Here is a 576,716-nt window from a genome sequence, read left to right as displayed (position 1 = left end):
AATAAATAACCTAACTCTACACCTAAAGCAACTAGAAAAGGAAGAAATGAAGAACCCCAGAGTTAGTAGAAGGAAAGAAATCTTAAAAATTAGAGCAGAAATAAATGCAAAAGAAACAAAAGAGACCATAGCAAAAATCAACAAAACCAAAAGCTGGTTCTTTGAAAGGGTAAATAAAATTGACAAACCATTAGCCAGACTCATCAAGAAACAAAGGGAGAAAAATCAAATCAATAAAATTAGAAATGAAAATGGAGAGATCACAACAGAAAATACAGAAATATAAAGGATCATAAGAGACTACTATCAGCAATTATATGCCAATAAAATGGACAACGTGGAAGAAATGGACAAATTCTTAGAAAAGTACAACTTTCCAAAACTGGACCAGGAAGAAATAGAAAATCTTAACAGACCCATCACAAGCATGGAAATTGAACCTGTAATCAAAAATCTTCCAGCAAACAAAAGCCCAGGTCCAGAAGTCTTCACAGCTGAATTCAACCAAAAATTTAGAGAAGAGCTAACATCTATCCTGCTCAAACTCTTCCAGAAAATTGCAGAGGAAGGTAAACTTCCAAACGCATTCTATGAGGCCACCATCACCCTAATACCAAACCCTGACAAAGATCCCACAAAAAAAGAAAACTACAGGCCAATATCACTGATGAACATAGATGCAAAAATCCTTAACAAAATTCTAGCAATCAGAATCCAACAACACATTAAAAAGATCATACACCATGACCAAGTGGGCTTTATCCCAGGGATGCAAGGATTCTTCAATACCGCAAATCAATCAACGTAATACACCACATTAACAAATTGAAAAATAAAAACTATATGATTATCTCAATAGATGCAGAGGAAGCCTTTGACAAAATTCAACACCCATTTATGGTAAAAAGTCTCCAGAAAGCAGGAATAGAAGGAACATACCTCAACATAATAAAAGCTATATATGACAAACCCACAGCAAACATTATCCTCAATGGTGAAAAATTGAAAGCATTTGCTCTAAAGTCAGGAACAAGACAAGGGTGCCCACTTTCACCATTACTATTCAACATAGTTTTGGAAGTTTTGGCCACAGCAATCAGAGCAGAAAAAGAAATAAAAGGAATCCAAATTGGAAAGAAGAAGTAAAACTCTCACTATTTGCAGATGACATGATCCTCTACATAGAAAACCCTAAAGACTCCACCAGAAAATTACTAGAACTAATCAATGACTATAGTAAAGTTGCAGGATATAAAATCAACACAAAGAAATCCCTTGCATTCCTATATACTAATAATGAGAAAACAGAAATAGAAATTAAGGAAACAATTCCATTCACCATTGCAACAGAAAGAATAAAATACTTAGGAATATATCTACCTAAAGAAACTAAAGACCTATATATAGAAAACTATAAAACACTGGTGAAAGAAATCAAAGAGGACACTAATAGATGGAGAAATATACCATGTTCATGGATTGGAAGAATCAATATAGTGAAAATGAGTATACTACCCAAAGCAATTTATAGATTCAACGCAATCCCTATCAAGCTACCAACGGTATTCTTCACAGAGCTAGAACAAATAATTTCACAATTTGTATGGAAATACAAAAAACCTCGAATAGCCAAAGTGATCCTGAGAAAGAAGAATGGAACCGGAGGAATCATCCTACCTGACTTCAGGCTCTACTACAAAGCCACAGTTATCAAGACAGTATGGTACTGGCACAAAGACAGAAATATAGATCAATGGAACAAAATAGAAAGCCCAGAGATAAATCCACACACATATGGACACCTTATCTTTGACAAAGGAGGCAAGAATATACAATGGAGAAAAGACAATCTCTTTAACAAGTGGTGCTGGGAAATCTGGTCAACCACTTGTAAAAAAATGAAACTAGAACACTTTCTAACACCATACACAAAAATAAACTCAAAATGGATTAAAGGTCTAAACGTAAGACCAGAAACTATAAAACTCCTAGAGGAGAACATAGGCAAAACACTCTCCGACATACATCACAGCAGGATCCTCTATGACCTACCTCCCAGAATATTGGAAATAAAAGCAAAAATAAACAAATGGGACCTAATTAACCTTCAAAGCTTCTGTACATCAAAGGAAACTATTAGCAAGGTGAAAAGACAGCCTTCAGAATGGGAGAAAATAATAGCAAATGAAGCAACTGACAAACAACTAATCTCAAAAATATACAAGCAACTCCTACAGCTCAACTCCAGAAAAATAAATGACCCAATCAAAAAATGGGCCAAAGAACTAAATAGACATTTCTCCAAAGAAGACATACAGATGGCTAACAAACACATGAAAAGATGCTCATCACTCATTATCAGAGAAATGCAAATCAAAACCACAATGAGGTACCATTTCACACCAGTCAGAATGGCTGTGATCCAAAAGTCTACAAATAATAAATGCTGGAGAGGGTGTGGAGAAAAGGGAACCCTCTTACACTGCTGGTCGGAATGCAAACTAGTACAGCCACTATGGAGAACAGTGTGGAGATTCCTTAAAAACCTGGAAATAGAACTGCCTTATGATCCAGCAATCCCACTGCTGGGCATACACACTGAGGAAACCAGAAGGGAAAGAGACACGTGTACCCCAATGTTCATCACAGCACTGTTTATAATAGCCAGGACATGGAAGCAACCTAGATGTCCATCAGCAGATGAATGGATAAGAAAGCCGTGGTACATATACACAATGGAGTATTACTCAACCATTAAAAAGAATACATTTGAATCAGTTCTAATGAGGTGGATGAAACTGGAGCCTATTATACAGAGTGAAGTAAGCCAGAAGGAAAAACACCAATACAGTATACTAATGCATATATATGGAATTTAGAAAGATGGTAACAATAACCCTGTGAACGAGACAGCAAAAGAGACACTGATGTATAGAACAGTCTTATGGACTCTGTGGGAGAGGGAGAGGGTGGGAAGATTTGGGAGAATGGCATTGAAACTTGTAAAATATCATGTATGAAACGAGATGCCAGTCCAGGTTCGATGCACAATACTGGATGCTTGGGGCTAGTGCACTGGGACGACCCAGAGGGATGGTATGGGGAAGGAGGAGGGAGGAGGGTTCAGGATGTGGAACATATGTATACCTGTGGTGGATTCATTTTGATATTTGGCAAAACTAATACAATTATATAAAGTTTAAAAATTAAATAAAATTTTAAAAAAATATAAAAAAATAAAACATTTATTTAAAAAATACTACATTATTTGGCTTCCTTTACCCTCTCCTTTTTTCTCTCTTTTATCAGACAGAAATAAATACATACGTACAGACATATGCATGTGCACATACTCCTTTTGTTGACTAGTTTCCCAATTTCAATCCCTGAAACACCATAGAAAATTACAAATATTATGAAAATGTCAAACTATCTGTTTACATTGTTTAGCCAAAATGCACAAGACTTTCTGAGTCCATTCTTTACATATTTCAAGTAGCTCCTTTGGTGTAATGTAGCACTTTAGAAGTTTTCATGATGATATCTCAGAGAATAATTTATATATTCAACTTGTGGGCAAATAATGTATGATTTTTTTAAGTCATGGTAGTTTACAAGAAGTTGTTAAACTAAGTATACTGCTAAATGCTAATTTGATATCGTGCCATAACTTAACTCTTTGATAGAGTGAATTACTTAGAATCTTGATGTATTAGTATGATATTTAAATAGAATTTTAAGAAACAAAATAGAAAATTTTATATTAAATATATTTAAAAATATGAAGTATAAAGTCTGCCTTGTTTTTAGTGGGTATTTTAAGGTACTGCAGACTGAGAACCTTTGCTTATTAGAAAGTGTCACAACTTAATACTGAAAGAGTCACTACTGCCGTTAAAATGTAAAATTTGACTTTAGTGGATTGGCCTATCCTGTAAAAATGGCATTGACCACTTTCCTAACTCTGGCAGCCAGATTTCTAATTAATGCTAATTGTGTTGGTACTTTTGGGGAGATTTGACAAAGTTCACTAGGGGTAGAAAACAGAGCACTGACTCATTTCCCTTTGGCTCCTAAACAGTCTCAAAATGGTAATAACCATCATTCCCTACTTCCCTGGCTGAAATCTTATTTTTTGACCTTGAAAAATAAAAAGACTGTATCTCCATTTAGTAATTCCCATTCAGCTGTCTTAGTGACTTGTTTTATGCTAAATTCAAGCATGCTAAAGATCTTTTCACACAGAACTAACCTGGAAAAAATGTGGCTGCAGTTATATATGACTATTTTTTAAATTGAGAATCAGATGCTTACTCTTCAATTAGTTTACATTATGCAACAGAAATGGAATTCCAATATATTCTAGATGAATTGTATTGAATCATGTTGTTTTAGGTAAAAAAAAAAAAAAGTCCTTTCATTCCTTTTTATGTGAAAGTAGCATACCAAATACTGAGTATTTGTACTTTGTATCATATAAGGGCAATATTTACTCTCCAATTTCTATAAAGTGAATCTTCATGGAGGAGTGGGGATTACAATTATTTACTCTTCAGTTTTTTAATGGCATCATCATTCAGTTTATAACAATGAAGTCAAGAATTTTACAAAAACTTTTGCTTCACCAAATACATGCAATAGTGGTAGATTTAAGTAACCACAGCTACAACTTTAGAGAATGTGACCTTTGTCCTGAATTCTATTGACAAGTTCCACACAGAGGAACTCGGGTCTTCATTACTGGTAACTGAAGCCTTTTCTTTAAAATAAATGGTTTGGTATCTATCACTTCTGATATCTATCCAAAATAATAGATATTTGGAAAACACAAAATTGTGACAGAAATCTTGAAATATATTAATTTATTGAAATACTCCTTCTGATCAAATCTCAACGAATCTCTTCACTGCATTAAGTTCTGTACTTTCATCCATTTTCATCAGCTTTACTGCATCTGAATGGTACTCAGTTCTAATACTGATCCCCAGCTGCTTCTGCAGATAAGAAAGTTTTGTGTTTTTTTTTTTTTTTTTTAACAATTGCCATATTTTTACTGATTTTCTTCTATGGGATTTCTTTGGCAGAGAGGGATCTAGCAAGAATACGACTAGATTTTTTAAAAAACTCTCAAAACACATTTTATATCAGTCTCAAATCAAAGCCTATTTTTGAAAAGCATGGCAAAACTAATTGAATATGGAGCAGCCAAGAAATATGGTCAAAGGTCTATGTCTCCATTGAACAATGATTCAATCTGTCTAACACATAAAGCAATAGGAAATTCTAGGCTGGGGACATTCCTAATCTGTGAATGGGGTTTGAAACAACACAAGTAAGAAATGACTCAAACAACAAAACAATGGCATTTTCCAAAATTCTTCACATTTTATAGGTCAGTTATACTATCTTTTAAATCATGTCTTGCAGGTTCTATCACTCATTCCCCCTGTTCTATTAAATGTTCATCAAATTTTGTCTGAATTGAGAAAGACTAAATTTTGATGGAAATTAAAGCCATTTATTTCCTCTACTGCCGCTGTATGTATCAAATTTTCAGACACACACACACACACACACACACTGACTTTTTTTTTAAATTTCTTCTTTATTTCTCATGTGTTCCCCATCCTGAACCCTCCTCCCTCCTCCCTCCCCATACCATCCCTCTGGGTCGTCCCAGTGCACCAGCCCCAAGCATCCAGCATCGTGCATTGAACCTGGACTGGCATCTCGTTTCATACATGACATTTCACATGTTTCAATGCCATTCTCCCAAATCTTCCCACCCTCTCCCTCTCCCACAGAGTCCATAAGCCTGTTCTATACATCAGTGTCTCTTTTGCTATCTCGTGTACAGGGTTATCGTTACCATCTTTCTAAATTCCATATATATGCGTTAGTATACTGTATTGGTGTTTTTCCTTCTGGCTTACTTCACTCTGTATAATAGGCTCCAGTTTCATCCACACACTGACTTTTGACCCGTATCTTAACCCTTTGATGACTATTCAAGATTACTTACAGTACTTGCTTTCTAACTCAAAATATTTTTTTTTTCTTTTTTAGTATTTAAAGGCTGAGTTCAACTTAATAAATTTTGGTGTGATTTGTAACATACTAAAAGATCTTTCACTGCCAGTCTATCCTGCTTCTCCTACTCCTGCTGCCACCATTTACTTTTTCAAATACCTTTCCACAACAGTTAGTACCAACAATTAGTATTCAATTTACATAAGTATAGTTACTAACTTAAGTTGGCTCATCACCTCTAGATGATCTTTACTAAGATAACAGACTTTATTAGGAATGGAGCAACAGAAGTTAAGAAACTGACTGAAAGGTAAGTTTTGATGGGGAAGAGAAAGATGAAAAATTATCAGATATGAGGCTTTATTGGGGTAATATAATGAGATATGATTGTGGAAACCATACAGAATGAGTTGTGACAATGAAGCCTTTAAGCATTCCAAAGTCACATCAAGATTTCATTGTAAGACAGCTTTTATAGAGAAAATATTTGTTAGCAAAGTGCTCAGATCTTGAAAGTACTAGGCAGTGTGAAACAAAATGAAGAAAATACCGTCTTTCTCTGTCTCTCTGTGTGTGTGTATGTATGTATATCAGTCAGTCAGTTCAGTCACTCAGTCGTGTCCGACTCTTTGCGACCCCATGAATGGCTGCACACCAGGCCTCCCTGTCCATCACCAACTCCCAGAGTTCACTCAAACTCACATCCATCAAGTCGGGGATGCCATCCAGCCATCTCATTCTCTGTCGTCCCCTTCTGCACCTGCCCCCAATCCCTCCCAGCATCAGAGTCTTTTCTAGATACATATGTATTTCTCTTGACTATAGTGACACTTTATGTCTATTACTTCTGATTCTTTTGTACTAGCCTGTGAGTTAGGCATAGGTCTAATTGCATCTTCTTTGTTTTCTTGCTATTTTAAAAATGTGGCAAGCAGAGCACAAGAGAGCCTTTCCGAAGTCACGCAGCTAGCTAATGGTAGAGCCAGTACTAAGCCAAAATTCTGAGCACACCTATTTTCAAATTGTGCTCCAAGGTATCCTAGTGTTTCTGGGAAATTTTAGAGGTTGTTGCAAGAGGACAGGAACAAGAGACAGTGAGTGGGTCTGAATAGTTCTTACTTTATCTCTTTGTATATTGAGAGGTCACTTTTTCTAGTTTGTTTTAACTCAGATCTCTTCTTCCTTTTCTCTGATGCCTTTTGTTTCATCCTCTTCCCAATTTAAACTCAACTTGGCCTTCATTGTCCAGAAAAGTAAGACCACAGTTAAAATGTAAAAAAAAAAAAAAGTTATTGAACTTCTAAAGTCCCAGGTCCTAGTATAAACCTTGTATTTGGGAGAAAAAAAAAAAGTACTTAGCTAGAAATTTCCCCTGACACAAGAGGAGGAAAAAAGAACTCACTGGGCTGCAGAAGAGTCAATAAGAATTTGGAGAGAATATAAAGTTGAAAATAACATGGGAACCCTATTTAAAATCTGTGGAAGTAAGGAACCCTTTGGGTTTGGATTTCCCTAAAAGAAAATATCTAGACCTTTCTCTAGTGAAACATAGAAGCTCACATAAAGCTTAGGCAAAAGTATTCCTTTGAAGACATCATGTTATAAGAATTAACAGTTCAGTTCAGTTCAGTTCAGTCACTCATTTGTGTCCGATTCTTTGTGACCCCATGAATCACAGCACGCCAGGCCTCCCTATCCATCACCAACTCCCGGAGCCTACACAAAACCATGTCCATCGAGTCAGTGATGCCATCCAGCCATCTCATCCTCTGTCACCCCCTTCTCCTCCTGTCCCCAATCCCTCCCAGGATCAGGGTTTTTCCAATGAGTTAACACTTCGCATGAGGTGGACAAAGTATTGGAGTTTCAGTTTCAGCATCAGTCCTTCCAATGAACACTCAGGACTGAGCTCCTTTAGGATGGGCTAGCTGGACCTCTTTGCAGTCCAAGGGACTCTCAAGAGTCTTCTCCAACACCACAGTTCAAAAGCATCAATTCTTCAGCACTCAGCCTTCTTCACAGTCCAACTCTCACATCCATACATGACCACTGGAAAAACCATAGCCTTGACTAGACAGACGTTTGTTGGCAAAGTAATGTCTCTGCTTTTGAATATGCTATCTAGGTTGGTCATAACTTTCCTTCCAAGGACTAAGCATCTTTTAATTTCATGGCTGCAGTCACGATCTGCAATGATTTTGGAGCCCCCCAAAAATAAAGTCTAACACTGTTTCCACTGTTTCCCCATATATTTCTCATGAAGTGATGGGACCGGATGTCATGATCTTCGTTTTCTGAATGTTGAGCTTTAAGCCAACATTTTCAGTCTCCTCTTTCATTTTCATCAAGAGTCTCTTTAGTTCCTCTTAACATTCTGCCATAAGGGTAGTGTCATCTACATATCTGAGGTTATTGATATTTCTCACGGCAAACTTGACTCCAGCTTGTGCTTCATCCAGCCCAGTGTGTCTCATTATGTACTCTGCATATAAGTTAAATAAGCAGGGTGACAATATACAGCCTTGCTGTACTCCTTTTCCTATTTGGAACCAGTCTGCTGTTCCATGTCCAGTTCTGACTGTTGCTTCTTGACCTGCATATAAGTTTCTCAAGAGGCAGGTCAGGTGGTCTGGTATTCCCAGACCTTTTTCTTCAAGAAAATTCTCTTGAAGAATATTCCACAGTTTATTGTGATCCACACAGTCAAAGGCTTTGGCATAGTCAATAAAGCAGAAATAGATGTTTTTCTGAAATGCTCTTGCTTTTTTGATGATCCAACGGATGTTGGAAATTTTATATCTGGTTCCTCTGCCTTTTCTAAAACATGCTTAAACATCTGGAAGTTCACAGTTCACATATTGCTGAGCCTGGCTTGGAGAATTTTGAGCATTACTTTACTAGCGTGTGAGATAAATGCAATTGTGCAGTAGTTCTTTGGCATTGCCTTTCTTTGGGATTGGAATGAAAACTGACCTTTTCCAGTCCTGTGGCCACTGCTGAGTTTTCCAGATTTGCTGACATATTGAGTGCAGCACCTTCACAGCATCATCTTTCAGGATTTGAAATAGCTCAACAGGAATCCTATCACCTCCACTAGCTTTGTTCATAGTGATACTTTCTAAAGCCCACTTGACTTCACATTCCAGGATATCTGGCTCTAGGCGAGTGATCACACCATCGTGATTATCTGGGTCATGAAGATCTTTCTTGTACAGTTCTTCTGTGTATTCTTGCCACCTCTTCTTAATATCTTCTCATTCTGTTAGGTCCATACCATTTCTGTCCTTTATCGAGCCAATCTTTGCATGAAATGTTCCCTTGGTATTTCTAACTTTCTTGAAGAGACCTCTAGTCTTTCCCATTCTGTTATTTTCCTGTATTTCTTTGCATTGATCGCTGAGGAGACTTTCTTATCTCTCCTTGCTATTCTTTGGAACTCTGCATTCAGATGCTTATATCTTTCCTTTTCTCCTTGCTTTTTGCTTCTCTTTTTTTCACAGCTATTTGTAAGGCCTCCTCAGACAGCCATTTTGCTTTTTTTGCATTTCTTTTCCATGGATATGGTCTTGATCCCTGTCTCCTATACAATGTCATGAACTTCAGTCCATATTTCATCAGGCACTCTGTCTATGAGTTATAGTCTCTTAAATCTATTTCTCACTTCCACTGTATAGTCATAAGGGATTTGATTTACGTCATACCTGAATGGTCTAGAGGTTTTCCCTACTTTCTTCAATTTATGTATGAATTTGGTAATAAGGAGTTCATGATCTGAGCCACAGTCAGCTCAGGTCTTGTTTTTGCTGACTGTATAGAGCTTCTCCATCTTTGGCTGCAAAGAATATAATCAATCTGATTTTGGTGTTGACCATCTGGTGATGTCCATGTGTAGAGTCTTCTCTTGTATTTTTGGAAGAGGGTGTTCACTATGACCAGTGCGTTCTCTTGGCAAAACTCTATTAGTCTTTGCCCTGCTTCATTCCATATTCCAAGGCCAAATTTGCATGTTATTCCATGTGTTTTTTGACTTCCTACATTTGAATTCCAGTCCCCTATAATGAAAAGGACACATTTTTGGGGGGTGTTAGTTCTGAAAGAGATTTCAGGTCTTCATAGAACCGTTCATCTTCAGCTTCTTCAGTGTTACTGATTGGGGCACAGGCTTGGATCACCGTGGTATTGAATGGTTTGCCTTCTCTCGTTTTGTGATTGCATCCAAGTACTGCATTTCAGACTCTTTGTTTACCATGATGGCTACTCCATTTCTTCTAAGGGATTCTTGCCCGCAGTAGTAGGTATAATGGTCACCTGGGTTGAATTCACCCATTCAAGTCCATTTTAGTTCATTTATTCCTAGAAAGTCGAAGTTCGCTCTTGCCATCTACTGTTTGACCACTTCTAATTTGCCTTGATTCATGGACCTAAGTGAAAGAGAAGAGTGAAAAAGTTGTCTCAAAGCTCAACATTCAGAAAACAAAGATTATGGCATCTGGTCCCATCACTTCGTGGGAAATAGATGGGAAAACAGTGGAAACAATGTCAGACTTTATTTTGGGGGGCTCCAATATCACTGTACATGGTGATTGCAGCCATGAAATTAAAAGACACTCCTTGGAAGAAAAGTAATGACCAGCCTAGATAGCATATTGAAAATCAGAGACATTACTTTGCCAACAAAGGTTCGTCTAGTCAAGGCTATGGTTTTTCCTGTGGTCACGTATGGATGCGAGAGTTGGACTGTGAAGAAAGCTGAGTGCCGAAGAATTGATGCTTTTGAACTGTGGTGTTGGAGAAGACTCTTGAGAGTCCCTTGGACTGCAAGGAGATCCAACCAGTCCATTCTAAAGGAGATTAGCCCTGGGTGTTCTTTGGAAGGAATGATGCTGAAGCTGAAACTCCAGTATTTTGGCCACCTCATGGTTGGATCTCCTTGCAGTCCAAGGGACTCTCAAGAGTCTTCTCCAACACCACAGTTCAAAAGCATCAATTCTTCCGTGCTCAGCCTTCTTCACAGTCCAACTCTCACATCCATACATGACCACAGGAAAAACCATAGCCTTGACTAGACGAACCTTTGTTGGCAAAGCAATGTCTCTGCTTTTAATATGCTATCTAGATTGGTCATAACTTTCCTTCCAAGGAGTAAGCGTCTTAATTTCATGGCTGCAGTCACCATCTGCAGTGATTTTGGAGCCCAAAAAAGAAAGTCTGACACTGTCTCCACTGTTTCCCCATCTATTTCCCATGAAGTGAAGGGACCGGATGCCATGATCTTTGTTTTCTGAATGTTGAGCTTTAAGCCAACATTTTCACTCTCCACTTTCACTTTCATCAAGAGGCTTTTGAGTTCCTCTTCACTTTCTGCCATAAGGGTGGTGTTATCTGCATATCTGAGGTTATTGATATTTCTCCCGGCAATCTTGATTCCAGCTTGTGTTTCTTCCAGTCCAGCGTTTCTCATGATGTACTCTGCATAGAAGTTAAATAAGCAGGGTGACAATATACAGCTTGACGTACTCCTTTTCCTATTTGGAACCAGTCTGTTGTTCCATGTCCAGTTCTAACTGTTGCTTCCTGACCTGCATACAGATTTCTCAAGAGGGAGGTCAGGTGGTCTGGTATTCCCATCTCTTTCAGAATTTTCCACAGTTTATTGTGATCCACACAGTCAACGGCTTTGGCATAGTCAATAAAGCAGAAAGAGATGTTTTTCTGGGACTCTCTTGCTTTTTCCGTGAGCCAGCGGATGTTGGCAATTTGATCTCTGGTTCCTCTGCCTTTTCTAAAACCAGCTTGAACATCCTAAATTTATGGTACTGTAAAGTTTAAACATGGTGTTAATATATCAGCTTTCCACATAAAAGTTTATTTTTGACAGAGATTAACATCAAGGAAAAAAAAGAATAAACAACAACAAAAAAGGATTGAATTTGAACGAGATCAGTAGTCTGCCTTCTAAGTGAGAAAATGCACACATCAGCTCCTAATAGTACACTTATATTTTCCTATGCATTACAAGGATGGTAGTGGGTTATTTTGCTCTTAGGATGGAAAGATTTAATGTTAAAATGAAGTTGGCCTTAAAAGTAACCTAGAGTTAAAAGTTTCTGTAACATTAGTGCTGGATGTATTAAGGACAATCAACTCTAGTTTACTGATAAGAAAACTGAGATCAAGATCAGGAATATTCCTTGGCCTCCTTAACCCTGTGCTCTGAGTTTATAGCTATTGATAATGAAGGACTTTAGTTGAATTATAGAAATGTCTGGCCTGGATTATATTCATTTTTTTAAAGAAAGGTAAGAATAATATCCCCCCAAATTAACATTGCTTTAGAATATTATGAGAAGTGGATAATGAATATAAACTCTTTTGAAAACCGTTAATCATTATACAAATGTGAAGGATCTCTATTAATACCTTAAGTAAAGTTGGAGAAGACTCTTGAGTGTCCGTTGGACTGCAAGGAGATCCAACCAGTCCATCCTGAATGAAATGAGTCTGGGTATTCATTGGAAGGACTGATGTTGAAACTGAAATTCCAATACTTTGGCCACCTGATGCGAAGAGCTGACTCACTTGAAAATACCCTGATGCTGGGAAAGATTGAAGGCAGGAAGAGAAGGGGACAACAGAGGATAAGATGGTTGGATGGCATCACTGGCTCAATGGACGTGAGTTTGGGTAAAACTGGGAGTTGGTGATGGACAGGGAGGCCTGGCATGCTGCATGGGATTGCAAAGAGTCAGACACAACTGAGTGACTGAACTGAACTTAACTGAAAGTTGTATGACAGTGAACCACAGTGCCTAGTTTAGAATCTCTCAGATGGAGGAAATAATCTTTTTGTCTGAGTTAATGGTGCAAGATGAAAGTAAAATTATTCTTTTAACACCTGAGGAGGAGCTATTTTAAACACTGCAGCATGACTTTGACTACCCTCTTCATTAGTTTAGCTTGTGTGAAATCCACAAACATTATTAGTGGTCATAAAATTATCAAACCCACCTCAGAACTGACTACAGAATTGGCCTCTATGACCATCAGTCCAACAGTCTGCTTCATATTGACCACAGCAATAGTAATTTTAAAATTATATCTAAGTTTGTCAGCTTTTAATTTCAAATGACACTTTGATTCTCATTTTACTGCACAGAACTGAAAGGAGAGCTTGACAAGATTTTATTACCCACCTTTGTAACCTTGAAGATGTCAATCAAATCTTTCATAATTCATCTTTGACACCAATATTCCTGTGCTCTACAATAATAATATATTCCATAGAATCAAAGAAAAAGTTAGTGAAGGCAACTGGTTTGGATATTTGTTTATTTTAATTTGCTTTTGTTTTGTTTTCCAAATAATCACTTTTAGTATAATGAATTTTGTTATATCTGTGAGTAAACACACAAAAAACAAATGAAAGAACACACCTAAATAAAGCCTTTCTAACAAATTGATTTTTTCCAGACTGTGTCCAGATGTTACTGCTATGCATTTATTTCACAAGAACAGCTTGCTAAGAATCCTATTGGCCCTGGCCCTGGCACTGCCAAATGTGGTCATAATCCACAGTTGCAGGTATGAGAAGAGGTCCTAAGAACACCCATCACGTCTTGATTTTGATGACTTTGCAACTTTATGGTAATGCAAATTGTGCAACTTCAGGATTTGCTTGATCTGCACCTTTTCCCCCTTTAGGGTCTTTGTCTATCATACTGTAAAATATCTTTGTATCCTGCACCTTACATTACCTGTTTTTGGACCTATCTTGAGACCTGCTGAAAGCCTAACTTTTTTTGAGATATTGGTTTACCCTGTAGTGTATCCTGGATAAAACTTAGAGCAATATTTCATATGGTAGCTTTCCTTGACATTAAAGAGGGAAAATACAGTTTGTCCAGGAATCTGCTGCTTCACTAATTTTGAATTCAGGAGAAATGTTTATTTTCATTATGCCATATTGATTCCATCAGCAACTCATTTCAATTTCAAGCATCTCACTCTGATATTTATTTACCTTTAGACTGTAAAAACAAACTTGAAAAACAAAAATATAATACTAATCTTTTCTTTCTGAGATATCCTTGGATTCAGAGATTGCTATACACATCATATCAAGAGTTCATTATGTCATTTGACAAATATTTTCCCTGCTTCTCTCTCCTTATCAGTGTCATCTAGAGATCCAAACTCCCCAAGAGTTCTTGAAGAATGAAATTTTTAAGTTACCATTCAAATTTCTCTTGAAATATTATGAGCTCACTGCTAATGAATAACCATTTTGTCTTCTTTGTATTATGTTCACTCAAAGATCTCAATCTTTCCCTGAATGAGTCTCACTGTGAAATTGATCTGAATGAGCCTTGGTTTGCAACTGAATATGGGTTACAATTGCCTTTGTTGAATCCATTCAAAAAGTTAGGTATTATATCCTAACTCAGGCCTCATAATGCATAGGACATAGAAGACTCTTGAGAGTCTCTTGGACTGCAAGGAGATCCAACCAGTCAAACCTAAAAGAAATCAGTCCTGAATATTCATTGGAAGGACTAATACTGAAGCTGCATTATAGACCTTGATGCTGGTAAGGATTGAAGGCAGCAGGAGAAGGGAACAACAGAGGATGAGATGGTTGGATGGCATCATTGACTCTATGGACATGAGTTTGAGCAAGCTCTGGGAGTTGGTGATGGACAGGGAAGGAAGCCTGTCCATGTGTGCTGCAATCCATGGGGTCACAAAGAGTCAGACACGACTGAGCTACTGAACTTAACTGTTTAGTAATTTTAATTTCAAGTTTGATTTAATAACAAATTGGAGCCATATTCTCTCCTGGCAGATTCAATTACATATGCACTGTACTTAGTCGCTTAGTTGTGTTGGACTTGTGACCCCATGGACTGTAGCCTGCCAGGCTCCCCCATCAATGAAGGGATTCTCCAGGCAAGAATACTTTAGTGGGTTGCCTTGACCTCCTCCAGGGGATCTTCCCAACCTAGGGATTGAACCCAGGTCTCCCGCATTGTAAGCGGATTCTTTATCATCTGAGCCACCAGGGAAACCCAAGAATACTGGAGTAGGTAGCCTTTCACTTCTCCAGAAAATATCCTGACCCAGGAATTGAACCAGGGTCTCCTGTATCGCATACAGATTCTTTACCAGCTGAGCTACCACGGAAGCCCCAATTACATATAACTAATTCTGATTCAGTTTACTTCTTGGTCAACAGATCAAACAAAGGCAAACTCAGGTTAAATTCACCAAATTCTATAAAAATTATCAAATCTGATTTACTGTTGGGAATATTTTAAATACGGACCCTTTATTGAAGGCTCATATATGATCTCCACTTTTTCGGATTTATCAGCTCACTTCAATTATATTTTCAGACTAAATCACTCCTTGAATTATCACAGAATTAAAAACAAATTGATAAACATAGAGGAAAAAGTCTCACAAGAAGTTACAGAACTAGATTTTGAAGCATTAAACTAGTTGAATCTACATGATTCTACCATTATTTCCAAGAAAAAATATATTGTAGAAATGATTTTGTAGTCAACATGTTCTATCTGATATTACTATGAGTTTAATCAGTATGTGAAAATAATTGAGATTGTAAATTCTGTCTTTGCTGCCATGCAAATTTTCAATGACCCAATTGAAAATCATATTTTAAAAATCTTATTTTTTAAAATTTAAGAATGTCAAGCAGTATGCAAATTCAGTAACAGACTCTTTAGAAGTTTCATGGGGAAATATGGCATATATTATTTTTAAAAGAGTTGTATTTTATTGTAAATGTTGGTTCTTTGTACAAAGCCTAACATATGTTGCCAAAATGTGTTATATCCCTAGGTAACTCAAGTAAAATCTGTCAAATTTTAAGAGAATCTTGACTATTTTACTTCAAATTTTAAAATCTGATTCTGAACTTAGGGTATTATTTTATGCACTTTTATATAACCCTAGATATTTTCCATAGGGCATTTTGTATCTTAAATGTAGAACATTGAATCTTATTTGAATTGTGTTTTATTTTGCTTATTATACATTCATAACTTTTTAAATTGAAACATATTAAATATATAACTGTGAATTTATGGTATACAATATGATTTGATACCTTTTATATTGTAATACTATTGCCATTGTAGTGATATTTAGAACCTTTATCACTTTAGGATGTTGTTTTTGTTTAGTCTCTAAATTGTGTCCAACTCTGTGACCCCATGGACTGCAGCATGCCAAGCTCCTCTGTCCCTAGGATTTCCCAGGGAAGAATATACTGGATTGGGATGTCATTTCCTTATCCAGGGGATCTTCCTGATCCAGGAATTGAACCTGTGTCTCCTCTCCTGCATTGCAGGTGGATTCTTTACCAGAGACACTAGGGAAGGGTCTATCACATCAAGTACTTATCATTTATTTTTTGTGGTTGTCATATTTAAGAGCTCATTTCTGCAATTTTGATGACTATAATACAATCCTACTAATATTCACTATTTTCTACATTAGATCCCTAGAAATTATTTACTACTCATTGTAAATTTGTGGACTTTCCAAGTGGTTCAGTGGTAGAGAATCCACCTGCCAATTTGATCCCTTGAATCAGGGAGATCCCTTGGAGTGGTAAATGGCAACCCAGTCCAGCATTCTTGCCTGCAAAATTCCATGGACAGAGGAGCCTGGTGAGCCACAGATCATCAGATTGAAGAGTCAGCCATGGCTAAGTGACTGAGAAAGCAGGTAAATTTGTACCCTTAAACAACATGTCTTCTATTCCCCCATCCTCCAGTCTCTCGTAACCACCATTTTGCACTGCCTTTTTGAATTTGACTTTTTACATTTCATATGTGAATGATATCATACAATATTTATCTTTCTCTCTCTGACTTATCTCACTTAGCATATATCCTCAAGGTCTATTCATGTTGTTGCAAATGGCATGATTTCTTAATTTTATGTGGTTGAATAATATTCCATTCCACATCTTCTATATCCATTCACTTGTTGATGGGCACTTAGGTTGTTTTCGTATCTTGCTTATTGTGAATCATATTTCAATAAACATGAGGATGAAGACATCTCTTTGATATTCTGCTTTTCATTCCATTTGGGTATATACATAGAAGTAGAATTGCTGCAATATATGGTAGTTCTATTTCAATTTTTAAAAGATACTCCATACTGTTCTCCATAACAGCTGCACCAGTTTACATTCCCACAAACATTGTACAGGGTTCCCTATTCTTCATATTCTTGACAATACTTGTTATCTCCTGCCTTGATAATTTGTTGTTGTTGTCCAATCCATAAGTCATGTTCAACTCTTTGTGACCCCTTGGACTGCAGCATGCCAGGATCCTCTGTCCTCCACTGTCTCCCAGAGTTTGCTCAGATTCATGTCCATTAAGTTGGTAATGCTATCTAATCATTTCATCTTCTGCTGTCCCCTTCTCCTTTGCCTTCAGTCTTTCCCAGCATCAAGGTCTTTTCCAATGAGTCAGCTCTTCACATCAAGTAGCCAAAGTAGAGCTTCAGTTTCAGCATCAGTATTTTCAAAGAATATTCAGGGTTGATTTCCTTTAGGATTTACTGGTTTGATTTCTTTGCTACACAAAGGACTCTCAAGAATCTTCTCCAGCACCACAGTTTGAAAGCATACATTCTTCGGTGCTCAGCCTTCTTTATGGTCCAGTTCTCACATCCATACATGACTGGCTGTTTAAAAAAAAAACATAGCTTTGATTACACAGACCTTTGCCTGCAAAGGGATACCTCTGCTTTTTCACAGACTGTCAAGGTTTATCATAGCTTTTCTCCCAAGGAGCAAGGTCTTTCAATTTTATGGAAGCAGTCATCATCTGCAGTGACTTTGGAGCTCAAGAAAATAAAGTCTGTTACTGTTTCCAATTTTTCCCCAACCATATGCTATGAAGTGATGAGACTAGATACCATGATCTTAGTTTTTTGAATGTTGAGTTTTAAGCCAGCTGTTTTACTCTAATCTTTCACCATCAAGAGGCTCTTTGGTTCCTCTTTGCTTTCTGCCATTAGGGTGGTATCATCTGCATACATGAGGTTGTTGATATTTCCTGGCAATCTTGATTCCAGCTTGTGAGTAATCCAACTCAGCATTTCACATGATGTACTTTCCATATGGGGCTTCCCTAGTAGTTTAGGTCGTAAAGAATCTGCCTGCAATGGAGGAGAAGCCGGTTTGATTCCTGGATTGGGAAGTTCCCCTGGAGAAGGGAGAGGCTACCCACTTCAGTATTATTGGACTTCCTTGGTGGCTCAGACAGTAAAGAATCCACCTGCAATGCAGGAGAACTGAGCTTTATCCCTTTGTTGGGGAGATCCCATGGAGATGTTAGCATGGCAACCCACTCCAATATTTTTGCCTAGAGAATCCCCATGGACAGAGGATCCTGACTGGCTACAGTCCATGGGGTCGCAGAGTTGGACATGACTGAGTGACTAAACACAGAACAGTACTCTCCAATAAGTTAAATAGGCAGGGTGAAAATATACAGCCTTGATGTACTGCTTTCCCAATTTGGAACCAGTCCATCGTTCCATGTTTGGTTCTGTTGCTTCTTGACCTGCATACAAGTTCCTCAGAAGGCAGGTAATATGGTCTGGGATTCCCATCTCTTAAAGAATTTTGCAGTCTGTTGTGATCCATACAGTCAAAGGTTTTAGTGTAGTCAGTGAAGCATAAGTAGATATTTTCCAGGAATTTTCTTGCTTTTTCTATAACCCAATGGATGTTGGCAATTTGATCACTGGTTCCTTTTCCTTTTCTAAATCCCACTTGAACATCTGGAAGTTCTCAACTCACATGCTGTTGAAGCCAAGCTTGAAGGATTTTAAGAATTAACTTGCTAGCATGTGAAATGAGTGCAATTGTACAGTAGTTTGAACATTTTTTGGCATTGGCTTACTTTGGCACTGGAATGAAAACAGACATTTTCCAGTCCTGTAGCTACTGATGTGGTTTCCAAATTTGCTAGCATATTGAGTGCAGCCCTTTCACAGTATCATCTTTTAGGATGTATAATAGCTCAGCTGAAATACCATCACCTCCACTAACTTCATTCCTAGTAATGTTTCCTAAGGCGCATTTGACTTCACACTCCAGTATATCTGGCTCTAGGTGAGTGATAACATCATCATAGTTATCCAGGCCATTAAGACATTTTTTGTATAGTACTTCTATGTGTTCTTGCCACCTCTTCTTAATATCTTCTGCTTCTGTTAGGTTCTTACCATTTCGTCCTTTATTGTGCCCATCTTTATATGAAATGTCCACTTGGTATTTGCAATTTTCTTGAAGAGATCTCTAGTCTTTTCCATTCTATTGTTTTCCTCCAGTTCTTTGCATTGTTCATTTAAAATGGCTTTCTTATCCCTCCTTGCTATTCTCTGGAACTCTACATTCTGTTTGGTACATCTTTCCCTTTCTCCTTTGCTTTTCCCTTCTCTTCTTTTATCAGATATTTGTAAAGCTTCCTCAGGCAATACTTTGCCTTGTTGCATTTATTTTTCTTTGGGCTAGTTTTGGTCATTGCCTCCTGTATAATGTTTCGAACCTTCATCAATAGTTTTTCAGGCACTCTGCCTATCAGTTCTAATCCCTTTAATTTATTTTTCACTTCCACAGTATAATTTTAAAAGATTGCATTCCAATTCCCTATGATGAAAGGGCATCTTTTTTTGGTGTTATTTCTAGAAGGTCACGTAGTTCTTCATAGAACCATTCAACTTCAACTTCTTCAGCGTTAGAGGTTGGTGAATAGTCTTGGATTATTGCGATGTTGAATGGTTTACTTTGAAAACGAACCAAGATCTTTCTGTCAATTTTGAGTTTGCATGCAAGTACTGCATTTCAATCTCTTTTGTTGACTATGAGGGATACTCCATTCCTTCTAAGAGATTCTTGCCCATAGTAGTAGATATTATGGTCATCTGAATTAAATTAAATTAAATTCCCATCCATTTTAGTTTGATTCCTAAAATGTCAATGTTCACTCCTGCCATCTCCTATTTGACCACATCCAATTTACCTTGATTCATGGACCTAACATTCCAGGTTCCTATGAAATGTTGTTCTTTACAGCATCAGACATTACTTTTGCCACCATTCCATTCACGACTGGGCATTGTTCCTCTTTGGTTCAGCCTCTTCATTCTTTCTCTAGCTATTTCTCCACTCTTCCCCAGTAGCATATTGGATATGTACTAACCTGGGGTGCTCATCTTCCAGTTTCATATATGTTTTCCTTTGCATACTTTTCATGGAGTTCTCAAGGCAATAATACTAAGGGGTTTGCCATTCCCTTCTGTAGTGTGTCACATTATATTAGAATCAGCTAGGGCTCATGCGTACTCAGTCACATCCAACTCTTGGTGACTCAATGGACTTAGCCCTCTAGGCTTCTCTGTCCATGGAATTTTTCAGGCAAGAATACTGGAGTGAGTTGCCATTTCCTCCTACAGGGAATCTTTCCAAACCCGTGATTCAACCTGCATCTCCTGCATTGACGGGTGGTTTCTTTACCTCTGTGCCACCTGGGAAACCCAAATGTATATTAACACATATAAGTGGAATCTAGAAATATATTACTGATGATCCTACTTGTAGGACAGCAAAGGAGACATGGAAATTTTGGACATGGTGGGGAAAACAGAGGCTGGGATGATACAAGAGAATAGCATTGAAACATATACATTCCCATATGTAAAACAGATAGCCAATGAGGTTTGATGTATGACACAGAGAACCCAAAGCCAGTGCTCTGTGAAAACCTAGAAGGGTAAGATGGGGAGAGAGTTTGGGGGAGGTTCAAGAGGGAGAGAACATATGTATACCCAATGCTAATTCATGCTGATGTATGGCAAAAATCAACACAATACTGTAAAGTAATTATCCTGTAATTAAAAAATAAAATATAAAAATATACTCATAAATTAATATTTTAGTACCTACATCTTGTTAACCAAAATGTGGAAATGTTCATCAAAGACTGATCCCTTGATACTATGTAAATCCATACATTTTCTAGAGAAAAACTGTAGGGAATAAGATAATCACCATTATTCTTTATGGCCTCTAAAGAAAAACTAACAAAAGTGAGTGATGAAGGATTTATGTGTGTGACACAATAGTAGACTACATATTTTGCAACACATCTACTTTTATGAAATAACCAAAAATGCTGGATAAAGAAATATTTTTAGACAGTTAAATGTATTGTGCAAATGTCACGAAAGTAAAGGCCATGATTAGAGGGTAAAACTACTGAGAAAATGTGAATAACCAAAGCTATATTGAAGCCAAGAACTGATCTTGTGTTATCTGTCAACTTCCAGTTTCATGGGTCAGAAGCAGAGGTGAAGAGACAGAGCTTAGGAACCAAACAAGGTAGGAAGTTGAATTGAGGTCCTCATATAAAGAAGGTATATCTTAAGAGCCACATTCTCAGTTTGATTATACAAGAAAAAACATTTACAGTCTTTTGGACTCTGTGGGAGAGGGAGAAGGTGGGATGATTTGGGAGAATGGCATTGAAACATGCATAATATCATATATGAAATGAGTCGCCAGTCCAGGTTCGATGCACGATACTAGATGCTTGGGGCTGGTGCACTGGGATGACCCAGAGGGATGGTATGGGGAGGGAGGAGGGAGGAGGGTTCAGGATGGGGAACACGTGTATACCTGTGGTGGATTCATGTTGATATATGGCAAAAACCAATACAATATTGTAAAGTTAAAAAAATTTTTTTAAAAAGAAAAATAAAAAACAACATTTCTCATTGAAAGAAGCAGTTTAAACACCTGATTGCATTGAACTTGGCTTTTGAGGAAGGAAAAAAAAAAACATTTTCCAAATATTCTCAAACACAAGATAGCCCTCATGTGAATTTAAGGTTTGAAAAAGACTGTATGATCTCCAAAATAAAAGATGAGAAGCAAAAGTGATATCATAAATGAAGGACTAGGAAGCTCCAGGATCTTGTTCTTCCACCAAGCTGGATAAAATAATCTTATAGAAACTCTGATAAGCAGTAAGCAGTCAAAGAAACAACAACCAAGAAAACACCAATTAAGAAAAATCCATATATATGCGTTAGTATACTGTATTGGTGTTAACTAATACAATATTGTAAAGTTTAAAAATAAAATAAAATTAAAAAAAGAAAAAAAAAAAAAAAAGAAAAATCCACATAAAAGATGGCAGGAAATTTCGTGGCATTTTTACTCATCCATGTCCCACACTTCCCCTAGCATGGTGAAGTCTCATTCAGGTGGAGACAACAACTCACTTCCCAATTTATTGCCTTAAACAGAAGGGAGTAAAACAGAACTTATTTTCAGGGAGACATCATCCCTGAAGAGGTACAGGTGATGTCAAAAGCTCAACTTCTCTGTACACTGGTGCCAAATCAAATATTGGAGACAGAGTTTTGGGTGAAATAGAAAAAGATATCCCATTGATGAGGAAATAGGACTTGGCCCCAAGGCTGCTCTTGATGGTTTGACTTTTTCTGGCCTCACATGTCCTTTCTTCCCTAATTAACAACTACTTGAGTCTACACATTGGAATTCAGATGGTCATGGGGACTGAATGAAGGCTGTTTCCTATAATAAAAAACTGGTGTACACAGGAGTCCCACAGGGCCCTTCATGGTATCACAGGCATCAGTTTCAACAGGTAAAGGCTCTAAAACAACTGTCTTAAATATGGCCAACAAGGTGAAGAAAAATACAAATAATGAAAGGAAATCAGAAAAATGATATATGAATAAAATTAAAATATTAAAAACATATAAAATTATAAAAAGTAACTGAACAGAAATTATAGAACTAAAAAATAACATAATTGAATTGAAAAATTCAATAGAGAAGATCAACAGCAGACTCAAACAGCCAGAATAGAGACTCAGCACACTTGAAGTTAGGTCATTTGAAATTATTGAGTCCAAGAAACCAAAAGAAAAAAGAATGAAGAAAAGTGAGCAGATTTTAAGGAATTTACAGAACACCATCAAGTAGACCAATATACACATCATGGAAGTCACAGAAAAAGAGAGAGAAAGGAGCATTATTGAAAAAATAATGACTGAAAATGTCCTAAAATTCATTTTTTTTTAAATTTTGAAAATATAAATAAATAAGTTCAGCAAACTCCAAATAGGAAAACCCAGAGATCCATGCTGAGACACATAATAATAAATCTGCTGAATATTGATTTTTAAAAATCTTCAACTGGGACTTCTCTGGTGACTCAGTGGCTAAGACTTTGTGCTTCCAAAGCAGGGGCACAAGTTTCATCCCTAGTCAGGGAACTAAGATCCTGCATGCCATGTCTAAATAAATGAATAAATATCCAGGAAACAAAATTTTGCAGCATATTGAAAAAAGTGTATGCCATAAATGATGTGTTTTATTTTTGGAATACAAGGGTAACACAATATATAAACATCAAACAGCATCATATACCATGTTAACAGAATTTAACTCAGCCGGTAACAGAATTTGCTCAGATGGTAAAGAGTCTGTCTGCAATGTGAGAGACCCGGGTTCAATCCCTGGGTCTGGAAGATCCCTTGGAGAAGGAAATGGCAACCCACTCCAGTATTCTTGCCTGGAAAAGCCCATGGACAGAGGAGCCTGGCAGGCTACAGTCCATGGGGTTGCAAAGAGTCAGACATGTCTGAGTGACTTCATTTTACTAACAGAATTTAGGGGAAAAAAAATCCACAGGATCTTATCAACTGATGCAGAAAAGGCATTTGACAATTTCAATACCATTTCATGATGAAAGATTCATCACATTAGTAATGAAATAAATTATTGAATATGCTAAAAGCTGTATATGAAAAATCCATAGCTAAGATCAAATTTAGTGGTGAAAATTTGAAATGTTTTTCCCTAAAATCAGGAACAAGAAAAGGATGCCCAATTCTGGCACGTTCATTCAACATAGAACCGGGAGTTGTAGCCAGAGCAGAAAGGTGAGAAAAGGAAGTAAAATGCTTCCAAGTTGGATAGAAAGAAGTGAAATGATCTTTTCACAGATGAAATAATTTTATATGTTAAAATTCCTAAAAGATGCCGCAAAACATCTATTAGAACTAAAAAAAAAAAAAAAAAAAAACTCAGCACTCTCCAAGACCTAAGATAAATACACACACAAAAAAATCAGTTTCATTTCTATAAACTAACAATGAAAATCTGAAAAAGAATTTAAGAAATCAATTTCATTTGCAATAGTAACAAATAGTAAAATACTTAGGAATAAACTTAAGAAGGTGAAAGACACGAATATTGAAAACTAAAATCAGTTCTGAAAGAAATTAAATAAGACATAAACAATTGGTAATATATCTCTGTTTATGGATTGTAAGATGATATTTTTAAGAATGGTAATTTTTCCCAAACCAGTTGACATATTCAATGTGATTGCCATCAAAGTTCAAATGAATTATTTTTTTCAAAAATAGACAAATTTATATGGAGTCTCAAAGGACCTTGTGTAACCAAAAGTATCTAGAAAAAAAAAACTAGAGCTGCAAGACTCACACTCCCTGATTTTAAAAGCAAAGCCATGGTAAATAAAAAAGTATATATATATATATATATATATATATATATATATATATATATACATATATATATATATACATACACACATATATATATATATAGTGTTGTTGACATGCAGACAAATATATAGAGAGAGGAAAATGGAAAAGAATAGATTTCCCAGAAATAAACACATACACTGCCAAGTGATATTCAACATGGGTGCCAAGACAATCCTATAAAAGAAAGGAGAGATGTCCATGTGCAAAAAAAATGAATGTGAGCATTTTACCTTACACCACATATAAAAAGTAGTGCAAAGTAGAAAGAAGATCTAAATAAAAGTACTAAAAGCACACAACTTATAGGAAAATGTAGGGGAAAATCTTCATGGTATTGAATTTGACTATGACAACAAATCCAACTGAATTGCAAAATTCAGACTTAAATTGAAGAAAGTAGGGAAAGCCACTAGACCATTCAGTTCAGTTCAGTTCAGTTCAGTTGCTCAGTCATGTCCGACTCTTTGAGACCCCATGAAATGCAGCACGCCAGGCCTCCCTGTCTATCGCCAACTCTCACATTCACTCAGACTCATGTCCATCAAGTCGGTGATGCCATCCAGCCATCTCATCCTCTGTCGTCCCCTTCTCCTCCTGCCCCCAATCCCTCCCAGCACCAGAGTCTTTTCCAATGAGTCAATTCTATGCATGAGGTGGCCAAAGTACTGGAGTTTCAGCTTTAGCATCATTTCTTCCAAAGAACACCTAGGACTGATCTCCTTCAGAATGGATTGGTTGGATCTCCTTGCAGTCCAAGGGACTCTCAAGAGTCTTATCCAACACCACAGTTCAAAACCATCAATTCTTCAGCGCTCAGCCTTCCTCACAGTCCGACTCTCACATCCATACATGACCACTGGAAAAACCATAGCCTTGACTAGACGAACCTTTTTTTGGCAAAGTAATGTCTCTGCTTTTGAATATGCAATCTAGGTTGATCATAACTTTCCTTCCAAGGAGTATGTGTCTTTTAATTTCATGGCTGCAGTCACCATCTGCAGTGATTTTAGAGCCCCAAAAAAGAAAGTCTGACACTGATTCCGCTCTTTCCCCATCTATTTCCCATGAAGTGATGGGATCAGATGCCATGATCTTCATTTTCTGAATGTTGAGCTTTAAGCCAACTTTTTCACTCTCCACTTTCACTTTCTTTCTTTTTTTTTTTTTTTTGTTTTATTTATTTTTTTTTTTCTGGTTGAAATCCTACTGATACTTTATTATTTTTTTTTTATTCTTCCAATTTTATTTTATTTTTAAACTTTACATAATTGTATTAGTTTTACCAAATATCAAAATGAATCCGCCACAGGTATACATGTGTTCCCCATCCCGAACCCTCCTCCCTCCTCCCTCCCCATACCATCCCTCTGGGTCGTCCCAGTGCACCAGCCCCAAGCATCCAGCATCATGCATCGAACCTGGACTGGCAACTCGTTTCCTACATGATATTCTACATGTTTCATTGCCATTCTCCCACATCTTCCCACCCTCTCCCTCTCCCACAGAGTCCATAAGACCGTTCTATACATCAGTGTCTCTTTTGCTGTCTCGTACACCGGGTTATTGTTACCATCTTTCTAAATTCCATATATATGTGTTAGTATACTGTATTTATGTTTTTCCTTCTGGCTTACTTCACTCTGTATAATAGGCTCCAGTTTCATCCACCTCATTAGAACTGATTCAAATGTATTCTTTTTAATGGCTGAGTAATACTCCATTGTGTATATGTACCACAGCTTTCTTTATCCATTCATCTGCTGATGGACATCTAGGTTGCTTCCACGTCTTGGCTATTATAAACAGTGCTGCGATGAACATTGGGGTATACGTGTCTCTTTCCCTTCTGGTTTCCTCAGTGTGTATGCCCAGCAGTGGGGTTGCTGGATCATAAGGCAGTTCTATTTCCAGTTTTTTAAGGAATCTCCACACTGTTCTCCATAGTGGCTGTACTAGTTTGCATTCCCACCAACAGTGTAAGAGGGTTCCCTTTTCTCCACACCCTCTCCAGCATTTATTATTTGTAGACTTTTGGGTCGCAGCCATTCTGACTGGTGTGAAATGGTACCTCATAGTGGTTTTGATTTGCATTTCTCTGATAATGAGTGATGTTGAGCATCTTTTCATGTGTTTGTTAGCCATCTGTATGTCTTCTTTGGAGAAATGTCTATTTAGTTCTTTGGCCCATTTTTTGATTGGGTCGTTTATTTTTCTGGAGTTGAGCTGTAGGAGTTGCTTGTATATTTTTGAGATTAGTTGTTTGTCAGTTGCTTCATTTGCTATTATTTTCTCCCATTCTGAAGGCTGTCTTTTCACCTTGCTAATAGTTTCCTTTGATGTGCAGAAGCTTTTAAGGTTAATTAGGTCCCATTTGTTTATTTTTGCTTTTATTTCCAATATTCTGGGAGGTGAGTCATAGAGGATCCTGCTGTGATGTATGTCAGAGAGTGTTTTGCCTATGTTCTCCTCTAGGAGTTTTTATAGTTTCTGGTCTTACGTTTAGATCTTTAATCCATTTTGAGTTTATCTTTGTGTATGGTGTTAGAAAGTGGTCCAGTTTCATTCTTTTACAAGTGGTTGACCAGATTTCCCAGCACCACTTGTTAAAGAGATTGTCTTTAATCCATTGTATATTCTTGCCTCCTTTGTCGAAGATAAGGTGTCCATATGTGCGTGGATTTATCTCTGGGCTTTCTATTTTATTCCATTGATCAATATTTCTGTCTTTGTGCCAGTACCATACTGTCTTGATAACTGTGGCTTTGTAGTAGAGCCTGAAGTCAGGTAAGTTGATTCCTCCAGTTCCATTCTTCTTTCTCAAGATCGCTTTGGCTATTCGAGGTTTTTTGTATTTCCATACAAATTGTGAAATTATTTGTTCTAGCTCTGTGAAGAATACCGTTGGTAGCTTGATAGGGATTGCGTTGAATCTATAAATTGCTTTGGGTAGTATACTCATTTTCACTATATTGATTCTTCCAATCCATGAACATGGTATATTTCTCCATCTATTAGTGTCCTCTTTGATTTCTTTCACCAGTGTTTTATAGTTTTCTATATATAGGTCTTTAGTTTCTTTAGGTAGATATATTCCTAAGTATTTTATTCTTTCCGTTGCAATGGTGAATGGAATAGTTTCCTTAATTTCTCTTTCTGTTTTCTCATTATTAGTGTATAGGAATGCAAGGGATTTCTGTGTGTTGATTTTATATCCTGCAACTTTACTGTAGTCATTGATTATTTCTAGTAATTTTCTGGTGGACTCTTTAGGGTTTTCTATGTAGAGGATCATGTCATCTGCAAATAGTGAGAGTTTTACTTCTTCTTTTCCAATTTGGATTCCTTTTATTTCTTTTTCTGCTCTGATTGCTGTGGCCAAAACTTCCAAAACTATGTTGAATAGTAATGGTGAAAGTGGGCACCCTTGTCTTGTTCCTGACTTTAGAGGAAATGCTTTCAATTTTTCACCATTGAGGATAATGTTTGCAGTGGGTTTGTCATATATAGCTTTTATTATGTTGAGGTATGTTCCTTCTATTCCTGCTTTCTGGAGAGTTTTTATCATAAATGGATGTTGAATTTTGTCAAAGGCTTTCTCTGCATCTATTGAGATAATCATATGGTTTTTATTTTTCAATTTGTTAATGTGGTGTATTACATTGATTGATTTGCGGATATTGAAGAATCCTTGCATCCCTGGGATAAAGCCCACTTGATCATGGTGTATGATCTTTTTAATGTGTTGTTGGATTCTGATTGCTAGAATTTTGTTAAGGATTTTTGCATCTATGTTCATCAGTGATATTGGCCTGTAGTTTTCTTTTTTTGTGGGATCTTTGTCAGGTTTTGGTATTAGGGTGATGGTGGCCTCATAGAATGAGTTTGGAAGTTTACCTTCCTCTGCAATTTTCTGGAAGAGTTTGAGCAGGATAGGTGTTAGCTCTTCTCTAAATTTTTGGTAGAATTCAGCTGTGAAGCCGTCTGGACCGGGGCTTTTGTTTGCTGGAAGATTTTTGATTACAGTTTCAATTTCCATGCTTGTGATGGGTCTGTTAAGATTTTCTATTTCTTCCTGGTCCAGTTTTGGAAAGTTGTACTTTTCTAAGAATTTGTCCATTTCTTCCACGTTGTCCATTTTATTGGCATATAATTGTTGATAGTAGTCTCTTATGATCCTTTGTATTTCTGTGTTGTCTGTTGTGATCTCTCCATTTTCGTTTCTAATTTTGTTGATTTGATTTTTCTCCCTTTGTTTCTTGATGAGTCTGGCTAATGGTTTGTCAATTTTATTTATCCTTTCAAAGAACCAGCTTTTGGTTTTGTTGATTTTTGCTATGGTCTCTTTTGTTTCTTTTGCATTTATTTCTGCTCTAATTTTTAAGATTTCTTTCCTTCTACTAACCCTGGGGTTCTTCATTTCTTCCTTTTCTAGTTGCTTTAGGTGTAGAGTTAGGTATTTATTTGACTTTTTTCTTGTTTCTTGAGGTGTGCCTGTATTGCTATGAACTTTCCCCTTAGGACTGCTTTTACTGTGTCCCACAGGTTTTGGGTTGTTGTGTTTTCATTTTCATTCGTTTCTATGCAAATTTTGATTTCTTTTTTGATTTCTTCTGTGATTTGTTGGTTATTCAGCAGCGTGTTGTTCAGCCTCCATATGTTGGAATTTTTAATAGTTTTTCTCCTGTAATTGAGATCTAATCTTACTGCATTGTGGTCAGAAAAAATGCTTGGAATGATTTCTATTTTTTTGAATTTACCAAGGCTAGCTTTATGGCCCAGGATGTGATCTATCCTGGAGAAGGTTCCATGTGTGCTTGAGAAAAAGGTGAAATTCATTGTTTTGGGATGAAATGACCTATAGATATCAATTAGGTCTAACTGGTCTATTGTATCATTTAAAGTTTGTGTTTCCTTGTTAATTTTCTGTTTAGTTGATCTATCCATAGGTGTAAGTGGGGTATTAAAGTCTCCCACTATTATTGTGTTATTGTTAATTTCTCCTTTCATACTTGTTAGTATTTGTCTTATGTACTGTGGTGCTCCCGTGTTGGGTGCATATATGTTTATAATTGTTATATCTTCTTCTTGGATTGATCCTTTGATCATTATGTAGTGACCTTCTTTGTCTCTTTTCACCGCCTTTGTTTTAAAGTCTATTTTATCTGATATGAGTATTGCTACTCCTGCTTTCTTTTGGTCCCTATTTGCATGGAAAATCTTTTTCCAGCCCTTCACTTTCAGTCTGTATGTGTCCCCTGTTTTGAGGTGGGTCTCTTGTAGACAACATATGTAGGGGTCTTGTTTTTGTATCCATTCAGCCAGTCTTTGTCTTTTGGTTGGGGCATTCAACCCATTTACATTTAAGGTAATTACTGATAAGTATGTTCCCGTTGCCATTTACTTTATTGTTTTGGGTTTGAGTGTATACACCGTTTTTGTGTTTCCTGTCTAGAGAATATCCTTTAGTATTTGTTGGAGAGCTGGTTTGGTGGTGCAGAATTCTCTCAGCTTTTGCTTGTCTGAAAAGCTTTTGATTTCTCCTTCATACTTGAATGAGATCCTTGCTGGGTACAATAATCTGGGCTGTAGGTTATTTTCTTTCATCATTTTAAGTATGTCTTGCCATTCCCTCCTGGCTTGAAGAGTTTCTATTGAAAGATCAGCTGTTATCCTTATGGGAATTCCCTTGTGTGTTATTTGTTGTTTTTCCCTTGCTGCTTTTCATATTTGTTCTTTGTGTTTGATCTTTGTTAATTTGATTAATATGTGTCTTGGGGTGTTTCTCCTTGGGTTTATCCTGTTTGGTACTCTCTGGGTTTCTTGGACTTGGGTGATTATTTCCTTCCCCATTTTAGGGAAGTTTTCCACTATTATCCCCTCAAGTATTTTCTCATGGTCTTTCTTTTTGTCTTCTTCTTCTGGAACCCCTATGATTCGAATGTTGTAGCGTTTAATATTGTCCTGGAGGTCTCTGAGATTGTCCTCATTTCTTTTAATTCGTTTTTCTTTTATCCTCTCTGATTCATTTATTTCTACCATTCTATCTTCTAATTCACTAATCCTGTCTTCTGCCTCTGTTATTCTACTGTTTGTTGCCTCCAGAGTGTTTTTAATTTCACTTATTGCATTATTCATTATATATTGACTCTTTTTTATTTCTTCTAGGTCCTTGTTAAACCTTTCTTGCATCTTCTCAATCCTTGTCTCCAGGCTATTTATCTGTGATTCCATTTTAGTTTCAAGATTTTGGATCAATTTCACTATCATTATTCGGAATTCTTTATCAGGTAGATTCCCTATCTCTTCCTCTTTTGTTTGGTTTGGTGGGCATTTATCCTGTTCCTTTATCTGCTGAGTATTCCTCTGTCTCTTCATCTTGTTTAAATTGCTGAGTTTGGGGTGTCCTTTCTGTATTCTGGCAGTTTGTGGAGTTCTCTTTATTATGGCGTTTCCTCACTGTGTGTGGGTTTGTACAGGTGGCTTGTCAAGGTTTCCTGGTTAGGGAAGCTTGTGTCGGTGTTCTGGTGGGTGGAGCTGTATTTCTTCTCTCTGGAGTGCAATGAAATGTCCAGTAATGAGTTATGAGATGTCTATAGTTTTGGGGTGACTTTGGGCAGCCTGTATCTTGAAGCTCAGGACTGTATTCCTTTGTTGCTGGAGAATTTGCTTGGTATGTCTTGCCCTGGAACTTATTGGCCCTTGTGTGGTGCTTGGTTTCAGTGTCGGTATGGAGGCATTTGATGAGCTCCTGTCAATGAATGTTCCTTGGAGTCAGGAGTTCCCTGGAGTCAGGGTTTGGACTTAAGTCTCCTGCTTCCGATTATCGGTCTTATTTTTACAGTAGTTTCAAAACTTCTCCTTCTATACAGCACCATCGATAAAACATCTACATTAAAGATGATAAGTTTCTCTACAGTGAGGGTCACTCAGAGAGGTTCACAGGGTTACATGGAGAAGAGAAGAGGGAGGAGGGAGTTAGAGGTGACCCAAATGAGATGAGGTGAATCAATAGTGGAGAGAGTGGGCTAGCCAGTAGTCACTTCCTTATGTGCACTCCACAACTGGACCACTCAGAGATGTTCACGGGGTTATACAGAGAAGAGAAGAAGGAGGAAGGTAACAGAGGTGGCCAGAAGGATAAAAGGGGGAATGAAAAGGAGGGAGACAGATCCAGCCAGTAATCAGTTCCCTAAGTGTTCTCTACCATCTGGAACACACAGAAATTCACAGAGTTGGGTAGAGTAGAGAGGGGTTAGGGAGGAGACACAGGCGACCTGGTGGAGAAAAAGGAGGGTCCAAAGGGAGAGAGAGCAGTCAAGCCAGTAATCTCACTCCCTAGTGAAAAATGGGTCCTGAAGATTGGGTCCTTAAAGGTACAAAATTGGTAACAAATACATAAAAGCAAAAATTAAAAATCTAGAGTAGAGTTTGGAATTTCAAAAATACGATGTTAAGGAAAAGAAGAAGGAAAAGAAAGAGAGAAAGAATGAACAAACAAAAACAAACAAGGTCGCGAAAATTATAAAGAAAGTACAGGTACAAAATTGATAACTAATACCCGAGAGCGAAAATTAAAAATCTAGAGTAGAGTTTGGAATTTCAAAAATACGATGTTAAAGAAAAGAAGAAGGAAAAGAAAGAGAGAAAGAATGAACAAACAAAAACAAACAAGGTCGCGAAAATTATAAAGAAAGTACAGGTACAAAATTGATAACTAATACCCGAGAGCGAAAATTAAAAATCTAGAGTAGAGTTTGGAATTTCAAAAATACGATGTTAAAGAAAAGAAGAAGGAAAAGAAAGAGAGAAAGAACGAACAAACAAAAACAAACAAGGTCGCGAAAATTATAAAGAAAGTACAGGTACAAAATTGATAACTAATACCAGAGAGCGAAAATTAAAAATCTAGAGTAGAGTTTGGAATTTCAAAAATACGATGTTAAAGAAAAGAAGAAGGAAAAGAAAGAGAAAAAAAATGAACAAACAAAAACAAACAAGGTCGCGAAAATTATAAAGAAAGTACAGGTACAAAATTGATAACTAATACCAGAAAGCAAAAATTAAAAATCTAGAGTAGAGTTTGGAATTTCAAAAATACAATGTTAAAAAAAAAAAAAGAAGAAGAAAAATAAAGAGAGAAAACAAACAAACAAATACGAACAATGTCACAAAAATTATAAAGAAAATACAGGTACAAAATTGATATCAAATACCAAAAAACATAAATTGAAAATCTAGAGTAAAGTTTGGAATTTCAGATATACAATGTTATATAAAAGAAGAAGAGAAAGAAACAGAGAACAAGAAGAAAAAAAAATCACAGAAATTATATAAAAAAAAAACTATAGGTACAAAATTGATAACATATACCAAAAAGCGAAAATTAAAAATCTAGAGTAGAGTTTGGAATTTCAAAAATACAATGTTAAAGAAAAGAAGAAAAAAACAAAAACCAACAACAACAAAAAAAAACAACAAGGTCAAAAAATTATAAAATATATATATATGAAGTTTGCTGAAGAAGAAAAAAATAGGGTCTTTTTTTTTTTTTTTTTGCAAAGTAATAGGTTATAAAAGTGAAAATTAAAGGAACAATAGAGGAATTAAAAAATTTTTTTTTTTTAATTAAAAAAAAAAAAAAGAAAGAATGATCGTAAAAATAATAAAAATATATCTAGGACTTTTTTGTTTCTTTTTTTGTGGGTGTTGTGGGTTCAGTTCATTTTTGGCTAGTTCCTTGGTCAGATTTATATTTCTCAAGATCTATAGGCCCCTTCCTATGTAGTCCGTAGTAACCACAGGGTTTTGATCTATTGCCTGTAGCTTCCAAGGCGTTTCCCTCTGTTATATCTTCTTCTGTTTGCTAGTCTCTTCAGTATCTGGTTTCCGCCCTGACTCAAAGGGCACGGTGGAGGACACTTTTTTTTTTTTTTTTTTTTTTAGGCTTACTTGTTCAGTCGCGCTGTGGGGAGGGAGGGAGGGAGGGTGCAAACAAGTAACACTGGCGTGGGCTCGCAGTGCCTCAGCCACCCTGGGTCTGCCCCCGCTCACGGCGCGTGTAGCCTCCCTGTCCACACTGCTCGGACTCTAGGTTGTTCCGCCGGGAACAATCCGAGGCTGGCCCTGGGCTGCATGCACCTCCCAGGTCCAAGCCGCTCAGGTTCAGGCACTCGGGTAGTCCTCAGAGGCGCAGACTCAGTTGGGCCTGCGTTTTGTACTCTTCCCAGGTCCGAGCACCAATTTGCTCTTCCCAGGCGAGTGCCAATGCTGCGACTTATCGCCTCCCCGCCACTCGGTTATCTGGATGTAAAACCGGCGCACCTTCTCAGGCAGATGTTGACCGTCCAGACCCCCAAGAAGTTTTAGTTAGCAAAGAAGCCTGCTTACAATTTTATAGATAATGTCTTTCTGGGGCTGCGATTGCCCCCTTCCGGCTCTGGCTGCCTGTCACCGGAGGGGGAAGATCTGCAGCCGGCTATCTCTGTTCAGTCCTTTGTTCCGTGCGCGGGCCTGGCGGTCTTAGGTTAGGGCTGGCTTTTCGCGTGGTAGGTATCCCACAGTCTGGTTTGCTAGCCCAAATTATTTCGCTCAGATAGCGCTCAGGGTATTCAGGCCAGATTCTTACTCTCAGCGATGCAGCCCACGCCGCGCCTCCCTGCCCAGCCCCGATTCGCTAATGGCGGATGCAGGCGTCTGCGCTGCTTCTCTGCTGGGGGAGTTACCGTAGGGCTCGCAATCTGCGAGTTTTAAATTGTTTATTTATTTTTTCTCCATGTTGCCCTCTGTGCTTCCAAAGCTCAGCACAGATTCGGCAGTGAGAAGGTTTCCTGATGTTTGGAAACTTCTCTCTTTTTAAGATTCCCTTCCCGGGATGGAACTCCGTCCCTCCCTCTTTTGTCTCTTTTTTTTTTGTTTTTAATATTTTTTCCTACCTCCTTTCGAAGAGTTGGGTTGCTTTTCTGGGTGCCTGATGTCCTCTGCCAGCATTCAGAAGTTGTTTTGTGGAACTTACTTGACGTTTAAATGCTCTTTTGATGAATTTGTGGGGGAGAAAGTGTTCTCCCCGTCCTACTCCTCCGCCCTCTTGGCTCCTCCTCCCACTTTCACTTTCTTCAAGAGGCTTTTTAGTTCCTCTTCACTTTCTGCCATAAGGGTGGTGTCATCTACATATCTGAGGTTATTGATATTTTTTCCGGCAATCTTGATTCCAGCTTGTGTTTCTTCCAGTCCAGCATTTCTCATGATGTACTCTGCATATAAGTTAAATAAACAGGGTGACAATATACAGCCTTGACGTACTCCTTTTCCTATTTGGAACCAGTCTGTTGTTCCATGTCCAGTTCTAACTGTTGCTTCCTGACCTGCATATAGGTTTCTCAAGAGGCAGGTCAGGTGGTCCAGTATTCCCATCTCTTTCAGAATTTTCCACAGTTTATTGTGATCCACACAGTCAAAGGCTTTGGCATAGTCAATAAAGCAGAAATAGATGTTTTTTCTGGAACTATCTTGCTTTTTCCATGATCCAGCAGATGTTAGCAATTTGATCTCTGATTCCTCTGCCTTTTCTAAAACCAGCTTGAACATCAGGAAGTTCACGGTTCATGTATTGCTGTAGCCTGGCTTGAAGAATTTTGAGCATTACTTTACTAGCATGTGAGATGAGTGCAATTGTGCGGTAGTTTTAGCATTCTTTGTGATTGTCTTTCTTTGGGATTGGAATGAAAACTGACCTTTTCCAGTCCTGTGGTCACTGCTGTGTTCTCCAAATTTGCTGGCATATTGAGTGCAGCACCTTCACAGCATCATCTTTCAGGATTTGAAATAGGTCAACTGGAATGCCATCACCTCCACTAGCTTTGTTTGTAGTGATGCTTTCTAAGGCCCACTTGACTTCACATTCCAGGATGTCTGGCTCTAGGTCAGTGATCACACCATCGTGATTATCTGGGTCATGAAGATCTTTTTTTTCTACAGTTCTTCTGTGTATTCTTACCACCTCTTAAGATATTCTGCTTCTTTTAGGTCCATACCATTTCTGTCCTTTATCAAGCCCATCTTTGCATGAAATGTCCCCTTGGTATCTCTAATTTTCTTGAAGAGATCTCTAGTCTTTCCCATTCTGTTGTTTTCCTCTATTTCTTTGCAGTGATCGCTGATTTCACTGATTGTGATTACATTAATCTATTTCTTCGCTTTGATCTGTATTGGTAGTGCCTCCCCAAACTTAACATGAATAATCAACATATTCTATAATGGAAAGCATTTTAACTCTCATGTCAAAATGTCTCACAAATAACATTTCAACAAACATAAGTTCATGGCAGTGGGGGGCTTTCCTGATGGCTCAGGTGGTAAAGAATCTGTCTGTAATGAAGGAGACCGTGGTTCAATTCCTGGCTCAGGAATATCCACTGGAGAAGTGATAGGCTACCCACTCCAGTATTCTTAGGCTTCCCTTGTTTCTTAGCTGGTAAAGAATCTTTCCGCAATGCAGGAGACCTGGGTTTTATCCCTGGGTTGGGAACCCTTGAAGAAGGGAAAGGACACCCACTCCATCTTCTAGCCTAGAGGATCCCATGGACTGTATAATCATGGGATCACAAAGAGTTGGAAACAACTGAATGACTTTCACTTAAGTTCATAATAAAAATGTAAATAAAAATGAAGCAAACTAAAAAAACCCACATAAGTAAATACAACATCCTATGTAAGAATTAGCAGAAAAATATTACATTGAGACCACCAAAGATTGTAAACTGGAGTCACTAACTAGAAGATACTGCAACTATCTAAAATGGACATATGGTACATATAAAGATATAGTTTAAACAAAAATGGATAAGAAAAAATAGATATGATGCTGTCAGTAGGCTTAAGAAATCTATATAAATACCAGAGAAAATGTATTTCAGTGTAAAAAGATAAGAGGGACACTTTCATAATGACTACAGAGTCAATCCAACATGAAGTTTGACAATCAGAAATAAGTAGTCATCTCCTAACAAAGCCTCATAATAAATGTAGAAAATTCTGACAGAACTGAAGGAATAAATAGCCAAAAACACAACTATGATTGGGGAATTTAACCTCTATCTTTCTCTACTGTTTTTTTCTGTTCCCTGTCAATACTTTATAGAAAAATCAGACAAAAAGTGAAGATATAAAGCACCTAAATAGCACTATTCACCAGCTTGACCTATATAGTATTTAAAGATCACTACTTTTACTTTTTACAATACATTTTGTTTTCAAGAGAACACATCACTTTCCTAAGGTAGACAATGTGAAGCTAGAAAAAAAAATCTCAACTAATTTTAAAAAGTTAAAATCATACAAAATATGTTCTCTGATCACAATGGAATTAAATTAAAAAGACTGTCTTTTCATTTTGTTTATGATTCTTTACCATACATAAGCTGTTAATTTTAAGTCTCATTTGCTTGTTTTTCTTTTATTTTCATTACTCTAAGAAGTGGATCAAAAAAATATTTCTATACATCTGTGTCTCTTTTGCTGTCTCACATACAGGGTTATCATTACCATCTTTCTAAATTCCATATATATGCGTTAGTATACTGTATTGGTGTTTTTCTTTCTGCCTTACTTCACTCTGTATAATAGGCTCCAGTTTCATCCACCTCATTAGAACTGATTCAAATGTGGTCTTTTAAATGGCTGAGTAATACTCCATTGTGTATATGTACCACAGCTTTCTTATCCATTCATCTGCTGATGGACATCTAGGTTGTTTCCATGTCCTGGCTATTATCAACAGTGCTGCGATGAACATTGGGGTACATGTGTCTCTTTCAACTCTGGTTTCCTCAGCGTGTATGCCCAGCAGTGTGATTGCTGGGTCGTATGGAAGTTCTATTTCCAGTTTTTTTTTTAAGGAATCTCCACACTGTTATTCTGTGGGAGGGGAGAGGGGATGATTTAGGAGAATGGCATTAAAACATGTATAATATCACATAAGAAACAAATTGCCAGTCCAGGTTCGATGCAGGATTCAGGAAGCTTGGGGCTGGTGCACTGGGATGACCCAGAGGGATGGTATGGGGAGGGAGGTGGGAGGCGGGGTTCAGGATTGGGAACACGTGTACACCCGTGGTGGATTCATGTTGATGTATGGCAAAGCCAATAGAATATTGTAAAGTAATTAGCCTCTAATTAAAATAATAAATTTAAATTAAAAAAAATCTTCCAGTGATTTATGTCAGAAAATGTTATGCCTATCTTTTCCTCTAAGAGTTTTAGAGTATGTAGCTTTACATTTAGATCTTTAATCAAATTTAAGTTTATTTTTGTGTATGCCATTAGGGAGTGTTTTAATTTCATTTTTTACATGTAGCTGTCCAGTTCTTCCAGAATGACCTGTTGAAGAGACTGTCTTTTCTACATTGTATATCCTTGTTTCCTTTGTCATAGTTTAGCTGACCATAGGTGTTTGGATTTACCTTTGGACTTTCTAATTTGTTGCATTCATCTATATTTTTGTTTTTGTGTCAGTACCATACTGTTTTGATTACTGTAGCTTTGTAGTATAGTCTGAAGTCAGGGACCTTGATTCTCTCAGTCAAAAAATGAGTGGAAGGTCTAAATAGACTTTGCTTCAAAGAAGATATACAGATGGCCAAAAAGCACATGAGAAGATACTCAGCATTACCATAAGGGAAATGCAAATAAAAACTACAATGGGGTATCACCTCACACTTATCAGAACAGCCACCATCAAAAAATCTATAAACAGTAAATGCTGGAGAGGGTGTAGAGAAAAGAGAACCTTCCTGCTCTGTTGATGGAAATGTAAATTGATACAGCCACTGTGTAGAACAATGTAGAGGTTCCTTAAAAAATTAAAAATAGAGCTTTCATATGATCCTACAATCACTCTCCTGGGTTTATATTAAGAGCAACCCATAATTTGAAAAGATATACACAATTTAATGTTCATTACAACACTACTAACAATAGCAAGGACAAGGAAACAACCTAAATGTTCATCAACAGCCAATGGATAAAGATGTAGTACATACATGCATACATTCAATAGAATATCAATGAGTCACAAAAAAGAATGAAATAATGTCTCTACAGCAACATGGATGGACCTAGAAATCGTCATATGATTGAAATAAGTCAGAGAAAGACAAATATAATATGATATTGCTTATTTATGAAATCTTAAAAAAACAAAAGGATAGAAATAAACTTATTTACAAAACAAAAATAGAGTCACAGATGTAGAAAACAAACTTATGGTCACTAGGGGAGGAATGGGGAGCTAAACTGGGAGGTTAGAACTGACTCATACACATTACTATATATAAAATAGCTAACTGATAGGTACCTACTGTATAGCACAGGGAAATCTACTCAATACTTATTAATGACTTATGTGGGGAAAAAATAACTTAAAAAGAATGGATATATATATATATATTTGTTTCTGTTTGCTGTACACTGGAAACTAATACAATTTTGTAAATCAACTATACTCAAATAAAAATTTTCAAAAACTCAATAAAAATAAAACATTTATGGAAAAACAGCAAATTCTGAACTCCTTGGGTTAGAGAAGAAATTACAAGTGAAATCAGAAATGTTTCAAACTTGAAAATAATGAAATTAATACATGTCAAAATTTATTGCTTGTAGATAAAGCAATGTTTAGGGGAAATTTCATGGCTTTAAAAGCTTAAATACATAAAGAAAATATGATATAAAGAAATGATATAACATCCTACATTACAAAGGCAGAAAAACTAAATTCAAAATAAGAAAAATCAAGGAAGTATGGAGATATGGGTAGAAATCAATTATGTAACAACCAAATAGACTATGATTACTCTAAATGACTGATGAAATTTAAAAACCCTTAGCTAGACCTGGATAAGGAAATGGCAACCCACTACAGCATTCTTGCCTGGGAAATCCCATGAATGGAGGAGCCTGGTGGGCTACAGTCCATGGGGTCGCAAAGAGTCATACAAGACTGAGTGACTATTGCTTAGCTAGACTAATAAGTAATAAGGAAAGAGAGTACACATCCTCATTAATTAGGATGAAATAGGGCTTATCATTGCAGATTCTACATCCATTAAATGAAAAAAAAAAGACTTTATGCTAACAAATTAGACATTCAGATGAAATGGATGCATTGTCTTGAAAAACAATGAAGTGACACAAGATAAAATTTAAATTCTTAATGGTCTAGTATATCTAGTAAAAGATTGAATTTGTTATCAAAAACCTCTTCACAAAGTGACTTCCAAGACCACATAGCAAACATTTAAGAACAGATGGTACCAATTTTCCACAAATCTCTTCAAAAAAGTATAGGAGATGAACACACTCCAGAATATTTTATTTTATCTTATAACCTTATTTTATTTTATCCTGAAGAAGTTGTTACAGTAAAAGGAAATTATAGATCAATGCCTCTCGTGAACATAGATGCAAATCACTTACTAATTAACATATTGAATCTAACAATATTTTTAAAAGATAATATAGTTTAACTAAAGGCTTCCAGGTGGTTCAGTGGTAAAGAATCCATCTGCCAGTGCAGGAGAGGGTTCAATGCCTGGATCGGAGAGATCCTCTGGAGAAGGAAATGGCAACCGACTCCAGCATTCTTGCCTGGAGAATCCCATGGACAGAGGAGCCTGGCAGTCTTCAGTCCATAGGGTCCCAAAGAGTCAGACACAGCTGAGTGACTTAGCACGCACACAGGCATGGCATGACTAAATAGATTTAACCCAGAAATGTAAGATTAGTTCAATATTTCAAGTATAGGATAAGACACAGTTCTAATTTCTGGAGTTGAAAGATAAGCTAGATCTAAAATAGAAGACAAAAATGTACAAGTTTGTAGATAATATATCTTAAGTCACTTGAATTGTTCATCAAGATGGTAAGAATATATATTATTTTTAAAATTTGTTTAAAAAGAGACTTATTTATACTAAACTAAAAGAATAGAGCTAGACATTTATAAAACAAATTACAAGAAATTTTATTTGTGCATGTGCATGTTTACTCAGTTGTGTCTGGTTCTTTGTGACCAGAATGTAGCCCACCAGTCTCCTATGTCCATGGGATTTCCAGGCAAGAATACTGGGGTGGGATACCATTTCCTTCTCCAGGGTACCTTCCTGACCCAAGGATTGAACTTGCATTTCCTGTTTCTCCTGAATTGGCAGGCAGACTCTTTATCACTGAGCCACCTGGGAAGCTACAAGAAATTTCATCAAATGGGAAATAAATACTTTTGAAAATGAACATCCAAAAACTATGAATTTGATTATATATTATAATTCAATTCTTATAAGCTTATGTCTCAAAAAACTCAAAGAATTTGTCTTATAAAGAACATATTCTCCAATGAAAACACAGGAAGTCAATAATGCAATATTCAAAGATGACATGATTATGTATGCATATAGGCCAGTGCAGTTGATATATTAATTATTATTATTTATTTAAAATAGAGCATATTTGTGGCATATAGGGTCAATATACTAATGCTTATTTTATTTCTTTAGACCAGCGACTGTTGGAACATTTTATAGTTGTCACATTCAGTAACAACAAAAATACATAGACATTTAGGGGGAAAATGCAATAAAAGTAAAACATTTTTTAAGAAAGTATTACTTTTAAAAGATCTAAAATAAATGTACAGATATACTCTATTTGTTAATAAGATAATAGAAGATCTGTTCTACCTAAATTGATCTGTAGATTTAACTACAATAAAATCCCAAGGGTACAGTTGTGCAATTGACAAAAGGATTCTAATGTATAGGGAAGTTGTTTTAGTTGCTAAGACGTGTTCAACACTTTTGTGACCCCATGGAATATAGCCCACCAGTTTTCTTTGTTCATGGGTTTTCTAGGCAAGAATACTGGAGCAGATTGCCATTTCCTTCTCCAGGGAATCTTCCTAATCCAGGGATCAAATCCACAGCCCCTGCTGTGTCTCCTATATTGCAGGTGGATTCTTAACTGCTGAGCTACCAAAGAAGTGTTTATGCTGTAGACCAAAAATGACAAAAGTTTTATAAAGAAAATATATTTGGTAAAGCTCTTGTCCTACTGATAATTCAAACTTACTATAAAACCAAAGTATTAAGGTGAAGTGGTATTGGGGAAATAAATAAGATAATGCAAACCTATCTCTGTTAGACTCTGTGATAAAAATTCTTGAAACTTTCCAAAAAAATGTTCAGTCCATAATCACAATTCCAGTAAAAAAATCACCACTGCAGGCCATTTTGATATCTTATTGTATGGCATGGGCATATAACAGTCTTTTCTAATCAACTGGAAATTAAATATTCCAGTAACTGAAACTCTAGGATCTTTGTGTTGTCTATATGACCTAAAAATCCATGACATATTTGTTTCTTACTCAAAGACTTAAGAAAAATAAAAGAATGACCTTGGTAATGCTGAGATTTACTACACTGGCAACTTCCTCTGAAACAAATCATTTTTTTTTTCTTTTCCATTATAATTTATTACAAGATGCTCAATATGGTTGCCTGTGCTATACAGTAAATCTATGTTTATGTTTTTCATATATGATAGCTTATGTCCATTAATCACATATTCCCAGTTTGGCCCTCTCCCTCATTTCCCCTTTGGTAACCATAAGTTTGTTTTCTATATCTGTGAATCTGTTTCTGTTTTGTAAATAAATTAATTTGTCCTTTTTTTAGATTCCACATATAAATGGTATCATGCAATATTTGGGTTTCTCTGTCTGACTTAGTATGGTAATCTCAAGATCCAGCCATGTTGCTGCAAATGGCATTATTTCATTATTTTTCATGGCTAAGTAATATTCCATTATATATAAAGAATCTGCCTGTCATGCAGGAGACTTAAGAGATCCAGATCAGATCCCAAGGACAGAGGAGCCTGGCAGAGTATGGTCCACAGTGTTGCAAAGAGTCAGACATGACTGAAGTGACTGAGCTTGAGCTTATATATATGTATGTATATATGTGTGACTGAGCTTGAGCTTATATATATGTATGTATATATGTGTATATATATGTATATACACATACATACATAACATCTTTTATATCCATTCATCTGTTGATGGGCACTGAGTTTGAATCCATATCTTGGCTATTTTAAATAATGCTATTGCTTTTATCTTTTCCAGATATATGCTCAGGAATGGGATTGCTGAATCATATGATAACTCTATTTTTAGATTTTTCAGAAACCTTCATATATTTTTCCATAGTGGCTGTATCAATTTACATTCCCACCAACAGTATAGGCTAGAGTAGGAAATAGCAACCTGCTCTAGTATTCTTGCTTTGAAAATTCCATGGACAGAGGAGCCTGGCAGGCTACAGTCCATGGGGTTTGGAAGAGTTGGACATGACTAAGCACACACAAACACACAGCAATATAGGAGGGTTCCCATTTCTTCACAACATCTCCAGCATGTATTATTTACAGATTTTGACGATGGCCATTCTGGCCTGCATGAGGTGATAACTTGTTGCTGTTTTGACTTGCCTTTCTCTAGTACTGTTGAGCATTATTTCATGTGCCAGTTGGCCATCAGTATGTCTTCTTTGGATAAATGTCTATTTAGGTCTTCTGCCCATTTTTCTCTTTGTTCAGATTTTTGTTGTTGTTGAGTTGTACGAGCTATGTGTATATTTTGGAAATTAAGCCTTTGTTGTTTTCCTCATTTGCAAATATTTTCTCCTCTTCAATTGTCAATGGAACAGAATAGAGAGCTCAGAAATAAACTTGTACATCTATGGTAAATTACTCTGACAAAAAGATCAATAATGTACAATGGAGAAAAGACAGTCTCTTCAACAAGTGGCGTTAGGAATGTTGGACAGCTACGTGTAAATTAAAAAAGTTAGAGCACTTTTTCACACCATACACAAAAATAAACTCAACATGGCTTAGAGACTTAAAAGAAGACATGACACCACAAAAATTCTAGAAGAGAACATAGGCAAAATGTTCTCTGACTTACATTGTACCAATATTTTCTTAGGTGTGTCTCCCAAGACAATAGAAATAAAAGCAAAAATAAAATAATGGAGCCTAATCAAATTTATAATCCTTTGCAGAGCAAAGAAAACCATAAATAAAATGAACATATAATGAATGAATCTTACTTTTTAATGAAAAGTTAAAAACGCTGTGAAAGTGTTGCACTCAATATGCCAGCAAATTTGGAAAACTCAGCAGTGGTCACAGGACTGGAAAAGGTCCATTTTCATTCCAATCCCAAAGAAAGGCAATGCCAAAGAATGCTGAAACTACCGCACAATTGCACTCATCTCACATGCTAGTAAAGTAATGCTCAAAAATCTCCGAGCAAGGCTCCAGCAAAACATGAACCGTGAACTTCTAGATGTTCAAGTTGATTTTAGAAAAGGCAGAGGAACCAGAGATCAAATTGCTAACATCCGCTGGATCATGGTAAAAGCAAGAGAGTTCCAGAAAAACATCTATTTCTGCTTTATTAACTACGACAAAGCCTTTGACTGTGTGGATAACAATAAACTTTGGAAAATTCGGAAAGAGATGGGAATACAAGACCACCTGACCTGCCTCTTGAGAAATTTGTATGCAGGCCAGGAAACAACAGTTAGAACTGGACATGGACCAACAGAATGGTTCCAAATAGGAAAACGCGTAGGTCAAGCCTCTATATTGTCACCCTGCTTATTTAACTTATATGCAGAGTACATCATGAGAAATGCTGGCCTGGAAGAAACACAAGCTGGAATCAAGATTGCCGGGAAAAATCTCATTAACCTCAGATATGCAGATAACACCACCCTTATGGCAGAAAGTGAAGAGAAACTAAAAAGCCTCTTGATGAAGGTGAAAGAGGAGAGTGAAAAAGTTGGCTTAAAGCTCAACATTCAGAAAACGAAGATCATGGCATCTGGTCCCATCACTTCATGGGAAATAGATGGGGAAACAGTGGAAACAGTGTCAGACTTTATTTTTCTGGGCTCCAAAATCACTGCAGATGGTGACTGCAGGCATGAAATTAAAAGACGCTTACTCCTTGGAAGGAAAGTTATGACCAACCTAGACAGCATATTGAAAAGCAGAGACATTACTTTGCCAACAAAGGTCCGTCTAGTCAAGGATATGGTTTTTTCAGTGGTCATGTATGGATGTGAGAGTTGGACTATGAAGAAAGCTGAGAGCCAAAGAATTGATGGTTTTGAACTGTGGTGTTGGAAAAGACTCTTGAGAGTCCCTTGCACTGCAAGGAGATCCAACAAGTACATTCTGATGGAGATCAGCCCTGGGATTTCTTTGGAAGGAATGATGCTAAAGCTGAAACTCCAGTACTTTGGCCACCTCATGTGAAGAGTTGACTCATTGGAAAAGACTCTGATGCTGGGAGGGATTGGGGGCAGGAGGAGAAGGGGACGACAGAGGATGAGATGGCCGGATGGCATCACTGACTCGATGGACGTGAGTCTGAGTGAACTCCGGGAGTTGGTGATGGACAGGGAGGCCTGGTGTGCTGCGATTTATGGGGTCACAAAGAGTCGGACACGACTGAGCGACTGAACTGAACTGATCTGGACTTTTTAACGAGCAGATCTTGAATGGGAAACAGCCATGTGAGTTCACCACGCTGCTGGATTATATTATGTTTTTGATTCATTCAGCTCCTAGGCTTTTATTTGAGTTTGGCAGTAAGTGGGACCTATTACCCCTTTGTGATTTTCCTGTAGCGATTACCTGTACTTCAGGAACATGAATAAGACTCACATCTCTTTCCACAGAGGTCACCAAAAAATGATCTTAATAGTGAAAAAATTTTACTTGTATCACAACTATGTCTCAAAGTGGTTTCAAGCTTAAAAATCTCAAGAGCTCTTCAGAGCCTACTGAAGTTTGCATCTATAAAATTAGTTAGAAATGCCTTTGGAAATAAAATCTATTAAGTTTTCAAGGAACTGTGAGAATAATTTTATGTGAATAGAATGTTTTAAAATAACTATGCATGCCAACATAATGGAGCATATCATCTAGAAGTCATGCGTGGTATATCGTGACAAGGACAACAGAATTGAATTTCTGCATACCAAACTTTACAGTCACTACATAAAAATCATTACTTTTGTTTAAAAAATGCTTTGGGCAAAAGCTCTAATGTTTCAAATGATCCTGCAAATCTCATTTCTATATACTTTTTAAGTTGTTTAGTTCTGAGTCATCAGTCTAAAAGTGTGTTTAAACACTGCAGGTAACCATTTCCCATGGAACAAATAGGAAGGAAATTGGGTTATGGTGAGGGCACCCAGCAGGATTCTTCTACTGTCAACTCAGTGTCAATGTAAACTGATTTCTTTAAGAAAGACACTCAGGGAAAAGAGAACAGCTTGCAGAGAACATGTTCTGCATGCAGGAAGGAGAAAAGAGATAGGATACAGGATACCTGGTGATAATTATGAAGAAGGATTTTTAAAACTACAGAGAAACAATATAGCTACAACAAAACAATATTGTATCAGGTTAAAGCTGTACAACTAGATTTCCATGCAGCAGCACAAAACAGATAATACATGAGTAATCTGCCCTATTCTCTTTCTTTTATGCAAAATAATTGCTAGCTCATAAATTCCTAATGGTTTCTTTATCATGGTTCATGTTACACAAATTGTTATTTGCTAAGTGCAAAGTTTGAGCTAAATAATAATAACAAAATAGTAAATTGTATAACAACTGCAGAGAAATATATGCACTAAGAAAAATCTTATAGCAAAAAAATTCTGAGCATATAGCTTGAAGAAGCATAAAGAACTCAGGAAATTGAGATATATTTGTGCTTACAAACTTCATTAGCTGCATGCTTGTTAAGCAAAGCAGTATACAGAAGGGAGCATGATTGCAAAGGGTAAAATCTTCCAGCTCAACCTTGAACATCAAAAGGCAGCTATTTCAGTGCATGAAAGCTATGCATTCTTCCACTTTGTGAAGAATACACTGTGGAATAATATAATCATAGTACAAGTGGGATGAGAATTTTTAAAATTAGGCATTTTATTTTGAGATAATTTTAAGTTCATGTAAGTGTGTGTCCATGCCACTGGGTCTTTTTTTGACCCCATGGACTGTAGCCCACCAAGCTCTTCTGTTTGTGGGATTTTCCAGGCAAGAATACTGGAGTGGGTTGCCATTCATGTGCAGTTGTAAGAAATAGCACAGAGATCCATCCCAATACTCTTTCCCCGAGTTTCCACAATGTTAACACTTGCAAAGCACTGTTCAACAGAAAAATCAGGATACTGATTTTCTTTATTTTTTAAATTTATTTTTAATTTAAGATAATTCTTTACAATATTGTTGGCTTCTGCCATACAACAACATGAATCAGCCATAAGTATACATATGTCCACTCTGTCTTAAATCTCCCTCCCACCACCCATTCCCATCCCACCCCTCTAGACTGTCAAAGAGCACACGTTTGAACTCCTTGTGTTATACAGCAACTTCCTGCTTTTTTCAGTCTCTAAGTCATATCTGACTCTTTGCCACCACACAGACTAAAACACACCAGGCTTCTCTGTCCTTCACCATCTCCCGGAGATTGCTCAAACTCACGTCCATTGAGTTAGTGATGCCATCCAACCAGCTTTCCACTAGCTATCCATTAATATTTTACATATGGTAATATATATGTTTCAGTGCTATTCTCTTAATCCATCCCACCCTCTCTTCCCCGGTTGTGTCCACAAGTCTGCTTTCTATATCTATGTCTCTATTGCTGCTCTGCAAATAGGTTCATCAGTATCATTTTTCTAGATTTCATATATGCACATTAATATACAATATTTTTTCTCTTTCTGAATTATTTAACTCTGTATAACAGGCTCTAGCTTCATCCATCTCACTACAACTGACTCAAATTCACTTCTTATGATTGAGTAATATTCCATTATATTACTGCGATTCATTGTATTATATTATTATATATTATATTGTATATAATAATAATTATTATTATATTATTTTATATTCATTATATTATATTACTGTGGTTCCATTATATTACTGTGGTTCATGGGGTCACAAAGAGATGGCCACGACTGAGGGACTGAACTGAACTCAATAGGATCATACACATCAATACTTACCTTAAATGTAAATGGATTAAATGCACCAAGCAAGAGACATAGACTGGCTGGATAGATACAAAAACAAGACCCATATGTGTGTTGTCTACAAGAGACCCACCTCAGACCTAAGGACACTTACAAATTGAAAGTATGAGGATGGGAAAAGGTATTTCATGCAAATGGAAATCATAAGAAAGCTGGAGTAGCAATACTCATGTCAGAAAAAAATAGACATTAATACAAAGACACTTATAAGAGACAAAGAAGGACACTACATAATGAACAAGGATTCAATAAAAAAATGGCAATCATAAATATATACACACCCCACATAGGAACACCTCAATACATAAGACAAATACTAACAAACATCAGGGGAGAAATTGATAGTAACACAGTTATTGGTGGGGCACCTAATATCTCACTTTTATCATGGACAAATCATCCTGACAGAAAATCCATAAGAAAACACTGGCTTTAAATGACATCCCAAATCAGCAGACTGTACATTCTTCTCAAGTGCACATGGAACATTTTTCAGGACTGACCACATGCTGGGCCACAAGTTAAGTCTTGGAAAATTTAAGAAGATGAAAATCATATCAAACATCTTCCCTGATCACAACACTATGATATTAGAAATTCACTACCAAAAAAAAAAAAAAAACTCTCAGAAACACAAATACATGGCAACTAAACCATATGCTACTAAACAACACTGAATCACTGAAGAAATCAAAGAAGAAACAAAAAATGCCTGGAGACAAATAAAAACTATAGTATAGTGGTCCAAAATGTATGAGATGCTGCAAAAGCAGTTCTAAGAGGGAAGTTTATAGTAGTAAAATCTTACCTCAAGAAACAAGAAAAATCTCAAACAACATAACTTTACATGTAAAACAACTAGAACCTAAAGCCTAAATTTAGTAGAAGGAAGAAAATCATAAAAATCAGAGAAAAAAATAAATGAAATACAGACAAAGAAAACAATCACAAAGATCAATGACTGAAATCTGGTTCCTTGAAAGGATAAACAAAATTCACAGCCTTCAGTCAGAATGAACATCAAGAAAAAAAAAAAAAGGAGAGAACTCAAATTGGTAAAATTATAAATCAGTTTCAAGTTAAAATTTTGTATAAGGTGTTAAATTTATATAGAGGTGCCTTTTATTTTGTTTTGTTTTTTCTTTGGATCTTTACTCTTGGTAGTGTGTGTGTGTGTGTGTGTGCGCACGCGTGCACATGCATGCATGCAAGGACATTAGTGTGTGCATGTTTTCTATTTATTTGCTTTTTAGTTGCCTTTTTTTTTTTCCTATATATGTTCCATTGTTCTGACACCAGTAGTTCAAAATGATCTCCTTTGTCCATTGAATTGCTTTTGTACCTTTCTCAAATATCAGTTTGGAAAATTTAGATGGATTTTACATTTCTGGGTATAGTACTAGATATGGAAAATTTAGTAGAGAGATCTACAATAGATTAGAGTTGGCAAAATAATGTGCCAGTTTAAATACACATCAATGGAAACTATGCTGTCTGAAGAAGAGAGAAAAATGAACAGCACCTTAGTGAAATGTGGAAAATCTTTAAGTGAACAAAAATATATACAGGGAATACAAAGGAGAGAAGAGATATAAAGAATCAGAATGTATATTTGAAAGAATAATGACTTAAAACTTCTCACATTTAATGAAAAACATGAATCTAATGCATACAAGAAACCCAACAAAGTTCAAGTAAGGTAAACACAAGATCCATAGCTATATACAAAAAGTAAAATATTGAAAGGCAATGAAAGTAGAAATTCTTGAAAGCAGTAAGAGAAAAATAACTCATCAAACACATGGGAACTCTAATCAAATTTATAGTTGACTTATTATCAGAAATGATACAGTACAGAATGAAGTGGAATGACATATTCAAAGTGGCAAGGAAAAAAAATTTGTCAAGTAAGAATCTTATATCCACCAAAACTATTTTTCAAATATAAAAGTGAAATAAAGATATTTCCAGAAAAACAAAAACTGGAAACATGTTGCAAGCAGATCCACATTACAAGAAAAACTTCTTTTAGTTGTTCAGGCTGAATCAAATCACCTCAGAATATATTTCAAGTCCATATGAAAAAATAAAGATTACTGATACATGTATCCATGTAGGTAATAATAAAAGACAGCATAATTGCATATTTTCACCTTTTTTCTCACTGATTTTAAAATATTTCAGAAAACATTCTTTGTATGTAACATTCTGTGTGTATCTGTGTGTATAATTGTATTGTCAAGATTATAACACATATAAATGTAATGTATATAACATTTGAATATAATGTATTTGTATATACATTGTATATACAATATAATGTATATACAATATAATGTATATAACAAATGAATATAACAGCACAAAAAGATGGGCTGGAAACAAAGCTGTGCTGCAGTAATATGTGACCAGATAATAAATCAAATCAATAGGAAAAAATAAAGAGAAATGGTAAATGAGAAGAGTAAAATAGAAATATCTACAAATATGAACTTGTCTTCCTTTCTCCTCTAAGGTTATTTAAAAGACAAAATTTTATAAAGTAATTATTATAAAAACATTGTTGGGCTCATGAAATATGTTGACATAGTATATATTACAAAAATAGTATATAACTAAAGTTGGAGAGGAAATAGAGTGACTAAGAGTAAAGATTTATACCTCATTGTAATGTTAGTACAAATTGTAAATATGATTTGATAAGTTAAGATGTATATTGTAAATACTAGAGCAACCACTGAAAAATAAATCCACCAACTATAGTTTAAAAATAATTAAACAAAGTATCACAACAGAATCCATTCACTTATTGCAAAATAAAGCTGTAAATGAGGAAAAGATGGAAAAAAATTAGACATATAGTAGAGAAAAAAATTGTCAGATATTTATTCAACTATATCAATAATATTCAATGTACATATTTTAAACAATTCAATAAAATGCAGAGATATGATTGGATTAAAATATAAGATTCAACTATATATTGGTAATAGAGATGCACTTTAACTTAAAAGATACAGATAGATCAAAAGTAGAAGGAAGAAAAAAATACTCATGCAACAACAACCATAATAAAACTGGAGTGTATATATTGATATAAAATGAAATAGTCTATAAGATAAAATTTTTGCTGGTGATAAAAAATAATATTTTATAATATTTTATTGATAACAGCATCAATATACCAGGAAAGTATAACAATTATAATTATGCATGTGACTAATCCTCAAAATACATAAAATGATAAGTAACAAAGTTGAAAGGAAGGATAAACAATCCAATAATAATAATTTTAGGTGTCAATAACTCACTTAAGTAATGGATAGAAGACCTAGGCAGAAGATCAGCAAAGGGAAATAAAACATTAATCACAACATAAACCAACTATATTAGTAAATCTAGCACCTAGTGGCTCAATCAGTAAAGAGTCCACCTGCAATACAGGGGACCCTGGTTTGATCCCTAGGTTGGGAAGATCCCCTGGAGAAGGAAGTGGCAAGCCACTCCAGTATTCTTGCCTGGGAAATCCTATGAACAGAGGAGCGTGGTGGGCTACAGTCCATAGAGTCACAAGAGTCCAACATGACTGAGCAATTAAACCTACTTCATATCAGATCAGATCAGTTGCTCAGTCGTGTCCGACTCTGTGCGACCCCATGAATCGCAGCACGCCAGGACTCCCTGTCCATCACTAACTCCCAGAGTTCACTCAGACTCACGTCCATCGAGTCAGTGATGCCATCCGGCCATCTCATCCTCTGTCGTCCCCTTCTCCTCCTGCCCCCAATCCCTCCCAGCATCAGAGGCTTTTCCAATGAGTCAACTCTTTGCCTGAGGTGGCCAAAGTACTGGAGTTTCAGCTTTAGCATCATTCCTTCCAAAGAAATCCCAGGGCTGATCTCCTTCAAAATGGACTGGTTGGATCTCTTTGCAGTCCAAGGGACTCTCAAGAGTCTTCTCCAACACCACAGTTCAAAAGCATCAATTCTTCAGTGCTCAGCTTTCTTCATAGTCCAACTCTCACATCCATACATGACCACAGGAAAAACCGTAGCCTTGAATAGACCGACGTTTGTCGGCCAAGTAATGTCTCTGCTTTTGAATATGCTATCTAGGTTGGACATAACTTCTCTTCCAAGGAGTAAGCGCCTTTTAATTTCATGGCTGCAGTCACCATCTGCAGTGATTTTGGAGCCCCAAAAAAGAAAGTCTGACTGTTTCCACTGTTTCCCCATCTATTTCCCATGAAGTGATGGGACCGGATGTCATGATCTTTGTTTTCTGAATGTTGAGCTTTAAGCCAACTTTTTCACTCTCCACTTTCACTTTCTTCAAGAGGCTTTTGAGTTCCTCTTCACTTTCTGCCATAAGGGTGGTGTCATCTGCATATCTGAGGTTATTGATATTTCTCCTGGCAATCTTGATTCCAGCTTGTGTTTCTTCCAGTCCAGCGTTTCTCATGATGTACTCTGCATAGAAGTAAAATAAGCAGGGTGACATTATACAGCCCTGACGTACTCCTTTTCCTATTTGGAACCAGTCTGTTGTTCCATGTCCAATTCTAACTGTTGCTTCCTGACATGTATACAGATTTCTCAAGAAGCAGATCAGCTGGTCTGGTATTCCCATCTCTTTCAGAATTTTCCACAGTTTATTGTGATCCACATGGTCAAAGGCTTTGGCATAGTCAATAAACAGAAAGAGATGTTTTTCTGGAACTCTCTTGCTTTTACCATGATCCAGCAGATGTTGGCGATTTGATCTCTGGTTCCTCTACCTTTTCTAAAACCAGCTTGAACATCAGGAAGTTCACGGTTCACGTATTGCTGAAGCCTGGCTTGGAGAATTTTGAATAGATATGTTCATTTGTCTCATAATTTTGTATTTTAGATTCCATGTATTAGTGATATATAATATTTTTGACTCTTTCTTTCTGACTTACTGCATTTAATATAATAATCTCTAAGTCCATCCATGTTGCTGTAAATGGCTGGATGGTATTCCATTGTATATATGTACCACATCTTCATATCTACTCACCTGTCAATGGATATTTAGGTTGTTTCCATATCTTGGCTATTGTAAGTAGTGCTGCTATGAACATAGAGGTGCATGTATCTTTTTGAATTATATTTTTTGTCAAAATGTATGCCCAGGAGTCATATCATTGTATCATACTGTAACTCTAGTTTTTTTGAGGAAACTTCATACTCTTTTCTGCAGTGACTGCACCAATTTACATTCTCACCAATAGTGTAGAAAGATTCCTTTTTCTCCATATCCTCTCCAGCATTTGTTATTTGTAGACTTTTTAATCATGTCTATTCTGACCATTGTGAGGTGGTACCTGACTATAGTTTTGACCTACATTTCTCTATTAGTGATGTTGAACATCTTTTCATGTGCTTATTGACCACCTACATGTCTCCTTTGGAGAAATGCTTATTTAGGTTTTCTACCAATTTTCTTATTGGGTTGTTGGTCTTTTTTTGTTTATTGAATTGTATGAGCTGTTTGTACATTTTGTGAATTAAGCCCTTATTTGATTTGTTACTGTATTGCTTAAAATATTTGCATTCATATTCTGGAGACAGATTTTCTATAGTCTCTTTTTCCTCAGATTTTGGGCTCCAAAACATACTGCCCCATAAATGAAATGAGAAGTATTCTGTTTCTTTTTCTTTGAAAAAGTTTATGAAAGATTTCTATAACTTTTTTGACTAAAATGTATGAAAAACCTCACCGTTTAAGTCATATGAGCCTGGTGCGTTTTTGTTTGTTGACTTTACTTTTTGGTTTGTTGGAAGGAAAGCATCTTATTAGCAGTTGATTCATTTAATAGATGCAGAAGTACTCTGGTTTCTATTTTTAATAGTTTAGTAAAATTTTTGAAGGATGATAATCATGTCATTTAATTTGTCAAAATGGTCGATATAATTTTTCACAATATTATTTTATCCTTTTCATATTTGTACAATCTACAGCAATGTGCCTTTTTTTCATTTATCAAATAAGTGATTTTTGTTTCCTCTATTCATTTCTTGACTTATCTTTCTAGAGTCCCATCAATTTTATAAATGATATAAGACAATTTTTGCTTTACTCATGCTATATGAGAAAAAAATAACAAATCTTATGGACTCTGTGGGAGAGGGAGAGGGTGGGAAGATTTGGGAGAATGGCATTGAAACATGTAAAATATCATGTATGAAACAAGTTGCCAGTACAGGTTCGATGCATGATACTGGATGCCTGGGGCTAGTGCACTGGGACGACCCAGAGGGATGGTATGGGGAGGGAGGAGGGAGGAGGGTTCAGGATGGGGAACGCATGTATACCTGTGGCAGATTCATTTTGATATTTGGCAAAACTAATACAATTATGTAAAGTTTAAAAATAAAATAAAATTTAAAAAAATAACAAACATTGTATAATAAATGTTTTTCTCTCCCTCATGTATTTGTGGTTTGGCTCTATTTCAGTCTTTAGGCCAGCTCAGCTTAGTCTAGTCTGCAAGTACGAACTGCTTTTGCTCCATGTTTCTCCTCACTTTTCTTAAACTAACACACACTCCGGACGTATAATACTTGTGTCTGAATACAAAAGTGCAAGTGGAACATTGCTATTCTTTAAGACTTAGAACAGACACAATGTTGTTTCTACCCACATTCTTAATAATGTATATATGAGAAAGTAATAAGACCAAACACATTTTTGTGGGGGGGGGGAACTAATTCTTGCTCACAGAGAAGGCACTGTAAAATCACAAAGCAGTAGATATGAATACATAATTCTGTTATGTGATAGAGAGGAACTGGCCAAAGCAATGTAATTTATCACATTATTCTTATCAAAGAATTGAAATTTAGCCTTGTTTATTCTGTTGAACATTTATATTTTGTTTGATGGATTTGCACTTTTATCTCTATTAATGCCTTCCTCTTAGATCATGGCATCTGGTCCCATCAGTTCATGGGAAATAGATGGGGAAACAGTGGAAACAGTGTCAGACTTTCTTTTTTGGGGCTCCAAAATCACTGCAGATGGTGATTTCGGCCATGAAATTAAAAGATGCTTACTCCTTGGAAGGAAAGTTATGACCAACCTAGATAACATATTAAAAAGCAGAGATATTACTTTGCCAACAAATGTCTGTCTAGTCAAGGCTATGGTTTTTCCAGTGGTCATGTATGGTTGTGAGAGTTGGACTGTGAAGAAAGCTGAGCACTGAAGAATTGATGCTTCTGAACTGTGGTGTTGGAGGAGATTCTTGGGAGTCCCTTGGACTGCAAGGAGATCCAACAAGTCCATTCTAAAGGAGATAAGCCCTGGGTGTTCATTCAAAGGAATGATGATGAAGCTGAAACTTCAATACGTTGGCCACCTCATGTGAAGAATTGACTCATTGGAAAAGACCCTGATGCTGGGAGGGATTGGGGGCAGGAAGAGAAGGGGATGACAGAGGATGAGATAGCTGGATGACATGACCGAATCAATGGACATGAGTTTGAGTGGACTCCGGGTGTTGGTGATGGACAGGAAGGCATGGCGTGCTGCAATTCATGGGGTCTCAAAGAGTTGGACACGACTGAGTGACTGAACTGAACTGAACTGAATGTCTTCCTTTTACTTTTTTATAGAATTGATTTACTATTTTTCTAGATTCCATGGTGTAGATTAGATTATTCAATTTTCGGGCTTCTATATGTACATTGGGCTTCCCTGGTGGCTCAGATGATAAAGAATCTGCCTGTAATGCAGACCTGGCTTCAATCCCTTGGTCAGAAAGATCCCCTGAAGAAGGAAACCCACTCTAGCATTCTTGCCTAGGAAATCCCATGAACAGAGGAGTCTGGTGGGCTATAGTCCATGGGGTTGCAAAGAGTCAGACAGGACTGGGCAATTTTCACTTTCATATATACATTAATGTGAATATATGCACATGAAAGAACATAAATTTCCCTCAAAATGATTGTTTGCCTGTATTCCATAGCTTCTGATTTATTGTATCATTATTATTACTCAGTTCAAAATAGTTTCTTATTTCTCTTGAAGTTCTTAATTGGCCTTTAATTGTTTGATCATTTGAGGTGAGTATACAGGTCAGTTTCCTAGCATTCTATGATTTCTAATTATGCTTTTCATTATCAATGTCCAGCCTAATGTTATTGGGTCAGAGAATACTTCTGAGTAATATTAACTACAAGATGTACTTTAAGATCTAATATGTAATCATTTTTTTTAATGTTGCATTTGGACTTGAAAATATGTGTATTATGAATTTGTTAGGTCATATGTTCTGTATATTTCTTTATTCTAAGTTTGTTATTGTACTACTTATTTTTCAACCATAGTGTTTTATTGTTTGCTAGCTTTGTAAGCTACTGAGATAGATGCATTAAATACCCAAGTATCATTGTGAATTTGTCTATTTTTCCTTTTGTAACTATAATTTATATCTTTGTTTACCTATTTTGAGCTGCTATTACATGAAATAAGCTTTATAATTAAACATTTTTCTTTTGAACTAATAATTTAATGACTATAAAATGTCAGTCAGTATCTCTAGCAACGCTTCTCCTAAATACATATTATATTATACTGAATGAGCATTCTTCTTTTATTAATATCCTTTCCACTACACTATTTTTTACATCTCTGAATTCTTCTTTTAAAGATATGTATCTTTTAGGCAGCATAGTTTTTTAAAAATTTCTTTTTTTTCAATTATTTTTAACTTGATAATTTTAGATTTTACTTAGTTTATTTATATTTAATGAAAGTGCTAATATATTTGGATATCTGTTATCATACTGCTTATTTTCTATTCATATTTGCTATGACTTACTTTTTCTTGCCTTTTTTTCTGACTTCTTAAAGTTTTATATTATTCCTTCTATTAACTTTATATCTATTTATTCAGTTAGTATTATTTTAGTGGTTATCTTAGAGATTACAACATGTATTTATTAGAGTCTAATACAAATTATTATTTTGCTATTTTTCTAATAATGTTAGAACTTTAGAGCACTTTTTCTTTTTTACCACATTCCTGTTTTTTGTATTTTTTCCATAGATTTTAATTACATTTAACAGCTTTCAATATAATGCACATAACATATAATTCACAAATTTAAAGTATACAGGACAAGATGGCAGTGGAATAGAGGGACATGGAGTACATCTCTCTCCCTGGATGCATCAGGAATATATCTACAAATACAGAAGTTCCCATAGAACACCAGCTAAGTACTGGCAGGAGTCCTTGACCACTAGAAAGAAATATATAGATCCACACACAACTTTGTAGGATGTGGGAGGAAGGGAGAAGGATGAAGAAAGGAAGCAGAACTGGAGCTGCATCCTGGGGTAGGGGAGATGAAGCAGGGGAGATTTCACATCTGGGGCAATTTGTTGGGACAGAAGGGAAGCATTTGATGCTGTCAGAGGAGGATGAAGCAGCTGATCTGTGACAGTCTAAATGGAGTGTGAGCCACACGGACAAACTGTGCCATGGCCCTATTTACTCTGAACAGGGACACAAGTCCACCAGAATGCTTGGTGGCTGGGAGCTGGAGCATGAGGATTGGAGAGCAATTCTGGGCAAGGATTGCTGGTAATTGTGGAGAGACAACCTGAGAGGATGGGAGGGAGGAAATCCTTGGTGGAAAATGTCTTTGGAGGAAAGCCAGGTGGCCATGGAGGCAGGGCACTACCTGAGTCATGTGCAGAGAGTGGAGCCATTACTGTAGACTCTCTCACCCCACATGCTGGTGCCAGCAGCTGAGCAATAAAGACCAAAGCAAGGATTGCCCTTTGAGTGACTACTGCATTGAGCAATAGAGAAGGGCCAGCCAGGGAGGCTCTTTAAGCACCAGCTGCCAGACGCTAGAAAAAATTCCAAAGAGAGCCATATCTACTGCACTTGTGGCTGCCGGCTTCCCTGCACACCTGGAACCACCAGGGTCCCTGTGATCTAAGCAGCTGCACCACCTCCATGCCTAGTCCTCACTGGGACAGACCCAAGTCCTCCAAGGCAGCTTCAGGAACAAACTCCCATGGATGACCCACATGCATAAGTGTGGATAAAACCACAATTGAGTTCCAGGGGTGGAGTGATTAAGGAAGTGGATATAAAACCTTTCCACAATCTGTACAAGTTGCATATAAATCTACACGATCCACTAGACAGACACTGTGTCTATGGAGTACATAAAAGGACAATGAGTGTTTCCACAAAAGAAAATGCCCTAGTTCTGGCAGCTGTGGACATTGGAGGCAAGCACACAGAGGAGTAGGGACAGACTAGAGTCTGAGCTGTCCTACCTAATAGCAGGTCCAGAGAGCACTCCTTCCCAGCACTGGAGTGCCTCCTAAGGAGGCAGAGGTAGGCTGTGGCTCACAGTGGGAGGAAAGGATGCAGACAGTTGAGACGCAAGAAAAACATTTATTATTATGTTTTGACTCATGCTATAGTTGGTTCTGGATTTTTCTTTTTTGTTTTTGTTTTTTATTATTCTTTCTTTCTCTACTCTTTGTCTGCTGTTGTGAGTGTTTTATTGTTATTATTATCAAAATTTTGGCTTTTAGGAACTTAGTTTAAAATCATACTTTTTATTTCTTTTATATATTTGCATTTCTATTTTGGCTTTCTGTAGATCTGTGGTTTTGTTTTCTGTTTGTTTTTAATTATTTCCTTGTACTTTTTCTTTAATACATATAAATTTAAATAAACTATTTATATTTAACTTTACCTTTATATTGTTTTGTCTTTTGTTCATCATATTTGTTTTATTTTCTTTAATCCTCATTTGGCAGTCAGATTTGGTCTTGTTTTCTGTTTTAGTTAGTTTTGTTGTTAATTGATTGATACAATTTTAGCTCATCAGATAATCATCTGTACTTTGTTGTTGTTGTTTGGTCTGTTTTTGTTTGTGTATGGGTATATATGTGTGTGTATGTTCCTTTGTTTTTGCTTCTACTTGTCTGAATTTGCTTTGACTATTCGTCTGGGTTTCTATTTTTGTTCCTTGTTTTTTGTTTGTTTTAATCCTCTTTATTATCATAAAAAATGGCTGTGGGATCTTGGTTTCCTGACCAAAAGTCAGGCCTAAGCCTCTTGGGTGGGAGTGCTGAGACCAAGACTCTAGACCCCCTGACAACTTCTGACCCCAGGGAGAGTTAATCAGTGAAAACATCCACAAAGATCTCCACCTGAATCTAAGACCCAACAGCACCCAATTTCCTGCAGCAAGCAGTGCAGGACACCTTACCCAAACAACAGGCAAGACAGGAACACAAACCCAATCATCAGCAGACAGGCTCCAACAGACACTCCAAACATACCATCAAAACATTGCCCTGCAAATCAGAGAGAAAACAAAACAAAACAAAAAACCTCACATCCTCTCACCAGAAGGCAGGCCCAAGTCCCTCCCAAGAAATATGACAAGGCTGAATTTTGTCATCCTGCTTATTTAACTTACATGCAGAGTACATCATGCAAAATGCCAGGCTGGATGAATCACAAGCTAGAATCAAGACTGCTGGGAGAAATATCAACAACCTCAGATATGCAGATGATACCACTCTAATGGCAGAAAGTGAAGAGAAACTATAGAGCCTCTTGATGAAAGTGAAAGAGGAGAGTGAAAACGCTGGCTTAAAACTCAACATTTAGAAAACTAAGATCATGGCATCCAGTTCCATTACTTCATGGCATGTAGATAGGGAAAAAATGGAAACAGTGACAAGCTTTATTTTCTTGAGCTCCCAAATCACTTCAAATGGTGACTGCAGCCATAAAATTAAAAGATGTCTACTCCTTGAAGAAAAGCTGTGATAAAGCTTGACAGTGTACTAAAAAAGCAGAGGCATCACTTTGCCAACAAAGGTCCTTGTAGTCAAAGCCATGGTTTTTCCAATAGTCATGTATAGATGTGAGAGTTGGATCATAAAGAAGGCAGAACGCTGAAGAACTGATGCTTTTGAACTGTGGTGCTGGAGAAGACTCTTGAGAGTCCCATGGACAGCAAGGAGATCAAACCAGTCAATCCTAAAGGAAATCAACCCTGAATATTCATTGGAAGAACTGAAGCTCCAATACTGTGGCCACCCAACGTGAAGAGCCTACTCATTGGAAAAGACCCTGATGCTGGGAAAGATTGAGGGCAGGAGATGGGTGACAGAGGATGAGATGGTTGGATGGCATTATTAACTCAATGGACATGAATTTGAGCAAACTCAGGGAGATAGTGAAGGACAGGGAAGTCTGGTGGGCTACAGTCCATGGGGTTGCAAAGAGTCAAACATGATTAAGTGACTGAACAACAACAGCAAAACCATTGTATATCATATGTGTATTTCTAGTTTAAAAAAGAATAATTATCTTTTAATTGTACAAGCATAACAGATTACATTAAATATTAATTGAAGAGCTTCACTACAGAAGTGGGTGGAAATGTGACAAAAAAATGTAATGTATCAAGAAAAAAATTTTAGAAAAGAAATCAGAACAAGAGGAAGTTTGAAAAGGAGAGAAAAGGACAAAGCAACAATAAAAGAAGGCAATCAGAAGTGAAAGAAAGCATTTTTCTGGATCAGGAATATTGGACGATGCTTGAAGAATGAAGTAAATTACCAGGAATACTTTGATTACTAGCAAGGTGACTCATTAGTCAATTTTTATATAAGTACGTGGAATAACCTTTCCTTGATTCTGTAATTGATTTCATGTACATCTAAATCAATATGTGGTCATCAAGAGAAATGTGCTCTGAACCAAAAGTTTGTGCTAGGTGAAACCTGGGGTTTAGAGATTCTTTAGTAAACCGTGTTCCCCAATAGAGTCAACAGAATTTTCAAATATTTTTGGCAAAATTAGACTTAAAAAAAAAAAAGTTTGCTTCTTTGTTTTTCTGTGCCTTGATGAGAGTATTTGAGTCCCAAAATGTTTATTAAAGACAGCTGGATAAGGTTTGAAATAGGCCTTCAGAAGAATTATAAAATTAAAAGACTCTAGAGTCTTTTGTGTTCAATGACTTTAAGGTTATTTCAAATTATTTCTACTGGATCTATTCCTAAAATTATAACATTATAGTGCATTGAAATAAGATGGCGACAAAACAGTACTATTGAGAGTGAAAAATTGAGGCAACTTTTTGCCACGTTTGTAGCAGTAGTGTGTGAACTAAATTTGCAATAATGGCATTAATTTTCCAAATTGTATTGTGAACATTTCTCAGTTTTGTTATTTTTATTAATGAGATTACTTTCTATAATGCTTTTCTTACTATTTCACATTACATATATGGAGATTTTTGAAACCCTGCATTTATTATTTACTTTTTTATCAACACCTGAGAACAATGTTGTTATAAAGATTCACTTTTTAAATTAAGAAAATCTAAATTTAAATTAGGAAACTCTCCGAGATAGATAATTTTCTTGTTATCTCTTCTACATCTGAATTAACTGAACATGCATGCAATTCCAGTTTATCATCAGTTTGAATATGCATTCTTCTGTGTTATATGATTTTACAGTGGGAATTAAACATGATTTTTGTCCCCATAGATTATGAATGTGCTCACATGGTGCCAAAATCTGGATAAAATGAGATAATTTCATCAGTTCTCTGGCTATATTTCAATAGCTGCCTGTTGGTTCCCGGGTAGGTGAAGCATCAATGTAACAATAGATTCTAACCTGAGAAAAAGAGGCATACCTTCTTATAAAAACTAGTAAAAATTTGGTCAAAAGAAATTTAACTTTGTTAATAATTCAGTTAAAATAAAAATTCGGCCCAAAAGGGTTTTATAAAGCCCCTAAGAAAGAAAGAAAGTGAAGTCGCTCAGTCGTGTCCGACTCTTTGCAACCCCATGGACTGTAGCCCACCAGGCTCCACCGCCCATGGGATTCTCCAGGCAAGAATGCTGGAGTGGGTTGCCATTTCCTTCTCCAGGGGATCTTCCTGACCCAGGGATAGAACCCAGGTCTCCTGCATTGCAGGCAGACGCTTTAACCTCTGAGCCACCAGGGAAGCTCTAGTATGCATTTAATACTATGCTAAGTATCATGAGAAATCAAAAGAAATATGAAAATACAAACACTAATTGTGTACCAGGCCCTGTGTTAAGCTTATTATATCATTATATTCCTTTTATTTTCAAGCAACTCTATGAAGTAGAAAAAAACTATCTTTATTTTAAAGATGTACAACTTAAGGCATTTCCAAAGTCATACAGCTAATAAGTAGCAGAGTCTGGATTCAAACTCAGTCCGTCTGGAGAGGCAGTATGACACAGTGGATAAGAACAAACTCAATTAGTCTGACTTTAGAGCTTGAGTTGTGATCTACTATATTCTTGTAACTTCAGTCATAAAGGAAATCTAGCAGATATATGAGACTAGAGGCCAACCAGCAGAGTATAATCAAGTGGAATATCATGTAGAACAGGCAGATATTAGTATGAAAAACTAAAAATAGAGAATGGACGCTGGAATTCCCTGATGATCCAGAGATTAGGAGAGTATGCTCTCACTTTGGTGACAATCATTGGCTCTGTCAGAATGACTTTTGTGGTCTGCTTTATTTGTGAGAATTCTCATGATCAATGATTTTTTTTTTTTAAGTGACAAGATGGAATATGATGGGATTATTTCATCTCTTGAATTTTATCTTCCCTCCTTGTACTAACATCTAATGCAGAGCTAGTTTCTTTCCAAAGACCTATTTCTCCTCTTGTTACCCAGAAACCAATGATAAACCTGGATTTAAACCTGATATACGTTTACAACCAATCAGTTTCCTAATACTGATGCTTAATTTTTCCTCTCATACCTATTCTTTATATTACATTCCTATTGTTACAACACCCATTTGGGTCTTTAGAGGAAAAGATTTTCTAGTGTTCCTTTATAGGTCTTCCTACAGGTATAGTCCATATCTATCCTTCTTCCCCTGCCAACTTAATCTACACCCCATTAATGAGCATTTTTAAAAATAATCCTTTTGCATGCAAGTATACAAGATAAAATCTTTCTATGTAGAATTACACTAATAGTATTAAAATTATAATTCCTAGAATTTCAGTTAAGAAATACTCAACCCTAGTGTTGAAACATGCATTACTACTACTACTACTACTAAGTCACTTCAGTCTTGTCCAACTCTCATAGAATGGTCTGTGAATGATTCCATGCTCTGTAGCTTATTGGAAGAGTTTGCAAGTAATTGGTGTGAATTTTATTTAAATATTTATGTAACACTTTAAACACTTAAATATTTATATACAGCATTGGTGACTGTCCCTTTCTTTGTTTAGGGTGCCTGTCCCTAAACTTTAAAATCACTAAATAAATTTCAGTTTTCATAGCACTCATCTCACATGCTAGCAAAGTAATGTTCAAAATTCTCCAAGTGAGGCTTCAACAGTATGTGAACCAAGAACTTCCAGATGTTCAAGCTGGATTTAGAAAAGGCAGAGGAACTAAAGATCAAATTTCCAACATCTGCTGGATTATAGAAAAAGCAAGATAAACAATTAGATATTTTTATGCAACTGATTATAGACAAGTTGGAGTATACATTCTTCTTATTCTTCCCTTCAAATACACTTATTAAAACTCTTGGATGTTATATGCATATCTTGTATGTTATATATAAAAGAGGTATCAGGAGACTCTTAAAGGATAAGAGAAAAAGGTAAAGTAGCTAAGGAACTAGGGATATAAAGAAAAACAGCATTATTATGTCTGTGTGTTTTCTTTTTCACCTTATATACCCTAGACTTGATGCTAGAGAATGTGGCAGGCCAGAAACACGAATATATGTGACAAAAAATATCCCCAACAAAAGCCTATTTTCAACAGCTAAAGTACCATGGTGGAGAACCCTAATAAGAGAACTTTGAGACAATACTCATCTTACTGTAGCCAAACAATACAGAAAAAATAAAACAGTAGTCCTACTCTACTTAATTACCAAAGACAAAGAAGGGAGACTAGAATTCCATATTTACCCTGCTACAAGAAGATAAACCTCCACCGTACAATCCAAGAGAGTTGTGTCAGAGAAGAATTAGTAGTAAACTGGAACTTTCATCATTGCCAGATGCTAATGGGGCACCTCCCACCATCATCCATGGTATCAGTGGAGAGGATGTGGAGAATCTGGACTTCCACAGCACAATTGGCAGTAATGAGGTACCCCTCTACACCATTGTATTGTCTGAAGGGGCATAACAAAGAGATGTAACATGTATCACTGTTAAGCAGTAATGACATTCCCCCTTTGCAATGTCAATGGAGAGGCCATGTGAAGAGCAGTAAAGAAGTATCTTTCTCCCTCAACAAGACAGGGTAATGTCATCAGAGGCCTAATACAGTGCCTGAACTTTCAAACTCAGGAATAATGATCTGTTCCTCCCACCCTGGAGTATCAGGAGTACTGAATGAGGAAACTGAACTTTTCACTCCCATTTGGAAGTAGAGTGATGACATTTCCTCTTTCCTTTCCTGGCTAGTGTTATTTTAGAAGATAACTACTAACACAGAAGCTTTATATAAGATTAAGTGTTTCATGGTGTAATATTCAAAATATCCAGGATAAAATCAAACTCAATTTTCATACAATCAATCTCAACTTGAATGAGAAAGGCAATTCAAAATATGTTTGAACTATGAACAAATGCAAAATATTGAAATTGTCTGACAGTTTTAAAGCACTAATAAAAATGCTTTAACATGAAATTTGAGCAAAAGTGAAATGAAATGACAAAAGTCTCAACAAAGAAATACATTTCAGAAAAGAAATAGAAGATATAAAGAAAAAACAAATGTATATTTAACAGCTGAAAAGTACTTTAACCAAACTAAAACAACTCAACAGCAGAAAGGAGAGGGCACAGGAAAGAGTAAAGTTAAAGATGGAACAATAGAAATTATATAATCTGAACAACAAAGAGAAAATTGTTAGAGTACATAGTTGCAATTAGAAGATTAATAAACTCTGGAGATCTAAGGCACAGCATAATAATTATAGTAAAAATGGTATCATACACTTTAAAATTACTGAGACTAAATCTTAAATATTTCCACCATGAACATGTGCTAGAGGTGTTAGCTAACATGATGTTTATAATCATATTGCAACATACAAATGTGTTAAGTAAACATGTTGCAAATCATTGCTACACAATATTATAAAGTACATCTCAATTCAAAATGAATAAATGAACATGTAAATAAATGTGTAAATTAGACATCAAAATAATTTAACTTCTCATCTCAAAAAGAATCAATCTTGAAGACCTAACAATTACAAACATCTTTGTAACAGACAAAAAATAAATGAAACTTATAAAATTGCAAATTCAAATACAATATTCTTGAAGAGTATTTGGATATTTTAATACCTATTTTCAATAATGATTAGAATAACTAGGCAGATAATCAACAAAGTAATATAATATTTGAATAAACATATAACCAACTGGATCTAATAGATTCTTTTATATACTCCAAGAACGGCAGAAAGTACACGCAGGTTATTCTCAAGTGTACATAGAACATTCTCTAAAACTGACCATATGTTAGTCAAGAAACCAAGTCTAAACACATATATAAGAACTGAAATAATGCAAAATATGATCTGTAACCACAATGGAATCAAACTAGAAGTCAATAGCAAATAATTAAATTTATATTGTTTATAAAAAACAAAGTTTGAAAATTCAAAAATTTGTGGAAAATTAAATACATGATGTTAAATAACTAGTATGTTAAAGAAGAAATCACAAAATAAATGAGAGATCATTTTCAGAGACATGAAATGGAAACACCATACAAAAAATGTATGAGATGCAGCAGAGGTAGTGCTCAGAGGAAAATGTATAGATTAAATAGAAATATTTAAAATAATTAATATCTGAAATTCATAACAATCTTCTAATTTACAATACTAGAAAAAGAAGGGCAAGCAAAACACAAATCAAGTAGGTAAAAGGAAATGATAAAGATTATAGGAGATATAAAATATGGAAAGAATAAGATAATTTTAAAAATCTATAAAATAAAAGTTGATTATTTCAAAAGATTAGAAAAATTGTCAAAGTGTTAAATAAATATTATTAAAAACTGCATTTCAATATACTAGATAAACTAGATGAAATTAACAAATCCTTGAAACACACAAACTATCAAAACTAGTTCAAGAAGAAAGAAAAAATCTAAATAGATATATGACAAGTACAGAGATATTAAATTAGCAATAAAAAATCTCACACAAAAGACCAGAAGATTTTACTGCTGACTTATATCAAATATTTAAAGAATCATTAACATCAATCTTTCACAGACTCTTCCAAAATTGATGAAAAGTGACATTTTGCAGCTCATTTGATGGTGCCAGTATTACTGATATCAGATTCTGACAAAGATATCACAAGAAAAGAAAACTATAAACCAATATCCCTTCAGTTCAGTTCAGCTCACTCAGTCATGTCCAACTCTTTGCAACCCCACGAATCACAGCATGCCAGGCCTCCCTGTCTGTCACTAACTCCCAGAGTTCACTCAGACTCACGTCCATCGTGTTGGTGATGCCATCAAGCCATCTCATCCCCTGTCGTCCCCTTCTCCTCCTGCCCCCAATCCCTCCCAGCAACAGGGTCTTTTCCAGTGAGTTCACTATTTACATGAGGTGGCCAAAATATTGGAGTTTCAGCTTCAGCATCAGTCCTTCCAATAAACACCCAGGACTGATCTCCTTTAGGATGGATTGGTTGGACCTCCTTGCAGTCCAAGGGGCTCTGAAGAATCTCCTCCAACACCACAGTTCAAAAGCATCAATTCTTCAGCGCTCAGGTTTCTTCACAGTTCAACTCTCACATCCATACATGACCACTGGAAAAACCATAGCCTTGACTAGATGGACCTTTGTTGAAAAAGTAATATCTCTGCTTTTTAATATGTTGTCTAGGTTGGTCATAACTTTCCTTCCAAGGAGTTAAGCATCTTTTAATTTCATGGCTTCAATCACCATCTGCAGTGATTTTGGAGCCCCCAAAAATAAAGTCAGCCACTGTTCCCCATCTATTTCCCATAAAATGATGGGACCAGATGCCATGATCTTCGTTTTCTGAATGTTGAGCTTTAAGCCGACATTTTCACTCTCCTCTTTCACTTACATCAAGAGGCTTTTTAGTTCCTCTTCACTTTCTGCTGTAAGGGTGGTGTCATCAGCATATCTGAGGTTATTGATATTTCTCACGACAATCTTGACTCGAGATTGTGCTTCATCCAGCCCAGCATTTCTCATGATGTACTCTGCATATAAGTTAAATAAATAGGGTGACAATATACAGCCTCGATGTACTCCTTTTCCTATTTGGAACCATTCTGTGGTCCATGTCCACTTGTAACTGTTGCTTCCTGACCTGCATACAGATTTCTCAAAAGGCAGGTCAGGTTGTCTGGTATTCCCATCTCTTTCAGAATTTTCCACAGTTTATTTTGATCCACACAGTCAAAGGCGTTGGCATAGTCAATAAAGCAGAAATAGATGTTTTTCTGGAACTCTCTTGCTTTTTCGATGATTCAGCAGATGTTGGCCATTTAATCTCTGGTTCTTCTTCTTCTTTTTTTTTTTTTAGATTTGAACATAAATTAATTTAATATTTGAAAGGATAGTCATAAAAAGATATAGTTTTAATTATTATAGCACAGTCCAACAACTATTTTCATTGCTTTTTACAAAAAAGAAATTTTAAAGTAGGATTATACTTTGAGGTAATTTGGTTTCAGTTTATTTTTGTACTAAATTACCCAATTATATTTCCTTTCCTGATTAGTTTAATTCTTGTCCAGGATATATCAGAAAACCCACTAAATTGTTACTTTCACTGTTTAAATAGTTATATTAATGCTGTTTAGTGAACATTCAGCTTGATTAAGTTTAGTGTGTGTATACTTAGAACATTTTTATATATTGATGTATTTTTTTAAATTTTATTTTATTTAAATTTACAATATTGTATTGGTTTTGCCATATATCAAAATGAATCTGCCACAGGTGTACATGTGTTCCCCATCCTGAACCCTCCTCCCTCCTCCCTCCCCATACCATCCCTCTGGGTCATCCCAGTGCACCAGTCCCAAGCATCCAGTATCGTGCATCAAACCTGCACTGGTGACTCATTTCATATATGACCCAATCAAAAAATGGGCCAAAGAACTAAATAGACATTTCTCCAAAGAAGACACACAGATGGCTAACAAACACATAAAAAGATGCTCAACATCACTCATTATCAGAGAAATACAAATCAAAACCACTATGAGGTACCATTTCACGCCAGTCAGAATGGCTGCAAACCAAAAGTCTACAAGCAATAAATGCTGGAGAGGATGTGGAGAAAAGGGAACCCTCTTACACTGTTGGTGGGAATGCAAACTAGTACAGCCACTATGGAGAACAGTGTGGAGATTCCTTAAAAAACTGGAAATAGAACTGCCTTATGATCCAGCAATCCCACTGCTGGGCATACACACTGAGGAAACCAGAATGGAAAGAGACAAGTGTACCCCAATGTTCATCACATCACTGTTTATAATAGCCAGGACATGGAAGCAACCTATATGTCCATCAGCAGATGAATGGATAAGAAAGCTGTGGTACATATACACAATGGAGTATTACTCAGCCATTAAAAAGAATACATTTGAATCAGTTCTAATGAGGTGGATGAAACTGGAGTGGATTATACAGAGTGAAGTAAGTCAGAAAGAAAAACACCAATACAGTTTACTCAATACAGTATACTAACGCATATATATGGAATTTAGAAAGTTGGTAACAATAACCCTGTGTACGAGACAGCAAAAGAGACACTGATGTATAGAACAGTCTTTTGGACTCTGTGGGAGAGGGAGAGGGTGGGATGATTTGGGAGAATGGTTCTTCTACCTTTTCTAAAACCAGCTTGAACATCTGGAAGTTCGCAGTTCACATACTGCTGAAGCCTGGCTTGGAGAATTTTGAGTATTACTTTACTAGCATGTGAGATGATTGCAATTGTGTGGTGGTTTGAGCATTCTTTTTCATTGCCTTTCTTTGGGATTGGAATGAAAACTGACCTTTTCCAATCCTGTGGCCACTGTTGAGTTTTCCAAATTTGCTGGCATATTGAGTGCTGCAGTTTCACAGCATCATCTTTTAGGATTTGAAACAGCTCAACTGGAATTCCATCACCTCCACTAGCTTTGTTCATAGTGATGCTTTCTAAAGCCCACTTGACTTCACATTCTAGGATGTCTGGCTCTAGGTGAGTGATAACACCATCATGATTATCTGGATCATGAAACTCTTTTTTGTACAGTTCTTTTGTGTATTCTTGCCACCTCTTCTTAATATCTTCTGCTTCTGTTAGGTCCATATCATTTCTGTCATTTATCTAGCCCATCTTTGCATGAAATGTTCGCTTGATATCTCTGATTTTCTTGAAGAGATCTGTAGTCTTTCCCATTCTATTGTTTTCCTCTATTTCTTTGCACTGATCGCTGAGGAAGGCATTCTTATCTGTCCTTGATATTCTTTGGAACTCTGCACTCAGATGCTTATATCCTTCCTTTTCTCTTTTGCTTTTCACTTCTCTTCTTTTCACAGCTATTTGTAAGGCCTCCCCAGACAGCCATTTTGCTGTTTTGCATTTCTTTTCCATATCACTTATATAGAAATAAAAATCTTCAACAAGATATGTGTAATATCTAGCAGTATACAAAAAAATTGCAACCTCGAACCAAGATTTACCCTAGGAATGCAAAGTTGATATCATATTTGAAAATCAATGCAATATAATATGTAATATAATGAATGACAAATCCCACTTTATCATATCATTAGGTGCAGAAAAAAATTTGGTCACATACAAGAAATTTTCTTTATTAAGAAATATTCAAAAAACTAGGAATAAAGGGCCACTTCCAAAATTTGATGGAAAATATGTACAAAAAACCCACAGCTAACATCACAGTTAATGATGAAATACAATGCTTTCTTCATTAGTTCAAGAAAAAGAAGTGAAGTGAAGTCGCTTGGTCGTGTCTGACTCTTTGCGACCCTGTGGACTGTAGCCCACCAGGCTCCTCCGTCCATGGGATTCTCCAGGCAAGAATACTGGAATGGGTTGCCATTTCCTTCTCCACCAAGAAAAAGAAACGGATATTCATTTTTTCCACTTTTTTTTTCCAGCATTGTATACTCCTCCTTGAGTATCCACAAGGTATTGTTTCCAGCATCCCTTGTGGATACCAAAATCCTTGGTTAGTTAAGTCTTTTATATTCAGCTGTCCATATCCGTGGATGTGAAACCCACAAATATGGATAGCCAATTGTACTAGCTGCTGCTGCTGCTGCTGCTAAGTCGCTTCAGTCGTGTCTGACTCTGTGCGACCCCATAGACGGCAGCCCACCAGGCTTCCCGTCCCTGGGATTCTCCAGGCAAGAACACTGGAGTGGGTTGCCATTTCCTTCTCCAATGCATGAAAGTGAAAAGTGAAAGTGAAGTCGCTCAGTCGTGTCCAACTCTTAGCGACCACATGGACTGCAGCCTACCAGGCTCCTCCGTCCATGGGATTTTCTAGGCAAAAGTACTGGAGTAGGGTGCCATTGCCTTCTCTGAACTGTACTAGCAGATCTATCCAAATAATTAGGAAAGTAAAAAAAGAATTCAAGTTTATCTGTTTCTCTCTCCCTCTCACTCCCTTCCTTCTGTGTGTGTATTTGTATGTATATAGACATATAGATATAAGTACAGATGGGTAGAGATATTATACTTATCATAACATAACATATAAAATATAGAATATTTACAGATTAATATATAAAATTAATTATTATTTACACTAGCAATGAACAATGAAGATAAAATTATGATAATCTAAATTAATAACATAAAGTTAAGAATATATTTAGTAAAAGAAATACAAGAGCTGTACCCTTAAATCTCCAGAGCATCTTTGAAAAAATTTTTAGGATATAACTAAATCTAAGAATAAGCCATGTTCATGCACAGAAACAAAAATTGTTAGAATGGCATACTCCCATTTAATGTACTGATTTAACATAGTCATGATCAAAATCCCAGCTGCCTTTTATGCAGATATGGATTAGCTAATTCTGAAATTCATACAGAAATTCAGTGGACCTGAAATAGCCAAAATAATCATGTAAAGGAAAAAACTTGGTGAAATCACAGTCTGATTGCACATCCCACAACATAGTTATAGAAACCCAGACTGTATAGTACTCAGTTTGAAAAGGTATATAGATCAATGTAAAGTTCATAAATAAACCCTCATATTTATAATCAATTGATTTTTATAAGGATGCTGAGAAATATCAATAACCTCAGATATGCAGATGACACCACCCTTATGGCAGAAAGTGAAGAGGAACTAAAAAGCCTCTTGATGAAAGTGAAAGAGAAGAGTAAAAACGTTGGCTTAAAATCAACATTCAGAAAACAAAGATTATGGCATCTGGTCCCATCACTTCATGGGAAATAGATGGGGAAACAGTATCTGACTTTACTTTTTTGGGCTCCAAAATCATTGCAGATGGTGACTGAAGCCATGAAATTAAAAGACACTCACTCTTTGGAAGGAAAGTTATGACCAACCTAGATAGCATATTGAAAAGCAGAGACATTACTTTAGCAACAAAGGTCCGTCTAGTCAAGGCTATGGTTTTTCCATTGGTCATGTATGGATGTGAGAACTGGACTGTGAAGAAAGCAGAGCACCAAAGAATTGATGCTTTTGAACTGTGGTGTTGGAGAAGACTCTTGAGAGTCCCTTGGACTGCAAGGAGATCCAACCAGTCCATTCTGAAGGAGATCAGCCCTGGGTGTTCTTTGGAAGCAATGATGCTAAAGCTGAAACTCCAGTACTTTGGCCACCTCATGGGAAGAGTTGACTCATTGGAAAAGACTCTGATGCTGGGAGGGATTGGGGTCAAGAGGAGAAAGGGACGACAGAGGATGAGATGGCTGGATGGCATCCCCAACTCGATGGACATGAGTTTGAGTGAACTCCGGGAGTTGGTGATGGACAGGGAGACCTGGAGTGCTGCGATTCATGGGGTCGCAAAGAGTTAGACATGACTGAGCGACTGAACTGAACTGAACTAAAGAAAATCCAATGGAGAAAGAATAGATTTTTCAGCACAAGATGCTGAACAATTCAAAAACTAAAAAATGGACTTGGATCAATTTCTCATATCATATTAAAAAAAGTGAACTAAAATGGGATACAAAACTAAATGTAAGAACTAAAGCTAAAACTTTTAGAAGAAAACATATAAGTAAATATTCATGATTTCAGATTAAACAATAAAAGGCTACCCACTCCATGGGGTCCCAAAGAGTCAGACACAACTGAGTGACTTTCACAAAAATCATGAATGACATGGAAAAAACATAAATTAAACTTTATTAAAATTAAATTTTTTTGTGTTTTAAAATACCTCATGAAGTGAAAAGACAACCCACAGAATGTGAGAGAACACTTGAAAATGTTATATCTAAGAAATTTGTGTTTAGAACATATAAAGAAAACTTGTTCAGTTGCTAAGTCATGTCCGAGTCTTTGGGACCCCGTGGACTGTAGCATTGCAGGCTCCTCTGTCCTTCACTAACTCCCAGAGTTCCTCAATTCCATGTGCATTGAGTCTCTGATGCTATCTAACCATTTAATCCTCTGCTTCCCCCTTTTCCTTTTGCCTTCAATCTTTCCCAGCATCAGGGTCTTTTTTAATGATTCAGCTCTTAACATCAGTTGGTCAAAATATTGGATCTTCACCTTTAGCAACAGTACTTCCAGTGAATACTCAGGGTTGTTTGCCTTTAGGATTGACTGATTTGATCTCCTTGCATTTGAAACAATCTCAATATTCTTCACAGGCACTGCATTTTGAAAGTTTCAGTTTTTCAGGCATATATGACAATATATAACCTTGACACAGGAAAGACTAGATATTTTTTTAAAGAAAATTGGAGATGTCAAGGGAACATTTATATTCCTTTCCCAATTTGGAATCAGTTTGTTGATCCATGCCCAGTTCTAACTGTTGCTTCTGGATCTGCTTACGTTTTTCTCATGAGACAGGTAAGGTGGTCTGGTATCTTCATCTCTAAGAAATTTCCATAGTTTGTTGTAATCCAAACAATGGCTATAGCATAGTAAATGAAGCAGAAGTAGCTATTTTTGTGGAACTCCCTTGCTTTCTCCATGATCCAGAGAATGTTGTCAATTTGATCTCTGGTACCTCTGCCTTTTCTAAACTCCGCCTGTACATCTGAAAGTTCTAAGTTCATATACTGCTGAAGCCTAGCTTGAAGAATTTCAAGTGTAACCTTGCTAGATGTAAAATGAGCCCAGTTGTATGGTATTTTGAACAATCTTTGGCATTGCCCTTCTTTGGGATTAGAATGAAAACTGGCATTTTCCAGTCCTATGGCCACTGCTGAGTTTTCCAAATTTGCTGACACATTGAGTGTGGCACTTTAACAGCACTGTCTTTTAGGATTTTAAATAGATCAATAGGAATTCTATCACCCCCACTAGCTTTGTTTGTGGTAATCCTTCCTAAGGCCCACATGACTTCACATTCTACGATGTCCAGCTCTAGATGAGTCACTAAACCATCATGTCTATCTAGGTCATTAAGACTTTTTTTTTTTTTTGGTCTAGTTCTTCACTGTATTATTACCATATCTTCTAAGTATCTTCTGTCCTTACCGTTTCTGCCCTTTATCATGTCCATTCTTTCGTGAAATGTTGCCTTGATATCTCCAATTTTAGTGAAAATGTATATAGCCTTCCCAATAGTGTTGCTTTTCTCTATTTCACTGTATTGTTCATTTAAGAAGGGCTTCTTATCTCTCCTTGCTATTCTCTGAAACTCTCTATTCACGTGGGTATATTTTTTCCTATCTTCATTGCTTTTCACTTCCCTTCTTTCCTCAACTATTTGTAAAGCCTTCTCTGACAACCACTTGGCTTTCTTCATATAATTTTCTTTGGGATAGTTGTGTTCACAGCCTCCTGTTAGCTCAGTTCGTCTCAGTTGCTCAGTCGTGTCTGATTCTTTGTGACCCCATGGACTGAAGCAAGCCAGGCCTTCCTGTCCATCACCAACTCCCAGAGTTTACTCAAAGTCATGTCCATTGAGTTGGTGATGCCATACAACCATGTCATCCTTTGTTATCCCCTTCTCCTCCCGCCTTCAATCTTTCCCAGCATCAGGGTCTTTTCAAATGAGTCAGTTCTTACCATGAGGTGGCAAAAGTATCAGAGGTTCAGGTTCATAATCAATCCTCCCAATAAATATTAGGACTGATTTCCTTTAGGATGGACTGGTTGGATCTTTTTGCAGTCCAAGGGACTCTCAAGAGTCTTCTCCAACACCACAGATCAAAAGCATCAATTTTTCAGTGCTTAGCTTTCTTTAGAGTCCAACTGTCACATCCATACATGACTAATGGAAAAACCATAGCTTTGAATAGATGGGCCTTTGTGGACAAAGTAATGTCTCTTCTTTTTAATATGCTGTCTTGGTAGCTGATAACTTTTCTTCCAAGGAATAAGTGTCTTTTAATTTCAGGGCTGCAGTCACCATTTGCAGTGATTTTGGAGCCCAAAAAGATAAAGTCTGTCACTATTTCCACTGTTTCTCCATCTATTTGCCATGAAATGATGGGATCAGATGTCATGACTTAGTTTTCTGAATGTTGAGTTTCAAGCTTTTTTTTTCTTTTCACTCTCCTCTTTCACTTTCATCAAGTTTGTTTCATCTTTAGTTTTTCTTTGCTTTGTGCCATAAGGGTGGTGTCATCTGCATACCTGAGGTTATTGGTATTTCTCCTGGCAATCTTGATTCCAGATTGTGCTTCATCCAGCCCAGCATTTCTTATACTGTATTCTGCATAAAAGTTAAATAAGCAGGGTGATAGTATACAGCCTTGACATACTCCTTTCCCGATTTGGAACCAGTCTGCTGTTCCATATCCAGTTCTAACGTTGCTTCCTGATCTGCATACATATTTCTCAAGAGGCAGGTCAGGTAGTCTTCTATCCCCATCTCTTGAAGATTTTTCCACAGTTTATTGTGATCCACACAGTCAAAGGCTTTGGCATAGTCAATAAAGCAGAAATAGATGTTTTTCTGGAACTCTCTTGCTTTTTCCATGATCCAGTGGATGTTGACAGTATGATCTCTGGTTCTTCTGACATTTGTAAATCCAACTTAAACATCTGCAAGTTCATGGTTCATGTACTGTTGAAGCGTGGCTTGGATAATTTTGAACATTACTTTACTAACGTGTGAGATGAGTGCAATTGTACGGTAGTTTGAACGTTCTTTGTCATTGCCTTTCTTTGGGATTGGAATGAAAACTGACCTTTTCCAGTCCTGTGGCCACTGCTGAGTTCTCCAAATTTGCTGGCAATTCGAGTGTAGCACTTTCACAACATCATCTTTTAGAATTTGAAATAGCTCAACTGGAATTCCATCACCTCCACTAGCTTTGTTTGTAGTGATGCTTGTTAAGGCCCACTTGACTTCACATTCCAGGATGTCTGGCTCTACATGAGTGTTGATATCATCGTGATTATCTGGTTCATGAACATCTTTTTTGTATAGTTCTTCTGTGTATTCTTGTGACCTCTTCTTAATATCTTCTGCTTCTGTTAGTTCCATAACGTTCCTGTCCTTTATTGTCCCCATTTTTCCATGAAATGTCCCATTGATATCTGTGATCTCCTTGCTAGTCTTTGGAACTCTGCATTGAAATTGGTATATCTTTCCTTGTCTCCTTTGCCTTTCACTTCTTTTCTTTTCCCAGCTATTTGTAAGGTCTGCTCATACAACCATTTTGCCTTTTTGCGTTTATTTTTCTTGGTGATTTTCTTGATTGCTGCCTCCTTCACAATGTCACACTTTCAGTTCCAATTTGACTGTCTCAATTTAGGTTTGAATGATCTAGTGCTTTTCCCTACTTTCTTCAATTTAAATTTGAATTTGAGAATAAATAGTTCATGATCTGAGCCACAGTCATCTCCCAGTCTTGTTTTTGCTGACTGTGTAGAACTCCATCTTTGGCTGCAAAGAATATAATCAATCTGATTTCAGTATTGACCATCTGGTGATGTCCATGTGTAGAGCTGTCTCTTGTGTTGTTGGAAGATGGTGTTTGCTACAATCAGTGTGCTCTCTTGCCTAAACTCTATTAGCCTTTTCCCTGTTTCATTCTATACTCCAAGGCCAAATTTATCTGCTACTCCGGGTATTTCTTAACCTCCTACTTTTTCATTCCAGTCCCCTATAATGAAAAGGACATCTTTTTGGGGTGTTAGTTCTGAAAGGTCTTGTAGGTCTTCATAGAACTTCAGCTTCTTCAACTTCAGCTTCTTCAGCGTTACTGGTTGGGGCATAGGCTTGGATCGCCGTGATATTGAATGATTTGCCTTGGAAACAAACAGAGATCATTCTACCATTTTTGAGATTGCATCCAAGTACTGCATTTCGGACTCTTGTTAACCATGATGGCTACTCCATTTCTTCTAAGGGATTCTTGCCTGTAATAGTAGATATAATGGTCATCTGAGTTAAATTCACCCATTCCATTCCATTTTAGTTCACTGATTCCTAGAATGTCGACGTTCACTCTTGCCATCTCCTGTTTGACCACTTCCAATTTGCCTTAATTCATGGACCTAACATTCCAGGTCCCTATGCAATATTGCTCTTTATATCATCAGACTTTACTTCTATCACCAATCACGTTCACAAATAGGTGTTGTTTTTGCTTTGTCTCCATCTCTTCATTCTTTCTGGAGTGATTTCTCCACCGATTTCCGGTAGCATATTGGGCACCTACTGACTTTAGGAGTTCATCTTTCAGTGTCTTATCTTTTTGTCTTTTCATACTATCCATGGGGTTCTCAAGGCAAGAATACTGAAGTGGTTTGCCATTCCCTTCTCCATTGGATTACATTTTGTCAGAATTCTTGACCATGACCAGTCCATCTTGGGTGGCCCTAAACAGAATAGTTCATAGTTTCATTGAGTTAGTCAAGGCTGTGATCCATGGGATCAGAATGTTTAGTTTTCTGTGATTGTGGTTTTCAGTCCATGTGCCCTCTAATGGAGAAGGATAAGAGGCTTATAGAAGCTTCCTGATGGGAGACACTGACTGAGCTGGAAACTGGGTCTTGTTCTGATGGGCAGGGCCATGCTCAGTAATCTAATCAAATTTTCTGTTGATGGATGGAGCTGTGTTCCCTCCCTGTTATTTACCTGGGCCAAACCATGGTGGAAGTAATGAAGATAATGGTGACCTCCTTCAGAAGGACCCATACATGTACTGCTACACTTATTCCTCCCAACCCTGCAACAGGCCACCACTGACCCACGTCTCAGCTGGAGACTCCTGGACACCTCCCGGGCAAGTCTGGGTCAATCTCTTGTGGGGTCACAGGTCCTTTCTCCTGGGTCCTGGTGTGCACCAGGTTCTGTTTGTGCCCTCCAAGAGTCTATTTCCCAAGTCCTGTGTAAGTTCTGACAGCTCTATGGTGGGGTTAATGGCAAACTCCTCCAAGAGGGCTTATGCCATACCCAAGTCTGCTGCACCCAGAGCCCCTGCCCCTGCAGAGTCCACTGCTGACTTGTACCTCCACAGGTGACACTCAAACACAGTTCTGTCTCAGTCTCTGTGGGGTCTCTGGGTCCTGGTGCACACAAGGTTTGTTTGAGCCCTCTGAATGTCTCTGGTGGGTATGGGGGTTTGGTTTTAAATGCAAGTTTCAGCTCTCCTACTGTCTTGCTGTGGTTTCTCTGCCCTTGGATGTGGGGTATCTCCTCATAATCATTCCAGTGCCACGCAGCCACAGCTCCAGTGCCATGCAGCCACCACTCGAGCTGCTTGTAGAATGTTACAAACTTTTGTCCATAGTTCTTCAGGCACTCTGTCTACCAGATCTAATACCTTGAATCTATTCATCACATCCACTATGTAATCATAAGAGATTTGATTTACATCATACCTGAATGGCCTAGTGGTTTTCCCTATTTTCTTCAACCTAAGCCTGAATTTTGCAATACGGAGCTGATGATCACACAGACAGCTCCAGGTCTGGTTTTGATTGCCCATATAAAGTTTCTCCATCTTTGGCTGCAAAGAATAAAATCAATCTGATTTTGGTATCGACTATCTGGTGTTAGTCATGCGTAGATTCATCTCTTGCGTTTTTGGAAAGAGTGTTTGCTATGACCATTGTGTTCTCTTGACAAAACTCTGTTAACCTTTGACCTGCTTCATTTTGTACTCCAATTTCAAGCTTGCCTATTATTCTGGGTATCTCTTGACTTCCTAATTTTGCATTCTAATTCTCTATGATGAAAAGGACGTCTTTTTTGGTGTTAATCCTAGAAAGTATTGTAGGTCTTCATAGAACCACTCAGCTTTAGCTTTTGCAGCATCCGTGATTGGGGCATAGATGTAGATTACTGTGATGTTGAATAGTTAGTCTTGGAAACAAACCAAGATTATTCTGTTGTCTTTGAAATTGAACCCAAGTACTTCATTTCAGACTCTTGTTGACTACAAGGGCTACTCCATTGACTATGAGTGTTCATCTTCCAGCATCATGGCTTTTTTTTCCTCTTCATGGGGGTACCTGTCCATTGGGTTCTGCAGGCAAGAATATTGGGATGTGTTGCCATTTTCTTCTCCAGTAGATCACATTTTGTCAGAACTCTTCACTATGATCCATCCATCATTGGTGACCTTGAACAACATGACTCATAACCTCATTGAGTTATGCAAGCCCCTTTGCCATAATAAGGCTGTAATACATGAAGGGAATAAAGAACATTTACAACTCAATATTAGAAACAAGGTAAGTAAATAATGGGCAGATCATCTGAGTAGACATTTCTCTAAAGAAGATATACAAGTGGCCAATCAGCACATGAAACAATGTTCACCATCACTATTCAATGGAAAACACATATCAAAACATAATGAAATACCTCTTCACATCCACTAGGATGGTTGAAATATAAAATACAGACAATAAAGAAGTATTGGTAAAATTGTACAGAAATTTGAATCTTCATACATTGCTAATGGAATGCAAAATGTTGGGAAATTAGTGGAAAACAGATTGGTGGTTGCTCAAAGAGTTTAACTGCTTAACCAATGACCAAGGATTCTTTTCCTATGTATACAAACCATTGTTGTTGTTTAGTTGCTAAGTTGTGTCTTCCTCTTTTTGTGTCCCCATGGATTGTGCCCCACTGGTCTCCTCTGTCCATGCGATTTCCTAGGCAAGAGTACTGGAGTGGGTTGCCATTTCCTTCTGCAGGGATCTTTCCAACCCAGGAATCAAACCTGCATCTCTTGCATTGGCAGATGGATTCTTTACCACTGAGCCACACTTGTACAGTGATATGTGTAGCAGCGTTTTTCATAATATCCAAAAGGCAGAAACAAGCTAAATATCAATCAATTGATGAATAGATATAGAAAATGTGGTGAATTCATACAATAGAATACTATTTAGCAATTTACAACGAAGTTGATACATGCTGCAATATAAACAAATCTTATAAACAATATGCTTAATGAAAAGTCAGAAACAAAAAGACACACATTATTTATTATTTCACATTTATGTGAAATGTCCAGAATAAGCCAATTTGGAGACAGAAAGTAAATTATTGGTTTTCAGGGACTGGGGTAAGGCATGACTGAGAAGTGGTTCATGTTTCCCACAGGCCAGGTTGTTCATTAATGAATGTAGCTGGGCATGCACCATCTTAACCAGCATCCCATCCCAAGAAAATTATCTGCCACAGTGTAATGAATCCAACAGACATGTCTAATCTGAATTTACTGCCAGAATCAGGATCTAAGAAGTGGAGGTTAAGAGCAGTAAACAAAGAGCCAATCACCTTTACAAATAGTAGTGTAATGGTTAACCCCACAGGCTTTCTCTAATGAAATCAAAGAGCCATAGTCCACATCTGTCCTATAGAGAGCATCAGTGCTGCATTCCAACATAATACAGGCATACCTTGAAGATGTTGTAGGTCTTGTTCCAGACCACAACAATAAAGCAAGTATTGCAGTAAAGCAAGACATACAAGTGCATATAAAAGTTATATTTACACTATACTGTACACTATACTGTAATCTATTAGGTGTGCAACAGCATTATGTCTAAAAATACAATGTACATATCTTAATTTAAAATACTTTGCTAAAAATAAGCTAACCATTATTTGAGCCTTCAGTGAGATGTAAATATTTTTGCTAGTGAAGGATTTTACCCCAATGTTGGTGGCTACTAACTCATTAGGGTTGTGTTTGCTGAATGTGGGGGTGGCTGTGGCAATTTCTTAAAATAAGACAAAATTAAGTTTGCCACATTGATAGCCTCTTCCTTTCATGAAAGACTTCTCTGTAGAATGCAATGATGCTTGATAGCATTTTACTTGCAGTAGAAACTTCTTTCAATATTGGAGTCAGTTCTCTCAAAACTTGCCACTGCTTTGCCAACTTAATTTATGCAGTATTTTAAGTCTTTTGTTATCAACTCAACAACTTTCTTCGCTCATTTATAAGAAGTAATTCCACACCCATTGAACTTCTATCATGAGATTGCAGAAATTCAGTCCCATTTTCTGGCTTTAGTTCTGATTCCAGTTCTCTTGCTATTTTTACCACCTCAGCAATTACTTCTTCCACTGAAATTGTGAAACCCTCAAAACCATCCATGAGAGAATCAATTTCTTCCAAACTCTTGTGGATGTTAATATTTTGACTTCTCCCCATGAATCATGACTGTTCTTAATGACAACTAGAATGGTGAATCATCTTCAGAGAAGGTTTTCAACTTAACTTTGACCAGATCTATCAAGGAATCACTATCTATGGCAGTTGTAGTCTTACAAAATATATTTATTAAATAATAAGACTCAAAAGTTGAAATTACTTCTTAATCCATGAGCTACCAAATGGATGTGTTAGCAGGCATGAAAGCAACATTAATCTCATTGTACATCTTCACCAGAGCTCTTAGGTGACCAGTTGGGATTGTCAATGAGCAGTAATACTTTGAAAGAATTTTTCTTTTTCTGAACAGTAGGTTTCAATAGTGGTCTTAAAATAAATCATGCTGTAGATAGATGTGCTGTCACTCAGGCTTTGTCGTTCCATTTATAGAGCATAGACAGAGTAGATTTGGCATAATTATTAAGGACCCTAGGATTTTCAAAATGAGCATTGTCTTCAACTTAGTCACCAGCTGCATCAGCTCCTAACATGAGAATCAGCGTATACTTTGAAGTTTTGACTTCTCTTCCTTAGCTATTAAAGTACTAGATATCATGTTATTCAAATAAAAGGCTGCTTAATCTTTCTTGAAAATGTGTTGTTGAGTTTAACCACCTTCATTAATCATCCTAGTTAAATCTTCTGGGTAACTTGCTGCAGTTTCTAGCAAACACTTTCTGCTTCCCCTTGTACTTTTATGTTATAGAGATGCTTCTTTCCTTCAACTTCATGAACCAACCTTTGCCAGCTTCAAACTTTTCTTCAGTTTTTTCAGTTCTCTCAACCTTTCCAGAAATGGAGAGAGTTAAGGACTTGCTCTGAATTGGGCTTTGGCTTAAGGTAATGTTTTGCTGATTTGATCTTATATCCAGACAATGAAAACGTTTTCTATAACAGCAAAAAGGCTGTTTAACTTTCTGAATATTTATGTGTTCAGGGGTTAGCAACTTTGCTTTTCTTCAATAACTTTTCCTTTGCATTCACAATGTGGCTAGCTGTTTGGCACAAGAGGTCTGCCTTTGGGCCTATGTTGGCTTTTGATCTGCTTTCCTCACTAAGTTTAATCATATCTAGCTTTTGATTTCAAGTGAGAGATTTGTTATTCTTCCATTTGCTTGAACACTTAGAGGACATTATATAGGGTTAATAAATGGCCTAATTTCAATATTGTTTTTGTCTCAGGGTACAGAAAGGCTTGAGGATAGGGAGAGATATGTGGAACAGCTGGTTGATGGAGCAGTCAGAACATACACATTTATTGGTTAAGTTAGCTGTCTTCATGATGTCCCAAAGAACTTACAATAGTAACATCAAAGATCAATGACCACAGATCACCGTAACAAATATAACAATAATGAATAATATTAGAACATTGGAAGAATCCTCAAAGTGTGAAAAACAGACACAAAGTTAGCAAATGCTGCTGGAAAAAAGTGGTGCCATAGATTTCCTCAGTGCAGGTTTGCTACAAACTTTCGATTTGTGAAAGGAAAACAGTCTAGGTGAAGCACTATAAAGTGAAGTGCAATATAAAGTGAGGTATGCCTGTAATCAAGGCTTCCCGGGTGGCACAGTTGGTAAAGAATCCACTTGCAATACAGGAGACCACTTGCAATTCAGGAGACATGGGTCAATCTCTGGGTCAGGAAGATCCCCTAGGGAAAGAAGTGGCAACCCACTCCAGTATTCTTGCCTGGGAAATCCCATGGACAGAAGAGCCTGGAAGGTTACAGTCCATGGGTTTGCAAGAGTTGGGCATGACTTAATGACTAAACAATCACCACCATGCCTGTAATGAAAAATATCTATTACATTTAGTTAGATAATACCTTTTCAATGTTTCTACTTTCCTTTTCTCTCCACCCTGAACCTAGAGGAAATAGAAATAGCAGATCAATTTTTAGAAGAGGTATAGCAGGAATATTAAACAAAGGCCAATCTCTTTAAGTTTTTGGACCTAATCCAGGGTAAGATCTCTCATTGTAGGAATACAGTTTAAATTTATTGTGAGATTTAAGCTTTTAATTCAGATGAAGCTGGATTTCTTGATATTCATGAAATTTACCACGTAAGCTAGGAGATCATCTGAAGAAACTGTTCAAAGATAGAGGTCTTCTTGAAAAGGCCTTGTTCTACTGATGTGTATATTTTTTAAAAATATTTCTAAAGTGTAAAAATTGCTTTTAAGAAAACTATAATGTATTCCATCTATTATTTGTTTCTTTTAAATATGGTGAAATTATGTGTATATAGCAAAGCTCCTCTGTGGAAATTATAAATACTTAGAAGTAGGTTTGACTTAATAAATATGATGTCATTAAATTAAATGTATACCAACTATATTTTTGGAAAAATAATTGTCCCTTTTATTGTCTAAGAATAAATATAAAGATTATTAAAGATAAGGCTGTTTAGGAGCAAAATTAGATGTGATCCATGGAAAGCTAATTATGAGGATTTTATTTGGACTTACTCCAAAGAAAGAATCAGAATATATCTATTAATATTTTTAAACTTTTTTTTTTCAGAATTCAATCTGATAAGAAAATAACATGCACATTGAATGATCTAGTTAATTTATTGATGAAAAAGTCAATATATCGTGAAGAACATATATCTGATCAAATATACATGCAAATATTTATTTATATAATGAGTTTTAAAAATTAATAGGAAAGCTGTGGTACATATACACAATGGAGTATTACTCAACCATTAGAAAGAATACATTTGAATCAGTTCTAATGAGACGGATGAAACTGGAACCTATTATACAGAGTGAAGTAAGCCAGAAAGAAAAACACCAATATAGTATACTAACGCATATATATGGAATTTAGAAAGATGGTAACAATAACCCTGTGTACGAGACAGCAAAAGAGACACTGATGTATAGATCAGTCTTACGGACTCTGTGGGAGAGGGAGAGGGTGGGAAGACTTGGGAGAATGGCATTGAAACATGTATAATATCATGTATGACACGAGTCACCAGTCCAGGTTCGATGCACAATACTGGATGCTTGGGGCTGGTGCACTGGGACCACCCAGAGGGAAGATATGGGGAGGGAGGAGGGAGGAGGGTTCAGGATGGGGAACACAGGTATACCTGTGGTGGATTCATTTCGATATTTGGCAAAACTAATACAATATTGTAAAGTTTAAAAATAAAATAAAATTTAAAAAATAATAATAAAATAAAAAATTAAAAAAAAATAAAAAAATTAATGCATTGTGCTAAGGTTATTGTTTTTTGTTATCTGTCTTTTTCTAATAGACTCTGAGCACCTTTAGAACAGTGCCATGCTCTTCATCCCCAGCACATTGCCTAGACCCTGGAACTTGGTGGTGCCACAGAAACGATATAGAGTGAATGAATGGATGCATAGATGACTGAAATCATTCAGTGAATAATTCTATTTGAAGACAAAAACCACAATGGGATAAATATCAGAAAAATGCCATTCTAAGAGGATCCCAATCCTTTAAGTTACTCAGAAATCAGTATTCTTGTAGGAGCAAGGATCATGTTTCAGTTATCATTGTACCTACCTCAATATCTAGCACTATGCTGTTAGCATAGAAATTCCTCCATAACAGTCTATGCATTGCATTAAATTCAATGGTGTAAATACAGTGCATATGTGCTTTGATCCTTATGGTTCATATTACTCAAGTCGACTGCTCTATTGTACATTAACTGGAGCTTTTCCAGAGTTTCACCCAGGTATGCTCATCAAGGAGAAAGAAAAATAAATAATATAAGCCAATGTCATTGTGATCAGCAAGATTTAGGTTATGATCTTTTTCATCTCTTGTTCCTTTTCATTTCATAGCCCATGCAGAGACTGCAAATTTCAGCCAAAATGATTTTAATGTGAATATTGTCACTAAAGTAAATCAGGTGTTTTCAGATTCCTTCATTATTCCAAAGTTACTCAGCCTAGCCACAAAGGCTCAGATTGAGAAATAAATGGCATGAATTCTATCCCTGCTTTTGTCACTAAGTTATGGGGAGACAATCTTTTATTGTCTCTGTGCATCCACCTTTCAGCTCACAAAGTAGAGAGACACTACTTTCTACTCATTTTTTCATAAATATGTAAAGAGAATTAACAAATCTGGAGGCCAGATGCTAGTCACTGAAATATCTTTTCACACATCATTTTTTTAATTAGCTTGATTCTGCATTGTTCTAAATGTTTCCCTAGTGGTCCAATATGTCCCATGAGTATCCTTGAAGTACATTTTTCATCTAGCAGATTCTTGCTAAATTGTTGTGGTGTATAATTGGTGAATGATTTGCATTCGGCATTAATGATTGTTGTTCTTGGACCAATACAAACTCGAGGGAAGTTTTTCTTGCATTTATGCAGCAATATATGAAATGAATGGAACCTGGTAATGAAAGAAGACCCCTGCTTAAATCTCACTAATAACAAGGCTTTTGAAAGCTATATACATTTTCTGAACCTTCTCCAGTGGCAGTATGACAGTCCTTCAAACCACTTATATGAGAAATATTCAGATTAGCACTGAAAATAAGTGTTGGTTGAATCACAATAGCTCTTTATTCCTGTTCCTGCTTTACATGTAAAGTACAAGCCTGAAGAGCTACAGTGTGTTTGTAATAGTGTGAATTGTCTCTTCTGTGCTCCTTGGAATATATCATTCTATTCTGCAGAGCTAAAATAAATGAGATTAATAAAATTTTCATAATGTATCTTTTCATTGTTTAAGATTTTCACCTATGGCACAAAAACTGATTAAAATAGTGCCATTTGAAAACAATGAGCCAAAATTAGTTCTTCAATAATCACAAGTAGCATTTGGGGGTAGAATTTGGCACTATAAAGCATTCTATATTACTTTTAATTTAGTTAGGTACAATTATATACTTAGTTGTTATCTGGAAATTAAGTGTTAAATACAAAGAACTGCATGTCTCTCTTTGAACTTTCAGACCATTTAGTGTTGAGCTCCTAGTAACTTACAAACTGATGAAAAGGGACTATACTTTTATATTCTGATATCTCTTGAGACTCAACCTTTTAAGCTTAGCTTATCCTCCACATTTGTTGAGTTCCTTTTTGACTGAAGACTCACATTCTGGCAAATCAGGACTTAGATGCATTACTTCATTTTTGCTTCTTGGCAGAGTTATACAAATATCATAGGCCTTTCAAACTGTATAGATAAGTGGTAGAAAGCAAAGATGAATATATGCAACATAACCCATTTTTGCCACTGAAATATAACTACTTCTCACAATTCTGAACAAGGGAAGTTTATATATGGGTGTTTTAGAGAATGCCATAACAACAGACTACTTACAACTTGTAACACAGCTTGCAGTAGACCTTAATGTATGGAAAAGTGTTAACTTTTTTAAAATTTTATTTTCCTGTGGTTTTTTTTTTTTGTGTGTGTGTGTGTGTGTGTGTGTCTTAAATCTTTAGTATAAAGTAACTGTTCTCTGAATCCAAGAACACAAAATATTACTAAGTGGCTAGCACTTTTTGATCTGAGATTTAATCATAAATTTATGGAATATTGCCAATAGGAGTTAAGTCATACTGAACTGACTGATACTAAAGTGTACCAGAGTCAAGTAAGTTGAATGGGTTGTTAGGGTATTATCCATGCAGATTGTTGTGACTTTTCAAGATCAGATCCCCTATAAAACAAAAGGAAAAGAAAATAATGAAAACATAAACACATAAGCATACTATACAGCCTATCCAAGTTCTTCCTTTTGATACCCATCCTTTGTGTATTAGACTTAAATAAAAACCTAGGAATAAAAAAAAACCTAGGAATAAAAAAATAAAATATAATATATTGGAAGTAGCAGTACATTATGCTACATGTCTATTTGTTCACAGTATTTCTTGAATTAATTTTCTCTACATCTTCTATCAAAACTCGAATCCAAGGCATCTGAATCTCTAGTCTGGATGACTGCAATGGACTAATATTGTTCCCCTCAATCTTTGTGCCCTCCTCAATCCATCCTGCCACTGTGGCCAGAAAAAAAAATATTTTAATGCCAAATTCCTATTTAATACCTGTTTATTGCTCCCCATTGCACCTAGGAATTCCCACTGTTTCAGGATCTGGCCACTATCTACTACTCTGATCTTATCTAAAGCTACTGGTCATCTTCATACTCTGTGCTCCAATTATATTAATAATTTTTCAATTTCTAAAATATTCCAGACATTTTTCTTCAGTTATGTACCTTAGTTATTTTGTACCTTAGTTATGCCAAATGTTTAGAGCACACTTTCTCTCACTCTTTGACTGGATAAATCTTATCTATTTTTCCCAGTTTCAGTCTACATGTCACATCTTCATAAGAGACTTCACATGAGCTTTAAAACAAAATCAGTTTTTCACTACTACTCTTTCTCTTTACCATAATTAATCTTCAGGGATATTTTTGGAGTTTATAAAAGTTTAGAATATAACATTAATGTTGGAGAACTGGCCAAACGTCTCCTCTAAAAATTCATCCAAACTGGCCTCAAAGAATGCATTTTTTACATACCTATTTCCAGGATAGTGTACTGCAGCACACCTGTATAGGTTGTACTTTAATAATAGTACAGAACAAGTTTTGAGAATTTAAAAAACATTTAGCATAATGGCCCATTGATGTTTGACAAAGACTTTAAGGAAAACCAATATGAAAAACAACTATAATTTCAAGAATTAATAGCAGAATTTATATGTCCATATTCAAAAATTAATTCATGTCAATGTATGGCAAAACCACTACAATATTGTAAAGTGATTAGCTTCCAATTAAAATGAATAAATTTTAAAAGAAAAGCAAAATGTAACTTAAAATGAATTATAGACATAAATGTAAAAGCTAAAGCTATAAGATTTCTAGAGGGAAACATGGATAAATTCCTAAGAATCTTGAGTTTAAAAAAAAGGTTTTAAATTAGACACACAATTTACAAATAATGAAAAAATGTAAATTAGATTTCATCAAAATTAAAAGTCTTTACATTGCAAAAGATATTGCTAAGAAAATGCCAAGACAAGCCACAGACTATGAAAATGATTCTGAAAACATATATATCAGATTTAAAATGTGTACTTGGAATATGGAGATAGATAGAGATGTTTGAAACTCGGCAATAAGAAGACAAACAATCCAGTTTTAGAATAATTGGCATATATGTGAAAAGACATTTTATGAAAGATAACAGATAGGCATGAGAAAAGAAGCTCAACATTACTGCCCATTGGCAAAGTTAAATTTAAACCATACCATGGTACAGTGCATATTCATTAGAAAGATAAAAATACTACAATGTCAAGGATTTGGATCAACAGGAAGTCTAACACACTTTTGGAAAGAAGGCAAAACTTTATTCAAGTTACTTTTAAAAAAAGTTTGGCAGTTTTGTTTTGTTTTGTTTTGTTTTTTCTCTTAAAGTTGACCATACGCTTACCATATACTATAGCAATTCTAATCCTAGGTGTTTACCCAAAAACAATGAAAATATAGCATAAAGATCTGTGTACAAATATTCTCAACAACTTATTGGCTTTACTCATAATACCCAAAAAATGGAAACAATAAAAATGGTTATCAATTAATGAATGGATAAACAAAATATTGTAAATGCACACAATGGAATGATATATAGCAATCAGGTGGGACAAACTATTGACTTATACAATCATGTGTGTTACACTAACTGAAGAAGCCTGGCACAAAGCACTACATACTATGCAATTTCATCTGTATGCAGTTCTGGAAAAGGTAACTCAATGATGAGTAAAAGCAGACAGTGGTTGTGAGGGGCCAAGAGGTGAGTGAGAGTCAACTGAAATAAAATGAGCTCTCCATGAGATATCCACTTATAAAAATCAAGTAGTTAGCTATATTAATTCACAGCTCAGAAAGGAGATTTAGGTTAGAGATATGATGTAGGAATTACCAGTGTATAAGTGCTTTCTGAAACCATAAGTGTATATAAGACTACTTTGAACAGGAATGCAGACCCAAAAAGGTCTTACGACAGAACCTTGAGGCACTTCAGCATTTGGAAGGTATGTGGAGTACCCATGGTGAGTTATACCATCAGTGAATGAATAAGAAACAATCTATACAGGCAAAAGTTGGGAATGTATGCCTAACTTTGCCTTAGCTCTATGTAAAGACAGAAATAAATTAACAAATAATTAATAAAAAGACAAGAAATATTTTTTTTTAATTATCAACCAAATGTACTAGATTGGAGTATCCTCCTATATGTTCCATCCCCAAAATTCATGTCCTTTCCAAAGTCTAAGAATATCAATTTATTTGGAAGTAGAGTAATTGCAGATGCACTTAAAGATACAGTCATACTGGAATAGGGTGGGCCCTAAATCCCATATGACTCATTTCAGTTCAATAACTCAGTAGTGTCTGACAATTTGTGACCCCATAAACTGCAGCATGCCAGGCATCCCTGTCCATCACCAATTCCTGGAGTTTGCTCAAACTCATGCCCATCGAGTCAATGATGCCATCCAACCATCTCATCCTCTGTCGTCCACTTCTCCTCTTTCCCTTAATCTTTCCCAGCATCAGGGCCTTTCACATCGGGTGGCCAAAGTATTGTAATTTCAGCTTCAGCATCAGTCCTTCCAGTGAATATTCAGGACTGATTTCCTTTAGGATGGACTGGTTGGATCTCCTTGAAGTCCAAGGGACTCTCAAGAGTCTTCTCCAACACCACAGTTCAAAAGCATCAACACTTTGGCACTAAGCTTTCTTCATGGTCCAACTCTCACATCCATACATGACTACTGGAAAAACCATATCTTTGTTATAAAGACTTTTGTTGACAAAGTAATGTCTCTGCTTTTTAGTATGCTGTCTAGTTTGGTCATAGCCTTTCATCCAAGGAGCAAGCGTCTTTTAATTTCATGGCTGCAGTTACCATCTGCAGTGATTTTGGAGTCAAAGAAAATAAAGTCTATCACTGTTCCATTGTTTCCCCATCTATTTGCCATGAAGTGATGGGAACAGATGCCATGATCATAGTTTTCTGAATGTTGAGTTTTAAGCCAACTTTTTCACTCTCCTCTTTCACTTTCCTCAAGAGATTCTTTAGTTCTTCTTCACTTTCTGCCATAAGGTTGGTGTCATCTGTATATCTGAGGTTATTGATATATCTTCTGGCAATTTTGATTCAGCTTGTTCTTCATCCAGCCTGTCATTTCACATAATGTCCTCTGCACATAATTTAAATGAACAGGGTGACAATATAGAGCCTTGACATACTCCTTTCCCGATTTTGAACCAGTCCGTTGCTCCATGTCCGAGTCTATCTGTTGTTTCTTGACCTACATACAGTTTTCTCAGGATGCAGTTGTGGTGGTCCGGTATTCCCATATTCTTGAAGAATTTTCCAAAGTTTTTTGTGATCCACATAATCAAAGGCTTTAGCATAGTCAATGAAGCAAAAGTAAATGTTTTCCTGGAATTCTCTTGTTTGTTCTATGGTCCAATGGATGTTGGCATTCTGATCTCTGGTTCCTCTGCCTTTTCTAAATCCATCTTGAATATCTGGAAGTTCTTAGTTCACATACAGTTGAAGCCTAGCTTGGAGAATTTTGAACATTACTTTGCTAGCGTGTGAGATGAGTGCAATTGTGTGGTAGTTTGAACATTCTTTGGGCATTGCCTTTCTATGGGATTGAAATGAAAACTGACCTTTTCTAGTCCTGTGACCACTGCTGAATTTTCTAAATTTGCTGGCATATTGAGTGCAGCACTTTCACAGCATCATCTTTTAGTATTTTAAATAGCTCAGCTGGAATTCCATCATCTCCACCAGCTTTGTTTGTAGTAATGCTTCCTTAGGCCCACTTGACTTTGCATTGCAGGATATCTGGCTTTAGGTGAGTGATCACACCATTATGGTTATCCAGGTCATTAAGAAACATTTGTATAGTTCTTCTGTATATTCTTGTCATCTCTCTCTCTCTCTCTCTTTTTTTTTTTTTTGATACCTTCTGCTTCTGTTAGGTCCATACCATTTCTGTCCTTTATCAAGCCCATCTTTGCATGAAATGTTTGCTTGCTATCTCTAATTTTCTTGAAGAGATCTCTAGTCTTTCCCATTCTGTTGTTTTCCTCTATTTCTTTGCATTGATCACTTAAGAAGGCTTTCTTATCTCTCCCTGCTATTATTTGGAACTCTACATTCAGACGGGTATATCTTTCCCTTTTGCCTTTGTCTTTTGCTTGTCTTCTTTTCTCAGCTATGTGTAAGACCTCCTCAGACAACCATTTTGCCTTTTTGCATTTCTTTTTCTTCGGAGTGGTTTTGATCACTGCCTCCTGTACAATGTTAAGCACCTCTGTCCACAGTTCTTCAGGCATTCTGTCTATCAGATCTAATCCCTTGAATCTATATGTAACTCCCACCGTATAATCATAAGGGGTTTGAGTTAGATAATACCTGAATGATCCAGGGGTTTTCCCTACTTTCTTCAATTTAAGTCTGAATTTTGCAATAAGGAGTTCATGATCTGAACCACAGTCAGCTCCTGGTCTTGATTTTGCTGACTCTACAGAGCTTCTCCATCTTTGACTGCAAACAATATAATCAACCTGATTTCATTATTGACCATCTGATGATATGCCTAGTGTTCTTATAAAAGAAGACTAGAGACACAGATGGTCAGTGGTGAAGAATCTGCCTGCCAATGAAGGAGATGCAAGAGACCTGGGTTCAATCCCTGGGTCAGAAAGATCCCCTGGAGAAGGGCATGGCAATACAAACTGAGGATCACCAAGGATTACTGGCAACTACAGAAATTTAAGAAGGGCCAAAGATGGCTCATCCTCTAGATAATTCAGAGGGAGTATGGCCCTGGTGATAACTTTATTTCAGACTTCTAATCTCTAGAACTGCAAAACAATAAATTTCTGTACCTAGTGAGTAGCAATATATTATGGCAGCCGTAGGAAACAAATCTTATCTATGAAGGTTTATTGGGGACTGGATTTCTCAAACCAACATACTCTTTACCCATAAAAATAGACATTCAGATTTTAGGTTTGAAGTTGTAACACACGAAAGCAAATGCTAACCTTCTTTGAGGAAGGTGCCTTAAATAAAGGGTTTAATTATTTATCACAAAGTTGCAAAGAACATAAACTTAACATAAAAGTCACCAAACACATGAAAATGCATTATATTGCAAATACATGCATCAATAAGCTACTAAACTACAAAGTTAATTAGTAAGTTTTAATAAAATGGAACATGAGAAATTCATTGATGTGGCTTCTGATTCCACATTATGATTAGCCTTCAGGAAACTTACACATGTGGAATTTTGGTCTATTTTAGAAGAACTACAACACTCTGAAATGTCTATTATTATTCCCGTTCCCAGCTACTTATCTGTGTAAGTACATAGTATTCATAGCCTTCAACTATCAGAACACAATGCAGTGGATTTAACTTAGAAACAGATCTTACTGTATATCCAGCTATCTTAAGTAAGCCAGGTATTAAAGAGATTTGCAAAACTGAAAAATAATGCTATGTTGTTTACTACATTTTTGTTTTGTATAATATAGTTATAAAATGTTATTTAAGTTAATATATAATTTATATATTATATTTAAATTAAAATTAATGAATATTTCAGAAACATTCTCAGGTTTAAGTTCTACTATTCTAAATATCAAAAGGTATAACTAAGGTAAACAGAAACTCTGTGAGGTGCTTAATACTTTTATGTATGTAAAGGTATCTTGAAACCCTTGAGAATGCTGATTTAATTCATAGAGGGAAATATAGCTAAATGGCAAGTGCCTGAGAACATATTTTATTACTATTTCTTTTTGAACTTTATATTTGGAAATATATATTCACAGAAAGCTGCAAAGATTGTGCAAAGAGGTTTTATGTATCTCTCACATAGTTTTCTGCAAGAGCTAAATTTTGTGAAAACACGATTTGCATATAACCACCACTGCAGTCAGGACACAGATTACTGCATCACCATAAAAACATCACTATTAGTATAGCTCATTAAATAATTTCCCATTGTTGAACTTACTTTGTGGCTGCTTTATACACTATTTTGGAAAAACAGTTTTTAAAAAATATTATAAAATTTTAATCATTATGTCTTAAGAATGGAAGGAACCTCAATGATATGTAAAAAAAAAAAAAAAAAAAATTGCCCTAAAGTTTAATAAAATGACTTTTTCCTTGAGATTTTGCCCTATACATAACATGGGCCAAAGTTTTGAAATGATAGACTGAGAATAGTATCATATCTTGATTTTTTTTTCAAATGACATGGAGTATTCAAAGTCAAACAGGATTTCACTAGTAGTTATCTGTGGTGCAGTTTACCATGTTGTGCTTTGGATTAAAAATGTATGTCTGTGTGTATGTGTGGCTGAGTCTTGTCACTGTTCACCTGAATCTATCACAACATTGTTAATTGGCTATATCCCAATACAAAATAAAACATTTAAAATATTGTATGTCTAAAACCATATATACAATATTCAATCTCCCTTTCAAAGCAGGGACATAACTGCATTTCCTCCTATCCCAAGTGTTTCCTAAAATCTTTCACAGATGCAGACATTTTCAGTCAGTCTCCAATAAATTACTTTCAGTGTCAGGAAACTCATCACTTTTTGAAAATTCCCATATTGTTTGGTACATTTTTTTTTATTCTGATATTGATCTAAAATTTTGGTTCTCTAATGTTTTCACTCATTGGATCTACTTATCCCTTCTGGATTCAGAGTAAGCAATCTCTTTTCTTAACCTTCAAATATTTTTGTGTATTACTAAGTTGTGTCCAATGCTTTTTAACTCCATGGATTATATAGCTCGCCATAGTCTGTCCATGGAATTCTCCAGGCAAGAATACTGCAGTGGGTTGCCATTTCCTTCTCCAGCGGACCTTCCCACCTCACGGACCAATCCCGGGTGTCTTGAATTGCAAATACTTTCAGTAAGTTTTGAAACCACTCTTAAAAACTGCTCTGTTTTAGGCTAAGAAATTCCCATATAAACTACCGTCATGTTTACTGGCTATCATACCCTTAGCTTTTTAGTTGGATTTCTTTGGAAAAGTGTCAGCTTCTTAAAAAATCTTTTAAATATTGGCATACACAATAAAGCACAATATTCTAGGCTTAGCTTAATTTATGCAGAATATGTCAAATAAAGCACATAATGTGGCACCATCAAACCTTGAAGTGTCTTTAAAAACATACAAATATAAAAAAAAAAAGGTCAAATTTTTGGACTACATTGTAACAGAAAAACATGTCTCAGTAGCATGCAAATAATTATAACCAGGCATATTTCACCTAAAGAATAAAGCTGAATTCTCACAGGGCTCTCACATGCATCATTGTATTTTTTAATTGATATATAGTTAAGTATTATATTAGTTTCAGATGTAAAGCAAAATGATTTAGCACTTTTCTAGATTATATTCCATTTAAAGTTATTGAAAGATAATGGCCATATTTCCCTGTGCTATACAATGTATCCTTGTTGCTTATATATTTTGTTTACAGCAGTTTATATCTTTAATACTCAAATCCTCTTTCTCCTCCCCCACACCCCTGCTGGTAACTGCTAGTTTGTTCTCTGTATCTGTGAGTCTGATTCAGTATCATTATATTAATTTTATTTTTAGATTCAACATTTTAAGTGATAATATACAACATTTGTATGTACACAGTCTAACATATTTCACTAAACATGATGCTCCTTAGGTCTACCCACCATTTTGTAAAATTTAATTCTTTTTTTAAGATTCTACTGTATTTATATACTACACTTCTTTATCCATTCATCTGTCATTGAACAGTTTTGTTGTTTCCATATTTTGGCTTTGGAGTAAGTAATGCTGCTATGAACATTGAGGTGCATCATCATGTTGAAGCAGTGTTTTGGTTTTTCTTGAATATATACCCAGGAGTAGAATTGCTGAATCTTTTGGTAGTTTTATTTTTAGTTTTCTGAAGAACTGCCATGATTTTTTTATAGTGGCTACACCAATTGACATTTCCACCAACAGTGTAAAACTAATCCCTTTACCATACATTCTAGCCAACATTTGTTATTTGTGATTGTTTTGATGATAGCCATTATGATAGATGTGAGGTGATATTCTATTGTAGTTTTAATGTGTATTACTCTGATGACTAGCCATATTGGCATCTTTTCATGTGCTTCTTGGCCATCTGTATGCCTTCTCTGGAAAATTGTCTACTCAGGTCTTAGGCACTTTTTTTAATTGGGTTGTTTGCTCTTTGACATTGAGTTGTATGATTTGTTTATATAATTTGGATGTTGTCATTCAGATGCTAAGTCATGTCTGAATCTTTGCAACCCCATGGACTGCGCCATGCCAGGCTTCCCTGTCCTTAATTATCTCCTGGAGTTTGCTCAAATTCATGTCAATTGAGTCGGTAATGCTACATAACTATCTTATCCTCTGCCTCCCTCTTCTTCTTTTACCTTCAACCATTCCCAGAATCAGGGTCTTATCCAATGAGTCGCATCTTCATATCAGGTGGCCAAAGTATTGAAGCTTCAGCTTCAGAATCAAGCCTTCCAATGAATATTCAAGGTTGATTTCCTTTAGGATTGACTGGTTTAATCTCCTTGCTGTCCAAGGGACTCCAAGAGTCTTCTCTGACACCACAATTCAAAAGAATCAAATCTTCAGCACTCAGCCTTCTTTATGATCCAACTCTCATATTCATACATGACTACTGGAAAAACCATAGCTTTGACTATATGGACCATTGTTAGCAAAGTGATGTCTCTGCTTTTTAATATGCTGTCTATGTTTGTCACAGCTTTACTTTCAAGGGGTATGCATCTTTTAATATCATGGCTACAGTCACCTTCTGCAGTGATTTTGGAGCCCAAGTAAATCTGTGACTGCTTCTACTTTTTCCCCTTCTATTTTCCATGAGGTGATGGAACTTGATGCCATGATCTTAGTTTTTTGGATGTTGAGTTTTAAGTCAGCTCTTTCACTTTCCTGTTTCACCCTCATCAAGAGGCTCTTTTTCTCCTCTTTCAGTTCAGTTCAGTTCAGTTGCTCAGTCATGTCCAACTCTTTCTGACCCCATGAATTGCAGCACGCCAGGCCTCCCTGTCCATCACCAACCTCTGGAGTTCACTCAAACTCACGTCCATTGAGTTGGTGATGCCATCCAGCCATCTCATCCTCTGTTGTCCCCTTCTCCTGCCCCCAATTCCTCCCAGCATCAGAGTCTTTTCTAATGAGTCAACTCTTCGCATGAGGTGGCCAAAGTATTGGAGTTTCAGCTTTAGCATCATTCCTTCCAAAGAACACCCAGGACTGATCTCCTTTCTGCCATTATAGTGGTATCATCTGCATATCAGAGGTTATTGATATTTCTCCTGGAAATCTTGATTCTGTCTTGATTCATCCAGTCCAGCATTTTGCATAATGTACTCTGCAAATAATTTGAGTAAATCCCTTCTCAGTCATATCTTTCGCAATTTTTTTCCCCATTCAGTAGGTTGCCTTTGCATTTTGTTGATGAAGTTCTTTGTTATAAGTTTACTTAGGTCCCATTTGTTTATTTTTAATTTTATTTCTTTTGCCTTAAATGACCATTTAAAAAAATAATGTTTTGATTCATGTTGAAGAGTGTTCTACTTATGTTCTCTTCTAAGAGCTTTATGATTTCAGGTTTTACATTGATGTCTTTAATCCATTTTGAGTTTATTTTTGTCTATGACAAAGGAGGAAATGTTCAATCTTATTCTTTTACTTGCAGCTGTCCAGTTTTCCCAGCACCACTTTTTGAAGAGATTTTCTTTTGTCCATTGTATATCTTTGTCTTTTTATCATATATATTAACCATAAATGTGTGGGTTTATTTGGGGTACTCTATTCTGTTCCATTGATCTATGTGTCTGTTTTTTGACAGTACCATGCTGGTTTCATTACAGCAGCTTCATAGTATAGCCTGAAGTCAGGGAGCATACCTCCTGCTTTGTTCTTTTTTCTTTCAAGAATGATTTGGAAATTTGGAGTCTTAGTTTTAGGATTAATGATTTTATTTCTGTGAAAAATGTCCTGAGTATTTTGATAGTGATTGCATTAAATCTGTCTGTAAATTTCTGTGGGTAATATGGACACAAACAATATTTTTTTTTTGGACACAAACAATATTAATTCATCCAATATAAGAATACCAGAAATATTTACAATTTTTAATATTATTTTCCAATTTATTTATCAGTGTTGAATAGTTTTCACAGTATAGGTGTTGAATAGTTTTCATAGTATAGGTGTTTCATCTCCTTAGTTAAGTTTATTTTTAGGCACTTTTTCCTTCTTGATACAATTTTAAATGAAATTTTCTTCCTCATAATCAGTGTATAGAAAAGCAACAGATTTCTGTATATTAATCTTATATTCTTCAACTTTACTTAATTCATTTATTTGTTATACTAGTTTTTGGTGGAACCTTTACAGTTTCTATGTATAGTATCATGCCATCTGCAAATTGTGATAGTTTCACTTATTCCCTTCCAATTTGGATGTATTTTATTACCTTTTCTTATCTAATTGCTGTGACTAGGACATCCAATATAATGTTAAATAGAAGTGGCAAGTGTAGGCATCCTTGTCCTCTTCCTAATTTTAGAGCAAAGCTTTCAGCTTTTCATTGCTGAGTATAATGATAACTGTACATTTGTCATAAGTGGCCTTTATTATTCAATATTTTGAAAACTGTTTACACCTTCCTTTTGTTAATTGATCTGTTAATATTGAACTATACTTGCATCCCTGAAATAAATCTCATATGATCATGGTATATGATTAATTTTATGTATTGTTGAATTCAATATCCTTATATCTTGTTAGAGATTTTTGCATCTATATTCAGCAGATATTCTACCCTGTAATTTTCTTCTATTGTAGTGTTTTTGTGTGACTTTGGTATTTGGGTGATGATGGTGCAGTAAAATGAATTTGGGAGTGTTTTCTCCTCTTCAATTTTTTTGAAATAGTTTGAGAAGATTAGATATTAGCTCTTCTTATAATTTTGTTAGAATTTCCCTGTAAATCCATCTGATCATTTTTTTTTTTTTTTTGGTCTGCTATGATTTTTTTTTAATTAAAATTCAATATTGCTACTAGTAATCTGTTTAGTTAGATTGCTTATTTCTTCTGACTCAGACTTAGCAGATTGTTTGTTTGTAGAAATTTTCTTTTCTTCTAGGTTGTCCAATTTTTTGGTATCTCACTGTTCATAGTATTCTTTTATGATTTTTTTTTGTTTTGTATCTGTGGTATATGAGTTAGTTCTCCTCTTTGATTTATTTTATTTATTTGTATTTTCTTTCTTTTGTTCTTGATGAACCTGGCTGAAGGTTTATCAATTTTATTTATTCTTTCAGATAACTGGCTTTTGGTTTCATTGATCTTTTTCTATTGATATTTTGGTCTCTAATTTATTTCCTTGCCAGTCTTTATTATTTTCTTTTTCTAGCTTACTTTGGACTTTGCTTGCTTCTCTTTTTTTCCCCCAATTCTTTCATATGGTATTTTAGGTTGATTTTTTTTTTTACTTGTTTGCTTCTTTAAGTAAGCCTGTATCACTATAAACTCTCCTCTTAGAATTGATTATGCTGCTTCCTATAGATTTTAGAAATTTGTGCTTCCATTTTTTTTGTCTCATACTATTTTCTGAATTTTTTTTATTTCTCAATGACTCATTGGTTTTATTCTTAGCATATTGTTTAGTCTCCATATATTTGTGCTTTCTCTTTTTTCCTGTAATTCATTGCTAGTTCCATACTGCTGTGTCCAGGAAAAATGTTTGATACAATTTCTTTTCTCTTAAATTTGTTGAGATTTGTTTTGTCATCTATTATGTGATCTGTCCTGAAGAACATTCCATGTGCACTTGAAAAGAATGTGTATTCTGCTGTTTTTGCATGAATTATTCCATAGACATATAGGAAGTCCAATGACTCTATTGGCTCATTTAAGACCATTCCTTCCTCATTGAATTCATGTCTGGATGATCTGTTATTGATGGAAGTGGGGTGTTAAAGTCCCCTACTATTATTGCATTATTGTGGATTTCTCCCTTTATATGTATTAATATGTGGCTTATATATTTAGGTGCTCTTGTATTTAGGTACATATATTTTTATGAGTGTAATATCCTCTTCTTGTATTGATTCCTTTGTAATTATGTAATGCCCTTTTTTCTTCTGTTAAAGGCTTTCTTTTAAAATATTTTATCTGGTATAAGTGTTGCTACCCTTGCCTTCTTGTTGTTTACATTTTTTGTTCTCTCACTATCAGTCTGTGTGTCTTTAGCTCTGAAATGAGTCTCTTGTGAACACCATATAGCTGGGTATTTATAAATTCAATATATCACACTATGTTTTGATTGAAGCATATTGTTCATTGACACTGAAGTAATCATTGGTAAGTGTGTACTTACTAGCATTTTATTACTTGTTTTCTGGTTGTTTTTGTAGTTCTCTATGATTTTCTTAGTTATTTTTTCTTGTCTTTTGGTTTGATGATTTCCTTTAATTATATGCTTATTTTCCTTTACCTCTAGATTTTTTTGTATCCATTGTAGGTTTCTGATTTGTGGTTACCATGAGGTTCTTATAGACTTTAACTATAGCTACTTGTTTTAAGCATGTAGAGCTTTAAATTCAAACAAATTTCTAAAGATTTATCTCCCTCACCAACATTTTTTTGATGCCCTATTTTACATCTTCACGCTTATTCCTTTATTAACTATTGTAGTAATAGAAAATTCTACATGTTTTTTGTCTTTTAATCTTCATACTAGATTGTTTAAGTGGTTGGTCCTCAGCCTTTACTATCTGTTTGTCTTTCCTAGTGAGATCTTCCTTTTCTATAGGTTATTACTTGTCTCTATAGCCTTTTCTTTCCCACTTAGAGAAGACCATCTAACATTTAAGTTTTAGGGTATTGATGAACTCTTTTAGTATTGATGAACTCTTAGTTTTTCCTTGTCTGAGAAGTTCTTTCCTCCTCTTTCAATTCTAAATGGCAATCTTTCTCATTAGGTTGCAAGTTTTCCTTTTTCAACACTTAAGTAAATCATGCCACTCTGTTCTGGCCTAGAAAGTTTCTACAGAAACAAAACAAAACAAAAAAACAGATATCCTTATGGGGATTCCCTTGTATATAGCTCTTAGTGTTTCTCGTCATCTTAAACTTTTGTGCCTTTAACTTTTGCCATTTTACTTATAGTATATCTTGGTGTAGGACTTCCAGTTCATCTTTTTCCAGGATTCTTTTTTCTTTATGTAGCTGGAATTTGTCTTCTTTCTCCAAGTTTGGGGAATTTTTTACCATAATTTTATCATATACATTTTCCATCCTCTTATCTTTCTGGGACCCCTATAATTTGAATGTTGGAAAGCTTATTGTTATCCCCAAAGTCTCCTAAACATTTTTTAAAATTTTGTCTTTTCTTTTTTCTTTCACTTTTAGTTTTTTTTTATTATTATTATGAAAGTATGATAACACATTTACAGAAGACTTGGAAAATACAGAACAAAGTTACATATAGTTCCACTATATATTACAATTATTTTAAGTAGATAGCATTTATTTTAAAATTTTTAGTTGGAGTTTCAATATTAACCCCTTAAAAATTAATAGAATGAATATTCAGAGAAGTAAGAGGATATAGTAGACCTGGAAATCAATGTGAACCAATTCAAAATAATTAAGATTTATGAAACTTGCACACAACAGTAGGATATAAGTTCTATTCAAATTCCCAAAAGTAAACAAGGAGACACTGAAGCATATCCAAGGACATAAAATAAGGTTCAAAATTTCATGTTCTAAACGTATTGTAATTATACACAGTCTGTTCTCTTATCACTGTGGAATTATGTTAGAAATCAATATCAAAACATATTTCATATTACCCACATATTTTCAAGTGCAATGTGACATTTACCAAGAGAGATCTTCAGCTTAGCCATTGAAGTCTCAATAAAGTAAAACTGAATAAAACACAGATGGTTATGGCACAGAAGAAAACATTTAAATAAGAAATTAGGGAGAGGGAGAGGGTGGGAAGATTTGGGAGAATGGCATTGAAACATGTAAAATATCATGTATGAAACGAGATGCCAGTCCAGGTTCAATGCACGATACTGGATGCTTGGGGCTAGTGCACTGGGACGACCCAGAGGGATGGTATGGGGAGGGAGGAGGGAAGAGGGTTCAGGATGGGGAACACATGTATACCTGTGGTGGATTCATTTTGATATTTGGCAAAACTAATACAATTATGTAAAGTTTAAAAATAAAATAAAATTAATTAAAAAAAAAGAAATTAGTATCAGAGTGAGAAATTAATATGAAAGATACTTTAAACAGAATCCCATGTATTTGGAAATTAATTTCCACTTTTAAATGATGGATGCATCTAATAAGCCATACTTTGTATAAGAGAATAAAAGTAAAAAGAGTACCAGAATTTGTTGCATGCAGCTACTCAATGCAATTACATACAATGCGGGGTCTTGAATAAGGCATGACACAAATAATGAACATTAGAGTAATATTTTGTGAAATTTGAACAGAATCTATATTTAGTTAACAATACTGTATCATTTTTTTTTACAGCATAGCATTTGCTTATATTCTCAGAAATGGATTAGATGTTTAAAATTGCTTTAAATTTTTTAAAAAAATCACTAAGATGATAAATTTTCTAGACTTTTAGCCATAATAATAGATGCTAAAATACCAAAGACTTAAGTCATATACATTAGAAATCTAACATTATATTCACACTAAATCAAACAAGGGGAATCAAAATGTCATAAATTTTTTAGCTAGACAAAAATTCATAAATTTTATAATATATATTATACTTACTATATATATGTGTGTGTGGGTGTATAGAAAACTTTTTTTTTCTATGTTTGATAAAGGCTTAAGAAAGAACAACAACCAAAAAAATAAAGATGGAGAAACTGGAAAAAATAAACTAAATGAAATGGGAGCACTGAATATGAAATAGAAAAGAGAAATAGAAACCAAATGAAATGGGAGCACTGAATATGAAAGCTAAACGAAATGGGAGCACTGAATATGAAATAGAAAACTAGATAAAAATAAAAGATCATCACATATTCCAGTTGTTTTTAAACATGGCTGCTCATTAGAAACATATCTGGAGCTTTGGAGAAGAACAGCAATACCTGGGCATTTGTATTTTTCAAAAAATTCCAAGGTAATTATGTTATGCATCTGGATTTTAAAAAGTGATTACAAGTTTTTCTATTAAATGGTTGTTGTTGTTCAGTCACTCAGTCGTGTCCAGCTCTTTGCAACCCCATGGACTGCACCATGATAGACTTCCCTGTCCTTCACCATCTCCTCAAGCTTTATTAAACTCATATCCATTGAGTCAGTGATGCCATCCTTCTTGTCCTCTGTCATCCCATTCTCCTCTTGCCTTCAGTCTTTCCCAGCATCAGGGTCTTTTCCAATGAATTGACTCTCCATCAGGAGGCCAAAGTATTGGAGCTTCAGCCTCAGCACTCAAGTCTCCCTCAACACCACAGTTCAAAAGCATCAATTATTTGGCATTCAGCTTTCTTTATAGTCCGACTCTCATATCCATACATGACTACTGAAAAACAATAGCTTTGACAAGATGGACCTTTGTTGGCAAAGTAATGTCTCTGCTTTTTAATATGCTATCTGGGTTGGCCATAGCTTTTCTTCCAAGGAGCAAACATCTTTTAATTTCCTGGCTACAGTCACCATCTGCAGTGACTTTCGAGCCCAAGAAAATAAAGTCTGTCACTATTTCCATTGTTTCCCCATCTAGGAGGATGAAGTGATGGGACTGGATGTCATGATCTCTGTTTTGAATGTTGAGTTTTAAGCCAGTGTTTTTATTCTCTTCTTTCAGTTTCATCAAAAGGCTTTTCACTTCCTCTTTACTTTCTGTCATAAGGGTGGTGTCATCTGCATTTCTGAGGTTAGTGATATTTCACCTGGCAGTCTTGATTCCAGCTTGTTTTTCATCCATCCCAGCATTTCACATGATGTACTCTGCACATAAGTTAAATAAGCAGGGTGACAATATACAGCCTTGTCTCACTCCTTTCCCATTTTGGAACCAGTCTGTTGTTCCATGTCCAATTCTAACTGTTGCTCCTTGACCTGCATGTACATTTCTCAGGAGGCAGCTAAGGTGGTCTGCTATTCTCACCTCTTTAAGAATTTTTCACAGTTTACTGTCATCCACAGAGTCAAAGGCTTTAGTGTAGTCAATAAAGCAGAAGTAGATATTTTTCTGTAATAGTCTTGCTTTTTCCCTGATCCAGTGAATGTTGGCAATTTGGTCTCTGGTTCCTCTGCTTTTTATAAATCTAGCTTAAACATCTGGAATCTCTTGGTTCATATACTGTTGAAGCCTAGCTTGGATAATTTTGATCATTACTTTGCTAGGGTGAGATGAGTGCAATGTTGCCAGTCTTAATTGTTTTGGGTTTATTTTATGTAAATCTTTTCCTTCTCTTGTGTTTCTTGTCTAGAGAAGTTCTTTTAGTATTTGTTGTAAAGTTTGTTTTATGGTGCTGAATTCTCTTAACTTTTGCTTATCTGGAAAGCTTTTTATTTCACCATCATATCTGAATGAAAGTCTTGTTGCTCAGACTGTTCCTGGTTGTAGGTTCTCCCGTTTTATCATTTTAAATGTATCATGTCACTCCCTTCTGTCTTGTAGAGTTTCCATTGAGAAATCAGCTGATAGCCTGATGGGAGTATATTATTTATATACTATTTGTCAGTTTTCATTTGTTCCTTTTAATATTTTATCTTTGTCTTTAATTTGCATCATTTTTATTACTGTGCATCTTTGTGTGTTCCTGCTTTGATTTATTCTGCCTGGGACTCTCTGGGTTTCCTGGACTTGGTTGACTGTTTCCTATCCCATGTTAGGGAGATTTTCAGCTATTATTTGTTAAAATACTTTCTCACATCCTTTCTCTTTTCTCCTTCTGAGACTCCTATAAAGCAAATATTAGTGATTTAATGTTGTCCCAGAGGTCTCTTAGGCAGTCTTCATTTTTTTTTCATTCTTTTTTCTGTATTCTGTTCTGTCAATGATTTCCGCCATTCTGTTTTCCAGTTAACTTATCCATTCTTCTGCATCAATTATTCTGCTATTGATTCCTTCTAATGTATTGTTCATCTCTGTTTGTTCTTTAGTTCTTGTAGGTCTTTAGTAAACATTTCTTGCATCTTCTCAGTCTTTGCCTCTATTCTTTTTTATTGCCTGGATCATCTTAACTATCATTATTCTGAATTATTTTTCTAGAAGATTGCCTATCTTCACTACATTTGATTGTTTTTCTGGGATTTTACCTTGTACCTCCATGTGGGACAAAACCCTCTGCTATTTCATCCTGGTTAACTTTCTGTGATGTAGTTTTGGGTCTAGCTGCTGTTGGATAGTGCTTCCTCTTGCTTCTTCTGTCTGTGTTATGGTGGCTGGGGCTAAGAGCCTGTATAAACTTCCAGATGAGAAAGACTGTTAATGGGAAAAACTGGGTCTTGCTCTGATAGGCAGTCTTGCTCAGTAAAGCTTTAATCCAATTATCTGCAGATGGATGGGGTTGTGTTGTCTCCCTATGGTTGCTTGGTCTGAGGCCATCAAGCCCTGGTGTCTGTGGACTCTTGTTGTTCAGTCACTAAGTCCTATCTGACTCTTTGCAACCCCATGGGTTGCAGCATGCCAGCCTTCCCTATCTTTCACTATCTCTTGCAGTCTATGATAGGGTTAATGGTGAACTCCAAAATTACTTATGTCAAGGGGTCCCTTCCATGATTGTTGTTTCCAGTGCCCCCATCCCCACGGCAAGCCACTGCTCACTCACACTTCCACAGTAGACCCTCCAAAACTAACCCATAGATCTGGTTCAGTCTCCTGTGCAGTCACTGCTCCTTTCCCTTGGGTCTTGTCTTACACAAGATTTTGCTTGTGCCATTCAAGAGTGGAATTTGTTTCCCCTAGTCCTGTGGAAGTACAGTAATCAAATCCGACTGGGCTTCAAAATCAGATTCCCTGGGGATTCCCAATCTTTTTGCTAGATCTCCAGACTGAGAAACCTGACACGAGGCTCAAAACCTTCACAAAAGTGCGAGAATTTCTTTGGTATTATTGCTCTCCAGATTGTGGGTTACCCACCCAGTGGGTTTGGGATTTGATTTTATCATGATTGTGCCCTTTCTGCCATCTCCTTGTGGCTTCTTCTTTGTCTTTGGATGTGGTACTTTTTTTTTTTTTTTGGTGGGTTCCGGTGTCCTCTGGTTGATGGTTGTTCAACAGCTAGTTGTGATTTTGGTGCTCTCACAAGAGTGGATGAGCACACTTTCTTTTTCTCTGTTATTTTGGACCAGAAGCATTTTTTTCTTCTGTTCTGTTTGTGTGACTTCCATTACTGCATCTTCCAAATAAGCTACGCATTTTTCTTTATCACCCAATCTGCCATTCATAATCTTCAGTGTGTTTTTCATTTTATTTATTGTATTCTTCAGTTTTGAATTGCTCTTTTTTATATTTTCTAGATTCTTGTCAAAGTTCTCACTGCATTCACCTATTGTTTTCCTTAATGTGATTAGCATTCTTATTACTATTGCTTTGAACTCTTTATTTGGTAAATTATTTATTTCTCTTCTATTAGTTTTATATTAATGACTGTTTCTTGCTCTTTTAAGATAAATTTTCTTCTATTTTGCTTAGCTTTTTATGTCTGTATGAGATTAGCACAGGTCTTTAAGGAGTGTCATTCTGTGACAGTAGAGTGTGTTGGTAGATCTCACTTTGGTACTAGGTGGGGCTGGGGATGGAGGGGCTAGGGCAGGAGCCAGGTATGTGCCAGGGCTTACTCTCTGCTCTGTGGCTGTCATCAACCTATCAGAAGTGAAGGTGGGTCTCAAGTTGCTAGAGTAGAAACCCTAAGGTTCAGGTCTAAGCTGACTCTGTCCCTTTTAAGTGTGTGCTCTCCCCTTCCAGCACTAGTACCCTCACCTCAGAAGGACAAATGTTGGTGCAAGAAGGATTGGTACTAGCACTTTCTGTGTGGTGGGGTCTAGGCTGTGATAGTACAGCTGATGTCAGAGATCTGGACTGCTTCTGATGAGTACTCATGTAAGCAACAGTAACAGTTGCACTCACCTGGCTCAGATGTCACTGCAACTGTGATTCTCCTTTGTGCCTCACAGCTGGGCTCTGCCCTCAGCATGTACTGCCCTTATCCTGGTGTGGAGCTGTGCCAGAGTTCAGGTAGTGCCTATGTAGGGTTTTGCTGTATGTCAACTCATAGGCTGTGGTGGTACAGCTGAAGAAAAAGATGGGGTTGTCTCTCATGTACTACCTGTGTAAGTGCTAGTATTGGTTGCCCCTGTCGTGCTCAGATGACACTTTGATTATGAGCCACCTTTTTGTCTCACATCCAAGATCACAAGAAGGACTGGAGCATCTGTTTGGCTCAGGCTGGGGTGTGAATTGAGTCAGTCAAATGTAGCTTTCCAGCCACTCATGAAGTTTTCAATCTGCAACCCCTTTCTATTTCATAAGTGAGCAAGCACGTGTGCAGGTACAATTTCTAAGTAGAGTCCAGGCTTCCCATAACCCTCTTTTTAGTTCCATTGGCCATCCAAACAGCAAAGGGTATTTGTCCTTCCCATATCAGACTTCATAGCTTGGGTGTCCAATATGTAGGCCAAACAGATCACTCCTCAGGGAGGATCTCCAACAATGAAATCTCTCTTTTGCCCCTAGTTCCCTCCCAGTGTCACACGTCCCCACCTGATTGCTTCTATTCCCTTTAAAGGTTGTTTCTGAACCACAAAAGACACCGGGATTATTGGCCTCTGGAGGAGAAGAATTCAATCCAGGGCCAGAGACAAGGCTTGATCACTCAGAGCTTTTGTGCAATAGAGTTTTATTAAAGTATAAAAGGGATAGAGAAAGCTTCAGACATAGACATCAGAAAGGGGCAGAAAGAGTATCCACCTTGCTAGTGTTAGCAATGGAGTTATATACTCTCCAATTAGTTATTAAAATGAATCAAAAGAATGCCCAGAGGTTGCAAAGATCATACTGGACCCAGTCCTACAATCCACATTTCAAGATAACAGGATTAGTCAGAAGGCCATCAGGAAGGAGAAACTGTCCTCAGGCAGGACACATTGTTGTTATATATGCCTTAGTACACAGTTTAAACTGAGTTCTGTAATTGACTAAGAATTCATGCAAAGATGGGCTTGATAAAGGACAGAAATGGTATGGACCTAACAGAAGCAGAAGATATTAAGAAGAGGTGGCAAGAATACACAGAACTGTACAACAAAGATCTTCATGACCCAGATAATCACGATGGTGTGATCACTGACCTAGAGCCAGACATCCTGGAATGTGAAGTCAAGTGGGCCTTAGAAAGCATCACTACAAACAAAGCTAGTGGAGGTGATGGAATTCCAGTTGAGCTATTTCAAATCCTGAAAGATGACGCTCTGAAAGTGCTGCACTCAATATGCCAGCAAATTTAGAAAACTCAGCAGTGGCCACAGGACTGGAAAAGGTCAGTTTTCATTCTAATCCCTAAGAAAGGCAATGCCAAAGAATGCTCAAACTACCACACAATTGCACTCATCTCACATGCTACTTAAGTAATGCTCAAAATTCTCCAAGCCAGGCTTCAGCAATACGTGAACCGTGAACTTCCAGATGTTCAAGCTGGTTTTAGAAAAGGCAGAGGAACCAGAAATCAAATTGCCAACATCTGCTGGATCATCGAAAAAGCAATAGAGTTCCAGAAAAACATCTATTTCTGCTTTATTGACTATGCCAAAGCCTTTGACTGTGTGGATCACAATAAACTGTGGGAAATTCTGAAAGAGATGAGAATACCAGGCCACCTGACCAGCCCCTTGAGAAATCTGTATGCAGGACAGGAAGCAACACTCAGAACTAGACATGGAAAAACAGACTGGTTCCAAATAGGAAAAGGAGTATGCCAAGGCTGTATATTGTCACCCAACTTATTTAACTTCTATGCAGAGTACATCATGAGAAACGCTGGACTGGAAGAAACACAAGCTGGAATCAAGATGATTGCCGGGAGAAATATCAGTAACCTCAGATATGCAGATGACACCACCCTTATGGCAGAAAGTGAAGAGGAACTAAAAAGCCTCTTAATGAAACTGAAAGTGGACAGTCAAAAGTTGGCTTAAAGGTCAACGTTCAGAAAACAAAGATCATGGCATCCGGTCCCATCACTTCATGGGAAATAGATGGGGAAACAGTGGAAACAGGGTCAGACTTTCTTTTTTGGGCTCCAAAATCACTGCAGATGGTGACTTCAGCCATGAAATTAAAAGATGCTTACTCCTTGGAAGAAAAGTTATGACCAACCTAGATAGCATATTGAAAAGCAGAGACATTCCTTTGCCAAAAAAGTTCCATCTAGTCAAGGCTATGGTTTTTCCTGTGATCATGTATGGACGTGAGAGTTGGACTATGAAGAAGGCTGAGCTCTGAAGAATTGATGCTTTTGAACTGTGGTGTTGGAGAAGACTCTTGAGAGTCCCTTGGACTGCAAGGCGATCCAATCAGTCCATTCTGAAGGAGATCAGCCCTGGGATTTCTTTGGAAGGAATGATGCTAAAGCTGAAACTCCAGTACTTTGGCCACCTCATGCGAAAAGTTGACTCATTGGAGAAGACTCTGATGCTGGGAGGGATTGGGGGCAAGAGGAGAAGGGGACGACAGAGGATGAGATGGCTGGATGGCATCACTGACTCAATGGACATGAGTCTGAGTGAACTTCAGGTGTTGGTGATGGACAGGGAGGCCTGGCGTGCTGCAATTCATGGCTTCCAAAGAGTCAGACACGACTGAGCAACTGAACTGAACTGAACTGAAGGAATGTAGACCCCCCCCCCCCAAAAAAAAAAAAAGTTTGTCCTTTCCTTCTCCTTGAGAATTCCAGATCCCTCTCTCACTGGGGACCCCCGGACTTCTTATCAACCTACCTAGGAATAGACTCTCTCACCTTCCTATCCAATTTTGTTAGGATCTTTCTTACACCTTGGTTGTACAAGAAGGAGTCTTTCTGCCCATCTCTAGCTAGCTTTCATTGAAAATTGTTCCACCTAGATGTATTTTTTATGTGTTCATTGGAGGAGGTGAGTTCTTCATCCTCTTTTTCTGCCATCTTGAGCTTCTTCTCATCCTTCAATTTCTATTAAGCCAGTGCTGAATTGGTTCTTGATGTAAAATGCAAAATGAAAATTTATTTTCTTTCTGAAAAATCAAATTTATTTTCGCTTTCTCAGTTCTCTGACTACAATGCTATGTTGTAAAAACAAGACAATAGCCTTGAAACACATACTAATCTCCATGCCATGAAACCAAGGCTTAACTCCATTACAGTTTAGATCTCCCAGAAACAGAATCTTAAAATATGAATCAGGAATCATCTGACCAGCACTAGCTAGGTAATCTTCTGAATAGACTCTGACCATTCCTGAAAGAAATGTAACTTTGCAATAACCAATCCACTTATTTATTTATTTTTTACCTAGTAAAATTTCCTTTATTCTGCTTCTGCTTGTAAAAGTATTGTTTTGCAAAATCCTCAGAGTTCCTTTCAATCTTCTATATTTGAACATGCCCAATTCAAATCAATTTTTGCTCAAATAAACTCTTACATTTTAATATGATTTAGTTGATCTTTTATTAAATAACAACATATAATTCTAGAGCACCTCAGTATATATGTTTTATTTCCACCTTCTTATAGACCACCTGGGGAGAAGGCAATGGCACCCCACTCCAGTACTGTTGCCTGGAAAATCCCATGGATGGAGGAGCCTGGTAGGCTGCAGTCCATGGGGTCGCACAGAGTTGGGCACGGCTGAAGCGACTTAGTAGTAGTAGTATAGACCACCTGAATCTGTGCCATGGCACAGAGAAAACATTGTTTTAATGACTTCTTTTTAGAAGAAATAGTAGAAGACTTCACAGGATGTAAAAATCTGAAAAGATAAATTTGCAGTCCCTGGAGATCAGAGTAAAAATCCCAACTTGTGACTCTGTTCTAACAACATTCCAAACAACCTGAGAGATGTCTCAATACAAATTAGAATTATTCTTTTATGGATAAGTTAATTCCATGTCTTGAAATTCTAGAGTTAGAATATTTGCACAGATCATCTAGTTCATTACTGTAACCCTCAAACAGATGACAGACTAACTGTACCAAGGCAGAAGGTATTCTGTTATCACTTCCCAGTTTTCAGAATAGCCTGAAATACCTTCAGTCTTAGGACAATTTACATTCAGCCCTTTATGGAGAATACAGTGTTTGATGTTGTTAAAAAAAAAAAGAGAGAGACAGATTCTAGAAAAATGGCAATGCTGATGGCAGTGTAGTTTTTAGGTTTTCCTGAATCCCACAGAGAAACACCCAAATTACCAACAAGGGACAACTTAGCAAATATTGTTCTCAGAAGTTTTCAGACACATAAAATGATCGAAGAGACAGTAACAAAAATACTGGTTATGAGACCTAAATATATATGCAAAATTAAGACCAACTAGAAGTAAGAAGAGAGCAATTGTAATACAATATGACTATATGATCTGATAATGTAGAAATAGTACAACCTTAAAAAAAAGAGATTACAGAGAGCATGTGCAAGCCTTCCCCCCTCGCCTTACTTTTCAGTACTCATAGTGGGTAGTAGTAAACAATAGTATTGTTATTCTGAGACAGTTTCATGTGTGCTGTGGGATAAACAAATGAACAATCATGCTTTCTTTTATTTATATCATGTCTTGTGTCTCTAACAACCAGGATTTTTGATCTGGACAACAAGAGTCAGAGACTTTTTTATGGAAAATTAAGTGAAAAATTCTAGTCCAGAACTGAAAGTTACAAAACTCAAAGTATGAATTACAAACTTGAGGAAAAAGAAAGCCTAAATTGCTATCTGAAAAATATGTAGCTAACTCATTATCTTGAGAATTAGCCAAATAAAAAAGTAACCACAAAACCAATATTATATGAGAGGAAATGCCTCTCCAGTTAATACATAAAACAAAATTATTATCGCCATTTTACAATCTCAAATAAAGAAAAGAATGAAATCAGACATTATATATCTCCTAAAAATTTTTATTTTACCACCTATAGCTTTCATGAAGGGGTCAAAATTGAACCTGATGAAGCTTCAGTATCTGTCAATTTGCAAAAAACATAAAGATCATAGGAACAATTTGAACTGATCCATGAATCTAAATTCAACCAAGTCCAAGTTAAATGACCTAGGTCTTTCAGCAGATAAATTGTAAGGGGAAAAAAAAAAAAAAAGATGAGGGGGGAATTGAGTGGAATAACCATGAAGAAATGCAAGCTGGATATTTCTATAAAGTCAAGATAGCAGTTACTTTTGGGAGAAGGGAGGAGGCTGTGATTTAGATGGGGCATACAGAGAGGCTTCTGTGGGAACTAAAGCAAATGAATCATTATATTTCTGAACAAACTTTTTTTAATGTTCCTATTTGTTATAACATATATGTATAAAAGCTGTTTTAACAACTACTAGTTTTTCTTGATTATATAGTTCCCAAATTCTTTCATATATGTTTTAAAATAATAACCACAACTTTATACTTTAAATTACAAGCCAGGTAAGGTGAAAATAATAGAAAAGATTCTTTATTTATTCTTATGTATACTTTGTAGTTTACACTTTAGAGCTATTCAAAGTATAATCCTCAGCACATGCTGATCAATAAGTTACTATCAATCCATGAAGAGAAGAGATAAATTAGAAGTTTAGAAAAAATATTTATTAAAAGAAATTATAGCCATCTGACAGGATTGTTTAATATCTATCCAACCTAATAATATAATTTAATTTGAATATTTTGCTGCATTTCATTTTATATTTCTAGGATTATGTCAAAGGATCAAGAAGTCAATATTTTTATTAATTCATTTTTAATATCTTATAAATGTACTTATGCACAAGAGATTGCAAACAAAACAAAACAAAGATGTTTCCTAATCACAGGTAGTTTGAGAAGCAGTACTTCAGGCATTCTGCTTTCTTAATATTTATTTTTGTTCCATTAGGCTTAGGAGAGCAGAAATAGTTCATTTGCCCCAGATTAGGGAAACTATCTTTTAGTATACTCATCGTTCTGGAATGTATCCATAGCCACTATGTCAGGAAAATTGAGACATTTCTTGACAATAATTTTAAAAAAAATAACATTTTTAAATTTTATTTTTTTAGTTTGGATATTTTAAGCACTGCGATGACTGAAAAGGACAAGAATGTTTAAAATAAAGGTCATGATGAAGTTCAAGAACCTTTTATTCTATGGCTCTTTAAATTGTTCTGAATATGCATTTGGGGGTATTTGTGTAAAAGAAAAGGAGACCAGAAAGGCATTTTATGAAAACATTATCATAACGCCTCTGACTATTTAACGCTCATTTCCATTAAGGTGTTCAACAAAGCAAAAGCCATCCAGTATACAGGATTCAGCATTTTCTTAAAGATAAAGTTTAGAATAATGTTTGTTAAACTGCAAATTCACATCACTTTTTCATTTATTACTTTAGCTTTTCTACAAATTCTTATATATTTTTATCATAGAAGTCTTAATTCCTAAATATATTCTAGCCTTAGGATTTCCACAATTAATTTAACCAAATTCTTCTGCTAAATCTTTTAAGTAATTTATAAATTGTTTTATTATGAAATATTTTGCACTGAACATACTTCAGATAAATCATTTGGAACATCTCTGATTATTCGCTTAATTGAATTTCTGGGTTAAAAGATCCTTTAAGGCTTTCCTTATTCCTTTCCATAAAAATTTCTGGTAATTTTTATATTACCAATAGCTGTGTATGCAAGTAGTTACATTTCTGTAACCTGCCAACACTAGATAGAACTATTTAAAAATACTTTGCCAGCTTGATATATAAAATATACCTTATTTTGTTATTTTCACTTGCATTTATATAATTGAGTGAGATTACATTTTCCATCTATTTGTTCAATAAATATTAATCAAGTGTCTTTTGCATAGCAGCCTTGCTTTTGTTGCTGGGGACATAGAAGTGAATGTGACAATATCCTTGTACCATACTTTATTGGCTGCTTGAATTTCTTTTTAAAAAAATTGTTTCCATTCTTTGGTCTTCAGGGGCTTATTTCTATTTTTATTGCTGGTTTCTAAGAGCTCTATTTGTATTAAAGATATCAACCCATCATATGCCATAAAATCTGCAAGTATTTCCTTTACATTGCAGTTTGTTGTTTATTAAAGAAAATTTTATGTTGTTATATAATTACAGATTGCTTTAATATCTATTTAATCAAGTTCATTGCTCTTCTTTTTATGCTTCAAAAAATATATTATATCTTCACAAGAAGATATTTAAATTTTATGTTACGGCATAATTTGCCCATTTCCACTCTCCATTTTTTAACTTTATCTACTCTTGGATCCAAATTTTACATTTAAGCTTTTGTTCATCTTTAACTTTTAATATATTGATTTATAGTATGAGTTAATTCTCAAAATCACTTGTCAGATTTACCAATTCTATTTCACTTATATCATCATCACCTGATTTAAGTACTATTCACTCCTCTGGGTATCACTGTGCCAATATCCTATGGGTTAGAAGGGGAAAAAAAAAAAAAGAAATTATCTCAGAAAGAAAATCATATGAAATAGAGATGTACACTATGAGGAGAAGTTAAGTCATTGATCAATCCAAGAGAGCCAACAGATAGTAATAAAAGAAAGAATAGAAGAATATATACTAGAGCTGAAGTGAGACCAAAATTATTGAATTAAATGAACCTGCAGCCTGTCATTCAGAATATATGAAAAAAGTCCTAAAGATGTCCTAACAAAAGTTCATAACACTGAGAATAAAAATAAGTTTCTAAAAGCTTACACAGCTTAAAATAAATAAATAAAAGCAAAACTCAAAAAATGTGAATCAGATTGGCTGCAAATTTCTCCTCAGCAATGCTATTGATAGCTTCTACAAGTCTATGGAGTAATATCTTCAAACTTCCAAGGAATAAAAGAATTTTGCAAAGTGTTAATCATACAGTCGTGTCCGACTCTTTGTGACCCTATGGACTGTAGTTTGCCAGGCTTCTCTGTTCATGGAATTCTCCAGGCAAGAATACTAGAGTGGGTTGCCATTTTCTTCTCCAGGGGATCTTTAGAACCAAGGGATTGAACCCAGGCATTCTGCATTGTAGACATATTCTTTACCTCTGCATCACCAGGAAATCCTTTTAAAAAGAGTGGATACACACACACACACACACACACACACACACACACACATATATATATAACAGATTCACTTTGCTGTACACCCGAAGCTAGCATGGCATTGTAAATCAACTATACTCTAATAAAATTTTTAAGAAGTAAATAAAGTCCATAAGCATCCAAACTCTTAGTATGAACCAAGTGTGCTAATAACATTATTTCTATCATTTTGTAAACAGTGAGTAAAAAAAAAAAATCAGTTTATAATTAATATAACAAGAAATGAAAAAGCATGAAATTGCTACCAGGGTCTGAAATCCAAATAACATAAAGAACAATAAAAACTATAGTGGATATTTCACCTGGAAAAGAGAAGATACAGAGAGAACATAACAATGTCTCCAAAAAGTGGAGAGATGACCATTTAATGATACATTTGTTTTTCCTATGGTCATTTATTTCTCACACTTTGTAGTTCTATTCTTACTTCTGAATTGCAGTTCTCCCTGACCTAATGTGGTTTGCTGCCAAGTGAGCTGTGTCAAAATGTTTTGATAGTATCCTCTGATTGTTTCTAATTTCTTATTGTTGCAATTTCTGTTTGAAATTTCTGGAATTTATGTTGTTTTAGCTCCTCTTCAAAATATCTTGTAGAAATTTTTTCTCCATTCTGTCTATGGTGAACTCCCAGATTATAAAGCTTATAAAATTAAGAATTATTTAATGCCTTAAAATTCAGATTCTCATTGAGACTATAAATGTAACACTTTTATTCATGCCATTGCATTCATAATTACTCAAAAACAATTGCATTGTGGTGACTTGTTTTCTGACATAATAATTCCAGTGCTAAACTCTGATTTTCAAACTGTAGTATGCATCAGACTAACCTATGCACTTTATTTAAAAGTGGAAATTCAGGTCCTATGTTTAAAGGTATTCATTGTGCATATTTGAGGTAGGCTTAGGCTTGCTATCTCCAGTGGTCTTGTCCTGCAGTGGCTTAAAGCAGGATTTCATTTTCCAGCCAGAGATTGAGACTGGGCCGGCAGTGAGATAGCTGAATCCTAGCTACAAGACCAATGACAAGACCTTGACCTTTTGATTTTTCAGAAAAGCATTCCTACGAAAATGGAAAGTAGTGAAACAAGTAAAGTTTATGAGGAGGAAAAAGAGTACATGTGGATAGACACACATATGGCCTCAGAGAGAGTAGCCCCTTCATGGTAGTTTATATGATTTATATGGGTTATTTCTTCGGGGTTTTCTTTAGCCAGTCATCTTACTTTGACTGGTTCTGAGTATCTAGTATATCTCAAGACCTTCCCATGTGTGCACATGTATCTTTTAGCCAAGAAGAACTCCAGTGAAAAGCCCTATGGGTAGGCTGACATCATTTACTCTAGGGTGGAGCCCTCTCCCTTTTTGACCTTCAAGGATCTTTATAGTTGGGAAAGTCTCTGTGACTTCAAGAATTAGAAGTGGGGAGGAGCCAAGATGGCGGAGGAGTAGGACGGGGAGAACACTTTCTCCCCCACAAATTCATCAAAAGAGCATTTAAACGTCGAGTAAATTCCACAAAACAACTTCTGAATGCCGGCAGAGGACATCAGGCACCCAGAAAAGCAACCCAACTCTTCAAAAGGAGGTAGGAAAAAATATTAAAGACAAAAAAAGAGACAAAAGAGGGAGGGACGGAGTTCCATCCCGGGAAGGGAGTCTTAAAAAGAGAGAAGTTTCCAAACACCAGGAAACCTTCTGACTGCCGAATCTGTGCCGAGCTTTGGAAGCACAGAGGGCAAGATAACAGGGAGAAAAAATAAATAAACAATTAAACCTCGCAGATTGCGAGCCCTACGGTAACTCCCCCAGCGGAGAAGCAGCGCAGACGCCTGCACACACCATTAGCAAGCGGGGGCTGGGCAGGGAGGCACGGCGCGGGCTGCATCGCTTAGAGTAAGAATCTGGCCTGAATACTCTGAGCACTATCTGAGCGAAATAATTTGGGCTAGCAAACCAGACTGTGGGATATCTACCATGCGAAAAGCCAGCCCCAACCTAAGACACCGCCAGGCCTGCGCATGGAACCAAGGACTGAACAGAGATAGCTGGCTGCAGACCTTCCCCCTCTGGTGACAGGCAGCCAGAGCCAGAAGGGGGCAATCCCAGCCCCAGAGAGACATTATCTATAAAACTGTAAGCAGGCTTCTTTGCTAACTAAAACTTCTTGGGGCTCTGGACGGTTAACATCTGCCTGAGAAGGTGCGCCAGTTTTACACCCAGATAACCGAGTGGCGGGGAGGCGATAAGTCGCAGCATTGGCGCTCGCCAAACACCTCATCACCTGAGCTGCTCGGACCTGGGAAGAGCACAAAACGCAGGCCCAACTGAGTCTGCACCTCTGAGGACTACCCGAGTGCCTCAACCTGAGCGGCTTGGACCTGGGAGGTACATGCAGCCCAGGGCCGGCCTCGGATTGTTCCCGGTGGAACAACCTAGAGCCTGAGCAGTGTGGGCAGGGAGGCTGCATGCGCCGTGAGCGGGGGCAGACCCAGTGTGGCTGAGGCATTGTGAGCGCACGCCAGTGTTATTTGTTTGCAGCATCCCTCCCTCCCTGCCAACAGCACGACTGAACAAGTGAGCCTTAAAAAAAAAAAAAGTTTCCTCCACTGTCCCCTTTGTGTCAGGGCAGAAACCAGACACTGAAGAGACCAGCAAACAGAAGAAGCTATAACAGAAGGAAACGCCCTGGAAGCTACAGGCAATAGATGAAAACCCTGTGGTTACTATGGACTACATAGGAAGGGGCCTATAGATGTTGAGAAATATAAGTCGGACCAAGGAACTAGCCAAAAATGAACTGAACCCACAATACTCACAACAAAACCAGAAAACGTCCTAGATATATTTTTACTATTTTTACAATCATTCTTTCTTTATTTTTTTTAATTAAAAAAAAATTTAAGTCCTCTATTGTTCCTTTAATTTTCACTTTTATAACCTATTACTTTGCAAAAAAAAAAAAGACCCTATTTTTTTCTTCTTCAGCAAACTTCATATATATATATTTTATAATTTTTTGACCTTGTTTTTTTTTTTTTCTTCTTTTCTTTAACATTGTATTTTTGAAATTTCAAACTCTAATCTAGTTTTTCAATTTTAGCTTTTTGGTATATGTTATCAATTTTGTAACTATAGTTTTTTTATATAATTTATGTGACTTTTTTTTCCTGTTTCTTTCTCTTCTTCTTTTATATAACATTGTATATCTGAAATTCCAAACTCTACTCTAGATTTTTAATTTATGCTTTTTGGTATTTGATATCACTTTTGTACCTGTATTTTCTTAATGATTTTTGCAACATTGTTTGTTTTTGTTTGTTTTCTGTCTTTATGCTTCTTCTTCCTTTTTTTTTAACATTGTATTTTTGAAATTCCAAACTCTACTCTAGATTTTTAATTTTTGCTTTTTGGTATTAGTTTTCAACTTTGTACCTATATTTTCTTTATAATTTTTGCGACCTTGATTGTTTTTCTTTGTTCGTTTTTTCTCTCTTTCTTTTCCTTCTTCTTTTCTTTAACATCGTATTTTTGAAATTCCAATCTCTACTCTAGATTTTTAATTTTTGCTTTTATGTATTTGTTACCCATTTTGTACCTTTAAGAACCCAATCTTCAGGACACATTTTTCACTAGGGAGCGAGATTACTGGCTTGACTGCTTTCTCTCCCTTTGGACTCTCCTTTTTCTCCACCAGGTCGCCTGTGTCTCCTCCCTAACCACTCTCTACTCTACCCAACTCTGTGAATTTTTGTGTGTTCCAGACGGTGGAGAACACTTAGGGAACTGATTACTGGCTGGATCTGCTTCCTCCTTTTCATTCCCCTCTTTTATCCATCTGGCCACCTCTGTCTACTTCCTCCTTCTTCTCTTCTCTGTATAACTCCGTGAACATCTCTGAGTGGTCCAGTTGTGGAGTGCACATAAGGAAGTGACTACTGCTACCCTACTCTCTCCACAATTGATTCCACCTCATCTCATTTGGGTCACCTCTAACTCCCTCCTCCCACTTCTCTTCTCCATGTAACGCTGTGAACCTCTCTGAGTGACCCTCACAGTAGAGAAACTTTTCATCTTTAACATAGATGTTTTATCAATGGTGCTGTATAGAAGGAGAAGTTTTGAAACTTCTGTAAAAATAAGACTGATAACTGGAAGCAGGAGGCTTGAGTCCAAACCCTGACTCAAGGGAACTCCTGACTCCAAGGAACATTAATTGACAGGAGCTCATCAAATGCCTCCATACCAACACGGAAACCAAGCACCACACAAGGGCCAACGAGTTTCAAGGCAAGACATACCAAGCAAATTCTCCAGCAACAAAGGAACACAGACATGAGCTTCAAAATACAAGCTGCCCAAAGTCACCCCAATACCATAGACATCTCATAATTCATTACTGGACATTTCATTGCACTCCAGAGAGAAGAAATACAGCTCCACCCACCAGAACACCGACACAAGCTTCCATAACCAAGAAACCTTGACAAGCCACCTGTACAAACCCACACAGAGCGAGGAAACGCCACAATAAAGAGAACTCCACAAACTGTCAGAATACAGAAAGGACACCCCAAACTCAGCAATTTAAACAAGATGAAGAGACAGAGGAATACCCAGCAGATAAAGGAACAGGATAAATGTCACCAAACCAAACAAAAGAGGAAGAGATAGGGAATCTACCTGATAAAGAATTCCGAATAATGATAGTGAAATTGATCCAAAATCTTGAAATCAAAATGGAATCACAGATAAAGAGCCTGGAGACAAGGATTGAGAAGATGCAAGAAAGGTTTAACAAGGACCTAGAAGAAATAAAAAAGAGTCAATATATAATGAATAATGCAATAAATGAAATTAAAAACACTCTGGAGGCAACAAATAGTAGAATAACAGAGGCAGAAGATAGGATTAGTGAATTAGAAGATAGAATGGTAGCAATAAATGAATCAGAGAGGATAAAAGAAAAACGAATTAAAAGAAATGAGGACAATCTCAGAGACCTCCAGGACAATATTAAATGCTACAACATTTGAATCATAGGGGTTCCAGAAGAAGAAGACAAATAGAAAGACCATGAGAAAATACTTGAGAAGATAATAGTTGAAAATTTCCCTAAAATGGGGAAGCAAATAATCACCCAAGTACAAGAAAACCAGAGAGTTCCAAACAGGATAAACCCAAGGCAAAACACCCCAAGACACATGTTAATCAAATTAACAAAGATCAAACACAAAGAACAAATATTAAAAGCAGCAAGGGAAAAACAACAAATAACACACAAGGGAATTCCCATAAAGATAACAGCTGATCTTTCCATAGAACCTCTTCAAGCCAGGAGGGAATGGCAAGACATACTTTAAAATGATGAAAGAAAATAACCTACAGCCCAGATTATTGTACCCAGCAAGGATTTCATTCAAGTATGAAGGAGAAATCAAAAGCTTTTCAGACAAGCAAAAGCTGAGAGAATTCTACATCACCAAACCAGCTCTCCAACAAATACTAAAGGATATTCTCTAGATAGGAAACACAAAAACGGTGTATAAATACGAACCCAAAACAATAAAGTAAATGGCAACGGGATCATACTTATCAGTAATTACCTTAAACGTAAATGGGTTGAATGCCCCAACCAAAAGACAAAGACTGGCTGAATGGATACAAAAACAAGACCCCTAAATATGTTGTCTACAGGAGACCCACCTCAAAACAGGGGACACATACAGACTGAAAGTGAAGGGCTGGAAAAAGATTTTCCATGCAAATAGGGACCAAAAGAAAGCAGGAGTAGCAATACTCATATCAGATAAAATAGACTTTAAAACAAAGGCTGTGAAAAGAGACAAAGAAGGTCACTACATAATGATCAAAGGATCAATCCAAGAAGAAGATATAACAATTATAAATATATATGCACCCAACACGGGAGCACCGCAGTATGTAAGACAAATGCTAACAAGTATGAAAGGAGAAATTAACAATAACACAATAATAGTGGGAAACTTTAATATCCCACTCACACCTATGGATAGATCAACTAAACAGAAAATTAACAAGGAAACACAAACTTTAAATGATACAATGGACCGGTTAGACCTAATTGATATCTATAGGACATTTCATCCCAAAACAATGAATTTCACTTTTTCTCAAGCCCACATGGAACCTTCTCCAGGATAGATCACATCCTCGGCCATAAAGCTAGCCTTGGTAAATTCAAAAAAATAGAAATCATTCCAAGCATCTTTTCTGACCACAATGCAGTAAGATTAGATCTCAATTAGAGGAGAAAAACTATTAAAAATTCCAACATATGGAGGCTGAACAACACGCTGCTGAATAACCAACAAATCACAGAAGAAATAAAAAAAGAAATAAAAATTTGCATAGAAACGAATGAAAATGAAAACACAACAACCCAAAACCTGTGGGACACGGTAAAAGCAGTCCTAAGGGGAAAGTTCATAGCAATACAGGCATACCTCAAGAAACAAGAAAAAAGTCAAATAAATAACCTAACTCTACACCTAAAGCAACTAGAAAAGGAAGAAATGAAGAACCCCAGAGTTAGTAGAAGGAAAGAAATCTTAAAAATTAGAGCAGAAATAAATGCAAAAGAAACAAAGGAGACCATAGCAAAAATCAATAAAACCAAAAGCTGGTTCTTTGAAAGGATAAATAAAATTGACAAACCATTAGCCAGACTCATCAACAAACAAAGGGAGAAAAGTCAAATCAATAAAATTAGAAACGAAAATGGAGAGATCACAACAGACAACACAGAAATACAAAGCATCATAAGAGACTACTATCAGCAATTATATGCCAATAAAATGGACATCGAGGAAGAAATGGACAAATTCTTAGAAAAGTACAACTTTCCAAAACTGGACCAGGAAGAAATAGAAAATCTTAACAGACATATCACAAGCACAGAAATTGAAACTGTAATCAAAAATCTTCCAGCAAACAAAAGCCCAGGTCCAGAGGGCTTCACAGCTGAATTCTACCAAAAATTCAGAGAAGAGCTAACACCTATCCTACTCAAACTCTTCTAGAAAATTGCAGAGGAAGGTAAACTTCCCAATTCATTCTATGAGGCCACCATCACCCTAATACCAAAACCTGACAAAGATCCCACAAAAAAAGAAAACTACAGGTCAATATCACTGATGAACATAGATGCAAAAATCCTTAACAAAATTCTAGCAATCAGAATCCAACAACACATTAAAAAGATCATAAACCATGACCAAGTGGGCTTTATCCCAGGGATGCAAGGATTCTTCAATATCCGCAAATCAATCAATGTAATACACCACATTAACAAATTGAAAAATGAAAACTGTACGATTATCTCAATAGATGCAGAGAAAGCCTTCGACAAAATTCAACACCCATTTATGATAAAAACTCTCCAGAAAGCAGGAATAGAAGGAACATACCTCAACATAATAAAAGCTATGTATGACAAACCCACAGCAAACATTATCCTCAATGGTGAAAAATTGAAAGCATTTGCTCTAAAGTCAGGAACAAGACAAGGGTGCCCACTTTCACCATTACTATTCAACATAGTTTTGGAAGTTTTGGCCACAGCAATCAGAGCAGAAAAAGAAATAAAAGGAATCCAAATTGGAAAAGAAGAAGTAAAACTCTCACTATTTGCAGATGACATGATCCTCTACATAGAAAACCCTAAAGACTCCACCAGAAAATTACTAGAACTAATCAATGACTATAGTAAAGTTGCAGGATATAAAATCAACACAAAGAAATCCCTTGCATTCCTATACACAAATAATGAGAAAACAGAAAGAGAAATTAAGGAAACAATTCCATTCACCATTGCAACAGAAAGAATAAAATACTTAGGAATATATCTACCTAAAGAAACTAAAGATCTATATATAGAAAACTATAAAACACTGGTGAAAGAAATCAAAGAGGACACTAATAAATGGAGAAATATACTGTGTTCATGGATTGGAAGAATCAATATATTGAAAATGAGTATACTACCCAAAGCAATTTATAGATTCAATGCAATCCCTATCAAGCTACCAACAGTATTCTTCACAGAGCTAGAACAAATAATTTCACAATTTGTATGGAAATACAAAAAACCTCGAATAGCCAAAGCTATCTTGAGAAAGAAGAATGGAACTGGAGGAATCAACCTACCTGACTTCAGGCTCTACTACAAAGCCACAGTTATCAAGACAGTATGGTACTGGCACAAAGACAGAAATATAGATCAATGGAACAAAATAGAAAGCCCAGAGATAAATTCACGCACATATGGACACCTTATCTTTGACAAAGGAGGCAAGAATATACAATGGAGAAAAGACAATCTTTTTAACAAGTGGTGCTGGGAAATCTGGTCAACCACTTGTAAAAGAATGAAACTAGAACACTTTTTAACACCATACACAAAAATAAACTCAAAATGGATTAAAGATCTCAACATAAGACCAGAAACTACAAAACTCCTAGAGGAGAACATAGGCAAAACACTCTCTGACATACATCACAGCAGGATCCTCTATGACTCACCTCCCAGAATATTGGAAATAAAAGCAAAAATAAACAAATGGGACCTAATTAACCTTAAAAGCTTCTGTACATCAAAGGAAACTATTAGCAAGGTGAAAAGACAGCCTTCAGAATGCGAGAAAATAATAGCAAATGAAGCAACCGACAAACAACTAATCTCAAAAATATACAAGCAACTCCTACAGCTCAACTCCAGAAAAATAAATGACCCAATCAAAAAATGGGCCAAAGGTCTAAATAGACATTTCTCCAAAGAAGACATACAGATGGCTAACAAACACATGAAAGGATGCTCAACATCACTCATTATCAGAGAAATGCAAATCAAAACCACTGTGTGGTAGCATTTCACACCAGTCAGAATGGCTGTGATCCAAAAGTCTACAAATAATAAATGCTGGAGAGGGTGTGGAGAAAAGGGAACCCTCTTACACTGTTGGTGGGAATGCAAACTAGTACAGCCACTATGGAGAACAGTGTGGAGATTCCTTAAAAAACTGGAAATAGAACTGCCTTATGATCCAGCAATCCCACTGCTGGGCATACACACTGAGGAAACCAGAAGGGAAAGAGACACGTGTACCCCAATGTTCATCACAGCACTATTTATAATAGCCAGGACATGGAAGCAACCTAGATGTCCATCAGCAGATGAATGGATAAGAAAGCTGTGGTACATATACACAATGGAGTATTACTCAGCCATTAAAAAGAATACATTTGAATCAGTTCTAATAAGGTGGATGAAACTGGAGCCTATTATACAGAGTGAAGTAAGCCAGAAGGAAAAACACCAATACAGTATACTAACACATATATATGGAATTTAGAAAGATGGTAACAATAACCCTGTGTACGAGACAGCAAAAGAGACACTGATGTATAGAACAGTCTTATGGACTCTGTGGGAGAGGGAGAGGCTGGGGAGATTTGGGAGAATGGCATTGAAACTTGTAAAATATCATGTATGAAGCGAGATGCCAGTCCAGGTTCGGTGCACGATACTGGATGCTTGGGGCTAGTGCACTATGATGACCCAGAGGGATGGTATGGGGAGGGAGTAGGGAGGAGGGTTCAGGGTGGGGAACACATGTATACCTGTGGCAGATTCATTTTGATATTTGGCAAAACGAATACAATTATGTAAAGTTTAAAAATTAAATATAATTTAAAAAAAAAGAATTAGAAGTATTTAGTGTCTAAGGAGTGGTGGCTGCAGGGGCGCAGGAGGGCCTAGAGGAGCTATCGCACGTTGAAGGTCAGGAAGGGCGGTGGTGAGGAGATACCCTCGTCCAAGGTAAGGAGCAGCAGCTGCATTTTGCTGGAGCAGCCCTGAAGAGATACCCCATGCCCAAGGTAAGTGAAACCCAAGTAAGATGATAAGTGTTGTAAGAGGGCATCAGAGGGCAGATGCACTGAAACCATACTCACAAAAAACTAGTCAACCTAATCACACTAGGACCACAGCCTTTTCTAATTCAATGAAAGGAAGCCATGCCCGTGGGGCAACCCAAGACGGATGGGTCATGGTGGAGAGATCTGACAGAATGTGGTCCACTGCAGAAGGGAATGGCAAACCACTTCAGTATTCTTGCCTTGAGACCCCCATGAACAGTATGAAAAGGCAAAATGATAGGATGCTGAAAGAGGAACTCCCCAGGTCAGTAGGTGCCCAATATGCTACTGGAGATCAGTGGAGAAATAACTCCAGAAAGAATGAAGGGATGGAGCCAAAGCAATAAGAATACTCAGCTATGGATGTGACTGGTGATAGAAGGAAGATCCGATGCTGTAAAGAGCAATATTGCACAGGAACCTGGAATGTCAGGTCCATGCATCACGGCAAATTCAGATCAGATCAGTCGTTCAGTCATGTCCGACTCTTTGCGAGAGGCAAATTGGAAGTGGTCAAACAAGAGATGGCAAGAGTGAACGTCGACATTCTAGGAATCAGTGAACTAAAATTGACTGGAATCAGTGAATTTAACTCAGATGACCATTATATCTACTACTGCAGGCAGGAATCCCTCAGAAGAAATGGAGTAGCCATCATGGTCAACAAAAGAGTCTGAAATGAAGTACTTGGATGCAATCTCAAAAATGACAGAATGATCTCTGTTTGTTTCCAAGGCAAACCATTCAGTATCACAGTAATCCAAGTCTATGCCCCAACCAGTAATGCTGAAGACGCTGAAGTTGAATGGTTCTATAAAGACCTACAAGACCTTTTAGAACTAACACCCCCAAAAGATGTCCTTTTCACTATAGGGGACTGGAATGCAAAAGTAGGAAGTCAAAAAACACCTGGAGTAATAGGCAAATATGGCCTTGGAATATGGAATGAAGCAGGGCAATGACTAATAGAGTTTTGCCAAGAGAAGGCACTGGTCATAGCAAACACCCTCTTCCAACAACACAAGAGAAGACTCTACACATGGACATCACCAGATGGTCAACACCAAAATCAGATTGATTATATTATTTGAAGCCAAATATGGAGTAGCTCTATACAATCAACAAAAACAAGACCAGGAGGTGACTGTGGCTCAGATCATGAAGTCCTTATTAACAAATTCAGACTTAAATTGAAGAAAGTAGGGAAAACCACTAGACCATTCAGGTATGACATAAATCAAATCCCTTATAATTATACAGTGGAACTGTGAAATAGATTTAAGGGCCTAGGTCTGATAGATAGAGTGCCTGATGAACTATAGAATGAGGTTCGTGATGTTGTACAGTAGACAGGGATCAAAACCATCCCCGTGGAAAAGCAATGCAAAAAAGCAAAATGGCTGTCTGAGGAGGCCTTAAAAATAGCTGTGAAAAGAAGAGAAGCGAAAAGCAAAGGAGAAAAGGAAAGATATAAACATCTCAATGCAGAGTTCCAAAGAAGAGCAAGAAGAGATAAGAAAGCCTTCCTCAGCTATCAAGGCAAAGTAATAGAGGAAAACAACAGAATGGGAAAGACTAGAGATCTCTTAAAAAAAATTAGAGATACCAAGGGAACATTTCATGCAAAAATGGGCTTGATAAAGGACAGAAATGGTATGGACCTAACAGAAGCAGAAGATATTAAGAAAAGGTGTCAAGAATACACAGTAGAACTGTACAACAAAGATCTTCACGACCCAGATAATCAAGATGGTGTGATCACTCACCTAGAGCCAGACATCCTGGAATATGAATTCAAGTGGGCCTTAGAAAGCACCACTACAAACAAAGCTAGTGGAGGTGATGGAATTCCAGTTGAGCTATTTCAAATCCTGAAAGATGACGCTGTGAAAGTGCTGCACTCAATATGCCAGCAAATTTGGAAAACTCAGCAGTGGCCACAGGACTAGAAAAGGTCAGTTTTCATTCCAATCCCAAAGAAAGGCAATGCCAAAGAATGTTCAAACTACCGCACAGTTGCACTCATCTCACATGCTAGTAAAGTAATGCTCAAAATTCTCCAAGCCAGGCTTCAGCAATATGTGAACCGTGAACTTCCAGATGTTTAAGCTGGTTTTAGAAAAGGCAGAGGAACCAGAGATCAAATTGCCAACATCTGCTGGATCATGTAAAAAGCAAGAGAGTTCCAGAAAAAAATCTATTTCTGCTTTATTGACTATGCCAAAGCCTTTGACTGTGTGGATCACAATAAACTGTGGAAAATTCTGAAAGAGATGGGAATAACAGACCACCTGATCTGCCTCTAGAGAAATTTGTATGCAGGTCAGGAAGCGACAGTTAGAACTGAACATGGAACAACAGACTGTTTCCAAATAGGAAAAGGAGTACATCAAGGCTATATATTGTCACGCTGCTTATTTAACTCCCATGCCGAGTACATCATGAGGAACACTGAACTGGAAGAAACACAAGCTGGAATCAAGATTGCCAGGAGAAATATCAGTAACCTCAGATATGCAGATGACACCACCCTTATGGCAAAAGTGAAGAGGAAGTCAAAAGCCTTTTGATGAAAGTGAAAGTGGAGAGTGAAAAAGTTGGTTTAAAGCTCAACATTCAGAAAACGAAGATCATGGCATCTGGTCCCATCACTTCATGGGAAATAGATGGGGAAATAGTGTCAGACTTTATTTTTCTGGGCTCCAAAATCACTGCAGATGGTGACTGTAGCCATGAAATTAAAAGACGCTTACTCCTTGGAAGGAAAGTTATGTCCAACCTAGATAGCATGTTCAAAAGCAGAGACATTACTTTGCCAACAAAGGTCCGTCTAGTCAAGGCTATGGTTTTTCCTGTGGTCATGTATGGATTTGAGATTTGGACTGTGAAGAAGGCTGAGTACCAAAGAATTGATGCTTTTGAACTGTGGTGTTGGAGAAGGCTCTTGGGTCCCTTGGACTTTAAGGAGATCCAACCAGTCCATTCTGAAGGAGATCAACTCCGGGATTTCTTTGGAGGGAATGATGCTGAAGCTGAAACTCCAGTACTTTGGCCACCTCATGCGAAGAGTTGACTCATTGGAAAAGACTCTGATGCTGGGAGGGATTCGGGGCAGGAGGAGAAGGGGACGACAGAGGATGAGATGGCTGGATGGCATCACTGACTCGATGGACGTGAGTCTCAGTGAACTCCGGGAGTTGGTGTTGGACAGGGAGGCCTGGCGTGCTGCGATTCATAGGGTCGCAAAGAGTCGGACACGACTGAGTGACTGATCTGATCTGATCTGATCTGATATTTGTAATGTTCATTAGTAATAGTGTGACCAACTGTCTAAATTTGCCTAGAACTGAAAGGTTTCAGTAGATACAGGACTTTCAGTCATGAAACATAATATCTCAGGAAAACCAGAATAACTTGGTTACAAACTTCTAAAATTTTTCTTTGAATTGATCCAAAAAAGAAAGTAAAAACGATAAACAGATTAAATGTGTATTAACTTCCATTTGTTTCACCTAATGTTATACATATGATATGTACCAGGCACTATTCATGTGACAGTTTTCACAATCAACAAGATAAAGTCTTGATTTTCTTTCATTATGTTTCCAGTATTTTGAGATAAAAATATAAAAATGGTCACTGTAATTAAGTGATGTGAAAGTGGGAGTAGACATTGATATAAAAGCTTATATCACGGGCACCAATGTCAGGTCATGGAGGTCATTGGAAACATATGAGGAGTCACTTTGTAACAAGTAGAACAAATTGCTCAGCTCTGCAAAACTGTCTTGGAAGGGGCCATTTCAACTACAATATCTAGGAACAGTTTGTGTGGGGGTGTTTCTTTTTACTTCTGCTGCTTCTGTGACTTAACTAGAATTTATTCCCATGATTCTATAGGTTGACAGTTACACTTGTATCAAACTGAATAGGCTTATCACTGCTCCATGTTAGCTCCACTGTTTTAACACATAGAAATGATTCCTTATATGTGATGGTTAAAAAAGAAGTCACAGGTCAGAACAGATTCAAGGGGTAGAAAATAGAAATGTTATTTATGGAAAGAGCTAAAATATTGGCTACCTATAAAACCATTTTATGTAGGAAAGGAAAAATAATTTATTCTTAAACTCATGTTTGCATTTGTCAAAGTTTTCCCTAAGGATATTTAACTAACTCACAACACACATAAAAACCTCATATACTTGTAAATCTGTGACCGCAGTTTCCTAATCTATTCATTCATCTAGATGTCTATTTCACACTTTCTTCTTTCACCTCACACCTTCAAATCCCTATGCCCTGTTTTTACTCTTGGCTAATGATCGTGTTTTTTAATTCTTACACACAAACACACCCCACGTGGGTTCTACTAACGCCACCTATTCCTAACAACTATATTATGTATTTTCTGTTTTAACCTCCTTTCACAATGTATGATGCGTCTCTACTCTTATCAAAAGTGAAATACTCCAATTATGAGCAAGCTTCCACCTCCTATTGACTACTCAAGGATATTGATCAAACCAAAGTCCTCATCTTACTTAACCTGAAAGCAGAATTTGATATAGTTAATCCATTCTTTTCCTTGAAACATTTTTTTTTAATCCAGAACTTTTCACTCTTATGGTTTTCTTTCTATATTTGGGCATGTCCTGCTCTGCTTCATTTACTAATTTATCATTTCCTCAATGACTTTATGTTGAAATATCTTGCCATTAGTCTTGAACCTCTTATCTTCTTGATGCCCACATACTCCTTTGCGGATATCATTAAGTCTTAGAGATTTACTTACTATATATACTCTTATAAACACTATATTTATACTTCTTTGTTTATAAATTTCTAATATCATTAAAGTGTATATCTTAGTTGAATATCTAGTAGACAACTCAAACATACATAGGATGCCTGTTCAAAGCAAACAAACATAAAAACACTCCACCACTCCAGATTTCCCCCCAAACCAACTTTTTTTCATACATTTACCTATTTCAAGAAATGTCAATTTTATTCTTTTACTTCTTTTACTTACTCAAAACCATTAAAAAATAATCCCTGACTACATCTTTTCTGTCTCATCCCTTACTGAATAAATGAGAAAATTCTATTGACTTTGCCATCAATATATATATAAAATCTGTCCAATATTATTGCCTCTATCACAGCAATTTTTGTCCATATCAGCATAATTTCTTCTATATTTCTGCAATAAATTTCTAATGACACTCTGTACTTTGACTTTGGTGCCCTATAATGTAGTCTTAATACATTGATCCTTTAAAAAGGATCTTTTAAAAATAGAAGTTAGGATTTCTGGTTTTGGATGATTATTGAAAGGTGGAAACAGAATTATTTCCAAATTAATAAAAACACAAAATAAAACAGAAACCTAAAAATCATAACTTTTCTTTAATTCCTCAGAGACCTGACTTAAACCTAAGGAAAGAAAGGTATCTCCAAGGAAATACAAGCTTCACACATTTGTTTACCAGGAACAACACATGGAAGGAAGATGGGGGCTGGCTGCCATAAGAAAAACAGGGAAGAAAAATTAAAGTAAATTTTTAAATTAATCACTAAAAGCTTAAATTTGGTTAATGTGACAGAACAGATACTCTGAGAGGAGAAATACAATACAGTTTGTACTCATTTGCTTTCTCCATGGACCTTACAATGTCCTCATGAGAAACATGAAAGCCAGAGTGAGATACGAGTGAGAACTCACCTTATTGGAACAAGCCTGGGTGAAGGGATCAGTGTCATCTGCAAGAAAGGCAAGGAACTTTGACTAGATCTTATATTTATATGTTGTTATGAGATATAAACCTTAAGTCATTGAGGGGAAGGGCAGAAAAATCCCTGAGGGCACACATGAAGTTGCATTCCTCAATGAAAGGGAAAAATAATCCAAAACTCCCTACCCTGCAAAAAGGTGCAAGAAATCATCTTGGACTCAGGACCATTCGGTTCAGTTCAGTTCAGTTCAGTCGCTCAGTCGTGTCCTACTCTTTCCAATCCCATGAATCGCAGCACACCAGGCCTCCCTGTCTATCACCAACTCCCAGATTTCACTCAAACTCATGTCCATCGTGTCAGTGATGCCATCCAGCCATCTCATCCTCTGTCGTCCCCTTCTCCTCCTGCCCCCAATCCCTCCCAGCATCAGGGTCTTTTCCAATGAGTCAACTCTTCACATGAGGTGGTCAAAGTATTGCAGTTTCAGCTTCAGCATCAGTCCTTCCAATGAACAACCCAGGACTGACCTCCTTTAGGATGGACTGGCCATTAGAAATCCACATTTGCTGAGGAAGAAACCAAAGTTATCTCCTGTATTAAAAATAAAAGATACAAAGCAGAGTTCAGCTATCACAGGTAGGAGGGGCCATTTAAAACTGATGGTAAACCAGAAGATAGAATGTCTAAAACAGCATCTTCCCAACAGGCCAGCAGGCCCTGAATAATAAGGGATAACAGAGAAGAAAAAGAAATAAAAAGAACCCAGATTGGAAAAGAAGAACTAAAACTCTCACTGTTTCCAGATGACATACTATACAAATAAAATCCCAGAGATACCATCAGAAAATTACGAGAGCTAATCAATGAATATAGTAAAATCACAAAATACAAAACCAATGCACATAAATCTTCTGCATTCCTATACACTAATAATGAAAAATCATAAAGAGAAATTAAGAAAGCAATGCCACTCACCACTGCAAAAAAAAAAAAAAAAAGAATAAAATACTAAGGAATAAATCTATCTAATGGAGTACAGAATAAAGCAGGGCAAAGGCTAATAGAGTTTTGCCAAAAGAATGCACTGGTCATAGCAAACAACCTCTTCCAACAACACAAGAGGAGACTCTACATATGGACGTAACCAGATGGTCAATACTGAAATCAGACTATTTATATTTTTTGAAGCCAAAGATGTAGAAGCTCCATACAGTCAGCAAAAACAAGAGAGCTAGCTGAGAGTGACTCAGATCATGAATCCTTATGCCAAATTCAGACTCGAAGAAACTAGGAAAAACCACTATATCATTCAGGTATGACTTAAATCAAATTCCTTACGATTATACAGTGGAAGTGACAAAGAGATTCAAGGGATTAGATCTAATAGAGTGCCTGAAGAACTATGGATGGAGGTTCATGACATTGTATAGGAGGCAGTGATCAAGACCATCCCCAAGAAAAAGAAATGCAGAAAGGCAAAATGGTTCTGTAAGGAGGCCTTACAAATAGCTGTGAAAAGAAGAGAAGTGAAAAGCAAAGGAGAAAAGGAAAGATATACCCATTTGAGTGCAGAGTTCAAAAGAACAGCAAGAAGAGATAAGAAAGCCTTCCTCAGTGATCAGTGCAAAGAAATAGAGGAAAACAATAGAATGGGAAAGACTAGAGATCTCTTCAAGAAAATTAGAGATATCAAGGGAACATTTCATGCAAAAATGGGCACAATAGAGGACAGAAATGGTGTGGACCTAACAGAAGCAGAAGATGTTAAGAAAAGGTCGCAAGAATACACAGAAGAACTATACAAAAAAGATTTTCACAACCCAGATAATCATGATGGTGTGATTACTCACCTAGAGCTAGATATTCTGGATTGCAAAAATGGGCCTTAACAAGCATCATTACAAACAAAGCTAGTGGAGGTGATGGAATTCCAGTTGAGTTATTTCAAATCCTAAAAAATGATGCTGTCAAAGTGCTGCACTCAATACACCAGGAAATTTGGAAAACTCAGTAGTGGCCACAGGACTGGAAAAGGTTCAGTTTTCGTTCCAAACCCAATGAAATGCAATGCCAAAGAATGTTCAAACTACAGCACAATTGCACTATTCTTATATGCTAGCAAAGTAAAGTTCAAAATTCTCCAAGCCACGCTTCAACAGTATGTGAACCATGAACCTCCAAATGTTCAAGCTGGTTTTAGAAAAGACAGAGGAACCAGAGATCAAATTGCTAACATCCGCTGAACCATCAAAAAACCAGAGTTTCAGAAAATCATCTACTTCTGTTTTATTGACTATGTCAAAGCCTTTGACTGTGTGGATCACAATAAACTGTGGAAAATTCTGAAAGAGATGGGAATGTCAGACCACCTGACCTTCCTTCTGAGAAATATGTAGGCAGGCCAAGAAGCAACAGTTAGAACTGGACATGGAACAAAAGACTGGTTCCAAATTGGGAAAGGAGTACGTCAAGGCTGTATATTGTTACCCTGCTTATTTAACTTATATGCAGACTACATCATGAGAAATGCTGAACTGGATGAAGTGCAAGCTGGAATAAAGATTGCCTGTTGAAATATCAATAACCAAAGATATGCAGATGACATCACCCCTATGGAAGAAAGTGAAAAAGAACTAAACAGCTTCTTGATGAAAGTGAAAGAGGAGAGTCAAAAAGTTGGCTTAAAACTCAACAATCAGGAAATTAAGATCATGGCATCTGGTCCCATCACTTCATGGCAAGAGGATGGGGAAACAATGGAAACAGTGACAGACTTTATTCTTTTAGACTCCAAAATCACTGCAGATGATGATTGCAGCCATGAAATTAAAAGACGCTTGCCTCTTGGAAGAAAAATTATGACCAACCTAGACAGCATATTGAAAAGCAGAGACATACTTTGCCAAAAAAGGTCCATCTAGTCAAAACTGTGGTTTTACCAGTAGTCATGTATGGATGTGGGAGTTGGACTATAAAGAAAGCTGAGCACTGAAGAATTGATGCTTTTGAACTGTGGTGTTGGAGAAGACTCTTGAGCATCCCTTGGACAGCAAGGAAATCCAACCAGTCCATCCTAAAGGAAATAAGTTATGAATATTCATTGGAAGAATTGATGCTGAAGCTGAGACTCCAATGTTTTAGCCACCTGATGCAAAAAAGTGTCTCTTTGGGAAAGACCCTGATGCTGGGAAATATTGAAGGTGAGTCAAGAAGGAGACGACAGAGGATGAGATGGTTGGATGACATCACCGACTCAATGGACATGAGTTTGTGTAAACTCTTGGAGTTGATGATGGATAGGGAGGCCTGGCATGCTGCAGTCCATGGAGTCGCAGAGTCAGACACATCTGATCGACTGAACTGACTGACTGCCTGACTGGATGGGACAAAATATCTCTATGCAAAAGCTATAAAACAGTGATGAAAGAAATCAAGGACAACACAAACAGATAGAGAAATATACCATGTTATTGAATTGGAAGAATCAATATTATGCAAGTGATTATACTGCCCAAAGCAATTTGCAGATTTGATGCAATCCCTATCAAATTACCAATAGCATTTTCAGAGATCTAGAACAAAAATTTTCATAATTTGTATGGAAATACAAAAGACCTTGAATATTCAATCTTGAGAAAGAAGAATGAAATTGAAAGAATCAACCTCCTCATCTTCTGACTATACTACAAAGCTACAGTAATCAAGACAGTATGGTACTGGCACAAAGCAGAAATATAGATCAACAGAACAAGACAGAAAGCCCAGAGATAAATCCATACATATATGGGCAGCTTATCTCTGACAAAGGAAGCAGGAATATACAGTGGAGGGAAGACATCTTCTTCAATAAGTGATGATGTAAAATCTGAGTAGTTTAATGTAAAAGAAGGAAATTAGAACACTTACTAACACTATACACAGAGATAAACTTAAACTGAATTAAAGGCCGGAAACTATAAAACTCTTAAAGGAAAACATAGGTAGAAAATTCTTCAACATAAATTGAAGCAAAATCGTCTTTGACCCACCTCCTAGAGTACTGGAAATAAAAACAAAATAAAATATGACCTAATTAAATTTAAAAGCTTTACACAGGAAAGGAAACTATAAACAAGATGAAAAGACAACCTCAAAATGGGAGAAATAATTACAAGTGGAGCAACTGACAAAGAATTAATCTCAAAATTATATAGGCAGCATATGCAGCTCAATATCAGAAAAGCAACCCAATCAAAAAATGGGCAGAAGACATTTCTCTACAGGAGACATATAGATGGCCAAGAAACACATGAAAAAATGCTCAACATCACTCATTATTACAGAAATGAAAATCAAAACTACAATGAGGTATCACCTCACATGGGTCAGACTAGTCATCATCAAAAAAAAATTTTAGAAACAATAAATGCTGGAGGGGATGTGGAGAAAAGTGAGCCCTCTTTAGTGCTGGTAGAAATGTAAATTCATACAGCCTCTATGGAGAACAGTATGGAGGTTCCTTAAAAATTAGGAATATTTAAGGACACAACAATCCCATTACTGAGAATATACCCTGAGAAAACCATGGAAGCATCCTACATGTCCATTGACAGATGAATGGATAAAGAAGTTGTGCTATATACACATGATGGAATACTACTCAGCCGTAAAAGGATGAATTTGAGTCAGTTGTAGTGAAGTGAATAAACTTATTGAGCCAATTATACAGAGTGCAGTAAGTAAGAAAGAGAAAAACAAATATCTCATCTTAATGCATATATATGGAATCTAGAAAAATGGTAATGATCAACTTATTTGCAGGGCAAGAATACCTAAATATCCTTGGCACTCTGCTTATTATTCTGTCTCTCCACTCCTCACTCCAGGCAACCACTGATATTTTTACTATCTCCATAGTTTTGGCTCTTCCAGAATGTCATACAGTTGGAATCACACAATATGTACTCTTTTAAGATTGGCTTCTTCTCTTAAACATGATGTTGTAGGTAAAAAACAAACAAAAAAAAATGTTGAGTATAGATATAGCATAAAATATTGAGGAAATTTACTCAAAGAAAGGACAAGAGTTTGATCAAACTCCAGGAGATAGTGAAGGACAGGGAAGGCTGGTGTGCTGCAGCCCATGGGGTCACAAAGAGTTGAGCACTGAATAACAACAACTCAAAAGAAGAACAAAACATGTATGAGTATGATAGAACTTATTTTAGAAAAGGTAGACAGGGATGAGGAAGGGCTAGACATTGGCTCTTTATTGTCACTGAAAATAAAGTAACCCAAAGAAAATGCATCAAAATATTTAATTGCAGTAGAGGGTGTATTGAATTTCGTACATTTCCTGCAGATTTCTGTTGGGCATAAATATAATCAGATGTTAAAACTATGATATAGAAAAAATTAGAATGAACAATGAAAATAATACAGTTTATAAAGAATGCTTAAAAAAGATTGGCTTCTTACATTTAGTAATTTTATTTAACATTTCTCTACATCTTTTCATGGCTTCATAGCTCTTTTCTTTATAGTGCTGAATAATATTCCATCGGTATAACTGGATATATCACATTCATTCACCTACTGAAGAGCATCTTGTTTTTTTTTAAGTTTTGGCAGTTATGAATACAACTACTATAAGCATTATTAGTCAGGATTTCAGGACTTAAGTTTTCAGTTCCTTTGGGTAAGTAGCAAGGAGCATGATTGCCAGATTGTAGAGTAAAAGTGTACTTGGTTTTGTAAGAAACCTGTCTTCCAAAATCATTTTGCATTCCCACCAACAATTCATGAGAGATGAGAGTTTTTGTTTCTACACATCTTCAATAGCAGTTACTGTTACTATTGTTCTGGATTTTGCCATGCTAATAGGTGTATTGTGGTGACTGAGTTTTTCAATAAGTATTTCTCTGATGATGTGATGCTGATCATCTCTTCATATGCTTATTTCTCACCTATATTCTTTAATTAGAGGTCTATTAAGAGTTTTGGTTCATTTTTAAAGTAAGGTTGATTGTTTTCTTATTGTTGAATTTTAAGAGTTCTTTCCATATTTGAATAACAGTCTTTCATGGGATGTGTCTTTTGGAAATAATTTCCCCTTTGGTGTGGCTTGTCTTCTCATTCTCTTGACACTGTCTTTTACAGAGAGGTTTTTAATTGTAATAAAGCTCAGCTTACCAAAAATCTCTTTCATGGATTCTGTCTTTGATGTTATATACAAAAAGGCATCACCACACCCAAGAGCATTTTGGTTTTCTCCTGTGTTATCTTATAGGAGTTTTATAGTTTTGTGTTTTGCACTTAGGTCTGTGATCTATTTTAAGCACCTTTTTTAAAAAATATAAATGTATTTATTTTACTGGAAGGTTAATTACTTTACAATATTGTATTGGTTTTGCCATGTATCAACATGAATCTGCCACAGATATACACGTGTTCCCCATCCTTAACCCGCCTCCCACCTCCCTCCCCATACCATCCCTCTGGGTCATCTCAGTGCACCAGCCCCAAGCATCCAGTATAATGCACTGAATTGTGAAGGGTGTAAGGTCGGTCTAGATTCTTTTAGTTATTTATTTTCTTTTAACGTGCATTTACTCCAGCACCATTTGTTGAAAAGTCTATCTTTATTTCATTGTATTGCCTTCTCTCCTTTGTCAAAGATCGATTGATTATATTTACGGGGGTATGTTTTGGGTCTTTCTATTCTATTCCATTGATCTGGTTTATTATTTTCTCAATACCAAACTCTCTTGATCACTAGCTTTATAGTTAACCTTGAAGTCTGGTAGTGTCAGTCCAACTTTGTTCTTAATCTTCAATACTCTGTTGACTATTGTGGGTTTTTTATCTCTATATATAAATTTTAGTATCATTTCAGTATTCACGACTTGTTGAGTTTTTTATTGGGATTGCATTTTCTATAGATTAATTTGAGAAGAACTGATATCTTGACAGTATTGAGTCTTATCTCTGCATATGCAATATTTCTCCATTTATTTAGTCATTTTCTATATCATTCATCAGAGTTGTATTGTTTTCCTCATATAGATTTTGTATACATTTTATTAGATCTATACCTAAGCATTTTATTTAGGTAAGTACTGATATAAATGGTATTGAAATTTTATTTCAAATTTTGCTTGTTCATTTCTGGTGTATAGGGAAAAAATGACTTTTGTATATTAACTTTGCATCCAGCAACCAGGCTACAATCAGTCTTTGCTTTAAGGAGTTATTTGGTTTATTCTTGCTAATTTTCTACATAGATGATCATATTTTTGAACAAATACAGTTTATGTCTTCCTTGCTTATAGTGACTTTATTTATAATAGTCCAAAATTGGAAATAACGTAAATGCCACTCAGTGCATGAATGGTCAAACAAATTGTTTCACAACCATACCATGAAATGCTACTTAGCAATAAAAAGAAATATACTATTAACAGATACAACAACTTGGAAGAATCCCCATAAAATTAGATTAAATATTCTCTAACATCTTATTTTTTACTTCAGATCAGTTTTTTCTGATACAAAAACTGGGGAAAGGCATTACAAAACAGAAAAACAGAGAAGAATGTATCTCATGAATACAGACTCAAAAATCTCAAAATAATATTAACACATTAAATCCAGAAGTAAGGAATTCCCTGATATTTCCGTGGTTAGGACTCAGTGCATCCTCTGTCAGGGCCCAGGTTCAATCCCTGGTTGGGGAACTAAGACCCCACAAGCTGCACAGCATGGCCAATAATAAATCCAGAAATATATGTGAGAGAGTGTCTCATGAATAAGGAATGTTTATCTCTGAAATGCAATGCTTTTCAAAATTCAGTGTGATTCACCATATTATTAACAAAAGACTAAGGAAGAAAACCTATATGATAATGTCAATAGATGGAGAAGAAACTTTTACCAAATTCAATATTCATTCATTACAAAAATTCTCATTAAACAAAGAGTAGAAGAAAACTTCTTTAACATGATAATGGACATCTATGAAAATCCTACATTTAACATACTTAATAGTGAAGCACTGAATTTAATTTTTCTCTGGAGCTAGGATCCCGAACAAGGCAAGGATGCCTGCTCCCATGACTTGTATTCAACACTGTAGTGGAAGTCTTATTTAGCGTAATCATCAAATTAAAAGAAGTAAAAAACATTCAAATTTGAAAGGAAGAAGTAAGACTGACTCTATTCTAATTAACATGATCATTTAAGTACAAAATATTTAAAACTCTATTAACAACAAAAACTAACAACTTAGTTTAGCAAAGTTATAGGATAAAAGGCCAATATTTAGAAATCAGTTGTATTTCTAAATGCTAGCAATAAAGAATTGGGAATTAAAATTTAAAATATATTGCCATTTATAATAGCACCAAAACACATGAGTTACTTTGGTGTAATTTTTTTTTAATGTGGGTAATATCTGTATGTTGAATAATACAGACCAGTGAGGAGAAAACTCAATGAAGACCTAAATATATGGAGAGATATACAGTCCTATATACCGTGCTCATGATTTGAAAAGCTCAATATTTTCAAAATGCTAATTATTCCCAAATTGGTCTGTAGATTCAGCATAATTTATAGAAATAAACATACTAGTTATAAAATTTATATGAAAAGACAAAGTATCTAAAATGTTCAAAACAATTTTGGAGAATAAAAGCAAAATTGAAAAACTTCACACTGCTCAGTACAATGTTGTATTTGTAAATTGTATTTCAACAAAGATGCAAAGAAATTTAAGTTAGGAAAACATATTATTCAACAAACTGATGTAAACATGGGAAATTCACCTGCAAAATATAATAACCTGAATCTGTATCTTGTTTTATATAAAAATGACTTGTATTAAATGTAAAATCAAAAACTATTAACCTTCTAAAATAAAGTGTGTTAGAATGTATTTATAATCTTGTAGTTGTCAACTTAGACATAAAACAAAATGCAAAATTCCTAAAATAAAATAAAAATAAGTTGAACTTCTTTAAATTTTAAAGCTTGCTCTTCCAAAGATACTGTTAACAATCCAAATGTTTATCAAAAGATGACTAGCTAAATTACTGTATATCCATATAATAAAATAAAACTAATAAAAAAGGAATGAAATATTGATACCCAATAAAAGAGATGAAGCTCAAAATAATTATAGAGTCAATGTAGACACAAAATTTAAAAATTAAATATTGTATGATTTCACTTTTATAGCATTCAAAAATTCACAACTAATCAAGAATGACAGAAAGTAGATTAGTGGTTGCCTGGTAATGAGAAGCAAGGAGAGATGATAGGGATGAATTACGAAGTGATATAAAGAAACTTTTGGGGTTATGGCTATACTCACCATCTCAAATGTGGTAATAGTTTTATGCATGTATGTATGTATCACAGCTTATCAAACTGTATCTTTCAAATATGGGCATTTTATTGTTTGCAAGTTATATGCCAATAAACTGCCAAATTAAATGAAAGAGTAGACTATAGAATGGGAGAAAATAAATTTAAAATTCAGACCTGGTGAAGGACTTATCCCTAGAATATACCCAGAATATACTAGATTTCTTATACTTATGTATACCTAGAATATAACTAGAAGGACTCTCAAAACTCAATATTATAAAACAGACAACCCAATAAAATAGATTGGGCTTAAGATCTGAGTAGAACCTTCACACACACACACACACACACACACACACACACAACACATATGTGGCAAATAAACATATGAAAAGGTACTAAATGTCAATATTCATTAGAGAAAAGCAAAATAAATCTACAAAGAGATGCCATTATATGCATAATAACATGGAAAAAGGAAGATGACAAATTTTGTTCAAAAATAATAAGCAGCAACCCTAATACATTGCTGGTGGTGTTGTAAAGAGTATTAACCCCTTAGGAAAAAAAATTGGAAAACACTTTACATAAGGCCCAATAATACCACTTCTTGGTATTTATCAAAAAGAATGGAAACTTATGTTCACAGAAAGACTTTTATGTGAAAGTTCCTAGCATTATTCATTGCTCACAATAGCCAAAAAATGGTCTTTCTAAAGATGAATCGATAAACTGGTGCATCTCTACAATGGAATTCTACTCAACAATAAGCAGAAATATATTACTGATACACATGCAATGACATGAATGAATCTCAAGTGCATTTGCTATATATATACATATATACACACAAAAGCCTATACATTCTATGAATCCATGTATATAACAAGTGGAAAATGCAAAGTTATAAGGTACAAAACTGATCAGTGATTAGCAGTTACTATGTATAGGAGTAGATGTTGACTACAAAAGGGCTCCAGATAATTTGGGGAAGTGATGAAATTCCTCCACATCTTGATTATCATGGTAGCTATATGACCATATGTATTTGTCAGATTAAGGTCTGTGCATTAAAATGTGAATTTTAATGTATAAAGATTATATCTCACGTTAAAAAAGAAGATAATAGAAAATCAAGGAATTTGCATATTTTGAAAAGCAAGTCAGACCACATCATTCTTCTGTTCAAAACATGCAGTGGTTCCCTAATACATTCAGAATAAAAGTAGAGTCTTTATAATGGTCGACAGGGCCCTAAACAAACTTTTTCTTCTCTGAATGTGTCACCTACTACTTTCTCCTTCACTCACACATCTCCATCCGCACTGGTCCCTTGTTTTTTCTTAAACACATCAAGGGGGAAAAAAAAAAAAAAAGCTCTTGCCTTAGAAAGTTTTTCCTGTGCTGGGAACATACTTTGCAAGTCTTATTCCCTTACCTCTTTAAAGTTTTTCCTAAAAAGTTATCTCTTCAGTAGTGCTTTATTTTTAATTGTAACCCATCTTCATTGATTCTTCCTATGTTTTTTCTACAGATTATTTATCACTATCTGGCAGCTGAAGTGTCTTATTTACTGGTTTTTCCCCCTTTACTTACTTGAATCTAGTGATACCAAAGATAGATAATTTTTAATGAATGTTTTTCTTTCGGTAGTATCTTTAGCACCTAGAACAGTCCTGGCACACAGTAAGTCCTCACTGAATATCTGTTGAAAAAAAATGAATGAATGAGTGAATTACCCATAGACAATAGAAATAGGGGTAATAAGAAATGAGGAGGAAGTCAGCTTTTATGATCAGATCATAAAAAAGATTTTTTCTGTGTATGGGGGCTTTATTTGGCAAATGGTAAGGAACTTGAATATTATCCTGGGAAACATGAGAAGCCATGAGTAATTATTTTGGAAAGAGAATGACAAATTTTTAAACTTTGCATTTTAGAAAAGACAATTTGACTACCATGTGTGATGTTGATAGTAAAAATACAAAACAGAAGGAATTGAAACCATAAGGGATCTCTTTCATAGTCCATGTGAGAGACAATGGTCAACTGGACTAGGGTCCTGGTGATAGGTTTGAAAAGAAGCTACTGAATTCAATTTAAGCCTTCTGTGATGGATATCCCTCCTGTTCACCAAGAACTCTATTTGCACCCATTTCCTAGCACCAAATGTGAATATGTACTTATTGATTATGTAATTCTTAAATGTCTCCCTTGACACTCTCAAATCTCACCATTTGTTCTGCCAGGATAAAGACCACACCTTTTATTCTTTTGGTGCCTCTACAAGTCATCTAGGACTGTTTATCAATGAGGTTCCCTAGTAGCTCAGACAGTCAAGCATCTGCCTGTAATGCAGGAGACTTGACTTCAATTCCTGGGTTGGGCAGATCCCCTGGAGAAGGAAATGTCAACCACTTCAGTATTCTTGTCTGGAGAATTCCATGGACAGAGGAGCCTGGTGGGCTACAGTCCATGGGATCACAAAGAGTCAGACACAACTGAGCGACTAACACACACCCAGTTTAAAGATAACACTATATTTTAACCAGTCAGTGATATAAAGGGAAGGACTTGAGAGATTTCACAAGGTTTAGCCTTGGCATAATTGTTTCTAGAGAATTTATCTCCTTCATTGATTTTTGGGTCTTTAGAAGTCAAGTTAAAATGGAGAATTTCCTGTTTTCCCCTCAAGTCTGTTTCCATTCAGTTCAGTTCAATTCAGTTCAGTCGCTCAGTCGTGTCCGACTCTTTGCGACCCCATAAATCACAGCAGGCCAGGCCTCCCTGTCCATCACCAACTCCCGGAGTTCACTCAGACTCACGTCCATCGAGTCAGTGATGCCATCCAACCATCTCATCCTCTATCGTCCCCTTCTCCTCCTGCCCCCAATCCTTCCCAGCATTAGAGTATTTTCCAATGAGTCAACTCTTTGCATGAGGTGGCCAAAGTACTGGAGTTTCAGCTTTAGCATCATTCCTTCCAAAGAAATCCCAGGGCTGATCTCCTTCAGAAGGAGGGAAATATAAAGGTTTAGAAAGAAAGACAAAAACTGAAACTTTTTAGAAATACAAACAGTGAGAAAATAAAGCTGCCTCTCCTCATTCTGAGTGAGTTTTTCAAATGCTACTCCTTTCTGCTGCATTGCAGAAATTGTTTGGGGCATAGAGATTTGATATACACACCAATTCAAAAAAAAAAAAAAAGATCTGGAATGCATCATTTTATTTCTAATTGACAGTGAATTGGAGCCAAATTCTCTCTGATCCAGTTACATTTGTCATTTTTGGATGCCTTTATTGGCATAAGGCCTATAAACACCAGCCGGTCATGATTAGAAGCTTGTGAACTGGATGACATTCAGTTTGCCATTAACTCTCAGGCACAGAAATCCAGCCAGTAACAGAATGCCTTACAGTGCACTAACTGATCTGGTAACTTGATCTTGCACCACTGACCACAGAGTTAGAATGGCAAACTCCTCTCCAGAAGAGTGGGTGTTTCATATTAATCACAGTTGTATGCAAGTTTTTTTAGCATTTAGAGACTTCGGCAGATTAAAAAAAAAATCTTCAACTTTATTGTTTCAGGAAGAAGCAGGTTATGAAATCAAATGACCCCAGTAAGGAGAAGTTTCTCAGTAGACACTATCAGAAAAGTAAAATCTGAATAAGAAATAGGTAGAAATTAGCATTTAAAAATTAGACAAACTCCTTGGGTTACCCAATTAAATATACCAATCTAGACAGCTTATTAAAAAGCTGAGACATTACTTTGCCAACAAAGGTATTTATAGTCAAAGCTATGGTTTTTTTCCAGTAGTCATGTATGGATGTGAGAGTTGGACTGTGAAGAAAGCTGAGCACTGAAGAATTGATGCTTTTGAACTGTGGTGTTGGAGAAAACTCTTGAGAGTCCCTTGGACTGCAAGGAGGTCCGACCAGTCCATCCTAAAGAAATCAGTCCTGAATATTCATTGGAAGGACTGATGCTGAAGCTGAAACTCCAATATTTTGGTCACCTGATGTGAAGAACTGACTCATTGTAAGAGACCCTGATGCTGGGAAAGATTGAAAGTGGGAGGAGAAGGGGATGACAGAGGATGCGATGGTTGGATGACATCACTGATTCAATGGACATGAGTTTGAGTAAACTCTGGGAGCTGATGATGGACAAGGAGGCCTGTTGTGCTGCAGTCTATGGGGTTGCAAAGAGTCGGACACGACTGAGTGACTGAAGTGAACTGAACTTATATGTTTGAAGAAAAGTAGTCATACAGAAGAGATTTAATGAGCACCTACTTATATAATTTTCCAAAGTATGTGCATGTCACCCCTAGGGTGTGGTTGCAAGGAAAATATGGTATGTCCTCTGAATTGATGCTTTTGAACTGTGGTGTTGGAGAAGACTCTTGAGATTCCCTTGGACTGCAAGGAGATCCAACCAGTCCTTTCTAAAGGAGATCAGTACTGGGTGTTCTTTGGAAGGAATGATGCTAAAGCTGAAACTCCAGTACTTTAGCCACCTCATGCAAAGAGTTGACTCATTGGAAAAGACTCTGATGCTAGGAGGGATTGGGCGCAGGAGGAGAAGGGGATGACAGAAGATGAGATGGCTGGATGGCATCACCGACTCGATGGACGTGAATTTGAGTGAACTCCAGGAGTTGGTGATGGACAGGGAGGCCTGGCGTGCTGCAATTCATGGGGTCGCAAAGAGTCAGACACAACTGAGTGACTGAACTGAACTGAATTCCTCAAAAGATACTAAGCTTCTAGTGAGAAAAAGATATTTAGCTCATGAAGTAAATAGCAAAATATAATGTAGTTATATAATTTTGTATCATAGAGATGAGATTTTAAACCAGTGTTAGAGAAATCATATTTTATTGTGTACTTGAATTGTCAGGGGATGCTTTGTGAAAGAACTCAGGAGATATTCCTTTATGAAGCAATGTCCTATGGGGTTCCACTCTATTTGTGTTTAAGAAAACAGGTGGCTCAATGGTAAAGAATCCACCTGCCAAGGAGGAGACCCAAGTTTGATAACTGGGTCAGGAAGATTCCCTAAAGAAGGAAATGGCAACTCACTCTAGTATTATTGCCTGGAAAATCCCATGGACAGAAGAGCCTGGTGAGCTACAGTTCATGGGGTCACAAAGAATCAGATGTGACTTAGTAAGTAAACCACCACCACCAGGAAAACATTATAAAGACTGAAAATGAATTTGTCACAGCCATTGCTTTTCACTTGTCCTGTGCATTCTTGAGATACTCATTTTAGGCACTGGGAGCATTTTAGGATTACTCCCCAGTTCTTATTGCAGTGTCAAAGAAAGGAACAATTCTCTTCCAGAGAACCAATGGAAATGCACAGTTAAACTACCAGCATGTCTATTCCTGTATGTCTGTTTCATGTGAATGGCACATACCATGATATTTTATAAGTGGGAAGGGGAGTCCATTACTTAATTGCTTGTAATTAATCTTAACATCACCTGTTCAATACTAAATATTATAACAGCGAGTACTGAAGTTACTCTTCTAGATGTAGGACTCACTGATTAGTTCATGAATCCAATGATAAATTTCATGTAAGTTCAGAGTCATGAGTCATGAGCCTTCAGTTCAGTTCAGTCGCTCAGTTGTTTCCGACTCTTCGCCACCCCATGAACTGCAGCACACCAGGCCTCCCTGTCCATCACCAACTCCTGGAGTTCACCCAAACCCACGTCCATCGAGTCGGTGATGCCTTATTAGAGCTAAATAATATGTCTGGCTGTTTCTTTCCTATTAACAATTATTTAAGGATAAGGATATTCTCTTCTAGTTTATAGTCACTCTTTCATCTCAGACATTGTATAATCTACACACACACAAAAAAAAACTACTTGGATCTCTGGTAATGCACTTTTAGATTGGGGAATAAAGGAAAGAAAATTTTACACATTTGTGGTGCTGAAAGATTTGCCAGTAGTAGGAGGCTCTGGGCTGTCACCCGGTCCTGAGACATGAATCTCTTGTGGTCATTTTAGTGCTTGTGTAACTCAAAAAGGCTCTGGACTTAAAACTGAAATTTCAAAATGATTAGTCCAGGTTTTCCTCTAAAGTAATTGCTTCAATTATTCTAAGAGGACGACTGAGGGCCTCAAGTCCCCAAATGACTTATCCCATACACTGTAAAGGTTCAGCGACGCTTCAGCAGGGAAGCCTGTGATATTTAATTCCCTCATTCAAGTTGCCTACCATCTGAAGGGCCAGAGAGAAATAGTTTTCTGCGGGGAGCAACACATAATGAGCTCCCATGAACGTAGCTTGAATAGTTCTAAATAAGTCTTGGTTTTAATTCCATGAGGGAAGCACACATTTTAACAATCCATGAATAAAGTCTAAGAATGGCTCTATGAGTCTCTTTCCAATATGTGAAACTTACCAGAGACTTATTAGACCGGCCTTCTTACCTACTGCTGCTGCTACTGCTAAGTCACCTCAGTCGTGTCCAACTCTGTGTGACCCCAGAGATGGCAGCCCACAAGGCTCCCTCATCCCTGGGATTCTCCAGGCAAGAACACTGGAGTGGGTTGCCATTAGGCACTGGTCAAATCTTGGAGTATAATCAGAATCTGAAACAGCTGTCAAAAGACACTCCCTGAATTGATTCTGTGTACCTTTGCAGCTATTGATATTGATGGAATATAAGAAGTCAAGGAAAAAGATACTTTCACTGATGGCCTTAGAAGCACCCTAGGTGGTATGTAAGCTTCCTCTTTATAAACCTATCAGAGTTAGTTTCAGGAATTAATTAATATACCTGAGTGTCAGAACTGAAAAGCAACTTAGAAATCAACTAATTCCAGGTATTCATTTTACATGAGGAAACATGTAAAACATTTTACATGAGGAAACTGAGGCACAGAAATGGTGTGAGTTTTTCCAAGCTAATTGGTAGCAGTCCAAGAAAGATAATCTTCATCAGTTGACTGTCAATTCAGTGATTTTTCTACTCTCTTGGGGGGAAGGAATACACTCCCAAGTGGAAGTGCAATTGCAACCATTCAAATATTGTAATTCATGGTATGGCTCAATATTTCTTTGAGCAACTGAGCTTAAGGGTATTTTGATAACCTCAAGTTTGTACAGAGCTTTACAGTACATAGAGTGTTTTCTCTTTTTTTTTTAATTTTATTTTATTTTTAAACTTTACAATATTGTATTAGTTTTGCCAAATATCGAAATGAATCCGCCACAGGTATACCCGCGTTCCCCATCCTGAACCCTCCTCCCTCCTCCCTCCCCTACCCTCCCTCTGGGTCATCCCAGTGCACCAGTCCCAAGCATCCAGTACCGTGCATCGAACCTGGACTGGTGACTCGTTTCATACATGATATTATACGTGTTTCAATGCTATTCTCCCAAATCTCCCCACCCTCTCCCTCTCCCATAGAGTCCATAAGACTGATCTATACATCGGTGTCTCTTTTGCTGTCTTGTACACAGGGTTATTGTTACCATCTTTCTAAATTCCATATATATGCGTTTCACGCCAGTCAGAATGGCTGCGATCCAAAAGTCTACAAGCAATAAATGCTGGAGAGGGTGTGGAGAAAAGGGAACTCTCTTACACTGTTGGTGGGAATGCAAACTAGTACAGCTACTATGGAGAACAGTGTGGAGATTCCTTAAAAAACTGGAAATAGAACTGCCTTATGATCCAGCAATCCCACTGCTGGGCATACACACTGAGGAAACCAGAAGGGAAAGAGACACGTGTACCCCAATGTTCATCGCAGCACTGTTTATAATAGCCAGGACATGGAAGCAACCTAGATGCCCATCAGCAGATGAATGGATAAGAAAGCTTTGGTACATATACACAATGGAGTATTACTCAGCCATTAAAAAGAATACATTTGAATCAGTTCTATTGAGATGGATGAAACTGGAACCTATTATACAGAGTGAAGTAAGCCAGAAAGAAAAACACCAATACAGTATACATAGAGTGTTTTCAAAGATTATTCATTTGGTTCTCCCAATAAATCCCAAAGGAAGATAGGACAGATTACATTTTTCATTTGAGAGAAGAGGAACTGAAATTCAGAGAGGATATGTGAATTGTGCCAAATTAATTAAGATTCAACCTCCGTATTCTCCTGAATCCAAGCTCAGTACTCTTGCATCTCACACCAGAAAGTAAAGAAGTCCATCAAATATATTATCAAATTTAATGTTTTAGCCAATTAGCATAATCCCCCTGTCACTACTTTGTGTCCGATTCTTTGTGACCCCATGGACTGCAGCCCACCAGGCTCCTCTGTCCATGGGATTTTCCAGGCAAGAACACTGGGAGTGGGTTCCCATTTCCTTCTCCAGAATCAACATAATATCAGCCCATATTAAGCAAGTTTCCCTTAAGTCTAGATACTATCTTATGTACAATTAATAATGATGGTCATATCTAATATTTACTGCATCCCTTGCTTTACATCATTCACTGGCCTAAGCTTTCCAAATTTATTAACTCATCGGCTATTCACTAAATCATCCTGGTAGATTAATACTATTACTATAATTATTTTACTGATGAGCAAATTAAGGTACAAAGAAGTTAAACATCTTCCTAAATGTCACCAAACTAATAATGATAGTGCCAAGATTTGGGCTTAGGTACTCTGGACTCCAGAACATCCATTCAACCACAAAATTGTCACTCTAGAAAGATATAAGTAGTAGTGCTGTTATTCTTGTTACCCACCAAATATTATTGTGTAATATGTGTAATAGAAAAAAAAAAAACTTTCATTTTTTTGCAACCATCTTCCATAGCATAGAATTGTAAGAGACCAGGCATTTGAGAAAAAAAAAAAAAGTGGCTTTATTATATTGGAAACATCAACTGTATGGTCCATGATGATTCTAAACAAGCCTCTTTCATCAAAAATAAAACATTATTTCAAAAAATGTCCCTACATAGATTTATATTAAGAGAAAAAAGATGACTCTAAAAGAAACATATTGCATTTTCCCAGAACCAGCATTTCACGGAATGTTGTGTACCTATACCTAATAGTCAATGATGGCATGGAAATAAGACTAAATAATACAGGTTTAGGAAGAATGCAATTGAGATGTAACAGCTGAACATATTAATGACTCTGTTGTCATGATGATTATTGGATGTAAACATAACAACTATCAAATGGTAATTTCTAGAAAAACAATATCAAAGGTAGTAAATTAACTGATAAAGGGAAAGTCTATGTAAATGATTTTTGGTTTTATTTTGTTTTGTTTTCTGGAAGTGTTAGGGCAGAAGCAGAAGCAAGAACTTCCTTAATTATTGCCTTCTGATATCACAGGGTACACTTCCATAACCCAAGTAAATGTGCAAGGAAAACACCCTTTATTTGATCACTTCCCAGTCTTTTCTTAAGAATAATATTGTTCTAGCTGCTGCAGTTTATGATGTATCTGTTTGTAGCTTCCTCTTCCTTCTCCAGCTCCCTCCCCTCCTTTTTTCCTTCCATTCCTAACTTTATTCAACAAATACGGTTTGAGTGTTGGGAAAAAAATGATGAGCAAACCAAAGGACAATCTCCTCTCATTTAGCTTAGACTCTAATAGAAATACTGATATTTAATTTTTAAAGACACTACTGAATGTATAATTACAAATGGAGATAAATTTTCTGGAAGAATAGAAAAAAGGTTATGGATGCTATTGGGGTAGGTTTCACCTGTGAAAGCAAATTTTTAATTATGATTTGAAGAATGAATAGCCTATGAAAGAGGAGGATCACACTGTGCTGCTGTTCAGTTGCTCAGTCATGTCCAACTTTATGCAACCTCATGGACTGCATGCAGCACACCAGGCTTCCCTGACCTTCACTATCTCCTGGAGTTTGCACATGTCCATTGAGTCGGTGATGCCATCCAACCATCTCATCCTCTTTCGCTCCCTTCTCCTCCTGCCCTCAAACTTTTCCAGCATTAGGGTCTTTTCCAATGAGTTGGTTCTTTGCATCAGGTAGCCAAAGGACTGGAGCTTCAGTATCCCATACTTCGGCCACCTGATGTGAAGAACTGACTCTTTAGAAAAGTTTGAGCAAGCTCCAGGGGTTGATGGACAGGGAAGCATGGCATACTGCAGTCTTTGGGGTCGCAGAGAGTCAGACACGACTGAGCAATTGAACTGAACTGATCAGTGCTTCCAATGAATATTCAGAGTTGATTTCCTTTAGGATTGACTGTTTTGATCTCCTTGCAATCCAAGGTACTCTCAAGAATCTTCTTCAGCACCACAATTCAAAGGCATCAATTGTTTGGCCCACAGACTTCTTTATAGTCCAAGATTCATATCTATACATGACTACTGGAAAAACAATAGCTTTGACTGTATGAACTTTTGTTGGCAAAACAATGTCTCTGTTTTTTAATATACTGTGTAGGTTTGTCATAGTCTGTCTTCCAAGGAGCAAGCATCTTTTAATTTCATGGCTGCAGTCACCATTCACAATGATTTTGGATCCCAATTAAAAAAAAAAAAATCTGTCACTGTTTCCATTTTTTTCCCAATTTTTTGCCACAAAGTGGTGGGACCAGATACTATGATCTTAATTTTTTGAACGTTTAAACCGGCTTTTGCACTCTTGTCTTTCACTTTCACCAAGAGGCTCTTTTGTTCTTCTTTGCTTTCTGCCATTAGAGTGATATCATCTGCATATCTGAGGCTGTTGATATATCTCCTAGTGATTGCTTTTTTAATTAATTAATTTTAATTGGAAACTAATTACTTTCCAATATTGTAGTGGTTTTTGCTATACATTGACATGAATCACCCATGCATGTACATGTGTCCCCAATCCAGAACCCCCCTTCTTCCCTATCCCATCACTCAGCCAGTGCACCAGCTTTGAGTGCCCTGTTTCATACATCGAACTTGGACATGTGATCTATTTCACATATGGTAATATACATTGTTCAATGCTATTCTATCAAATCATCCCACCTTTGCCTTCTCCCACAGAGTTCAAAAGACTATTCTTTACATGTGTGTCTCTTTTGCTATCTCACATAGAGGGTCATTGTTACCGTCTTTCTAAATTCATATATATGCTTTAATATACTGTGTATTGGGATTTTACTTTCTGACTTACTTCACTCTGTATAATAGGCTTCAGTTTCATCCAATTCATTAGAACTGATTCGAATGTGTTATTTTTAATAGCTGAGTAATATTCCATTATGTATATGTACCAAAGCTGTATCATCCATTCGTCTGCCAATGGACATCTAGGTTGCTTCCATGTCCTGGCTATTGTAAACAGTGCTGCAAGGAACACTGGGGTACACGTGTCTCTTTCAATTCTGGTTTCCTCAGCGTGTATGCCCAGCAGTGGGATTGCTGGGTAGTATGACAGTTCTTGTTTCCAGGTTTTTAAGGACTCTCCACACTATTCTCCATAGTGGCTGTACTAGTTTGCATTCCTACCAACAGTATAAGAGGTTTCCCTTTTCTCCACACCCTCTCCAGCATTTATTGCCTATAGACTTTTTGATAGCGGCCATTCGGACCAGTGTGAGATGGTACCTCATTGTGGTTTTGATTTGCATTTATCTGATAATGACTAATGTTGAGCATATTTTCATGTGTTTGTTAGCCATCTGTATGTCTTCTTTGGAGAAATGTCTGTTTAGTTCTTTGTTTATTTTTATTGGGTCCTTTATTTTTCTGGAATTGAGTTGCAGAAGCTTATTGTATATTTTTTTTTGGATTAATTATTTGTCAGTTGCTTAGTTTGCTATTATTTTCCCCCATTCTGAAGGCTGTCTTTTCACCTTGCTTATAGTTTCTTTCATTGTGCAAAACCTTTTAAGTTTAATTAGGTCCCATTTGTTTATTTTTGTTTTATTTCCATTACTCTGAGAGGTGTGTTTGGAGCATCCTGCTGCAATTTATGTCAGAGGGGGTTTTGCCAATGTTTCCCTCTAGAAGTTTTATAGTTTCTGGCCTTACATTTAGATCTTTAATCCATTTTGAGTTTATTTTTATGTATGGTGTTAGAAAGTGTTCTAGTTTCATTTTTTTGCAGGTGGTTGACTAGCTTTCCCAGCACCACTTGTTAAAGAGTTTGTCTTTTTTCCATTCTTTATTCTTGCCTCCTTTGTCAAAGATAAGGTGTCCATAGGTGTGCTGATTTATCTCTGTGCTTTCTATTGTGTTCCATTGGTCTATATTTCTGGCTTTGTGCCAGTACCATACTGTCTTGATGACTAGCTTTGTAGTATAGTCTGATGTTGAGCAGGTTGATTTCTCCAATTCCATTCTTCTTTCTCAAGATTGCTTTGGCTATTTGAGGTTTCTTGTATTTCCATACAAATGGTGAAGTTATTTGTTCTAGTTCTCTGAAAAATGCTGTTGGTAGCTTGATAGGGATTGCATTGAATCTATAGATTGCTTTGGGTAGTATACTCATTTTCACTATATTGATTCTTCTGATCCATGAACATGATATATTTCTTGATCTATGTGTGTGATCTTTGACTTCTTTCATCAGTGTTCTATAGTTTTTTATATTTAAGGCTTTTGTTTCTTTAAGTAGGTTTATTCCTAAGTATTTTATTGTTTTCGTGATAGTGGTGAATGGAATTGTTTCCTTAATTTCCTGTTTTCTCATTGTTAGTGTATAGGAATGCAAGGTATATATATATATATATATATATATATATATATATATATATATATATTTCTGTGTATTAACTGTATATGCTATAAATTTACTACATTCATTGATTAGCTCTAGTAATTTTCTGGTGGTGTCTTTAGGGCTTTCTATGTAGAGGATCATGTCATCTGCAAAGAGATTTACTTCTTCTTTTCCAGTCTGTATTCCTTTTATTTTTCTTCTCTGATTGCTGTGGCTAAAACTTCCAAAGTTATGTTGAATAGTAGTGGTGAGAATGGACACCCTTGTTTTATTCCCGACTTTAGGGGAAATGCTTTCAATTTTTCACCATATGCCTGCTTTCTGGAGTTGTTTTTTTTTTTTTTTTTCTATAAATATATGTTGAATTTATTCTAAAGGAGATCAGTCCTGGGTGTTCTTTGGAAGGAATGATGCTAAAGCTGAAACTCCAGCATGGCCACATCATGCAAAGAGTTGACTCATTGGAAAAGACTCTGATCCTGGGAGGGATTGGGGGCAGGAGGAGAAGGGGATGACAGAGGATGAGATGGCTGGATGGCATCACTGACTCAATGGATGTGAGTCTGAGTGAACTCCGGGAGTTGGTGATGGACAGGGAGGCCTGGTGTGCTGCGACTCATGGGGTCGCAAAGAGTCGGACATATCTGAGTGACTGTTCTGATCTGATCTGATTCTTTTTTGTGGCATCTTTGTCTGGTTTTGGCATTAGGGTGATGGTGGCCTCATAGAATGTGTTTGGCATTTTACCTTCCTCTGCAATTTTTCTGGAAGAATTTGAGTAGAATACGTGGAGGCTCTTTTCTAAATTTTTGGTAGAATTCAGCTGTGAAGCCATCTTGTCCTGGGGTTTTGTTTGTTGGAAGGTTTTTTTTTTACAATTTTGATTTTCGTGCTTGTGATGGTCTGTTAACACTTTTTTTCTTCCTGGTTTAGTTTTAGAAGTTTATACTTTTATAAGAATTTGTCCATTTCTTCCAGGTTGTCCATTTTGTTGGCATATAGTAGTCTCTTATGATCCTTTGTATTTCTGTGTTGTCTGTTGTGATTCCTCCATTTTAACTTCTAATTTTGTTGATTTGATTCTTCTCCCTTTGTTTCTTGATGAGTCTGGCTAATGGTTTGTCTATTTTATTTATCTTCTGAAAGAACAAGCTTTTAGTTTTGTTGATTTTTGCTATAGCATCCTTTGTTTCTTTTTTATTTATCTGCTCTCATTTTTATGATTTATTTCCTTCTACTAACTCTGGGGTTCTTCATTTCTTATTTTTTCTAGTTGCTTTAGATGTAGAGTTTGGTTATTTATTTTATTTTTCTCTTTTTCCTTGAAGTAAGCTTATTGCTATGAACCTTTCCCTTAGCACTGCTTTTACTGAATCCCGTAGGTTTTGGGTTGTTGTGTTTTCATTTTCATTCATTTCTATGCATATTTTGTTTTCTTTTTTGATTTCTTCTGTGATTTGTTGGTTATTCAGAAACGTGTTTTCTAGCCTCCATTTGTTTGTATTTTTAATAGTTTTTTTTTTCCCTATTGTTTACATCTAATCTTACCACACTGAGATCAGAACAGAAAAGATGGTTGAAATAATTTCAATTTTTTGAATTTACCAAGGCTAGATTTATGGCCCAGGATGTGATCTATCCTGGAGAAGGTTCCGTGTGCACTTGAGAAAAAGGTGAAATTCATTATTTTGGGGTATAATGTCCTATAGATATCAATTAGGTCTAACTGGTCCATTGTATCATTTAAAGTTTGTGTTTCCTTGCTAATTTTCCATTTACTTGACCCATCCATAGGTGTGAGTGGGATATTAAAGTCTCCCACTATTAATGCATTACTGTTAATTTCCCCTTTCATACTTGTTAGCATTTGCCTTACATATTGTGGTGCTCCTATGTTAAGTGCATATATATTTATAATTTTTATATCTTCTTCTAGGATTGATCCTTTGATCATTGTGTAGTGTCCTTCTTTGCCTCTTCTGGTCTTTATTTCAAAGTCTATTTTATCTGACATGTGTATTGCTACTCCTGCTTTCTTTTGGTCTCCATTTATGTGAAATATTTTTTTTTCAGCCCTCACTTTCAGTCTATATGTGTCCTTCGTTTTGAGGTGGGTCTCTTCTAGACAGCATATATATGGGTCTTGTTTTGTATCCATTCACCAGTCTGTCTTTTGTTTGGGGCATTCAACCTATTTACATTTAGGGTAATTATTGATAAGTATGAACCTGTTGCCATTTACTTTGTTGTTGGGGTTTGAGTTTATAAACCTTTACTGCATTTCATGTCTAGAGAAAATCCTTTAGCATTTGTTGAAGAGCTGGTTTGGTGTTGCTGAATTCTCTCAGCTTTTGCTTGTCTGTAAAGCTTTTGATTTCTCCTTCGTATTTGAATGAGATCCTTGTTGGGTACAGTAATCTGGTTGTAAGTTTTTCTCTTTTATCACTTTAAGTATGTCCTGCCATTCCCTTCTGGCCTGAAGAGTTTCAATGAAAGATCAGCTGTTATCCTTATGGGGATCCCCTTATGTCTTATTTGTTGCTTTTCCCTTGCTGCTTTTAATATATGCTCTTTGTGTTTGATCTTTGTAAATTTGATTAATATGTGTCTTGGGATATTTTGCCTTGGATTTATCCTTTTGGGGACTCTCTGGGTTTCTTGGACTTGGGTGCCTATTTGCTTCCCCATCTTAGGGAAGTTTTCAACTATTGTTTCCTCGTGTATTTTCTCATGGCTTTTATTTTGTCTTCTTCTGGGACTCCTATGATTTGAATGTTGCATTGTTTCACATTGACCTGGAGGTTTGTGAGGTTTTCCTCATTTCTTTTAATTCTTTTCTTTTTCTTTTTTTCTTCTCTGCTTCATTTATTTCCACCATAATTATTCCACCTCACTTATCCTATCTTCTATCTCAGTTATTCTACTGTTGGTTGCCTCCAGAGTGCTTGTGATCTCAATTATTGCATTATTCATTATTGATTGACTTTTCTTTATTTCTTCTATGTCCTTATTAAACATTTCTTGCATCTTCTTAATCCTTGTCTTTAGTCTATTTATCTGTAACTCTATTTTGTTTTCAAGATTTTGAATTATCTTTACTCTCATTATTCTGAATTCTTTTTTGGGTAGACTCTCTATCTCTTTCTTCTTGGTTAGGCTTGGTGGGAATTTATCACATTCCAATACCTGCTGAATATTTCCCTGCCTTTTCATCTTGTTTAGATTGCTGTTTTTGGGGTGGCCTTTCTGTAACCTGGTAGTCTGTGGCCCCTCTTTATTGTGGAACTTGCTCATTGTGTGTGGGTGGGGTTTAACTATTGGTGTGTGTCAAGGGTGCCTGGTTAGGTGAGCTAGCATCTGTGTTCTGGTGGGTGGAGCTGGATCTATTCTCTTTGGAGCACAATTAAATGTCCAGTAGTGAGTTTTGGGGTGTCAAAGGGTTTGGCATGGCTTTGGGAAGCCTGTATTTTAATGCTCAGGTCTGTGTTCCTGCGTTATTGAAGAATTAGCATTGTATGTCTTGCTCTGGAACTTGTTGGATCTTGGGTGGAGCTTTGTTTCAGTGTAGGTATTGAGGCTTTTGGATAAGCTCTTGTCTATTAATGTTCCCTGGAATCAGGAGTTCTCTAGTGTTCTCACATTTTGGATTTAAGCCTCCTGTCTCTAGCTTTCATTCTTATTCTTAAAGTAGCCTCATGAGTTCTCCATCCATACATCATAGTTCATAAAACATCTAGGTTAATGGTGAAAATATTCCCCACAGTGAGGGACACCCAGAGAGGTCCACAGAGTTACATGGAGAAAAGAAGAGAAGAGGGAAGAGGGAGATAGAGGTTACCAGGAGGAGAAGAGGGGGAGTCAAAAGAGGAGAGACCAATCTAGCCAGTAATCAATTCCCTAAGTGTTTGCCACAGCCTGGAACACCCAGAGAGATGCACAGAATTAAGTAGAGAAGAGAAGGGAGAAGAAGGAGATAGAGGTGGCCTGGAGGAATAAAGGAAGAGTCAAAAGGGGAGAGGGAAATCAAGCCTGTAATCACAACCCTAAGTGAAAATGAATAATAAATATTAGTTTCTTAATGTTACAAAATTGATAACGAATACCAAAACACAAAAATAAAAAATCTAGAGTAAAGGTTAGACTCTCAAAAGTACAGTGTTAAAAATACCAAACAAAATCAATCACAAAAATTGTAAAAAATATATATATGAAATTTTCTTCAAAAATAGGGTCTTTTTTTTTTGCAGGGTAATGTGTGGGTTAGTCACTTAGTCGTGTCCAACTCTTTGAGACCCGATGAACTGTAGCCCGTCAGGCTCCTCTATCCTTGGGATTCTCCAGGCAAGAATACTGGAGTGGATTGCCAGTCCTTTCTCCAGATGGTCTTCCTGACCCAAGGATCGAACCCAGGTCTCCTGCATTGCAGGCAGATTCTTTACCATCTGAGCTACAGTGAAGATCTTGGTCAGGGTGAAAGTGAAAGTGAAGTCTCTCAGCCGTGTCCAACTCTTTGCGACCCTATGGACTGTAGCCTACCAGTCTCTTCTGTCCATGGAATTTTCAAAGGAGTAATAAAGAACTTAAAAATTTTAAAAATAAAAAAATGATAATAGTAAAAATATATCTAGGAAAAAAATCTATAAACAATAAATGCTGGAGAGGGTGTGGAGAAAAGGGAAACCTCTTACACTGTTGGTAGGAATGCAAACTAGTACAGCCACTATGGACAACAGTGTGGAGATTCCTTAAAAAACTGGAAATAAGAACTGCCATACAACCCAGCAATCCCACTGCTGGGCATACACACTGAGGAAACCAAAATTGAAAGAGACACACGTATCCCAATGTTCATTGCAGCACTATTTACAATAGCTAGGACGTGAAAGCAACCTAGATGTCCATCAGTAGATGAATGGATAAGAAAACTGGTACATATACCCAATGGAATATTACTCAGTTATTAAAAGGAATGCATTTGAATCATTTCTAATGAGTTGGATGAAACTGAAGCCTATTATACAGAGTGAAGGAAGTCAGAAAGAGAAACACAAATACAGTATAGTAAAGCATATATATGGAATTTTAAAAGATGGTAACAATGACCCTATATGCGAGATAGCAAAGGAGACACACATGTAAAGAACAGGCTTTTTGACTCTGTGGGAGAAGGTGAGCATGGGATGATTTGAGAGAATAGCATTGAAGTATATATATTACCATATGTGAAATAGATTCCCAGTCCAGGTTTGATGCATGCTACAGGGCGTTCAGGGCCTGTTCACTGGGACAACACTGAGGGATGGGATGGGGAGCGAGGTGGCAGGGGGGTTCAGGATGGCGGACACATGTACACCCATGGCTGATTCATGCCAATGTATGTAAAAGCCACTACAATATTGTAAAGTAATTAGCCTCCAATTAAAACAAACAAATTAATTTACAAATATATATATATATATATATATATATATATATATATATATATATATATATCTAGGAATTTCTCTGGAGCTGTTGTGGGCAGTGTGGAGTCAGTCCATTTTCAGATAGTTCCTTGTTCCACTTGTACTTCTTCACAAGGTCTATAGGCCCCTTCCAATGCTTAGTCATTGTTAACTACAGAGTCTTAATCTGTTGCACCTATCACTTCCAGAGAGGTTCCCTCTTCTTTATTTTGGCTTCCTCTGTCTGCAAGTCTCTTCAGTGTCTACTTTCTGCCCCGACACAATGGGGCGAAGGTGGTCACTTATTCAGGCTCACTTGTTCAGTTCTGTTGTGGGAAGGGAGGAACACTGCAAACAAATATCGTATCACTAGCATGTGTGGGGAGTGTTCACAGTATTTGGACCACACTGTATTTGCCCTAGCTCATGATGGCGTGTGCTTTCCACCATGTACTTTCTAGGTCTACACTGCTCAGCTCCAGCTTGCTCTGCAGGAGTACTGTCCAAAACAGGCCCTGCATCTCCATGCACTTCCCAAGTCTAAGGTGCTCAGGTTCAGGTTCTCAGATACTCAGCAAGGGCACAGGCTTAGTTGGGAGTGCATTCTGTGTCCTTCCCAGGTCTGAGTAGCTCAGGAGACCAGGTGCTTGGCAAGCGTACTGTCCCAGTTGGGCCGTGTGTCTTAATCACCTCCCAGGTCCTGGCCACTATGTTTCCGGGGTGTGCCCCGAGAGCACCATCTCAGGTGTGCAATGTGTCTCCTCTGGGGATCTGATCTCTGGCTGTGACCCTCCTGGCAGATGTCAACCGTCCAGGATCCCAGGAAGACATGGTTAGCAACTTAGAGCCTGGACACAGTTTGGTGGAGGATGCCAGTATCTGGGGCCAAGATTGGCCCTGCCTTCCAGCTCTGGGTGTCACACGCCTGCCTCTCTGCCTCTGATGGGGGGTGGTGGTGGCCTGTATGCAGCCGGCTAGCTCGCCTTTGGTATTTGCTCAATCCTTTGTTCTGTGAGTGGGCCACACTGTGCCTTAGGTTAGAGCCTTTCACGGGAAAGTTCTCTCTCTCTCTCTCTTTTTTTTTCTCTCTGGTTATCCCACAGTTTGAGTTGCTGTCTCATGTTAGCTCCATCAGATTTTCCTCAGCACACTCAGGCCCATTCCTTACCCTAAGCATGCTGTTCATGCCTTCCTCTCCAGCCTCCTCTCACTGGTAGTGGACACAAGCCTCTGGGCTACTTCTCCACGGGGAGTTGCAGTTAGGTTCATACTGTGTGTTTTTATTTTTTCTCCCTGTTATGTTGCCCTCTGAGATTCCAATACTCCTCACAAACCGGCCAGTGTGAGGGTTTTCTGGTGTTTGGAAACTTGTCTACCTTCACGACTCCCTCCAGCGGAAAGGTCTTTCATCCCTAACAATTACGTCTCTTTTTTCATATTTTATATTTGTCCTACCTCCTCTCTTGGTGGCTCAGACAGTAAAGCGTCTGCTTAAAATGTGGGAGACCCAGGTTAGGCCCCTGGGTTGGGACGATCCCCTGGAGAAGGAAATAGCAACCCACTCCAGTATTATTGCCTGGGAAATTCCATGGATGGGGGATCCTGGTAACCTACAGTCCATGGGGTCACAAAGAATTGGACATGACTGAGCAACTTCACTCTACCTCCTTTCAAAGAAAATGGGCTGCCTTTCTGGGTGCCTGGTGGCCTCTGCCAGTGTTCAGAAGCTGTTTTGTGGAACTTACCCAGCATTCAAATGATCTTCTGGTGAATTTGTTGGGGAGAAATTGGTCTCCCCATTCTATTCCTCCACCACCTTGGGACCGCCCCCTTCTCCTGGCAATCTTGATTCCAGCTACTGATTCATCCAGCCTGGCAATTCACATGATGTACTCTGCATATAGAGAAATACCAATAATTTCAGATATGCAGATGACATCACCCTTATGGCAGAACGTGAAGAACAAAAGAGCCTCTTGATGAAAGTGAAAGAGGAGAGTGAAAAAATTGTCTTAAAATTCAACACACAGAAAATTAAGATCATGGCATCCAGTCCCATCAGTTCAGTTCAGTTGCTCAGTTGTGTCCAACTCTTTGTGACCCCATGAATCGCAGCATGCCAGGCCTCCCTGTCAATCACCAACTCCCAGACTTCACCCAAACTCATGTCCATCGAGTCGGTGATGACATCCAGACATCTCATCTTCTGTCGTCCCCTTCTTCTCCTGCCCCCAATCCCTCCCAGCATCAGAGTCTTTTCCAATGAGTCAACTCTTTGCATGAGGTGGCCAAAGTATTGGAGTTTCAGCTTTAGCATCATTCCTTCCAAAGAATACCCAGGGCTGATCTCCTTTAGAATGAACTGGTTGGATGATCTTGCAGTCCAAGGGACACTCAAGAATCTTCTCCAACACCACAGTTCAAAAGCATCAAGTCTTCGGTGCTCAGCTTTCTTCATAGTCCAACTCTCACATCCATACATGACCACTGGAAAAACCATAGCCTTGAATAGACGGACCTTTGTTGGCAAAGTAATGACTCTGCTTTTGAATATGCTATCTAGGTTGGTCATAACTTTCCTTCCAAGGAGTAAGCATCTTTTAATTTCATGGCTGCAATCACCATCTGCAGTGATTTTGGAGACCCAACAAATAAAGTCTGACACTGTTTCCACTGTTGCCGCATCTATTTCCCATGAAGTGATGGGACCCACTGCCATAATCTTAGTTTGCTGGATGTTGAGCTTTAAGCCAAATTTTTCACTCTCCTCTTTCAAATTCATCAAGAGGCCTTTTAGTTCCTCTTTACTTTCTGCCATAAGCGTGGTATCATCTGCATATCTGAGGTTATTGATATTTCTCCCTGCAATCTTAATTCCAGCTTATGCTTCTTCCAGCCCAGCGTTTCTCATGGTGTATTCTGCATATAACTTAAATAAGCAGGGTGAAAATATACAGCCTTGACATACTCCTTTTCCTATTTGGAACCAGTCTGTTGTTCCATGTCCAGTTCTAACTGTTGCTTCCTGAACTTTATACAGGTTTCTCAAGAGGCAGGTCAGGTGGCCTGGTATTTCCATCTCTTTCAAAATTTTCCAGTTTATTGTGATCCACACAGTCAAAGGCTTTGGCATAGTCAATAAACAGAACTAGATGTTTTTATGGAACTCTCTTGCTTTTTCGATGATCCAGCAGATGTTGGCAATTTGATCTCTGGTTCCTCTGCCTTTTCTAAAACCAGCTTGAACATCTGGAAGTTCACGGTTCATGTATTGCTGAAGCCTTGCTTGGAGAATTTTTACCATTACTTTACTATCATGTGAGATGAGTGCAATTGTGCGGTAGTTTGAGCATTCTTTGGCATTGCTTTTCTTTGGGATTGGAATGAAAACTGACCTTTTCCAGTCCTGTGGCCACTGCTAAGTTTTCCAAATTTGCTGGCATATTGAGTGCAGCACTTTCTCAGCATCACCTTTCAGGATTTGAAATAGCTCAACTGGAATTCCATCACTCCACTAGCTTTGTTCATAGTGATGCTTTCTAAGGCCCACTTGACTTCACATTCCAGGATGTCTGGCTCTAGGTGAGTGATCACACCATCGTGGTTATCATGGTCCCATTACTTTATGGCAAATAGATGGGGAAACAATGGAACAGTGACCTATTTTTGCAGGGCTCCAAAATCACTATAGATAATGACTGTAGCCATGAAATTAAAAGACCCTTGCTCCTTGGAAGAAAAGTTATGACCAACCTAGATAGCATATTAAAAACCAGAGACATTACTTTTCCGACAAAGGTCCGTGTAATCAAAGCTATGTTTTTTTCCAGTAGTCATGTACAGATGTGAGAGTTGGACTATAGAGAAGGCTGAGTGCTGAAGAATGGATGCTTTTGAACTGTAGTGTTGGAGAAGACCCTTGAGAGTCCCTTGGACTGCAAGGAGATCCAACCAGTCGATCCTAAAGGAAATTAATCCTAAATATTCATTGGAAGGACTGATGCTGATGCTGAAAATCCAATACTTTGTTCGCCTGATATGAAGAACTGACTCACTGGAAAAGACCCTGATTCTGGGAAAGATCAAAGGCAGTAGGAGAAGGGGACAACAGAGGTGAGGTGGTTGGATGGCATCACTGACTCAATGGACATGAGTTTGAGTAAACTCTGGGAGTTGATGATGGACAGGGAGGCCTGGCATGCTACAGTCCATGAGGTCATAAAGAATCGGACACAATTGAATGACTGAACTGAACTGACTTTGAATATAAGTTAAATAAGCAAGGTGACAATATACAGCCTTGATGTACTCCTTTCCTAGTTTTGAACAAGTCCATTGTTCCATGCCCAGTTCTAACTGTTGCTTTTTGACCTGCATACAGATTTCTCAGGAGGCAGGTAAGGTGGTCTGGGATTCCCATCTCTTGAAGAATTTTTCAGTTTGCTTGATCCACAGAGGCATAGGCTATAGCACAGCCAATGGAACATATGCAGACGTTTTCCTGGAATTCTCTTGCTTTTTCTATGGTCCAGCAGATGTTTGCATTCTGATCTCTCATTCCTCTGCCTTTTCTAAATCCAGCTTGTACATCTGGAAGTTCTTGGTTCATGTACTGTTGAAGTTTAGCTTGAAGGATTTTGAGCATTACCTTGCTAGCCTGTGAAATGAGCACAATTGTATGGCAGTTTACACATTCTTTGGCACTGCCCTTATTTGGAATTGAAATGAAAACTGGCCTTTTCCAGTCCTGTGGCCACTGCTGAGTTTTCCAAATTTGCTAACCTATTGAATGCAACACGTTCACAGCATCATCTTTTAGGATTTGAAATAGCTCAACTGGAGTTCCATCACCTACACTAGCTTTGTTCATTGTAATGAATCCTAAGTAAGGGAGGAAAAAGATTCTTCCAAGTCCTTATGGCAGGAAGGAGTATATATTTCAGAAAATGGGAAAATGCCAGTTCAAGTGGAACATAGAAGGTAAGGGAAAAGAGGTCTGAGATGAACCTGAAAATATGAAGAAACTTGGCAATATCAATTTGTATATGTCAGCAATTCTATCTCCTTCCTATTTTCCCTTCTAATCCTTACATGAATAAAACTAATCCCTAATTACTCTTCCTGTGTGTGGTCACTATGGACATCATTTTACAACTTTTTTTGTGTGTGGTGGTTTGCACAAGTACCATGTCCTGTGTAACCAGGCAATTTGATTCAAAGTGTGAAAAGATACTGCTTAAAGTTGAAAAGTCTGATGCCCCAAACAAGAGATGGCATATATTTAATAATAAACCTCCAAGTAAACTAGCTTTATGGAGAATTTTAATGGCCGTGAGACCACACTCCCGATGTCAGGAGCGGCGGCCGAGAGGAGCAACCCAACGTCCAAGGAGTGGTGGTTGCATGGGCACAGGAGGGCCGAGAGGAGCTACTTCACGTTCAAAGTCAGGAAGGGCAGCCTCCTGAGAAGATACCCCTCGTCCAAGGTAAAGAACAGTGGCCACGCTTTGCTGGAGCAGCTGTGAAGAGATACTCCATGTCCAATATAAGAGAAACCCAAGTAAGACAGTAAGTGTTGCGAAAGGGCATCAGAAGGCAGACACACTGAAACCATAATCACAGAAAATTAGCCAATCTAATCACATAAGACCACAGCCTTGTCTAACTCAATGAAATTAAGCTATGCCGTGTGGGGCCACCCAAGACGGATGGGTCATAGTGGAGAGGTCGGACAGAATCTGGTCCAATGGAGAAGGGAATGGCAAACCACTTTAGTATTCTTGCCTTGAGAACCCCATGAACAGTATGAAAAGGCAAAATGATAGGATACTGAAAGAAGAACTCCCAAGGTCGGTAGGTGCCAAATATGCTACAGGAAATCACTGGAGAAATAAAAAACAATACCCAGTTGTGGATGTGACTGGTGATTCTTGCAAGGTCCGGTGCTGTAAAGAGCAATATTGCATAGGAACCTGGAATGTTAGATCCATGAATGAAGGCAAATTGGAAGTGGTCAAACAAGAGATGGCAAGAGTGAATGTTGACATTCTAGGAATCAGCAAACTAAAATGGACTGGAATGGGTGAATTTAACTCAGATGATCATTATATCTACTACTGTGGGCAGGAATCCCTTAGAATAAATAAGGTAGCCATCATGGTCAACAAAAGAGTCTGAAATGCAGTACTTGGATGCAATCTCAAAAACGACAGAATGATCTCTGTTCATTTCCAAGGCAAACCATTCAATATCACAGTGATCCAAGCCTACACCCCAACCAGTAATGCTAAAGAAGCTGAAGTTGAACAGTTTTATGAAGACCTACAAGACCTTTTAGAACTAACACCCCCCAAAAAATGTCCTTTTCATTATAGGGGACTGGAATGCAAATGTAGGAAGTCAACAAACACTTGGAGTAACAGGCAGATTTGGCCATGGAGCACGGAATGAAGCAGGGCAAAGGTGAATCAACTTTTGCCAAGAGAACGCAATGGCCATAGCAAACACCCTCTTCCAACAACACAAGAGAAGACTCTACACATGGACATCACCAGATGGTCAACACCGAAATCAGATTGGTTATATTCTTTGCAGCCAAAGATGGAGAAGCTCTACACAGTCGGCAAAAACAAGACCTGGAGCTGACTGTGGCTCAGATCATGAACTCCTAATTGTCAAATTTAGACTTAAATTGAAGAAAGTAGGGAAAACCATTAGACCATTCAGGTATGACCTAAATCAAATCCCTTATTATTATACACAGGAAATGAGAAATCAATTTAAGGGACTAGATCTGATAGACAGAGTGCCTGATAAATTATGGACGGAGGTTCATGACATTGTACAGGAGACAGGGATCAAGACCATCCTCATAGAAAATAAATCCAAAAAAGGAAAATGGCTGTCTGAGGAGGCCTTACAAATAGCTGTATAAAGAGAAGCAAAAAGCAAAAGAGAAAAGGAAAGATATAAGCATCTGAATGCAAAGTTCCAAAGAACATCAATGAGAGATAAGAAAGCCTTCCTCAGCGATCAATGCAAAGAAATAGAGGAAAACAACAGAATGGGAAGACTAGAGATTTCTTCAAGAAAATTAGAGATACCAAGGGACAATTTCATGCAAAGGTGGGCTCAATAAAGGACAGAAATGGTGTGAACCTAACAGAAACAGATGATATTAAGAAGTGGTGGCAAGAATACACAGAAGAACTATACAAAAAAGATCTTCATGACCCAGATAATCACGATGGTGTGATCACTCACCTAGAGCCAGACATCCTGGAATGTGAAGTCAAGTGGACCTTAGAAAGCATCACTACGAACAAAGCTAGTGGAGGTGATGGAATTCCAATTGAGCTATTTCAAATCCCGAAAGATGATGCTGTGAAAGTGCTGCACTCAATATGCCAGCAAATTTGGAAAACTCAGCAGTGGCCACAGGACTGGAAGCAGTGGCCACAGGACTGGAAAAGGTCAGTTTTCATTCCAATCCCAAAGAAAAGCAATGCCAAAGAATGCTCAAACTACCGCACAATTGCACTCATCTCACACGCTAGTAAAGAAATGCCCAAAATTCTCCAAGGCAGACTTCAGCAATACATGAACCGCGAACTTCCAGATGTTCAAGCTGATTTTAGAAAAGGCAGAGGAACCAGAGATCAAATTACTAACATCTGCTGGATCATCGAAAAAGCAAGGGAGTTCCATAAAAACATCTAGTTCTGTTTATTGACTATGCCAAAGCCTTTGACTGTGTGGATCACAATAAACTGGAAAATTTTGAAAGAGATGGAAATACCAGACCACCTGACCTGCCTCTTGAGAAACCTGTATAAAGTTCAGGAAGCAACAGTTAGAACTAGACATGGAACAACAGACTGGTTCCAAATAGGAAAAGGACTATGTCAAAGCTATATATTTTCACCCTGCTTATTTAAGTTATATGCAGAATACACCATGAGGAACACTGGGCTGGAAGAAGCACAAGCTGGAATTAAGATTGCAGGGAGAAATATCAATAACCTCAGATACGCAGATGACACCACCCTTATGGCAGAAAGTGAAGAGGAACTAAAAGGCCTCTTGATGAATTTGAAAGAGGAGAGTGAAAAATTTGGCTTAAAGCTCAACATCCAGAAAACTAAGATCATGGCATTGGGTCCCATCACTTCATGGGAAATAGATGGGGAGACAGTGGAACCAGTGTCAGACTTTGTTTTTTAGGGATCCAAAATCACTGCAGATGGTGATTACAGCCATGAAATTAAAAGACGCTTACTCCTTGGAAGGAAAGTTACAATCAACATAGACTGCATATTAAAAAGCAGAGACATTACTTTGTCAACAAAGGTCCGTCTAGTCAAGGCTATGGTTTTTCCAGTGGTCATGTATGGATGTGAGATTTGTACTGTGAAGAACACTGAGCGCTGAAGAATTCATGCTTTTAAACTGCGGTGTTGGAGAAGACTCTTAAGAGTCCCTTGGACTGCATGGAGGTCCAACCAGTCCATCTTAAAGGACATTAATCCTGGGTGTTCATTGGAAGGACTGATGCTGAAGCTGAGACTCCAATACTTTGGCCACCTCATGCGAAGAGTTGACTCATTGGAAAAGACCCTGATTTGGGGAGGGATTGGGGACAGGAGAAGGGTACGACAGAGGATGAAATGGCTGGATGGCATCATTGACTCGATGGATATTAAATTGAGTAAACTCTGGGAGTTGGTGATGGACAGTGAGGCCTGGAGTGCTGTGATTCATGGGGTTGCAAATAGTCGGACACGACTGAGCAACTGAACTGAACTTAACTGAGACAACTCATTGGAAACGATCCTAATACTGGTGAAGATTGAAGACATCAAGAAAAGGGAGCAACAGAGGATGAGATCGTTGGATGGCATCATTGACTCAAAGGACATGAGTTTGAGCAAACTCCAAGTGATAGTGAAAGACAGGGAATCCTGGAGTGCTGCAGTCCATGGGGTCACAAAGAGTCAGACATGACTGATCAACTGAACTACAACAAAGGATCTTAGGAACCTAGTTACTCATTGTAAGCCAGAGTGTATATCTTTCTCAAGCACAAAAATGAGATAGTCTCATTAATATCTTTGCCCTTACCCACAAATTTTCTCAAATCTAGGATTATTTTTGAAACCATGGGAAAGCATTTAATGACATGGAGTCAATAATTCAGAAAGAGCTGCTATTTCAATTGTGGATCTTCCCTGGGTATAGAAATCTATCAATACCTCATGGCTAGAAGTAGTTACTGATTATTCTGAAGGACATCTGATTTATCTGACTCCTCTCGTTGTAAGAAACTCAGATTTTCTTATCTTCCGACCAAATGGATTCGTACCTCTCTACATCTTTTTCTCTAACATGTAGCTGTTGCTTGTAGCTTCTATTTCATATCCTTTTTTTGTTAGTGACTCCTCATGTCCCCGTTATATATGTGTTTACTGTGACTCCTTTCTTTCTTAATTTCCAACAGTCACTTGTGAAAATGAGTCAGATTGGCTCAGCTTATCCCTGGGCAGACAGAGGTTCTCAGGTATGGTGACCTCATAATCCTTTTGATTTGCTATCTTTGGATTAAGGCCCACCCCATTTCAAATAGTTATTATCACTGTTGAAGAGTCTACTACAGGGCTAGAGAATGTGCACAACAATTAAGCAGAGAAGAGGTGTGGGAAAGCATACAAAAGCACAATACTTTACCCTCTGATTCAGAGAAGAGGGAGAGTATACTCTGCTGGGACTATTCAGAGTTAGGTTAAAATATTGATACAGAGCTTCTTTCCAGCTAGCTGAGTTCTTTGTCTTGGTCAAAGCAGTGTTTTTAAAACTGTGTTCTAAGAATCACTGGGGTTTCTACAGATCCACTTCCAGAAATAGGACATCCGTCTCCCACTTCAACAAAATCAGATTCACAAAGATCAATTTTATATATGTGATTTCTTTTAAAATAAAAACCACCACAATATTGTAAAGCAATTATCCTCCAATTAAAATGATTGTTTGTTTGTTTGTTTTCCATTTGGAGGAATAGCTCCATAACATGGGATTCTAGATATGGGCTCAGAGAGAAATCAGCCATATCCGCTCAGGATTTATCTTCTAGGCCCCCATTTCTGCACTGGGCTGGCAGAGTCACCTCATTTACAGTTGACTCTCTTTGGGAAGCCATATATAGATGAGGGTGATCCTCTCTCCCACCCCCAATTCAAGTATCTAGCCCAGTCCAACATAGCAAGCTTAAAGACCCTTGGACGTTGCTGTACCACTGTAAATTGAGGTGGTATCTTGTGGGAAGAGGAGATTCCTGGCTGGCCTTCTCCAAAGCCTACTGATGATTGGAAAGAAGCACACTTGCCTGGAAGCTGGTGGGACAGGGAAACCAATAACCATCAGATATAAGCACACATGCACATCCCAAGCCATGGAGCAGGGTCACCAATTACCTGTTGGACTCTGCATTGATTCCATGAATCTCCCTCTGACTAAATGATCTCTCTGCCTAAGGGTAAATTGTGTCCAAGAGAGAGTTCTCTTTGGCTGATTCTATGCTTGAACAGCCCTCTCTTTTTTTTGGCTTCCTGCTTTGGCTTGCATTTTTCTGCTCTGGTTGGTTTGAGGAAAAATTTTATAATTTGCACATGAGTTCTTACATTTGCATTTAAAACTGCCATTGTCTCATATACGATGAAGAGTAAGATTCCAGATAATAATTTAAGTTTTTACCTTTTCTTTACTTGGACAACATTAAATAGCAAATAAAAAACGTGAGAGATATTGAAAGAAAGGAAAAATAAACTTCATAATGGAGTCTCTTTAATGACATGTTTTTTCTTATTTTTTTAAACAAGATATTCCATATTTCATTTTCCACTGAACTCTGAAAATTACATAGCTTGTCCTTAGATATATTTGTATCTCAAAGATATTCTTAAGCTTTGTTCTGGGGTGTAGTTAAATTTCTTGGAAGCAGTTTAATCTTTCAGTTTTTGCTTTTAAGATATGTTAGATGAGGACTGGAGCAATACTCAGTCTAGAGCTAATGATCTCCCGCTATTGAAATAAGACCCTACTGTGTACTTTCTCCACTCCTTATGAATCATGAGATTTTCTAGTTGGGCTGGTGGGAATAGTCACTGTTCCCAGTCTTGCATGAATGGTGAACACCTTTATTTCTCATCCTTTTTGGAGGGATCAGGTAGTTTCCTCACTTGCATTTACTGGTAACACTGCTGAATACTTGAAGGGAACCCTCCAACACAGAGTTCTTGTGCTGTGTGGCTTTCTCCTTCCTTGTACTCTGTCCTATAAACTCTAGCCACTCTGATCTTTCCAGACTCTAGGCTCTGTCTCCTCAATTCAATAGATCCACAGGGCTCCACCTTTATTATTCCTCCCTACTCTACATCCTGGAATTCATCAAGGTAGTCAATGCAGGAATCACAGGGCTCATTTCCTTTCTTGCACCTTAGAGATCATTTTCTTTTGTTGCCTGATATTCAGTGCCTTGAAAAAGCATTATTTTATTTTTGTTGTCCAGTTGTTGTTGTTGTTTTTGTTTTATGTGGAAAGATAAATCTGGCCCCTGTTATAAGAAATTGGCTAGAACTGGAAGTCACATGTCCTCTTTTAGTAGCCAAGTCACAACTTCATACCAAAACCTATGCTATACAATGGAATGTTTCTTTAGGGGAAGGACCTTACTAATCTTGAGAGTAGAGAAAAACCTGAATATAACAACAGATATGTAATGACATTCTCTCTCTCTCTCTCTCTAAGTCGCTTCAGTCGTGTCCAACTCTGTGCGACCCCATAGACAGCAGCCCACCAGGTTCCGCCATCCCTGGGATTTTCCAGGCAACAACACTGGAGTGGGTTGCCATTCCTTCTCCAATGCATGAAAGTGAAAAGTGAAAGGGAAGTCGCTCAGTAGTGTGCAACTCTTAGCAACCCCATGGACTACAACCTACCAGGCTCCTCTGTCCATGGGATTTTCCAGGCAAGTGTATTGGAGTGGGGTGTCATTGCCTTCTCCATGTAATGACATTACATATCACCAAATAACTGATGCTTTCAAACTGTGGTGCTGGAGAAGACACTTGAGAGTGCCTTAGACAGCAAGGAGATCAAATCAGTCAATCTTAAAGGAAATCAACTCTGAATATTCATTGGAGGGATTGATGATGAAGCTGAAGGTCTAATATTTGGCCACCTTATGTGAAGAACTGACTCACTGGAAAAGACCCTGATGCTGGGAAAGATTGAGGGCATGAGGAGAAGGGAGTGACAGAGGATGAGATGCTTGGATGGCATTGCCAACTCAATAAACATGAGTTTGAGCAAACTTCAGGAAATAGTAAAGTACAGGGAATCCTGGAACACTGCTGCCCATGGGGTTGCAAAGAATTGGACACAACTTACTGACTGAGCAACAACAGCAACATGAAATGACTCGATTCCCAAGTCTGCAGAAGGAAGCACAGAATCCAAACTGGAAGTTTGGTTTTCTTGACCAGACTCAAAGAAGTATTGTATTTTATTTATATTTTCATGAAGGCATAAAGAATGAGGGTGCCCTCCAGTTTATACCCTCTCTCAAACTATCCCCTTTGGCTGGATTTATTTTCATTACTCTCTGTTGTGCCTGTAGGGATATCTAGGAAAATGCAGGCTCACTAGGATTCACTTATCCATTCAAAGAGAACATTAAGCCATTTTTCTATTTGGATTTTGTCTTAATGGATTAGTGATTGGAAAAATATTAGGATTGTTTTAATAACTCCCAAATGTGTTGTAAATTGTCTAAGTAAAAGATTAAAGCTAAAGTTAGCATCATCATATAAAGCCAAGACTTTACAAGTAATCTTCTTTAATTTTGTTTTTTTTTTTAAACAAGAATTTTTCTTTTTTAGAAGTACAGTTGATTTACAATATTATATTATTTTGGTTTATATAACATAACAATTCAATATTTTTATAGGCTGTACTCTAAAATTATTAGGGTATAGCTCTATTTGTAAATATAGCTATACTTCCTGAGCTGTACAATATATCCTTGTTGCTTATTTATTTTACACATAGCCCTTTGTATCTCTTAATCCCATACCCCTATCTTGCCCTTCCCTGTCTCCCTCCCACCACTGGTAGCCACTAATTTGTTCTTTATATATGTGAATATGTTTCTGTTTTGCTATATTCATTCATTTGTATTTTTTTTTAGATTCTACATATAAAGTGATACACTTTATTTTCCTTTCTCTGTCTGACCTATTTAACAATTAATATTCTATTTTATATAATTTATATGTGTATATATATATATATATTCAATATACTGTATTGTGCTTACTTGCTCATTTATGTCCAACATTTTGCCACCCTATGAGAATCCATTGGGATTCTTCAGGCAAGAATACGGGAATAGATTGCCATGCCCTCCTCCAGGGGATCTTCCCAACCCAGGGATTGAACCCAGGTCTCCCACATTGCAGGCAGATTCTTTACTGTCTGAGCCACCAGGGAAACCCAAGAATACTGGAGTGGGTAGCCTATCCCTTCTCCAGGGGATCTTCCAGACCCAGAAATCAAACCAGGGTCTCCTGAATTGCAGGTGAATTCTCTACCAGCTGAGTTACCAAGGAAGCCCATGTGTTTTATATATATATAGGTATATATATATATATTTTTTTATGTGTTTATGTGTTGGTGAACAATTAGGTTGCTTCATATTTTGGCAATTGTAAATAATGCTGCTGTGAACTTTGGGGCATAGGCTTCTTTTTAGTGTTTCCATTTTCTTCAGATATATACCCAGGAGTAGAACTGGTAAATCCTATAGTAGTTCTATTTTAAGTTTTTTAATGGAACAACTATAGTTCTTTCCCATAGTGGTTGTGCCAATGTACATCCCCAGTGTTCACTTTTCTCCATATTCTCACCAACATTTGTTATTTGTGGTCTTCTTGATAATAGCCATTCTGATAGATGTGATATGATACCTCATTGTGGTTTTCATTTGCATTTCTCTGATGATTAGCCATGTTGAGCATCTTTCATGTGTCTGGAGAATTTTTAATCATTAAGACTAAGTGAAATGTAGCACATCATATCCACTTGGAAATTCATCAACTGTTGAGAATTAGGAAGAATTATTTATTAGTACACTTGCAAATTTCCCTCAATTTTCACTTTTATGTGCACACAACTGTAGAAGTTAGTGGCAGGAGGAGAGGGAGACTTTATCTATAAGGAAATATGAGGCAGTAGCTCCAGCTTAAAAATTGTTATCGGAAATTCTGTGTATCTGTGCTCCTAAGTAAGAAGGAGTAGGGTAATAAGCTCCTGCCCTGATTTAACACTAGTCATCAATGAAAAGTTAGACTTACAAAGGACAGGGATATCTTTTTAAAAACGCATGGCGCTAGAATAAGCTTTCTTTATTTCATTAGTTATATCATTTTTAGGTACAATGGATCAATTCTGAGAATAAAACAGAAGGTGTAATGGAAAACAAATGTGGTTCAGCTCTTTGGGTGTAGGCTAGTAAAGTAATGCTCAAAATTCTCCAAGTCAGGCTTCAGCAATACGTGAACCGTGAATTTCCTGATGTTCAAGCCGGTTTTAGAAAAGGCAGAGGAACCAGAGATCAAATTGCCAACATCCGCTGGATCATGGAAAAAGCAAGAGAGTTCCAGAAAAACATCTATTTCTGCTTTATTGACGATATCAAAGCCTTTGACTGTGTGGATCACAATAAACTGTGGAAAATTCTGAAAGAGATGGGAATACCAGACCACCTGACCTGCCTCTTGAGACACGTGTATGCAGGTCAGGAAGCAACAGTTAGAACTGGACATGGAACAACAGACTGGTTCCAAATAGGAAAAGGAGTACGTCAAGGCTGTATATTGTTACCCTGCTTATTTAACTTCTATGCAGAGTACTTCATGAGAAATGCTGGACTGAAAGAAACACAAGCTGGAATCAAGATTGCGGGAGAAATATCAATAACCTCAGATATGCACATGACACCACCCTTATGGCAGAAAGTGAAGAGGAACTCAAAAGCCTCTTGAAGAAAGTGAAAGTGGAGAGTGAAAAAGTTGGCTTAAAGGTCAATGTTCAGAAAACGAAGATCATGGCATCTGGTCCCATCACTTCATGGGAAATAGATGGGGAAACAGTGGAAACAGGGTCAGACTTTCTTTTTTTGGGCTCCAAAATCACTGCAGATGGTGACTGCAGCCACGAAATTAAAAGATGCTTACTCCTTGGAAGAAAAGTTATAACCAACCTAGATAGCATATTCAAAACCAGAGACATTACTTTGCCAGCAAAGGTCCGTCTAGTCAAGGCTATGGTTTTTCCTGTGGTCATGCATGGATGTGAGAGTTGGACTGTGAAGAAGGCTGAGCGCCAAAGAATTGATGCTTTTGAACTGTGGTGTTGGAGAAGACTCTTGAGAGTCCCTTGGACTGCAGGGAGATCCAACCAGTCCATTCTGAAGGAGATCAACTCTGGGATATCTTTGGAGGGAATGATGCTGAAGCTGAAACTCCAGTACTTTGACCACCTCATGCGAAGTGTTGACTCATTGGAAAAGACTCTGATGCTGGGAGGGATTGGGGGCAAGAGGAGAAGGGGACGACAGAGGATGAGATGGCTGGGTGGCATCACTGACTCGATGGATGTGAGTCTGAGTGAACTCCGGGAGTTGGTGATGGACAGGGAGGCCTGGCGTGCTGCGATTCATGGGGTCGCAAAGAGTCAGACACGACTGAGTGACTGAAATGAACTGATAGCTAACAATGTGTTTGTTGGTGACAGTTTCTGTATACTGCAAAAAGGAAATAAATCTATGTTGCTTTCTAGGATCTATTTTTACCTCACTCGAAATGCTTTAGCTGCCTGTATATATCCTAACAAATGCAGGGAAGTTGACTTAAAAACACCGTTTCTGTTCATTTGAATTTATAGTGAATTCTTATTAAATTCAGTTCAGTTCAGTCGCTCAGTCGTGTCTGAATCTCTGCGACCCCATGAGTCTCAGCACACCAGGCCTCCCTGTCCATCACCAACTCCCGGAGTTCACTCAAACACGTCCATCGAGTCGGTGATGTCATCCAGCGATCTCATCCTCTGTTGTCCCCTTTTCCTCTTGCCTCCAATCCTGCCCAGCGTCACAGTCTTTTCCAAAGAGTCAACTCTTCGCATGAGGTGGCCAAAGTACTGGAGTTTCAGCTTTAGCATCATTCTTTCCAAAGAACATCCAGGCCTGATCTCCTTTAGAATGGACTGCTTGGATCTCCTTGCAGTCCAAGGGATTCTCAAGAGTCTTCTCCAACACCACAGTTCAAAAGCATCAATTCTTCAGTGCTCAGCTTTCTTCACAGTCCAACTCTCACATCCATACATGACCACAGGAAAAACCATAGCCTTGACTAGACAGAACTTTGTTGGCAAAGTAATGTCTCTGGTTTTGAATATGCTGTCTAGGTGGTCATAACTTTTCTTCCAAGGAGTAAGCGCCTTTTAATTTCATGGCTGCAGTCACCATCTGCAGTGATTTTGGAGCCACCCAAAATAAAGTCTGACACTGTTTCCACTGTTTCCCCATCTACTTCCCATGAAGTGATGGGACCAGATGCCATGATCTTTGTTTTCTGAATGTTGAATTAAATTATTAAATTATCACACTACTCTCACTAGCACCACCGCCAGTATTTTGGATACACATAAGAGGCATGGAATGTTATATAGGCCAGCATAGTAATTTGGTCAAGCAAAGCAAAGTTACTTGAGAACATATGGAATGGGACTGTTTGGGAAATATATAGCTGTGCTTGATCACACACTGCTACTGTGATCTATGTGCAATAGCTGACTTCATAAGCTGTGACCTCCATTTTTGCCTGATCTTATTATGCATTATTCAATAAGCCTATGTTCTAAGGTTATGTGGTTATCTTATATCTTTCCAAGCAGATAGGAATCTATCAGTGTTTGAAGCATTTTTCCATTTTAATGAGATGCAAGGCCTTGAAGTTACACATATCCTTATCTAAAGGATAAGTTATCTTATCCTTTGAAAGTGAAAGTGAATTTGCTCTGTCATGTCCAACTCTTTGCGACCCCATGGACTGTAGCCTATCAGGCTCCTCTGTCCATGGGATTTTCCAGCCAAGAGTGCTGGAGTGTATTGCCATTTCTTTCTCCAGGGGATCTTCAAAATCCTTTATATTTTGAATATTAAATTATTTGTGGGATTTTATAAGAAAGTGCTAAATTGAACACAATGAAAATCATATATATATATATATATATATATATAAAGTATGTTATGTATGTAATAATTAAGAAAATTGATCATTATCTTCTTATATATAAGTTTTATGTTCTTTTTATTTGTTCTTTACTGTCAGTGGCACATTACTGATGTTGATCCTGTGACCAGTTTCTGGTTAAACTAAAATCCAGTCACATTGATCACTCTGGATTTCATCTCAGTTAGTGTCTAATGTAGTTATAAATACTAAAAGACTAATTCTATTTCTGTTTTGCCTTATAAGTAGAGCTTAAGAAAAACACTTAGAATATATCTATCTATATCTATGTAGTGCTACTAAATTTTATATATATTTATATATATATATATGGTACTATTGAAGTGATTAAATATTGACTGGAATTTACTGGTCATTTCATTCATCAATTATTATAATAAATTATTGTACTGAGATGAATGATTGCTCAATAGAACTGATTTATCAGTTAGTAATTTGATGTCAGATTGGCATCAGCCAAAACAGATGATATAAATAGATTGTGGAATGGCTATGTGTTTTGAAAATCCAAAATATGGATTTCTATTTGATTGCTTTTTGTTGTGGAGGGGGTAGTTACTTTTGTTTTGTTGATGATTATTCTCTATCATAAAGAAAATACAGATGTGACTGAATTGAATTACCCATGGTCTTTTTCAGAAACTGAATAGATGAAAAGATTTAAAGAGATCTTCACAGGAGTACTGAGATTGAAATACTTGTGCAAATTCTGATTTAAAAAATATTAAACATCTAAACTGATAACATCTGGTGTCCCACATACCCTTTGATTCTTCTGATGGTTTGATGGACTATTATCAAAGACATCCACATATGGTGCTAACCACTGTGTTAGATACTCACAGCACCAATTACCACATGGCCAGTTGTTCACGACTTGAAAGAAATTGGCAAGATGAAAATTAATTGGAGAGCCAGACTAAAAACCAGATCTTCACTGAGACTGTGGCTATTATGGCAAAATATAGTTTTTAAAATATTTTAATGGACTTGATTAATTTTATCATTGAATTTAACTGGCAACTTGAAAAGACAGTCATAGAGTTGGACTAAAAACAAATTGTTTTCTTTACTGAGGTTGTGACTATAGGGCAAAAACAAATTTTGTTGTATGGATGTCGTTAATTTGAACAATGTGTACATATAAAGTGGATAGTGAAGTTTCTTAGTCCCTAGTCCAAATTATCTCACTTGCTTTTATTCAGTGGTTGATACTCAAGTATTTATTTCATTTCATATTTTCATGTTTTGTAGACTCAGCCCACATAATTGTAGCCTAAATACCAACATGTCCATAGTGAAATAAAGTTGTACATAGTTGGTATAGCTAATTTTGCAGTTTTATCAGCTGTATTAGCTCACTTATGAGTGGTTTAGATTACCGTTTAATCAATTTAAATAGTAGTTCAGTATTCAGTTTTATTTTGCCTCTTCCTCTGTTACTTCGTGAACCCCTTGAAAATATCCAAGAAAAAGAAGACTTTCCTGAGTTTAATTTAGGGAAACTATAAATTGGTTTCAGAGATAGAGAGACAGACACAGACACAGAAAGAGCTGGAAATTCTTAGGTTTATGGCACCAAAGCAGTTACACAGCGATCTAATATCATTAACTGAAGTCCATTGATTTACTTTGACATGATAATATGAAGGTCTTCTGAAATTAGTTCTATGGAATAAAAAAGTGCATTTGGCTTTTCTTTTTCTTATCATTTTATTTTCCTTCCTTCCTTTATACCAATTCAGATAATAGAATAAGCAATCTAAGTTGTACTATTTAAGATAGCTCTCAATTTTTTTCCAATTAATCCTATATGTAGTTGCCTACAATCATCTTAATGTTGATGTATCATGTTATATAAAATAAAAATAATTTTAAATACTGGCTTCTGATTCTTTATTTCTGTGAGACTCTAATGGCTTGTTTGAGGGAGAAATTAAGATCAAAGGAAAAAGTGGATAACCAGGTAATCAGATGTGAATTTACCTTCTCACTAGACAATTTTAAAAAGAAGAGAGGAACCATATAGCAGGCATTTCATGTTGAACTATGTCACTAGTATGATTTGAAACAGAAAGGATTTATTGAAGTAGATAAAGCCAACTCTTCTACTACAGCAAACTTTTAATTAACTTCTTTAATTGTGCCCAAAGGGTGTGCAATGATGGATACCTTTTATAAATTAAAAAAAAAGAAATATATGAACCCATATAATTGATGAATATAATTACAGCTGATCAACTAATTTTAGCCTATTACTTTTTTATCTGTCCTAGCTGATTAAAGCAGAGGGTTAGAAACTGCCTCTGCCTCACATGATTTTCCCTACCAAGATGTAAAAGAGTTTAGCTTAATACTTGACCCCTCCATGTAATCTTCTCTACCTGAGTGAGTGTAACGACTTGTAAAAGGATACATATCAATAGTTTATTAACAGAGTTCATAGTGTAACCCAGTAGCAATGGATAGACTTGGCACACAGCTGCTGCCCGGGGAACACTCTGAGCCTTGTAGCACAGAGAACTGGGCTAAAATCCTAGGGCAGTCAAAAATATCATCAATATTGAATAAGACATTGTCTCTCCGTTGACGAAGCTTCAATGCTGAAAAGGACTAAATATGTAATGCTACATCAGCAGCAGTGGGAAAAGAAGTATAAAAACCTAAATGTCCTTAGAAGTTTGGGTTCTGCCTCTCAGCTGTAGCACACAGTTTTAATGACAACACTCTCATTAGCTCAGCCTTACTGGACTGTTTCAAACATTCATCATCTTATGTGGCTAACAGCATAGTTCATGCAAAATTAGTGGGGGAGGGAATGAGGAGGATTAAAAAGGTCTTGCTGCTTAAGGGAGTAAAAAGCAGGTTGTCCTGAGCTCTTTGTCTAGTCCTCTACATTTATTAAGGGCAAAACCATTTATCTTTCTACTCATAAATGGAACAGATACAGTTTCTCTCCCTCAGGCACCAGAGCCACTGGGGAAAGCTAGATTAGGCCTAGAGAAGTGATGCAACCTAGTGCGGTGCATTACTTCATGGAGCAATAAGTTAGCAACGCACTTTGATTCCAAATATTTTTTTTAATATGGTTTGTTACACACATAGAGAGAGGGAAACTAATGACAAAAAGATTGCCATGGTCAACGCTGTGTTGTCTGAGCTGTAAGCACTGTGTCTGGACTTTCAAATCTGGACACTCTATGCACAAGTGGCATGGCTGAAAGCTTGCTTTTGGGGAGGGTGAAGGGAGCAAGAAATCAAAGGGCTGAAGGAGAAACAACATTTGCTATGGAGAAACACATTCTGTTTATTTAGATGCCAATTAGGTCCCAGCTGATTGCCACTTTAGTGATCTTTATCATTTTCACCTGTAGGATAGCTCTGTTCTGGATTTCAAGCAGAGGGTATATTGTTCAGTTTGGCCCGTGGTGGCTGAAACACGCTAATTTGTCCTGCATTTTAAATTTCAGGATTAATATGTTGGCTTTGCAACTGACTGTCAGAATAATTCATATGCATAGTATTAAAAATAAATGTGTGGTGGTTTTATTAATGTACTCTTAAAGAATAATGAAACTTTCAGATCTGCTCTAATGAATTCTGATGAAGTGAAATACTTAAGAATGATGTTCTTCGTATGTGCTTATTTCTCACTTAAGAAAAAAAAAAAAAGAAAGAAAGAAACAATTAGCCCAAAGAGGCAAAATCTCCAACAAGAATCTGGAGACCTCTGTGAATTAATACTCTTATCCTTATATACTGAGTCACTATGCAAGAAATGACAACTTCAGATTTCTACTTGCTTTTGGAGTTCAGGATAATAAGAATATATTTTTCTGTTTGCTTTTTAAATTCTTCATCTCTTACTTTCCTACTATCCTACTCATTGGCAACATGCATATATTTAGAATATCATTCTGAATGTAACTTGCTAGTGTTGAGAACACATAGTCTCTGTGTTTTAGTATTGCTAAGATACTGTAGATGTGACACACTGTTCTTAATAACCACGCTTCTAATTATTGGACTTAAATTAATATCAAGAAAGATGAGTTATATAAAAAGCCTGTTTTTATTCTTTATTGCATCGACCATTTTGCAGAGCAGCCATGTTAAAAAATTTGATATCGGTGTGTCTTCTTGTGTGTGTGCAAAGAATTTAAAAAGAGAAGAAAAGGCTTTTGTGGTAGATATGTTGATATATTGATAGCTATATTTTACCATCCTTCTGCAAAAGAAGACATGCAGGGCACTATGCCATTGCCACACCTCTGTCATATTTTAATCTGCACATTTTAATCTTAATTTTGTAGACATTTCATAACCACAGTACCCTCTGAAGCTAAATTCTCTTTCAGATGATTAGATAACCAACAATCCCTTGCCCCTGCCATATGCCATGAGAAACCAAAGGAATCAGAGTTTAGTAATGGTCAGTGAGAAAATATCTCTTATTTCACTTTTCACAAACAGTTAAATTTTTTGGTTCTGGGAGTCAGTATTAGCTAGCTTTGAAATCAGCTCAATCTGGGGTTGAAGCCCTACTCTTTCACTTACTAGCTGCATGAACTTATATGAGTAAAACTCTCGTTTCCTGATTGTAAATAAAGACACTAATACTTTACATGGTCACTGTTCAGAGTGGGAAAATATAATTTCCTTGCACAAAAGTTCCTTTTCTGCTTGGTCATTTTTTGCAGAGCTTTATATTTTCCAAATGTTTTCACAAACATCTGGTTGATCTTCATGACATACCGATGAGGTACTTAGGCCAAAAATTATTATTGGCAGATTAGAAAACTAAAGCTTATATAGCCAGTCATGAGGAGAACTATGGCCATTATTCATGTCACCTCCTCTGAGGAGACTTGTACATACTACCTTGAAATAAAAATATCTCTGACATGAAAAAAAGCAATTTTTTCAGTACATATGGAAACACATATATACTTACACATGAACATCAATGCATGTTATTTAAAAACACGTTTTCTCAACAATTTCTTAAGTTAAAAAAAAGTACAATTTATGTTCCATGTATAGTAGTCCAACAACTTTAAATGTGAAGTATTATACATAAAAGAATTTTTATGATCAAAATAAATTCCTAGATGGAAATCAAAGCCAAAGTAAAACAAAATTTCTAAGTACCCTTCCTGCTGAGAAAAACTCATAGTGGATCAGCAATGCATGATGGTAGTGGGGAAATACACAAAAGACCTGAATTTAATTCTTTTCTTATCTGTAGTACATACTGCATTTGCTGAGCAATACATAGAATTTAGTGTACACTATTTTCTAGGATAGCATGGAAAGAGTTGTGAATGCAAAAACATTAGCTCTGATCTCTGAAAGCCTGGAGTACAAGGCAATTCTGGAAGCTGCCAATGCAGCATAAGTAGCTGATAACATTAACAGCCTAAATGCCACCCACTCCTGCTCTCTGGATTACTGTTCAGATTTGATGAGTGTCTCCCCGAGGTGTCCCTAAGGTTATCACTAGTTTTCTGCATTAGGGGTTGGTGACTATAAGGACAACCAGGAATATACTACAGTATCCTTTCACTGCAAGAGTGTTCTGAGCTCCAAGAGCAGACATCAGCAGAGATGTCTACTGAGAAAAAGGCTGTGTAACTTTAAACAGAGGATAATATAGTAGGAAAACAACATTGTACTAAAATTGATGGGACTGCACATGACATTAAAAATGTTCTCCTTTATAGACAGCTTAGTAGACTATAACTCAGAGATTAAAAAGAAGCTGATGCAAACTTGTATTTGTCTAACTACTGTTACCTAATTTCTTTGTCTATGATTCAGAAGAAAGCCTGGCTTCTAACTCTCCTCCAAATTTCTACCATTAAAAATTCAAACTGGATGAAGACATATACTTCCATAAACACTTTATTTACACCCACGTGATAATGCTTCCTCCCGTCTACCTTGATACAGAGTCATGACATGGATGTCAGTCTTCCTCATGAGATCATGAGCTCATGTAATAAAAAAGAAATAATTTCTTTTTTCCCTGAGCCCAGCACAGTGTTTTTGTACATCATAGACACTTAATAAAGCTTATAGAATTAAGCTTATCGTGAGAAAAAAATTTTAAAAGATGGATTTGCCCTGTTGTGCTAATTTATTTCTCTCTAACAGTCAATAATGTTTTGTTTTCTAGTCTTGAAGGACAGAAAAGATATAAAGCAATTTAAAATTTTGCCTAAGGTTTTATGAGACAGTGAAGGTGGAGGTAGGAAAGGACTGAGAAGTAAAAAAAAAAATCTTTGCTGAGGTACTTATACATGTAGGCTTAGCAAAGAGAAAGAACCCACCACTAATTGTATATGTATGTTTTTAATCCCCACAATGTGATGAATAGGTAGGTCCTATTATCCTCATTTTTGAACAGGGAACAAGAGCTATGACAAGATTAGACACTTGCCCTATGTCACTCATTTAGTAAACTGTGACACCAGGGGCCAAACTCTTTTGTCTGATTTCAAGACCACTGCTTATTTCAGTGTAACACAAATACCTGTTTCTCCCTTTTTGTAAACTTTATGTTAAGCTGAGAGTCTAAATCTAGAAAGGAGTCATTATGTACAAGTGATAGTGAAAGTGCCAAAAATTTATTCATTTATCTTAGAAGTAAAATTAGAAACATTACCTTAGTTAGAAGCACTGAGAAAGTTAGGAATGGGTGCAAACTGGATGCATTAGCATGTGCCTATAGTTCTAGATATTAAATAAGACTAGAGGAAAGCTAAAGCTTGGAAATTCATATTATATCAGTGGAAACTGGGAAATAAGGTCACTGCATTAATTTCAGCAGCCATCCCCCAATAAAGGAGTCCCAATGTCCTTAAGGAAGTGTGAACAAGCTCATGCTGAATGAACCCTATCATTTAATGAAGAAAACATTAGGAACCAGTCTCACAAAGCAATTGTTCTAGATTCTAGTATCGTTATTTTGCAAAGTAGTTTAAGAATTATGATTAATTTTCATTTTTAACAAAATCTAACATATTTTGAATGTATACATTTAAAAATTTTGCCAAAATTCTAAGGGTTTACTATTTAAGGGTACCCTTTGTTTATAGAGGAACATATCTACAAATTTATAATATATAAATGATTTTAAAAGATTCCATGTGCACGTGTGGTTTCAGAGTCAACTTTGAAGGAATATATCTCCTTGGTATTCCTAAGAATCTCAAATATATTTTTTTTGTGTGTGAGAACTTCCTAAAAACCTGTGCATGAGATGGGGAGATATTGCTGTACTCATTCACAGAAGAATAATGAGTGAAATTGAGACCTCATCTCTATAATGAATCAATAAAATATTCCCCCAAATACTAAAGCCTCCAGAATAAATGCCCATGTTTGATGTGAGTGCTCCCTGTAATAACAGCAGGTCATGTGTGTGTGTATTTTCTGATTCCAGATTCTTTCAATATTTTATTAATCATAAAGTATTAAAATTATCTCTCTTAACTATTTTTGTATTTATGATGTTAGCATTAGCAAAAGCTAAAGGGATTTTTCTAATATAAAATGTCATTAGACATAGAAATGTCTCAGAAGAGCTAAAGTCTAATTACCGAGATGGCTTGACAAGCACTATATACAATGCTTGTATCTGTATATGTAATACCACTGCATCCTGGAAGAAGTAGCGGATATAGTAAACTCTGTGAAAACCTCGAATGCTTCTTCATTTAGAGTGAAATCTCATTTACCTCTGGTAAATGCTTCTTTATTCACAAGGAAATGCTTATTTACTTGTGAGCTATTTTAAGTCTCTGGAAGAGACATAGCTTTAACACCAAAGGGAGACATCTAACTCACCTTTTAGTTGGCTCTTCCAAGTCCACTATCCTTGAAGGAAGTCCAAAAGAAACTACAGGGCTATTTTTGCTGAGATGATTTCATACATACCTCTCTTCTCTTCATGTCTACCTGACACCCATAAAGTTACTAGGTTCCCAGTCAGGTGTGTGTGTGGAGGGGTGGTGTCTGTGTGTCTGTGTCTAATGTATTGATTGCCCTCTAGTGGATGGAGTATAAAGACTTTTCTGTTGTTACTATGTGATGAACCTACACACTAATCTTGGAATAGTCAAAATGCTGCCTTCATATTTTCAAGGGGCAAATTTAGCATCTACTTTTATCTTTGTGCTCTTAGAGCACATCTTTTAGTTAATTCACTCCTAAACCATACTTTCTGGGTCGCTATCTTTTTTCAGGTTATTAAAAACAACAGATATTTTTGCAAGTCTAGTATATACAAGAGACTGACTATTAATAAATTAGCGATGAGTAAAAGGAAGTATAATGCATGGTATCTGGATTTATAGAGCTCAAATTTATCTTGGATGTGATATGTACATCTAACAAAACTGACCAAACTATCTTTTCCTGGTATTAATTGCTAAATGCATCATTTAGATAAGGAAGGCTATTGATTTTGGCAGCAAATACTCATCTCACAGTCCCACCCTCCTTCATCCCCCATTATGGAACCCTGTGAAATTCTAAGGGAAGTTTCACCACAAATAAGTCTACAGCATAAATGGGGTCATGAGTCACTGAAACCATAGAACTGGAGCCTTTACTAGCTCTGGACTCCAGTGATATCTTTTAATTCTAAAGACTTCTTTCAATGTAAGATTATTGATTCTCATTTCTTGGGATACTTATGACACTGTAGGTCTCTGAGGTACAGAGTAAATTAGGACTTCTAAAATGAAAAAATTTAGTTAATAGTTTTATATATATTTAACACTAATTAAATAAAGGTTACAGGTTAGAGTGTATCAGGGTGGAGTAGAATGAGGAATTTATACATATCAGGTAAATCAGCTAATTATATTCAGTTACCCAAATATTTTCATATGAAAATCCCCCCAATTTCCTTTTCTCCTCTCAGTTCAGTTCAGTTTAGTCTCTCAGTCGTGTCCAACTCTTTGTGACCCCATGAATCGCAGCACACCAGGCCTCCCTGTCCATCACCATCTCCCAGGGTTCACTCAAACTCACGTCCATTGAGTCGCTGATGCCATCCAGCCATCTCATCCTCTGTCGTCCCCTTTTCCTCCTGCCCCCAATCCCTCCCAGCATCAGTCTTTTCCAATGAGTCAACTCTTCGCATGAGGTGGCCAAAGTACTGGAGTTTCAGCTTTAGCATCATTCCTTCCAAAGAACATCCAGGCCTGATCTCCTTTAGAATGGACTGCTTGGATCTCCTTGCAGTCCAAGGGACTCTTAAGAATCTTCTCCAACACCACAGTTCAAAAGCATCAATTCTTCGGTGCTCAGCTTTCTTCGTAGTCCAACTCTCACATCCATACATGAAGAGGAACTAAAAAGCCTCTTGATGAAAGTGAAAGTGGAGAGTGAAAATGTTGGCTTAAAGCTCGACATTCAGAAAACAAAGATCATGGCATCTGGTCCCATCACTTCATGGGAAGTAGATGGGGAAACAGTGGAAACAGTGTCAGACTTTATTTTTGGGCTCCAAAATCACTGCAGATGGTGACTGAAGCCATGAAATTAAAGGATGCTTATTCCTTGGAAGAAAAGTTATGACCAACCTAGATAACATATTGAAAAGCAGAGACATTACTTTGCCAACAAAGATCCATCTAGTCAAGGCTATGGTTTTTCCAGTGGTCATGTATAGATGTGAGAGTTCCCACCCATTATCTGCAAAAACCTTTCTTACTCCTACACTGTCTAATTGTTATGACTTGTTTACTTGTCTCTGCTTCAATAGACTATTTTAAACTTTTCTCCAATGTTTAGAACACGTACAGGCACAGAGTAGGCTAATAATTCAATAAAAGGTTATTGGAAACTTCAGGTACATGTGGAGATATGGGTACCTAATAATGTGTCTCAGACGATAATATGTAGAAGACTTTCATCTTCCTGGCAATTTATTTAATTTGTATTTTACAACTACTTGTGAGCACACAAGTGGATCTACTAAAACCCAAGTTAAAATTGTACTTTTTATATCACAATTTAGAGAGGACCATGTTCTCACTGTTTTTAAACCATGCCAAATAGGAACAAAGCCAAATTAAGCCACACAGTAAACTAATGATGGAAATGAATCTTTTTATGCAAATATTAATGACAAAATTCCCCAGAAAACAGTGTCATATTATTAGTCTGATAAGAAAAGTGATTTGGATAATGTTAGGAAACTGAAAGGAGTGAAATTTGTGTACTTTGAAAACAAGATTTTGTTTAAAATATTAAAAAAAAAATAGTAGGTGTGGAAGTAAAGAGAACATTAAGTCCTAGTATTTGTGACTACAAATAGGCAAAGAAGTTTTAGTCGCTCAGTCATGTATGACTCTTTGTGACCCCATGGACTGTAGCCTGCCAGACCCCTCTGTCCATGGAATTCTCCAGGCAAGAATGCTGTAGTTGGTAGCCATTATCTTCTCCAGGGGATCTTCCTGACCCAGGGATCCAACTTGGGTCTCCTGCATTGCAGGCATTTTCTTTATCATCTGAGCCACCAGGCAAGCCAAAGAGGCAAGGACCTCTTGTATATAAATAAGTTTGTGAGAATGCACTAGTAAAGAGAATCTTTAGCTGAGTGCTTCTGTTATCTAAATGCACAGGAATATTATAAAACTAAATATTACAAGCAAGAAGGCAGGGGGGAAGAAATGAAGGAAAGAAGTGAGAGAAAGATGGAGGGAGGGAAAGAGGAAGATACAGAGAGAGAATTAAGGCAATAGAACATGAGATTAATGCTCTAAGAAAATAAAATATATGTTTGATAATTTTTTCAGTTCCCAAAATATACTTTTCAGAAAAAGTGAAAACAAGCAAAAAATTAAAGAAAATAGAAGAGAAAGAATAAAACTCCATGAAACTCATCTATAAAATCCCATTTTTCTTGTATAAAAATAAATTGTCTTACAGTATTAAAAATATTGAAACATTTGATGTCTATAATATCCTGATTGGGAGAATAATATAGGCCACAGGCAGGACAAAGAGAAGCCCCTTGTACAATAAAAGATTCAATGTTCCTATTCGATCACTGCTTTTCTGTACATCCTCATTAAAAGGAAAAGACTTGCCTATTTTCTTTTTTTTTTCTTTCCATTCTCAGTAGGTGCAGAAGCCACAGTGATAGTTACAATACTGAGGGAGAAAAAAGTAAAATCCCCAAATTTCTCACCACTGGCTGAGGTACAGAGATATCTAGCTTATCCTTTAAAACAGTGTAGTACCAAGAGAAAAATATAGGAAAATAAATGCTTATTACTATCTGAAAATGTGGCTTCAAACTTTGAGTAAGATTGAATGTGGGCATAGGAACTCTTTATTTATTTATTTTTTTTCCTCTTGTAATTTCAGGATTAAATTAGAAACTTTTGACTTGCCTATCCCCTAAGTATACTTCAAGCTTCAGGAGGGCAGGGACACTGTTTTTGTTCACTGCTGTGTTCCAGTGCCTAGAGTAGTTAGCACAGAGTCAGTAGATAATAAGCATTGGTAAAAGTCAGTGTAAAAGTAAATCCAGTGGCTCCCCGTTCTACTTTTTTCTTGGCCCTTCCTGGATCTGTTTACTCTAAGGACTGGAAGTAAGGAGACTATATTTTCTTTATGGGCTCATCTTGTGATATCAGCTTCTCACGAGAAGGAAGAAAGAAGAGGCCAGTTCAAAGAAATTTAATAGCAAGAGCCAAGCGATTGATGGTTCTACTTAAGTTCTACTTAAAATCTTTTATTCCATCCATTTAAAGTCACACCTCCTGGTTCTATGTCTTTATTTTATTTTTGGAGAGGTAAAGGGCCTATGGAAAAGTGGAAAGCCTTGGGTTTCCTAAAGGTTAGATTGTGTAGCCACCTAGTATAACTCAGACCATATAATAAGTAGATTTGTCAAGTAGCCATAACTACTGTTCAGTTCAGTTCAGTTGCTCAGTTGTGTCTGACTCTTTGCAACCCAAAGAATTGCAGCACACCAGGCCTCCCTGTCCCTCACCAACTCCCGGAGTTCGCTCAGACTCACATCCATTGAGTCGGGGATGCCATCCAGCCATCTCATCCTCTGTCGTCCCCTTTTCCTCCCGCCCCCAATCCCGCCCAGCATCAGAGTCTTTTCCAATGAGTCAACTCTTCTGAAATATAGGAAATGTATCATGATTACCTAAATAGTAGATCTGCACTGCACCCCACTCTAGTACTCTTGCCTGGAAAATCCCATGAACGGAGGTGGCCAAAATACTGGAGTTTCAGCTTCAACATCAGTCCTTCCAAAGAACACCCAGGACTGATCTCCTTTAGAATAGACTGGTTGGATCATCTTCCAGTCCAAAGGACTCTCAAGAGTCTTCTCCAGCACCACAGTTCAAAAGCATCAATTCTTCAGTGCTCAGCTTTCTTCACAGTCCAACTCTTTTTTTTTTTTAATTTTTTTTAAATTTTATTTTATTTTTAAACTTTACATAATTGTATTAGTTTTGCCAAATATCAAAATGAATCCATCACAGGTATACATGTGCTCCAACTCTCACATCCATACCTGGCTACTAGAAAAACCATAGCCTTGACTAGACTACTGTTAAGCCTAGTAAATACATGACAAAAGCCTTCCTACTTTAAGTCCAATCAAATCCGTTGATCATTTTCTACAGTTAATCTAATACTTCACTTTTCATGATATAAAAAACATATCCAAAAATCAGTTTTGGAAAAAAAAAATTTTTTCTGAGAGTAGTTCTCAGAGAAAAATACCAATGCTCATAGTTAGACACAAGTGGGAATTTCCTCTGTGACACTCTGTCTAATCATTTAGTTGCTGCTGCTGCTGCTGCTGCTAAGTCGTTTCAGTCGTGTCCGACTCTTAGCGACCCTACAGACGCCAGCCCACCGGGCTCCTCCATCCATGGGATTTTCCAGGCAAGAGTACTAGAGTGGGGTGCAGTACAGATCTACTATTTAGGTAATCATGATACATTTCCTATATTTCAGAAATACCATGACTAAATGCAGGATGATGTTTTAGCTTAAAAAAATGTTGGATTCATATGTAGATGTATAATTCTGTAGAAGCCCTTATGGATTTCTTATCACATTTTTAACAGTGGTTGGAAACAAAGAAAAGTGAATAATAAATTATTAGTATGAATTCATGTGAACATCAAAGTGTTTTTACTTTTTCTGGTTGGGACCCTAACTTTCTGGCTCTATTGAGTAACATTGGTCAACATATTCTGGAAATTAATAAGATCTTTCATAGAAAACCAAAACAAATCTCACCATGCTTTAATAGTATTTTAGTATCAGAATGACTTATTGCTAAATTTAATATTCAATTTTAAAAGGTATACATCAAAGAGTTTGGCAATATTTTTACTCATTTCATTGAAAGTTTGGTAAGAAATAGAACACATGCTTTAACTGTGAAGACTTAGGACATGTTTATTTATTTATCATCTGGACTTTCCATCTTATCTCTGACATGATGAGGCCAGTGTGAGAAAATAGGATGGCCAGAGAGCAAATGTAAAGATGGAGAAGGATAAAACATGCTGTGCACAGAGGCTTTCAGGAACCTCATTAATGAAGAACTGTGAGAGAACATGGCAAATGGTTGGGAAGAAAGTAATTTTATGTAACATACTGGTATATCTATAAAAAATAAGTTTTTTGACAAATACCATATGATATCACTTGCATTTGGAATCTAAAAAGATGATAAAAATGAACTTGCTTACAAAACAGAAACAGATTCACAAACCTAGAAAACAAACTTACATTTACCAAAGGGGAAGGGAGCAAGGGATAAATTAGGAGTTTGGGATTAGCAGATACAAATATTTTTAGTATATAAAATAGATAAACAGCAAGGTCTATTGTTGCACAGGGAATAACACTCAATATTTTGTAATAACCTATAATAGAATAGAATATGAAAAAGAATACATATATATGCATATGCATATATATATATAACTAAATCAGTTTGCTGTACACCAGAAATTAATATAATATTATAAATCAATTATACTTCAATAAAAATGCATTTTTCTTTCTATAATAATAAAAGGTGTTATATGACTGTGAATAAAAATAATGACCATAAAATCAACCACAATGACAGAAACAACTACTACCTTTTACTGAATACTTACCGTGTGCCACGCGTGGAAAGAGATTACCATGACTGATCTTATTGGCAGCATTCAGTTACAAACTGAGAGCTAAAATAAGTTGTGTTCACCGTTGACTCTCATACATAGACATACAGCTGGCACATCTCAGGGGTTATAGTGACAGAGACTTTGTGGTACAAAAAGAAAACAGAAAAATGTGAGAGTTTTATTAGAATGATGACAATGAGCAATGCACTATATGTATTCATCTATCCATTTAATGGCTTTAGCTCACCTACATCTGCTAACTCAGATTAATTAAAAAAAAAAAACTCTCTGATGAGTTGAGAAGCTAGTAAATGAAGTTAAGTATGTGCATATAACAATAAGAAAGGGAAAGAATGAAGGAAATGAGAGAATGTGCATGGAAAGAAGCAGGGAAGAGAGGAGGAAGCAAAAACTGAATGCAAACTCAATAAGAAACATCATATGCAGATTTCAAATTTGAACACTGTAATTATGGAGTTAAGCATTTGCTCTTACACCCTTTTTCTTGGATACAGTCAGTGGATACTAGACCATGTCCATAAACTCATGGTAGCATTAAAGAAACAGATTCATTTGAAAGCTAATTCATTGTTCTGCCTATGTCTCCAAGCATCATAAACAAACCAATCTTCTTGCATGTTACAATCACTTTATATTCTCACCAGAAGCTTACTTCCAGATCAAGGAGGACCTTCTATACCTCTAAGATCCTTGTAAAGCTTAAATTTTGAAATGTAAACCACCCTGAAACTTTTCATTCTCTTTGTTCAAAGATAAGAATCCGCAGTGGAAATGAGTCCCTGATTTCATTGCATGAACTGTAGTGGATGCTTGAGTACTACTTAGATTCATGCTATGAAAACCCTCATTTATTTCATATATGTTATTTGCCAAAAATATAACTTCTGTTTCATTTTAAAGGAAAATGTATATAAGCCAATGGCATGATGTCCAAATTGGAGTTAAACACGGTAAAGAACTAATGCCTGCAAAGCAACAGTGCTTTGCTGATGTTTCATGTATGGCAACAAGCGGCAAAGGTACAACTCTATCAAGCCTTTGATTATGCTTTAAAAGCAGAGAATACCTTTACAGACCCAAACTTTAATAGCCATAGAAGAAGCAAAACAAAACAAAAACACCCTCTAGAATTGCCCTTTAAGATCTATACACATCTCTGCCTTTTTAGATAGTCAGTTTTCTCCCTTCTGATTCTCTTGTGCCATTTGAAATGTGTCTCTCAGCTTTATAAATCTGGAGAGAAAAATCAGTACCTCTACAAATTAACTAGTGCAAAGGAAAGTGAAAGAAATTATTTCTTTCTTGATATTTGACACTTTGAACATTTAGCTATTTTGCAGGTTCCCTAAACCCCATGCCCTGTGAAAGAGACAGGTTTCACTCTGCCATTCCATATGTACTTGAAATCATCCCTCAAAGCAGAAGAGGCATCTGAAGAGCTGAGACATAACTGTGGATATCTCCCTTGCCTCTTCTGCTGCTGCTGCTGCTGCATCGCTTCAGTTGTGTCTGACTCTGTGCAACCCCATAAACGGCAGCCCACCAGGCTTCCCGTCCCTGGGATTCTCCAGGCAAGAACACTGGAGTCGGTTGCCATTTCCTTCTCCAATGCATGAAAGTGAAAAGTGAAAGGGAAGTCACTCAGTCGTATCCAACTCTAGCGATCCCATGGACTGCAGCCTACCAGGCTCCTCTGTCCATGGGATTTTCTAGGCAAAAGTACTGGAGTGGAGTGCCATTGCCTTCTCCAGCAGAGACCAAATGTAGGTAGTAACTAAAGCAGTTTAACTATATATCATGGGAGGGAGTAAATACTGTTAATCTTCAAAAGCATGTAAAACTGTGTTGTCCTCCCATTAAAATGTGAATGAATCCTGAGCATTAAAGTATTAAAAAAAAAAAAGAATATGAAAGAGACTCTACACTGTTGGAGGAAGTGGGGCATAGAGTGTCAAAGGCTTCTGAGGAAAATTGCAGTTCCATGACAAAGAGGAAAAAACTGAGTTTTGGGCTTTTGTAGTTGTATTCACTGGAGAAGGCAATGGCACCCCACTCCAGTACTTTTGCCTGGAAAATCCCACGGACAGAGGAGCCTGGTAGGCTGAAGTCCATGGGGTCGCTGGGAGTTGGACACGACTGACCGACTTCACTTTCACTTTTCACTTTCATGCATTGGAGAAGGAAATGGCAACCCACTCCAGTGTTCTTGCCTGGAGAATCCCAGGGACGGGGAGCCTGGTGGACTGCAGTCTATGGGGTCGCACAGAGTCTGACACGACTGAAGCGACTTAGCAGCAGCAGTAGCAGCAGCAGCTGTATTCACAGCACCAGGCAGAAGTCTTTTGATGTTGAAACAGCCCCTAATACCCCAAGAGCCCATGCTTTTCAGCTTATAAAACTTAGTAAACATGCAAGTCTAGAAGGATTCAGGTGTTCTTATTCACACAGCTGATTTACAGCAACTGGCTATAATGGAGAAAATATCATCTTGTAAGCCTTAGGGTATCTCTCAGTGGGGGGAAAAGCAAGTAGTCTTTTATTTCTGCTTTACTTATATTTACAAGGAGGGTAGGACTAAGTGAAGGAAAGAATGCAAGGGGTATGCACAGAGGGGGAAAAATGAAATACGATTCCCAGCTTTATCTGTTTTCAGACTGTTGATTTTTCTTTCATTATTCAGAAAAAATATATATTTTCCTCTGAACTTGTTAATATTTATGGTCTTTTCCCCTGGTTAGGAAAACCAGCTTTATTATGGAAAGTGAAAAGTGTCTACAGAAATTACAAACAAAACAAAGTGTATTCTAAATCCCTTACAGCTAATCTCATTATAAATGTGAATTTTTCTTCAATGATGACAGGCAAGAATATATTTGAAACATACTAATTTAAATGTTAATAAAGAAATGTCCCCAAAATCTGTGAACTCTAAGTACTTCAGCAGGACCCTTTGGGGAAGAATTATTGGTAGCAGCCAGTAAGAGACAGACGAGGTTGAAATCAAAGCTCTGTGGTTAGTTGCTGGGTCATGTCCGACTCTTGGTGACCCCATGGACTGCTACTGTGAGGTTCCTCTGTCCATGGGATTCTCCAGGCAAGACTACTGGAGTGGGTTGCCATTCCCTTCTCCAGGGGATTTTCCCAACCCAGGGATCAGACCCAGGTCTCCCACATTGCAGGCAGATTTTTGATCAACTGAGCCACCAGGGAAGCCCAAGAATACTGGAGAGGGTAGCCTATCCCTTCTCTAGGGAATCTTCCCAACCCAGAAATCAAACCGGGGTATCCTGCATTGCAGGTGGATATTTTACCAGCTGAGCTACCAGGGAAGCAGATGAGAGTAAATGTGGTCACTAGGGGAAACAGATCAGCAAAAAGTGAACCCAAATCAAATAGAACTGGCCCTGAATAATTCTCAAAATGTTAGAGACCTTTAGAAAGGTCTCATAATCTGAGTGTTTCTTCTGTGCAACACATATCATAAATGTTACTTGGAGGTAGCATATTACGTTTGCCCCATTTGTACCTTCTCTCACTGTTGTGGTAACAAAAACCTTTTAATGCATTTTAGCTGCAGATGTCCTCTTGCTTTTATTTCTCAAAAGGAACAGCTAAAAACCTGCCAGAGGCACTGCTTGCCATGCAGGTTTGTTCTCTTATCATCCATTTTAGCTGATGTATCTGTACAACTTATATTTATGTACCATAGTTCATTCCATCCAGAAGGGATTTTGAGGAAATGCATGTTGTGTCAAGGGAACCAAGGACAAATTGGGCAAAAATGAGACTAATTTTATCATGCAGGGCATGTGGCAGCCGCAACAAGGAAAGGAGCCACCGCTGAACAGTTAGTTATAAAACTCCAAACCACTCCTTTTGGAGACAGTATTTTCACCTTACATTGAGAATGTACTGAAGGTGCCCTCTGCCCTTTAATAGCAGTTCCATGACTTTCTGATATGTTGCTTTGGCCCTGAAGAATCAAGCCACATAAAATTGAAATGCTCTATACTTAAGCAGCACCTTTCATCAAACAGCCTAAATTCCTCTTACAATCTCTGGTTCATTAACTCTCATAATACCTTCCTGAGGTGACATGTATAAACCCCATGCTTTGTAGATGGGGTAGCAGAAAAGTCAGAACACAGTTAACTGACGTACTCGGAATGTCACAGTATAAGTTTTTCCACAATGGCAATTGATTGTAGATCTCTGGGCTCTAAGGATGTAGACATAACATTCCAAAGAAGGTGTCCTGTGAACCTGAAATGTTACTGAAATGGCATGCATGCAACTACAGGGGGAAAAAGAAACACTGTTCTATATCAACAACATGATATAAGGGAAACCTTTGACCATATGAATGATGTTGACATTATTGTATCTTGAACACAGTTTCTCAAGCAGAACCCCACGTCAATACAAGCAAAAGTATCATCATCAGTCTGATGAGGGCAAATGGGCAGAGGAGGCTAAGAGTGTGACAGGTCATGGCATGGGTGTTAAGTTAGACCACAAGCCCAGAGGCAGCATCTGGCACAGGTAGGAAAGTTTTAGAAAAGAGCCATTATCTTAAATCCCAAGAAGGGATTTAAGAACCAGTGGAAGCAGATTTTCATAAGAAACAAGAGATTAGATCATAAATAGGCTATATGTGTTCTGCCCTACCACCTGCATTGTTTAAATAATAATACCGCACATGTGGTGGTTTGAATACTTTTGATCTCTGATGGCTTCACTGTCATAATCATCATCATCATCATCACCACCACTATCATTATGTTCCTCATTATTAGAGAAGAGAGAATCTTTATGATTCTCTTCGCCATGGTCTAGATAGTAGACTACACAACAATGAACCAAAGTAAGAAAATTCATCTCTCACTTTATGGTAATAGGACAAGAAGACACTGCCTCCTGCTGATCACCTAGAGGCTTTCCACTTCTCTCTGGAAGGTGCAGCAATATTCCCTTAGCACCAACTCTCTTTGGTGAAACATAAAAGGATAAATTTCTTTTCAAATTTATCTTCTAACTAGCAAGGATATAAGGTCTAAACTGGTAGCTGTGGCTAGGTTTTTTTGGAGAGAAAATTCTCTTACTGGAACCAAAAAAAGAATGGTGAAGCTGCCTTCACCTTTATAAAAAGCATATTCCCTTGTGTGTGCATGTGTGTGTGTGTGTGTGTGTGTGTGTGTGTATGTGTGTTGGTAGGGTGAAGAGAGAGAACAGAGAGAGGAGAATTAATCTCTTCATTAGTATTCCAAAACTGGCAGTACAGAAATTGTCCCTGAAGATATTGTCTCGTAGTGAGCGCAAGAGTGTCTATCATATTTGTTACCCTCATTTATTTCACTTCATGTGTATGAGCTCTTTATCCTCATGCCAACACTGACTCCTCATTGGGTGTAAAGTCTATGAATATTTAGAGGTAAAACATTTCTCTGGGTCCAGGGTTTTATCTGGCACTGGGATAAGTGTACAATGATTTCACCAAATTGTTAAATTTTGTTTTATATTTTATGTGTGAAACTTTTCAAAAGGATAGAAGTGATGCTCATAGGGGACTGAAGCAGTTTATGCTGCTCCCTTTTTCTTATATTATTTGGTTTGCATTCAGAAGGAATCATTTGGAAGTAATTTTTAAAAGTTAGGTCTCCAGTGCCAGGGCATTGCCTCTAGTGGAATTTGACATCTTAATAACGTTCTGGAATAGGTCCAAACTCAATCACTGTACCACATGATGCAAAGCCATTACACCTAGAATTCTTAGTGTGCTAAGTCTCTTCAGTCATGTCCAACTCTGTGCAACCCCATGAACTGTAGCCTGCCAGGCTCCCCTGTTCATGGGATTCTCCAGGCAAGAATACTGGAGTGGGTTGCCATTTCCTTCTCCAAGAATTCTTACTAGAGAGAACAAAACCTTCTCACTGGTCTTTTCAGTTACACGTGTATTTACTACATGACACCTTGATTACTTTTTCCTTCATGCTCTATAGGACATGATTTATCTGAGAGAAAAAGTAAGTGAAATATTTTTCCACCCCTAAATCTCAACTGAAAGATGGATAAGCTGGAGTTTAGTAAAAAAGAAAGTTATTTTTAACAGTGGACTCATCTTGAAACCCGGATGCTTACAGGGTTTATTCCATCACTCACTCAGGTTTGCTTGCCTCCTGACTTTCTGAGAAAGCTTCAAGTGATTGTCTGAAAGGGACAGGAGAGCCAAGTATCAACAAAAGAAAAGCAATGGCAGAAATTTTTACTCCTCACCTATCTGGTCTAGTGTTGGCAGATATTCCTGTAATTCTCATCTTTAGAGGATAGTTGCCAGATGACTCATCAACAATGAATTGACTCAAATTTAAGAAAATGGTACCCTAGTTTTTCATAGACTTAGGAATTTGGATTCAGGACAAAAGTATTTGGAATGAAAAATTGATAGATGTGAAGTGGAAAAGAGGAGCTAATAAAACACTGAAGTCTTACACTCTCTTTGTTATATCCGATTCTTCCCTTTTCTGAATCCTATTCTATATTCTATTCTCACCATCAGACATTTTATAATGTCTTTCCTGAAGTGGTTGGACTTCAGCAGATTGGTGCTATCATTTCTTTACCGAAGGAGATTGCTAATGAGTTGCATATTTTTTTCAGCTGACACTTAATGATCCATTTTCAGATAACCAGTTGCTAACGCCCCAGCAGCAGAGCCTAAAATCCTGACTTGGCCCTGTGCTCAGTGTGACACACTGGCTGTGCTTCATTAAGGAGCCGAGATACCTCCAAATGCAGCGTGGGATTGCAGAGTCTACAGAACAAAGGAACCCACAGAAACATATCTAGTCTCTGGTTACTTAAGAAATTATACAAGGACATCCCTTTGATGCCTATTTCTTCCTCAAAGTTCATGTCTATAAGATGAGCCTTTAGATGACACTGCTGGTGAGTTGAAAAGCTCTGTGAGTTGTCTGTAGTAAGCAGTATCCTGGAGGAAGTGCAATGTTGCTCTTTATAAATAATCAGAGCACTTCCATCCTAAGGAGCACAGCAAATTGGAATTCACTGAACAATCGAAACCTCCAGATTCCACAAGTCACATATATTTAGATTTCTAGATTTGATTCTGAAGTTCTAGAATTATTTTTATCCTACTTTATCTATCCAGTTTACTCATTTATTTAATTTTTTAGTTAGTTAATTACTTGCTGTAAACTGAAAGGACTATTTCTTTACGAAGTTCTTTCTACCACTGGATGATGCATGCTTTCTGGCAACCACAGTAATCGGGTGTCTATTCCAATTGACGGAAGATTTTTCAGGGGAAGTAGATTTCCTAGGCATTCTAGGTGTTTCATTTTAAATAGGCTGCCATGAAATAGAGCTTGATCTGCAGCAGCACACTGGGTACTATGCCCTTAGGCATCCAGATGGTCTTTGGATGTTGCTAACGTCAAGCTGATTTGAATAAGTGTTCTAGAAAAACTGACAAGCAAAGTACTCAAGGCCAGACATGCAAACTTAATGCCTGTATACTTGTCCACTCCCACCAAGATTCTCCATAAGGAATAGAAGAGGCAAGATTACTTTCTTTGTCTCTGTGCTTGTGTGTATGTGTGTTCATGTTAGCCCATTAAATGATTTCTTAGAAAGTTATGAGATAAAAAGAAATAAAAATATATCCAAAGCGATGACACTTTAAAGAGGAGAATTTTCACTTTACACAAAATGAGAATTTTAAATCATTTATTCACTCATTCATTCACTTCAAAAATATATGTGTTATGACAGACACTGTGTTAGATACAGGGACTATTGCCGGGGACCAGCCCCGGTGGATCCAGGGTATTCGAAGCGGGGACGGCGTCGGCGAGGATCAGGAAACAACTGCTTAATTAAACGTTAATTAAGGATATAAAGAGTAATAGAATGAGGATAGCTCAGTGAAGAAATTCAGTGGAGAAAAGAGGCTGAATAATTCAGCCAGAAGGTAAGAGAAAGAACGACATGGTGAGACCAAGTTTCGGTGAACAAGGCCCGCACTTTATTTTCCAAAGTAGTTTTTATACCTTAAGTTATGCATAGAGGATAATGGGGGAAGGGGTAGAGTCATGCAGTAAGCCAGGCTTTCTTCCTGCAAACTTATCATATGCAAAAGTTTAGGTGATTTGCATCATCTTCTGGCCCGGAGGCCTTTTTCTCTAAAGGTGATTATTCCAAAGTCAGGCGCCAGCCTCCAAAAAGCATTAGATAAAGTTGCATTCCTACAGAGCAAAGGTATGGTGGGCTATAACAAGAAAAAGAATTAATTCAAGGGTCCCAGGTTACAAACATTAAAGCTACTATTTACACCAATTATATTAATCAATACACTGCCAGGGACACAGCAGGTAAGGGATATGGAGACTTAGCAGCAAACATTGGCCCAACAAGTGAAAATCCCTTCACCAATACAATTTCTAATCAATCTTTTGACTGCTCAAAGGAATCTGTATTTAGACAGTTTAGAACATCTCATGCCTCTCACAGTTTGGAGGCTCTGAGCAATCACATGTGGCCGGAAAAACCTATTCAGGCAGGCTAGAGGACTTCCAAGGGAGTTTGTAGGTTGAAACACTATCACACCCAGGAATTATTAACTGGAGCTATAAGCTAACTCTTTTTTCAGAGAGGTAGTGGGGGACAGCCCCCCATAAAGTCAGAGGTGTAGGTGAAAGCACAAAGCAGAAAGTAGGCAGACTCTGGTTTTGGGGGTAGATTGCTCGAGAATTTCCAGGGAGACTCCTGAGGCTTGATCCCGCCTTTGCGTATGCCAAGCCTCCTTCCTCATGACCGTTGCCAGAGGCGGAGCTCGCTCCCCGCAGACTATGTTTGTGACTGGTCATATACCCCGAGGAACCAGAATTGAAAGAGACACTCATGTCCCAATGTTCATTGCAGCACTATTTACAATAGCTGGGTATGGAAGCAACCTAGATATCCATCGACAGACAAATGGATAAGGAAGTTGTAGTACATATACATAATGGAATATTACTCAGCTGTAAGAAGGAGTGCATTTGAGTCAGTTCTAATGGGGTGGATGAACATGGAGCTTATTATACAGAGTGAAATGAACCAGAAAGATAAAGATAAATATTGTAATCTAATGCATATATAAAGAATTAGGAAAATGGTACCAACAATCCTACATGTAGAGCAGCAAAGAAGATGTAAAGGACAGACTTTTGGACTATGTAGGAGAAGGCGAGGGTGGGGTGATTTGAGATAATAGCATTGAAACATGTATATTATCACATGTAAAATAGATGATCAGTACAAGTTTGATACATGAAGCAGGACACTCAAAGCCAGTGCTCTGAGACAACACAGAGGGATGGGGTGAGGAGGTGTGTGGGGGGGTTCAGGATGGGGGAACACATGTATACCTGTGGCTGATTGATGTTGATATATGGCAAAAAACACCACAATGTTGTAAAGTAACTATCTTCCAATTGAAATTTAATTAGCTAAAAAAAAAAAAAAAAAAACTTCTAAGAGCCCTGTCCTCATAAGGCTTACCTTCTAGTTGAGGAAACATAATATACAAACACACAAGATGATAGCAGATTGTGATAAGTGCTCTCAAGTAAATGAAAGAGGGCAATAGGCAAAGAAAAGCAGGGCTTGGAGTAGGAGCCAGAGGTAACCTGTAAACTGCAATGTGAAGAATGAGAAGGAGTAAGCTTGACAAAAACTGGAGGGAAACCATTCTGAGCAGAGGTAACTGCCCTGAGGCACAAGGAGTTGGTATTTTCAGGGACAATAAGGAAAGCCAGCATGTAGAATGAATTAGTGCTATAGTTCACAAGCACAGAACTGCATTTCAGATAGTTGTACCAAAGGACAGTATGGGAAGAATAGATGTTTCCCCCACAAGTTCATACTCAGACAGGAGTACCTCTCATTCTTCTTATTTTGAATTTCTCATCCCTAAATTGACTAGAACCATTTTGAACCAATTTATGACAGCTTATATTACTTTTTAAGGTGTAATGAACTTTAGTGGTTAGCTACCTGCAGTTTTGTATATTCTTTCCTTTCTTTTTGCCCTAAATTGACCTGTTTGAATATTCAAAAAGTCACTTTAAAAATTTTTTTCTAATGCTCTGAGACATGAGATATCTGCTCTCATTTTTTTCCCTACACAATCTAGACTTTTTCTTACCAAAGAAAAATTCACCTTTAATTTTCATTGCATGCAAACTGAAGAGTTTTTTTTTTTTCTTCTTCTTCTTCTTCTCTTTTTAAGCTTGTTCTTATCCCTCTAACTATCCTATGGCCACTAGAGTGACCTCAACATAGGAAGAGTTGGTATAGTGTGCTTGGGTTTTTGAGGAGTTCAAAAGGACGCCATGCCTCTGAAACAGTTTTTCCCATTAGCCCAAAGGTTTGAATAAAATGTTTGCCTTTGTGACTTCTTTGGAGTAAATGATTGAAGATTCTTACTTGCAAACTTAGAAGAATAACCATTAACTCTTAGAAAAAGCCATTTCTGAGGGATCAGCCACTGAAGAAATTATGAAAAAGGAATTGAACAACTGGCGATGGGAAATCAGAATTATATTTCTGCAATCACCCCTTTACTTATTCTGTGAATCTCCACAACTTCTGCAGAGGTATATTGATTGATAGTAGGTTTCTGGATTCATACATATCTGTATCCTGTATGTACTAGGATTCAGACATACACAGAATCCTGGTACCACTACTGACTAGCTGGGCAAATCATGTAACTTCTATGATCTTCATTTTCCTTATCTGTAAAATCAAGAAAACAACTGTACTTAAATCATAAGGCTATTGAGATAATCAAATGAAATAATATAGGTAACATATTTGGTCCAAAGTTAGCCCACAATGCAGTCACTATAACTGGTAAACTTTCTGAACTTTTTATTCCTATCTGTAAAAAGTGAACAAGATTTCCACAAATCACATGGGTACTGAGCTTTATAAGCCTGTGTTTGTAAATATGAATAGACTAGTTTAGAGATGGATACATAGAGAAGCAGAAAGTAATCACTGTAGATGAAACAGTGCTATACCATCTAGCTCCCTTTTGTAACTGAAGAACCTATTTCTCCAGGTTTTGAGAGAACTGACAGCAGATAGCTTTCAACTTTCAGCTCTTTCCGGAATTGCCTTGGTGGTGTCCAGTTTGTATCCTCTGCCCCTGCCCAGAATGGAGAGGAAAATAGAAGTCTGGTCGTTTTGTCCAAAGTGACATAACTTAAAAGAGTTATTTAATTTTAAAATCCCCATTGGTCAGCTGAAGACTTCCCTGAGACTGCATCATAGCACAACTTCTCCTTCCCAAATTTACTTTCTTCCGTACCCTTTCTCATGTGGAGATCTCAAGAGCACTCTCCTATATTCTAATTTCTGTCTCAGAGTCTTCTTCATAGGAACCTGATCATGTTCCCTAACCCATCAAAAATTCCTCCTTTGGTCCTAGGGGTTGCCACTTCACTTTTGGTTTGAGATTAGTTACTATGTCAAATTTATTTCCAAATATCTCAGTTTGATCATATTTTTAGCTTGTATTCATTCATATAAATACAATCATTTTTGAAGTAACCTCCTGACAGTAAATTAAATCAGAGACACAAAACACACAGACCCATATACACACAAATGTAGCTCAATGAAGTATTAGGAGGCAGACATCTTTGTAACCATAATGTAGATAAACAGATAAAATTTTATCAGTCATTCAGAAGCCACTCCATTATGTCTCATCCTAATCACAACCTTCCTCCATACCAACGAACTACAAAAGTAAAACAATTTCTCTCACTTCTCTGTATTTTTATCACATAAATGTACATTCCTAAGATGATATATCCCTTGCTGCTGCTGCTGCTAAGTCACTTCAGTCGTGTCCGACTCTGTGCGACCCCACAGACAGCAGCCCACCAGGCTCCCCCGTCCCTGGGATTCTCCAGGCAAGAACACTGGAGTGGGTTGCCATTTCCTTCTCCAATGCGTGAAAGGGAAAAGTGAAAGTGGAGTCGCTCAGTCGTGTCCGACTCTCAGCGACCCCATGGACTGCAGCCCACCAGGCTCCTCTGTCCATGGGATTTTCCAGGCAAGAGTACTGAAGTGGGGTGCCTTTGCCTTCTCTGATATGTCCCTTAGGTCTCTTTTAATCTAACATTTCTCCTTCATTTATAAAAATTCTCTCTTATAATTTATCTCTTACGAAGTTAGACCATTCGACCTATAGTTTCCCATAGTTTGGAATTTGCTGATGGCACTTTCATGGTACTGTTTAATATAATCCTCTCTCCTTGTTATTTTCTGAAGGGACAACTAGATCCAAAGTTTGATAAACTCAAATTTGATTCTTTTGGCAAAGTACAATCTTGTTATGGGTCATGTTATATTCTTTCCTCAAGAGAGACATAAGGTCTGGCTACCTGTATTTTTGATGTTAGGAGCTCTTAATGCTTGATATTTACATTTATTGTTTTATTGCATTTAAATATGGTGATATTCTAATTGTATCATTTCCATTTTAATAATTAGTTGGATTATTTTATTAAAGACACACTTCTCCACATGTACCAATTGGTTACCAGGTAGGAAAATTTATATAAGAAGAGCAAGATAAATCCTCAAGTCTTTTCCTTCATCAGAAAATGAACTGGTTAGCTATCATGTTATTGAGGTTATTGGTTATTTTGTATTAATACCATTATGCAATCTTGAATTTAAATCTATTTGATAGATTTTATATCATTTTAATTTTTATTCCTACCGAAGCTCAACTTGTCCCGTATCTGTCTGGTGAGAGCCCTTATTTTGCTCCTGAATCCAGTTTGACAAGTAGTTTTTTTTTTTTATTTAATAGATTCCTTGCTACATGAAATAATCCCACGTTATAATCACACATTATAAGCTTATCATGTGTCTCTTCAACCCCAGACCTTTTCTCTGTGGAGAAATGTAATCAGCTTGTTTAAGTGGAAAATGGTATTTCAAATACCATTACCATAGGGTTAACGATTGTTTCTAGTCATTTCAATAGACAGAAATAGGCTGATTCATGTTGATGTATGGCAAAAACCATGATGATATTATAAAGTAATTACCCTTCAATTAAAATAAATATATTAGTTTAAAAAAAATAGAAAACTACATATACAATGTATGTGAATTACATATAAAATTATAATCATGCATATTATATGTTTAAATAGAGAGTATATATGTTATATAAAATTATATAATAAGCTCATATATGTCATATGATTTTATATTAGCATATATTATGTATGTAAGTTCCAGGACTTGGTGATGAACAGGGAAGCCTGGCGTGCTGCAGTCCATGGGGTCACAAAGAGTCGGAGACGACTGACTGTCTAAACTGATAATACATAATTTTGTGTCAGTGTATATAATTATTCATGAGTTTATATCAATACTTGCAATTCAAATGCAATAGTATGGGGTTTTACTTATCTTTTACTATATTACACCTGTATCTCCTTTCTGTAGGAAGAACCCTGTTTCTCAAAAACAGAGAATGATAGAAATCAATTATCATATAAATGTTCATTTGCTTGATACAATAACACATAAAAGTATCAAAATAACAATACTAAAATTATTACCTAATTATTTTTAATGAAAATAAATTTTTATATATGCTTTCTACCTATGACCCATTCATTTTTTAAATAATTGTGTTATCTCTACTATGGTATAACATACAGCCGTTTTCAGGCTTCCATGGTAGCTCCGTAGGTAAAGAATCTACCTGCAATGCAGGAGACCCTGGTTCAATTCTGGGTTGAGAAGATTCCCTGGAGAAGGAATAGGCTAACCACTTCAGTATTGTTGCTTGTGCTTTTGTGTCATATCCAAAAAATTCATTGCCAAGATAAATGTCATGGAGCTTTACTCTCCATGTTTCTTCTAGGAGTTTTATGGTTTTAATTACTACGTTTAAGTATTTAATCAATTTGAGTGAATTTTTGTAAGTAAAAGGTGTCCAATTTTATTATTTGGCATGGGCTTATCCAGTTTTCCCAACACCATTTATTGAAGAGACTATCATTTCTGTATTTAGTATTCTTGGCTCCCCCATCAAATATGAGTTGATTTTGTACTGTTCAGTTGCTAAGTTGTGTCCAACTCTGGGACCCCATGAACTGTGGCACACCAGACTTCCCTGTCCTTCACTATCTCCTGGAGTTTGCTCAAACTCATGCCCATCGAGTCAGTGATGCTATCTAACCATCTCATCCTCTTCAGCCTCCTTCTGCTCTTACCCTCAGTCTTTCCCAGCTTCAGGGTCTTTCCAATGGCCTTGTATACATATGCTTAATGTGTCTTTTTATATCAGTACCATACTCTTTTTACTACTATAGCTTTGTAATATAGATTTGAAAATTTGTGTTCATTTTTAATGAAGTATAGTTAATTTATAATGTTGTGTTGGTTTCAAGTATACAACAAAGTGGTTTTTATATGCATATATATATTTTTTTCAGATTCTTTTCCATTATAGGTTACTACAAGATATGGACTATAGCTGTCTATGTTATATAGTGGATCCTTATTTCTTATTTATTTAAAATATAGTAGAATGTATATGTTAATCCCAAACTTCTTACCCCTGCTATCACTTTTGGTTACCATAAGTTTGTTTTCTATGAATTTATTTATGTTTTGTCAGTAAATTCATTTATATCATTTTTTAGAATCCACATATAAGTGCTATCACATGATGTCTGTCTTTCTGTGTCTGATTTACTTCACTTAATATAATAATCTCTAAGTCCATCCATGTTACTGCAAATGGCATTATTTCATTCTTCTATGGCTGAGTAATATTCCATTATATATATGTACCACATCTTCTTTATCCATTCCTCTGCTGATAGACATTCACACTGCTTCCATGTCTTGGCTATTGAGAATAGTGCTACCATGAACATTAGGATACATATATCTTTTTGAATTAGAGCTTCTATCTTTTCCAGGTATATGCCCAGGAGTGGGATTGCTGGACCATATGGTAAATCTATTTTTAGATTTTTCAGGAACTTCCATATTGTTTTCCATAGTGGTTTCACCAACATTCCCACCAACAATGTAGAAAGGTTCCTTTTTCTCCAAACTCTCTCCAGCATTTGTTATGTGTATATATTTTAGTGGTGGTCATTCTGGTTGGTATGTGATGATACCTCTTTATAGTTTTGGTTTGCATTTTTTAATAATTAATGTGCCTCTTGATCATCTGTATGTCTTCTTTGGAGAAATGTCTATTTTGATTATCTGCCCATTTTTGGACTGGGTTGTTTGTTTTTTGATATTAAGCTGTATGAACTGTTTGTATGTTTTAGAAGTTAATTCCTTGTTGGTAGCATCATCTACAAATATTTTCCCCCAGTCTATAGATTGTCTTTTCATTTTCTGTATGATTTCCTTTGCTGTGAAAGAGCTTCTAAGTTTAATTAAAACTTTATTTTTGTTTTTACTTCCATTACTTTAAGAGATAGATAAAAAATATTGCTGTAATTTATATCAGAGTATTCTGCCTATGCTTTCCTCTAGGAGTTTTATAGTATTTGGTTTTACATTTATGATATTTGATTCGAGTTTGAGTTTATTTTTGTGTATGGTATTAGAGGAGGTTCTAATCTTTTGTCTTTTACATATAACCATCCAGTTTTCCCAGCACCACTTATTGAAGAGCATGCCTTTTTGTTCATTGCATATTATTGCATTCTTTGTTATAGATTAATTAATAATAAGTAAGTGGCTTTATTTCTGGAATTTCTATCCTGCTCCATTGACCTATGTATCTGTTTTTGTGCCAGTTTACCATACTTTTTTATTGTTATTACTGTAGCTTTGTAATATAATCTGAAGTCAAAGAGCATGATTCCTTCTGCTCCATTGTTTCTCAAGATTGTTTTAGCTATTCAGAGTCTTTTGTGTTTCCATACAAATAGAAACCATGTGATCATCTCAATAGATGCAGATAAAAGTTTTTGCTAAAATTCACCATCCATTTATGATAAAAATTCATCAGAATGTGGGCATAGAGGGAACATACCTCTACATAATAAAGACCATATACAACAAACTCACAACTAAAACCATACTCAGTGGTGAACAGATGAAAGCATTTCCTCTAACATAAGGAACAAGACAAGGATGCTCACTCTCACCACTTTTATTTAACATAGTTTTGGAAATCCTAGCCATAGCAATCAGACAAGAAAAAGCAATTAAAGGAACCTAAATTATAAAAGAAGAAGTAAAGCTGGCACTGTTTTCAGATGACATGATGCTATATATAGAAAATCCTAAAGATGCTACCAGAAAACTATTAGAGCTCATCAGTGAATTCAGTAAAGTTGCTGGATACAAAATTAATACTCAGAAATCTGTTGCATTTCTATACACTAACAACAAAATATCAGAAAGATAAATTAAGGAAATAATTCCATTTACCATTGCATCAAAAATAATTTTTTAAAAACCTAGGAATAAACCTACCTAAGGAAGCAAAAGACCTGTATTGTGAAAACTATTAGACACTGATGAAAGAACTTGAAGACAACACAAATAAATGGAAAGATGTACCATGTTCTTGAATTTGATGATTCAATATTGTTAAAATGCCCATACTACACAAGGCAATCTACAGATTCAGTGCAATCTCTATCAAGTTACCAGTGGCATTGTTCATAGAACTAGAACAAAACAACTTTTAATTTGTGATATAGCTTGAAATTAGGAAGTGCTGTATTTCCAGCTTTCTTTCTTAAGATTGCTTTGACCATTTAGGGTGTTTTGTGGTTCCATGTGAATTTTTGGATTGCATTTTCTATTTTTCTGATCATTTAACTCTGAAATCAATTATTCTGCATGCAAAATCTTGGCTAATGTTTTCTTTTCTTGAGTACAATTAGTTATGTCATCCTATTTATTTGTGGTTTAAAGCATTACAGAAAATCTGATAGCAATCTGTTATAAATTGAATGTCCTTTTTTAATCTATTTTTTTTCTTTAAAACTCAGTAGTTTTACTCATGAGAACAGGTATAATGGCCTCTGTTCCAAACACCAAATGGCAAGTGTAGTGTGAGCTTGAAAGAATGCCTTGTATCCTCACTGTCTTGAGCAGTGGGCATGAAAAGTTAAAAGAAAATAAAATCATCCATCTACATGTAGAAAGAATGTGTGCATGTGCTCAGTCACTTCGATCATATCCAACTCTTTGTGACTCTGTGGACTGTAGACCACCAGACTCCTCTGTCCATGGGATTCCCCAAGCAAGAATACTGCAGTGGGTTGCCATGCCCTCCTCCAGGGAATCTTCCCAACTCAGGTATTGAGCCTGTATCTCTTACATCTCCTGCCTTGGTAGGTGGGTTCTTTACTGCTAACTCCATCTGGGAAGCCTGTAGAAAGAGTCTACAAAACACCAAACGTCATTTTGTCTTACTGTTTTACCTGCTTACAAGTCTATGGACTTTGATTTTCTTACCATAAGCATTCTTTTTTTTTTTTCCCTTTGTGTGGGAATCCTGATAACTAAACCCAGGTTGTTTTGTCCCTTGGGACAAACATAGCAGCTAGCATATTCATTAATTTAATTAGGACCTTGTTTACACTCTGTCAACCATAATTATTTATTTGAACTACAGTCACCTGACTTCATTAAAAACATCAGTAGCTGCCAGTAAATGAAAGTGTGCTTGACTTTCATAATTAAGTGTAGGTTTAAGAGGGTTGATTTCTAATAGGACAGGTAATGTTTTCACAAGATAACAATGCTAATCAAGGACAAGGTCCGAGTTAAATTTAGCCTTTGATATAAAGTTAAAGATAGGGCACTAATTAATGTAGATGTAGTTTTCTGATAATACCCCCCATTTAGTCTCAAAGAGCATTGCTTAGCCACTCACCTTTTTTTTTTTTTTTCAAAGCAGAACATGTTCAAGGCCCTGAAGCAGGTTTCATAGGGATCATTTCACTCTGATAAATGTATAGTTCTCCAATCCAACCTAGGAAAACTGATATTGATCAAAAAAATTAAAGTTTCTTCTTCATATCAGCTCTTATCGTTAATGGAAAAATTAAAGTATGGTAAAAAGAGAATGAGTTTAGACTCAGATTTAGAATTTGATTTCTGGTTCCATTACTTATTAGCTGAGAGCTTGAACAAGTTATTAAAACTTTATATACTCAATATCATCATATGAAAAGTGAGGAATAGTAAAATATTTTGTTCTCACATTAAAAAATGGATGGAGAAAATATAAATTGTAGGGTGATGGGTAATTTTTTTGTATCATATACTTATTTTCCCTAAAGTTCATTTATCATCGAGTGTCAAAGTGAATATAAAAATGGGTCTTGAGTGTGGGTTTTGAAGTATTTGTTAAATAAAGTATCTTATGTATAATAATATCAAGCAATTAATTTTTGCAATCTTATTTGATGCATGAAATTTAGATGGAAAGGGAGAGTGAAAACCTTAGGGATTATACCCCATGTTCCAACATAATAACAATGTTAATTTAGCTCATTTTGAACTATACTGTCTCTTGTGAATTGGCTTTGTGAATCACTTTCTAAAAGTGATGTGTCCATTTATTTTACTTTAGCAATTACAACATAGTTAACAGAACTGAATATTTTTATTAATGGGTTGGGATTATTCAGTTGCCTTAAGCTCATCTTTATTAACAGCAATCCTTGGTAATATAAACAGGGCCTGACTGCCAACAAAACTGTGAAGGAAGCCAAATTTGTCCTTGGATACTTTCCTACACCCATGACCCCCAGCAGCATCTACTCCTCCTTTTTTGGCTTACTCTCCTCCCTACCCAATTGCCTATTTCCTAGTCAGCTATGGTTGTCACCTGGATGTCAACTCAGTTGATACCTAATCATTAGGGTGTTAGAAAATAACCAGTTTAAGGCATATCTCCAGTCAGTTTTATTTATGTTTTTTAAAGAGGTTTATTACAGAGAAGGACCTAAAAAGATAAAATATAATGATGAAATGGCTGGTAGTAGGTTGTATTATGTAGACAATTATGTACTCTGCTCACAGGATTTTCCTTTTCAGATACAAAAGGTATAGAAACTCAATTTGGATCTGTCCAGGACAAGAAAGCTATACAAGAAACAAAAAAAGTTATGAAATCCCAATATTGACTTATTTTATTGTTATTTGATTCTTTCTCATAAACATAGATCATAGGGAAAAATGAATTAAATGCAGGCACTAACTCATTAAGTATTGTTAAACTTGGTTTTACTCTAAAATTAGCAATAATGGTAAAATACAACTAAAAGAAGAAGTGAGTCCTATAATGTTTTAAAACAGATATAAGGGAATTGTGCATCAGAGAAAAAGGAATCTCATTGGTGGTAAACATTTAGTCACCTGAATATCATTTAGTACATGTCCAGAGCTAAGGTCACACAATTAATTTAGTTATTTAAATTCATAACTGAGAACTCAAAAATTCAGTCCTGTCCAAAGTAGGCAACCTTGGACCCTGCCTTATATACTGGTTTTCAGCTCTTAGCCTGATACAGAGGGGCCATCACATCAGTGATCACCCTAGGGCCAGTTTAGTCCTGACAGTGGGAAGCTTCAAGGACATATATAGTGTCAATCAGGAGACTAGTACTATATGTCAAATATACATGAGTGCCTGCGTACTCAACTGTGTTCAACTCTTTGCCACCACATGGGCTGTAGCCTGCCAGACTCCTCTGGCCATGGAACTTCCCAGGCAAGAATGCTGGAGTGGGTTGCCATTTCCTACTCCAGGGTATCTTCCTGATCTGGGGACCAAACTCACGTCTCTTGTATCTCCTGCATTAGCAGGGTGATTTTTTACCACTGTGTCACCTGGGAAGCATGATACAAATACACATATCAGTGAATGGATGAGGGCGTCAATGAGCACACATGTACCTAAGTCATTATATTACTGCCACAGGTCCTGCCTTTACTCTAATAAGGTAGGTGGATCACTGATTATTTAGTCACTAAAACAATTTACCTCTATACATTTTGGTACAAGAAGAAACAATTATTTTCCTAGTAGTATTTGGTAACACACAAACTATTAACCAGGAACAAATAAAACTTAAGTAGGTGGTAACATCTATGTCTATTGTATTTCAATCAATCTAATTTTCTCTCAAATAGCCTATTTTGGGTATTAGAAAAGGAATCCAATAGTTACTCCAAAATCCGGGAAATGAAAATCTTTCTACAATTTAGGGAATGCTATGCATACTGTGCTTTCTGGTGCTTAAGAACTCTTTCTCTCTCTCAGCACATACACACAAATCACACACAAATACACACACATGTGCTAAATAGCAGAACTACAGGCTAGGCAACTAAGCCATCCTAACTCCTTTTCTTTCAAAATTCTTAATAACCACTAAATATGACATGCAGTTCTAGCATCCCTAACCATGCCACTTAGTGCCATTTAAATTTGTCAGAGAAGAATTTACAAGGGAAAAATGGAATAGAACAACTAAGGTGTCATGATGGTTAATTTAATGTGTCAACTTGACTGGCTAAGGGATACCTAGATAGCTGGTAAAACAGTATTTCTGGGTGTGCCTGTGAGGGTCCTTGTGGAAGAGATTAGCATTTGAATTGGTAGTGAATAAAGATCTCTGCCCTGCCCACACTACCCCTTACCAGTATAAGCAAGCACTATCAAAGGAAATACAAATTATCTCTTTTCTTGACCTGGGATGTCTACCTTCTGCCCTCAGGCATTGTAGCTCCTTCTCTGGCAGCTTCTTCATTCTCAGTCCTTTGGATTCAGACTGAACTGTACCATGGTTTTCCTGGTTCTCCAGCTTGCAGATGGCATATTATGGCATATCTCAGCCTCTATAATAAAAAATATCCTCTTATTTGTCTTTTTTTCTGAAATTTCAGCCTCGAGATGAAAAGAAAAGATTCTAGAAAGAGTTGCCATTCATCCATTCCAGAAGAGGTCTCCTGACAGGACTGATAGAGGTTCCTACTTGCTTTCTGAATCACAGATCCCCATCTCCCTTAGTGTTAGTATCACCAAATTGATCACTGCACATGACCACCAAGAATAAGAACTATAGTTTTCAATCTCCCTTATATTCATAGGTAGCCAGATGACAAAGTCTGTGCTAAGGACAAGTGATAAGGGGTGATGTATGAAATTTCTGGGATATATCACTAAAGTTACCAAACACACCCTTTCTTTCTTCTTTATTCTATTATTTGGAATATGTTCAAAATGATATTTTGTGTACCAATCATATGGGAAACATCCTACTGTTGGCAGAGCAAAAATAATGATTCTAGAGCCATGGATCTCTCACATCAAAATCATTAAAAATAGTAACTGATTTTAGAAGATTTTCACTAGAAATAGATGAATTATATAGGCAAAATGTTGGTGAATATATAGAATATTAGAACAAAAACAACAATAATAAACTTTATCAAACACTCAAAAGTAGAAAACATAAACTATCTTTAGTTATACAAGGAAGATTTACAAATTTGACTGGATACTGGGTCACGAAGTCCTTAACAGAACTATAATAATATGTAACATTCACACTACAGTCTCTGACTATGATGTGAATAAATCAGAAACTAACATTTAAGATTTTTTTAAATTAACAAATGCATTGTTAAATAAATCATTGTTTAAATAAAAAATTCCAATGGAAATAATGAGATTCTTATAGTTGAATATTAATGAAAGTACTATGTAAAGAAACTTCTTAAACAGAACTATGCAGGGAATAATATAACAAATTCCCTCATTATTAAAAAGGTTAATATTTTGTCATTTTGTTTCACTTTTTTAAAATTTAAAAGCAAAGAGCATATGGGTAAAATTGGAGTTTTAATTTTTTTCCTCACAAATCCAATGCTCCTTCTTACCTTCCTGAAAGCATCTTCTCTTATGCATGTAACAAATATCTTACAGTATCAGTCAGGGTTCTCCAGAGAAACAGAACCAATAATATATCTCTATCTCTTTATTGTCACTCTCTATATAGAGATTGATTGAAAGATTATTTGAAGGAATTAGCTTATATAGTTATGGAGGCTGACAAGTCCAAAGATCTGCAGAGAGACTGGACAAGCTGAAGACCCAGAAGAATTGATGGCTTAGTTCCAGAAGAAGGCCAGCAAACTCAATATGCAGAGATCTAATGTTTTAAGTTGAGGCTGAAGGGAAGAAAAAGAGTCAATGTCCCTCAGACAGAAAAAAGGTCAGCCTTTTTGTTTTAGTCATTCCTTCCTTCAACTGATTGGATGAGGCCAATCTACATTAGGGAGGCTAATCTGTTTTACTCATTTTATCAATTTAAATTTTACTCTCATCCAAAACACTCTCAAAAAATTACTCATAATAATGTTTGAACAAATATGTGGATACCCTCTGGCTATGTCAAAATGACATAAGAAATTAACCATCATAGCAAACAACTGTATTTTTTGTTCTTATCTGATATATGTATCCAAAGTTGCTTTGTATATCTTTTAAAACTATAGATATATTATCACATTCTACATATAATTTTGCAACTTGCTTTTCACTCATAATTATATTTGACTACTATTTTTACTGATACATTTATAAAGATCAAGTTCGTTCATTAAGTAAGTCAGGTAATTTACTAATTAAAATAAAGCATAATTTATTTATCTATCTTTCCTCAAAGTTTTACAATGTCTGTCTTTTTACAAGGATCCTGGCACACAGATACAAGTTTAAGATGCACACCTATAAGCAGAATATATGGTTTGTAGAATATGCTTAGCTTCAAGTTCATTAATGCTAAATCATGATCCAAAAAGATTGCATCAATTTGTACTCCTATCAGACTATGTTCTTCTTTTCCTGTCTATCAATCAATACTTAGCCTTAACAGACTTTTTATTTTTGGTCATATGGCTGATAATATCTAATTGTCTTTTTAACATCGATTTTCATGAATACCTATGCAATAGATATTTGTCTTTTTCTCTATCTTTGATATCTATATTCACATCAAATTTTGAGGTAAGTAAGATTCAGATCATGAACTCCTTATTGCTAAATTCAGACTTAAATTGAAGAAAATGAGGAAAACCACAAGACCATTTAGGTATGACCTAAATAAAATCCCTTATGATTATACAGTGGAAGTGAGAAATAGATTTAATGGATTAGATCTGATAGACAGTGCCTGATGAACTATGGACGGAGTTTCATAACATTGTAGAGGTGACAGGGATCAAAACAATTCTCAAGAAAAAGAAATGCAAAAAAGCAAATGGCTGTCTGAGGAGGCCTTACAAATAGCTGTGAAAAGAAGAGAAGCAAGAAGAAAAGGAGAAAAGGAAAGATATACCCTTTTGAATGCAGAGTTTCAGAGAATAGCAAGGAGAGATGAGAAAGCTTTCTCAGCAATCAATGCAAAGAAAAAGAGGAAAACAATAGAATGGGAAAGACTAGAGATCTCTTCAAGAAAATTAGAGATACTTAGGGAACAGTTCATGCAAAATGGGCACAATGAAGGACAGAAATGGTATGGACCTAACAGAAGCAAAAGATATTAAGAAGAGGTCTCAAGAATACACAGAAGAACTGTACAAAAAAGATCTTCAAGACCCAGATAATCATGATTGTGTGATTGCTCACCTAGAGCCAGACATCCTGGAATATGAAGCCAAGTGAGCCTTAGGAAACATCACTACGACCAAGGCTAGTGGAGGTGATGGAAATCCAATTGAGCTATTTCAAATCCTGAAAGATGATGCTGAGAAAGTGCTGCACTCAATATGTCAGCAAATTTGGGAAACTAAGCCATGGCCACAGGACTGGAAAAGGCAATGCCAAAGAATGCTCAAACTACTACGCAATTGCACTCATCTCACACGCTAGGAAAGTAATGATCAAAATTCTCCAAGCCAGGCTTCAGCAATACGTGAACCATGAACTTCCTGATGTTCAAGCTGGTTTTAGGAAAGGCAGAGGAACCAGAAATCAAATTGCGAACATCCGCTGGATCATTGAAAAAGCAAGAGAGTTCCAGAAAAACATCTACTTCTGTTTATTGACTATGCCAAAGCCTTTGACTGTGTGGATCACAATAAACTGTGGAAAATTCTACAAGAGATGGAAATACAAGACCACCTGACCTGCCTCTTGAGAAACCTGTATGCAGGTGAGGAAGCAACAGTTAGAACTGGGCGTGGAACGACAGACTGGTTCCAAATAGGAAAAGGAGTACATCAAGGCTGTATATTGTCACCCTGCTTATTTAACTTATATGCAGACTACATCATGAGAAACACTGGGCTAGATGAAGCACAAGCTGGAATCAATATTGCTGGAAGAAATATCAATAACCTCAGATATGCACATGACACCACTCTTATGGCAGAAAGTGAAAAAAAAAAAAAAAACTAAAGAGACTCTTGATGAAAGTGAAAGAAGAGAGTGAAAATTTGGCTTAAAGCTCAACATTCGGAAAACTAAGATCATGGCATCTGGTCCCATCACTTCATAGGAAATAGATGGGGAAACAGTGGAAACAGTGGCTGACTTTATTTTGTGGGGCTCCAAAATCACTGCAGATGGTGATTGCAACCATGAAATTAAAAGGCGCTTACTCCTTGGAAGGAAAGTTATGACCAACCTAGACTGCATAATAAAAAGCAGAGACATTACTTTGTCAACAAATGTCCATCTTGTCAAGGCTATGGTTTGTCTAGTAGTCATGTATGGATGTGAGAGTTGGACTATAAAGAAAGCTGAGCACCGAAGAATTGATGCTTTTGAACTGTGGTGTTGGAGAAGACTCTTGAGAGACCCTTCAACTATAATGAGATCCAACCAGTCCATACTAAAGGAGATCAGTCCTGGGTGTTCATTGGTAGGACAGATTTTGAAGCTGAAATTCCAGTATCTTGGCTACCTGATGCGAAGACATGACTCCTTTGAGAAGACCCTGATGCTGGGAAAGATTGAGGGCAGGAGAAGGGGACAACAGAGGATAAGATGTTTGGATGGCATCGCTGACTCAATGGACATGAGTTTAGGTAGATTCTGGGAGCTGATGATGGTCAGGGAGGCCTGGATTGCTGTGGTTCATGGGGTCACAAAGAGTCAGATATGACTGAGTGACTGAACTGAACTAAACTGACTGAACTTGAACTGAACTGAAGATAAGTTGAAAACAGTATTGGTTTTGTGCTACAAGATCTGACAAAAGGGGTGGTAGCATATATCCATCCCCCTTTCTAGTTCTGTGACAGATAAAATCTAAGCACTTTGTTTAGGCCAGACAGCTGGATGTTCTCATGATTTTTCACATACTACACTGAATTAGAGAGTATGCAAGAACTCCTCAGTAGTGATACTAGAAGTAAGGGTAGGAAGTGTTTTTTTCCCATTAACAGTAACCTATGAAGACTGTACCTGTGATGAGATTCTGGCTGTGGGGATGTTGCCTTTATTTCTGTGTTCTGATTCTTGCTATTCCAGAAATTGATTCTGTGTGCCAAAATGATAGCTTTTGACTGATTCTTTTTTCTGCTTCCACTGCCCAGAGATTTTAATCTATTGGTTAAAATCAAAGACTCTAGTCTGTTCCATTAATCTATGTGTCTATTTTTATTCCAATACAATATCAAAATAGAAAAATAGATCAATGTAACAGAGTAGAACACTCAGAAATATACTCCCATAAATATAGTCAACTGATCTTTGAGAAAGAACAAAGTTGATACATTAGAGCAAAGATAGTCTTTCCAACAAATGGTGCAAAAAAAAAAAAAAGACTCTAGACACAGACTTTTCAAACTTCAAAAAAAATAAATAAATAAAACTCAGAATGGATGACTATATAATGTAAAATGCAGAGCTATAAAGCTCCTAGAAGATAACAAAGGAAAAAACCTAGATGATCCTGGATGTGGCAATTCCTTTTTAGATACAACCTTAAAAACACCATCCATGAAGAAAATAATTGATAAGTTGTACTTCATTACAGTTAAAACCTTTTTCTCTGTGAAAGACAATATCAAGAGAATAAGAAAACAAGCCACACAAACCGATAAATTATTTGCAAAGACACATCTAATAAAATACTGTTATAGAATGGCATTGAAACATGTGTAATATCATGTATGAGACGAGTCGCCAGTCCAGGTTTGATGCACGATGCTGGATGCTTGGGGCTGGTGCACTGGGACGGCCCAAAGGGAGGGTATGGGGAGGGAGGAGGGAGGAGGGTTCAGGATGGGGAGCACGGGAATACCTGTGGCGGATTCATTTCGATGTTGGGCAAAACTAATACAATATTGTAAAGTTTAAAAATAAAATAAAATTTAAAAAAAGACAAATATACAAAGAACTCTTAAAATTCAACAATAAAAAAGCAAACAATTCTATTAAAATGTGGGTTGAAAATCTTAATAGGTACCTCACCAAGAATGTATACAGATGGTAAATATATATATGTGAAAAGATGCTCTGCATAATATGTCATCAGGGAAATACTAATTAAAACAGCAAGGTCCTACTATACACTGGAGAAGGAAATGGCAATCCACTCCAGTATTCTTGCCTTCAGAATCCTATGCATAGAGGAGTCCATGGGGTCACAAAGATTAGACACGACTGAGGGACTAACACACACACACACACACACACACACACACTACTATACACTTAATAGAATGACCAAAAGCTGTATCACTGACAACACCAAATGCTGGCAAGGATGCAGAGTGATAGAAACTCTCATTCATTGCTACTGGGAATATGAAATGTTTCAGTCACATTGGAGAAACATCTGGCAATTTCACAAATATAAAAGATATATCAAATATCTCACAATTCCACTATTAATTATATATCCAAGAAAATTGAAAATGTATATTCATACCAACATTTGTACAAAAATCTTCACAGCAGCATTAAACATAATAGCCAAAAGTGAAAGAAACCCAGATAACTATCAGTTGATTAACAGACAAAATGTAGTATATTCACACAATAAAATATTATTCAGCCATAAAAAATGAAGTACTGATATGAGCCATAAATTGAAAGAACCGTGAAAACATGATAATAATAATAAATGAAAGAAGCCAGGCAAAAATAGGCTACATCAGTTCAGTTCAGTCGCTCAGTCGTGTCTGACTCTTTGCGACCCCATGAATTGCAGCATCCCAGGCCTCCCTCTCCATCACCAACTCTTGGAGTTCACTCAAACTCATATCCATCGAGTCAGTGATGCCATCCAGCCATCTCATCCTCTGTCGTCCCCTTCTCCTCCTGCCCCCAATCCCTCCCAGCATCAGAGTCTTTTCCAATGAGTTAACTCTTCACATGAAGTGGCCAAAGTACTAGAGTTTCAACTTGAATAATTAAATTTATGTGAAATTTCCAATATTGACATATCCAAAAGTTACCTAGAATGGCAGAGAAAATGGAATTGGGAGTTAATTAATATGGTGTTTTTGGAGGGGTGATTAAATATTGTGTAATTGGTAATGATGATTATGATTCTCTGTGAATATTCTAAAATCACAAAAAGTGAATTTTATGATATATGAAGTATAAAATATTATAAATTTATAAAATAAGCAGCTCTAATATAATTTTCTAGTACTTTTAACCTCACTCCTTCCAAAAGAAATTAAGTTTTTGATTTATGGCTCTGATACATTGGCTCTTGTATGGCATGAGGGAATGCCTCATTTCCTATTTTTCCTATACAGAAAATCAATTTCCCCAGTCTTGTTTATAAAACATCCCATTTCCCCCCCAGTGCTTTTAATCCTAACTCTTTTATACTCAATTGTCACATAGACCCTGTTTGAGCTCTCCATTGTGTTTAATTTATACTTTGATATCATTGTGTCTTTACTAGCACAACTTGACATCTAGAGAAGAAACACACCTTTTTTTTTCATTATTATTCTTTCACTTTATTTTTGGAGTTTGTTGAGATTTAAAAATCTATATAATTAACATTTAGACTGACATTTCATTTGAACTATATTTGAACTTGTGGGTAAGACATCTTTAACTGAGTTTTCTCATTTCTGAATATGGTATCTATCAGAAGAATTGTGGTTACAGAATAAAAAATATACTTCATAAATTCTCACAAGGTATAGTTAACAATAATAACAAAAAAGACATAGGAAAGAGTTGTGGGAATAAGTGTGAAGTGTGCTAATTATCTTATCCTTTATATTAGAAAGTAAATCTGTTGGTTAAAAAAAAAAGCATGCCTATTGGTAAAATTGAAATATATATATACTATAACATTATCCCTCTATATTAATGGTTTCCTTATACTTTTATATTTTAATGATTAATAACTTCTGCATTGAAGAAATAGTAAATTTAAGAATTGTTTCCATTTTATTTATATACTATTTTCATTTTTGATCAAATGAAATAATCTTATTATTTTTGTTTCAAAACATCATGTATGGTAGAAGCTCATTCTAGTTAAACTTTGTACATCTACCTTTATTTCATTCTGATTTGTGTAAAGTGGTATATTGAATAATGTTCACAACATATTAACTGTTTCTGGATGATAGGATTTATGTTTATTTGTTTATAATATCTGTTGATTTATGTGGTAGTCCTCAATTTGTTTTGTAATGAACATTTAGATTTAATGATTTATGATTTAATGAACATAGATTTAATGAAAATCTATGGCCGAACCTCATGAAAAATATGAAAAGGCAAAAAGATAGGACACTGAAAGATGAACTCCTCAGGTCTGTAGGTGCTGAATATGCTACTGGAGATCAGTGGAGAAATAACTCCAGAAAGAATGAAGTGACAGAGCCAAAGGAAAAACAGCACCTAGTTGTGGATATGACTGGTGGTGGAAGTAAAGTCTGATGCTGTAAAGAGCAATATTACACAGGAATCAGGCATGTTAGGTTCATGAATCAAGGAAAATTGGAAGTGGTCAAACAGGAGATGGCAACAGTGAACGTCAACATTTTAGGAATCAGCAAACTAAAATGGACTGGAATGGGTGAATTTAACTCAGATGACCATTGTATCTACTACTGTGAACAAGAATCCCTTAGAAGAAATGGAGTAGTCATCATAGTCAACAAAAGAGTCTGAAATGCTGTACTTGGATGAAATCTCAAAAATGACAGAATGATCTCTGTTCATTTCCAAGGCATATCATTCAATATCACAGTAATTCAAGTCTATGTCCTAGGCAGTAATGCTGAAGAAGCTGAAATTGAACAGTTCTATGAAGACCTACAAGACCTTCTAGAACTAACACCTAAAAAAGATGTCCTTTTCATTATAGAGGACTGGAAAGCAAAAGTAGGAAGTCAAAAAATACCTGGAGTAACAGGCAAATTTGGCCTTGGAGTACAGAATGAAACAGGGCAAACCAAATAGGGTTTTGCCAAGAGAATGCACTGGTCATAGCAAAAACCTTCTTCCAACAAGACAAGTGAAGATTCTACACACAGACATCACCAGATGGTCAATACCAAAATCAGATTGATTATATTCTCTGCAGCCAAAGTTGGAGAAGCTCTATACAGTCATCAAGAACAAGACTTGAGCTGACTGTGGCTCAGATAGTGAACTCCTTATTGCCAAATTCAGACTTAAATTCAAGAAAGTAGGGAAAACCTCTAGACCATTCAAGTATGACCTAAATCAAATCCCTTATGATTATACAGTGGAAGTGAGAAATATATCCAAGGGATTAGATCTGATAGAGTGTCAGAAGAGTGATGGACAGAGGTTTGTGGCATTGTACAGGAGGCAGGGATCAACACCATCCTTAAGAAACAGAAATGCAAATAGGCAAATGGTTGTCTGAGGAAGCCTTACAAACAGTCATGAAAAAAAGAGAAGCAAAAGGCAAAGGAGAGAAGGAAAGTTATATCCATTTGAATGGAGAGTTCCAAAGAGTAGCAAGGAGATAAGAAAGGCTTCCTCAGTGATCAAGGAAAAGAAACAGAGGAAAACAATAGAATGGAGATCTCTAGATCTCTAGAGATCTCTTCAAGAAAGTTGGAGATACCAAGGGAACATTTCATGCAAAGATGGGCACAATAAAGGACAGAAATTGTATGGACCTAAAAGAAGCAGAATATATTAAGAAGAGGTAGAGAGAATAACTGTACAAAAGAAGAACTGTACACAGAAGAACTGTACAAAAAAGATGTTCATGATCCAGATAATCATGATGGTATAATCACTCATCTGGAACCAGACATGCTGAAATGCAAAGTCAAGTGGGCCTTAACAAACATCACTATGAACAAAGCTAGTGGAGGTGATGGAATTCCAGTTAAGCTATTTCAAATCCTGAAAGATGATGCTGTGAAAGTGCTCCACTCAATATGCCAGAAAATTTGGAAAACTCAGCAGTGGCCACGGGACTGGAAAGGTCAATTTTCATTCCAATCCCAAAGAAAGACAAGGCCAAAGAATGCTCAAACTAGTGTGCAATTGCACTCATCTCACACACAGTAAAGTAAGGCTCAAAATTCTCCAAGCAGGCTTCAACAGTATGTGAACTGTGAACTTCCAGATGTTCAAGATGGATTTAGAAAAGGCAGAGGAATCAGAGGTCAAATTGCCAACATCTCTTGGATCATCAAAAAAGCAAGAGAGTTCCAGAAAAACAGCTACTTCTGCTTTATTGACTATGCCAAAGCCTTTGACTGTGTGGATCACAACAAACTGTGGGAAATTCTTAAAGAGATGGAAATACCAGACAACCTGATCTGCCTCTTGAGAAATCTATATTTAGGTCAGCAAGTTTTCCAGCACCACTTGTTTAAGAGATTGTCTTTAATCCATTGTATATTCTTGCCTCCTTTGTCAAAGATAAGATGTCCATAGGTGCGTGGGTTTATCTCTGGGCTTTCTATTTTTTCCATTGATCTATATTTCTGTCTTTGTGCCAGTACCATACTGTCTCATTATCAGAGAAATGCAAATCAAAATCACAATGAGGTACCGTTTCATGTCAGTCAGAATGGCTGCGATCCAAAAGTCTACAAGCAGTAAATGCTGGAGAGGGTGTGGAGAAAAGGGAACCCTCTTACACTGCTGGTGGGAATGCAAACTAGTACAGCCACTATGGAGAGCAGTGTGGAGATTCCTTAAAAAACTGGAAATAGAACTGCCTTATGACCCAGCAATCCCACTGCTGGACATACACACTGAGGAAACCAGAATTGAAAGAGACACGTGTACCCCAATGTTCATCGCAGCACTGTTGATAATAGCCAGGACATGGAAGCAACCTAGATGTCCATCAGCAGATGAATGGATAAGAAAGCAGTGGTACATATATACAATAGAGTATTACTCAGCCATTAAAAAGAATACATTTGAATCAGTTCTAATGAGGTGGATGAAACTGGAGCTGATTATACAGAGTGAAGTAAGCCAAAAAAAAAAAAAAAAAACACCAATACAGTATACTAATGCATATATATGGAATTTAGAAAGATGGTAATGATAACCCTGTATGTGAGACAGCAAAAAAGACACAGGTGTATAGAACAGTCTTTTGGACTCTGTGGGAGAGGGAGAGGGTGGGATGATTTGGGAGAATGGCATTGAAACATGTATAATATCGTATAAGAAACAAATCACCAGTCCAGGTTCGATGCAGGATACAGGATGCTTGGGGCTGGTGCACTGGAATGACCCAGAGGGATGATATGGGGAGGGAGGTGGGAGGTGGGTTCAGGATTGGCAACACGTGTGCACCTGTGGTGGATTCATGTTGATGTATGGCAAAACCAATACAAAATTGTAAAGAACTAGCCTCCAATTACAATAAATTTTAAAAAAGTGAAAAAAAAAACTATCCTGTAAATTTATATTTTAAAAAATAAAATTAAAAAAATAAAATAAAATAAACTATCCTGTATCTTGACTCATTGGAAAAGACTCTGATGCTAGGAGGGATTGGGGGCAGGAGGAGAAGGGGACGACAGAGGATGAGATGGTTGTATGGCATCACCGACTCGATGGACGTGAGTTTGAGTGAACTCCAGGAGTCGGTGATGGACAGGGAGGTCTCGCATGCTGCAATTCATGGGGTCGCAAAGAGTCAGACACGACTGAGTGACTGAACTGAACTGAACTGAACTGATCCTGTATCTTGACTTAGTCCTGGAGAAGTTTTCAATTTTCCTGCACAAGAATTTAGAGGGGAAAAAAAGAAATACACAAAAATCTATCTAATGGAACTTTCTTAGGAGGTTCAAAGACAGATGATAGGATTTTTCTATGAAAATATTTCCTGCTGCAAACTAGAATGTACAACATCAGCTTAATTTTGTTATTTTGTTAATGGTTTAACCTATATGAGACTTGAGTGGAAAATTGCTTGCTGTCTCCCCAACAGTGGTTACCACTTTTAGTGAAATGTCTGCCTATAGCCAGGGGCTTGTAAATGCCTGTTGGTTTTTTTTGTTTGTTTGTTTGTTTGTTTGTTTTAAAGTTTAAAGAAGTTTATTTTTTTAAGTTTAAAAGCTTTATCTATTTCTGCATGTTGAGAATAGATATGAGTTGAGCATGGAGATTGCCTCTATTTTCTATGAATTTTTTACTGTCTCTTTGAACAAAATTAGTTTTCGAAAACCAGGCAGATTATCAGTGCAACACTCCCATGGCATTGCTGGAGCCTATTATACAGAGTGAAGTAAGCCAGGAAGAAAAACACCAATACAGTATACTAACACATATATATGGAATTTAGAAAGATGGTAATGATAACCCTCTATGTGAGACAGCAAAAGAGACACAGATGTATAGAACAGTCTTTTGGACTCTGTGGGAGAGGGAGAGGGTGGGATGATTTGGGAGAATGGCATTGAAACATGTATAATATCATATATGAAATGAAACACCAGCCCAAGTTTGATGCATGATACTGGTTGCTTGGGGCTGGTGCACTGGGATGGCCCAGAGGGATGGTACGGGGAGGGAGAAGGGAGGGGGTTTGGGATGGGGAACACTTGTATACCTGTGGCGGATTCATGTTGATGTATGGTGAAACCAATACAATATTGTAAAGTTAAAAAATAAAAATTAAAAGAAAAAGAAAACTAAACCAAAAAAATGCTGCTTCACGTTGTAAACAGAAAGGGCTCACAATAGCACATGTGCTACTGCTTAGCACCTGCAAACTGATCATTGAATCAATGCTGGTGGATTTTAGAGTGTACCTTCAAAGCCCAAATCATCCTGGTGACATCACTTTTTGGTATCAAGTTTATGGTATTCATGTAGAAAAACCCACAAAGGCTCTTGTCTACTCTCTGCCTCCATCCCAAACCCCATCAATCTGCTTCAGATATATCCTATAGCCATTGACAGGAGAGAAATGAATTATATCTGAAGCAAACTGATGTCCTTCCGTAGGGCATTATCAGCACAGCTGCACAACTTTGATGCTCTGTGTCCATACACAGATGGTCAGTCTGGAGGAAAGAGAGCATGCATATTTCTAGTTCTGTGCTCCCCTGGCTTCTATGCTAGATTGGCTGACATGCTCTAACAACTGTAGCTCTGCCAGCATCTAGTTGGAATTCACTCCTCTTTCAAAGGATGAGATAGTTGAAACATTGAGGGCAATCTACATACTTGGGAAAGTTCCAAAATCCAGGTACAAATCACCCCAAAACCCTTTGAAATTCCCCCTACATTGAATCAATCAATTGCACTCCTTTCTTTTTTTTTTCTCCATTACTTACACAAATCAGCCTAATAAATATGGTTTATGTGTTAATTCAAGAGAGAATGTTGTCTCATTTAGTTTTTTCAATTGCATCCTAGATTGACGATTCAACACCTTGTGTTTGAATATTTTGAGTCAGAAAACAAGACTTGACGTTGGCAGCTTGGCAAGGGAAGGATCAGAGACAGGCAGAACAGTTCTGACAAATCACAGAGAACCCATGGAGCCTTTGCTGTGTAAAGAAATGAATCTTAGGGGAAATAGAAGCATGTTAGCCTTACTGTTCAGGAATAGGTAACTATGAACGGGAAAGCCTCATTTTATTTCTTTCTTTCTTTTTTTATGTTGTGTAGGTTATAACAAACAAAAACTTCAAAGCCCTTGTCAATCATGGCTGAGAACAGAATCAATTTTGCATTTGCTGTTTTGTTTCAAAAAGCTGAAATAAGAACTTTTCTATGGACTCAGTGAGTATTATGCAAGGTTTGGATTATCCTTGCTTTTTACCTCACCCCACTTTCTGGTATAGACTCTGATGCCAGCTCTTCTATCTTGACTTTGCTCCTATTGTGCAAGAGAGAACACAGCAACCTCTTTCATGATAAGAGACACATAAGCATGTATCTAAGGGCTTCCTTTGTTGCTCAGTTGGTAAAGAATCTGCCTGCAATGCAGGAGACCCAGGTACAATCCCTGGATTGGGAAAATCCCCTGGAGAAGGAAATAGCAACCCAGTCCAGCATTCTTGCCTGGAGAATTCCATGGACAGGGCATCCTGGTGGGCTACAGTCCATGGGGTCGCAAAGAATTGGACATGACTGAGATACTCACTTTCACTTTTCAAGCATGTATCTACATCAATGAGGTCAATCCATTGCTTTATACACTTCATACAAATGCTTTCTTCCAGTATCATTAATAAATGGTATGCAATTCATGTGATAGCTGTACAATGAAATTTGAAGTGTGGTTTGTCAAACAGATACCTTTACTAAGAAGCTTTCATTCTCAAAGTGGCATGATGGGTGGTAGGGTAGAAAAATTGTAAGAGACATAGGCTTGGCCTTTAGAAGTCCTCAAATCAAAATAGAGAGATAATAAAAATCAATTCAGTTTAGTTGCTCAATCGTGTCCGACTCTTTGCGACCCCATGGACTGCAGCATGCCAGGCATCCCTGTCCATCATTAACTACCAGAGTTTACTCAAACTCATGTCCATTGAGTCGGTGATGCCATCCAACTATCTCATCCTCTGTCATCCCCTTTTCCTCCCGCCTTCCATCTTTCCCAGAATCAGGGTCTTTTACAATGAGTCAGTTCTTCGCATCAGGTGGCCAAAGTATTGGAGTTTCAGCTTCAGCACCAGTCCTTCCAATGAATATTCAGGACTGATTTTCTTTAAGATAGACTGGTTGAATCTCCTTGCAGTCCAAGGGATTCTCAAGAGTCTTCTCCAACACCACAGTTCAAAAACATCTATTCTTCAGAGCTCAGCTTTCTTTATAGCCCAACTCTCACATCCATACATGACTACTGGAAAAACCAAAGCTTTGACTAGACAGACCTTTATTGACAAAATAATGTCTCTGCTTTTTAATATGCTGTCTATGTTGGTCATAACTTTTCTTCCAAAGAGCAAGCATCTTTTAATTTCATGGCTGCGGTCCATAAAAAATATGCTTGGATAATTTTAATAGGAAAACATCTTTAAGGCTCATAAATACCAGTTGAAAATGCTCAAAGCTAAATCATTATTTGGGAAGAGGCTAATATGAGCTTCATGAGAAACATCTTGAAACTTGGGTTTGATGCTGATACAGAAGCTGTACATTGATCTTGTGAATTTATAAATGGCAAAATGATAAACTATATATATTCTAGTCACCTCTGGATCCTTACTAACAAAAATATAAACATCATGACCATTATAATATCATTTTCAAGGTGGACTAAGGTATTGGGAATTTAGGGCTTTTCAAACACAAAGGCAGAATTTGGGGTTTGGTCTTGTCTGCTGAGGAAAAGCAAATGAGAGGAAGATAGATCATATGGTCCCGTAGAAAACATCTAAGATCCATTCAGCTTTTTAGGCAAGTCTTTATGTAGCTTTACATCTAAGGGGGGAAATTTACCTTTGGAGAAGTGTTAGTAAGTGCAAAGCAAATGGTCCCAATAGTCAATGAGGAGAAATGTTATGTGAGCCCTCTCTTATACTTAAGTCATTTCATCAGTGATACAAAATGTCCTTTCTCTCATACTAGTTTACTTTCCCTTTAAGGGGTTTAGATTTTTTAAAGGCTTATTAAATGTGGTTTGATTGGTATGGATGCATACAAAAAAGTTTGATCTTGAGTTGTTTACCATAGCTTTGTCTGGTCAACAATTACAACACATTGATTGCTATTCCTGGAGCTTCCATTTCAATTATAAATAGTGCACTTGAACATATTTAAGTCATTTTTAATGAAATGGATGAATACAATAAATGCATTTGCAGGAGCCATTGATGTGTTCTAACTTCTTTGCTGTAAATATATTGTAAATTATTTGTAAGGTGTACATTCCTGTATACCATCTTTAGCAGGCTTATAAATACATTATGAGCTCTTTAAGTGTCCTTGAAAGCCACACCCTAAAATAAAGCATCCTTGCATACAATAGCTTCTCATGCTAAATGTAGATCTAGTCAAAAAGGCAAAGTGCAATATGACAAAATAACTTTTTAAATTTAGAAAATCTAAAAATATTAACATGTTTTGCATTTTTGAGCAGAGACAAAATGGGGAAATACTGTTCCCTGTCTCTTTAGCAAAGACTGATTGGCTAGCACAATTCTGAAAAGCATTGGCAATATATATACACTATACTCTAACATTTGGAAATGGAAACTGATATTTTCCACTCAATAGGATTGCAGCTAACACCCGAATTTGTTTAAATGTACCTCATCTCAGGCCTTTCTTTCTCACTTTAATTTATAGATGTTCTTATCTTCTTTGAGAGGCATATTTGTAAGTACAAAGCTGAAATTATTTACTAGAAATACACTAAAACTGAACATGTCTTCTCATTCACTCTATTTTCCGTGTAGTCTCTATTCAGACAACAGATAAGATCTAAAATTTTAAACTTTAACTATCTTGAAAGAAATTAATATAAGTAGGATTTTTGTGGCTGCCCTGATATTGGAGCAATAGGACTCCCTTTAGAAGATTGTTAGGAGACTACAGTGAGATACTACGGGCAATGCTATTATCATAATGACTAACAATAAGGAAGTAAGCTAATAGTGTCTCTATACTTTCATTTACTTTATATTTGCACCAGCAACCAAAGAGTTAAGATAACTATAGGGATTTATCTCAAAGGTCTGGCTAGAATGAATGTAGACAGTAAAATTCGTTTACATTTGTCAAGTGTCCAAAAGTGCTTCCTAGGAACAACTAATGTTTGGATAGATGACAGAGCTTTGTTCCAGGTAGAGTTATGAGAGCTTGTACATTTTGCAGCCAATCAGCTTATTTTTGAAATCCTTCCACTTGTGCTACATTCAATTTTATTGCATGGGTCTTACTGATTAAACACTTGCATTCCACCCAGCTTAGCCAATTCATAAATGTTTCCTTTTAAAACAAACAGATCTTGAGAACCTAAACCAGAATGGTTGTTGGGTTCTCTTTCAGTGGGTCCATTCGGAGTAGCAATGTCACACTTGATCTGGTCCTACCTTCCTTCAATATTACCAGATAAACAGAAAGGCCCCAGCATTACTGCAAAACTTTCCAAGCTGAGGTTGCATAGGAAAAAGCTGCTCTGCTGAGTGCTGCTGCCTCTGCCACTGTAATAGAATGTTACAAAGTGACATACTCTCCTTATGCAGTTAGTGAGTGATCACTCTGAGTTTAGAGTTGTACTAAGGGAGCAGCTGCTGTTTGTACCCTGGCTATTAAAGTTTGCAATGATGTACCACATAGTTTAACGTTAGAGCCATGTCTTTCATCTGAAGGAAAAAAAAAAAAAACAACTCTCTGGAGTCAGCCAGGAAGAGACTCCCAAAAGCCTGTATCCTTCTATCTGTTCTGATTCTTTCCTTTTATTATTCATAAGTTTGGCACTTGACAAGCTTTATTAAAAATGACAAAAAATGAAATGCCTGATACTGTGAGAAATGCAAAGTAGAACCTGAGAAACAATTTCATTAATTCTTGTCATGAACTTGTATGTAGAGTTCAATCCTCACTCTTTTAGGGATGTGGGTGTTTAGAAGACTATCCCTCAATGTGCTAACAGTGCTTAAGTTTCCATCATTACTTTTCACATGTGTCTCTTTCCTACGTCTTTGTACTGGGGTTTCTAAGAAATGAGTAGGACACCTTACCCCCATGTGCCTGTCTAATAATGCCATCAGTTCAGTTAAGTTCAGTCACTCAGTCGTATCCAACTTTTTGTGACCCCATGAACCGCAGCATGCCAGGCCTCCCTGTCCATCACCAACACCCGGAATTTATCCAAACTCATGTCCACTGAGTCAGTGATGCCATCCAACCATCTCATCCTCTGTTGTCCCCTTCTCCTCCCGCCCTCAATCTTTCCCAGCATCAGGGTTTTTTCAAATGAGTCAGCTCTTCACATCAGGTGGAGTCTTTTCCAACACCACAGTTCAAAACAATCAGTTCTTCGGCTCTCAGCTTTCTTTATACTCTCTCACATCTTTACATGCTGCTGCTGCTAAGTCGCTTCAGTCATGTCTGACTCTGTGTAACCCCATAGACAGCAGCCCACCAGGCTCCCCGTCCCTGGAATTCTCAAGGCAAGAACACTGGAGTGGGTTGCCATTTCCTTCTCCAATGCATGAAATTGAAGAGTGAAAGTGAAGTCGCTCAGTCCTGTCCGACTCTTAGTGACCCCATAGGCTGCAGCCTACCAGGCTCCTACGTCCATGGGATTTTCCAGGCAAGAATACTGGAGTGGGATGCCATTGCCTTCTCCGATCCTTACATGACTACTGGAAAAACCATAGCCTTGACTAGATGGACCTTTGTTGGCAAAGTAATGTCTCTGATTTTTAACATGTTGTCTGGGTTGGTCATAACTTTCCTTCCAAGGAGAAAACGTCTTTTAATTTCATGGCTGCAATCACCATTTGCAGTGATTTTGGAGCCCCAAAAATAAAGTCTGCCACTGTTTCCCTATCTATTTGCCATGAAGTGATGGGACCAGATGACATGATACTCCTTTTCTTATTTGGAACCAGTCTGTTGTTCCATGTTCAGTTCTAACTGTTGCTTCCTGACCTGCATACAGGTTTCTTAAGACACAGGTCAGGTGGCCTGTTAATTGCATCTCTTGAAGAATTTTCCAGAATTTATTGTGATCCACACAGTCAAAGGCTTTGGCATAATCAATAAAGCAGAAATAGATATTTTTCTGGAACTCTTTTGCTTTTTCCATGATCCAGCAGATGTTGGCAATTTGATCTCTGGTTCCTCTGCCTTTTCTAAATCCAGCTTGAATATCTGGAAGTTCACAGTTCACGTATTGCTGAAGCATGGCTTGGAGAATTTTGAGCATTACTTTACTAGTGTGTGAGATGAGTGCATCATGAGAAATGCTGGGCTGGAGGAAGCACAAGCTGGAATCAAGATTGCCAGGAGAAATAGCAATAACCTCAGTTATACAGATGACACCATCCTTATGGCAGAAAATGAAGAAGAACTAAAGAGTCTCTTGATGAAAGTGAGAGAGAAGAATGAAAAAGTTGACTTAAAGCTCAACATTCAGAAAACTAAGATCATGACATCTGGTCCCATCACTTCATGGCAAATAGATGGGGAAACAGTGCAAACAGTGGCTGACTTTATTTTTCTGGGCTCCAAAATCACAGCAGATGGTGATTGAGCCATGAAATTAAGACTCTTACTCCTTGGAAGGAAAGTTATGACCAACCCAGACAGCATGTTAAAAAGCAGAGACACTACTTTGCCAACAAAGGTCCATCTAGTCAAGGCTATGGTTTTTCCAGTAGTCATGTATGGATGTGAGAGTTGGAGTGTAAAGAAAGCTGAGCACCGAAGAATTGATGCTTTTGAACTGTGGTGTTGGAGAAGGGTCTTGAGTCCCTTGGAGTGCAAGGAGATCCAACCAGTCCATCCTAAAGGAGATCGGTCTTGGTTGTTCATTGGAAGGACTGATGTTGAAGCTGAAACTCCAATACTTTGGCCACCTGATGCAAAGAGCTGTCTCATTTGAAAAGACCCTGATGCTGGGAAAGACTGAGGGCAGGAGGAGAAGAGGAAGACAGAGGATGAGATGGTTGGATGGCATCACCGACTCAATGGACATGGGTTTGAGTAGGCTCTGGCAGTTGGTGATGGACAGGGAAGCCTGGCATGATGTGGTTCATGGGGTCACAAAGAGTCAGACACGACTGAATGACTGAACTGAGATGAATGCAATTGTGCGGTATTTTGAGCATTCTTTGGCACTGCCTTTCTTTGGGATTGGAATGAAAACTGACCTTGTCCAGTCCTGTGGCCATTGCTGAGTTTTCCAAATTTTCTGACATATTAAGTGCAGCATTTTTACAGCATCTTCTTTCAGGATTTGAAATAGCTCAACTGGAATTCCATCACCTCCACTAGCTTTGTTCATAGTGATGTTCCCTAAGGCCCACTTGACTTCACACTCCAGGATGTCTAGCTCTAGGTGAGTGATCACACCATAGGGATTTTCTTGGTCATGAACATCTTTTTTGTACAGCTCTTCTGTGTATTATTGTGACCTCTTCTTAATATCTTCTGCTTCTGTTAGGTCCATACCATTTCTGTCCTTTATCGAGCCCATCTTTGCATGAAATATTCCCTTGGTATCTCTAATTTTCTTGAAAAGATCTCTAGTCTTTCCCATTCTATTGTTTCCCTCTATTTCTTTGCACTGATCGCTGAGGAAATCTTTCTTATCTCTCCTTGCTATTCTTTGAAACTCTGCATTCAGATGCTTATATCTTTCCTTTTCTCCTTTGCTTTTTGCTTCTCTTCTTTTAACAGCTATTTGTAAGGCCTCCTCAGACTGCCATTTTGATTTTTTGCATTTATTTTCTTGGGGGTGGTCTTGATCCCTGTCTCCTGTACAATGTCACGAACCTCCATCCATAGTTCATCAGACACTCTATCAGATCTAGTCCCTTAAATCTATTTCTCACTTATATGCCTTACCTATCAAAGGGAGGTCTCTGGAGAAGCACAATATACTTACTAATGGGCATTCAAAATTGTGTTGAAAAGGCAAACCAACTTCTTTATAAGCTCAGTTGTACCTCAAAAGAGGGAGCATAAATCACAATCCCCAAGTTACCACCCTGTCCTCCGTGTGTAAGCTTACATGAAATTTTTAGAAGATATTATAATAGCAGACATAAAATTAAAAGATTAGACATTCATAAAATTACATTATTAAAAATTTAATAAATGAAATAACTTAAAAGATAAAATATTTTCTCCAAGATTTCTGCCAGTATTTGAATAATTTTTTTTTTATTTCTCTGTAAGACTAATTGTATTGCTACTTGCTAGTATTTCATAGGAGGTACAGTGGATCCTCAGCCATATAAATTCTTCAGGTCAAAAAAAAAAAAAATGGTTACAGCTTCATAAAGCAAGATGTTTCCCTAGCTGAGGGATCAAGAGAAAGAATACTCCTTAAAATTCATGAATGTATTTCATATGTCCTAAGGGCAAAGCAAAGGTGAATGTCAACAGGGCCTAGCAATGCAGAATTTCAATTGAAAGTTAGATGCCATAAAGCAGCAGAATTTTGTTACCTTTAATGTACACTTAAAGGTCTTTGTGATTGAATTGGTTTGATAGGGGATGAGAGACTTAGAGGGAAGTGGGAGATGTGAGGGTAGAGAAAGGGAAAAAGGGATAGTGATGAAGGGCCAATTGGATCTGTCATTAAAGAAACTGACAGAAATATTCAAACCAGCTGGTCTTGGAGGTATGGCAACCTAGCAGCGTGCAGGGATAAAATGATCACCAAACAACTTTAGAGTTTTTAATTTTATTCATGCGAAGAAATGAATATATTTTGGCAACTCTTTCTTAATGAGGAAATACTTTCCCTCTCATATTCAGAGAAGGCAATGGCAGCCCACTCCAGTACTCTTGCCTGGAAAATCCCATGGATGGAGGAGCCTGGTATGCTGCAGTCCTTGGTGTCGCTAAGAGTCGGGGACGACTGAGCAACTTCATTTTCACTTTTCACTTTCATGCATTGGAGAAGGAAATGGCAACCCACTCCAGTATTCTTGCCTGGAGAATCCCAGGGACAGAGGAGCCTAGTGAGAGCAGGATGCCTATAAACTATTCTGCCTTTTTGGTAATTCATTACAAAAAAGCAATGGAGAAAGAATAAATGGATTTTTATGTGTTCCTATGATGCTATATCAGCATTCACTTTTCACAATAGATTTAACAAATCTCCAAGAACAAAAATAACTGGGGGAGTGTGTTTACTGAGTTATAATCAACATACAATGTTATATGAGGTTCAGGTATATTGCACAGTGATTTGACATTTTTATACATTATGAAACGATCACCACAGTAAGACCAGTCACAACACAAAGTCGCTACATTATTGACTATATTCCCTATGTGTATACTACTTCCCCTGACTTACTTATTTCATAGCTGAAAGTTTGTACCTCTTAATATCCTTCACCTATTTTGTCTATTCTTCATCCTCCTCACCTCTGTCAACTTATAGACACAGAGAACAAACTGGGGGTTAATATTACTTCTCTAAAGGAAAAAAAGAGACTAAAAAGCATGCAAGAGGAAGGAAACATATCAAAGTTGCTGGACTATCAATTCACTTGAACATTTGATTGAATATTGAACTTAACTCAGAAAACCACACTGGGGGATTTCTGTGATTTAAGAAATTTCATTTTATACTTTGTTGTTGTTGTTATTGTTAATATTACATTAAGAAAGAAGGAATATGGATAAAAGAGAGAAAAAATTAGCTTGAGAATCAGCAACTCTGCTTTTGCTTCCCTCCAAGGACAGGACTAAAAGAAAACCAAAGTCTAAATGGTAGCAGATGGAATTTAATTTAGACATTGGGGGATCATGGAATTTGGACCTGACACCCAAATCAAAGGAATATTGTTCAATTTGTGAGTCCTAAAAGATCCCTGAGACTCAGTTTTCTTCATTAAATGGAACTCATATTGCCTATTATTGGATTGTTATAAGAAATAGACATGATTATTTGACTGATACATAGCTGACATAAATCAAATCCTATCTATCATTATTGTCTTCACAGATTTCTACCTAAGGAACGTATAAAATGTTGCTGGGCCTTGTGAATTCCCAAGACCTGTTATATGTCCATCTCTAAAGTTCAGTACCCTTGGATCTCTATCATATTTTAATATCAGGGAAAACAAAGAAATCTGGGAGGGATGAATCATCCAGGGACTGGTGAAAATAGGTGAGAAAAGATATAATCTCCTTCAAACAACCCCCAAGCCCTTGGGAGCCTAGAGAATCAGAGAAGCTTATAATATTCCAAACATTTTAGTATTATTCTGTCTAATGTTGGTGATGTTGAAGTTTAGTGGTGCTGCAGCTATGTGTTATTTGCAGTTCAGAATCAGATACAACCGCAATGTTTGCTGTACTTTCCATAAGCACATGAAAAAAATGCTCAGTATCACTCATTATTAGAGAAATGCAAAGCAAAACTGCAATGCTGTATCACTTCACATCAGTCAGAATGGCCATCACCAAAACATCTACAAACAATAAACACTGGACAGCATGTGGAGAAAAGGGAACCCTTTTGTGCTCTTAGTGGGAATGTAAATTGATGCAGCCACTATGGAGAACAGTATGTAGATTCCTTAAAAAAAAAAAAAAATAGAATAAAGCTACCAAAGGACCCAGCAATCATACTACTCTACTGGGCATATACCCTGAGTAAACCATCATTGAAAAAGACACATATACCCCAGAGTTCATTGCAGCTCTATTTACAGTAGCTAGGACATGGAAGCAAATTAGATGTCTATCAATAGATGAATGGATAAAAAAATGTGGTCTATATGTACAATAGAATATTACTAAGCCACATAAAAGGATGAATTTGAGTCAGTTCTAGTGAGTTGGATGAACCTAGAGCCTGTTATACAGAGTGAAGTAAGCCAAAGAGAAAAAATAAATATCGTATAGTAATGCATATATATGGAATCTAAAAAAGTGGTATTGATGCCTATTTGCAGGGAAGGAATGGAGATGTAGATATATGGAATGGTCTTGTGGACACAGTGGAGGACAGAGAGAGTGGGACAAATGAAGAAAGTAGCATTGACACATATACACTACTACCATGTGTAAACTAATAGCTGGTGAGAAATTACTGTATAACACAGGGAGCCTAGCCTGGTGCTCTGTGATGACTTAGTGGTATGGGAATGGGACAGTGGAGGGATGCTCAAGAGAGAGGTGATGTATGTATAATTATGGCTGATTTGTGTTGTTGTATGGCAGAAATCAACACAATATTGATCAACACAAAATCAACACAATACAATAAAGCAATTTCTACCAATTAAAAATAAATTAAAAAGAAACTGAGCAATCAACCAAAAAATAAAAAGGAAATAATGATGACTCACTAACTCTTATTTAATTACAAAAGCTTTTGCAAATTTTCTTTTCACACTGAGGATTAAAAATTAATGAAGTCATGAAAATAATAAATAAATCATAAATAAAGCCAAGGTAGAGTTCAGCAGTTAATAGAGTTAATCGCATGAGCTCTAGTATCAGACAGTCCTGGGTTTGATTCCCAGCATTGAGACAATGAACAAGGTTATTTATATCCCTCTGTGACACATGGTGGCACTCAATGAAGTGTAAAATTTTTCAGTCTGTGTCTCAGTTTTACCATTTATGGCACACCGCATGTTCAAACAAAAATCAAGCCAAAGTTATTTTTAGATACAAAGTAAATGCTAGTCAGTCATTGGAAAATAGTTCACAGATGCAGGCAACAGTCAAATAGAACAGAAAATCTGAGTTTAGGTGAAATGTATAGCAGTTGTCCCTATCACAGAAGACAGAAAGGCAGTAAGTGCCCGGAACTGAAAGCTCAGGACTAGCATAGATACCTCCTTGTTTGCAGAGCTGACTTTGATCTCATAGGTCTTTACACATGGCCAGGTTTCCTGCTGTTATTAGAAGTACTGGGGTGCATTCAGTTAGTCTCTTAAGATATTTTTTTTTTCCCCTTCTTAACAACCTTTAATGGAAATTACAAAAAATCTCACAAGAAAGCTAGTTCCCATGAGGCATCTAGCACCTGGTGATTTGAAGAGCTGAGAAAAGGTTCAGATAAAACTCCCAATTTTTGAGCTTTGCCCTTCACTAGAATTCCCTCAGCTCATCAAAGCCAGGTCAGACTAGTACTCAAGTTTAACAAGCTGCAAGTGTAGCAGTCTCTTTGACTTTGCAAAAACTTGAAATATCACTGGCATGGATCAGCACTCTTTTGCAATCAATTGTTTTCTTTGCATTGGTCCTTTGTTACCCTAAATCAGTTCTGCTGACCAGCGTCTTCAGATACTGCCCTGCTGGTTGTGCTCTTTACAACTCCAGGGGATGCCATTCCTGTAGAATATAATGTGAATATCGACCCCCTGGAGTTGTGTAATATGCCTGGCATTCCTGCTGATATTTACAAAGTCTACCTTGAGGAACAGGGATACTGCTGTAAATTTAATTTGACCTCTAATTTCTTATTAGTGTTTTTTTTTTAATAATATCTGCATTTAAAGTTAGATCTGTACACTGATTATTAGTTTCACAGACAGACAGTAAACCAAGGCTGATGGAGAGTATGTTACTTTAAACCCTCCTTAGGCATTAATTGGATGATTTAAAAAAAAATATTGACTTGATAGTTGAAATATGAGCATAGTAGGGAAGATGTTGACATTCAGTTGATCTGGCATATGGGCTATCCTGGTAGAATACTTTCAGCATATTTGGTGTGGCTTCCAGTTGGCCCTCAAAAATTGTTTGATAAACCTATGATTTGAATTGGATTGATTTGGAGAGAATGCTTGTTTGGAGCATGTCTCCCTGTGGACATATCTCAAGAATCTCCCTTCCATAGATCTATCTGGCTGCATTAAAGAAGTCCTTGAAGAATGATATTCTTGTCAATACTGACATATAGGCAAGAAAGAAGAGATAGAGTCAGACATAGAATGACACCGTGAGAAATAAGAACAGTGAAACAGGCTGAGACTCGACAAAATATGATTTTGTAGAATTGTTACCCTAATTCATTCATTCATTCAGTAAAATTTCACAGTACACATAATATACACGGGGACTAAGGAAAACAGATAAATGATGAATAAGTGAAAGTTTCCATCTTAGATTCAGTGTTGTAGAGTTGTTAAGCACACTACCTTGAGAATCAAGTCACTTAATTTCGAATCTACTACATCTTCTATATATATGTATATATATATACATATATATGTGTATATATATGTGTGTGTGTATATATACATATATATATAAGCATTAGAAACTTTATTAAGCCCTCTGTGCTTTAGTTTTCTTGACTATAAACTACCTAAATAACATAAATGTAATTTCCTTACAAAGTTATTGTGAAGGTCAGATGATGTAATCCATGTTTAGCACTAATCTCAATGCCTAGTGCATAGCTTTCAACAAGCACAGCTACTCTGGTCGCTCAAATGTTAAAGAATTCACCTGCAATGCACGAAACCTGGGTTTGATCCCTGGGTTGGGAAGATCCCCTGCAGGAGGGCACTGGCAACCCATTCCAGTATTCTTGCCTGGAGAATTCCCTTGGACAGAGGAGCCTGGTGGCTACAGTCCATGGGGTAGCAAAGAGTTGGACATGACTGAGCGACTAAGCACAGCACACACATTTCTTACTACTGATAGTATTACACTAACAATAATTCAGTTCAGTTCAGTCGCTCAGTCATGTCCAACTCTTTGCAACCCCATGAATCGCAGCAGCCAGGCCTCTCTGTCCATCACCAACTCCTGGAGTTCAGTCAGACTCACGTCCATCGAGTCAGTGATGCCATCCAGCCATCTCATCCTCTGTCGTCCCCTTCTCCTCCTGCCCCTAATCCCTCCCAGCATCAGAGTCTTTTCCAATGAGTCAGCTCTTCACATGAGGTGGCCAAAGCACTGGAGTTTCAGCTTTAGCATCATTCCTTAGGAAGCAGCATAGTTGAATAATTAAGGGCATGAGTTCTAGAGTCAGAATGGCTTTGAAACCTAACTCCACTGCTTACTTACCACTATGTGATACTGAAGAAGTAAAATACCTCTCTGTGCTTCAATTTACATCTTATCTGGTCATCATGAGAATTAAATGAGTTGATACAATTGAAAGTGTTTTAAAGACTGCCTTGTCCCTAGTATGTGCTTGCTAAATGTTAACTATTATCTTTAGAAGTTATATGAATATATCTTCCTATGATGGGTTGAAAAGTGAAAGTGAAGTCGCTCAGTCATGTCCGACTCTTTATAACCCCATGGACTGTAGCCTATCAGGCTCCTCCGTCCATGGGATTTTCCAGGCTAGAGTGCTGGAGTGTATTGCCATTTCCTTCTGCAGGGGATCTTCCCGATCCAAGAATTGAACCTGGGTCTCCCGCATTGCAGGCAGATGCTTTACCGTCTGAGCCACCAGGGAAGCCCTGGTGATGGGTTGAATTTCCCCCTAAAAGATATATCCAAGTTCTTACCCCCATACCCACAACCAGCCTGTACCTGTGCATGTGACCTTATTTGGAAATAGAGTCCTTGAAGATATAATTAAGTTAAGGATCTCAAAATGAGATAATCATCTTGAATTTATGGTTGGGCCCCAAATCTAATAATTATAGTCTTTATAAGAGAAAGGAGAGGAATATTTGAGACTAAGAGACACAGGGGAGAATCCCACATGAAGACAGAGGTAGAGATTGGAGTCATACCACTACAAACCAAGGAACTCCAGGAGCCAGCCAAAGTTGAAAGAGGCAGGGAAAGGTTATCCCCCACCCAGCACTTTCCTAGGAAGTCAAGCTCTACTGCCACCCTGATTTCTGATTTCTGGTCTCCAGAAGTGTGAGAAACTAAATTTCAGTTATTTAAAGCCACCAAATTTGTAGCAAATTTGTTGTGGCAGCCCTAGAAAACTAAGAACACTTCCATTACATTCATTTCCTACTCACAAAAAAATAAGTAACATTGCCTTCTATTTTGAGAATTCTACCTTTAAATAGTGGAAAATCATAAGCTTTTAAGCACCATATTGAACTTTTAAAGTCTAAGTTTTCATATGTGTTAATTTGCTTCCTATTAAGGACACTTGGAAGGTTTATTTGCTCTATACAAAAGTAGCTAAGAATTTTGATCCATTTATTCACAAATATTTAATATATTTAAGATTTATTGAGTACATACTATGTGTTACATCACACAGGAAGCAATAATGCAGTGTTTATCATAAAGCTCACAATCCAGTAGTGTGATTGAGATTTGAAATCTAGCAGATAAAGAAGCTGAGGACTGAGAACTGTGTAACTTAGAATCTTCAAAAAGTTTCATGATATCTTATAATCTTTCTGGAAAATATATATTACTTTTTCCCCCTTGACAGATGTACTTGGTGTTTCCCAAGAATCTGTATTTTACAGCCTAGCACTAGTTTTTAAGGTTTGGGAATCACTAGTTTAATCCAACTTAACTCCCTATGCAAAAACATATCTACAGTATTCCTTCTTAGGATTTAGTTGCTTTTATTTCAAAATTTCTAGTGACAGAATGTCATCCTTTTGTGGATCAACTGGGTCCTTTGTTAACACAAAATATTAGAAAGTCATTCTTAACATTGATCTGAAATATAGCTCCACTTAATTTTTATTCATTGGACAAAGCTCTTGGTTATGGAAAAGTAATGAATAATCCCCTTCTAAATGGTGGTCCCTTAAAATTTATAACCTATTCCTTCTCTGGTCTAGGCTATGTATACACGGTTCCTCCCAATGTTAACTTATTTTTTTCTTTGATTCTAGTTTTTTATTTTTAATATAAATTTATTTATTTTAATTGGAGGCTAATTACTTTACAATATTGTAATGGTTTTGCCATACATTGACATGGATCCGCCACGGCTGTACATGTGTTCCCCATCCTGAACCCCCCTCCCACCTCCCTCCCCATCCCATCCTTCTGGGTCATCCCAGTGCACCAGCCCCAAGCACCCTGTCTCATGCATCGAACCTGGATTGGTGATCTTTTCACATATAACAACATACATGTTTCCATACCATTCTCCCAAATCATCCCACCCTTGCCCTCTCCCACAGAGTCCAAAAGACTGTTCTATACATCTGTCTCTTTTGCTGCCTCGTATGTGGGGTTACTGTTATGACTTTTCTAAATTCCATATATATGTGTTAAAATACTGTATTGGTATTTTTCTTTCTGCTTTATTTCACTCTGTACAATAGGCTCCAGTTTCATCCACCTCATTAGCACTGATTCAAATGTATTCTTTTTAATGGCTGAGTCATATTCCATTGTGAATATATACCACAGCTTTCTTACCCATTCATCTGCTGATGGACATCTAGGTTGCTTCCATGTCCTGGCTATTAACAACAGTGCTGCGATGAACATTGGGGTATATGTGTTTCCTTCAGTTCTGGTTCCCTCGGTGTGTATGAACAGCAATGGGATTGCTGGGTCATATGGCAGTTTTATTTCCATTTTTTTAAGGAATCTCCACACTGTTCTCCATAGTGGCTGTACTTGTTTGCATTCCCACCAAGAGTGTAAGAGGGTTCCCTTTTCTCCACATCCTCTCCAACATTTATTGCTTGTAGACTTTTGGATAGCAGCCATTCTGACTGGCATGAAAAAGTACCTCATTGTGGTTTTGATTTGCATTTCTCTGATAATGAGTGATGGTGAGCATCTTTTCATGTGTTTATTAGCCATCTGTATGTCTTCTTTGGAGAAATGTCTAGTTCTTTGGCCCATTTTTTTACTGGGTCGGTTATTTTTCTGGTATTGAGTTGCAGGGGTTTCTTGTATACTTTTGAGATTAATTATTTGTCAGCTGCTTGTTTTGCTATTATTTTTCTCCCGTTCTGAAGGCTGTCTTTTCACCTTGTTTATATGTTCCTTTGTTATGCCAAAGCTTTTAAGGTTAATTAGTTCCCATTTGTTTATTTTTGCTTTTATTTCCAATAATCTGGGAGGTGGGTCATAGAGGATCCTGCTGTGATTTATGTTGGAGAATGTTTTGCCTTTGTTTTCCTCTAGGAGTTTTATAGTTTCTGGTCTTACATTTAGATCTTTAATCCATTTTGAATTTACTCTTGTGTGTCATGTTAGAAAGTGTTCTAGTTTCATTCTTTTACAAGTGGTTGAGCAGTTTTCCCAGCACCACTTGTTAAAGAGATTGTCTTTTCTCCATTGTATAGTCTTGCCTCCTTTGTCAAAGATAAGGTGTCCATAATGAAGTCAAGTCACTCAGTCGTGTCTGACTCTTTGCGACCCCATGGATTGTAGCCCGCCAGTCTCCTCAGTCCATGGAATATTCCAGGCAAGAGTACTGGAGTGGGTTGCCATTTTCTTCTCCAGGGAATCTTCCTAACCCAGGGATCAAACCCGGGTCTCCTGCACTGCAGGCAGACACTTTACCGTCTGAGCCACCAGGGAAGCCCCAACCTAAGGTGTCCATAGGTGTGTGGATTTATCTCTGAGCTTTCTATTTTGTTCCATTGATCTATATTTGTCTTTGTGCCAGTAACATAATGTCTTGACGACTGTAGCTTTGTAGTAGAGCTGGAAGTCAGGCAGGTTGATTCCTCCAGTTCCATTCTTCTTTTTCAGGATTGCTTTGGCTATTGGAGGTTTTCTGTATTTCCATACAAATTGTGAAATTATTTGTTCTAGTTCTTTGAAAAATACTGTTGGTAGCTTGATTGGGATTGCATTGGATCTATAGATTGCTTTGGGTAGTATACTCATTTTCAACATATTGATTCTTCCAGTCCATGGACATGGTATATTTCTCCATCTATTTGTGTACTCTTTGATTTCTTTCATCAGTTTTATAGTTTTCTATACAGAGGTCTTTTGTTTCTTTAGGTAGATATATTCCTAAGTATTTTATTTATTTTGTTGCAATGGTGAATGGAATTGTTTCCTTAATTTCTCTTTCTTTTTTCTCATTGTTACTGTACAGGAATGCAAGTTTTTATCATAAATGGATGCTGAATTTTGTCAAAGGCTTTCTCTGCATCTATTGAGATAATCATATGGATTTTATCTTTCAATTTGTTAATGTGGTGTATTACATTGTTTGATTTGTGGATATTGAAGAATCCTTGCATCCTTGGGATAAAGCCCACTTGGTCATTATGTATGATATTTTAACATATTGTTGGATTCTGTTTGCTAGAATTTTGTTGAGGATTTTTACATCTAAGTTTATCAGTGATATTGGCCTGTAGTTTTTGTGTGTGTGTGTGTGTGTGTATGTAGCATCTTTGTCTGGCTTTGTCATCACCATCATCATTAGGGTGATGGTGGCCTCATAGAATGAATTTAGAAGTTTACCTTCCTCTGAAAATTTCTGGAAGGGTTTGAGTAGAATAGGTGTTAGCTCATCTCTAAACTTTTGGTAGAATTCAGCTGTGAAGCCGTCTGGTCCTGGACTTCTGTTTTCTGGAAGATTCCTGATTACAGTTTCAATTTCTGTGCTTGTGATGGGTCTGGTAAGATTTTCTATTTCTTCATGGTTCAGTTTTGGAAAGTTGTACTTTTCTAAGAATCCTTCCATTTCTTTCAAGTTGTCCAGTTTATTGGCATATAGTTGCTGATGGTAGTCTCTTATGATCCTTTGTATTTCTGTGTTATCTGTTGTGACTTCTCCATTTTCATTTCTAATTTTGTTGATTTGATTATTCTCCCTTTGTTTCTTGATAGTTTGGCAAATGGTTTGTCAATTTTATTTATCTTCTCAAAGAACCGGCTTTTAGTTTGTTGATTTTTTCTATGGTCTCTTTTGTTTCTTTTGCATTTATTTCTGCCCTAATTTTTAAGATTTATTTCCTTCTACTAACCCTGGGGTTCTTCCTTTCTTCCTTTTCTAGTGACTTTAGGTGTGCTGCTGCTGCTAAGTCACTTCAGTTGTTTCCGACTCTTTGTGACCCCATAGACGGCAGCCGACCAGGCTCCCCTGTCCCCGGGATTCTCCAGGCAAGAACACTGGAGTGGGTTGCCATTTCCTTCTCCAATGCATGAAAGTGAAAAATGAAAGTGAAGTCGCTCAGTCGTGTCCGACTCTTAGCGACCCCATGGACTGCAGCCTACCAGGCTCCTCTGTCCATGGGATTTTCCAGGCAGGAGTACTGGAGTGGGGTGCCATTGCCTTCTCCGAGAGTTCTTTATTTATTGTACTTTTTTCTTGTTTCTTGAGGTAAGCCTGTATTGCTTTGAACTTCCCCTCAGCATTGCTTTTATAGTGTCTCATAGGTTTGGTGGTGTTGTGTTTTCATTTTTATTCATTTCTATGCGTATTTTGATTTCTTTTTTTATTTCTTCTGTGATTTGTTGATTGGTCAGCAGCGTTTTGGTCAGCCTGCATATGTTGAAATTTTTACTAGTTTTTCTCTTCTAATTGACATTTAATCTTTCTGCATTGTAGTCAGCAAAGATGCTTAGTATGATTTCAAATTCTTTGAATTTACCAAAGCTAGATTTATGGCCCAAGATGTGATCTATCATGGAGAAAGTTCCATGTGCACTTGAGAAAAAGGTGAAATTCAGTGTTTTGGGGTGAAATCAATTAGGTCTAACTGGTCTATTGTATCATTTAAAGTTTGTGTTTCCTCGTTAATTTTCTGTTTAGTTGATTTATCCATAGGTGTGAGTAGAGTATTAAAGTCTCCCATTATTATTGTCTTATCATTAATTTCCCCTTTCATACTTGTTAGCATTTGCCTTACAAATTGTGGTGCTCCTATGTTGGGTGCATATATATTTATAATGTTATATCTTCTTGGATTGACCCTGTGATCATTATGTAGTGTCCTTCTTTGTCTCTTTTCACAGTCTTTATTTTAAAGTCTATTTTATCTGACATGAGTATTGCTACTCCTGCTTTCTTTTGGTCTCTATTTGTGTGGAATATCTTTTTCCAGCCCTTCACTTTCAGTTTGTATGTGTCCCTTGTTTCGAGGTGGGTCTCTTGTAGACAACATATATAGGGGTCTTGTTTTTGTATCCATTCAGCCAGTCTTTGTCTTTTGGTTGGGGCTGCTACTGCTAAGTCACTTCAGTCGTGTCTGACTCTGTGCGACTCTGTAGACAGAGGCCCACCAGGCTCCCCCGTCCCTGGGATTCTCCAGGCAAGAACACTGGACTGGGTTGCCATTTCCTTCTCCAATGCATGAAAGTGAAAATGAAAGGAAGTAGCTCAGTCATGTCCGACTCTTAGCAACCCCATGGACTATAGCCTACCAGGCTCCGCTATCCATGGGATTTTTCAGGCAAGAGTACTGGAGTGGGGTGCCATTGCCTTCTTGGTTGGGGCATTCAATCCATTTAAATTTAAGGTAATTATTGATAAGTATGATACCGGTACCATTTACTTTGTTGCTTTGTGTTCGAGTTTATACACCCTTTCTGTGTTTCCTGTCTAGAGAAGATCCCTTAGCACTTCTTCTAGAGCTGGTTTGGTGGTGCTGAATTCTCTCAGCTTTTGCTTGTCTGTAAAGCTTTTGATTTCTCCTTCATATTTGAATGAGATCCTTGCTGGGTACAATAATCTGGGCTGTAGGTTTTTCTCTTTCATCACTTTAAGTATGTCCTGCCATTCCCTTCTGGCCTGAAGAGTTTCTATTGAAAGATCAGCTGTTATCCTTATGGGAATCCCCTTGTGTGTTATTTATTCTTTTTGCCTCACTGCTTTTCATATTTGTTCTTTGTGTTTGATCTTTGTTAATTTGATTAATATGTGTCTTGGGGTGTTTTGCCTTGGGTTTATCCTATTTGGGACTCTCTGGGTTTATTGGACTTGGGTGACTATTTCCTTCCCCATTGGAGGGAAGTTTTCAACTATTATCTCCTCAAGTATTTTCTCATGGTCTTTCTTTTTGTCTTCTTCCAGGACTAATATGATTCAAATGTTGGGGCGTTTAACATTGTTCCAGAGGTCTCTGAGGTTGTCTTCATTTCTTTTAATTCTTTTTTTTTCTTTTTTCCTCTCTGCTTCATTTATTTCTACCATTCTATCTTCTACCCCTCTTATCCTCTCTTCTGCCCCTGTTATTCTACTGTTGTTTCCTCCAGAGTGTTTTTGATCTCAGAGTGTTTTTTTATCTCATTTATTGCATCATGGGCTTCCCTGGTGGCTCAGATGGTAAAGCATCTGCCTGCAATGTGGATACCTGGGTTCGATACCTGGGTCGGGAAGATCCCCTGGAGAAGGAAATGGCAATTCACTTCAGCACTCTTGCCTGGAAAATCCCATATATGGAGGAGCCTGATAGGCTACAGTCCATGGGGTCGGTCACACGACTGAGTGACTTCACTTTCACTTTCACTTTATTGCATCGTTCATTATATATTGACCCTTTTTTATGTCTTCTAGGTCATTATTAAACATTTCTTGCATCTTCTCAATCTTTATCTCCAGGCTATTTATCTGTAACTCCATTTTTTTCCCAAGATTTTGGATCATTTTCACTATCATTGTTCTGAATTCTTTATCAGGTAGATTCCCTTTCTCTTCCTCTTTTGGTTGGTTTGGTGGGCATTTATCCTGTTCCTTTACCTGCTGAGTATTTCTCTGCCTTTTCATCTTGTTTAGATTGCTGTGTTTGGGGTGGCCTTTCTGTATTCTGGTAGTTTGTGGTTTCTCTTTATTGTGGAGGTTCCTACCTGTGGGTGGGGTTGGACGGGTGGCTTGTCAAGGTTTCCTGGTTAGGGAAGCTTGTGTCAGTGTTCTGGTGGGTAGAGCTGTATTTCTTCTCTCTGGAGTGCAATTCAGTGTCCAGTAGTGAGTTTTGAGATGTCAGTGGGTTTGGTGTGACTTTGGGCAGCCTGTATATTGAAACTCAGGGCTATGTTTCAGTGTTGCTGGAGAATTTGCATGGTATGTCTTGCTCTGAAACTTGTTGGCTCTTGGGTGGTGATTGATTTCATTGTAGGTATGGAGGCTTTTGATGTGCTCTCATCGATTAATGTTCCCTGAATCAGGAGTTCTCTGGTGTTCTCAGGTTTTGGACTTAAGCCTCCTGCCTCTGATTTTCAGTCTTATTCTTACAGTTACCTCATATGATGAGTTGACTCATTGGAAAAGACTCTGATGGTGGGAGGGATTGGGGGCAGGAGGAGAAGGGGACAACAGAGGATGAGCTGCCTGGATGGCATCACTGACTCTATGGACGTGAGTTGGAGTGAACTCTGGGAGTTGATGATGGACAGGGAGGCCTGGTGTGCTGCAATTCATGGGATTGCAAAGAGACGGACATGACTGTGTGACTGAACTGAACTGAGCCTTAAGACTTCTCCATCTATACAGCATCAATGATAAATCATCTAGGTTAGTGATGAAAAGTTTCTCCACAGTGAGGGACACCTGGAAAGTTTCACAAAATTACATGGAGAACAGAAGTGGGAGGAGGGAGATAGAGTTGACCAGGAAGAGAAGAGGGCGAATCAAATAGGGTGAGAGCAAGCTAGCCTGTAATCACTTCCCTATTTGCTCTCCACTGTCTGGACCCCTCAGAGATGTTCACGGAGTTATACAGAGAAGAGAAGACCAAGGAAAGAGACAGAGGTGACCAGGAGGAGAAAAGGGGAATCAAAAGGAGAGAGATAGATCCAGCCAGTAACAAGTTCCCTAAGTGTTTTCCACAGCCAGGAACACACAAAGAGATTCACAGAGTTGGCTAGAGAAGAGAAGGGGAAGGGAGGAGATAGTGGTGACCTGGTGGAGAAAAAAAGAGTCAAAAGGGAGAGAGAGCAATCAAGCCAATAATCCCACTCCCAAGTAAAAATGGGTACTGAAGACTGGTTTCTTAAAGGTCCAAAATCGATAACAAATACCAAAAAGCAAAGATTAAAAATCTAGAGTAGAGATTAGATTCTCAAAAATACAATATTAAGAAAACCCAAGCAAAGTCACAAAAATTATAAAATAAATATACTGGATGCTTGGGGCTAGTGCACTGGGACAACCCAGAGGGATGGTATGGGGAGGGAGCAGGGAGGAGGGTTCAGGATGGGGAACACATGTATACCTGTGGCGGATTCATTTTGATATTTGGCAAAACTAATACAATTATGTAAAGTTTAAAAATAAAATAAAATTTTAAAAAAATATATAAAATAAATATATATGAAGTTTTCTTTAAAAATAGGGCCCCTTTTTTGGCAGGATAATAGTAGGTTATAAAAATGAAAATTAAAGAAGTAATAGTGGAATTAATATTTTTATTTAAAAATATTATAATAGTGAAAATATATCTAGGAATTTCTCTGGAGCTGTTGTGGATAGTGTGGGGTCAGTTCATTTTCTGATAGTTCCTTGATCCAATTTATACTTCTTCTCAAGATCTATAGGCCCCTTCCCATGTAGTCGGTGCTAACTACAGGGTTTTAATCTGTTGCACCTGTCACTTCCAAAGTGGTTCCCTCTGTTTATTTTAGCTTCTTCTGTTTGCTGGTTTCTTCAGTGTCTAATTCTGCCCTGACACTAGGGGGCGATGGTGGTCACTTTTTAAAGTTCACTTGTTCAGTCGTGCTGTGGGGAGAGAAGAACACTTCAAACAAATATCACTGGCTTGTGTGGGGAGTGCTCACAGTGTTTCAGCTGCACTGGGCTTGCCCCCACACAATCATGTCATGTGTGCTTTCATGGTCTATACTTCTCAGGCTCTAGGTTGCTCTGCCGGGAACTGTCTGAGGTGGGCCCTGGGTTTCGTGCACTTCCCAGGTCTAAGTCCCTCAGGTTCAGGTTCTTGGGTACTCCACAAAGGCACAGACTCGGTTGGGCCTGCGTTTTGTGCCTTTCCCAGGTCTGAGCAGCTCAGCTGACCAAGTGCTTGGTGAGCACAGTTTCCCCCAGGTGGGGGGTGTGTCTTATCGCCTCCCCCATCCCAGCAGCTTGATTTTCTGTGTGTAGAACAGGTGCACCTTCTCAGGTGTGCCGTGTGTCTCTTCTGGTGGCTGATCTCTGGCTGTGACCCTCCCGGTGGATATCAACCATCACGAATCCCAAGAAGTCTTGGTTAGCAAAGAAGCCTGCTTGCAGTTTGGTGGAGGATGCCTCTCAGGGGTTGCGATTGTCCCTTTTCAGCTCTGGCTGCCCCCCCCTCCCCCCGCCTGTCTCTGGCAGGGGATGGGCCAGTGTGCAGCCGGCTAGCTCTTCTCATTCCTTTTTTGTGTAAGCGGGCCTGGCAGTGTTTTAGGTTACAGCTTTTCACCAGATTCTTCTCTCTCTCTCTTTTCCTTTCTCTCTCTCTCTCTCTGGCTATCCCACAGTCTGGGCTGCTATCTCATGTTAGTTCTCTCAGATTGCCCTCGGGGAACTCAGGCCCAGTCCTTACCCTAAGCAATGCAGCCCACGCCTCCCTGTCCAGCCCCCACTTGCTAGTGGCAGATGGAAGTGTCTGGGCTGCTTCTCTGCTGAGAGTTTCCCTTAGGCATGCAATCTGTGGGTTTTAATCATTTATTTATTTATTTTTCCTCAGGGTTATGTTGCCCTCTGAGATTCCAAGACTCACCACAGACCCTCTGGTGAGAGTGTTTCCTGGTGTTTCGAAACTTCTCTCTTTTTAAGACTCCCTTCCTAGAGTGGATATCTGTCCCTACCTCTTTTGTCTCTCTTCTTATCTTTTATATTTTGTCCTACCTCCTTTTGAAGACAATGGGCTGCCTTTCTGGGTGCCTGGTGTCCTCTGCCAGCATTCAGAAGTTGTTTTGTGGAATTTTCTTAGCATTCAAATGTTCTTTCAATGAATTTCTGGGGGAGAAAGTGATCTCCCCATCCTATTCCACCACCATTTTAGGACTGCCCCTCTGTTAAATTATTTTGCATTCATTTTAGACACTTTGTGATCTTGGTTACTTTCCCCTGATAAAGGTTTGTTAGTTTCTCAGTTGTGTGAGACTCTGCGACTCTATGGACCATAGCCCACCAGGCTCTTCTGTCTGTGGGATTCTCCAGGCAAGAATACTGAAGTGGGTAGCCATTTCCTTCTCCACGGGATCTTCCTGACCCAGGGATTGAACCCGCATCTCCTGAATTGCAGGAAGATTCTTTACCATCTGAGCCACCAGGGAAGCCCAGATGAAGGTTTAGCTTTCCTATTTCCCTCTTAAAGTTTGACCTCCAAAATTGATTGATACTCTGACAAGTGAAGTACATTGTAACTGTACTTAGATACTAGACTTATGTTAGTATGACCTGTGTGTAGTAGCTTGTTTTTTTGTTTGTTTGTTTATTTTGTTTCAGTCACATCATTATACTAGCTCACATCAAACACAAAGTCAAATAAAACTATTTGACCTTTTTTTCACAAGGAGCCAAGTCCCTTCTCATTTAATCTTTCTCAGATGATTCTTTAAACATTAAGAGAAAGACTTCATATTTATTTCAATATGCTTCATTTTATTAATTTTAGGTCATCATTTCAACCTGTAGTAGTGAATTCAGTCCTCCAGCATACATACTTATTTTTTTGGATTTTTTAAAAATATGAAATCTTGATAAGGATTTTCTAAGTTAGATAAGAAGTATATAGCATGAGATTAAGAGAACAGGCTCTGACAGAGAAAAGACAAATATCATACAATATTGTTTACATGCATAATCTAAAAAAAAGTGATACAAATGAACTTATTTAGAAAATGAAACTAGACTCACAGACTTAAAAAATGAATTTATAGCTAACAGTGGGGAGAAGAATGGGACAGGGGATAGATTGGGAGTTTGGGATTGACATGTACAGATTGCTGTATATAAAATAGATAACAAACAAGGGCTATTATAAATAAATAAATAAATACAGTCATGGACATTTGTTGTTTATGAAAAAAAAAGAGAGAGAGAGAGAGAATGATCTCTGAAGTCAAATAGAATTATATTCTGCATCTGAGTCCTGGCGTTGCTATTTGTTATCTCCATTGCCTTTGAAAATTTTCTTAACTATGTTCAGTTTATCAGTAATATAAGGACAATAATAAACTCTCTTTGTAGTGTTATTATATGGATCACAGGTAATATTATTTTTATAAAAAGGTTTAACTTAATATCTGGGAGAATCCTTTATTGATGCTTTCAATAGCATTTATTGAATGACTAGTCAGTTTCAAACACTATTCTAAAAGATGAAATGGAAGCCATTCCCTTCTCCAGGGGATCTTCCCAACTCAGGGATCGAACCTAGGTGTCCTGCATTGCAGGTGGATTCTTTACCAGATGGGCCACCATGGAAGCCCAAGAATAACAGAGTGGGTAGCATATCCCTTCTCCAGAAGATCTTCCCAACCTAGGAATCAAACCGGGCTCTCCTTCATTGCAGCCAGATTCTTTACCAGCAGAGCTACCAAGGAAGCCCAGGTATATACTATTGAACAAAGTAGACAAAGGCCCTTCATAAAACTTACATTCTTATGTATGAAAATAAGACAATAACCATAATCATATACTAATGAATAAATGAAATCATCTCATAGAGTTACAAATGCTTTGAAAATAGGGCTGAAGGGATAAAGAGGAATGAGTGAGGGGGAACATCTTTAAAGAGACATTATTTGTGATAAGACCTACATGAGAGGATGGAAGCAGCTACATGATTAACTGAGAGAATAGTGTTCCAGGCAGAGAAAACAGCAAGTTAAAGACCCTGAGGAAAGAGCAAGAATATAACAGTCAAGGGACATAATGGAGGTCAGTGTAGTTGGCTCATTGTGAAAGTAAGGGAGAGAAGGACAAAATGTGTCAGAGAGATAGACAAGGGCTAGGTCATTCAGGGCATTTTATGCTATGGCAAGATTTTGGATGTTATTACAAGTCCAATAAGAAGCCATCAGAAGGCCTACATTTTTATTTAAATACCACTGAGTGCTGTATGGAAAATGGATTGTAGACACAGGAAGAGTGGGAGAAGAAAGGCCAGTTAGGATGGAATGATAAAATTCCAGGGTAGTAACTGTGTAAATTGAAGGAGGTTTAGAATTGTGTTTTGGAATTAGATTTCACAAAATGTGATAATGGATTCAACATTAGAGATGAAGGAAAGAGGAAACAGGGATGAGTCTTGTAAGTGAACAATTAATATTAGGGAGTATTATCTCTCTCTCCATCCAAGTAATAAATAAAATATATGAGATATGACATTGGAGACATTTTTATATATGGAAAACCATTCTTAATACTCACTACAATGAAATGTTTCTTCTCCTTTGGGGGATTTTAATTATTATAAACTAGTCTAGTTCCCTAGTAGAATTATCTTGTATCATAGGCCACTGTGGGGCTTTTAGGCCAGTGGTTCCAAACGTAAGTCTGAGGGCCAGTGCTGGTCTGAGATAAGGTCGTCACAAGTCTATGGCAATAAGAATTTTTAAATGTACACCCGTGGCATATTCATGTTCATGTATGGCAAAACCAATACAATATTGTAAAGTAATTAGCCTCTAATTTAAATAAATAAATTTAAGTTAAAAAAAAAAGAAGGGACATATATGCATACAAAGAGAGAGAATTAAAATCTTATGTATAAAATCTTGCATATAGGGTACCATGTACTCTTTTAAAAACTTTATGCATTAATTCCTCTACCCCTCATAACAAATAGGTATGTCTCCTCTTAGAGATGGAGAACCCAAAGGAATTGGCAAGTTAAGCAATTTGCCCAATATACATAAAATGCATACATATTGTTCCAAGTTTGCCATGTGCCCTTTCTTATGACAGCCCATTTACTCTGTTTGTCATTCCTATTTCTTATATTTCTAAATGTAATTTATTTTTGAAATAATTACCATAGTAGATGATAAATACATGCTAATATTCTGAAGTCATATGAAATCCCAAAATATGAGAACAATTGCTGTGGAAATGTATTCCAGTGTAGACCCTCCCTGAGATTTGAGGCTCAGGTCTTAAGTGCTATGTAGCATTAAGAAGCTTTTTAAACACAAAGCTGCTTCTGTGAGCCTACTTGGGGTTTGCTCATGGAATTAGAGACAGGCCAGTTTGCCTTTTTGGATGACACATATACCCATCTAGGCTTTTATTTGATTTGCACTTGAATTACAAGTGAACTGACACTTAAATTTGAGTTTGATTTTATCTTTTGTAATCCTGGCAACAGTGGTCATTCCAGAGATGTGGAAGAGGTAGTGACCATGGCAAGGACCTTTCCGACTAACTGCAGCACTTGGCTAGCAGCCACAACTGAGCAGAGCCTTACTATGCCAATCTTCTGGCTGGGGACCAGACTAAGCTTGTAATGGCAAAGTATGTGCAACCCTGCAAGCATAGTAGGGCAGATGAGATATCTGGTTTTCTGTTAAACCACGAAGTTTTTCGTCTCTTCAGATATGGTTTAAAGAATTTCAGCACATTTTAGGCAACTGCTTTACCTCAGTGTATGGTAGAGTAGAGGGCATGGCTGGTGTGGAAGCTTGCATCTGACTTTTTGTCATGGTCAGGTATTGCTACCCTTTTTTTCCCCTTTCCTAATGGAGTAGCTGCTGCTGTGTGTACCACAGGATAATAGCTATTATTTATACAACAATTTTCATCTTCAGTGTGCATTACAAATATTAACATGTTAATCTTCAGGAGAGAAGCATCATATAATGCTCAAGCAAACACCCACCCCATCTATTTCCAAATGAATCGAGTAGATTCATGAAACACAGTCAATGGATCATCAGTAATAATTTCAGCTGTATTACACAAAATGATCCACTAACAGGAGTTAATGAGGGATGGTCACAGGTTCAGATTGCAATACATTAACCAGAGCCCTTGCAGGGGAGATGTTTTCAAACCAATCTTCTGCTTTCTGGTCTCAGAGGACTTCCCTTAATAATGACTGACATTTATTCGAAGCCTCTAAGTGGATCCAGCTGGCACTGCCCAGGATTCTCAGGTATGGTAGATTGTTTTACTTTACTCCATCTGTCAATGCTTCCTGGAAGGGCATATTTTACTAGGAAACTATTTTTATAAACAGCAATGAAGTTTTACCATTACCCTTGTACTATGTTCAGGTCTTATTGCCTCCTGTCTCACTCTTCACCTTTACCTGCATCACACCCTCTCATTCCAAACACACACACACACACACACACACACCCTTAGAGTTCCAGGATCTGAAAGGAATGAAGTACAATAGCTTTTCATCTTATCCTTAACATTTCCATGGGCGTTTTAAAAATGGCTCATCATTACACAGAACATTTCCTAATTGCATTGTCTCTTTCACTTTATTGCTGTAAGGTAAGAAGGAGATATTGTTCCAGGGTTTTAGAGATGGTAGAATAAGTTCAAAGTGAGAGCAAATTGGAAACAAACAATTACACAAAATTTGAATTCGCTCAATGTTATGTTGATGCTGATGATAAGCCAAAAAATAACTTAGATCATTATCCCTGAAATATCTGAACTGACTCACTTTTCTGATTATCAAATATTTTATTTCCTGGCAACATGTCCTACTATATGGGAGAAGAATCCTGAAAAGAGCTTCTTTTTTAGCTTAAACCTCTTTCTCTCTCTAAGAAAATCCCATACCTTAAATAACTTACTTCAGAATATCATCGTTACATAACTTTCACTTACACAGTGATACCACCCAATGTGCTTTTCCTCTTTATTTTTACTTTCCATCTATAAATTCTCCCTGTGTTCTTGAAAGTAATAAAAAATGAACTTACAGTATTCGAAGGATATAATGCCAAATATGATCATTTATAATATAAAATGAAATTTTCTGAATTTTAGACATTATCTTTGCCTGTAGACCATAAAAAGATTATTAGAAAACACAAAGTTTTTTAAGAATTTCATGTAGTATATTAAAAATGCCTTTTTCTTATGTGAGAATTGATAGGAATATAAGACCAACAAAGCATTAACTTAAAAAGAGCGGGAAGAAAGGAAACAGGATTTTCAACTCTCCTTAGAAATCAGCTCCAGTATTTCTGTTGGTCAATCCTTTAAAGATATACTCTCTAATCTTCTTTCATAGAGTGGTCAAGTTCAAAACTAGAAGTTTCAGATTTAGCATCCAGATGTGGACCACTGCTTTTGTTGGTGGATTTGGCTTTCTGGCTCCATTTTTTATTAAAACACATTATCTAGTATGTGAGTCCTTCAGTGATAAAGCAATGCTGATATAACAAAGATGAAACAGTGGAATAAGCCGCAGACTCAGAAAGAAATGTTGGAAACCTGATGAAGGGAAGTTTGTCTGAAATTCTCTTTCATTTCTTTTCATCACAAATACAAACCAACTGATGCTATGTCATGTGGTATTTCCAAAATTATTTATAAGTGAAATATTTGATCAGTTTTCTTTACATCTACTGAGAGATCTCATACAGTAACCAAGACTGGGAACACCAATAGAATTGTTCTAGTGCCTAACAAGCCAGAATTTTTATGTTAAAATTCAAAGAGATTGAGCTCTGCACGTTTCAGAATGACTTCAAAAGAACAGGTGCTGCTGTGTGAGAGCTCATTACAAAAGTTTACAATTGGACTGAATGGAAAAATCTATGAAAGAAAATACATTTTATTTTGTCTATGAAATAATTTTCTTCTATTCAATTGGTTTGCACCTATAAGAAAACAAAACAGAGGGTAGAACAATATCTCCATCTAAGTGCTACCATTTTATGACAAGAAATCTGCTTAGGTATGCTTCTGAGTAATATTTCAGTTTAAAGACAGTGAGAGTTTTGGGACATGGGCTTTGCAAGCAAATTTGAATACCCATATGATGTCAATAATTATTTTAACTTAATCCTAAGCAGTCACTCAAAGCTTCAGTGATGGAGAGTCCACTCATTCAGTGTTTCTAATTTCAGCAACTCTTACTGATCTATTTAGTTGTTTCAATTATATATGTTGATCTGAAGCAATTTTGTTATAGTTCAGTTTCTAAGTTGTTTCCAACTCTTTGCAACCCCATGAACTGCAGCTCGCCAGGCTCTTCTGTCTTCTGCTATCTCCTGAAGTTTGATCTAATTCATATCCATTGAGTCAAGCATGCTATCTAATCATTTTATCCTCTGTCACCTCCTTCTCCTATTGCCCTCAATCTTTCCCAGCATCAGGGTCTTTTCCAATGAGTCAGTTCTTCCCATCAGGTGGCCAAAGTATTAGAACTTCAGCATCAGTCCTTCCAATGAATATTCTGGACTGATTTCTTTTAGGATGGACTGGTTTTATCTCCTTGTAGTCCAAGGGACTTTCAAGAGTCTTCTCCAGCACCACAATTCAGAACCATCAAGTCTTTGGCTTACAGCCTTCTTTATGGTCCAACTCTTACATTAGTACATGACTACTGGAAAAGCCATAGCTTTCACTGTATGGACATTTGTTGGCAAAGGAATGTCTCTGCTTTTTAACATGCATTCCTCTCAAGGAGCAAGTGTTTTTTTGTTGTTGTTGTTGCTTGTTTGTTTTGTTTTACTTTCTTTTTTTAAAATAAATTTATTTATTTTAATTGGAGGTTAATTACTTTACAAAATTGTATTGGTTTTGCCATACATCAACATGAATGCACCACAGGTATACACGTGTTCCCCATCCCGAATCCCCCTCCCTTCTCCCTCCCCGTACCATCCCTCTGGGTCGTCTCAGTGCACCAGTTCCAAGCAACTAGTATCATGCATCGAACTTGGACTGGCGATTCGTTTCATACACATGTTTCAATGCCATTCTCCCAAATCATCCCACCCTCTCCCTCTCCCACAGAGACCAAAAGACTATTCTACACATCTGTGTCTCTTTTGCTGTCTCACATACAGGGTTATTGTTACCATCTTTCTAAATTCCATATATATGCATTAGTATACTGTATTCATGTTTTTCTTTCTGGCTTACTTCACTCTATAATAGGCTCCAGTTTAATCCACCTTGTTAGAACTGACTCAAATGTATTATTTTTAATGGTTGAGTAATATTCCATTGTGTATATGTACCACAGCTTTCTTATCCATTCATCTGCTGATGGACATCGAGGTTGCTTCCATGTCCTGGCTATTATAAACAGTGCTGCGATGAACATTGGGGAACATGTGTCTCTTTCAATTCTGGTTCCCTCAGTGTGTATGCCCAGCAGTGGGATTGCTGGGTCATAAGGCAGTTATATTTCCAGTTTTTAAAGGAATCTCCAAACTGCTCTCCATAGTGGCTGTACTAGTTTACATTCCCACCAACAGTGTAAGAGGGTTCCCTTTTCTCCACACTCTCTCCAGCACTTATTGCTTGTAGACTTTTGGATTACAGCCATTCTAACTGGCGTGAAATGGTACCTCATTGTGGTTTTGATTTGCATTTCTCTGATAATGAGTGATGTTGAGCATCTTTTCATGTGTTTGTTAGCCATCTGAATGTCTTCTTTGGAGAAACGTCTATTTAGTTCTTTGGCCCATTTTTTGATTTGGTCATTTATTTTTCTGGAATTGAGCTGCAGGAGTTGCTTATATATTTTTGAGATTAATTGTTTGTCAGTTGCTTCATTTGCTATTATTTTCTCCCGTTCTGAAGGCTGTCTTTTTACCTTGCTTATAGTTTCCTTTGTTGTGCAGAAGCTTTTAAGTTTAATTAGGTCCCATTTTTTTAATTTTTGCTTTTATTTCCAATATTCTGGGAAGTGGGTCATAGAGGATCCTGCTATGATTTATGTCGGAGAGTGTTTTGCCTATGTTCTCCTCTAAGAGTTTTATAGTTTCTGGTCTTACGTTTAGATCTTTAATCCATTTTGAGTTTAGTTTTGTGTATGGTGTTAGAAAGTGTTCTAGTTTCATTCTTTTACAAGTGGTTGACCAGTTTTCCCAGCACCACTTGTTAAAGAGGTTGTCTTTTCTCCATTGTATATTCTTGCCTCCTTTGTCAAAGATAAGGTGTCCATAGGTGCGTGGGTTTACCTCTGGGCTTTCTATTTTGTTCCATTGATCTATATTTCTGTCTTTGTGCCAGTACCATACTGTCTTGATAACTGTGGCTTTGTAGTAGAGCCTGAAGTCAGGCAGGTTCATTCCTCCAGTTCCATTCTTCTTTCTCAAGATTGCTTTGGCTATTCGAGGTTTTTTGTATTTCGATACAAATTGTGAAATTATTTGTTCTAGCTCTGTGAAAAAATACTGTTAGTAGCTTGATAGGGATTGCATTGAATCTATAGATTGCTTTGGATAGTATACTCATTGTCACTATATTGATTCTTCAGATCAATGAACATGGTATATTTCTCCATCTATTAGTGTCCTCTTTGATTCCTTTCAGCACTACTTTATAGTTTTCTATATATAGGTCTTTTGTTTCTTTAGGTAGATATATTCCTAAATATTTTATTCTTTTCGTTGCAATGGTGAATGGAATTGTTTCCTTGATTTCTCTTTCTATTTGCTCATTATTAGTGTATAGGAATGCAAGGGATTTCTGTCTGTAGATTTTATATCCTGCAACTTTACTATTTTCATTGATTAGTTCTAGTAATTTTCTGGTGGAGTCTTTAGGGTTTTATATGTAGAGGATCATGTCATCTGCAAACAGTGAGAGCTTTACTTCTTCTTTTCCAATTTAGATTCCTTTTATTTCTTTTTCTGCTCTGATTGCTGTGGACAAAACTTCCAAAACTATGTTGAATAGTAATGGTGAAAGTGGGCACCCCTGTCTTGTTCCTGACTTTAGAGCAAATGCTTTCAATTTTTCACCATTGAGGATATGTGTGCTGTGGTTTTGTCATATATAGCTTTTATTATGTTGAGGTATGTTCCTTCTATTCCTGCTTTCTGGAGAGTTTTCTGTCATAAATGGATGTTGAATTTTGTCAAAGGCTTGATCTGCATCTATTGAGATAATCATAAGGCTTTTATTTTTCAATTTGTTAATGTGGTGTATTACATTGACAACAGACTGGTTCCAAATAGGAAAAGGAGTACGTCAAGGCTGTATATCGTCACTCTGCTTATTTAACTTATATGCAGAGTACATCATGAGAAATGCTGGACTGGAAGAAACACATGCTGGAATCAAGATTGCCGGGAAAAATATCAATAAACTCAGATATGCAGATGACACCACCCTTATGGCAGAAAGTGAAGAGGAACTAAAAGGCCTCTTGATGAAAGTGAAAGTGGAGAGTGAAAAAGTTGGCTTGAAGTTCAACATTCAGAAAACGAAGGTCATGGCATCTGGTCCCATCACTTCATTGGCGATATATGGGGAAACAGTGGAAACAGTGTCAGACTTTATTTTGGGTGGCTCCAAAATCACTGCAGATGGTGACTGCAGCCATGAAATTAAAAGACACTTACTCCTTGGAAGGAAGTTTGTGACCAACCTAGATAGCATATTAAAAAGCAGAGACATTACTTTGCCGACAAATGTCTGTCTATTCAAGGCTATGGTTTTTCCTGTGGTCATGCATGGATGTGAGAGTTGGACTGTGAAGAAGGCTGAGCACCGAAGAATTGATGCTTTTGAACTGTGGTGTTGCTGAAGACTCTTGAGAGTCCCTTGGACTGCAAGGAGATCCAACCACTCCATTCTGAAGGAGATCAGCCTGGGGTTTCTTTGGAAGGAATGATGCTAAAGCTGAAACTCCAGTACTTTGGCCACCTCATGCGAAGAGTTCACTCATTGGAAAAGACTCTGAGGCTGGGAGGGATTGGGGGCAGGAGGAGAAGGGGATGACAGAGGATGAGATGGCTGGATGGCATCACTGGCTGGATGGCATCACTGACTCGATGGACGTGAGCCTCAGTGAACTCCAGGAGTTGGTGATGGACAGGGAGGCCTTGCGTGCTGCAATTCATGGGGTCGCAAAGAGTCAGACACGACTGAGCGACTGAAGTGAACAGAACTGAACATTGATTGATTTGCGGGTATTGAAGAATCCTTGCATCCCTGGGATAAAGCCTTCTTGGTCATGGTGTATGATGTTCTTAATGTGTTTTTGGATTCTGATTGCTTGAATTTTGTTAAGAATTTTTGCATCTATGTTCATCAGTGATATTGGCCTGTAGTTTTCTTTTTTTGTGGCATCACAATGCAGTAAGATTAGATCTCAATTACAGGAGAAAAATTGTTAAAAATTCCAACATATGGAGGCTGAACAACACACTGTTGAATAAGCAACAAATCACAGAAGAAATCAAAAAAGAAATCAAAATATGCATAGAAACGAATGAAAATGAAAACACAACAACCCAAAACCTGTGGGACACTGTAAAAGCAGTGCTAAGGGGAAAGTTCATAGTAATACAGGCATACCTCAAGAAAAAAGAAAAAACTCAAATAAATAACCTAACTTTACACCTAAAGCAACTAGAAAAGGAAGAAATGAAGAACCCCAGGGTTAGTAGAAGGAAAGAAATCTTAAAAATTAGGGCAGAAATAAATGCAAAAGAAACAAAAGAGACCATAGCAAGAATCAACAAAGCCAAAAGTGGGTTCTTTGAAAGGATAAATAAAATTGACAAACCATTAGCCAGACTCATCAAGAAACAAAGGGAGAAAAATCAAATCACTAAAATTAGATATGAAAATGGAGAGATCACAACAGACAACACAGAAATACAAAGGATCATAAGAGACTACTATCAGCAATTATATGCCAATAAAATGGACAATGTGGAAGAAATGGACAAAGTCTTAGAAAAGTACAACTTTCCAAAACTGAACCAGGAAGAAATAGAAAGTCTTAACAGGCCCATCACAAGCATGGAAGTTGAAACTGTAATCAGAAATCTTCCAGCAAACAAAAGCCCATGTCCAGACGGCTTCACAGCTGAATTCTACCAAAAATTTAGAGAAGAGCTAACACCTATCCTACTCAAACTCTTCCAGAAAATTGCAGAGGAAGGTAAACTTCCAAATTCATTCTATGAGGCCACCATCACCCTAATACCAAAACCTGTTGTTTTAATTCCATGGCTGCAGTCACCACCTACAGTGATTTTGAAGCCCAAGGAAAGAAAATATGTCCTGCATCCACTTTTTCCCCTTTCTCTTTGCCATGAACTGATGTGAACTCTGGTGTTGAAGAAGACTCTTCAGAGTCCCTTGGATTGCATGGAGATCCACCCAGTCCATCCTAAAGGAGATCAGTCCTGGGTATTCATTGGAAGGACTGATGTTGAAGCTGAAACTCCAATATTTTGGCCACCTGATGTGAAGAGCTGACTCATTTGAAAAGACCCTGATGCTGGGAAAGATTGAGGGCAGTAGGATAAGGGGATGACAGAGGATGAGATGGTTGATGGCATCACTGACTCAGTGAACATGGGTTTGGGTAGACTCCAACAGTTGGTGATGGACAGGGAGGCCTGGCATGCTGTGGTTCATGGGGTGGCAAAGCGTAGGACATGACTGAGTGAACTGAGCTGATAGGAATGGATGCCATGTTCTTAGCTTGAAGCAATTTAGTCATGTTCATTTGTTTTTAAAGGGTGTGTCAAAGATGGAAAATCCTTATGTATCACAGCAGAGTTTTTAGTTGAATACCTCTTGTGATTATTTTGATGCATATTTTGAATGCATTAAATCCACATAGCTTTTAATAAATTCTATTTATTACAAACTTTAGCCAATTTCAGTAATTGACAAGTGTTTATTTTATATGTTCGGTGAGTCTAGGACTCTGTTCGGTCATAACAAGATGGAAAAGAAGAACAGCACCAATGAAACAAATGCTAAGACATATTAAACAATTGGAAACCAATGAAGTGCTAAATCATTTGGTGAAGAGCTACTCCTTTTGAGAAGCAAAAGGGATGCAGAGAAGGGTGAAGTAAGCATTAGACTGGATTGTGAAGACACTGGTGCAGGAAGTCATCCTTTGAGAACTGATATGGTTTAGATAGAAATGAGGTGGGGAACATTCAACTTAAGGGAAATGCCATAAGAAAGTACATGGAAGGTAGAGAACATGCTAGGGAATAGTTGGAAACAATTTAATAGAGAAGGATCAGATAACCCAGAACCTTAAAAGCATGACAGAAACTTTTAATTTGAACTGAAACTCAAAAGGAGACTACCATAGGATTTTTATATCATGCATACAAAAAAAGAGTGCATAAAATATACTGTGTAGTTTAATGAATGATATTATTAAAAGAGCACTCAACTTTCCTACACTCTGTTTAAGACACAGAAGAATACCAGAAATTCAGAATCCCTTTATAATTTTTCCCAATTATATCACACTTTCATCACTGCAGCTGCTCTGCTGCTAAGTTGCTTCAGTCGTGTACAACTCTGTTCGACCCCATAGATGCCAGCCGACCAGGCTCCTCTGTCCCTGGGATTCTCCAGGCAAGAATATTGGAGTGGGTTGCCATTTCCTTCTCCAATGAATGAAAGTGAAAAGTGAGAGTGAAGTCGTGTCCAACTCTCAGCAACCCCATGGATTGCAGCCTGCCAGGCTCCTCCATCCACGGGATTCTCCAGGCAAGAATACTGGGGTGGGTTGCCATTTCCGTCTCCACATCACTGCAGAGATAACAGAAATTCTAAATTTTGTGATAATAGTTATCTTAGTTTTCATAATATTTAATGCTTATTATGCAATCCTTAAAAAATGCATTGCATACTTTTGATTGGCTTTAGAAATTATATAAATGTTAAGATGCTATGCATATATCCTTCTGTCACTTGTTCCATTTTCACAAAATTGTATTTTGGATATCCATACATATTTATGACTAGCTGTGGATCATTAAAATGTTATACATAGTAATCCATTGTGTGATTATGACACAATTTCTTTTTCCTATCAACTGTGGATGAACTATTGGGTAGTATTCAAGTTTGCTGTTCTGAACATTACTGTTATAAGCTTTTGTGTATAACATTTTGGAATAAATGCATAGGACTTTGTTGGATCATAAGATATTCCCATACTCAATTTTAGTGGACAATATTTTACTTTTATTCAATGGAAACTGATTCTTCTATTAACAGAATATGAAAATTCCTATTGCCTCGTGTTCTTGGCAACACTTGATATTGTCAGACTTTAAATTTTTTATCAATCTGGTGAGTATACATTTTATGTAACCATGGATAATTTACATCACACTGATATATTACTAAAATCAATCATATTTTATATGTTCACAGTCCAGTTATGTTCCCTTTTTGTGAAGTGTCTAGTTATGTTTTCTTTGTACTTTTCTATTAGGTAAACTCCTTTCATGGAACCATGCCTTGTGTGGCAAAAGGAGTTGTGTATCTCAATGAAGCTATGAGCCATCCAAGACTGACAGGTCATAGAAGAATTCTGATAAAACATGGTTCACTGAAGGAGGAAATGTTAAGCCACTTATATTCTTGCTTGAAGAACTTCGTGGAGAGTATTCAAAGGCAAAATGATATGACACTGGAAGATGAGACTCTCAGGTCAGAAGGTGTCTGAATACTACTGGGGAAGAGTGAAGGGAAATTATGAACAACTCTAGAAATAATGAAGTGGCTGGGCAAAAGCAGAAAAAAATATCAGATGTGTATGTGTCTGGTGATAAAAGTAAGGATCCATGCTATAAAGAACTACATTGCATAGGAACCTAAGATGTTAGGTCTATGAAACAAGGTAAATTGGATATGGTCAATCAGGAGACTTACCATGCTGAGCTTTCCTGGTAGCTCAGCTGGTAAAGAATCCACCGGCAATGCAGTATATTCTTGGGCTTCCCTGGTGGCTCACTAGGTAAAGAATCCACCTGCAATGTGGAAAACCTGGGTTCGATCCCTGGGTTGGGAAGATCCCCTAGAGGAGAGCATGGAAACCCACTCCAGTATTCTTGCCTGGAGAATCCCCATGGCCAAAGGAGCCTGGTGGGCTACAGTCCATGGGGTCACAAAGAGTCTGTCATCACTGAGCAACTAACCACAGAGACTGAACATTGACATCTTAGGAATCAGTGAACTAAAATGGACAGAAAAGGGAGAACTTAATTCAGATGCCCATTATATCTACTACTTTGGGCAAGAATCCCTTAAAAAAGTGGAGTAGCCCTCAGAGTCAGCAAAAGAGTGTGAAAAGCAGTACTTGGATGCATCCTCAAAAATGACAGAATGTAGGGGGCGGTCCTAAGATGGCAGAGGAATAGGACGGGGAGACCACTTTCTCCCCCCAAAATTCATCAAAAGAACATTTGAACGCTGAGCAAATTCCACAGAACAACTTCTGAATGCTGGCAGAGGGCATCAGGCACCTAGAAAGGCAGCCCGTTGTCTTCTAAAGGAGATGGAGAAGTCTTGAGGCTACTGTAAGAATAAGACTGAAAACCAGAGGCAGGAAGCTTAAGTCCAAAACCTCAGAACACCAGAGAACTCCTGATTCAGGGAACATTAATTAATAAGGGCTCATCAAACGCCTCCACACCTACACCGAAACCAAGCACCACCAAAGAGCCAACAAGTTCCAGAGATATACCATGCAAATTCTCCAGTAACACAGGAACATAGTCCTGAGTTTCAATAAACAGGCTGCCCAAAGTCACATCAAAACCATTGACATCTCAAAACTCACTACTGGACACTTCATTGCACTCCAGAGAGAAGAAATCCAGTTCCACCCACCAGAACACTGAAACAAGCTTCCCTAACCAGGAAATCTTGACAAGCCACCCATCCAAACCCACCCACAGGGAGGAACCTCCACAATAAAGAGGAACCACAAACTGCCAGAATACGGAAAGGTCACCCCAAACACAGCAATCTAAACAAGGTGAAAAGGCAGAGAAATACTCAGCAGGTAAAGGAACAGGATAAATCCCTACCAAACCAACCAAAAGAGGAAGAGAAAGGGAATCTACCTGATAAAGAATTCAGAACAATGATAGTGAAAATGATCCAAAATCTTGAAAAAAACTGGAGTTACAGATAAATAGCCTGGAGACAAGGATTGAGAAGATTCAATAAATGTTTAACGAGGACCTAAAAGACATAAAAAATAGTCAATATACAATGAATAATGCAATAAATGAGATCAAAAACACTCTGGAGGAAACCAACAGTAGAATAACAGAGGCAGAAGATAGAATAAGTGAGGTAGAAGATAGAATGGTAGAAATAAATGAAGCAGAGAGGAAAAAAGAAAAAAAGAATTAAAAGAAATGAGGACAACCTCAGAGACCTCTGGAACAATGTTAAACGCCCCAACATTTGAATCATATTAGTCCTGGAAGAAGACAAAAAGAAAGACCATGAGAAAATACTTGAGGAGATAATAGTTGAAAACTTCCCTCCAATGGGGAAGGAAATAGTCACCCAAGTCCAATAAACCCAGAGAGTCCCAAATAGGATAAACCCAAGGCAAAACACCCCAAGACACATATTAATCAAATTAACAAAGATCAAACACAAAGAACAAATATGAAAAGCAGTGAGGCAAAAAGAATAAATAACACACAAGGGGATTCCCATAAGGATAACAGCTGATCTTTCAATAGAAACTCTTCAGGCCAGAAGGGAATGGCAGGACATACTTAAAGTGATGAAAGAGAAAAACCTACAGCCCAGATTATTGTACCCAGCAAGGATCTCATTCAAATACGAAGGAGAAATCAAAAGCTTTACAGACAAGCAAAAGCTGAGAGAATTCAGCACCACCAAACCAGCTCTAGAAGAAGTGCTAAGGGATCTTCTCTAGACAGGAAACACAGAAAGGGTGTATAAACTCGAACACAAAGCAACAAAGTAAATGGTACCGGTATCATACTTATCAATAATTACCTTAAATTTAAATGGGTTGAATGCCCCAACCAAAAGACAAAGACTGGCTGAATGGATACAAAAACAAGACCCCTATATATGTTGTCTACAAGAGACCCACCTCAAAACCAGGAACACATACAGACTGAAAGTGAAGGGGTGGAAAAAGATATTCCACGCAAATAGAGACCAAAAGAAAGCAGGAGTAGCAATACTCATGTCAGATAAAATAGGCTTTAAAATAAAGACTGTGAAAAGAGACAAAGAAGGACACTATATAATGATCAGAGGATCAATCCAAGAAGATATAACATTATAAATATGTATGCACCCAACATAGGAGCACCACAGTATGTAAGGCCAATGCTAACAAATATGAAAGGGGAAATTAATGATAAGACAATAATAGTGGGAAACTTCAATACCCCACTCACACCTATGGATAGATCAACTAAACAGAAAATTAAGAAAGAAACACAAACTTTAAATGATACAATAGACCAGTTAGACCTAATTGATATCTATAGGACATTTCACCCCAAAACACTGAATTTCACCTTTTTTTCAAGTGCACATGGAACCTTCTCCAGGATAGATCACATCCTGGGCCATAAATCTAGCCTTGATAAATTAATTAAAAAAAAAAGATAAATCATTCCAAGCCTCTTTTCTTACCACAATGAAGTAAGATTAAATGTCACTTAGAGGAGAAAAACTAGAACAATTCAAACATATGGAGGCTGAACAACATGCTGCTGAATAACTATCAAATCACAGAAGAAATCAAAAAAAAAAATCAAAATATGCATAGAAACGAAGGAAAATGAAAACACAACAACCCAAAGCCTATGGGACACTATAAGAGCAGTGCTAAGGAGAAAGTTCATAGCAATACAGGCCTACCTCAAGAAGCAAGAGAAAAAATAAAGTAACCTAACTGCACATCTAAAGCAACTAGAAAAGGAGAACATGAAGAAGCCCAGGGTTAGTAGAATGAAAGAAATCCTAAAAATTAGGGCAGAAATAAATGCAAAAGAAACAAGAGACCATAGTTAAAATCAAAAAAGCCTAAACCTGGTTCTTTGAGAATATAAATAAAATCAACAAACCATAGCCAGAGTCATCAAGAAACATTGGGAAAAGAATCAAATCAACAAAATTAGAAATGAAAATTCAGAAATCACAACAGAAAACACAGAAATACAAAGGATCATTAAGAGACTACTATGAGTAACTCTTTGCCAAAAAAATTGGACAACTTGGAAGAAATGGATGAATTCTTAGAAAAATATAACTTTCCAAAACTGAACCAAAAGAAATTGAAAATCTTAGGAGACCCATCAGAATCATGGATATTGAAACTGTAACCAGAAATCTTCCAGAAAACAAAGTCCCAGGACCAGACAACTTCACAGATGAATTTTACCAAAAATTTAGAGAAGAGCTAACACCTATCCTACTCTAACTCTTCTAGAAAATTGCAGAGGAAGGTAAACTTCCAAACTCATTCTATGAGGCCACCATTACCCTAACACCAAAACCAGACAAAGATACCACAAAAAAGAATACTATAGGCCAATATCATTGATGAACATAGATGCAAATATCCTAAACAAAATTCTAGCAAACAGAAATCAACAACATATTAAAAAGATCATACATCATGACCAAGTAGGCTTTATCCCAGGGGTGCAAGAATTCTCCAATATCCACAAATCAATCAATGCAATACATAACATTAACAAATTGAAAGATAAAAACCATATAATATCTCAATAGATGCAGAGAAAGCCTTTGACAAAATTCAACACCCATTTATGATAAAAACCCTCCAGAAAACAGGAATAGAAGGAACATACCTCAACATAGTAAAAGCTATATATGACAAACCCACAACAAATATAAATCTCAATGGTGAAAAATTGAAAGCATTTTCCCTAAAGTCAGGAACAGAACAAGGGTGCCCACTCTCATCACTACTACACAACATAGCTTTAGAAGTTTTGGCCACAACAATCAATGCAGAAAATTAAATAAAGGGAATCCAGATTGGAGATGATTAAATAAAACTCTCACTGTTAGCAGATAACCTGATCCTCTACTTAGAAAACCCTGAAGACACAACCAGAAAAGTAGTAGAGCTAACCAATGAATATAGTGAAGTTGCAGGATATAAAATTAACACAGCAATCCCTTGCATTCCTATACACTAACAATGAAAAAACAGAAAGAGAAATTAAGGAAACATTCCCATTCACCATTGAAACAAAAAGAATAAAATACTTAGGAATATATCTACCTTATATATAAAGACCTCTAATATAAAACTATAAAACACTGATGAAAGAAATCAAAGAGGACACAGATAGATGGAGAAATATACCATGTTCATGGACTAGAAGAATCAATATAGTGAAAATGAGTATAATACCCAAAGCAATCTATAGATTCAATGCAATCCCTATCAAGCTACTAACAGTATTTTTTCACAGAGCTAGAACAAATAATTTCACAATTTGTATGGAAATACAAAAAACCTCGAATAGCCAAAGCAATCTTGAGAAAGAAGAATGGAACTGGAGGAATCAACTTGCCTGACTTCAGTCCCTACTACAAAGCTACAGTCATCAAGATAGTATGGTACTGACACAAAGACAGAAATATAGATCAATGGAACAAAACAGAAAGCCCAGAGATAAATCCATGCACCTGTGGACCCATTATCTTTAAAAAGGAGGCAAGAATATGAAATGGAGAAAAGACAATCTCTTTAACAAGTGGTGCTGGGAAAACTGATCAACCACCTCTAAAAGAGTGAAACTAGAAGATTTTCTAACACCATACACAAAAATAAATTCAAAATGGATTAAAGATATAAACATAGGACCAGAAACTATAAAACTCCTAGAGGAAAACATAGGCAAAACACTCTCTGACATAAATCACAGCAGGATCCTCTAAGACCCACTTCCCAGATTATTGGAAATAAAAGCAAAAATAAACAAATTGGATCTAATTAAACTTAAAAGCTTTTGCACAATGAATGAAACTATAAGCAAGGTGAAAGAACAGCATCCAGAATGGGAGAAAATAATAGCAAATGAAGCAACTGACAAATAATTCATCTAAAAGATATACAATCAACTCCCGCAGCTCAATTCCAGAAAAATAAATGACCCAATCAAAAAATGGGCCAAAGAACTAAACAGACATTTCTCTAAAGGAGTCATAGAGATGGCTAACAAACACATGAAAAGATGCTCAACATCACTCATTATCAGAGAAATGCAAATCAAAACCACACTGAGGTACCATTTCACACCAATCAGAATGGCTCCTATCCAAAATTTAAAAGCAATAAATGCTGGAGAAGGTGTGGAGAAAAGGGAACCCTGTTACACTCTTGGTGGGAATGCAAACGAGTACAGCCACTATGGTGAACAGCATGGAGATTCCTTAAAAAAAAAAAAAAAAAGGATATAAATCTGTCATACGACCCAACAATCCCACTGTTGGACATACACACTGAGGAAACCAGAATTGAAGGAGACACGTGTAACCCAATGTTCATTGCAGCACTGTTTATAATAGCCAGGACATGGAAGCAACCTAGATGTCCATCAGCAGATGAATGGATAAGAACAATGTGGTAAATATACACAATGGAATATTACTCAGCAGTTAAAAAGAATATATTTGCATCAATTCTAATGAGGTGGATGAAACTGGAGTCTATTATACAGAGTGAAGTAAGCTAGAAAGAAAACACCAATACAGTATACTAACATATATATGGAATTTAGAAATATGGTAATGATAACCCTCTATGTGAGACAGCAAAAGAGACACAGATGTATAGAACAGTCTTCTGGACTCTGTGGGAGAGGGCGAGGGTGTGATGATTTGGGAGAATGGCATTGAAGCATGTATATTACCATATGTGAAACGGATCACCAGTTCAGGTTCAATGCATGAGGCAGGGTACTCGGGGCTGGTGCACTGGGGTGACCCAGAGGGATGGGGTTGTGTGGGAGGTTTGAGGGGGGGGTCAGGATGGGGAACACATGTACACCCGTGACGGACTTATGTCAATGTATAACAAAACCACTACAATATTGTAAAGTGATTAGCCTCCAGTTAAAATAAATAAATTTATATTTAAAAAAATGACAAAATGATCTTGATTCATTTCCAAGGCAAACCACTCAACATCATGAAGTAATCCAAGTCTATGCCCCAACCAATAAAGCCTAAGAATCTGAAGCTGATCAGCTCCATGAAAATCTGCAAATTTTCTAGAACTAACATCAAAAAAAAAAAGATTTCCTTTTCATTATAGGGGACTAGAATGCAAATGTAGGAAGTAAAGAAATACCTAGAATAACAGGCATGTTGGCTTTGGAATACAAAATGAAACAGCACAAAGTTTCACAAAGCTTTGTCAACAGAATATGCTGGTCATAGCAAACTTCCTTTCCAATAATCCAAGAGATGACTATACACATAGATATCACCAGATGCTCAATACTGAAATCAGATTGTTCATGTTCTTTGCAGCTGAATATGGAGAAACTTTATACAGTCAGCAAAATAAGACCTGGAGCTGACTGTAGCTTAGATCATGAGCTCCTCATTGCAAAATTCAGGCTTAAATTGAAGAAAGTAGGGAAATACAGTGGAGGTGACAAACAGAGTCAAGGGATTAGATCTGGTAGACAGAGTTCCTGAAGAACTATGGACAGAGAATCAAAACACTGTATAGAAGGCAATGACCAAAACCATCCTAAAGAAAAAGAAATGCAGGAAGGGAAAGTGGTTGACTGAGAAGGCTTTACAAATAGCTGAGAAGAAAAAAGAAAAGCAAGGGAGAAAGGGAGAAATATACCAACTGAATGCAGAGTTCCAGAGAAGAGCAAAAAGAGATAAGGAGACCTTTTTAAATGCAAAGAAAGAGAAGGAAACAATAGAATGAGAAAGAATAGAGGTCTCTTCAGGAATATTGGATATACAAAGAAACATTTCATGAAATGATGGGCATGATAAAGGACAGGAATAGTAAAGACCTAAAAAAAGCAGAAGAGATTAAGAAGTGGTAATAATACACAAAAGACCTGTAGATAAAAGGTCTCATTGACCCAAATAACCATGAAGATGTAGTCATTTACCTAGAGCCAGACATCCTAGAGGGTGAAGTCAAGCGGGCCTTGGGAAGAATTACTACAAACAAAGTCAATGGATGTGACAGAATTCCAGCTGAGCTATTTAAAACCCTAAAAGATGATGCTGTTAAAGTGCTGCACTCAATGGGTCAGTACACTTGGAAAACTCAGCAGTGGCCACAGGACTAAAAAAGTTCCGTTCTCATTCCAATCCCAAAGATGGGAAATGGCAAAGAATGTTCAAACTACCATAAAATTGCACTCATTTCACATACTAGCAATTTATGTTAAAAATCATTCAAGTTAGGTTTCAGCAGTAACTGAACAAAGAACTTCCAGATGTACAAGCTGGGTTTCAAAGAGACAGGGAAATCAGAGATCAAATTGCGGCCATTCATTGGATTATGAAAAATGCAAGGAAATCTCAGAAAAACATCTACTTCATTGACGAAACTAAGACCTTTGACAGTGTGGATCACAATTAACTGTGGAAAATTCTTGAAGAGATGAGAATACCAGACCACCTTACTTGTTTCCTAAGAAACCTGTATGGAGGTCAAGAAGCAACAGTTAGAACTGGACATGGAACAAATGACTGGTTTAAAATTGGGAAAGGAGTTTGACCAGGCTGTGTGTTATCACTCTGTTTACTTAACTTACATGCAGAGTACATCATGCAAAATGCTGGGCTGGATGAAGCAAAAGCTGGAATCAAGATTACCTGGAGAAATATCAACAACCTCAGATATGCAGATGACACCCACTCTAATGGCTGAAAGTGAAGAGGTCTAATGGCTGAAAGTGAAGAGGAACTAAAGAATCTCTTGATGAGGGTGAAAGAGGAGAGTGAAAAAGCTGGCTTAAAACTCAACATTCAAAAACCAAAATGATGGTATCCAATCCCATCACTTCATGTCAAATAGAAGGGGAAAAAGTGGGAGAAGTGAGAGATTTATTTTCCCCCTTGGGCTTCAAAATCCCTGTGGATGGTGACTGCAGCCATGAAATTAAAAGACAGTTGCTCCTTGGAAGAAAAGTTATTATAAACCTAGACAGTGTATTAAAAAGCAGAGGCACACTTTGCTGACAAATATCCTTATAGTCAAAGCTGTGGTTTTTCCAGTAGTCATGTAAAAATGTGAGAGTTGGACCATAAAGAAGGCTGAGTGCCTGAAGAATTGATGAATTTGAATTGTGGTGCTGGAGAAGATGCTTGAGAATCCTTTGAACAGCAAGGAGATCAAACAAGTCAACCCTTTAGGGGTTGAATATTCATTGGAAGGACTGATGATGAAGATGAAGCTCCAATACTTTGGCGACCTGATCCAAAGAACCAATTCATTTGAAGAGACCCTGATGCTGGGAAAGACTGAAGGCAATAGAAGAAGGGAGTGATGAGATGGTTAGGTAGCATCACTGACTCAATTGACCTGAATACGAGCAAACTCCAGTAGATAGTGGTGGACAGAGGAGGCTGGCAAGCTGCAGGCCATGGGGTTGCAAAGAGTCAGATGTGACTTATTGACTGAATAACAACAACAACTAATTCAAGAGTTATTTCCTTATTCATATATAGATATTCTTTCCATGTTCTGAATAACATTCAGTTGTCAATTATATACAATAAAAATATTTTCACAGATTATGGCTTATATCTTAACTCTAATCTGTGTTTAATGAGCAGTTTTTTTGTTTTTTTGTTTTGTATTTTAATATAGTTGACCTTTTTAATCTTTTCCTTTATAGTTTCACATTTGGGTTCTCATTAAGAAATCCTTGCCCACTCCATAGTTGTAAAAACATTCTCCTATTTATATCTAAGATTTTTATAACAATTATTCTTAAAATGTCATACCCAGATCAATGTCACCTGGGAATTTGTTAAAAATGTAAATTTTTGAGTCCCATTCAATGCTTTATTCAACCAGATTTTCTGTATAAGAGGTTTAAAAATCTGTTTTTAACAAGAACTCTAGATGAATCTGGCTCCCTAGGTGGTTCAGAGGTAAAGAATCTGCTTACCAAGCAGGAGATGAGGGTTCCATCCCTGGGTCGGGAAGATTCCCTGGAGAAGGAAATGGCAACCCACTCCAGTATTCTTGCCTGTAAAATCCCATGGACAGAGAAACCTGGCGGGCTACAATCCATGTGGTCACAAGATTCAGACATGATTTAATGACTAAACCACCACTAGATGAATCTGATGCACATTAAAGTTAGAGAAACACTATTATTTGGGGGTTTGGCATTGATTTTTGCATATAGTGGAAAGTAAAAATACAAATTTATTTTTTCTATGTTAATATCTATTTTCTGAACATTTTTTATAGACTTTTAAAAATACTTGAATTGCATCTGAAAAAAATTGATACATTTTTCATTTCATCCAGTTAAAAATATTTTCTAATTATCTTCAGATTTCCTTTTAACCCGTGTTGATTTATTTAAAAATATTTTGGGATTTTCTAGATAAAAGAGTTATTTTTTCCCAATTTCATTTTATTTTGTTAGAGACCTTGTGCTGTGCTGTGCTGTGCTTAGTTGCTCAGTTGTGTCCAACTCTTTGTGATTCCATGGACTTCAGCCTGCCAGGCTCCTCTGGCCATTGGAATTCTCCAGGCAAGAGTACCAGAGTGGGGTGTCATGCTCTGCTGCAGGGGATCTTCCCAACCCAGGAATCCAACTGGGGTCTCCTGCATTGCAAGTGGATTGTCTACCAGCTGAACTACCAGGAAAGCCCCTTAGAGATCTTACTTGACATTATTTCAACTCTTATATACTTAAGATTTTGGTCTCTAAGTATTGTCTCATTGATGTCTATTTATATGTGCCTCGGGAAAAAAAAATGTATGTGGCTGTTTTGTGGTTGAATGCTTTATAAAATTAATTAAATCATGTTGCTGGATAGTATTGATTAAAATGTTTATATGTTTACTTATTTACTGCCTGTTATGCCAATAATTAGAGGGATATTAAAATTCCCATTATAATTATGAATTTGTTTATTGCCCTTTTCAGTACTCACCAGTTTATTTTTACTTTTAATTGTGGTGAAATACACATAAAATAATATTTACAATCATAATTATCTTTAAATATACAGTTTAATAGTCTTAAACATTGATAACTTTACATACTTTACATACTTTACATTGTGCAATCTCCAGAACTTTCAAAACTGAACTCTATACCCATTAAACAACAGCTCTTCATTTCTCCCTCTACTCTAGACCATGAAACCAGCATACCACTTTCTGCTTCTATCTAAACTACTCTAGGTAACTCATATAAATGGAATCATACAGGGTTTGTCTTTTTGTAATTGGTTTGTTTCATTTAGCGTAATCTCCTAAAGGCTAATCCGTATTGTAGCATCCCCTTCTTTTCCATGGTCGTTGTATGTATATACCTCATTTTTAAAATTTTGTTTTGCTTTGTTTGTTTGGGTTTTCAGCTTTACTGAGATAACTGATGTATAACATTGTGGCAATATGATCATCAGTCTAGAGTTAGCTGAAATTCCAATACTGTGGCTACCTGATGTGAAGAATTGACTCACTGGAAAAGACCCTGATGCTAGGAAAGATTGAAGACTAGAGGAGAAGGGGATGATAGAAGATGAGATGATTGGATGGCATCACTGACTCGATGAACATGAGTTTGAGTAAGCTTCAGGAGTTGGTGATGGACAGGGAAGCCTGACTTGCTGCAGTCCATGGGGTAGCAAACCATGGGGTCACAAAGAGTCAGACACAACTGAGTGACTGAACTGAAATTGAGAGCTAACTAACATTTCCCACATGTCACACAATGATCATTTCTTTTCTTCAGTGAGAATACTTAAAATATATACATATAAACTCTCAAGTGTACAATATAGTATTCTTAACTATGTTCACAATACTGTGTATTAGATCCTCAGCAAAGAGTTAGACATCCCTGAGTGACTGAACTGAACTGAACTGAACTGGACTGTAAGTTTGTACCCTCTGACCAACATCTCCTCATTTGCCCAACCCCCAGCCCCTGTAACCACTGTTCTACTCTCTGTTTTTGCAAGTTTGACTTTTTTAGATTCTGCTTGTAAATAATATCATGTAGTGTTTGTCTTTATTTGTCTTTCTTTTCTGACTTATTTTAATTAGCACAATGACCTCAAGGCCTATCCATGTTGTCACAAATGGCAGGATTTTCTTCTTTCTTATGGCTGAATAACATATATATGTATACACATGTGTGTGTATGTCTGTATGTGTGTGTTTTTTGAAGGTTGAGTTGAAAAGAAAAAATATATATATATATGTATGGTAAAAATTAATGTAAATATGTGTGCAAGCTATAATATGGTTGAGGGGTAGTGCAAAGAGACCTATATAACTGTAAGGCTTTACATTTTACTTGTAGTTTTTAAACGTGAGTAAAAACTAAATCCTCTTTATCTGTTCCATTTACAAACACTTAAATTGATTCCATATCTTGGCTATTGCAAATAATGTTGCAATTAACCTGGGAGTGTAGATATATTTTCAGTATCCTGTTTTCGTTTCCTTTGGATCTATAAACAGAAATTGGATTATTGGATCATATGGTAGTTTTATTTTGTTTTAATTTTTTGAAGAAATTTCATACTGTTTTCCTTAGTGGTTACACTAACTTACATTCCTACCAAAAATGTGCAAGAGTTTCTTTTTCTACACCTCCTAGTCAACATTTACTATTTCTTGTCATTTTTTTATAGTCATTTTTTTTGTTTGTTTTTTGCTCTGAAAATTACAATACAAATAGCTGACCTTTCAGATTCTACTTGTACTCACGTTTAAAAACTACAATTAAAATGTAAAGCCTTACAGTTATATAGGTCTCTTTGCACTACCCCCCAACCATGTTATAGCTTGCACGCATATTTACATTTTTACTATATATATATACATATATATATATATATATATTTTTTTTTTTCTTTTCAACTCAACCTTCAAAAGACTCAGATCATGGCATCCATTCCCATCACTTCATGGAAAAGAGATGGGAAAACAGTGGAAACAGTGACAGACTTTATTTTCTTGGGCTCCAAAATCACTGAAGATGGTGACTGCAGCCATGAAATTAAAAGATGCTTGCTTCTTGGAAGAAAACCTATGACCAACCTAGGCAGCATATTAAAAAGCAGAGACATTACTCTGCTGACAAAGACCCATCTAGTCAGAGCTATGGTTTTACCAGTAGTCATGTATGAATGTGAAAGCTGGACCGTAAAATAAGCTGAGCATAGAAGAATTGATGCCTTTTAACTGTGGTGTTGGAGAAGACTCTTGAGGGTCCCTTGGACTGCAAGGAGATCCAACCAGTCCATCATAAAGGAAATTAGTCCTAAATATTCATTGGAAGGACTGACGCTGAAGCTGAAAGTCCAATACTTTGGCCTCCTGATGTGAAGAACTGACTCATTGTAAAAGACCCTAATGCTGGGAAAGATTGAAGTCAGGAGGTGAAAGGGATGACAGAGGATGAGATGGTTAGATGGCATCACCAACTCTATGGACATGAGTATGAACAAGCTCCACGAGTTGGTAATGGACAGGGAAGCCTGGCGTCTTGCAGTCCATGGGGACACAAAAAGTCAGACATGACTGACTGACTGAACTTAACTGAACTGATTTTCCTTTCAACAGTCATACATATTTTAACAAAATTAGGAGAGAGTCTATTACATTTACCATTTCTGTTGTTCTTCCTTTACTCCAGAGGTTCCGGGTTTCTTTCCTGTATTTTTTCCCCTTCCTCCTGAGAAACTTTCTTTATCAATACTTTAGAACAGAGTTGTAGACAACAAATGATATATATTTTTTTAAATTTTGTAATATCTTTATATTGCCTTATCACGGTAATCCAAGCATATGCCCCCACCAGTAACACTGAAGAAGCTGAAGTTGAACCGTTCAACAAAGACCTATAAGACCTTTTAGAACTAATACCCAAAAAAGATGTCCTTTCCATTATAGGGGACTGGAATGCAAAAGTAGGAAGTCAAGAAACATCTGGAGTAACAGGCAAATTTGGCCTTGGAGTACAGAATGAAGCAGGGCAAAGGCTAATAGAGTTTTGCAAAGAGAATACACTGGTCATAGCAAACACCCTCTTCCAACAACACAAGAGAAGACTCTACACATGGACATCACCAGATGGTCAACACCAAAATAAGATTGATTATATTCTTTGTAGCCAAAGATAGAGAAGCTTGATACAGTCAGCAACACAAGACCAGGAGCTGACTGTGGCTAAAATCATGAACGTCTTATTGCCAAATTTAGACTTAAATTGAAGAAAGTGGGGAAAACCTCTAGAACATTCAGGTATGACCTAAATCAAATCATTTATGATTATACAGTGGAAGTGAGAAATAGATTTAAGGGACTAGATCTGATAGACAGAGTGCCTGATGAACTATGGATGGAGGTTAGTGACACTGTACAGGAGACAGGGATCAAGACCATTCCCATGGAAAAGAAATGCAAAAAAGCAAAATGGCTGTCTGAGGAGGCCTTACAAATATCTGTTAAAAGAAGAGAAGTGAAAAGCAAAAGAGAAAAGAAAAGATATAAGCATCTGAATGCAGAGTTCCAAACAATAGGAGGGAGAGATAAGAAAGCCTTCCTCAGTGATCAATGCAAAGAAATAGAGGAAAACAACAGAATGGGAAAGACTAGAGATCTCTTCAAGAAAACTAGAGATACCAAGGGAATATTTCATGCAAAGATGGGCTTGATAAAGGACAGAAATGGTGTATGGACCTAAGAGAAGCAGAAGATATTAAGAGGTGGCAATAATACACAGAAGAACTGTACAAAAAAGAGCTTCACGACCCAGATAATCATGATGGTGTGATCACTCATCTAGAGCCAGACATCCTTGAATGTGAAGTCAAGTGGACCTTAGAAAGCATCACTACGAACAAAGCTAGTGGAGGTGGTGGAATTCCAGTTGAGCTATTTCAAATCCTGAAAGATGACACTGTGAAAGTGGGGCACTAAATATGGCAGTAAATTTGGAAAACTCAGCAATGGCCACAGGACTGGAAAAGCTCAGTTTTCATTCCAATCCCAAAGAAAGGCAAAGCCAAAGAATGCTCAAACTACCACACAATTGCACTCATCTCACACACTAATAAAGTAATGCTCAAAATTCTCCAAGCCAGGCTTCAGCAATACATGAACCGTGAACTTCCAGATGTTCAAGCTGGATTTAGAAAAGTCACAGGAACCAGAGATCAAATTACCAACATTTGCTGGATCATCAAAAAGCAAGAGAGTTCCAGAAAAACATCTATTCCTGCTTCATTGACTATGCCAACGCCTTTGACTGTGTGGATCACAATAAACTGTGGAATATTCTGAAAGAGATGGGAATAGCAGACCACCTGACCTGCCTCTTGAGAAACCTGTATGCACATCAGGAAGCAACAGTTAGAACTGGACATGGAACAACAGACTGGTTCCAAACAGCAAAAGGAGTACATCAAGGCTGTATATTGTCACCCTGCTTATTTAACTTATATGCAGAGTACCTCATGAGAAATGCTGGGCTGGAAGAAGCACAAGCTGGAATCAAGATTGCAGGGAGAAATATCAATAACCTCAGATATGCAGATGACACCACCCTTATGGCAGAAAGGGAAGAAGAACTAAAAAGACTCTTGATGAAAGTGAAAGAGGAGAGTGAAAAAGTTGGCTTAAAGCTCAACATTCGGAAAACTAAGATCATGGCATCTGGTCCCATCACTTCATGGGAAATAGATGGGGAAACAGTGGAAACAGTGTCAGACTTTATTTTGGGGGGCTCCAAAATCACTGCAGATGGTGATTGTAGCCATGAAATTAAAATACACTTACTCCTTGGAAGGAAAGTTATGACCAACCTAGATAGCATATTCAAAAGCAGAAACATTACTTTGCCAACAAATGTTCGTGTAGTCAAGGCTATGGTTTTTCCAGTGGTCATATATGGATCTGAGAGTTGGACTGTGAAGAAAGCTGAGCGCCGAAGAGTTGATGCTTTTGAACAGTGTTATTGGAGAAGACTCTTGAGAGTCCCTTGGACTGCAAAGAGATCCAACTAGTCCATCCTAAAGGAAACCAGTCCTAGGTGTTCATTGAAAGGACTGATGCTGAGGCTGAAACTCCAGTACTTTGGCCACCTCATGCGAAGAGTTGACTCATTGAAAACCACCCTGATACTGGGAGGGATTGGCGGCAGGAGGAGAAGGGGATGACAGAGGATGAGGTGGCTGGATGGCATCACCACCTCAGTGGACATAAGTTTGTGTGAACTCCGGCAGATCATGATGGACAGGGAGTCCTGGCATGCTACAATTCATGGGGTTGCAAAGCGTTGGACACTACTGAGCAACTGAACTGAACTGAACTATATTGCCTTATTTCATGAAATATATTTTCACTGGATATAAGTTTCTGGACTGACAATTGTTTTCTTTAAGGACTTTAAAGATGTTGTTGCACAGTTTTCTAGCTTCCAAGATCTCTGATTTCATGTAGTAAGTACTTCTCATTATTATTTCCTTATTTGTAATATGTCACTTTTTTTCTATCATTGATTTATCAGTAATTTGTTTAGATATGTTTAGATATGATTTTTGGAGAAGGGAATAGCAACCCACTCCAGTACTGTTGCTGGACAGTCGCATGGACAGAGGAGTCAGATTTGACTGAGAGTTTTCATTTTCACTTTTCATGTTTCACATTTCACGTTTCACTTTCATGCATTGGAGAAGGAAATGGCAACTCACTCCAGTGTTCTTGCCTGGTGAATCCCAGGGATGGGGGAGCCTCGTGGGCTGCTGTCTATGGGTCGCACAGAGTCGGACATGACTAAAGTGACTTGGCAGCAGCAGTAGCAGATATGATTTAATCTGAATTTCAAAAACTTAAGTTTTTTAATGTGTAAATCTACAGTTTTCATCAAATTTGGAAAGTTGGTTTTTAGGATTTAATTATTTTTTATTTTTCCTATAGCAATCATTCTTTTCTCTATTTCAGGAAATTTACTGATACAAATATACAGTTTCATAATGTTGTACCACAATTCCCTTAGACTCTATACATATTTTTCCTCAATGTTTTCTTTCTTTTTCATATTAAAAACAAGTCTGTTGGTCTGTCATCAAATTTATTAGTGTTTTTCTATCGTTTCTATTTGGATGAACTTTGTGTTGAGTCCATCCAGTTTTGTTTTATTTTTCTCAGTACTATATTTTTCACTTCTAAAATTTTCATTTGATTACATTTATTCCATTACTATTTCTGCTGGAAACATTTCATTTTCACTTATTTCAAGGTATCTCATTGACATCACCTCAAATTTGACATCTGTTCATTGCTTTTTCTTTGAGAATTAGATATTTCTGGTTCTTGAATGATGAATAGTTTTGAATTATGTTCTGTAAGGTTTAAGTATTATATTTTGAACCTACAAGTTTTATTACAGTTCTCTGGAGGATGTTGATTTTGTTTATTTGTTTGTTTTAGCTTGTAATGAACCTGATTACAATCAGACCACAAGTTCTAGCTTACCTTCTATCAGTTTCAGTTTTTCAAAGCTATCCTATTTTGTCTGCCCCTTGCAGATGCCACTCAGTGGTTGGTATGTGGCCTGCCTAGTGGTGTATATGAGAGCTCCATTGCTTATTTGGATGTATTTCATATATGCATACTTTCTATGTATGCCCAGCCTTGTGTTTGTTCATGTAGAGAGGGGAAATTTTCTTCTCCATCTCTTCCCTGTTGGGAATTTCTATAGGTCTCCTTTTCCTGTTCTTCTTATAAGAAAAATGGGGCTACATTTATTTTGTTTACTGCTATGTGTAGGATTTGTTTCTACCACATTACTCTATGCTTTTTGTGTTTCCTGTTTTTAATTTTTATTTCCTTTCTTGCCTCTTTTTGGAATGATAGTATTTGTTTCCTTTTTATTGTATTTCTTTTGTTTAATTAACATGCATATGCTTTATTTTCTATTATTTATACTGTTAGTATACATATTTTGATCTATTTGAAGTTTGAAATTAACCAGGATTTTGACCTTTCTGCTGAATGGTAAAACTGTTATACAATACTTCACCTTTGATCTTTCAACTCCAATTTTATATACTATTTTTTTTCAAGATTTAGTTCTATTTTTCTATAAATTAGGTTTTTTATTATTTCAAAGTCCATATTTGTTTGATTTTTCCACATATTTCAAATTATATTTATCCCATATTCCTTCTTGCTCATTAAACTTTATTTAAATTTTTTTCTTTTGTCAAAATTACAACTTCTAAATCTTCCTTTAATTAGGGTTTGTTAATTAAAATTTTTCTGAATTTATTTTTAGTCTGAGAACGTTTTTATTTCATTCTTGTTCTTTTCTCCCTTTGTTTCTTGATGAGTCTGGCTAATGGTTTGTCAATTTTATTTATCCTTTCAAAGAACCAGCTTTTGGCTTTGTTGATTTTTGCTATGGTCTCTTTTGTTTCTTTTGCATTTATTTCTGCTCTAATTTTTAAGATTTCTTTCCTTCTACTAACCCTGGGGTTCTTCATTTCTTCCTTTTCTAGTTGCTTTAGGTGTAGAGTTAGGTTATTTATTTGACTTTTTTCTTGTTTCTTGAGGTGTGCCTGTATTGCTATGAACTTTCCCCTTAGGACTGCTTTTACTGTGTCCCACAGGTTTTGGGTTGTTGTGTTTTCATTTTCATTCGTTTCTATGCAAATTTTGATTTCTTTTTTGATTTCTTCTGTGATTTGTTGGTTATTCAGCAGCGTGTTGTTCAGCCTCCATATGTTGGAATTTTTAATAGTTTTTCTCCTCTAATTGAGATCTAATCTTACTGCATTGTGGTCAGAAAAGATGCTTGGAATGATTTCTATTTTTTTGCATTTACCAAGGCTAGCTTTATGGCCCAGGATGTGATCTATCCTGGAGAAGGTTCCAGGTGTGCTTGAGAAAAAGGTGAAATTCATTGTTTTGGGATGAAATGTCCTATAGATATCAATTAGGTCTAACTGGTCTATTGTATCGTTTAAAGTTTGTGTTTCCTTGTTAATTTTCTGTTTAGTTGATCTATCCATAGGTGTGAGTGGGGTATTAAAGTCTCCCACTATTATTGTGTTATTGTTAATTTCTCCTTTCATACTTGTTAGCATTTGTCTTACATACTGTGGTGCTCCCGTGTTGGGTGCATATATATTTATAATTGTTATATCTTCTTCTTGGATTGATCCTTTGATCATTATGTAGTGACCTTCTTTGTCTCTTTTCACAGCCTTTGTTTTAAAGTCTATTTTATCTGATATGAGTATTGCTACTCCTGCTTTCTTTTGGTCCCTATTTGCATGGAAAATCTTTTTCCAGCCCTTCACTTTCAGTCTGTATGTGTCCCCTGTTTTGAGGTGGGTCTCCTGTAGACAACATATATAGGGGTCTTGTTTTTGTATCCATTCAGCCAGTCTTTGTCTTTTGATTGGGGCATTCATTGGACAGACAGTTATTCCCTCTAATCACAGTGGAGATTATTAGTCCAGTTTTTGTGGCTTCTATTATTACTATTGCTATTAAGAATCTATCCATAAGTTCAATTACCACTATTTTTGCATGTGTGCTGATTGCTTCTGTCATGTCCAACTCTTCATGACACTATGACTGTAACCCACCAGGCTCCTCTATCCATGGGATTCTCCAGGCAAGAATACTGGAGTGAATTGCCATGCCCTCCTCCAGAGGATCTTCCCAACCTAGGGATCAAACCTGCATCTCTTATGTCTCCTGCATTGACCACCTGGCCATTATTTTTAGGTCACCCATTATTTTTAGGTCATCCATTATTTTCTATATTTTCAGTTTTCAGTCACTTTTTCTCTTCTACACACTTGCACTCTTTCTTTCCCATTCTACCTGTTCATTATAAGGTATTGCTGTGCCATTTTAAAAAAATTATCCTGCTTATAGTTTTTCATGATTTATATATTGTTGTCCCTTGGAGTGGAGAAGGCAAGGGCACCCCACTCCAGTTCTCTTGCCTGGAGAATCCCAGGGATGGGGGAGCCTGGTGGGCCGCCGTCTATGGGGTCGCACAGAGTCGGACACGACTGAAGCAACTTAGCAGCAGCAGCAGCAGCAGCAGCCCCTTGGAGACAAAAAAAACATAACTCTAGATGATTTCTTCAGATTTTATTCCAAAAATCACCAATTTTCTTTTCATCTGTATTTGATATGATTTTAAATACATATACTGTTTTATATGTTGTTCAAACCCACAAAGAATTTTGTATTTCAATTTTTTTTTTTTTTGGTAGAAGCTTTACTTGTAGTTCTTCAACTACATGAACTATTTCTTTTTTCACTCTTAAAATTTTCAAACTATTTTATTTTTGCATATATGAGTAATATAGTCATTTCTTTTTGTTTTTCAGTGCAAATTGATACAGTCATTATAACTTGGATTTTGCATTTTATTTTACCTTTCTTACAACTTCTAGTTCATGCTGTGACTTATAATTTTGGACAACTTTGATCATTTTATTTTAATTTTATTTGACTTCTTTGAGAAGTAGTTTGAAACTATGCTGCCCTAAAAGAACTTATCTTTTCCTTTGTCAGTCACTCTTGGATACCGTCAGAACAGCAACCCATTAAATGGTCTGTCTGTGGATTTTGGACCATAAAAGTTGTTGAATTTGAACTTCAGCCCCAATGAAGATTTCTCTGAGTGTTTGAATTCTTTTAGGGGAGAAGTTTTTCCCCATTATAGAGTTTGAGGTAGGTAATTTCCTTTCTGTTTTACTCTATATTAACATGTTTTTCTTTAACCTTTTCACTAATGTAAAGTTAGGGGACCTGTTTTATGTGAGGTTTTTGTGCTAAGTATCTAAACTTGGGCAGGCTTTTGACTTGTTTTATATCACTTACCACATATAGCTACTGTGGCTTAAGCGTATAACATCCACAATTTCAACAAAACAAAAAAAAGTAAAATTTTGCACTAGATTCCTGCTTTTATTTTAGGTTGACCTCTGTGGCTTTCTTTTCATAATTCTTTCACAATTCTTCAATGTTTGTACAGATTTTTTTTTTGGCAACATACTAGTTGTTTTGATCAAGAGAGTTACACAGAGTATATAATCTTTTATAATTTAACTAAAAATACAATTTTTGAGCAGAATTATTACCAGAAAGATATCCATTTGAGACATATTAGCATTGGTATATGGAATAAAACAATTTATTTCCCTAGTTATTTCAAATTAACTATTCTTTGCTCTATTAAACAATCAAAAACACATTATTTGATATGTTTTAAATAATCACAATGTAAAATTCAACCTAACTTCATAGAGATTAAAGGCTTAATATTGGGTTTCAGTTAATTAATTTTATACAAGTTCTCATGTGATATTTACTATTTATTTCACTTTCATTATTTCTAAGAAAAATGCAAATTCATAACTCTAACTGAATACAGAATTCCAAAGAATAGCAAGAAGATATAAGAAAGCCAGAACTTACACAGGACTGGAGAAAGAGACTCTTGGAGGGCACAAACAAAACCTTGTATGTACTAGGACTCAGGAGAAAGGAGCAGTGACTGCACAAGAGACTGACCCAGACTTGCCCATGAGTGTCCAGGAGTCTCCTGTGGAGGCCTGGGTCAGTGGTGGCTTGCTGCAGTGTCAGGGACACTGAGTGAGGCAATGCTTGCAAACAAACTTTTGAAGGAGGTCAATATTATCTTCATTACCTCCACCATAGTTTGGCCTCAGGTCAAAAAGAAGAGGGAACATGGCTCCGCCCATCAACAGAAAATTAGATTAAAGATTTACTGAGGATGGCCCCACCCATTAGAGCAAGACCCAGTTTCCCCCTCAGTCTCTCCCATCAGGAAGCTTCCATAAGCCGCTTATCTTTATCCATCAGAGAGCAGACAGAATGAAAACCACAATCAGAGAAAACTAATCAAACTGATCACATGGACTACAGCCTTGTCTAACTCAATGAAACTATGAGCCATGCCCTGTAAGGCCACCCAAAACCAATGGGTCGTGGTGGAGAGTTCTGACAAAACATGGTCTCCTGGATAAGGGAATGGCAAACCACTTCAGTATTCTTACCTTGAGAACCCCATGAGCAGTATGAAAAGGCAAAAAGATATGACACTGAAAGATTAACTCCCCAGGTTGAGTAGGTGCCCAATATGCTACTGGAAAACAGTGGAGAAATAGCTCCAGAAAGAATGAAGAGATACAGCCAAAGCAAAAAACAAACAAACAAACAAACAAAAAACCACCCAATTGTGGATATGACTGGTGATGGAAATAAAGTCCGATGCTGTAAAGAACAATATTGCCTAGGAACCTGGAATGTTAGGTCAATGAATCAAGGTAAGTTGGAAATGGTCAAACAGGTGATGGCAAGAGTGAACATCGACATTTTATTAATCAGTGAACCAAAATGGACTGGAATGGGCGAATTTAACTCAAATGATCATTATATCTACTACTGTGGGCAAGAATCCTTTAGAAGAAATGGAGTAGCCCTCATAGTCAACAAAAGAGTCTGAAATGCAGTACTTGGATGACAGAATGATTTTGTTTCCAAGGCAAGCCATTCACTATCACAGTAATCCAAGTCTATGTTCCAACCAGTAATACTGAAGAAGCTGAAGTTGAATGGTTCTATGAAGACCTATAAGACCTTCTAGAGCTAACACCCCAAAAAAGAAATCCTTTTCATTATAGGGGACAAGAATGCAAAAGTAGGAAGTCAAGAGATACCTGTAGTAACAGGCAAATTTGGCCTTGGAGTACAAAATGAAAAAGTGCAAAGGCTAACAGTTTAGCCAAGAGAACAGACTGGTCATAAGAAACACCCTCTTCTAACAACACAAGTAAAGACTCTACTCATGAATATCACCAGATGGTCACTACCACAATCAGACTGATTAAATTCTTTGCAGCCAAAGATGGAGAAGCTCGATACAGTCAGCAAAAGCAAGACTGGGAGCTGACTATGGCTCAGATCATGAGCTCCTTATTGCCAAATTCAGACTTAAATTGAAGACAGTGGGGAAAACCTCTAGACCATTCAGGTATGACCTAAATCAAATCCCTTATGATTATACAGTGGAAATGAGAAATAAATTTAAGGGACTAGATCTGATAGACAGAGTCCCTGATGAGCTATGGACGGAGATTCATGACATTGTACAGGAGACAGGGATCAAGACCATCTCCAAGAAATAGAAATGCAAAAAAGCAAAATGGTTGTCTGAGGAGGCATTAAAAATAGCCGAGTAAAGAAGAGAAGCTAAAGGCAAAGGAGAAAAGGAAAGATATTCCCATTTGAACACAGAATTCCGAGGGATAGCAAGGAGAGAAAAGAAAGCCTTCCTTGGAGATCAGTGTAAAGAAATAGAGGAAAACAATAGAATGGGAATGATTAGAGATCTCTTTAAGAAACTTAAAGATACCAAGTGAAACTTTTTATGCAAATATGGGCTCAATAAATGACAGAAATGGCATAGACCTAACTGAAGCAGAAGATATTAAGAGATGACAACTATACATTGAAGGACTATACAAAAAATATCTTCATGATCCAGATAACCATGGTGGTGTGATCGCTCACCTAGAGCCAGACATCCTTGAATCCGAAGTCGAGTGGGCCTTAACAAGCATCACTGTGAATAAAGCTAGTGGAGGTGATGGAATTCCAGTTGAGGTATTTCAAATTGTAAAAAAAAAAAAAAAAATGATGCTGTGAAAATGCTGCACTCAAAATGCCAGCATTTTGGAAAGCTCAGCAGTGGCCACAGGACTGGAAAAGATGTTTTCATTCTCATCCCAAAGAAAATCAATGCCAAAGAATGCTCAAACTACCGCACAATTGCATTCATTTCACACACTACCAAAATAATGCTCAAAATTCTCCAAGACAGGCTTCACCAGTACCTGAACCGTGAATGTCCAGATGATCAAACTGGATTTAGAAAAGAGAGAGGAACCAGAAATCAAATTGCCAGCATCCGTTGGATCATCAAAACTGCAAGAGAGTTCCAGAAAAACATCTTTTCCTGCTTCATTGACTATGCCAAAGCCTTTGACTGTGTGGATCACAATAAAGTCTGGAAAATCCCTAAAGGATGGTAATCCCAGACCACTTTACTTCTCTCTGTGAAATCTGTATGAAGGTTGAGAAGCAACAGTTAGAATTGGACAGGGAACAACAGACTGGCTCAAAATTGGGAAAGGAGTACATCAAAGCTGTATATTGCCACTCTGCTTATTGAACTTCTGTGAAGAGTACATCATGCAAAATGCTCGACTGGATGAAGCACAAGCTGGAATCATGACTGCCAGGAGAAATATCAATAACCTCAGATATGCAGATGACACCACCTTTATGGCAGAAAGTGAAGAAGAACTAAAGAACCTCTTGAGAAAAGTGCAAGTGGAGAGTGAAAAAGCTGGTTTAAAGCTCAACATTCAGAAATTGATGGTCATGGCATCTGGTCCCATCACTTCATGGCAAATAGATTGTGAAACTATGGAAACAGTGACAGACTTTATTTTCTTGGGCTCCAAAATCACTGAAGATGGTGACTGCAACCATGAAATTAAAAGACACTTGGTCCCTGAAGAAAAGCTATGACCAACCTAAGCAGCATATTAAAAAGTAGCGACATTAGTTTGCCATCAAAGGTCTGTCTAGTCAAAGCTACGATTTTTCCAGTAGTCATGTATGGATGTGAAAGTTGCACCATAAAGAAAGCTGGGCACTGAAGAATTGATGCTTTTGAACTATGGTGTTGGAGAAGACTCTTGAGAGTCCCTTGGACTGCAAGGAGATCCAACCAGTCCATCCTAAAGGAAATCAGTCCTGAACATTCATTGGAAGGACTGATGCTGAAGCTGAAACTCCAATACTTTGGCCACCTGATGCAAAGAACAAACTCATCAGGAAAAGACCCTGATGCTGGGAAAGATTGAAGGCAGGAGGCGAAGGGGATGACAGAGGATGAGATTGTTGGATGGCATCACTGACTCAATGGACATGAGTTTGAGTAAGCTCCAGGAGTTGGTGAAGGATAAGGAAGCCTTCGTTCTGCAGCCCATGGGGTCTCAAAGAGTCAGACTGAGTGACTTAACTGAACTGATAGATGTTGTTATCAAGCAGTATGGCCAATTCCATATACTGGTATAAGTAGAATACTGTAATATCTATGCTATTCAGTTACATCATGTAGAAGGAACAGAAAGCTTCAGTTTAAATTCTGGCTTTACTACTCACTTTCTTCATTACTTTTCCTATATTAATTTCTGTTCATGTTAAAACAGAAATAATAGTCCTCACTTTAGTAAGATGTATGTGGATTAAATTGCCTAGCATACAGTCTAGTGTATTACAGAGCTCAAAAGGAAGTGGCTGAATTTTGAGTGCATTTAATTTAGACACAGTCCATTGTTTTTGTAAATTCTGACTCTGGAGTCAAAGAGAAATGGGCTTAAATCAGAGCTATGTTTCTTATTCTCTCTTTTATATTGGACAATTTATATAGCAATTCTGATCTTCAGTTTCCTAATTTATTAAATGGTAATGATGATAGTATTATACACTCCTCATCAAGTTGCTGTGAAGAATAAATTAGATAAGGTTCCCATAAATGTTGAGTGAGTGAGTGAGTGAAGGTTACTCAGTTGTGTCTGACTCTTTGCAACCACATGGACTGTAGCCTGCCAGGCTCCTCTGTCCATGGAATTCTCCAGGCCAGAATACTGGAATGGGTAGCTGTTCCCTTCTCCAGGGAATCCTCCCAATCCAAGAATCGAACCCAGGTTTCCCACATTACAGGTGGATTATTTACCCTCTGAGCCACCAGGGAAGCCCCTTAGTAATGTTATATGTCCCCAAAACATTGGTTCTTGTTCTAATTGATACAACCCCTGTGCAACTTAAAAGGATGTCCAAGTAGCAATTTTTAATTCCATGCTATAAGTTTTGTGTGTAGCCATCACTTGATAATCTGCATCAGAGGGGAAAAAAAAAAAAAAAAACACCTAGATAATAAAAAATAACGGGTGTTCTCCAAACACGTGTGTTTGTCTTAAAATACAGCCAGACATACATGCTTTTCATCTTTTCCTGTGCCTTCTGTCTCTGCTCTATCACTGCAGCAGCCTGGAGGGAGAAAGGATTGAAAGGTGAATATATGCAGTATGGGGAATTAGGGCCAGGGCAAGAGAAGAGAGAAGAGGGAAGAGGACATAGATAGGATGTGAAGAGCTCTGAGACCTCCTGACTCCATCAGTATATGTCATTTAAGAACATACACATCATTTCAGAGCAATCTTGTCAGGATTTTTAGAGTGAATCATTTTCATTCTTACCACTGTGTATTTCCCAGGATACGGACCAAGGATATGTGAGAGAGGCACAAGAAAGAATATGAAATGTAATGCAGTCCATGCATTAACCCTTTCTTTCTCCTAGCTTCTTGAAAGTGCCCTCATGTGTAATTGGCTGAAGAAGCTGTGCAATGGAGGAAGGTCAAGGAGTGACAAAATGAGTAGCAGACAGAAATCTGCCAGCATTTCAGAAATGAAGGATAAATAAGAGAGTTCTGTCAATCAACATTTCTGAAATTTCTTTTTCCGTTTAACAGCCACCACCAAGCAACAAAATACTTCTGCATTAAGTTGTGTAGATGAGCTGTAAATTCTGTCTCTTCCACACTTAAGGGCAGAAAGAACTCTAATCAAACAACTATGGCTGCAGTTTGAATAAAATCATGGTCAAAGATAAGGTTCTTTTAAAAGGAAAATCATTTGCAGAAACAGGAAGTAAAAAGAGAACAGAAAGGAATAGACAAATCCATTTAAAGAGAATATAATCAAAACTTAGCAGCCTCTCATAGTTTTCTTTATAGTATGTGAGGCAAGGGACTCATTATCCTGCTCCTAGTCAGTAATTCATAGAGAAGAGGAACTGGGAATGGGAAGGTGCTGCCTAGAGAATTGTAAGTCAGAGATGAACCCATTAGTTAGCAGCATTTACTGTTTACATAATGAGGAGCCATTGAAAGAGACCCAGTATGTTTTAGAAGCCTTTCCACAGTCCACACAATAAATGCACAAATGGCCAAAGTGGATTTTCTTCAGATGCTCAAAATGGGAATGCTTAAAGACAGATCACATCAGAGAGAAAGGTGCATCATCTTCAGGTAAAAGATGGAACAGCAACAAGAAGGTAGATGAAACATTTTAAGCATGGCAAGTACAATTGAAACTAGCTTGTTTTTGGTTTTGCTTTTTCCAGTGAGTATATATGTGTACACACACACACACACACACACACACACACACACACACTTTTCTTTATCTTCACAATACACATATGAGTTAGGTGTCCTCATTATTTTCTTCTCAAAGATGAGGATGCTGAACTGAAAATAGTTCATTTGACATTGTCACTCAGTCATGTCTGACTCTCTGCGATCCCATGAATCGCAGCACGCCAGGCCTCCCTGTCCATCACCAACTCCCGGAGTTCACTCAGACTCACATCCATCGAGTCAGTGATGCCATCCAGCCATCTCATCCTCTGTCGTCCCCTTCTCCTCCTGCCCCCAATCCCTCCCAGCATCAGTCTTTTCCAATGAGTCAACTCTTCACATCAGGTGGCCAAAGTACTGGAGTTTCAGCTTCAGGATCATTCCCTCCAAAGAAATCCCGGGGCTGATCTCCTTCAGAATGGACTTAGGAGACTTTTAATTTGAACCTGGATCTGTCTGACTCCAAAACTCATGTTTTTAATTACAAGTGCCTCTCCAGTCTGACTGTTGCAAACATCAATGTTTGCACATTAGTGACCATTAACAGCAGCTTGTCAGCACGTGTGTGATTAAAAGATTTCATACTTTTACAGCACTCTCACTGACAGAAAATGCTGCCTTCCTCCTCTCTCCTCCTTTCTGGCAGCTCATCTGTGTGTCTTATATACTCCTTTCAGTAATGCAGTCTAAAGTTATCCCAATGGGGCTTTCTCTTGGGAATCAAAAAGGATTCCATGCACACTCACCAGTTTTATCTCAAATCAACTGCCACAAATCCAGTTGTCAATTACTCCCATGGAAGCACAGGGACAAAAACAATGACTGAATACAGGAATTTCTATTACATAGAAACTGAGTAGCCTAGAAACACGAATTTATTTCCTTAATGATTTAAGTTGTTCCCAGAGAGGAGCTCATGTATGGAGAATCAACAGTTGATTACATTCCTGTTCACAATATGTACCCATGTGTATCATTCTCATCTTATCAAAAAAATGTGAGCTCTTTGAGAGCAAGACACATGCCTTATAATTCTGTTGTATCTTCCCTCCACTAACCTATGGCATACTATTGCACAAGAACTTGACTTGGCTGATTTAGAAAGAGAATTATGGAAATACTGTTCCAGTTGGCATTTGCAGGATGAAATCAAGTCAAAATTTAGTGACTTCAGTCAACAAGCATTAATTTAGTTAATGACTCAATATATTAGGAATTTAGGCTGGGCTGAGGTGGGAAATTCTGATTTCTGCTGGACTCAATCATGTGTATGTAATCAATCAGCTGCTAGTCAACCAGGCAGTTCTGCTTTGGTTGACTGTTGGCTCTGGAAGTGGAGGTAGCTAGGTTATGTGTTTTTCATTATCTGGCACTATTCTATAAGTGAAAGTGTACAGGACATCTTGAGATCTAGGATCAAAAGTGACTCAATGCTATTTTTGTCATATTCTATGACCCCAAAACTGGAGGTGTCTGATGTCTGTATATTGATGGAGAAAGCTGAGAAATTATAATCAGAAGTGATTCAAAATTATTGAGCACCAGTCTTGTGCAAAGTACTTTTAAAGCTATATACATATTAACCCTGACTGGAGAAAAATAACCTGCTCAAATTAACACAGATAACTGACACAGATCTGTTTGAGTCTAAATATAGTGCTTTTCCTGCCACTTAACACTGTCTCGAAATTAAAAGCTTGAGAGTAAAACAATATATATCAGTCAACTTGCTCAACATATCATTTTAAGCAACACCTCTTTGACTACCATAGTTTAAATTTTAATATTTTTTCTCCATAGTTTTAAATGCATTAAAAATAGCAAGGAGAGATAAGAAAGACTTCCTTGGTGATCAATGCAAAGAAATAGAGGAAAACAATAGAATGGGAAAGACTAGAGATCTTTTCAAGAAAATTAGAAATACCAAGGGAACATTTCATGCAAATATGGGGAAAATCAGATCAGATCAGTTGCTCAGTAGTGTCCGATTCTTTGCGACCCCATGAATCACAGCGCGCCAGGCCTCCCTATCCATCACCAACTCCCGGAGTTCACTCAGACTCACGTCCATCAAGTCAGTGATGCCATCTTATGAACCTAACAGAAGCAGAATATATTAAGAAGAGATGGCAAGAATACACAGAAGAACTATATTAAAAAGATCTAAATGACCCAGATAACCATAATGATGTGATTGGTCACCTAGAGCCAGACATCCTGGAATGTGAAGTCAAGTGGGCCTTAACAAGCATCACTATGAACAAAGCTAGTGGAGGTGATGGAATTCCAGTTGAGGTATTTCAAATCCTAAAAGATGATGCTGTGAAAGTGTTGCCCTCAATATGCCAGTAAATTTGGAAAACTCAGCAGTGACCACAGGACTGGAAAAAGTCAGTTTTCATTCCAATCCCAAAGAAAAGCAATGCCAAAGAATGTTGAAATTGCTGCACATTGCACTTATCTCACACACTAGTAAAGTAATGCTCAAAATTCTCCAAGCCAAGCTTCAACAGTACATGAACCATAAACTTCCAGATATTCATGCTGGATTTAGAAAAGGCAGAGGAACCAGAGATCAAATGGCCAACATCTGTGGGATAATAAAAAAAGCAAGAGAGTTCCAGAAAAATAAAATCTACTTTTGCTTTATTGACTATTCCAAAGCCTTTCCTGTATGGATCACAACAAACTGGAAAATTCTTCAAGAAATGGAAATCCCAAACCACCTTACCTGCCTCCTGAGAAATCTGTATGCAGGTCAAGAAGCAACAGTTAGAACCAGACATGGAACAATTGACTGGTTCCAAACTAGGAAAGGAGTAAGAAAGATTGTACATTGTCACCTTGCTTATTTAACTTATATGTAGAGTACATAATGCAAAATGTCAGGCTGGATAAAGTACAAGCTGCATTCAAGACTGCCAGAGAAACATCAATAACCTCAGATACACAGATGACACCACCCTTTTGGCAGAAAGCAAAGAGGAATTAAAGATCCTCTTGATGAAAGCGAAAGAGGAGAGTGAAGAAGCTTGCTTAAAACTCAACATTCAAAAACCAAGGATCATGGCATCCGATCCCATCACTTCATGGAAAATAGATAGGGAAATATTGGAAACAGTCGACTTTTTTTTCTTGGGCTCCAAAATCACTGCAGATGGTAACTGCAGCCATGAAATTAAAAGAGGTTTCCTCCTTGGAAGAAAAGCTATAACCAACCTAGACAGCATATTAAAAAGCAGAGACATTACTTTGCCAACAAATCTCCATCTAGTCAAAGCTATGGTTTTTCCAGTAGTCATGTGTGGATGTGAGAGTTGGACCATAAAGAAGGCTGAGCACCGAAGAATTGATGCTTTTTTTAAATTAATTTTAATTGGTGCTTTTGAACTGTGGTGCTGGAAAAGACTCTTGAGAGTCCCTTGGACTGCAAAGAGATCAAAACAGTGAATCCTAAAATAAATCAGTCCTGAATATTCACTGGAAGGACTGATGCTGAAGCTGAAACACCAATACTTTGGCCACCTGATGGCAAGAACTGACTCATTGGTAAAAGACCCCGATTCTGGGAGATATTGAAGGGAGGAGAAGGAGATGGCAGAGGATTAGATTATTGGATGGCATCACCGATTCAATGGACATGAGTTTAAGGAAGCTCAAGGAGTTGGTGATGGACAGGGAAACCTGTTGTGCAGCAGTCCATGGGGTTGAAAATAAGTGGACATGACTGAGGGACTGAACTGAACTGAACTTAAATGCATTTTACATCATTTTTCACAGCTTGGAGTTAGATAGACCTGGTCCAAACCTTGACGCTCCACTTACTGTGCATGTGCACTCAGTCATGTCTGACTCTTTGCAACCCCACGGGCTGTAGCCCACCAGGCTTGTCTGTCCATGGAATTTTCCAGCCAAGGCTACTGGAGTGGGTTGCCATTCCCTTCTCCAGGGGATCTTCCTGACCAAAGGATTGAACAGGTGCCTATTGTGTCTCTTGCATTGGAAGGCATGTTCTGTACCAGTTGAGTCACCAGGGAAAACCCCACTTACTAGTTCTGGGCAAATAACATCTTGGAGTCTCAGCATTCTTAACTATAAAATATAGACAGTACTCACACCTATCACATAAAGTTGTTTTGAAAATTAAACTGATGCTTGTAGAATGCTTGGTACAGTGTGTGACATAGGGCATTCAATAAATATGTGTACATGTATACATTATACATATATATATATATATATATATTCATGTATATCCTTAAGCAACATCTTCCAAGTACTATAGTAATGACTATTTTCTTGAATTTATCAGAGAATGGCCTATCTGTAGCATGATAGAAAATATTAATAATGGGAAAAAAGATTTAATAAATAAACAGCATAGGTTTTGTCTTCCCTTCACTATAGATTCAAGATTATCAGGGTATTTGAGCTCCCGGTGTTATAGAAGGATTGTGGAAAAGAATGCCAAAGAAAATGGAGGTTTTATTTAAATAACTATATTTTCTACAGTATGTCCAGAGAAATCCTTGGGGCTGAAACTTTGACATTTGGCAAAAGCTGCCTTGTTGAATAAATGTATATGTCATTACCTTGAAAGGAGGACTCTATCTTTGGAGTGCCCTTTAACTTTAGAATTGTTTCTATTGGAAGGGCATATATACTAAGATATTCTCTTGACTACTGCCTCACTTATTAGGTGAATTATTTTTGAACTATGGAATTTTTAGGCCATGTAAACGATTCTTGTGTCCAAATCTAAAGAAGAAATAAATACTTTATCAAATATTTGAAATAAAGTTGAAGGCTTCAAAGTCTAAAAATGTTATCAAAAACATTATATCCCTTTTTAGAGAAGACATTTCTCAATGTGTGAAGGTGTTAGTCTTGTTTCCATGTAATATCTCAGCAAGAAGCATCCCAAGATGCCAGTGTTAACTTTGTTTCTTGGTGCTGTAATTTGTAAGTTAATTTTTCTGTTCTTTTAAGGTGATAAACATTATTTTAAAAATCTTCACAATGATGTAGCATACTGAGTTCCGACTCTTATATTTGCTATAATTGGCCCTAATATTTGCTATAACTGGCCCTAATTGGTCAGTCAATTCAGTCGTTCAGTCGTGTCTGACTCTTTGCGACCCCATGAACTACACCACGCAAGGCTTCTCTATCCATAACCAACTCCTAGATCTTACTCAAACTCATGTTCATTGAGTAGGCGATGCCATCCAACCATCTCATCCTCTGTCGTCCCCTTCTCCTGCCTTCAATCTTTCCCAGCAAAACTGGTATATTCATTCAAATAACTGGTATATTCATTTAAATTTTCAGATTATAGTTAATAAGAAGTGTTCTAATAGCCTTGTTTTTTTTTTTTTTCTTATAAAAAGAGCGTAGTTATGGCACAAGAAATGCATAAGCAAAGTTCAAATAAGAAAGCACAGAATTCTGAGCATTTTTCAGTTGTGACAAACATCCTACTACTTCAAAAAGAATAGCAACAAAGTAAAATTGGAGAAAATGATCTCCTGGAATGTGTAAGTTCTTTCTGAAGACCTTCCATATCCAGAATCTTATTTTACCCTCTACTGTGTAGTTGATAAGATAGATATTGATTTTATCTATATTTATTCATATTAACCTAAAAGTTAACATGAAATTTCTGGGTCAAGGGAAATTGTTTTTACTTGTAGCACTAGCTGGATTTGTTCTTTTTTGTCTCAACTGTTTTTCCTCCCAGTGAAGTACAATAAGGGGTAGATGTCACCCACCACAACACAGAATAGAACCTTGAAAATAAGGATCTTGGATCTTATATACACATTTTCTCCCTTGTCTCCTGAGAAAAGGATAGAAACTTAATCTTCATAATTAAACAATTCTCCTTATGAAGAGAAGAGGAGGGCCTTAGGTTTTTAAACTTTGAGATATAAATAAATATCTACCAGTGGGGAAGATTAGACAAATGTCTCATGGTTGACAACCCCTGGAGTATCTCCACGGCTCTGGGACTCATAAGTCTTTGAAGTGTAAGCACATATCTCTGGGGAAATGAATCTTTTACTATTTATTCATTCATCCTTTAAGTTTCATGGCATATCCTTTATCTCAGGTTACAGTAATTTTTTTTTCCAGAAAGCCTTAACTCTGTAGTAACACAAAATTATTTTCTCTACAATCCCACAAGTATCACAACTCCCATTTTATGGATGGGAAAACAGAGACCCAAAGAATTAACTTACATTTACAATGCCTCATTATTTAGTAGTGAGAGGGATATTTAATGAGCCATTCTGACTCCAAGTTCCATGCCTTTATACCACACTGGGCTAACAAGCCTCCATAACATTTTTAAGCAAGTAATAAGTAGAATATGAACCATTCATGCCTAGGTGTTATTAGTAAGTCAAATGCTTTATCCTTAACTAGAAAACATTTCAGATCAGTTGTAAAGGCCAAACTGAGAGACTGTAGGGGTCTGATTGCTTTGATGGAAGGAAAAGAGCTTTGAAGTGTATTCTTTAAAGGCTGGGCAGAAATAAGTTGGACGTATGTGAGGAGGGGAGAATACTTAGAAAAATGAGAAAATAAGCCTCTGTTTGAAGAGAGGACTTTAGACATGGGAGAAGGTTTGGAAGACATTAAAATGTGCTCCAAATTAACAAACTTTACTCACCTTATTACTTTACCTATAAACCTCCATACCAATTAAAATTGTCTTTGTCACATGTGTTTATGATTTGCTTAGTATCTGTTATAATGACTGTATCCTTGGACACATTTCTTCAAAAAGCATAATTTCAGACATTATAGAGCAAAATAAATCATTTATCAAGAAAAATTCACTGAGCTGATATTTAATATTCAGAACACAACTCCTATATAAAGAACAAGTCAATGGTTTCCAAAATTTCAATCCTATATCTCTTATTTAACAACAACAAAAATCATTCATACCCTAATACATGCTTACTTCTCATTCATTTAGTACCATGTATGATTTTATATATATAATAAAAAACAATAGAAACTTTTATTTTAAAATGAATTAAAAAATAGTTTTAATATTTGCTTCCCTGTCCACCAATGAGTCATTTTGTATAACACATGGGCAACCAATGTTTAATTTAAAGAGTATTAGAATGTATGATAGTACTTGGGGCTTCCCAAGTGGTCCTAGTGGTAAAGAACACACCTGCCAATGCAGGAGACATAAAAGACACAGGTTCGATCCCTGGGTCTGGAAGATCCCCTGGAGAAGGAAATGGCAACCCACTCCAGTATTCTTACCTGGGAAAGCCCATGGATGGTGGGCTACAATCCATGGGGTGGCAAAAGAATTAAATATGATTTAGGGACTAAACAACAACACCATGATAGAACTTACTACAGCCTAAAATTAAAAAAAAAAAAAAGAAAAGAAAAAAATGTATTTATGAATCACTGTGTAAACTATTATTTTCTCACTTATTTCCATAGTATCCCATGCTTTGTGGCTATTAAACTCTTCCATCATTTTCCTTTTTTTTTTTTTTTCCTCTCTGGGCTTTTCTGTTGATTTGTCTTCTAGTTCACTAATCCTCTTTTCTACTCTAATCTTCTGTTAAATCCAACTATAATGTTTTTAATCTCAAGTACGGCACTTTTTGATTCTAAAAGTTACCATTTGACTTTCATTTTTTTAAATTGTCTTTTTGATTTTCATTTTTAATAGATTCAGTTGTTTATGGAAATCCTCCATTTTTATATCTATTTTCTCCAACTTTCCCTTTACTTTTTGAGTATATTAACCATTATTACTTTGCAGTCTTTTTCTTCTATCACCAATATCTGGATCATCCCTGGGTCTCTTTCTATCATTTTCTTTTAGCCTGGATTTTGGTGATTTAGTACTGTTCTTGGGTGTGACTTTTATGTTTTTTGTTGAATGTCAGATTTTTTATATAAAAATTTTGTAGATGATCTCAGTGATACACTCTTCCTTCTGTAAGAATTCATTCTTTTTTTCAAGGCAAGTAAGGTAAAGACTAATAAGAATCCTTCAGAGATTGAGCTGCCTTGGGGCTATGTTTCAATACTCTCAGACACTTTTCTTCTGATATAGCCTTCTGGTGGTCCCAACAGAGAGAAAGTGGCTGACAGACAGAACCTTCTCCACAGATCAGGTATTTTGTCTCCATAGTACCATAAGATCCCTGAAGACTCTGGATTGATTTTTCAGAGGTTTTCTGCTTAGCTAAATAATTAACCCCTTGCTCCATACAGCTTCAGAATTTGGCAAACATTATTGTGGTTAAACCAACCTAATGCCATTTTTACTGGGATTCTGGACCTTGTGCTTCATAGTAGAAGTTCTCTACTTAGGGTTAAGGGAGTGGAGATCCAGAATCTTAGGCTTTCTGCTTTGTGTCCAGTATTAGCAAATGGGAAAGAATGTATGGATGCAAAAGGTCACTTTACCTCTATGTGGAAACTTCTTCTGCAGAATTTTATCCCCTAAAGTTTGGATTTCTTCAGTGACTTTCTGATGCAGATTATCTATCATGTACTTATCTATTTATAAACTTTAATTTAAATTATATATGTAAATATATAATTGTTTACATAAATACATACATTTTATATTATATATATATATATATATATTACATATAAATGTTTTTAATAGTTTTTCAGGTTGTTCTCTGTAGGTAAGTTTCTACGCCAAAAGCTATTCATTTTAAAATAAATCAACATTTCTCAAACCTGTAGGTATATCATTATAACCTCAAAAATCTTGTTTTAAAATACAAAGTTCCAGTTGTGCCATATATCAAATGAGTCACTATGTTATGATATGGGACTTTGGGGAGTGGCTACTTTAGGAAAAACAACTCTGGGTGATGTGTATGAATCTAATCTGAAGCTAGCAATTGGGTATCAGTGTATTAGATGACCTCCAATACCAGACTACCTTATCTGTATGCAGGTCAAGAAGCAACAGTTAGAACCAGACATGGAACAATGGACCGGTTCCAAATTGGGAAAGGAGTACCTCAAGGCTGTACATTGTCACCCTGTTTATTTAACTTATGTGCAGAGTACATCATGTGAAATGCCAGGCTAGATGAAGCACAAGCTGGAATCAAGACTGCCAGGAAAAATATCAACAACCTCAGATATGCAGATAACACCACCCTTATGGCAGAAAATGAAGAGGAACTAAAAAGCCTTTTGTGAAGGTGAAAGAGAGTGAAGATGCTAGCTTAAAACTCAACATTCAAAAATCTAAGATCACAGCATCCAGTCCCATCACTTCATGGCAAATAGATTGTGAAACAATGGAAAAGGTGAGAGACTTTATTTTCTTGGGCTCCAAAATCACTGCAGATGGTGACTGCAGCCATGAATTTAAAAGATGCTTTTGAACTGCGGTGTTGGAGAAGATTCATGAGAGTCCTTTGAACTACAAGGAGATCAAACCAGTCAATCCTAAAGAAAATGAGTCCTCAATATTCATTGGAAGGACTGATGCTGAAACTCCAATATTTTGGCCACCTGGTGCGAAGAACTGACTCATTATAAAAGACCTTGATTCTGGGAAAGATTGAATGCTGGAGGAGAAGGTGATGACAGAGGATGAGATGGTTGGATGGCATCACCAACTCGATGGACGTGAGTTTGAGTAAGCTCCAGGAGTTGGTGATGGACAGGGAAGCCTGGCATGATGCAGTCTGTGGAGTAGCAAAGAGTTGGACATGATTGAGTGACTGAATTGAACTGAATGACCTCTCCAGCTTCAACATGTAATGGTTTTTTATCGTAATTTTTTATTAAGATGAGAAATGGTGAAGTTTAGAATTGTTGCTATTTTTGCATTTCACTTTGAGTCAGTAAAAACTTCACCTTGTTTATCCAACCCTCTCCAAAATGTAAACCAACTGTCTTTTGTTGTTCTTGATTTTAAAGTCAAAGACCAATAAAGCATTTGGTTTTATCAGTACATCTACTCGTCACAACCCACAGGTGTTCCTAGTTTTGTGATTATTTCCCTTTTATTTACAGGTAGGTGAGAGAGTGAATTTTTCACATAATGGCTGCAATGCATGAACTCTTGAGCAGATTAGCAATTGTTTTCAGAAGCTTTGGTGGCAATACTTCCTCAGTAAACTTTCAGTGACACGTGGTTCTCAGTTTTATCTCTTTGTATGCAATTTTCCCAACAATCAAAACTTAGGTGATTAAGATCACATAAGGAAGGAAAATTATCTCCCAGAAGGAAAATATAATGCCTATTAGCTCAGCACACCACCATGTGCTAGCGATAAATAAAGGCCTTTAAATATTTGATGTTTGTAGCACATGAATCATTTCATAATATGATGCCATGCTTGTTGAATGCTCTAACCCCAAATGTTTTTTTTTGTAATTCAAGGAAATAGTGATGCACTTGGGTGGGTGATCCTCCAAAGCACTATTTTCTTGTTTCCAAATTGAAAGAAAAATTACCTCTCCCCAACAAAGGGCATAAGACCATAAATAGAGATGCTATAGTAAAAGTTTTGTACTTCTATGTGTGTGTGTGTGTGTGTGTGTGTGTGTGAGAGAGAGAGAGAGAGAGAGAGAGAGGTAAATAGAAATGGAATGTAATGATTATTTGTATTTAGCTTATTCTATCTGTAGGGTTAAATCTAAGCTTCTCTCTAGTTTCAGGATCTGGTAGTGTCTCCACTGGAGAGATTCTCCAGATGAATAAACGGTTTCAAATTGTGAAGAGCATAATTCAAAGAAAAATTCAGGCGATATCTGGTTGGTTGTTAGTGAAGTTATATTTTAAAACCTGGCAGTCAAAGTCAAAGCAAATGTTAAAAAAGAAAAGCAATTACCTAAGAAATCTATATAAAATCTCAGCACTCACTGAAATAACTTTAATTCAATAAATCACTGAGTATTTGTTGGATACATTCTACTGCATATATATATATATATATATATATATTTGGTTTTTTTTAACCTTAAGGGAAACCTGAACTAAGTTTCTGCTCGTATAGATAATGAAAATAAGTCAGGGCAATTGGTCAGAAATATAACACAATCTCAATTTTAGAAGTATTTACAAGATCATCTAATTCAAGTCTAATTAGATACCTATCTACAGTGGATCACCTAGTCTACTTAAGGAAGTTTCTTCAATTGAGACAAACCAAAACAAAATAAGAAAAAAAAAAAAAACCCTCAAAGTTTTACAAAGCTATCCTTATAGGCCTTCCTATAAGTTACACTTCTTTGCACTAATTCTATATTGTGACTCACTAGTGAAAACTGTTTACAGTTTTGTTTGATTATCAATCCTCTAGAGGTTAGAATGCAAAGATATACAGGTTTCATCCAGTTTATATAAGCAGTCCTATTCAGATTTTCCTTATTGCTCTGAAAAAAGGCAAAAGCCAAAACAATATCAATTTTAAGAGTTTAGATAGTGAGAGTATTTAGGGGTCAAAAAATAACTTTGTATTTGTTGTCAGGGGGCAGCTAGAATAATGTTCAAATTTATCAAACTTGCCTTCCTATGAAAGTAGTTGAGCCAAAGTAGTAAGACCCTTTCTAATTTATTTGGGTTTTAGAAGAAAATAAACCAATGAGAGACAAGCTTCTAATTGTTGTATAACAGCTTCCATAAATAAAGACCACTAGAGTTTCTCTTATAAACACTTCTATGCAGATATAATCCATATGCCATATAGTTTCCCATTTAAAGTACACAATTTTGTAGGGTTTTTTAAAGTACATTCACAGAGTTGTGAAGTCATACCCACATTCTAATTTTAGAACATTTTGTCACCCCAGAAAAGAAATTCTATACCCATTAGCATTCACCTGTATTCTGCCACATCATCCTCCGCCCTAGGCAACCACTAACCTACTTTATTTTTCCGTGGATTTGCCCATTCTTTATATTTGATGTAATCAAATTATGCAAAAAATGACTTTTGTTATCTGACTTATTTTATTTAACATTTTTAAAGTTTAATCCATGTTGTAGAACGTCAGCATTCTTTTTTATTGTCAAATAATATACCACCTTCTCTTGATTCATTCATCAATTAGTAAACATTTGAGCTATTCCCTCTTTTTTGACCATTATGAATAATGCTGCTGTTAACATTTATATGTAAATTTTGAGGTCGATGTATGTATTCATTTCTCTTGGCTCTATCTCCAATAATTCAATTTAGGGTCATATGGTAATTATATGTTTAAGTTTGTGAGAAGAGCCAAACTGCTTCCAAAGTGGCTATATAATTTTCCATTCCCTCTAGTGGTGAATGAGTGATCAGTATCACTATTTACCACTTTTTGTTGCTGATATTTGGCAAAACTAATACAATTATGTAAAGTTTAAAAATAAAATAAAATTGGAAGAATAAAAAAAAAAAATCCTAGTGGGCATGAATTGGTATGTTATTATGTTTCATTTCCATTTCCCTAGTGATTCATGATATTGAGCATCTTTTTCTGTACTTATTGATTATTCATATATCTTCTTTGGTGAAATGTCAGGTCATAATACTGCTCATTTTTTATTGGATCATCTATCTTCTTATTATTGAGTTGTAAGGTCTTTTGTGTATTCTGGATACAAATCCTTTATCACATATTACTTACAAATATTTTCTCCCATTATATGGGCCATCTTTTCACTTTATTGATGGCACCATTTTCATCATAAAAGTTTTAATTTTTATGAAATCCATTTTATTTTGTTACTTATGCTTTTGGAGTTGTGTCTAAATTATTACCTAACCCAAGGTCAGGAAGATTTAAACCTAAGTTTTCTTCCAATGGTAAGTAAGTCTTAACACTTACATTTGAGTCTATAATTCATTTTAAGTGAATTTTTTTTTTAAAATACTATGAGAGGTAAGGCTCAAAGTAATATTTTATATGGATACCCAGTTGTCCCAGAACTATTTGTTGAAAAGCTTATTCCTTCCCAGCTGAACTGTTGACACTCCCTTCTCAAAAATGAACTGACCACAAAAGTAAGGGTTTATTTTTTGACTTTACATTCTACTCCATTGCTATGCTTATACCAGTGTTGTTTTCATACCTGTACCTTTTTAGTAAGGTTTGAAAAAGTGTGAGTACTACAAATCTGTTATTTTTCAAAACTGTTTTGGATAGTGTGAGTTCTTTGTACTTATACATTAATCTTAGGAACATCTTCTTTTTAAGTTTCATTGCAAAAACCAGCAGAGATTTTCATAAGAATTGTATTGAATTTCTATTATCAATTTGGCAGGGTACTGCTGCCTTAACAATATTGTTTTCCAATCCATGAACATGGGCTGCCTTTCCATGTATTTAGGTGTCCTTTAATTGTTTTCTTTCTACAAAAAAATGTTTTGTAGTTTTTAGAGTACAGATCTGCAGGGTATTTTTTGTTGTTGCTGTTAAATTTATCCATAGGTATTTATTTTTTATGATATTATAAAATAATTGTTTTCTTCATTTTTTTGGATGCTCATTACTACTGTATATTTTGTGTGTCTTTCTTAGAATTTTCAGTATATGAGATTGTATTACCTACAAACAAAGATAATTTGACTGTACCTTCTGTAGTTTAGATACCTATCATTTTTTATACTTGCCCATTTGCCCTTGATAGAACTTTTGTACAATGCTTAATAGAAATGACAAGAACATGCATCCTTTTCCTGTTCCTGATCTTAGGGGGAAAGCATCCAGGCTTTCACAATTTTAAATATTACATTAGCTGTAGATCTTGATATATGCCTTATGCTAGGTTGAGGATTTTGCCTTCTGTTTCTAGTTGGTATATTTTTAAGCATAAAAGTGTGTTGGATTTTGTCAAATGCTTTTAATCCATTTATTAATATGATCATGTAGTTTTTGTTCTTTATTCTATTAAAATGGTTTATTACCTTGACTGATTATTTTAGGTATTAAACCAAATTTACATTGGCAGAATAAATCCCATTTAGTCATAATGTGTGATCATTTTTAAAATGTTATTGGATTTGTTTATTAATATTTTATTAGAATTCCTATGTTTCTGAGGGACATTGATCTGTAGGTTTGCTTTTATATGTTTATAATTGTTATCTCTTCCTTCTAATTTGAGTCTTTAATTGTTATAAAATGTCCTTTGTTTTTAGCAAAAATTACCATAATCTGTTTTGTCATATATATATATATATATATATATATATATATATATGTATATGTATATATGTATATATATATATGCATACATACTTCAACTTCCATTTTGTTTTTTTTTTTCATGGCATATTTTTTATCTTTTAACTTTAAGATTGTGTCTTTGAATCTGAAATTTTTCTCTTGTACATAATGAATGTATAAATGGATCATAGCTTTAATCTGTTCTTCTAATCTCAAACTTTTGATTCGAGTGTCTAATCCATTTACATTTAATGTGGCTATTTTTAAGGTAGGATAATACCTGCCAGTTTGTTATTTTTTTTCCCTGCATGTCTTATGCCTTTTTTCTGTGTTCCCAATTACTGTCTTTTTTGTGTGTGTTAAGGGATTTTCTAGTGTGCTATTTTAATTCCCATGTAATTCCTTTTACTATCTATAAAAAATAATTTTCTTAGTGGCTGCATTGGAGATTACAATTAGAATAAATCTAAAATAATTTTGTTCTTATTAATAGTAACTTTATTTCAATACCATACAGAAATTTTGCTCCAGTATACCTCCATTCCCTCCCTTCCTTTTGTGCAATCATTGTCATATAAATTATAATCCGTATACATAAGCACATCATGTAGTTTCATAATTACTATTTCATGTAGCTGGGTTTTTAAAAATCAGAATAAGAGAAGAAACAATACAGAAACAAAGTCATGCTGTTTTTCATCTTTTTATTTTATATTTGCCTCGGTAGTTACATTTATTGATGTTCTTTATTTCTTCATGTGAATTTGAGTTACCTGTTAGTGTCCTTTTTTCTTTATTCTGAAGGACTCTCTTTAGCATTTTTTTATGGGGTAGGTCTGGTAGTGAAAAATTTTGGTAGTGAAAAATAAATTTATCTAGAAATGCCTTAATTTATCTTTTATCTTTGAAGTTTAGTTTTGTTGCATATTGAGTTCTAGGATGACAGTTGTGTTCTTTCACCACTTTGAATATATCCTACTGCATTCTTGTCTCCATGGTTTCTGATAAGAAATCAACTGTTAATCTTATTGAGGATTCCTGGCACAAAATGTGTCCTTCATCTCTTGCTGCCTACAAGAATCTCTTTTTGTCTTTTGACAGTTTATGATGTGTTTGCTTGTAAATTTCTTTGAAATTATTTTATTTGGAATTACTGGGCTTCTGTTATGTGTAAATTAAAGGTTTAATAAACTCTAGGACTTTTTTCAGCCATTAATCATTCAACTATTTTTTTCTGCACTTTTTTCTTTCTTTTGCCTTGAGATTTTCATTGTGTGTATATTGATATATTTGAAATTTTCCCACAGGTTTCTGAGGCTCTTTTTTTTTTAATCCTTTCTTCTTTCTCTACCTCATACTGTATTTCCTTAAATGTCTTGAAACAATAAGTTGTATGCATGTTGCTGAGCAGTGATATGTATGTGTGTGTGTGTGTGTGTGTGTGTGTGATGTCTTCACCACTCTAGCAGGCAATTTACAACATTGCCTTGACATCATTTATAAGGTCTCAAGGACAGCCAGGGGTGAGATTTTAAGGTTTTATCAGGTTTTTCCTGAGCAAGTACATGCCCATGCTCATTTGCATAGTAGTTTTGATTGCCAGTAATATATCAGACAGAGAAGGCAATGGCAACTCACTCCAGTACTCTTGCCTGGAAAATCTCATGGATGGAGGAACCTGGTAGGCTGCAGTCCATGGGGTCACGAAGAGTCAGACACGACTGAAGCGACTTAGCAGCAGCAGCAATATATCAGAGCTTTTCAAAGCCTCCATGGACATCCTTTTCCTAGGTTCTCCTTTTCAACTTTTGGGGGGACAGTCATTTGCATGACCTTATGGAGCTGTACCATTAACAACTGCGACCTTATGGAGCTGTACCATTAACAACTGCACCTAGTTCTCTTCAAACAAAACAAAACAAAAACACCCTGAGAATAGGGATTTTTTTATTTTGAGAAAGCTCTGATTCAGATCAAATAACAAGAATACCCTGTGGATAAGACTCTTACAAGGAACTGCCAAACAAAACAACCTATGAAATGCTCAGGGGATAGGACTCTTTAGGTATTTCCTAACATACTCTTCCTCCTCCAGTAGCTTAAAAACTATTGTTTTTACAGGTACCATAGAACTGGGGGAAGCAATATGTGAGTTAACGAAATTAAAAATGCCACAAATCCTACTGTTTTTACTGAGGTACAGTAGTTTTTCTTGAATAAACTCCCTTCAGATTGTTGTAAAACTTCGGTTAATTTCCTGAACCTTGAACATATTGATTTTGAAATTCTATCTTTATTTTCAAGTATTTTATTGAACAGTGGAATTACAGAGATCCTCACACTATAATTCTGAATATCATGCATGTCAGGTGGATTTTTTAGACTTAATTTATTTATTTTAATTGGAGGCTAATTGCTCTACAATATTGTAGTGTTTTTTGCCATACATTGACAAGAATCACCCATGGGTGTACGTGTGTTCACCATCCTGAATTCCCTTCCCTCCTTCCTTCCAATCCAAATCGTCAGGGTCATCCCTGAGGGATGCACCGACCCTGAACACCCTGTCTCATGCATTGAACCTGGTCTGGCGATCTATTTCACATATGGTAATATACATGTTTCAATGCTATTCTCTCAAATCATCCTGCCCTAGTCTCCCACAGAGTCCAAAAGTCTATTCTTTACATCTGTGTCTCTTTTGCTGTCTTGCATATAGGGTCATTGTTATCATCTTTCTAAATTCCATACATGTGTGTTAATATACTGTGTTGGTGTTTTTCTTTCTGATTTCCTTCACTCTGTATAATAGTCTCCAGTTTCATCCACCTCATTAGAACTGATCCAAATGCATTTTTTAAATAGCTGAGTAATATTCCATTGTGTATATGTACCATAGCATTCTTATCCATTCGTCTGCTGATGGACATCTAGGTTGCTTCTGTATCCTGGCTATTATAAACAGTGCTGCGATGAACATTGGGGTACATGTTTCTCTTTCTAGTTTCCTCAGTGTGTATCAGCAGTGGGATTGCTGGGTCATATGGCAATTCTATTTCCAGTTTTTTTAAGGAATCTCCACACTGTTCTCCATAGTGGCTGTATTAGTTTGTATTCCCACCAACAGTGTAGGAGGGTTCCCTTTTCTCTGCACCCTCTTTAGCATTTATTGTTTGTAGACTTTTGGATAGCAGCCATTCTGACTGGAGTGAAATGGTACCTCATTGTGGTTTTGATTTGCATTTCTCTGATAATGAGTGATGTTGAGCATCTTTTCATGTGTTTTTTAGTCATCTGTATAGCTTCTTTGGAGAAATGTCTGTTATGTTCTTTGGCCCATTTTTTGATTTGGTCATTTATTTATTGGAATTGAGCTTCAGGAGTTACTTGTATATATATATATATTTTTTTTTACTTGTATATTTTTTAGATGAATTATTTGTCAGTTGCTTTGTTTGCTTTTATTTTCTCCCATTCTGAAGCCTGTCTTTTCACCTTGCTTATAGTTTCCTTCTTTGTGCAAAAGCTTTTAAGTTTAATTAGGTCCCATTAGTTTATTTTTGTTTTTATTTCCATTACTCTGGGGGGGGGGTGGGTGGGTCATAGAGGATCCTGCTGTGATATATGTCAGAGAATGTTTTGCCTATGTTTGCCTCTAGGAGTTTTATAGTTTCTGGTCTTACATTTAGATCTTTAATCCATTTTGAGTTTATTTTTGTGTATGACATTAGAAAGTGTTCTAGTTTCAATCTTTTACGAGTGGTTGACCAGTTTTCCCAGCATTACTTGTTAAAGAGATTGTCTTTTCTCCATTGTATATTCTTGCCTCCCTTGTCAAAGATAAGGTGTACATAGGTGTGTGGATTTATCTCTGGGCTTTCTATTTTGTTCCACTGATCTACATTTCTGTCTTTTTGCCAGTACCATACTGTCTTGATGGCTGTGGCTTTGTAGTATAGCCTGAAGTCAGGCAGGTTGATTCCTCCAGTTCCATTTTTCTTTCTCAAGATTGCTTTGGGCATTCGAGGTTCTATCTATTTCCTTACAAATTGTGGAATTATTTGTTCTGGTTCTGTAAAAATACCACTGGTAGCTTCATAGAGATTTCATTTAATCTTTGGATTGCTTTGTGTAGTATACTCATTTTCACTATATTGATTCTGCTGATCCATGAACATGGTATATTTCTCGATCTATTTGTGTCATTTTTTAATTTCTTTCATCAGTATTTTATAATTTTTATATACATCTTTTGTTTCTTTATGTAGGTTTATTCCTAAGTATTTTATTATTTTCATTGCAATGGTGAATGTAATTGTTTCCTTAATTTCTCTTTCTTTTTCTCATTTTTAGTGTATAAAAATGTGAGGGATATCTGTGTATTGAGTTTATATCCTGCAACTTTACTATATTCATTGATTAGCTCTAGTAATTTTGTGGTTGTGTGTTTAGGGTTTTCTATATGTAGGATCATGTCATCTGCAAACAAGAGAGTTTTACTTCTTTTTTTCCAATCTGAATTCCTTTAATTTTTTTTCTCTGATTACTGTGGCCAACCCTTCTAAAACTATGTTAAATATTAGTGGTTAGAGTGGGCAACCTTGTCTTGTTCCAGACTATAAGGAAAACGCTTTCAATTTTTCACCACTGAGGATAATACTTGCTGTGTGTTTATTATATATGGCTTTTATTAATTTGAGGTATGTTCCTTCTATGCCTGCTTTCTGGAGTTTTTTTTTTTTTTTTTCAATAAATGGATGTTGGCTTTTGTCAAAGAATTTCTCTGCATCTAGTGAGATAATCATATGGCTTTTATGTTTCAATTTGTTAATGTGGTGTATCACATTGATTGATTTGTGAATATTGAAGAATCCTTGCATCCCTGGGATAAAGCTCACTTAGTAATGATGTATTATCTTTTTAATATATTGTTGGATTTTTTTGCTAGGATTTTGTTAAGGATTTTTGCATCTATGTTCATCAGTGATATTGGCCTGTAGTTTTCTTTTTTGTGTGTGGCATCTTTGTCTGGTTTTGGTATTAGGGTAATGGTGGCCTAATAGAAGGAGTTTGGGAGTTTATTTCCTCTGCAATTTTCTGGAAGAATTTGTGTAGGATAGGTGTTAGCTCTTCTCTAAATTTTTGGTAGAATTCAGCTGTGAAGCCTTCTGGCCCTGGGCTTTTGTTTGCTGGAAGATTTCTGATTACAGTTTCGATTTCCTTGCTTGTTTTGGGGCTGTTAAGATTTTCTATTTCTTCTTGGTTCAGTTTTGGAAAGTTATACTTTTCTAAGTTTTGTCCATTTCTTCCAAGTTGTCCATTTTATTGGCATATAATTGCTGGTAGTAGTCTTTTATGATCCTTTGTATTTCTGTGCTGTCTGTTGTGAATCTCCATTTTCATTTCTAATTTTGTTGATTTGATTCTTCTCCCGTTGTTTCTTGATGAGTCTGGCTAATGGTTCATCAATTTTATTTATCTTCTCAAAGAACCAGCTTTTAGCTTTGTTGATTTTTGCTATGGTCTCAGTTGTTTCTTTTGCATTTATTTCTGCCCTAAATTTTTATAATTTATTTCCTTCTGCTAACCCTGGGGTTCTTCATTTCTTCCTTTTCTAGTTGCTTTACATGCACAGTTATTTATTTGATTTTTTTTCTTTCTTCTTGAGGTAAGCCTGTATTGCTATGAAATTTCCTCTTAGCACTACTTTCACAGTGTTCCATAGGTTTTTGGGTTGTTGTGTTTTCATTTTCATTCATTTCTGTGCATATTTTGATTTCTTTTTTGATTTCTTCTGTGATGTGTTGGTTATTCAAAAGTGTGTTGTTTAGCCTCCATATGTTGGAATTTTTACTATTTTTTTTCCAGTAATTGACATCTAATCTTACTGCATTGTGATCAGAAAAGATTCTTGGAATGATTTCAAGTATTTTGAATTTACCAAGACTAGGCTTATGGCCCAGGATGTGGTCTATCCTGGAGAAGGTTCTGTGTGCACTTGAGAAAAAGATGAAATTCATTGCTTTGGGGTGAAATGTCTTATAGATATCAATTAGGTCTAACTGGTCCATTGTATTATTCAACGTTTGTATTTCCTTGCTAATTTTCTGTTTAGTTGATCTATCCATAGGTGTGAGTGGGGTTTTAAAGTCTCCCACTATTATTGTGTTATCATTAATTTCCCCTTTCATACTTGTTAGCATTTGCCTTACATATTCTGGTGCTCTTATGTTGGGTGCATATATATTTGTCATTATTATATCTTCTTGGATTGATCCTCTGATCATTAAGTAGATTCCTTCTTTGTCTCTTTTCACGGCCTTTAAAGTCTATTTTATCCTTATGGGGATCCCCTTGTGTGTTATTTGTTGTTTTTCCCTTGATGCTTTTAATATTTGTTCTTTGTGTTTCATCTTTTTAATTTTATTAATATGTATCTTGGGGTGATTCACCTTTGTTTCATCCTGTTTGGGACTCTCTGGGTTTCTTGGACTTGGGTGACTATTTCCTTCCCCATTTAAGGGAATTTTCAACTATTGTCTCTTCAGGTATTTTCTCATGTCCTTTCCTTTTGCCTTTTTCTGGGACTCCCATGATTTGAATGTTGGGGCATTTAACATTGTTCCAGACATCTCTGAGGTTGTCCTCATTTCTTTTAATTATTTTTTCTTCTCTGCTTCATTTATGTCCAACATTCTATCTTCTACCTCACCTACCCTATCTTCTGCCTCAGTTATTCTACTGTTGGTTCCCTCAAGAATGTTTTTGATCTCATTTATTGCATTATTCATTATTGATTGACTTTTTCTTTTTAATTTATTCTAGGTCCTTGTTAAACATTTCTTCCATATTCTCAATCTTTGTCTCCAGGCTATTCATCTGTAACTCCATTTTGTTTTCATGATTTAGCATCATTTTTACTATCATTATTCTGACTTCTTTTTCAGGTAGATTCCTTATCTCCTCCTCTTTTCTTTGGTTTGGTGGGCATTTATCATGTTCCTTTGCCTGCTGATTATTTCTCTGCCTTTTCATCTTGTTTGGATTGCTGTGTTTGGGGTGGGCTTTCTGTATTCTGGCAGTTTGTGGTTCCTCTTTATTGTGGAGGTTCCTCCCTGTGAGTGGGGTTGGGTGAGTAGCTTGTCAAGGTTTCCTGTTTAGGAAAGCTTGCGTCAGTGTTCTGGTGGGTGGAACTGGATTTCTTCTCTCTGTAGTGCAATGAAATGTCCAGTAGTGAGTTTTGAGATGTCTATGGGTTTTGCGTGATTTTGGGCAGCCTGTATATTAAAGCTCAGGGCTATGTTCCTGCATTGCTGGAGAATTTGCGTGGTATGTCTTACTCTGGAACTTGTTGGATCTTGGTTGGAGCTTGATTTCAGTGTATGCTTGGAGGCTTTTGGATGAGCTCTTATCAATTAATGTTCCCTGGAGTCAGGAGTTCTCTGGTGTTCTCAGGTTTTTTACTTAAGACTCCTGCCTCTGGTTTTCAGTCATATTCTTACAGTAGTCTCAAGACTTCTACATCCATACAGCATGGATGATAAAACATCTAGTTTAATGGGGAAAAGATTCTCCACAATGAGGGACACCCAGAAAGGTTTGCTGAGTTACACGGTGAAGAGAAGAGGGAAGAGGGAGACTGACGTGACCAGGAGGAGAAAAGGGGGAATCAAAAGGGGAGACAGCAGTCTAGCCAGTAATCAGTTCCCTAAGTGTTCTCCACATCCAAGAACACCCAAAGACATTCACAGAGTTGAAAACAGAAGGGGGAGGGAGGAGATAGATTGACCTTGGGGAGAAAAAGGAGAGTCAAAAGGGGAGAGAACAATCAACCTAGTAATTACACTCCTAAGTAAAAATGGGTACTGAAGATTAGATTCTTAAAGGTTCAAAATTGATAACAAATACCAAAAAGCAAAGATTAAAATTCTAGTATAGAAATTAGACTCTCAAAAATACAATATTTTTTTAAAAATCACAAAAAATATAGAAAATATATACATATGAAATTTGCTTTAAAAATAGGGGTTTTTTTGCAAGATAATAACAGGTTATACATTAAAATTAAAGGGGTAATAAAGAACTTAAAATTTAAAAAAAATAAAAAAATGATAATAGTAAAATATATCTAGGAACTTCTTTGGAGCTGTTGAGGGCACTGTGGGGTCAGTTCAGTTTCAGTTAACTTCTTGTATCAGCTTGTACTTCTTCTCAAGGTCTATAGGCCCCTTCCAACGTAGTCAATGCTAACTACAGGGTTTTAATCTGTTGCACCTGTCATTTCCAAAGGGGTTCCCTCTTCTTTGTTTATTTTGGCTTCCTCTGTTTGCAAGTCTCTTCAGGTTCTAATTTCTGCCCTGACACAAGGAGGCAAAGGTGGTCACTTATTTAGGCTCACTTGTTCAATTGTGCTGCAGAGAGGGAGGAACAGTGCAAACAAATATGACTGGTGTATGTGGGGAGTGCTCACAGTGTCTGGGCCACACTGGGTTTGCCCTGCTCATGGCACATGTGCTTTCCTGGTCTACACTGCTCAAGCTCCAGGTTCCTCTGCAGGGGAACTATCCAAAGCAGGCCCTGTGTTGTGTGCACTTCCCAGGTCTAAGCTGCTCAGGTTCAGGTTCTCAGGTACTCCACAAAGGCACAGACTCTACAGGGCCTGCATTTTGTGCCCTTCCCAGGTCCAAGCAGCTCAGGCCACCAGGTGCTTTGCAAGCACACCCTCCCAGGTTCTGATGTGTCTTATCATCTCCCTGGTCCCAGTCGATCAGTTTCCTAGGTGTGCAGCAAGAGCACCACCTCAGGTGTGCCGTGTGTCTCCTCTGGGGACTTGATCTTAGGCTGCAGTCCTCCTGGCAGATGTCAACTGTCCAGGATCCCAGGAAGACTTGGTTAGCAACTGAGAGCCTGCTCACAGTTTGATGGAGGATGCCGTCTCTGGGGCCAAGATTGACCCCCGCCTTCAGGCTTTGGCTGTCTCCCGGCTACCTTTCTGCCTCCAGCGGGGGAATGGGCTAGTCCGCAGGCTTGCTCTCCTCTGGTATTTGCTCAGTCCTTTATTCTGTGAGCAGACCAGCCTGTGCCTTAGCTTAGAACTTTTCGAGGGAAAGTTCTCTCTCTCTCTCTCTTTCTTTTCCCCTCTCTCTCTCTGGTTAACCCACAGTTTGGGCTGCTATCCTAAGTTAGCTCCCTCAGATTGTACTCAGGGCATTCAGGCCCGCTCCTTACCCTAAGCATGCAACAAGTGCCTCCCTGTTCAGCCCCCTCTCGCTGCTGGCTGACTATAGTGTCTGGGCTACTTCTCCACTGGGAGATGTGATTAGGCATGTATTCTGTGCATTTTTTTTTTCCTCCAGGTTATGTGGCCCTCTGAGATTCCAAAACTCCCCACAAACCTGCTGGTGAGAGCGTTTCCTGGTGTTTGGAAACTTCTCCTCCTTCACGACTCCCTCCCTGGGATAGGTCTCCATCCTTAGATCTTTTGTCTCTCTTTGTGTCTTTTATATTTTGTCCTACCTCCTTTTGAAGAAAATGGTCTGCCTTTCTGTGTGCCTGGTGTCCTCTGCCAAATTTCAGAAGTTGTTTTGTGGAAATTTCTCAGTATTCAAATGATCTTTTGATGAATTTGTGGGAAAGAAAGTGGTCTCCCCATCCTATTCCTCTGCCTTCTTAGGACAGCCCCTCAGGTGGATTTTTTAAAGCTGAAGTATTATATATTTTTTCCATCTTGCTGTCTTCATCTCATTGTTCTATACTATTGTATTATTTTTATGTGTTGATTGAATAATGTATTAGTTTATCCAATCATATCTTGATAATTTTTAATTAATTTATTTTAATTGGAGGCTAATTACTTTACAATATTGTACTGGTTTTTGCCATACATTGACATGAATTAGCTATGGATGCACATGGGTCCCACATCCTGAATACCCCTCCCACCTCCCTTCCCATCCCATCCTTCAGGGTCATCCCAATGCACTGGCTCTGAGTGCCCTGGCTCATACATCAAACCTGGACTGGAAATCTATTTCACATATGGTAAGCTAGTGGAGGTAATGGAATTCCAGATGAGCTATTTCAAATCCTGAAGGATGATGCTGTGAAAGTGTTGCACTCAATATGCCAGCACATTTGGAAAACTCAGCAGTGACCACAGGACTGGAAAAGGTCAGTCTGCATTCCAATCCCAAAGAAAGGTAATGCCAAAGAATGCTCAAACTACCTCACAATTGCACTCATCTCACACGCTAGTAAAGTTATACTCAAAATTCTCCAAGCCAGGCTTCAACAATACATGAACAGTGAACTTCCAGATGTTCAAGCTGGTTTAAGAAAAGGCAGAGGAATCAGAGATCAAATTGCAAACATCTGCTGGATCATTAAAAAAGCAAGAGTTTCAGAAAAACATCTATTTCTACTTTATTGACTATGCCAAAGTCTTTGACTGTGTAGATCACAATAAACTGTGGAAAATTCTGAAAAAGATGGGAATACCAGACCACCTGACCTGCTTCTTGAGAAACCTATATGCGGGTCAGGAAGCAACAGTTAGAACTGGACATGGAACAACAGAGTGGTTCCAAATAGGAAATGGAGTATGTCAAGGCTGTATATAGTCACCCTGCTTATTTAACTAATATGCAGAGTACATCATGAGAAACGCTGGGCTGGAAGAAGCACAAGCTGGAATCAAGATTGCCAGGAGAAATATCAATAACCTCAGATATGCAGATGACACCAGCCTTATGGCAGAAAGTGAAGACGAACTAAAAAGCCTCTTGATGAAAGTGAAAGAGGAGAGTGAAAAAGTTGGTTTAAAGCTCAACATTCAGAAAACAAAGATCATGACATCTAGTCCAATCACTTCATGGGAAATAGATGGGGAAACAGTGGAAACAGTGTTAGACTTTATTTTGGGGGCTCCAAAATCGCTGCAGATGGTGACTACAGCCATGAAATCAAAAGATGCTTACTCTTTTGAAGGAAAGTTATGACCAACCTAGATAGCATATTGCAAAACAGAGACATTACTTTGCCAAAAAAGGTCCGTCTAGTCAAGGGTATGGTTTTTCCAGTGGTCATGTATGGATGTGAGAGTTGGACTGTAAAGAAAGCTGAGCGATGAAGAAATGATGCTTTTGAACTGTGGTGTTGGAGAAGACTCTTGAGAGTCCCTTGGACCTCAAGGAGATCCAACCAGTCCATTCTAAAGGAGATCAGTCCTGGGTGTTCTTTGGAAGGAATGATGCTAAAGCTGAAACTCCAGTGCTTTGGCCACCTCATGCAAAGAGTTGACTCATTGGAAAAGACTCTGATGCTGGGAGGGATTAGGGGCAGGAGGAGAAGGGGACAACAAATGATGAAATGGCTGGATGGCATCACTGACTCGATGGACATGAGTTTGAGTGAACTCTGGGAGTTGGTGATGGACAGGGAGGCCTGGCGTGCTGCAATTCATGGGGTTGCAAAGAGTTGGACATGACTGAGCGACTGAACTGAACTGAACTGAACTGAATATACATGTTTCAATGCTATTCTCTCAAGTCATCCCACTCTTGCCTTCTCCCAGAGTCCAGAAGTCTGTTCTTTACATCTATGTCTCTTTTGCTGTCTTACATATTATTTTTATACAAATCTTTGAATTATTTGTTGGTGGCTCAGTGGTAAAGAATCCACCTGCCAATGCAGGAGACACAAGAAATGCAGGTTTGATCCCTGGTTTGGGAAGACTCCCTGGAGTAGGGTACTGCAACCTGCTCCAGTATTCTTGCTTGAAAACTTTCATGGATGGAGGAGCTTGGTGGGTTACAGTCCATGGGGTCACAAAGAGTCAGACATGACTAAGCACAAAGCACATAGAAAGTTTTAGGTTGGCAGGATCCTACTAGAGACCTCTTAATAAAGAATTTTTAGATTTAAATTGTCCATTTACTTTTCAACTTTGCTCCTTTTTGTTCCTGCTGTCCTCACCCCTGCTGCTCAAGGATAAATATGTAAATGTGCATTGTACACAATTTCAGCTGGACAACATTTCATTAATATAAAAGCTCTTTAATTTATAATTTCTTATGTATATTAGAGTTGTATCTTTTCACACTTAACCTATACATATGCCATTATATAAGTCCGTGTTGCAGAATTGGACTCTGAGAATAGATACTTTAAGTATAACGAACAATTCTGCTCACTATTCCACTCAATGAGCATATGCCTTGGAGTGATTGTGAGATAATGCATATGACTATGCTGTCCTTTCAGTTAGTCTAAGTTTAAACATATTTATTATAATGCAAACATTTTTCCATGCTCAGTGTGTTTCTTATGTTTAAGATATGTATTTTTCATGCAATATGGCCCTTAAGTACTATCCAACTATTTCATCTGGTGCTCAGCGGAAGACACAGCAATCTGTTTCAACAAAAGAAGGAAAACTGGTAATGTTGAACTCACTGAGAGACAGTATGTAGCTCTCAAACACTGCACTTCCTTACAATAATTATAGCTATATTCTATGCATGCCTTGTGAGCTAACTTTATAATTCAGTCCACATTCTCCACCCAGATGCATCTATGCCATATAGCAAATTTGGATCATTCCAGGGAAATCTTGCCATGAACAGTGACAAATCCTTAATTTTTACTGTTTTACAGTTTATCCCTTAGTGTTGGTGAGAAAACACAAGCCATATTATAGACATAGCAGGAACTCTTTACTGTTAAAGTTGAGTTTGTCTCTCATCATTGTGGTGCTCTATCCTCAAGTTATTGTCCTCCTAGCTCAAATTTATTAGACACACCCAAGTTGTACCAGTACTCTACCATCAAATTGCAAACTCATTATGGTGAACACTCAATAAAAGTTGGTTATAAACTAAAAACAAGTTGAATAAAAACTGTTCTCTCCATACTGCAACATTATTTGACAAGCCAGAGGCAAAGCTGAGTTTGTGCAATGACCTTGATGCTAAGAATTTAGTGGTAATTATGCTGTTCAATGTGGTTCTCCAATTCTTGTTTAAAAGCTACAGGTGGGCAGTCTACAATTTCTAAAGAATAAGTTACCAAGAGTTGCATTGTTAGGAAAGTTACTTATGGAAACTTGAGTTTGTTGAGTGAGATAACTTCATTTTATATTTTTATAGTTTTATTGCTTGAGAGTATTTCGTATCTTTAAAAAATACTCCACAAAGTTGAAGTTTCTTTTTTCCCTTTTCTATTAGGTAGTGATTTTAAACTATGCTATTCAGATGGCCCAGCTCAGAATTACTTAGAAAACTGACTAAAAATACAGGTCCACTATCCTCATCACACCTCCTCTAGTTTCTGAGATATATCCAGATGATTCTGATACAGATTACATCATGAACATGTAGCTGCAGATAATTTCAATATAAACTATAATTTGAAAATTAATACTGTAGACATTCTGGGCATCTCAGAAAATAAAGCTGATTTGTTGAGTAAAGCAGTGAAAAAGATCCCCTACACTCCACCACATCTTGCTATTCTTTACTTGTTAACAATGGAAGTTTATTTTTCTATTAAAAAAAAGTTTTTATTTTTGCCATTTCATGTTTAGATCAGCTTCAGCCTCTGCTGCTGCTGCTAAATCACTTCAGTCGTATCCGACTCTGTGCGACCCCATAGACAGCAGCCCATCAGGCTCCCCTGTCCCTGGGATTCTCCAGGCAAGAACACTGGAGTGGGTTGCCATTTCCTTCTCCAATGCATGAAAGTGAAAAGTGAAAGGAAAGTCACTCAGTCATGTCCAACTCTTAGCGACCCCATGAACTGCAGCCCACCAGGTTCCTCCTTCCATGGGATTTGCCAGGCAAGAGTACTGGAGTGGGGTGCCATTGTCTTCTCCATCAGCCTCTCTATTAGTGACCAAACAATATCCTTTCATCATCCTGTGGTGTGGCTCAGAGACCCTGCTCAGTGTGAAGTGCTCCACCTTTGCATAAGTATCCTGACACCTGGTCTTCTGGTTGTGGTCAAGAATAGTTCCATCTGAACTTGGTTCAAGGGAGGACTGTGTGCTGGCTGCAGGGCCACTTATTGATTTCAAAAATGTATGGCCTGATTTCCAAAAGAGGTTGGCTGCCACTGTGCTTATGAGTTACTTTATTTTAACATGAAGAGGAACTGGATAGGGAATTGTTTTGAAAGATTGTGTCCTACTAGCCCTTTTATCTCTATCAGCTCTTCAGAGAAATCAGTTCAGCCTTATCACCATAGGAGGGAAATGTTCATTCCACTAGAGATTCATCCAGGTGTGAGAAGTTAACTTTCTCTGTTGGAGGGTTACTGATGGGTCACCAGATGCCTTAGGTGAAACATGTTTATGGCTTTTAGGTAAGTTTTCATGATTTTGTACACTGCTGTTCAACCTGCAAATGTCTGTTTGAAATGCAAAATGGACACATGTCATAGTATATGCTATGAGATGATTTCTTTATTAGAAATTTAATCCATCTGTTGAGCTAATGTTTAGGGGGAAAAAATGCATCACAGAATTCTAAGACTCAAAGGTATATTGGGAAATTAGTTACCAGCACATTAGTTTATCTCAGGTGCTCCTGAAACAACTTTTACTGACAACTGTTCACATATATTTCTTCTCTTTTTCCCTTGCAATGTCTCTCAATCCTTTTTCTCCTCAGCCCATTTTTCTATTTTTCATTCTTCCTTGCCTGACTGAGGTCTACTAATGGCATCCAATAAAATCCAAAAACATTACATATAACCTAGTCTAGTTAATTTCTCTGCATAGAGAAGCACATAGCCTTTCATGAATACGTTGAGGTGTGGAAATAACTACTTGGGCTATTAGGACAAAGAAATTTGGTTTTAAATTCTGGTTATACAAGTAGAGCTGTGACCTAAGATATTGGTTCTCAGCCTATCACAGTCTCATTTTATTCATTTGTAAAATAGGACTTAGAATTTCTGCATCACAGTGTTAAAGATACCACCATTCATGGCAGGCACTCAGTAAAAGCCGCCCTTGAAACTGATTAATTCTTGGGAGAATTAATTACTTAGCTCTCTACGTGAGATCATTCTTTATAAAACTAGGAGTAGAATGGAAATTATAAAATGTCTTTTGTGCTTGGTAAGGATTAAATACAATATCACAGGCACAGTGTCATGGGTGACATTTATTATATGTTAATTGAATACATTTTATACAGATTAACAGAAAAATGTTACTGGTAATGAGATCATTCATTCTGTATTATACAAGATAAAATATTTGAAATGAATACTGAAACCATATCTGCTGAAAAAAAATCACATAAAGTACAGCATATTTGTGTACTAGTTTTATTTCCTGGAAGTAGACTACAACATCATTATTTGATCCCTTGTCTTGATTTTAGATTGGGACATGTGATCATCTTAGTTCCTGAGAATCATATAAATGGCAGAGCAACTTGCCTAGGTCTTTCTTGCCTACCATGGCAATATTCAAGCCCCAGAGGAAGAAAAACTGTATAAAGGATAGTGAGATGGAGGTAGTGTCAAGGAAGAAGTCTGATATCAGCCAGTCCACTCTGGATACACTTCAAAAGCCCCATCCGGAAAACTGATATCTAAATGCTTCTAAATGAGTCTCTTTCACTGGTAGTTGCTGCGAAGACAAAAACATTTTTTGAATAATGAAAATATTTTGTTTTTTAATTATAATTAAATGCTCTGCACGTGACAAGAAACATTTAAAGCTATGCTGTATCATTTGATGGCCAGATTGTCAAGTTAAAGAAAATTAGAGCAATTTGGAACTGAACCAAATACACTACCACTTACCTCCCCTTTCTTTCTCTCCTTTTAATTCTCTACCTCATTGACTACCATATTGGATATATAAAGCAAAGAAGGCAAATATATCAGCTGAGCTCTCTGAGGTTCCAATGAGAAGCAGTTAATATCTGTATGGGAGGAACATGGGCCAAGGAAGAGGCCTGTGATTACTATGTGAGCCTGAGAAAGGTTCCATACACCATGGGCCACTGAGACAAAAGTAAAAGACAACAAATGCATTTTTAATTTAATAAAATATGAACATTACCTATTCAAATAAAGCTGACTACTTTAAAGTAGACTTTTCATAGATATTTATTTTTCTTTATAGCATCTTTGTTTGCATTTAAAATATTACCAAGTAAGGCAAGGATGAGACCACATATCAACAAGCTCTTATGAGATCAAATAAAATAACCTATCTTAATCACAAGAATTTTATACTGTTATGAAAACCCAGACACCTGTAACCAATTCTATATATTCAATGGAATAAAAAACAAAATGAAAAGATAAATCAAACATAATTGTGAAATAAGCATACTCATATTATGAAAATAACAATGCAAATGTAGTAGATAAATAACATGAATGGCTTGAACATACAGTGCATATTATATTATTTTTTCTCAAGTTAGAGAAAGTTATGAGGGCAAAGAAGCAAAGATTACATTGTTTTTTTATCCATTAGTTTGCAGGAAGAAAAAGGCCCCTGTTTTTATTTGACCTTATATTGATTTAGTTCCTCACATAGAAGTTCAAAACCTCTCCTCCCTCCTTTTTTCCCCAAAGAAGACTTTTTCTGGCAATCTTGTTTTCCCAGCAAAGGTTTCTTTCAAAGGAAAAAAGTCCCTGATGATCACAGCATATGATAGAGGATGGCTTGTCCTTTTTCTTTGGGGAAAGAAACAATCTATTTGCAAAATAATTGGGAAGTTCAACCAAAAGGTAAATTTGTCCTGGACAGAGGAGAAAAATATCAAGAGCTAGTATAGAAAAGAATTGTATTATACCAATGGAGAAAAAGGAATCTAAGAATTCTCAATAGGCCTATATTTTTCTAATAAAAACTTTTGACTTTATAGTTAGGCTGCATCAGCCATATATCTAAGATATGTGCAAAAAAAATTCTGGAACTATCCATACCTCCTGAAGCATCATATCTATACTTTGATATCAGATTTATATGATACTTCAAAAGTTAGTTGTATCTGGCAACAATAAACTGTATTTGAATGAAGGAGATGGAAATCAGATTTCCAATTCAACTGAAATGATTGTGCTCTCTATATCTCTGTAATAGAAGAATGTGAACCTGGAACTATCTTTGCAAACAAACAAAATAAAAACCAAGTGATTGCAACCCATAAGACTGACAAATGACTGATAGATGTAATTACAGTACTATCTACAAACCAGCTATGAGCTCACTTAACATGGATGTTTATTGTAGGCATTCCTGATTCTTATAATTCCTGTTTCTTCATAATTCCTTGTGATTACTGTCCATTTTAAATTTCTAGAGACAGAAGAGGCCCAAATACAGTACACAAGCATCTACCCATAAAAAAAAAAAAAAAAATCCTTGGCCCAACAGCTAAATAATAAACACTGTGCTAACTGGATACAGAGAAAACCAAAAAAGTAAATAAATAAGGAAAAATAGAAGGAAAGAAGGAGGAAGAGAGAGAAAAAAGGAAGGAAGTAGAAAAGGAAGGAAGAAAGAAGTGCAAGGAAGAAGGAAGTGAAGTAAAGGTAAGACTCCTACCCTCATGAAGTTTTCAGGTTAATGGGAGTGATAAATAATACTATACATAATAATAATAATACATTTAAATTAGCAAATGTGGTAAATACTAAAAAGTAAGGAGTATATTATGTGATGAAAGCATACAGTAGGGAAATGTGATTTTAAAAAATTTAAGAAAACTTCCCTTATGTGACAATTGAACAAAGACACAAAACATCAGCAGTTGAAAGAAAGAGAAGTGTTTTGGGGATTTGTCTCTATTCTGTATACCAGTCTTCATTCCTATTCTTGCAAACTGAGAGGAACAAAAGAAAAACCATAATGATTACCTTTACCCACCTGTTTAGAAGCTTCTTTTGGAGCCAGAGGTAGACTTAAAACTGCCTGCATTGACATCCTTTTCTGTGTCACTCCCAGTAACTCTCCCTAGATCTAGAAAGACAGCTTCCAGAAGAAGTTTACTCCTGATCCAAAATTTACCCATTCTCATGCAATGATTTGCCAGTGAAGGATAAAAAGAAAGAAAGGAAACGTTTCTTCTTTCACGACTTCTCTCTCCCTCGGGGCACAAGTCCCTGTCTTGAAATTCTTTCTTTATTTATGTCTTTATCTTTTGTACTACTTCATTCTAAGGAGATAAGCTTGCCTTTTTGAAAGTCTGGGGTCTTCTCCTGCCATTCAGAAGTTGTTCTGTAGGAGTTGTTCCATATTCTGATGGATTTTTGATGTGTTTGTGGGGAAGCAGGTGATCTCCTCATCCTACTCCTCCACCACCTTCTTTTGTCCTACAATTGCAGTTTCTGCATTGTTGAAATTTGCCTTTGATAATGGAATACATTCTTTTTTTTTTTTTTAATTTCAAGCTTATTTTATGAAACCAATGTTATCCTGGTACCAAAGCCAAACAAGGACTCTTCAAGAAAAGAAATACACAGGCCAATATACCAGATGAACATAGATGCAAAAATCCCCAACAAAATACTAGCAAACAGAATTCAACAGTGTATTAGAAGGATTATATGCCAAGAACAAGTGGGATATATCCCTGGAATAAAAAGGGCAACCCACTCCAGTATTCTTGCCTGGGAAATCCCATGGACAGCAGAGCCTGGCGGGCTACAGTCTATGGGGTCACAAACAGTTGGACACGACTGAGCGAGTAACACACACACAACAAACACAAATCGATACATTCTTAAATGTGATTATGTTATACATTATTTTAATGCACATTTCTCACTTTATATGTTTCTGCTAATGACTTATCATTTGCTGTCTATTTTATATTTACTTTAGACTATGGAAATTATGTTAGAAAAAAAGCAAAGTCAAGCTATTTTCTTATTCAAGTTCAAAATGAGTAATAAAGTAGCAGAGGCAACTTACAACATCAACAATGCCCAGAAACTGCTAACAAAATTACAGTGCAGTGGTGGTGCAAGAACTTTTGCAAAGACAATGAGAGCCTTGAAGACAAGGAGTGTGGTGGTTGCCCATTGGAGGTACTACCAATTGAATGCAAAGGTGATCCTCTTACAACTACAGGAGAAGTTGCCAAAGAACTCAACATTGACCAGTCTATGGTTCTTTGACATTTAAAGCAAATTGGAAAGGTGAAAAAGCTTGATAAGTGGGTGCCTCATGAGCTGACCAAACATTTAAAAAAAAATTGTCTTTTGCGCAACAGCAACAAATCATTTCTCAATTGCATTGTGATATGTAATGAAAAGTGAATTTTATACCACAGCCAGTAATGACCAGCTCAGTGATTGGCCTGAGAAGACACTCCAAAGCGCTTCCCAAATCAAAGCTTGTACCAAAAAAAGGTAATGGTCACTGTTTGGTGGTCTGCTGCTGATCTGATCCACTACAGCTTTCTGAATCCCAGCAAAATCATTACATCTAAGAAGTTTGCTCAGCAAATCGATATGATACACCAAAAACTACAATGCCTTCAGCCAGCACTGGTGAACAGAAAAGACCCAATTCTTCTCCATGTCAATGCTCCATCACATGTTGTATAACCAACACTTCAAAAGTTGAATGAATTGAGCTACGAAATTTTGCCTCATTCACCATATTAACCTGATCTCTTACCAACTGACTACCACTCCTTCAGGCATCACAACAACTTTTTGCAGGGAAAATGCTTCCACAACCAGTAGGAGGCAGAAAATGCTTTCTAAGAGTTTGCTGAATCCTGAAGCATGGATTTTTATGCTACAGGAATAAATAAACATTTCTCTTTGGCAAAAATGTGTTGATTGTAGTGGTTCCTATTTTGATTAATAAAGATATGTTTGAACCTAGTTATAATGATTTAAAATTCACCATCTGAAATCTCAATTACATTTGCACCAACCTAATAGTTTAGGTAATTTTTTTTTTTTTCATCAAAATCTAGCCATTCTTATTTTAGTATTGTGCCATTCATTTTCTTGCTAGGACTGTCTAGGACTCAATTCTTTATTTCCCTCATTCAGTATGCATTATATAATCTTGCTTTTGTTCCATTTATAATGTATCTTGCTTTAACTATTCAAATGTACATAATTTAGCTTCTCTTAATCTTTTATTTTTTTTTCTAGTTTCTGTGGCTTCCCCATTTGTATTTTTTTACATGGATTTTTAACCAACTAAATGTTCTTTTTTCTTGCCCTTTTTTGGTCCTATTTTATAAATAATTAGAACCCTCTGCTATTTAAAGGTATATCATTATATGAAAATTGTCATTTCAATCACATATTGATTTATGATAGTAAATATGTAAATAATATGAATATAAAAATATAGAAAAAGTTTAAGAAAATGATGGAAACTTTACACATTGAGCCTTCATGTAGCACTTAGAATGATAATTGCATAGACTTTACAAAAACAGCATGGATACTTATACCATCATAATGAGTAGAAAAGAAAAGCTATGCTATTTGATATATAAAATATGGACTTGTGGAAACAGATAAAAAAGAACACTGTGTAGAAAAAATGTGAGGAATTAATAAATGATAGGAGACTGGGACTATGTAGATGACTTTTTTCTGTTTTTCTGTATTTTCCAACTTCAGAAGACAAATGCATTTTAATGAAAGTTAATATTTTTACTGCCCTCTCTAAATATGAGATTTATTCACCAAAGATGTACAAATATAGATTTAAAATGACAAATTTATATCTTTACCATAGATAATCTGACATCTATTCCAGACTCCTGATATTTATGTCCTTGTATAATCACATCCCCTTGAAAGCATGCTGGACCAAGTGAATTGCATTTAATGCATAGGATACAGCAAACAAGAGGAGATGTCACTTTCAAGATTAAGTTAGAAAAACTAGGACTTCTGATTTGTTCATGTTCTCTCTGTGATCCTCTTTTCTTGCTTAAGTCTGATAAGAGCTGCTCTGTTGGAAGAGATTTTGCAGCAAGGGACTGAGGGTGGTGTCCTACTGATAACCAATGAAGGAACAAAGCAATTAACTGAATATATTTTAAGAAACTGAACCCTGACGACATCCACATAAGCTGGGTGGTACATAGATGGGTGTTCATTATGCTATTTTTAATACTAGCTTCTATGACACTCAATTTAAGGTGTTACAATATAAAAATTCAAAAACCAAGTCTATAATGTTTGAAGAGGTAAATAGCTTGTTATAAATTCATGGCTCAACATAACCTCATTCTTATCTTTAAGATTTATTATAATATTCTTTATAATACCATATTTTGCAGAAATAATTATTGGGTTGATATTTTTATACAACTTAAGACGACTGGACATTTAAAAGCCTTGTGGTTTTTCACAGTTGTCAACAGAGAAAATTTAAGATGTCAGTTCTTGTGACTGCCTTCTTTCTCTATCAACTTTGCATGGCTCATTTCCTCACTTCTTTCATGTATCTGTTCCCTACAGATCTATTCTCTTACCATTATATCTAAAAGAACAAGCCTATAATGTTATATTTCCTTACTTTACCTCTTACTATTTGTACCAAATTAGAATGTATATTTGTTTATTTTGGATTTCCCATAATTAGAGTGTAAGTTCTACGTTAGAAGACAGTTGTGTTAGCCACTATATGGCTAACATCTAGGAGAACTCCTGGTATATTTTAAGTACTAAATAAATACTTCATCAATGAATGAATAAATGAAAAATAAACAAAGGACTCTTTAAAATCACTTTACACAGATGTCAGATTTATTAAAGTCTTTCGCTATTTTTCATATGAATGAAAGTGGAGACAGAAAGACAATAGTGAAAGTAAAAAAAACAGAAATCATATCTGTGTATGGATATAAACACACAGACACATACACACACACATACAAATCCCTGTTTGTCTATCTGTTTATACTTATATAAAGTGTGTGTATGCATACATGTAGTACCTATATACACATTTTTTTTTTTTCAGTCACAGGACTTCTTTCTGTTTTGAATATGAGGAAAAAAGTTAACAACATATATTTTACATATATTTTAACAGCTTTATTACTTGGAATTTAAACTATCCAACTTTCTAAAAAGGCAGGAACTTTTCAAGTTTTATCTGATTAATATAAATCTTATTATAAATTAAAACAGAACCTATTTGAACAACTAGACTTTTCTGACCACGGGTTCCAAAATTATTTAATTCACATACTAATAATAGCATAATAACATGTAGAAAAATATTTCTGTACTTAAAAATTAATCTGAATACTTTATAGACTTTTGTTCAATTCATTTTTGTATATGTTTTTTTGTATTATGCTATAAATAATACCTGAAAGCATCCTTGTTTAAGATTTAAACCAAGCAGGAAAGTAGGCCAAGATTTTGGCATAGGAACACCGTTATCTCACCTCCTTCCACAGATGCACCAAGTCTACAACTATATAGGGATTCATTCCCACTGAAGAAAAATTGAAAACTAGCTGAACGGCATTCTTCATGACAAGGATAAAAAAGCCACCTCTAGACAGGTAGGAGAGCCAGAGATGCAATGTTGCCACAAACCCCATCCCCAGCATGTCAACACACAATAGGGAAAGATTTCATGGGCCTGGAACCTTTCTGTAAGGAGCAAGGGATTTGTGCCACCCATCAAGCACCCTAGCCCTTGGGATCAGCACCAGAGAGGCAATGCCCTAAAAATGCATAACTACTGCAACCAATAAGGCTTACAAAATGTATGGCTACTGAAACCAACAAGACTCACCCAGGGAGCTCTGGGGATCACTACTCCTTTAGAGGGGTCCACATCCAGCCTCACTCTTTGCATGAACCATTGCAAAGACAGCAGTTTGAGGGGTGGCTGGATTACATGTGAAGGAGACTGAGTTGCTAATGTTAAAAAGTCTGCCAGAGGGACAGGGATTAGTCAGGATTTTCCTTAGAGACAAAGGGCTTGAAAAGTGCCATTGTTGGCACTCTTACTTTACCTTGCTAGCACAGGCCAGTGCACATGGATACAACCTCACTAAAGCTGAGGGTCAGCCCCATCCCTCCAGTGCTCTGTCCCAAGCCTCCCTAAATCCATAGGCATGCCCTCACCACCAGCACTCCTCTCAGGCCTCACAAAAGTCACAGTCATATCCTGCCCTCATGTCTCCTTTCTGGCATCGCTCAAACCATGGCCATCTCTGTCCAAGTGGGTGAGCACAGTCCACATACAGGATTTCACTTGATTGTCTGGCTCTGGTGGCCAAAGGGGTTTGTGATCCTGGGCCCCACAGGACTATAACAATCAGAATGACAGTTCTGGGAAGTATACCACACTCATGGTACTAAAAAGATGGCAGACTGAAACACACTCCCAGTGTGCACATGAAAAACATGTAGTTAACTGTCTTGGAGCTTCAACCAGAGGAACAGGCTTCAGATTTGTCACATATCTAAAGACTACAGAGGTGTTCTCAGGGATCGTGGGGAGAGAAACACTATCTGTGAGCTTTCCCATAACATTGCCATGACTTTCTGGTACCTCCCAGAAAGGAACCTATACAATCATCGAAAGTCCCAATTTTTGCAACTGTCAGCCAAGGGATACCTCTAGACCTCCTAGCCTGGAAGGCAGCAGGGCCTACAACTGTAGTTCCATAAATGCATAATTGAAAAGCTGCTACCTGGGGATGTGGCTTCTAATCAGCCTGAATCTAGGTGCTGACTGAAATCATTCCCTTTAGAACACTGATAGATTTTCACACATTCTCAACTGCAAATGAATCAAGCTACTCAGATTCATTAGATGTGAGGTCAAGGATGACAGAAGTAAACACGAAATTCATGCTGCTTGTTGTGCTGTAGTTTTCCTTTGTGTCTGATTCAGGAATCACATGTCTTTGCCAATACCTATGAAAATGGGAAGGGCTAACTTCTTAGTTGGGAAGTAGAATAGATACTCAGACTGCTAACATTCCTTGACAGCTTTTGGTGAGAAGGAAAGGATCCTGATGGAGAAATGACCTCTGCAAGGTAAATATGAGGGCCTTGGAAACCAGGTTTGGGATATGAAATGACTATCTGAGATCCAGTAGTGCCTGCTCTTGTGCAGTTAGTAAAAGGCCCCCACTGTCCTACCTGTTTACTATTTAGAGGCTGAGTAATGAGTATATGATTAAAACAAGCCACTCAAAATGTTTTGATTACCCTTACTTTCCTCCAAGGGGAAGGAGGAAGGGATTTTTATCATGTCAATGAAGAGCAACTCCCAAGCCCCAGCTACAGGAAAGGTGGCCATAGCAACTGTGTCAAGGACTCCCAGAGGTAAAATACATGGTGTCAGCAGTGAGGATATGGAATAGTAAGTGGATCAAAAACAGTAAAAGTGCATTTAGTTAAGCCATGAGCAGCTTTCAGGCTTCTCAAAGCTGTGTCTTTGAGTAAACAGTGTAAACAGTGTTTTGTTTACTTCCATGCGGCCACTCTTTCCTTTCATGTTTCCTGTTTCTTCCTCTTCTTTTACTCTCAGCTCAATTTCTTAAATACAAAGATCATTGTACCTGACCCTTGTTCCCCAGGAAGAGCAAGAGCTATATCCACCCAAAGGGAGGGTGCTGAGGAATTCAGATGGGAAGGATTGAAACTTTATGACTCTCTTGAATACAGCACCCAAGTCATCATTTTTCCTGGTCTCATCAGGGGAGGGAAGACTCAGGATCAACTGATAGATTTTGGACTGGGTTCATAGTAGGGAAGCAAAGCTTACATGATCTAGTGATCCCTTTGGCTCATTTAGTGTTACTCTTGCCTCTAAGCAGAGACATTACTTTGCCAACAAAGGTCCATCTATTCAAGGCTATGGTTTTTCCAGTAGTCATGTATGGATGTGAGAGTTGGACTATAAAGAAAGCTGAGCACTGAAGAACTGATGCTTTTGAACTGTGATGTTGGAGATGACTCTTTAGAGTCCCTTGGACTGCAAGGAGATCCAACCAGTCCATCCTATAGGAGATCAGTCCTGGGTGTTCATTGGAAGGATTGATGTTGAAGCTAAAACTCCGATACTTTGGCCACCTGATGCGAAGAGATGACTCATTGGAAAAGACCCTGATGTTGGGAAAGATTGAGGGCAGAAGGAGAACGGGATGAAAGAGGGTGAGATGGTTGGACATGGGTTTGGGTGGACTCCAGGAGTTGCTGATGGACAGGGAGGTCAGGCATGCTGCAGTTCATGGGGTCGCAAAAAGTCGGACATGACCGAGCAACTGAACTGAACTGAACTTGCCTCTACATCTAAATGTACAGTAGAAATTGATGTTACATGCTTGTGCTTCCTTTGCTATTTTTACCAGAAAGGATTATCCCAACTGGAAAGAAGTCACATTTCGAGAAGAGCTAATACCTTTAGAGCCCATAACCCTACTAACTCCTTAAAGCTACAAGTCTCTATGACAGATGATTGTTCCAATCAGACCATCTGGCAAAGAGAAGTAGTCTCTACCTGGAGGCAACCCTTGAAGTTTTGGACTCATCACCAATTTTGAAAATCAGCTATTAACTTGTTATTGAGGCCCTTGTTGAAATTGAGCACCTAAGGAGGCTTTGTGACTCTTCTGACTGATGTTTCCATTTTTGAGTGGTTCAAATCAAACTGAATGACTAATAAGTTGAGAAATATCCAACAAGCCTTACTTTTTAAATGGAAATAGCACTTTCAAGAATACAGCCAACCTGGTCTCAGTGACATCTTCACTTTATGTGTAAAAGTGGCAGCTCTTTCTTTGGGAGAAATTTTCATTACCAACTCTGCCACCTGAAGCAAAGCTTCAGATTCAATGTGGTCCCCAATTCACAGGCTTTCCCCTAAGTACCCAAGCCTAGTTCACTGATTTTTATCCTATTCTGAAACAGTAGTGTCCCCTGGACTTTGTAGCAATTAGACTTAAGCCCCAGCTATACAAAATTGAAAATGGATGTGGTCACTCCACTCAGAGACAGAATTCAAAGCTGTTGTCAAGATTCTGGTCAATACTCTACTTGATGAACCTTGTTTTAGTTTTACTATTGCAAATGGCCTAGATATTCAGTTGCCATTTAAGAAAACAGACTGGCAGATAAAAGACTTTCTTCTTTGGGGCTCTAAGCTATGAAATTACATTGCAGCTACTGGCCAAACTATCAGAGTTATGCATGTAGATGCCATGTGAGGGCCCATTCTTCGATGAGACTGACAGGAATTCAGCTGTTCTCAGGTCTGTACTGATTCAGACTGCCACCAGTGCTGCATGTATCTGTCACCATAGTACACATGGCAACACATTTCAGCTTCATAGACTGTACAAAATAAGAGATCTATGTTTCTGCTGCAGGCATCACCACAGCTACCTGGTTGTCTCCTGGTGGGAGAATCTATAGAGCATAAGTCATACTGTCCTTCCCAGTCCTGAAATAATGAGTATATTGAACTTTTGAAGATTTCTCAAAGCTAAGTGTACTGCCTCATGACTGCTGACAGTTTTTCAGGCTACAGAGTTTGTTTCAGCCTGATTAGCTGGTTCTAGTCAGGCCACTATAGCCCTGAAAACTAATGTTCAACTTTCTGAACCATTTGCAGTCTGACAAATGGTTCACATTTTATCATAAAAGTGACTCTACAATGGACTGATGGACACCTTATGCTTCTAACCATTCACAGATATCTATTACTATTGACCTCCTCAAAATTCATCTCAAAAAAATTTCTCACTTTGTCTTTTCTACCTCCTCCAGATCTACACATTTTAGTAAGGTGGTTTTGTCACTGAATTTAGTGTTCTCCACAAAGGAATCATCTCCTCTCAGCAGCTTCCTAGAAAATCATCAAGAAAAAAAGGACGGGGATTGTTATAATGCCCTATACTAGAAATTCATGATTCTATTCTAACCACTCTTGAGCATACATTCAGTACTTTTTTCCCCTCAACGATTGGCAACCCTAGTGACTGTTTTCCAGATGAAACATGGACAAAGGAAGTTTAATGGATTCAAATTTAATTCTGATTAAGTTTTATAAAATTGTCCTTGTTCCTCTTGCATTTGACTCTTCCATATGAAAGGTCTAGATGTGAATAGGAGATGACTGGGGGGAAATGTAAAGTTTGGTTACTGGAATAGAATATACTGATATTGAGAAGATGGAGGTAGAGGATCACCTTACGTCCTAGGAGATATGGGCAAGAGAAGGCTACTAATAAATTTCTGTCTTTCAGAACCACCCTGGAGTCTTACTTACAAATAAAAATTACCTTTGTAGCTCTCTCAAACTCTTGTTTGCAGCATCTGACTACTGAGTCTTCTAACCTACTAGCTAGATCCAACCAATCACTATCTGCCTTAACTTTACTGAGAAATCTGTCAGAAACAGCAGGAAGTGGCTCTAGCTACTGCATCTCCCTTGCATAATTTCAGATGCCTCCCCCTACTTCTCAGTCATTCTGTTGTATGGATAAGTGCTCCCTTGCTGATGATAGTCTTGTAGCATAGGTTTAACCGACTGCGTTAAGGCAGACCCTCCAAAACAAGGACATCTTCAATTACTAAACTGAATCTGAATTGTTAAGGTTTACATGCTGACTGAGAGGCTACATTGGAGGCATTAATTAATGTAGACACTACCAGTAGGGTCTCACCCACTATAAAAAATGCTTTCTATCCATTGGCATCATGTGTACCACCTGTACTTCTAGTGTGGAAACCAGGCATTGAATTGTCTCTCTACATAAAATACAGTGATGTGCACCTTAGTTAGGGATGTCAGCACATTGGCTGTGGAAGGCATACATGTCAGTCTCATCTCACTGGCGAGGGTTGCTACAAAAGATAAAATTGTCCTAGATTTCCTCTATATGAATCAAGGTGGTTTCTGTATAATCACATCCTTTTGTAACTATAACTTGGGACAAGTAGAAAGGTCAATAAAAATTACTCAAGGATAAGTCTACCAGGCTTTCTATTATAGACTGAATATGTCTGTCTCCTCTGCTTTGCAGATTCACATATGGAAGTCCTAACATCCATTGTGATGGTATTTAGAGATAGGACTTTTACAGAAGTAATTAATAGTAAAGTAAGTCATAAAGATTAGTGTTCTTATAAGACACCAGAGAGCTTGTGTTCCTCCCACCATGGCACACACAGAAGAAAGGCCAGGTGAGGACTCAGTTAGAAAGTGGACATTTGTAAGCCAGGAGGAGAGCTCTCACCAGAAACCATATTGGTGAGAATGTTGACCTTGGACATCTAGCTTCCAGACTGTGAGAAAATAATTTTCTGTCATTTAAGTCATCCAGTCTATGATATTTGGTTATGGCAGCTCAAGAAAACTAAAGCACTTGCTAAGATAGATCCTGGATGGGTTGTGGTACTTGTTCAATTGATTAGAGTCAGTAATTTGAGATTGGGGATGGTACATGATTGAGGGCAGTAAGTTGAGACTGGAGAAGGTACATGATTAAAGGCAATATACTTTAGGTTGGTTTTATACTTATGCTTGCAGCCCTATTGCTAGTAATTGAGACAATTGATACTAGCCCTGTTGGTTAGATTAATCTGAGTAGGGGTAGATTAATGGAAAAAATTATGGAAAATTATGGAAAAAAATTGATAAGTGCCAAAATAGTGTAGAAATGAGAGATGGATATTGTTGGGAGATAATTGATCAACTCCTTATTTTTGGAAAATTAAAGCATTTCAAATATTTTCCTACTACAACAATGTTCCAGCAAATGTCTTTATCTGTCTTTGCACACATGTGTGAGTCTTTCTGCAGGAGAGGGAGAAATTCCTTATAATAGAAACATTACTTTAGATATATTCATTTATATGCCAAAATTGTAATCATTTACACATCTGTCAATATGTCTTGAGAACATCCTTTTGCCTACAGCTGAAAAATACTATGTTGGTTTAATTCTAATTTCCTGATTGCTGGTGAGAATGATTACTTTGCCATGGGTATTGACTGTATTTCTTCTATAAAGATTTTTTTCTTGTGCATGACAAGTTTTTTATCAGTTCACTTCAATCACTCAGTTGCGTCCAACGCTTTGCAATCCCATTGATTACAGCACGCCAGCCCTCCTGTCCATCACCAACTCCCGGAGTTTACTCAAACTCATATCCATTGAGTTGGTGATGCCATCCAGGCAATTTTATTTTTATTGAATTATAAAAACTCTTTATATATATTTATATATATATATGGATTTTAGTTCCTTTTGTTGTACATTATGAAAATATGCATTCCAATTACATAACATTTTATAAAGCTATGCTAATAGTGTTTAAGTCATACAGAGATTTGAAAATTTTATACTCAAATGAATCAGTCTTTGCAGCATAAATATTTTCTCTCTTGTTTAAGAATACCTTCACTGCTCTACATTTATTCTTCTATTTCTTCTCATCCTAATTTCTTCTGATAATTCTCAATTTTCTTGTTTTTTATTAAAACCAATCATTATTGCAATAGACCATAATCATATGTCTTCTGCAAATATCACATGTGAGAATTTAACTTTACAATTATTATACACTCAAAATTGTATCTTCTAGTCTGTTATATGCCATCTGTTATTTCTCTTTCAGTTAATTGTCCATGATTATGGGAAGGTAAAAATATAATATCCTTTCTGAATTTATATAACACACTTTCCACAGGGGAATGGAAATTATGCTTTATCTTTTATCCATTTCAAAACTGTCCCAGAATTTACTGTGTAACTACTTTTATTTATTTATTTATTTATTCATACAGTCTTCCCCAGCCACCACTTCTCTCCTGAGAGACCGCTGGTTGGAGCAAGTGTTCTTGTGTGTAACTACTTTTAGATGAGCATAATATAATCCATGGAGGTGAAGATTTGTCCAAGGTCATAGCCTGAGCTATTATACATGTGTGTACATGCTCATGTTTTCTCACTGAACCACACTGACTCTTAATTGAGGATAAAAAGGGAAAGTGTTTATAGAGAAATATATGTGAAAGTTACAGAAGAAAGATTTTAATCAAAATTATGTATTTAATCTCTCCACTTCCATTGCCCAGCTGGAATCTGTGTTCTTTCTCATTCTACTGTTTTGGATGAGAACAGCTGCTTGTGATGACATCACCAGTCTTCTCTAGACTTCTGCTTCAGCAGCAGTTTATGCCTTTTTCTTTGAAATTAGCTGGAACCATTTTAAGCATTTTCTTGTTTCCTCTGGACACATGCAATAGCAGGATAAGGATTACAGCATCTGTCCTTCTCAAGATTATGTGAAGTTTTTACAATGTTTCTTGATTATTTGAGAGCCATAAAATTAAATTTGTAGCTATATTAGATCAAGACATAAAAATAATTAGAAAGTGGTCAACATTTAGAGTGTAGAAGAGGAAAGGAGCACTTGGAGAGAAACAGGTCTATTTCACATCAAAGGTGATTCCACATTGAGAAGGGAAATACCAGGTGCCTAAAAGTTTTAACTTGGTGGGTAACAGACACTACAAAGAGAATATTCCTGTGCTGGGTTGGTGAAAGACTCCAGTGTGATCTATATTTTCTTGTTGTGTGAATTCCTTTGAGGACACTTTTTTCCCCCACTCAGTTTCATGGATTCCATTATAATGTGAAATCTCCTTTTCTAGTCAGCCTGCCATTCTTCCTCACATCACCTCACTCAGAAAAGCCTATTAATACTCTCCACTGCCAATGTTATTACAATGCATGGGTAGGTAGAGACTTCTGGAAGTTTTCTCAGAGATAATTTGGCTGACAATTAAGAAAAATAAGAAATGCATGGACATAATAATAGAAAGAAGATTTTAGTGATTCCAGAGAAGAAAAATATAAGTCTATCACAGGATACAGAATGGAATTCCATCCAGAGAATAGAAGAATAAAAAGGCTTTCAAAATACACACACACACACATACACACACAGAGAGAAAAAGGTTTCAAAGTTAATGGTGGGGAAAAATAATGCTTTGGAGTAGTGGAAATCTAGATATAATCATTTACTCCTCTATAAGATACACTTATTCTTAAAACTATGGGCTTTGCTGGTGGATCTGCAGTTAAAGAATTTACCTGCAATGCAGGAGACAGCTTCAGTCCCTGTGTCAGCAAGATCCCCTAGAGGAGGCAATGGCAACCCACTCCAGGATTCTTGCCTGGAGAATTCCATGGACAGTGGAGCTTGGTGGGCTACAGTCCATAGCATCACACAGAGATGGACACAACTGAGTGAATACACACACGCATTCTTAAAATTAATAATACAACCCACCTTGACAATAATGTGATGGAGTGTCTGCATACCATAGGCCTGAGCCACAGGATGAAGTAGGTAATGCCATTTACACTTTCTTACTTCATTGCTTTACTCTCAAATTCTAGCAGTATTCTGTCTTTCAGGGTCTCACCCTCACCTGGACACGAGGTATTCCTCATCATAGTGCTATGGAATTACACCCTTCCTCAGGCATTGACAGGCTTCCTCAGTGGTTCAGCGGTAAAGAATCCTCCTGCAATATAGGACATGTAGAAGATGCAGGAAGATCCCCTAGAGGAGAGCAGAAGCAAACCACTCCAGTATTCTTGTTTGGAGAATCCCATGGACTGAGGAACCTGGCAGGCTGCAGCCCATAGGGTAACAAAGTGTCGAACATGTCTGAAGCAACTGAGCTTGCCTGCACGCCAGGTGTTGACACTTTAAAAATTCCTACTCAGCATTCAAAAGCCAAATTCTCTGTGAGGTCTTCCTTAACATCCTCTCTTCACAGGATCTGAGTTCTCTTACAAGTTCTGCATCTCTATTATTGTACTGACAGCTCTGTGCTATAATAGTTATTAATACTGTTTTTGTCTCTTCCACTAGATTGTGTGCTCTTTGGTGTTAGAAGTCCTATTTTTCGAGCTGTACCCAGAAAAATAAGAGAAACTCAGTAAATATTTAAAGGAATCATTATCCATTTGTATTATTATTTTGATTTGTGTGTGTGTGTGTTTTTTTCCCTCTTGTCAGCGTTCTCCTTCAGAGATATTATAGCCTACAAATTCTGATCGTGTCTAACATGTGAGTTGTGTAGCATGGCCTGAAAAATTGGACACTACTTCTCTGTAGTTTTTATTTCTGATAAAAGACACTTTATCATTTTATCTGAGAACATCTAAGTTTTCCTTTTCTCTCCATTATACTCTCTTTACTTTAATGTCTGATTTTCTGAATAACTAGGTATGTTACACCAACATTGATTGAATCAAACTACTTGATTGCTGAATGTGCTTTTGCTATGACAAATAACACTACTTTTCCATTTTATTTTATGTTTATATTTTGCATTATAGTCCAAGGATTTGAGAATGAATACGTGTTGTAGAAAGACCTACTTCAACAGTATTTTAGCTGTGTTGATTTCTGTCATGTAAGTTGCATGAAAAACTTCTAATAAAAGGTGTCATTAAATATTTTTACTACACACACACACACAAAATGAAAGTATGAGACTCCTGTTCTGATTAAGGGATAAGTGAACTGATTTTTATTGTGGAAGGGGGGGAAAGAGACTTCTTAGAAATCACTATGATTACCAACTCTTTCTATACCACTGGCTTTGGTGAAGTACAGAAAGTTCTGGTACAAATATATTTTGCACTACTATACTGTCCATACTTGCTTTTCTGATTTTCAAAGTGTATGGATATACCTAGATATGCTCCAAATTTAGATAGTTCTTGGAAATGGTAAAACATGGGCTGATTAGGCAGCCATGGATGGTCCCAAGCTACTTCATGAAGTATGTGATTCCATTTGCATGTTTCCATAACCATTGTGGGTATTTGCTAGTCTCAAACTCTAGAAGTGTTCTGTGTCCCATTATTCTAGGGTCTGGCTTTTAGTTGGCTGCCAAATAACCCCAGTTATGGTGCCAAGGGATGATGTCCTAAGGAATGTTACTTACAGTAAGGTCTGCTGATGACTTACAATTTTCTCTAAAATGCAACTCCCTGTGTCTAACTCCAGAACTACTGAATCAGAAGGTCTGGAGGTATAGTACAGAATTTGCTTCTTTAATAGGTTCCCCAGATAATTCCCATTCAAAATACAGCTTGCAAGCTTCTGACCTATAATATTTTCTTTCCTCACATAATAAATATTTAAAGGAGTTAACCTCTAGTGGTAGATTTACAAGTGCTATCATGGCCCAAATTTGGAGAAACAATGTTTGGTGGAAGTTGTTGATCCTTTTCATCACCTTACAAATTTATCTAATCATATAAAATTATTTAATAGTTATGATAATCAAAGTACTGTTAGGCACATAATGTACACTTGCTTATAATGCATCCTCTATTCCCCCTCTTGAGGCTAAACAGATGCATACACTCCTAAATGCAGATAGAAGAGTTTTACTGTAATGACCTAATTGTGGACATAAGAAATGACTGGTCTCACTATGTAATTGCTTCCAGAATAGGTGGTTGGTTAAGATCTACTTTTACAAAGATTGTCATTTTTGGTAGGCATTTCTCAATACTTGACTGGCTTACTGATAACCACCCTTTAAAACACTTGTTAAAGGCTCTCTTCAGTTAACTAAGATCGTTTTGAAAGAAGCCAATCTTAGAGAGGTCATCAGAGAATGATATTGCTCAAGTTTTATGAATGTCTTTAATGAGTTTTAGTTTGTAAATAAGTAAGGTATTTGGTTATACACTGTTTAAAAAATAATGTAAATTAAAAAATAATAAGGAAGTGCATTATGATATAAAACTTTGGGAGTTTCATTGCTAGTTTCTTTATGGGATGAAGTTAAATATTTGGAGGATAAATTTTATTCCTTCTAGAATGTACTCCCTTGACTTATTTTTGTTGAAAAAAAAAATGACTTCAGTGAATTCCTCTTCAGGTAAGTGTCCTCAATTATATTAAGAGGGCTTAGACTCTATCCTAGTTTAGTTGATTTAGTAAAGTATATCTGCCTATATCAAAACAGCAATATAGATTAGCTTCACTTCCAGACTTGCCAGAGAGTATTACCTAAAAGCCTCTATCATGAAATACACATTAAAACTTAGATGAGAGACTATCTCTGGAAAATTGCTTGAAAGAACTAAAGGCAATCCGTCCCTCTAGATAATCTTCAATTTGACTTTGCTTCAAGCCAGACTTGGATAATATTGTTTGCTCCTTTACCTACTTTGTCTAATCCCAAACATAAGCAAACTATCTTTTATAAAACTAAGTTTAGGTACAATGGTATAATATCCATGATATACATTGAAATATGTTATACAACAACCTGGAGATTAGTCATTACATTATACACTACAATACAGATGAGAAATCACATAAAAACTTATGAATTTCTGAAAATAATTTTAACTTTTGAACAGTTTTTGTTTGTTTGTTTGTTTTGGGCTCCGGCTCTTATAGCAAGTTATTTTTGTTTCTGTACTTCCCAGCATGCAATTTCAGTACTAACCTCACATCTGAATCTGTCTTGCTTTCCTAACTTTTCTAATTCCTTCACCATGATTTATTCACTTATTTAAGGAAAGTCTTCTTGAACTGCTCATATTTATGTGTGCTCTTAAATATATTCTGTATAAAGGCAGCATATAAATAAGCATAATAAAACTGATCCTAGAGAAAAGAACAAATTTTAATGTTTCTGAAATTTTTGGTTAGGAGAAAAATGCTAAGACCAGTCTACCACAACATAAGCTCTCCGGCATCAAAACAGAATAATGTGCAGAAATTACTATTTCTGTCCTAGATCCATCTTGAATCCTCAGGGGTATACTAAAGATTACTACACTGTCCATATTTAGATAAGGAAACTTGTAGACTAGAAATTAATCTTAACTAAGAACTTCTTGTTTTTGATTTGTATACCTCCTGAGAAAAGTAGATAAGCAAGCCACCTTTGCAGGATCATCGTGGTTGTTGTGTGCAAAGTTGTATGGTTCAGCTTTCTAATACAAATGCCTATTTTAGACATCCTTGCAATTTAGCCTAAATAAGTAGAGTCTGTTAATAAAGTCTAGTCAAAAACTTGTGCCATTTGAAGAGATGTGGTTGAACCTAGAGACTGTCATACAGAGTGAAGTCAGAAAGAGAAAAACAAATATATATTAACACATAATTGTGGAATCTAGAAAAATGGTACAGATGAACCTATTTACAAAGCAGAAATAGAGACACAGGTGCAGAGAACAAACATATGGACCCCAAGGGGGAAAGAGGAGGGTGGGATGAATTGGGATATTGGGATTGACATGTATACACTACTTTGTATAAAATAGATGACTAATGAGAACCTACTGTATAACACAGTGAACTCAATGCTCTGTGGTGACAAAGAGGGGATATATCTATACGTATAGCTGATTCGCTTTACTGTACAGCAGAAACTAACACAACATTGTAAAGCAATTAAATTCTAATTAAAAAAAAGTTGATGACAAACCAAAAACAAGCAAAAAAAAGTATTGTTGAATGCTTCCTCTTAACTTTCAAGGGAAATAACTGCTTTTTCTTAAGCTTCTTTTTACTGTAGAGCTGATTATTGAACTTTCTGTTATAGAACAGAGACAACACTGGCCAGTCATGATCACTAAAGGGAAAATGATTCCCAAGAGTAATGCAATGCGAAGACATAGGCATAAACATTATAAGGACTAAATTAGGACTGAAACTCTCTGTACAAATCTCATGCTGTGCCTCAGTATGAGACCAAGTCTGTTATAGAAGTAGGTGACCTAATGTCTTGTAAATCAGTATTCATCCTTTTTTGATACATATTCTTGGAAAGAAGTTAATCCATTACTGATCATTAGCTCATTTTTTCTCTATTAATATGGAGAAAAATACTTTAAATTTTTCTTCAAAATATTTCATCTCACCAATGTGAAATTTGGCAGTTTTCCAGTAATAGTCACAGTATAAAATTGAGACTTAGTAAGGAATAAGAAATATGTGTGTGTGTGTGTGTGTGTGTGTGTGTATGGTGCCAGGGATGGGAACATTCTTTTTGATTCTATTTGATGTTATGTTTCAAAAATCACCTATCCAAAGAGGCATGTCAAAATTTGAAACAATCGTAATAAATGAGTTCATTTAGAGCAAGACTATTTATTAAAAAGAGAATATGACTGAGCATTTTCAATCTGCTTGCCCCTCTGCTCACCTCCCAACACGATATATACCTTTTAATGAAAAAGAAGCATTTGTTGCTTTTGTTACAGCTCAAATATCTAAGGCAGAATAAAACTGATTTCTTTGTTACTATAAAGATATAAGATAGGGAATGATTTTATGTCAGTATCACCTGTGCCTCATCCAAACAGAATAGGCTGTCTTCAGGCACTATTTATAATGTATTCTATTTACCCAGATCGACTGCTCAGGGTATTAGAATTCTGGGTGCCAATTAGTCAGGTCTACCACATTCAAGTACTTTTCACCAAAGCTGAAGCAATCATTTTAGCTAAGAATTTCATTCGTATAAATTACACCAAGCAGGACTTTTTGTGATAATAACAGAAGACAAACTATTGAATAAACTATGAATGAAATATAAACGTCAGTTCCTTCTCACTAGTTTATTGAGTATTTTGAATAACAAAATGAACTGGTTTTGTGCTACCCTAGCCTAACATTTCCCCCCTCATTTATCCATTTTGTGTGATCTGTTGACTATATTCTGTTTGAATATTTCATATCTTACAAGTTTCCACACCAATCCATGTTAGACAAATCAGTCTCTCTATTTGCAAATTTTGCATAAAGTTTTAACATTAAAATGGGAAATTATGATCAGTTGTCTTTGTGTAAATCCTGTCATTTACACTACTGCACGAATCTGTGCAAATATTAAAACAGGGAAATTCATTTTCCCCAAACACCCTCTTCAAAACATTTTGTTGCAGCTAATATATGAAAGGTAGTATTTTATAGGAGTCAGGGAGACCACCTATAAAGTTAAACAGAACACATGTAAATTAATTAACATAATGCCCACTACATAGTGAGTTCTCAAAAATGAATTGTTATTAATAACTTATTCTAGTACAAAATTCCTACTCTAATTTCTGTGTAACTTAGGGTAATTTCTTAATCCCTCAGAGCAAAGAATTTCCATAATCATGTCTGCTTGATATGGCACATTAATAGGAAACATTGGTATATAGATGAAATTAAATGATCTGGTAGAGTACAGTATTTGAAACATTGTTGATAGACTCAGTCTTCAATCTGATTCCTGTTCCACATAACTAAACATCCCTTTATCATGTAGTTATTTAATACCAATGTAATGTGTGATCTTTATGAACATAGAAGGAAAGATCTAGATGCTTGTAGATGATAACACTAAAGTGAGTTTCTAAGACATGTGTGTTGTTAGGCAGAGTAGATGTCAGTTTATAGGCAGAACAGAGGCAAAACTACTTTTGAAGTCTAGCCAGAAATGTCACTTGGTCTCTGCTAGGGAAAAAGTGAACAATAGTGGAAGTCTTTTCAAGATCCTAAATGCTGATTTGGTTCAGCGCTTTCAGTCCTGTGTGCTCTAGAATTTTCCCAGAGAAAAGGATGAAACTGGGAAGCATCAAATTGTGTTGACCTTCAGATAGGTCTCAAAAGACTTCAAAAGATAAAAGAAAGGAGACTGATTCAGGCTGCAGCCTGCCTGGTATGAAATGACCAGTAATTTTATAGATTTCCTTCTTACTCTAATAATCATTACATATTTTAGGCCCACTGTGTACTTTATATTACACTAAAGAAGAAGTTCCTGAACTCAAAGAACTTATAATTGACTTGGGATGATTAAATGTATATCATTGAAACAACAATGAGAAATAGGAAACAACATAAAATTGAGCATTATATTTTGCAGTATACAATATAGGTAAGAATTCAGAGGGGCCAGAACTTGGTGAGCAATGGGGTGGTGAACAAAGAGTGAGTTATATAGGAAGCAGGGCCTGAGTTAACTGATTGAATTTGATAAGCGGAGGAAAATGGAAAACGTTTATTTGTTTTATTGATGCATTCAAGAGACACTTAAATAGCACTTAGTATGTGAAGTGAAGTGAAAGTCACTCAGTCCTGTCAAACTCTTTACCACGGACTTCCCAGGCCAGAATACTGGAGTGGGTAGCTATTCCCTTCTCCAGGGGATTTTCCCAACATAGGGCAGATTCTTTACCAGCTGAGCCACCAGGGAAACCCAAATGAGTGTTTGAAAGTGAAATTAAAAGTGGCTCAGCTCTTTGCCACCTCATGGACTGTAGCCTGCCAGGCTCCTTTGCCCATGGAATTCTCCAGGCCAGAATACTGGAGTGGGTAGCCTTTCCCTTCTCCAGGGGACCTTCCCAACCCAGGAATAGAAGCTAGGTCTCCCACATTGCAAGTGGATTCTATATCTACTGAGTCACCAGTCATTATAATAAGCATCTCATTTAATCCTTATAACAAATTTATCATTCCCATTTTACAGTTGAGGGAAACTGAGGCACAGAGAAGTTTTAGGTGCACATCGATGTGAAAATAAGAATATATATCCCTTCTAACAATGTGAATGTAAGTCTGACCAGATGCATCACATATACACTATGCTAAGGCACTTCAGTCGTGTCCAACTCTGTGAGACCCCATAGACAGCAGCCCAACAGGCTCCCCGTCCCTGGGATTCTCCAGGCAAGAACACTGGAGTGGGTTGCCATTTCCTTCTCCAATGCATGAAAGTGAAAATGAAAGTGAAGTCGCTCAGTCGTGTCCGACCCTCAGCGACCCCACGGACTGCAGCCCTCCAGGCTCCTCCATCCACGGGATTTTCCAGGCAAGAGTACTGGAGCGGGGTGCCATTGCCTTGTATATACTAGTGGGAGATAAATTTGTATAGGAGCATGTTAGCAAGTATCTTAAAAGTCAAGCAGAAAGGTTTGTATTGTTCAGTTGAAATCAGTGATACTTTTTCAGCAGCAGAGTAACATGATGAAGAGTAAGCTGAATTGCAGGGAACACTGTCTGATGGAGCCAGTTATTAAGGTTGTCAATTTTTAGTCACTAAATCATATCTGATTCTTTGCAACCCCATGGACTATATAGCACACCAGGCTCCTCTGTCCTTCAAAATCTCCCAGTTTGTTCAAATTCATGTGCATTGAGTTGATGATGCTATCTAACCATCTCATCCCCTGTTGCTCCCTTCTCCTCCTGTCCTCAATCTTTCCCAGTATCAGGTTCTTTTCCAAGGAGTCATCTCTTCGCATCAGGTGGCCAAAGTATTGGAGCTTCAACTTCAGTGTCAGTCCTTCCAGTGAATATTCACAGTTGATTTCCTTTAAGTTGGCTGACTTGATCTCCTTGCAGTCCAAGGGACTCTCAAGAGTCTCTTCATGGATCACAGCCTTGTGAAATGGAAGGGCTTACATACATAACTCAATGAAGCTATGAGCCATGCCATGCAGGGCCACCCAAGATGGGCAGGTCGTAGTGAAGAGTTCTGACAAAACGTGGTCCAGTGGAGAAGAAACTGGCTACCTACTCCATGGGAAAACCCCATGAACAGTATGAAAAGGCAAAAGGTTATTAAGATAGGGAAAAATTCGTCAGAGAAGCTAACTAAAAGATTTAATAATCCATGCATGAGATAGCAAGACCCTGGATTAGAGTGTTAGTGGAAAAAGAGAGACTGCTGCTGCTGTTGCTAAGTCGCTTCAGTCATGTCCAACTCTGTGGGACCCCATAGACGGCAACCCACCAGGCTCCGCCGTCCCTGGGATTCTCCAGGCAAGAACACTGGAGTGGGTTGCCATTTCCTTCTCCAAAAGAGAGACTAGTGTCAGGAAAATAGAGAAAATCAACAAAATTTTTAATAACCTCAGTAGGGAAGACAAAAAAGAGAAAGAGTCAAGCAATGGTTTTGAGCGTTAGTAACTAGGAAGAAGTTAGTGGTGCCTCTATCAGAGACAAGTATGTCAGAAGTCATTCTGTTGTTTTAGCAAGTTGTCTGCTTCTGGGATGAAACCATAGATAATTCTCAAGCTCTACATCTTGAGTAGGCTGTTGGGAGCTGCAGCTTTTCCAGCTTTATTGCACTGGCACTAGGGACTTGAACCCAGAGAGAGAAGGAGCATCCTAGAGTTGTGGATTTGGGAATTCTCAAAGCTGGAATCATGCCTTTAGGAGCACGTTGTCTGGTTATACACTGCACTGGGATGTGACTGCACTGTAACTGGGATGCTTTCAGCACATTCTTAATGGGCAGTATTAGGCTCAAATTGCCAATTAAAGCTATGCACTCAGTCAAAGTAGATTTAACTTCTACACCTTTCTGCTTGGATTTTTGCCACATTTCACTGTTTCCTTCAGTGTGTTAATTGGCCCATGATTCCTTTTTGGATTCATTTTCCCTCTTGGCTGGCAAAAGCAACTTAGCTATTTGTTTCCAGAAGGAAAAAGGCTTTTATAAATAGCATCACCTATGTGGTTTAATTTCTAGCCATATGATGAGTGAGGTTAGTTCATTCATACCTAATATACACTGGGGAATGAATGACTTGGTACAAGGGCTCTGAAAACTGCCTCTTCATTCCTCAGACCACTTAGTAAGAGAAATTTTCCCACAGGCAAGCTTGTCCTTTTCTCTTCTTTACCTGTACACTTATCTTCACATCATCTATAATGCTTGATGTACTTACTGAATGCCTAATTATCACACGGGACTATTGATTTGCATTCTATGTCAGACAGATGATCTCTGTTTCAGCTGCTGATTGCAAAAAAAAAAAAAAAAAAAAAAGGCATTAAATTAATTTGTAATAAATCAATAGGCAGTATTGAAAGAGAACTACAAGGACCAAATATTTGTCTTACATAGCTACATTACTCACATTAATGTAATAGCAGGTACTACTGTGTGGGCCTTGCCAGCACTGGCTTAGGATTGGGACTCTTTGTTTAAAATTGATGATAGTTATTTCACTGATTTTTTTTAAGAGCTGCTTAAAGAGACACAAGTGAGATGAAAGGCTTATATTTAGAAGTATCCTTGCCTATATATCTAAGGCAGGTACACTTTAAATCAAAATAACTTATTATTTTACTCTCTTTTTAGGCTGAATAATGAAATAAGATGGGCTATTTCACTTTGATTTTTTTTTTTTTTATGATTCCAGACTTTGCTTGGTTTGATGCCATTAAGTTTTGGTTTCTCCACAGTGACCCACATTGATTTATTGAGATTTGAGAATAAAATATCATGAAAAGATTTTTATTCACTTACATAGCCAATTCCTTACTTGCCTTCAGTTCAGAGTCCCTATTCAAGCTAATGGATGTAAATACCTAAGACAAAGAAAGAGTGGAAGTAGAATTGGTTATACCCTCCTTTGATAGTACAATTTGATTTAATAAGTCATGTTTGACACGTTGTTGAAACTGAGAAAGTTCCTTGCCCACTGCTGAGGAAAGTGAGAGGAAAATGTTATTGTCCTGAAGGATATCAGCTAGGGTCTCTAATTCTTGTTTCAGGTGATCTGTAGTTGAGACGGATTTTTTAATTCTCATTCTGCCCCTCTGTGAAGTCCTCTAACTTATAAAACTGGTTTATTCTCATTAAAATTTTTCTCTTGTACTAGGGAGAAGAGTGAAGTCTTTGCTTAAGAGGTATAAAGCGGGAAGGATGTGACATTTAGATCCCCAATCAGTAAAAGGATGAAAACTGAGCCTATTGCCAACAAATGCATTTGGAATGCATTTCTCCTCAAGTGATATTTATCAAGTGTCCCTATATACATGGCGCCATGCTAAGTACTATACAATACAAATTAAATAGATGTGGTCCCTGCTATCTGCCAGTTTACATCTTCCTTTGATTCAAATGCTGTAGCAGAGTGCTTAAAAGGGCCAAATCAGATCATGAAAGTTATATCTCTTCCTAAAGGATAGGTTACTGAAGTTTCTCTTTATGTGCAAGGCTGGGTGGGGAATGCAGAAGTAAGGGGCAAGGGCACTCTCTATGTCTTGCCTCTGCTAATTATGTGCCAACGTGTCTAAGCATATGAGGCTTTAATTAAAAATTTCATAAATAGTTTCTGGTTAGTACTAGTAGCTAAGAGAAGAAAACATTCATCTTTTTGGAAGCCTATAGTTGATTACTTGAAAAAGCAACTGCCCTCTATGCATTTTATGCTAGAATTTTAATAGATTTATTTGTCTCTATTAAAAAAAAACAAGTAAGAAACATAGATATCCTATCTGTTAGTCATAACCATGGACTTATGAGTCTTATAGACAGTTTTTTTGTTTGTTTGTTTGTTTTTTAAGTTACTTTGAGTGGTCATGCCATGATGATTGGAAGAGTTCAAATTGAAAGTTAGAAGACCTGGATTTTAGTCCTAGCTCAGACACTAAATAGCTGGCTAGGTAGATCAAGTCATCCCACATCTGAGCTTCAATATCATCTCAAAACTTTAAAAAATAAAAATAAATACTTTTCTGTTTAATATTCCATAGGGCTACATGTGAACTGACCACCATGTGGAATTTGCACAGTCACTTAAGAGACTCATCTATCAATAACCTCAGATATGCAGATAACAACACCTTAATGGTAGAAAGTGAAGAGGAACTAAACAGCCTCTTAATGAAAGTGAAAAAGGAGAGTGAAACAGCTGGCTTAAAACTCAACATTCAAAAGACTAAGATTATGGCATCTGGTTCCATCACTTCATGGCAAGTAGATGGGGATATAATGGAAACAGTGTCAGACTTTTTTTTTTTTCCCCTTGGGCTCTAAAATCACTGAAGAAGGTGACGGCAGCCAGGAAATTGAAAGATGTTTGCTCCTTGGAAGAAAAGCTATGACAAACCTAGACTGCATATTAAAAAGCAGAGACATCCCTTTGCCAACAAAGGTCTGTATAGTCAAAGCTGTGGTTTTTCCAGTAGTCATGTATGGATGTGATAGTTGGACTATAAAGAGAGCTGAGAGCCAAAGAATTGATGCTTTTGAATTTTGGCATTGGAGAAGACTCTTGAGAGTCCCTTGGACTGCAAGGAGATGAAACTAGTCAATCCTAAAAGAAATCAATCCTGAATATTCATTGGAAGGACTGATGCTGAAGCTGAAACTCCAATACTTTGGCCACCTGATGAGAATAACTGATTCATTTGAAAAGACCCTGATGTTGGGAAAGGTTGAGAGCAAGAGGAGAAGGGTGTGATAGAGGATGAGATGGTTGGATGGCATCATCTACACAATGGACTTGAGTCTGGGAGATAGTGAAGGACAGGGAAGCCTGGTGTGCTGCAGTCCATGGCAAAGTCTCATAGTTCAACGTAACGTTTTGCTTTTTTGTCATGTATCATTTTAATATATTTTGCTTTATTAGTGATTCTTTATCTGTGCTTATCCAAGGCCCCACTTGTCTCAGTTTAGTTCAGTTTGCTCAGTAGTGTCCAACTCTTTGTGACCCAATTAACTTCAGCATACCAGCTTCCTTGCTCATCACCAACTCCCAGCAGTTGTTCAAATTCATGTCCATCAAGTCGGTGATGCTGTCCAGCCATCTCACACTCTATCATCTCCTTCTTCTCCTGCCTTCAATCTTTCCATCATCAGGGTCTTTGCCAATGAGTCAGTTCTTTGCATCAGGTGGCCAAAAGCATCAGCATCAGTCCTTCCAATGAATATTTAGGATTGATTTCCTTTAGGATTGACTGGTTTGATATCCTTGCAGTCCAAGGAACTCTCAAGAGTTTTCTCCAATAACACAGTTCAGAAACATCACTTCTTCAGCGTTCAGGTTTCTTTATGGTCCAACTCTCACATCCATACATGACTACTGGAAAAACCATAGCTTTCATTAGATGGACCTTTGTTGGCAAAGTAATATCTCTGCCTTTTAACATGCTGTCTAGGTTAGTCATAGATTTTCTTGTAAGGAACAAGCATCTTTTAATTTCATGGCTGTAGTCACCATCTTTAGTGATGTAGGACCCCAAGAAAATAGTCTTTCACTGGTTCCCCATCTATTTGCCATGAAGTGATGGGACCAGATGCCATGATCTTCCCTTTTTGAATGTTGAGTTTTAAGCCAGCTTTTTCACTCTCCTCTTTCACTTTCTTCAAGAGGCTCTTTAGTTCTTCTTTGCTTTCTAACATAAGGGTGGTGTCATATGCATATCTGACTGGTATTTCTCAACTCAGGTATTTATTTGTATTTCTCCCAGCAACCTTGATTCTCAATTGTGCTTCATTCATATAAATTAAATAAGTAGGGTGACAATATACAGCCTTGACGTACATATTCCTTTCCCAATTTTGACCCAGTACATTGTTCTATGTCTGGTTCTAACTGTTGCTTCTTGACCTGCAGACAGATTTTCCAAGAAGCAGGTAAGGTGGTCTGGTATTCCATCTCTTTAAGAATGTTCTGCAGTTTGTTGTGATCCACACAGTCAAAGGCTTTAGTGTAGTCAATGAATGAGATGCTTTTCTGGGATTATCTTGTTTTTTATATGACCCAACAGATGTTGACAATTTGATCTCTTGTTCCTCTGCCTTTTCTAAATCCAGCTTGAACATCTGGAAGTTCTCAGTTCACATACCTGTTGAAACCTAGCTTGGAAAATTTTGAGCTAGTGTGTGAGATGAGCGCAATTGTCCCATAGTATGAGCGTTCTTTGACATTCCCTTTCTTTGGGATTGGAAAGAAAATTTATATTTTCCAGTCTTGTGGCCATTGTTGAGTTGTCCAAATTTGCTGACATACTAAATAAAGTGCTTTCACAGCATCATCTTTTAGGATTTGAAATAGCTCCACTGAAATTCCATCATCGCCACTAGCTTTTTTCATAGTGGTGCTTAAGGCCCACTTGACTTCACACTCCAGTATGTCTGACTCTAGGTGAATGATCTCACCATCATAGTTATCTGAGTCATGAAGATCTTTTTGTAGACTTCTTCTGTGTATTCTTGCCACCTCTTCTTAACATCTTCTCCTTCTGTTAGGTCCATACTGTTTCTGTCCTTTATTGTGCCCATCTTTGCATGAAATATTCCCTCGGTATCTCTAATTTTCCTGAAGAGATCTCTAGTCTTTCCCATTCTGTTGTTTTCCTCTATTTCTTTGCACTTCCCACTTGCTTGGAACTTCTTAAACAATGTAAATTTATGTCCTAAATTTACAAACTACTTTTTGTAAGATCTTAGTTGTCTGAAGCTACTATGAATGATTCATTTTAATTGTACTGGCCTAGGAGTTGGTGATGGACAGGGAGGCCTGCTGTGCTGCAATCCATGGGGTCTCAAAGAGTCAGACACAACTGAGTGACTGAACTGAACTGAATGGACCTTGGTATTACTGAAAACAGGCAGATAGAGTGGTGTTAATTTCATTCAGTAGTTAATAAATGGCTTCTATTGCCATTTGGGATAATCTAGAACCATGTGAAAGCATAATTCACCTGAAAAAGTGTATCACCTATTTTTGAATAATTTAACTGATTATCAAAAGGTGGAATTATGGAAGAACTATTTTGATATTTTAACACCTAAGTTCTACCATCCATGACTGGATATGGGATGTGCTGGTGTACTGAAACATCAACCTTAATCGTTTTCACCTTTCCTTATTTAAAGTAGTACTCAACCAAGCTGGCAGAAATGAGGCTTACTGTTAAGAAGCTTAGTCAATTGAAATTGGAGATGCTCTCTTTTGCCAATATACTATGCCTCATGACACATCAGTGCAGAGACAAAGAAGTCAGAAAATGTAGACTTTTTCTAAAACAAAGTGCTTAATGAATATATATATTGATTATGCCAGTGTATTTAAAGAGAAATGAAGAAGTGGAATTTAAAGAGCAGTATAGTGTAGAGGAAGGGTGCTTAGTTTACTGTAGTAGTTTAGAAAATGCAATTTGGAATCAGACCAAACTGGATTTGAATCCTACCTCCTTCTCTCACTAATTATGAATGTCTTGGGCTTATTATCTGATTTTTATTTCTCTATACAAAAATGGAGATATCATTTCTCCTATAAATTTCTTCTGAATATTAAACAAATTAATATATGTAAAATAAACATTTAATAAATTACTGTCATTAATATTAGTAGAAACAGTAATAACTATAAATTAACATGGATGATGGTAAAATTGATGATAATCCCCAAGTTTACTAAGGTCTGAAATGCTAAAGAAAAGAAAATTAGATGAAGTCACTAAAATGTTAGCAAAGAAAACAACTCAAGAAGATGAATGCAAAGAAGATACATGTTGCCTAAAGAGCCTAAGAACTAAGGTGTCAATTAAGTGATTGACACTAGGAACAATAGGACTGAAATCCCTACACTTGACTTTATTAATGTGCTAATTCACTCACTCTTTTAATGTGTTTTTTTTTTTTTCAGTACCTGCAATGTTTAAGGATCTGTACTAACATGGGGAAGAGAGCAAAATATATAAGAGAAAGTTTTATACAGTTTAGAATGTTGTAATTCACAGATTTGTAGATTTTTATAAAACCTTCCTTGGAATCCTGATTAAAAACAGAAAAAAAAGATCAATTTCTTTGGTTAAATAGAAAGTGAAATGATATAAAACCATATACACTTAGTGTCCCTCCTGCTATCACCAATCATAGGGTGCCCATTGACACCTCCATTAACCCTAAATTTTATGAAACAGCTTGAAAACCACCGATCTCATCTGTTATAAAGATGGTTTGTGTAAAATATCAGTTTTGGTGTTTTTATTCCAGAACTCTGGTAGTCCCTCTAGATGTATACATTATATTAGAAGTTTAATACAGTGAGCTATTTTCCACTCCTGTCACCATAGTTATGTTGCTTAATTGTTCTTCTAACAAGGACCAGTGTAAAACAAGGCAAAGAGCATCAAATTTTGATTAGATGGGGAATTCCATCAGATAAATTTGAGAGATGTTTGGTAATGTCTAGGAGGACAAGACTGGAGGTTCCCATATAGGGAAACTTTGATAGGAAGGCATAGAATGGATGTACTAAGCAGGAAAGAAATACAAATAGAGGAGGGGAAGAATGTTTGAAGTACCTCAAAATAATCTGCCTCACACACCACACAACCTTTCTTCTGACAACTTCATGATGAAAGGAAATTCATTACTTCTGTATTTCATGATACTAAGAAAGAACCCCAAATTGGCTTAAGCTGAAACTTGTTTTGCTAATGTCACAAATTAAAAATACTTCCAAACAGCATGTAAAAAAAGAGAAGATGTTAAAGAAGCCTTCTTAGATTTGATAAGACCAAGAAATAAGGGAAATGGAAACATCTCAATAATTGGGAAGTAAAGCTGGTGGCAGGTTATTCTAAAGGGTTTTCAAACTTTTTAAAAAGTCCCAATTACAGCACTTAGCTCTTAGAAGCAATTTCTATAATAGACAATAACATAGCACCTAGTATAGGTGAATGGGTACATTAGACATACATAATAAATATATGCCTCTGGGGGCACAGTCCTAAGACGGTGGAGGAATAGAACTGGGAGACCACTTTCTCCCCCACAGATTCATCAAAAGATAATTTGAACACTGAGCAAAACAACTTCTGAACTCTGACAGAGGACACCAGGCACCCAGAAAGGCAGCACAATGTCTTTGAAAGGAGGTAGGACAAAATATAAAAGATAAAAAGAGAGATAAAAGAGTTAGGGATAGAGACTTATCCCAGGGAGGGAGTTGTAAAGGAGGAGAAGTTTACAAACACCAGGAAATCCCCTCACTGGCAGGTCTGTGGGGAGTTTTGGAATCTCAGAGGGCAACATAACCAGGAAGAAAAATAAATAAATAAAACTCACAGATTACGTGCTTAACTGCAACTCCTGGTGGAGAAGTAGCCCAGATGTTCACATCCACCATCAAGAAGCAGGGGCTGAATAGGGAGGTGCAGGCTGCATTGCTTAGGACAAGGACCAGACCTGAATGCCCTGAGGGCAATCTGAGGGAGCTAACGTGAGATAGCAACCCAAACTGTGGGATAGCCAGAGAGAGGGGAAAAAAAAAAAAAGAAAAGAGAGAGAGGGAGAACTTTCCCAAGGAAAGCTCTAACCTAAGGCACTGCCGGCCCGCTCACAGAACAAAGGACTGAGCTAATACCAGAGGAGAGCTAGCCAGCAGCGGACTGGCCCATTGCCCACCAGAGTCAGGGAGGCAGACAGGTGACAGCCAGAGCCAGAGGCAAGGGGCAAACTTGGCCTCAGAGATGGCATCCTCTACCAAACAGGATCCCAGTTGCTAACCAAGTCTTCTTGGGATCCTGAATAGTTGATATCTGCTGGGAAGGTCACAGCCAGAGATCAGATTTCCAGAGGAGACGAGTGGCTGGGACTGGGGAGGTGATAAGACACACCGTCCCAACTGGGGAGTGTGCGCTCACCTAGCACCTGGTCACCTGAGCCGCTCGGACCTGGGAAGGGCACCAAACGCAGGCCCAACCGAATCTGTGCCCTTATGGAGAACCCAAGAACCTGACCCTGAGCAGCTTAGACCTGGGAATAACACACAACCCAGGGCCCACCTTAGACAGTTCCCCTGCAGAGCAAACTGAAGCCTGAGCAGTGTAGACTGGAAAAGCACACACGCCGTGAGCAGCAGCAAACCTAGTGTAGCCCAGACACTGTGAGCATTCCCCACAAACGCCAGTGATATTTGTTTGCAGTGTTCCTCCCTCCTCGCAACACAATTGAACAAGTGAGCCTAAATAAATGACCACCTTCACCCCCTTGTGTCAGGGGGGAAATTAGATAGATACTGAAGATACTTGTAGACAGAGGAAGCCAAAATAAACAAAGAAGAGGGAATCCCTTTAGAAGTGACAGGTGCAACAGATTAAAACCCTGTAGTTAGCATTGGATACCCTGGAAGGGACCTATAGACCTTGAGTAGAAGTATAAGCTGGAACAAGGAACTATCTGAAACTGAACTAACCACACATTGCCCTCAAAAGCTCCAAAGAAATTCCTAGATATATTTTACTATTATCAACTTTTAATTTTTAATTTGTTTTTATTTTCAAGTTCATTACTCCTTTAATTTTCATTTTTAAAACCTACTGTTAAAAAAAAAAAAAACCTACTGTTACCTTGCATAAAAAAGACCCTATTTTTTTTTTTTTCCCACAAAGAAGGGTGTTTATTATCATCTCCTATGGGCACCCTCCCTGATGCCAAGCTGACCCATCCCATTCAACAGGTTCACAGCACTGGGAAGCACTGCTCCCTGAAATCCTCCAGTGCTCTTCGCTCCTGCAGACCTGTGCTCTGCAAAGTGTGCCGCCTCTGCCTCATTCACAGCCGCGTCCCCGGCAACTCTGGCAGGCCAGGCCCACTGTGTTGATTCAAAACACATGTTCGTTCTTTGCTCTTTCCCTCCACAGAGTTGCCTTTGGCCAGATGCACAGAAGGTGCAGAACTGGCCCCAGACACCTGGTGAGCTCAGCACAGAACAAAAGCCATCCTCACAGCCCAAAAAGACCCTATTTTTAAAGCAAATATTATATGTATATTTTTATAACATTTTAGAATGTTTTCTGTTTTTTTAATATTGTATTTTTGAGACTCTGTCCTCTACTCTAGATTTTTAATGTTTGCTTTTTGATATTTATTATCAATTCTGTACCTTTAAGAATCCAATCTTCAGTACCCATTTTTACTTAAGAGTGTGATTACTGATTTGATTGCTCGCTCTTCATTTGACTCTCCTTTTTCTCCCCCAGATCACCTGTATTTCCTCCCTGCCCTTCTCTTCTCTACTTAACTCTGTGAATCTCTTTGGATATTCTGGGCTGTGGAAAACACTTAGGGAACTGATCACAGGCTAGATTGGTCTCTCACCTTTTGACTCCCCCTCCTCTCCTCCTGGTCACCTCTATCTCCTTCCTCCCTCTTCTCTATGGAACTCCATGAACCTCTCTGAGTGTTCCAGATTGTGGAGAGTAAGTAAGGAATTGATTACTGGCTAGATTGCTCTCTCCCTATTTGATCCCCCCTCTTCTCCTCCTGGTCACATCTACCTCCCTCTTCTATCTTATCTTCTACACATAACTATATGAACCTCTCTGGGTGTCCCCCACTGTGGTGAATCTTTTCATCATTAACTGATGTTTTATCATCAGTGCTGTATGGATGGAGAAGTCTTGAGGCTACTGTAAGACTAAGACTGAAAGCCAGAGGCAGAAGGCTTAAATCCAAACTTGGGAACACCAGAAAACTCCTGACTCCAGGAAATATTAATCAACAAGAGATTATCCAAAACACTACATACCTACACTGAAGCCAAGCACCACCCAAGAGCCAACAAGTTTCAGAGCAAAACATACCAAACTAACTCTCCAACAAAGCAGGAACATAAACCTGAGCACAAAAAGACAGGTGGCCGAAAGTTACACCAAACACATAGACACATCAAAACTTACTACTGGACACTTAATTGCACTCCAGAGAGAAGAGATCGCCAGCTCCAACTACCAGAACAATGAAGTAAACTGCCCTAATGAGGAAACCTTGACAAGCCACTTGTCCAACCCCACCCACAGGGAGGAACCTCCACAAAAAGAGGAACCACAAACTTCCAGCATATAGTAAGACCACCCCAAACACAGCAACTTAAACAAGATGAAAAGGCAGAGAAATATTCAGCAGGTAAAGGAACACAATAAAAGCCCACCAAACCAAACTAAGAGGAGGAGACAGAGAGTCTACCTGAAAAACAATTCAGAATAATATAGCAAAAATGATCCAAAATCTTGAAAACAAAATGGAGTTACAGATAAATAGTCTGGAGACAAGGATGGAGAAGATCCAAAATAAGTTTAACAAGGACATAGAAGAAATTAAAAAAGGGTCAGTATATAATGAATAATGCAATAACTGAGATCAAAAGCACTCTGGAGGGAACAAACAGTAGAATAACTAAAGCAGAAGATAGCTTAAGTGAGGTAGAAGATAGAATGGTGGAAATAAATGAAACAGAGAGGAAAAAAGAAAAAAGACTTAAAAAAGGAGGACAATCTCAGAGACCTCTGGGACAATGTTAAATGCCCCAACATTTGAATCACAGGAGTCCCAGAAGAAGAAGACAAAAAGAAAGGCCACGAGAAAATACTTGAGGAGATAATAGTTGAAAACTTCCCTAAAATGGGCAAGGAAATAGTCACCCAAGTCCAAGAAACTCAGAGAGTCCCAAACAGGATAAACCCAAGGTGAATCACCCCAAGGCACATATTAATCAAATTTAAAAATATCAAACACAAAGTACAAATATTAAAGGCAGCAAGGGAAAAACAACAACTCACAAGGGGATCCCCATAAGGATAACAGCTGATCTTTCAATAGAAACTCTTCAAACCTGAAGAGACTGTCAGGACATACTTAAAGTGATGAAAGATAAAAACCTACAACCCAGATTACAGTACCCAGCAAGGATCTTACTCAAATATGAAGGAAAAATTAAAAGCTTTATAGACAAACAAAAGCTGAGAGCATTCATCCCTACCAAACCAGCTGTTCAACAAATGCTAAAGGATCTTCCCTAGACAGGAAACACATAAGAGGTGTATAAACTCGAACCCAAAACAACAAAGTAAAAGACACCGGGGTGATACTTATCAATAATTACCTTAAATGTAAATGGGTTGAATGCCCCAACCAAAAGACAAAGACTGGCTAAATGGATGCAAAAGCAAGCCCCCTATATATGCTGTCTACAAGAGCCCCACCTTAAACCTAGGGACACATACAGACTGAAAGTGAAAGGGTGGAAAAAGATATTTCACGCAAATGGAGACCAAAAGAAAGCAGGAGTAGCAATACTCATATCAGATAAAATAGCCTTTGAAATGAAGGCTGTGAAAAGAGACAAAGAAGGAAACTACATAATGACAAAAGGATCAATCCTAGAAGATACAACAATTATAAATATATATGCACCCAACATAGGAGCACCACAATATGTAAGGCAAATGCTAACAACTATGAAAGGAGAAATAAACAATAACACAATAATAATGGGAGACTTTAATACTCCACTCACATCTAAGGATAGATCAACTAAACAGAAAATTTGCAAGGAAACACAAACTTTAAATTATACAATGGACCAGTTAGACCTAATTGATATCTATAGGACATTTCACCCCAAAACAATGAATTTTGCCGTTTTCTCAAGTACACATGGAACCTTCTCCAGGATAGATCACGTCCTGGTCTATAAATCTAGCCTTGATAAATTCAAAAAACTGAAATCATCTCAAGCATCTTTTCTGATCACAATGCGGTAAGATTGGATGTCAATTACAGGAAAAAAAAAACTGTTAAAAATGCAAACATATGGAGGCTAAACAACACACTTCTGAATAACCAACAAATCACAGAAGAAATCAAGAAAGAAATCAAAATCTGCGTAGAAACGAATGAAAATGAAAGCACAACAACCCAAAACCTATGGGATTCAGTAAAAGCAGTGTTAAGGGAAAGCTTCCTAGCAATACAAGGCTACCTCAAGAAACAGGAAAGAAATCAAATAAATGATCTAACTCTACACCTAAAGCAACTACAAAAAGAAATGAAGAACCCCAGGGTTAGTAGAAGAAAATAAATCATAAATATTAGGGCAGAAATAAATGCAAAAGAAACAAAAGAGACCATAGCAAAAATCAACAAAGCTAAAACCTGGTTATTTGAGAAGATAAACAAAATAGACAAACCATTAGCCAGATTCATCAAGAAAAAAAAAAGGAGAAGAATCAGATCAACAAAATTAAAAATGAAAATGGAGAAATCACAACAGACAATACAGATATACAAAGGATCATAAAAGACTACAATCAGCAACCATATGCCAAAAAAATAGACAACTTGGAAGAAATGCATGAATTCTTAGAAAATTATAACTTTCAAAAATGGAACCAGGGAGAAATAGAAAATATTAACAGACCCATAAGCACAGAAATCGAAACTGTAATCAGAAATTTTCCAACTAACAAAAGCCCAGGACCAGATAGCTTCACAGCTTAATTCTACCAAAAATTGAGAGAAGAGCTAACACTTATTCTACTCAAACTCTTCCAGAAAATTTCAGAAGAAGGTAAACTTTCAAAATCATTCTATGAGGCCATCATCATCCTAATAGCAAAACCAGAAAAAGATGTCATAAAAAAAGAAAACTACAGGCCAATATCACTGATGAACATAGATGCAAAAATCCTTAACAAAAATCTAGTAAACAGAATCCAACAACATATTAAAAAGATCATACATCATGACCAAGTGGGCTTTATCCCGGGGATGCAAGATTTCTTCAATATTTGCAAATCAATCAATGTGATACACCACATTAACAAATTGAAAGATAAAAACCATATGATGATTTCTATTGATGCAGAGAAAGCCTTTGACAAAATTTAACATCCATTTATGATAAAAACCCTTCAGAAAGCAGGAATAGAAGGAACATACCTCAACGTAATAAAAACCATATGTGATAAACCCACAGCAAACATCCTCAAAGGTGAAAAATTGAAATCGTTTCCCCTAAAGTCAGGAACAAGACAGGGTGCCCACTCTCACCACTACTACTGAACATAGTTTTCGATGTTTTAGCCACAGCAATCAGAGCAGAAAAAGAAATAAAAGGAATCCAGACTGGAAAAGAAGTATTACACTCACTGTTTGTAGATGACATGATCCTCTATATAGAAAACCCTGAAGACTCTACCAGAAAATTACTAGAGCTAATCAACAAATATAAAGTTGCAGGATATAAAATTAACACACAGATATCCCTTGCATTCCTACACACTAACAATGAGAAAACAGAAAGAGAAATTAAGGAAACAATTCCTTTCACCATTGCAATGAAAAGAATAAAATACTTAGGAATAAATCTATCTAAAGAAACAAAAGATGTATATATAGAAAACTATAAAACACTGATGAAAGAAATCAAAGATGACACAAATAGATGGAGAAGTATACCATGTTCATGGATCAGAAGAATCAATATAGTGAAAATGAGTATACTACTCAAAGCAATCTATAGATTCAATGCAATCCCTATCAAGCCACCAATGGTATTTTTCAGATAACTAGAACAAATAATCTCACAATTTGTAAGGAAATACAAAAAACCTCGAATAGCCAAAGCCATCTTGAGAAAGAAGAATGGAACTGGATAAATCAACCTACCTGACTTCAGGCTATACTACAAAGCTATAGTCATTAAGACTGTATGGTACTGGTACAAAGAAAGAAATATAGATCAATGGAACAAATAGAAAGCCGAGAGATAAATCCATGTACCTATGGACAAGAGGAGGACAAAAGGAGGCCAGAATATACAATGGAAAAAAGACAATCTCTTTAAGAAGTGGTGCTGGGAAAACTGGTCAATCAATTGTAAAAGAATGAAACTAGAACACCTTTTAATGTCATACACAAAAATAAACTCAAAATGCCTTAAAGATCTAAATGTAAGACCAGAAACTATAAAATTCCTAGAGGAAAACATATGTAAAACACTCTCTGACATAAATCATAGCAGGATCCTCTATGACCCACCTCCCAGAGTAATGGAAATAAAAGCAAAAATAAACAAATGGGACCTAACTAAACTTAAAAGCTTTTGCACAAAGAAGGAAACTATAAGCAAGGTGAAAAGACAGCCTTCAGAATGGAAAAAAATAATAGCAAATGAAGCAACTGACAAATAATCTCAAAAATATACAAGCAGCTCCTGTACCTCAATTCCAGAAAAGTAAGCGACCAAATCAAAAAATGGGCCAAAGAACTAAACAGACATTTCTCCAAAGAAGACATACAGATGGCTAACAAACACATGAAAAGATGCTCAACATCATTCATTACCAGAGAAATGCAAATCAAAACCAGAATGAAGTACCATCTCACGCCGATCAGAATGGCTGCTATCAAGAAGTCTATAAACAATAAATGCTGGAGAGGGTGCAGAGAAAAGGGAACCTTCTTACACTGTTGGTGGGAAAGCAAACTAGTACAGCCACTATGGAGAACAGTGTGGAGATTCTTTAAAAATCTAGAAATAAAACTGTCATATGACCCAGCAATCCCACTGCTGGGCATAAACACCGAGGAAACCAGAGTTGAAAGTGACACTTATACCCTAATGTTCATTGCAGCACTGTTTACGATAGCCAGGACATGGATGCAACCTAGATGTCCATTAGCAGACAAATGGATGAGAAAGCTGTGGTACATATACACAATGGAATATTACTCACCTCTTAAAATGAATGTATCTGAATCATTTCTAATGAAGTGCATGAAACTGGATCCTATTATACAGAGTGAAATAAGTCAGAAAGAAAAACACCAATGCAGTATATCATTGCATATACATGGAATTTAGAAAGATGGTAACGATGACCTTATATGCGAGACAGGAGATGTAAAAATAGACTTTTAGACTCTGTGGGAGAAGGCGAGGGTGGGATGATTTGAGAGAATAGCATTGAAACATATATATCATCACATGTGAAATAGATCACCAGTCCAGGTTCCGAAAAAAAAAAAAAAAAAGATGGAATTGCTATTTTCTTCCTTTTGTCTAGTCCCCTTTCCTTCTTTTGGTTCATTAAAGCAGAGGTCCTCCATCTCCAGAATCTAATGCCTTATAATCTGAGGTATCACTGATGTAATAATAATACAAAATAGGTGCATAATAAATGTAATGTGCTTGAATCATCCCCAAACTGTCCCCTACTCCTGAGAGTGGAAAAATTGTCTGCCATGAAACTGGGTCAGGTGTCAAAACAGTTGGAAACCGCTGCTTTAAAGAGTGTTAGTATGTTTTGTAATTTTACTGAAATTTGTACAAAAACTCCTCTATTTCCCTTATTTATTATGCCTTCATTCAGCAAATACTTGCTGAGGGTCTTTGCTGTACCATAAAAGGGTCTCCCAGTCAGTACTGGAAAATAATTTTGTCAGTAACTGGAAGGTATTTTTTTCTGTACTTTCTGGGCAATTCAAGGAAGAGAAACTCTGCACTGCCAGTAGCTTTCCTAATTAGAATGAAGGGTATCAAGATATCTGCCTAATATGCCCAAGAGTTTATGAGAATCCAATATTTAGTTTAGATTTTCTGCTAGTAATAATAATAATTTTCGGTTAATAATAATCTTGCCAGATTATTATAGACAAATGGAAAGCAATGAAAAATAAGATTAAATATCAATAGTTCTCACAATCCTGTCTTCCAGATATGGCTGTCTCAGTTCAGTTCAGTTCAGTTCAGTCGCTCAGTCGTGTCCGACTCTTTGCAACCCCATGAATCGCAGCACGCCAGGCCTCCCTGTCCATCACCAACTCCTGGAGTTCACTCAGACTCACGTCCATCGAATCTGTGATGCCATCCAGCCATCTCATCCTCTGTCTTCCCCTTCTCCTCCTGCACCCAATCCCTCCCAGAATCAGAGTCTTTTCCAATGAGTCAACTCTTCACATGAGGTGGCCAAAGTACCGGAGTTTCAGCTTTAACATCATTCCTTCCAAAGAAATCCCAGGGCTGATCTCCTTCAGAATGGACTGGTTGCATCTCCTTGCAGTCCAAGGAACTCTCAAGAGTCTTCTGCAACACCACAGTTCAAAAGCATCAATTCTTCGACACTCAGCCTTCTTCACAGTCCAAATCTCACATCCATACATGACCACAGGAAAAACCATAGCCTTGACTAGACGGACCTTTGTTGGCAAAGTAATGTCTCTGCTTTTGAATATGCTATCTAGGTTGATCATAACTTTCCTTCCAAGGAGTAAGTGTCTTTTAATTTCATGGCTGCAGTCATGATCTGCAGTGATTTTGGATCCCCCAAAAAATAGTCTGACACTGTTTCCACTGTTTCCCCATCTATTTCCCATGAAGTGATGGGACCAGATGCCATGATCTTCATTTTCTGAATGTTGAGCTTTAAGCCAACTTTTTCACTCTCCACTTTCACCTTCATCAAGAGGCTTTTGAGTTCCTCTTCACTTTCTGCCATAAAGATGGTGTCATCTGCATATCTGAGGTTATTGATATTTCTCCCAGCAATTTTGATTCCAGCTTGTGCTTCTTCCAGCCCAGCGTTTCTCATGATGTACTCGGCATATAAGTTAAATAAACAGGGTGACAATATACAGCCTTGACATACTCCTTTTCCTATTTGGAACCAGTCTGTTGTTCCATGTCCTTTTCTAACTGTTGCTTCCTGACCTGCATACAGATTTCTCAAGAGGCAGATCAGGTGGTCTGGTATTCCCATCTCTTTCAGAATTTTCCACAGTTTATTGTGATCCACAAAGTCAAGGGCTTTGGCATAGTCAATAAAGCAGAAATAGATGTTTTTCTGGTTGTCTAGATGAACGTATTTGATATTGCTATGGGTAAATGATAATACTATTGGGTTGGCCCAAAGCTTTATTCAAGTTTTTCCATAAGATAGTATGAACAAACAAACTTTGGGACAACTCAATATATTTGTTTTGTAATATGATTTTTTAAAATCTTCTTACATGTAGAATTATGAACTTTTCTCCAGATAAGTTTGATTCCAGGATATTTTCAGGACATATAATTTATCTAACAATTCTTGCATTGGATACAATTCATTTTTAATTTGTGCTATGATGATGTCACTGAAGATAGACTGTGTATACATTCATGATTCTGTTCTTAAAATTGCTATAAGCTAAAATAAAATAATTTATTAAAACAAAAGGAATAATAAATGTACACTCTGAATTCTGCTGGGCACAATACTCTGAGGTATTAGAATAACCAGAAGGGGACATTTTACTCTTGGATAAGGCAAGATCTGGTGCTTTCTCCCCTCTATTCCTAGAGTGCTTTCCCAGGGCACACTTAGACATAAACTAATATAGTGAGCATTTATTATTGCCTCTATGTCTTTGTATATACTCTGTCTGAAAACTCATTTCTCCTTCCACTCCTTTTACTAATTTGGACTGTCCTCAGTTCTAGTTCACATTTAATCAATAGCAATGACACTAACAACCACAAAAATCCTTCTTTGACTGTCTCAAGTTGCCCCATTACTGGAAGTCCATGTTGGCTGCATTCCTATGTTCTCCCTTTTATTGAATCATAGCCCTACCCATATAATTTTACAATCATCTGTTGCTATCCCTTATTAGGCAATACTTTCATTGAAAATAAAAGCATATTTGTTTTGATAACTGCTATATCCCCGTGTAATCCTAAAGGAAATCAACCCTGAATATTCATTGGAAGGACTGATGGTAAAGCTGAAGCTCCAATACTTTGGCCACCTGATGCTAAGAGCTGACTTATTGGGAAAAATCCTGATTCTGGGAAAGACTGAAGGTAAAAGCAGAAGGAGGAAGCAGAGGGTAACATGGTTATTGCATCACTGACTCAATCGACATGAGTTTGAGCAAACTCCGGAAGATAATGAAGGACAGAGGAGCTGGGGTGCTGCAGTCCATGGGGTCACAGACACAACTTAGCAAATGAACAACAACAACAAAAGGATGAAAGAATGAATTAACAAACAAACAATTCCATATATCAGTAACTGCTTTGTGTGTGATATGACTTGAATGATGCTAGGACAAATCTCTTCCCTAAAATAATTCCCTCAGATATTTTCTTGAGATCTGATTTTTTCCTTATTTACAATTCAAATTTATTTAGATTATGGAGACTATTTTTTTATTCCAGTAGTTCTTTTCTTATTATGAAAATATATCTGGATGAGAGTAATATGTTAATGCACTCTGCTTCCACCTAAGAGAAAGTGAGTCTTGAGCTATGACACACACAAGATAAGATTCTAAGGCAGCATTGTCCTGTGGATGCTAGCAATGTTTGTAATGATAGCAATGTTGTTAGTACAACTGAGAAACTGAATCTTGAATTTTATTAAAATTTAATTAATTTTAATTTAAATTAAAACTATTTTTTTTTGCTTTGTTAAATACAGTAGCTACTGTATTTCACAGTGCAATTCTAGAAAAATAAAACACCAAACGGTGAAAAGAGTAAATGGAATGCAATATGAAAGCTTCAAAGATCACTCTGTAAGGGTCACAAGTCCAGTTCTGGTTCAGGAACAATTTGATTTGATTAACAGCTGAAAACAACTAAACCAGAAAGGAACCACAGCACACATAGCTAATGCTGTGAAGAGAGAATAATACCATTATTCCAGCATCCTTTTATTTAAGAAGCATTTAAGGTTGGCTAAATCCAGAAAGAATGACTACACTACATTTTCATAAAGACTGAAATCCCACCACAGTGCACACAAATCTAAATGTTCATGGCATTCAGTTTAAGTTAATTAAAATCAGAACCTCAAATCTATTAGAGCATTTTTTCTTTTAAATTTAATTAATCTTTCTACTTGTCCTTGTTTTTAGCATTTTTAATGTTGTTGAATCATGGCATGCTGACATTTTCCATAATGCTTAATGGCACATGATGACTTTGCAACCAGAAACGCAGACCATTTAGGAGGCATTTAATGAATGGAACAGTCACTGGAATCAATAAATGCACTGGTTCATTTCTAAGTTTAAGATAAATCTTTCATGTGTGCAAATAAACTTATCTAATAACTTTACTTTTTACTATTGGTGCAGAAACGTAAGATAAATATGCAAGTTATGATGTTCTTTGACCTCTATAATTTGGCATCATTACATGTCCATAATTTATGACTGCAAATGCTCATGAAATATTTCATATTTGCTGGCTGCCAAATGTATGGTTGAAAACTATAAACTTATAAAAGTTAAAAGTGGTAATGAATTCAAATAAAATGAACTGAAACAAAAGCCATTCCTACACTGATACATTTTAAAGATTAGTTTTAGCATTTATATGGCTACTTCTGATATATAATCTTTTTACATAAGCATCAGAGTAATTTGCCTGTTCTATCTATATAATTATTACAGATTTATAACAATCTGAACTACCAACTGATGTAATGACTTCAGTCAAATAACCAGTCAGTTAAGTGGAGAAAAAAGACATCATTAAACTAATAGTTTCACTCTAATGACTGAGTGATAGAATTTACCAGTCATTTGAGTCAGATATTTTTCTCTAGACATCTGAGATAGAGTAGACTTTGTGCCATTTCTTTTGATAAAAAGAACAAAGCTGAACTGGAACAATTTTTATTAATGATTATATAAAGTTGGTGATGGACGGGGAAGAGTTGCATGCTGCAGTCCATGGGGTCACAAAGAGTCGGACACAACTGAGCAACTGAACTGACTGACTGATACATATACATATTAATACATATATATATAATTTATTCATGTTAATTGCATTAAAATCTGACTTGAAATTGTAGCCCTGTCAGAAGTGTATGAAAATGAACATAGCTGTATGATGTTAAAAGTGTGGATTTTCATATCTGATAAAGAATTTTAGGTTTGGGGCTTTTTACTATATTCTTTTGGTAAATCAATCTACATGACCTATTTTCTCAGTGCAAGATCAGTCGAAAATTCAGAAATATTTGCTTTTCTTGTCATGCTAACATGTTGAAGAACTGAGCTGTTCAGTTAATAAAGTATTGTGTTTGGAAAACTTTTCATTTCCCTCTTGTCTTTGGGACCTTGTAGATGTAGACTAAAGCCAAATAGACTGACTCTTTTACTTCTTTATAGTAAAATGAGTATCTTGTTGTTCTTTAGTCACTAAGAAGTGTCCAACTCTTCTCGACCCCATGGATTGCAGCACACCAGGCTTCCATGTGCCTCACCATCTCCCAGAGTTTGATCAAGTTCATGTCCATTGAATCAGTGATGCCATCCAACCATCTCATCCTCTGTCATCCTCTTCTCCTGCTTTCTATCTTTCCCAGCATCAGGGTCTTTTAGCTCTTTCCATCAGGCGGCCAAAGTATTGGAGCTTCAGCTTCAGCATCAGTCATTCCAATGAATATTCAGAGTTTACTTCCTTTAAGATTGGACTAGTTTGACCTCTTTGTTGCTCAAAGGACTCCCAAGAATCCTCTCCAGCACCACAGTTCAAAAGCATCAATTCTCAGTGCTCTGCCTTCTTTATTGTCCAACTGTCATATACGTATATGATTAATGAAAAGCCCATAGCCTTGAGTGTATGGGTCCTTTGTTGGCAAAGTAATAGCTTTGCTTTTTTGTTTTTTAATTTTTATCATTTCTATTTTTTTATATATATTTTTTTAAATTTTATTTTATTTGTAAACTTTACATAATTGTATTAGTTTTGCCAAATATCAAAATGAATCTGCCACAGGTATACATGTGTTCCCCATCCTGAACCCTCCTCCCTCCTCCCTCCGCATACCATCCCTCTGGGTCTTCCCAGTGCACTAGCCCCAAGCATCCAGTATCGTGCATCGAACCTGGACTGGCATCTCGTTTCATACATGATATTTTACATGTTTCAATGCCATTTTCCCAAATCTTCCCACCCTCTCCCTCTCCCATAAAGTCCATAAGACTGTTCTATACATCAGTGTCTCTTTTGCTGTCTCGTACACAGGGTTATTGTTACCATCTTTCTAAATTCCATATATATGCGTTAGTATACTGTATTGGTGTTTTTCCTTCTGGCTTACTTCACTCTGTATAATAGGCTCCAGTTTCATCCACCTCATTAGAACTGATTCAAATGTATTCTTTTTAATGGCTGATTAATACTCCATTGTGTATATGTACCACAGCTTTCTTTATCCATTCATCTGCTGATGGACATCTAGGTTGCTTCCATGTCCTGGCTATTATAAACAGTGCTGCAATGAACATTGGGGTACACGTGTCTCTTTCCCTTCTGGTTTCCTTGGTGTGTATGCCCAGCAGTGGGATTGCTGGATCATAAGGCAGTTCTATTTCCAGTTTTTTAAGGAATCTCCACACTGTTCTCCATAGTGGCTGTACTAGTTTGCATTCCCACCAACAGTGTAAGAGAGTTCCCTTTCCTCCACACCCTCTCCAGCATTTATTGCTTGTAGACTTTTGGATCGCAGCCATTCTGACGGGTGTGAAATGGTACCTCATAGTGGTTTTGATTTGCATTTCTCTGATTATGAGTGATGCTGAGCATCTTTTCATGTGTTTGTTAGCCATCTGTATGTCTTCTTTGGAGAAATGTCTATGGTTTGTCATAGATTTACCACCAAGAAGCAATTCTCTTCTAATTACATGGCTGCAGTCACCATCCACAGTGATTTTAGAGCCCAAGAAGAGGAAATCTGTCACTGCTTCCAACTTTCCCCCTTCTACTTGCCATGAAATTATGGTAGCAGATGCCATGAACCTAGTTTTTTTTTTTTTTTCTTTTTTTTTAATATTGAGTTTTAAGCCAGCTTTTTCACTCTTATCCTTCACCATTATCAAGAAGCTCCACTGTCTATGGAATTTCACCAGGCCAGAATACTGGAGTGGGTAGCCATTTGCTTCTGCAGGGGATCTTCCCAGACTAGTGACTGAACTTGGATCTCCTGCATAGCAGACACATTCTTTACCATTTAAGCCATCATGAAAGCCTATAATGAGCATCTACTTAAGCCTAAATGCAAATCTACTTTCAGAATTCAAAGTGATTCTCTGGCAAATCAGTTATTTGACAGGTTCAATTCACCATTATCCATCTTCATGACCCTGTAAACATTATTGTTGTAATTGTTGTTGTTTAATCACTGAATCATGTCTGACTCTGCAACCCCATGGACTGTTGCCCGCCATACTCCTCTGTCCATGGAATTTCCCAGGCAAGAATACTAGAGTGGGTTATAATTAGTAAAGCTCATATTTACAGGTTATATTTGGTTATCAAATATCTTGTGGTAAGGCAAGGACATGATATACTAATCATGGATTCTACAAATACTGTATAAACTAGCTACAATGGGGACAGAAACCATGGTGGGTTCACCCGCCAATTGACATCGAATTTATGCCAAGGTAAATTATTTAAGAAAACATAACCTAGTGGCTAGAGAATTACATAAATTCCAACCTATCCTCAAATCTCATTTTTCACTCAGTACCTATAGGAGTTTGGTCAAGTGACTTAGCTTCATTTATTTATTTTTATTTTTTCTAAGAAAAGACTACATATCTCAATTAAAAAAAAAACACATAACCTATGATGACATTTACACATGAAATACATGTTTTTGAGTTTCTGGGTTGGCAAAGCAACACCTAGAGACTTGTCAGAGAATCCTCATGGCAATATGACTTCTCCCCAGGTTTTATTGCCTTCTCTTAATCTGTAACATAAAGATGCCCCCAAACAAGTCCCCAAATATTTAAAAGTTAAGGAAACTTACTACATAGTTGTCTGAGCACTTTCACTTCATCAGTAGCAAGGTAGCCTTGATATTCCAAAATTATTTCTTCAAAAATCACCTGGAAGGGACTTCCTCAGTGGTCCAGTGTTAAGAATCTGCCTGCCAATGCCAGGGATACAGGTCCTATCCCTGGTCAGGGAAGATCTCACATGCTGCTAGGCAACTAAGCCTATAAGCTGCAACTACTGAGACTTGGGTGCCTAGAGCCTGAGCTCCTTAACATGAGAAGCCACTGCAATGAGAAGCCCATGCACTGTAACTAGAGAGTAGCCCCCACTTGCTACAACTAGAGGAAAGCCCACACGCAGCAACAAACATCCAGTGCAGCCAAAAATAAATACATAAAATTACTTTTAAAAATCACCTAAGAAAAAAGGGAAAAGACTGAGAAAATCAAGAAGTAACAATGTCATAAGAAGAGTAAACAAAGGGAAAATAATACAGCTGATCACAGTGCTTCATACATTATGCTTCCATGCATAATTTGTGTGTGTGTGCATCCCATCCTATTAGTTTTCTGAGCATGATTTTCAAATTTGTAATAGCACTGGGTATAACTTGGTAACTTTGCACCTGGTGTGTGGGTGTTAATTTGCTTCAGTCGTGTCTGACTCTGTGCAAACCTGTGGACCATAGCCTGTCAGGCTCCTCTGTCCATGGGATTCTCCAGGCAAGAATACAAGAGTGGGTTGCTGTGCTCTCTTCCAGAGGATCTTCCTGACCCAGGGACTGAACCCACTCTTTTATGCAGGAAGGTTCTTTATCCCTAGCTTCACCTGGGAAGCCCTAACTTTGAACTTTTTTTTTTAATTGTTGTTCAGTCACTCAGTCACGTACGACTCTTTGTGACCCCATGGATTGCAGCATGCCAGGCTTCCCTGTACTTCAACATATCCCAGAGCTTGCTCAAACTCATGTCCATTGAGTCAATGATGCCATCCAACCATCTCATCCTCTGTCACCCCCTTCTCTTCTGCCTTCAATCTTTCCTGGAATCAGGGTATTTTCCAATGAGTTGGCTCTTCACATCAAGTGGCCAAAGTATTGGCCAAAGTATTCAGCATCCGTCTTTCCAATGAATATTCACGTTTGATTTCCTTTGGGATTGACTGGCTTGATCTCCTTGCAGTCCAAGACATATATATGCCACAATCTAGACATAACTTTGAACATATGTCTCAACAATTCTACATTCTAAACAGCAATAATAACAATTATATTAATACATGTATAATTCATGCCATGTCAGCTGGTCATTTTTCAGTCTGGCAGAAGCCTATTACCTATCATTGTTTAGAATTGTGTGATTTGTAAGCACTGATATATGAAATTCTGCTTCCAATATTACCACCTCCTTATATTTGACTTCTTCATATTTAGTAAATCAATACTTTACCATCACCATGACAAAATTCCCTTTAAATCCATATTTTCTCAGATAACACTCCATTTCTGGTTTCATTTGCTTGTGTACTTATTTTAGAAGCCACAGTCATACATTTGAGTAATATTTTACACAGCATCTTAGAATTCTTAGCCTCTTTGGCTCTCTGGATATCTGCTGCATACAACCCTAAACTCTGAAAAAGTCCCAATGCCTGTTTTCTGCACACTTGTGTATAGGCTGCTGAGCATTGCTGAAGAAAGTCAAGAAGCTAATGATTAGGTTTACCTTAATGTAGTCCTTGACTGTTGCTCAAAAAATATTTCTTTTATTTATTTTCTTGATACTCTTATCTAATCTGTACAATAGTTATTCTAAATCATTTCCATGTTCCTTAAGCTTTCAGACACAATTCTATGTCTTCACTCAGGAAATAACTTAATTTCTTATTTATTGAGGGGAAAAAAATAACAAAACATTTTCCATGAACTCTCTTCTTGTCTCCTCCTCCATCTCAAAGCTTCTCTGGATTTTCCTTCATTATTTTTTCCCATTATCTTGTCTGTGAGGAAAACATGTCCCTTCTCCTTCCCAGGATTAATCTGTTTGTCCTCTCCTTCTGTTTCATCTATTAGTCCCTTCTCTCTTACATCTTTAGCATTTTCCTATTCCCACTAATATAGTCCAGTCTAGGAAAAGCCAAAAGGAAGATAAACAGAAATAATGAAGCTAGCAAAGACTTTTTCTTATTCACTGAATATTATGGCATATATCCAGTTTTCTGTCCATGACCGAATATCTCAAAAATATAATCTGTAGTCACTTCTCCTATATAGCACCATCTACTTTTCAACCCATTTAAAGTCAGGTTGCCTCTCTTCCACCCTCTATTGAAACTGGGTTTTGAAAGTTACTGATGACTCCTTAACCGCAAAATTTCAGTCTTTTCTTAGACCTTACTCTTCTTAACCTCTCCATAACATTTAATGCAGTACATTTCACTAACTCCTTTTTATTGAAATTATCTGCTTTCTTGGCTTGCAAGATTCCCCAGCCTTCTGAATTCTCCTACTGGTTTGGTCATTTGTCTCTGTCACTTCTGCTGGATCATTTCTTCTCTTCAGTAATAATCTCCACTCTAATGATTTCATCCATGTGTATTATTTCAAATAACATCTCTGTTCAAATGATTTTCCCTAATCTATATCTTCAATAACAATTTCCTTCTTCAGTTCTCAGAACCACAGTTTCAAATGCTGAATTAATATTTAAATGTTTTCACTTAGATAAATGTTAATGCCTAAAATTTTAAATATCCAAAATTTGACTTATTATTCGTATCTTCAGACTTTATGTATTTATATTTCTATCCTTAAAATTCTCACTCTCCTTCAAATCACTATTGTTGTTGTTCAGTCACTAAGTCATGTTCAATTCTTTGCAACCCTATGGACCACGGCATACCAGGCTTCTCAGTCCTTCACTATCTCCTGGAGTTTGCTCTAAATTATGCCCATTGAGTTGATGATGCTATCCAACCATCTAATCTTCTGTTGTCCCCTTCTCCTCCTGATCTCAATCTTTCCAAGCTTCAGGGCCTTTTCCAAGGAATTGGCTCTTTGCATCAGGTGGCCAAAGTATCAGAGCTTCAACATCAGCGTTAGTCCTTCCAGTGAATATTTAGGGTTGATTTCCTTTAAAATTGACTGGTTTGATCTCTTTGCTGCCCAAGGGACTCTCAAGAGTCTTGTTCAACGCCCCAATTTAAAAGCATCAGTTTTTCAGTGCTCAGGCTTTTTTAAGGTCCAAGTCTCACATCTGTAAATGACTACTGGAAAAACCATAGTTTTGACTATATGGACCTTAGTCAGCAAAGGTGATGTTGGCAAACCTATATACTTGATTAAAATGTCTTACTGATTCTCTCTCTGAAGTCTCTGTCTCTCTTTCCTCCTCTCTTATTTTCACCCTCACTACTACTATTCCTATTTAGTTTTCTGATTCCTCACAACTATATTGTTCCAATACTTCAGTCATGTTACCTCTAATGTGTCCCCACTCCAACAAAAGTAAAGCTTCAGCCATTTTGTTTAGGAGCCTGAAATATCTTATGTGGTTTCTCCTTACCAAACGAATGAAATTCAACTTCCTTAGGCTAGTATGGAAGTTCTTGTAGCCTGATTTTACTCTACATCTTCTAATTTTATTCCAAACCACTTCCCTTCACACACTCTATGCTACAACTAAACTAGACTACATGCCGTTCCACATATCAAATACTACTCTGCCTATGTTGTTTAATCCTTTGGAAAAGCCCTTTCCACATTTTTGTTCTTTGAAATCCTGAACACTTTTCCAAGGTTCACATAAAGTTCCCTTTCTCCTGTTTCTCTTTGGCAAGAAGTGGTTGCTACTTTGCTTGGGCCCCAGAATGTTATTTTTATTCCTCATACTGCATATGTCTCATATTGCCAAGATAGCAACCGATATACATATATGTGTGTGTGTGTGTGTGTGTGGTCCTGCTACTCAATCTTTAGTTCCATGAATACAGGAGTTTAGGCTTATCTATTCTTATCCCTCTATAACATCTAACACAATACTGTATACCTAGTAACAGCTCCAAAAATGTGTAAAATAGATGCCTAATTACAAACGGATTGAATATTGAAATCTAGAGCTTTCTTCTGCAGAGCTTCAAACACTTTGTGGGCATTATCTCACATCTTGAAAACATTCTCGGGAACAAAACAAAGAACAGTTACCATTATCTCTGTGAAGGTCTAAAGTGGCAAAGCAGTTTACGAGAGTTTGTAGCATAGCTACAAATCCAAAATGCCTGACTACTTAGACAAGTGTTCTATCCCCTTGACCATGCTTGCTCTCAAACTAAATTAATGCAGATTAATTTAGAAGTAAATTTCCATCTACTTTGTTTATCCAACAGTTAGCTTTAATAACCACATTTCCCTGGGTGGATTGCTGCCTAGAAGTCCAAATTGCTTCACGTCTTCCTCAATCCTCTGCCCATCGGCAGTTATCACTCCTTTCTGTCACTTGTGTGAAAATGCTCTCTGGTTGATATCCTTTCTTCTGGCTGTTTTAGTTTCGATGCACCAGCAGTCAGGAGGCTTGGTCAGTTTCTTTTCTGTGGTCGTTCCTTGAGTGATCTAAATTTACCTCCACTAAATTTTACATATCATGGGTGGCCTCACATATTGGAGGGCAGAAATGGCTGCAGCTGAAGGGAGGAGAAGGGAGGATAATGACTCTATTTTCTACAGAAAGAGATGAGATCATTTTTTAAAGATGTCATTTCCTTTTAGATACAGAAGGTTGTTAGACTCCCCATTATGTCCTTTTATCATCCAAGGTCATGGAAAGAGTAGGAAGAAGTTACTTCTTGGGACTATAGTGAAACCTGAGCTGTCAGACATCATTTAGGCATAAAGATCATGGAGTACTTTGCTAACCACTAGTGTAACCAAGATGTCTGTGGTCTGGATCATGATAAACATTCCACTATGGCAGCGTAATACATTAACTTTAGATATAGCAGTAGAAAAAAATAGGAGTTGAAGAGAGACAGTCATTACTTGACTTGCCCAGTCTTAAGCACACAGTTCGAGTGTGTCTATTAGTAATGGTCAGATAGATTTGTGTGTGTGTGTGTTTAAGACATAATTCTTGCCAGCAGAATTATCTGGATCTGGTGACCCAGACAATACTTCCACAATCCCAAGGACCACTTGAAAAGAAAATGATATTTAAATCATGTTTTTGTTTTGTTTGCCAAAATCAAATCACTGTTAATGATATTTCTCTTAATTTGATTGTTCTGAGAATACACTTTGAAATGCTATTAGTTCTTATGAATTTGGAGCTGTCAGGATTCCACCTTTTCCTACAAAGAAAGTAGCTGCACCTACTTGCACTTCTAATTTATGATAGGTGTTTGGAGGGCTTACAGGAAGCTTCCACCTCTGGAGAACTAACTCACATCTAATTCCCACTGTTGTGTATGGCAACTTTACATGTAAAATAATTTATTATTTATTTTAATCAAAATGCAATTATGCATTCAATTTGTAATGTCTTCCACTTCTGCCTGAATCCAGTAAGCTGTGTTATATAAATAAGAATCACTAATAACCTGACACATAAAAATATGTTTTAGGTAATGATGAACATTAAAATGCATGAATTATTTCAACAGAAACATGAAGTTGTAAGAATATAATGGGGCAAACAGCTCATTGTCTTTGTCTTCTTTTTTAACCCTCATTTGTATCTCAAAATCCAACTTCAACTGAGGATTTCTATTGAAATTTCTCATGGGGAGACTGACAAATGTAATATAAGAAGAGTGACTAAAGTGATTAAATAATATAGTGCAACATTAAGTGCTTTATGTGACTTCAACTCAAATAAAACTTCAGTAGGATATCCACTCAATGAAGATATAAAACTGCTTATTAATTTAAGAAAAAGTAAGTTGTTAATTTAAGAAAAGGTAAGTTGGCCTGCTGTAGTCTATGGGGTCGCAAAGAGTCAGACACGACTGAGCAACTGAACTGAACTGAACTAAAGTTGTTAAAGAATAATAGATACACTGGTAATGAAAGAGATCAAATAAGAGTAATCATTTTTATTCAGTGGTATGAAAGTTATCCAAGGGGATAATTGTGAACATAATCAAAATAAAAACAGTGCTGAAATTGCCATGTAAATAATAATAATAAAAAGTGGCTGATTTTGCCAAAGTACTGTCAACTGATAGATTGCACAGCACCATAATTATCAAAACTGACATATGTAAAATGATTGTAAATTCATGGTTTGTAGAACAAAGTCATATGTTATAGATTTTTACTAGGTAGATACATAATCACAGAGAACAAAAGACCTTTAAACAATGTAAAAGTGTGAAATTAATCTAAAAGGATATACTGCACACACAGTGTAAATTATGAGATCATTTTTCATGTGATTAAGGATGAATTTATATACCTAGACACTTGAATGAGTGGACTTCATTGTATACAGCTATTACTACTGCCTGTGTGACAGATTTGGTAAGCCTTACTGTAAGTATTTAACAGTATGTCAATCCCAGGAAAGATTACAAAGTTGGAAATTAGATTTATCACAGCTTCTGTGATTGGTTCCAAGAACTAAAAAATAAATTGGAAAGGTTGTTGCCCTTATAAATTTATATGTATTAAATACAAACAGTATGCTAGTTTAGCAATTTGTGCAAGTCAACAGCCTCATGAACACCTCTAAGGTTTTCTTTCAATGATATTTTATTCTTTTCACTTGAGAAGTTGAAGGATAGGAGTGTAATTTTCCCAGAATGCATTAACTCGTTTTGCCATAAGCTTGAAAGTCCTGTATATCCTTTCTGTCTGAAGTTGTAATCATATTGTACCCATTGGATAATTTCTATTTTTTGTGGTAAATGTTGTATTCCTACTGTGTTATTTGCTATATTTTGGGCAAGCTCTCTATTTGGCAATATATATGTGGCAAGGACATAAACAGACAACATTGTCTGCTTTATGAAAATTTTCTTAGGAAATAAAATTTTCTTTCCTGATAATATATTCAGAAAGTTGTTAGTGTTTACTCATAATCTGGCTTTGGTTTGCTAATGTTTGGCCAATGCTAGAAACATACATAAATTGAAATTGAGTCATAAGAAACAGATAGTAAATCATAACTCTTTGAGAAAAGACCTTGTGTTAATGTTTATACTAAGATTCCATTTTCATGAGCAATAGACTGTATCTACATGACACCAAAACATCTGGAAGCAAAGTGAAAAATGAAGTCAGCCATCTAGATGTTTCTAAATATCCAGATGTTTTGTGTTGATTGGACAAAGATTCCAGATGATTGACTGAAATGTTCACATTGTTAGCATGAATAGATTACTCCATCTTGCACTATGGGAAAGCAGACAGTCAGAAGAAACTAGGGTTTGGAGCATGAGATCTTATGGAGGAAGGAGTGTCTTGATACCTATATGACGATTTTGCACCTGTGCGATTCTCAAAGTTGATTTCTGCCCTTTTTGTTTAATAATTAAGGCAATAATTCATGATAAGTTATTATTTTCTTCTGGAAATCCACTTATTTATTCTAGAATAAATGTTGCATTGATTCATTGCAAAATAATGTTATTATGAAGTCAATAGACATTACATTACTAAAAACTGAATAGTTTCAGATACTGTCTCCCCTCAAGAACCAATGTATTTTAAAACAGCATGTATTAGTTACAATTATACATTTCAAACAGGAAAGAAAATTTCCACTTCTAGAGTCAGCAAACAAACATTTAAACAAAGATGTATACTAAACTTTGAGCTACCTTATGTGCCAGACATATGCAGACGATCAGGATGCAAGTTGAATTAGATAGCTTTTGCCTTCAAGTAATCCACATTCCAGTAGAGGCTACAGCACTGCTCAATTCAGTTCAGTTGCTCAGTCATGTCCAATTCTTTGCGACCCCGTGGGCTGCAGCATGCTAGGCTTCCCTTTCCATCACAAACTCCTGGAGCTTGGTCAAACTCATATCCATCGAGTCAGTATGCCATCCAACCATCTCATCCTCTGTCACCCCCTTCTCCTCCTATCTTCAATCTTTCCCAGCATCAGGGATTTTTCCAAGGATATAGATCTTCACATCAGGTAGACAAAGCATTGGAGTTTCAGCTTCAGCATCAGTCATTTCAATGAATATTCAAGATGGATTTCCTTTAGAATTCACTAGTTTGATCTGAAGTCCAAGGGACTTTCAAGAGTTTTCTCCAACACCACAGTTCAAAAGCATCGATTCTTCAGTGCTCAACTTTCTCTATGGTCCAACTCTCACATCCATACATGACTACTGGAAAAACTGTAGTTTTGACTGGACAGATCTTTGTTGGCCAAGTAATGTTTCTGCTTTTTAATATGCTGTCTAGGTTGGTCATAGCTTTTCTTCCAAGGAGCAAGCATCTTTTAATTTAATGACTATGGTCAGCATCTGCAGTGATTTTGGAGCCCCCAAAATAAAATCTCTCACTGTTTCCATTGATTCCCCATCTATTTTCCATGAAGTGATGGGAACAGATGCCATGATCTTCATTTTTTGAATGCTGAGCTTTAAGCCAGCTTTTATACTCTCCTCTTTCACTTTCATCAAGAGGCTCTTTAGTTCCTCTTCACTTTCTGCCATAAAGGTGGTGTCATCTGCATATCTGAGGTTATTGATATTTCTCCTGGTAATCTTGATTCCAGTTTGTGCTTCATCCTTCCCTGCATTTCTCATGATATACTCTGCATATAAGTTAAATAAGCAGGGTGACAACATCCAGCCTTGATGTACTCCTTTCCCAACTTGGAAACAGTCTGTTGTTCCACGTCTGGTTCTAACTATTAGTACATAACCTGCATACAGATTTCTCAGGGGGCAAGTAAGGTGGTCTGGGATTCCCATCTCTTTGAGAATTTTTCAGTTTGTTGTGAGCTACACAATCAAATGCATTGGCTTAATCAATAAAGCAGAAGTAGATATTTTTCTGCTATTCTCTTGCTTTTTTGATGATCTAATGGATGTTGGCAATTTGATCTCTTTTTCCTCTGCCTTTTCTAAATCCAGCTTAAATATCTGGAAATTCATGGTTCATATACTGTTGAAGCCTGGCCTGGAGAATTTTGAGCATTAATTTACGAGTGTGAGAGATGAGTGCATTGTGCAGTAGTTTGAGAATTCTTCGTCATTGCCTTCCTTTGGGATTGGAAAGAATACTTACTTTTTCCAGTCCTGTGGCCACTGCTGAGTTTTTCAAATTTGCTGGCATACTAAATGCCCCACTTTCACAACATCATCTTTGAGCATTTGAAATAGCTCTACTGCAATTCCAACACCTCCACTAGCTTTGTTCATAGAGATGCTTCCTAAGGCCCACTTGACTTTACATTCCAGAATGTCTGGCTCTGGGTGAATGATCACACCATCGTGGTTATCAGGGTCATGAATATCTTTCTTGTATAATTCTTCTGTGTATTCTTGCCACCTCTTAATATCTTCTGCATCTGTTAGGTCCATACCATTTCTGTCCTTTATTGTGCCCATCTTTGCATGAAATATTCCCTTGGTATCTCTAATTTTCTTGAAAAGATCTCTAGTCTTTCCCATTCTATTGTTTTCATCTATTTCTTTGCATTGATCACTGATGAAGGCTTTCTTATCTCTCCTTGCTATTCCTTGGAACTCTACATTCAAATGGGTATATCTTTCCTTTTTTCCCTTGCCTTTCACTTCTCTTCTTTTCTCACCTATTTGTACGGCCTCATCAGACAACTATTTTGCCTTTTGGCATTTCTTTTCCTTGGGAATGGTCTTGATCACTGCCTCCTATACAATGTCATGAACCTCCATCCATAGTTCTTCAGGCACTCTATCAGATCTAATCCCTTTGTAATTTCCACTGTATAATCATAGGGGATTTGGTTTAGGTCATACCTGGATGACCTAGTGGTTTTCCCTCCTTTCTTCAAGTTAAGTGTGAATTTTGCAATAAGGAGTTCATGATCTGAGCCACAGTTAGCTCCCAGTCTCTCTCTCTCTCTCTCTTTTTTTTTTTTTTTCTGACTGTATAGAGCTTCTCCATTTTTGGCTGCAAAGAATATAGTCAATCTGATTTTTGTATTGACCATCTGGTGATGTCCTTGTGTAGAGTCTTATCTTGTGTTGTTGGGAGAGGGTGTTTGCTATGACCAGTGCATTCTCTTGGCAAAACTCTGTTAGCCTTTGCCCTGCTTCATTGTGTACTCCAAGGCTAAACTTGTCTGTTAACCCCAGGAACCCCTTGACTTCCTACTTTTGCATTTCAGCCCCTTATGAAGTAAAGGACATCTTTTTTGGGTGTTGCTTCTAGAAGGTCTTGTGGGTCTTCATGAGTGAGTGAAGTCGCTCGGTCATGTCTGACTCTTTGCGACCCCATGGACTGTAGCCCCCCAGGCTCCTCCGTCCATGGGATTCTCCAGGCAAGAATACTGGAGTGGGTTGCTATTTCCTTCTCCAGGGGATCTTCCCCACCCAGGGATCGAACCCAGGTCTCCCACATTGTAGGCAACGCTTTACCGTCTGAACTGAAGGGTTTAGAGGCCATCAGATGGACATGACCTATAAAGGCAATTTTGATGGTTTTACATAGAAATGACCTCTAATGGAAGAGAACACAAATGGGAAATATTTGAGATACATTTCTATGTAAAATTTAGTTTGCATTGTAGGTCTTCATAGAACTGTTTAACTTCAGCTTCTTCAGCATTACTGTTGGGGCATAGACTCAGATTACTGTGATATTGAGTGGCTTGCCTTGGAAACAATCAGAAATCATTCTGTCATTTTTGAGATTGCATCCAGCTACTGCATTTCTGACTCTTTAGTTGACTATGAGGGCTACTCCATTTTTCCTGAGGGATTGTTGTCCACAGTATTAGATATAATGTTCATATGAATTAAATTCACCCATTCCAGTGCATTTTAATTTACTGATTCCTAAAATGTCAATGTTCATTTTTGCCATCTCCTGTTTGACCACTTCCAATTTACCTTGATTCATGGACCTAACATTTCAGGTTCCTTTGCAATGTTGTTCTTTACAGTATTGGACTTTACTTCCACCACCAGTGACATCCACAACTGGACATCATTTTTGCTTTGTCTCCAGCTTTCATTCTTTCTGAGTTATTTCTCCACTCTTCTCCAGTGGCATATTGGGCACCTACTCACCTGAGGATTTCATCTTTCAGTGTCATATATTTTTGCATTTTCATGCTGTTAATGGAGTCCTCAAGGCAAGAATACTGAGTGGTTTGCCATTCCCTTCTCCAGGAGACCACATTTTGTCATAACTCTCCACCATGACCCATTGGTTTTGGGTGGCCCTACAAGGCATGGCTCATAGTTTCATTGAATTAGACAAGGCTGTGGTCCACATGATCAGTTTGATTAGTTTTCTGTGATTGTAGTTTTCATTCTGTCTGCTCTCTAAAGGATAAGTATAAGAGGCTTATGGAAGCTTCCTGTTGGGAGAGACTAACTGTGGGGAAACTTGGTCTTGTTCTGATGGGTGGCACCATGCTCAGTAAATCTTTAATCCAATTTTCTCTTGATGGGTGGTCCTGTGTTCCCTCCCTGTTCTTTGACCTGAGATCAAACAATAGTGGAGGTAATGATGACAATGGTGACTTCCTTCAAAGTGTCGCTTGCATGCACTGCTGCACTTAGTGGCCTTAAAGCAGGCCATCGCCGACCCTTGCCTCCCCTGGAGACTCCTGGACACTCACAGGCTAGTCTGAATCAGTCTCTTGTGGGGTCACTGCTCCTTTTCACTGCTAACAGATAATAAATTAGAGTGAGATAAGTGTCAAAACTGTAATATGCAAAGTTTTACTGAAACATCACTAATGGAGCCATTGTCTGCCTAGGGTGGATGGGGAAGGCAATTGCTCCAGAAAGTTAGATAGGAGAAATGATGTTGGTGAAAAACTTTGAAAGAAAAGGAGAAATAGCATAGTAAAAAAAAAAAGGAAAAGAAAAATACAAAGAACTTCCTGTTCAGAGGTATCAGAGAAGACTAAAGAAAATAGAATTGAGGAATCAAAAATCAAGAGAAAAGAAAAAAAATTATCCTGCATATTCTCAACATTTTACCTTGTATTCCTTTCAAGGAATTTGCTGATTCATAAGAGGCATGAATAGACACATGAGTAAGATAAACACTTGTGTAGAAGTGGCTTCTAAGAGTCAGAGGGGTCTGCAAAATGTTTTGGCAGTCTCCTGAGGCTGAGAGGGAAAAAAAAAATGGAGTTCACAGCTACCAAAGCACCCAATAAATGACTCACAAAGATCCCAAAGAAAAGGAAAGAGCAGAAAAGTAATCATGACAGTTCAAGCAGATTTTCCTCTTGAGGTATTCACCAAATTGTAAGTGGTACACACATAGACGTGGAGAAACCTAGGAGAATGTGGTTGCTGGGAGGCTGGGAAACCAAGTAAAGAGTATCAGTTAGGATTTGATCAGGGACTCAGAACCTCTTTAATTATATAGAATAAAGGATATAATATATGTGTTGGATTTAATGCAACCATGGGAGATGATATAGAAGACTATCAAAGTCTGAATCCTTTGTACCTGGTGTGACCATGTTCAGTCACTCAGTCATGTCCAGCTCTTTTCAACTCCATGGACTATAGCCCATCGGGCTCCTCTGTCCATGGGATTTCTCAGGCAAGAATATTGGAGCAGGTTGCTATTTCCTTCTCCATGGGATTTTCCCAATCCAGGGTTTGAGTCTGCATCACCTGCATCTCCTGCATTAGGAAGCCCTTGTAGTAGGTCAAAGTCACTAAGGGTTAGTAAGGCCAGTATTGAGAAGAAAATCAGGACTTGAAGGAAGAGACTCAGTGCAAATTGTATCCCACAAGGAATAACAAACCCAAGGGGATAAACTAGAATGAACCTGTGTTTGTCTATCACAGTCTTTGACTTCATCAATACAAGAGACCCGAAGAAGGAGATGGCATCTTTGCCATGTGTTTCTAGCCCAGGATGCAGAGAAGCTGAAGGAGATCTGGTAGGGGCTGGAGTAGCTGCACATCTGGCTGCTGCTTTAAGTTAACAAGGTGAGTTAGCAAATCAACCACAATATGCGTAAGCCACATGGTTCCCGGACCCCTACACCTACACCAACTTTGAAAGCATAATGGCTGCTGCTTTACTTCCACCTTCCAAATCTCACAGTTTTCTAAATGTCAATACTAACTTAAAATCAACAAGAAAAGGAAATTCTAAGAAGCCTAGTTTCTCTTTGGGAACTAGGAAGTCTAGTTTCACCCTCCAAAGGATGACCCTTGTCAACTTGGCATTCATACTGCTAAGTCACTTCAGTCGTGTCCGACTCTGTGCAACCCCATAGACGGCAGCCCACCAGGCTCCGCCGTCCCTGGGATTCTCCAGGAAAGAACACTGGAGTGGGTTGCCATTGGAATTCATACACCCCTCTATTAACCATATTTGCTTTTCATATAAACATAGTAGCAATGTGATTCAACTTTCCTTTGTACTATTGAAAACTCATTAACCACAAGAGGATGCTTATCCATCTTTGGGTAATGTTCATTCCTCTTCTAACTGAATTATAACTATATCCCTTCATTAGTCAGCTTTGGCTGCCATAAGAAAATACCACACACTGAGTGGCTTAAACAACAGAAATATTTTTATGTGTTGTGTTTTTTTTTTTTTCCTCACAGTTCTTGAGGCTAAAGGTCCAAAATCAAGATGTAACAGGTTCAATTTCTTCTGATACACGTTTCCTTGGCTTGAAAATGGCCACTTTCTCACTGAGTTCTCATAAGATATTTTTTCTGTATGTACATACACTTTTGGTATCTCTTTTTGTGCCCAATTTCCTCTTTTTATAAGGATACCTGTAAAATTTGATTAAGGACCACCCTAGTAGTTTCATTTAACTTTATCACTTAAGTTAACTTAATAGTTTTATCTCCAAATATAGTCACATTCTGAGACACTGGATGTTAGGACTTCAATATATGAATTTTGGGAATGCACTGGATTGTACAGCATCCTCCATGCCTCTCATGTTCTGTGATGTAAATAGTAAGACCTAAGATTAAGTATTATTACCATGCCTTCTATTATTGATATATGGTAGAAGAATAGGAAAGTGATTTAAAAAAAAAAAAAAAGGTTAATACATCCACAAATTAGACGAAATACTCTATAGTTATTGCTGCAACTTGCTCATGTGGTCATATCAAGTATTTATAACTCTGTATACCTATTATTTATTGCATATTCTCTCTGTCCTCAACAAATATCTTGACTGGTCCTTGCCTGGTGGAGTGAGTGATCCAAGTCTTCATTCCTGAAGTGTCTATACCATTAGCAGTTCTACTTGCAATGAATCACTTCAGTTTTTGGCTTTTAAAATAGGTGTGTATCAGAGGTATCCTGCATGTCTGACATATTCTTTCTTGTCCTCTTCCCTGTGAAGAAGCAGCTCCAAATTTGTCCTTGATAGTCAAGACCCATCACCCCAGCTAGTACAGTAGTCCTCTTTGACTGTAAATTCAGTGATGCCAGAAACTCAAAGGAGGCAGGTAACAGTCTAAATGTCTAGTTTAGCATAAACATTATTGTATACACTGTTGGAAACATTTTTTCTGTGGGAACAAAGACCTCTAGACTAACAGAGCCCAAAATGATGGAAAATCAAGAAAAGCATTTTTGCTTGTTAATTACTAAGGATATTTTATCTCCTGGACCTATGAATTTTGTTTATGAAGGAAACAAGACCATATATGGTTCACCAGTGTAGAGCATTATTTTGCATCCTAGAGAATGCTACCCTGACCACACCTCATTCCATGCAGATGGAGTCATAATTGAATCTTCAAAGAGTTGGTTGTTCCACTATTCTCTGCTCAGCTTCTTCAGGGTAATGGTAAACACAGTAAACACCAAGAATCCCATGAACATGAGCCCATTAATACATCTCATTTAAATAAAATGAGTTCCTTGATCAGAAGAAATGCTCCCATTATCCCTGTACCCATTTTTTTCTATAATTGTCCTGTTCTCTTACTATTTCCTCCATCCTCTCCCCATCCTTAACTCCCACTATGCTAAACTTCTTTGTGAGCAAGAACTGTGTCTTATTCATTTTGGTAATTCTAACAAATATAGCTTAAATTTAGATACATGTTCAAAAGATACTGATTGAATAAATGATAGAAAGGTCAATAAATGTCAAATACAACAGAGGGGACAAACAACATGAATGCAAATATTGAAAAAAGGACTTTTATTAGAAACAAGGACCATTTAAAGATAGAATTAAACAAGTGAAATAATAGAAGAGAGGTCTCAAGACGGCAAATTCTCTTATTACTTGTATGAACTTAAGCCTCTGTTATGTACTGAAAGTTTATTTTCCCCAAATTCATGTATTGGAGCCTTAACAATGATACTTTGGGATGAAGCTTTGGGGAGCAGTTATGCCTAGATTAGGTTATGAGGATATGTTAGTTGCTCAGTCGTGTCCGACTCTCTTCTGTCCATGGAATTATCCAGGCAAGCATACTGGAATGGGGGTTGCCATTTCCTTATCCAGGGGATCTTTCAAACCCAGGGATCGAACCCATGTCTCCTACATTCCAGGCAGATTCTTTACCATCTGAATCACCAGCGAAGCCCCTGACTGGTGGGACCCTCATAATAGGATAGTGCACACACACGCACAGAAACTCATGTACATAAATACACATATGAAAGTTTGTGTGAGGTTACAATGAGAAGGAGGCCTTTGTAAGCCAGGGGAAAATGTCTTCACCAGGAACAGAATCAGGTTGGAACTTTAATCTTGGACTTCTCAACTTCCAGAATTATGAGAAATACATTTCCATTGTTTAAACCACCTACTCTATGATATTTTGTTATGATAGACTTATTCATTCTCCATTTCCTTTTATCTAAAATGGATATAAAAGCTAACTGACAGGATTGATGAGAACAGTAGAGATAATGTTTTAGAGTGCCTCATCAGTGTTTAATAATAGTAGTAATTTTTTCCAGTCAGTGTTGTGCAGCTAGTATTGTGCTAGACAGTCATATTTGTTCTCCTTCATTTTCAACTTCAATTTGCTCTTTGTGCTCATTTACCTTACTCCACCCTTTTATCTATGGTCTCTTGAATGTTAAGTGTTTGCATTGAATTATATTACCTTGGCCTCTGGTATTTATGAACTCTTGATTGTTGTTGCCTATCTTGCCTCTATTTCATCACTAATCAGACAGATTCTGCTTTCTTATTGTTTACCTGGCCCCTTTGGTCAACAATGTATTGAATTATATCTTCAGTACTTAACAGCAAATCAGAGTATCTTTTAAGAGAATTCATATTCCATATATCCCTAAAAATCTTGACATAGTGTTCATAAAAAATATGGAATGTTATTTTAATCCCTCCTACCTTAGCATTCAATTTTGTCATTGCAATTTCCCTTTCTTTAGATATATGCACCTAATTAATGGATGTGCTTACTAGATCTAGATCTCCAGTAGTTTTACTGCTTGTCTTTTGGAACAGACAAGGTCTCATGCACCAGTGTTTTTAAACTTTCTGTATCAGTGACCCTTTGAGGATCTCATGAAAGTTACAGGGATCCCTACCACCATCACTCCCAAATGTCAATATTCACTTCCATATAAAATTGTATGTTCAATTTCAGGAAGTTCGTGGGCCTTTTGAAACAGAGTATTTTAACTCCAGCTTATGAGATTCAGTATTATTCCTTCCTCTCTTCCCAACATGCTTTTTAAAATATTTAAATAAAACATTCAATATGAGAGGTATTTTTGGTTAAGACTGATAGTTTTGAGTTTTTAAAATTAATTTCTAAATAATCCAAACCAAGGAAATAGTTGGAAGGAAGTATCAGGTTAAGAAAAGCATTAGAAACAGTAAGACAGAAGCATTAACTCATGAACTTTATACTGAAAATTTTTTCTTTATTTTTAACAGTGAGAGAAAAGACAATGCCCTTCTCATGTTGTCCATGTTGAACAGAGATCTGTCACCATGAAGGAATTGTCAGCTGTGATGCTAATGACTGTTGATTGGCTCACACACCACTCTCTGTTGGGCATCTTACTCTTCACTGATACTTCCTAACCCCATTAAGGTAAATTCTACCCTTGGCATTTCTGTAGCTCATAGATTGATATATGAGCCATTGCTTTTTTTTCATAATATATATAACCCTCACATATGTCTTACATATGTACTGGCATCCCTTTATAATCACACCCCTCAATGTAGGTTCTCCAAAGACTTACACTGTAATAGTTCTGCTATTATATTCATTGTGACACAAAATTGGCATAAAAATTGATTATTTTTGGACTTGCATCCTTATGCATTTTTTAAAATTCTAATCTCTCATTATAATGGCATCATAGCAGGGTCCTTGCAGACTTTCACTGAAGTTATTATGAGATAGTTAACATCATGGCAACTCTAGATTAAATTGCCCAAGAAATAAGCACTGTAAAAAGAACTTAAATAAAGTCCTGATAAGTAATCACTGATTATGTTTATTTTGTTTAAACAACTCTCTCGCTCCCTTAATTCAAAAAGTTACCCAAAGACAGCATTCCACACTAAAAAAGTAACTACCTGGCAACCAGGAAAATTATACTTTTTAAAGTGAGCCAATTTTCAGCTGAAGTTTGGCAAAACATCCAAAAGCATAACTTGTGCTTTAACGACTTGAAACTAAGCTGATATGCTTCATTTTATGTTGATTTTTAAAACAGCTGGTCTTCAACACAGCTATGGTAAAAGGAAACTGCACATATTATATTTCTATCAAAAATATAAACTTAGAAAAAGCAGAGTCTTCATCTCTCTAGATTAAAAATTGAGGCTAAGAATCTGTGGCATAATGACATTTCAAACTCCTAATGACAAGAAGGGGAAATAATGTTTGTTTAGATGGTATTAAAACATGTATAATATCATATAAGAAACAAATCGCCAGTCCAAGTTCGATGCAGGATACAGGAAGTTTGGGGCTGGTGCACTGGGATGACCCAGAGGAATGGTATGGGGAGGGAAGTGGGAGGGGGTTCAGGATGGGGAACACGTGTACACCCGTGGCGGATGCATGTTGATGTATGGCAAAACCAATACAATATTGTAAAGTAAAAAAATAAAATAAAAGAAGGAAATGAACAATCTTTATGTGTATGAACTCACATCCAGTATTGTTGAACACTTTTGGTGCAAAGCAGTGTACTTACTTTAGTCAATACTAAAGATGTGGCATATTCCCTGTTTATGAGAATGCATGGTATAATTGTGGGAAAATAATTATATACTTAAAATCTAGATAATGATATAAGGTTTCACCACTAAATATCTGATAGATGTGTGAGTGAGACAATAAGTACTGTAGCGGTAGTTCATAAGCGATCTTCATAAGGTAGTTCATAAGTATTGGGTTCCTCTTGCTGCTCTAATAAATTGCCACAAATTCAGTAGTTTAAATAATACAAACTTATTGTCTCATGGTTCTGTAGTTTAAAAGTTTGATATTTGTCTCACTTGGCTGGAACCAAAGTGTTGGAAGGGCTGCATTACTGTCTTTTTATTTTATTTATTTATTTTACTTTACAATATTGCATTGGTTTTGCCATACATCAACATGCATCCACCACGGGTGTACACATGTTCCCCATCCTGAACCCCTCTCCCACCTCCCTCCCCATACTATCCCTCTGGGCCATCCCAGTGCACCCATTACTTTCTGGAGACTTCAGTCGAGAACTAATTTCTTTGCCTTTTCTGGCTTCTAAGAATCCAAGGCCACTTGGATTCCTTGGTTCATGGATCCTTTATCCATCTTTAAAGTCAGCAATGGTGTATAGCTCTCCATACCTTTCTTCCATAGTCACATCTTCTCACTGAACTTCTCTTCCACTTTTATAATAAATCCTTGCAATTGTATTTGACCTACACTGAAAGTAAAAGAGGAGAGTGAAAAAGTTGGCTTAAAGCTCAACATTCAGAAAACTAAGATCACGGCATCTGGTCCCATCACTTCATGGGAAATAGATGGGGAAATAGTGGAAACAGTGTCAGACTTTATTTTTTTGTGCTCCAAAATCACTGCAGATGGTAAGTGCAGCCATGAAATTAAAACATGCTTACTCCTTGGAAGGAGAGTTATGACCAACCTAGATAGCATATTAAAAAGCAAAGACATCACTTTGCCAAAAAAGGTCCATCTAGTCAAGGCTATGGTTTTTCCAGTGGTCATGTATGGATGTGAGAGTTGGACTGTGAAGAAAGCGGAGCACCAAAGAATTGATGCTTTTGAACTGTGGTGTTAGAGAAGACTCTTGAGAATCCCTTGGACTGCAAGGAGATCCAACCAGTCCATCCTAAAGGAGATCAGCCCTGGGTGTTCATTAGAAGGACTGATGCTGAAGCTGAAACTCCAATACTTTGGCCACCTGAAGCAAAGAGTTGACTCATTGGAAAAGACCCTGATTCTGGGAGGGATTGGGGGCAGGAGGAGAAGGAGACGACAGAGGATGAGTTGGCTGGATGGTATCACCAACTCAATGGACATGAGTTTGGGTAAACTTCGGGAGTTGGTGATGGACAGGGAGGCCTGGCGTGCTGTGATTCATGGGATCTCAAAGAGTCGGACACGACTGAGAGACTGAACTGAACTGAACTGAAAATCTAAGAAAATCTTTCTGTTTTAAGATCAGCTGATTAGCAACCTTAATTCCAATTGCAAGCATACTTCCTCTTTGCCATTAAACCTAACATGTTCACAGCTTCCAGGGATGGGAAGGGGGCATTATTCTGCTTATCACATCAACTAAGCATTAATATATAGAAGGAAGTAAGCTCATTGACCATGGAATTCTCCAGGCAAGAATACTGGAGTGAGTAGCCATTCCCTTCTCCAGGGGATCTCCTTGACCCACAGATTGAACCCAGGTCGCCCACATTGCAGGCAGATTCTTTACAATCTGAGCCACTGGGGCAGCCCGAAACTTTGAATGGAGCTTTGAGAAGAGATGAAAATGTAGACAGGATATGCATTAGGATGTGAAAGTAAAACCAAATTGTAATTAGTTGCATAGCACTCTTCCAGACCAATGATGTTAGCATGCATGCATGCTTAGTCGTGCAGTCGTGTCTAACTCTTTGCGACCCCATAGACTAGAGCCCACCAGGCTCCTCTCCAGGCAGGAATACTGGAGTGGGTTGCCACTTCCTTCTCCAAATGTTAGCATAGTAGAGGTTAGAGGTTTGAAATACAGACATTGGAGCTAGGCACGCTTAGTTTCAAGTCCTAGCTCTGCCAGTAGTAAGTATGTGATCTTGGACAAGTCACAAATCTACTTGACCCTCACTTTCTCATACTTAGTGTAATGATAAAAGTAACATCTAACTCAGCATAATCATGAAGGTTAAAAGAAACAGAACATGAGTATTTTGGTTTCCAGTACAGCCTGTAGGGAGCTTGGAAGTTTCTATCCCATCCTAATTACAAGTAAAAAACTGAACAAACTGGAAAAAATAACTCTTTTTAGATCTGTCAGAAAAGTAAGATCACAGGACAAGATGCTGTGCTGCAAATTAGGGAGACAGCAAGATGAATACAAAGAATTACAATTTACTAAAACAGAACCCCCCAAGCATAAACCTCTGAGGAACCAGTTCTGAGACAAGAAATACTGAACTGTAGTTAATGAATTTCTTGAAGTTAAGTATCAGCAAGTTTAAAAGATAAAATATCCAGGGGTCTCAGTTATATGAGGGTTAGCACATAGTAGTGATTTTTTAACTTTTAAAAAGTTGTAATTCTTTTTTAATTGAAGTATTGCTGATTTACAATTTTATATTAGTTTCAGGTACACAATGAAACAATTCAAGGCTTCCCGGGTAGCTCAGCTGGTAAAGAATCTGCCTGCATTGGGGGAGACCTGGGATTGATCCCTGGGTTGGGAAGATCTCTTGGAGGAGGGCATGGCAACTCACTCCAGTATTTTTGCCTGGAGAATCTCCATTGACAGAGGAGCCTGGCAGGCTACAGTCCCTGGGATTGCAAAGAGTTAAACATGATGGAACAAATAAGCATGCAGTGCATAAATTATAATCCATTTAAAATTATTATAAAATAATGGCTATATTTCCCTGTGTTGTACAGTGTACTCTTGTTTCTTATCTAATTTAACTATAGTAGTTTGTATCTCTTAATCCCATATCCCTATCTTGCCCCTCCCTAATTTCCTTCCCTCTGGTAACTACTCGTTTGCACACTAGTCTGTTTCTTTTTTGTTGTATTCACTAGTTTGTTTTATATTTCACATATAAGTGATGTCAGTATTTGTCTTTATTTTCATGACTTACTTCATCTAATATGATAATCTCTATGTTCATCTATGTTGTTACAAATGACACTATGTCATTCTTTTTATGGCTGAGTACTGTTAAATCCTTTTATATAGTTCATGAGGTTCTCACAGCAAGTATACCAGGGTGGTTTGCAATTCCTTCCTCCATTGAATCACGTTTTGTAAGAACTCTCCACTATGACCCATCCATCTTGGGTGATCCTACATGTCATGGCTTATAGCTTCATTGAGTTACATAAGCCCCTTTGCCATGACAAGGCAGTGATCTGTGAAGGGGATAGACATGAACTTGGGCAAACTTCAGGAGATGGTGCGGAGAGGGGAGGCCTGGTGAGCTTCAGTCCATGGGGTCACAAAGAGTCAGACACGACTGGGCAACTGAACAACAGCAGTGATATTCTATTATATGTATGTGTATATATATATATATATATATATATATATATATATACAAACACACACACACACACACACACACACCACATCTTCTTTACCATTCATCTGTTGATGGACACTTACATTGCTTCCTCCATATCTTGGCTACCATAAATAATATTTCTGTGAACACTGGGGTGCATGTATCTTTTCAAATTGATGTTTTTCCTTTCTTTGTACTTGGTGTTGCTATCAAGATGCATCTTGATATATAGACACAATTTTGTGTTGAATTCAAAGGATAGCTCACATCTGGTTTTGAAGATGAAGAAAATCTTTATAAACAGGTAGCATTTATGTGGTTTCACCTGCCTTTGTCTTCTCCTGCCCTTTTAAACAGATCTCACCAATGGACGCAGTCTTCAAGCATAGCCATATTCTAGGTCCTGAGCCAATACCAACAGAGGCAGGAAGGATGTTATTAATCTCATCCTCAACATCTCAGTAATAATTTTTCCCAGCCTTGGAATCCAGTAGCCCAATTATAGCTAACCTTTCTATTCTTCTTAGGTCTTTTGTACAAATTAAGGTCTGAGAGTATTCATAGGCACATTTTAAAAGAATGAGTCATAAAAATTGTCCCATCTTTCTGTAAAAACTGATGTATTGATAGTACCAAATACCTTAATGTGGAAATGCTAAAAGGCTTAAATAGGAGCAAAGCAGTTGAAAAACATGTTCTCGCTTATATTGTGAAAGCAAACCTGATTTGTTTGTTTTTCATCAGGAGTAAAATGATAAAACTGCACCAAAGGACATAGTGTCACTGTAAATTGGACTTTTATAATTTATTTCATTATGTAAATTTAAAAGATTATTATTATGAGCACCACATTTTCTCACAGTAGAGATGATGGGATTGCCATAAGGGAGATTTTGAATACTGAGAAGGAAGAAACTGCATAATTTATTTCTAAAATGCTAACAGCTTTAGAGAAGGACTTTGAGGAAAAGTAAGCACTGCAAAAACAGATTGTAGATCTGTATGGCAATGATACTAGTGTTGTGGAAGTGGTGAGCTGGAATTGTGTCTTACAGATTCTGACCTTTCTTTCTGTTTTTCATTTAAAAAAAAAAAAAAAAAGCATAGAAGAAAACCAGAACTCTATATGTTCTCATTCTTTTCCCACAACTGGCTGTTTTCATAACATAAGCTTTGACTTCATGCATAAGGCAAAAATGAAATTTATTTTTGAATTTCTTACCCTTCTTTTCTGCATTCTGTCTCCCACTTTAAGTAGCTTCTACTCTATGGCAATATTTAGCATGTCTTTGTACATTCTGAGTTTACAATTAAGAGAAAAACAGATATGCTATCACTCCATAGGTTTATCATAAGCTCCTTGAGAACAAATAATACATGTGTGTGTGTGTGTGTGTGTGCACATGCGTGTGTATTCTGCACTCACTCAAAGAGGGAATGTTCAAGGAATTTCTTTTGATTGCTTCATTTCTAATAATAATAGTTTATACTTGTTGCATATCTACCAAAAGCTTAATACATGCAAAGTAATATTCTAAGTACTTACATGTTTCATTAATACATTAATGACCCCATGAAGTAGGTGGCTTCAAAACTGTCATTTTCATTTGGCTTAAAGAGACCAAAAAAATATTGAATTTTACAGATAAGATTTAAATCTCTCTGTTTACTATGAAGCCTCCTCTTAACCACTAAAGTCTACTTCCAATACCCATTTTTAACACTGTGTTATTAATGACATCATGTTGTGATATAGTTTAGCACATTGCAATTCCCCAAAGTATCTACATTTTATAAAACAGAGTTCAGAAGTATATAAGATGAAGAGATCAATTACTAATAATGGACTTCCATGAAGAAACTATAGAAAGAATTGGAGTAAGTTTTTTGCAGTAGCTTTGCATCTGTTTTTAAGTTGTATCACTCAGCTGTTTTCCCACAAATGGTTAGTAAAATTAAGAAGTCTTACATTTTTAAAGTAGAGAAAAGAAAAACCTTGTTAATGGCAGAAGTACATTAAAAATAGCTCCTTCTAATATAAAAACCATATGTACCCTGCCATCCTATGCTTGAAATAATTTCTTAGTCTCACTATTTCTTTTGTATCATGGAAATTCTGATGTCCCCCTGATGTCTATGCAAATAGGAACAACACATTAGGATCAAACTATGCAATGTTTCCTTCACTTAATAATGTATTGAATTATATTGATGCTTCCTAATATTAAACATTATTACCCTCTAGGCCCGTTCATATTGTTGTAAATGGCAGAATTTCATTCTTTTTATAGCTGAATAATAGTCCACTGTATAAATACACCACATCTATTTTATCCATTCACTGTCAAAGGACATTTAAATTGCCTTCATTTCTTAGATATTTTAAATAATGCTGCTATTTTGCAATGAGTTTAGAAGGAGTATAATCTATAAAAGTGGTAAATCACTATGTTGTACACCTGAAAGTAACATGATATTGTAAATCAATGCTACTTTGATTAAAAATTATTGAATTCCTGGAAAGAATTCCAAATTATTTTGGAAACAAAGCTAGTGGAGGCAATGGAATTCCAGCTGAGCTATTTCAAATCATAAAGTGATGAAAATATGCCAGCAAATTTAGAAAAGTCAGCAGTGGCCACAGGACTGGAAAAGGTCAGTTTTCTTTCCAATCCCAAAGAAGGGCAATGCCAAAGAATGTTCAAACTACAGCACGGTTGTGTTTAATTCACATGCTAGCAAGGAAAATGATCAAGATCCTTTAAGCTAGGCTTCAGCAGTATGTGACCCAAGAACTTTCAGATGTACAAGCTGGATTTGGAAAAAGCAGAGGAACCAGAGATCAAATTGCCAACATCCATTGGGCCATAGAAAAATCAAGTGAATTCCAGAAAAACATTTGTTTCATTGATGAGGCTAAAGCCTTTGACTGTGTGGATCACAACAAATTGTTGAAGATTCTTAAAGAGATGGGAATATCAGACCACCTTACCTGCTTCCTGAGAAACCTGTATGCAGGTCAAGAAGTAACAGTTAGAACTGGACATGGAACACTGACTGGTTCCAGACTAGAAAAGGAGAACAACAAGGCTGTATATTATCACCCTGATTATTTAACTTATATTCAGAGTACATCATGGGAAACTCTGGGCTAGATGAATCACAAGGTGGAATCAAGATTGTCAGGAAAATATCAGTAACCTCAGATATGTCAGGGAAGTCTGGTGTGCTTCACAACTTAGAGACTGAAGAGCAGCAATTCTTTTTGTAGATTATAGTTGCTGATAGTTTCTTTAGGATTCTTGAATCTATTTAAGTAAGTGAGATCAATCTTAGTTTTCTTTGGGAAGCTATTTTTCGGTAGATTTCATTTCAATGTTATGTTGACTTTGTAACAAGAGTCTAGAAAACCTTTGGCACTTGTTATAAAGAAAATTTTTTTTTCTATTCCCAGAAACAGTTGAAAGACTTTAAGAATGAGAAAAACGTTCCTTATAAACCTCTTTGAAACTCGTGCATGTTAAGGGGGAAACAAGTCCCCTAGTCTAGTCTCTTTAATAAGATTAGATTTTTTTCAATGACAGTTGGTTTACTTTAATTTTTAAAAACTCTCATCTGGAGCCAATTTATGGTAATTTTTATTTTCATAAAAAATCATCTGTTCTATTCATATTTTGAAATTTATTTGCACAAGGTTGTGCAAAGTCATCTAATTATTTTGCATTTTCTGCTTCTGCAGTAATTTCCCCTTTTTCCATTTCGAATTGTGCTTGTGATCTCTCCTGCCCCTTTACTTTCGATTAGATTAGCTACTGCCTTATCTATTTTATTATCATGATTTTTTTAAGAAAAAGCTTTTAGATATATTCATTAGTTCTACTGCTTTTCTTATTCCCTAAGTCATTAATATTAGCTTTTATCTGAATTAATTCCTTATTTCTGCTCTTTTGGTAAATTGTGCACCTACATTAATACATATAGTCCTTACAGCAACATTAAGAGATTAATACTACTTTTATTTCCCTTTTACAGTTGAGGCACTGAGGCTCTAAACGGTTGTCATTTACCCGGGGTCATGCAGTCAGTAGAGTTGTAGAGCTAAAATATGAGGTTAGCACTGTGTTTTTATCCACTATATTATAATGTCTCTTTTGGTTTCTATTACTGCTTCCCCACATCGGTTGGGTTGTTGAATACTTTATTAATGTACTTTCAATATTGACATTTTATCAATCAATATTCAATGCTATAATGTTTCTTCTGAGTATACATTTATTAGGATCTTATGTGTGTTTTAATTATTGTTATTTTCTGGGTTTTCTGCAATTTAAGGTTTTATTTTCTTTCAATTTAAGAAATATGTGGTACAGTTTTTAATCTCCTCATCTTTGAGGTATTGAGGGTTTTGTTGATATATTAGTTATTTTAATATTTCTTCCCTAGATATCCTATTTCTAGTTGAAGATACACTGTATGGCCTGGACTTCCCTGATGGCTCAGCGGTAAAGAATCTACCTGCAATGCAGGAGATGTGGACTCGATCCCTGGGTGGGGAAGATCCCCAGGAGAAGGAACTTTCAACTCACTCCAGTATTCTTGCCTGGGAAATCCCATGTACAGAAGAGCCTGTTGGACCATGGGGTTACAAAAGAGTTGGATATGACTTAGGAACTAAAACAAGAATTATCTGTTAACAAGTGAATTAGATTGCTTCATTTGTTCATATCAAAACATCCTTAAGATTGCGTGATCATCATTTTGTATTATTTTTTTAACTCTCCTTTGAGTCTGGGTTGCTAACATTCATTTAGGTTCTTTGCATTCATACTCACAAGTGAATTTTTCCTAGAGATTTCTTGCGCTATCACTTATATTATACTTGTAATGTGATACGGGTATCTTCTTATGATTTTATTTGCTATTTAGTGGTATATCAGGCAAGTTTCTTGGTTGATAAAACCAAAAATCAATTTTAGCTTACTTAAGCAAGAAATTTATTTAACATGAGTATATCATGGAGCTTATATTATACAATAGAAGGACTAGAGAACAATGCTTTGAAAACAGAAAAGAACAAAAAGAAGTTATGTAGGTGACAAAACTTGGGCTCTTGCACTAATGCTGCTGGGCCTGTTGCCACTAGACATTTCTCATACCACTTCTGCACTTACTCCAGTAAAGGGATTGAACAAATTAATTATTCTCACAGGACTGGTTTTCATTTCCTTCATATCATCAAAATTTGGGATTGGCTTTTTCTAGCATATGCTAGCTACCAGAAGTTAGGTAAGAAAGCCTTTTTCAGTGATCAATGCAAAGAAATAGAGGAAAACAGTAGAATAGAACATTCTAGAGATCTCTTCAAGAAAATTAGTTACCAAGGGAACTTTTCATGCAAAGATGGGCACAATCAAGGACAGAAATGGTATGGACCCAACAAAAGGAGAAGATGTTAAGAAGAGGTGGCAAAATTCACAGAAGAACTATACAAGAAAGACCTTCATGACACAGATAATCATGATGGTGTGATCACTCACCTAGAGCCAGACATCCTGGAATGTGAAGTCAAGTGGGCCTTAGGAAACGTCACTATGAACAAAGCTAGTGGAGGTGATTGAATTCCAGCCAAGCTATTTCAAATCCTAAAACATAATGTTGTGAAAGTGCTGCACTCAATACACCAGCAAATTTGGAAAACTCGGCCATGGCCACAGGACTGGAAAAGGTCATCCCAACCAAAAAGAGAGGCAATGCCAAAGAATGCTCAAACTACCACCACAATTGCACTCATCTCATATGATAGGAAAGTAATGCTCAAAATTCTCCAAGTCAGGCTTCAATAGTACATGAACCATAACTTCCAGATGTTCAAGCTGCATTTAGAAAAAGCAGAGGAACCAGAAATCAAATTGCCAACATCCATTGGATCATTGAAAAAGCAAATGAGTTCCAGGAAAAATATCTACTTCTGTTTTATTGACTATGCCAAAGTCTTTGACTGTGTGGATCACAACAAATTGTGGAAAATTAATCAAGATATGGGAATACCAGACCACCTGACCTGTCTGCTGAGAAATCTGTATGCAGGTGAAGAAGCAACAGTTAGAACTGGACATGGAACAACAGACTGGTTCCAAATTGGGAACAGAGTAGGTCAAGGCTGTATATTGTTACCCTGCTTATTTAACTTCTATGCAGAGTACATCATGAGAAATGATGGACTGGATGAAGGACAAGCTGGAATCAAGGTTGTTGGGAGAAGTATCAATAACCTCAGATGTGCAGATGACACCACCCTTATGGCAGAAAGCAAAGAAGAACTAAAGAGCTTCTTGATGAAAGTGAAAGAAGAGAGTGAAAAAGCTGGCTTAAAACTCAACATTCAGAAAATGAAGATCATGGCATCTGGTCCCATCACTTCATGGGAATTAGACGGGGAAACAGTGGAAACAGTGACAGACTATTTTTTTGGGCTCCAAAATCACTGCAGATGCTGACCATAGCCATGAAATTAAAAGATGCTTGTTCCTTGGAAGGAAAGTTATGAACAGCCTAGACAGCTTATTAAAAAGCAGAGACATTGCCAACAATGGTCCATCTATTCCAAGCTGTGTTTTATCCAGTAGTCATGTATGGATGTGATAGTTGGACTATAAAGAAAGCTGAGCACTGAAGAATTGATGCTTTTAAACTGTGGTGTTGGAGAAGAGTCTTGAGAGTCTCTTGGGCAACAAAGAGATCCAACCAGTCCATCATAAAGGAAATCAATCCTGAATATTCACTGGAAGGACTGATGCTGAAGCTAAAACTCCAATACTTTGACCATCTGATGCGAAGAACTGACAGAGAGACTAAGTACAGTGATTATTCTTCCAAACTCTCTTTGCTTTTCTTTCTATGGCAGGAAGTAAGCAGTGCTTGGAGTATGTATCTAGCAAATTCCCTTACATGGAAATATGAAGAATAGAAAATATCTGTTTTCTTCTTAATGCATAAAGTGAAACAATTTGAAATTCCGAATTACTTCACCTTTTTTAACCTAAAAGTAATAGCAATTTCATATTTAAATGCTATTTTATGCTACATTAAGTTCATGTTTTTATGAATGTTACACTTGTCCCCCTTATCTACATTTCAAGTGTTACATTCCAAGACCCCGAGGGAATGTGTGAAAACTTGAATAGTACCAAACCATGTATATAATACATTTTTTTGTGTCAGTTCAGTTCAGTTGCTCAGTCATGTCCGACTCTTTGCGACCCCATGAATCACAGCACGCCAGGCCTCCCTGTCCATCACCAACTCCCGGAGTTCACTCAGACTCACATCCATCGAGTCAGTGATGCCATCCAGCCATCTCATCCTCTGTCGTCCCCTTCTCCTCCTGCCCCCAATCCCTCCCAGCATCAGAGTCTTTTCCAATGAGTCGACACTTCGCAGGAGGTGGCCAAAGTACTGGAGTTTCAGCTTTAGCATCATTCCTTCCAAAGAAATCCCAGGGCTGATCTCCTTCAGAATGGACTGGTTGGATCTCCTTGCAGTCCAAGGCACTCTCAAGAGTCTTCTCCAACACCACAGTTCAGAAGCATCAATTCTTCGGCGCTCAGCCTTCTTCACAGTCCAACTCTCACATCCACACATGACCACTGGAAAAACCATAGCCTTGACTAGATGGACCTTTGTTGGCAAAGTAATGTCTCTGCTTTTGAATATGCTATCTAGGTTGGTCATAACTTTCCTTCCAAGGAGTAAGCGTCTTTTAATTTCATGGCTGCAGTGACCATCTGCAGTGATTTTGGAGCCCAGAAAAATAAAGTCTAACACTGTTTCCACTGTTTCCCCATCTATATTCCATGAAGTGATGGGACCGGATGCCATGATCTTCATTTTTTGAATGTTGAGCTTTAAGCCAACTTTTTCACTCTCCACTTTCACTTTCATCAAGAGGCTTTTGAGTTCCTCTTCACTTTCTGCCATAAGGTGGTGTCATCTGCATATCTGAGGTTATTGATATTTCTCCCGGCAATCTTGATTCCAACCTGTGCTTCTTCCAGTCCAAGTTTCTCATGATGTACTCTGCATATAGGTTAAATAAGCAGAGTGACAATATACAGCCTTGACGTACTCCTTTTCCTATTTGGAACCAGTCGGTTGTTCCATGTCCAGTTCTAACTGTTGCTTCCTGACCTGCATACAAATTTCTCAAGAAGCAGGTCAGGTGGTCTGGTATTCCCATCTCTTTCAGAATTTTCCACAGTTTATTGTGATCCACACAGTCAAAGGCTTTGGCATAGTCAATAGAGCAGAAATAGATGTTTTTCTGGATCTCTCTTGCTTTTTCCATGACCCAGCAGATGTTGGCAATTTTATCTCTGGTTCCTCTGCCTTTTCTAAAGCCAGCTTGAACATCAGGAAGTTCACGGTTCACATATTGGTGAAGCCTGTATCTAATTCTGATAAAAAAAAAAACAAAAAAAAAACTTCAGACAAACCCCAAATGAGGAACATTCTATTAAAAGAAACAAAAAACACTAGTAAATTTCTTTTTTTTTTTTGTATACATACCTATAAAGTTTAACAAAGGAAATTTACTAGTGTTTTTTGTTTCTTTTAATAAAATGTTCCTCATTTGGGGTTTGTCTGAAGTTGTTTTTTTTTTTTTTTTCAGAATTAGATTCAAATTATGCATTCTCAACCAGGACAAGACATAGGTCATAATGTCATTCTGTACTTCATTTGTGATATAATTTTTATCACCTAGTCCAGGTATTGTTCATTTTCTTCATTATATAGTTATTATATTTCTCTTTACAATCAATAAGAAGTGGAATGGTATTTTAAGACCATGTAAATATCCAACTCTTCATCAACATTTCTCACTAAAGTTAGCTTTCAATGATTCTTGCTTGATTTGATATTTACTATGCTTGAAAAATGCTGATTTTCCAACTTAGTACTTCCTCCATTTTACTAGTCAGCACTTGCCATTCTGGTGTAAGCAAGGGTCCTTCCATTTCTTGTATGATTGTTTATTTGTTTAGTTAGTTATTATTGGTATGGACTCATGAACCCTTGTGAATAATTTATAATTAATTATTATATTATTCTTTTAACTATTTTACCCTTAATTCTGTTTTATCTCCTATAAATATTAGTACTCTTGCTATTATTTTGTTACTGTCTCCTGGACATGTACTTTTTATACTTTTATTTTCAATAATCCTATTCTAATTATGCAGCAGTATTAATTGTGTTTATAATCTTGTATGTTACTTCCCTAGTATTTATTTATCTTATAACTGCTGTTTTGGATCTTTTAACTACCTTTATCCAATTCCCCATTCCTCCCTGCCTTTGGTAACCACAAATATGATCTCTTATTCTGTGAGATTTTTGTTTGTTTGTTTGTTTATTGAAATATAATTAAGCTATGTTAATTCAAGGTACACAACAGAGTGATTCAGTATTTCTCTATATTTCAAAATTTCTTTGTTTGAATATTTACTAGAAAATATCTGTCTTTTAACATGTGAGATTAACCCACTCATATTTAACCTAATCACTGATATATTTACTGATGACTTAATCTTGAGATCTTTTGTTATTTTTTTCTTAATATGCTTTTTGGGCTTTTTCCCCCCAAATTCTGTTTTATCTTTGATTGAGCAGCTCTTCTTTTACGATACTTTTTTCTCCTGAGCCTGGTTGCCTGTTTAGCTGGCAATCCTGGTGATTTACTGAGATAAGCCTTAAGCATAAATATAATCAAAAGCTACCTGTAGAGTGTGATGAGTAGGTCACTGGAGTTCGTGGGCTTTAATACTGTTTGTGGTCATGCTTAGTAAGGCATCTGGGCCTAACATTCTGTGCCTGATTTTGTGTAAGATGTCTACTCAAATTCTGATAGAACTTGAATAATTTGATGATGTCCCAACACAATTTGTGAAGTCACTTTCCATGTATGTCTCTTAACTACATTCTCTGTTAGATTAAATGTAGAAATGAATTGGCCCAACCTCAACAGATCTCAGTATGAAACAAGAATAGATAGTGCTACTCTGTCTAGATTCCATTCAATTTTGATTATATCCTATTTAATTAAGATTCTATATCCATTCTCTTCTTCTTAGCAATTAACATACAGAGATTTGGGAGCTTAATATACCTTTCCATTTGTTGTTGTTCAGTCATATCTGACTCTTTGTGACCTCAAGGAATGCAGCATGCCAGGCTTCGCTATCCTTCACTATCTCCCAGGGTTTGCTCAAACTCATGTCCATTGCACCAGTGGTGCCATCCAAACATCTCATCCTCTGTTGCCCCCTTCTCCTCATGTCCTCAATCTTTCCCAGCATCAGGGTATTTTCCAATGAGCAGGCTCTTCACATAAAGTTGCCTAAGTATTGGAGCATGAGCTTCAGTATCATCCTTCCAATGAATATTCAGGGTTGATTTCCTTTAGGATTGACTGGTTTGATCCTCTTGCAGTCCAAGGGACTCTCAAGAGGCTTCCCTAGCACCACAGTTTGAAAGTATCAATTCTTCAGCTCTCAGCCATCTTTATGGTCCAATTCTCACATCCATACATGACTATTGGAAAAAACATATATTTGACTGGACAGATCTTTGTCAGCATAGTGATGTCTCTGCATTTTAATACACAGTCTAAGTTTGTCATAGCTTTTCTTCCAAGGAGCAAGCTTTTTTTTTTTTTTTTTTTTTTAATTTCATGGCTGCAGTCACCATCTGCAGTGCTTTGGGAGCCCAAGAAAATAAAGTCTGTCATTGTTTCCATTATTTCCCCATCTATTTGCTATGACCTGATGGAAGCAGATGCTGTGATCTTAGTTTTTTGAATGTTGAGTTTAAAGCCAGCTTTTTCACTCTCCTCTTTCACCCTCATCAAGAGGCTCTTTAGTTCCTCTTCACTTTCTGCCTAAAGTGGTATTATCTGCATATCTGAGGTTGTTGATACTTCTCCCAGCAATCTTGATTCCAGCTTGTGATTCATCCAGCCTGGCATTTCCCATGATGTATTCTGTATATAAGTTAAATAAGCAAGGTGACAGTATACAGCTTTGGTGTACTTCTTTCCCAATTTTGAACCAGTCTGTTGTATGTCCAGATCTATGTGTTGCTTCTTGACCTGTATAAAGCTTTCTCAGGAGGCAGGTAAAGTGATCTGGGATTCCCATCTCTTGAAGAATTTTCCACCGTTGTGACTGTTGTGATCCACACAGTCAAAGGTTTAGCATAGTCAATAAAGTAGAAGCAGATGCTTTTCTGGTATTCTCTTGCTTTTTCAGTGATCTAACGGATGTTGGCAATTTGATCTCTGGTTCCTCTGCCTTTTCTAAATCCAGCTGGTACATCTGAAATACCTTGATTCACATACTTTTGAAGCCTAGATTGAAGGATTTTGAGCATTATCTTGCTAGCATGTGAAAAGAGTGCAATTGTATGGTAGTTTAAACTTTCTTCAGCATTGCCGTTTCAAATGAAAACTGACCTTTTCCAGTCCTGTGGCCACTACTGAGTTTTCCAAATTTGCTGACCCATTGAGTGCAGCACTTTAACAGCAGCATCTTTTAGGATTTGAAATAGCTTGGCTGGAATTCCATCACCTCCACTAGCTTTGTTAGTAGTAATGCTTGCTAAGGCCCGTTTGACTTCACGCTGCAGGATGTCTGGCTCTAGGTGAGTGATCACATCATTGTGGTTATCCAGGTCATTAAGATATTTTTGCATAATTCTGTGTATCCTTGCCACCTCTTCTTAATATCTTCTTTTCTGTTGGGTCCTTGCCATTTCTGTCCTTTATTGTGCCCCTCTTTCCATGAAATGTTCCCTTGGTATCTCTAAGATTCTTGAAGAGAACTCTAGTTTTCCCATTCAATTTTTTATTCTACTTCTTTGCATTTAAGAAGGCTTTTTATTAAGAAGGCTTTTATTAATAAGGCTTTTTATTATACTTCTTTGCACTTAAGAAGGCTTTCTTATCTCTCCTTGATATTCTTTGGAACTCTGCATTTGGATGGGTATATCTTTCCGTTTCTCCCTTGCATTTCATTTCTTTTCTTTTCCCAGCTGTTTGTAAACCTTCCTCATACAACTACTTTGCCTTCTTGCATTTCTGTTTTTGGAGGGTAGTTTTGGTCCCCACCTCCTATGCAGTATTACAAACCTCTGTCCATAGTTCTTAGGCATCTGTATATAAGATCTAATCCCTTGAATCCATCATTTCCACTGTATAATCATTAGGGATTTGATTTAGGTCATACCTGAATGGCTTAGTCCTTTCCCTTCCTTTCTTAGATTTATTTCTCTCCTAAGTATCCAGTTCTTCCTTCTTCTGATAATGAATGTTCTATGTTGCTTGACTGATAATATTTCCACCCCTACGTTCATCCCTGGACCTTAGAATATAATCTAACTCTGAGTATTACATTCCCCCAGATATGTTCAACTAGGAGTACAAGATCTAATCCAGACCAAGGAAATTTCATCCTAACTCTCATACTGGGACTGTTGAGAATTTTGCCCTCCCTTTTCTGTAGATAGAAAGCTATTATGATGTAAATCCAAAACTTCCAGGGGCCACACACCTGAAAATGATGCTAACTTAAAGAAAAACAAGGACAACACATTGAGATTATCTAATGGCATCATTTGATCCCTTGCATTCTAGCAATGAGTAAAAGCTAAGTTTATAGTTTAGACCTTACAGCAATAAGGGCAAATAAGTTATTTTTTCCTCAAGCTTTAGTGGAGTTTTCATCATTAAAAAAAAATCCTAGTGAATAAAGACTGGTAGGTAGAGATAATTTTCTATTTCTAAATTCTACCTACCTTTTAAGACCCACTTGAAGTGAAATCTCCACTGTAGAGCTTTCCCTGACTCACCCCACCTTCCAGATGTACTCTGTACTTTATAGGCACATTATACTTATTATATACCACTTGTTACTTTCTACCCTGTACTAGATCTTTGTCTGCTTTATGTACTCATTACTTCTTCCTACTAAAAAATATATATTTAGTGAGAGAGAATTTTTCTGTCATTTTTTGCAGCCTGTAAGAAAAAGTAACCTAAAATGCATCTGTCTTTTAGTGTTTAAGAAATATTTGCTAAATTAATACCCTTAGTCTTCTTTTTTTTTTTTTTTTTTGCTTAAAATCAGAAGCTTTAAATTGTTTTTGTTTCCAAAGATAAAATTTGGAAAGTATCTCAAAAGAACAGAAAGATGAAAATCATTAACTCACCTGGCGTAGATTTGTTCAGACATTCACAATCTGGGAGCTCAGTTCAGTTCAGTTTAGTTCAGTCGCTCAGTCGTGTCAGACTCTTTGCGACCCCATGAATAACAGCACACCAGGCCTCCCTGTCCATCACCATCTCCTGGAGTTCACTCAAACATCCATCGAGTTGGTGATGCCATCCGTCCATCTCATCCTCTGTCATCCCCTTTTCCTCCTGCCCCCAATCCCTCCCAGCATCAGAGTCTTTTCCAATGAGTTCACTCTTCGCATGAGGTGGCCAAAGTACTGGAGTTTCAGCTTTAGCATCATTCCTTCCAAAGAAATCCCAGGGCTGATCTCCTTCAGAATGGACTGGTTGGATCTCCTTGCAGACCAACGGATTCTCAAGAGTCTTCTCCAACACCACAGTTCAAAAGCATCAATTCTTTAGCGCTCAGCCTTCTTCACAGTCCAACTCTTGCATCCATACATCACCACTGGAAAAACCATAGCCTTGACTAGACGGACCTTTATTGGTGAAGTAATGTCTCTGCTTTTGAATATGCTGTCTAGGTTGGTCATAACTTTCCTTCCAAGGAGTAAGCATCTTTTAATTTCATGGCTGCAATCACAATCTGCACTGCTTTTTGAGCCCCAAAAGATAAAGTCTGACACTGTTTCCACTGTTTCCCCATCTATTTCCCATGAAGTGATGGGACCAGATGCCATGATCTTCATTTTCTGAATGTTGAGCTTTAAGCCAACTTTTTCGCTCTCCTCTTTCACTTTCATTAAGAGGCTTTTTAGTTTCTCTTCACTTTCTGCCATAAGGGTGGTGTCATCTGCATATCTGAGGTTATGGATATTTCTCCAGGCAATCTTGATTCCAGCTTGTGCTACTTCCAGCCCAGCGTTTCTCATGATGTACTCTGCATATAAGTTAAATAAGCAGGGTGACAATATAGAGCCTTGATGTACTCCTTTTCCTATTTGGAACCAGTCTGTTGTTCCATGTCCAGTTCTAACTGTTACTTCCTAACCTGCATACAGGTTTCTTGCAACAATCGCCTTTTAAAATAATCCATTCAACTAAAACATAATGTGATATTTAAGAAGCAAGCTTATAAATTCAGTGCATTACAACTTTTCACATGCATGAAAAAGAGAAAAAAACTTCTATATAGCTTGGGCCAAGGAATCAAAACATCAAAATGTGTCATAATAATTCATTCTGAAAAAACTGAGTTGTTCAAAAGTTTTATTTATTTATTTTTTTTTTGTAATTAGAATAAGAACTGTTGACCTGTGAACCATTGAAAACATTTAATCACCTCTAAGCAAACAAAGTTGTTTAATTGCCATAGTCCTAACAAACTGTCTGGGTTAACAAATCATAAACTAATATATAGATTCAAAGAAATAGGAAAGGACAGCTTCTTCCAGATGTTTCAGAGGATCATCACACTTACATCTTTTTCACAATTCAGGATTTGCTACTTAGAGCTCTTATGATGAGTTATTGAAATATGTACTAAAAAGTGTACCACTGCTATATATTCAATATGACTTACTTCCTTGAATGCAATTTCCATTATAGAAGAAAAGTGATTAATCAAAGTAAAATAAACCAGTAGAAAAGAACCTCACTATTCTATCCTCCAATAAGAATTTAGTATTACAAGATCCCCCACAAAGTTTGTTGATTGCTGTTACTAAAGTCATTACAAAATACACTGTGATGTAAATATGTGTAATTGACATAGCAATATATTTTGTATAAGTTGGAAATTTCTTTCCTGTTCTTCTTGATATCTACTTGATGCTTGAGGGGTTTATATGGATGTTTCCCTTTTAGTCAAAGTTTTATCATAATTGAAAAAATATCATATCCTCAATGCAGCTTATTTTATGTGGGCTTTATACTTTATAAACTCAAGTTGTATATAGGTTCTTTCTTTTATTTATTCATCTCATATTGACAAGAAAATAAACTATGTGATCCCTTCCTTAAATTTTGACTTTAACCTGGTATTTTGGTACTTTATTATGAATATTATAGTTCTAAACTGCATTCCTCATATAGCACTTGAGATCCTGTAATCACCTAATCATATATTGTATAAATTCAAGGTTAAAAAATATATTTGAGATTAATGATGATACTTTTTTTTCTCTGTTTTTATCAAAAGAATGTTTTACCAGTATTTTGTTTGTAAAGACATCAAAATTGCACATGGATTAAGATCACTGTGAAGAAAGAGTAAACTAATTTAAAAAGATCTTCCTGGTCTTTGTAAAAGATGATTTGCTACTGCCAAGCTAAAAGTTGACTAATGTCCTTTTAATTTCAATGCCAGCTCCAGAGACATTAGACAAAGTAGTCTTTTCAATTACTCTTCTACTTAAAGAATGTAGAATTGGGAATAAACTATTTAGGGAAGTGGGCATAGTATTAATTAAAATTATTTAGGTTTCCAAACATTCTTTAATAACAAGGGAAAACCTATAGATTAAATGCACACATATGTATGTACATACATAAATGAAGCTAGTAATGTAGAAATTAAATTGCTAGAAAATTATTGTCATCATGACCAGAATTCTTAATAGAAGTCTGAAGAAGACCATAGGCTTCATGATAATATGTAAGTTGGAAGGAAAAGGGAATATTCTTTCTTTTGGAAAGCCTCCATTACATGGAATAACTTGTTTACTTGACTCTACACTAACTGCCATGGAATTTTCTTTAGTGTTCACTTATTTTTTCCCCTTTCCTCAGCCTTGCATTTATTCCAGAGTCACATATGTTGGATTATGGAGTAGTCCTTAGAGTTGTCATTTCATACTCACATCTTTTTTTCTGCCTTAGTTTTACATATGTGAATATAGAGCATAAAAACTGTCACTGTAACTTGATACTTTCAGTTATCTGCCACCAATCAAAGGAACTAAAAGTGAAGTATAATCTTTTAGTATGCTGTCACACTACAGGCTTAAACTCAGATGGCTTGTTTGACTGCACAATACATAGATCCACAAAAGTAAGAATTACTTGATTGACCTGGATGCTGATAACGGGTTCTTATTTTATTTATTATAAATTTATTTATTTTAATTGGAGGCTAATTACTTTACAATATTGTATTAGTTTTGCCATATATCAACAAGAATCCGCCACAGGTATACACGTGTTCCGTGTCCTGAACCCCCCTCCCACCTTCCTCCCTGTACCATCCCTCCGGGTCATCCCAGTGCACCAGCCCCAAGCATCCTGTATCGTGCATTGAACCTGGACTGGCAATTCGTTTCATGTATGATATTATACATGTTTCAATGCCATTCTCCCAAATCATCCCACCCTCTCCCTCTCCCACAGAGTCCAAAATATTGTTCTATACATCTGTGTCTCTTTTGCTGTCTCGCATATTTTAAATTTAAATTTAATTTAAATGATTTAAATTAGCATTGTAATAAATAAAAACATTAATTTAATATAATAAGTATTTTGCTCCTGGCAATATTTGATTATTCAGTTTAGTTAATTGTGTCAGGATTATTAAGAAAATCAACTCGCTTTGTTTTTCATCAAAGCTTTATCCTATGCCTTTGAACTTTATGGAGTATTTAAGAAAATAAATGTTTTATTCTGTTTTTAAAACATTTTCCAAATGAGAAGAAGTTTTTACTTATTTACCTTTCATATTCTGTGAGTTTTATTGCTTTTTTATTTATAAATTTCAACATTTTTGCATGTTTGGGATAATTCAGACATATCTGAAAACAATTGGAAAGTACTTTTAAAGTTTTTTAAAAGAAAACTAAATATTACTTTTATTAGTTTTTAACAGAAATCAGAGCATTTTGTCTTGTATTATTAAATTGAATATGTTAATATTTACAGTTAAATATATTATGTGCATCTGAGTTCAGGGATATAAGGAAAATTTTATTATGACCTTTTGTTTTTATGGTTGAGTATTTTAGTACTTTATCTGGATTTGGTTTTCATGACAAATTTTCAGTAGTGTCTTAACTCTTATGTTGATTTTTATCTATCCAGTTATTATATTAAATATACTAGAAATCCAAAAGTCAAATCAATTAATGAGGAGGGATTATCTTGGTTACTCTAGAAAGAAATAGATTGAATTATTGTAATATTCATTTTTACCCAGATAATGAACAGAAGATAGTACAACTCATACTACTTTAATGAGCTACCTGGAGACCCCAAATATTTAATTTGGCACATTATAGCATAAAATGAAATACATGTTTTACTTTCAAATCCCAAAGCCTGATTCTTATCTCTAAGTCTTCATTTGCACAGAGAATTTCTAATTGAATGTTGTCCTTGGACAGAACCAGTGAGTCTAAATTTTTTGGATTAAAAGATCTAAATAATATATAACATTTGTAATTAAAGTAAATAAAAATAAATTAGAAAAAACAAACATGGTACTTCAATGCAACAGAATGCTACTTAGCAATGAAAATGAATATAATACTGAAAGACGCAACATAACATATGAAATTACAAAATATTAAGCAAATTAATCAATATAGCAGAGGTCTCAGAACCTCCTTATACCCTTGGAGACATAAATTCACCAATAATATACAGGCTAAATTTCTTTTCTGAGAAATCCTTAAATTCGTTAAGAGGCTCCTGCTCCCCAGTCAAGGGAAAAAATAACTACATGCAATCTATAGGCAAATCCATGGCACTCACTCATGATACTCCCTCTCCTGACTCAGTGTGCTGTGATAAAGAGAAAACTCTGACCTCCAGAGCTTTCTGCCCTCCCTGAGAAAAGAAAGAGAACACTGAAACATACAAGTCTTCCTGATGAAATGATTTCTGTCTTGCCTGAATCTAAGAGCTGATTCTAAAGGGCACCAGCTTGGAGGCCACTGAAAACAGAGGCATCAATTTAGATTATACCACACACAATTTAGATTATATCATACACCACAGTCCCTCCACTTGGCTCAGTGTGGAATAAGCAGGAGAAAATATCCTCAATTCCTGGCTTCTCCTTGGGAATATAAAGAGTTGGATCAAGCATCCTGTGTTCTGGCTTTTGGGGGAGACTGTCAGAGGGATTCATTTCTGTTTCACTTGTTTCATAAAACTTACTGGATCTAGCATATTGGGAGAAGAAAAGAAAGATGAGGGTGCTTGCTGCTGCTCTAGAGGATCCATAGTATAGCAGATAGAGGCCAATTTATCTCCTTGGGGAGAAAGAGAAGAGTATGAATTTAGTGTTCTAGCTTTTCAGGACCCTGCCCGAGTGACTGATTACTGTCTCAATTGAGTAAGAGTGCTGAGTGAACTGGCATACTCTAGACACTTGGGGGGGGGGGCGGGGCAGAGATTTAAAAAAAAAAAAAAAGTGAGTCAATTTGTTAAAATTCCAGAAAAGCTGCCATACTGCAAACAGATACTAGAAGGCAAAAGGGATTACAAGATGCTGAAAAAAGAAACCAGCAATGCCATTCTCCCAAATCATCTCACCCTCTCCCTCTCCCTCTCCCACAGAGTCCAAAAGACTGTTCTATAGAATGGCATTGAAATATGTATAATATCATATATGAAGCGAGTCGCCAGTCCAGGTTTGATGCACGATACTGGATGCTTGGGGCTGGTGCACTGGGATGACCCAGAGGGATGGTATGGGGAGGGAGGAGGGAGGAGGGTTCAGGATGGGGAACATGTGTATGCCTGTGGCGGATTCATTTCAATATATGGCAGAACCAATACAATATTGTAAAGTTTAAAAATAAAATAAAATTTAAAAAAAATCAAAAAGAAACCAGTAAATGCCTTCAATTGGAAATTTATATACAAGTCTGGAGAAGACACATCCACAGAAAAGGTTTGAATGGCCCCCAGTTTACTAGCTGGGCTTATTGGTGAAGTACTTTCCCTGTAGGAATCCAGTTCATAACTACTAGGAGAAGCAGCTACTTTATCAAACGTGCAGATTACCACACAAAGCTACAATGCACTAAAGAAACAGATAAGAAAAAAGTGAAAGTTGCTCTGTTGTGTCTGACTGTTTGCAGTCCCATAGAATCCCATAGTCCATGGAATTCTCTAGGACAGAATACTGGAGTGGGTAGCCCTCCCCATGTCCAGGGGATCTTCCCAACCCAGGGATTAAACCCAGGTCTCCCACATTGCAGGCAGATTCTTTACCAACTGAGCCACAAGGGAAGCCCGAGAATACTGGAGTGCATAGCCTATCCCTTCTCCAGTGGATCTTCCTGACCTAGAAATCTAACTGGGGTCTCCTGCATTGCAGGTGGATTCTTTACCAACTGAGCTATCAGGGAAGTCATGGACAAATCAAGAGAACAAATAAATCTATGAAAAATGACAAAATGGAACAGAACTATATGCATTATCTAACAAAGAATACAAAATAATAAGCTCAAGAAAATGATGTAAGCTAACAATATGAGAATATCAACACAGATATAGAAAATGTAAAAAAGAACTAAATAGAAACTTTGGGGCTGAAAAAGACACAATTGGATAATCTACTATAAAATTTCAATGGCAGACTTGATCAAGCAGGAGAACAAAAGAATAAACTTAGAGACAAGTTATTTGAATTTATCCAGTCAGAGAGACAAACTAAAAAAGTAATGAGAAAGAGTAAAGAAAGCCTAAGACACCTATGAGACACCATCAAATAGACTAATATTTAAATTATGGGCGTTCCAGAGGAGAAGAGAGAGAGGGACAGAACGCTTTTTTGTGAAATTATGGACAAAAATTGTATAAATCTAGTCAATAAAATTGACATTCAAATTTAGGAATAATGAGATACTTCATCTAGAAAGACTCTAAAGAAGTCTGCACCAAGGCACAGTGTAATCAAATTTTAAAGTGTCAAAGACCAGAAGAATATTGGAAGTAGTAAGATAAAAACAATTCATCATGTACAAGAGAGACCTCATAAGACTATTAGTGGATTTTTCAGCAAAAATCTTGCAGCCCAGAAAGGGGTGAGATGATATTTTAAATTGCTGAAAGAAAAAATACTTTTTACCAAGAATATTATATATGAAGAAAACTGTCCTTCAAAACAGGAGAGACAAAGATTTTTCCCAGTCAAACCACAAGTTGAGGGAGTTCATCACCACAAGAACTTCCTTACAAGAAACGCCAAGGGAATTCTTTCAAACTGAAGTTGCTGCTGCTGCTGCTTCTAAGTCACTTCAGTCGTATCTGACTCTGTGTGACCCCATAGACGGCAGCCCACCAGGTTCTCCTGTCCCTGGGATTCCCCAGGCAAGAATACTGGAGTGGGTTGCCATTTCCTTCTCCAATGCAGGAAAGTGAAAAGTGAAAGTGAAGTCGCTTAGTCGTGTCTGACTCTTAGCGACCCCATGGACTGCAGCCCACCAGGCTCCTCTGTCCATGGGATTTTCCAGGCAAGAGTACTGGAGTGGGGTGCCATCGCCTTCTCCAAAAACTGAAGTTAAATGATGTTAAATAGCAACAAAAAAGCACATAAGAGCATAAAGCTCCCTAGTAAAGGTAAATATATAGACAAATAGTGAATATTATAAGACTGTAAGAGTGGTACATAACTCACTTTTATTCTGTTATAGAGGTTAAAAAGCAAAAGTATAAAAATAACTATAAAATATATTAATTGATAAACAATATAAAAGGATATAATCTGTGAGATTAATAACATGAAGTGTCAAGGAAAGCTAGAAAAAAAATGCAGAGTTATAACTCTAAAATGCCTCATGTAAGCCCCATAGTAAACACAAAGAAAATATATAAAGATACACACACACACACACACACACACACAAAACCAAGAGAAAGGAGTCACATCATGTCACTACAAAAAGTCAGTGAATCACAAAGCAAGATAGCAAGAAAGATAAAGAGGAACAAAAGAGCTATAAGAAAGGAAAGAGTTGTTAGCAAAATGGCAGAAACCTTTCCCTGTAAGTAATTATTTTACATACAAATGGATTAAACTTCCCAATCCAAACACAGAGTAACTGAGTTGTATAATAAATCAGCATCCAACTACATACTATCTATACGAGGTCCACTATTTAGATTTAAGAGCACACATACAGAAATGTACACACTGATAGATTTAAAATGGATAACCAACAAGGATATACTGTATACCACTTGAAACTCTACACAATATTATGTGGCAGCCTGGATGGGTGGGGAGTTTGGGGTAGAATGGATACAGGTATATGTACGACTGAGTATCTTCACTGTTCACCTGAAACTATCACAACATAATTTGTTAATCAGCTATACTCCAATACAAAATAAAAAGTTTAAAAAAGTGAAGAAATGGGAAAAGATATTCTATGCAAATGGTAACCAAAAGGGAGCAGGGATAACTATACTTTTATCAGAAAAAATATATATGCTTTAAGTCAAAAAAATGTACAAGACAAAAAATTATATAAGAAAGCCAATTCACCAGGAGGACATATCAACTAAAAACATATGTAAACTTGATATCAGAGCAGCAAAATATATGAAGCAAACATTGACAAGACCAAAGGGAGAAATAGATGACACAATAATAGTAATGGGTTTCAATACCTCATTTTCACTAATGGATAGAAATTCAGCTAGAGATCAATAAGAAAAAGGACTTAATGCTGTAGGCCAAATAATGCAGAAAGCATAAGAAGGCATTCCACTTAACAGTAGCAGAATACACATTCTTCTCAAGCACACTTGGAATATTCTTCAGGGTAGATTACATTCTAGATCACAAGGCAAGTTATAGCAAACATAAGACTGAAATATTGCCAATTGTATTCTCTGATCATAATGGTATAAAACTAGATATCAATTGCAGAAGAAAAGCTGATAAATTCACAAATAAATGGAAATTAAACCACACACTTCTGGGGGAAAAAAAAAAAAAGGATCAAGCCAGAAATCAAAAGGGAAATAGAAAATACTGTAAGATAAAATATAAACACCATACACTAGAGCTTTGGGGCACAGCAGGGATACAGCAAAAACAGTAATAGAAAGGAAGTTTATACTGTTAAAGTGAAAGTGAAAGTTGTTCAGTCGTGTCCAACTCTTTGCGACCCCATGGACTACATAGTCTATGGAATTCTCCAGGCCAGAATACTATAGTGGGTAGTCTTTCCCTTCTCCAGGGGATCTTCTCAACCCAGGGATTGAACCCATGTCTCCTGCGTTGCAGGCAGATTCTTGCCCAATTGAGCCACAAGGGAAGCCCAAGAATACTGGAGTGGGTAGCCTTTCCCTTCTTCAGTGAAGACCCAGGAATCAGACTGGGGTCTCCTGCATTACAGGCAAATTCTTTACCAACTGAGCTATCAGGGAAACTGCCTACATTAAAAAAAGAAGAAAGATCTTAATTAAACAGTCTAACATTATACCTCAAGGAACTAGAAAAATGAGAATGAACTAAATCCAAAATTAGCAGAAGGAAGGAAATGGTAAGGATTGGAGCAGAAATAAATGAAACAGAGACTAGAAGTGTAATAGAAAACAACAACAAAAACACAAATTGGGGTTGATTCCAGTTCAAGATGGCAATAAAGGAAGATACTGAACTCTCCTCCTCCTGTAGACACACTGAGTCTAAAACTACACATAGAACAATTATTTCTTTAAAAAAAGAAAAAAGAAAGCTAAAGTCTGATTGAGTGATAAGTACATATCAGGCAAGTAAAAATCACATTAAAGTGCGTAAGTGAGGCTGGGACACGTTCTCATCATAAATCCCACCGCAGTGTGAAAGTGAAAGTGAAGTCGTTCAGTTGTGTCCAACTCTTTGCGACCCCATGGACTGTAACCCACCAGGCTCCTCCATCCATGGGATTCTCCAGGCAAGAATACTGGAGTGGGTTGCCATTTCCTTCTCCAGGGGATCTTCCCGATCCAGGGATCAAACCCAAGTCTCACGCATTGCAGGCAGATGCTTTAACCTCTGAGCCCAGGGAAGCCCAGTGTGGTGACCCATGAACAGGAGGAAACTCAGAACCCAGAGAATCTCCCTGAGAAGTGAAAGGTTCAAACCCTACATTGGGTACCCCAACTTTTAAAACATGCACTTGAGAGATGACCACCCTCCAAAACAGTTAATTTTGAAAACCAGCAAGGCTTGTGTCCTGAAAGCCACAAGATAGTAGCAATCCAAAAAATGCCTCTTAAGGGATGGAATGATTGGACTCACCCACCTCGGGCTTCAACTCAGAGGCAGCAAATAAGACTCAAACTTGAAAGAGACTAACCTTGTTAGATTAAAACTTTAGCCTGAGGTGCAAACATTCAATTTAACACAAACATCTAGGATCTTACTAGAACACTGTCTGAGGGCAGAGACTAGTAGAAACCATCTTTGTTCTCTCCCTTTGCCATGCTCTAGAGCACAGGTATCTTCCAGGAGCAAACCTTTACATGTATTTGGTGCCCTAATTTTTGCAGCTGCTGTCAAGGAGACTCTTTTCAACTGCCTAGGCCTAGAGGCCAGGTGAGCTTGTGTTCTTGGTCACATAAGACTATAATAATTGACATCACCAAAAAAGAAACTCATATTCCTGTCCAGTGTCCCAATTTTTAAGACTGCTGCAAGGAGACACTTCTATATCATCTGGCTCTGGTAGCCAGTGGAGCTTACACTTATGGGTCCCACAGATCTGTAGCCAACATAGAAAGAGTCCTTAGACAGTTATTATCCTTAGGTCATAGCAAGAGGCAACAAACCCAAGAGTTCTGTCTTTCTGTGAAGGAGACATTTCAGCTCTTATTAAGACCTGAGATCAGGGGAGTAGGCTTATAATTAAACAAGCATTAAGTAGCGGACTATAATCCTTTCAAGAGAACAGGCACTATCTTCTAACCACAGTGGTGTGAAACTAGAAATTAATCACACAAACTCATGAATATACAGAGATTAATAATATGCTATTTAGTAAAACATGGGTCACAAAGAAATTTTAAAAAGCAAATCGAGACAAATGAAAGTGTAACATACCAACAAATTGCACAACCTGGAATAAATGGATAAATTCATAGAAACATACAACCTACAAAGATGGAATCATGATGAAACAGAAAATTTGAACAGAGTAATTACTAGCCAGAGGATTGATATAGTAATAAAAAACATAGTTCAGGATCAGGACCAGATATAGTTAGTTCATGGTATATTCTATGAAACAGTCAATTAATAATTAATACCACCCCAAATTGTCTCAAAAAATAGAAGAGGGAGAACTCTTTCAAATATATTTTACAGTCAAAATCACCTGAATACAAAAATCAGGTAAAGATACCTACACACAAAAATAAAATTACAGGCCAGTAGCCATGATGAACATACATGCAAAAATCCTCAACAAAATACTGACAAATCAAAATTACAATAAAAGAATCATATACCATGATGAAGTGGTATTATTCCAGACATGCAAGGATGGTTCAACATCTGTAAATCAATGTGACATCAACAAAAGGAATGACACAAATCATGTAATCATCTCAATAGATGTAGAAAAGTCACAACAAAATTCAGTATCTATTTATGACAAAACCTCTCAACAAAATGAGTATGAAGGAAATATACCTCAACATAATAAAGGCCATATATGACAAGTCCACAGATAACATCATACTCAGTGGTGAAAAGTTGAACAATTTTCCTATAAGATCATGAACAAAACAAAAATGTTCACTTAGGTCTCTTTTAGTCACATAGTATTGGAAGTCCTATTCAGAGCAATTAGGCAAGAAAAAGAAATAAAAGGCATGCTGTTGCTGCTGCTAAGTCGCCTCAGTCATGTCTGACTCTGTGCGACCCCATAGACGGCAGCCTACCAGGCTCCCCTGTCCCTGGGATTCTCCAGGCAAGAACACTGGAGTGGATTGCCATTTCCTTCTCCAATGCATGAAAGTGAAAAGTGAAAGTGAAGGCGCTCAGTCGTGTCCGACTCCGTGCGACCCGATAGACAGCAGCCCACCAGGCTCCTGCATCCATGGGATTTTCCAGGCAAGAGTACTGGAGTGGGGTGCCATTGCCTTCTCCAATAAAAGGCATACAAATTGGAAAATAAGAAGTAAAACTGTCCTTGTTTTCTGATGATATGATATACATATAAAATTCTAAAGTCTCCATCAAAAAGTGTTAGAACCAGTAAGCAAATTCAGTAAAATTGCAGCATACAAAGTCAAAAAAGTAAAAATGTGTCATATTTCTTTACACTAATAACAAACTATAAGAAAGAGAAATTAAGAAAGCAATCCTAATTACAATTGCACAAAAAAGAATAAAATACTTTGAAATAAATTTAACCAAGGATGTGAAAGTCCTACTGTAAGACATTAATGAAATTGAATAAAATATGAATAAATGGAAAGATATTCCATGCTCATGGACTGGAAAACTAATATTGTTAAAATGCCAATACTACCCAAAGCAATACACAGATGCAATGCAATCCATATCAAAATTTTATTGGCATCTTCCATAGAAATAAAACAATCCTAAAATTTGTATGAAACCACAAAAGAGTCTGAATAGGCAAAGTAATCTTTTTTTTTAATTATTCACCTTTTTATTTTATTATTATAATTTTTTTTTACTTTACAATATTTTATTGGTTTTGCCATACATCAACATGAATCTGCCATGGTTATAATCTTGAGAAAGAAGAACAAAGCTGGGGGCATCACTCTGATTTCAAACTATGTTATAAAGCTATAGTAATTAAAGCAGAATGGTATTAGCATAAAAACAGATACAGAGATCAATGGAATAAAATACAAAGCCCAGAAAATAATCCACATATGTATGTTCAAATGATATCAACAAGGGAACCAAGACTACACAGTAGCAAAGGATAGTCTCTTTAACATGTGGTATTAGAAAAACTGGATATCCACATTAAAAAAAAAAAAAAGTTGGACCCATGTCTTACACAATACACAAAAACAAACCTAAAATAGATTAAAAACTTGAACCTAAGACCTGAAACTATAAAACTCCTAGAAGAAAACATATGGGAATGTATTATAACATTGGTTTTGGCAATGATTTCTTGAACATGACTTTAATAGTGCAGGAAAGTAAAACAAAACAAAGCAAAAAAAAAAAAAAACAAACAAACATAAAAAAACACAAATAAATGATACTGTATCAAACTAAAATGTTTCTGTGTAGCAAAGAAAGAATCACCAGAATCAAAATGCAATCTATGTAATGGGAGTAAATATTTGCAAACTATATATCTGATAGGAGATTAATATCCAAACTATATAAAGTGGCAGCTTTGTGGCACTGGAGAGGCCTTGAGGAGATACCCTATGTCCAAGCTCAGAGAAGCCCCAGCAAAACAGTAGGTGCTGGAGTGGCGGCTGTGCAGTGCTGGAGTGGCTGTGAGGTGATAACCCACATCCAAGGGCAAAGAAGAAGCCCCAGCAAGATGGTAGGAGGGGCAAATTTCATTTAGAATCAAACCTCATTCCCACCAGAGATGCTCAGCGGGCTCAAATTTGTTTGATCCAGAGACCCCACAAGAGACTGAGACAGAACTGTGTTTGAAGGTCTCCTATGGAGATACAGATCAACAGTGAACTTCACAGGGGCAGGGGCTCTGGGTGCAGCAGACTTGAGTATGGCTGGGTGCAGCAGACTTGGGTACAGCATAAGCCCTCTTGGAAGAGGTTGCCATTAACACCACCATAGGGCTGCCAGAACTTACACAGGCCTGGGAAATAGACTTTTGGCGGGCACAAACAGAACCTTTTGTACACCAGGACCCAGGAGAAAGGAGCAGTGACCCCACAAGAGACTGACCCAGACTTGCCCGGGAGTGTCCCGGAGTCTCCAGTAGAGATCTGGGTCGGTGGTGGCCTGCTGTAGGGTTGGGAGCACTAAGTGTAGCAATACATGTATGGGAACTTTTGAAGGAGGTGGCCATTATCTTCATTACCTCCACCATAGTTTGGCCCCAAGTAAATAACACGGAGGGAATACAGCTCCATCCATCAACAGAAAACTGGATTAAAGATTTACTGAGCATGGCCACACCCATCAGAACAAGACCCAGTTTCCCTCTCAGTCAATCTCTCCCATCGGGAAACTTCCATAAGCTTCTTATCCTTCTCCATCAGAGGGCAGACAAACTGAAAACCACAATCACAGAAAACTAACCAATCTGATCACATGGACCACAACCTAGTCTAGCTCAATGACACTATGAGCCATGCCTTGTAGGGCCACTCAAGACAGGTGGGTCATGGTGGAGCGTTCTGACAAAATGTGGCCCACTGGAGAAGGGAATGGCAAACCACTTCAGTATTCTTGCCTTTAGAACCCCATGAACAGTATGAAAATGTAAAAAGATGTGACAGTGAAAGATGAACTCCTGAGGTCTGTAGGTGCCCAATTTGCTACTGGAGATCAGTGGAGAAATAACTCCAGAAAGAATGAAGGGATGGAGCCAAAGCAAAAACAACACCCAGTTGTGGATGTGACTGGTGATAGAAGCAAAGTCCGATGCTGTAAAGAGCAATACTGCATAGGAACCTGGAATGTTAGGTCAATGAATCAAGGTAAATTTTGAAGTGGTCAAACAGGAGATGGCAAGAGTGAATGTCGATATTATAGGAATCAGCGAACTAAAATGGAATGAAATGGGTGAATTTAACTCAGATGACCACTATATCCATTATCGTGAGCAAGAATCCCTTAGAAGAAACGGAGTAGCCCTCACAGTCAACGAAAGAGCCCAAAATGCTGTGAAAGTGAAGTCACGCAGTCGTGTCTAACTCTTTGCGACCCCATGGACTGTAGCCTACCAGTCTCCTCCTTCCATGGGATTTTCCAGGCAATAGTCCTGGAGTGGGCTGCCATTTCCTTCTCCAGGGGATCTTCCCAACACAGGGATCGAATCCGGGTCTCCTGCATTGTAGACAGATGCTTTACCGTCTGAGCCACGAGGGAAGCTCCAAAATGCTGTACTTGGATGCAATCTCAAAAACGACAAAATGATCTCTGTTCTTTTCCAAGGCAAACCATTCAATACCACAGTCTATGTCCCAGCCAGTAACGCTGAAGAAGCTGAAGTTGAACTATTCTATGAAGACTTACAAGACCTTCTAGAACTAACACCCAAAAAGATGTCCTTTTCACTGTAGCAGACTGGAATGCAAAAGTAGGAAGTCAAGAAACACCTGGAGTAACAGGCAAATTTAGCCTTGAACAGGCAAATTTGGTCTTGAAGTACAGAATGAAGCAGAGCAAAGGCTAACAGAATTTTGCCAAGAGAATCCACTGGTCATAGCAAACACCCTCTTCCAACAACACAAGAGAAGACTCTACACACGGACATCAGCAGATGATCAATACTGAAATTAGATTGATTATATTCTTTGCAGCCAAATTTGGAGAAGCTCTATAAAGTCCACAAAAAAAAGACCAGGAGCTGACTGTGGCTCAGATCATGAACTCCTTATTGTGAAATTCAGACTTAAATGGAAGAAAGTAGGGAAAACCACTAGACAATTCAGGTATGACCTAAATGAAATCCTTTACAATTATACAATGGAAGTGACCAACAGATTGAAGGGATTAGATCTGATAGACAAAGTGCCTGAAGAACTAAGGACGAGGTTCATGACCTTGAACAGGAGACAGAGATCAAGACCATCCCCAAGAAAAAGAAATGCAAAAAAATAAAAATGGCTGTCTGAGGAGGCCTTACAAATAGCTGTGAAAAGAGAAGTGAAAAGCAAAGGAGAAAAGGAAAGACATACCCATTTGCATGCAGAGTTCCAAAGAATAGCAAGGAGAGATAAGAAAGCCTTCCTCAGTGATCAGTACAAAAAATAGAGGAAGACAATAGAATGGGAAAGACTAGATATCTCTTTAAGAAAATTAGAGATAGCAAGGGGACATTTCATGCAAAGATGGGCACAATAAAGGAAAGAAATTGTATGGACCTAACACAAACAAAAGATATTAAGAAGAGGTGGCAAGAATTCATGGAAGTACTATACAAAAAAGATCTTTATGACCCAGAAAATCACGATGTTACAATCACTCACCTAGAGCCAGGCATCGTGGAATGTGAAGTCAAGTGGGCCTTAGGGAGCATCACTACGGACAAAGCTGGTGGAGGTGATGGAATTCCAGTTGAGCTATTTCAAATCCTAAAAGATGATGCTGTGGAAGTGCTGCACTCAAAATGCCAATAAATTTGGAAAACTCAGCAGTGTCCACAGGACTGGAAAAGGTCAGTTTTCATTCCAATCCAAAAGAAAGGCAATGCCAAAGAATGTTCAAACTACTGCACAATTTCACTCATCTCACACTCTAGTAAAGTAATGTTCAAAATTCTCCATGCCTGGCTTCAACAGTATGTGAACCATGAACTTCTAGATATTCAAGATATTCAAGCTGGATTTAGAAATGGCAGAGGAAGCAGAGATCAAATGTCAACATCCACTGGATCCTCAGAAAAGCAAGAGAATTCTAGAAAAACATCTATTTCTGCTTTATTGACTATGCCAAAGTCTTTGATTCTGTGGGTCACAACAAGCTGTGGAAAATTCTTCAAAATCTGGGAGTACCAGACCACCTGACCTGCCTCTTGAGAAATCTGTATGCAGATCAGGAAGCAACAGTTAGAACTGCACATGGAAAAACAGATTGGCTCTAAATCAGGAAATGATTATGTCAAGGCTGTATGCTGTCACCCTGCTTATTTAACTTATATTAGAGTACATCATGAGAAATGCTGGGCTGGATGAAACACAAGCTGGAATCAAGATTGCAGGGAGAAATGTCAATAACCTCAAATATGCAGATGACACCACAGTTATGGCAGAAAGGGAAGAAGTACTAAAGAGCTTCTTGATGAAAGTGAATGAGGAGACTGAAAAAGTTGGCTTAAAACTCAACATTCAGAAAACTAAGATCATGGCATCCGGTCCCATCACTTCATGGGAAATAGATGGGGAAATAGTGGAAACAGTGACAGACTTTATTTTGGGGGGCCCCAATATCACTGCAGACGGTGATTGCAGCTATGAAATTAAAAGACACTTATTCCTTGGAAGAAAAGTTATGACCAACCTAGACAGTGTATTAAAAAGCAGAGACATTTCTTTGCCAACAAAGGTCCTTCTAGTCAAGGCTGTGGTTTTCCCAGTAGTCATGTATGGGTGTGAGACTTGGACTATAAAGAAAGCTAAGCGCCAAAGAATTGATGCTTTTGAATTGTGCTGTTGGAGAAGACTCTTGAGTGTCCCTTGGACTGCAAGGAGGTCCAACCAGTCCATCCTAAAGAAAATCAGTCCTGGATATTCATTGGAAAGAATGATGTTGAAGCTGAAACTCCAATATTTTGGCCACCTTATGTGAAGTACTGACTTTTGAAAAAACTCTGATGCTGGGAAAGATTGAAGGCGAGAGGAGAAGGGGAAAGAAGATGAGATGGTTGGAAGTCATCACCAACTCAATGGACATGAGTTTCAGTAAACTCCAGGAGTTGGTGATGGACAAGGAGACCTGGCATGCTGCAGTCCCTGGGGTTGCAAAGAGTCAGACATGACTGCAACTGAACTGAACAATTCCTACACCAATAATGATAATAGCAGAACACAATTTTAAAAGGACAAAAAAAAAAACTTGAAATAGAAATTTATCCAAAGTGGAAAGCAATACGTAGGGTCCTCAAAAATTAATACTAGAACTACCATATGATCCAACAACTGCCCTTCTGGGTACTTATTCAAGAGAATTGCAAACAAAATCTCAAAGAGATATTTTCATTTCCATGTTCACTGAAACATTATTCACAATACCCAAGAGATGGAAACAACTTAAATGTCAGTCACTGGATGATATATATGATATATGTGTCATTTGTTGCTCAGTTTTTAAAAAGAAGGTTGTCCTATCATATGCCACAAAGTGGAGGAAACTTGAGAACATTATGCCTAGTGAAAGAAGTTAGTCACACAAGGGCAAACACTGCATGATTCCACTCATATTAATTATTCAATATAGCTAAGCTTGCAGATACATAAGAGTGGTGATTGACAAAGGCTGAAGGGAGTATGGAGAAGGGGATTGTTATTCATTAAGTATAGAGTTTCATTTATGCAAGATGAAAAAGTTTTAGAGGTATGTTTGACATTAATGTGCATTTAGTTAGCAAAATCATATTTTACATTTAAAGATTTGTTGAGATAGATCTCATGTTATGTGTTTTTTGTCACAATACAAAATAATTGTATTGAGTTAAAGAAGTTAAACCCGAAGGAATACATACTGTATTATTCTTTTTATATGAAGATGAGGTATAGGAAAAATACTGTGATAAAAATCAGAAAGTGATTTGTCTGTGCTGGGTCTTCATTGCTGCATGGTCTTTTCTCTAGTTGCAATGAGTGGGGGCTACTTCCTAGTTGAGGTGTGCAGGCTTCTACTTGCAGTTGCTTGTAATGTAATGTTATAAAGCACAGAGTATAGGGCATGCGGGCTTCAGTAATTGCAGCACGTGGGCTCAGTAGTTGCAGCTCCCGGGCTCTAGAGCACAGGCTCAAAAGTTACGATGCATGGGCTTAGTTGATCCACAGTATGTGAGATCTTCCCAGATCTGTGATCAAACCCATGTCTCCTTCATTGGCAGGTGAATTCTTTACCACTGGGCCACCAGGAAAGCCCAAGACCAGAAATATACTTTAAAGAAATTTAGAAAGATGGTAACAACCCGGTATGCGAAACAGCAAGAGACACAGATTTATAGAACAGTCTTTTGGACTCTGTGGGAGAGGGAGATGGGGGGATGATTTGGGAGAATGGCATTAAAACATGTAGCTCATATAAGAAACGAATAGCCAGTCCAGGTTCGATGCAGGATACAGGAGGCTTGGGGCTGGTGCTCTGGGATGACCCGGAGGGATGGTATGGGGAGGGAGGTGGGAGGGGGTTTCAGGATGGGAACACGTGTACACCCGTGGCGGATGCATGTTGATGTATGGTAAAACCAATACAATATTGTAAAGTCAAAAAAAAAAAAAAAAAGAAAGAAAGAAAGTGTAAGCAGCATGAAAGTTTAAGTAGTCATAAATAAATATATAATTTTAAATAAAGAGAGTTACTGAAGAATTTTATGTTTTGTGACATGAAAAGTTGTTAACATTTTAGGTTTCCAACATATTGTAATATTTTATGTATTATTAGAGTATGTTTTTGAAGTGTATTCTTTCTTTTTCTTTTATGTGCTTCTTTTTTCCCCTCTACAAATATTTACCCAGAGTAGTATAAAATATGATTACCTACTTCCTCTACCATTTCTTGTAAGTACAAATTCTTTTATAAAGTAAAATAAATATATTATCAAGTATCTACTTTTGCAGACTCCAGCAGTTTTATTGAGCAGCAAATGTTCATTAGTATGCACTGATATGAAGGCAGTCTTACTGACAATTCCCAGAGTGTTCCCTCTTTCATAAACAGATTGTTGATGGCTGATGCATAATCCATCTGAGCATTGCAATAAAAAGAAAATATCAAAAATGTGCAGAGAGATTCATATAAATAAGTTTCGATAGGAAAAGAATACTCACAGGTGCATACACACAACCATGTTTTTTATTTAGATTTGACTGATGCTATTTGCAGAAAATTGACTCCTATTAAGTTTTTTTTTTAATTGAATAGTTATTTTATGAGGCTCTTTATTCAATCAAATAAAAAAAAATACTGTAACCCATACCAAAGTGGATAGTATGATTTGAGAGAGTTTAGCTATTTTACCAATGCCAGACCATCCAGTGAAAATGTAAGGAAATTCTCTTAATCATACATATGTTTTACTATTTGAAGCCAAGCATCCAGATGCTCTAAATATGTGGATGCTTTGGTGTTACATAAAATAAAGAAAGAACCCTTGATAATTCTTGGTAATTAGCTCATTTATGTATCTATTCATTCTATAAATATTTATTTTGCACCTATTATATGCAATGTGCTCTGTAAGGTGTTGCAAAGGAAGCATAGCTGTGCATGGATAAGAATTTGTGTTCAAGAAGCTTACAATTAAGATAGAAAGGGTAGAAGTGATAGAATGAGGTATATTCTTTAAGATGTTAAAAATTGTCAATAGCATTAATAAGATTAATAATAACTGTCAACAGCATCAAATTCCAAATTTGATGACCACGGTAATGTCTAATCAGCCATTTGAAAGAAAGGGTAATAGTTTTATAATCAGTGACTAAGAATAAAATAGGAAATATGTAAGCAAGTAAATTTATACAAGAATATTCCATGTGCATTCATGAAGTGTTGTAATCCAGAGGAACAGTAATAGATAAAACTGGGAAAGTAGGTTTGATTTATATTTGAAAGGAATTTGAATGTATAATTTGCATTTTATTTTTAAGTGACAAGTCATCACTAAATGCCATGTACTATGCTGAAAAGAGCTTTAGAAAATCAATCCCTTACATAAGTTATTTTCCCTCCTTCATCTTCAGTTTTTCTATCTGTCAAATATGAGGGACAGAGATATCAGATCTAAAGTTCCTTCAGAGTCCAAAAAGTATGAAAGGAAGACTTCATTTGGCCAGCAAGAGAATTCCACATAAGAAACGTGAGCACGAGAAAGATAAAATCATCATAAAACTCTAGGAAGCTGTATCTGTTACTGATATGCAGAATACATTGAATTATGGAGACTGTGAATGTAGGAAGAATGGTTAGAGGTCTTCTGTGACTACTCAGAGCTTGATCTGGGATGATGATTTTGGAAATGGTAAAGAATAGATGTGAAAGACCCTTGTTTGTTTGTTGATCAGAAAAGTGTACATGGAATTAGTGTATTTTTAGCTTTATCTTCAATCAGTCACAGTCAGCCCATTTAATTTTTTTATAGTAGAGCTTCTAAATATGCAGAGTAAGACTCATAATTCCTGTACTGCTATATGGGAATGTCTAGGGAGCCTTGCCTGGAAAATCCCATGGAAGGAGGAGCCTGGTAGGCCACAGTCCTTGGGGTCGCTAAGAGTTGGACACGACTGAGCGACTTCCCTTTCACTTTTCACTTTCATGCATTGGAGAAGGAAATGGCAATCCACTTCAGTGTTCTTGCCTGGAGAATCCCAGGGGCCGGGGAGCCTGGTGGGCTGCCGTCTATGGGGTCGCACAGAGTCGGACATGACTGAAGCGACTTAGCAGTAGCAGCAGGGAACCGTAATGCTTTTTTTTTTTTTTCCCCACCTTTGGAAATGCTATGATGAAAGATACTTTAAGAACAAAGTATTACCAGTTTTCATATTTTTCTGTCATTCCCATTAACTAATGGCATTTCCATGAAAACACAATTTCCTCTCTTATCCTCATGTAAAATACAAATTAGTCTATGCCTGTGTGACAGAACAGCTACACAATATTTATCTAAACCAATTTTAAGCAGAGATGAACAGATGAGCATAATACAGTCATAGCTCAAATAACAATGAGATATTGTGTTTATTTTCTATATAAATGTATGTTTCACACTGTATTCTCCAGTGGGAGCCCTTCTGATGTTTCACAAGCCAAATACGAAAAAAGAAAGAAAAATGCTCCAAAAATAAACAATATGCATTGATTTTGAAAAATGACATATCAGAGTTTGAAACTTCAGCTGCAGAATGACTGTGCTGAAATTCACTTTACACATCTGTAAATATTAGAATAATAATATCATAAAATATATGGTGCATGTCAAATGAGCTAATGAATGAAATGCTTAGGCTGACACATACTACATACTGTAATTATTAATATTAAAAATATTCATCAACAAATTGTAGCTTTTAGGTCATCTTTCCAAGTGGATATGAGTGGGGTAAAAAAGAAAAGAAGGTAAATAAGGTATGTAGGAACAATGGATAGCCAAAGGACAAATTGCTCTTCTAATGTCATTTTCAAAAGTTAGGAGGATAGTTGCAAATAGGAGTCAAGATAGTACCAAGAATTATTCCTAAAGACTGACAATAAATTTAATAATTATAAATTATTGCACCATAAGCCAAGTTTTTGCTCACCTAGATACTGGAAATAAATAAATAAATATATTCTTAAAAGTGTTGCCCATACAGGAAATGATTAATAATATGATGATATTATGTATACTTGCCCAAGCCAAATACGAGAGAGATGAACATTTGGGAAAAAATTACTTCTGGCATTGAATGAAGAGATTTGAAAGAGATAAAAAATAAAATATGGAGAAAAGCTAGCTGGTTTAAATTAGGTCAAATTACTATTATTTGAAGTGAGTACTTTATTTGCATCCTTGGAGAGGAGTTATATATTAATAAATCAGAAATATTCACTGCTTTAAAAAATCTTTATATATGATGAAATAAAATTTTGTATTGTTTTCTAAATATGAAGCTCATTTACTTACCTGCACTTTTTCTCAGGATAACCATGGATTTTATTTTCTCCTGAGAGCCTAGAAATCTGAAATTTTTAACCTTTGAGCTACAAAAATTGTGGGGCTTCCCAGGTGGTTCAGTGGTAAAGATTCTGCCTGCAATGCAGGAGACTCTGGTTTGATCCCTGGGTCAGAAAGATCCCTTGGAGAAAGACATGAAGAATTCTGATTGTGATTGTGATTAATAATGTGTTATACTCTCCAGATTGTTTCTGTAAGTTTCATAATGAATTGCAGTTACAAATTTTCATTGCATTTTAATGGTTGATTTACTGATGTTTATAAAATGAAAGGTCACTTCAATATTTGAAAATAGTTGCAATAACATTGATAGTGAATGAAAACCTGTTTGTAAAAAAGGAAGAGTAGAGAAAAATCTGGCTAATAAGATCATAAAGTTGAACAGACGAATATGTCTAATTGCCTTATTTTCTTCCAAAGGCCATAAACTTTGTCACATTTTCTAAATGCCAAATTTGCAGGTTCACCTATAGATATATTTCTAATATACAGTATCAAAGATAGGAGTTCAAAAGAAGATGGAAAGGGAACTTTGCCTGAATCCTGTTCTGTAAATTATCTGCTATAAAAGGCTTGAAGAAATTTTGAAGTCAATGTTGACAAAAAATAATAATAAAAAAATAAAAAGAGGCATATTGCAAAAAACAGAAAATATTTTAAAATTATTTAAGCACTTAGATCTATCTGGTTTTAGATGTCTCCATTTTGACAATGGTCACATTTCATTGTGTTCATGAGGTAGAAGAGAAGGAAGAAATTATGTGCAAGATATCTCAAAGTCTGTGCTTGTGCTTAGTCTTTATTTTTGCCTTCAAGTTTCAGTTTTGATAGTCAAGCATTTTTGTTTTTGGACAAGGAGAGATAAGAAGCTCTTTACAGTGGTGCCTGAACCTGGTTCTAGTATTTTCCAGAATGTGTTGAAGCTACTAATTTTTAGGCTTAGGCTTTTCTTCTTGTTATAATATGGTCATTTAGTTTTACATGTTTATCTCTAAGCACTACTCTAGCTGTGCCCCATGAATCTTCACCTGTTGTGCTTAAATAATACTCAATTAAAGATATTTTATAATTTCCCTTGAGAGTTGTTTGTTGATAAATGGTTGAAATTTGATTTCTAAGTATGTTTTCTAATGGTTGTTTGATTTCTAAGTCTTTTGAGAATTCGCTGTTATTTTTTTGTTATTGATATCATGTTTAGTTTCATTTTTGTCATAGAAGATACTTCATATTACTTCAATTCTTTTAAATTTGTTAAAGTTTAGTTTAAAACTGAATGTAATCTTCCTTTGTTAATGTTTCATGTGCACTTAAAAATAGTGTGTATTCTTCAGAGATCTGTATAGAAGTCCTGTTTGTTGAATGTGTTATATAGCTCTTTTATATCATTGCTGATTTTCTGGCTGTTAGTTTCATCACTGAAAAAGCATTGTTGAAGTCTCCAACCATAATTGTTGATTTATTTATTTATCCTTTTAGTTCTGACAATTTTTGTGTCATATATTTTGAAGATCTGTTGTTTCTCTAGACACATTCAAGTAGAATAAATATTTCACTACTGAGGCTTCTTTTCTTGTTCTTATGCCATATATGCATACTAAAATGTATGAAAAATAATTTTTAATTGCTCCCCTCAGATTTTTAAAATAGGTTTGTTGTTGTTGTTTAGTCACTAAATCATGTCCAACTTTATTGCAACCCCATGGATTGTAACCCGCCAGGCTCCGCTGTCCACGGAATTCTCCAGGCAAGAATACTGGAGTGTGTTGCCATTGCCTTCTGCAGGGGATCTTCTCGACCTAGGAGTCAAACCCACATCTGCATTAGCACTCAGATTTTTTACCACTGAGTCACCCAGAAAGCCTTTAGTATAATATATATATATATATATATATATATATATATATATATATATATATGTATCCCTCTATCTTAACTTCTGCTTTTTATAGATCTTCCAATTTCCCTTTCTAACAGATATATTTTTAAAAACCATATGTGTATTGATTATGCAACTTTTTGCATTCCTACTTAAAGGCCTATTTTGCCATTTTCCATCTTTAGACTTAATTAAATTGTATTTTATTGAAATCTTAAATTTTAAAAAATATTTCAATTTGCATAATGTTACAGAAATCCTTATACAATATATTTGAAAGTTCAAAGGATAGTTCCAAATCCTCTCAAATTCACCTCTAAAATCACACAATAGTATCCTAAAATCCCAGGATACTGCCTTGCTTCTTTTGTGTTCATACATTTTTCCATATTAGATGACACAAATTTCAACATTTTAATCAAAACTGCTTAATTTCCTCTTCATCAAAAATTAGAATAGTTTCCATCTCACATAATTTAAGAAAGGGAATACCTTCTATTTGTAAAATGTGCTGTTATATAATTTATATTGCAGCCAATATCTAAGTGATTAAAACCTCAACAATTTAAATTTCAACCTGTTTCATGCTTTTCTTATCAGTAGTTCCTGATCTACTTTCTCTCACTTCCTTGTAGTTCTGTAATAACATTGATAATATTGTTGTTATTATCTTCTAAACTCTAATGTGCCACTTAAAATATTTTTATTATTATTCCTCTTTATAGATTCAGTATTCTCTTTTGCCACTTTCATCGATTTATTTTCCCTATATTTCCCCATTTCTCTAGTAGATTTTTTTCAGCTTCATACTTTTTACATTTTTATATTTTTGAATATTTAAAATATTCACTGAAAATTGTGCAATATTTAGTTAGGGCTCTTAAGAGGAGTTGGGCTTCCCTGGTGGCTCAGCTGATAAAGAATCCACCTGCAATGAGGCAGATATGGGTTTGATCCTTGGGTTGGGAAGATCCCCTGGAGAAGGGAAAAAGCTACCCACTCCAGTATTCTGGCCTGGAGAATTCCATGGACTATATATATAGTCCATGATGTCGCAAAGAGTCAGACATGACTGAGTGACTTTCACTTAAGAGGAGTTAGAGTTCTATTTCATTTTTCTTATTAGCCATATTAGTTTCTAACTTGGTTATGTCATCAATGTAGAGTTCTAAAGGAAAAAAAAAAAACTGTTACTTTTTCATGAAGGACATGCAAATTAACTCTTTTATGCATCATATATCTGCAAAATAGTAAATAAAAATAGATATTGCCTGAAGTAAATCTTATTAGAATGTAAAGAGTTTGCTGAAATGTTAGCGATAATAACTGTTATATAATGTTCTTCTTCAAACAAGTTATACTTTCTAACAAGATAATAACATAATTGTGACACTGTTAATTCTTAGATAGATTAGTCAAATATTAATGTCTTTTTTAAAAAATCCAACTTAGTATTTATAATCACTTTCATGATTATTCTCTCATATTTTGAGAGTTTAACAAATATCTCCATTTTGAAGATTTACATATTCTAACTTTAATATGAGGCTTGCCTACCAGGCAGTTTTCCATAATGGTAAGAAATCTATCTGCCCACATTCTGCCAAACACTCTGAAGTTTGCATATATTTTCTCTGAAATTATCCTATTTGCTTAAAAATTACCCAAAATATTCTACTTAAGGACTGTGTAATCCCTGACTCATATTTAAAATCTTACTCATGGATGAAGCACATCACAACTGGTTTATTTTGAAAATGACAAATCAGAACTAAACAACATCAATACATCTTTGATACATTTGTAAACAATGTTTAAAACTTTAGATCCTCACTTATCTGTTCTAGCATTGGCAACTTGAACACCCTAATAATGATGTTTTTTTTTTTTCAAAAAAGAAAAAAGATCTGCATGCTATGTTTGTTCAGTTCAGTTCAGTTCAGTCGCTCAATCACGTCCGACTCTTTGCGACACCATGAATCGCAGCACACCAGGTCTCCCTGTCCATCACCAACTCCCAGAGTTCACTCAGACTCACATCCATCGAGTCAGTGATGCCATCCAGCCATCTCATCCTCTGTCGTCCCCTTCTCCTCCTGCCCCAATCCCTCCCAGCGTCAGAGTCTTTTCCAATGAGTTCACTCTTCGCATGATGTGGCCAAAGTACTGGAGTTTCAGCTTTAGCAGCATCATTCCTTCCAAACAAATCCCAGGGCTGATCTCCTTCAGAATGGACTGGTTGGATCTCCTTGCAGTCCAAGGAACTCTCAAGAGTCTTCTCCAACACCACAGTTCAAAGGCATCAATTCTTCGGTGCTCAGCTTTCTTCACAGTCCAAATCTCACATCCATACACGACCACTGGAAAAACCATAGCCTTGACTAAGATGGACCTTTGTTGTCAAAGTAATGTTTCTGCTTTTGAATATGCTATCTAGGTTGGTCATAACTTTTTTTCCAAGGAGTAAGCGTCTTTTAATTTTATGACTGCAGTCACCATCTGCAGTGATTTTGGAGCCCCCCAAAAATGAAGTCTGACACTGCCTCCACTGTTTCCCCATCTATTCCCCATGAAGTGATGGGACCAGATGCCATGATCTTCATTTTCTGAATGTTGAGCTTTAAGCCAACTTTTTCACTCTCCACTTTCACTTTCATCAAGAGGCTTTTTAGTTTCTCTTCACTTTCTGCCATAAGGTGGTGTCATCTGCATATATGAGAATATTGATATTTCTCCCAGCAATCTTGATTTCAGCTTGTGCTTCTTCCAGCTCAGCATTTCTCATGATGTACTCTGCATATAAGTTAAATAAGCAGAGTGACAATATGCAGCTTTGACGTACTCCTTTTCCTATTTGGAACCAGTCTGTTGTTCCATGTCCAGTTCTAACTGTTGCTTCCTGACCTGCATATATGTTTCTCAAGAAGCAGGTCAGGTGATCTGGTATTCCCATCTTTGAAGAATTTTTCACAGTTTATTGTGATCCACACAGTCAAAGGCTTTGGCATAGTCAGTAAAGCAGAAATAGATGTTTCTCTGGAACTCTCTTGCTTTTTCGATGATCCAGCAGATGTTGACAACTTGATCTCTGGTTCCTCTGCCTTTTCTAAAACCAGCTTGAACATCTGCAATTTCACGGTTCACATATTGCTGAAGCCTGGCTTGGAGAATTTTGAGCATTACTTTACTAGCATGTGAGATGAGTGCAATTGTGTGGTATGTTTGTTAGTCCCTGTCAAATCTTGGAAGATGGCAGGGGCTTGTGTGGGAGGTTAAGGGGATGGGCAACCCCAAACCCCTACTTTAAGAACAGGTTACCTCTCCTATCTCTCTTGGTTGTACAAAGCCAGAGTTCATGTACAGATACTGAGTAATAATACCAGAGAAAGGCAAAAGGAGGATTATTTTTGTGATGGTTCGAGTTATTTATTAGTGACTTTTAGGCCTGAAGAAGAGAAATAAGCCCATGATTTGCTTCCATCTTGAGCTTCAATTTCCTTAATGGCTTTAAGTCCTGTTAACATCATGCTTCTATACTCAGTAAGTAATCTCATTGCTTTTATGATTAATTTGTTTTTTGTCTGTAATAAAACATGTACAGTCACTGATCTTGGAAAGATCATTTTTGACAAAGAAATTCACTGCAACAGGCTACTGAAATTTAGGAAAGGCATTGAGACTTGTAAGCACTGAAGAAACAGGGGAGTGACTTAGGCTGATACAAGCACGTGCTATGGAAATGGAAATAGCAGGTTGAAATTGAACATGGCAAAATTTAGTCTGAATGTCAGGAAAAGTTGTCAACTCTGAGATTTAATTAGGTAGTGGAATAGTTTCCCAGAAGAAATGGCAGAAATTTATTGCTGGAGCTATTTAAAATTGGCCTGGACAAAGCACTAGGGAATATACAGAAGGGGGCAAGCCTTCACAGATTCTTGAGGATTGATGTAGATAGCAATTGGTCTTTTGCATTTCTAATGTTCTTGAGCATTATTCTATCATTTCACTTCACAATGTAAGCTAAATGTGTTCTCTTTACCAATATAACCCTGCAAATAAGAACTACATGTATACCCATAGGGATATCCATACCTGCTTTTTGAAAAGTATGATCCAAGCTTAATATTCTCATTTACTTGGTTAACCACATTGCTATACTTCCTTCCTTCCTTCATGATTGAGCAGAAAAGTTCCTTCCAAGAGGCTTCTGATTAGTATCCTTTTCTTTCCTATCACTCACCTCTATGTGTGGCCCAGGAACAGTTATTTATTTATTTGCTTACTTATTATTTTAACTTTTCCCTTTTTGAGTAAAGAATCAGTTTCAGGAGATCATTTTCCTTTCATTTTTCATCTGAATAAGAATCTATTAAAAAAAAAAGCTTCTTTCTCTTTAGCTGTTTGCAAAGCCCTCTGGATATGCTCATAATCATTACACTCAAAATTCTGGCTTACAACTCTTTTTTTCCATTCACTCTCTGAATAAAAGGAGGAAGTAGAATCTGAAAGTAGATGAAATGTTACTAATAACTCTGTCTCCAATAACCTGTACTGCCAAATCAGTAATTCTGGTTTGAGTGAGATGTATTTTTTATTTTGTAAAAGAAACACACAAAATATTATTTGTCTATACTCAGTTGATTTGGAATATATTTTACTCATTTATAAAATTTCTTTATTTTTATCAAAGGTGTTATAAATATACCCTAACCCTAACTAATACACATCAAGGTATACCTTACAGGCATATTATATTCTAGTCAGTTTTTGGCTCCTCTCTTTGGATTTTTCTCAGTCACTTTGAAAGTTAGAGGATTACATCTGTATCTTTTCATGTTCTTCCCAATAAAAATAACAAATTTAAAAACAATAATAAAACTCTAGTCTATATCAGACCATGTGTTAGTTTCTTTGCATGAACCATCACATTGAATTATCACAGCAACCCTGTGAGGTAGATATTCTCATTAAGCCCATTTTCAGGAAAGTAACTTTTCCAAGGTCATAAAACTAGTAATTGGTAGAGTAAATCCTGAAATACAGATAGTCTGAAAGCAGAGTATATTCTTTGAAAATCTTTTCAATGAAATGACCGAAGAGCCTCTGAATAAGAAAAATTATTCCTGTAGAATATTCTGTGAGTTTTGAGAACCTTAAGAATAAGTGCCAGTGAATTATCTGCAGTATGATAATGTATGTCACAATGATATATGCGAAAAAGCAAAAGGGCAAGACAAACTCTTAATATTTGATATTCAAATTTGGTATGTCTCTTTGCTTATTTCACAGATTTGATTTCCAGTGTCTTGGAGAGTTTCAGATGAACTGCAAGTTGAGAAGTCCATTTTTCACTACATTTTAGTACCCAATGACTGATTATTTGCTGATTTTCTTCAAGGTTTTGAATACTAGTCAAAATGCTTAAATCCTTTCATAATTTCATAATTCTGCAAAACATAATTAGGTCACCGCCAAGACATTAAAAAAAAAAAAAACAACAGAAGAACTTCAATTCTCTTAAGCTGTCATTATAATATATATATCTTTGAACTATTTAGGGACAATGGATATATACTAAGTTAAGTATAAGTGTCCTTCCCATAGAACAGTATAAGTAGAAATGAACAGAGCTTAACAGCGTCCAATGAGAACTTTACAGAAAGGAAATCATCTTCGCTATTCTGTTCCTTATTTCCACTGTTTCAATTATTTATGATATTCTAATATATACAATTTTGCATTATTTTTTAAAATGCAGTTGCATTACTTAGATCATAATCAATTCCATCATTTTTTAAATTATTATTATTATTATTTTACTTTACAATTTGTATTGGTTTTGCCATACATCAACATGCATCCACCACGGTTGTACACGTGTTCCCCATCCTGAAGCCCCCTCCCACCTCCCTCCCCATACCATCCCTCTGGATCATCCCAGTGCACCAGCCCCAAGCTTCCTGTATCCTGCATTGAACCTGGACTGGCGACTCATTTCTTCTATGATATTATACATGTTTCAATGCCATTCTCCCAAATCATCCCCCACCTCCCTCTCCCACAGAGTCAAAAAGACTGTTCCATATATCTGTGTCTCTTTTGCTGTCTTGCATACAGGGTTGTCGTTACCATCTTTCTAAATTCCTTATATATGCAATAGTATACTGTATTGGTGTTTTTCTTTCTGGCTTACTTCACTCTGTATAATAGGCTCCAGTTTCATCTGGAAGAAGTTTCATCTCAGTAGAACTGATTCAAATGTATTCTTTTTAATGGCTGAGTAATACTCCATTGTGTATATGTGCCACTACTTTCTTATCCATTCATCTGCTGATGGACATCTAGGTTGCTTCCATGTCCTGGCTATTATAAACAGTGCTGCAATGAACATTGGGGTACACGTGTCTCTTTCAATTCTGGTTTCCTTGGTGTGTATGCACAGCAGTGGGATTGATGGGTCGTATAGCAGTTCTATTTCCAGTTTTTTAAGGAATCTCCACACTGTTCTCCATAGTGGCTGTACTCGTTTGCATTCCCACCAACAGTATAAGAGGGTTCCCTTTTCTCCACATCCTCTCCAGCATTTATTGCTTGTAGACTTTTGGATCGCAGCCATTCTGACTGGCCTGAAATGGTGCCTCATTGTGGTTTTGATTTGCATTTCTCTGATAATGAGTGATGTTTAGCATCTTTTCATGTGATTGTTAGCCATCTGTATGTCTTCTCTGGAGAAATCAACACACAGAAATCCCTTGCATTCCTATACACTAATAATGAGAAAATAGAAAGAGAAATTAAGGAAACAATTCCATTCACCATTGCAACAAAAAGAATAAAATACTAGGACTATATCTACCTAAAAAAACTAAAGAACTATATGTAGAAAACTATAAAACACTGATGAAAGAAATCAAAGAGGACACTAATAGATGGAGAAATATACCATGTTCATGGATCGGAAGAATCATATAGTGATGAGTTTACTACCCAAAGCAATCTATAGATTCAATGCAATCCCTATCAAGCTACCAACAGTATTTTTCACAGAGCTAGAACAAATAATTTCACAATTTGTATGGAAATACAAAAAACCTAGAATAGCCAAAGCAATCTTGAGAAAGAAGAATGGAACTGGAGGAATCAACCTGCCTGACTTCAGGCTCTACTACAAAGCCACAGTCATCAAGACAGTATGGTACTGGCACAAAGACAGAAATATAGATCAATGGAACAAAATAGAAAGCCCAGAGATAAACCCACGCACCTATAGACACCTTATCTTTGACAAAGGAGGCAATAATTCCATCATTTAAATTAAAAATACTTGTTTTATCATCTGTGTAATATATGAAGGTTACAGAATATCTAAACATGGGAAACAAGATATGCTCCATGCTCAAATTTTATATTATTGCACAGTGAATTTTCTAAGCTCTTTTTAATCAGCAGAAAATGCTAGAAGTAATATCAGTGTAAGGGGAACAAACTAATTAACAATAATGATAGCAGCTGAAGGCATACCTGGAAGCTGTTTTTGTTTCTTTCAGTACCAAAGAAAACAATGGTATCAATGATAAAGGTAGTTTTGAGAGCTTGAACACTTTTTGCACCAAAAGCAAAGACGTATTAGTAGTTGGGTGTTGGAGACAAGAAATCAGCGAAGAAAACTCTTATGAGAAATTTATGTAATGAAATTATTTTCTGCTTTTGCTCACATGTTTGATAAGCCAGGTAATTCTGAAGCATTGTCACCAATCAACACTCAACTCTAAAGTGAAAGTTCTGAAAATGGTAGATAAAAATCTAACAAAAAGGAAAATATCATTGTGAATATTTATTTTCATTTATCATTGGATGAGAGAAATTTTAAAATATCACTCTCCCCCAGAAAAGAGTAAATGACCCAGAGGGATGGTATGGGGAGGGAGGAGGGAGGGGGATTCAGGATAGGGAACACGTGTATACCTGTGGTGGATTCATGTTGATGTATGGCAAAACGAATACAATATTGTAAAGTAATTAACCTCCAATTAAAATAAATAAATTTATATTTAAAAACAGTCATTTTAAATGTCATACAGATAGATGATCTAAGCAAACCTTCATGAGTTAGGTTACTATTCTTTCCATCATAACAGGTGCTGAGTTCTCTTTGGAACTTGGAATCCAGATGGATCTACAGGGTTGAATGAATGGCTTTTGAATGAAGGGCTGGGAATTGTAAATATTATAATATAGCCAGGATTCTTTTTGAACTAGTGTACAAAGCCTGAAAGGGAGAAAGAGAGCCATAATGGAATTATCAGCCCAAGGATTTTAAAGAGAAGAAAGGTATGAATTAATTTTATTTATCCAAAGCCCAAGCAGAGTTAAAATGTAGAGGGACAAGATATGAAATAGGAAGAAATTCCTGGGCATAAAAAAACCTAGTAATAGACAATGACTTGCTTAGGGACTCTCTGTATGCTCTAGCATGGTTGATAAGAGTGAAATTGGAGAATTGATGTTGGAAAGAAATTCTCCAATGCTGCAGAATCTTGGTTTGAGATTAACTTTAAGAGGGATAAGGAGTTACCTTACAAAGATAAGTGACAAGATTCTTTATATGCTTCCCAGTAAGTCAGAATCTCAGGCTCAGCTATAATAGAGGTATGTTAACTTAGCTACAAGACTAAACAAATGCTAAATCCAGGGGTCTTAGCAGGTTATTATAATTCGATCTATATTTTAGTACAGTTTTTTTTTTTTTCATGTGTCTGGTCTTAGGTGTGTTGTTCAGCCTGAAACATGATATTACGGTACAATTTCCATTGACCTATGTTTTCGTCTTCCTGTAAGATTGGATAGCCAGGCAATCATTGATGATTCTTCTTGGTGGAGGGGGGTACTGTAGTAGCTATGTTTGACTTGACCTTTCTGTATATTTAAGGGCTTTCCTGGTGGCTCAGACAGTAAAGAAACTGTCTGCAATGTGGGAGATCTGGGTTCAATACCTGGGTTGGGAAGATCTCCTGGAGAAGGGAAAAGCTGCCCACTCCAGTATTCTGGCCTGGAGAATTGCATGGACTATATATATAGTCCATGGGGTTGCAAAGAGTTGGACACAACTGAGTGACTTTCACTTTCATTTTCAATATATTAAAGGATTTACTGATAGATTGTGGTGGACATAACTTTGGCTCTCTTCCAGAAATGACACTATGATAATTGGCTGATTCTACTTGCTGAGTTTATGCTTTCCCATGCAGACAAAATGCTGAATATGTTAGAAAATCTTAGGTCTAGCAGAAAGGGCTTTATCAAACTGAATTTGCATCTATGAAACTGTTTTTCTATGACTGCTATTATATAGAGCGAAGAAAACAACACAGCACATACTTTTATCTATGAGAATGAAGCATACCATAATGAAATATATATATATATATATATTTCTAGAATTAGACAGCTCTTAGCTGCTTGATCTTGGGCAGGTTGTCTCAACAGTCTGGGTTTCTGTTTTATGGTCTTTAAAAATGGGGATAAATATTACGTACCTCATGTACACATTAAGAATAAATGAGAAATAATTCTAGTGTAAAAGTGTAGCCCATAATTACTTTTAATAAATATATTTAAATCTTAAACCAAAGGATTGTGCCTGAAGAACAAAAACCAGTTCTCTTCAAGTTAGGGTTATTCTTGTAATCCATATGCAGTAAATATGCTTTACAATATCACTGTGCATTTTGTAGTCATTCATGCACAGAGATTGCAAATTTTTCCTAAGAAATGTTGGCAAAAATTCTAACTCCAAGTGATGCAGTTAAAGCAACAACAACAATTTGATAGAAGGAGCAACATAAATTTCCATAGGCATGCCTCATGCTGAGTGACCTGTACAATTCTACAAGGAGAGAAAATGATCAATAGATTCCCTTTCATGAAACTAAATCAAGAACACAAAAACATACTGTGATATTTAACTTAATTTTTCCAAAAGATAAATGTAAGAATTAACTCCCTTCTGCCTAGGGTATAAGAGGAAAAGTAGACAGAAAACATTTTCACTTCTCAAACTGTACTTGCCCTGCCTTTTTCCAATGATTTTCTGTGTGAATCTTTGTTTGAGAGGATTATTAGCAACATTTAGATGACAGCAAACTAAGGATCCCTTTCTACATACATATATAAGTTCCCACCAACACATTTTAAGAGCTTTTAAATCTGAAATTATATATAAACTGTACTTATATGTGTAAATGAGGAGAGTGTGCATAACAGGTCAATTTGTCATAGGAATTCAAAACCCTGAAAACGTTCAGGACTGCTGTCTTAACTATTTATACTTCTATTTCATGCTTCCTCATCCAGGATTCCTCTTAGTGAATGAAGCAATGAATCACAAATATTGAATACATAAGAACTTTCTGTGTATTGCTATGATCACATGATTATTGTGTGAGATAGGTCTGTTAATTTAATTATTAATTAAAGTAAGCATGCAGGAAATTCTTGTTTATTATAATGACTTCAAGTTTAATTGGTGGTGAAAAATTATCTATTTGTGTGTTCTGAAATTCCAAAATAAAAGTAATCTACACAGTTTCTGTTTGACAGTTTACTTTCATTAAATACTTCAAAAAAATAAACTTTTGCTTTTATAGTAAAATATCTGCATCCCCAATCAGGAAACACTGACTTGTCAAAGGATCTAGTAAAATTTTCATGATGCTTAGCTCTTACAAAGATTTTTTTTAGAACAAATTTCCATTTCTTCCTATTCCTAAAAAGTACATCATATACAAATCTAAAAGTATTTATTTTTTACTGGATATGCCTTAAAAACAAACTAGTCAATATTCAGTCTTTTTTTTTTTTTTTCAGTAGTCATCTGTTAAGTACTTACTATATGTCAGATACTATTAACTGGTAATCCTATGGTAATCAAATAGATATGGCCCTCCCCAAATGCCCCCACCAAGAATAAATTTAATGGATAGAAATATATTTATACTCACTAAGCCAGGCAAGACTGACAGTTTTAAACATTTCTAAAAATGAGAGGTTAATAAATATTTGGATAGCTATTTTCTATACCAGAGAGTCTCAAACTTTCGAATGCATAAGAATCATAAGAGAAATTGTTCAAACTACATATCCTTGAACCCATTCACAGAGCTTCTGATTTATTAAGTTTGGGGTGGGGCAATAATCACTGTTTTTCCAAACACTCAAAGTGATCATGAGGCATTTGTCTATTAATTTGACTTAGGAAAATCAACTACAGCATAGACTCTGTCACTGTAAAATCCATAAAATTCTCAATATCATTCACTGTAGATCTCTTTCTTCAAAAAGACAAATCTGAATTTTATGTTTCTGCTAGGAGTGGAGGAGGCATATAGACAGCTAGAAACAGCATCACTCCCAACCTTACAAGGAAGCAAAGACAGAAAAATAGCAATCTCACTTTTCTTGAACCTACCAGAATGTTAAATTTACAGGGCAGCAAATTGGTCCAAAGTCAAAAGAGAAACATGATCTTGCAGGAAGAGAGAGAGCATTGACTAACTAGGGCAAAATTCAGTCCCAAACCACCAAGAGTTCAGCTAAGGTGATTGGTGAATCAGTGGAGGCCCATTGAGTGAAAAACCCCTGCAGCATCAAGCACACTGAGTGCACAGAACTGGTGAAAAGACTAGGAGTCTTGAGAAAATTGGGCTTGAGATAAAGAAATGGGGAAAAGCCAAAGCAGCCACTACAGGAAGGGCACAAAACTCCCTGGGGACCTTTCTCCCAGTCAGGTTTAAGAAACAAAGCTTCTTTAATGTTCCTGGAATAGGACTGGAGAAGGGCAACATACACTGTTGCCGTTGGGCCTTGATGGAAATCCATTTCAGCTAGAAGAAAAGAAATAGAAAAAAGAATCCTTGACCTCTGAAGTAGTGTGCAAAATGCAAGCAGGGTTTAGAATTATAGCCTTAGGAAGGCAGAAACACTGAAAAAGTCATACCTCCATGACCCAGGGACATGTTGTCAGCATAAATCTGAAGTTTAATCAGAACATCAGAGAATATCCCTCAACCCGCACTGTGAGGCAAAGAAGGGTGTATTGGATGCAATTTGGGAAAGAGATATCTGGAAGCCAAGTGTAGAAAGTATATAAGGATTAGGCATATAAAATCCCTCTGGCAAGCCAACCCCCACCCTAAATGCAAGGTATCATGAGAAAAAGTTAAAGTCTGTGGGACACTGAGAGTAACCATAGCAACAACAAACCTCATACCCAGCTGAACATTTAATTAGATTAATTCAAACCCATGTGTTAGAGGTTCAACAACAACAACAAAAAAGCATATTTCCAGGCACAGAAATTATTTACTTCTGTTTCTACTGTCCTAGGCAAGATGTTTGGTTGCAAAAAATTATAAAGTGTAAGAAATGGCAAGAAAAAACCAACTTATTCATATGGGACAAGAAAGTATTATAAACAAATCTGCATAAGACATAAGTGTTGAAACTGACAAGAAATTTAAAACTGATTAATATGTTAAGACTTCAAAAGAAAATGTTTTAAAAATGCAATCAAGTGGTTTTTCAGAAAAGAGATAGAAACTATAAGAAAAAATCAAAAGAAAGTGCTAGAAAGGAAAACACTATAACAAAGATTGTCTTCAATTGACTAATCTGTGGACTCGAAAATGGCTGAAAAATAAATCAGGGAGCTTGAAGATCAGACTATAGGAAAAACTTAGAACGTGTGACTAAAACTATAACAAGCATCCATGAGTTGAGGGACACTAAATAATAATCTAGCATGCAAGTAATTGGTATCCCAGAGGAGAAAGGTAAAAGAACAGAGCAAAAGAAACATTTGAAGCAACAATACCTAAGAATTTTTCAATATTAATGACACATACCAAACCACACATTCAAAAAACTCAGAAAATACCAAGAAATAAAAGTGTCCCAAAGAAAGAAAAAATAAAAGGGAAAATATGCGCCTAAATACATCATACTAAAGTTGCTGAAAAACAAATAACAGATTGACTTTGGAGCTTGCCAAAGGAGAGACTTTGGGTAAAGTTTCCCTTTGTTTATTTTTGGTGATAGGTGGATAATCAATCCCTCCCAAAGACCTTCATATCTGATCCCCAAAACCTGTGAATATTTTACCTTAGAGATCAAAAACAACTTTGCATAAGTAATTAAGTTAAGGGTTTTGAGATGGGGAGATGATCCTGAAACATCTGTGTGTGCATGTGTGCTCAGTGGTGTCTGACTCTTCCCAATCCCATGGACTATAGCTCACCAGGCTCTTCTGTCCATGGGATTCTCCAGGTAAAGATAAATACCGGAGTCGGTTACCATTTCCTCCTCCAGGGAATCTTCCTGACCCTAGGGGTGAATCTCCTACTTTGGCAGACAAATTCTTTACTCCTGAGCTGCTGGGTGAATTATCTGGGTGAACTCTAAATGCAATCACAAGATCTATATACGTGGAAGTGTGAGGCAGAAGAGTCAATGTCAGAGATTTGAAGATGCCACACTGTTGGCTTTGAAGATGGCTTGAGGAGCTATGAGCTACAAAATGCTGGGCAGTCTCTTGAGACTGGAAAGGGAAATGGAAAGGATTCTCCCCTAGACCTGCCAGAAGCCCTCTTAGCACTTTGATTTAGTCCAATGTAAACTCAGTATTCTCTACCACACTGACACTGTGTGTGTGTTCTGTCGCATCAGACTCTACAACCCCATGGACTGTAGCCCTCCAAGCTCCTCTTTCCATGGCTTACAAAGAAGTATCTCAGAACTAATCACAATAACCTCACATCCTAATATAAATCGCATCAATGAACAGATCATGAAAACAGAAAATTAATAAGGAAACACAAGTCTTAAGTGATACATTAGAGGAGATGGATCTCATTGATATCTTCGGGACATTCCATCCAAATTCAGAAGAATGCACCTTCTTCTCAAGTGCACATCAAACATTCTCCAGGATACACCACATCTTGGGTCACAAATCAAACCTCAGTAAATTTAAGAAAATTGAAATTTCATCAAACATCTTCTCCAAACACAACACCATGAGACTAGATATCAATCACAAGAAAAAAAAAAAAACCTGTAAGAAACAGAAACACATGTAGATTAAACAAGACGTTTCTAAATAACTAACAGGCTATTGAAGAAATCGAAAGGGAAATCAAAAATTTTTAGAAACAAATCACAATGAAAACACGAGAACTCCAAACCTATGGGATGCAGCAAAAGCAATTCTAAGAGGGAAGTTTATAGCAATATAACCCTACCTGAAGAGACAAGAAGAACATCATACAGACAAGTTAACTTTACACATAAAGCAGCTGGAAAAAGAAGGGAAAACAAAAACACCAAAATTATTAGAAGGAAAGAAATCATAAAGATCTGAGCAGAAATAAACGAAAAAGAAATGAAAGAAACAATAGTAAAGATTAATAAAACTAAACACTGGTTCTTTTTTTTTTTTTCTTTTTAAATTTATATTTTTAAATTTAATTTTATTTTATAACTACATAATTGGTTCTTTGAGAAGATAAACAAAATTGACAAAACCTTAGCCAGAGTCATCAATAAAAAAAGAGAGAAGAATCAAATCAACAAAATTGGAAATTAAAAAGGAGAGGTTACAAAAGACAATGCCAAAATATAAAGGATGATAAGAGACTATTATGAACAACTATATGGCAATAAAAGAGATAGCCTGGAAGAAATGGAAAGATTCTTAGAAAAGTTCAATCTTTCAAGACTGAACCAGGAAGAAATAGAAATTATGAACAACCCAATGACAAGCATTGAAACTGAAGCTGTGATCACAAATCTCCCAAAAAACAAAAGCCCAGGAACAGATGGCTTCACAGGAGAATTCTATCAAACATTTAGAGAAGAGCTAATGCCTATTCTTCTAAAACTACTTCAAAAAATTGCAGAGGAAGGAACACTTTCAAACTCATTCTAAGAGGACACCATCACCCTGATACCAAAACCAGACAAAGACAACACACAAAAAAGAAAACTACAGGCCAATATCACGATGAAAATAGATGCAAAACTCCTCAAAAAAACTTTAGCACACAGAATTCGGCAACACATCAAAAAGCTCACACACCATGATCAAGTTGGTTTTATTCCAGGAATGCAAGGATTCTTCAATATATGGAAATCAATCGATGTGATACACCATATTAACAAATTGAAAGATAAAAACCATATGATCATTTCAATAGATGCAGAAAAAGTCTTTGACAAAATTCAGGACCTATTAATGATTAAAACTCTTCAAAAAATGGGCATAGAAGGAACCTACCTCAACATAGTAAAGGCCATATATGATAAGCCTACAGCAAACATTATTCTCAACAGTGAAAAACTGAAAGCATCCCACCTAGGATCAAGAACAAGACAAGGGTGTCCATTTTTGCCACTATTATTCAACATAGTTCTGGAATTCCTAGATACAGCAATCAGAGAAGAAAAACAAATGAAAGGAATCCAGATTGGAAAAGAAGTAAAGCTCTCACTGTTTGCAGATAACATGATATTGTACATAGAAAATCCTAAAGATAGTATCAGAAAATTACTAGAGTTAATCAGTGAATTTAGCAAAGTTTCAGGATACAAACTCAATACACAGAAATCACTTGCATTTCTATATACTAACAATGAAAAATCTGAAAGAGAAATTAAGAAATCAGTCCCATTCACCATTCCAACAAAAAGAATTAAATATCTAGGAATAAACTTACCTGAGGAGATGAAAGAACGGTACACAGAAAATTATAAGACACTCATGAAAGAAATCAAAGATGGCATAAACAGATAGATATTCCATGCTCCTGGGTAGGAAGAATCAATATTGTGAAAATGACTATACTACCAAACTCAATCTATAGATTCAATGCAGTCCCTGTCAAATTACCAATGGCATTTTTCACAGAACTAGGACAAAAAATTTCACAATTCATATGGAAACACAAAAGACCCCAAATAGCCAAAGCAGTCTTGAGAAAGAAGAATGGAGCTGGAGGAATCAACCTTCGTGACTTCAGATTATACTACAAAGCTATAGTCATCAAGACAGTATGGTACTGACACAAAAACAGAAATATAGACCAATGGAAGAAGACAGAAAGCCCAGAAATAAACCCATGCATCTATGGGTACCTTATTTGTAACAAAGGAGGAAAAAATATGCAAAGAGGCAAAGACAGCCTCTTCAATAAATGGTGCTGGGAAAACTGGACAGGTACATGTAAAAGAAAGAAATTAGAACACTTCCTAACATCATGCACAAAGATAAACTCAAAGTGGATTAAATACTTAAAAGTAAGACCAGAAACTATAAAATTCTTAGAGGAAAACATAAGTAGAACACTCTATGACAAAAATCAAAGCAAGATCCTCTATGACCCACCTCCTAGAGTAATGGAAATAAAAACAAAAGTATATAAGTGGGACCTGATTAAACTTAAAAACTTTTACACAGCAAAAGAAACTACAAGCAAGGTGAAATGACAGCCTTTGAATGGGAGAAAATAATAGAAACTGAAACAACTGACAAAGTATTAAAGTCCAAAATATACAAGCAGTTCATACAATTCAATACCAGAAAAACAAACAACCTAATCAAAAATTGGGAAAAATACCTAAACAGACATTCCTCCAAAGAAGACCTGCAGATGGCTAACAAACACATGAAAAGATGGTCAACATCACTCATTATTGGAGAAATGCAGATCAAAACTACAATGAGATATCACCTCACACCAGTAGGAATTGCTCTCATCAAAAATCTACAAACAGTAAATGCTGGTGAGAGTGTGGAGAAAAGGGAACACTGTTGCACTGTTGGAAGGAATGTAAATTGATACAGCCAATATGGAAGATGGTATGGAGATTCCTTAAAAAACTAGGAATAAAACCACCATATGACCCCGCAATCCCACTCCTAGGTATATACCCTGCTGCTGCTGCTAAGTCGCTTCAGTCGTGTCCGACTCTGTGCGACCCCATAGATGGCAGCCCACCAGGCTCCCCCGTCCCTGGGATTCTCTAGGCAAGAACACTGGAGTGGGTTGCCATTTCCTTCTCCAATGCATGAAAGTGAAAAGTGAAGTTGCTCAGACGTGTCTGACTCTTAGCTACCCCATGGACTACAGCCCACCAGGCTCCTCCATCCATGGGATTTTCCAGGCAAGAATACTGGAGTGGGGTGAGGCATATACCCTGAGGGAATCAAAATTGAAAGAGACACATGCATCCCATTGTTCATTGCAGCACTATTTACAATAGCTAGAACATGGAAGCAACCTAGATGTCCATCGACAGATGAGTGGATAAAGAAGCTGTGGTATATACACACTATGAAATATTATTCAGCCATAAAAAGAACACATTTGAATCAGTTTTAATGAGGCGGATGAACCTAGAACCTATGATACAGAGTGAAGTGAGTCATAAAGAGAAAGATAAATACATATTCTAACACATATATATATGGAATCTAGAAAAATGGTACTGAAGAATTTATTTACAGGGCAACGGTGGAGAAACAGACATAGGGAATAGACTTATGGACATGGGGAGAGGGGAGGAGAGGGTGAGATGTATGGAAGAGTAACATGAAAACTTACATTACCATATGTAAGATAGATAGCCAACTGGAATTTGCCATATGGCTCAGGAAACTCAAAGGGGGGCTCTGTATCAACCTGGATGGGTGGAATGGGGAGGGAGATTGGATGGGGTTTCAAAAAGGAGAGGATATATGTATATCTATGTCTGATTCATGTCGAGGTTTGACAGAAAACAGCAAAATACTGTAAAGCAATTGTCCTTCAATTAAAAAAAATATTTTTTAAAAAGCTATGAAGTTTAATAACATCATATCATATTACTTAACAAATATTTATGTAATGTTAGTATCAGTGATCAAGCGCTGACATTTTGTTTTTGCTGTACTTCTAACCAAATGTGATAGTTTTATTGGCTACTTTTCTTCTGTAAAGTAGAATAGTTGGATTTTTTTCTTTAAAATTGGAAAAGGAAGAAATTGCCCTTCCAATGTGAAATTAGACAAATTATAATTAGAGTAAATTTCTGCGAGTTTATGTATTTGGTTGTAACAATTTTGCAGGTAGAGACAAGTGACCCAATGTTTAATTGATTAAGCATATGAAAGACTAGGCCTGTCGGCCTGGAGAAGCAAATGACTGAAAGAACAGAGGATAGCAGGGAATCCTGGAGCCATTTTAATTCTAGGTACCAAGAGCAAATATTAAAAATGGCTAATAAGAAATACAGATCCTTTTGGAGGAACAGTTTTCTTCTATCCTTTCTAGTTTCTTCTGGCAGGTCTAAGAACCAAATTGATATGAAACAGACTAACAGGAGGAAATCAAATTTAATTGCATACATACAGGAACCCCATAATTAAAATGAGAACCAAGAGCAAGTTAAGCAATTGAAGGTTATACGCTATCCAAAAGAAGGAAAAAGTGGTAGGAACTTTGGGACTTCAAAGAGAAGGAAGGCACTTCACATGGAGAGGGGAAATAAAAGTGCAGTAAACAAACATTTGCCATGCCATGCAGAGACAATGGGACATCAAGTGGTTTTGGTCTTCAGACCTTGCCAAGTAAGTTCCCCCACCACACAGAGCCCATATTATTTGTAGATTTCTCTGGCCACTTGGAGAAGGCAATGGCACCCCACTCCAGTACTTTTGCCTGGAAAATCCCATGGACGGAGAAGCCTGGTAGGCTGCAGTCCATAGGGTCGCTGGAGTCGCACACGACTGAGCGACTTCACTTTCACTTTTCATTTTCATGCATCGGAGAAGGAAATGGCAACCCACTCCAGTGTTCTTGCCTGGAGAATCCCAGGGACGGGGAAGCCTGGTGGGCTGCCGTCTATGGGGTTGCACAGAGTCGGACACGACTGAAGCGACTTAGCAGCAGCAGCAGCTGGCCACTTAGGTAGATTACTGAACCTTTTTCGCTTCAGTTTCTACATCCATAAATTAGGGCAATCATAGTATCTGTCTAATAATGGTTATAAATATTAAAACAACTTTTAAATGGTTAAAAAAGTGTATAGAATATAGTATGTATGAATTTAAAAGTAGCTATTATCTTCATAATAACAAAGTACTATTATTACATTGTTACTACTGAGGTGAGATCATATGAAATGGTGAAATATAGGTCTGAGATAAATGAAAAAAAAAAATGAAGGAAAGAAGTTGCATTTCTGTGAAAGAGGATGGCGTGGCTTGTGCTTTTTGACCACAATCTTTTCTTTATTCCTTTCATTAAATCACTCCCTTTGTTTAAGCTCATTTTTAAACTTTCCTTTTCAGCATTCTTTTTATGACTCTCACTGCAAATCTGAGTTGCAATATACTATATTTGATAGTGTTAGTATAAAAATAAATTGCTTTGTTTTCCATTTAAGTCTAAATTTAAGTAAACAGTTTTTTCTTGATTCTCCAAAGATAAGCTTAATATTGTATTAGTTCTACATTCATAATTAAAACTTGATTTTTAAAGTAAGTTTGACGTTTTAAGAAGATATTCTTTTACTTGAATCTTAAAAAAATCATTCCTAAATTGTTGGTTTTGATAAAATTAGTCCACACTCAAATATGATAAGCAGAGTATGCTTTAGAAGGAACAAAAGAGCATAACCCTTATAACCATTTGGTTTTATACTCTACCAAATCAAGTGTGTTTCAAATTAGTCTCTTGTGAATGTATATAAACAAAATTTTATATTTCAGTAGATGAATTTTCATTGATTTGCCTGGAGCAAAACTAAGTGCTCAGCTAAAAAGATGATGGAAAAGTCATTTAAGCTGTTAAAACCTAACAAGTTTGCATTCATTTAAAAGAATGACCTTAAGAAATTATTGGAATTGAAATACTTAATTCATTGTTTAATGGTAATATGTTGATGTAGTTTCTGCTGCTCTACCCTTTTTAAATAATGAGATAACAATAGAGAAGGAATTTGCTGGATCATCATTATAAACAAAAAGCAGAAGTTTTTGTTTTTATAATCTTCTATTTCAGCGCATTTTATGGTTTCTTTACAGACTTTCCATATAATCACACACTTTTTTAGTGAGTATAAAACAGAGCTTCATTTGCTAACTCTTTAAATCAAGGTCTCATTAACTATATATTCTTTACATTGTTCTCTGCATGAAAAGGAGCATATTACGTTCCAAAGCAAGCAGGTCCTCTCTTAATCTAACATGTAATAACTGAAAATTAAATATTAGCACTGCCTGAAGTAACAACCTTTGATGTATAGGAAAATGCCAGTCTCTCATATAACCAGCTCCCATAGCACAAAGAGCTTTTGGGTTAAAATTGACACCTTGTCCTGCAACCAAAAGTGAGTAAGTAGTCATGTTAAAAAATGACAGCAAAGGTAAAACTGCTAATACCACTAGATACCTTTAGACCAACATTCTGGCAGCCTACTGTCTATAGAGTTGCAGAGTCGGACACTACTGAGTGACTAGCACTTAAAACTTATTCAGTCTGGTCTTGCAATTTAGGCGTACATAAAGCAAGTTTGCATCACCCAGTTCTAAATCATAATTTCAGCTCTTTAGTTTAAACATTTATGTATTCTCTTATTATTAGGGGAAGCAAAATGACTGAAACCACTCACCCTGGCCAGGCTCTCTAGTAACCATTTGCATGAGTTGTTCTATGACATGAGGTCTCGGTAAGGACTATAGATAAGCCACCACCAGTCAAAAGAGTTCGGGAAAGGTCAAAAGGAGACACTGCGTGTCCATCCACCTCCCAGAATCTCTCTCACTAACATCCATCTTGGCTGAGCGATGCGTGCACCACCAGGAAGGACTCTGAGTCAGAACGATTGGCCAAAGACAACCCGTAAACTAAACCCATCAACATAAAACCCGAGACTGTGAGCCACATGGCAGAGCAGTTCTCCTGGGTTCCCTTACCCTGCTGCTCTCCACCCAGGTGCCCTCTTCCAATAAAGTCTCTTGCTTTATCAGCATGCATCTCTGTTGACAATTCTTTTCCAAGTGTTAGACAAGAGCCTGCTCTTGGAGCTCTGGAGGGAGCCCCCCTTCCTACAACAACTGGCAACTATGAAGGGATCCCCATTTTTATTGGGGCTGTCATCTGGACTGCTCAGGGTACTCCAGGACCAGCTCTCCTGCCGATGGATCTGACCCAGCAGCCGCAACTGGGACCTGTTTGTCCCTGGTTTCCTCCTGATGCGGACAACTGGCCAGAGTGCCCCAACCAGGTAAGGAACAAGAGATTTTGTTGACCCCTTTTGTCTCACCCCTCTTTTCAACCTATCCTATCCTATTTTTTCATGTCCTGCAGTAGGAATCTGGTTGAAGGGCCTCCACCTCCTCTTGCCAGAGAACTCGAATTTTGGTTCTGGTAGGGCCAAGTTCCAGTCCTCCCTTCTCTGGAGGCCCAGGGAAAAATCCTGTAACACCTGGGTATTTGCAGGTGGCAGGAGATCATCCCTTTTTTTCCCTCTTTCTCTCCCCCACTCTTAGTCCTCTTGTCTCTTCCCACTCCTCTCTCAGCCTGGCCTTTTTTTCCCTTTCTTTGAAGACCCAAGGTATTCTATTTACTCTGTCTGTCGATACTTGGGCCTGAAGTTCTGGGTCTTTGTAAGAGATTTTCCGAGAGGCTACACTCTCTGCTCCCCATCAATTGTGCTTTCTGTTCTTGGGGAGATAATTGGACATTAGAAGCCCTCCGTCGGGTGCCCTGTTTCTATAAATTCAGCCATTTAATTGAGCATTTGGCTGAAAGCTTTCACGTGGAACTGATTGACAGGGTTCAGTATAGTTGCATCAAGTCTTGAGTGAGAATTAACACTCTAGACATATGTGTAGGGGTTAATTCACCTTTTGGACCAGTCCTACAGCCTTGTTGACAGTGCTTACTACTGAACATTTCCTTTGGCACATATACAATCAGGCAATTTGGGGCCAGGAGAGAGCTTAAAATTTCTCTAGGGTCAGATATAGGGGCATCCACCCCAGGACTGGTCCCCTGGGAATGAGATATAAACTATAATGCCATTAAAATGTGAAATAAGCCTAGCTTCCCTTTAGACACTCCGCTGGATTGTCTTTTGGCCCACTAGGAGGGATACCAACTGGAAGGGCTAAAAAAGAAAAATAAAGTATCAAATACTGTACTTGATACTGTCCTACTTACTCCCTGGGAGGAGGGGAAAAATGGCCTCAGTTAGGATCACTTGGATTCAACACTATTTTACAGCTCAGTCTATACTGCAAATGAGAGGGTAAATACAAGGAGTTTCCCTATGTCCAGGTATTTATGGCCCTCTACCAGGATTCTGAAAAAAAGAAAAAATATAAGCTTGAAGACTTTGATAAATGTTCTTTCAAAGTCCTTTTGGCAAGGTCTGAAACAGAAGATCCCCTTGACCTTCTCTTGGCCCCCTAAGCTCCAGTAGAGATGTCACAGGGAAAGGAAGTCCAGACATAGCCAGAAGTCATGAGGCTAGGCCCAGAAGTCATGGGATTTGAAGGGAAGTCACTTACAGTCACCTCCGCTCCTTCTCCATATGTCCCTTCCCCCATGGGATTATGATCAGGAAATAAGCTTTGCCCTCTATAGAAGGAAAGCTCATCCTCAGGCAAAATCTGCCGCCTAAGAGAGGTACCAGATGGGAAGGGGGGAACTATGCACTTTCATGTTCCTTTTTCTATGCAAGACATTACCCAATGTAGGGAGCAATTGGGTTCATATTCTGAGAAACCCAAAAATTTTGGGGATGAATTTGAGCATCTTAGCCTTAACTTCTCCCTCACCTGGAGGGATATAATGGTCATCCTCACCCAGTGTTGTAATGATGAGGAAAAAGCTGGAATCCTAAATCAAGCTAGAAAAATGGCTGATGAAAGACAGCAGGTGGATTTCAGTCTGGCCCCTGCAGAAGAAGCAATCCCCTCTATATAGCCAGATTTTGATCCCAATGCAAGGGCAGGCAAGGGATCCTTAAGACACCTCACTACTTCCCTACTACAGGGAATGACTTGGAGTGTCCAAAAGGTCATTAATTACAATAAGATAAAAGAGGTTACACAGGGAGAGAATGAAATCCCAGCTCTTTTTTTTTTTTTTTTTTTTTTAAGAAAACTCACAGAGGCCTTTAAAAATTTTACCCAGACAAATCTAAAAAGTATGGAAGGAAAAGTCCTATTGGCCCATTCCTTCATAACCCAGGCAACCCCAGACATAAGGAGAAAATTACAAAAACTAGGAAAAGGACCAGAGATCCCAATCTTCAATTTGGTGGACGAGGCAAATAGGGTGTTTTTGAATAGGGACCAGGAGGAAGAAGCCAAAAGGGAGCAAAAGGAAGCCTGAAAGGATAGGAGAATAGGGAGGCAGACCCAGACCTTGGCCCAACAACAGGCTAAAATCCTGGCTTTGATTCATCCTGCCACTATGCGAAAGCAAGGAATGGGAGAGCAAGGAAGAAAAAAGGATCTTAAAGATACACTGCAGCTGAGACACACCCAGTGTGCCTACTGCAGAGAGGATGGCCATTGGAAAGGGGAGTGTCCATATCACCCTAAGGGAAGGCGAATGGAGACCTCTACACCTGCTCCCTGTGTGTTAGTCCTGGGCGACCAGGACTGATGATGCCCAGCAGCTCAAGAAACCCCCACAAATGGTGAGATCCAGATCACTCCTCTTGAACTTTGGGTGACTCTGCAAATAGAAGGTAAGGATGTGAACTTTCTTTTAGACATGGGGGCTGCCTTCTCTGTTCTCGCTTTCCAATTAGGAACTTAAGACTCCCTGACTAAGATGGTAATGGAAAGTGAAAGTGAAAGTGAAGTTGCTCAGTCGTGTCTGACACTTTGCAACCCCGTGGACTGTAGGCTACCAGGCTTCTCCATCCATGGGATTCTCCAGGCAAGAATACTGGAGTGGGTTACCATTTCCTTCTCCAGGGGATCTTCCCGACCCAGGGATTGAACCCAGGTCTCCCTCATTGGAGGCAGACACTTTAACCTATGAGCCACCAGGGAATCCCAGATGGTGATAGGGGTAGATGGAAAACCCCAAAGCCGAAATTTTACTAAGCCCCTCCATTGTAAGGTAGGCAAGGAACCCACCCCTTCTTATACATCCCTGGTTGCCCTGCTCCCCTACTGGGGAGACACCTTCTTTGCCGCCTCCAGACCAGAGTGACTTGGGGAAAGCTAGAAACCGGTAATTTCCTTTGCCTAGTGTCTGAATATTTGCAGTCAGATGTATAAAAGGAGGAGTCCATTCCTTTCCTAGATGAGGTCAATCCCCAGGTGTGGGATGTCTCTAGCCCTGGCCTAGCCATACATGTTCTACCAGTGAAGATTTTTCTGAGGCCAAATGCTCCCTACCCGTGGAAAAGACAATATACCTTAAAACCAAAAACTCTGGATGGTCTTAGACCATTAGATAACAAATAGCGAGATATTGGAATTCTAATCACCTGTGAGTCTCCCTGCAATACTCCAATCTTGCCTGTTAAAAAACCAGATGGATCTTATCAATTTGTCCAGATCAATAACTGTTAACGATAGTCCCAAACCCGTATACCCTCCTATACGAAGTCCCAGGAAATGCTAAGTACTTCTCAGTCTTGGACCTTAAGGATGCTTTCTTTTGCATTCCTCTCCACCCTGAATCCCAAAAACTCTTTGCCTTTGAGTGGTGGGACCTGGGAACAAGGGAGGCCATACAACTTTGCTGGACTCTACTACCACAAGGGTTTAGGTACAGACCTCATATTTTGGGGACTTCCTTGGGGAGAGAACTAAGGGAATTAACTTTAACATACAGTAATCTAATACAGTATGTGGATGACTTGCTCATAGCTAGCCCATATTTTACCAGCTGTCAAATGAATACTATTAAAACTTTAAATTTCCTCTATGAAAAGGGTTATCGAGTATCCCCCAAGAAAGCTCAGATTAGCTTAACCCAAGTGAAATACCTTGTATTTATAATTACAGAAGGAAAAAGAATGTTCAACCCCCAGAGGAAATCTCTCATCTTAAATACACCATACCCCCAAATGAAAAAACAGCTTAGGGGATTTTTAGGAATGAATGGGTTTTGCAGGATCTGGATTCCTGGTTGTGGCAATCTGGCCCGACCCCTATATGAAAAGTTAAAAGAGAAAGAGGAAGAGCCACTTGACTGGGATGAGACCTCTAAGGTTACTTTAATGCCCTAAAAGAGTCTATCACCACAGCCCCAGCTTTAGGTCTCCTAAACCTGGAAAAGCCTTTCAGGCTGTATGTTTCTGAAAGGATAGGAACTGCTCTTGGGATGTTAGGGCAAATGATGGGGCCTGTATTACAACCCATGGCTTACCTCTCAAAACAACTAGATGAGGTAGCCAGAGGGTGGCCCACTTGCCTCCAGGCAGTAGAGGCCGCCACTCTTATGGTTAAACAGGCATCTAAGCTGACCCTGGGTCAGCCCACCACAGTGTATACACCTCCCCAGGTGCAAGCAGTCTTAGAAACTAAAGGGGATAGATGGATAACAGAGGGAAGGATCACCCAAAACCAAGCCATCCTACTTGACACTCCAGGAATAAAGTTGAGGGTCTATCAGACTTTAAATTCAATCATCTTACTGCCAGATCCCCCTACTTCCCCTTTGGATCACCAATGCATGCAAATCATAGATGAATTATACTCTTTTCACCTGGACCTACCAGAGACACCTTTATCTGATCCAGAGAAAGAATGGTACAAGATGGCAGTAGTTTTGTAGAAAAAGGAGAGAGGAAAGCAGGATACACTCTAGTGAGCCTAGAAGAAACTAGGGAAAGCGGGTCTCTTCCCCCAAACACCTCAGCCCAGAAAGTTAAACTTTTTGCCCTGACAAGAGCTTTGGAATTAGGGGAAGGAAAAAGGATTAATGTATATACTGACTCTAAGTATGCTTTCCCCATCCTGCATGTCCATGCAGCAATTTGGAAGGACAGAGAGATGCTCAGTGCTTGAAACTCTCCTATTAAACACGAAGAGCTCATTCTCAGGCTCCTGGAGGCAATCAAACTTCCTGCTAAATTAGCTGTCATCCACTGCAAGGGTCACCAAAAGGGGCAAGAAAAGGAGGCCCAGGGAAATAGGAAAGCTGATCAGGGGTTAAAACAAGTCTCTAGGGAAGCTACTCCTGTCACTGCTATCTGTCCCCTTTTCCCCAAGGAAACCCTGACTCCAGATTATACCCCAGAGGAACATTCCCAATATGCTGAGTGAGGCTGGGAGGTTGGGTCACATGGGTAGTTTCAGACTTATCAGGCCCAAATAATACTCCCTGACTCTCAGGTTTGGAAAATTACTAAATCCTTACACAAAGGTACTCATTTTGGAAGAGATAATCTGGAAACCTTGTTCAGGTCTATTCTCTACCATCCCCAGTTGGCTAAGGTTGTTAGATCACACAGAATGGTGATACCTGTCTAAGAAATAATCCAAAAATCAGACCCTCGCCACCTACTCTAATTAAACCTGTCCAACATCGGGGATCATACCCAGAAGAGGACTGGCAGGTGGATTTTACAGCCATGCCAAAGACCCAAGGGTTTTCTTATTTGCTAGTCTTTATTGACACATTCACAGGATGGATTAAAGCACTCCGTACTAGGACAGAGAGAGCTACAGAAGCCTGTAAAGCTCTGCTGAAGGAGATAGTGCCTAGATTTGGGCTGCCTTGATCACTTCAGAGTGACAATGGTCCTTCATTTACAGCCACAATATCCCAGAACCTGGCCATATGCTTAGGAATCAAATACTGCCTCCACTCATCCTCAAGCCTTGGGACAAGTGGAGAGAGCCAACCAGACTCTAAAAAGGGCTCTGGCCAAGCTGTCAAGAAACACATGATAAATGGATCCATATGCTACCCATAGCCCTCATGAGGGTATGGGCAGCCCGCAAGTGGCCACTATGATTAAGCTCTTATGAAATGATGTATGGACGTCCATTCTTAACTTCTGATTTGTTTTTTGACGAGAATGCCAATACATTCCTAAAACATATAATTGACTAGGGAAGGTTTCAACAAGAACTCCAATGATATGGAGAATAGATTCTCCCTAGACCACAGGAAGACTTGACAAATCCCCAAGTAGAGCCGGGGGACCAAGTATTTATAAAGACCTGGCAAGAAAAAGCTAGTCCAAGCCAGCTGTCTGAGAAATGGACAGGGCCATATCAGGTTGTCCTAGTAACCTCAACACTAAAAGTGTAGGGTCTATCTGCCTGGGTCCACAATTCTAGAATAAAACCCTATGGCCTATAGGAGGGGGAGACAGGGACTGAGACTCCAAAACCAGAGGACAACTATTCCTGTAAACCTGTTGAAGACCTCAGACTCTTGTTCAGGCAGAACCCCATCAATAAGTAGAATACATCCTATGATGTTCCTCCTCTTCCAGATCATGTCTCCCCATATGACTATTAATCTCTCCCTAAATGATACATATACGCTTGCAAACCACACTGCTTCTCGACTCAAGCTAACCAGCCCTTGCTGGATCTGCATTAACGGTGGAAGTTGGGAGTATGTCCAACCTATCCCAGGGTATCAATGGCCCATCCTTCCACCCCAGCTACATGCTGTCACCCAGCGTACCACATCTGGCCGCGGTACAGCCTTTTGGGGAAAGAGGGAGAAAAACTTCATGCTTTGGTATCAGCAACACCTGTCTGTATTTACTCCCACGATAAGATCTGCAATCCCACCTGAGCCCTTATTTTCTCTCTTGACTAACATTCCCCAAGTAACTTTCCTTATCTTTTTAAAAGCGACCCCCTAACAGGGGTTTCAGTGGGATATCTGGGAAACTCATGATGTGGGGTAACCTTCACTGTTGAAATGGATGGAGAAAACCAGGATCTAGAACTTTCTCTAGGGTATTATGATGTAGCCCAAAGTCTGGGAACTAAAGGTTCTGGCAGAACTGACATGTTATACCTATCCCCGAGCATGAGGCTCTCCTCAGGTGTTATTAGCCAGTCTTGAAAACCCATGTTCTGTCCTGGACAACCAAAAAACCACACCTGTTCATCCTGGTTTCAAAATCGGGCAGGCAACTCTGACCCCTGTTATTCCCTTGTAGGGGTACCCACCCCTGAAAACCTAACGCTATGGTGGGACCCTTAATGAAATACTCTCTACCTTGAGGACAAAACCCAGGATGCCTCAAAACACTTGAATCCTTTCCTAAATGCCCTCATTGCTGTGGTTTTGCAGCAAGTGGAGTGACAGTCTTCTCCCAGCTACTAAAAGACTGCCTCTGTTCCATTATGCCATGTTCCGGTTGTAATATGGATGGAAATCATGTTCCTCTTTGGCAAAGCCGTTTTGCTGCCCAGCATGAGCTCAGTCATTGTGTCTACTTCGTGTGTGGGGATAAAGCTTATTTATCCCTACCACCTTTTTGGTCAGGAACTTACTCCCTAGGGTATGTCACGCCCCACATAGATCTGGCCTGGAGTAATACCTCCTTGCTTTTACCAGTATATACCCACCAGAGGATACATCATGCATTAGTGCGTACCCTTCTTTTCCTGGCATTAGGACTGACCACTGGTTTGACAAAAACTGCTACGGGGGAAACTTCTTTACATAAATTTCAGCAGCTTTCTACCATCATGGCTGTATCCATAGAAAAAGCAGTGAGGACCCTCCAATGACTACAATCCCAGTTGACTCCCTAGTCGCAATGGTCCTACAAAATTGTCAGGTCCTAGATTTACTGACTGCAGGACAGTGGGGGCACTTGGCTCTATCTAAAGGAAGACTGCTATTTTTATTATAACCAGTCTGGGCAGGTCCAAGATTATATCAAGGGGCTTTTGGAACAGGCCACAAAGATCTGGGATTTGAGTTTGACAGATGCATGGAGTTCTCCTTCTTTCCCTTCTTGTTTCCTACTGTTTATGGGTCAAGTGATAACTATCTTATTAGGCCTCCTATTTGGCCCCATGTATACTCCTACTCCTTACAAAATTTATCTCCAGCAGACTCCACCAGTTCCAAGCCAAACTGATATTAGTATAAGAATGGAAGCTGGTTTCAGATGTGGAACATCTCAACTTAGATCAAGTAGAGAGAGACTTCTGCTCTGCTATGCAGGACTACACCCATGCACAGCAGGAAGAAGTTACAGAAGAAAGAGACCTTCACCCCAATTCTCAAAAAGTATCTTGTGTATGAAGTGTCTCAGGGGGGAGTTGTTAGGAGAAGCACACTGCCCACCCTGGCCAGGCTCTCCAGTAACCATTGGTATGAGTTGTTTTACGACATGAGGTCCTGGTAAGGAATACAGAACTAATAAGCCACCACCAGCCAGAAGAGTTCGGGAAAGGTCAAAAGGAGACACTGTGTGTCTGTCCACATCCCAGAATCCCTCTCTCTATCATCCATCTTAGCTGAGTGATGCGTGTGCCACCAGGAAGGACTCTGAGTCAAATGATTGGCCAAAGGCAACCTGGAAACTAATCCCATCAACCTAAAACCCAAGATTGTGAGCCACGTGGCAGAGCAGATCTCCTGGGTTCCCATACCCTGCTGCTGTCCACCCAGGTGCCCTCTTCCAATAAAGTCTCTTGCTTTGTCAGCACATGTCTCCTCAGAGAATTCTTTTCCAAGTGTTAGACAAGAGCCAACTCCTGGGGCCCTAGAGGGGGCTCCCCTTCCTACATTATTGCTAAATTCTTTCTAAACCACAAGACCACTTATTGTTACTCACTGGTTCTAACCTAGAGCCCTGTGCAATGCTTTGGTGAGACAATGGGTGCTTAATCTTTGTTGAGAATTTTCCCTTTGGTAATATTTTATTTATTGATAGTTTACTTGATCATCTTGGGCCATTCTGCTATGGTCAGCAGTATGCAAAACAACATCATTCAAGCAACAATTAGTACCAGAAAAGTTAGTGTTTATTTCTATGTTTACAGAACTGTGCTTTTAGGTTCCATAAATTTAATTTCATGATTATGGCAGATTAGTCTAAAGCTTACCAGAGGCTGTGTCTGCTAACTATCATGGACAGAACAGAAAGCACCATTGGAATCTGCTACATAAATATATAATTATATAAACTAAATAGACAACTCAAAAAATGTTCAATTCAGTTCTGTGTCCAACTCTTTGACACCACATGAACCACAGCATGCCAGGGCTCCCTATCCATCACCAACTCCCAGGGTCCACACAAACCCATGTCCATTGAGTCCGTGATGCCATCACACCATCTCATCCTCTGTCGTCCCCTTCTCCTCCTGCCCTCAATCTTTCCCAGCATCAGGGTCTTTTCCAATGAGTCAGCTCTTTGCATCAGGTGGACAAAGTATTGGAGTTTCAGCTTCAACATCAGTCCTTCCAATGAACATCCAGGACAGATCTCTAGGATGGACTGGTTGGATCTCCTTGCAGTCCAAGGGATTCTCAAGAGTCTTCCCCAACACCACAGTTCAAAAGCATCAATTCTTCGGTGCTCAGTTCAGTTCAGTTCAGTCTCTCAGTCGTGTCCGACTCTTTGTGACCCCATGAATTGCAGGAGGCCAGGCCTCCCTGTCCATCACCAACTCCCGGAGTTCACTCAGACTCATGTCCATCGAGTCAGTGATGCCATCCAGCCATCTCATCCTCTGTCGTCCCCTTCTCCTCCTGCCCCCAATCCCTCCCAGCATCAGAGTCTTTTCCAATGAGTTCACTCTTCGCATGAGGTGGCCAAAGTACTGGAGTTTCAGCTTTAGCATCATTCCTTCCAAAGAAATCCCAGGATTGATCTCCTTCAGAATGGACTGGTTGGATCTCCTTGTAGTCCAAGGGACTCTCAAGAGTCTTCTCCAACACCACAGTTCAAAAGCATCAATTCTTCGGTGCTCAGCCTTCTTCACAGTCAAACTCTCACATCCATACATGACCACAGGAAAAACCATAGCCTTGACTAAGATGGACCTTTGTTGACAAAGTAATGTCTCTGCTTTTGAATATGCTATCTAGGTTGGTCATAACTTTCCTTCCAAGGAGTAAGTGTCTTTTAATTTCATGGCTGAAGTCACCATCTGCAGTGATTTTGGAGCCAAGAAAAATGAAGTCAGCCACTGTTTCCACTCTTTCCCCATCTATTTCCCATGAAGTGATGGGACCAGATGCCATGATCTTAGTTTTCTGAATGTTTAACTTCAAGCCAACTTTTTCACTCTCCTCTTTCACTTTCATCAAGAGGCTCTTCAGTTCTTCTTCACTTTCTGCCATAAGGGTGATGTAATCTGCACATCTGAGGTTATTGATATTTCTCCAGGCAATCTTGATTCCAGCTTGTGCCTCCTCCAGCCCAGCGTTTCTCATGATGTACTCTGCATGTAAGTTAAATAAGCAGGGTGACAATATAGAGCCTTGATGTACTCCTTTTCCTATTTGGAACCAGTCTGTCGTTCCATGTCCAGTTCTAACTGTTGCTTCCTGACCTGCATATATGTTTCTCAAGAGACAGGTCAGGTGGTATGGTATTCCCATCTCTTTCAGAATTTTCTACAGTTTATTGTTAGCCATGACATATACATATATATATATATATATATATATATATATATATATATATGTGTGTGTGTGTGTGTGTGTGTGTGTGTGTGTGTGTATATATATATATATATATACACACATATATATATGTGTGTGTGTGTGTGTGTAAACATATAGATCACACTGACAACTGTATAAAGAAGAGAGATTCATGATTTGTAACCATTTAAAAGCCTTTCATTATAAAAAGAATATGTTCTATTTCCTAGATGAGCTGGTAATTTAAACAGTTTAAACACAAGTTTCTTCGGGGCGGGGAGTGAAAGTGTTAGTTGTTCAGTCATGTCCAACTCTTTGCAACCCAGTGGGGTATATAGCCCACCAGCAGGACTGCAGCCCACCAGACTCCTCCGTCCATGGGATTTCCCAGGCAAGAATATTGGAGTGGGTTGCCAGTCTCTTCTCCAGGGGATCTTCCTGAGTCAGGGATCAAACCTGGGTTTCCTGCATTGCAGGTGGGTTCTTAACTGTCTGAGCCATCAAGGAAGCCCCAAAGTGTTATTCACTGAGTTGTGTCCAAGTCTTTGCGACCCCATGGACTGAAGCCCACCAAACCCCTCTCCCTGGTATTCTCCAGGCAAGAATACTGGAGTGGGTAGCCATTCCCTTTTCCAGGGGATCTTTCCAACCCAGGGATTAAACCAGGGTCTCCAGCATTGCAGGCAGATTATTTTCCATCTGAGCCACCAGATGAACTGGTAATTTAAACAGTTTAAATACAAGTTTCTTAGTAGCTTGTAATTGCTCCCCAAGTGGTTGGCCTATTCAATAGCACTTTGTAATATTTTGTGACCATAAACTCTTATCCACTGTTGTATTATACTTTCTTGACATTATCTCTTAATTCTAGTATATGAACAATCAACACATAAAACCTTTTCTCAGAGTTTTTCTTGGTCTAAGTTAAATCAACATGAAAGATGTAGGTTTTTTTTTTTTTTTTTAAGAGAAAAGAGAAATGCCTCTATGAAACATAAAAAGTGTGCTGCTGCTAAGTCACTTCAGTCGTGTCCAACTCTGTGTGACCCCATGGACGGCAGCCCACCAGGCTCCCCTGTCCCTGGGATTCTCCAGGCAAGAACACTGGAGTGGGTTGCCATTTCCTTCTCCAATGCATGAAAGTGAAAAGTGAAAGGGAAGTCGCTCAGTTGTGTCCAACTCTTCGCGACCCCATGGACTGCAGCCCACCAGGCTCCTCCGTCCATGGGATTCTCCAGGCAAGAGTACTGGAGTGGGGTGCCATTGCCTTCTCTGATAAAAAGTGTAACCCAGTGTTAAGTAAAGTTACAACTCACATTGTTTTGACCAATCAGCTGTAAATATTTGTGTTTGGCAGAAGTCAATTAGTACATCCTTAATAGGCTAATAATTTTATATTTAATGATCATATCAATAGCACCAACATTGCCCTATAGCTAAATTGATATGTATTGTACCAATTAAAACCAAAGCTAAAAGGTAGCTTGATAAGGGTTCTATTCATGAAATGCAAATTTCAAGGGGAAAAAATGGACCAAAATGTGTCTTGGTATTTCCTCTTATGAAAACTGTGTTCTCTTACTGTTGGGGGAGTGTGTAATTTCCTCGGTTCTGTCTCATCACAATAAAAATTTGAAGTGAAATATGGTCCATTGTTACAGCCCTGTGTAATTTCCTCAGATGGATCAATGTTACAGCTCAGTTTTATTTAGAAAGCAAAGGAAAATGTATCCTCCAGGCGTGAGGGCAGGCTGACCCTAAAGACATGAAGAGAAGAAAAGCCCCTGGCTCAATTTTGGCTCCTCTCTTTATGTTTTTATTCTTCTCCCCCTGAGCCTGCCCTATGTAAATTGGGCTAGCCAGAAGGGCTGTTTGTTTTACCTGAGGTTCTCACTCTGGTCCTGGGACCTTCCTTTGTTCTATTTTTGCAGGCTTTTCCCTTCTTTGTTTTTTAGCCACCACCATTCTGGACTCTTTTTCCTATTCTAACTACCTAACATTCCCTGCTCAAGAGATGAGAGACCCAGTTCTTTGGGAATAGGATTGTAGAGGTCTTTCTGGCTAATTCCTGCTGAATTGGGATGGCGAGGGGCATTGGGTTCCCCCCTCTTGCTAGTCTCAAACTTCAGAGTCCTGATAGCAGTGTCCATCTAAGGGCAAGTGACATTTTCTGTGGTCGGCTGTAGTTTTATATATTCTTTTTGAACTGGCACTGCATGTTGTAGCTTATTGACCTGGGCAGAGACAAAACGGGTTAGACGATTGATAATACATGGAGCAATCATAAGCAGCATCAATATGGTGATAACAGGGATTAGTAGAAGCATTAGCCAACTCCAAATTCCCCTTCGCCAGGAGAAGGATACCCCAAAGAGAGATTGTAGCCACTTTGAGAACTCTCCAGCTCATTCTTTGAGAACCTGTAGGATCTGAATATTTTTAGACTTTCTTTAACTTAGCTGGAGGTATCTACCCAGAAAAAAATACGTCCCATTCAAGATGGTTCAAGTCCCTCCTTATTCAGGGATCAGGAGATCTATCTCCTTTCTGTTTTGGAGTACAACCCCTGCCAAGCTGTGTTGGGTTTTTGGAGCTTTCCTGAGAAATCTTATCCCCAGAAACTTAATTTTGGGGGTATTCATTAGAATAGCCCTCATTTGTAGTCCTGAATAGGTATTTGAGATCTCCCAGGGGCTCACAGGTGTATTGAGTGTCCTCTTCTGTTTTATTCCATGGCTTGATTCATGAGTAGTGAATCCAGAAGTCGTGTCCTGATACCTTGACTGCTGTGGGGGTAGAAAGTATTACAGGGTAGGGGCCCTTCCATGTGGGCTGGAGTTGAAACTTTGGGGACCAATCTTTCCAGACTCCAGACTTTAATTAGGACTTGAGTCCCTGGAGCATATTGTGGTGGCTCTTTAGAATCTTTGGGTCCTGGTTGATACCCCACAAGTGCATATCCCATTGGAATTGCCCAATGGCCATCGGATAAGGCTGGAGGCACTGAGCCTCTGGATCTAGGAAGAAGTCATTGATGTAAACAAAAGGTCTTCCATATAGTATCCCATAAGGACTAAGATCAACCTGTTCCTTAGGGGAAATACAGGTGCAGAGGAGAGCTATTGATAAAGCCTCCTTCCATCCCAGGGAGGTCTCCTGGGTTATCATTTTTATTGCTGATTTAAAGAATTGTTGGCTCTTTCTACTTTACCTGAAGACTGAGGCCTCCAGACACAATGGAGATAATAAGTAATGCCCAATGCTTTAGAGACCTCTTGGGTGACCTTAAAAGTAAATGATGTCCCATTGTCACTTTGTAATAACATGGGCAGATCAAATCTCAGAATGATTACATGGAGTAGTTGTTGTTTGTTTGTTTGCTTGTTTGTTTTTTTAACCACCCCCTCAGCCTTCTCAGTTCGGGTGGGAAAGCCTTCAATCCATCCTGTGAATGTATCTATCATGACTAATAGATATTTATATTTATACCCTTGAGAAACTGATATCTGGGTGAAGTCCATCTGCCAGTCCTCTCCTGAGTAGGTCCTACATCATTGGACAGGCTTGGGTAGCTGGGGCCTTCGAGCTCCTTGGGGGTTATTTAATTGGCAAGTGGGACAAAAGGAGACCACTTGCCTTACAGTCGTTTGGAGGCCTGTTCCTCTGAAGGACCTTTTTAGTAATCTTTGGAGGGCTTTCTTCCCTAGATGAGTGGTGGCATAAAAGGAATTAACCAACATCCATTGGAGGTCCCCAGGCAGAAAAAGGAGTCTCTCCTTCTGGAACCACCCCATATGATCTTGAAAGACCTCACTCTTAGCTTTAAGAGGCTCACCTTCAGTATATGAAGGAATTTATTGCAAATTAGTCCGTGGAACTAAGGTGGCAACCCCTGTTAGGTCATTGTTTTGTAATGCTGCTCTCTTAGCTGCCTGATCAGCTGCTTATTTCCCTCGTGCCACTTCCGTGCTCCCTTTTTGGTATCCTTTACAGTGGGAGACTGAAACTTCAGCAGGCAGATGGACTGCCTCCAAGACCCTAAGGATTTGATCACAATATTTGATTGGGGACCCTCGGGTGTTCAAGTGGCCTCTTTCTTTCCAAATAGCAGCATGTGCATGTAACACCACAAAGGCATACTTGGAGTCTGTGTAAATGGCTAATCTTTTTCCTTTTCCAAGCTCTAAAGCTCGGGTCAGGGCTATGAGTTCAGCTAATTGGGGTGAAGTACCTGGTGGCAAAGGTTTCACCTTTATGGTCTCAAAATTGGAGGCTACTGCATATCCAGCTCTTCTTCTTCCGTCCAAGACAAAGCTGCTTTCATCAGTGTACCAGATTTCCTCAGGATTGATCAGAGGGTCTTCTCTGACAATCGCTCTCAGGGTTTTGTCCAGTGGTCCAAGGTTTATAGGCAAGAATGAAAGGGGAAAGCCCTTGGCGGTAGGCAGGAGGGTGGCTGGGTTAAGATCCTCACAAGGGGATATAGTGAGGCCTGGATTTTCCATCAGCACTACTTGACATCTCAGGATTCTTTCATCAGGCATTCATAAATTGTCTCTCCCATGTATGAGCTGTTTCACTTGGTGGCTGGTAAAAATAGTTAGTTTTCCACCAAAAGAGACTTAAAGCATCTTCTATCAGGATTGCAATAGCTGCAAGATTTCAAAGGCAGGGAGGCTAGCCTCAGGCGGTTGGGTCAAGTCTCTTGGATAAGTAAGCTACAGGCTGGGGCTCAGGTCCCAACCTTTGACTTAATACTCCCAAGGCTATTCCTTCTTTTTCATGGACATAATGTTGAAGTGTTTTTTCTGGGTCTGGCAACCTCAAGTAAGGTGCTTGAATTAAGGCTTGTTTTAGTACAGCTTCTGCCTTCTTTTGAGGAATTCCCTACAGCAGTGGGATTGAATCATCCCATCCCTCAAGCTTTTCATAGAAGGCCTGGGCAATAAGACCATAGTTGGTATCCTGATTCTACAATACCCAGTTAGCCCCAGGAAAGCTTGTAATTGTTTTTGAGTCATGGGGGAGGGCAACTGGAGGATTCCTTGTACCCAATCAGAGGATAGCCTCCTGGACCTGCGTGTAACCTGAACTCCCAGGTAAGTGACCTTTGTCACAACCATCTTCAGCTTAGCACAGGAAACTTTATATCCCCTCTCTGCCAAAAAGTTTTGGAGAAGGCAATGGCACCCCACTCCAGTACTCTTGCCTGGAAAATCCCATGGACGGAGGAGCCTGGTGGGCTGCAGTCCATGGGGTCGCTAGGAGTCGGACATGACTGAGCGACTTCACTTTGACTTTTCACTTTCATGCATTGGAGGAGGAAATGGCAACCCACTCCAGTGTTCTTGCCTGGAGAATCCCATGGACAGAGGAGCCTGTTGGGCTGCTGTCTATGGGGTCGCACAGAGTCGGACACGACTGAAGCGACTTAGCAGCAGTAGCAGCCAAAAAGTTTAGAACCTGAATTGCATGTGGTTGGGTATTTTTCTCATCTGGAGAGCAAATTGGTAGGTCATCTATGTATTGCAATATTTTCCCATTAGGTCCAAGGTCCAGATCTAGGAGATTCTGGCTAAAAGCCTGCCCAAACAGGTGGGGGTTATCTCTGAAATCCCTGAGGTAATACTGTCCAAGTCATCTGTTGTTGTTTTTCTCCTGGAACCTCTCACTTGAAGGCAAAAAAATACTGGGGTTCTTTAGCCAGTGGTATGAAAAAAAAAAAAACACACACACACAATCTTTGAGATCCAAGGCTGTAAACCACTTGGCACTGGGTGGGATTTCTCCCAAGATTACATAGGGATAGGGTACTGTGGGATGGAGGGGGACTACAGCTTCATGTATGATCCAGAAATCTTGAACCATTTGCCAGGTTCCATCCTTTTTCTTTACAGGGAAGATCAGGGTTTCACATGGTGAATTGGTGGGGACCAGTAGCCCACAGGCAAGGAATTTATTTATTAGAGGCTGTAGTCCTTCCTGAGCTACTCTTCTCAGGGGATATTTCTTACAGTTTGGAAACTGAGTGGGATCTCAGAGGACAGTGATGACTGGTTCAGCTTGGTGGGCTCGTCCAGGAGTCTCCTAGTTCCACACCTGGGGGTTAATTTTGTCCTCCTATAGTTTTTGGCCCCTCTGTATTGGAGAGGGTGTAATGGGTTCCTCAGTAGTAACCAGAAGCTGTAGGGCTCTAGGGGCTTAAAAGCTTCCCATCACAAGGGTGGTCCCAGTTTAGTGAGTATATCTCTTCCCAGTAAGGGAGTAGGATACTCAGGGACCACCAGAAACTGGTGGGAAAATATTTGTGCATCCAGCAACAAAGAAGTGCTCAGGTGAATCTTTTAGTAATTGTTTTTTCCTGTAGCACCAAAAATGGTACAGGTTTGGGAGGAGAAGGCTCCAGAGTAGGAGGTCAGGACAGAGTAGGTAACCACTGTTGCAACCAAGAAATTCTCGGACCTACCTGCCACAACCAGTTGAACCCTTGGCTCCAGCCCCATGATGGTTATCTGTAACAGGCGGGCTGGCTGGAGTGGGTCACTTCAGTCCTGTTGAAACATGACGAGGGAAGGCTTGGCGCTTGACCTTGAGGCTCTTGGGCCCCTATGGCAGAGTGCCCCCCAGTGTCCCAGCTGATGGCATTTGTAGGACACCTGTCATGGTTTGGACACTCTTTGGCCCAATGCCCCACCTGTCTACAGATTAGACTTTTGTCTGATGCCTTGTCCTTCAAGGATGTGGGGTTTGCCATAGGGCTTCCCTGGGGGGCGGCCAGTATCTGGTCATGCCTTGTCTCTTTCATTTTCTCCCTTTTCCTGGGCCTTGGCCTCCCTCTCCGGTTCTGTTATAAAAGGTATTGGTGGCTGTCTGGACCATCTCATCTAAAGATGCAGCAGGGTCCTGCTACTGTAGCTGTTGTAATTTTATCCTGATGTCTGGTGCACATTGGGACAGGAATTTGTCCTTTAAAATCACTTGTCCCTCATAAGAGTCTAAGTCCAAGTTGGTAAACTTTTGAAAGGCCTCTTTTAGCCTTTCCAGAAAGGCAATGGGGTTCTCGTTGGGCTCCTGAGTTATTGCTGAGACTGGGGACAGAATCAAAACTAATATACTTCCTTCTATTTTCATGGGTAGACTTCCTTAGGGTTGAGTCTTTCTGAAGCTTATCCTACCCAGTACTGTTGCAATCTGAGAGCCAGGCATCCCAGGGTCAGGGTGCAGATCCCCAGGCAGGCTGAGGCATGGCAGCCTCCTAGAGATCAAATCCCCAGTCAGGTCAAGGCAGGTCGGCCTCTCGAGAATTGGGTTCCCAGGCAGGTCGAGGCATTTTTGACCTCCTGGGATCCTGGGCTGGTGGATCCCCGAGCTGGCTGAGGCATGACAACCTTCCAGGGACCAGATGCCTAGGCAGGTCAACCTCCTGGGACCCCGGGGCTGGAGATGGGCGTCCCCAAGGTCTCCAGCATGACTAGTGCTAGGTAGGATTAAGGGGTTGTAATCTTTAACTCTTTGCTGGTTTGTCTACCAAGGATGGGAATAGACACCATGATGTAAAGCAGTCCAAGCCTGTGCCCTGAGACTGGGAATCTGGTGAAACAGCCATAAGCCTCATCCTCTTATTGCTCTGAGGGAATGCAAGTCACTGATTTCCTCCCCTAGGCCTCCATAAGAGCAGTTTAGAGTGTTTCCAATGTTAGCTGTTTCATTGTCATAGACCCACTTTAAGTAGTGGCAGAAATAATGACAAGAGTGGGTTATCTGGTCCTGTTAAGGGCATTAAAGTATTTTAACAATAAGCAGGGTGGAGCAATCTTGCCTACAAGGGGACAGGGTCCTGGTTGTAGGAGTTAGTAAGTGGCTTAAAAACAAATTGATAAGAGGCAAAAGGCCAAATGTTCCATAAAAGTGGAGTGGAGATTTGATCCACGGATATGTTTGTAACTTTAGGAGAAGGGTGGTAAGAGTTTGGGACCAAACGGCCTGCAGGGCCAACTCCCAAAGTGGCAAACATTATCCCTGGAAGCCCAATTGTCCTTGAAGAGATGGCACCAACAGATGGACTTCTAGCAGGCACTGTGTGCCTGTCACCTGCCCTAGTGGGTTCACTGAAAGATACTGTTGTTGCACATGTTGTAGGAAACATGGAAGATGAAAGCCTGAATATCTAGAGATATTGGGTATTATACAGCATTTCTCTCCAAAAAGCCAGCTGTTTTCTGATTTTCCCTTTAGAAGATTGTAGAGGCAGCATTGTGGGCCCAAACAGGGCTCAGGAAAAGATCATGTAACAGGAGGGAAGGGGGCAAGGCACAACTTTTGAAAAAAATTATATAGCCCAAGGGCATAACATAAACTGATTAAAATCAAATGGGTCCAAGATGAGCTGACTGTGACTCAGATCATGAACTCCTTATTGCCAAATTCAAACTTAAATTGAAGAAAGTAGGGAAAACCACTAGACCATTCAGGTATGACCTAAATCAAATCCCTTATGATTATACAGTAGGAGTGAAAAATAGATTCAAGGGATTAGATCTGATAGACAGAGTGCCTGAAGAATGATGGACGGAAGTTGGTGACATTGTACAGGAGGCAGTGATCAAGATCATCGCCAAGAAAAAGAAAAGCAAAAAGGCAAAATGGCTGTCTGAGGAGGCCTTATAAATAGCTGAGAAAAGAAAAGATGCAAAACAAAAGGAGAAAAGGAGATATACCCATTTGAATGCAGAGTTCCAAAGAGAAATATGTCATAGATAGTCTAGAAATGCCTTTGAAACCAGTTCAAATGTGGGGCTTGAAAGAAATGAAAGAGTAAAAGATTAGGCCATAGTTCCAAGTTGAGGCAACAGAGTGAAAGCTGGTAAAATTAATGATTGTTAAGAAAGTTAAGATCACAGCATCCAGTCCCATCACTTCATGGCAAATAGAAGGGTAAAAAGTGGAAACAGTGACAGATATTATTCTCTTGGGTTCCAAAGTCACTGAAGATGATGATTGCAGCAATGAAATTAGAAGATGCTTGCTTCTTGGAAAGAAAACTATGACAAAACTAGACAGCATATTAAAAAGCAAATGCATCACTTTGCCAGCAAAGATCCATATAATCAAAGATATTTTTTTTTTCAGAAGTCATGTATGGATGTAAGAGTTGGACCATAAAAAAGGCTGAGAGCCATAGAAGCAATGCTTTGGAATTGTGGTGCTGGAGAAGACTCTTGAAAGTTCCTTGGGCTCCAAGAAGATCATACCAGTCAATCCTAAAGGAGACCAACTCTGGATATTCATTGGAAGGACTGATGCTGAAGCTGAAGCTCCAATACTTGGGCTATGTGATGTGAAGAGCCAACTCATTGGAAAACACCCTGATGCTGAGAAAGATTGAAAGTGCAAGGAAAATAGTGCAGCAGAGGATGAGATGGCTGGAATTAGAAATTTAAAAAGAAACATTGCAAATAATACCACAGAACTACAAAGGAACAAGTATGTTTCAACAAATTGAGCAACATGGAATAAATGGAAAAATTTTTAGAAACACACAATCTACCCATATTGAATCATGAGGAAATGGTTTAGATGTTACATAACAATTACATAAGATGTCACATTTAAGGAAGCTGAGTGAAGGGTATACAAGACTATAAGTACAGTACAATACTGATAACTAGACACTGACCTCCTTTTTCTCCCATTTTAATGGAAGTTTGAATTGAGTTTCTACTACTTTTAATTGAAAGAGAACTCACCAGTACAGTGTGTCATTGCAATGAAAAAAACAATAGATAAATATTTTCTTAATATTATATCTGGGTGTGCTACAAAAGAAATAAAACAAAGGGAAATATTATTTTCTTTTCTCTCCTTCTTCCTCTTCCTTCTCATTTTCTACCCCTTCTTCTTCTTCTTCCTCTTCTGTTTATTTCTTTTGTTGCATAGATGATTTGGAAGCAAAGAAACAGAATGCTCAGAATCTGGAAATAAAAAAATCTTATATTGTCCACAATAAAGGAGAAAAACTGATATTTGCTTTCAGTATCATTGCATCCCTTATGGCCTAAAGCTCAGGATATAACAGATTACATGAATAGGGGACAAACCTGTGACCCAAGCAGGAGGTAAGATCTGGTCAGAGATCTCTCCATATGCTTAAGTGGCCTACACTCGTGTTCTCCTTCAGATTTTCTAAGTTTGATCTTTCTCACACATGCCTTTGGATATTGAACTCACTATTAGTATAGCTTGAAAACTCCAAGCCAAAACTGCAATGTGAAAAAATGCAGTGTCCAGGAATATGGCAAAAAAATAAAATAAATAAACACAGCTTTGAGAAGGAATAGACTTTAATGAAGTTTCAGTCAATCTCCAGATAAAATTATGAAGAATAATGGACATATATCATCTAAATAAAATAATAGAATTATGTTTAAAAAAATTTTAAATTATAAAAAACATGAAGTCACAATACAAATAAAGCATAAAGCACATGAAGAAACAAGTCACAATGAGTGAGAAACAGAAACAAGAAATAGAGAATATAATAATTACAGAAATTGAAGTTTTCACATTCAGATTATTAAAATGTTTATATAAAATTATTAAAAAATAAATGGTAGAATAAAAAATAGGGAACAATCAGGATAAAAAAAGCAGAACTTAGAGAAGTAAAAATATATAATTGCTAAAATTAAAAATCAACTATTGGTGTAATCATTACATTTAACAAAGCCAAAGAGAGAAATTGTAAATGAAAAAATAGAGCTAAAGAAATTACTTAAAATACAATCAGAGGGACAAAGACACATTAAAATGTTAATAACCATGAAGGTTAGTGTTACAAGATCCAATATATGTCTGATCAGATTTACCTAGTGAAATAATGTTTAGGTAGACACCTGATTTCTGAACAGCAACTTGTAAGTCACAAAACTATAAAATGATGTATACGAAATACTGAGAGAAAAACAAATAGCAGTGGAGAAAATTATTCTCATTGAAATAAACATTCAAGGACAAGTTAAACAAAGATGAACATAAGGAAACCAAAGAAAGCAAAAGAAAGAAATGATTTTGAAAAAAAAAAAAGAGAGAACCTATTGAAATAGAAAATAAAGGTAAAATAGTGAAAAATCAATAAAGACAAAAGTTGGCTCTCTGGAAACTCTAGTAACATTAAACAAACTCTTTAAAGATGTGGGGGGTCATCCCAGTGCACCAGCCCCAAGCATCCAGTATAGTGCATCAAACCTGGACTGGCAACTCATTTCATATATGATATTATAAACACGTGTATACCTGTGATGGATTCATGTTGATATATGGCAAAACCAATACAATATTGTAAAGTTAAAAAATAAAAAAAAGAAGTGGGGGGAAAGGAATGAAGATGCAGATAAGCACAATTAGGCATGAAAAGAGGACATAACTTGTAAAGTGAAGTTGCTCAGTCGTGCCTGACTCTTTGCAACCCCATGGATAGTAGCCTGCACCAAGCTCCTCCATCCATGGGATTTTCAAGGCAAGACTACTGGAGTGGGTTGCCATTTCCTTCTCCAGGAAATCTTCCCAACCCAGGGATTGAACCCAGGTCTCTCACATTGTAGACAGACGCTTTACCATCTGAGCCACCAGGGAAGTCCTTACTTGTAAAGAAGAGATTTAAAATACCAAACAGTATTTGAAGACTTTCATACCAACAAATTTGAAACTCAGGTAAAATAGGAAAAATCTAAGAACAAATATCCAGTTACCAAAAGTAAATAAATAAGAATTATGGGGAAGCGGTCCTAAGATGGCAGAGGAATAGGACGAGGGACCATTTTGTCCCTCACAAATTCATCAAAAGAACATTTGAACGCTGAGTAAATTCCACAAAACAACTTCTGAATGCTGGCAGAGGACATCAGACACCCAGAAAAGCAGCCCATTGTCTTCAAAAGGAGGTAGGAAAAAATATAAAAGATAAAAAGACAGACAAAAGAGGTAGGGACAGAGATCCGTCCTGAGAAGGGAGTCTTAAAAAAGAGAGAAGTTTCCAAACACCAGGAAACACTCTCACTGGCAAGTCTGTGACGAGCCTTGGAACCTCAGAGATCAACATAACCAGGAGGAAAAATAAATAAATAATTAAAACTCACTGATTATGTGCCCAATGATAACTCCCAGTGGAGAAGCAGCACAGACGCCCTCATCCACCACTAGCAAGTGGGGGCTGGGCAGGGAGGCGAGGGCTACATTGCTTAGAGTAAGGACTGGGCCTGAATGCCCCAAGGGCAATCTGAGGGAACTAACTTGAGATAGCAAACCAGACTGTGGGACAGCTATCCCAGGAAAAGCCCTAACCTAAGACACCACCAGGCCCACTCACAGAACAAAGGACTGAGTAGAGTTAGCCAGCTGCAGACCAGCCCACCCCCCGCTGGAGACAGGCAGGCGGGGACAGCCAGAGCCGGAAGGGGGCAATTGTAACCCCAGAGAGGCATCATCTACCAAACTGCAAGCAGGCTTCATTGCTAACCAAGACTTCTTGGGATTCTGGATAGTCGACAATCACCAGGAGGGTCACAGCCAGAGATCAGCTCCCCAGAAGAGACACACGGCACACCTGAGAAGGTGAGCCAGTTGTACACCTAGAAAACCAAGCAGCAGGGATGGGGGAGGCCATAAGTTGCAGCAACTGTACTCACCAAGCACTTGGTTACCTGAGTGGCTTAGAGCTTGGAAGTGCATATAACCCAGGGCTGGCTTCAGACAGTTCCTGGCACAGCAGCCTAGAGCTTAAGCAGTGTAGACAGGGAAAGCACACACACGCCATGAGTGTGGCTAAACCCAGCGTGGCTGAGACACTATGAGCACATGCCAGTGTTATTTGTTTGCACTGTTCCTCCCTCCCCACAGAACAACTGAACAAGTGATCCTTAAAAAAGTGCCCACGACCACCCCCTTGTGTTAGGGCAGAAATTAGACACTGAAGAGACCAGCAAACAGAAGAAGCTAAAACAAACAGAAGGAACCACCTTGAAAGAGACAGGTGCAATAGATTAAAACCCTGTAGTTAGCACCGACTACATAGGAAGGGGCCTATAGATCTTGAGAAGTATAAGCTGGATCAAGGAATTATCTGAAAATGAACTGACTCCACACTGTCCACAACAGCTCCAGAGAAATTCCTAGATACATTTTTACTATTATTATGTTTTTTTTTAATTTTTAATATATATTTTTAATTTTAAGTCCTTTATTACTCTTTTAATTTTCATTTTTGTAACCTACTATTATTTTGTGGGAAAAAAAGACCTTGTTTTTTAAAGCAAACTTCATATATATATATATATATATATTTCATAATTTTTGTGACTTTGTTTTTTTCTTTAATATTGTATTTTTGAGAATTCAACCTCTACTCTAGATTTTTAATCTTTGCTTTTTGGTATTTGTTTTCAATTTTGTACCTTTAAGAACCCAATCTTCAGTACCCATTTTTACTTGGGAGAAGATTACTGGCTTGACTGCTCTCTCCCTCTTTGGACTCTGCTTTTTCTCTACCAGGTCGCCTTTATCTCCTCCCTTTTGTCTTCTCTGCCCAAGTCTGTGAATCTCTTTGTGTGTTCTGGACAGTGGAGAACACTTAGGGAACTGATTACTGGCTGGATATGCCTCTCTCTTTTTGATTACCCCTTTTATCCTCCTGGCAACCTCTGTCTCCTTCCTCCCTCTTCTCTGCTCCATGTAACTCTATGAACCTCTCTCAGTGTCCCTCACTGTGGAGAAACTTTTCATCTTTAACCTAGACTTTTTATCATCAGTGTTGTATAGATGGAGAAGTCTTGAGGCTACTGTAAGAATAAGACTGAAAACTAGAGGCATGAGGCTTAAGTCCAAATCCTGAGAACATCAGAGAACTCCTGACTCCAGGGAACATTAATGAATAGGAGCTCATCAAATGCTTCCATACCTACACTGAAACCAAGCACCACCCATAGGCCAACAAGTTCCAGGGCAAGACAGACCACACAAATTCTCCAGTAACACAGAAACATAGCCCTGAGCTTCAATATACAGGCTGCCCAAAGTCACACCAAACACACTGACATCTCATAACTCATTACTGGACACTTCACTGCACTCCACCGAGAAGAAATCCAGCTCCACCTACCAGAACACCGACACAAGCGTCCCTAACCAGGAAACCCTGACAAGCCCGCTGTCCAACCCCACCCACAGCGAGGAAACTCCACAATAAACAGAACTCCACAAACTACCAGAATACGGAAAGGCCACTCCAAACACAGCAATATAAACAAGATGAAAAGGCAGATGAATATTCATCAGGTAAAGGAACATGATAAAAGGCCACCAAACCAAACTAAAAGGAGGGGATAGGGAGTCTACCTGAAAAACAATTAGAATAATATAGCAAAAATGATCCAAAATCTTGAAAACAAAATGGAGTTGCAGATAAATAGCCTGAAGACAAGGATTGAGAATATGCAAGAAAGGTTTAACAAGGACCTAGAAGAAATAAGAAAGAGTCAATATATAATTAATAAGGCAATAAATGAGACAAAAAAAAAAAAAAAAAAACAACTCTGGAGGGAACCAACAATAGAATAACGGAGGCAGAAGATAGGATAAGTGATGTAGAAGATAGAATGGTAGAAATAAATGAATCAGAGAGGAAAAAAGAAATAAAAGCAATGAGGACAATTCCAGAGACCTCTGGGATAATGTTAAATATTAAGAAGACAAAAAGAAAGAAAATGAGAAAATACTTGAGGAGATAATAGTTGAAAACTTCCCTAAAATGGGGAAGGAAATAATCACCCAAGTCCAAGAAACCCAGAAAGTCAGAAACAGGACAAACCCAAGGTGAAACACCCCAAGACAAATATTAATCAAATTAACAAAGATCAAACACAAAGAACAAATATTAAAAGCAGCAAAGAAAAAACAACAAATAACACACAAGGGGATTCCCATAAGGATAACAGCTGATCTTTCAATAGAAACTCTTCAGGCCAAGAGGGAATGGCAGTACATACTTAAAGTGATGAAAGAAAATAACCTACAGCCCAGATTACTGTACCCAGCAAGGATCTCATGCAAATATGAAGGAGAAAACAAAAGATTTACAGACAAGCAAAAGCTGAGAGAATTCAGCACCACCAAACCAGCTCTCCAACAAATGATACAGGACCTTCTCTAGACAGAAAACAAAGCGTGTATAAACTCAAACCCAAAACAACAAAGTAAATGTCAACGGGATCATACTTATCAATAATTACCTTAAATGTAAATTGGTTCAATGCCCCAACCAAAAGACAAAGACTGGCTGAATGGAAAAAAAAAAAAAAAACAAGAACCCTATATACGTTGTCTATAAAAGACCCACTTTGAAACAAGGGAAACACACAGACTGAAAGTGAATGGCTGGAAAAAGATATTCCATGCAAATAGAGACAAAAGAAAGCAGGAGTAGCAATACTCATATCAGATGAAATAGACTTTTAAACAAAGGCTGTGAAAAGAGACAAAGAGGGACACTACATAATGATCAAAGGATCAATCCAAGAAGATATAACAATTATAAATATATATGCACCCAACATTGGAGCACTGCAATATGTAAGACAGATGCTAACAAGTATGAAAGGGGAAATTAACAATAACACAATAATAGTGGGAGACTTCAATAACCCACTCACACCAATGGATAGATCAACTAAACAGAAAATTAAAAAGCAGACACAAACTTTGAATGATACAATAGACCAGTTAGACCTAATGATATCTATAGGACATTTCACCCCAAAACAATGAATTTCACATTTTTCTCAAGTGCACGTGGAACCTTATCCAGGATAGACCACATCCTGGGCCATAAATCTAGCCTTGGTAAATTAAAAAAAAATTGAAATCATTCCAAGCATCTTTTCTGACAACAATGCAGTAAGATTAGATGTTAATTACAGGAGAAAAACTATTAAAAATTCAAACATATGGAGGCTGAACAACATGCTGCTGAATAATCAATAAATCAGAGAATAAATCAAAAAAGAAATCAAAATATGCATAGAAATGAATGAAAATGAAAACACAACAACCCAAAACCTGTGGGATACTGTAAAAGCACTGCTAAGGGAAAGGTTCATAGCAATACAAGCACAGCTCAAGAAACAAGGAAAGAGTCAAATAAATAACCTAACTCTACACCTAAAGCAACTAGAAAAGAAAGAAATGAAGAACCCCAGGGTAAGTAGAAGAAAAGAAATCTTAAAAATTAGGGCAGAAATAAATGCAAAACAAACAAAACAGATGATATAAAAAATCAACAAAGGCAAAGCTGGTTCTTTGAGAAGATAAATAAAATTTACAAATGATGAGCCAGATTCATCAAGAAACAAAGGGAGAAAAATCAAATCACTAAAATTAGAAATGAAAATGAAGAGATCACAACAGACAGCACAGAAATACAAAGGATCATAAGAGACTACTATCAGCAATTATATGCCAATAAAATGGACAACGTGGAAGAAATGGACAAAGTCTTAGAAAAGTACAACTTTCCAAAACTCGACCAGGAAGAAATAGAAAATCTTAACAGGCCCATCACAAGCAGGAAATTGAAACTGCAATCAGAAATCTTCCAGCAAAGAAAAGCCCAGGACCAGATGGCTTCACAGCTGAATTCTACCAAAAATTTAAAGAAGAGCTAACACCTATCCTACTCAAACTCTTCCAGAAAATTGCAGAGGAAGGTAAACTTCCAAACTCATTCTATGAGGCCACCATCATTCTAATACCAAAACTTGACAAGGATGCCACAAAAAAAGAAAACTACAGGCCAATATCACTGATGAACATAGATGTAAATATCCTTAACAAAATTCTAGCAAACAGAATCCAACAACACATTAGAAAGATCATACATCATGACCAACTGGGCTTTATCTCAGGGATGCAAGGATTCTTCAGTATCTCGGAATCAATCAATGTAATACACATTAACAAATTGAAAAATAAAAGTGATATGATTATCTCAATAGATGTTGAGAAAGCCCTTGACAAAATTCAACATCCATTTATGATAGAAACTCTCCAGAAAGCAGGAATTGAAGGAACATACCTCAGAATAATAAAAGATACATATGGCAAACCCACAGCAAACATTATCCTCAATGGTGAAAAATTGAAAACATTTCCCCTAAAGTCAGGAACAAGATAAGAGTGCCCACTTTCACCACTACTATTCAACATAATTTCGGAAGTTTCGGCCACAGCAATCAGAGCAGAAAAAGAAATAAAAGGAATCCAGATTGGAAAAGAAGAAGTAAAGTTCTCACTGTTTGCATATGACATGATCCTCTACATAGAAAACCCTAAAGACTATACCAGAAAATTATTAGAGCTAATCAATGAATATAGTAAAGTTACAGGATATAAAATTAACACAGAGAAGTCCCTTGGATTCCTATATACTAACAATGAGAAAATATAAAGAGAAATTAAGGAAACAATTCCATTCACCATTGCAACAAAAAGAATAACATATTTAGGAATATATCTACCTAAAGAAACAAAAGACCTATATATAGAAAACTATAAAACACTGGTGAAAGAAATCAAAGAGGACACAAATATATGGAAATATACCATATTCATGGATCCAAAGAATCACTATAGTGAAAATGAGTATACTACCCTATCAAGCTACCAACAGTATTTTTCACAAAGCTAGAACAAATAATTTCACAATTTGTATGGAAATACAAAAAACCTCGAATAGCCAAAGCAATCTTGAGAAAGAAGAATGGAACTGGGGGAATCAACCTGCTTGACTTCAGGCTCTACTACAAAGTCACATTCATCAAGACAATATGGTACTGGCACAAAGACAGAAATATAGAACAATGGAACAAAACAAAAAGCCCAGAGATATATCCACACACCTATGAACACCTTATCTTTGACAAAGGAGGCAAGAATATACAATGAAAAAAAGACAATCTCTTTAACAAGTGGTGCTTTTAAAACTGGTCAACCACCTGTAGAAGAATGAAACTAGAACACTTTCTAACACCATACACAAAAATAAACTCAAAATGGGTTAAAGATCTAAATGTAAGACCAGAAACTATAAAACTCCTAGAGGAGAACATAGGCAAAACACTCTCGGACTTAAATCACAGCAGGATCCTCTATGACCCACCTCCCAGAATATTGGAAATAAAAGCAAATATAAACAAATGGGACCTAATTAAAATTAAAAGCTCCTGGCACAACAAAGGAAACTATAGGCAAGGTGAACAGGCAGCATTTAGAATGGGAGAAAATAATAGGAAATAAAGGAACTGACAAAGAATTCATCTCAAAAATATACAAGTAATTCCTGCAGCTCAATTCTAGAAAAATAAACTACCCAATCAAAAAATGGGCCAAAGAACTAAACAGACATTTCTCCAAAGAAGACATACAGATGGCTAACAAACACATGAAAAAATGTTCAACATCACTCATTATCAGAGAAATGCAAATCAAAACCACAATGAGGTACCATTTCATGCCAGTCAGAATGGCTGCTATCAAAAAGTCTACAAGCAATAAATGCTGGAGAGGGTGTGGAGAAAAGGGAACCCTCTTCTACTGTTGGTGGGAATGCAAACTAGTACAGCCACTATGGAGAACAGTTTGGAGATTCCTTAAAAAACTGGAAATAGAACTGTCATATGACCCAGTCATCCCACTGCTGGGCATGCACACCAAGGAAACCAGAATTGAAAGAGATACATGTACCCCAATGTTCATTGCAGCACTGTTGATAATACCCAGGACATAGTAGCAGTCTAGATGTCCATCAGCAGATGAATGGATAAGAAAGCTGTGGTACATATACACAATGGAGTATTACTCAGCCATTAAAAAGAATACATTTGAATGAGTTCTAATGAGGTGGATGAAACCGGAGCTGATTATACTGAGTGAAGTAAGCCAGAAAGAAAAACACCAATACAGTATACTATTGCATATATATGGAATTTAGAAAGATGGTAATGATAACCCTGTATGTGAGACATCAAAAGAGACACAGATGTATAGAACAGTCTTTTGGACTCTGTGGGAGAGGGCGAGGGTGGGATGATTTGGGAGGATGGCATTGAAACATGAATATTATCATATGTGAAATGAATCGCCAGTCCAGGTTTGATGCTCGGGGCTGGTGCACTGGGATGACCCAGAGGGATGGGATGGGGAGGAAGGTGGGAGGGGGGTTCAGTATAGGGAACACATGTACAGCCGTGGTGAATTCATGTCAATGTATGGCAAAACCAATACAATATTGTAATTAGCCTCCAATTAAAATAAATTAATTAAAAATACAAAAATATATATATTTTCCCAATAAATAAATAAATAAGAATTATGAACATGAATGACCAAATGTAGTTACAAATTATGACAAATATTCAATAAACAGATAATTTCATAAACAATTTTTTCAACAAAGTAAGAAATTCGAATACTTCTATGTCCCTTTATGAAGATAGCATAACCATGACAACAAAATCCAAAAATAACAGTGTAAGAAAGAAAATTTTCTGGCGAAACACACCTAGGAACACAGAGAGGTAACAATCTTGAACAACATATTAGCCAATTAAACACAACAATATATTAAAAAATGACACATTATGTACAAATTAAATTTTCTCCAGAATACGAGGGCAGTTCAACATCTAGTTTACAATACTTTACTATATACTTGAAAATTTTTAAGAGAGCAGACCTTAATTGTTCTCACAAGGGAAAAAGTAGTAACTTTGTGAAGTGATGGATATGTTAATTGTCTTGATTGTGGTTATCATATCACAATGCATATATATTTAAAAACATTATATTGTATACCTTAATTAATTGCAATTTTTTGGTCAATTATACATCCATAAACCTGGAAAGAAATTACAGTATTTCTTAGTTTAGAATTTGAAAACTATTTGATGAATTTACATAACACAATTCAGATCTTTCTGGAATTAGCTGTATTTTCCATTCATAGTAGTCTGGCACAGCTTCTGCTGTTATTCTTTTTTGTATGTGTGCACTTTCTTCCAATTTTTAGAATTTAGTTGTAAGCATACTCTCTTTCTCTCTCTCTCTGCATATATATATATCCTGTTTTTACATTTATATACCTTAGAAACTTTCCACATCAGTATATAATCTGGTAGTTAACATAATATTAAACTTAGTGCATTTACTGTACTTTTGGTCATGTCTCTGTAATGAATATTTGGCTCATTTTTCTTTTTTTTAAAGGAACATTTACAGTTATAAGTGGTGTTCTGAATATAATAAATAACATTCACCCCCAAAAAAGAAACTAAAAAAGTAAAATCTCAATCATATTTAAAAATGCAGAAAAATCATTTAATACAATTTCTGATAAAAGGAAAGGTCTCAGACTCTTACAAGTAGAAGGGGATTTTTAAAACCTGATAAAGGGCATCTCATGAAAACTTAAAACTAACATGACAACTGTAAAATCTTAACAGCATTCCTCTTAAAATCAAGAATAAGACATATTTTTCAACAATGTTTTGGTGGTTTTGGTCAATATAGTAAAAAAATAAAAGAAAATAAGGAATGTAAGAAATCAGATAAATCAAAAGACTGGTGATGATATTTCCATATAAAACCTCAAAAGAATCCACATATTATTAAAATTAGGAAGACAATTTAGCAAAGTTGACCTGTATGTGATTAATCTACAAAAGCCCACTGACTTTACAATTTAACACCAGATATTTCAAAAATACATTATTTAAAAAGGTGAAATTTAGCTTTTTGTTTCTCAGCAGCTCAAAGCAGCTTGAGATAGATCAGTTAGAAAAAGTGGATAAACAAATTCATCTGAGAGCTACTAAAGCAACAAGGATTATAGGGGCTAAGATTTTGAAAATCTGAGATAGTACTAGAAATGAGCAAGTTTTTAAAAATAATTGATAAACATATCTACAATATGACCCAGCCATTTCAATGGCAGATAACTCTCCCAGAGAAATGGAAACATGTTCACACAAACCTGTACATGAATCTTCATAGCAGTTTTCTTTGTTAGTTCAGTTCAGTCGCTCAATCATGTCCAACTCTTTGCAACCCCATGGACTGCAGCACGCCAGGCCTCCCTGTCCATCACCAACTCCCGGAGTTTACTAAAACTCATGTCCATTGAGTCGGTGATGCCATCCAACCATCTCATCGTCTGTCATCATTTTCTCTTCTGCCTTCAATCTTTCTCAGCATCAGGGTCTTTTCAAATGAATCAGTTATTCCCATGAGGTGGCTAAAGTATTGGAGTTTCAGCTTCAACATCAGTCCTTCCAAAGAATATTCAGGACTGATTTCCTTTAGGATGGACTGGTTGGATCTCCTTGCAGTCCAAGGGACTCTCAAGAGTCTTCTCTAACACCACAGTTCAAAAGCATCAATTCTTCGGTGCTCAGCTTTCTTTATAGTCCAACTCTCACATCCATACATGACTACCATACATAGCCTTGACTATACGGACCTTTGTTTGCAAAGTAACGTCTCTGCTTTTTAATATGCTGTCTAGATTGGTCATAACTTTTCTTTCAAGGAGCAAGCGTCTTTTAATTTCATGGCTGCAATCACAGTCTGCAGTGATTTTGGAGCCCCCCAAAATAACATCAGCCACTGTTTCCCCATCTATTTGCCATGAAGTGATAGGACCTGATGCCATGATCTTAGTTATCTGAAAGTTGAACTTTAACCCAACTTTTTCACTCTCCTCTTACACTTTCATCAAGAGGCTCTATAGTTCTTCTTTGCTTCCTCCCATAAGGGTGGTGTCATCTGCATATCTGAGGTTATTGATATTTCTCCCGGCAATCTTGATTCTAGCTTGTGCTTCTTTGAGCCCAGTGTTTCTCATGATGTACTCTGCATGTAAGTTAAATAAGCAGGGTGGCAATATACAGCTTGATGTACTCCTTTTCCTGTTTGGAACCATGGACAGTTTCATGTCCAGTTCTAACTGTTGTTTCCTGACCTGCATACAGGTTTCTCAAGAGGCAGGTCAGGTGGCCTGCTATTCCCATCTCTTTCAGAATTTTCCACAGTTTATTGTGATCCACACAGTCAAAGGCTTTGGCATAGTCAATAGAGCAGAAATAGATGTTTTTCTGGAACTCTCTTGCTTTTTCGATGATCCAGCGGATGTTGGCAATTTGATCTCAGGTTCCTCTGCCTTTTCTAAAACCAGCTTGGACATCTGGAAGTTCATGGTTCATGTATTGCTGAAGCCTGGCTTGGAGAATTTTGAGCATTACTTTATTAGCACGTGAGATGAGTGCAATTGTGCAGTAGCTTAAGCATTATTTGGCATTGCCTTTCTTTGGGATTGGAATGAAAACTGACCATTTCCAGTCCTGTGGCCATTGCTGAGTTTTCCAAATTTGCTGACATATTGAGTGCTCCAGTTTCACAGCATCATCTTTCAGGATTTTAAATAGCTCAGTTGGAATTCCATCACCTCCACTAGCTTTGTTCCTAGTGATGCTATCTAAGGCCCACTTGACTTCACATTCCAGGATGTCTGGCTCTAGGTCAGTGAGCATACCATCGTGACTATCTGGGTCGTGAAGATCTTTTTTGTACGGTTCTTCTGTGTATTCTTGCCACCTCTTCTTCATATCTTCCGCTTCTGTGAAGTCCATACCATTTCTGTTCTTTATCGAGCTCATCTTTGCATGAAATGTTCCCTTGGAATTTCTAATTTTCTTGAAGAGATCTCTAGTGTTTCCCATTCTGTTGTTTTCCTCTATTTCTTTGCATTGATCGCTGAAGAAGGCTTTCTTATCTCTCCTTGCTATTCTTTGGAACTCTGCATTTAGATGTTTATGTCTTTCCTTTTCTCCTTTGCTTTTGGCTTCTCTTCTTTTCACAGCTATTTGTAAGGCCTCCCTAGATAGCCATTTTGCTTTTTCGCATTTCTTTTCCATAAGAATGGTCTTGATCCTTGTCTCCTGTACAATGTCATGAACCTCCATCCATAGTTTATCAGGCATTCTGTCTATCAGATCTAGTCTCTTAAATCTATTTCTCACTTCCACTGTTTAATCATAAGGGATTTGATTTAAGTCATACCTGAATGGTTGAGTGCTTTTCCCTACTTTCTTCAGTTTAAGTCTGAATTTGGCAATAAGGAGTTCATAATCTGAGCCACAGTCATCTCCTGGTCTTGTTTTTGCTGACTGTATAGAGCTTCTCCATCTTTGTCTGCAAAGCATATAATCAATCTGATTTTGGTGTTGACCATCTGGTGATGTCCATGTGTAGTCTTCTCTTGTGTTGTTGGAAGAGGGTGTTTGCTATGATCAGTGCTTCCTCTTGGCAATACTCTATTAGCCTTTGCCCTGCTTCATTCCTTAGTCCAAGGCCAAATTTGCCTGTTCCTCCAGGTGTTTCTTGACTTCCTACTTTTGCATTCCAGTCCCCTATATTGAAAAGGACATCTTTTTTGTGTGTTAGTTCTAAAAGGTCTTGTAGGTCTTCATAGAACCATTCTGCAACAAAAGGAAAGCTCTGATACACACCAACTCGGATGGATATCAAGGGCATTAGGCTAAGTGAAAGAAGCCAGATGTAAAATAAAATATAAATATGGTTTCATTTGTGCAAAACATCTTAGAAAAATCAAACTAACTATTATTGATAGAAAATAACTCAGTTATTTACTGGGGTTGGAGGTTGAAGAAAGGAAAAGGATGAAATTACCAAGAGGGATAAAGAAACTTTTGGAGGTGATGGATATGTACATTGACTTGTTTGTGGTGGTGGTTTAATGAGAGAATATATATGTGAAAACTTATTAAAATGTACACTTTACATGTATAGTTTACTGCATGTCATTAATACCTCAATGAATCTATTGAAAAAGAAAGCTGAAGACAAAAATATAAGTTGTACATATTTTCAAACATTTCTTTGAGTGTGTTACACCTCAATAAAATTTTTACTTTAAAAGTAATTTAGAGTAATCTCTGAAAAAGCATGTTTGTCTAATTTTAAAGCCAAATATGACCCAAATTTTAAGTATGCATGACAGATTCTCTCAATAAATTTTAATATGCTATAAAATGGTGTATATATAGCTAGTTAGTGCAATTGAATTAAATTTTTGCTTTTATGTCATGATCTGGAATGTTATTTTATTTGAAATGCAGAATAGTCAACAGTGAAAACTCACCATGTATCACTATAAACCAAAGTTCTTTGTTACGACCTTCATTCCTATGTGTGAGCATGTGCTTCTTCCTCCCTTCGTGTAACATGTTTCTCTGAAATGTGCATAAGAATGTACATTATTTAAATTATACACAGTATGTGCAACATTTCCCTTTGGAAGTAAACTTGTTTTTTATTCATGTAAAATTCATTGAGAAGTGAGTTTTGGTTGAACTCAGTTCAAAACTAGAGTCTGCCCACTCCTTGATTAAAGTTTATTTACTGTAAATTTATGAATTTAATTTTTATTTTACTTATTTAAAATTTTTTATGTTACACGTAGAAAAATTAGAACTCTCTCTCTAATGCAGTCATTCTAAACCATCTTGTGCCATGGCATGCTTAACCGTTCAGTTGTTTCTGACTCTGCAACCCCATGAACTGCATTCTCCAGGCAAGAACACTGGAGTGGGTTGCCATTCCCTTCTCCAGGGGATCTTTCCCACTCAAAGATCGAACCAGGGTCTCCCACATTGTAGGCAGATTCTTTACCGTCTGAGCCACAGCTACCACAAAATACACTGTGAGTCATGTTTGCATTTATACAGATGAAAACCTAGATGTAGTAACTCTGCTTCCCCTGCTGCTGCTGCTAAGTCGCGACAGTCATGTCCAACTCTGTGCGACCCCATAGACAGCAGCCCACCAGGCTCCGCCGTCCCTGGGATTCTCCAGGCAAGAACACTGGAGTGGGTTGCCATTTCCTTCTCCAATGCATAAAAGTGAAAAGGGAAAGTGAAGTCGCTCAGTCGTGTCCGACTCTTCGCGACCCCATGGACTGTAGCCCACTAGGCTCCTCCATTCATGGGATTTTCAGTATGCAAGTACTTTTTTATAAAAATAACCCTGAGCTCTTTCCGCTGTGTCAAAAAAGAAATTCATAGGCAAAAAATGATGCTTTTATTATTAGCACCAAGTAATATTTGAAAACCCTCACAACTAACTACACATATCAATAGTTAATTGTGAAACACTATTGTGTCCCAGTGCTGAGGTTATGAAGTATTATCCTAATGTTAACTTCCTTATTCTTAACAAAATCTTTTACAGCAAGAATCACTTCTGAAATGTCAATTTTAAATCCTTACTTTTTTCCTCATTAATGTTTATTCCTATCCTATCCCTTCTCTTTCCTTCTTTTTCATTTTCCTTTTCCTATGAATTTTCTTTTTCCTTTGTTTCCTTCTTCTCAATTCTCTTCCTTTCTTGAACAATACAGCCCTGAAATAATCAGATGGGGCAGTGGAAGGTAGCCATCCACACTAATGAGCTGAGGGGAAGCTGCAGTGGCCATGATCAGAGTATAAGAGCACAATCTGTGTGAGAAGGACATCTGCTTAGGAAGGCTGCTGGCACAGGGTATCTAAGCTTTAGCAGGAAGAATAAAGCATCCTCAAATAGAGTGAGGAGAGTCTCTGCAAGGAAAGGAGAGGGCTGTGTATGAGTGTCTGCCCAAGCCAAATGATGTGGGTATTGCATGGCAAATGGGGTGTCCCACTGCTATGAAAAATCAGAGCCTGAACCTGGGAGAGGGCGTCTCTGTAGAGCAAGTGTTTCATGAAATGTCAGAGCTGGAGTGAGCTCAGGAGGGCATCCATGGTGGCAAAATAAATCTTGCAAAGAATAATACAGGGATATATTTTGCATCCTTTGCCTCATCTTGCTCCAAACTAAATATCTTGCATAAGTATACTGCAATATGAAATGTAATAAAACAGCATTGATACCACTGGTTTCATTCTCAGAGTGCATTCAAATTTCACACAATACATGTATACCTGTATGTGTATGTATGTGTGTATAATTCCATGCAATTTTTTAGCATGCATAGCTTTGTATACTATTACCACAATCAAGATACACAGCTGTTCTATTATCATGAGTCAATTTTGTGCTATCACCTTACAACTGCACTCACTTTCATATCCATATCTCAATTCCTAACCCCTGCGTGCATGCTAAGTCGCTCAGTCATGCCCAATTCTTTGCAGCGCTAGACTGCAGCCCACCAGGCTCCTCTGCCCATGAGGATTCTCCAGGCAAGAATACTGGAGTGTGTTACCATGCCCTCCTCCAGGGGACCTTCCCAATCCAGGGATGGAACCCATGTCTCCTACATTAGCAGGCAGTTCTTTACCACTAGTGACACCCATGAAGGCCCTCTAACCCCTAGAAACTATTAATCTTTTCTCCACCTGTATAATATAGTTCATTCAAGACACTATAAAGTGAAATTCTTTAGATCTATTCAAGGTGTTATTATATGTGTCAAAAATTTGTTCATTCCTAGGTAGCAACCCATGGTGTGGATGGTGCACAGTTTATTTAACTATTTTCCCATCATAGGGTATTTTCACCATTTCTAGTTTTGACTACTATAAGTAAAACTGCTATGAACACTGTTTAACAAGTTTTTTGTGTAAATATAATTTTTTATCTCTCTGGAGGAAATGTCCAATAATATGATTGCTCAGTTTTTTAACAGTTGCTTGTTTACTGTTTTAAGAAACTGTCAAACTATTTTCCAGGCTGTTTGTTTCATTATGCATTCCAACAACAATGCATAACCCAATTTCTTCTGCAGCAGTTGGTATTGTCACTATGTTTTATTTTGTCCATTCTGCAAAGTGTACAGTGAGATCACTGTGATTTTAATTTGCATTTCCCTAACGACTAATAGGGCTTCCCCTGTGGCTCAGCTGGTAAAGAATAAGCTTGCAATGTGGGACACCTGGGTTCCATCCGTGGGTTGGAAAGATCCCCTGGAGAAGAGAAAAGCTACCCACTCCAGTATTCTGGCCTGGAGAACTCCATGGACTGTATAGTCCATGGGGTCGCAGAGTTGAACACGACTGAGAGACTTTCACTTTCAATGACTAATAACGCTAAACACCATGTGCCTGTTTGGCATCTTTATATCATTTTAAATGAAATCTCTTTCATGTTTTCCCCATTTTAAAATCTGTTTGGATTTTGTTCTTTACTGTTTAAAGTAGAGATTGTTCTCTTTATATTCTAGACATGAGTCATTTGTCAAATATATAATTTGCAAATATTTTCTCTCCGTCTGTAACTTGTCTCTTTATCCCATGAACAATTTGTTTCACAACACTTTAATTTAAATGAAATTCAATTTATCTAAGATTTCTTTACCTAGTTCTGGCTCCAAAGATTTTTCTCATGTACTGTGTTTTAAATATTTTACACATTTTAATATTACGTTTAAGATAATGATCTCTTTTGAGTTAATTTTTCCATGAAATGTAAAACTCAGGTCAATGTCTATTTGTGTACCTATGCATGCCCAATTCAGCATCATTTGTTGAAAAAGCTTTCTTTCTCCATTGAATTGCTTTTGCACCTTTGTGGGAAAAAGTATCAGTTGGTCATACTTGTGTGAGTCTATTTCTGTGTTCCCTATTTTTTCCATTGATCTATATATCTATGGTGAAAGAAAGTGAAGTCGCTCAGTCGTATCTGACTCTTTCCGACCCCATGGACTGTAGCCTACCAGGCTCCTCTGTCCATGGGATTTTCCAGGCAATAGTACTGGAGTGGATTGCCATTTCCTTCTCCAGGGGATCTTCCCAAATCAGGGATTGAACCTGGGTCTCCCTCATTGTAGACAGACACTTTACCTTCTGAGCCACCAGCGAAGTCCCTATGTATCTATACCTCCACCAAAAAATACAGTGTGGATTACTATAGCTATATAGCAATTTCAACGTCTTGAAATTGCATAGACTGATTCTTCCCACTTTATACTTCTTGACTCTGTAAATTGCTGATGGCAATATTTATTCTTTGTCTTGCCCAGTCTGGTGCTCTGTGATGACCTGGAGGGATAGGATGGGGGAAGGGAAAGGAGGCTAGGGAGGAAGGGGGATGTATGTATAATAACAGCTGATTTGCATTGTTGTATGGTAGACACCAACACAACACTGTAAAAATTTAAATAAAAAAATTGGAAACAAACAAACAAAAAGGAATACACCTCCAAGGATATAATCAAAAATAAATACAAGCAATTTATGCAGAAATATTCATTATATTGCTATTTAAATATTCATCTACTGTATATATATAAATCACCATGCTATATATTTAGGGGATTCAGTTATGTGTAAGACCCAATCCTGGCCCTCAAGGATCCCAGAACATAGTGAGGAAGGCAATTGTATGTAAAATAAAGACAAAGAACTACAAAAAATAAATAAATAAATAAAATAAAAATTGTACTAACAATTTTAGTTCCTTTACTTTTCTATACACATTTTGAAATAATCTTGCCTATTACTACTAGAAACATTACTAGAAATGTTTAGGATTTTGATAAATCTGTATATCAATTTGAGAGAGAATTGACATCTTAACAATGTTGACTCTATTTTCTGTTTATTTAGACCTTTTTGATTTATTTTATCAGCAGTGTGTAATTTTCAGTAAACAAATCCTGTATATATTTTCTTGGAATTACATCTAAGTATCTCCACTTTTCATCAGTTGTAAATAATACTGTATTTTTAATTTTAGTACCTACATGTTTATTATTAGTATACATATATGTAACTGATTTTTAAAATTTTTATATTGCATCATGTGACCTTGCTGAATTCACTTATTTCTAGAATATTGATTTTGCAGACTCCTTAGGATTTTCTATGTAGACAATTGTGTTATCTGCAAATTGGGAAAGTTTTATTTCATTTCTTTCTTTTCAGTCTGTATGCCTTGTATTTCCTCTTCATAACTTACTGTGGCTGGCTAGAATATCCAGTATCATATTAGATAAGAATTGTAAGACTAATTATGCTTGCCTTCTTCCCTTAAGTGGGAGCATTCAATTTTTTACCAGTAAGCACAATGTTAGGTTGGAAAAGGAAATGGCAGCCCTCTCCAGTATTCTTGCTTGGGAAATCCCATGGACAAAGGAGCCTGACAGGCTACAGTCAGTCCATGGGGTTACAAAGAGTCCGACATACCTAAGGGACAGAGCACACATAATGTTAGCTGTTGGTTTTTTAGATAATGTTTTATCAAGTTGAGGAAATTCCTCTATATTTCCATATTGCTGAGATGTTTTTCTGTAATAAATGAGTGTTAAACTTATAAGTTCTTTTTCTTCATTTACTGATGCAGTCATGTTTTGTTTTGTTTTTTTTCTTTAATCTGTTGATATGGTCGATTTCATTGATTGATTTTCAAATGTTGAACCATCCTTGTATACTGGAAATAAATGCCGGTTGGAATTGGTGTTTTTTTGTTTTGTTTTGTTTTTAAATTGCTGAAATTGGCGAATATTTTATTGAGGATTTTTTTTCTAAAAATTTATGAGAGATATTGATCTGTAGTTTTCTTGCTTTGTACTATCTTTTCTGGTTTTATTACCAGGATACTGTGCATTAAGAAAAAAGTGTTTCATCATGGTTGAATTTTGATAGTTTAAGTGTTTTGAGAAATTGGTTCATGTTTTTCTAAGTTGTCAAGTTTATGTGTTTAGAGTTGTTTTGACCATTATATCTACTACTGCTTGCAGGAATCCCTCAGAAGAAATGGAGTAGCCATTATGGTCAACAAAAGAGTCCGAAATGTAGTCAGATCAGATCAGCCGCTCAGTTGTGTCTGACTCTTTGCAACCCCATGAATCACAGCACGCCGAGCCTCCCTGTCCATCACCAACTCCCGGAGTTCACTGAGACTCACATCCATCGAGTCAGTGATGCCATCCAGCCATCTCATCCTCTGTCGTCCCCTTCTCCTCCTGCCCCCAATCCCTCCCAGCATCAGAGTCTTTTCCAATGAGTCAACTCTTCGCATGAGGTGGCCAAAGTACTGGAGTTTCAGCTTTAGCATCATTCCTTCCAAAGAAATCCCAGGGCTGATCTCCTTCAGAATGGACTGGTTGGATCTCTTTGCAGTCCAAGGGACTCTCAAGAGTCTTCTCCAAAACCACAGTTCAAAAGCATCAATTCTTTGGCTCTCAGCCTTCTTCACAGTCCAACTTTCACATCCATACATGGCCACAGGAAAAACCATAGCCTTGACTAGACGAACATTTGTTGGCAAAGGAATGTCTCTACTTTTGAATATGCTATCTAGGTTGGTCATAACTTTCCTTCCAAGGAGTAAGCGTCTTTTAATTTCATGGCTGCAGTCACCATCTGTAGTGATTTTAGAGCCCAGAAAAATAAAGTCTGACACTGTTTCCACTGTCTCCCCATCTATTTCCCATGAAGTGGTGGGACCAGATGCCATGATCTTCATTTTCTGAATGTTCAGTTTTAAGCCAACTTTTTCGCTCTCCACTTTCACTTTCCTCAAGAGGCTTTTGAGTTCCTCTTCACTTTCCTCCATAAGGGGGGTGTCATCTTCATATCTGAGGTTATTGATATTTCTCCTGGCAATCTTGATTCCAGCTTGTGTTTCTTCCAGTCCAGTGTTTCTCATGATGTACTCTGCATATAAGTCAAATAAACAGGGTGACAATATACAGCCTTGACAAACTCCTTTTCCTATTCGGAACCAGTCTGTTGTTCCATGTCCAGTTCTAACTGTTGCTTCCTGACCTGCATACAGATTTCTCAAGAGGCAGATCAGGTGGTCTGATATTCCCATCTCTTTCAGAATTTTCCACAATTTATTGTGATCCACACAGTCAAAGGCTTTGGCATAGTCAATAAAGCAGAAATAGATGTTTTACTGGAACTCTCTTGCTTTTTCCATGATCCAGCGAATGTTGGCAATTTGATCTCTGGTTCCTCTGCCTTTTCTAAAACCAGCTTGAACATCAGGAAGTTCACGGTTCACATATTGCTGAAGCCTGGCTTGGAGAATTTTAAGCATTACTTTACTAGCGTGTGAGATGAGTGCAATTGTGAAGTAGTTTGAGCATTCTTTGGCATTGTCTTTCTTTGGGATTGGAATGAAAACTGACCTTTTCCAGTCCTGTGGCCACTGCTGAGTTTTTCAAATTAGCTGGCATATTGATTGCAGCTAATTTCACAGCATTTCACAGCATCATGTTTCAGGATTTCAAATAGCTCAACTGGAATTCCATCACCTTCACTAGCTTTGTTCGTAGTGATGCTTTCTAAGGCTCACTTGACTTCACATTTCAGGATGTCTAGATGTAGGTCAGTGATCACACCATCGTGATTATCTGGGTCGTGAAGATCTTTTTTGTACAGTTCTTCTGTGTATTCTTGCCATCTCTTCTTCATATCTTCTGCTTCTGTTAGGTCCATACAATTTCCGTCCTTTATCGAGCCCATCTTTGCATGAAATGTTCCTTTGATATCTCTGATTTTCTTGAAGAGATCTCTAGTGTTTCCCATTCTGTTGTTTTCCTCTATTTCTTTGCATTGATCACTGAAGAAGGCTTTATTATCTCTTCTTGCTATTCTTTGGAACTCTGCATTCAGATGTTTATATCTTTCCTTTTCTCCTTTGCTTTTCACTTCTCTTCTTTTCACAGCTATTTGCAAGGCCTCCCCATACAGCCGTTTTGCTTTTTTGCATTTCTTTTCCATGGGGATGGTCTTGATCCCAGTCTCCTGTACAATGTCACGAACCTCATTTCATAGTTCATCAGGCACTCTAACTATCAGATCTAGGCCCTTAAATCTATTTCTCACATCCACTGTATAATCATAAGGGATTTGATTTAGGTCATACCTGAATGGTCTCGTGGTTTTCCCTACTTTCTTCAATTTAAGTCTGAATTTGGCATAAGGAGTTCATGATCTGAGCCACAGTCAGCTCCTGGTCTTGTTTTTGCTGACTGTATAGAGCTTCTCCATCTTTGGCTGCAAAGAATATAATCAATCTGATTTTGGTGTTGACCATCTGGTGATGTCCATGGATAGAGTCTTCTCTTGTGTTGTTGCTAGAGGATGTTTGTTATGACCAGTGTATTTTCTTGGCAAAACTCTATCAGTCTTTGCCCTGCTTCATTCCCTATTCCAAGGCCAAATTTGTCTGTTCCTCCAGGTGTTTCTTGACTTCCTACTTTTGCATTCCAGTCCCCTATAATGAAAAGGACATCTTTTTTGGGTGTTAGTTCTAAAAGGTCTTGTAGGTCTTCATAGAACCGTTCAACTTCAGCTTCTTCAGCATTACCGGTTGGGGCATAGACTTGGATTACTGTGATATTGAATGGTTTGCCTTGAAAACAAACAGAGATCATTCTGTTGTTTTTGAGATTGCATCCAAGTACTGCATTTTGGACTCTTTTGTTGACCATGATGGCTATTCCATTTCTTCTGAGGGATTCCTGCCCGCAGTAGTAGATATAATGGTCATCTGAATTAAATTCACCCATTCCAGTCCATTTCAGTTTGCTGATTTCTAGAATGTCGACATTCACTCTTGCCATCTCTTGTTTGACCACTTCCAATTTGCCTTGATTCATGGACCTGACATCCAGGTTCCTATGCAATATTGCTCTTTACAGCATCAGACCTTGCTTCTATCACCAGTCACATCCACATCTGGGTATTGTTTTTCCTTTGGCTCCATCCCTTCTTTCTTTCTAGAGTTATTTCTCCACTGATCTCAAGTAGCATATTGGGCACCTACTGACCTGGGGAGTTTCTCTTTCAGTATCCTATCATTTTGCCTTTTCATACTGTTCATGGGGTTCTCAAGGCAAGAATACTGAAGTGGTTTGCCATTGCCTTCTCCAGTGGACCACATTCTGTTAAATCTCTCCACCATGACCCGCCCGTCTTGGGTTGCCCAATGGACATGGCTTAGTTTCATTGAGTTAGACAAGGCTGTGGTCCTAGTGTGATTAGATTGATAGTTTTCTGTGAGCATGGTTTCAGTGTGTCTGCCCTCTGCTTCCCTCTTGCAACACCTACCGTCTTACTTGGGTTTCTCTTACCTTGCGAGTGGGGTATCTCTTCACGGCTGCTCCAGCAAAGCTCAGCCATTGCTTCTTACCTTGGACAAGGGGTATCTCCTCACCACTGCCCTTCCTGACCTTCAATGTGGGATAGCTCCTCTAGGCCTTCCTGTGCCCGCGCAGCCAAGGCGTGGGGTAGCTCCTCCCACCCGCCGCCCCTGGCCTCAGGCTTAGTGGGGTGGGGTAGCTCCTCCCGTCCGCTGCCCCTCGCCTCGGGTTTAAGGGCATGGGGTATCTTCTCCCGGCTGCCGCCCTTGACTTTGGACTTGGGGTAACTCCTCTTGTCGCCGCCCCTGACCTCGGACGCTGTGTATCTCCTCTCGGCCGCCCCCCCCCCGACCTCGGACGTTGGGTAACTCCTCTTGGCCGCTGCCCTTCGGGCATGGGGTCCTCCCAGCTTCTGCCCCTGACCTCAGACGTGAAGTAGTTCCTCTCGGCCATGCTTAGCGCGCCCGTCGCAGCCGCCTGCGCTTTTTTTTACATGAGTTGTTTTCTGACAGGACATCCTGATAAGGAACATGGAACTAATAAGCCTCCAACCAGAAGAGTTGGAGGAACTCTTCCCAGTCGGAAGAGTTTGGGAAAGGTCAAAATGAGACAGCACATGTCCAACCACCTCCCAGAATCCTTCTCTCTGGCATTCATCTTGGCTGAACAAGGTGTGCACCACCAGGAAGGACTCTTGAGTCAGAATGATTGGCTAAAGACAACCCGGAAACTAATGTCATTACCATAAAACCCGAGACTGCAAGCCATGTGACAGAGCTGTTCTCCTGGGTTCCCTTAACCTGCTGCTCTCCACCAGGGTGCCCTTTCCCAATAAAATCTCTTGTTTGTCAGCACAAGTATCCCCTCAGACAATTCATTTCTGAGTGTTAGACAAGAGCCTGGTTTCAGGACCTGGAAGGGATTCCCCTTCCTGCAACAAATGGCAACTCTGGCAGGGACTCTTCTTCACTGTGCCTGACATCCTGACCACTCAGGGTACTCAGGGGTCAGCTTCCCTAGGTGAATCTGGGTACACTTTCTCTTTATTTATCTTGTTTACATTGATAGGGTTTCTTGAATTTGTGAAGTGTTATCTTTAATCTGTTCTTTTCCAGCTTTATTAAGATATAATTGATGTATAGCAGATCAAATTTTAAGGTGTAAAATGTGATATATATACACACACATATATATAATTATCTTCCCTTGTGGCTCAGATTGTAAAGCATCTGCCTACAATGCGGGAGATCCGGGTTCAATCCCTGGATTGGGAGGATCTCTTGGAGAAGGAAATCGCAACCCACTCCAGTATTCTTGCCTGGAAAATCCCATGGATGGAGGGGCCTGGTACGCTACAGTCCATGGGGTCACAAAGAGTCGGACATGACTGAGCTACTTCACTTTCAATTTCTTTTCATATATAATTACCACAATTGAAATACCTCCATTACCTCATACATTTATAATTTGTTTGTGTGTGCATGATGATAGTATTTCAAACCTATTCTCTTAGCAAATTTCAAGTATATAATACAGTATTCTTAATTATAGATACTAAACTATAATTAGATTCCCAGAACTTACCCATTTAAAAATTGAAGTTTGTAGATTATACTTCTTTTAAGTTATTACAAATCACTGGCTATATTTCCCTGAGCTGTACAATATATCCTTGTTGTTTATTTATTTTATACATAGTAGTTTGTATCTTGTAATCCCATATTCCTATCTAGTCCCTTCTACCTTCTGTCTCTCCACAGGTATACACTAGTTTGTTTTCTTTATTTGTGAGCTTGTTTCTGTTTTGCTATATCCATTTGTTTTGTTTTTCAAATTCCACATGTAAGTAATAATATAAAATATTTGTCTTTCTCTGTCTGCCTTATTTCACTAAACATAATATTCTCTAGGTTCACCCACATTGTTGCAAATGGCAGAAGTTCATTTTGTGTGTGTGATTGAGGAATTTCCATTATATACCTTCTTTATCCATTTAAGCCACTTGGATTGCTTCCATAACTTGGCTATTGTAAGTAACACTGATATGAACATTGGGGAGCATTATCTTTCTGAATTAGTGTTTTCACCCTCTTCAGATGTGTACCCAGGTGAAATTGCATAATAGTTCTTTTTAAGTTTTTGGAGGAAACTCCATACTATTTTCCATAGTGGCTACAACAACTTACATTCCCATCAACAGTGTGCAAGGGTTCCCTTTTCTCCACATCCTCTCCAGCATTTGTTATTTGTATACTTTTTGATGATAGCCATTCTGCTAGGCATGAATTGATATTTTACTGTTGTTTTGATTTGCATTTCTCTAATAATTAGCAATGTTTAGCAACTTTCTATGTGCCTGTCATCCATCTGTATGTCTTTGGGGAAAAGTCTATTCATATATTCTATCCAGTTTTTAATAAGCTTACTTTTTTTTGAGTTGCATCATTTGTTTATGTATTTTGAATATTAACCCCTTATTGATCATATCATTTTTATTGAAATATAGTGGATTTACAATATTTTATTAGTTTCAGGTGTACAACATAGTGATTCAATATTATTATATTGAAGGAGTATAATCTATAATAATATTGAATCACTATGTTGTACACCTGAAACTAATAAAATATTGTAAATCCACTATATTTCAATAAAAATATTTTTAATGCAAGCTTTAAAAATGTTTTAATTTTACCTTAACTTAGATATGCTATATATCAATCATCTTAATAAAATTTGAACAATATATTGAAGATTTCAGGCCACAGATTCAAGAAACCCTACCAAACATAGGCATAATTTTAGAAAAATATGCCTAGATTCATCACAATAAGCCCTTTGACCAAAATCTCTCTGTTTCGCCCACCCTGCAGCTCCTGGTAACCACCATTTCACTCTGTCTCTATGAGTTTGGCTTTTTTAGATTTAGATTTAGATATAAATGAAAACTTAAAACATTTGTGTTTGTCTAACTTTTTCTCTTAGCACAATGCTGTCAAAATCCATTCATGTTGCAAAAAGTAGGGTTTCCTTCTTTTTCTTCAATCCATTTTGAAAGATTCTTGGATATTATTTCTTTCTCCGCTTGCTCTCTTTTTCTTCTCTGGGATTATAGTTGCACATAATTCAAATATTTTTAATTTGTGTGTGTCTCTTATGATCTCTTCTGTATTTTATATGCCTTTTTTCTTTCTGTGCTTCAGTCTGGATATTTTCTTTCTTTTTTTTTTTGACATTTTTTTAAATTTTATTTTATTTTTAAACTTTACAAATTATATTAGTTTTGCCAAATATCAAAATGAATCCACCACAGTCTGGATATTTTCAAGTTCACAAATTGTCTCTGCTGCTGTATACAATCTGTTGGTATACTTTATTATTAATTATTTTATTTATCGGTCTAAGAATTACTATTTTATTTTCTTAAAGCTTCTGTTTTCTGGAGAAATTCTTCATTCAATCACCTATTGTCTTGAATAACAAGTATTTCATATTCTACCTGATAACTCTAATATCTCAGTCATTTGTGAATCTATTTGTATCATTTGTTCTCTTCTATTCAATTTGTTGTTATTTCTGTTTTGTTTTAATTTTTAATACTAGATAGTGTATATGCTAAATTTTTGAGGCCATGTAGGGTGTTCTTTTCCTACAGAGAAGATTTTGCTTATACTCCGATAAGCAGATATAGTGGTATCAGATCATTTTAAATAATCAAGAACTGGGATTACTGTAGTTTTAGTATCAGCTTTATAATATTTCCTACAATACTGGATCATCTCTACTTCTAGAGTGAAGTCCTCCCCAGGGACCCATTGCTGAGGCACTGAGGTTTCAGTGCAGCATTTCCTTCTTGGTGGGTGGTAAACTGCAATTGCTATCTTCTTAAGATCCTCTGAAGTTTTAATTTTGCTCTTCAGACCTTTCTTCTTGTTTTTTATCCTCTTGTTTTGCACAGTTCAAGAATTTTGGCAAGCGTTTAAGAAGGGAAAACTGGCAGTATTGCAGGCTCAGTTCGATGTACCTCCTTTCTTACCAGATTTTTATAGACTGTTCAAAGTAGACTCAAACTCCAATTTTTGTCTCTCTTGACCCATAAAATTGCCAAAAGTTGTATTTGTTTCTCTGTCTCTTGGCAGCAGCCCTGTGTTTAGGCATTTTGCCAGAATAGAAGAGTAAGAACAAGCAAATGCCATAGAAATATCTCCCTTTACTTTGTGACTGTCTTCTCTTTGTAACCCTGCAAATACTTTCTGCTTAAAATTTGTTTGTTATTTTCAAATATATTTTTAGTACTTTATCCCGATTTCTGATTATTATGAGTAGGAGGATTGGTCTACCTCAATTATGCTGCTGTAGCCTGAAGAAATTTCTTAACTTGTTTAATTTGTATGTAGTTGTAACATTCTCTGTTATTATTCTTTCCTAAAATGATACTTAATTATTTGTAATAAATTTTTACACAAAGTTTTATATATATATATATATATATATATATCTCATATATAAATATATGTGACAGTAATATTTATCAGTCACATATTTTAAGTAATTTGTAAGGACAAGAATTTTATAATTGTGGGCTTTTTTTACTTTTAATTATTCCACTCACATAAAAAATAAAATTCCAGGTGTAGCTTTTGGAGGGGATATTGCCAATTTCCTCCATTTGTTTTCATCAGTTGCATGTGTATATTTACTGTCAGCATAGTAAATATGCACTAGTCATAGAAAATACACTTTTTCAACAACACAAGAGATGACTTTACATGTGGACATCATCAAATGGTCAATATGGAAATCAAAGTGATTACCTTCTCTCTAGCTGAAGATGGAGAAGCTATATGTAGTCAGCAAAAACAAGACCTGGAGCTGACTGTGGCCCAGATCATCAGCTTCTCATAGCAAAATTCAGGCTTAAACAAAAGAAAATTGGGAAAAACTCTAGGACAGACAGGAATGACTTAAGTAAAATCCTGTATGAATTCACAGTAGAGGTAACAGATAGAGTCAAGGTACTAGATCTAGAGGACAGTGTGCCTTCAGAACTATGGACAGACATCTATAATATTGTATGAACAAAGGTGGTGAACAAAACCATCTCAAGGAAAAAGAAAAGCAAAAAGGTGAAGTGGCTATCTGAGGATGTTTTACAAATAGTGGAAGAATGAAGAGAAGTGAAAAGCAAGGGAGAGAAGGAAAGGTACATCCGATTAAATGTGGAGTTTCAAAGAATAGCTAAAAGAGACAAGAAGCCCTTCTTCAATGAACAGTGTTTAGTAATAGAAGAAAACAACAAAAGGTGAAAGACTAGAGATGTCTTCAGGAAAATTGGAAACATCAAGGGAGCATTCTGCCCAAAGATTCGCACAATAAAGGATAAAAATGAGACATAGTGACTTAGCAGATGCTGAAGAGATCAGAAGAGATGGAAGGAATACATGGAAGAATATTAAAAAAAAAAAAAAATCTTAATGAACTGGATTACTACAATGGTTTCGTTAGTCACCCAGAGCCAGACATTCTGGAGTGCAAAGTCAAGTGGGCCTTAAGAAGAACTGCTGTTAATAAAGCTAGTGGATGCAATGAAATTCCAGCAGAATTATTCAAATCCCTAAAGGAGGATGACATCAAGATCTTGCATTCATTATGTCAGCAAATCTGGAAGACCCAGCAGAAGCCACAAGACTGAAAAAGGTCAATCTTCATCCCAATTCCCAAGAAGGGTAGTACTAAAGAATGTGCTAACTATCAGACAATTGCACTCATCTCGCATGCTAGTAAAGTCATGCTTAAAATCTTACATGCTAGGCTTCAGCATTATGCAAACCAATTACCTCCAGATGTCCAAGCTAGGTTTAGGAAAGGAAGAGGAACTAGAGATCAAATTACCAACATTTGCTGGATTATAGAGAAAGCAAGGAAATTAAAAAAAAAAAAATCTATCTCTGTTTCATTCAATATGCTAAAGCCTTCAACTTTGTGGATCATGACAAACTGTGGGAAGCTCTTAGAGAGGTGGGGATATCAGACCATTTTGTCTGTCTCCTGAGAAACCTGTATGCAAATCAGGAAGCAACAGTTAAAACCCTGTATGGAACAACTGATGGGTTCAAGATCTAGAAAGGAGTATGATAAGGCTATCTGCTGTCATCTTGCTTGATTAACCTATACACAGAGCCCATCATGAGAAATGATGGACTGGAAGAGTTTCAAGCCGGAATCAAGATAGGCAGGAGAAACATCAACAACCTCAGATATGCAGATGGTACCACTCTAATTGCAGAAAGTGAAGAGGAACAAAACAACCTCTTGATGAGGGTGAAGGATAAAAGTGAAAAAGCCAGCTTAAGATTAAACATTAAAAAAAAACTAATATCATGGCATCTGGCCCCATTACTTCATGCAAATAGAAGGGGAAAAGGTGGAAGTCATGACAGATTTCCTCTTATTGGGCTCCAAAATCACTGTGGATGGTGACTGCGGCCATGAAATCAGAAGATGGTTGCTTCTTGAAAGGAAAGTTATGAGAAACCTAGACAGTGTGTTGAAAAGCAGGGACATTACTCTGCTGACAAAGGTCCATGTAGTCAAGGCTATGATCTTCCTAGTGGTCAGGTATGGTTGTGAGAGCTGAACCGTAAGGAAGGCAGAAAGCCGAAGAATTGATGCCTTTGAACTGTGGTGCTGGAGAAGACTCCTGAGGGTCCCTTGGACAGCAAGGAGATCAAACCATTCAATCTTAAGGGAGATAAACCCTGAATATTCATTGGAAGGACTGATTCTGAAGCTGAAGCTCCAGTATTTTGGTCATCTGATACAAACAGATGATTCATTGGAAAAGTCCCTGATACTGGCAAAGTTTGAGGGCAGAAGGAGAAGTGAGTGTGAGAGGATGAGATGGCTGGAGGGCATCACCAATGCAATGAACATGAACTTGGGAAAACTATGGGAGATGGTGAGGAACAGGGAGCCTGATGTGCTGCAGTCCATGGGGTCGCAAAGAGCCAGGCACAACTAGGTAACTGAACAACTGTCAGCATAAGAATACATAGTGGCAAGCTATAACACAAGGTCTTCTTAGATAGGGACCATTAAACACACACTAAAGTAAGGAACCTAATTGCAGAATTATAAAGTGATGTAAATTTCACCTAACTTCATATATCAGGGATTTATGTTTGGTGACAGTTCTGAAATGAATTTGTTCAGCAAAAAGAGATTCTGGTAGTGCCAGTTAAAGTTTTCTTTCTTGAGACCCTGTCCCCGCCTTTAATTATAATGAAAAACTAGAAAAGAAGAAGGTCAATATGAAATATTTCTCATTTGAGGAGCATACTAGCGAATAGCCAAAAGCCAAAAGGTTTTCAAAAAATGTCAAATTAAATCAAATTTTTTGGAAAAAATAATGAGTGAATGAATGCATGAGCTGTAGGACTCAAGTAATAAAAGCTCATCTCCCATCCTTAGCATATTTACATTTTACCAGTTAAAGTTTTCTTTCTTGAGACCCTGTCCCCGCCTTTAATTATAATGAAAAACTAGAAAAGAAGAAGGTCAATATGAAATATTTCTCATTTGAGGAGCATACTAGCGAATAGCCAAAAGCCAAAAGGTTTTCAAAAAATGTCAAATTAAATCAAATTTTTTGGAAAAAATAACGAGTGAATGAATGCGTGAGCTGTAGGACTCAAGTAATAAAAGCTCATCTCCCATCCTTAGCATATTTACATTTTTATAAATATTTAATTTTCTTAAGTGAATGTCAGTTAAATCTCATGCATGGTCTTTTAGCTTGGTGTCTAATTATACCTTCATTACAGAGAAATTGATGGAATCAAAGTTATTTGGTAGTCATTCTGAAAATAGTGTAAATGTTTAAAATTATTTTCCTATACTTATTTTCTCTACAGAGTGTCTAAAAATTGTATTTTCAGCAAAAATTTCTGATCATGTAACTAAAAGCTTAATCAATCAATTCTGTCTTCCATTACATAAATATGAATATACATATACATCATCTATTTATTTTGTATGCAATACATATTCTATTCTTTATCAATGTTGTATATGTATAGAATTGTATATTCTTTCTATTTCTGATAAAACTACATCAAGAAATTTAAACCAAATCTTTCCATAGCAGTTACTTTTTATGATACAACTATTACAGCAAAATAAACAGTGTCATTGTTGAAAAGAATGTCAAGCTGCTTTTGAATTGACTAAGCATCAACTGATGTCCTCAAGGATTCTAGTGTATTATGACCCTACCCTGCCAATCTGTTTAGCTACTGACGCTTCACCATATGGGGTCAGAGCAGCGATTTTTCACATAATGCCAAATGACCTAGAAAAGCCTGTAGCATTTGCATTGTGAACACTTGCTAAAGGATTAGGCACAGATGGGGAGATTTTACCTTATATGTTTGGATTTGTTGTCATTAAATTACTGAACGTCACGTCTATGCATACTTTGGCCATCATGGGAAAATTCATGGTGCTGAGACTCTAACGTCTGTTGGGGTCTTTCTCAATTTGAAATGCTCCACTTTGGCTTGAACTTGGTACACATGATTCTAAAAGTCTGAAGAAGGGAAAAAGAAAAAGAAGAACATTGAGAGAATTACTAGCCAAAGATGTTCTAAAAGACACCTTTCCCTAAGAGGGAGAGAGATCTTGGATATAAATACCATAGTGGAAAAAGAGGTAAAGAACTTGATGTGTCTTAATAATCGCTTTTCTTCACGTCTGCTTACATAGAATGGTTATTTCACAATGTCATGTGAAAAAGCATCTCAAATAAAAGCAAATGGTACAAATCATGCCAAAGAGCATGTACAAGACTTCAGGATAAATAAGTTTCAGTGTGTTTACAAGATTATCAGTAAGAGTAAAGTCAATAGACACAGTGAATATTATCTGAATTTATAGACTATTAAAGGCAAATGTTGAGGGCTATGTACAGAAAAACAGATATCTAGTTACAGTGAAGGAGGACAAAAGTTGTTCCTCTACCTAATACCACATATCATGTTGAAAATGAACATATTAGAGTACAGGCAGCATAAGGGACTGCTGCTGAGATTAAAGAGGTTTTTCTTAGTGTCAGAAAAGCCAAGAAAATGTGAATGGCTATTAACAGATACGAGTTTTCGTTTAGTTTAATTTAAATAAATGCTGAGGGAGAAATGAGTGCCTCTGCTGGCAAATGGTGGGGGGAGGGGGGACAGCTAATTGAGAGAATCACAAAGCATATTATCTGATTTTGATTGAGATGCCATAGAGGTTTTTTCACCCATTGCCCCATGCTCTCCCTTGTTAATTTTCTTTCATTTTTATATTGGTTTGCTTATGAATGTATTTTGTTCGTCCTTTCATCATCTGTCTCTTAATGATGCACAACCATCTGACCTTGGTTTATCCTCATAAATAGACCACCACTACAATAAATGTTCAGAGTAAAATTATAACCTTGAAAAACATATCCTTCAGTGAAAACAACCCAGTGTTCTCCATTTTTAAGAATTCTTAAATCTGTTCAGGATATGAGAGTTTAAAAAAAAAAGAGAGGTCATCCTGAACCATTACACCCAGTTCAGAAATGCTGTCAGATCCCTAGTGATAAGTAAACTACCATTTAATTTTCAAATAGCTTGGTGATGTCTTGTTCTACATGATTTTGCATCAAGTGAGCCTGCAAAATACATGCGTTCCACTTAAATACACAGTAATCTTCTCATTCTGCTATCTGATGGGTGATTGGATAATTTGTTTTTGGCCTTAGGTTAAGGTATTCCCTTTTTGCTGATGAGAATATCATCTGTTGAATTCTGATGATGCATGAAATTCCTCCAAAGTTTTCTAACAAAGATCATAATTTTTAATTGGACCATTTGTGCATAAATGAAAAATAGCATATTAAAACTATCTGTGGTAACCATGAGTATCACAAATATTGCAAAATCCTAATAAACAGCATTCTCTTCATTTCTGAAAGGAATTAAACCATAAGAGTGCATGCAGCTCTCAATATTATCAAACCCCAGAAACTATTATATGTTGCCTTTTCTGAAGTTAAATAAACTAGCCCTTTTTCTAAAATTGACAGTTTGTACTTCCCTCAGAATGCTGTCTTTCCTTGATGCTTTCTTAGATGAAAGAAAGTGCTTTATGTGAACAAGCTAAAACTTCTTTAAGCTTAAAGTAGCAGCTTTAAGATGAAAACTACCTTCTGGAAACACTTGTGGAAAAGGAAATGTAAAAGGCATTATGAGGATGAGAAATTTGCCCAAGTGGAAATTGTTACATGGAGAAGGGATGGTTTGCAGAAGCACTGGGCAGAAGGAAAGAACTGAATTCATTCACTTTAAACTGAACAATATCCCTCATAAAGGGAGGTTGGTGAAGGTAAGAAAAAAAAAAAGTCAGAGGAAACAGACTATACTTTGCATAGCTGTGTGCTAACTTGCATACACTTCTATAATAGCTCACCAAGGGCTAAAGTTATATTCTTCTAGAGCTTACCTCTATGTAAATATTTCAGTATGTAGGTCAGCTTAAGATTACAAAATTTTGTGCTAAGAAGATAACCGTGTGCCTCTTGGCATGCAAAAGAACAACTTGGGTGTGGAATGAAACATTTGCATGCAAACTCTTACCTCTTGAATTTGTATTACAGGATTTAAGAAAATATTTTTTCCAACACTTAAGGCAAAGTCAAACTCCCCAGTCCCTACTGCTTATACTAACACAAAATGTCCTCACTTTGGAGATACAGTAGCCACACTGCACTTTTGCAAATGTCATAGAGGCTTCCTAGTTGCAGGCTCCTTCTTATCTATTAGACATCCCAAGTAAACTGATCACTATACAACAAACTTTCTTAATATGCACAAGTAGAAGATAGAGTTTGTGAAAAATGAGCTATGACATAAAACTTCTGAGGTAATATGGGCCTATGGGGAAATATTTGACCAAACAATGTGATCCAAAAAAGGCCCTGCCTACTTTTGGCTGCAGGGTTCCCTGGTGGCTCAGGGGTAAAGAATCTTCCTGCCAAGCAGAAGACACAGGTTCGACCCCTGGGTTGGGAAGATCCTCTGGAGAAGGCAGTAGCAACCCACTTCAGTATTCCTGTCTGGAAAAGAACATGGACAGAGGAGCCTGGTGAGCTACAGTCCATGGGGTCACAAAGAGTCAGAGACAACTTAGCAACTAGACAACAACCACTTTTGTGTGTGCAGGTACATGAACATTACTTAACATAACTCTAACTTATTAGACTTATTCACAGAGCTTTCCGGGATCACTTTAATTATGTGACAGAGTAAAGAAGATCCTCCCTGAGCTGTTGAGTATCTGAATTGGGTTTGATAAATTGATTGACATCTAGAGTATTTTGAGAGTGATTGTCAATTATATAGTTTGCCAATTCTGTACAGAAATGTATTTCTGAGGAACACCTTCTTCTCGAATTATGATTTTATATGTGTGTTTAGAATAAATCATTCAATCAAGGAATGACTTCAGTAACTGAATTGTCCACACTTTGTGATATAAAGTAGACCATTTCATCATTTGGGGCATATTTGAGCAATGTATGCACATATACATCTTCCTAGTAGCAGTGCTAAGATAATTTATGTTTAGAAAGCACACTGGGATTCTAAGATGAAATTTTCTAAGGAAACACAAATTATTAAATATCCCAATAAACATGCTCATCATGAAAGTTTTAAGACTAATGAGCAGCACACAGTTTATTACTTGAGGTCTTTCTCAGCTTTAGATATTACTGAAGAAACTAATGTTATTAGTAGACTCAGGTACTTTAGAAGGCTAACTTTTTTCAGTGCAATTACAGACACACACACACACACACATGTCTTAAATAAAATAATTTACTCTTTTTACCAAGAAATAGCATTATGCGTCAAAGTCAGGCCCCTCCTTCTGTTTAATACTATCTCTAACTCATGACTTGTAACACAGGTGGTATTTTTTACCTAATACTACTTAGCAAGATTGAATTTTAAAATGCATGAGTTACAAAAACTGTATCCCATGAATGGCATTTTAAGAAATAAGCAACTGTCAAAGTTCCCCTTTTATCCTCTACAATTACATAGGAATAAAAATTAAACAGATGAAATGGAACTGTACCCATTTTTCTGTCTGTATCCTTTAAAATCTGATTGCATTAAAGTTAATCCTACTTCTGCTACTTACTTAGCTATATAACCACAGTTTTTAAGCCTCTCATTTTCTTATCTGTCAAAGTGATTAAAAATATCTCTCAGAGGCTCTGTGTTATAAAAGACAATGTATTTTTATTGAAGTATTGTTAATTTACAATATTATGTTAGTTTCAGGTATAAAGCAAAGTGATTCAGTTGTATGTGTGTGTATATATATATATATATATAATTTTTCAGATTATTTTCCTTTATAAGTTATTACAAGATATTGAATATAGTTCCCTGTGCTATACAGTCAATCCTTGTTATTTTATATAGAGAGAGTGTGTATCTGTTAATCCCTTATCCTAATTTATCCCTCCCACGAAGAGACAATTAATTTAAAATACCTACCACAGTGTGTGGCACATAGGAAGTAGTCAAATAAATAGTAGGTAATTCTGTGTTTGTCATTAGCAGTATTGCTCCTATTTGACTGCTACTATTACAACTACATTTGCTGCTGCTACTACTATTCCTACTGCTAATGCCTAATAATAACTCAATTAAAAATCATTTTAAAGGAACTTAATTTGTCTTAATGTAAGCAATCCATAAATTTCATACAAAGTTGCTGTCAAATTGTAATCTGTGTATAGTAGGTGCCAATTTGACTTTTTTTTTTCCTCACAGGGACTGATAGCATTCTTTTCTTTTCTGAAACAACTTGAGCTTCCTGTCTATGCAATACTGTCAACATAGACTGCACAATGAAATGGTAGACAAGTAGCAAGTCAGGCAGGAATATGAAAGGGCATATAAGTTAACTGCAACAACAACAAATATTCACAAGTGTCTGTTTCATTTCCCTGCTATCAAAGCCACAAAGATTTCTGCTTTCAGCTTTGTGAGAAAGCCACACATATAACCACAAAATTCAGGCTGTTATCAGTCAAATAAACCTCTTTTATCAGCTTTCTGAGAAACATGCTGCAAACCTAAAGACACAATTTACTTCCGTGAAGTGAGTGAATGTTTTATTCTCTAGTTTTGACAAAGACATAGGAATTTCCCAGGTGAACAAGCCCTCCTATTAAGACTTACAGTCTTACTTGATCTATGCTTGAAAAAAAGATATGGTGTAAGTTTTTTTTGTCAGTCCAGAAATGTGAGTAAACTTTGGCTTAGTTGGACCACAGGGAATGAAATTTGTATTTATGCTCAATTCATTTGCCAATTGCAATAATTGTTCTTTTAAATTTGCATTTGTGCAGGCAGATGGAGAGTGGATTCTAGGGAACTATTTGTCAGGAAGCCTAAATGGAAAGTGGTTAATATTTAGAGAAGTCCAACTTCTGTGTCTTGATTTCTTAATTTCTAAAATGAGATTGTCATAACATTTAGCATTCATAGATAATAGGGCTGTTGGGATGATTGGGTTAATAATTTAATGGGCTTGATTAAAAGCAGGATACAAAGAAAAGTAATGTGTGCAATTATATTATCAAACAGGAAGAATCTCAGTTTTCTTCTGTGCAATAAACCTGCAATATGGACCAAATTTTCAAAGGAAGGTGTAATGGATTTGCTTACCAAATTTCATGTACATGTGTTATACCCTCAGAAGCATATAATTGCATATGCAAAATGGATAACTGTGTACAAAATTGCCCATTTGTGTGTGCAATTACCAATTTTATGCACACAAATGATTTTTTGAAAATCTGGCCCTGAAACTCTAGCAGTAGAGGAAAAAATCAGCTTGCACACACGGTTTCTGAAACAGAAATTATGGCCTGCCTTGACTATATGACTGTTGTCAAGTATTTAAGCTGTCTTCTTTTCAGAGTTGAATCAGAATGTATTTTCAGACTGCATAACAAGACAGTAGCATGAAAGATATTTTCTTAAGATAAACATAGAAGTTTTTATCCAGCTACTACTGAAGATGCTGATATAGCTTCTGACACCACCAGCCAGTGATGAGAGCTGAGTAATCACTGGGTATAAGAGGCTATTGTATGAAGAGTAAAGGGATTCATGTTTGATCAAAACCGAGAAGCATTGTGTTTTCAAGATCTCCATTTTTCCTTGGTATAGGATGACTGAAAACAGCCAAATATTGGTCTATTTAAAAGTAGACTGCTTTTTTCTTGATTGTTGCTTAAGAACTGGCATTTATGTAACTCTTGAGATTTCTTCATTAGCAGAGACCCATCTATGTCATTAGTAGCTTTTGTAGTACATAGGAGCCTATAAGAAGAAAATAAGAATGGATGGGTGAGAGTGCTTTACCAAATTAACTTAGTGTGGAACTTGAACTTCAGCCATTATTTATTCCAGCTATTTCTTTCAACAGAATAATCCACTGTTAGAGAAAGTAATCTCCAAAATGCCCATTTCAAGCCTGGCTATTTCTCTTCCAGAGGACTTTGGCTGTACTGTTATTTTCCTAATGGATAATTCATCCTCTCTTCAACTCTATAGTGACATCTCCTTGTTTTTGCTACTCAAACCATACCTGTTTCTACTAAAGTCTTTCATTAGGATATGTCAAACTTCCTGAAGTGTTTCCTTTTATGCCCACTCTCTGAGCCCAGTCCATGTCCATCTCACTGGTCCTTTTATCTAGTTTTCTTACTTTTAACTTGATGCTTTTTACCAGGAAATTCCTATCACCCCATGCCTGGCAAACACTCATCTTCTTGTTTTTCAAAAACCCTTCCTAAGTCACTAATATTCTTCAGATTAAGAGAAGGCAGGTGAAAACTACCACTCCTCTGAATCTGTCTGTGTAATCTTGTGATGATAAATTTCATGTCACCAAAATCACAAATGTTAAAAAGAATGTAGCCTATATTATTAGAGATTCATGCCACTGATGTATTATCATGTTGTAAATAATGTGTATAAAAGAATTCAGCTGTTGTCTTAATGCAAACTTCTGTGGAAGAGAGAAATAGGCAGACTCAGCATCACATATGTAGTGAGCATATTAACTGTCTCAAGAAAATATTAGCTTTTATTTCAACATTCCTTTACCAATTGTAATGAGCTTCTAAATATATTATCCCATTCTCTCCTCCTAACAAATCCAGTGGAGAGTAGTTGAAATAGTAGTAAGAGTCACTTTTAGAGATGGTACATGGCCTCAGCAAGAGTCATACTTGACCAAGAAAACATGGCTTATTAGTGATGGGTACATAACTCTGATTCAGATTTTGTAAACTGTGGAGTCAAGCTCTTTCTCCTCCACTGTGCTACCAAAGTTTAAATAACTGCATATGCAGGTAATTAATTATGGATACTAGTATGGCAATGGTAAAGAATCCACCCGCAATGCAAGAGACATGGATTCAATCCCTAGGTGGGGAAGATCCCTTGGTGAAAGAAATGGCAACTCACTCCAGTATTCTTGCCTGGGAAATCCTGTAGACAGAGGAGCTTGTCAGACTACAGCTCATGGGGTCACAAAAAGTACAACACGACTGAGTGAGCACACACACACAGTACATTTCTAACCTCTATCAGAATCATCACAAGTCCCTAATGAATAAAATTTAAAAAAGCTGCTGGGATATCTTGAAACGAATTAATACTCAGCCTTTAAAAGAAAGAGCCTTTTCCAAGAAAGACACAATTTGTCTTTACTTGCTGAAAACCTTCTTGCAAGCAGAGATTTGGACTTAATTTTTATAGGTTTCCTTACTCAAGTGTATTTTTTTTTTCCAGAATCAGAGAGCAGAACTCAAACTTCTTTACAAGTAATGCCACATGAAGCAAGAAATCATACGCTCAATCAATGCTTTAGTATTATAAGAAGGGAGAAAATGTACTTCTATCCTGGTAACTTCAACTGTAGTTCAAACGGTTACTAGAAACATGATAAGAATTATTGTTCTTAAGAAAATACAAACCTGAATAGCCCATTTGTATAGCAGAAATCACTGGTAAATGTGAACACCATGACTTAGGAGCCATTTTCAAGTTCAAGACACAATTTCCTTTGGAGTATGGACAAAATACACCAACAAGTGTATGCAAAAGAGAGCACTTAAGATATGCAAAATGTCCTCTAGGGGAGTTTAAGCAGAAAAGTTTGAATGATCATAATGCATAGATGACAGTTTTCTGATCCAAAATATAATGTTTATTATAGAGCTGAATAGATTATATTCTGCAAATAATTTATGGAGAATTACTATTTAAATATATAACTAACAGATTTTCAGCATACTAATTATTATGAAGAGTAAATTGATCATGCCAAAGTGTTTTAATTGTTAAGAGAAATACTTTAAAATTTGCATAGTGTTTTAAATTAGATTCTTTATGTAAACATTTGTGCATTTCCCAGTGGGTGTTATGATCATTTGTTACAGTGTGTAATATTTTCTTAATGTCACTTTTGAAAATTCTCAGATCTTGAGAACATCATTTTAAGAAACACATATTAAGGAAAGAAGTATTATTCTAATAGTGTCATACTTATCTTTGAATTATCTAACTTCAAATCTTGATTTTGAAATGCACCAGTGTACAAATAAGTAAATACATTTAAATAATAAATATTACACATATATATATATATAATCACTATGCTAATCTATGATTGGATGAAAACATATCTAACACCAATACTAAGGATGAATTTGCAAATATAAGTAATATTAAGTATGCATAGTGTAATTGATTCACTTTACAAAATATTATAAATTTGTCTCTTTTATACAAATAGGCTCATTCACCAAGAGAAAAATAATTGGAGATAATACCAACTATTGCTAAAGAAAATAGTCATGAGCTTGCTGAAGCATCCTTTTGTAATCTTTATTTGGAGAGCTTAAAGTAAAAAGCCCAGTATATCAATTTTAAGTCAAAATGTGATAATAGTTTAAAAAAATATTTTGAAACTTACATCAAGAAAAGATTCTTTTGAAATTAAAGCCAGAACTTAATGCTGAACTTAACTGGTGAGGACACAGTACTAATATAGGCAGGACTTGCTTCTCTTCTATTTCCATGACTATAGAAAGCAGTCCTCAGACCTGGACATTGGGTAAAAGAGGAGAGAGTGATCAGTGTAAATCCATCCCTACAACTGAAAACCACAGCTCAAAATATACATTTTAGTGATGGTTCAGAAACATTTCTTTATACACAAAACATCATGTTCAATGCAGTTCAGTTCAGTTCAGTCGCTCAGTCATGTCTGACTCCGTGACCCCCATGAATCGCAGCATGCCAGGCCTCCCTGTCCATCACCAACTTCCGGAGTTCACTCAGACTCATGTCCATCGAGTCAGTGATGCCATCCAGCCATCTCATCCTCTGTCGTCCCCTTCTCCTCCAGCCCCCAATACCTCCAAGCATCAGAATCTTTTTCAATGAGTCAACTCTTCGCATGAGATGGCCAAAGTGCTGGAGTTTCAACTTTAGCATCATTTCTTCCAAAGAAACTCCAGGGCTGATCTCCTTCAGAATGGACTGGTTGGATCTCCTTGCAGTCCAAGGGACTCTCAAGAGCCTTCTCCAACACCACAGTTCAAAAGCATCAATTCTTCGGCACTCAGCCTTCTTCACAGTCCAACTCTCACATCCATACATGACCACTGGCAAAACCATAGCCTTGACTAGACAGACCTTAGTTGGCAAAGTAATGTCTCTGCTTTTGAATATGCTAACATCATGTTAGTGTTTGAATAAACAGAAATACAGGAAGCTCAGAGAAAAACACAGCATTATAAGAATGAAAAAGCCAGAAGGATTTTGCCAGTTTAGGAAATTTTTAGTGTTTTTATAAAATATAATTGGAATTGTTTTGTTCAAGTGAGATTGCAGCAGACATTGACAAGATTGATGGGGTGAAAATGAAGGCTGTAATTTAGCTCATGTCATCTTTCAAATGTGTTTTGTATAGTGAGTGTGAGAGATTTAGTCTCTAGCAGTATTATTTAAAATGAGAAGTTATGGGCTTTTATCTAGATTATGGGGGCACTGTCAGTAACAAAGGAAGAGAACAGCCCAAATGAAAAAACACAAAAGTACTGCCTTGAAGCCCTTGTCATATTCCACCAACTTGTGCCTGTGGAGCTATGTGTAATAAATAGACTCATCACATCATCATGTGGGCATGTGCAATAAGAAGAGGTATTTCAAGTTCACATACTTGTCAGACAGTAAACTTTCTTTGATCCACCCAACATTCTCTCTCACTCTCTGTTTCTCGCCCTTCACCCAATGACACTTACACTTATCACACACACACACACACACACACACACCCCTCTCAAAACTGGAGAAATTATCCCAAGCTGAATTGTAAGCATACATTGCAAATTTGAATAATCATGATTCCCTGACTCCTGACAGTTATTATTCTCTAAAAATAATTTTTTTAAACAGTGAGTTTATCTGTTGCCATAATAATGCTGCATATCAAACCACTCCATTTTCAATGGCCAAATCAATAATCATATAATATTGTTCATAAGTCAATTTGTTGGCTGGGAAGTTTTCATGTTGGTTGAATTCAAGAGGGCTCACTCAAGGATGTGCAGGTCAGCTGAGCAACTTTGATGGTCTTGGCTCTCTTATATGAATGAGACTTCATTTGGGGCCATATGCATGTGTGCATACTCAGTCGTGTCCAACTCTTTGCGACCCCATGGACTGTAGCCCACTAGGCTCCTCTGCCCGTGAAATTCTCCAGGCAAGAATACTGGAATGGGTTGCCATTTCCTACTCCAGGGATCTTTCCAACCCAGTGAATAAACCCACATCTACCTCACTGCAGTCAGATTTTTAACCACAGCATCACCTGAGCTGAAAATGGTCTGTTCCACATGATCTCATGTCCTCCAGCAGAACAGCCTAAGTTTGTTCTTATGAAGGTGACAAGGATCCTTAAATAATAATAATAACAAGTACAAGTGTGTGAAGCCTCTTGAGGCCTAGATTCAAAATGGGCCCATCATCAGCCACATTTTATTGGACAAATTAAATAGCAAAGCTAGCTCATATTTCAAAACTGGAGAAACAGGCTCTAACTATTGATTGGAAGAACTGTAAAATCACATTTCTAAGGGCATGGATAGCAAGAGATGTGAAGGATCAAACCTTTTTTGTAATCAGCCTACCATGAGAAGATTCTGATGAAAGAAGATCCCAAAGATTCAAATGTTCCTCAGAATTGGGATTCCTCAATTTACACAAGATCTGGACACCTATGAAGCAGGCTTTCAAATGGAGGATCAGATATCTATGTTACTTCCTCTCTCAAATCTTTTACTTTATGCTTAAATTTTGCTTTTTTAGAGAGGACTTGCTTAACCACCCTCCACCCTAACTAAAATTGTAGACCATCTTTTACCCTGCTGAATTTTCCTTCCTAGAACTCATTACCACCTGACATACTATTTATTTGTTTTTTCACTTGTCTCCCCTAACTAAACTGTAAGTTCCTTGAGTCCAGGGATTTTTTTAGTCTGGTCCACTGATGTATCACCAACACCTAGAATGCTATCTGCCAGAGTAGATTCTCTATCTTCAGTAAGAGTTCATTGAATGAATGTCTCAATAGAACAGGACTATTGACATCCCATAGACACTGCCTTAAAAACCAGGTGTAAAAGCCACAAAACCTATTAGTAGCTACATTTAGTTCTGGCTTGGGAACTAACTAATATATGATTAAGTCATTTTTCTGTTTCTGACTTCTCTTCAATAAACCTTATATACTTGTTCTGTTGTGATCTGTTTTGACCCTGAGGCATTATGCCATTGCAATGCATTCTACTTTGACTCCATGGACTGTAGCAGGCCAGGCTCCTCTGTCCATGAAATTTTCCAGGAAAGAATACTGAAGTGGATTGTCATTTCCTACTGCAGAAGACCTCCCCTCCAGGGATTTTTGACTCCTATCCACAGCTAAACCTTCAGAAAATCTATGTAGTTCTCAATTTGTCTGTATAACAATGATTCTTACTTTTGGAAGAGATTATGAAATGGTGAAAAGACAGTTTTGTAAGCATAAGGACCTGGGTCCAAAGCTCATTTGTGCTTTGGTTGTGACTTTGGAGAAATTACTTACTTTTTTAGACCCATTTTTTCTTAAACCTTTAAGATAAATGATAGTGTGAGTGCTAAGTCACTTCAGTAGTGTCTGACTCTTTGTAACCCTATCTGTAGCCCACCAGGCTCCTGTGTCTGTGGGATTCTTCAGGTAAGAATACTGGAGTGGATTGCTGTGCCTTCCTCAAAAGGATCTTCCCGACCCAGGAATCAAACCCACATCTCTTATATCTCCTGCATTGGCAGGTGGGTTCTTCACCACTAGTGCCACCCAGGAAGCCGTAAATGGTAATACCTACTATGTAGCACCGCCTGATTTCCCAGGTGGTGTTACTGGTGAAGAACCTACCGGCCAATGCAGGAGATGTAAAAGATGTGGATTTGAACCCTGGGTCAGGAAGATCTGCTACAGGAGGGCATGGCAACCCACTCCATAGTCCAAGGGGTTGCAAAGAGTCAAACATGATTGTGCTCAGTTGTGTCCAATTCTTTGCAACCCTATGGACTGTAGCCTGCCAGGCTCCTCTGTATAGTTATAGATTGTTTATATATGTATACTGTTTATATATATATATATATATATATATATATATATATATATATATATCAGATCAGTCACTCAGTCGTGTCCTACTCTTTGCGACCCCATGACTTGCAGCACACCAGGCCTCCCTGTCCATCACCAACTCGTGGAGTTCACTGAGACTCACGTCCATCGAGTCAGTGATGCATCCAGCCATCTCATCCTCTGTCATCCCCTTCTCCTCCTGCCCCCAATCCCTCCTAGCATCAAAGTCTTTTCCAATGAGTCAACTCTTCGCATGAGGTGGCCAAAGTACTGGAGTTTCAGCTTTAGCATCATTCCCTCCAAAAAAATCCCAGAGCTGATCTTCAGAATGGACGGGTTGGATCTCCTTGCAGTCCAAGAGACTCTCAAGAGTCTTCTCCAACACCACAGTTCAAAAGCATCAATTCTTTGACGCTCAGCCTTCTTCACAGTCCAACTCTCACATCCATACATGACCACAGAAAAAACCATAGCCTTGACTAGACGAATTTTGTTGGCAAAGAAATGTCTCTGCTTTTGAATATGCTATCTAGGTTGGTCATAACTTTCCTTCCAAGGAGTAAGCATCTTTTAATTTCATGGCTGCAGTCACCATCTGTAGTGATTTTCGAGCCCATAAAAATAAAGTCTGACACTGTTTCCACTGTTTCCCCATCTATTTCCCATGAAGTGATGGGACCAGATGCCATGATCTTCATTTTCTGAATGTTGAGCTTTAAGCCAACTTTTTCACTCTCCACTTTCACTTTCATCAAGAGGCTTTTGAGTTCCTCTTCACTTTCACCAAAAGGGTGGTGTCATCTGCATATCTGAGGTTATTGATATTTCTCCCGGCAATCTTGATTCCAGCTTGTGCTTCTTCCAGTCTAGCATTTCTCATCCTGTACTGTGCATATAAGTTAAATAAACAGGGTGACAATATACAGCCTTGACGAACTCCTTTTCCTATTTGGAATCAGTCTGTTGTTCCATGTCCAGTTCTAACTGTTGCTTCCTGATCTGCATACACATTTCTCAAGAGGCAGAGCAGGTGATCTGGTATTCCCATCTCTTGAAGAATTTCCCAGTTTATTGTGATCCACACAGTCAAAGGCTTTGGCATAGTCAATAAAGCAGAAATAGATGTTTTTCTGGAACTCTCTTGCTTTTTCCATAATCCAGCAGATATTTGCAATTTGATCTCTGGTTCTTCTGCCTTTTCTAAAAGCACCTTGAACATCAGGAAGTTAACAGTTCACATATTGCTGAAGCCTGGCTTGGAGAACTTTGAGCATTCCTTTACTAGCGTGTGAGATGCATGCAATTGTGCGGTAGTTTGAGCATTCTTTGGCATTGCCTTTCTTTGGGACTGGAAAGAAAACTGACCTTTTCCAGTCCTGTGGCCACTGCTGAGTTTTCCAAATGTGCTGGCATATTGAGTGCAGCACTTTCACAGCATCATCTTTCAGGATTTGGAATAGCTCAACTGGAATTCCATCACCTCCACTAGCTTTGTTGGTACTGATGCTTTCTAAGGCCCACTTGGCTTCACATTCCAGGATGTCTAGCTCTAGGTCAGTGATCACACCATCGTGATTATCTGGGTCGTGAACATATTTTTTGTACAGTTCTTCTGTGTATTCTTGCCACCTCTTCTTCATATCTTCTGCTTCTGTTAGTTCCATACCATTTCTGTCCTTTATCGAGCCCATCTTTGCATGAAATGTTCCTTTGGTATCTCAGATTTTCTTGAAGAGATCCCTAGTCTTTCCTAGTCTGTTGTTTTCCTCTATTTTTTTTTTTTTTTTTTTGCATTGATCACTGAAGAAGGCTTTCTTATCTCTTTTTGCTATTCTTTGGAATTCTGCATTCAGATGCTTATATCTTTCCTTTTCTCCTTTGCTTTCTCTTCTCTTCTTTTCACAGCTATTTGTAAGGCCTCCCCAGACAGCCATTTTGCTTTTTTGCATTTCTTTTCTATGGGGATGGTCTTGAACCTGTCTCCTGTACAATGTCACAAACCTTATTCTGCAGTTCATCAGGCACTCTATCTATCAAATCTAGGCCCTTAAATCTATTTCTCACTTCCACTGTATAATCATAAGGGATTTGATTTAGGTCATACCTGAATGGTCTAGTAGTTTTCCCTACTTTCTTCAATTTAAGTCTGAATTTGGCAATAAGGAGTTCATGATCTGAGCCACAGTCAGCTCCTGGTCTTGTTTTTGCTGACTGTATAGAGCTTCTCCATCTTTGGCTGCAAAGAATATAATCAATCTGATTTCAGTGTTGACCATCTGGTGATGTCCATGTATAGAGTCTTCTCTTGTGTTGTTGGAAGAGGGTGTTTGTTATGACCAGTGCATTTTTTTGGCAAAACTCTATCAGTCTTTGCCCTGGTTCATTCCCTATTCCAAGGCCAAATTTGCCTGTTCCTCCAGGTGTTTCTTGACTTCCTACTTTTGCATTCCAGTCCCCTATAATGAAAAGGACACCTTTTTTGGTGTTAGTTCTAAAAGGTCTTGTAGGTCTTCATAGAACTGTTCAACTTCAGCTTCTTCAGCGTTACTGGTTGGGGCATAGACTTGGATTACTGTGATATTGAATGGTTTGCCTTGGAAACGAACAGAGATCATTCTGTCGTTTTTGAGATTGCATTCAAGTACTGCATTTCAGACTCTTTTGCTGACCATGATGGCTACTCCATTTCTTCTGAGGGATTCCTGCCTGCAGTAGTAGATATAATGGTCATCTGAGTTAAATTCACCCATTCCAGTCCATTTCAGTTCACTGATTCCTAGAATGTCGACATTCACTCCTGCCATCTCTTGTTTGACCACTTCCAATTTGCCTTGATTCATGGACCTGACATCCAGGTTCCTATGCAATACTGCTCTTTACTACATCAGACCTTGCTTCTATCACCAGTCATATCCACAGCTGGGTATTGTTTTTTCTTTGGCTCCATCCCTTCATTCTTTCTGGAGTTATTTCTCCACTGATCTCCAGTAGCATATTGGGCACCTACTGACCTGGGAAGTTTCTCTTTCAGTATCCTATCATTTTGCCTTTTCATACTGTTCATGGGGTTCTCAAGGCAAGAATACTGAAGTGGTTTGCTGTTGCCTTCTCCAGTGGACCACATTCTGTCAAATCTCTCCACCATGACCCACCCGTCTTGGGTTGCCCAACGGACATGGCTTAGTTTCATTGAGTTAGACAAGGCTGTGGTCCTAGCGTGATTAGATTGACTAGTTTTCTGTGAGCATGATTTCAGTGTGTTTGCCCTCTGATGCCCTCTTGCAACACCTACCGTCTTACTTAGGTTTCTCTTACCTTGCGAGTGGGGTATCTCTTCACGGCTGCTCCAGCAAAGCTCAGCCATTGCTCCTTACCTTGGACGAGGGGTATCTCCTCACTGCCGCCCTTCCTGATCTTCAATGTAGGATAGCTCTTCTAGGCCCTCCTGCGAGTGCTTCCCTTATTGGAAAATCTGGTCCACAGAGGTGGACTATCAATAGCCATATTTGTGTTAAATGCCTGTCCCCAGTCATATTTGATTGCCCTAAATCCAGACCAGATTGAACCAATCAGCTTCTTTCCCTATCTACTCCCATGTTTGCAATTAGAAATGAGGTTTATGAACTTGACATCTGTGGAGTGTCATCTTCTGCCGTGAAGAGCAACAGAGAACTAAACCATGCTAAAGAGTGAGAGAGATGAAGCAGACCCTCAGGGGAAAAAAAATCAGAGGCAAGAAATGGAGGGAGACGCCTAGCAGGCTGTTCATGAATTATTATTGTTGAACTCTACTGGGGATATGCCTGTCCCTAACCCTAATCTGTCTATTGTTCCTACTGTGTCCTCAGTGACAGCTTCCTGCTGACTTAGCTGAAACTGGGCAGGTTGCTGTATTGAATTGTATTTAGATATAGTTGATGGTGAATTTGTACATATATACTTTGATCTCTGCATTTTTAAAGGAAATGTACTTTTTCTTTTACACAGACATACTTCAGAGATAGATCACATCTGCTATCACCTCTCTAAAGATTTTACTCCTATCTTCATAGCTATCAAACTGGTTGAAATGCCAGGTCTGTCATTTGCCAGTTTTGCAGATATAGGAAAAATAATCAACCTCTCTTGCCTCTGTTTCTTCTTCTATAAAATGGGTTTAACAATTGTACCCACTAAGTAAATTGTTGAAGTTCCAATGATTTAACATGTGATAAGTATTGTAGAAGAACTCTTAGATATTAGACTAGCATTGTGGGTGAATTCTTTACCAGCTGAGCCACAAGGGAAGCCCAAGAATATTGGAGTGGGTAGCCTATCCCTTCTTCACTGGATCTTTCTGACCCAGGAATCTCACTGGGGTCTCCTGCACTGCTGGCAGATTCTTTACCAACTGAGCTATCAGGGAAGCCCTGATAGCTTCTCTATTTATGTATTTAGTATTTATGGAGATATTCTATTCTTTTGCACTGTCTGATAAATTAGAATATTCTTATAGGATAAAAGCTCCCCTTAGCTATTCCATAAATTCCTTAAGGACAGGAAGTGTATCTGTGTTATTTGCTTCCCCTAACAGCCATTTTTAACTAACTATGTTTTATATTTAACTCACGTTTTCTCACTCTTCACTTATCTTAATTAAAAATACATATATTATTCTGAAGTATACATTTTAGACATCATCATCATTATGTTACTGTAATTTCTTAAAGTGAAGTGAAGTGAAATGAAGTCGCTTCGGTTGTGTCCGACTCTTTGGGACCCAGTGGAGTGTAGCCCACCATGCTGGTCTGTACATGGGATTTTCCAGGCAAGAGTACTGGAGTGGGTTGCCATTTCCTTCTCCAGAGTATCTTCCCTGCCCAGGGATCGAACCCAGGTCTCTTGCATTGTAAGCAAGATGCTTTACCATCTGAGCCACGTATATCAAATGTGATATACTTATTTGTTTGGACCTTTTATTCTTTATTTAGAGTGTACTTATATTTTAAAAATACCACTTCAGAGATTTTAATCAGTTTTTTATCTTCATTGTGGTATTCTTTTAACTGGACTCGGTTTTATTGTATGTAATTAAAAGTGTAGCAATAGTTTTATTGTATGTAATTAAAACCTAAAGGTTAGATCAGAGTGACAGGAAAATGTAACCGATGGAGTTCATAGTCTTGTAAGTACATATTTTCTTAAAAAGTGTAATCTATACTTATTTTCTTATTAACAATCTTTATTATTAATTAATTTTGATTTTTTTCAACTCCAAAATCACTGCAGATGGTGGTTGCAGCCATGAAATTAAAAGACGCTTGCTCCTTGGAAGAAAAACTATGACCAACCTAGACAACATATTAAAAAGCAGAGACATTACATTGCTGACAAAGGTCCATCTAGTCAAAGCTATGGTTTTTCCAGTGATCATGCATGGATGTGAGAATTGGACTATAAAGAAAGGTGAGCACCAAATAATTGATGCTTTTGAACTGTGCTGTTGGAGAAGACTCTTGAGAGCCCCTTGGACTACAAGGAGATAAAACCAGTGAATCCTAAAGGAAATTAGTCTTGAATGTTCATTGGAAGAACTGATGCTGAAGCTGAAACTCCAGTACTTTGGCCACCTGATGGGAAGAACTGATTCCTTGGGAAAGACCCTGATGCTGGGAAAGATTGAAGGCAAGAGGAGAAGGGGACGACACAGGATGAGATGGATGGATGGCATCACCGACTCGACAGACATGAGTTTGAGCAAGCTCTGAAAGTTGGGGATGGAGAGGGAAGCCTGGCGTGCTGCAGTCCATGGGATCACAGAGAGTCAGACACGACTGAGTGACTGAACTGAACTGACTGATAGTTATACATCTATCCCAACTAAATACTTCTTTTTAAAACACAATTTTTTAAGCTAAAATTTGTTGGCCCAGTGTCAGGCCTCACAGTACTTTCTAGCTTTTTGTTCTAAAAGAATTTATAATGAATTTAGTTATTAAATCCCTATAGATGTGGCCTAATATTATGTTGATAAAGTGTTTCTTCCCTGATAAAAGTGGCTAGTACTTTAAAGACTCTTTGCTCTTTTAAACTTAATAAATTCTTCAAGTGGTAGAAAAGATAATCTTTTACTATCCTTGCTCTCTTGATGAAATTATGACTCTGAAGGGATTTTTGCAAATGATAATTAATTTATCAAAAATAATTTCTTCATGTATTAGTTCTAAAAATTTGGAGGTACATATAAATTTGTTCTGTTTTGAAGTTTATTCTGATATTATCTTAGGAGTAATTGTCTACATCACTACATTCTATTCTTTGCCTCATATCATTATAAACTTCTTAAGAATTTTAGATAAATTTAAAGTAATTTTTCTTACATGGTAGAAAAAGAGAGATCTTTCATATTCAAACAATAACCTTAATTAGTGTTTAGTCGGAACACTACCTAGTCACCCAGAATTGTACATCATTATTCTTTCCATTTTGCTTTTTAGGCATTTCTTTTTCCTGGGGATGGTCTTGATACTTGTCTCCATAATGTTATGAACCTCTGTCCATGGTTCATCAGGCACTCTGTCTATCAGATCTAGTCCCATAAATCTGTTTCTCACTTGCACGATATAATCATAAGGGATTTGATTTAGGTCATACTTGAATGGGCTAGTGGTTTTCCCCACTTTCTTCTCTGAGAAAAGAAGAGAAGCAAAAAGCAACAAAGAAAAAGAAAGATATACCCATTTGAATGCAGAGTTCCAAAGAATAGCAAGGAGTGATAAGAAGGCTTCCTCAGAGATCAATGCAAAGAAATAGAGGAAAACAACAGAATGGGAAAGACTACAGATCTCTTCAAGAAAATTAGAGATACCAAGGGAACATTTCATTCAAAGATGGGCTCAAAAGGGATAGAAAAGGTATGGACCTAACAGAAGCAGAAGATATTAAGAGGATATGGCAAGAATACACAGAATAACTATTTTAAAAAGATCTTCATGGCCCAGATAATCACAATGGTGTGATAACTCACCTAGAGCCAAACATGGTGGAATGTGAAGTCAAGTGGGCCTTAGGAACTATCACTACGAACAAAGCTAGTGGAGGTGATGGTATTCCAGTTGAGCTATTTCAAATGCTAAAAGATGATTTTGTGACAGTGTTGCACTCAATACGCCAGGAAATTTGGAAAACTCAGCAGTGTCCACAGTACTGGAAAAGGTCAGTTTTCATTCCAATCCCAAAGAAAGGCAATGCCAAAGAATGCTTAAGCTACCACACAATTGCACTCATCTCACACACTAATAAAGTAATGCTCAAAATTCTCCAAGCCAGGCTTCAGCAATATGTGAACCATGAACTTCCAGATGTTCAAGCTGGTTTTAGAAAAGGCAGAGAAACCAGAGATTAAATTGCCAACATTTGCTGGGTCATCAAAAAAGCAAGAGAGTTCCAGAAAAACATCTATTTCTGCTATATTGACTATGCCAAAGCCTTTGACTGTGTGGATAACAATAAACTGTGGAAAATTCTTCAAGAGATGGGAATAGCAAACCACCTGACCTGTCTCTTGAGAAACCTGTATGCAGGTCAGCAAGCAACAATTAAAACTGGACATGGAACAACAGACTGGTTCCAAATAGGAAAAGGAGTATGTCAAGGCTGTATATTGTCACCCTGCTTATTTAACTTATATGCAGAGTACATCATGAGAAATGCTGGTCTGGAAGAAGCACAAGCTGGAATCAAGATTGCCAGGTGAAATATCAATAACTTCAGATATGCAGATGACAGCACCCTTATGGCAGAAAGTGAAGAGGAACTAAAGAGCCTCTTGATGAAAGTGAAAGAGGAGAGTGAAAAAGTTGGCTTAAATCTGAACATTCAGAAAACGAAGATCATGGCATCCGGTCCAATCACTTCATGTCAAATAGATGAGGAACCAATGGAAACAGTGGCTGACTGTATTTCTGGGGACTCCAAAATCACTGCACATGGTGATTGCAGCCATGAAATTAAAAGACACTTACTCCTTGGAAGAAAAGTTATGACCAACCTTGTTAGCATATTAAAAAGCAGAGACATTACTTTGTCAACAAACGTCCATCTAGTTAAGGCTATGGTTTTTCCAGTAGTCATGTATGGATGTGAGAGTTGTACTATAAAGAGGGCTGAGTGCAGAAGTATCGGAGCTTTTGAACTGTGCTGTTGGAGAAGACTCTTGAGAGTCCCTTGGACTGCACAGAGATCAAACCAGTCCATCTTAGGGGAAATTGGCCCTGCTTTTTCATTGGAACGCTGATGTTAAAGCTGAAACTCCAGTATATTGGCCACCTGATGCGAAGAGGTGACTCATTTGCAAAGACCCTGATGTTGCAAAAGATTGAGGGCAAGAGGAGAAAGAGACGACAGAGGATGAGATGGTTGGATGGCATCACCGACTCAGTGGACATGAGTTTGGATAAACTCTGGGAGTTGGTGGTGGAGAGGGAAGCCTGGCATGCTGCAGTTCATGGGGTTGCAAAGAGTTGGACTCGACTGAGCAACTGAACTGAACTGATTCTTTCCATACTAAGTCTAGATGTTCGGGCTATACTTTTATCAACCATCTGTCATTTAAACACCATAAATATACAATAATTTTACCTAATATATTATCCTAAATAAATATCATTGCAATACTTTTCTAATACATCTTAAAACTCTACTCTCATTTTCTATTTTTCCCATGGATTTTAATTTAATGATTTAACCTATAAACTCCAAGCATAACAATAATGTGATTCAAAAGAGTTCCTTGAATGTACAGAGTATCTGTATAGTGTGTACCTAAGTGTTAAGTATTCTGAAATGTTCATTTTCATCTTGTGTGGCCATATTTCTGAAAGACTAGACATACTTTCTAATGTAAATGTTTCATGTAATATCGTGGAGATAGAGAAACTTTTATTTAATAGATGGGGGATATAGATTGAAGTCTTTCTTGGAAACAACAATGTGCATCAGGACTCTTGGAAATTTATCTAGGAATTTATTTTTAGGAAATAATTATGAATGTGTAACAAACTTTATACAAGGATATCAGTTGCAATATTGTCTACAAAATAAAAACCTGGAAATAGGTCAAATGTTGGAAAGCTATACAACATGCCAATAATGATTATCTCTGGTAGCTGAGATTTGGAGTACATTTTATTTTCTTCCTTTTGCTTTTTTATCTTATTAATATTGTCCAATGTATGTTTATCATTTTGTAATCAGAAATAGAAATAGTCAGTCAAATTCATGGTGTGGTAGCTTTTCTGCTCTTGAGTCCTGGTTGAAATGCCCTTGGCATAAGATGATTTAATAGGTATAAGTCCTGATTTCTAATTCTTAACTCAATAATGTAAGGAATGTGGGGGAGGGAGAGAGACCTTGAAAAAATCCCTGAGCCTCATTGCCTTATCAATAAAGTTGGCTTAGTAATAACTTATATGCCTATATGTAAACACCTAAACCATATCTTGATGTCTCTTCTAGTTGTAAAATCTTCAATCAGTTCAGTCACTCTGTCGTATCCAACTCTTTATGACCCCATGGACTGCAGCATGCCAGGCTTCCCTGCTCATCACCAACTCCTGGAGCTTACTTAAACTCATGTCCATCGAGTTGGCGATGCCATCCAACCATCTCACCCTCCCTTCTCCTGCCTTCAATCTTTCCTAGCATCAGGGTCTTTTGTAAAATCTTAGATCTTATGAAATCATAAAAAAAATCATAATTCAAGGAATGTGAGGAAAATATTTTTAGCATTAACATAACACATCTGACAGTTTAAAAGTAAATCCGTATTCATCATTTAAAGTAACTTTTTTTTTGTCAGACTCAGAGGCTGATTTACCTCATGCGAAGAGTTGACTCATTGGAAAAGACTCTGATGCTGGGAGGAATTGGGCGTCAGAGGAGAAGGGGATGACAGAGGATGAGATGGCTGGATGACATCACTGATTCAATGGACATGAGTCTGAGTGAACTCCGGGAGTTGGTGATGGACAGGGCGGCCTGGCGTGCTGCGATTCATGGGGTCACAAAGAGTCGGACACGACTGAGCGACTGATCTGATATGATCTGATAATTTACACTAAGATAGGCCCTAATGCATTCACATGGATTTAGGTATATGAAAATTTGAACACAATGAACCACAATTTATTATGATGACTTTTTCCACTCCAACTGTCCTTCACATGTCCCCTTCTATCAGGTGGTACTAGAGCAGCTGTGCATTTGTGGGATATAACTGAGGGGAAGTTGAATTTGAAATATGAAATTTTAACTGCTGTGTCTAAAGATAATTTGAAATATTTCAATAAAACTCATGAGAAATTACAGACTCTTGACCTAGACACATAAAAGATACCATTTTATTATCTTAAAATGCATGTACTAAAGAAAATTCAAATAAAAAATAAGATAATAGAATTACAACCTAATAGAAAATTTCTTGCTGATTTTATGTGAATTTCTGACATTGATAAAAGTAACTAAAACCTCAAAATCCATTAGTAAAACAAGGTAATTTGTGACAAATTGGATAATGAGTGCTGTCGATTCTAAGATTACTTCAAAGTTGTCATTGCACAAGAAAACTTAAAATGCCCTTGAAATCTTAAATCTGACATATGAAAAATATTTGATAAGTGTTTCTAAAATTTGACAACAATCCTAAAATTTATATGACATTACCAATGGTGACTTATAAAACTTAAAGGAATTTTTTGAGATCATCAAAAATTTTAAAACAGGAACTAACCAAACTATGATAATGGTTAATCTCCTTACTCTATGTATATAAAGTATTGCAAAATAATTTTCATATGTGCAGATCACTGACTATGCAGCCAAAAAGCATAAGTTAAAAATATTACATAAGTATATAGGATAGGTAATTAATAAAAAATATTCTGACTTTTTTCTGAATTTTGTTATATTTCTAATTAATGTATTTTCTGAAGTGTGTAATTTATTGCCAATTTATTTTATCATTCTGAGTAGTTATTAGCTTTTGTGCTTGTGTGTGTGTGTATGCAAGTGCCCAGTCATGTCTGAGTCTTTTCGACCCCATGGACTGTAGCCCACTAGGCTCCTCTGTCCATGGGACTCTCCAGGCAAGAATACTGAAATGGGTTGCCGTTTCCTCCTCCAGAGAATCTTCCCAATCCGGGGATCAAACCTGTGTCTCTTGTGTATTCTGCATTAAAGGCAGATTCTATAACTATTTAATTGTAATTGATTCTTTTTTCTTAAAGAATGTCCCTCAAATTATTTAAGCTTTGTTCTCATTCTTCAGTAGCTCAGTCCTGTCTGACTCTTTGCGACCCCATGGACTGCAGCACACCAGGCTTACCTGTCCTTCACTATCTCCTGAGTTTGATCCAACTCATGTCCATTGAATCAATGATGCCACCCAACCTTCTCATCCTCTGTCATCCCCTTTTCCTCCTGCCCTCAATCTTTCCCAGCATCAGGATCTTTTCCAATGATCCAGTTCTTTTCATTAGGTGGCCAAAGTATTGGAGCTTCAGCTTCAGCATCAGTCCTTCCAATGAATATTCAAGACTGATTTCCTTTAGGATTGGCTGGTTTGATCTCCATGCTGCCCAAGGGATTCTCAAGAGTCTTCTCCAGCACCACAGTTAGAAAGTATCAGTTCTTTGGAGCTCAGTGTTTTTTATTGTCCACATCTCACAACCGTATATGACTACTGGAAAAATCATAACTTTGACAATTAGGAACTTTGTCTGCAAAGTGATATCTTTGCTTTTTAATATCCTGTCTTTTCAAGCTTCAGGTCTCAAAAATCTGGATCTACTCATCATCATACAACCTTATTATCTGTCATTAATTCTTTAGTTTGAAACAGAAAAAATGTGGAGAGTATATGATCACATTGTTGACTAAATCAAGGTAAAAGTACCCCAAAAAAGGAAGAATCATGTACTACATTAGTGACTTCCCCATTTAGTCTTGCTAATTCTCTTTTTCCAAAAAAAAAAAAAAACAAACAGTAAAGACAAATTGTTGAAACTGTTGATGCATCTTTGCACTTAAAATCCTGTAAACAAAAAATTACTGAGTCAAAACTATTATTATTTATGTTTTCCATTTAAAGATGACCAAAGCTGCTTAGAGTGCAAAGCTACTTAGCATCAGGGATTTATTTTGCAATAAATTATATATAAAATGAGAAGTGTGAATGCTAAAAATTTTCATGGTAACTGAGGTATATGAAATTGTGCTATTAATACATGTTAATACAAACAAATTCTGTTTGTTCATTAAAATTGATTAAACATTGTAACTTTGGAACATGCATTGGTGTTTAGTCCAAGCAGTTGCATTCTTTATGACATATGATTTCTTTCAGCAGAACACTTTGGTTTCTTTTATAAGTGTGATTTTCAACCACTGCTTCAAATATACATTCTATTTCTCCAGAAGTGATTACTGCATTAAAAAAAAAAAAAAAACAACAGAAAATTGATTCTCTATGTATTCCAACACTTATAGGAGAGTAGCTCAAGGTTTGACAGTTATAAAGTCTTAGATTCCTTTAGAAAGTCCTAGAGGAATATAAACAGGAAAGGAAAAATGCCTTGAAAAATACTTTGGATTTGTGTTTTGGTTTTCAGGTAATTTATTTTATGAAGCCTTTAAATTTCTATATGCATGTGTGCAGACATTTTCTTCTGCTACATTAGAAAAGATTATTCTGTAATAGAGCAATGACTTTGCTACAAATCTTTGGAATTCAAGTGGATGAACATTTTAATTCTTTGACAAGTACACATATCTTCACTTAAAGCGTGACTTCATTTGAATATTTAATAACCTTACTAGGTAACTATTATATGTGGACCCACCTCTAACACTTGTGGGGTCTGGATTAAGACTATAAATAAAGGCTCATATACCTTATGTGTAAATATATTTACAATTTATAAATCAATCTAGCAAATACATCATCATAATGACAAAATTTTAAAATGCATAGAGTGAAATGTATGACTGAAAGTGGGCAAAATATCAAAGCTGACGATATTTATCATTATCATGAGTTGGGTCAGGTATGTTCAGATTAACAAAATACATGCATAATACATAGATTATATGTTATTTCATAAAATGTGTTTTTCTTTATTTCAGTATAGTCACTACATTGTAATTAAGTTTTCACATAATTTGTTGACTGTTGAAACTCATGATCTGAAGAATTAAAAATAAAATGTTATTGTTTTTATAGAGTGCAAATTTTGGTTGTATTGTATCAAAATATAAATAAGTAAACGTATAAAATAAAGAGTTAAATGTTTTCATATATAATTGCAACAAACTATTCTTCATGTAAAAATTCAAAATATTTACTGTATTTAAATGACAATACAATTTATATTTAATAAGTAGTAAAAATTTGAATCAAACATATATGAATAAAGCTGAAATTTTATAGCTTTGTGAATTGAATGTTTTATTACCTATCTCTGTAAGTAAAACTATTCACAATTCCACTAGACAGTGGAAATTGACTAATACATTTAATGTATGTTATATATATATTGGAAGGAGTTATGCTGAAGTTGAAGCTCCAGTACTTTGGCCACCTGAAGTGAAGAGCTGACTCATTGGAAAAGACGCTGATGCTGGAAAAGCTTGAGGGCAGAAGTAGGAGGGAGCAACAGAGGATGTGATGATTGGATAGCATCATCAACTCAATGGACATGAGTTTGAGCAAGCTTCAGGAGACAGTGAAGGACAGGGAGGCCTGGTGTGCTGCAGTCCATGGGGTCTCAGGGAATTGGACATGACTTAGTGACTGAACAACAGTGATATATATTTACATAACTACAAACTTAATAATTATGCCAATTTTATTTAATATTACAAAATAGTCCTCAACTGTCATGTGCAAATGTCATGTTAATATGTGAATATCCCCAAAACTATAAATTTGAACATGCACTAAAGCAATAAAATGGATGTTCAGAAATACTGGAAATTCATACTCAGTTTGTAAAAATATATTATGTTTATGACATTTGAGAAGAAGGATTTTATTGAATTTATTCAAATAAAAACACCACCAAGATCCTAATAGATATGTTAGACATAGGCTAAGGATATGAAAAGACATTTTACCCAAAAATATATATGTAAGGCAAGTAACAGTATGGACATTTTTTCATTTGACTAGTAATAAAAGTAGTAATCCTTACAATAAAAGCAAACTGTTATTCTACTATTAAACTTTTTAGATAATATTTTGTAAAAGCCTGTTAATGGGAGACTATAAAAAAATTGGCATATTCACACTTTTCTGGTGGTGGGGTAAATTAGGACAATTATTCTGGATGGCAATTTGAAATTTTCAGCATTTCAAGAGAACACAAAATTGCTCATATCCTATCTTCTGATAATCTTATCTTAAGGAATTATCTAAGAAATCTATTCAAAAGAGAAGACAAAAATCCTCATATATAAAGATTTATATATCTTTGTATTAGAATGTTGAAGACAATAATAATGGTCCCACATAGGGGAAATAATAAGCAATTTCCTACGTCAAATGTATAAAACATCTAATAAAATGGTAAATAAAAACTGTAACAAATGAAAGAAGTATTTTTAAGTGAAGATATAGCACAAAAGTGAAGGCACAGTATGCTCAAATATTGTAAAATATTCATACATATGGCTAAACACTTGCCAGGCAACATAGGCTTAAAAATAGCTCTAAGAACATGTGCATTTTCTTTTCTAACTTTCTTGACAATATAAATAATTTCATTTTAACTTGCTTTTATGTAAACCAAAGAATTGATGCTTTTGAACTGTTGTGTTGGAGAAGACTCTTGAGAGTCCCCTGGACTGCAAGGAGATCAAACTAGTCAATCCTAAAGGAAATCAATCCTGAATACTTTGGCTACATGGTGAGAAGGGCCGATTCATTAGAAAAAATCTGTGATACTGGGAAAGATTGAAGGCAGGAGGAGAAGGGGATGACAGAGGACGAGATGGTTGGATGGCATCACCAACTCAATGCATGAGTTTGAGCAAGCTCTTGGAGATGGTGAAGGACAGGAAAGCCTGGTGTGCTGCAGTCCATGGGGTTGCAGAGTGGGACATAACTGAACAACAACAAATGCAAACCTAGTTTACATAGCATTACTTATCATTTCAATATGCCTAGTGACAACTCAGAAAACATCCTGTTCCCCTATCTTCTTTTCATAACTCTCCATCAAAAATCTCAAAACTGGATCAAACCAAATATCCATTATCTTTGCATCTACACACAGCTGATAGTATCAGAAGAAACAATACGACAAGGATTTTAGTAGGACTCTACATTAATCACCACCAAACCTGGAATTGTCCTCCAAGCACTCTGGTCATTTTAACAATGCATCCTTCTTCCCCTCAGATGGCCCTCCCATACCCTACTGTGGTTATTTCTAAATTAGCTCCATTGACTTCAAATGATGACCTCTTCTCCTTTTCACTCATTTTTAGCGGATTTTTTTCCAGGAAAAATACAAGCCATCTAATAGAAATTGTCTCAATTTCTGTACACCACAGTTAAAAGCCTACCCAAGTTTAAGATATAGCATGAAATGATGGTTATGAACATAAGCTTAGAAACCAAACCTAATGTGTCTTAAGCTTAGTATTATCACTTATTAGCTGTGTAATTTTGGGAAAGCTGAACTTCCCTGGTGGCTCACATGGTGAAGAATCTGCCAACAATGTGAGAGACACAGGTTTAATTCCAGGGTCAGGAAGATCCCCTGAAGAAAGGAATGGCAAACCACTCCAGTATTCTTGCCTGGAGAATTCCATGGAGCCTGATGGGCTACAGTCCAAGGGGTCACAAATAGTTGGACACAACTGAGTGACTAACACTTTGGGAAAAAGCTATGAAACCTCTCTCCAGTTCTGTCTCCTCACCAGTAAGTAAGAATAATAGTAATCCTATATAAGACTATTACAAAACTATTTCAAGAATGTTTCCTTATGAATATGTTAGAATGGTATCTAGCACATAATACTGATTGAATAAACATTAGCTATTATTATTTGAACTCCTCCTTTCAAGCTTTCATTTTTATTACAATGCATAAACAGCCCTCTACTTTGAAATGTGATTGAATTCCATCATCTCATAGCTGTTCAAAAACAGCACAGCTAGGAATTTCTTTTTCATTACTATATTTTCAACCATTTCTTCCATACAGACTTTTTTCCCATTGGTATTTAAATATACTTAGACATCTTCCCTTCACAACTAAATTTCTCAAAATAATTTTTACCAGTAGTTCTCAAACTTTACTATATATTGTAATCAACTAGAGGGCTTGTTAAAACAGATTTATGGGTCCACTCCCATTCTGTGTGGTTTGTCTGCCGCTGGTACAGAGTCCACACTATGGGAATGCAGTCTATATACTCACCACCCACAAACTCTTACATCTCACAGATTTCACTTCACCATATCATTAGAACTGTTCATGTGAGATCAGCAATGACTAGAATTGGTCTACATATGGTCAAAGATTGCCTGAAATAATTTTTTAAAGTCCCAGCATCCATTGGTCATACTTTGAAAATCACAAGGGTTGTCCTAAATAAAAGTGTATCCATATGTATATTCAACTCATCAAACACAATTTACTAAAATGATCCTTCCTTTCTTCATTGTACTACCCTATCATCTTTGTCATAGATAAGTTGACAGTGTATGTGTGAGTCTGTTTCTTAGTTCTTTTCTCTGATGGATTAGTCAGTTTGTGTCATATAACACTGTCTCAATTTCTATTTCTTTGTAATATGGCTTGATATCTAATAGTTCATGTCCTCAAGGTTTATTTAATATTCCAAGATACCCTTAGCTATTCTTGGTCCTGTGCATTTCTGTTTGAGCTTTGGAATCAGTTCAATCCTTTTCTGTGAAAGTGATGCACTCAATATGCCAGCAAATTTGGAAAACTGAGCAGTGGCCACAGGACTGGAAAAGGTCAGTTTTCATTCCAATCCCAAAGAAAGGCAATGCCAAAGAATACTCAAACTACTGCACAATTGCACTCATCTCACACGCTAGTAAAGTAATGCTCAGAATTCTCTAAGCCAGGCTTCAGCAATATGTGAACCGTGAACTTCCAGATGTTCAAGCTGGTTTTAGAAAAGGCAGAGGAACCTGAGATCAAATTGCCAACATCTGCTGGATCATGGAAAAAGCAAGTAGTTCCAGAAAAACATCTATTTCTGCTATATTGACTATGCCAAAGCCTTTGACTGTGTGGATCACAATAAACTGTGGAAAATTCTGAAAGAGATGGGAATACCAGACCACCTGACCTGCCTCTTAAGAAATTTGTATGCAAGTCAGGAAGCAACAGTTAGAACTGGACATGGAACAACAGACTGGTTCCAAATAGGAAAAGGAGTATGTCAAGGCTGTATATTATCGCCCTCCTTATTTAACTTATATGCAGAGTACATCATGAGAAACGCTGGACTGGAAGAAACACAAGCTGGAATCAAGATTGCCGGGAGAAATATCAATAACCTCAGATATGCAGATGACACCACCCTTATGGCAGAAAGTGAAGAGGAAGTAAAAAGCCTCTTGATGAAAGTGAAAGTGGAGAGTGAAAAAGTTGGCTCAGAGCTCAACATTCAGAAGATGAAGATCATAGAATCTGGTCCCATCACTTCATGGGAAATAGATGGGGAAACAGTGGAAACAGTGTCAGACTTTATTTTTGGGGCTCCAAAATCACTGCAGATGGTGACAGCAGCCATGAAATTAAAAGACACTTACTCCTTGGAAGGAAAGTTATGACCAACCTAGATAGCATATTCAAAAGCAGAGACATTACTTTGCCAACAAATGTCCGTCTAGTCAAGGCTATGGTTTTTCTTGTGGTCATGTATGGATGTGAGATTTGGACTGTAAAGAAAGCTGAGTGCCGAAGAATTGATGCTTTTGAACTGTGATGTTGGAGAAGACTCTTGAGAGTCCCTTGGACCTCAAGGAGATCCAACCAGTCCATCCTAAAGGAAATCAGTCCTGGTTGTTCATTGGAAGGACTGATGCTAAAGCTGAAACTCCAATACTTTGGCCAGCTCATGAGAAGAGTTGACTCATCGGAAAAGACTCTGATGCTAGGAAGGATTGGGGTCAGGAGGAGAAGGGGGTGACAGAGGATGAGGTGGCTGGATGGCATCACTGACTCGATGGATATGAGTTTGAGTGAACTCCAGGAGTTGGTGATGGACAGGGAGGCCTGGCGTGCTGCGATTCATTGGGTCGCAAAGAGTCGGACATGACTGAGCAACTGAACTGAACTGATGGCTTTACAACTCAAAATATTCTAAAAACTATTGAATTATATACTTTTCTCTTTTTCTCTTTTCCTTTATGCACTCCCCTTTAAATGGATAAATAATGTGGTATTTGAATTATATGTCAATAAATTTGTTAACAAAAAATATAGAGTAAGCATCAATTATGAATACAGTGTAAGTTCTTTTGTAAGATTGGCTCTATATACAATTTTATAATGGAATTTTAAATAATCTGAATGCAAGTTTAGTCTTTATAGTCTTATCAAGAAATATATTTTATATGTATATATATAATTAATGTGATTTATCCCATGTTTCAAAAAATAATCAAATCATTTTTTCAAAACTATAACCTGTGGGCTTCCCTTGTAGTTCAACTGGTAAAGAATCTGCCTGCAGTGCAGGCAATCTGGGTTTGATCCCTGGGTCGGGAAAATCCCCTGGAGAAGGGAAAAGCTACCCACTCCAGTATTCTGGCCTGGAGAATTCCATGGAACATACAGTTCAAGGAGTCACAAAGAGTCGGACAAAACTGAGCAACTTCCACTTTGAATTTCTTTGAGATTGCCTCTGAGACAGGCTATAATGTAACAATTTTAATATATTCAGTATGCCAGAGGATTCTGGGCTGAATTCTAACCAGGATTCATCAATACAATAATATAATATTACCTTAGCAAGTAGAAGTTGAATTATAAAAGGTGCTTTACTATATATAAATTATAATCTACATTGAAAAGTATAATGTGTCCAGACTCCCTCCTTTCCAAAAGAAACATTTTGTGGTGTTTAGATTGCTATGAGAAAAGAATTACAAATTTACTAATAATAGATTTAATTAATAGAATTAAAATATTTACTTTCAAGATATAGCTATTCAATTTTACACTTTATTATTTTTCACATTAATAAGATGCATGTTTAAATGTTCAAATGAAGGGATCTGATTGCTTGGATCAAAGCAAAAACAACAATTCTGAAAAATAATGGCATGTTTATTTGAAGAATTTACAACCTTTAAGTTATGCCAATTTTTTTTCCCAAAGTTAGCACAGCCACACTGGAGAAACTCAGAAGTATTTGCTTGAAGCAATCAGCTTTTAATCAATATTTCAGGTCAGTCAATATTTTTGGCATTTTTCAAATAACAGGACACAACTTGTTTTGGCATTGAAAAGAAACTTACTTTTGGCAACTCCCTGCCTTCAATTAATCACTTGTCACTTTAAATCTATGTTAGAAAAGTCTATTTGTGTAACCTATATATGACTAGGTCAGGTTGTACAGATTCTGACTCTTAATGTCCATGTTTTCTATCTCTCTGTGTATTTTCAAAATGGTTATAAATTCAACAATAGAGAAAGAAGGTAATAGAAGCAGTATTTAATATCTATGAAGATGGTTATTTTCATGATATTTCACATTTTCCAAAATTTCAAATACTTAATCATCTTCTTGAGTATCTAATAAATTTATTTCAACATTTGACATAGCATATTTTATGAATTTCCTATCAATATGAAAAAGTGAGACAAATCTTTTGAAAATACCTGAATCTATGGAGAAGGAAATGGCAACCCACTCCAGTGTTCTTGCCTGGAGAATCCCAGGGACGGGGAAGCCTGGTGGGCTGCTGTCTATGGGGTCACACAGAGTCGGACACAACTGAAGTGACTTAGCAGCAGCAGCAGCACCCAACACTTAATATGCAACTTGTTCCAAATCTTCTACATACCATCATATAATGGAACACAAAGCTGAGATATTTAATTTATAAAAGAAAAACTTTGGCTGTCTAGAGCTGCCATAAATAAACTGATGACAAGCAAATTGATTTGTTTTATAATGTATCAAAAGTGGGTATAACTGATTTTTTTCTCATTGAGTTGAAATATCTAATTGTTTTGGCATTTAAAAGACTTGAAATATATATATATATATATATATATATATATATATATCTGCTACTGCTGCTAAGTCGCTTCAGTCGTGTCCGACTCTGTGCGACCCCATAGACAGCAGCCCAACAGGCTCCCCCGTCTCTGGGATTCTCCAGGCAAGAACACTGGAGTGGGTTGCCATTTCCTTCTCCAATGCTTGAAAGTGAAAACTGAAAGTGAAGTTGCTCAGTCGTGTCCGACTCTTCACCACTCCATGGACTGCAGCCTACCAGGCTCCTCCATCCATGGGATTTTCCAGGCAAGAGTACTAGAGTGGGGTGCCATTGCCTTCTCCGAGATATCTCGGAGAATATCTTGGAGAATCTCAGGGATGGGGGAGCCTGGTGGGCTGCCGTCTATGGGGTCTCACAGAGTCGGACATGAATGAAGTGACTTAGCAGCAGCAGCACCACTCCTACGTCTTACAGATAGACAAATCTGAAGTTTAGAAACCTTGGCCAATTTACACCAAGACACCCAGTAAGTTAATGGTGGGCTCAAGTTTAGAAACGGGTCTTCTGATTCCATATCAATGTTTATTTCCTATACCAGTGATTATGAAAGTATTTCCTTTGCATCAGATTCACCCATCCAATTGTTTGTCAAGAATGCAGATGCCTTAGACCCATTCCAGGTCTTTCCCATACCACATATTTGAACAGATAAATATGTCATGAGCTCTTAAGTTTTACATCTCTTAGGGATAAACACTAGGGAAAAATTCTGATTGACCCAACTTAAATTAGGTATTTACCTTGGTATCAATTAACAGGCAGATAGAAAACAGATGTTTTCACATATAAGGTTAAACCTCTGCCAAGGCCTAGAGGTTACAAAGGTATAAGGCATTTATGAGGAAGAGGCAGTTCAACCTGAAAAGAATGAAAGATTCATATAGTCAGAAAATAATGAAAAAGTACCCCAGAATAGATCATAGCAGGCTTTGTATGCCAGACTGAATAGTTTGAACTTTATTCAGTAGATAAGAAATCATTAAAAAATTTCTAGCAGAAAGCAACATATCAGTTAGATTAAGATTAATCTTCCACCAGAAAGTAAAGTGAATTTGAGTGGAAATGGCCCAAAAAGTGGTTCACAAATGTATGTATATCTAAGAAGTTTTTATGATGCTAGTTTTTTTTTTAATTCAGAGAAGGCAATGGCACCCCCCTCCAGTACTCTTGCCTGGAAAATCCCATGGACGGAGGAGCCTGGTAGGCTGCAGTCCATGGGGTCGCTGAGGGTCGGACACGACTGAGCGACTTCACTTTCACTTTTCACTTTTGTGCATTGGAGAAGGAAATGGCAACCCACTCCAGTTTCTTGCCTGGAGAATCCCGGGGACAAGGGAGCCTGTTGGGCTGCTGTCTATGGGGTCGCACAGAGTCGGACACGACTGAAGTGACTCAGATGCAGCAGCCGTTTTTTTTAAAAATGTGTATTCCAGTCATCTGGCCTCAGAGACAGTAGTTCTGGGATATATTGAAGGAAATGGTATTTGTAATCAACACCTCAAGTGTTTCTTATACAAAATACACTGAGGCCAAATGTTTCATACATGCATGCATGTATGTATGTAAATACTGTATTCATACAACATACAAATGTTCCTTACATACCCAGTATTTGAGGGCTTCTGCTCTGATTTGCCTTTACAGCAATCTTCTTAACCAATACACTAGAGATGTAATTTGGAGTGGAGGGGAATGTAGTGAACAGAAGAAGTCTTCCTCTAAAGCAGGCAGCTTTGACTTAGGTCAAGCTGACTATTTCCATGCAGGAAAGTAGGCCCGGTTTTATTTGCTTATCTGCTTTTTCAGAAGAAACCGGCTATCTAAATTCTTATGATAACTTTCCCAATATTTTAAAACACATAATACAATGTGTTTGTGTGTGTGTGTGTGTGTGTGTGTGTGTAAAAACCAAACTGAAGAGAAATTTTGGTTGGATTTGATTCAAGGGCAACTAATGTATTAATAATTAGTGACTTCTGACTGACCTTTCTTGAGTAACCCTACTCCATCCAGGTTATTCCATTTTTGCTGCTTTTTATTATTATGTGTATTCTTGGTGTCATATTTATGTTTATTTCTATGGTGTTGTATATGTCAATATGTCTTTTCTAGACATTGACTCTGTCTTTCTAAATCAGCTTAGAGTTTCTCAAAATCAGGGACTACATATTCCATTTCAACTCTGCTCTACTTACAATGAGCACATCATAAGTGGAGGAGGGTGACTTATACTAGGGCAATACATTCCATTTTTGGTCACTATGTTCTAGTGATCATGACCCTTACAAACTAATATTAAAATATATTTGCTAATGAATGTTGAAGACAAAAATAGTTAATATATTTTTTACTTTCATATAGATCTTCCCTGTATTCTCTCTCCATTTTCTGCAGCACTGTATATGCTGTGCAAATGTTGTGCAGATGTTTCCCCACACTTACTTTTCAATTGGTTTCTCAAAGCAGATATTCCCCCAAGTGTAATGTCTTCCTATGTCACTTGTATTTCTTTCAATACAAACAACAGATTGCTTTTCAGTGGTCCTTTAGATTTAAGGAGAAAAAAAAAAAATTACCACTACAAAAGTTTTCTTCTATTTCCCCACCCCAAGGTTCTTAGCAAAGATTTATAAAGAAATACACATCCTTGTTCCTCTCTTCACTGATTTCTTAATGGCATATTATAGGGCCTGGATTTCAAATCTTTTCCATAAACTTATCTTCTTTGGATTTTCTGAACAAAATTGCCTTCTTAGAGTATTGACATAAGATTAAAATATGGTGTTCAGAGACTTGTGAACAAAACTCACTTGTCTAAGTATGAACCAAATAGAATAATTTTATATTATCTAAAATTAAAAGAGGATAAAAAAAGTGTTCTTCATCTGAAGTTAATTCTTCTGATTGTTATCAAGGGGCCTTGTGAAACTAAGAATAAAAATGCAGGTTTCAAAGACTGGACTTTACATACGAACCATATATTACAATAATTATTTTACACAATATATTATCTTACTGGGGGCGTCTGTGGTGGTTCAGTGGCAAAGATTCCACTTGCCAATGCAGGAGATGCAAGTTTGATCTCTGGGTCAGGAAGATCCCCTGGAGAAGAAAGTGACAATGCACTCCAGTATTCTTACCTGGGAAATCCCATGGATAGAAGAGCCTGGTAGGCTACAGTCCATGGGGTCGCAAAGAGTTGGATGTGGCTGAGTGACTTTGCATACACACATTATCTTATTAGATCTTATGTTTGAATAACATTTTGCTGATTGCAAAGCATTTTTATTTACACTATCCCATTTAATCCTTACACAGCTAGTACAGATTGTATTATTCCCAGTTTCGCAGTTACAGGCTGAAAATTGGTTTACCCAAGGTTATGCAGGCATCAAGATAAGATGCCAACACTCTAATCCAAGTTCAATTCTTTATTTGCATTGGACTATTCTACCTCTCTGCCACTTCTATGATGACTTTCAAAGCATTCTCAATTGCATTTTTAACAGATTTGTTGAACTGTAACTCAAGTATTATACAGTTTATCCCACTTAAGGTGTACAATTTAATGCTTTTTAGTACTCAGAGTTGTGTAAGTATCACTAAAATCTAATTTTAGGGTGTTCCCATCTCACCAAAAAGAAACAGCATACAATTAGCAGTCACTCTCTACTCTCCTTCCCTCTAGGCCTGGACAACTGATAATCTACTTTCTGTCTATATAAATTTGTTTATTCTGGACTTTTCATATAAATGCAGTCACACAATATGTGGCCTTTTGTGTCTGGTTCTCATCAAGTAGCATGTTTTCAAGATTCATCTATGTTGTGTCATGTATCAGTATTTCGTTTATTTTTATCACTGAATATTATTCCATTGCATGGATACACAGTTGACTATTGAACATCATGGGTTTGAACTATGTGGGTTCACTTACAGATGAATTTTAAGTATAGCTGGCCATTTGTATCAGTGGGTGTGGCATCCATGGAGTCAACCAACTGCAGAAACTGCACTGTGTTTATGATCCACAGTCAGTTGACTCAACTGGTTTGGTACCCACAGATACAGAGGACTTACGGGACTTCAGCATCCATGGATTTTAGTATCAGAGGCAAGTCCACTAACCAATTCCTCAGGGATAATGAAGGAAAACTGAACTACCTTTTGTTTATCCATCCATTAGTTGATTGATATTTGTGTTGTTTTTACTTTTTTATTGTTTAGAACAACACATGAACTACTATGAACATTCAGTAGCTCTTTCATACATAAAATATCCTCAGCAATTTTATTGGGTGAGTTTATTCAAAGACTAATCAAGGAGTATACTAGTGACTCATTTGGGTATCTGAAAAAAGTTGAGTATGGCTGGAAGCCTAGAATAAAGATTTTGAAGTAGAGAGTGGTGAAAGTTGAAGTTAGAGTTTTTGGAAGGTGGCAGATTCAGGAAGGCCTTAGAGACCATTTTGAGGAATTAATCTTTTTCCAAAGAGCACTTGAAAGCTATTGAAGACTTTTAATCAGGTAGAATGATTTGTCTATAATTGTAGAGAGACTACTTTGATTATATTGTGGGGAAAATATTGGAGCAGAGGCAAGAAGACTTGCTAGAAGTCTTTTTCAGCACTGCCTTTAGAGAAATCAAATCAATATATAGCCCTCTTCCAAAAAGGTGCTGCTTCATTTTTGTCTGGTACTGAGGTTTCTCTTCAGCTATGGCAGATGCAGTGTATGGTACGAAATCATAATTCAAAATGGTCTTAAAATATTTTTCCAGCTTACTTTGATTGCAGTAAGTAAACCCTTTCCTTTCTAAGTAACAGTTCTTTGAACATTTTGGTGGACATTTAATGTCCCAGGGAGAGAGAATATCAGAGATCTAATCAGATCTCTTCATATTACATAAAGTAAAATGAAGTACAGAAGATTATTTCATCAAGATCACACCTGTGTGACTCATGTTTATTGATTTTCAGTAGAATATTATTATTTTCACTACTGAATGCTTCTTTTCCCAACTTAGCATCCACCTTTCAAGATGTATTTGTGGAGAACATATGTGAGGCCTAGAACTGTGCAAAATACTATGAAAATTGTTAAAGAGTGCAATTCTTTTTTTTTTTTTTTTTTGCCCTTTAGAAGCTGTTGATAATATGACACTCTTTTGTCTGAGTTTCTGAAAAGAGTAACAGCACTTAGGATCCCCAGAAGCATGACAAAAAGTAAAGTTCAGCATGATGTGAATTTTCATCCTTAGGCAAGTTATCTACTCAAATTCCTGCCTCACAGCAACTTTAGAAATAAATGCTGCTGAGGACTTGGAATTCAATGGTATTTAATCCCAGTGGTTACTGTATGTATCCTGGTATTGTTATTTCAGCATGAATCATGAAGATTAGCAGTGTGCTTATTGTTTATATAAAATGATTCATAACTTAGAAAATAGCTAGTTAGTTTTCAGCAAATATTTCATGAACTTTGAATCCTTCTTTCAAATTGTCTCCTTTGTGGCCTTTTAAGATATAGTATCTTAGAGAATTGAAACAATAACCTAACAACTTTAAAAGCTATTGCTTCATCCTTGCTCTTTACTCTGTAAAGTAGTGATAGGAATTTTCCCTCTTAGCCTAGTTTATTTTCTTCTAATGGAAAATTTTGCTCTCATAAAAAATATCACTACAAGTGTGATTTGCCATACCATTTACTGGTAGCTTTGATCTTAGGTCCAATTGCTTGAACTATTACCATTACCAGCCTTTTCTATCAGGCTCTTTAGTTCTGTTTTTCTTATGTATTGCACAGAGCAGTAAAAACACATGGTAATTCTAGGATTTCCCAATTGACAGTGCAAAACTTAGTGCAGAAAAGCTTGCCTAATTATCCATCAGCATTTGGGGTGGAATTTAAAACAGAATGTCAAGTGATGCTTAAAAAATTGAGTATTTTTAGCTAAGTATGAAATAAATATCACTTGTTTATTAATTTTGTGATCTGTGCCAAAATACTTAAACTCTTTGGTTCTAAGCTGCTTTTTTTGAAAACTGAAAATAAGAAAACTACAGAGCACAGAAATCACAAAGTAAAATAGTGTATAAGAAAGGAGCTTGTCATCAGTCAGTAGAAATGTTTCCCTCTAATGAGCTCTTACTTTGCAAAGTACTGTGCATTCATGAGTTTCCTAGGGCTGCCATAACAAAGTACTATGAACTTGGTGGCTTAAAACAATCAAAATCTGTTTGATCTGAGTTCTGGAGGCCAGAAGTCTGAAATCCCTTCAAAGCTTGTAGGGAAGAATCCTTCCTTCTTCTACATTCTAGTTGTTACTGACAACCCTTGGTGTTCCTTGGTTTGCAAATGTATTACTCCAATATCTGCTTCTGTCTTCACATGACCTCCTTCTCTGTCTGTCTGGACTGTGTCCAAATTTCCCTCTTCAGATAGGGCACCTGTCATATTGATATAGAGTCCACCCTAATCCAGTATGACCTCATTTTAACTTGATTACATCTGTAAAGACAATATTTCCAAATAAGGTCATATTCATTCACAGGTTTCAAGGGGACATGAATTTTGAATATTGGGAGGACACTATTCAACCCAGCATAGAATGCTAGAGTTATTTCCTCACCAAATTTGGTTAATTTGTGTCAAAGTAGATATTAAAGCTAAAGTAATTAAAGTTCAAAGGGATTTAACAAGGTCACTGAACTCATAACCAGCAGGGCCAGTATTGTAGTTTATGACTGACTGGATTCCAAAACTTTCTTTTCACTTTGTGCTTATGATTTTTCTCCACCATTGCATAAGGTAATAAATTTTAAAACCTCTTATCTCCTTACTACTATGGTAGTGCTTATTTGTATGAAAGACTCATTACAAAATAGGATGATAACTTACAGAATTATGTATATTTTACTTTAATACATATTGAAAAATTGTCCTACAAAAGGGTAGCTTCAATTTACATTTCACCTAAAAATGTATTATTTTAATACATTATTTTTTGCCTTTACCAAATGTTTGGTCAAAACTAATGTCATGTGTTTCCATTATTATGTGTTTGAGTGTTGCTGTTGTTTATTAGTAAAGCTAAATATTTTTATTTTTAAAATTTTTAAAAATTAATTAATCTATTTATTTATTTTTAATATAAAATTATTTATTTTAATTGGAGGCTAATTATTTACAATATTGTATTGGTTTTCCCATACATCAACATGAATCCACCACAGGTATACATGTGTTCCCCATGCTGAACTCCCCTCCCTCCTCCCTCCTCCCTCCCCGTACCATCCCTCTGGGTCATCCCAGTGCACCAGCCCCAAGCAACCAGTATCACGCATTGAACTTGGACTGGCAATTCGTTTCATATCTTATATTATACATGTTTCAATGCCATTCTCCCAAATCATCCCAAGACAGAAATATAGATCAATGGAACAAAATAGAAAGCCCAGAGATAAATATTTTAAAATGTTTCCCAAATACTTGTATTTCTGATTTTGTGAATTACCTGTATATATAATTAATATGTTATTCTATTGAGGTGCTCTATTTTATGTAAGCATTTATAAAAGTTGTTTATATATTCATGCCACCAATCCTTTATCCTAGATTTTGCAGCTGAATTTTCCAAATTGTGACTTTATTTTATATTTTATAATTTTTTTTACTACAGATTTAAATTATAATGCATTCAAATAATTGTGTTCAATTCCATATATTGTCTCTTGCTTAGAAGAATCTTCCTTGCTTCAAAATTTTAGCATGCTTTCTTAAATTTTCTGCTTGTATTTGTATAGTTTGATGTTTACATTTAGTTTTTAATTTATATTTTTTTTAATTTAAGAGATAAAGTATATACTGAGTTTCAAGTTTTTAAATGGCTTGTCATTTTCTCAATAATTAATTAACTCCTTTGTTCATTGGGCTACTCTGGTGGTTCAGCAGTAAAGAATCTGCCTGCCAAGCAGGATGAAATGCTACCATTACCATATACTAAATTCAGTCATGCATAAATTTGCTTTTGAAATTTCTGATGCTCACTGGACTAACACCACATTACCTGTTACTGTACTTATATAATAGTTCCAATATCTTATATAGCAAGTTTTCATTGATTATTTTCCCCCTCAGAATTATCTATTTTTATTCTTTTTTATCTAGTTGAAATATTGAATAATGTTAGAAACTCAAGGGACATAGAATAGCCAAAACAATTTTGAAGAAGAAAATAAAGTTGGAGAATTCATCTTCCAAATTTCAAAACTTATTACAAAGCTGCAACAATCAAGACAGTGTGGTACTAGCATAAGGTGAGACATATAGAATTCAGAGTCCAGAAACAAACTCATACATTGGGGATCAATTAATTTTTAACAAAGATGTCAAGATCATTCAATGGTGAAAGAATAGTGTTTTCAACAAATGATGTCAAATGATGTTAGACCAACTGGATATCCATATGCAAAACAGTGAAGGTGTAGAGCCTGTGGGTCACAACTGCTGAAGCCCTTGTGCCCTAGAGCCCATGTTCTGCAACAAGAAAAGCCACCACAAGGACAAGCCTGTGTGCTGCAATGAAAGAACAGTCTCCCACTTGCCTCAACTAGAGAAGGCCTGTGTATACCAATGAAAACCCAGTGAATGCAACCAAAAACAACAAAATAAATTAAAAGTAAATAAAGCCAAACTTACCAAAAAAAAAAAAAAAAGACAGTGAAGATAGACCTGTGCCTCATATCATGCACAAAAACTTAAGTCAAAACGGATCAAAGATCTAAATCTAAGACCTAAAGTTAATAAATTTTTGAAGAAAATTTAGGAGAAAAATTGTTTCCTTGAATTAGGCAGTGATTCCTTTAGGTAGCAACAAAAGGAAAACAAAAGGTAAGCAGTGTTTCATTAAAATTAAAAACTTTCATGCATCAAAGGGTACTATCAAGCAAATGAAAAGAAACCTAAAGAGTGGAGGAAAATATTTGCAAGTCACATAGATAATGGTCTAGTGTCTAGAATATATAACTAATATACCTCAACAATATAAAGACCAATAATCCAATTTCAAAATAGGCAAATGATTTAACAGATATTTCTCCAAAAAGACTTACAGATGACCAACAAACAGATTAAAAGATGATTAGTCAGTCACTGTTGTTGTTGTTCAGTCACTAAGTCATGCCCAACTCTTTGTGACCCCATAGACTGCAGCATGCCAGGCTTTTTTGTCCTTCACCATCTCCTGGAGTTTCCTCAAATTCATGTCAACTGAGTTGGTGATGCCATCCAAATATCTTATCCAAATAACTTATTCTCAATCTTTCATCAGGCTTTTTCAATGAGTCAGCTCTTTGCATCAGGTGGCCAAAGTATTGGAGCTTCAGCTTCAGCATCAGTCTCTCCAATGAATATTCATAGTTGATTTCCTTTAGGATTGATTGGTTTGCTATCTTTGCTGTCCAAGGAACTCTCAAGAGTGCTTCTCCAGCACCAAAATTCGAAAACATCAATTTTTCAGCAATCACCCTTCTTTATGGTCCAACTCTCACATTCGTACATGACTTCTGGGAAAACCATAGATTTGACTATGACAATCTTTGTCTGCAAAGTGATATCTCCACTTTTTAATACACCGTCTAGCTTTGTCATAGCTTTCCTTTCAAAGAGCAAATGTCTTTTAATTTCATGGCTGCAGTCACCATCCAAAGTGAATTTGGAGCCCAAGAAAATAAAATCTGCCACTGTTTCCACTTTTCCCCCATCTTTTTGCCTTTAAGTGATGGGGCTGGATACCATGGTCTTAGTTTTTTTGAATATTGAGTTTTAAGCCCACTTTTACACTCTCCTCTTTTACGCTCATCAAAAAGCTCTTTAGTTCCTCTTCCTTTTCTTGTTTTAGAGTTGTATCTACCTATCTGAGGTTGTTGATATTTCTCCTCGCAATGTTGATTCCAGCTTGTGATTCATCCAGCCCAGCATTTTTGCATAATGTATTCTGAATGTAAGTTAAATAAGCAAGGTGACAATACACAGCATTGTGGTACTCCTTTCCCAATTTTGAACCAGTCAGTTGTTCCATGTCTGTTTCTAACTGTTGCTTCTTTACCTGCTTACAGGTTTCTCAGGAGGCAGGTAAGGTGGTCTGGTATTCCCATCTCTTGGAGAATTTTCCAAAGTTGTGATCCACTGAGTCAATGGCTTTAGCATAATCAATGAAGCAGAAGCAGATGTTTTTCTGGAATTCTCTTGTTTTGTCTATGACCCAACAGATGTTGGCAATTTGACCTCTGGTTCCTCTGCCTTTCCAGAATCCAAAATTCCAGGACATCTGGAAGTTCTCAGTTCAAGCACCATTGAAGCCTCAGTTCAGTTCACTAGTTCAGTCATGTCTGACCACTTGCAACCTCATGGACTGCAGCACGCCAGGCCTCCCTGTCCATCACCAACTCCCAGAGCTTGCTCAAATTCATGTCTGTTGAATCCATTAAGGATTTTGGCCATTACCTTGCTAGCATGTGAAATGAGTATAATTGTGCAGTAGTCTGAACAGTCTTTGGCATTGCCCTTCTTTGGGACTAGAATGAAATCTGACCATTTCCAGTCCTGTGGCCAATGCCGAGTTTTCCAAATTGGCTGGCATATTGAGTATAGCACTTTAGTAATGTCATCTTTTAGGATTTTAAATAGCTCAGCTGAAATTAGTCATTAGGAAAAGACAAATCAAAACCACGGGATATCACTTCTCACCCAGCAGGATAGCTATAATGATGAGAAAAGAAGGAAAATAACAAATACCGGTAAGTATGTAAAGATAGTGGAACCATAATATGGTTGGTGGGTATCATGAAATAGTGCAGCCACTCTAGAAAAATTTTTGGTTCCTCAAAAAGTTAAACATAGTATTACCATATGACCCAGAAATTCTACCCAAGAGAATGGAAAACACAAGCTCACACACAACCTGTCCACAAACGTTCATAGATACATTATTCAAAATTGATAACGTGTGGAGACAACACCATCAGTTAATAAATGGGTAAATAAAATGTGCTATATCCATACAATAGAATATTATTCAGCCATAAAAATGGGTATATTACTGACACGAGCTGCACATACATGGACCTTGAAAATATTATCCTAACTAAAAGAAGTCAGACACAAGAGGCCACATAATATATGATTTCATTTTATATGAAATATCCAGAAGAGGTAAATCTGTTGAGATAGAGAACAATTTACTTGCTGTCCGGGATGGCGGGAGGAAGGAATCGAGAGGATTGTCATCACATTTTGGGGTAATAAAATGTCCCAGAATTAGATAGTGGTGATGTTTGTACAATAGAGTGAATATACTTAAAAAAAAAAAAAAACACTGAATTGTGTACTTTAAAATAGTTAAATGAATTTTATATGGTATGAATTTTATTTCAATAAAATTGTATTAGACATAAAAACATAAATTTGAAAGAAATAGTTTTTTGTTTTTTTTTTTTGCCATGCAACTTTTGGGATCTTAGTTCCCTGACCAGTGCTCAAACCAGTGTCTTCTGCAATGGAAGTCCAGAGTCCAAGCTACCGGATAGCCAGAGAAGTCCGGAATACCATCATTTTGGATTGGAACATTAAATAGTCTTAAAATATTATTTTTCAAAAATTTAATGTATAAAATGAATGTAATTCTGATTAAAGTCCTAGTAGCATTTTCTTTGTGTTTTTGTTTAGTTGCTGACTTAAGTCCAAATCTTTTGTGACCCCATGGAGTCTGCCAGGCTCCTCTGTCCATGGGATTTCCCAAGAAAGAATACTGAAGTGGTTTGCCATTTCCTTCTCTCTATAAAGTTTTCTATAACCAGATAAATAATCTTAAAATTTAAGTATAAGCATAAAAACTTAAGAATAGCAATTTTAAAAGCACAAACATGAAGAAATGAGAGAAAGAACTTCTTTAGCAATTATCAGAATGCTGTATAAAGCCTCCTTAGTAAAACAAATGTAATACTGGTTTAGAAATAGACAAAAACATCAGTAGAACACAATTAAATCCTACTATCCAGAAAATTTAATATATGACAAAGTGAACTTTAAAATTTATTGGAAAAAGATAGCTCAATTAATAAATGATTCTGACACAACTGTTTAATTTCTTTTGAAAGGAAAAATAATGTTTGTCAACTATCTTATATCATATAAAAACAAATCCCAGAATTATTTAAGCCTTGAATGTAAAACAATAGCTCTTCTAATTCAATCTATTGCCTACTCATATAATCTGTAGGTAGAGGAAGCCCAAAAGCTACAAAATAGGATCTAGATATGCTCAGCTACATGTAACTGAAAATATTAGTACAAAATGCAAATATGAAGTTAATAAAGGAATATAAGATTTGAGTGAAAAACCTGAATTGGGAATGCAAACAGATAAAGATCTACACTAACACATATATACGGAATCTAGAAAAATGGTACTAAAGAATTTATTTACAGGGCAACAATGGAGAAACAGACATAGAGAATAGACTTATGGACATGGGGAGAGGGGAGGAAAGGGTGAGATGTATGGAAAAAGTAACATGGAAACTTACATTACCATATGTATAATAGATAGCCAATGGGAATTTGCTGTATGGCTCAGGAAACTCAAACAGGGGCTCTGTATCAACCTAGAGGGGTGGGATGGGCATGGAGATGGGAGGGAGTTTCAAAAGGGAGGAGATATATGTATGCCTTTGGCTGATTCATGTTGAGGCTTGACAGAAAACAGCAAAATTTTGTAAAGCAATATTCCTTCAGTAAAAAATACATTCATGGAGAAATATAGTATGTTCATGGATTGGAAGAATCAATATAGTGAAAATGAGTATATTACCCAAAGCAATCTATAGATTCAATGCAATCCCTATCAAGCTACCAATGGTATTTTTCACAGAACTAGAACAAATAATTTCATAATTTGTATGGAAATACATAAAACCTCGAATAGCCAAAGCAATCTTGAGAAAGAAGAATGGAACTGGAGGAATCAACCTGTCTGACTTCAGGCTCTACTACAAAGCCAGTCATCAAGACAATATGGTACTGGCACAAAGACAGAATTATAGATCAATGGAAAAAAATAGAAAGCCCAGAGATAAACCCACACACCTATGGACACCTTATCTTTGACAATGGAGGCAAGAATATACATACAATGGAGAAAAGACAATCTCTTTAACAAGTGGTGCTGGGAAAACTGGTCAACCACTTGTAAAAGAATGAAACTAGAACACTTTCTAACACCATACACAAAAATAAACTCAAAATGGATTAAAGATCTAAACGTAAGACCAGAAACTATAAAACTCTTAGAAGAGAACATAGGCAAAACACTCTCCAACTTAAATTACAGCAGGATCCTCTATGACCCACCTCCCAGATCAGATCAGATCAGTCGCTCAGTCGTGTCCGACTCCCTGTGACCCCATGAATCGCAGCACGCCAGGCCTCCCTGTCCACCACCAACTCCCGGAGTTCACTGAGACTCACGTCCATCGAGTCAGTGATGCCATCCAGCCATCTCATCTTCTGTTGTCCCCTTCTCCTCCTGCCCCCAATCCCTCCCAGCATCAGAATCTTTTCCAATGAGTCAACTTTTTGCATGACGTGGCCAAAGTACTGGAGTTTCAGCTTTAGCATCATTCCTTCCAAAGAAATCCCAGGGTTGATCTCCTTCAGAATGGACTGGTTGGATCTCCTTGCAGTCCAAGGGACTCTCAAGAGTCTTCTCCAACACCACAGTTCAAAAGCATCAATTCTTCGGCGCTCAGCCTTCTGCACAGTCCAACTCTTACATCCATACATGACCACAGGAAAAACCATAGCCTTGACTAGACAAACCTTTGTTGGCAAAGTAATGTCTCTGCTTTTGAATATGCTATCTAGGTTGGTTATAACTTTCCTTCCAAGGAGTAAGCGTCTTTTAATTTCATGGCTGCAGTCACCTCCCAGAATATTGGAAATAAAAGCAAAAAAAAAAAAAAAAATAAATGGGATCTAATTAAAATTAAAAGGTTCTGCACAACAAAAGAAACTATAGGCAAGGTGAAAAGACAGCCTTGAGAATGAGAGAAAATAATAGCAAATGAAGCAACTGACAAACAACTAATCTCAAAAATATACAAGCAACTCCTACAGCTCAACTCCAGAAAATAAATGACCCAATCAAAAAATGGGCCAAAAAACTAAATAGACATTTCTCCAAAGAAGACATATAGATGGCTAGCAAACACATGAAAAGATGCTCAACATCACTCATTATCAGAGAAATGCAAATCAAAACCACAATAAGGTACCATTTCACGCCAGTCAGAATGGCTGCTATCCAAAAGTCTACAAGCAATAAATGCCGGAGAGGATGTGGAGAAAAGGGAAGCCTCTTACACTGTTGGTGGGAATGCAAACTAGTACAGCCACTATGGAGAACAGTGTGGAGATTCCTTAAAAAACTGGAAATAGAACTGCCTTATGACCCAGCAATCTCACTGCTGGGCATATACACCGAGGAAACCAGAATTGAAAGAGACACGTGTACCCCAATGTTCATCGCAGCACTGTTTATAATAGCTAGGACATGGAAGCAACCTAGATGTGCATCAGCAGATGAATGGATAAGAAAGCTGTGGTACATCCTTTTTTTAATAGAACATTTTGCGATGCATTAGTCTGTTTCTCAGCTAGGCAAAGTATTTATTTCAACAGGCTTTAACATTAAATTTTTTTAATAATTTTAAACATATCTAGTCCTTCCTATGATTTCTAGTCTAATCCAGTCCAATCTGTGATTTTCATATTTGCACACCTCTTAACATTATTATTTCAATTTCACTGGTTAAGAAATGGAAGACCAGAGAGTTTTGGTGACTTGTCTATGATGTCACATCTAGTAAGAGCAGGAGTTGGGCATAGAATTCATGGTTCCTCCTATTCACCTGGAGCTCTTAGTAGTAAAATCTTCAGCCTGAAAGGTCTCAGTATTCAACATTTCTTCTAGCTTGAGTTTTCTGGTAGCTATTGTGTCAGAGAGCTATGAAATATCAAAATCTCCTTTTTATTATCAGGCATTCTGTGTTCAGGGGATTTCAAGGACATTAGTTTTAAATTACACTCTCACTCCAGAGAAAGACACGGCAAACATCAGAAATAGAAGAAGCGGTAGAATAAAAGGTAGTAAAGTGCTTTGATGGCAAAGGTTATGCAAGTGTAAAGGCAGACTCTTCTCACACATTCTGTCAATAGGAATGAGGAGACTTTGAAGTGCAATTTAATGGCCAAACAGAAGTCATAAGCTGACCAAACTATCTGGATCTTAGTGTCCTTTAACCAAAGTATTATTACTCTGGAGTAATGAGGAGCTACTTTTTTCCAAGATATGATGAACAATTCTGTATATATTTCCCTAAATTATTATGTTCTGGTGTTCACATAAAAAATGTCATTCAATATACTTTTAGTATCCTCAATCAAAACTTACGGCAGAGGAGTGAAAGGTTTTAACTGAATCTGTAGCAAAGGAAAAAAAAAAACTTATTAAATAAATAAATATCCATTGACTTCATTTGAGGACAGCCCACTGGCTTGCTCAGTGATCCCTTCTTCAGTTAAATAGGTTTGAATATCCCAGTTTGCTGGTGTGCACTCATCAAATAGGTAATGACTCAGTGTGAGTACAGAGCAGCTAAAAGCATTCTCAATTTTAAAACACTGATACTTGGCTTTCCAAAAACCAAGTTTAATAGACTGTGATTTCTGTACTTGTTAATAAAGACATTCCAGAAAACAAAAGACACAACTTTAGTCACTGATGCTCTCAATGTATATCTCATTATGGTTTTAATATGCATGCCAATGAATATTAATAAGTGCAAAGTACTTCCAAATGTTTATTAGTCATTTGTATTTCTTCATTCTAAAATTTTCTTTCAAATATTTTGCTGATTTTACAATCTTTCTATCTCACTCTTACTGCTTTGTAAGAGCTCTTTGTATTTCCAGGCTACTGTGTGTCCGTTTTATGTATTGAATATATCTTCTACTATCTTGTGCCGTGCCACTTCACTCTTTTAGTGGTGTACTTTGATAAACAGAAGTTGTTAAATTTGTATCCCAAGTCAACTATGTTAAACACATTATATTTATTTAGTATGATGCTTTATTATGATTTATTATTTAAGTTATACATGTAAAACTTTACTACCTCTCACAAGGCTGTGGAAGTATACTGAGTAAAGAACAATGATTCTCTTTCAGTATTATTACTCCACTGCCCATCCGAATTTAAGAACTGTTAGATATTTTCTAGACCTATGTATGCATATGTGTGTGTGCAGAGAGGCAGTACAAAAAATAGTTAAAAACACCGCTAGGGAATCAGTTACTGGGTTCAAATATGACCTCCCAGGTTTACCAACTATGTGACCTTAGACAAGTTGATTCACCTTTCTTTTTCAATGTCCTCCTCTGCAAAATGAGGATAATACTAATATTTACTTTACAGAGTAGTTATGTTATGAAGATAAATGCATAGATGTCACTTTACATGTATACTCCATAAAATAAAAATAACTAAGGTAGCTCAGAAGGTAAAGAATCTGCCTGGAATGCTAGAGACCCGGTTTGCTCTCTGGATCAGGAAGATCCCCTGGAAAAGGGAATGGGAACCCACTCCAGTATTTGTGCCTAGAAAATTTCAAGGACAGACCATGGAGTCACAAAGAGTTGGACACAAATGAGTGACTAACACTTTAACTTTCCCAACATTTATTTAGCACTTAATATGAGCCAAGCAATTTTCATGTGTTAATCTATTTAACCACCACAGTTATTCTATAACTTTCGTTTTTCTTTTTTCTTCTTTATTGAAAGATAATTGCTTTACAGAATGTTGTTTTTTTCTGTCAAACCTCAACATGAATCAGCCACAGGTATACATATATTACCTCCCTTTTGAACCTCCCTCCTCATCTCACATCTTTAGATTGATACAGAGGCCCCGTTTGAGTTTCCTGAGCCATACAGCAAATTCCCATTGGCTGTTTTACATATGGTAATGTAAGTTTCCATGTTACTCTTTCCATACATCTCACCCTCTCCTCCCCTCTCCCCATGTCCATAAGTCTGTTCTCTATGTCTGTTTCTCCACTGTTACCCTGTAAATAAATTTTTCAGTACCATTTCTCTAGATTCTGTATATATGTGTTAGAATATGATATTTCTCTTTCTCTTTCTGACTCACTTCTCTGTGTATAATAGGTTCTACGTTCATCCACCTCATCAGAACTCACTCAAATGTGTTCTTTTTTATGGCTGAGTAGTATTCCATTGTGTGTGTGTGTGTGTGTATGTATATATATATCACAACTTCTTTATCTATTCATCTGTTGGTTAACACCTAGGTTGCATTCATGTTCTAGATATTGTAAATAGTACTGCAGTGAACAATGGGACACATGTGTCTTTCTCAAGTTTGGTTTCCTCGGGGTATATGCCTAGGATTTGGATTGTGGGGTCATATGGTGGTTTTATTCCTAGTTTTTTAATGAATATCCATACCATCTTCCATAGTGTCTGTATCAATTTACATTCCCACCAACAGTGCAAGAGGGTACCCTTTTCTCCACACCCTCTCCAGCAGTTATTGTTTGTAGACTTTTTGATGATGGCCATTCTGACCAGTTTGAGATGATATCTCATTGTAGATTTGATTGGAATTTCTCTCATAATAAGTGATGTTGAGTGTCTTTTCATGTGTTTGTTAGGCATCTGTATGTCTTTGGAGAAATGTATGTTTAAGTCTTTCCCCACTCTTTGATTGGGTTGTTTGTTTCTCTGGCATTAAGTTATATGAGTTCCTTGTATATTTTGGAAACTAATCCTTTATCGGTTGTTTCATTTTCTATTATTTTCTCCCATTCTGAGAGCTGTCTTTTCACCTTGTTTATAGTTTCCTTTGCTATGCAAAAGCTTTTAAGTTTAATCAGGTCCCACTTGTTTACTTTTGTTTTTATTTCCATTACTCTAGGAGGTGAGTCATAGAGGATCTTGCTTTGATTTATGTCATTGAGTGTTCTGTCTATGTTTCCCTTTAAGATTTTTATAGCTTTCAGTCTTACATTTAAGTCTTTAATCCATTTTGAATTTATCTTTGTGCACAGTGTTGGGAAGTGTTCAAATTTCATTCTTTTACATGTAGCTGTCCAGTTTTCCCAGGACCATTTATTGAAGAGGCTGTCTTTGCTCCTTTGTATATTCTTTCCTCCTTTGTCAAAAATAAGGTACCCATACGTGCATGGGTTTATTTCTGGGCTTTCTATCTTGTTACATTGGCCTATATGTCTGTTTTTGTGCCAGTACCATACTGCCTTGATGACTAGCTTTGTTGTATAATCTGAAGTCAGGAAGGTTGATTCCTCCAGCTCCATTCTTCTTTCTCAAGACTGCTTTGGCTATTCAAGGTTTTTTGTGTTTCCATATGACTTGTGAAATTTTTTGTACTAGTTCTGTGAAAAATGCCATTGGTGATTTGATAAGGATAGCATTGAATCTGTAGATTGCATTTGGTAAGATAGTCATTTTCACAATATTGATTCTTCCTACCCAGGAACATGGACTATCTCTCCATCTGTTTATGTCATCTTTGATTTCTTTCATGAGTGTCTTATAATTTTCTGTGTACAGTTCTTTTGTCTCCTTAGGTGAGTTTATTCCTAGATACTAATTTTTTTTTTAGTTGCAACAGTGAATGGGATTGATTCCTTACTATCTTTTTCTGATTTTTCAGTCTTATTATATAGAAATGCAAGTGATTTCTGTGTGTTGATTTTGTATCCTGAAACACTTCTAAATTCACTGATTAACTCTAGTAACTTTCTGATACTATCTTTAGGGTTTTCTATGTACAGTATTATGTCATCTGCAAACAGTGAGAGCTTTACTTCTTCTTTTCCAATCTGGATTCTTTTTATTTCTTTTTCTTCTCTGATTGCTGTAGCTAGGACTTCCAGAACTATGTTGGACACCCTTGTGTGGACACCCTTGTCTTGTTCCTGATCCTGGGGGGAATGCTTTCAGTTTTCCACTGAGAATAATGTTTGCTGTAGGCTTATCATATATGGCCTTTGCTATGTTGAGGTAGATTCCTTCTACGCCCATTTTTTGAAGAGTTTTAATCATAGAAGGGTACTGAATTTTGTCAAAGGCCTTTTCTGCATCTGTTGAGATGATCATATGATTATCATCTTTCAATTTCTTAATACAGTGTATCAAATTGATTGATTTGCATATATAGAAGAATCCTTGCATTCCTGGAATAAACCCAACTTGATCATGATGTATGAGCTTTTGGATGTGTTGCTGAATTTTGCATGCTAAAATTTTGTTGAGAGTTTTTGCATCTATGTTCATCAGTGATATTGGCCTGTAGTTTTATTTTTATGTGTTGTCTTTGTCTGGTTGTGGTATCAGGATGATCATGACCTTGTAGAACGAGTTCGGAAGTGTTCCTTGCTCTGAAATTTTTGGAAAGAGTTTTAGATGGATAGGCATTAGTTCTTCTCTAAATGAATTCTCTAAAATTAGTTCTTCTCTAAAATAGAATTCTCCCGTGAAGACATCTGGTCCTGGGCTTTTGTTTTTTTGGGAGATTTTTGATCACAGCTTCAATTTCAATGCTTGTCATTGGGTTGTTCACAATTTCTATTTCTTCCTGGTTCAGTTTGGGAAGATTGAACTTTTCTAAGAATCTGTCCATTTATACCAGGTTATCCGTTTTATTGCCCTATAGTTGTTCATAATAGTCTCTTATCATCCTTTGTATTTCTGCATTGTCTGTGTAACGTCTCCTTTCTCATTTCTAATTTTGTTGATTTGATTCTTTTCTCTTTTTTTCTTGATGAATCTGGCTAAAGGCTTGTCAATTTTGCTTATCTTCTCAAATAACCAGCTTTTTCTTTTATTAATCTTTACTATTGTTTCTTTCATTTCTTTTTCTGTTATTTCTGCTCTTAACTATGATTTCTTTCCTTCTACTAATTTTGGTGTCTTTTTGTTATTCATTTTCCAGTTCTTTTAGGTGTAAAGTTAGGTTGTTTATTCGATGTTTTTCTTGTTTCTTGAGGTAGGATTGTATTGCTATAAACTTTCCTCTTAGAACTACTTTTGCTGCATCCTATACTTTTGGAGTTTTCATTGTCATTTGTTTCTATAAATTTTTTGATTGCCCTTTTGGTTTCTTCAGTAACCTGTTGGTTATTTACAAATGTGTTGTTTAATCTCCGTGTTTTTATGTTTCTTACAGTTTTTTTTTTTTTTCTTGTAATTGATATCTAGTCTCAGCATTGTGGTTGGAGAAGATGCTTGATGCAATTTCAATTTTCTTAAATTTATTGAGGTTTGGTTTGTGACACAAAATGTGGTCTATCCTGGAGAACGTTCCATGTGCACTTGAGAAGGTGTATTCTTCTGCATCTGGATGTAATGTCATAAAGATACTAATGAGATTCATTTCATCTGATGTATCATTTAAGACGTGTTTCCTTATTAATTTTCAGTTTTGATGATCTGTCTATTGGTGTGAGTGGGGTGTTAAAGAATCTTATTATTATTGTGTTACTTTAAATTTCTCTTTTTATGTCTGTTAGTGTTTGTTTTATGTTTTGAGGGCTCCTATGTTGGGTGCATAAATATTTACAATTGTTATGTCTTCTTCTTGAATTGATCCCTTGATCGTTATGTATTGTCCTTCCTTATCTCTTGTAATCTTCTTTATTTAAAGGTCTATTTTGTCTGATATGAGGATTGCTACTTCAGCTTTCTTTTCCTTCCCATTTGCATGGAATATATTTTCCCATCCTTTATACGTTCAGTCTATATGTGTCTTTAGTCTATATGTGTCTGAAGTGGGTACAATAGATTGACCCAGTGGACAAAGGAAACCAAATTTATATCTACCAGAACAAAACTAACTAAAGTACAAACTGGAAAACAAAACTAGAGCAAGGTGGAAACTGGGGAATAAAGCAATGAAAATTAAACTAAAACATATGATGAGAGGAAAGGAAAGAAAGAAAGAATAGATATGCAAAGTTAAATACAGGTAGATAAAAAAGGTTTATATACATTATAGATTAATTGCAAGGGGGAAAGAATAATAGGAAAAGCAAACAAAGGAATAAATGTAGAAAAAATAATAATAGGTTTAAAAATTTTAAAGGAAAAAAAAAAAAGGAAAACTCCACAGAACTGCAAAAGCCCAATGTAGAGACAGAGGTTTATAATAGCAGTAAAAAACGTGACTGAGGGAAAAAAAAAAAAAAAAGCTCAAAGGCTTAATTAGATTTCATAGTTCCAATAAATTTGACAAGTACAGCAGAGAGGGGAAAAAGTAGAAAAAAGAAAAAGAAAAAAAAAAATACCCAAAAGAATCTACAGAACAATTCAAAACATAAAGATAGTAAATGTTTTTCTTGAGTCACTGCTGTCAGAGTCCTTTCCCTCGCTATGAATCACAGTCCACCTCACCTCCCTAGGATGCCCTCCAACACTCTGCTGATCTCAGGACCTGCTGTGGGGGCAGCTCAGATTCTCTTCTGGTCCTACTTCTATGTGTTTTTTTCTCCAGTGTCCACAGCTATCAGAAATAGTGTGTTTTCTTTTGTGGAAACTCTCAGTGACCTTTTGGATATTCCATAGACACAGAATCTGCCTAGTTGATGGTGTAGATATAATCTGCAGCTTTTCCAGATGGTGGGAAGGTTTTTGGTCTTCTTCCTTAGCCACAATGCCCCTGGGTTTCAATTGTGGTTTTATTCCCACCTCTGCATGTGGGTCATCCACTGCAGTTTGCTCCTGAGGCTTCTCTGGAGGGCTTGGGTTTGCCCCTGTGAGGGCCATGTGTGGAGGTGATGCAGCTGCTTAGGTCACAGAGGTTCTGGCAGCACCAGGTACGCAGGGGAACTGGCAGCTATGGAAGCAGGAAATATAGTGCTCTAGAAGGATATGGCAACAAGTATTGGCCAATACACTCCAGTATTCTTGCCTGGAGAACCCCCTCCCTGACAGAGAATCCTGGCAGGCCATAGTCTACAGGGTCACAAAGAGACGGATACTACCAAAGCAACCCTGCATGCATAGACACAAGACTTTTTTGCCTGTGGCAGCTCTGCCCCAGTGTGATTTGAGTGTGAATGTGGTGCAGCTGTTTGGCTTGCGGGGACCCTGGAGGGACCAAGTATGCAGGGACACGGACAGCCTCCACCACAGGAGTTATGGCCCTATCAGAATCTTTTTTCAAGCCTCTTGTAGCTGGCGATCAGAAGATCTCTTTGGCCAGTCTTTCTCTGTAGCTCTGCCCATTCAGGCACTTAGAGGGCTCCCTTGCCTGGGGTCCCTCTCTGTTGTTCAGCACAACAGACACAGAGAGGGTCCCCCCAAGCTGGGGTCCAACTCTGTAGATTGGCACATCAGGCATTTAAAGGGGCACCCTGGGAGAGGTCCTACTCTGTAGTTCAGCTCATCAGTCACTTCAAGGAGTATCCTGGTTGGGGTCCTACTCTGTAGTTCAATGTGTCAGGCATTTGATGAGCCAGCCTCTCTATTGTTCAGCTGCCATTGATGGCGTGTGGGGAGAGAGAGGCTATGGTGATGGCTCCCCCCCCTACACGTGACTCAGCAGTATTGCCTTGCTTCCATGGCTGCCCAGCTTTCCTCCACAGGCATTTCCCATCACAGTCTCCTCCTTCACCTCCCCTTGATCCATCTCTCTGCAGTCAAGAGCACTCCTTGCCCTGGGATCACTCCGCACTCCCCAAACTCCAGCTGCTGCACCTTCCAGCAGACCCTCATCCCGGTCCATGGTATGTATGGCTGTGGCAAGGACTATTTGATTCTTTTTCCATTTAGGCTGCCACAGATCAGCTGTTTCACTCTTACCCTTAAATGTTTCTCTTCTGACTCAGACAATTGGCCCAATGTGGAGATCAGACCCCTGCTTCAGTTCCCCCACCTGCCAAGGGCAGGTCCAGTCCTACTAACACTCCTGTTTTCCCTCCTAATTCCTTTGTTCTACCAAGTTCTGAGTTGTTCTATATATTATTTTCTTCTGGTCAGGTACTCCCGTCCACTCTCAGCTGGTGTTCTGCATGCACTTCTGTGTCTTAAGGTGTATTCCTGATCTTTCCGTGGAAAGAGATGTACTCCACATCCACCTACTCCTCTGCCATCTTGTTCTCCTATACTCTCTCTTTTTAAGGTGAATAAACTAAGGCACAAAAGAGTTAAATAACTTGGTCAACATAAATGGAAGCCCAGTTAGTTTATGAAGCCCAGGAAGTCTGAATCCAGAGTTCACATTCTTACCAAATTTATAGTATTCAGTATAGTATTATTAAGCACAGTCATCATGCAGTGTATTGGCTCTCTAGACTTATTCATCCTCCATAACTGCAAATTCACACTCTGACCAAAATCTCCCAGTTTCTGCCATCTACCCATCCCTGGTGTCTTGCTGTTCACACTGTTCGCTGAACCCAGGGTAGGCAAGGCACAAGCTAAGAGGCTAGAAGAAGACTCAAGGAGCCATAGGAACAGCAGACATTTTTATTCTATCCTGGCTGGCATGACAGCCATAAAACAGCTTCTCTCTTGGCTGACATAACAACCATAGCAGCAGCCATAACATAACATAACCATAACATAACCTTATATAACATAACCATGATGCCACTCCAATGTAGCCCCAATGCAGCAGCAGCAAGAGCGTTCATGGTAAAGGTCATACAGGCATACTGCACTCAGCCCTCAGGGCTTTCCTAGGTAGAGCTTATATAACAAAAGTAGCCCGTGTCCAAGCGAGTACCTCATAACCCATATGCACAATTCTATAAATAATCTCAGTCATTACATAACCTTGCAAAGTCATTGTTCACAAAACATGGGTCCAGAGGGCATGAGCCTGTGGGGCAAGACAGCCTGACTGGCACCATCTTGTTAATTTCCCCACACCTGGTAACCACTAGTCTATAAAGTTCACATTCTTAATTATTATACTATATCCCAATCTTCCCCTCAAAAGTGCTCCACAGATGTTACCTGATAGTACATGCATATACAAATATACAACTTAATTTTTTGCATAACGGAGAAGGCAATGGCACCCCACTCGAGTACTTTTGCCTGGAAAATCCCATAGATGGAGGAGCCTGGTAGCCTGTAGTCCATGGGGTCGCTAAGAGTCGGACACGACTGAGTGACTTCACTTTCACTTTTCACTTTCATGCATTGGAGAAGGAAATGGCAGCCCACTCCAGTGTTCTTGCCTGAAGAATCCCAGGGACGGCAGAGCCTGGTGGGCTGCCGTCTCTGGGGTCACACAGAGTCGGACATGACTGAAGCGACTTTGCAGAAATGGCACAATACTAAATATATTGTACTATTACTTGATTTCATCATTACATAAAACAGTAGCAATATTTCCATGTTGGTACTTTATTTTTTAAACAGTTATGATGTATGTAATGGTATATTTGCATATTGTCTTCTTCCTTTGGGGATGCTATAACAAAATACCATAAATTGAGTAGCTTATAAACAACAAAAAGTTATTTCTCACAGTTTTGGAGGCTGTGTAGTCCAAGATCACAATGCACAGCAGATACATTTTTCTTGTAAGGACCTACTTCTGGCTAACAGATCGCTGTCTTTTCACTGTATACTCACATGGGGGAAAAGAGGCAAGCTAGCTCTCTGAGGTCTATTTATAAGGGCAGTAATCCCAATGATGAGGACTCTGCCCTCATGATCTTATCATCTCCTCACAGCCCCTAATATCACGTTGGGGATTAGGATTTCAACATAAGACTTCTGAAGGGACACATGCATTCAGACCTTTACATCTATATTTAAACATTTCTTTGTTAACAAACATTTGGGTGGTTTCTATATTTTTGCTGTTACAGTCATTGTGACAATGATCATCTTTACATATGTATCATTTGAGTGAATGTGTAAATATTTCTGTAGAATGGACACCAAATAATAGAATTTCCTGGTCAAAGGGTTTGATGTTTGTTTAAGTATTTGCTCAGGTAGGGCATCTCTGAGTAAACACTGGTTTTATAAGTTATATAAAATTTACATTACAGATCTTGATGCATGTGATTTCCATAACCCAAATCTGTTGAATGTTCTTTGCTTGCTTGTCTCTTCTATAACCCAAATGCCCAGTTTTATAATTTTTTTTTATTTCTTTCACTTAGAAAGTGCTTTTCTAACAAATCCTATAATATACTTGGATAAGAATTTTATGAACATCTCATTTCCATTCTCCCTTCTTGAAACCAGCCTTAAAATGTCTATCAATTCATTTGTTTTATTGGTAAATTGCTCACTCTCAGTTGTTTATTTGGTTTTTCTGCCTACATCTATAATACAAACATCTACAGTATTGAATTACCTCTATGTCTGCTCACTCTCACCTTATCCTGTAAGCTGGTTATCAGTCATTTGGGTAAGAGCAAAAAAATTTATCTATTTACTCAAGAAATAAGGTTGATTATGGAAGCCCATAGACAATATTCTGCCAGGGCTTTTCCCATAGAGTAGAGATGGATATATAGTTTTTTCCCCCAGTCCCTTTCATCTTTTCATCTTCCTGGAAGTCCATCCCAGCAATGCAGGATAATATAGGTAGATAGCTTATTTCTCATTCGCACAACCCTCTGGAACATTCTTTGTTCCAGACTGTTCTCTTCATATTTCAGCTCTGCTTAAAGTAGCTTTCACTTCCTTACCTTTATCTTTAAAATTTAGTCAAACTCTTCTAATTGCTCTTTGAAGACTTGAATTTAGCATGTTTGGGAGGTATTATTTAGTTGTGAGAAATTTATACATTTTCTAGAGAGCTAGAGGGAGGCTCTTACCTGAAAACACTTTGGCAATATGGGAGTTTTCTTAACCTCTTTTGTGGAGAACACCTCTATACTGAATAAATGAATTTCTTCCTTTTAACAAAAAAGAAAAAAAAATATATATTATATATATTTATTATTATTTGAGTCTTTTGTACAAGCCTAATAGGAGAATGTTTTGCTTTCATTGTAATACTGGTATAGTTGAAGGAGAGCAACCAAACCTATTCATAGAGGGTGATGATAAGAATGACTTACTGTGGAGACTTGAGTATGTAGAAATCTAGTAACTCTTCTATTGTCTTATTTTATTTTTATTCAAAAATTTTCAGAGTCAGCTGAGATTCTTAGTGTAACTGATGGCTAAGTCTAGAAGGTCTAAGCTGCTGATGAACACATTGAGCTCTCAGGGCATTCTAGGTTTTCTAATATCTGTCACAACCAGCATGAGGGCGAGCAGATTAAACACTCTGGACATATTGATTTTATTAGGATGCAGATATAAAAATAAGTGTAACCCAGTCTTTTTTAGTCTTTGTTTATAAGTACAGCCCTTCTTTTACCTTAAGCACATTGGTCCAGGGAAAAGAATACTTTTTGCAACCTGTTTCTCATCATCAACAACAAACAAAGATGTATTAAATGCTAATTTTGTCCCTGAGGGAAAAAGAGATGGATACAAAGTTGAATTATTTAACTACCTACCCTGAATTTCCCATCTAACATTACATCCTTGCCCTTAAGGAATGTACTGGAAAAATATATGCTAGTTTAGCTGAAACTTTGATCCCAAATTCTTATGATTGCCTACTTTTATAAAGTGAAATGTATTTTATATATATATATATATATATATATATATATATATATATATAAAGTTTTTAAAGATCTATTTTTTAAACAAACTTTTTATTTTGGAATAATTTTAGATTTACAGACAACTTGTGAAGATAGTACAGAGTCTCCCTATATCCCACACTCAGTTTCTCCAACTGTAGCATTTTGCAGCACCTTAGTGCATTGGTCAAAACTCCTAACATTGATCCACTACCAAGAACTAGATGAAAGAATCAATTTTTCTTTCTAGCTTTAGTTTAAACAAAGATTAGGGCCTAACACTGGCATCCCAAATCTTAGTATTCTAATGACTGAATATGCTTTAGAAAGGTAACAGTGATCAAAGAGTTTTAGGACCAAAAACCTCAAGCCCAGTAAATCTAAGCATCCCACTTCCTGCTTCTTTTCTTTAAGATTTCATTCCTAGTCTTGTTAAGCTAAAAATAGGTGAAAGACTGGAATTTTTAAGCCTAAAACAATCCCAGGCCTCGGCTACTGCACTAAATGTTGTCAAACCCAAGTTAAATGTGTCCAAGGCACCATGAATCCAAACATGAGTTTGGAGCAGAGAATGATTTATTGCAGAGCCATGCAAGGATAATAAGTGTTTTGTGCTCAAAAGACCCAAACTCCTCAATGGGTTTCAGGGAAAAAAAGTTTTTATAGGCAAAATTTGGGGAGAGGGATGCAGGGTGTGTAACCCTCCTCTGATTGTTTAGGGGTAAGGTAACAGAGCGGTGTTTCAGGAATCTCAATCATCAGCCTTCTGTATCCAACCTGTCCTGGTTTTTCTTAGCCTGAAGTTACCATCTTCAACCTGGGTGGGGGCCTTATACTTCCTGTGGAACTCAGAGATATGTATCAATTGTTATGCACATTCCCTGAGTAGGAACCAGGACCAAGCCTCATGCTACACTGTATATTGTTTCTTTCTGCATTTTCTCACTCTCCAAATTAGTAACTGAATCTGCCCCTTGGAACTGAGAAAGGGTCTAGGAGGCTGAAATCTTTTCCTTACAAACAAGAAACAGGGACACAGAAAAGCTTTAATGCTCTGGAAGGCTACGCAGGGTCCTGCTCATTTTCAGTCCCCCCTTCTCTTTGATTCTCCTGGATTGTGAGGAGAACAGGTGTTAGAAAAGGAAGTGAAAAAGTTTTTGGATAGAGAGGTTAATCAGAAACTTGGCAGAGGAACTGTTTTAGGGGGATGCAGTTTCACAAATACAAGGCACAGAAAAAAAAAAGAAATGAGGAAAATGTGAGAAAATATCATAAAGAAATAAGTATTTAAATATTGTCACTCCTTCCATTAAAAGCTACATTGCTTATTAAATGTGTTCTCTGATATGTACTAGATGGACCACTTCACAGACTAATGCGTACAAGAAACAATACTCTTTATTAACTTATTTAAAATCATGATACAAATTGTTTCCCGAATTTTAATGGTCTACTTTTGTTACAATAATATACTTTCAATTAAAAAACATGATACATTATTGTATCAGTATCTTAGAAATGTATCTAAGAAATATATCTAAGAAACATTGTATCAGTATCTAAGAAACATTATTGTATCTAAGAAACCAATTGCATGAAGCTCAAGAGTCTGTTAGTAAAGTTGTAGATCAGGAAATTCAAAGGTTAGAGGGACTTTTAGATTTTCTTTCAGTTGGAAGAGAAAGCGATATAAATTACTCCTAATATCTCTAAGAAGAACAAGCTGGAATAAAGATTGCCAGGAGAAATATCAACAACCTCAGATATGCAGATGACACCACCCTTAAGGCAGAAAGTGAAGAGGAACTCAAAAGCCTCTTGATAAAAGTAGAAGAGGAGAGTGAAAAATTTGGCTTAAAGCTCAACATTCAGAAAACTAAGATCATGGCATCTGGTCCCATCACTTCATTGGAAATAGATGGGGAAATAGTGGAAACAGTGTCAGACTTTATTTGGGGGGGGGGGGGCTCCAAAATCACTGCAGATGGTGACTGCAGCCATGAAATTAAAAGACATTTGCTCCTTGGAAGGAAAGTTATGACCAACCTAGACAGCATATTAAAAAGCAGAGATATTACTTTGACAACAAAGGTCCATCTAGTCAAGGCTATGGTTTTTCCAGTGGTCATGTATGGATGTGAGAGTTGGACTGTGAAGAAAGCTGAGCACCGAAGAATTGATGGTTTTGAACTGTGGTGTTGGAGAAGACTCTTGAGAGTCCCTTGGACTGCAAGGAGATTCACCCAGTCCATCCTAAAGGAGATCAGTCCTGGGTGTTCATTGGAAGGACTGATGCTGAAGCTGAAACTCCAATACTTTGGCCACCTCATGTGAAAAGTTGACTCATTGGAAAAGACCCTGATGTTGGGAGGGACTGAGGGCAGGAGGAGAAGGGGATGACAGAGGATGAGATGGCTGGATGGTATCACCAACACGATGGACATGAGTTTGGGTAAACTTCGGGAGTTGGTGATGGACAGGGAGGCCTGGCATGCTGGGATTCATGAGGTCACAAGGAGTCAGACACAACTGAGCGACTGAACTGAACTGAACATCTCTAAAATAGTCTTTTTGTGTCTCCTTCAACACTGACATCTTTGCACAACTATGTTTGTTAGAATGTGTACTTTTTTGCTTTGTTTTCCTACATTCAGCCAGTATCTGCCTCACTAGAACTTCCATCCTTTGGTTCTAGTATGTCTGAAGCACCCTACTAAAGCAGACACCTAAAATAATTCTTCCTTCTCCTTGTAGCAGACTGATGCATACATACATACAAGGAAACGTATCAGCTCTTGCACACAAGACTTTTCTTCTTGGGGCCAAAATAAACCTAGTTTACGTGTATGAATCAATTTTAAAACCTTTTACTTCTTGATCAGAGTTTTTAATTTTAGCAAAATTACAACCGGGTATTTCTTGCTGAATACATAATTTTCTTTTTATTGAGAAGAATTATGTATGGCAATTATGAGTGTATGTTGTGGAATCAAAGAGAACTGAGTTCGAATTCCCAGCTTTGTGACTCTGGGCAAATTACATAATCTCTGAGCCTCAATTTTCACCTCTTTACAAAAGATAAAAGTAATAGTGCTTACCTCAATACATTTGTATGAGATAAAATAGAGTTATCCATATAAAGTAATTAGCACTAATCTAAAATCCATCTATTAAAAAGAAATAGAGAGTAAAACTTTAAGAGTGCTCATCACAAGGAAATTTTTTCTTTTTACCTTGTGTCTATATGGAATAATGGATAGTCACTAAATTTATTGTGATCATTTCATGATGCATGTCTCAAATTGTTACTTCATACACCCTAAACTTAGACAGTGTTATATATCAATTATATCTCAGTAAAACTGGAGGAAACACACAAATAAAAACCTATTGCTTTCTTTTTTTAAGGTTGTCACATTTTCTTGAATTTTATGCTAACCTATACATGCTGCTGCTAAGTCGCTTCAGTCGTGTCCGACTCTGTGTGACCCCAGAGACGGCAGCCCACCAGGCCCCGCTGTCCCTGGGATTCTCCAGGCAAGAACACTGGAGTGGGTTGCCATTTCCTCCTCCAATGCATGAAAGTGAAAACTAAAAGTGAAGTCGCTCAATCGTGTCCGACTCTTAGCGACCCCATGGACTGCAGCCTACCAGGCTCCTCCATCCATGGGATTTTCCAGGCAAGAGTACTGGAGTGGGGTGCCATTGCCTTCTCCCACCTATACATCACATTACAACAAATAATACATTTTTTAAACGCACCACACTAGTTTTCTCTTTTTCTCTACCTACTCTTCCAATGCAGTTGTATCCAAGAAGTATGAGGGACTTTTTTTTTATAGAAAGCTATAAGACAAAATTAAGAGAGAAGCAAAGTAACCTTTATTAACTTGGTTCCCAGCAAAATGTTATTTCATTTAATCTTCGCAATATTTCCTTTGGTTTCATGTTATTGTGTCAATTGTATTGTTCTATTCTACATTATTCTATGATAGTGTTAGGGGAAGCACATTGACCAAAACCATCCACCCTGGCCAGGCACCATAGTAATCATTTGCATGAGTTGTTTTATGACAGGAGGTCCTGTTAAGGAACACGGAACTAATAAGCCACCACCAACTGGAAGAGTCCTGTAAAGGTTAAAGACTGCCATCACATGTCTAACCATCTCCCAGAATCCTCTCTGCCATCTATCTTGGCTGAGCAATGTGTGTACAACCAGGAAGGACCCTGAGTCAGAATGATTGGCTAAAGACAATCCAGAAGCTAATCCCATCACCATAAATCCTGAGACTGCAAGCCATATGGCAGAGCAGTTCTTTTGGGTTCCCTGACCCTACTGCTCTCTGCCCAGGCGCCCCTTCCCAATAAAATACCTTGCCTTTTCAGCACATATGTCTCCTCAGACAATTCATTTCTGAGTGTTGGACAAGAGCCCACAATTTGGACCCTGGAAAGCCTGCAACAATAGTGCTGGCGTTCAATTGATGTAACTTAGTTTCTGGGTAGCTTATCCCAATCCAGGGACTTTGTTTCAATTATATTTTAAAAGGTTAATTGAATTATCAACCTTACCAGATAGACTCTGGTTTCTAAGAAAATTTTCACGCTGTTACTATAATATTATCTCAGCATGGATGTCTGTAATATTGTTACTATTGTAGAAGTGATAAAACAGCCTTAAGATATGTTCTAAAATTGTCATAAGTTTTGAGGGAAAAGCTTAAAATAAACAATTAAGTGCATAAATGAATTGTAATAGTTTTAAACTTGCTTCTGTTGAATCACAAATCTCCAGAAAATGTTTAAGATTTAGACATTCATGGAATACTGGAAATAATTTAGTAGTGATATTTTAAATGATTGCTAATAAAGATGATCACAATTCTGTAACACCATGTGAAGAAAAAAGGAAATTTGTATGCTTTGTAAACATCAATGCATAGACTGCATTGACTAAATATTTTGATGGAATAGCAATTTCAAGTTGAAATTGCTTTAGTAATTGGAAGTGCATCTCAGACTAATTTGCATCTTTAAATGTGTCTTCTTTGGTGAATATTGTACTTTATAAAATTAAGACAGCATATTTGCAACAAAGATCAACATTCAGTTTTGGGAATTTTAGAAAATACAGATAAGAATGCATCTTTAAATCAATTTAAAACTTTGAAATTCTTTTTCCTCCGTCCACTTTGGGTCTCATCAATATAGTCAGAATGTTGACTGTTGCGTCAAAAAAGTGCATAGGAGAAACAGAATAGTAGGCATTGCGGAGTCAATTTTGGCTGTCAACCTAAGAAAACCAGTTACAACACTAATTGATACCATTAACGGCAATCTGTCCTGGGAAGTGTACAGGCTGCTAAATATTCAAGAAAAGCTATTGGACAGATGACAAAAAATAAATCTTTGTAGTATGTAGTCTCCTGGTTGCAATCCCGTTGAGGCAGCGCATCCCATCCCAAATCCCCAGGTTCTACTTAGTGTCTGCTAAGTATTTTGAACATGTGAATACCATTGAGGTGCTAATTGTAACTGTTTATCATCCTTGGCTATAAAACTGTAAAATCTGAGTAAGAGATATTTAAATGATAATTAGCATTTATCTTTTCAAAAGAAAAAGCCCTGAAGCGATTTACCTATTCCTACTAAGCAGAATTTGACAAGACAGTTTTACCATGAATTTATTGAAAGACTATGATCTTGGCAATGTTTTCTAATTATTGTGCCATGACAATTTGAGCCATTGTCAAAACACTGTGTGCTGAAATATCCTGAGTTTCTTTACCCCCAGGCAGTTGCTTGTTTGCCAAAATCCTTGTTTCTAAAGTCACTGCTTTCAGTTTCTGTCTGCAGCCAACTAGTTCCTTTGAGAAACACAAACAACTGAATAGGGCAATCAAGATTAAGGAGGAGGCCTCCAGTACAAATGCAGGAGATGTTCTGGACTGCATTTTGGCAAATCTAAAAGTTTTTGTAAGCATTCAGTTAGAGACTGCATGGGAAATGCAAATTTTGAAATAAACTGCATACTCTCAGGCCTAAAGCTGATGTGCATGCACAGACAAGGCACTTTCATGCTATACTGCTGAAGATTGTGGTACATGTAATCAAGTCATTTTTCCACTGCCTTCCTGAAGCAAGATAGCAAGTTCTGCCCCAACACTGTCTAACTGACTAGCTAAAGCCAGCAGTCATATAGGGGACAACCTTTGATTGCCTAGTGGACAAGGGTGCTGGTGTTCCTGAGTTCCAAGGGACTATAACAATCAGAAAGACAGTTCTTGGCAGGCCACCATTCTCAGGGCACTTCACAGACAGCAGACTGAAACACACCCCCAATCTTCTTCTGAAAAAGCCCTATTTACTTAGCCTTGAGCTTAGCCCCAAGGGACAAGGTTTAGGCTTCCTATGTAAATAGAGGTTAAGGACGCACTCCCAGGAAAATTAAGCAGGGAGACATCTTCCTTGGGCACCCTTTGGCCTCAAGACAGCTCAACAAGACTCTGCAGAAAGGACCTTATACACTCATCAGGCGTCCCAATTTTGGAAACTGTTGTCCAAAGGACACTACTAGATGTCCTAGTCTGGAGGCAGGCAGGAATTATGATTGTGGCTCCATGGGGCTGTATACAGCCACATACTGGGTTGGCCAAAAAGTTCATTCAGTGTTTTTTGCAAGATGCCTCTAGTAGTGCTCAGTTATCTTTCATTTCATTTAAAACAATTTTGTTAGATTGTATTGTGACAACTGTCATATCAGCATGCATTTTTAAAAAGTCAAAATTTGTGAATTTTTGTATAGCCATTTTAATACTGAAGATGGAGGGGAAAAGAAATATTTTCAATATATTATGCTTTATTATTTCAGTAAAGGTAAAAATGCAACAAAAGATTTGTGCACTATATGGAAAAAGAGCTGTGACTGAACAAATATGTCAAAAGTGATTTGTGAAGTTTTGTGCTGGAGATTTCTTGCTGTACAGTGCTCCACAGTCAGGTAGACCAGGTGAAGTTGATAACAATCAAATTGAGACATTAATTAAGAACAATGAACATTAAACATCATGGGAGATAGCTGACATACTCAAAATATCCAAATCAAGTGTTGAAAATTATTTGCATTAGCATGGTTGTGTTCATCACTTTGATGTTTGGTTTCCACATAAGTTAAACGATAAACACATTCTTGACCCTATTTCTGCGTGTGATCCTCTATTTAAATGTAATGAAAACCTTCCATTTTAAAAACAAACTGTGATGGACAATGAAAAGTGGATACTTTACAACAATGCTGAACAGAAGAGATCACGGGGCAGGCCCTAATGGACCAACACCAAGCACACAAAAGGCCAGACTTCATCCAAAGATGGCAATATTGTGTATATGGTGGGATTGGAAGGGAGTCCTCTACTATGCTGCTGCTGCTGTTGCTAAGTCACTTCAGTCATGTCCGACTCTGTGCGACCCCTTAGACGGCAGCCCACCAGGCTTACACGTCCCTGGGATTCTCCAGGCAAGAACACTGGAGTGGGTTGCCATTTCCTGCTCCACTCTACTATGAACTCCTTCCAAAAAACAAAAGAGTTCATTCCAACAACTACTGATCCCAATTAGACCGACTGAGAGCAATACTTGACAAAAAAGTATCTTGAACTAGTCAACAGAAAATGCATAATCTTTCACCAGGATAACACAAGACCGCATGTACTTTGATGACCAGGCAAAAACTGTTACAGCTAGGCTGGAAGTTCTGATTCATCCACCGTGTTCACCAGACATTTAACCTTCAGATTTCCATTTATTTTGGTCTTTAGAGAATTTTTTTAATGGAAAAAAATACAGTTTACTGAAGACTATAAAAGGCACTTAGAACAGTTATTTGTTCAAAAAGATGATAAGTTTGGGAAAATGGAATTATGAAGCTGCTTGTAAAATGCTAGAGTATAGTGGAACAAAATGGTGCCTACATTTGTTCAATAAAATTCTTGGTGAAAGTGACAAATGTGTCTTTTATTTTTACTTAAAAATCAAAGGAACATTTTGGCAAACCCATTATTTTAAAGGCTGCTGCCTGAAGGTCTGGCATCAAATCAACCTGATTGTGTGCTAAATGAGATTCCTTTCCTTGGATCACTGAGAGGCCTTGGCACAACCTCAGCAATAAGAATATATCAAGAATAAATTATGCGGCATCCCATGCAGATCTGGAGATGCAAGTGTGCTGAGCCAAATCTTCCATGCACAGTGGCCAAGTTGCAACTGGACCAGGCAATGACCCAAAGCCCTGCCATTCCTTTGCAATAACTGACTCACAACCAATCTGGAACAACATGAGCTCCACTCATGCTGCACAAATACCACTCTGAAACCAGATGAATACTCCAAGCCCCACCCATCCCTCACAGAAGCCAAACTGCAACCAGGATGTGCAAGCAACTCTAAAACTGCCCTCCTCACATAGTGGTTAGGCAGCAACCAAGTCAGGTGGTGCCCCTTGAGCATTACCTTCCCTGAACAGCAACCATGGGCTCTAGCACAGCCAGCAGATGCATGCAGCCCACATGAAGACTGTCCATAGAATGTTTATCTCTTGTAACCAGAAAAGATTGGGCTTCTGGGCTACATGGAATGGCTCTTATACAAAACCACTCACTCTTTAAAACTGAGGGAAGTAGCCATTTTGCTTCCTACATATAGACAAACACAGAAAGATAAGCAAAATAAGGAGACAGAGGAATATATTCCAAATCAAAAAGCAAAGCAAATCCTCAGAAAGATATCTGAATGAAAAAGAGATAAGCAACCTATATGAAAAAGAGATAAGCAACCTATGTGATAAAGAGTTCAAAGTAATAATCATGAAAATGCTCACTGATCTCTAGAGTATGAAAGAATGGATTAACACTGTGATAACTTAACAACATCATAAATAGGAAATACAAGAAATCACCAAACAGAAATTAAAACTGAATGGAAACTATGTGAGAAGGGTTCAAGAGCAGAATGTGTGAGTTAGAAGTATGAACCAATGAGCTGGAAGATAAAGCAGTAAAAAATAGAGCAGAAAAATGGAAAAAAAAAATAGAAGAAATGAAGATACCTTGAAGAACCCCTGGGACATCATCAGGAGGAATATTGTTAACTTTATGGAGTACTCCTAAGGAGAAAAGAGAAAAAGGGCCAGAAATATCATTTGAAGAAATAATGGTTAAAAGCTTTCCTAATCTGTGGAAAAACATCTATTTCTGCTTTATTGACTATGCCAAAACCTTTGACTGTGTGGATCAAAACAAAATGTGGAAAATTCTGAAAGAGATGGGAATACCAGACCACCTGACCTGCCTCTTGAGAAACCTGCATGCAGGTCAGGAAGCAACAGTTAGAACTGGACATGGAACAACAGACTTGTCCCAAATATGAAACAGAGTACATCAAGGCTGTATATTGTCACCCTGCTTATTTAACTTATATGCAGAGTACATCATGAGAAACGCTGGGCTGGAGGAAGCATAAGCTGGAATCAAGATCGCTGGTAGAAATATCAATAATCTCAGATATGCAGATGAGACCACCATTATGGCAGAAAGTGAAGAAGAACTAAGGAGCCTCTTGATGAAAGTGAAAGAGGAGAGTGAAAAACTTGGTTTAAAGCTCAACATTTAGAAAACTAAAATTATAGCATCTGGTCCCATCACTTCACACCAAAGAGATGGGGAAACAGTAGAAACAATGGCTGACTTTATTTTTTTTGGGCTCCAAAATCACTGCAGATGGTGATTGAAGCCATGAAATTAAAAGACACTTACTCCTTGAAAGGAAAGTTATGACCAACCTAGACAGCATATTAAAAAGCTGAGACATTACTCTGTCAACAAAGGTCAATCTAGTCAAGGCTATGGTTTTTCCAGTAGTCATGTATGGATGTGAGAGTTGGACTATGAAGAAAACTGAGCACTGAAGAATTGATCCTTTTGAACTGTGGTTTTGGAGAAGACTCTTGAGATTCCCTTGGACTGTAAGGAGATCCAACCAGTCTTTGGGATGAGATCCATCCCAAAGGAGATCAGTCCTGGGTGTTCATTGGAAGTACTGATGTTGAAGCTGAAACTCCAATACTTTGGCCACCTGATGCAAAGAACAAACTCATCAGGAAAAGACCCTGATGCTGGGAAAGATTGAGGGCAGGAGGAGAAGGGGATGACAGAGGATGAGATGGTTGGATGGCATCACCCACTCATGAGTTTGGGTAAACTCTGCGAGTTGGTAATGGACAGGGAGGCCTGGTGTGTTGCAGTTCATGGGGTTACAAAGAGTTGGACACTAATGAGCAACTGCACTGAACTGAACTGAATCTGTGCAAAGATATAGGCAATCAGGTCAGGAGGTCCAATAAGATGGACCCAAAGAAAAACACACTGAGACACATTATAATTAAAAAAATAAAACTTAAAAATAAAGGGAAAATCTTAAAGGCAGTACAAAAAAAGAAACTTATTACATACAGGGGGAATCTCATAAGACTATTAGCAAATATTTAGCCAAAAAAATTACACATGAAAAGGGTGCTGTGTAACATTTTCAAAGTGCTGAAAGAAAAAAAAAAAGAGAGAGAGAGAATGCCAAGCAAGAATTCTTACACAACATGGTTTTCACTTAGAATTCAAGAAGAGATTGAGTTTTCTATATAAGCAAGAGCTAAAGGATATCATTACCCCTATCCAGCCTTGCTCTTTAAAGGATTTATCTAAGCAAAAAATTAAAAAAAAATATACTAAATAATAAGAATAAAACATACAAAAGTAAAAGTTTTACTGGAAAAGGTAAATTGATAATCAAGGGAGTGGATCAATCTCTTATAAAGAAAGTACCAATTAAAAAAAAGACAAAAGTAGCAAATTTAACTACAATACAATAAATAATCAAAGGATGCATAAAATAAAAAGGCTTAAATGTGTCAACAAAATATAAAACATTAGAAGAGAGTAAAAATATAAAGTTTTGAGAAGTGTTCAATATTGTTACTTAAAAGAGATTATATGCATAAGATGTTCTATGTGAATCTCATGGCAATCACAAAGAAAAACTTACAGAAAATGTTCAAAGAAAAATGAGAAATGAGACTGAATGTAGCAATAAAGAAAATAAAAAACAATGGAAGAGAGAAAGAGGAAAAGAAAGAACAAAGAGGAAAACAAAACAGTCAGAAAACAATGAACAAAATGGCAAAAAGTAAATACCTGTCAATAATTGATTTAAATGACATAAATCAAGGCAAGATCCTATATGACCCACCTCCTAGAGAAATGGAAATCAAAACAAAAGTAAACAAGTGGGACCTGGTTACATTTAAAAGCTTTTGCATAGCAAAGGAAACTATAAGCAAGGTGAAAAGACAACCCTCAGAATGGGAGAAAATAATAGCAAGTGAAACAACTGACAAAGGATTAATTTCCAAAATATACAAGGAGCTCATACAACTCAATGCCAGAGAAACAAACAACTGAATCAAAAAGTGGAGAAAAGACTCAAACAGGCATTTCTCCAAAGACATACAGATGGCTAACAAACACATGAAAATATGCTCAACATCACTCATTATGAGAGAAATGCCAATCAAATATACAATGAGATATCATCTCAAACTGGTCATAATGGCCATCATCAAAAAGTCTTCAAACAATAATTGCTGGAGAGGGTGTGGAGAAAAGGGTACCCTCTTGCACTGTTGGTGGGAATATTAATTGATACAGCCACTATGGAAGATGGTATGGATATTCATTTAAAAAATAGGAATAAAACCACCATATGACCCCACAATCCCACTCCTAGGCACATACTCTGAGGAAACCAAAATTGAAAAAGACACATGTGTCCTATTGTTCACTGCAGTACTATTTACAATAGCTACAACATGGAAGCAAGCTAGATATCCATCGACAGATGAATGGATAAAGAAGTTGTGGTACATATACACTATGGAATATTACTCAGCCATAGAAAGGAATGCATTTGAGTCAGTTGTGATGAGTTGGTGTGATGACGCCACACATAATTGTGATGACATCACACTTATGGCAGAAAGTGAGAAAGAACTAAAGAGCCTCTTGATGAAAGTGAAAGAGGAGAGTGAAAAAGTTGGCTTAAAACTTAGCAATCAGAAAACTAAGATCATGGCATCTAATCCCATGACTTCATGGCAAATAGATGGGGAAACAATGGAAACAGTGACAGACTTTATTTTGGGCGGGGCCCCAAAATCACTGCAGATGGTGAATGCAGCTATGAAGTAAAAGACGTTTGCTCCTTGGAAGGAAAGTTATGACCAACCTGGACAGCATATTAAAAAGCTGAGACATTACTCTGTCAACAAAGGTCAATCTAGTCAAGGCTATGGTTTTTCCAGTAGTCATGTATGGATGTGAGAGTTGGACTATAAAGAAAGCTGAGCACCGAAGAACTGATGTTTTTGAAGTGTGGTGTTGGAGAAGACACTTGAGAGTCCCTTGGATTGCAAGGAGATCCAGCCAGTCCATCTTAAAGGGAATCAGTCCTGAATATTCATTGGAAGGACTGATGCTGAAGCTGAAACTCCAATATTGGCCACGTGAAGCAAAGAACTGACTCATTTGAAAAGACCCTGATGCTTGGAAAGATTGAAGGTTGGAGGAGAAGGGGACGACAGAGGATGAGATGGTTGAATGGCATCACTGACTGAATGGACATGAGTTTGAGTAAACTCCGGGAGTTGGTGATGGACAGGGAAGCCTGGTGTACTGCAGTCCATGGGGTCACAAAGAGTCAGACATGACTGAGTGACTGAAATGGACTGAACTGAACTGATAAGGTGGATGCACCTAGAGCTTATTACAGGGTGAAGTGGGTCAGAAAAAGAACAATAAATATTGTATTCTAAAGCATATATATGGAATCTAGAAAAATGGTACTGAAGAATTTATTTACAGTGCAACAATGGAGAAACAGACATAGAGAATAAACTTATGGACATGGGGAGAGGGGAGCAGAGGGTGAGATGTATGGAAAGAGTAACATGGAAACTTACATTACCATATGTAAAATAGATAGCCAATGGGAATTTGCTGTATGGCTCAGGAAACCCAAAGAGGGGCTCTGTATCAACCTGGAAGGGTAGGATGGGGAGAGAAATGGGAAGGAGTTTCAAGACGGAGGGGACATATGTATACTTATGGTTGATTCATGTTGAGGTATGACAAAACAACAAAATTCTGCAAAGTATTATCTTTTGATTAAAAACAAATTTAAAAAATAATTGATTTAAGAGTAAATAGATTAAATGTTCCAATCAAAAGTCCTAGAGTGGCTAAATGGATAAAAGACAAGACCTTTCTGTAAGTTTCCTACAAGAGACTTTAGATTTGTCTAAATCTAAAAACATTCTAAGATTGAAAGTGGAAAATGGAAAATAATTTACCATGCAGATGGAAACAAAAAGAAAGCCTCATAGCAATACTAATATCAGACAAGATAGAAGGAATTACATAATGGTAAAGAATTATTATTATCCAAGAAAAGGATATTACATTTGTTAACATTTCTGAAAAAAACAAAGAAGCATCTAATGTAGAAAAGTAAATATTAAAAGAAATGCAGGGATAAATAGACAGCATGCAATACAATAATAGTAGAAAATTTTATAGCCCACTTACATCAGTTGATAAAACATCCAGTAAATGATGAAAAACCAATACGGAAGTACCAGTCTTAATTTACATTTCATATCATTAAGTTTATAGTATATACTGATCATTCAATCCAAAAGCAGCATCTAAGAGCACATGGAACATACTCCAGGATAGATTACATGTTATCCCACAAAACACGTCTTAGGAAACTTAAGAAGATTGAAATCATAACAAACATCATTGCCAACCAAAATGGTATGAAACTAGAAGTCAGTTCAAGAAGAAACTAGAAAAACTCAACTGCACAGAGACTAAACAACATTCTATTAAACAATCATTGGATCAACAAAGAATAAAATATAAAAACTTTAAAAATATCTGAAAACAAATGAAAATAAAAACACAGCTTTCCAAAATCTATGGGATGTGGCAAAAGTAGTTCTAAGAGTGAAGTTTATAGTGATACAGGCTTATCTCAATAAAAAAATATATAAAATAAACAATGTAACTTTGCATTTAAAGGAATTGGTGGGTGGAAACAAAAGTTAGTAGAAGAAAAGAAGTAATAAATATCTGAGTGGAAAGAAGTGAAATAAAGACCACATCTCAATAGAAAGATCAATAAAACTAAGAGCTTGTTCTTTGAGAAAATAAACAAAATTGATAAATCTTTAGCTGATTCATTTAGGAACAAAGAGAGAAGGCACAAATAAATAAAAACAGAAATGAAAGAGAAGTTACAACTGATACTACAGAAATGCAAAAATCACAAGAGATTACTATGTAAAATTATGTGCAAAAAAATTGGACTTAGAAAACATTGATAAATTCCTAGAAATATACAATCTTCCAACTCTAAATCAGAAAGAAATAGAAAATATAAGTAGACCATTACTAGTAACGACATTGAATCAGGACTCTAAAACTCCTAACCAACAAAAGTCCAGGATCAGATAGGTGAATTATATCAAACATTCAAAGGCTTAATACCTAACCTTTTCAAACCATCTAAATAATTGAAGAAGAAGGAACACTTGCAAACTCATTCTATGAGACCAGCATTACTCTGATACCAAAACCAGACAAAGATACTACAAAAAAAAGAAAATTATAGGCCTGTGTTTTTCATGAACTTGATGAAAGAATCCTCTACAAAATATCAGCAAAACAAATTTAATACATTAATTGGATCACACAGCACAATTCAGTAGGATCTATTTTAGGGATGCAGGAGTGTTTTGATATCCACAAATCAATCAGTGTGATATACCACATTAAGAAAGCAATGGATAAAATCATATGATAATGTCAACAAATGCAGAAAAAAAATTTGACAAAATTCAATACCTTTTAAAAATAAAAACTCTCAACAATGTGGGTATAATAGAAACATATCTCAACATAATAAAAGGCATGCATGAGAAACCCACAGCTTACTTTATACTCAATGATGAGAAATTAAAAGCTATCTCTATAAGATCAGAAACAAGACAAGAATGCTCATTCTCATCACTTTTATTCTGCATAGTACTGGAAGTCTTAGCAACAGCAATTAGACAAGAAAAAGAAATAAAAAGCATTCAAACTGGAAGGGAAGAAGTAAAATTGTCACTATTTTCAGATGACAAGATGTATAAATAAAACTCCAATGATTCCACCAAAAGCTGTTAGAATAGAAAATAGATTAGTCAATTTAGTAAAGTTGCACTATACAAAATTTATATACAAGAATCTGTTGCATTTTTTCAGAAAAAGAAATTAAACAAATCATTTCATTCACATTTGCATAAAAACTATAAAGTACCAAGGAATAAATTTAACTAAGGAGGTGGAAGACTTGTTCACTGAAAACTATGAGGTATTGATAAAAGAAATTCGAGAGGACACAAATAAAACAATATACTATATGCAAGGATTAGAAGAACCAACATTGTTAAAATGCTCATAGTTCCCAATGAAATCTACAGATTCAGTGCAACCTCTATCATAATATCAATGGAAATTTTCACAGAAGTAAAACAAATAATCCTAAAATTTATATGGAACCCAAAATAACTCAAACTTGCAAAGCAATCTTGTGAAGGAGCAAAACTGGAAGTTTGTTCCCTAGCTTCAAACTATATATATTATAAAGCTGCAGTAGGCAAACAGTATGATACTAGTATACAGTCAGATAGATCAATGGGAAAGAATAGAGAGTCTACAAATAAACCCAAGCTTATATGGCCAATTAATCTACAATCAAGGAGGCAAAAATATACAATGGGGAAAAGACAGTCTCTTCAATAGATGCTACTTGGAAAACTGGACAGTTACATGCAAAGATAAATAAATAAACTGGACCACTCTCATATCCCATGTACAAAAATTATCTCAAAATGGATTAAAGACTTTAATGTATGACTTGAGATGATAAAACTTCTATAATAAAACACAGCAGTAAGCCCTTTAACATTGTTCTTAGCAATACATATATATATATATATATATATATATATATATATATCCCCCCAGAGTATATCTCTTCAGACAAGGGCAAAAAAGAAAAAATAAATAAAAATACATGAAATTAAAATGCTTTTGCAGAATGAAGGAAACCGTGAATAAAACTAAAAGGCAACTTACTGAATAGAAGAATTTTGCAAACAGTATATCTGATAAGGGTTTGATATCCAAAATATATAAAGAACACATAAAACCCAAAAGCAAAAATCAAACAATCCAATTAACAAATTGGAAGAGGACACGAATAAGCATTTTTACAAAAAACATATACAAGTGGCCAAGAAGCACATGAAAAGATGCTCAAAATCACTAATCATTGAGGATTAGCAAATTTTGATTTGATTAGCAAATAAAACTACAATGAGATATCACCTCACACATATCAGAATGGCTATCATCAGAAAAACAAGAAAGAACAAGTGCTGATGAGGATGTGGTGAAAAGGGAATCCTCATGTGACCACTATGGAAAACTGTGGTAGTTCCTCAAAAACCTAAAAATAGAACTAACCTAATATCCAGCAATCACTTCTGGGTATGGATGGGAAGAAAACAAAAACACTAATTTGAATACATATACATATACATATCTGTATGTTCATGGCAATGTCATTTACAATAGACAAGATATAGAAGCAATTTAAGAGTTCATCAATAGACTAATGAATGTAAAAGATATGGGTGTGTGTGTGTGTGTGTGTGTGTGTGTGTGTGTGTGTATGCATGTGTGTGGGCTAAGTTGCGTCTGACTCTTTGTAACTTTATGGACTGTAGCCCGCCAGGTTCCTTTGTCCATGAGGATTCTCCAAGCAAGAATACTGGAGTGGGTTGCCATGCAATCCCCCAGGGGATCTTCCTGACCCAGGGATTGAATCTGAGTCTCTTATGTCTCCTGCACTGGCAAATGGGTTCTCTACCACTAGCACCAACCGGGAAGCATATATGTATATATATATATATATACACACACACACACATACATACATATATACCACAAAAAAAGAATGGAATCTTGCCATTTGAGACAACATATACAGACCTAGAAGGTATTATATTATGTGAAACAAGCCAGACAGAAAAGAATAATACCATGTGGTTCCACTACATGGAATCTAAAAGTCAGAGCAAATGAATAAGTAAAATAAAACAGTAAACAGTTCATAGATACAGAGAACAGACTACTGGTTACCAGAGGAGCAAAGAGTGGGGGAATAGATGAAATAAATAAGGGAGGTTAAAGGTGAAATAGTTTAAGAAGTTTGGCTAAACTTCTAGCTAAATATAAATGAAGATACAATGTTCAGCACAGTGAATATTGTCATAATAGTGCAATAATTCTGTATAGTAAAAGATGGTAACTAGACCTCTAGTGGGTTTCATCTTCTATGCAAAAAAATATTGAATTACTACATTGTACACCTGAAATTAATTTATTAGAGCCAATTATAATTCAATAAATTATTTTAAAATATTAAGATTTTTAAGAGAATAAAATAATAATAATAGTAATAATAAATATTATGCCAGCAAATTTGGAAAACTCAGCAGTGGCCACAGTACTGGAAAAGGTCAGTTTTCATTCCAATCCCAAAGAAAGGCAATGCCAAAGTATGCTCAAACTACCGCACAATTGCACTCACCTCACACGCTAGTAAAGTAATGCTTAAAATTCTCCAAGCCAGGCTTCAGCAATATGTGAACCGTGAACTTCCAGATGTCCAAGCTGGCTTTAGAAAAGACAGAGGAACCAGGGATCAAATTGCCAACATCCACTGGATCATGGAAAAAGCAAGAGAGTTCCAGAAAAACATCTATTTCTGCTTTATTGACTATGCCAAAGCCTTTGACTGTGTGGATCACAATAAACTGTTGAAAATTCTTGAAGAGATGGAAATACCAGACCACCTGATCTGCCTCTTGAGAAATTTGTATGCAGGTCAGGAAGCAACAGTTAGAACTGAACATGGAACAACAGACTGGTTCCAAATAGGAAAAGGAGTTCATCAAGGCTATATATTGTCACCCTGTTTATTTAACTTATATGCAGAGTACATCATGAGAAACGCTGGACTGGAAGAAGCACAAGCTGGAATCAAGATTGCCAGGAGAAATATCAATAACTTCAGATATGCAGATGACACCACCCATATGGCAGAAAGTGAAGAGGACCTAAAAAGCCTCTTGATGAAGGTGAAAGTGGAGAGTGAAAAAGTTGGCTTAAAGCTCAACATTCAAAAAATGAAGATCATGGCATCTGGTCCCATCACTTCATGGGAAATAGATGGGGAAACAGTGGAAACAGTGTCAGACTTTATTTATCTGGGCTCCAAAACCACTGCAGATGGTGACTGCAGCCATGAAATTAAAAGACGCTTACTCCTTGGAAGGAAAGTTATGACCAACCTAGATAGCATATTCAAAAGCAGAGACATTACTTTGCCAACAAAGGTCCGTCTAGTCAAGGCTATGGTTTTTCCTGAGGTCATGTATGGATGTGAGAGTTGGACTGTGAAGAAGGCTGAGCACCGAAGAACTGATGCTTTTGAACTGTGGTGTTGGGGAAGACTCTTTAGAGTCCCTTGGACTGCAAGGAGATCCAACCAGTCCATTCTGAAGGGGATCAGCCCTGGGATTTCTTTGGAAGGAATGATGCTAAAGCTTAAACTCCAGTACTTTGGCCACCTCATGTGAAGAGTTGACTCACTGGAAAAGACTCTGATGCAGGGAGGGATTGGGGGCAGGAGGAGAAGGGGATGACAGAGGATGAGATGGCTGGATGGCATCACTGACTCGATGGCCATGAGTCTGAGTGAACTCCGGGAGTTGGTGATGCACAGGGAGGCCTGGCGTCCTGCAATTCATGGGGTCACAAAGAGTCGGACACGACTGAGGAACTGATCTGATCTGAATAATAAATAGACTGGACTCTAAAAGATTTTAAACAATCTAGCACCAGTCAATAGTAAATCATTAGAAAGTTGAATGTCTATGATCTATTATTCATATGCCAAACACATATCCAGCATCACTTTTCATTAGTCATGCTTGAACAATTTTCAATGATGACTAAATCATAATCAAGAAGTTTTAAACAAGACACATGCATTTATATATAATAGGCTTCCAAATAATTGAGAAGTCCTCTCAAGATGAACCATATTCTTTGAGCACTGTACTGAATAAAACAATATCCTATTATAAGAAAAGAAGCCATAGTGTTTGATAACAGTTTTGAGTAAGGACATGAGATGTTGTACTTT

This window comes from Bos javanicus, chromosome X, assembly GCF_032452875.1.
Source record: "Bos javanicus breed banteng chromosome X, ARS-OSU_banteng_1.0, whole genome shotgun sequence".
Lineage (NCBI taxonomy): Eukaryota > Metazoa > Chordata > Mammalia > Artiodactyla > Bovidae > Bos > Bos javanicus.
The sequence above is the reverse complement of the archived record's forward strand: the minus strand, read 5'-3'. Positions refer to the sequence as shown.